Below are 576,716 nucleotides of genomic sequence, written 5' to 3'. Positions count from 1 at the left end.
GCTAGTAGAGTGTGGCACTGCTGCCCCAAGGACAAGGGCTCCTGCTGGGACATCATGTGCACGCTTGCCTCGTGCCTCAAAATAAAGCCAGAATGACCTCAAAATGATCCAGGCCTTTATTGTTATTTTCTCTAATTATAATTGAGAAGGTTAAAACTTCAGCAGCTCTGTTAGTAGCCTTATAAAATAAGAATATAACAGTCAATAACAATTGATTAAACTGAACTGTTTTTAAACCAGCAAGGGCAAACATCGAGTGTGGGATCCACTGCGGGTTGTGAAATAATGTTAGGAAATATTAAGCTATATTCCAGGGGAAAGTGATGTTTCACCTCAAGTTTTGAACTAATAGAGCTGATGATTCAGGCTGATATCATGTGATGATCAGCATTAAAACATAGTTAAGCTAATAATTTAATTAATGCAATGACGTTTAAGCAGACACAAAACATTTTTTCCTCATTAATATGCATATAAATAAGGCAGTCCAATCTATTCAAAGTATCTATTATGTAGGGAAAACTGTTATAGCATTTTTATTATAAATCCATAAGTTATTAACCTTTTATGCTTTTGAGGTGATTTAATTACGCTTTACTCGACAATAAGCCTACATCCTAAAGCATAGTTATAGCTTTTCACGTCGCATTTACTCCATTAATATGCAATTATGCATGAGGTTGCTCAAAAATGAAATAAGGTGTTAACATGAACCTTTTAATGCACATTTGAGAGTTGTTGTGTTTCTAAAACTAAAGAGGCTGATGCCACCATATGGCATCTGTGCACCATAGAAAAATGAACCTAATCCTATCCTTATTCATGTGTTCATGTGTGAACTATTTTTCCTTTTCCAGTAACCAGTGATTTAAAAGGAGTCTTTTCTCTGCTGGTCATGTTTGCAATTTTGGCATGATTCTCTGAAAAACAGGAACTACTAAATAATGGAAATCAAGTCAACATGTCAACAAGGATGTAACACTAGAATAACCAAATTACAACCATGAATGTATGCTATTGAGGATTTAATAAAACCAAGTAATTCGCAGTACCTGTTGTTTTGCATGAGTGTGTCGAAGTCATCTGTGTAGGCGTCCTTGTCGATATTCTTGCTGGGCCGGTAGATGTTTGAAGCCATGTCTCTGCCACCGCGGAACGGCTGGTCGTACACGTTGTATGTGTCGTCCTCACCACCAGCAAAACCACTATCCATACCCTGGAAAGACACAAACAGAGAAAGGAAGAGTGTCTTTTAGAAGATGTACAAGTGTACAACAAGGTAATTGCGAAATGTTTTTATGGGACTTTCTGCCTGCAAATAAATCTCTTATCTGGCTTTTGCTTCCCTTTTGTACCCACAAAAAACACATTATTAAGTGTTTCATGCTTGTATTTGGGTATCAATTTACCCAGTTTAATGTTGTGAAATGCTACTCATCTACCACCTATGTTCTGCAACTAAGGCTTTCATTATCACCCCCTATGTGGGAAAACACAAACCACTGGAGCCTGTACCACTTCAGGCAAACACTGGAAGTGAAACTAACTGTCTCCCTTACCTTCACATATAGCAATTCTCATTTTGGAAATGTTTCCTCATGTTGCAGAGCTGGGCATTCAGGCTGTCTACATACATACCGCTATTTTTGTCCAGTCAACACAAATCAACTACGTCTACACAGATGCAGTAAAGTAGCAATGATATATCCTAACCTTGCTCTGATTGAAGAGTCTCTGGTCATACTGGGCCTCACTGGCGGAGCGAGGGTTGGGCACGCCCAGAGCGATGAGCTCGCTGATATCCCTGTCCTGGTCTCTCTGCAGCTTGGACCTGGGGCAAGAGTACAATGTCTGAAATTTAGCAAAGACTCACAGCAAAAAAAAGAATGACACACACCAACAATGACATGAAAAGATAGGAAAAAATAACCGCTAAAAACTAGAAAGTACTTTCATTAATAATACTAGATTTTATTCACATTCATTTCTTATTGGCATGGCGTCAAAACTCACCACTATCCATACTCTCATTATATATTATTTCACAATATTTAAAAAGATATTGGCTAACATTTTTTATGTACACCAATCGGTATAACATAAGGCAACCTCAAAAATCGTATATTTCAAAAAAGTCCTTGGATTGTGTCATTAAAGTTTTCAATTATGATGAAATATGTGTAAACAATTAAAAGTTTTTTCTGTTAAGTTCTTAGTGAAATTAGCATCCTGACTGTCCTTCAGCAAACAGCCATCTCAAAGTTAAGTGAAAGGTAATTTTAAGATAACAAGGTTTCTGTTTTCTGACAGCTGGAATTGTGATTGTAATGAGCTCTCCTCTGAATTTCAATTCCTTCACTCCTCCAGAGACCTACGCTTCCATCAAATGACAACCTGACTTCACACACACAAACTGATCACACATCTCACATGCACAAACAGTGTGTAGATCACTGCAAGGACTACTGCGTGAGTAGTCTGCTGGATCCCGCTGCGTTTGTTCAGTATTACTGCTGGCCCCATGAATGATTCAGCAGTGAGCAGTGCATCTGTGTGTGCATATACTGGGAGGAGGGGTGGGTGAGTTCACATGCAGTGTGTTTAAAGTGCGTGTCCAGCACCTCTTATCAGGAGCAGCTCTGGAAATGTTCCTGTCGTGCTGTCTCTCTTTCCTTCTGTCATGGCGGATCTCGTCACGCTCTCTGGCCTCGCCGTCCTCCCCACCTGCCGCGTGAGACGGGTGGAGATGGATGAATGGGGAGGAGGGAGAACAGGGTGCAAAGAAACAAAAAGGACATTAAAAAAATAAAGAAGTAAAAGTCACACGAGGAGAAGAGTGGGCGGCAGATGATGTGAAATGGTGCAGTGGAAGTGCAGAGGTGAAATGAAACATGGGGATGGAGAGGGGAGAAAGGTGGGGAGAGAAATGAGAAGACAGAGATGAGGAGATGAGGAAAAGTGGAGGTGGGTTGTAGGTGATGTTGGGGATAATGGGTACAAATTTGTTTGCAAAGGAAAAGAAGGCATGTGAGGTAGGGGATTGACACACACTGTCAGTGGTCATATGGAAAGTGTTCATTCTGATTTTGCATCATGATTCGATGTGATGTGTCTAAATTGTCATTCAAAAACAGGACATACAACATTGATTTTTCTTCAAAAATATATGTAAATTATCAGATGGGAAGCAGACACATCATTTCACAGACTACTGGTCCTGTCAACACTGGCAGGGTGCAAAATGTTGTCATCACCTACGCCACTCATGCTCCAAATTTGGACAGTACTGACAACAGAGTCTGCTGCTCTCACACACACAATAATCCTGATCTTCAGGACTCACCTTTGTCTCCATGACTTTTGATCCCTGCCCTGCGGTCTCTAGCCATTTGGGCCAGTTCCCTCAGTTTCTCCTCCTTCTTTTCCTTCTCCTTCTGGGCCATCTTCTTCTCTACCTGGGCTCTCATCTCCACTGCCTCTCTGGCCTATGAAAGCATTTCAGTATATGAATTAAATATCCATAAAAAAGGTACAGATTTTATGCAATTAAACAATTGTGGATCACATAATCGATCAGGGACAATGGTGCAGCACCTTTCTATCAGCAATGTATAGCGCCTCAGCCAGCTTGGCAAAGTTTTCATTGATGTGAACTGTTTGCAGACCCCGACCATCGGCTGCCAGGCGTTTGTCAAGAGGAATGGTGTAGCCCTGAAAGATATTAATGACATTGAGGGGGAAAAAATGAGCAGGGATGAAAAACGGCAGTAGGACAATGAAACTGGAATTACCATGACAAGATCTGGCATCCTAAAAATCCAATGTTAATGTAATATATCAAAATCCAAAATAACAAAAAGCCTGGAAAAACAAATAAGCCTGCATGACTTACTCACAATGTGTCTGACATTTAGATACAGAAGTAAAAGTCAAGTGTTCCAATCAATTCTGGTGTCACATTACCTTAGCGTTTTTCCAGTTGGAGATGCATGGAGGAATCTTCCACTCCTGCTGCTCCTTGACTGTCATCTACAACAAAAAGGAGAAACTGTCAAACATAATTTTTTGAACAATGCAAACAACGTCATTTTGATTTTTCAATGTAGCGCTGAAAAAGTACTGAAAAGAAGAAGGTTTCTGGCATTTCAGCAAACTGTACCTTTCTGCTTGGGGAATGCATGACAGGGGCAGGGGGAGATGGAGGTCCTCGAGGAATCTTCTTGTTGATCCTGAAACATGAAATTACACACAATAAATCTCTTCATCTTTTTCGTCAGACTGAGACGGGTTGGAAAATGGAATGGAATAAGTCACAAGGAGTGTTTAGTCAAAAGGATATTTACCAATTATGAGTTTAATTTGAAAATTTGGCCCAAAATGACTTTATAATAGAAAGATCCTTCAATAATCCTTCTTTAAATCCTTTAACCTTTAACTTTAGACATCTAAATATATCAAAGGGGAAATGTGCAATTACTACTAGAATTATTGATTAAGATTTTCAAGGGAACCTTGCTCAAGACAGAACTTTAACAAGTTATGAATTACATCCTACCAAAATGTTTCAAATGGGCTTTAATTTTTAAATTCTTCTTTTTAATCCTCCTGCTTGTTAGTACTTAATTCTCACTTAGATGTCCTTTGGCTATTACTTGATGCTCAATTCAGATTAAAAACTACAACAGACATTCTTCACACAGAAAAAAATACATTAAGACAGAACAAAAAAAATGTATACTGACATTATTAATTAAAATGGCTGATCAACTATGTCCAAGACAGCCCAAAACAGTTCATTAGAATGATTATGCTAATTACATGAAATACCCTCTAATCTAAAGGTGTCAAACCAGCCTTTACACCAGAGCTTCAACTTACTGTGTCTGACACACGTTTACTTACTTGAAACGTGGAGGTTCCATTGGATCTTTCTGCATTTCCACCATGCGGATCACCCTCTGTTTGGCCCCTGAGTTAAAAGCCACTCCCTGCTGGGACGGGGTGTATCTTGGGGAGAGACAAAGAGGAAAGGAGAAATGTGTCACCATGTGAAAAACTTTACCCACGTATACTAATACAGACGAAAGGGACGACCATTTAAATGAATAAACAGTATGGTCTTAAGAGTTTCATAACATCATATGTCATCACTGGGAAGCATCTCATTACCACCACCTTAAATCCAACATGATGTTACCAGTACATGAACTCACAGTTGTAAAACAATCCATCTCTCCCTGTTGATTTCTGTGTACCAAACTGGTATTGAAACTGTTCAAATTGTAATACGTACCTGATGTATTGTGCAGGAGCTTGTTTGTCTGCAGCTCTTACAGGCATGGCAGCAGCAATCTTTTGAGACACCTGCTTCTCCAGAGCAGCACGGGTCTTCTCGGTTAGCTACAGAGGACACAAGTTTAGAAGTAGACGGATTAACAGATTCATTCAAACTCAGTAAAGTTAAAGTAAAAACTGAGTAACGGGTGGTCACAAACAGTTTATTTCTGATTGAGATTATGGTGACAAGTGACACTTTTACACTAAGTTTAAACATTTTACATAGTTCTAAAAACAACAAAAAATATTTATGATCATCATAGTAACATCAGCTTGTTTTTGCACATTGCATTGCAACATGGCTTACCTCTTTTACAGCCTCCTCGTCAGGCCTCTGTAGTTCTGCAGTGTCTTCATTCAGAACCTCCTTTGGAAGAAGGTCTGTGTACTTACTGAAGACCACCTGCAACAACGAAAGATGAGAAATGCTTAGAAATAACTAATGAAGCAAACAATGACTTTTTGTAATCTCATTGAAAAATAATATACATCTTGGCAATATGTATCATAGTGCCTAGTGTGTGCCTATACATACTGTAAATGAAAAGCGACATATAGAACATTTTTGCGTCATCAGTTTTGTATTGAGATGTTGTCAGCAATGGTGATATTAACCATAAGACTGCAACTTTAACAAACCAAGCTGAATTTTGTCAGTCCACACTCAGTGGAAAAGTCTTGCATGAAGCTGGCTGAGACTGAGACCTGTGAGTGACCTTCACATTATCTACAGCGGACAGAAAGACATTCTCAGGTACATCAGAGACTTCATCCCCTCGGACCTAGACAGCCTTCAGTTTGCTTACAGAGGGAATCGGTCCACAGAGGATGCTGTCTCCATCACCCTGCACACAGCCCTGACCCACCTGCAGCAGCCCAACACCTACGTCAGGATGCTATTTGTAGACTTAAGCTCAGCTTTTAACACCGTCATCCCAGTCAAGCTGGCGCTGAAGCTACACGCAGTGGGTCTGCCTGCGTCTCTGTGCCACTGGATCAGAGACTTTCTCACCAACAGGCCTCAGGTGGTGAGAATAGGGAACATCACATCATCCCCTCTGGTCCTCAGCATGGGCACGCCACAGGGTTGTGTGCTCAGCCCAGCCCTCTTCACCCTGTTTACTCACGACTGTGCTGCCATCCACCCCACCAACACAGTCGTGAAGTTTGCGGACGACACTACAGTAGTGGGTCTCATCTCAGATAACAACGAGACCCACTACAGAGAGGAGATACACCAGCTCACCCAGTGGTGTTCAGCCAACAGCCTGGTGCTGAACACAGGGAAAACCAAGGAGGTCATTGTGGACTTCAGGAGGTCCAGGAAGACGGATCACACCCCCCTCCTCCCCCTGTAGAAGTTAACGGTTGCTCGTTAACTTCTACAGGGCCACAATTGAAAGCATCCTCTGCCTCAGTGTGACAGTGTGGTATGGCAGCTGCACGGCACAGGAGAGGAAACAACTGGCACGGGTGGTTAAAACTGCACAGGGCATCGTGGGCTGCCCCCTCCCTGACCTAGACTCTATATATGAAGGTCGGGTCAGAAAGAGGGCGAGATCCATCGCCACGGACCCCAGCCACCCGGGCCACAGACTGTTTGTACCGCTTCCATCAGGAAAGCGGTACAGGAACATCCGCACCACCACTAACAGACTGAGGGACAGCTTCTTCCCCAGAGCTGTTAGAGCTATCACCCCCAGCAGCCCCTCACTGCAGTGAGAGACTGTGTGAACTGTGAACACTGCACACCGCACTTTACACCTACACCTACACCTCTACCTCCACCTGCACCTTCTGTGTACTTGACTTTTATGTACACACATATACTATAATTATATACATTTTAGTATATCAGCACATTTCAGTTTCATTGGCATATTTTATTCTGTCGGTACATTTCACTGTGTATATTTTATATTTTATTCTGCTTGTATATTTTATTCTGTTTGCACATTTCACTTCCATATTTTATTGTTTATTGTTTAGTATATTTTATTGCCTAAGTATATTTTCATTCTGTTATATTTTTAATTGCTTCACAAATATTTTTTTTTATTGCATGTTGGTTTATTTTATTTTATCTTAATTTTATTCACTCTTTCTAGTCTTATCTTTCTTACCATCTAACATGGGGGTTGCAATGAAAATTTCATTGACATGTGCAATGACAATAAAGACTCTTGAATCTTGAATCTTGAATGTGCAGGCGTCTCCCACCTTAATGCATGGCCATTCATTGTTATTTTGACCTAAAATATAATCTTCATACTGAATTTGACCAGTCTTGTAATGTCATCTTACTTAACATTTATCAAGTTATGCATGGATAATTCTTTTGACTGTGGGTTGAGAGCATCCTCGCTGACTGCCCAAGCAGCTGTTTGCCTGTATACCTTATCCTTGGACTGTCCTTGTCTGGCGATGGCATCATATTTGATCTTTCCTTCTGCATCCACCTGCACAGCCAGGGCATTGGAAGTCTTCTTCTTCCTGCCCATCTCCAGAGGAAACTGGGCAACATGGATCTCTGGGAAAGCTCCTCCATCTCCGAAATCCTACAGAAACACAGATGTTACAGCAACGGTGAGAAGACTGACCTGGTGTTGATAAGTTTTGCCTAGCTTTGTAGCAGTGACTTCTTTACAGTTAAGACATAAAGTGTAGGATTATCAGACAAGAAATATCCCCAACCACGACCAGACATGATAAAACCCCGTCCAATCCGTTTTAGCACGATTTACCTCAAGTGTACGAGGCACCCAGCCTTGTCTGTGTCCATAAGGAGGAGGCTCTCTGCGGGACGAAACCAGGGCGGTGGAGTAGGACTTCTGGGCCCGAAGCCTCTCCTCTGCCTCCAGCTGGTCCTGAGACAGTTGGGTCGGCGCCGGTAAAAAGCTGGACACAAAATAGTAGAATTGTAAGTCTCCTTGTTTAGTACAATAGCTGTGTTAAACCGGTTGAGAGCCTTAGCTACCGTTAGCCGACAGGGGCATCAAGTGCCTTCACGCAACTGCGTTGTTTGGAGATTGTTAAAACTGTTAGCCAGCTAGCTACCACTCAAGCTTCACACAGTTACAATTCTCAAGTACCAAACTGAAGCATGTAGCCAGCACACCACGAGTAAACAGTCGATAAACGCGTGTCGTGCCCACGGGTGCGTGCTGCTAAACTAGCTAACGCTAGCTAACTGTTATTGCCAAACGTTTAGTATTAGCTTACGGCATACACTTTCAGCTAGCTGCCATTAGCTGATGCCATTAGCTTCGATTAAAACAGGGAAACGATAGCGGGCAGACAAAAAAAATCAATGTGAAATCTTTCATGTAACCGGTACACCGTACAATATTAAGTGGAAACGATATATGATACAAGTGCGTTGAATAAAAACACAAAAGGCCTGGTAGCTGTACTCACCTCGTCAAAGACATTTTCCTTTCTTCCTTAGCAATGAACTGCGCATGCGCGGTGCTAGGCTAGACCAGAGGAGAGTAGATTTTACCTCGCATTTTCTTGTTATTTTAGATATGTAGTCTTTACTGTTAACGATTCTTTTCGTATTGCGATTATATTTTTCTGTAGTTCTATTTTTAATATGTGTTATTTAACAATATGAAATTATGCTTTGGCAATGTAACATAAAAATTGATGCCAATAGAGCTTATTTGAGTAGTGAGATAGAATAGAATTTGATAGAATAGAATAGACAGTGCCATGTTAGGATTACCATCATACTGTTAATGTAACTTCCACCAAAAACCTCTCAAACTTCAACACCGACTTGATAATAGCTTAACCCCAAAATATTTTGATGTCAATATAGTTCAAGATCCAAAGTGTGTTTTTCGTGGGTTTTACACCATACAGTGGTGCATAATGTACTTGTAGGGGAATGTAACATCCCTTCAAGAAAAAGGAAAATGCAGCTTTTATACCCAGGAGAAGTTTTAGCAATCTTAAAAGTAATTTAACATAGCAGTTTGAATTTCCCTGCATGTAGTTTCTCTCCAAAGTGATAAATCTCACTGAAGAGTCTGCTAAATTGCATCTGAGTGGCTGAGGAGTCTGGTAATATAGCAAACAGAGCAACAAAATGCAATCAGAAAGAAACTTATACAAGTCTTTGCTTGCACACACGCTCGGTAAATATTATTTCATAATCCGTTCATAATTTATTCATAAGTCATTTCAAGTTGTTTCATCTTGAGTTACAAGCAGATCTCTTTCATAAACTGGATATCCACAAAATTAGAAAGGAACGTTTGTAAAGAATGGGCCTTTTTTTATTGCATTTTGCCTTGCCATAGTAGAAAAGGCATAGGCCTCACTAATAACAATAACAATAGTTCTATTTTGCAAGAGCCCAAGTAAGCTATGAAAGTGACAGTGAGCCAGCATGGACTTCAGCCGTCATTCATTTGATTATTTACACCTGTGTTGTACTACTGTGACACAGAAGAAATGACCGCAACAGTAGTGGTTGGAAAATGTTCAATATCAACAGATCAGTCAATCAATAAATAATACTTATTAAATCTGGTATTGACGCCTAACACATCAAGCATATAGTGTCTGGTGTATTAGTATATTTTAATAATGAACTGGAAGAATTTCATAAATGCTGACATTACTGATAGAACTACCCACAATGAGAGTGCTTCAGTGCACCAACAGCAGGGATGTATAATGCTAATTTTGCTTTTTTTAAATTCCAATTTTAATTGTGTGAGGCGACTTCTGAGCATTTCATCTCTGCTGCCCAATGACTTCATGTAGTCTCAGCATTTTTTCTGCTACTAGCTGCTGTTTCGTACTGGAATCCCTGTACCATGCTAGCCAGGACAGACATATGTCTGTTATATTGTGCTGCATTGCAAAAAAAAAGCTTTGGAAATGCAAGAATGAGTGTCAAAGACAAATTTACCTTCTGATAGTAATCTTTGCTGGTTCCAGCATAATTGAAAATACTGAAAATGTCCATATATAAGCTATCATGACATCGTAGCATTGACTCCCCCCTTTGCCTTTGCACACACCCTCGAAACCTGTCTATGCTTTACTACACCGGAGAGTGCGGCTACTCTGAGTTCCTTCTCTCTTTAGAATTTAGCTTTGAAAAGGAAGGACACTTTTGAATGGACCATAGCCTGATCTATTCTCAGGGCCACTGATAAGCACTTGTTGATTCCTGTTTTCCACACCAGGGTTTCTCCTGTAGTGCAAACATTGCCTTTTTTTGCCACTTACTTATTCTACCTGGTTCTATGTACAGAGTATTGAGGCAGCGTAAGCAGGAAGGACAGCCAGCAGCATCTTGTGTAAAATGTCTGGAAGGAAATCCTCAAGCTGTTTCAGGCTCAGTTGCCAGTAAGGTATATATGTTTCACTTGAGACCACTAAACAGAGGGAGAACATAAAAGCTTGCAAAATGAGTTTTGCGGTGGAATAGGAGAATTATGTAATGTCGCCATAATAGACCCTGCTGTTATGATGAATGTGATAAATATCTTGACTCAGGCTCTCCTGCCATAATGATCAGCAATAAAAGTGACATCCCTACTGTGAATGACTGGTACTTGTTGGTCTTCCTCCTTTGCCTTTCCCTGTGTCTGCCTTTCTTTCTTTCTGTCTTTCAGTGCTCGTACTTTTATCTGGGTGTCTGCATCTTTTCCATCCCTGTATCTCCTCCGTCTCTGTTCCCTTCCCATCTTTCTTCCTTCCTCTCCCTCTGTTTCTCGGAGGAGGAGGCAGTCTGTCAGTCTCTCAGCAGAGACGTGGTTTATTAATGTGACACAGGGTAAAAGGACACGTCAGAGGAGATCAATCACAGAGCTACGGCACGGGACAAGAGAGCTTTTAATAAACCCAATCATCTGGGTGCTTCTCTTTTTGGCGGTGCCTGGCATTTGGTATTGAGGAGCTCTATACCGTTTTGTGTGCCCCTCCCTGGACTTGCTGCAGGCTGACTGATGGAGTGGGCATCGTTCCACTCAAATGAAATCACCCTCCAGGGAGTTTGTAAGCAGTGCTTTAGGTTTTTGTGTATTTTCTTCGGGATGGTGGGAGATGTTGAATTCATTTTTTTTTGACACGCTGGTTATGTCATATTCCTCACCAGCAGCCTTACTGAAAAATTCATTGAATTTTATTGAATTTCTCGATGGGATCCTTTGAAAGAAATGTATAAGCTGTGAACAAAAGTCTCTTGAGTAGGATTTACAAATCAAAGACAAGGGCTAAGGCCAAGGCCAATTCTCTCTCAGTATTAAGTGGAATATACTCATCAGCTTCAGGTCAGACAATGACAACAAGGAAACGTTTTTCTCATCATGAGGCCAGACTAACAATGGGAGGGGCATCCACGTCCTGGTGGCAGAGGGCTTTGATGTGAGCCGACACGGAGGTGGCGGGGCTACTGGCTACGTTACTGCTCCCAGTAATAGAAGTGTGTGGGGCTGAGGAAGGCAGCACATGCTCTGCAGTACCTCATCGCATGCCCAATCTCAAGTGTCACTGCAGAGCACAGAGGCAAAGAGAGATCAAACTGGAGGAGAGTGATTAACAGACACATAAGCAGCCATCATACACCCTTTAAACTGGTTGTTATAAGTTATATGTCGATCACATTCCACATTGTGTCTATTATTTCTTACTTGAAACAGATCATAAATAAGCTAACATTGGCTTTGCCAGTTACACCTGGCAGTTACTGGGGGGGAAATATTCAGAAACATCTAATCTCTATGTAAGAATTACTTTTTAGTGCAAATCATTTTAGTTAAGTGATGCCTAAATTGGCACTTAGTAAACACTTAAAGGACCAGTGTGTAGGATTTAGTGCCATCCAGTGGTGAGGTTGCAGACTGCAACCAACTGACTACTACTGCTACCCCGTCCTGCTAAAAACAGCAAAAATGGAAGGCCCTCTTTCAAGCGAGTGTTTGGTTTGTCCATTTTGGACTTCTGTAGAAACATGGAAGTGACAATGTCATATTCCCCTTTCTGCTGGGGCAACGGTTGCTAGTGTCTGTGATGTCCAGACTCAGCCTATAGAAACACTTATATATCATGCGCAGACTGGTCCCTGAATCTCCCACATTAACACACTTTTTTGCTTCCTTCTGATTTATTGTAAATCCTGTTAGCATTAAATTGTACGAGAACTTTTCTAAACCAGACCTTCGGTAATAGCAAGTGCTGTGTTCACACTTTTTAAAGAGCTATGGTGAACAGGGAAAAGCGGAATATTATGTTGCGCTTCTAAGCAATTCCCTGAAATGCAAAATGAGTGAACCTCTTGGGCTTCAGCATGACAGAGAAATAGAAATAAGCATTTTTCAGGTCCATTTTAGTGACCCAAATTAAACCTGAACTAATCTAAATGTCTCTACAGTAATTCTGAAAATAGCTGGGGATAACATTTCCTGTTATTTCCCTGTAAGAGATTGTTTGTGAATACCCATACAAAGAGGAGTGAGCAAAAAACACACATGCAATGCGTAATCACTCTACTGTGGCAACCAGCTGCAGCATGGATGAACCTGCTCAAATGTCTTGTTGGCCCTCACAGCCATCAAGTCTGCGCCTCCAGCCTGTTTAGCCCAAAGATCCCAATGGATCCCTGATAGATAAGATGAAATCTATCCAGACTTATGAGCTGCTGATTAAGTCTTGACGCGTTTCCTCTCTGTTGATTAAACTGAACACTGTGCCTTCTCTGTGGCCAGCGGAACATGATGGGTAGCCAGTCCCACCAGGGAAGGAGACTCATCAAGAGAATCGCGCTCCTTTCGACCAATGAAATCGCTGTGTAGCATCAGCGATAAAGGTGCCGAAGAACAAGTCCAGAGAGAGTAAGTCCAAAAGTATTTCCATATCACATCAACGCAGGGCTCTCACGCCTAGCATACAGTGCCAGTGGGCATTCACCATTGCAGGTGTGGACCATATTATAACATCCAAGTGACTTTTTCAAATGCGGTGCTGAAAATGGATAAGACATGCAGCTAGTTCAGCTCTCTCGTAAGGACAGCCCCCTTTTCACATTTTTGATAGAGTATAAATGAAGAAACACATTCCTCTTATGAAAAATAAAAATTTTAAGCAATTGCTGTCACATTTTTCCCAGAATGACTGTTGATATACTGAAAAATTACTATCTTTGATCCAAATATATTTCAGCTTTTTTGACCTACCTGACATAAAAATATAGTGACATATTCTTTTCCAAATCTTCAAGCCCTAAATTTGTTCATTATTAGTTGAATACTGTACGTACACTTTCAGGGCCTTTATTCAGCATCTGCAGCTTTGCTAGAATGCAATGCCTGCATGATGGAGAGCTCATTTAATAGTGCCGCACTGTTACCTCTATCTTTGAGTCACAAGTCTTCATTTGAAGAAGATAAAAGGAACACAATGTTACTGTCTTCTCCCTACATACAGCATGTTGTGTTCCCTGCCCACCACAGACACTGATGTTTTCCACTAAAATCACTCAAAAGGTAAACAGTGAGACACAGGGAGCTCTTGTAAACTCATCAGTTTCTTGAGCTGTGGGAATCAAAGTAAAGTTTCTCTTCCCCTCCATGGCTTTTGTAGCGGGAGTTTTGTTCTCAAAGCTGAGCTCCTCCCTGTCGGAAATGATTCATGTCACAATTATTACCAGGTAAATACTGGGAGGAGAGCGGGAAGGAGAGGAAAATAAAAAGAGAGAAAGCAAGAGCCTTGTGGCTGCTCATGGGGAGTGAATGAAAAATGAAAACAACCCAAAGTGGGTCAGCAGCCTGCCACCTCCCAGTCTGGTGAGTGCACACGCACGGGCACGCACACACACACACAAATTGAGATACTCGAGAGGACGTTTACTGCATGAGGCACAGCGCGGTTGACAAAGTGAAGCAATGCTGGAGTGGCACTTTGCTTATTCATGGTACCGCTGCAGCCCTCCACCTGATATAGCAATCTCACGCAGCTTCTTTACTACTATGTGCCACCGAAGATTATATATGGCGGCAAGATGGCTTTAGATTAGTTTAAGTCCATTCAATCCTTACCTGTCATATATGGTTACACAGTGAATGCCCTCTCTGCAGCTGCTTTGATGAAGGGAATCAGTTTGAATTACATGGATGTGTGCTGCTGTATATTGGGGAAAACATCATTCGTAAATCCAGGAGACAGGTATGGAGAGCTGCTGTGTGTGCTGGCTCGTTATCCCTGACTCGTCATTAGTGCATCACTGTCTTTCTAAACTGTCTATAAATTTCATGGTTACACTGCTGTTAGGGTTTTTATTGAGTATAGGTTAAAAAAAGAGGGAGCAAATAGGAAAAAAGAAAATAAGATGGATATAAAAAAGACTTATCAGAAAGGCTAAGAGAAGCAAGAGCAGATGGAGAGAAACTATAAGTTGTTTTAATGGCTGATAAATTCTCCTTACCCTTTACCACTGACCTTAACCCACTGTTGTTGAAGCCGGGGGCCATGCTATCTGGCTTTCCCAGAGTGCAGTCAGTCCTGCTCAGAGCTCCTCTTTGCCAGCACCAGGATGGAGTCCAGAGAAAGACAGGGCCAATCAAGGTCAGGAGAGGGCTTGCACGGCTCATGAGGGCTAAATAAACTGCAGGCACCGCCTTTACTCCAAAGGAAGGGGAGCAGCTATGGGAGCCCTGGGGAGAAGGGGGCTGCGGGGTGTTGATGTTCCATGACACACTGTTAGGTAAAAACGTCACCCTTCATCTTTGTGTACCAGTATTTTCTCATTCTGATTCGGATCCCTGAGCTATTTCGTGAAAAATATGCCTACATTTGTCTTATGGACATAATTAGGTCACCGGAATGGATGATTAGGTTTGCAGCAGAACGGATGATTCAGTGTTTATGACCATGTAGTTTATGCAGTGATGCAAACAGCATCAACACATTTGCACATCACACACTCTTGGCTGCCTGGTTAAGGTTGTGAATCATATGTTAAACACTTCCTTTCATCCAGTAACAGCTAGACTGAACAATCTCTTAGCCAAATTGGATATAATGTAAAGATATTCCACAGAATTGCAGTCTTAATTGCATAGTTGTTTAATTGCATGTTCCCCTTTTTCATAAATTAAAGGATGAGTACGTGATATGGCAATGTGTTTATTTACCCATTGGGTTATTATGTGATGAATGAACCGTGTCATGTACATCAGATGCAGCCTGGGCTTCAGTTCATATATTCACCACTAGATGGCAGCACCACTCAAAGCTGGGCTGTCAGTCATGCACACAAACGCTCACACACAAATCCAAGCACATACACTTTCACAAGTGACAACAAAGATGCCTGCAGGTGTTTCCATGACTGAGCTCGACTACACTGCATCTGTTTTGCATGACAAAGAGGCAGACATTGAAATGGCGAGATGATGCTGTAGCTTTGTAGGCGACTGTATGTTTTTCCTTGCGAGTGTGCTTGTGTGCAGCTCTGTGTGAATGTCAGAGGAAGTATTAGCAGAGGGTGAGAGAGAGGGAGCCAGCAGCGGCCAGTCAGGGCCTCTTTACATCAGCAGGAGGGCTGTCTGAGATACTATTCCCACTTCTGTATTGGACTTTATCCAACTTCCGCAGTGCACATCCCATTCAGGGTGCTGGGAGGGAGGTGGACTCCCATCAGCAGTCCTGTCCTCGGCCTCCCAATTTGAAGAGGAAGTCATTCATTTCCTAATCGACGCAAAATTGCTTTGTCATTTGGAGTGAGCTCGTTGTTGAGGGGGCAAACGAGAGCTAATTAAAATGCTCTCAGCACACATCGTCAGCCTTTTCACGCAATTACTCAACATGCTGCTTGTGTTCACATAAACAAGCTGCTCACAGATAGGCCTCATTTCATGCCACGTTCATGCCTTTCGCACACATGACGCTGGCGCTCGGCGCCTCGCCGCTGATGTGACCTTGAGAAGGGGAAGGGGAGATACAGGCGGTGCTAGTGGGAGCAGCAGCGCACAGGGCTAATCTCCAGAGCTTGTCGCTCGATGAGGAGCGCTGATAGCGAGCAGCAGCAGCGTCTCCAGCAGTGGAGATACGTATCGCTCCAGATTTGAGACAGAGCCCTCGAAGTGAAGCAAAGGATTTGAAAGCTTCTGCAGTTCAGCCTCACTTTCTGCTCCGTTTTATGTTCAGTAAAGGTAACACAGTTGAGTTTGAGAAAAAGGGACTGGTGATGCTGCACTTGGGGCTCACATGGAGAAAGAGAACCTGTAGCTGCTGCACTTAACACCTGGAGCAGTGCCGTGCATTTGCTGTTGGTGGCTTGACAATAACCCAAGGAATCACAGGGCTAAGTTTCTGTCTAGCTCGCTATGAGACTGGAGAGGCAGAACCTAGTGTGGTGCGAGTGTGTGTTTCTGGCGGAGTGCATGCTTCCTCTATGTATGTCAGTGGACATAGCTGCACACAAATCAGTTCACAGACGCACACATATTCCTGTCGCAGTTGGGGAACTGCCAGGACAGCTGCGCCCTCCAACCACTGTCTGATTGATTTGTTGGAGCAACGATGGCCCCTGTGCTTTCATCTTTATGCATGGAGGTCCCCCGAGGCGGTCCACCCCCCCCAATTTTCCGCACTTCCTTTCCATCGTCATTCCTTCCGTTCACCCCCCTCTACCCATGCTCCCTCGACCCTACCCTTAACTACGCCACCACAGGCAGCCACTGTTCTGAAATGGACCTCATTATCAGAATAAGTGCCAGCGGGGTCCACCTAGGGACAGCTGCATTCTCCACAGCAACCAGACAACATGTTTCGGTAGCGGGTGGTGCGATGGGGCCACTCCGCCCTAACTGCTTTCGACAGGTGAAGGAGACGGGAGGTAGGATGTGCAGCTGTGCCCCACACATACCTGGTAGCAGATCAGCTGGCGCCGTCTCATGAGGAAGAAGGGACACAGCTGCGAGATTCAGGGTTTGTTCCACCGTGTAGAGCTGGTATTTAATGATATAATGCTGGCACATGCAGCTCAAGCCCTTGTAATATCATTAGACCAAAACCTTTATGTTGACATTATTTAGAGAAATGAAAGTCAAAAGTTCTTTTGTGGGAATATTCCAGCATCTAGCTTCTTCACTTTCTTGCTGGTGGCTAGATAGGACGATCTATACTACTCTCATGTCTACACAGTAAATAAGCTTCCATTGATTAGTTTATTAGCTTAGCATAAAGACTGGAAGCAGGGGGAAACAGCTAGCCTGGCTCTGAACAAAGTAAACAAAATCTGCCTACCAGCACCGCTAAAGCTCATTGATTAACAATGCTGGGCAGTAATACATTAATTAGTGACACATTACAGTAATCTTCAGTACGAAGTCGTGGGCTCACAATTTGAATTACAAGACACCAGATTTAAAAACTCTGGTATCTGGTGAAATACAGAAGGATTTACCTGGCGGTGATGGGATTAATCAGCAATGTTTGAACTTGTTTGGCAAGGGCTCGGATGTAACGGACATTAATTAATATGTAGCAGTCCTGCACTACAGGTTTAAAAACACAATATGCGACCTGTGAGTGTGAAGGCTTTGGACTCGTTTCAGGTAACCCTTGATGGAGCTGGGCTGAGTAATGACAGCAAACTAAGGAGTAATGCTGCTAATTACTTTGGCTGCTGATTAATTAGTAAAATGATGTAATTACTTCATCAATGAGAAAAGGAACATGCCCAATGCTAATGAACACGTTAAATACTTAATCCCTACAAAAACTGAAGTGTAAAAACGACTGTGTGACACCTGCCAAAAACCTGGCACGTAGCCCCCAATTAAACAAAACTTGTGGTTTTAGGTTGTGTACTGAATAAACAAGCTATATAACACATTAATTACTGAGTGTTAGTATAGCTTGTTACTTTGGACAGGGTCAGGCTAGCCTTTTAGCACCAATTCAGGTCTTTATGCTAAGCTAAGATAATTGGCTGCTCACTCCAGCTACAGATACATGAGAGTGTATCATCTAATCAACTAATCGCACTTTTGGCAAAATAGTATTAATTTTTTCAAATTTTAGTGCAGTTTTAGTGGATGAAACCTGTTTCGGTTTCGGTTTTATCTTATCATTATCTGATGAATACAGCATCAATTTAAGGAACACACCCGGATTCATTTGATGCCAAAACGAATCGAATTCATGTTGATGGTAGTGTGAAAGGCAAAAAAACTAAATGTTTGTGTCACCAGACACATCAGTTAGCGAGTTAGCTGCTCAGGTGTTGTTTATGAATGCAAGATGTAGTTTTAGACTGAAGCTTCTGATGCTGCCTCAGATTAACTTGCTAAACGTTTGAAACGTCAGCACACACACACTCCAGTGTGTACATGACACTTACTGAAACACACACTCTCTCTCTCACACACACACACACTGAGTCCTTTTCAGCTTCTGCACTGAAGAAAAAAACTCTTCTCTTTTTGTCAGCAAAAATAGAGATTTTAGTAAAATCTAATTTTTTAAACAGTATTTTAGTATTTTTCTTTGAGTGATAGTTTGTGTTTAATGATGTGGGTGCGTCCTTTCATTTCGTCTTAGTCATTGAGTCGAACACATTTTTTGGTCGTAGTTTTTGTAAACGAAATTAACACTACTACCACTATTCATTCAAAAGAGTCTTTTATTTTTAGAACATTTTTTTCTTACATATTTTTTCAGCCAACGACTGCATCCCGTCAAAGGTATTAAATTACAAATAGAGCAGGACCAGGCACGGTGGACGGTGGGGGTGGATAGTCATTTACATCTCAGAGGCAGTCAAGGGTAGCAAGCCCAAATGGAACTGCCACTACTGTCTCCCCCTTGGTTTTATCGGGCTATCTCTGAATTAGCAATGTATGAAAGCAAACCATAATATGGATTTGCAAGGCCTCCCCGCATAAAGATAGCTCAGGATCCACCACTTGAGGCCCAGGCGAGGGGGGACTGTGGAAGATCACAGGGCGACGCGTTTCATCGTGCTGGTCTAAACCGTGAATTAGCCATGCATGACAGAAAAATACAAGCCATGAAATTAGCTACAGCTCCCCTCCTCTGTGATCTGTCTCCCCAGACATCAGTTGCTTCCTGCCGTATTTTTGCTATACTTCCCATTACAAATAAACTAGCAGGAAAATGCAGATTAGATTTATTATTAGGGGTCAGCACTGCAGAGTGGCGTGGAAAGTCACATCCAACGCAATTCTGTAACATAATTTGCTCCCATATCAGATGAAAATTTGAGTAATGTGTGATGCATTTCAAACGATTGCACATATTTCTAACCGGCTGTAGCCGAGAGGTGTTCTTTCAATTATTTAAAGACGCGGCTGTTTTGAGTTTAAAATTGTTTATGAGGGGGTAAGAAATGCTGCAATGATGCCTTGAAAATGTCTAGGTTTTATGTCCCGGCTGATCTCCAATCCTGCATCAAAATCACACTGGCAATGAACTCAGAAAGAAAGAAGGGACGAGGTAGGAAAGTCTTTGCATGTCTCCACACTGATGAGATTAGAAAATAGAAAATACACCACTGATTTCTCCCCTTGGACTTTCATGTCCTTTGGCCAGCAGTTGACAGAACATATAGCACAACACATGTAACAATCATAAGGGGCGTCTTCATGAGAGTCTTCAAGGACATTGACTCTGTAGGATGTTTTCCACCATTTTCATTAGAGGTTTGATTCCCTCAGGAGATCAATGCGCATAGTTACACCCACCGCTTTACGTTCCCATGTGATATACCCACACTTACTCGTCCTTGCAACATTCTCCAACCAAAAAACAAACAAACAAAACATGTCAATTGCGGTGCTTTGGGGAGAAAGGAGTCACTCGACATTGACTCAATTGACCCCGCTCTCCCGCCGGATTGAAGTGTTTTTGGCTGAGTGAACAGTGTTTCAAGGTTATGGAGAGAGATGCAGTCAAACGTAATGGCAGCCTGTAATGAGTGTTTTCCTGTGGGATGGACGGTGACTTTGTGGATGGCAGGTGATTCAAGGCCTGGGGGAGTGAGGATTAGAGAGTCTCCTGCCATCTTTGAGTTCAGACTAATTTAAACTGATAAAGAGCACACTTCCTTTATGCGAGTCTTATTATCTTTTTGTTTGATTGTCAATCTGTTTCATGTGCCTCCATCCCTTTGGCTTCCTTTGGCTTCCACCTTTGTCTCGTTCTCCTCTCTGTTGTGCATTTGTCTTTGTTTCTGTCAGGCCTATCGTTAGATTTCACCTGCCTTGTTTTCTCTTTCCGTTTTCCTCCGTCATCTTCACCTGCAGAAAACCTGTGACTGTGATATCCATTATAGCTTTTTACAGATTTTCAGCTCACTTATAAAGGCGTGCATTCCCATGGCTCCACCTTCTGTGATTTACCATGCAAATGACGTCACACACAGATGAAACTTTGTCCTTGGCGCTGTATGAAGGGACTCACTGGTATTAAGCTCTAAATTAAAATGCCCAAGTCAGTGTACGCTGGCTTGCAATGTGAGAAAAGCATTTGCCTTGAACTTATGCATGACAAAGAAAGACCAACTCAACTGGACTGTATACACATGCTTATTGCCCACTGGCACATACACATATTAGATATATGTCTTTAGATTTGAAAAGGCCACTCATGTGCGGAAAGTAGCTCGCCATATAACCACACTATAATGTTTTTGTGCAATGTACCATTCAAACAGGCACCATCTATAGGTTTTCTTTGAGCTCAGATCCTTACGTCTTTTGAGATCACCCCACGCCCCCGTACTGAGCCTGCCTCAACAGAAACGGCACAGCCACCTCTCCGCGTCTGAGACACGCTGTGGCAGTAAATGCTACAGAATAAGACTCATTGGTCTCAGCACCGTGGCAGAAATAAGTGATAAATCACGGTGCGGTGTGATGTGGACACTTCATCAGGCTGTGCATTTGCTGAATACGCCCGCTGTAACGCTGAAGAAATGAGTGCCATCACCCGCTCCTCATTGTAATTAATGTCACCGCAGAAAAGGCAGAGTGTGAGAGAAAGATAGAGGGAGAAAGGGAGAAGAAAGAAAAGACAGAAGTGGAAATGAGCAGCTAGCAAGCCTCAGAGAACGATGTAATTTATGGTTGGACCAAGGGTTGTCTTGACTGTGAGATAATGGTAGTAATACAAGCATAAGGGCTGTCTAAAGAGAATTCCTGTAATTTTGGGTGGTTTCAGCCAGTGTAGCTACATGTCATAGCTAGCACACAGGCAAGTAACTGTGCCTGTCTTAGCTGGAAACAGCAGTGACACCATGTTGCAGCTGGAGCTCGGCTAGATGAGAGTGAATAAAAACATAAAGTTGCAGACTATAAAGCAAAAACAAAGAGCTTGAAGATGCTACAACAGTCCGCAGAGGTGATGCGAACAGTGGATTTGTGCGATAATTATGTTTCGTTTCATCCACCTCTGCTCAGGATGAACTTGGGTGGAGCTGTACATAAGAGTTGTCCTGCCCGAGCAAAAACAAGACAACCAACAGAGGTGAGGGAAGAGGCAGAATAAGTGAGAACAGCCCCAGCGGACGTTTCGGCTGGTGCTACAAAGAACAATGGCTCCATTTTATTCAAGCGACAGTCAGCATATACAATAAACGGGCTTGAGCCATAATTAATGTAATTATTTGCACCTGAGTTTTTCTACTGGGACATGTCGAATGGCTTCTGAAAAAATGTCAATTAAGAAAACAAATTCTTGATAAGTATCAGTGGATCCAAAGTGGAAAAGTCAAGGCTGCTTGACAAAGATAAAGTTCATTTATGTACTACCGCCATGTTAGACAGTGACGTATCTTCTCATTGTATCATATTTTATTGTCTTACATTGCATCGGAATTATATGCAAATTTGTCTGATGTACTATTGTATTATACAGTATCAGATGGTAAGGACGTTTCACACTATGTTATCAGACACAGTGACTTCTATATTCTGCAAGTCTATTCTGCAAGTGAAATGTTCACAGATGTATTCCTGCCATCTGTCCCTGACACTGTGCATTTATAACCACTCCATCATGTTTTGCTCTCATTTTCTTGGTGTGTTGGCCGTGGTCAGCCTTGGAAATGGAGAGGAAGCGGGGCGGCTGTATAAATAACAGGCCTCCAGGTGAAAGAGAGAGAAAGTGAGAGAGCAGAGAGGAGAGGGAGACAGGGAGCAGATGCAGAGCAAGACTGGCTGACAGAGCACGGCAAGAAACAAGAACAGGATCATGTATTTATCCAATCCGACCTGGAGCTCTAATGATGAATATCAGCACATGGGAATTATTGCTCTGTTCAACAAATGAGACTGTAGCTTGGTGGCTGAAAACAATATTAGCTTGTGTTCATTGCCTTATATTTCCATAGTAATAGCTATCTCATGCTCTCTTTTCTTTTGACATAAATGGTCAGTGAATGGATTCGTCATACAGTACATGTGCATTATTGAACATGTAACGTGATGGATGGCTCCATTTGAAAAGAAATGGTACACACAGATAAATATAAGGGCCTTCTGATGAGGCTTGAAAACACAAACCTGCTCTTTTTCTGCAAATTGGATTTTGTCCCTGCACTGGTAATGAAATATAATAATGACTTCAGTGATCACATGTCATAGTTGAGACTCCTGCACCTCCACAGGTCAGAGCTGCAGTGCCGATCTGAAGTACCTGTACCTGATCCAAATCCATGTTTCGCGTTTCTCCCTCAAAATGCAAAAAGAAAAGAAAAAAGGGATGCATGTCAACGCTCAAAGAGGCTTACTGATACAATTCTGTTTTGTTTGAAAAACACCTGCAGCAATTTCTTTACTGAGCGCCCCAAAGCTCAGCGGTATTTAAAATCCAGCACACCTTTGATCGACACGCATGACGCATTTTCTCACCCTCTCTAGACCGCTAGCAACAATGCATACTTAAAAACCTCGGGGAAAGGCTACAAATTAAAGATTGCATTTGAAAAAAACAACACACACACGCTTGGTTCCCGTGTTACTGTCACGTCACACTCTCTTGCCGCTGTTTTGAGTTTCTGTTTGCTTTAAACAGAAATTTCCCCGCAGTCCCTCACCCAGTCCTCACACTGTACCAACCCAAGGCCTGTTGATCAATGCAACCTTAATTTGAGAGCATGGATTATAATAGAGGCATTAGCGTCCATTGATTAGCCCTCCAGTGAGAGGGCTCGTTGTAGTATGAATGGAGAGTCGATAGAAACATCACTTGCGATGACAAAGACCTGCAGACCCCCGCTTAGCCACAGGGGGATTTAAATGTCAAGAACAAGCTTGATGTGAGGGGGAGCTGACTGGGCTTTACATTTAGTTTGTTCTGGGTCGTATGTTAGTGCTTTTTAAAAATAGGAGCAGCAGTTTTTCTTCAAAGTTATAGATCACGGCACCTTCTCTGATGTCCTTTCTTTTGATTTCTGATGTGACTGACTGCCATTTTATAGCTCAGACAAGTTTCTTTTGAAGCATTTTGTACAGCTATGACAGAGATGGTGTTAAAGACTTTGAATGGATGGTCACTTGTGTTGATTGTTCAGTGCGGAGGGTAATTATGCACCCCAGAGGCATGCCTCTATGCAGTTTGCTTCAGTTTTTTGCCCATTCACAGGAAATTAAAGAAAGCTTTAAAAAATAAAGCAGAAGAAAAATACTTCTTAATAAATAAAAGCAACTTTAAAAATAAAGCAGAAGACATATACTTTTAATACATAAAAACAGCTTTAATAGTAAAGCAGGAGACACATTTAATGCAATAAAACACAACAAATCCAAAGACTTAGAAGCAAAAATGTGAAATTTGCAAATTAAAGGGAGGTGGGGTAAGAGGTCTCTCGTGGACAGACTTCTTGGCGGTGGCCTCACTGCTGAAGGAATAATGATGGCAGAAGTCAGGTGACATTACAGAACAACAGAGTCCGTGTGAGGAGGAGGTCGAGGTGGGTGGATGAATCAACAGAATGCTGAACTTTAACACAGGAGACTGCTGTTTGTTTCATGCTCTGCCCCTGAATATAACTATGTGGATATTATTTTACCCATGCTTCCCTTAACAACAGACTTATTTTAACCCAAACCACGATCATCGGTTTCCTAACACGCCAGTATTACGACACAAAGTATTGCCAAACTGCTACTTTAGTTCATGAGATTGAAAAAAAAACAAGAGCACAAATATAATTGTCTTAATTAGAAAAATGTCATCTTTTTTGGCAATAGTCTGTGGCTGCATTAGAGTCAGTGCTGGCATCAAAGTTTAGTTTGTTGCTCAGTGGCGAGCAGGTACCACTGTGTCAGTTTCCTGACCTTTGATTGTGATTGGCTGAGAGGATAACGGCCAGACTCCAACAACCTGTCGAGATCCCCAAAGAGTCACTGTTGTTTTAGAATCCTAATTAACTATTTAGAGTTTGGTTTTCTAGAAATGTGTCCATGTTGCATGCGAATTATAAACACATGCGTGTGCAATTACCAGTGCCTCAGCAAGATAACATGCATCTCTTCTTGTAATGTCCCGTATCCAAACTGAGATAACGGTTTGACCAGTAATCGGATTAATGAAACAATCAGGCAATCAGCAATCATTAACTGACTGAGGCTGAGAATGAGTTTTTTTGGGGGGGGAGGGGCTGAGGAAACAACAGTAAATAGAGCCAATCGTCTTTATCGGTGAGCAGCACATTGCTCATCCACACCCTCCGCAGCCAGTCATCCGAACCCTAATTAACTCTCTGGGATTGGCTGGGTTTTTTTTTTTTTTTTTTTGGCCTCGATGTTCCTCCCCAGTATTCACAGTGCTGGAGATTATCTTTATCTTTTTTTTTTTTGGTAAGCGATGATAACCTGGGCGTACTGCAGGGCTAGGAAAAGCGTGCCGGGGGCAATAATATTTCCACTCTGCTTGCACTTCTATTGACTGTGCTGTGGCTGACAGAACCTGTCTGACAGTCAGTCACCGAGGGGCACGATTCCATACTGCTCTCAAGGTGAGAGGGAGGATCAACTTCTATCAAACCAGACCCACTTTAATTTTATGGGATAAATTACTGAGAGATGTCCAGGATTCCTCAGAGTGGCTAACAAGGGAAGACAAATGTCCACAGAGAAGCACACTGGCTGGCTGTGTTTGTGCACAAGAGCTCTGCTAGTCCACACCATTGTTGTGGTTTCCATTTCTCTAACGGTACTATATGTCACTCCTTCCTCCTCCCTCTTCATCCTCCTCTCGTGAAGCGTGAAGTAATAGCAGTGCTGTGAAACTGCTACGCTTGCTCTTTCATCCCCCCGTGGAGCATCTGGTCGGTTTGAGCCGTGTAGTTGCGAGAACGCGCACCCTGGGCCCCAGTGTGAAACTTCACCCACTAACACACAGCGATGGCATCTTCCAACAGAGCGTTTTCATTCTCTACAGCTCATGCTAAATATGGCTCCCTCGTGCAGCTGGGGGTAGCTGCTGGAGACAGCGGGAGCTGCACAGCTGAGAGATGGGAGAGGTGGAGGAAAGGTGAGGCGGGGACACGCAGGGCTTATGGGAATGAGGAGTGTGACAGCGAGAGGGGCTCGGGCGGGTGAAAGGGTGAATCGCGTTGTCATGTTTTGCAGCAGCTCGAGGGGTAAAGGCTAATTTGACGTCTAGAGGGGAGGGGAGGGAGAGGGAACGCAATGAGGCTAATGTGGAGCGATATGGAGGGGGAATGAGCTGAACAGTAGACTCACTCAAACAGTCAGGTTCACTCATTCAGTTTATTCCCACGGAGGGCTAATGTACGAGAGAGGCAGACAGAGTGGGTGGGATAGAGAGAGAGATATAAAAGAGGGAGCAAAGAAGAAGAGAAATACGAGCTCAGGGCATAAGCAGGAGTGTTACATCATGCAATTGTAAAAGATTGGGTCAGGTGGGAGTTTGTCTCCTCCAGGACTGAATTTAAAACCTCTCTGTTTCCTTTACAGTCTGCAAAACCGCCCCCCCCTAAATAAAGAAGCATCCCGCTGATAACTCAGTGAGCCTATTATCCCACAATCCTCGACTGGCAGGTCAAGCAATAGCCTGCGCCTCCAAGCCCCCAGGACGAAGCTCTGCACCACAGGGAACTCTGCTGCCGCTCTTCCTCCCGCTGGCAGAACCGGCTGCACAGACACCCAGGGGCACCGCAGACTGCGGGTGCTTTTAAAGAATACGCCTCCAGAGCTTTGCTTCTTTTTGGCAAGGCATTTTTATGTTCATTAGCAAGCGGCCTGAGACCTTTTTGCTTTTAATTTTCATTGCTGTTGTCATTTCCAGACGTAAAAGTAACAATATCACAATGTAGAAACAAGCGATACATAGTAACACGTTTTAAGTTGATATGGCTAGCTTGTCACGGAACAGTTGCATATTACACATCCTGCAGTTACGGAGCAGCGTTATTATTCATCCGGTGCTGTGTCCACCTGGCAAAGTCCAATACTCTTTCTCATTCTCTTTTAGCTCTGTTTTGTCAACCCTCCAGACGATCACAAGATAATTATGGGGAGCTGTGTTGTTGATGGATGAGGTAGGAAAGAAGGAAAGCAAAGTTTTGCTCCACAGATATTATTCTGTTTTTTGGACTTTTCTATAGTCTTTGCTTTTGCTTTTATGTGAAATATTGGGCAATTTTAGCCTCCTTCTTTGGTCTCGAAACCATTTGAGAAATTTAGAGGCGAAATTTCTCCTTTGGTGGACCTGCAACTCCTACACTGCCAACTGCCACTGCCAACCAGACGGCACAGCATGAGAAGTGTGGTGTAGTGGTAGCTGCTTAGAATCTTGCATGCCACATAAATTATTATAACCCCTTACCAATCCAGTAGAAATTAGCCTAAAATGGCTATTCAAGGTATACTCAAAGTAAATAAATAGCTGTTCCTGAATCGTTTGGAGTACATGCATGGATTTTATCTCACATTGAGTAATAGAAGTTTGACAGAACACTGAAGAAGGTTTTTTGCCTGAATTTCTTTTTGCAAACAGATGCTTGCGGATGACTATTTCTTGGGCTTATTAGCTGGAAGACACAATGGAACCACAGCATGAAGCCTTGCCCTAGTCCAACTTCAATAAAAACTGAAAACAATACACAGAAACAGAATATTTTCATGTTTTCTCTAATGGTATATCTAGGTGTCTCCCAAAAAAAGCAATTTCCTAGATATTTGTCTACATAAATATCTATATTTATATTCATGAAATCTACATTTGGCAACTACAGTATACTAATATTAATATTTAAGGTATTTGTACACATATATTGGCTATTTATCTTTATATTGAGGTCATATTTATCACTTCAGTTTGTGTGTAATATCTCTATTAGGAGATAAACCCTTGATTTTAGGTGCTGGAGCTGTAACTAATGCACTTAAGTGGCTTATCAGCATGTTGTGAATTTCATTGGCTATTCAAAGCATCAGTCATCTGCAAAATCGGTTGCCATTTGGATCTTCTCACAGAAGAACAGTAGGAGGCCCTTTTCTCCAAGTCAGACTGTTATTGACTTCTCTGGTTGCAAGGCTTCATATGGCAGATAATGATTGGCCAAGCAAGGTGTCATTTGGAATCTGAGTTTCAGTGGATTATTTTCATGTTTTGGACCAAATATTTGTACTGCAGTTAATCGTCTGGACTTTTGTCGATGTTATCAGACTGTTTTTGTCAGAGTGTTGTCAATCTGTGCATCACCGGGAGGCTTATCGTGAGTTGCCTGAATGTTGCTCAATTTCAAAAATAGTTTTTTGTCTCCTTTTGCCATTTTTTGTGCCTCCTGTTGTCATTGTATCTTGAAATGGTTCGCATCAATCGATTAACGTGAATCTTAACTTTCTAACGGTGTATAATATGAGCATAAATATGAACGTAGCAGTTGTGTCAATACATGGAAAGAACAATAAATAGCTGTTCCCACGGGCAGGCCATTGGAACAGTAAAGGGTTCTAGCGTTACAGTTAACGTTAACCCTAACCCTAACCCAGTTAAAGCAGGCAGGCCAACTTAAATGATTTATTGCGAGGACTACGGCATTAAAACTATGGCTGACTTTCAATATGAGAACACAAACGTTGTGGTCGTTGCAAAAGGCTTGGGAAGTACTGCTTTAATCTTTGACCTTTTTATGTAACACCTTACTCTGAGAAGTAACCAGTGACGACAGAAAGCTGAAGTCTTGACATCATGTCCAGACTAGCCTCTGTTCCAAAAGCTTCTATAATTTGATGCAATTCATTCAGCATTTCTTTCATTGGTCTTTCTAAGAAAATATAGCATGTTCCTAGCATTTAATTTCCATATTCTTAGACAAATTAGCATCCACTACATTACAAATAAACACCTTCGGTATTTTAATATGGTTTTAGAATGATTTCTTTGTGAGCATACAAAAAACACAGCTCACATGGCAGCATTGTATTTGCATCATAGTAATCTCCAACACTTTCGTCTAAGGTCATTACTGCAAATCTTTTGCAGTAATCTCTGCTTTCTAGAACTGTTCAGTCCTTTCTGTCCTGTTGTTACATACATGTCTGAACTCATAGCCCCTGTGCTGGCTGTTCTTGGCCCATCTTTTGTTGCCCAGCTTGTTGTTGAAATGTGCTGCTGGCATCACAATTTTTACAAAAATCAATGAAGTTGTAGCTAAAAATAAATATATTGTCTTTGTACTTGTAATTGCATATATATATTATATATGTTTTTGTTTATGTTTTAGACAGCATCCCAATTTTTCTCTCCCTCCCTGTTCTCTCGTTGTAGTAGCCGGCCGGTCTTCCAGCTCCAGTGTTGCATTTGCTCATGCTAATCAGCTTGTTGTGCTAACTTCAGCACACGTTGCTAACAGTGAACGGCTAAAAGTTTCTAAGCGGGACTCGTGCTTGTGAACTTGCATTAATCTACATATCGTATAGCCTGCATGAGGGTGCGTCCACCAAACTGTGACGGTTCAGCATGAATACACAAACTGCTACAGCTTTGCTGAATGCACTTAGTTACACTGCACTGCTGTCTACTCCTTGGGGTTTGCATTACACAGTTGCATCATGAAATGCATCATTATAAATTTAGCCGGCTCGTTGTTAAATAATTCATACTATCTATACGTGCATTTACTCTCTGCCAGGAGGAGTGGCATTCAAATTCTGATGGGTGGCAAACGTGCTAGTCAAATACTTTATTCACATCAGTGCAGACGAATGGTTACTCTGATTCATTGTCTCTGTTCAGCTCTTTTCTCTTTCACTCTGTCTTCCTCCCTCCTTCTTACTGTCTCTCTTCCCCCGTCCATCGTTTCCGGCTCTCAGGAGAGCTCATTCTTTCAAGCTTATTTCCCATGAGCCTCTGCTGATTGTGTGATTGCAATCACCCCATGCAGCTGCCATGGTGACAGGTAGAGTGTATTCTTGCTCCGAGCGCAAATTTAACACCACATTTGATGACATAAGCAGAATGAGGTGTATGAGGATGTGCGTGCGTGTGTGTGTGTGTGTGTGTGTGTGCATGCGCCCCTAATTTATCGAACTGACTTATACCCATCACAAAAGGCCACGGGTGTCAGAAACAGAGTGTTATCTCTGCTGTCTTGCAGCGTGTGCTGTATGACGGTTATTGCATCAGAAACTGAGAAAATACCGACAGATACAGTACAGTTATATGTCAATTTGTCAGCATCTTCTCCTATGGGATATCGGGTTTGTCAGTGAATGGAGGTTTTATGAGTGCTGTCTGTCTCTACGTCTCTGTATCTTCCACCAAACCTCTCTGAGGAGTGGAGGATGCCCTTGCTTGTGTCAAACCAGTGTGTCAAAGCAATCTGTTTTGACAGGCTCAGAGAGATGTTTGATAGTGAGGTGCCTTTTCCCATCCAAAAAGGAAATTGGATGGCATTTTTGCTCTGTGTCATACATGCCTGACTAACCGGCAGAGTCATTGTAAGCAGGAAAAAAATATAAATAAATATATTTCTATATATATATATATACACACACTTGAATATATTGTGCTACCCCCTGCTGAATTTTCTCAATTTTGTGAGTGGCAGCTGGTTTGCACTGTGTGACAGTCCTTGAGTAAATTATGGTGAATGCAGGGAGAAATAACACCTGAAAAACCCAATTTCACACCACATAAAACTGTACATCAAGCACCTAATTGCTATTCTGAATCTATTCTCTTGCATTTGCTGTCAGTGGCAGTCAAGCCGAAGCAATATCGCAGACACCTTTGCACAGGCTTAAGGTCTGATGTCACCCAGTCAATGTCAAGCTTTCCTGTCCGGCCCAAGTCTCTGATGGCATCTACAGTACGCTACTTTTATTGAACCCGTCCACACTTCACTGACTGTGGACTGAAGCTGGTAATGCAGCCCTCCTTGTGTGTCATCTCCCTTCCTCTTCTCTCAGTCTCTGTCTTTACACATCCTTCACTTTTTTTTCCCAGGCTGCGCCTCCCGATGATGCTTTCCTCCCTCTTACTTTCACTACACACTTTTCATTTCCGCGCTTCTCCTTTATCTTACACCTCTTTTCCCTCCTGACGATGCTTTCATTCCTCAGGTTCATACTTCACCTCCCTCTTTCTCTCACTCTATCCCGCTTTCATTTCCTTCTCTTTCCCTCATCTTACGGTCTTTGTCTTTTTTATGTTTTAATAACACTCAGGATCATGTCATTGACCACAGCTTCAGTCAGGCAGTACGGTTAGATGTGCAAATGTATTTCATTATTACAGGATATCAAACAGTTACATAAATTATGTTAAAGCCTGAGCTTGACTGTTTTATCTTTCCAATAGCGTCACATGTGTCTTTGAGAGTATCGTTAGGCAATAATCACACTGCTGAGTAGTAGAGTACCATTAATTTGTTCTCTGCGGTATGGCCAGCCATGCAGATGAGCAGATAGCAATGCATTTTTTCCAGAGTCCATTAAGTTCAAGTTGAGGCTGACAGGCATTTGAGTGGGACTGTTGCTTTTGCAGACTGGGGGTGGCATGACAATGCAGGGTCGTCCTGAAAAAACAGTCGAACTTGGCTTGAATTGTTTTGCAACGTCATGTATCAAGGCCAATGCAGCTAGATATCTGCAAGCACACACTCCTTGTGTGCTTGAAATGCTGTATTTTCACTCTTCATCTGGAATTACATAGTTATAATATCCAGTCTCATGGTGTATATGCTGCTGTCTATCTCTTATGTTTGCTGTCTGCACTCATTTCAGATCAAACATTTCAGACCAAACACCAAACATGTATTGTTTGTGAGAGGGAGTGCACAAAATGAAAAGCAACCCATGTTCCCACAACGTGCCTAACTCAGGATTCTTTGGACTGTAATGTAAATATCACAACATTAAATGTCATTTAATAAACGAGTCCATGTTGGACTGGAGAGCAGAGTTACATACCACTGTGAATTCAGAGTTGCCTAAAAATGGACTTTTCCAACATTATCCTCTGCAGTTAAATTGTCAGTGTTTTAACTTCTGCCTCCTGTCAATGGTAGAATCTCATTGGGCGTGTGTATGGAGTTCAGGTTCAGTTTACAAATTAGTTGAACTTCTGTTGCACAAATTGGTGGAAAATCAACTTAGTACATGCCATTATAGCTCATGCACTCTCCATTAGAAATAATGCCCTTGCTCTGTGCTGTGTGTCGAACTTGCGCCTCTGGTGTGGACAGTGAAAAGTAAGGCATGACATCCAGGAGCACACACTGATGCATTAACCCTTGCTTTCTAATCATTAATGCAGTGCACACATCAGGGAGTACGCCCAAGCCCAAAGGCTTTTTCTGCCAGTAATTCCAAGTATGTTCACACAGGCCTTTGTCTAAACATTTAGTGGTTTTGATGCCTCGTGCACTCGTCCTGGATACAGCCACAGCTGGGGTTGACACTGTGCAGATTTTTAGCACTAAAATCCTGCCAAGTGTTCACTTTGGCAAGCGGCAACATATCCCCGTGTTCCTTTTCTCCAGAAGATCCAGAAGATAGTCATCATTAACTCTCTTTGAAATAGCCTGCTTCCCTGTTTCCCCTGAAATTGTGACAGCACCAGTTTATTTTTCGAGATCGGTGCGTGACTAGCATGTTGGCCTGAAAGAATCTGTATGTTTTTAGTCTTTCAGTCTCTTTAAGTGGCCACTTAAAGGGAATTAAAGGCAAGACTTTGGCATACGTGATGAAGGTTTTACTCTAAATTTATATTTACTAACTCCTTGCTAGCTCGTGAGCACTGGCGCCTCCCTATTTGTGGAGGCCATTTGTTTTCTGCCATGGGGTCTTCAGTGTAAGACTTCTCCACTCAACTGTACAACACTGAAAATATATTGGACGTGGCATTACCTGACCCCAGTGTCTCCAAAGACTATAGACATTTAGAGTGGGAGACAGTATTTCTTTTTTTCCAAGGAGCTGAGCCACACAATATATCCAAAATTGGGAGGAAGTCTCTGTATGACCTCTGTGTCAAGTCAGTCGATGTTAACACATCCAGCAAAGACAGATATTAAGTGCTGGATTCACCTCCGGCCTCCCAGGGGGTGATCTGCTATATGAAATGTCTTATATAAAGTCCACTACACCCACAAAAGATTCAAGGACTTGGGGTGGAGTCTGGCGTCTGCACTGGTGCTATTGAGTCACATTTCGACCACAAACTACACCAAACTGTCCATTTTGACCTACCTGGCATTCCCTTTTTTTAATGAGTGATTACACAGCAACACAGTTACTAACCCCCCCCTCACTGTGCACTTTACAAGGCAGGCTGTGGTTTTAGTTTAATCACTGTGTTTTGTTTTTCCTTCCCTGGCTCTAGAGGGAACAATTTCCTCCTCGCTCAAGCAAAACTGGCTGTCAGCCCTGCATACAATGCTGAGCATGAAGCACCTGTTTGACCTTTTCACTTTGTTCGAAGCCTTGGTCACAACAACAGGTTCTTCTGGCTTCATGTATGAATAAAGATGCAGTGATAGCATGTTGTTTGATAGGCTGGTGTGCTCTGTGGACTGTATTTTTAGCAGCGATGCTCTGCCAGATGAACTTTAAATGACTCAATAAAGACATTTTAAATGCCAAATGTCTCGTTTTCTTATTTTCTCTCCCTTTTGCTGTTTGTTCCTTTTCTACTCTCACACACTCTCTTCTGGGCCTTTCGCTCATGTGTTCCTTCTCCCATCTTGTCCCATCTTTCTCTCTCTTCTCTGATTGTCCCTGTGGCCATGGACACAGTGGCAGACAGGGAGACGATTACACAGACTTTGTCGTTATGTAATTCATTATCTTGCGCTGTCTTGATTGGCTCACTTGGATGGGGTTGGGGGTGGAGAAAGCCGTGGCATGGCAGAGGGGGAATAAAAGGCACTTCACACATGGTACACAGAGTTAAAGGGACGGCCAAAGAGTGTGGTGGCTGGCACTGTATATATACATACATGCACACACACATACACACATAAGAAAGAGATGAGAGGAGGAGGGGGGAGGAGGTCTGACTGTCTTCAGGCCAGCTGTCCCTCCTCCTCTTTTCCACATCTTTAACACTTTAGACGCCTCTCTTGAAGGTCACACATTACTGTCCTCATAAATGCAGAGAGGGTTTGCTCAAAATGCACAAACGGACATATTTAAATGCAGGGACACACACACACACACACACACACATCAGAGCAGCTTTAATCATTAGAAACCATAACACTTGAGGACATACACACACATGTCTAGTCTTCCCATATATCGCTCATTATCTGTGTGTCTGGGGCTGCAGTCGTGCCGAGTACGGCGGAGGAGAAAGTTGGGTTGATTAATAGGTAAATAAATAACAATTTCTGCACTCAGACATCATAACGCATGAGTTCACAAAGCCTCTGCTGCTAGCCAGTGACAGATTGTTCAATGAAGCTGTTCATTGTGCTTGCAGCAAACATAAATGAAATCAAATTACGGGTATTCTTCATTTTTCTAAGACACTTGGAAAGCACCCATGGCGCCACTTTGACTGTGCAGCTTTCACCGTGACCATACAGAAGACTAAATGGTGGGACCGAAGAATCATTTCATTTAGGGGCTCAAAATAGAAGGCTGATTGTCGTCTGGGTTTTTTTTAGTCATGTTGTACTAAACTAGTCATCAGGAAATTATGAAAGTATACCTGTTCAAATTAACTGAAACTTGAAAGGTCACACTGATACACCATAGATAGACAGACAGTGCATGAAAAGGGGCATAAAGAGGCTGAGGGGCAGGGGAAGAGAGAGGAGAAAAGTAGCGGGAGAGCCATGGCAGAAAGAGAAGAAAGGATCAGAAAAGGAGACACTGTGTGGGAGAAAGAGGAGTGAGCAAGTGAGAAACAGTCACAAAGAAGAAGAGTTGCAGAGAGACGAGGCTAATAGCAGTAACACTGTCCCCAGCATTGTGTGTTTGTCATCATCTCCCTGATTCACAGCTGTGTTACATAATGCCAAGCAGAAGGCCATGATTTTATATAATAGCAGCTCACTGCAGGACATGTCCAACTCAGTGTGCGATTTATATATTGCCTTTGTTAGGAGCGAGCCTCAGTGAGAGAGCAGGACATGAACTTTCCGAAGCAGCCAGCAGTGCTAAACAGGAAAAGCAACCTCCTCCCACCCCTGACCCCAGCAAATAAAACTGCCATTTATTGAAGAATGCTGCACTCTAGGATCCATTTTTTGTCACCAAGCTTAATTACCGACCAACCATATGCTTGGGTGGTAATTGAGTGATAAACATAATACCTTAAAGCAAACTCAACCTGGCACATGTCCCATAATATATGCAGGAGCTATGTAAGAAAAACTAAACAGGGGACTGGGGGGAATGCCAAACCACAACGAGGCTTTATTTAATCTACAGCAGTGTGTTAAAGAAGTTACAGCAAAGTTATGTACCCTGCGCATATCACATCGTAGCTATAGGCTACCTCCACCTTGAGCTGTAGCGGCTATGAAGCTACATGGAAACCCCAAGAACTGGTATTTTTTGGTTGCTGGTGTGTTGTAGTACAAGTTAACGATGCAGATGGAGACTGTTGATAATGCAGACAACATTAAGCAAGTTGAAGAAAGTACGACGTGCACACATTTAGCAAACTTGCCTTCACTCCATCGCATCAGATGGGGCCAGCTGAGGTGGCATCTAATCAGGATGCCTCTGGGGTGCCCTCCTTTGGAGGATTTCCAGGCATGTCCAACTGGGAGGAGACCTCGGTGTACTGTAGACCCAGAACTCACTGGAGGGATTATATAGCTCATCTAGCCTGGGAACACCCCGGGATCCTCCAGGAGGAGCTGGAAAACGTTTGGAAGGGAAGAGGGAAATCTGGAATACCCCGCTTAACCCGCTGCCGCTTTAATAATCGTTGAGTTTCTTCAGTGTTATGCTAATAGCATTTAGCTTTTAGTTTCTTCCTGTATGGCTTTTTAAAAATCTTTTGTTGTACCTGCTATCAGTGCTGTAATTGCTATGTTAATGCAAACCTGCTGTTGGGATTCTTTTCATTGTTCTCTCTTAAAAGCTGTTGTGTTTTATGTCAATATTCTATGTAAATGAGTGTCTACTGTCATGGCTCAGAACATTTTACAACACCTAGTCATTACAACCACATCCCTCATGAGATGGGGCAACATTTTTCATATTTCACATCCAAATAAATTATTACTTGACTACAGATACATTTTGCAATCAGTAATCTTTCAGCACAGCGCCACAGAAGGCATCCAGATGCATCGTATTTACACCTGGCATGTGCTGTTTTGTTTGAATGACAGTCTAACACCCATGTGGGACGAGCGAGAGGGGTTTTTTTTCCCAAGAAAAATGAATGAGAATAAACTGTCAGTGGGCTTTGCCAGAATGACTCTCCTGACAGCTTATGTTTATCTCTTTCACTGAATAACATCTTGTTATGGCAGATAATCAAATATGAATGTGAAATGGTGATCAGGCACAATGCATTTACATTTTTCATTTTAATGCACACCAGAAGACACACGCACTGCGCTCACGCACACTCACATGCTTGACCTTCTGATCTGCGCCATCATCACGATAGCAGTTTACATCCGTCTTGTCTAGTATTTGCGCCAGACGGCCATATTTAAATCTAATGAGCTTCTCTGAGACTCAGCCCCTGGCTCCAGTGAGGTTGGGCAAGACATGTGGAACCTAATCCTCTCTCACACAGATCACTGACTTACAGCGATCAGCTAATAACTCTGCCAACTCTCTCATTAACCGCTCTCAGCAACTCTGGCCTGGCACCTATGAACTCCACAGACAGCACAGACCTGACACACACTCTCTCTCTCACACACACACACACACGAGTGCATGCTCCAGATGTAAGTACTTTTACTTTCAAATGCAAGACTACATGCATATACTTTAAAAAATGTGTTTTATTTTTATTACACTTACAAGTACTCTCCAATTAGATACATTCTTTAAACCCCTAATTTCAAAATAAAGTAAATATTACCTGCTATTATTATAAAAATGAAATGTAAAATTTAAAACATCAATGTAAATCTCAACAGTCAGATTAGCGTTCTTATTTTTCTAATAAACAAAACGTACACACCAGAAAATATAGTTTTGTAGCAAATTAGCTCTAAATATGAAAAGGTGAAAGTTAAGGGATCATCAAGTAATTAAAATTCATCCCGTTAGTATGTGTACCAAATTTCATTATAGCATCTGTACAATAGTTTTTGATACATTTCATTCAAAACCACAAGTGTCACCATGGCAGCGCTAAAGGAAAAGTCAGGGATCATGAGATTATTAGAACACATCGTCCATTGAGCAGAAGATGAGATATTTCACTGGCTAAATGAAGGTTTAGATTTTTGGGCGGCGCCAGATGAATTCCTAATATTGGCAATCACCAAAGTTCATAGGAGTCGTCTTCTGGGCACCATGGATATCTATACCAAAGTCATTGCAATCTAGCCAGCAGCTAAAAACTCAGGACAGTGCAGGTGTGGTTTGATCAGATTTGATTGGCAGCACAAGCAACCCCACAGCTGTCATATTTTGGTTCAAATGTTGCTAAGCTCTGATCGGTGAATGGAAATGTGTGACATCGCCTTTACGCCTTCATTGAGAAAAGCAGGTACAGACAAAAATACACAAATCTCTCATGCGAAACATATGTGTCCAACACCATTACAGACAGCAGCACCTTCTCCAAATTAGTGCGTTCCTCACCCGCAAACAAAGCGCACGCGTATGGACATTAGCGAGCGTGCACACAAACACAAGTCGTTGGCATTCACGTCGAAGCTTTGAGCCAGCGTGAGGCCTCGTCCTGTGCAGCCTTAGAGAGAAATATCTTGTCCAAATTCCCATCACAGGCACATACAAACAAATACACATACATATTTAAACAGTGGGCCTCGAGAGGGCATAATGAGTCCGAAGACTAATCTCTGAAGATTCTGGGTTTGAGGCCTTGTGTTGGTAAGCAGATGAGTGGCTGAGGCATCCTTGGGCAAGGCTCCAAAGCCCCCCAGCTCTTTGTGGCCAGCACTGGCACTCTTGAGGAAACGTATCATTGATTTGTCACAAACAGTTCTTAATGAAGGACAGAGAAATGTTCAGATGGTTCTGGTGTTGGTATCGTGTCCTGTTGATGTTTTCCAAAGCTCTGACTACTCATGAATTATACAGGGGGTTGTGGTGGAAATGCAGCCTCGACTGCTAAAATGTAAATGAGTTACATTGATGGCAACCAAGTGAACTCCTCAGGGCAACATGGGAATGCTACTGACTTCGAGTGTGTCTGTGTTGTGTGTCCATGCATGGTTTTACACTGAGGCAGTGATTCCACACCACCAGTCGTCTCCCGCAGTGCCCAAATGCAACTGAAATCACACCAGCCCTTGTGTATTCATATAAGTCCAGAGCTTCACTTCGAGACTGGTGCAAACTCCTTGTCATTCACCTCTGAGGGCGTGAGCCCAGAGAATATAACTTGGTTAATGTCCCATTGATATAATCTCTGACCATAATGAACTAATGTGTCAATTGGATAACTCTCCTATCTGCCAATCTCCTTTCATCAAGTGAGGTGTTTGGTAGGTGGGCATGTTGGTAATCTTTATAGCAATTTTAATAGCTCCCATTATTCCGCCGTTCCACTGCTTTTCACAGTGATTCAAAACCTGCTGACAGCAGCAGCCGGCTGCCAAGCAGCAACTGGCGTTCTCATTATTTCACAATCAGGAGTCTTTTATTTACCTCCATCACCACTCATAGTCTCCATGGGAGCCACGGGAGATGTTTTTCTTATTAAAATGAGACAAGGGGAGTATGAGCTGTCCAGCCTGAGCTCCCCAAATGTTGTGCCCATTGGCTTGACACCCTGCATCGGATGCATTGTAAAAGACAGCGGCCCTGTCTCCCCGTTGTAGAAGTTCTTCCTGAACAGCTGAAAGCTTGACGCCATGTTTGTTGCTCCTGAGCTGCAGATTCAGTGGAAGTTCAGGGCTCTGATGTCAAGTACTGCCTTTAATAACTGTATATCACTGTCTGACCCACCATGACAGAATCCCAGCACCTCAAACGGACACACACATGCACATACTCACAGCTGTGTGTAGACCAGGAAGTGTCCACAGTGGGTTATGGGCTGTTGTAGTTATTTAAAAACTATGTGTGCTGGACGATTGTTGGTTAAGGGCCAATGCTGGTTTACTCTCCTTCACTCTCTTACTGCTGCATGTTCTATATCACTGTAGAATTTTCTCATAATGCTATTTGCTTAGTACTTTCTTAGTTTTTGTCTTAGTTACTTTTAAAGTTTTAAAGATACCACTTCAGCCTTGAGTACTGGAGAGGTTGTCAGTTTTAAGCTCTAATTCTCATTTTGTAGGCTATACCTGGCAGAAGCATCTTTATCTGCTAGCCTAGTTGTTGCTTTACCTAAAGTCACTATGTATCTTCTGTGATTATATCTCATTAGTCCGGTGGCATCCATTTTTGTTTTTAGAAAAATGAGCAGTTAAACTGCTGCAGACCATGTGCTGCTTCTGCTGTCAGTCACTTTTCATCAGGGGAGGTGACTGAGGTTAAACAGCGTCCGTCTCCTGTCAGAGAGGCTGCTTCGTTGAAAGGTTAACTTTGAAAAGGAAAGTGAAGTTTGGGTCTCATCGTGGACTCAAACTGTATCACCACATGTTTGTATTTATCTAAACCACTGACAGGAACTTACTTCAAGATATAATGATAATATAATTATATAGAGAAAAACATACTTTCCCTACATTTTTATCCATTTCCTGTCAGAATACGTTGGGAATTTGTATTTGTATACTGCTTCAAAGACGGTGTATGTTAAACTTAACCAAAGTAATATGTAATATTATGCTGTATTCTGAATAAGCCAGAGTTAAATAGTACACATTGAATGAGAAAAAATCTTAGAAAAACATTGAAATGTGGACGTGAATTTGGATGAGTTACATCAAATCTACTTTTTAATCAGTCTTTTTGGATATGGACCTCCATACATGCATTTCTTAAACGCCTTCTTCATTCATGCAATTCCTTAATGGCAATATAACAATCTTACATTACTCCTTCACTACAGCCAGTGTTTGTTATACTTCACATTTATTATAGGGATAATTTGCAACCTAGTTTCCTTTAACAAACCAGTCCGGGAAGAATAAAAGATGCCTTCTTTGCTGAATAATACACAACCAACAAAAAAAAAACACACAAAAAATCCATATGATGGTGGAAAGAAAAATGGGTCCTTGTAACATTTAATTATTAGAAATTGCTGAGTACAAAAGTTTAGTAATAATAGCCCTTCAGAGGAATACATAAGCATTTATCCAGTATGGGAGAAGGCCTGTGGTTGTTTGCTTTGTAATTAAGGACGCCACAGCTCCTGGAGCTAGTCAGCTCTCTCCTCCTCCTCCTCCTCCTCTCTTCCTCTCCTCTTGTCGGCAGCAGTGCTCAGTGTAATCTCTGGTCCTAATAAACACATGCACACATGCAGATACATGCGTGCGCGCACACTCTCCGGCACACACATATTCTGTGTGAAATCCCTTTAGCTGGAAGAGCATGCCGTCTTAGTGGTGCAGGCCTTCAGCACGCGCTGCAGCGTCTATATATAGAAGTCATCATAGTCGGCTTTCAGGCCCCCTCATCTATTTTCCCTCTCTTCTTCTTTTCTGTATTAACCGCACCAGTGGTTTTCTTTTCCTAAAGTGCTTTCTAGCCGGACAGCCCATCCTCACTGCTGTCCTTGAAAAGGTTACGCACATGTTTCATTCTTCTCCATTTTGTCTGTCTCCTGCAGAGAGAGAAGGGGGGGTGGCGGCGAAAGAGATGGAGAGAGAGAGACAGTCCCTCCTGATTGAGAATGATTAAAAGCAGCGGGTTGTCACGCCCTGCTGGTACTGATGACACGACAAAATTACAGCGTGTTAAAGACAGTAGGAGGAGGAAGGAGGGAGCAGCGGGGAGAAAACACAGGGAAAGAAACTGCAATCCAAAACCTGTTTCAACAAATTGATGTTGAGTAGAGCCTGAAATCCCTTGTGTCGTGCTGCCCCCCTCCCCTCCCCTTCCCCACGTCAGTTGCCTCATTATACATCGAATGACCTCATTATTTCCAAGAGAAACAGGCGTTTCCCTGTACGACCCCCAGCCTTGATACGTAGGGCCCCTAGGATCCCATTAAAACAACGCTCTGTTTGAAGACCACTCAGAGACCAACACTGCTTCACTTGATTCACGGCTGTTAATGTACCAACTGCTGTAGTGCAGTGGCTCTCTGCTGCTTGCGGTGACGTTGTTAAAGTTAATGTTTTATTATGGGGTCTCTGATTGGCCATCTGGACTGCGTGGTAGCACAGAAATTAGTATGGTTACAGCAGTGTCACTTCCAGCGCCGATCAACAGCTCCGGGTGTAGAAGATAATTTGCGTCTTCTTTTTTTTTTTGTTCTTAGCAGGGCAGAAGGTGAAAAATTTGGATTACCATTTTAACACAGGTGAACGGAGATGAGGCAGTTTAAATCACTTTGCAAATCTTCAAAAAACGTTCTTGCCTCTCTATTTAAATTGCAGATGAAAACAGAAGAACAGCAAGCTGATTAGAGCATCTTTAGATGTCTGCAAACCATACGTTCCTTAAAATAGCAGTTCAGAGTGCCAGTGATAGACTTGCTGACGTGCTCTGTGGCTCACAAACATGATTCTCAGACAGTAATATTGATGCTGAATGCTTGGGAGAATCGATGCACGTAGCTTTGCCAACAAGTCCTAGCTGTTCATAACTGGCTTCCAGCTGGATAAGTTTGCTGAGAGTCTGAGAGTTGGTCAGCGCTAACTGCTATGTTTTAAATCACACATATGTATAATCATAAGTCATAAATGCATCAGCAAAGGTCTCTGTATTAGCTATTAGCATGACATCTGTCGCTGGAATACTTTTATACTGAAGCAAACTTAGCAATCATAATGATTTCCGAGGGAAGTGCAAGTAGCACTCCATCCAAAAAGATCTGTATCATGTCTGCGTGTTCAGATCTCACTGAGTTATGACTCGGAGAAGGAGCCAATGGTGACGCAGGTTGTCATGGTAAGATATTTGCCTGTATAACACCAGTTTTATCAGGAGGTACTGGAAAACGGAAAGACACCAGATAATGGAAGAAAAACACCTCATGCCGGGAGTGAGGACACACTGTCTTTCATGTGGAATTATTTCTTATTATAAAAGCAGACAATTCGAGCAGCCTTACTGGGTTGTGAAGACCTTCAGAGGAAAACCATTCCAAAGTCCGATTTTTATGTATCAGTTAAGTTCAATACCTGCTTTGATGTCCCAAATTAAATTAAATTTGGACGTCACTGATTTTAAGGGCATTCAACAATTTTACGCAGCCCATCTTACAGTGAATCATTTTAACGTGAAGAAACAGCTGTGTGTTTTTACCCGTCATGAACATTTACTCACGAGCCCAAAAAAGCCCAAAACCTAGCATTAATCCCAGATCAGAGAGTTAGACGTCGTTCTTTTCAGTGCAACCAAATTGTTCCCATCCTCATGTGCTTTATAATGCTCCTGGCTCTTGTCAGTTCAATCAGCGGTCGCAAGGGATGTTTATCTGTTCCTCTCAGATGATCCAACATGTATGCAGAAGCTCACTTCGCTGTCTGATGCAAAAATAATGCGCATAAATTCGTAATGATACGCTGCAATTCATAGCCAGTCGTGATCATACCTGACAATCGCCGCTTTTAGTGTCGGCCGGGTCATTCACATGAATTGCGTGGATCCAGAGCAGAGGCGGCATCAGAACAGATCTAATTGGGGTCATCTGGGTACCTGCGAAGGGGGCACAGACTGCTGTTGCTGACTTCAATCTATGATGTGCTCGTTGATATGAGTTTGCCGTCAGCAACCAACACGCCGGCGCCTGAGTTGCTCCCTGACACAATAATCTTGATGTACACTGATCAAACCAGCAGGTCAAAGGTCAAGCAGTAGACCAATGCGCACACTTTCCTAAATGTGGCCTTATGCAAATATGACCAACAAGAGGCTGTTTTTCTTTTCTTATATTTTTATTAGGTTTTCATTCAACATGATGACTATTAATTAATTCTAAAATTGATTTAAAATAAAAAGCAAAATTTGGCACCAAATGCCTGGCCTGCGGGTGGGTGAGGGGGGGGATACAATAACTCATTTTGACGGGGGGCACGCAGAGTTGATGAATAAACTACTGCAATTACTGGTCCTGAGGGGGAATTACACAAGATACCAGCATTTATCAATCATATATCAAAATATACATTAATAAATATAATAAGCTGCACATTTACAAGTTGCAACATTAAAGTGATGAACACACATTCATGCATGAATAATTACAATTTAATATTATAATATGTATTTGTCTGTAATGGGCCAGTCTACATAATGAGTACTTTTACTTTAGTAACTCAAGCCCTTATGCACTGTGGTATTACGACTTGTACAGGCAAAGAAAATGAAAGGAAGGAAAAGTACAATGTGCTCTCCCTTTTCTTCCCCCTCCCCCTCTCTCTCTCTCTATCTCTCCCTCCACTCTTGCCGTTTCTCTCTCACCTCTCCTCTCTCTCCTCCTCTTCTGCCTCTGCTCCTGGGCGTGTGTGCTCTCTCCTCCGTGCATGTGTGTGTGTGTGTTTGTCCAGCCAGTGTGCCAACTTTTCCTCAGGCCCGTCTCGCGTGTTGTTAGACATTGCGAGTAAAAGAATCAAAATGCAGTAAAACTTCACATCAAAACAAGATGTTATTTTCTCTTATTTAAATCTCAAAATGCTCCAAAATGCTTCATTTGCATATTAAAATCACTTAAATTTCCTTCCAAGGGAGAGAGCCCCTGGCCTCCCCCCATCTGATTTTTGTTTTGCATCTTGTCGCCTTCTTCACTGCGAGGGAGTTTGCAGGTAGTTTGCAGGAGTTTGCTGGGTCAGATCCATCCCTCTGAATCAGATGTTTTCAGTAATGTTGTGTGGGCGCATGTTTCTGTTGATAACAACACATGAATTCAGAAACAAATGTGTTACAGGCGTTGTGCGTTGATGTAGCCATATTTGACCTTTGAGTTTTCTGATATGTATCACTTGACCGTTGCACCCCCAGTGGTTATGTCAGGTCAGTGTAAGAACTAGAAGCGCAGCACAAATATTGCTGCCATGGTAACTTACACTTTGATGTATCGTACAAACTGATTTAGTGTCTTTAGCTCGATGCAGGTTGAAGCACCTCAGTTGTTTCATCTCTGCAGGTCCCTCAGCTCTACAGAGGGCTTCGGCTTCTTTCAGCACACCGTTTTAGTCGAGTCTAGCTTTACTGGTCCAGTCCCGCCGCTATAACTGCCGACATTTTCAGCCGCAGCAGGCAGCTGTTTTAGACAAAAGATCTCCAGAATCCGACAACATGCTGCCTGCCCAGCATCAAATACCAGCTGGTGAACACAGTGGAGCATTTAGCATCAAGAGCCAGGTATTTCACTCAGGAGTTTGGGGAGACCAAAACAAAGCAAAATGAAAGGGAATATTAAAGGGATTTACATTCAGGAGGTGGACGCAGACCCTGAATGAATGCTAATGTATCAAAACTTTGTTGGTGCCCAACCAATCAGAAATGCTTTTTTCCTTTGTGGCTGTAAAATAAATTAATAGATTTCTTTAAACATAATGTCTTTTTTTATTATTATTCGTGTGAAGTATGCATGGTCATTGGCATATTAGTAATCCCCAGAGGCACAAGCCATTGTGGAGTTCATCAGTCTAACAGCTATAACAGGAGGCGAAAGATTTTTTTTTCATTACCATCCTGTTATTTTTATTATGATTGCTCAAACTATTTTCCCGGACGCCTTTTTGAATCTCTCTTAACAGAGGCAGTAACTCCTGCTTGATGGACAGAAGGAGTAGTACATAAAGCCCACGGGCAGGAATGGGTCTTTCTGTCTAAGGGATGCCATGTCTGCTTTAGCATCCTGCCAGTGCTACCCGTTCCATGTTAACATTTAAATTGCAAAATCGCTGCGGGCCCAGAGATGAGCAGAAATGTCATTGTGTGATGACAAACAAACAATGCCTCTACCCTATCTTGATTCCTCTCTTTATTGGACAAAAAAAAAAAAGAAAAAAAAAACGCGGAAAGGTCCATTTGCATTTTAGAGAAAAAAACGTGGGCTCGAAAACCTCGGGCGCACACAAAGAACTGCCGGTGTGACGCTTGGAAATGTGACATCGTGCCACAAATAAAAGTCAATCCCTCAAAGGCTACACGCTTTTCGCTCTCGCTCTCTGTGAACAGTCTCTTGCACGCACACACACAAGCCCAGCGGCCATTCGTTGTTTAAGCAGCATGTACCCATCAAATCCTACCTCCCTTCCCATCCCCGCAACCCCTCTCTTCGAGCGTATATCACAGGGCTGACAGACAGCGCTGGGGCCGAATTGCTCCCTCAGCTGTGGAGGTCTGCTCTAGTGAGTAATACTGATCTGTGTGCCATCAGCCACCGTTGGCTCTGCTTACGCACTGCCTCGTAGAAACCAGTTTTACTTCAAAGGTCGAGAAACAATTTATTTTCTGCCATTTGTAACACCGAAGGTAGCACGTTATTAAGCTGGCTGACCCAATGGTACACATCTGTGAGACTCTTTCACGTAACACCACCAGACTTGTTTTTCTAGGTTTGAACCTAAAACCAGACAGCAGACACTGAAGCTGCGATGGGTGGATAATGTAGCTTAAATTACCGTCACAGAGCCTCTTGGCGATCTCGAGCAGACTCACCATTACATTAAGGTAATGCAAACAACATCTCATGTAACTCTCATGTAGCGTTTTAGAACTATATTGCCTGCAAGCCTCTTACTTTGTGATTCGATCTGTTCTGCAAAGCAACGGCGATGAGAGGTATAACGGCGAGGCATATGGAAGAAAGATAATCCAGGGATGTTTATTATCTTTGCAATTGTACCTTTATGAGCTCTCAACAGCACAGCTGCTTTGCTCCACTCAAGGCCTCGTCCTAAGCGAGCGCCGTCTGAATCGCTAGCGATTCGTTTAGCGTGCCGGGGAAGATAATGTTTAATCTGTAAAAGAAAAGTGTTAATCTGTTATTTATGTTGATGACCGGCAGTCCCAGCTGGATCTGCTTTGCTATTCATAGAGTTGAGACTGAGTCGCCGCACCGCAGTTGGTTCCACAGGCCATTAAGGGTGTGATTTACATGCACAAGCCATTGCCCTGCTCAGACTCAGTGTGTCAGAGGGAGACAGAGAAAGAGAGGGAGAGGGGTTGGATGCGTGACCTAGAAGCTCTGTGTGTGCAGTGTGGAGAGGGCTTTCAGCACAGAGGTATGTTTTCTTCACACAAAGCGTGAACATGTTCCCTCGTCACCTAACCGCTGATCCATCACTTTTATTGTGAAAAAAAGGAAGCTGACCATATTCCCTCTATATTGTAATGCACCGGGAATTTGGAATCGCAGATGACTAACTTGTCAGGATGCTAAAACTCAAGACGTTACACTGTAAGTCTGGCTTCCTCTAAAAAGAGGAATGGTTGAATGTTGGCAGTGAGAGATCCACCTCTGCTCCAACATGCAGCCTGCAGCATCACCAGACTCAATTACCTTGGGAAGGTTCATGCATGTACAGTATGTAGGTCGTGTATGGTTGGGTATCATAGGCTACATAAAATGATGCAATCTTTTCCCTGCTTGACAATGGAATTTTCTTCCCTCTGGGCCATGATGGAAGACTTCCAGATATTTCACCAGATCCTGAGCTAGCAAGAATGTCTCGCATTGGAAATTGAGGAAAGAAAGAAGCTTGAACTGCGGGTAAATTGCGTGTGGGAAGGAAGCTGATGGTTCACGCCTGCAGCTAAGCGCAGGGACACTAACAGTCAATTCACACAAGTCATGAATTCACTTTTTTTATACCTCAAAAGAAAAAAAAACGTCTCTAGAATCTTCATTCTTTCTCTCAGTTGTTAGTGTAGCAGAAAAAGCTAAATATATTTTCTTCAGCACATCTCCAAGTTTCCTTTTTGCATATTTCATAATGAGATGGGCACGTCTAGAGCATTCCCATTGTGCTCCCAGATGAAGACAAGAGGCATGCACTTGAAGATGAAGATAATATTATGAAGGTAGGAGCATGGTGCCCATAAATTTCTGAGTAGCACTACCTCGCTAACGTTGTTAGTGTTTGTTACAGGCTTGCTGGCTACAAGGCTTTAGCTACTGTTACAAAAGTTAATTCAGTGATGCTGCAGCAGTGTGCAGTGCATTATATGGATGGTTAAAATTACATGCAGTGCTGTCTGTGCTTCTAGCTGGTGCTCAGTGTGTTTAGCTATCGAGCACTTCGAGCTGCAATTCCTGTACGGAAGTAAAGTTTATTATTATAGTTACACAGTCCTCTCAACTGGTCCACTGATGTTAAACACACACACACACACACACAAAAACACACACATAGAAAATAGATAAATGATTAAATGTGTGGAAAAAGGAAAAGAGTAAGAAAAAGAGTGAAATGAATTCCAATTATCACCTGAGTGGTGTTAAAAAGGAAAAAAAAAAGTCTTTGTTATCCAATGACTGAAGGTTATAAAGGTTTATATTTCTTTTATATACTCCGTTCCAACATGACATTTAGCTAACAATATTATTTATTGATATTCAGTTAAATTTTTTGGCCTGTCTGATAACCTTTTACTGAAATTCGCTCCTCATAAATAAATCCACATAAACAGCATTATTGATGAGAGAGCTGCTTGCCATTTACACCCCCAGTGTATTCAGCCTAATGAATAGTAACAATGAAATGCACTTTGTACGTGCTGAATGTGTCTCCTCATTACCTTTGCGTTTGAGAGAACGCGAATCTGAGTTTGAAAAAACCCAGCTGCCCTTGTCGAGTTCAATAAACCCACTGTATGTTGATTAATCACCTTAAGTTACAACGCCACAAGTGCACACTGAACCACACACACACACGCAGACGCACACACACACATTCATTAAGTGGTGTGTCGGATATCCAGCCGTGAAATCAACCGCTGAATATGGAGTGCTTCCGTTCGGGGAAAGGGAGATCCATTGATCGCTGTCTCCCGACATAAAAGAGAGTATTGATGCCATACCCCACAAGGGCTGGTGTTAGACGCTCAGATGGAGAGGAATCGCACTCTGCAGAGAAGTGACCCCGGTGACCCCCCCCCCCCCCCCCATACTTTACATACACTCCTCTATTGCAGAGCGTTGCAAACTTCATTGTATACTTTGAACGCCCTGGAAAGGCCTTCACTCCATCCCCATAGAAGACTGAAAGTCCCTCCATGCACAACACACTTTTGCCACCTCCCCCATCGTCCCCGCCACTAGAACATGACGCTGTCCCAGCACTCCACTTCTTCCTCTTCATGCCATAGGACAAGGCTACAGAACCTGAACTTACTGAACCAAGCTAATGATAATGAGCAGTATGATAATGGCCATGCTACACGCTGACCCTTAGCTCCTTATTCAAATTCAGTGCGACGATGGAGCTGAATTTCTTCCAGCCTGGCCCCTGAAAACGAGTCATTAACACAGCCTTATCCACTAGAGACCCGTGAGAAAAATGACCCTATTTGAGTCAAAAGTAATAGCTTCAAAAGAACTGCAGTATCAAATTATTATGCTGTAAGATCAGACTGTTTCATCCATGAGACAGCGTCACTGACAAGCTGCGGAATTCTTTAAAGAAAAAATGTTGTCCTTACTGGTGAATCCACAACTATATTTAATACACCTGCCATGTGGGCTTCACTTCTTTTAACTGAATTTTATTAGTGTGGCGTCAGAAAAAAAAAATTGACTTGCAAAATATTGTGCCCACAAGCAATGGATGTGACTCGGTTTTCATGTTACACGTCCCCAGTGGAACATTGGCGTATAAAGTGCTCCTCCATAAAATGTCTGCTGTTATGCCGTTCTGGCAGCCTCCAGGCAGAAACTGTAGAGGTTTGATCTCCTCAGATATTTAATTTTTCTGGTGTAAGAAGGAAAACTTCCCTGTAAATATGCTCTTAAATGAGCCTTATAAGCACAAATCATCTACATAATCTGCTGTTTGTGTGTCAGGTTCGCTGGTTTCCGCTATGCTTCTTTTTTTATATTTTTTGTATTACATTTGCAAGTGAGATATTCTCCCCAGCAGTCCGTCCAGCGTTCAATTACCACTCGAACACATGTTGTATAAAATACTCTGACAGCTTCAAGCAGACAAGCTGTGATAACAGGAGAACTACTGTCATTTTTCAAACACTTTGTTCATCCGCAGTGGCAAAGTATTTTTTGACAATTTACAACATACACAGGCGTCTGCAGCAAACAGTCAAAGGCACTTGTGTTTCTTCCCATGGAGTGGGTGCTAGATAGCTGTCTGTCTGTCTGCCTGCCTGTGTGAACACACATCAAAGCTTCCTGTCAAAAACTTCTGATGGAGTTGGAACAGTGACATATTTCAGAGCTATAATCAGTCACAATATGACAGAGAAATTACCACCTTCCCTCAAGAGCAATCAGTCAGTTCCAGCACCAATCAGCTCATCTGACGCTCACACAAATAGACAAGTTAAAAAAAAAAAAAAACCCACTCTGCTGTAACACAACAGTTTCGGTGTTTGGCGCTCTGAGGAAAAACTGAGGAAGTTTTCCACCCCTGAGATATTAAGTCCTTCAGCCAAACATCTGTGCTTGTCTCACTGGAATACGTATTCAATTCTTAAAAACAGTGCATGCACTCGTCAGTATCAGCATTAACTTCTCCAATTTACGTCCATATGATTTGATGAATAACTTAAAGCACACAAAAACGATTGCAAGCCACGTCTTTCACAGTTTGTCTCCCAGTCAGTGTTAAATGATCATGTTTCAGTCTGATGGTCTAACTCAGCTATGCCGCGCAACCAAGACGCCCGGGGTGACGGGGCTCCATTTGAGCAGAGAGATAAGAAGGCCTCCTACCGGTCTGCCTTTGCTGGGGGAGCGCAGCAGGGGTGGGAGAGGTTGAGGGTGGAGGCGGAGGGATGGATACAGGAGGAGTGGGCTGTGTGTGTGTGTGTAGGGAGGGATGTCTTCTGTTGCTTCCTCTGTAATCTGACCAAAGCAAGGAGAGGGAATGGGGGGTGAGGCGAGGTGAGTAGTTGTAAAGTGAATGTGTCACACTGGTAGGCCCCTGGGAGGACCCTGTAAACACTGCTCAGTCACAGCTCTGATTACAGAGGGAGGGAGGGATGCGGGAGGAGGGATGGAAACACCGGGAGGAGGAGGGTGTGACGACAAGGGAGATGGAGGGATGAAAACAAAAGGACAGGAAAGGACGTGGAAAGGCAAGGAGGGAGGGAGAGAAGCTAAGTGGAAGGAACATGATCTAGAGATGGCTGATGAAAGAGCAGGGAAAAGGAGGGAGAAATAGACTCACAAACAAGAAGAAACTCAGAACCCCTTCTCAGCAATATTTTTGTTTGGCCATGATTGTTTCTTTTCCGCACAGACTTTTGCTTCCACAGGAAATCGCCCGGTCGACAAGCCTCGTGCTGCGGTGTATAACTCAATCACAAAGTCAAGACATGGATTTGCCGAGAGTCAATACTGCAGCTACACTGAACTCAATTCCATTTGCATTGCGTCAACGCCAGACTGCGTGCTCCCCTCTGTGCTATTGATCCACGTGGCCTTTGCAACATAAGAACTTTGAATGGTGGTGGCGAAGCGTATGATATCATTTTTATTTGAGCGGTGACACCTAATTATGTGGCACAGGCAGGAACACTGACCAAAAAAAAAGCAGGAAATTACCCTTATTAATCAGTCTTCTTTGATACGTAGCTATGAAATTGGAAATGCTAATTATTTTTCATATTATAGATTATTACAGCCACTGATAAGCACAAATAATGAACATCAAGAGCAAGAATCGACCAATAAAGGGAGGAGAAACAAATTGGGCCAATCACACTCTGCGTGTCAGAGTTAAGCCAAAGAGACACAGGGAGAGGGAGACTGAGGCTGAGTAATGAGAGTCAGTGTTCGTCTGTCTTTGGGCTCAAGGTTGTTGCTGGTTCTGATAGCCATCTGCATTCAATGACGTGGCCCAGATGGATTAGTTTAATATTGAATTAGAGCTGTCTTTTTAGAATGCCTCTCCATGTTCACAGTTAGCTTGTATAATGTCTCATGTCATTCATCTGGAGCAGCCTTCAACTTGGCTCTGCCAAGGCAATAACCTTAAAGACAAGGAGATTGGAGAGGGAAGTTAGGCATGAGCAGTGAGATTGCATTCTTTCCTTTTCTTATATCCTGTAACACACTGATTTATGGAAGTCCGCTGCCGCCAAAATTAAAATTAAATAATGTAATCTAATTTGTGTGTGTGCATGATATATGATTAAGTTAAATTTCAAGAAAAACAATTCCAGATTTTGTTAAATAAGGTTGTCATGGCCAGAAACCAGAGCAGCGGAATGCTAATCTCTGATTGGCACATTTCAGGCCAGTCAGAGTGTAGTAGTATGTCCCACCCAGTGTTTGATGGTCGACTTTGACAAAAGAGGCCTAGGACATTGCTGCCGTCATGAAAATGAACATAAAAAAGCCATCTGCATTTCTTTTTATTGTAAATGAGGTAAAATCAGGACGTAATGCAACTTTTAAGTGCAGATTGCAGTTTCACTTTCATGTTTACTCTGCACATTATCTGCCAGTTTGAAAAGTTAATATTTCACAATTCGCAGAGGATGAACAGGGTCTCACACTGAGCACACATGATGTACAGCGCACACTATGGAGCATCAATCCACACAAAAGCTGCAGGCCCTCGTGGAGTTCCAGGACAGGTGCTTAAGGGCTGCAACAAATAGCTAGGTGTGACATCAATAAGAATCCCCTAAGTGACTCATGTCAGCCATTGTCGCGCCGGTGCTGAAGAAAACAAACAATCAGCAATCTGAACGACTCTCGTCTGGTGGCTTCCACACCAACAACAATAAAGAGCTTGGAAAGACTGGTCCTCTCCCACATCAAAGCCACCATCCCTGCCTCTATGGACTCACATCAGTTCACGTATAGAACAACTGATCCACAGAGAACGCCATCTCTGTGGCTTTTCGCACTGTCCTGACTCACCTGGAGAGACAAGGCACATACGTGAGGATCTATTCATAGACCACAGCTTCTGTTTCAATACCATCATCCCCGGCAAGCTCACCTCCAAACTCCACCAGCTAGACCTCAGCTCATCACTATTCCAAGGGATCCTGACCTTCCTGTCAGAGTGTCCTCAGGCAGTGAGACTGGGCCCCCACTTGTATAACTCTGAGTACTGGCTCACCACAAGGATGTGCACTGAGCCTCATCTTCTACTTCCTCTTTACACACGACTGTGGTCCTGCATTCACCACTAACACCATTGTTAAGTTTAAGAGATGGCCCAGTGGTGATTGGGCTGATCTAGCGATTAATCAGCCTGTAAAGGTGCTGCTGGAGCTGACTGCAATGCTGCAAAGACAAAGGTGCTAATCATCAACTTTATAAGGTCACGGAATGATGATGCATGATACAGCCTTCATCAATAGAGAGCGAGTGGAGAGAGTGTCCAGCTTCAGGCTTCTGGTCATTCACATCGCAGAGGACCTCATATGGTCCACTAACACCACCGCTGGTCAAGAAGGCACAGCAACTTCCTGAGGATGCTGAAGAACGCTGGACTGACCCAACAACTGCTGGCGACCTTTTACTGCTGCACCACAGAGAGCATCCTAATGTACTGCATCACCGTGTGGTATCTCAGCTGATAGGAAAGCTCTCCAGCGGGTCAACTCCAGCACACAGAAGATCACTGGGACACAGCTCCCAGCTCTGGAGGACATCAGCAGCTCAGGCTGCCTCAGGAAAGCTGCCAGTGTATCCCACACAGCCATGCCGTCGTGTGTTTGAGCTCCTTCCATCTGGCAGACTTCTACGCCTGCACCTCCAGACAGAGAAATAACTTCGTCCCCAGAGGCATAACTTCACTGGATCAGGTGATCAACCAAGTGTCCCCCATAAACGGTCTGACTAACCCCATAATTGCCTGCCACAACTGATTTCACATGAACACACATCCTGCACTACGTCACCAAATAGGCTATACAGTCACACAGGGGTTCACTCTCCTTCATTCTGTGGTACTGTTTGGATGATGTTTTCACTTTCTGCATTAAAAAGATCAGTTTTCAGGGATTCACGTATTCATCAGCTTTGCATTTTTTTGGAGACTCTATATCAACATTCACTGCTGTTGTTGCTGTTTTGCACAACTGAGCTGTAGAACTATAATATCAGCCGCTGTTTATACTGTTCATATTTATTGCTGCTTTATTCCTCTTTTGTGTTATTTATTATTTTATTTTCACCGTATTTATTGTATTCTATAGCACTGAGTACTGAAGCTGCAAACTTGTTTTTTTACTCTATTCTTTACTAATTGCATGATTATTATGGTAGCGGTAGGCTTTGAGGTGCACTGAAAGTAATTTGTCTGTTGAGGGTTTTTCTTTCTTTTTTAGATCTTAACTTTTATTTTATTAGCATGCATTATTTTCTATATTGAAAATCAGGTTTTTATTCTAAAATTGTGTCATGTTTTGTCATATTTCATGCGCACACAGAAGATTTTCTTGTTTTCATACAAAACATTTTATTAAATGTTCAATATTGGCATCACTGGGTTTCCATACTTTGTCCTTTGGTTTCCTGATTGTGTGCATTTCTCACTCTATTTATATGCATTAAAAGCAACTGGTTGTCTCATTCCATTTATACTGATTATTTACTTCACTCTGTTTCACATGTGTGCTTTGACACCTTGTTTTTTGATCAAAATGTCACGCCAATAAAGCTCAATAAATTGAAGTGAACTGAGACAGAGGGCCAGAGAGCAGCACCAGAATCCTCAATCGGCCTTGTCTCTCCTCATAAGCAAACAGACTGCCACACATCCGTCAAATGAAATCACAAATGAAGAGCACTAAAATAGAGTGAGTAAAAATAAAACTAAGGATTGAGAGAGTTAGAGAGGGCACCATTGCAGGGCATCAACACTTTGCATACACAGAACAAACACTCAAATTTTAATTCAAATCGTGACCTTAGTTTAGCACAGGATTACCAAAACAACTAACAATTATTGGAACATAATATCATTAATATATACATTAAAAAAGACCTGGATGCAATGTAAACTTCTGAACATTCTCATAGATGGGCAAAGAGTAGCAAAAATACGAATAAAATATTGGCCATTGTGGCAGACTGATTTATTCAGTCTGAAAAAGCAGCTGCATCTTGGCCCAAATAAGTCAGCCAGTGAAAAATGGTTTGATGCAGATGACAGATGTTTGAGAAAGAAACTAAGAAATTTATTAAATTAAAACATAGACAACCACTGTCTCTCTTTGCATCTGCAGGCACTCCTCTTACAGTCGTCACACACACACACACACACACACACACACACACACACACACACACACCTTTTCCATCTCCTTCATTCCCCCTACCCTGAGCTGACTCCCTCAGACTGACAGTGTGGATGATTTCTCCTGTCAGGCTGCCTTAAGTGGGCACTGTCACACCATAGCTGCGTCTATCTCTCTCCACCACAGCACTCCCCCTGTCTGATCCTGCCCTCACCTTCTCTGTGGGCTGCTCTCGTCCCAAACTTCCTCCTCCTCCTCCTCCTCCTCCTCCTCCTCCTTTCTCTTACATCTTCATCCATCCTGCGGACTCATTTGGTCTCAAATCACTGCCTAACTTTCTCTTTACCCTCCAACACAAAATCTCCTCCTTTCCATGTGGGCGGAGAAGATGGAAATGGGAGTATAATAATTGCCTTTCAGGGGAAGCTCATGCTCTGATGGATGATCTGCAGGGGTAGCTGTTGTGCATGCGCTGGTTTTGCCAAGTCAGCAGTGGCCTCAGGTCAGTGTCTTGGTGGCTTTAATAGTTTAACACTGATCTATCGAAAAGCAAGGATGTAGTGCCAGTGATATGACCCATCTGTAGGGATGTTTTGCAGTTCACAGTTTGGGTTTACAGTCACCAAATGTTGGAGTAGGGCCTGGGAGTAGTTGAAGTAGGACAGGCAAGTGCTAACTACAGCATCCTACTGTGATAGACTGTGGGCTAAAACATTTCCTTCCATTCAATTTGCCTGTAATTGTCACAATTCTCATTAAGGCCACAATGTGTATGTGAATTTTCATCTGATTAAAACAGCTTTAAAACCAGAATTTAGTGTACAAGCTGAACTGTACAAGCCAAGAGCAGTTAAGCTGTCATTTAAAGAGAAAGAGATGAAAAAAAATCTGAAAACTCCCAACATTTGTGCCCCACAGGTTGGATTCATGTTAGATGAGGGGTAGTACTTTACTGTCTGCCACTGTCTTTTTTTTATAGTATCACTGGGGGGCAAAATCAGAAATTTTCGAATTCTTCTGCTTTACTTTGGATTTGAAGTTGGGGCTTTTCCAAGTTTTCTTGGAGCCAGCATCGACTGGCCAGTAGAGGAAATGCATTAAAAGGTACTTACCAATTTGATTAATTCAACATTTAACCATGGTTGACGCTATTCCCATTGGCAAGTCAGGGCATTTTCAGAATTGGCGTAAATACCCGAGTCTGGAACAAGATAGTATTCTCCAGTTGCTTTCAAAGCTGGAGTCATTACAGCCGGGGAAGGTTTCAGACCTGAGACAACGATGGCACATTATATGTCACAGTGAAGCTATAATCCTTAAGATATCAGTTCTGTTTAATCCGGCAACACCTGCGGTTACTGGTGGTGAGGCTAAGAACATCTTAATAATGCATCCCAGAGTACATGTGAAAGGACATGCACAGATATGTCTCCTCTTCTGAGTGCCAGGGACTGGCTTTTCATCATTACATGACATAAGCGTGTGCACGCAAATTACATACAAGATACGGCTTTTCCGGTGAATGGCGGACCCTGCCACTCACAGTGCACACTGCAAACCTATGCAAACAATAAAATGAGTATTGAAACATTTATTGGCCATACCAGAATAATTGCCAGCCTTAAATAGCATCAAAAATGTTTGTGTTGAAGACACACTTACACACCCGCCTCTTACCCCATCCATCAAACACAAGTACTTAAGGATATTTTCTAAACGTTTTCCCTTGGGTTTGAATCAATATTAGCGGTGCAGCACCGCAAACATTTCTGAAACAATCACTTCTTTGATGGCTTGCATATTAGCGGGCAAGACAAGCAAATATTGTGCAATAAGAGACAGTGATGGACAGATATAAAGAAATTAGAACAGGAGAGAAGGAGAGAGAGGAGGAGCAGAGAAGACAGTGGATGGGACAAATTGGTTTGCATCGGCAGACATGCCTGCAATCATAATGGGGAAGACAGACGGGCGGATAGATGCATGTGGGAAAAACCACAGCCAGCACTCTAACCGGATTCTGATCCCTTTACTGGAAATGTTTGTGAGAGCCTGAGCGTTTGTGGCCGCCTGACGCAGAACTTTTTTTGATCTTAGAAGTCAGGAGCACAAATAAAGAGACCAACAAAACGAGAGAATCTACACATATCTCATTTTGTCTTGAGTGGAAATACATCACAACACCCCTGCAGCTTCGTTTCTTACTGTTTTAATGGCGGCTTGTCGCCCCTAAACTAAAAGACATCTTAGATGTTTTCTTTCCAATTCAGTGTCGCGCCAGAGCTACAGACTGTTACAGAACTCTATATGGCCTTAATATCCACTTTGATTTCACCCGTAAGGAGGACACAAAAGAGGATCTATGGCTATTCATCCTTATCACAGATGTTTTTGTCAATTTGTCATACTATCGATCGGACAGAAAGTCGAGGCTCTGCAGCATCTGAGCAGAGGTGAAAGAGGAATAGAGATGGTACCTCCAGAGTTTGACTGTCACAACAGAAAGCTCAGGACTGCACTGTTGTGTGTGCGTGTGTGTGTGTGTGTGTGTGTGGGTGTGTGTATCTGATATGTATGGGTGAGCACTTTTGTGGTTAGCCTCCTGAGACCTTCACTGTATGAGGAGAGATGGATGAGGCACAACAGAACAATGTAGCCTCTGACCCGGATACTAATGGATCTGCCCCAGCCTTCATTCACTAGGGGCTCGCGCACATACAATATACACAGCAATGCACGGACACACAGACAGTGACACATGTATTGATGCAGCACCAAAAGGACAAATGTTTTTTCTTATATCATGCATATGGAAATTGTGTATATGTATAATGGAAAAGTCACTTGTGTGTGTATGTGCATGCCTGTCAGAGCATTCTGGTTAAACGCTGTGAAAAGTGAACAGTACTGAAATGAAAGAAGTTGTCAAGTTGTTGTTTTTTTTTTCCTTTTGTACTTGTACAGCGAAGCCATTTTTCAGAACATTGTTTTCTTCCATCTCACAGCACCTTGAAACATATGCCTTGCTGTTCACATAACCCAGAGTTGTTGGCTTAGTGCATGTTTTCCCACACCCATTTGTGTGTATGTATTTACAGGCACTTGCAGCGAGACTGTGTTTGCCATTATTAAATATTAAAAGTGGGAGTGTTTGCTCTGTCTGATAGACCAGCTACTGCTAATGGCACAGTGTGTGTGCGCGCGTGTGTGTGCGTGCTAGTCATCAGATGAAGCACTTTATGGCAGGAGCGTCTTCTCAACTTCTCGACAGAGCGAGGAAACAGTGCTCTCTGTATTTCAGCGAGGGTGGCTTACCCCTGAATTATCTCCATCTTGCGTCGCCGTGTAGGCTGTCTCAGCTCCTCAGCCATCTGTCTTTCTGCTCAGGTCCTTCTGAAGATTCACTGGCTGCATTGAGGCATCACTGGGAGGGTTTACTGAATGAATTCCCAGAGGTTTTAGGGAGGTACGATTGAATAGGAATTTCAGTGTGGTCTGGGTCATCTGTATGCCCATATTCAGCACAGCTTCAACACTGAAGAACAAAACAGAGGAAAAAGAATTGTGATTTGTCCCAAAATGAGCTGCTTTAAAGTCAGTTTTTCTTTACCCGACAGAATGGCCTGTCACATTTTAAAATCTGCACCAATCAATATTTTTCTCTTAACAATGGGTCATGTGACTGTGTAGCGTGAAAGGTGTCACTCATAGTGATGAACCCGCTGAATATCATCACCCGCCTCTGCAGCAGAATGTGGCCAGGTGGGGCCACTGAAACTTTCTCTGGAGTTTTACCAAATTCCAGCTCATTGTTTTGTTTTGACAGCACACAACCTCATTGTTTGAGTTGAGTCTTACTGTTCTCATTAACCCCGTTTTTGCAGCAGGAAGCAGAGTTAAGCAAAGAAGCTCTGATAAACCCGTCCTGACGGTGCCTGCTCATCACCACATTGCAGACAGACAATGTTAGCAGCCAGCTAAAGAGCATCATGGAGCACTTAGCTGCTAAAAAGCCAGATATTCGAGATTCAGTGTTGCGTAAAAAGCTTGTTTTGCTGCCAACCAAGTAGCCAAAAAATCAGCAAATGCTGCTTTAAGCACATTCTCTTTTGTCTAATGGTATTGAAAAGGGCATGGAGGTCACACTCCCATCTATCACACACCCCTGCTTCAGGGATCGTAATGTAGTCACCTTTGTGCAATAGTACAAAAAAATAGTGCCATATTCTAAAGATTTCTTCCAGAAGGCAGAGGCCTATTCATTCATTTGTTCAGCTCTGCAGTCGCACATAATGGACACTTTGGGGTACAAAACCAGGTCACCTTGTCAAATTCATCACTGTCTCCATTGAAAAAAACATCGGGTTCAGGTGGTCCTGCACACACCTAACCAAAGAAGATAAGAACGTTAGCAGCAGTGCTAGCTCAGAGGCACCTGCTACCATTGTCTGCTGTGAAGGCTGTTGATGAATTGGTCTGATGATTGGGGTTATGAGTAGGATGGTGAGTGTCAGCCAGATGGCAGATGTGAAAATGCAAGGCTGGCATATCGAGGTGCACTACATGCTGGCCGTTGTGGTTCGCTGCCTTGATATTAGTATGACTGTAAAACCCCAAACCAAAGCAAGTGGAAATTTGTGCTGTGTGGGGAAATGAGCATGGCTAATGAAAACGTCCCCGTCTTGTTGGGGCGTTGCCGCACAGTGTATGCGGTTTTCGACATTTTCTCTCCCCTCAGATTTGGTGTGTTTCTCAGCCCTCCCAGTTCACAAGTTAGCACTGCTTACCCGTCATATTTCATTCTACCTCCTGTGACCATTCATCCATTTTTTTTAACCTTTTTTCATTTATTCCTTCCTTTTCAATCAATGTTCCTTTCTATTTACATCAGCCTGTTTCACACGTCACCACCTGGGGAAAGGTATTAAAGATTTATTATGGCAGTTTTCTAAAAATTGAAATTATTGTTTCAATAATAATGCTGACCTTGTTTTGTCTTGCTGGAGGTACAGGCAGCGGGCAGCCAGCGTTAACATGTTAGATATTCATACACAGAAACACACACAATCACTGTATTCATGACATTATGAGTTATGCATGGCAGCAAATGTATTTTAGCCCTTCATATATTGCTAGTGTTCTGTACCAGACTCGCTGAGACACTGTGCGTTTTGTCCAGAGGGATGTTTTTGTCAAACCACATGGAAGAGTTAGCAGATGGAAGGACTGCTCATGCTCAACAAGGGACAGACAAGAGGCACAATCCAGCGGTGACATTTAGCTGAGGAGCACCGCCTTTTAACGAAAGTCAATTTAACAGGAACACACAAAGGTCAGTGTGTTTAGGCGGGCCCTCATGATGAGCTATAAACCGCAGCACAGTGGTGACACGCTGACACCAGCAACAACAGCCAGTTGTTCATCATTTGCTCTCTCACACCTTTCACTTACTGTGGCCGTCCTGACTGATGTGTTCATCTGCAAACAGCAGCATAAATACAGTTTCATGCCACAATGAAATCAGACTTTTTTTTTTTTTGCATCATTTGGGCAAACACTGAACATTATTATATTTGCATGTTTTTATGCATTTCAGGCTGATACTGGTGTGGTAAGATTTCATTTTGATTTGAATGTGCAAAGCATCTCACCACAGACTGCTGCACTAAGTATGCACTCCCTTCCCTTTCCTTCTTTGTTATAGCCTCTCTTACATTATGCTCTTGCAAAATACCCTGTTTCAAACAGAGCATGTTTGCCCAAATTATATCCCCGTGTCATCGTGGTTTGTGACATCTGGTTGGTGATGGATCGCCATGTTACTACAGTGGCTCTAAGGATACCGTCACTCGGCTCACTATCTTGCAGTCAAGGTGCCAGACAGTCTTGCATTACAGATCCCAATCTTGCCATTGTCGGATTTCTGGCTGCAGGGATGCTGCCATCACAGATCATTATCGTCCATAAATTGTCAGTAACGATTAGCGGCACACGTTCGGTTCTGTATGTGCAGATGAGAACTGGCCCAAACTCTGGTACACTGTGTGCTTGTCATATTACAAGGACAGTGTTGCCTTTTCAACATCTGTAGTGAAAAGAACCCCCCTTTCTCCGCTACCGCTGGCTCCTACCTGACGGGAGACAGGCAGACTCAAGGCAGTTAAACCGCTGTGAATCAAGAGAATAGACTTCAAAGATAAGCTGATTTATACACAACTTTTCACCCCAGGAATGCTGATATGGGGATGTTAGCATTTGGTGAGACAGGAATGTTGAAGGCGGCCCGGCTGCCTGTGATGTACTGCACAGAGGGGCCCGTGTATTATTTCATCTGTCTCCAAATGCTCCGTCTTCTCTGCTCTCTCATGTTGTTTTCAGAGGACGGGTATTATGTACCGTTCACCTTTGCAAATACTGATAAACATGATTAGTGTGAGCATTAATGAAAACAGAATCTGTTCAATGGCCAAGTTTTGGAAAACAGTTTTAATTAACATTGTTTTACATTCATAGACTGAATACTTTTATTGATTGAAGAACTAAGGCATACTGATTACCTGGGAATTATTGAATCAAAATGTAACCTCTGTTTGAATTATAGAAATGTTTAGGAAAGATCTGCATATTCAGGAACAATACAGAGGATGAGTGTCCTAGAAACACCAATTTTATCAGTTACTGTATTTCCAATACAAAAGCATGAAAATCCCATCGCAATTAAATTATAAATCTTAACAAAATGGGTGTTTATTATTCAATGGGCAAGCTCATGCAAGAAATTGAACAGAGAAATAAGCAGTTCTACCGGTAAAAGCAAGTTGCACAATCAGACAAACACAGGAAATTTTATCGTATAATCGTGTGCTGTGATTCCGCAGACATCAGGACTTAGAAAATGCATTACAGGAAAATGAAATATAGTGGAACTTGAAATCATGCAATGATATCTAAACCCTTAAGGGTTCAGCAAGCGGGTATGAAATACACTACGAGGATAAGAGTGGTTTACTCAGGCCTCGGGTTCATGTAAACAATCTCTGTGCTCTGAATGCAGCTTTCCACAGACCTGGATACACCTTCCCCAGCGGTGCACATCATCACCCTCTCACAGCTCCACTCTGCCCGGTTTTCACTCCTTTTTTTTCGCCTGCTGCCATGTGATCTGTCTCCTTTGTGGATCTCAAAAGTTTGACTCAGTCTCTCTGTTTTCTTCGCCTCTACCACCCGACTCTCATGCTGCCTCCTCCCCCTCCGCCCCACCTCTCCCCAGTCTTCCTTTTCATTTCTCCTCTTCTGCCATTCTCGCTGGTGATGAGAAGCATTATTTCTCAGAGCTTTTACACCCGGGAGGCCGCTGCCTGGCTTTTGGCAGACGTTGATAAGGGATGATGCTGCGGTTGCCAAGCCATACAAATTATTTCAGGAATAAAGAGATCAATAGCATCTTTTAGCAAATCCTCCCCCTTCCCAGACCACCGTTCATCCCGAGTTTATTTTTCACTGGCAGGATAAAAGTTAGGGGAAACAAAGAAAAATCCGAGGGAGGCAAGTTTTGAACTGCGTTGTGCACCAGAGGTCATTCACAAGAAACAAAAATGTCAGCTTTTCTATTTGCTGAAGTTGTCATTCTCAGGATCAAAGCTACAACTTATGGATGTGTGTGTGTGTGTGTGTGTGTGTGTGTGTGTGTGTGTGTGTGTGTGTGTGTGGAAGGCCCTCAGTAATTTGTTACGATTGACGTTTTTCTGTACTTTATTATTTGTTAATGGGTTTCACTGAGCAGTGAATAGTTTTATGTGGCCTTGGTGGGAGGCTCATTAGAAATGTAACATATGATGACTGTTCAGCGTTTTCTCATTAGTGTTAACTGGAAATAAACAGCTGTACTTTTTCAAACTCATAATCAGCTGAGCAGAGTAAATTCTGCATCCTGCACAGATTTTCTGTGCCTGATTAGTCATCCACTGTGTTCAATAATACCATGTAAAAGTTCCTCGTTATAACCACGTTTGTGTTATAAAAAGCTGGGATGCTGTGGAAATGAGACAGGTCTCTTGTTCAAACAAAGAAGGGGGTTGGTGTGTCATAATACCGAGAAAAATCTTTCATCATATCATGAAAGTATCTTGTTAAAATCAGAAAAGCTCTTAATATAACAGACAATGTTCTTGTTATAATGAGAAACTGATTTTTTTTTTTTTTTTTTTTTTTTTTTTTTGTCTCACCGTCATGCTGCTGAAGATTTCATCCAGCTCCTCTACATGGTTTATTAGTTAGGGTCATTGTGCCGGTGTCTGGTTAGTAGCACCATATCTCTACATGCTGCTTATGCTCCATGCGCAATGATCTATAGAATGTGTCATAGATCTTTCTGTGTAGATGAAAGAAACGGCTGGACATAATGGGGTTCTGCAGCCCTAAATGAGACAAGGATGTGAATGATGGAGCGTTGCGATGGTAGTCTGTGTCATTTTCGGCCATGTTGCAGCTTCATATCAATGTACTGAATGGCCCATTACTCATCATTGGAGATCAGTGCATGTGTGTGTCTGTATACATGTATCTGGTTGCGTGCATACAGAGATGGAGACATAAGAAGGACAATGCCTAGACTTCTGTATCTCTGACGTTTCTGCGTGTAGGCAGGCTTTTGTCAGGAAACAGTGCATGTGAACCCATTACACTGCCGACCACAGACTGTTATTATTCCTTTTTTCCTCTATTATCTATAGAGAAGAAAAGCGAGAGAATAGGAGGGTGACCACAGACAGACCTCATCTTGGGTCTAAAATAGACAGTAGGATTAGTGAAATTTCAGATGACGATGATGTTCTTTTATTTTATTTGCATGCCACTCCTTTCTTTCTTTGTCTCTCCTTATGTTCATCTCAGTCTGTTGTGTCCACATTTTTTATCCATACCTACTTGATAGTAGATGTCTAAGTTATTGTCGGTAATTACCACATGTCAAAGGCACAGTCTGGCACAGCGGCAGCCTAAAAGAGCAGCTTCGGTCAAGGTGTCCTTGAAAATGGCAATTAACCCCTATGTGCTTCAGTGGAGCAGCTCAGTGGTTACTGTAGGTTGGGACTGCACTGCGGCTGCAAGAGAATTGTAAAATGAAGTGCGAGAGAAAAAGACCCAGGAAGCCTAAAGGTTGGGGAATAGGCCGGGGACTGAAAGGTTGCCAGTTTGGGTTGAGAAAATAAATGAAAAGAGCTCACTGCTCCCTCAGCAGCTGCGGTGGAGTTGTCCTTGAGCAGGGAGGAAGCCCTAAATTGGTCCAGTGGAGCTGCTCAGCAGCTAATGGTGGACGATCGGTGATTGTAGTGGCCAGTTCCCAGATGTGGATGTGTATAACGGTATGTGCATGTGTGTTTGTGTTCAGGCCAAGACTCTACTGAAAAATAACTTCAAGCTCAGTGACACATGTTTGGCTATTTTTGGTTAAAACTACAAGACAGTTTATTATTGATCCTCAATCATAATAAAAATGTTTAATCTGATCTTAACTAGTATATCATTTCTTGAAAGCAACACGTGATTAAAAAATGTAATTATGTCAAAAGTAGTGGAAATAAGCCTTAAAGAAAGAGTTTGAAATTTTGGGACATACACCCATTCACTGTCTTGCTGAGAGTTAAATGAAAAGATCAATACCATTTTCATATCTATCCATCAAACATGCAGCTACAGCCAGCAGCTGGCAACCTTAGCTTAGCATAAAGCCTGGAAACAATCAGAGTTGTTTTTTTTCCTGTACAAACTAAACAAACCACATGTTAAATAGTGAACTTTAGAGGTGGCGATTTAGTTACCTTGTTTTTGGACAGAGCAAGGCAAGCTGTTTCCCCCCGTTTTCTGCCTTTATGCTAAGCTAAGCTAACCAGGTTGTTGGCAGGAGCTTCATATTCAGTGGACAAGTATTAGGGTGGCATCGATCTTCTCATCTAACTTTAGGTAAAAAAGTGAACATGCATATTTTGCTGAATGTCTTAACAGATTTTAACAAATCGTGTGATTCCTGCTGCAATACTGAAATTACTGAAATAAGTGCCAAAACAGTCATCATTTATTCTACGACGTTCCCTCATAGCAGAGTCAAAAGGAACTTTTTCCCTTCTTAAACCCACCATTTCAGGTGTAAAGCCTCTTTTCAGAGTTGGCAAACCTATGACCTTTTGTACGATTGAAACCAGCCATGGTATAGCACATCATATTATTTGATGTCCTCGCCTCGATCGGTACAATCAGTCAAGCATTAAATGTCTGCTTTATAGCTATTCTGAATGTCATTCTCACTCCTTCATCTCTTTGAAAAGGAAAGTCTTTAGGTTTGAGTGAACAAAGCCGGGAGGCACATCTCAATCACATGTTCTGTTCCACACAATGTCTCAGCACAAGCAAAGGGGTAAAACCCCTCAACAGAGGATTTATTTTGCTCTACATCTATGATTTAATACTGAACTGAGGTATTGCTAGTAGAGCACATGTCACCCAGTGTCTTCATAAAGAATATAGAGATGGCACTTTGGATAAGGCATAAGAGGAGCTGAATTCAGTTCAAAGTCTAGCCTTGTCTCATGAAGGTTATCTTTGACAGTGGTGTCACTGCGTTTGCTTTTTAACCTCTTATGTCGTGTCAGTGCCATCCTTAAGTTTCTTCTTTACTTTTTGCCTTTCACATCAAATGTAGTGCAGCCCTTCGTCTGATTTTCAGAGATTCACAATGCTTGCATTATGAAGCAACACATGAAAGTGAGAACCTCTCACTTGAAAATCCCCCTCTAGAGTAATAAATAACTATAAAAGCCTTGTAAGGGGAAAATAATGCTGGAAACTTCAACATGGGTCTAACAGAAAGGAATCCCCTCTCAAAATAAAGTGGCATGCAAAGCGGGCACTAAAAGTACACCGAAGTGAGAGCATCAAGCATTGTTCATCAAGGTCATCAGGAAAAAAAAGATGTCTCTGTCACCATGGACAACAGCTACAAGCCGAGGAGAAAGGAAGAGCCAAAGGCACAAAGGATAGTGATACTGCCCTGCAGCACAGGCCAAAGACAGCACAGTGCAAACATGTAGCCTCCTACTTTATATGTATAGAGAAGCACCTTCAAGTCACATTTGGCATTCATTGGGAGCTCACGTAAAGCGGACAGGATAAGTACCTTTTTTCACACCTGTGACAGCAGCATTTTATATGACCTTAAGACGTGTAGGGCAGATACACTGGAGAGTGCACTGCAGAAATAAAGACAATGCTAAAAGTTATGTAAATTCATTCTAACAGAAAGTGACTAGAATCTGTATTTTTTTAATAATAGATCAATTGACTTGACTGTGTCATGTGAAAGCTGTTGCTTGTTCTGATGAACCCATGGAGAATAGGAACAGGTCCCCTCAGCTTGAGCTTTGCAGCATTTTTCAGGAGTATGTGGAGACCAAACCCGAGCTAAAAGGAAAGTGAATATTGGACTTAGATTAATCAAATAGTCAGAAACATGTCCAAATAGGTTCTTTTTAAATGCTAAATTCTAAATGTTGTTCTGTGTCTGCTCGAGGTCTAAATAGGGGATTATATGCTATAAAGTATGTCAGCCTCCAAGACTGATGGAGACCACCAGGTTCAGTACCGAGGTGATCAGTGACTCCAACCAGGACTCTGGCTTCAGGGACAACAAAGACACGGCAGGCCGGGACAGGAGAGGTGTGATGCGAGAGAGCAGTGAGAGGAAGGCTGGTCTTCACCAGTGTGGAAAAGTGGCGAGTAGTTCACCTTTAGCTCGGTGAATTAAAGGATAACTTTCGTTTTTCGCGCGGCGCTCGAAAATGACGTCATCCACGTCAGAGGTAGTTGTCTAGAGACACTGGATGTTGATAACACGCCACCACGGGCTCAGAGGGGAATAGCGCCAGCATATCATAAAAACATATTGGAATATGAACGAGTTTCGCCGCAGATTATGCGTTTATAGAGGCTACGCACGGGTGCCCCAATTACTCGCATTATACGGATATACGCGCCGCTCTTCTGTGGCTAATTTCTTCAAAACGACTCCAAATGCCACCAAAGTTGTCTGGGTGTCTAAATGGTCGTATTTAATGCTACAAATAAAGTCCGGGTTGTAAAAAACGAAAGTTATCCTGTAAGGGTTTATTTCAACCAAACTAGCATTGGTGATTGTGGGAACAGTGGAAAGACAAACCAAGACAGTTTAATGAGCTTCAAAAGGTGTACAGTGGTGTTTTTCCATTTAATTAGGAAAATACATGTAAGAATATTTCCTTTGAAATTTTGAGTTTATTTCTTAAAATAACATACGCTTTCCCATACCTGGGAAAGTAGCAAACTCCCATCTCCCATGCTATTCGACTACCACCTCTTCAGGTGCAAAGTGGTATTACTGCACAGTATGGACAGCAGCTAGCTGGTTAGCATGCTAACTTCAGTAGATATCTCTGCAACACAGTATACAACAGGTTAGGTTTAGGACTCAAATGCAGTAACTGCAGTACATGGAGAGCCTTTACTGACTTATTCTCAGAATTGGCAGAGACAGCATGGCAGCCACACAGTTCAAAGTTCAGTTAGAGGATTAATTTACTCAGAATATTTGTGTGCAGAGGTTTTATTCAGTACAGTCCTTTTAACGCAAATTCAAAGTCTCCTGAAATGTTCAGTGAGGCCAGCACCAAAAAACCACTAGCAAACAAGGAACCAGGAAGTGACAGGCAAAACTCAAAGTTGCACTGAGGCACTGAGTGAGGGAGAGCATCTTAAATACTGGGCTGATTGGGAATGAGGATCAGGTGAGGATCAGGTGAGTGGACAGATGGGCGTGGCTGGCAAGGGGAGTGAGAGTGGAAAAGTACTGGCTGGGCAGGTGAACAGATGGATGGAATGGCAGCAGGTAAGAGACTGAAGACAGTGTGACACAATACCCGGATACCTTTGACATAACATGGAAAGTGTCATTTCTTCACCCTCTGTTGATAATTTTGGAAGATTTTAAACTAAAATTCTTGCATTATTGCACCTTTAAGCTCCACTTACTAGCTTTTTCTGGAGCTTTTATAATCACATCTTATAGCCCCTCATCAGTGGAGGAAGTTTGCTTAGTTGTCATGGAGATCAGTGTGACATGGCACAGGAGTTTTCATCCACTTTGCCTTGACCGTGGAAGTGGTAGTTCAACAAAACAATCTGCACAAGGTCTTTTTAAAAACCTTGTCCCTACGTGATGTTGGCATTTCTTTTGTTTTGTAGCTGCTAAAATCTTTTTTTTTTTTTATTTCAATGCACTGTTAAAGCTACCACCTATCCCAGCGAATATTTAAGAGCATTTCCGCTGCAGCTTTTATGAAACTGAAACAAAAGATTTGCTGTAGGTCTGTTTATTCATATCAATGGACCAACACCTACTGTACGTCCATCTGGCAAACTATAATACTTATTATTCTTCCTTCACAGCTAGACAATGGGAACTGGAATCATCATGTTGAGGACACAGCTGTTTCCAAGCAAAATGAGCTAAATGCTTGAAATGGTGCAGCATCAAACCTCTTATTAAAACAAATGTGGGCAGAGAGTGGGTGGTTACACTGATCGCTTATTCACCCACTGAAACCGTAATTATAACAATAGCTGACACCATTGTTCTCTTTTTAAACGTGGCTTTGAATCTGCAAACACCTGCTGGAATGAATTACATTCATGACGAGCAATTAGAAGCAGAGTGTGCCGTTCACTTGCTCCGCACTTTTTCTCTTAATTTGTTTTTTTGTTTTTCATCATTTCTTCTTTCATTTGGTGACATCTGTGCTCTTGAGTTTGCTCCTCTCTTCTGGACTTTATTAGACGCATTTCCAAGTGAACGAAAACTGTGAGAGAGCAAGAGCGAGAGGGAGAGCCGCAGAGAGGCAAAAAGCTGCAGCGAGAGGAAGGGGAGAAAGGCGAGGGGGAGAAGGCAGAGGGGTATGAAGTCTCATTTAGCTTCAGCAGCAGCAGAATCTCTCAGCTTCAGTAGTCGGTGTTGATAGAGGAACAGGAACAGCCGGGCTCCCCCACAGAGAAAGGGACCAGCACAGCGAGATGAAATTGCTCTTTCAAAACACCCTGATCACGCATTACAGCAAATTACTTCCCATCACGCAGAAAAAAGAAATAATAAATAAAAGAAATCAGTGCGCATTTTCAGCGAACCGTGGTAGCGCAGTCTGTGAGGCTACAGCGCGGGTGCTCACAGCCTGGGATGATTTGTACTATACAAACGAGATCCGGGAAATATGTGTAATTATAAAGTGAAACTGCATACGTGTAGTTTTAAGATGGGTGTTGAAATAAAAGTTGTATTTAATAGACGCATCCAGTGCTTTTACATCTCCGTGTATTCATTAGGCCTGATCCATATTGCTAATTAACTTCCCCTGTGCGAGTCTTATCTCAAATTGCCTGTGCGCTGCACAGATGTTCAAGAAGCATCTTTAAAAATCCTGGGCCTTGTAACCGAGTCCCTGTTAAAAAAAAAAATCCTGCCTCAGGGAATTATTTCTTACACTATGCAGACTTACAAGAAAAGTTGGATGAAAGTAGTGAATGTCAACAGCTCTGAAGTTATTAGTGGAAATTATGTATGCGTCAATGCCTCTGCAAGTGGCAATTCAGGAGGCCCGAACTGTAAGACTGGAAGACTGTACATCTGCTTGTTATGCATCCCATAATATCCTTGTTTGTGCCATATACAGTGGGTGGAGGGGGCTTTCATCTTGATATGACCAAACACTCAGCGGTCCAATGAAAACTGAAGGAAAAAGTGGTGCATTCATGGAGAAGCCTTACCATAAAGGTAAGGCCAAAGGGTGAGCAGCTTTTATTTAGGCTGTTCAGACTGACCAAACCCCTGTCTGGGGTAGAGATTGGGGTCTGACCTGCAGAGACTGTAAGGTGTATTTAAATGGGTCGGCAAGCATCAGTAGACCTTCACAATTGTCCTCCTGGCCTAGGTTGGACACAGGTCAACTACTGCACAAATGGGTCACTCAGTGGGGTTGCAGTTGAGGGACGTGATTGGTTGTAATGCAAGTTGGGTTGTGATGCAACCTGAAATTATGGAAGGAAATGAGCTAATGACATTGACTTTTGAATATCATTTAACAGAGAGAGAGAGAGAGAGAGAGATGCGAAATTTTATCTTGAGATCATGTAATGTAATTCTATAGCAGTGTAATGTATGGAACTATGGGCTGGACTGTCTGCTAAAGTGTGAGAGAGCTGACTCACATACTGAAGTGATAGTTCTTAGCTTAGAGAAATAAGGAAATGGATATCGTTTTATCCATCTGATTACATATACATATATAATGTGTGTATGTATGTGTTTATGTATGTGTGTGTATATACAGTATATACACACACAGTATACATATATAAATATATGTGTGTGTATGTATATATATATACATATGTGAGAATGTGTTGTAATATATATATACACACACACACACACACACACACACACAGACGTATATATGTATACATATATACGTATGTCTGTGTGTACTGTATGTTTGTGTGTGTATGTGTAGAGTCCCGACCTGAGTGTTCACATTTTCTGCTTCATACTTTACCTTTTAATAACACAAATAGTAAAAACATGTAAAGATTTAATCCCATAATAAACACTGTGTAATTACTTTTCAATTCCTTGTTTATCTATTTACAACTGTATATAGTTGAGCAGAAATCCACTGTTTTAAAATGGCATGTTTTTTTCCACTGTTGAAAGTCTGTCAATCTGCAGACAGTTTTAAAACAGCCAGCTGATTACATTTGCTCCAGATGTTATCATTATAAAAACAAACCCTGACTCCACCCCCCCATATGAAGCAGGTTAATGTCATATCGAAGGAAAAGGCCATTTGCAAATAACCAATTAATTTTGGAGCAGTGACACATGACCTTCTCCAAATGCAAATCAGCATTTATCAAACCTAGATTAGACCTTCCTGAATCATTGATCCAGCTGCGACTGGCGTGTCACAACAGTTTAACTGCACTTCGCTCTGCAAATCTCTTCAGTCACTGTGAGTGCTGCTGAAGGCTGTTTGCCCCGGCGAGCTGCAGGGACTTCCCTGTAGGCTCCACAAACCTTAACGTAAGCAAGTCACGGCGCGTTCGGCTTCTTTTGAAGTTTCTGTTCCCGTCGAAGTGAGAACACTTTAAACCAGCAAGGCAAAACAGATGGCTGCAACAGATTTGAGCCAGCAGCTGGCCATCACATGCCATTAGCTTTAAGCTGCCCTCTCTTGCCACAGTACTGATCATATTGTCTCACCCCATCTTGTACATTGCAGATGTCTTCCTACTTCACCAAGAAGTCCTAGACTCTGGGTTTAACCTTCTGCTGGTGTGTGTATGTGTGAGGGAGCACAGTTTGTTGCAATTTAGCTGTCTCGCTCGGATCTTACATGTGCATGTTCAACCATATGTGCACGTCTGTGCTGCTTTTACCCACATGGCTGAAGATTAATACATGTAGGTTGCACTTCAGGCTCAACAAGCATTACTTACACTCACAAAGCTTCGTCTTCAGACACTCCTGCTGTCTTAGCATTGTCTGACTCTCTGGTCTGACTTTACTTTTAAAGGTAACTTGTTGCATTAAAAGACTACAGACATTAGAAAGTAACTTGTTGTTACAGTGTTACCCACTGAGGAAACCAAGCAGGTACTGCAGCTCAATACATATAGCTTTACAAGTTGCAACATCTCTCTTTTTTTTGCAATTCAACTGCAATGACAAATAATGATTTAATTTTGATGAAAGTCAACAGAAACTGAGGGTCCCTGAGTGTTGTGGAGCTGTGCTTAGCTTGCAGGTGCTTCTTCAGATTTGAAAAAGAGCTCTTCACAGCTGACAAACACTTATCACTCAGGCACAATTTGCATTTCGCTGTGATGTTCTTGTGCCTTTCACCCACTGATTCAAAACGATGCGAATGCTTCCGTGACGTAAAGGCGTGTCTTCTCTGTCACCTTATGAGCTGAGCCACGTCTGCTCTCTGACACAAATACGTGTATATGCGAAATAAGGATTGCTTATTTGAAAATGTAGCCCAATGACTGATTATCTGTATTGCAAAACTAACGTGTTACAGTACTGTAATTTGAGTACTAAAGGTGTGTTACTTCATCACGTTACCCCTAACACTGTTTACCTCCGTTGTGCCCGGGTCCTCACAGGCCGAGAGGCGTACCAAACTAAAACAGTTTCTCTAAATCAGACCCTGAACAAACAGTGCAAGCATAGAGAGGCGTGTGATCAGAACACAGTGCTGAGTATGTCGGTTTTTAGCACTTACTCATATGAGTCCTTCGGTTCTGACACTTCCTGGTCTGTAAGGTTCCCAACAAGAACACAAGTGTCCCGACTATGATATGTATTCGCAATATTGCAGCTAAAAAACATTTTTTCCAGGAATCGATGGTGTGTTTTTGGCATTTTTGCAACATAGAAAATATCTTTATTTCACTTTTTTCTCTAGTTTATATTTGCACAGTTCCCTGTGCAAAATCATTGTTTTCTGACTCTGGGACCTCACAAAGTTGATGCAGTGTAAAAAAAATGTATATGCATCAGCAGGGAAATCTACCAGTTTGGGGATGGGGAGTTATTCTGAGACTGTAGCGATAGAATATTCTGACGAGGGACTTGGGTCACATAATGGGAGGTGGGACAGACATTTGCCCTGGAAGAGGTGGAATCCATCTGAAGCAGCACCTCATGGATGGATGACCTGGGAAGATATGGTCCCACTGGCGTAGATAGAAATGCCTTCTGCCAAATCCAATCTACTTGTCTGACATTATGTTTTAGAAGGAGAGAAGAGAAAGAGAAAGATAGTGAGGGTTTCAAATAGAAGGAAGGGAGTAAAGACAGAAAGAAAGAAAGAAAGAAAGAAAGAGGTTCTGGGGTTCATTAGAGGCTGCACAAAGATCAAAAAAGAGCAAGAAACAGTCCACAGTTTTACTAAAAAAATCAAAAGATTAGCTCAGTAAGCTGGATGTATCACATCTTTGCAGAGCTAAACTAAATCTGGAGATAAGCCCTGAAAAACAAGGGAAAAAAACATGGAGTATGAGTATGATCAAAGTCAAATTATTATCTTGAATGTTGATGCTAATTTATGAGGTAGTAAGTCAAATCTTTTACTCTCCAGGTCAAAGCAGACACATCAACATTTTGACTCAGCAAAAAAAAATAATGTGAAAAAGTAAGGATAAGTAAATGCATGAACAGTCATGCATGATAAAGATAACTCATGGTAAATTAGAATGATGATATATAACATTTAGCAGTAGTTAGTTGTCATTTACACTAGTAGTAGTAGTTGTAGTAGTAATTATTTATATTTAGACTACTAAGTTTGACTTAGTACCTCAGTTTTTTACACTCTTATATTATAAATTGTATTATCATGTATGCAGAAATGGGCTTCCATAAAAAGGATTGTTAAGGACACACAAGCTCAATGATGCTGCTAGTGTGATTATCCCAATGACCCTGTTACTGTGATTATTCCAGTCTGCAGTAACAGACGAGCTAGGTGTGCAGATGATATGGGGCTGCACAGTGTCTAAACCTAATCATGGTCTGTTACATGATGTGGGAAACATCCTTACATGAAATGGAAATCCATTCAAATGGAAAATTGGTAATGCAGTCAGCTGTATAAGCTGGTTCGGCGGGTTTCTGATTCTGATCATCCAACTCATGTATCTCTGAGTAGGTGAGGTTTTGGGGCACTTTTCTCATGCATCTACAGTTATGCAACAGAGAGTGGATGAATTTCCCCCTGTCTCATGCCATTTGACAGGCCCTCCTCCATTTGAAATGCGTCACCTCTGAAATTGATTGGTTATGCTTTGTGATAATATAGCCTGCAGCCCAAATTTTTACTTTTGCATATTTAAAAATCCCATCAGTTCTCATTTAACATTCCCTGAATATTTTATTACATTATGCTTTGTTCTCTGGAAGAGATGGAGTAAAATGCAAATGTTTTGCTAGCATTAAACTAGTTTAAAGGAAACTGTTGTTAAATTAATATTAAGATATTCTGTTTTATATGTTCTTCAATTATACATATTATCCAATACAATCAAAAGAATACAATTCTTCAATTATATATATTATCCAATACAATATTAGTTTTATTTAGATTTGCAATCCATAAATATGTGAACAAAGAAACAGGAAAATCTAATAATGAATTATAAATATTTAGGCTTGTATTTCAGTTGGAGAGTAAAAATGTTTAATGCATGAAGCAACATTATTCAATATGTTCGTGACAACATTTTTTATCAGAACTGGTTTTATGGTGAATGCTGTTCTCTGTTGTCCTGCTTCAAATCATCGTCAAACCATTAGCTTAGTAAAAGCTACAGTTCATTTATAATATAATACACTTCCACAGGCAAACAATTGCACCGACATCACCTCGCGCTGGAACTGAACTACTCCACGACCGGTGGCTGTCAAAGCAGGGCTGCGGTTTAAACACTCTGTGACAGCCTGGAGGAAAGAAGCAAAGGAAAGGGAGGCGAGGCATCACCATCGATTGATCCGCCGGTGTTTGCTATCAGGACCGCTGCAGGGACATGAAGGCTTAGAGATTAGAGAGAGTGCAGATCTCGGATCCCATTAGGACAGACTGCAGTCTGCTCTTCCCACATCGCTCCCTCAGATCTGCTGTTTCAGACCATCAGGATGGCCTGACGGCACCGGGCCCCCTCGGCTGTCTCGCTGCCTTCCCCGCTATGATCCATCACTAAAACACCCCGCGGGTCCCTGCTGGCTCTCTGATGCCTCTGATCAGGTTAGCGATCACGCTCAGACTCCAGAGGTGAAGGCATTTCCAACCTTCATTCTTTCAAAAGATTTATTTTCAGGTGGAAACATTGTCACATTTAGCCCTACGGACTGTTTTTATGGCTCTAAATTCCCTCAAATATGGAGCTTTGTGAAAACCTTTATTTAATGTGTAGCATATCAACAAAAGACACAAATACACACGTGCAGACAAACACATTCCCAGACTTCTCAAGTATTAAAGTACGCCTTGTGAGAAATGCACTGTATTGGTTTGACGTTTTGTGTTCCAGCAAGAGGTTTGCCAAGATTATCGATACTCAGCATTTAAAAGGTTTAAAACGCTCGATTCTGTTGTGAATTTGCAGAAGCTTACACATGCGTTAAGTTTGCCAAACACATATCGGTTAGTCCTCATCCAACAGGTGTGCACTAAGCAGCCAAACTGGGATATAATAGAATGAAATAAGGCTAGTCTTACGTTTTCCCTCATCATATGTTTTTTTCATTTCGTCTGCATGGATCATGAGCTGACCAGGATGCTGACTTTTTGACAGGGACGTGTAGCTTCAGCTTCGGCCTTTAAGCAGAACATCATCCATGGAGCCTGACCAGAGTTCTGGTTTGAAAATAAGTCAGCTGGGAAAAAAAACAACTCATGTAGCTAAATTTAGCTTAATCAGCTAGCTACAGCTGATAAAATCCGCCAGTAACAGTTGACATGTCGGATGGCGAAGCTGACGGCTTGAAATCTTGCTTTTTCATACTTCTGCCTAAAATCCATTGTTCGAACGTAACTATGAATTTTGAGGTAAATCTGCCACCACTGTCACTGTAAGCAGCATACGGTGCTGTGCCCATTATTCTGAATCCCTGCATTATTTTTTTTCTCCGCCCATATTCTGCGCAGACCCACCCCTACTCTGCCTGTGATTGGCTCTGACCCTGACATTTTTTGTAACCCTAAACCTCTAACTGACTAACTCTAACCGTAACAAAGCGACAAACACTAGTCGATCAGAGGGACATTGGGTGGGTCATTTTAGGCATTTTTTGGACTATTGGGATTTTGTAATAATTGGCCAGTGGAACAAAGTCTCCCAGCACATGTGCTGTGGGAGAATGGAAAGGCCGACAAGCAACAATTTTTAAGGGCGACAAGGCTTGGCTATAGTCAATTATGAACTTATATTTTGGATGAAAAGTCTTCCACCAACCCCTAAGTATGCATCTCTCCTCAGTGTTTCCAGTTGAAATTTTGAATAATGGGTACCACTTTGTGTGGGCCTATAGATTACCCTGAAGTTGCAGTGGCGAGGTTCAGGACACAATTAGAGTTCAAGAACTCAATGTTCCACTTGACTGAGGACAAACAGACACTCCAGCCCAACACCATGCAAATGAGTCCAATTAACTGCAACATCACCGCGCAGGGTCTGCCTCTCAAGCAATCAAGTACGCAGTGTGTTTAATGGATTTTGGCTGAGCTGCAGAACGAAGTGGGCAAGTACGAGTGAGGGCTCTTATGAAAGCTGTGTGATATCCTTGCACAGCATTTTATGATTCACAACTATATATATATAAAAAAAGCCTCCTTGGTTATGAACATTATCGTTTACTTGCGTATGACTGTGAAAACGGGAAATGTAGTTCTCTGCTTGGAATAGTCGTGAACGTTGCTTTCTTCCTGCAGCTCCCACGCTGCTCGGTTTGCCGACGTCAGCCCTCTTGACAGCACAAGCCAAGCCTCGCTCTTTCTCTGGGAAAGGGGAGGAGAAGTAGACAATAGGTGAAGCAGTAAAGGGGAATGGAGGGAAAGGGAGGGCGGGTCACAGCGAGGAGGGACGCAGGGAGGCGAAGATTGAGTCGAGGAATGTTATGAGACCGAAGAGAGAAGGTGAGACAGGGAGCCAAGGGTGAGAAGCAGGCAGGGAGCTGGCAGGGTGCAAAGGAGCTCTGAGAGGGGATATAGATAGAGGTGTGTATCCTGGTGGCTTTTGAAGTGGGTTATGAAAGTAGGCCTTGAGCCCTGTGGAGTGTGTTCTTATACGACTGAGCTGAACAATAGGGGGGCTCAGCGCCTCCCCTGCCAGGGAACACACAGTCTGTGGTGCTTCAAACATCATAAACTACAACCTAAACACTCGTGTGAGAGTGTGTCTCTCTTTGCCTTTTTCAGCGCGTTCAAGTGTGCATTTCTGTTCCAGTGTCAATAACGTTTTCCTGACGCATGCCCGTGTGTTAAGTGTGTTTCCAATATGTGTGCCAGACAATTTATGTCTAGTCGCAAGCTTTGAGATAAACGCGTAAAAAAAAAGGTGAGGAGATAAAACATCCAACTTTGTATAGTTCCAAAACTGTTTCCCTATGCACCCAAAAATGTCCACCCACAATAACTACAAATCTCTGGGTTTATTTTTTCACTTCACAAAGGACTACTTCCCCATATGTGTCAGTGTTTGCAGCTAAACCCCCTGTCATCCAGCGGACATCTACATATAATTATCCCAAAATTCAGCTGGAAAAAGCTTCTCTGTATTGCTGTTTGCTTGTTTGCCAAAAGCCCATTGGATCAAATCGCCAAGCTGGCTGAACTACACTAGAACACTAAATCAAACTGTATTTAGCTGGGGAGCCTTCCAACTCGCTCCCCCACCACCTCTCTGTTCCTCGCACCTATATTCCACTTTTTCTTCCCTTCATTTTTCCACACTCCCTCTGTATCTCTTTTCAACCGTCGTCTTTTCTCCATATCCGTCTTCCATTCATAGTCACTCCCCTGATATCTTTATTCCTCTCTTTCACTTGATGTACCAGCCTCTACATATCTTAAATGTGTGTGTATGTGTGTGTGTGTGCATGCACCTTAGTGTGTATCTCATTCTTTTCTCTTGCCTAATTATCTTCCCTCACTTTTCATTATTCTTTACAGATTCTTCCCACAGGCTGGTAAGATAAGGAACTTGTTATTGTTCACTTTATTTTTATAAGAGCTTATTGTAATTTCTTCAGGGAACCGAAGGTGTCAGAGTCTTTTTCGATGGTTTATAGATTAATTGTTCAACTCAAAATTGATTCCTTACCTGCACAGGTTGTAATGTTCTGATTTGAATAAGAATTTCACCGTTTAAGGGGCTGGGATACAATAGTTCTCACACTGAAACTTCTAGGTGATAGTTTGTTGTACAAATGATCATTTATTTGTTACAGGCTTAGAATGAATTATGGTGGTCCAGACTTTTGCAACACATTTAGTTGCAGATATTACCTGTGCAAAACACATTCATTATAAAATAGTCAGCAGCAGTGTTCATATCATCACATCATCATGCTATTACTGTAGAAGTGGAAACAGGGCTGTAATCATCTCAAGCTACAGTCCTGTGTTAAAACCCCAAGTGTATTAGATACATACTCTTAACCTTGGCATTTCCTTTAAGTAGGCATCAAAAATAACATCAAATGTATTTCCTGCTCCGTTCAGTAGATCGGCACAGTCTCTGCACAGTCTTCACACTTCTATTTTTTCCTGTTGCACCTTTAACTAACTATATTATCTGGCTGAATTACGTGAGATAGCACTTGTTTTCTGTTTCTGATGGCTGCTAGCGCAATTAGCCTAGCTTTCCAGCCTACGCAGCTAATTCAGACTGACAGGTTGAGCTTTTCTAGCTAACTGTCCTCTAGCAATTTTATTTACATTTACCCAGTCTAAAGACATAGAGTCAATGTTGTTTGTAGGTCAAAGCTATAAAATAACACTGAACAAACAGCTGGTTGGTTTACGATAACCAAACTTTAAATAAATAGCAGTATAAATAGCAGTAAATTTGCAAATAATTCGCAAATGCTAATCATTAACACTACTACAGTATTAGCCCACAAATTGCCTAAAATAATCCTAATGTTAATGATAATCCATTGTGTAAAATACATGTATTCCAGTTTTAGAATAAAAATTCTGGTTTAATCTGTGACCCAAACAAATATTATTGTCCCCTCTTTGTTGTCGTCACTGCAGTGGCCTAAACGCACAAAAATGTCTGCTACTTTTGAAAATGGTAGGCCTTCAGCACGCCTGCAGCAGTTTGTACACCGGTCTGCACACTACATTATCATTTTCATCTCAAATGTAATATAAAAGTGCCTATAAACCTCTTATGGGCCACAGCTGTCACATGTGAAAGATGTGCTATAACAACCCTGAAAGTCACGGCTGGAAACATTGTTTCCCACTCAAATGTAAAATTTGACCAGGCTATTATTCTGCTCGTAGTAACTTTGGGAATGACAATGTCACATTTCACTCAGTGTGCCCATTTATCTGCAACCTCAGCTGGAGAGGTCTTCCTGAGTATGCTGTGTTCTGAGAAGAGGGACTCTGCAAATGGAAAAATGATCCAAAATGAAAGCAAATTTGGTGTCATGCAAACACAGTAAGCGGACACATTAAATCTCACGCTTATATTACCACCTATTAGAGATCCTTGAGAGCAAAATATAAAGCATTCTCAAGCTGTCCTGCTGGTGTTCTTTTTTTTTTATTACACATAATGAAACAAATTTACAGGTAATTGCCTTCCCTCTGTGCCACTGAGCTGTCCAGTGCCTGGTAATGACAGTGCTGTGCATGGAGTGATAAACAAGAGGAAAACAGAGCAATCTGAGGCCATGTAGCACATTACAGCATAACAAGTGTGTAGATGAAACACGCTTGAAGTGTCTGCATTATTTACTCACCTGGCATATACAGAGATGTGAGAAATGGAAAATCTGCTTCTGTGTCTAATTTTCTAAGTTCAACAGAAGTTTCCCAGTTGTAACCATTAATATAAGCCTTCTGCAGTGAGAATGCCAGAACGTATATGACTGCGCACGCAGGGACTATGAAGCTTCAGGGTCTACTTCATGCCTAACCGGCACTTTGAAGATCTCTCATCCCCTGCACAGTGTCATTAACCAAACATTCTTCATGTTGCAGTGAGCACACAGACATTTGCTGTTAGCGCCATGTTTGACAACAGTTTCGTTTTGTTTCAAGTATATTACTACCTTTAGGCTCTAACACACACACACATTGAATCATATTAAGACTGCACACACGTGCCATTGATGAGTGTAAATTACTTCACGGTTCATGTCATCGGGGATGAATTACAGTGTTAGGGGTTACTTACATCAGCTGCCTGAGGCAAAGGCTTTTTGTGCATTTATGTGAAAGTGTGTGTGTGTGTGTGAGAGAGCAAGGGCCTGTTAGAATGTGTGTGTGTGTGTGGTTGCACCAACGTTTCATTTAGCTCGTCTACTTGGTGCAGCTCCATGCCGCACCGCGCACCACCATAGCAACCAAGCTGAATGCTCACCTGCCCCCATCCTGCCACCACACACTCTCCCTATCGTCCCCACTCACACGCTGACCTCTTCACCCAAAATATCCTAAATTAGCTTTGACCTTCTCTAATGAAAAGAGGAAGCAACGCAGTGACTCATTACGCTGGTGAGGCTGCCAGCCTCTGAAACAGCACGCTGTTATTTACCAGCCCCCCAGTGGCAATTATGAGACGCACCGCGGAAGGCTTTCCACCACTACTCCAGCTAGCAGGTGGTCCTTTTAGATACAATAGACACAAATGACAATGAAGTAAACAACCTCTATTCAGCTGCTCTTTCAGCGATGTAAATGGCACCACCAGTGCACAGAACGATAAAGAACGTGGGGGGAAGAAGCCCTTATTTCAGGTCCCGAGCTGAAAAGGATTTCTATGCAAATATCCTTCAAATATATATGAAATGTAACAGCTTTATAAAAAGCAGCATATTTCTGGAATGTGTAGCACTGAACAGTAAGGACCACATCTTATGGGGCACAGCCTCGAGTCAAACTGATGTGAATCCCTTTGATTCCCTTCATTCATTAGTGTTACGTTTTCTGTGCAGTCACTCTAATAGAAGCTTAAACAACAAATATTAATTAGAAAATAAATAGAGTTATTTATCAAAATAAAATGTCAAACATTTCTGGTTCCAGCTTCACAAATGCAAGGAAATGTGCATTCGGCTGTTTTAAATAACTGTAAGTTGAATCTCTTTATGTTTTTAGTTGTTGGTTGGACAAAATGACTAATTTGAAGACGTCACCTCAGGCTGTAGGAACTTGTGATTGCCTTTATTCATTATTTTCTGACATGTTAAAGACTAAATGAATTCCCACAAATTGTTTATGCATTAATTAATTCTGAAAATAATTAGTGCCATCCCAATCTTTGAATCAGTTGGGTTAGCTTTTACCTGTAATAGTATTACATTCGCATGACTGAACTAGACAACTCACATATGGATTATAATGAATGTAGTGTAGCGCTTGTATGTGCTTGTATGGGCTCTGACCCCCCCCCCCCCCAAAACTAAGCCCAGGAGGCAGTTGGGAGTGACTTTAACACTGCACCTACTAAGGATGCTTCCATCAAGCTGTTTTTATGTGCATGTTTAAGGCATTTTGCTGCTCTTTGATAGAAGCAATCAACATGCAACAGGTGGATGCCGGGCAAAGCACCAGCTTTAACTGAAACATTAGTCAAGCGTTAAACCTGATATTAGCTAATAACATCAACACTGTATCGCTGAACAGTTTATGCAGTTAGCAGGTCTGATCTGTTTCGGTCCCTCTGTGGAAATGCCAGCCAGGCCCATTAACATCACAGCGAACAGCTTTTTATCACAGCGAACGACACATCAAGATTGACGCTAATGGACAATGATGTAAATGCATGTATGTGCATTTGTGTCTTGAGAGTTTAGAGTAAACACAATTATGTTAAACAGTCTCTCTGAGCCTCTATCATTCCTCCAGACAAAGGCATCTGGTTGCATTGAAGGCTTAGTCATTTTTCATAGATCCTATTTCAAATCACCTTTAACACAAAAATCCTCATTTTAAGAGGTGGGCTTCTTAATTAAAGGGTAGAGCCTTCTGCCCTGTATTTCATTTTTTATTATTTATGTTGTACCAGGCAAGACATTAAGAACAATTTCTTGTTGACATGATGTCTTGGCAAGTTCCAGAAGACACATATGAGGAAGGAGGGGGAGTGGACAAACAGTGAGCAGACCCAGGAAGCACTGAAAATGAATGGGGTTCAATGCTGGAACGAGTCGCTAGAGCTAGTGGTTGGTCGTCCCACAACACACGCTGTTTCCACCTTTCCTGATTACAAGTCTATGACATTGCAAGTCTACATATGAATTGTTTTGATTGAATTAAATTAAGAATGAGGGCCTCTAACGTCAGTTTCTGCTGCTTGTTCATTTTCCTTGTGACCGAGTTCATGAGTCCTGTTGAGTCAGTTAATTGGTTCAGTGTGTTTGAGATCGTCCCAATTAAAGAGGGCATGCGGTCGTATTGTTTGCATCCACCACAGATTTATTCATGTAAAGGGGTTCTGTGCTATTGAAGCCATTGTTGTGTATTGACTCCTTACTCTTTCCGAGCCTCTGCGCCCTCCTCTCTTCCTACATACTTAACTGCCTCTTCTAGCAAATTCTCAGAGGCCTTTTGACGAGCACTTCCAACACTACTCTCACGCATCTGGTCAATACTGAGGAGAGTTTTGATCATTTTAATTGCCCTTTTGACTGCTCTTGATGGTACTCTTCCTTTGAAGACCAAATGCCCCGCCACTTGAAAACACTCCAACTCGTCTTGCTCACTTGTCTCCTGCAAAATAAAGGCCCGTCTCCCAGCTGTTATTTTATTCAAGGTTTTTGAGAGGACTGAATACATGATTTACAAGTGAAAATAATGATCGGTGGGAAATCCCAAACTCTCAGAGCACTTGACGGCACAAAAGTACTCTCCTTAGACTTACCAGGACCTCTCATGAGCAGCAGGTCCCCTTTTGAGATCTCACTGCAGCTTTTGTCAAGTGTTGGTTTCAGAATGAATTGCTTGAAACTGAGTCAGGGACATATTATGGACTCAATTCTCCAGCAGTCGTAAGCATACAGAAAAACCTGCAGACTTTACATGTGAGTTCATGTATGAATTTCTAGTTAATTATTGACATTGTTTTCTTACTCTGTGTGCAGTTATGTGCAGCTGTACTGCCTCAAGAAAGTAATTCATGTTTGGCTAAAGTTCTCCTGGAACAAACAAATGAATGATGACATTATTGACAACAGTGTTGTCGTTTTTTAATTAGTTTTGTCTCTCTGTCAGTTCAAGCCTGTTTGCCCATATTCTTCCAGTCTTTATTTGATCCCTGCCTGCCTCTGTGGACTCTTTGCCAACTCTCCCCCTTTGGGCTTCCTTTGACAGTTTTGATTGGTTGCCTGTTGCCGACCTCTGCCTTCCTCATCAAATTAGTAAACCTTGTTTTTAATCCATCTTTTGAGCCCAAACCTGGTTTTACTGCACCGTTATGAAAACGTAGTAGCACATCCTTTTCTGTTGGCTGCGATGTTCGTCTGTGTCATTGCTCTTAACCACAGGAACCAAAAAGGAAGAGAAAAATAAATGTAGTAATTCTGTTTCCCGAGACTATTAAATAATGCAGGTGTGATTTGTCCTTGAACTCCCTTATCATTTCATGTTTTACTTGCATATTCCTTGTTTGGGATATTACCACTGATTTCTGAGAGACCCAACAAGTACAGAACTTTCATGTCATGAAAATTAACAAACAGGGCTGTGAAACAAAAGCGTTAACCACAAACTGTCTTTACTCCTGGAAGTCTATGATAGATCCTGTTTCATGTTTGCAAAACCACAAACGCTACAGCTACAGCTGAAACAGTGTCATCCTTTCTTTCACACAGGCAAAAAATGTGATTCACTAACTACAGTTACTAACTCTAGGGTACCGTTCATGCAGATGTAATGTTGAGCAGAATATCTCACAGCTAATTGCAATCACAGAGGAGCTTTTAAATACAAATTCTGTCAGCCTACGAATGCATCTCTCAACTGTGTATGTCATGATTTAACTGTTATTTTAAATGAGTGGACAATAGAGGTAGTTCCACAGCAAATACTATAAATAGGAAGTCGAGAGATTGTCTGTTATTGTGCATCCACATTGAGTATTTCCCCTCTAGCAGTATCTATCAAAGGCAATATTGTCCATCTGAACTGCTTCCAAATGGGTACAGAGGACCGTATGAAGATAAGTGTCCTCACTGCTCAACTTTATGGAGGCATTAAATACATTTCAATAAATGTAATGCTGCACCATGACTATGACCCCTTGACCCGTACCTCAGGGTTTTTTCCCTCCTCTTTATTGGTCTCGCTCTCAGGGGTTAGGGAGAAGCCTCACTGACCTATCAGGTAAGAGCGTGCCCTGCAGTGAGACTAAATCCAGAGAGCAAATAAAATGAGCACATTCCACCAGTACTCTGTCTCTCTTTTTCAATCTCCCCTATCTCTAATTTAGATCACCCACCAGCTGAAATAGGGAGGTATTTTCTCACCTATGGGGCCCATGCTACTACTACACAGCGAAGAACCCCCATGAACTGCTGACATGCCAGGCTATAAGATGAAAGTAGTGACACCAGTGTATAAAAAGACTGAACAGGGCTGAAAAGATCTCACATACAAAGACAAGTAGGTGTGAATTTGTATTAACTCTGTGAGTCTAATGCAAAACCGTGTACAATTCCTGGCGCGTTCAAGAAGGCTTAAACGATACTGAACAGGTGCAGAGTCCATTCATAATGATACAAGAACAGATTTCACAGAAATGTCGTCGTTTAAGATCTGGCAAAAGCAGAACACCCCATGCTACTGATGCCCATGCTAGTACACTCATGTTTTCTCTCATATAAAGTCACTCAAAGTCAGTCGTGCTCACTGACAGCACGATAAGTTCACATTTTAGTTTAGGTTGGAGTGATTCTCGGACATTATCCACCACAGCTTAGAAAGTTCAGCAGCATAATTCACAGATTTAAAGCATTTCTAGATGGAAAGCCAATAATCGTGGTCAATGATGAATACATTTGCGTGATGAGCATACCTGCTAAACAGACACTGTAGCCTAAACTGGGAGAGCAGACCTAACCAGGGTATCTGTATGGCTATCTGTTCACTTCAGAGACTGTTTTTCTGCATCCTGCTGAATATATGTAGTGATTTTGCTGCTGAAGTATGGAGGCAGGAGGACTGGGAGGAGGAGGGCACTGAAAAATGGGACTCTCGGGAGAATCTGGAGGGTTTGCAAGTAGCTACATCTACAAACAATAAAAACTGTATGAAAAGTATATAAGGAAGAAAGCGCGTTGTTCAAAGACAGCGGATCCACAAATTCCTCACCAATAGTCGGCCACTCCCTTCCTTGGAAACTCTGAACATACTAATTTAAAGGCAACATTTTTAATCTGATTTTTTTCCATTTTATTCTGGTGCCAGAAGCTACAGCTAAAATTAGAAAAATGTTTAGCAACTGGCGTTCATATGCTGATATTCTACATTCATATGACAACACTACCTTGTATGTAGACTGTGCTGACACTACTGTCCTGTTATAGACTCTAAAGGGTCAGTTGTCTGAAAAGGGACAATTTTCCAACTTTGATCTGAGGCTGATTTGTGATTAATTGGCGTCCAACTGCTCTACTGAAGCGCTCACCGGAATGAATCTGCCTGTCCGCTTGTTTTTTATCTCTTCAGGCAGTGAGAGACAGTCGGAGAAGTGACAGCTCTGGCAGCATGGCGGTTCAGCCTCATACAGCGGGGGAGACCGTGTGGAAGGAGCACCTTTCAATCCCAGAATTCACCTGCCACGACGTTTGCATCCAGTGTCAGGTTGCCATTCAAACTTCCTGCATACAAAAGTTTCTTATTTATTTCACCATGCATTGATGAGTCAAATGTACATTCTCATGTTCATGTGTATCTGTCATTGTTACATTATTGAAATGTGTTACACCGCTTCTTTTCCTCTCATTGCATTTCACAGCTCTCATGCACTGCGGCAGTCAGTTAGCATGCCCTAATAGCTGGGGCGCGACATGAGTGCATGCATGCTATGCTACGGAGGCGGCCTGCACCTTCCAATGCTCTCAACACATCACTGCCAAACTGACAGGTGAGCCTCTCACACAGAATGGAAATAATGATGAGTTGCAGTATGAGGCCGGAGTGCCACACCGCACACACATTAGAGACGTCAGAGAGTGGATTCATACGATGGCTCGTCTTTTAGTATTTTTTTAGTATGACTGAAGCCATTCACGCTGCATGTGGTGATATTGCCGGCAGTGCTCGGGGTTAGCAGCCCGTATTAAGAATTCTGTTTGACTCCTTCCCCTGCTTATCTCATGTGAGTGCCAGTGGCTTTTCACATCCAGTCACATCTGCCTGAGTTCCAATCGACAGCATCCATCCTCATAATGATGTTACATTTTCTACTGGACTACAAGGCTGGGCTGTATGGCCTGGAAATGAATTTTTCATTTTCTTAAGCTTGAGGTTAGCATTACCTTTGCTTACCAGTGCCCTCCATAGTAGCAATGGGATATCTTGAGGGTAAAAATGGCTGATGGACAGCTCACCATTGTTGCCTTTGATGTTTATCAGCCAGGTCCTGCTGAGCAGTGGTGTGATGATGGTGTAGAAAGGACTCCGCTGATACAAGCTTCAGTTGAAGAGAACTTTAATAACAAGCAGTATCAGATCAGATGCAGGCCATCTGAGAGAGCTTCAGGGTCAGATCAGAAAAACTCTGCCGTTATCATGAAGACAATACAATATATAGCATAATGGTTTGTCCTACTCCACCCATATCTTACCTAACTCACGAATAAGGCCATGTTCTGTACATTGTCTTACTGAGGAATGCATTCCTCCACTCTCACCCATATATGTCCACCTCTGTTGGGGATTCACATCTGAACAGTCCCCTAAGTATACATTTCCATATTAGCACTCCCTCATGCCGGCCTGTCCTGTGTCATCTCACATCTCATACCACGACTGAGAGTGGCTTGCAGTTTAAACATCAGTTTACCTGTTATCATGCTTAATCTAACATATATTTGATATTTGGTTAATCTGATCATATACCTCACCTTCTAAACAGGTAACCTGAATCAGCTACTTACATTGCCATCCCAGCACCCATTCCCTGTTGGTTTCACACTAATTCACAGGTTCATTCATGGGATTCCTACAACCTTTGATCGATTGATTGACTCAGAATTTTAATTGAACTTTTCCTGCATAAATGCTGGACATGTGCAAGACAGTTGAGCTGGTAGAATAAGAGTCACTGCATCACCTGCAAGGTTGTCATTGTTATACACACTGTAGTAAAAAAAAATCACAGGTTATCCCATACAGCCACTGACAGCACCAGATTCTTCAATTAAGTCGAGCACAGACATCCTCTTCAATAATCAGTTTTAGCAAAAGCCTGCACAATCATTTATCTGTTCCTGCTGTGCGCATTTCTTGACATTGACCTGATATCTGCAGACAGCTGGCTAGCTAGCGTTAGCTAATGGGCCGGTAAGGAGAAACTGAACAAAATAGAAACTGCCCTCAGTCGTCTCCTGTGGCTTCACCTCCTGTAACCAGAGATGATAGCTTGTCAGCAACCACAAACCAGGGTGGCGAGTCTTTTTTCATTGTACCCCTCTCGTAGATACAACCGTTAAACGTGGAGTCAGGAGGCGCCTGAACTCACAACAGTGCTGTAAACTGCAGCAGGTTTGCAAATGCAATAGTGTAACTGTTTCTGTCTTCAGTTTACTGGACTGTCCTGACTCATCTGCGTTACTTTTTGACTAAAAGAAACAATTTTGTGCAATTTTCTGTAATAACTTGTTTTTCAAAATGCTGGCGTTTTGCATTTTTTACTTTATAAAGCTCCATTTACATCCACTTCACAGGTTCTAATGGTGGTCTAGTGCACCTGGCATCAATTGGATGTAAAAAGCCTGCAGCATTCTAAAATCCAATCAATGCAAAACTTACTTAAGATTTACTTGCTTGTGTATTATACTGCATACACAGAAACACACAAGTCAGACGTGCACAAGCATAAAAATGTACACACGACCACAAGACACACCTTAAATAGCAACTGCTGACTGACTTTCATGCAACTTTCATGCACATCACCTTACACACAAATGCCCCCCCCCCCATACACATATTAGCACTCATAATTCTCAAGCGCACAAACACATCTAATTTATATGCAAAGGATGTGCTGCAGTGAAACACTGGGGTTGAGCTAATCAAATGGTAATGATTTTCCCCAGCAAAACTAATTATAAATTCTCCAACTCCAGTCATTCAATAATATATCCATTAAATCATAATAGCAGAGGCAGAGTCCCATTGATATTTTCCTCACATAAGGAGCAACATGTTATCGTGTAAGAGACGAAGCTTTGAAGCTGGTCTTTGAGGTTAACTTCAAAGGAGGGATAGGTGCTAAATGATGAAGGTGGTGAGTTGAGGGGAGCACTCCAACATGGTAGAAACAGGGAGACACTGATGCAAACATGCATGAAACATACATGCATCAAATATAGCATTTATGTAGGGCCACGCTTGTTGTAAAAATAAACAAATGTCTTAGTGCTGTAAACCAGCTGCCATGAATCTTTGCACGTGAGGAGCAATGTGCTGTTGAAACATGTTAGCATCTTGAATTCATTGGCCCAAGTCTGATTTATCGACTAATTCAGCTTCATGGAGTCACCACATGCTATTTTTTTAGGCATGAATAACTTCTATAATTGTCCAAAACCTTCGAAAAACATATAAAAGAATGAGAGAACGCAGAAAAATGAGCAGGGAAAGTGTAGTTATTCAGAAACAACTCTGCAAAAGCATTTTTTATCAGTTGTCGCTGCAGCAGTGATTCCATATTTATACTGTTGTGCTCATTTAATGAGACATAATAATGCGCAGACAATACTTGTCTGCTATTATAAATGTGTTGTTGGTTGGTCTTTTCATGGGAATTGCAAATGCTTCCAATAGGATCAGCAGAAAACAGAAAACACAGCTCAACCCGAGATGTGTCTGACCACTTCAAATTCAGACAGGTGACAAAGAGGCTGTGCTCACCGATGCTTACCAGTGCCCTCCATACTATCCATCTTATACACGATGTTCAAAGAAACAGGTCTTGGTCTTGAAGCTGCAGCTTTTATTAACGCTGTAACCTATACTGTGCGCTTCCTCCCATATTGACCACTTACTGCTGAACTCTCACTTTTCTGCTGCTCACTCTCTGCTCACTCGCACGTTAAACACGCCACTTTCAGAACGACAAGAGCACAATGGAGGACACTGGATGTTCTGCGTTGTTATTTCTCTGTGTGTGGTTGTTCATTACGACAAGGAGGCAAGCTTTGTTTGAGAAAGAGGCTGCAGGCAGCGAGACAAAAGGCCGCAAGGACAAACAGCAGCACAGACAACAAGATAGCTCTGGCTGCCTCGATTCTCTCTGACCAATCAGTGGTCTGCAGAGTTTTAGCTCCGCTTTTAGGATGGGCTCGGGTCACTTGGAAACAAAAATGGGATGGGAATGAAGTGGTTCTGGTGGTACCATCCACAACATTTGCCAATGGAAACACAACAATAATCAATTTGTAATAAACTGAACAGAACTGGACAGCATGAAACACGGACACCCCTTCCCCACTGGTTCCCCCCCTTCATTCACGTGATTCCTCCACCTTCCAACACTTGCACATCTGCTGTGTGACCTCAGTGACATCATGGTGTGAACAACCTACACAGACCTGGCCAGGGACTTCTACCTGACACCAAGAATATAGCACAGGCCCCGTGTGTAAGAGATCCTCCTGGGTACAACCAGTGGGTAGTTTCATGCCAGTTAAGGGGTGAATTGAAATATGGGCTGATGATGAAGCTGGAAAGACTACTGATTGATTCCAAACATTGCGACAGCATTTCTAAAAAGCTTCAGCATGCCAGTTTTCTCTACAGTTGACCAGTCACGTTTGGCGCGATAGTGGTACTATAGATGCGTACATGTACACGTGTACTTTTGAAACTGACTTGTTTCTTGTGTGACAAGGAAAATAATGCATTTTTTCTCCCACACAACCTTCGATTATGAATTTGGGCTCTGAATATTTTGGGCCCCTGTTTGTCTTTGTCCCCTCTGCAGTCTGCTCAGTGGTTAGATTGATCAGATGCTCAGCTGGTTCTCTGTCATCCACTTCCTGTAGCGTTAACCCTGGACGAACCTGTTTTATTTGGAAGATTTGAGAGAAGCTTTGCTAAAGCAACACGCCTGTTAATTCCAGCTTGTTTTGGATTATTGCGCACTTGACACTGAAACAGGAACCTGTTCCTGTTTGAATCTGCACCGATTTTGATGTGAAGCGTCTTTTGCCAGTGACTGGTGATTGATATTCTTATTTAGCTGTAGCTCAGAGGTTTCTTTGTCTCTTTCTGCCCTTTCACTTGTCAGTCAGGTTCACCTGTTGTGCAGCGTTTTGTTTTCCATGTACAAAACATTAGTTTTTATACAAACCCTTCATACAAAATAACATCTCTGTGTAAAGAGGATGGTCTCCAACCTAAACGCATGAAAGAACATTTAAAAATATAGAGCATCTGACTGCACCAAATCAAGCTTCTGTGGCAGGCGATTCCAAACTTTGTGTATATTACATGCTCCTAGCACCATCATTATCCAAACCCCCAATTTACACACACACAGCAAACAAGCTTTTTTAGAAGATAATGGTCGCATATCTGAGCAGCTAGCCACAGATTTTGTTATTACCAAGTTCATCTTATGCCTGATCCAAATAACAGGACGTGTATGAAAAAGAGTGTCAGGTGCAACAATTTGCCATGGTAAAATAAAGGGAATATGCCTCGGTTGAGTGAATTCATCCGCATTGTCAAACCGGAAAGGTCGTGAGGCACTAATGATAGCAAGTGAGACGGCAACTTCAAACATGGCAAATGGAGTATGTGTAACGACCCTGACACAACAATTCTGATTCTTTAAAAGCTGAAACTGAGTGATTATTAATCTCCTTTGGGAAATGAATCCTTTTGCATTTGTATTTGAAATATTTTGGAGCAATGGGTGCAGACACAGTGCAGATACTTGTATCTATATTTTGATAGTATCGCTGGTATCACAGCCGAACAGCCATTATTTGTTCTCGTCTCTGCGCACTTTCATCTCTTGACCCTCTAAAAACAAACACTACAGCCTTTGTTCGATGGAGATTGTAGCAACCATATCTCCTCATCCATTGCTTATTTCCTGCTGATGTCTGGAGTTTATGAGCTGTTTTTTTTTTTTTATATCTTCCCCAAACAAAGAAATCGATGCACATACAGGCCTCCCTAATGCTATCAAACTCATTTAAACTGGTCTCAAGCAGATAGAGATGGTAAAACATATGTTTCTGGGGGCTTCCATCTGTGTTTAGTCTTTACTGCTTTTCACCTATCTCTCCTTCTTCTCCCTCCCCTCCTTGTGTGAATTTGCATTCACATCTCGTATACATTTATTATCATGTATGTCATAGCCAAGTGTTTGCAGTGCAATTTACATGTGCGTGCTTCCTTCCAACTTTGCACGTTGGGCTGTTTGTGTAATTTCACAGTCGGAGCTCTCCTTTGAGTCTTGTTTGCGCCTCACACTTGCGAGGCTCCTTGACACTTACCTGCTTTTCACACATTTTTGTTTGGCCTTGCGAACCTGTTAAGCCTGTTGATGTAGCTCATGTATGACTCCGCCGTAAGCTACTGCCAAATGAGTGCAGAAATGGAAAAACTGGTTGAAGCTGGAATAAACACAATGCAGTGCTGGAACATCACGCTGGCAAGCCTGTGGGGTTTAACGTGCTGCACCTGCACTGTGTCAGTGTGCAGTATAAGCTGTGACACAGAGTAGCTGGACTTGGAAAGAACTGTGCAAACAAAGACAAAGTTTAAAAAAAAAAATCAATCTTGTAATCCACTACTTGAGCATTAATTGCATGGATGCACAATTGGAAGTTGAGGCTCCTGTGCCATCTGTACTGCAGCACACTAAGAAAACAATCTATTTAATTTCCCTGGTGACCGCAGGTGATATCATTTATCTCATCCAGAGAGACTTCTAAAGTAGATAAATGCACTTCTTAGAATGAGATAAATCTACCTCACCATATGTGCCCCGCTGTGCTGCCTTATGGGAAGGAGAGGGGATTCCGTGCTCGTGGTTCCCCGGCCATTCAATACTCAGACGCCAAACTTCTCCCAGACGAATTTCATTTATCAGTTTCAGTGGGGGAGTGTTGCACACAGGTGTGTAGTTGCAAGTTTAGCAGCTTTTACTTTGCACAGAGGGAAAAGCAGAAAGGAGACCGCTGAATTGTGCTATGTTTGAAAGAACATCACATCATGTTAATGTTTTACAGCAATATCTGTTCTCGAGGGGTAATAACCATATATGTAGTCTATGTGCGCGATGAAAATGAAGCACTGCGCAGCTAACGTAACTCGACAACCTCCCTGCATGTGTGCTCGTGCAAATATGTTTGCATGTGCGTGTGTGTGATTCAGCGGCGATGCGGCCCTGCTCTGTGTGCACACCCCCTGGTGTTTCTCCTGCACAGAGTTGGCATTTTAATTCATGCTTGCGTGACTGTACTAAGGACTCTCTGTAACTCCTTCACCATCATTTATTTTTTTTCTATCTTCATTGCTGCCTCTTTTCCCTCCCTTTCCAGAACTCTCTGTCTATATTCCTCCCTTTTTTTCCCTTCTCTGCAGGGCTGTCAATGCTCCTCACTCGGATATCCTATTTCTCACTCCTCCCTGAGGACACTCATCATGCCTGTGGCTAACATCTATTGCAAATACTATCTACCGGACTTGAACCTTTGTGACCTCTCACCTCTGGGGACTTGGACATAGTGTATAACCAATAACGAGCCTCATTGGTCACGGGTGGTCACAGATGCTCATGACAGTTCTAGCCTATACACTGTAGCAGAATATGAGCCTATACATAATTCATAGAGTCAAGTCATATGGCCTCGAGCGGTGCTGCTGAGAAAGTTAAGTGTAGAAAGCAGCCAACCAGGAGGAGGTCTGTGTGCAGCTGCCAGCTCAACAGTTTGCTCGTTGTAAGATTTGATCTAGGAGCTAATTGAACTTGATGTGAGTCGAGGAAAAGTGCATCATGGTGTGCGCCGGAAAGCAGCAGGATTGCTCTGAGTTTCAGCTTGATGTTCCTAAAATGATAAGTGCTGTTTAAAAATGGCTGCTCTAAGGGGTTTCTGGTGGTGTGTGTCTGTGTAAGCAGAGGTGGATTTGGCTGTCACTCACATATAAGTGTCTGTTTGTCTCCATGTCACACGGACCCACGTGCACGAAAGAGCACAGCTAGAACTGTGAAAGTGCATCGTCAGTACAACATAAAACACACAAAAGAAAGTGAAACGAAGAGAAAGACGAAGTGCACGACGTGGAAATGAGGAATGGATGGTGAATAAGGAATGGACAGGGAGCTCCAGCAAGGACGCCATGTTTTTTGAACATCTCCCGAACCAGCGGGCGGAAGGAGAGGGGTGAGAAGGGGAAGAAATTATTAAAATGTGCCGCGGCCGCAAAGTGCACTTGGAGTAATTAAGTCGACAGCAGTTTGGCTCCAGCAGCTCCATTTTGAGTGTGTAATGTATTTCAATAATGACGGCGGCAAACTGGCTTGTCGTCACGCTCTCTCTCCCAGCTAATCCTGTTACTGCTGACCACTCTGACGGGGCGTGAGTCCAGCCCTGCTGCCTGCCACTTTCCTGTGGAAGGAGGGATGAGGGAGGAGATGGACAGAGAGAGAAAGAGACAGACAGAGCGGTCTGTTTGGTTTGTTGTTGTTTTTTTTTTTTTTGGTCTAACTTGTTTGCGTGTGTGTGTGCACGCATGCTTGCGTACACTGCAGTGCCGAGTGTCATTTTGTGCGCGCGTGTGAGGTTTCAAGTGCTCGCCTGTGTGGTAATGCGCCAGCCTGGACGTCGGTGCATTTCAACCGTAAATGTTTATTCTGTCCGCAGTGAATACACTCCAGCCCCTCGCTGCTTACAGAGGGGGTTTTCGGCATCATCCCGGGGCTCTGAGCCCATCCACTCTGCTCCGGCCACAATGGCTAATCCTGACACAGGCAGCAGTGGCGAGCAATCAGCACTCACAGCCCAGAACATAATGGAAGCCTGCCTGCCCGCCTGTCTGGCTGTGTGGCTGACTGGCAGGCTGGCTGCTCATCTGGATGCCTGCCTTTTGTGCCTCTGTGGCTGTTCTGATGGCTGGGTAGACAACGTGTTGGGCCGCTGGTCATGTAAAGTCTGTCTGTACATAAAGGAGACTTAAAGAACACCAAACACTGTAGCGAGCTGCTGATCACAGAAAGTAGGATGAAAGAAAAGATGAAAAGCTTGGGCCTTTTTCAAGATGGGTTCAACGTTGACTAATGAACGCTAGTTTAGTACAGATAGATCTTTACTGTTTCCATATTTATATCTTTCTGTTTGCCAGGCTCGAGTTTCTGCACGGCCCAGCGCTGGTGCAGGATAACTGCTCAGTTCAGTATTCCAAGTTCCTACGCTCTCTTAATTCATATTTAAAGTCTCTGTACCAAACTTTCAATGCAGTCAACTTTGGTTTAGGCCCAATACCTGCAGATTAGCAAATGTAAGCAGGCTAGCATGCTAAAGATGGTGGACATGGTAAACTTTATGGCTGCTAAACGTGTTAACATTGGCACCGTGTGCATGTTAGCATACTGACTCTTAAGGCATCAGTATGCTTCAACCAGAGTGTTGAATCTGGCATTTTGTGAAGCCATGAGTGCAACACTATAAATACTTTCCAGTTGTCAGAAGTGTAGCCCGTTATCCCATACAGGAGCAATTATTTCATCTCCCCCCTTTAGGCTTTCCACCCTGCCTTTGGGTGTGGCCACTCAGAGCAACTACATATAAACATTGTTGCCTTCAGACTTCAAACAAGTTCTTTTCAAGCATAACTCAACCTTTAGTCCTGTTGACTTTCTTCTCCTTGATTTTCTCTCTCACCTCATTCAGTTTCCCTCCTTTTATTCTTTATGTAGCTTTTGTTTTGTAACGCACAGATAAATATGTAAAATATGTGCAGCTGGACCGTCGCAGGTCTTTTTCATGGAAGACATTTTGACACGTCGCAGTAGGAGAAGCACAGGTGTAATTAATAAAATTAATGATGACTGAATTCCAATTACCTTCTTTGGTTTCAGCTATTGTGCACGCCGGCTCACTGTCACACTGTCATGACTTGCTGGGACACTTCACTGGAAATAATATTGTTACTGACACCTGCTTCCCTGACTATGACGAGTCAAATGTCTGCTGAGAGGAAGGCCAATTACTTGGCTAATTAAGCATGGTCTCTTTGTAGATCATTTTTATTCTACATACATACTGTTGAAAAACTAGCGAGTGTGACGACGGCAGCCGTTACGACCGTCAACATTCTGACGTTCCGACCTCTGAGTACTCAGTAGTCATTACAACATTATTACATGAGTACTTGGTACCCATCTTTGAACTCGGCCTTCAACTACAAGCATGTAAAGTTTCATGACTGCGTCTCATGCAGTTGTCACACACCCATCTTCGAACCCGGACTTCATGTAATCTCAACGACACTCCTGTGAAGTGCTGTGACTGCACGGCTGTGAAGCACACACAGATTCGCAAGGTAAAAACAACAGCAGCCACTGCGTTTGGCATTCTTCTGTCGTCACTACCCAATCAAGAGCCTGAAGCGTTGCCATTTCGGTGACTGACTTTTTTATTTTCCTCAAATGTTTCTTGTGGGAGTTCTTTTAAAATAGAGAAAGCAACCTCTGCACCCGAGGCACATTGTTCTCAGTCAGTTTGTGGACAGGCAATTTTACCTCTCCAAGCCAAATACATTCTGTATGTGTAACCAACCTCCCATAACCCTTTGTTTCAAATAGAAGCTCCCCAGTAATATTGCCTTTAACTTGTTGTGCTTTGGTCTAAAACTCTGCAAAATACATTTTACCAGAAAGCTGAGCTGGATTACAGTAGATGTGTTTTTCCTGTAGTACCTTTCAAATATTGGATCATAGCAAATAGTCTTTAATGGGAGGAAACAGGTCTGTCCCTGGGGCTTGTTGCACAGAGGCAGCCCAGTGCCTCAGACCTCTCTTTCTCATTCACTTGCTCTCACTTTCCCCTCATCTTTTGTCTCTCTATATCACTGCTGTTTGATGCTTACACTCCGCTACAGTTTGTGAGCATGCACCACTGTACACGCTAAAGCTTTCCCATAATGAGGCCAAAGGTTGTCGGGAGAAGAGGCGGAGCGTGCTGAAGATAAATGGAAAGATATGAGATATTCCGGAAGAGGTGGGTGACAGGCATGAGAGGCGGATGAGTTGGCAAAAGAGCAGCAGCAGCGGGGAGAAAACAAGAGATTAGCCACATGTCCAAGGTCTGCTGTCGATGATTAACGACAGGCCAAGGCGGTAGCCATTGTGCTACCACAAACTGAGAGTTCAGAGGTCACCGAATCCTATTTACTTTTTCCATCCAGAATGTGACATATGCACTGCATCACCTCTGACATCCACATTCTGAGAGAATGAAGGTGGTGTTTAACTTCAAACGCAAGGCCGCAAAACAACACGGCACAGGGACAGTAGCCTTCTTACCGCAGCCACAAACGAAGATAAAGGCATTTCATGCCGAATATCTCTATTCCCGTCTTTCTTAACTCAGAGGCGTGTGAGAAGGTACTTTGCATAATCCAGTCGCATCCGTATGCAGCGAGCTGTGGGGAGATAGAGTGGGAGTAAACAGGATTCCCTCCAGCTCCTGCTTTCACCTGCTGGAGGTGGACTGCAAAACCAAGGCCACATTCACAGAGCTAAAGGCTTTTCACACAGAGGGCGCATTCAGATGAAGAACGTACACCATGAGTTAAATGTGTTGACGAACACCGTTTGGCTGGTTGTGCAAAGGCTGCAAAACATTTCACAGTTTTTGGTGATTTCTTAGAACTTGAAATGAGCTGGACCCAACAGCTTTTCATGAGGCTTTCAAATGCACATGGCTCTTGTGGCTTGCGTTTTGTTTTTTGTTCATGGATTCAGGAGTTGCTCTGAAACTGTCCCATCCTCTGCTGGCTCCTTAGGAAATTCCTCTTCTATTGTGTCTTCTTTAATTATTTATTGGGCTATATATGCACAGTCAGACCATTCACTGATTTCTGCTACTTTTCTCCAACTAATTTATTTACGCCAAGCTCTTTCCTGTGCTCCACCTGGCCAACCCTCATATATATACCAATCTTCAACAACAGGCCATCAAAAGCACCCAGAGGGCTTCAACATGCAATATTGAAGATTTCCATTAGCGCTGAATTGTTTAGGGGAACCATGAAGAGTGTTTGTGCATCAGGAAACAGACATGAACCATCATCATCACAGAGAGGAAAGATGAGGAGCCAAGAGGAGACGGGGAGATGAGGGAGAACGCAGGAGAGGGGATAAAGGAAACAAAGAGGAAATAGATCAAAATTGAATAAAACAGAATTCAATATAATGGTACATGAGAGTATCAGCATGTGTTGCGCTCGCTTCACGTTTTCTGCCAGGTCTGAAACAAGATGTCTTCCCGTGAGAGCGTCGCGAGGGAAATTCCAGCACAGCGGGAAAGTGGATTTATCCTCTGTCTGTTTGACTGGCACTCAAAGATTCAGACAGAGAGACACGTAGTTGCATTTGATCCAAACTCGGCGAGCTGGTTGCTGCATCTATCCGTCTACGACTGCTATTTTTATAAGTTGGGACTAAACACGTTTAGCCAAATAAATTTAAAGCACCAATCGTTGATTTTTGTTGCCTCTCGTGTGAGGTGAAGCAGCAGGAATAACAACATTAACATATTATGACGTTAAAAAGTTGATTTGCTTATTTACAAATCTCAGCAGACACGGAACAGCATTTATTTTTCCAATATTTATCTCTCCTTGGCAGTTTTGTCCGCTACTAACTGATGAAAATCTGCCTCTTTAGCTGCTAAATGCTTCACTACTAGGTAGCTGCTGCCAGTTGGAGCTGGGCAGGTGGTGTACGATCTGTTTATCATTGCTTTCTTGCTGAATGCAGCTGCCTGATGCAGCTGGAAACAAGGTTTTCTGAAAGTCATGAGCATGAACCAGAGCAGTAGCCTAAAACTGGAGGCCTAGAACACCCCAAGATGATGTGTTTTAGCTGAAAGACGCTAAAACGCTTCGCAGAGCTGAGGGGAACTGCTAGTTAGGTGGTCATTTTCACTTTGCTCATCAGCGCTAGTGACATCATTCACATATTCACGTATAGCCATTTGACACATGCGGCTTTAATGAAAGGAAGAGATGCACGCAGCCACTCTGAAGTCGAGCAAATAGCCTGCAGCGGATGTACACACTGCATTGCCCAGAGTAAAGTTGTCAGACACATCTTAACCCATGGAAAGTTTCAATAAAATCTTGAAACAACTGCCGATTTGTGAGATAATTGAATCAACTCTAAAATGGGGCATTGCACTGCATTTCTTACCTGGGCTTCAAAGTCAAATGTCAGTTTTGGTTTGATACTCACACAGACTCCAGTTACACAAAAAGAGAGAGAAAAGCAAAGCACTTAGATTTTAACACTTGTATGTTTTTCGCTCTTAATCCCAACATTTCAATGGCAGAATGGGCCGAAAGATGGTAGCCGACATGCAGGATTTATTTCATCAAAGGCTTCGGACGCAGCTATCTAACAAAATCAGCAATTAACTGCAAAGAAGTGGAGACAATACAGTGAATAAAGCAACCTAATTAACTTTCACCATGTGAATGTTTTTTTTTCTGGCAAAACACTCCAGATAGTAGAGCAGACCCTCATAGACTGTGTGTGTATGTGGCGTTGAGCTATGTGTGCGTGCCGCAGATGTGTGTGTTTGTGTTTTCACCGGTTTTCTGTTTTCATTAGACACGTAACGACTCACTGCTGTCCTCTGCCCAGCTGTGAAAGTAGAAACTCGCAGCCTCCAGGTACATCGATGCACCGTTAATTTTGTGGCTTAACGCTCTTTTTTGCACGCACACACTCGCGTCTGCACTTACACACTCGCATAAGTGCAGTTCCTCCATTCAGGCTAGTAAGTACTAGCGTTACGAGCTCCCGAGAGGGGCTTTCCATCAGTGTCTGCAGTAAAGTGGAGCTTTGCGTTTAGTGCCCTGTTAGTAACTGGAACACTCGCCTGGCTGTACCGATGTGTGATCGCATATGATTATGATTCGGTGCAATTAATCTGATGATGACACTGAAAAAAAATGTCCTTAGGCCACAGTGTATTGATCGCACCAGTCGACTCATCCAGTTTTCTTTGATTACATTCACACACACTTGTCAGTAGTCGCACCTTTAACTGCAGCTCCTGAGGAGACCGATCTCAGCAGGTGACAGCTATCAATCCAGCCTCGGGGTCGATGGAGGGATAGAAGAAGACTGCTTTCATCTTCTCCCCGACTTTCACTCAGTCTGTGCTCGCTCCCCCTCTTTCCTTTTAACTGAACCTCCTCCTGTCTTCAGAATCCTCCAAGCGCTAACACACTTGTCCGAGACGATTCTTTCATGCTCTTTCCACAGCAGACACGCTGGCACGTCTTTGTTTTCCCCTCTCTTACCAATTTTCTCCTTGCGCTGCTCCCGTAATACGCTTCTGCACGAGGGAGCAGATGGACAGCCGAAGATGGACTTACAGTACGCCTGAGAGAGGTGCAAGTTTTCGGCACCAGGCGCTGTTTCGAGACAATTCTCCAGCGATGCTAATTCTCTGCCTGCGAGCACTTGTTGAATGTTTTGGCTGTGTACACGGGCAATCACACAAATCCACTTTCAGCTGGGCCTCAGTCGGAGTCTATTTATGGTTGGCCAGACTGGAGAATAGTTTTTACTGTTAAAGGGGACATTTCAAGTGTTATTCTGGTTTTATCCTGTCTGTTCAAACAGTGCTTGGAAATAGTGTTTCTCAAAGCCTGAAATTAGGGAGCTAAATAGGACGTCACATACAATGACAGCATTTTGGTAAGATTTAAATGACACAACCAATAAAAGCTGTGTTTTAATCCTAACCTAGTTTTAGTAGCTAGTTAACAGAAAGGGTCAATGCCTCCCCATTTGCCCTTACACAATTTCTATCTGTCTCCATCTCTGGCCTCCTTCTACTTCCATCCCTCTTCCCTCACCTCAGGACGAAGCCAGTGTCAGAGTGTTTTCTTCCTCTCTCTAGTCCCCGGGGGAGCGTATTCATCTCTGCCCCCCCATCACCTCATCATCATCCATCTGGGAGGCAGGATAAGCACTGCATGGGACATTAGGCCCATTACCCAATCACGACAGGCTACCGGCTCCGGCCCACCGACTCTCCCCTTGCTCTCACGCCGTGCTCCAATTTACTGGAAAGCAGACTGTGCTTAACACAAGTTGCAAGGGAGCATTGGGGTGTATTGAAAATATCTCCAAGTCAGATATTTTTGTCGGTACTTGTCTGAAGCGTCAGACGTGCATACTGTGCCAGATGTGGGGTGTTAATCTTTCTTTTTTGCATGTTAACTTTAATTTTAAAACGGCGATGATTTAAATGTATATAAATGGTGGTAATGAAAAAAACAGTAAAAATGTTTTCTTTTGCAGAGAGGTTTAAAGGACCTTTTTAGGGTTTCTCAATGTAATCAGTGCATTCAGAACATCTGGCCTCTACATATGAGAAGTGAATGTTTATACAGACACTAATTCAATTATACATGAATTTAACAAAAACAAGAATCTACAGCTCTGTGAGGATGTACTTACAATCATATCTTAGATTACCATGTTAGCGTTGCTGAATAACCTTAAAGACAAAGCACAGCTGGGGCTGATGGGAATGCCATTAGTTTTGCAGGTTAAAAACTAAAGTTACTTAGACAAATCTAAATTTTGACCTGATACTGGGTGAGAAGTACCTTGAGGTTCATAACAACACATCCTTATACCTAGCAGCAACAGGCTCAACGTCATTAACGTTGACAAACAGTTAGTTTGCTTAAGTTTAGGCATCAACACTACTTGGTTAGGTTTAGGAAAAGATCATGGATTCAAATTAGCACATTACTGTTTTGTACATTACCTTACTTAAGTATGTTATGTAACTTAAAATGGCTCAGTTCACAGGGGACATGAACAGCAGTCTCCTGGGTGAGAGTCCTGTGTTTGACCCATCCCTCCATATGCAGACTTTCTTGCTCTTTATACTAAGTTATTTGACAACCAACCTACTTGCACAGCCGACCTAACGTGCGGTTTTTCTGGTGAGGACAGCCTCTTCACAAATGTCAACCTCAACAGCATTAAGATGCATCATCTGGAAACGCGACATTTTATTCAAAAATGTGTGGCGATCTATCCAGTAGATATTGAGACATTTCTCTCGGTAACTGAAAAATTTAAATGAAGCGTCAGGGGATCACTTTAGTCTTCAGGATTCATCCTTTGGTTTCACTGTCACTTCAGACCATCCAGTACCTGTTGCCATTCCTGGCACTTCACTAGCCTGGCAAAAAAAAGAGAAAAAAGAACATTGATAATTATGATTATAATTAAATTGAAAAGAGCCTGCAGAGTTTAATGTTGCACAATTTCCACCCTGGCTAACAAGCAGTTAGTATTAGCATAAATTTGCAGAGGAAGGATTAGCCTAGCTCAAATTTGGGGGAAAGACAAAGGCTACACACTGCAGTCATTAATTACATTTATTAAAAGTTCTCAGATCAAGTAAGCTGAATTTCCTTTAAGTGGCTAATAGTTCCATGACAACTTGAGAGGAACAATTCAATATGATTGAAACTTTATATAAGATGCCTGTTCACTCTGAAAAATGCTAACACTGTAAATAAAGCTGCTATCCCAGCTGTTTTCTTATCGGTTCTAACCTCTGGCATAAAGTTGTAACTTCTGGAGGACGACCTTAAAAGAACCACTGAACTTTTGCTATTGTTTGAGTCAGTTAGAACCAGACTTTAAAATCAATACTTAAATTCACGACTAAAAGTGACTTCACAGCTGGAGACCTGACATTTATACCATTCAAGTGACAAGGCAGCTGATAAGGTAAAGGTGTCAGAAATGATAGGTGTGCGGTAAGAGTTGACAAAGCTTAATTAATGCTTTTGCGTGTTTAAACGGGAACGTGGCGTATAATTGATAATCATCTCAGTTTGTTATTAAGACTGTTAGACATGCAGTCTCACTGACAGTGAGACTTCACCAGATCAGTGCTGTTAGAACAAACTGTAACTGAAGGTGCGGGTGGAGGAGGACTTTGTTGTGGGGGCCAATGAGGAGAGCAGGAGAATAGGGTGGAAGATATTTAGGATAAATGAGGCAGGAGAGGGAATGGGGGTGAAGAGGAGCAGGGAGACTGACTGAAGAGCCGCTTATCAACAAGATGAAGCTGAGGCTGCTGCGGGTCGTCCTGCTGGTGCTGGTGCTGCTGTGTCAGTGTGCATATTCTTAAGCGCGGGGAGAGATGGCTGTTGCAGGATGTACCAAAAAATGAACAATGGCTGCTTTTATATCCCCAGCCAGGAAGTCCTGGTTTAGGCTGTGGCTTTCTGGCTTGATGCCATGAATAAAACTTTTTGGCCTGTGAGGAATAGGAGACCTCAGTTCACTTAGTTTCACTTTTAATGGTGTAATAGCTGGCTGGGCTTCTTGGACCAAATCAAATAGTACACAGGCGCTAATGTTAGCCTAACCTCTGATTTAGCAGCAGCCAGGCCCGGCTTCCACAGAGTGTGTGTGCCATCGTGAATGAGACTCAAACCCCACAAAATAATTTAGTATGAACTGCTCCTTGGCCTTGAAAGTAGCATTATGTAGGTAATGAGCCATTCAGCCGGACTGACGTTTGAAGGTTGCTTTGGAGCAGATAAACACACAGCTTTGTCCATTCCTTACACTTTTGCTCTGGTGTTATTGGTTTTGAAAAGGCTTCCAAACAGACACCACCCTCCAAACTCTCTAAATGTCGAGTAAGGCCCATGCACGTCACTTCATTATGTGGAGAACTCCAGAGCTTGACAGACCTGTCACGGCTAATTACGGTTGCTAAGCTATGCTTGGACAATCGCTGCTCAGGGATTTAGCAAACATTCAGTTGAAAAGGGAAACTCAGAAGTTATCCAAAGGTTAAAAAGCAATTCAATAATAAGGCTGTTCAATTTGAAGTCACTGTATCCTGCTCCAACTTTTGACTCATTCATACAGCAAATCCAATTTTCAAACTCAACAATTCAGCTTGAGTGTAACAAATTGAAATTTCCTGCAATTTGGACTAATTTCATCTCCTACCAAACTCTTTGCTGTTCCCGGAAACATTTAGCTCCTGACTATTGATGTTTCAGAATGAGCCATCTATCTTCAACACTGGTTTCATTGTTAAGGACTTTGCATTTATCAGATAGCATTCTCCCACTGTTGAAACCGCTTCACTTCTCCCCAGTGCCACAGACGGGACATACTGGACAGTCACAAAAGACATGATGCCGACTACAATACATCCTATATTTAGACCTCGGCTAAGGTTAGTGGACAGAGTCTGTGAGAGAGCAAGAGGACTACTTGCCAGATAATTTCTGTTCTCTTTAAATTTGAGTTTTAATACCGTGGAAACATGCAGCACTGACGAAAACTAAAAATCCCTGCAAATTCACAGCCCCTTAAACTAAACAATTGTTCTTTGGAAGTGCTGAGTGAAGTAGTTCGCTTCAGATATTTTGTGAAAGAAAAGGCTTTGTTTTCCTGTTGCAGTAAAGGTTGATTCATCCTTGATTAGGATTGTTACTTAATAATAAACTGATTGTGTGTACGTACAGTATATCAGGGTGTGTCTGGATGTGTGTGTGTGTGTTTATATGCTGGTTTGCATATTTCATTGTTGGTGCGTGTTCTTGGGGGTGGGGGTGTGAATGTCACTCTTTGACAGTGTAGCCTGGATCTAGCAGGGATTTAGTGGTTTTGATCCACAGTGTGAGTGACCATCAGGCACACAGACAGGACAGAGGGTGTAACGGGCCTCAACCCCCCAACTAATCTACTCACGGAGTTATCTGCTCCTAAAGGAGCTTACAGAGTTACTCGCTACCCCAGGGGGTTACCCCAGATGTACATTAAACTCCACACATGCACAGCCACACGCACACACATTCTCAAATTCCCAATGTGGTGGACAAAAACGATACAAGTAGAAATAAAAAAACAGCAAACAGCATAAGAGTACTTGCAGGAAAAAAATCGTATTTCCCTTCCCTGACAAGAGCAGCACACAGCAAGGGGTACCAGGGGAAATCTCCAGAAGTTCCGCTTATCCTCCATAAATGCATTATCTCATGGAGATGTTGTAAAGTTATTCCGACTGTTACAATCCCTGCGCCTCAAACATCCGCCCCTCTCCCGGGTGTTGGATATTTAATACTGTACATTGTGGACTTGTAGACAGATGATCCCTAAATAAATATTCTGTCCCACTTTGCATGCTGGGATGGTGGTAATGCAATAAGCTTGTGTAAGCACAGGGCGCACCAACTGAGTACTGATCCCAATTCTGCTTGTCCAGTATGTTAACGGGGTGACTAGCCCGGGCTAAAATATCACAGGCTGGCTATGAATATGGATAAATCTGGCTAGAGGGATTTTGTGCCTTTCTTTCATTTTAAACAGTACGTTTTGTGTTAGGCAACATGGCATTCAAAGCTGCCATCTGATAATACCCCTAACCTTAACATTTCTGTGGACCATTCAAAGGATAATAATTGCTTTAAATCTCGTATTCATTTTTAGCTCCTGACTCGTGTCCACCACTTTGGTTCAGACTGAAATATCTTAACAGCTATTCACTGAATGAGATTTGGTGGATACGGTGCCACCCTGAGGTTGAAATTTGAACCATACTGCAACAATTATCAAATTTAAGAGAATATTTCTTGAAGTTTGATTAAACTAAAACTCATCTATCATCATCAAAGTTACTCAAAAGTTGTTTCGGTGAATGTGATTCCAAACTGTTGCCTTCATTTAGTATGCGAGGATGGGTGAATATGCAAATAGTCCTCGCCCCTGTCTCCACCCACCCCTGCTCACCTGCAGCTCGTGCATATCTGACAGAAAACCTCTCCTGTGATGCGCCACATGCACTTAAATTATCTCGCTAGCTTGACACATTTTTAGCAGCTTATGAGGATGACCTGTTGTGACACGCTTCTTCACGAACAACCCTAAATTCATTTGAAGCTTTCTGTCCGAATTACTGTAATGAATAAAGCCATCATCTAATTCATCGGCTTAGCTATGAGACAAACAGCTTTCAGTAACGTTTGCTGTTGCGTTCTTCAGCACCCCCAAACCATATAAAACAACCTGTCAGCATCTCACATGAATCATCATGTCACTTGGCAGGCTAATGTTAGCTAGCATAATGCGGCACACTGCAGACGTTGTTTGGACACATTGAACGGATAATGTATAAGAAAAATAAACGTATCAGTTGGCCAGCATGTTCATTCACACTCCCTGTAGTCCCAGGGTAAATGGATGGAACAGCGTCTGGCTTCAATATAAGTTTTGTGGCATAACCCATCTGTTTTTGTGTCAAACCTTTCCAGATCGCTCTGTGATCTGACTATACCCCACACGTGGAAAAACTAAGTACTATAGTCTTGAAGCTGGGAGGCGTCTGCTGTAACAGGTGAGCCATTGTACCATCTAATGTCTGATCAGGTATCTGTAGTGATGGCAGTGTTGATCAGGGGTCCACCACTTTGGTTTCCAGACTGGAATATCTCATCAGCCATTGATTGGGACTGTCGAATTTGTTAAAGATTCCCAGAGGATGAATCCTAACGACTTTGGTGATCCCCTGACTTTTCCTCTTGCACCACTCCAGATCAAAGTTGTCACTTATCCAGTGCAATATCTCAGTGTCTGCCAAATGCATTAGGACAACACTTGGTTCAGATATTCATGTTTCCCTAAATACTGGTGACATTCCCATCAGCCTGAGTTTTGCTTAGTGTTTAGCGCCTCAGTACAGCCTCAGAGAGTCGCTAGCATGAGGGATAGTCATCAAATGAAAAAGCATCTTGCTGTTCTTTGTGCATTACCCACCCACTTATCCTTCAGTGTGACTGTGGGCATTCACTGTGGCATACACAACAACAGCAAGAGCTATGAGTGCCTTTTCCTCTCCCATTCATCCGTTATTACTGATTATTCAGTTTCAATCTTGTGTATGTATATCACATTTTGAGGCATTCATCCACTGAAGGTTCAGCTGATTCCTGACCCATTTTCTGCCAAAACTAAGAAAAAGCAAATCTAAAAACAGGAATTACGCTGACGAAAAAACCCCAAAGCAATAACTTGGCAACCTTATGGTTTTATCATCATGAAATGTGCACAGCACGTCTGTTGTCGTGCCTTCTAACTGGCACCCTCCGCCACTTCCCCACAGTTTTCACACTGTGATTCAGCCAATGGGCCAAGGTGTTGATATGAGCCTCAATGACATATGAAAGCGTGAGGAGATGAGAGCACGTGGGAGGCTTTTAGATCCAACATTAGCTGTTCATGGGTGTTTTCTGGCTGTTTTTGCTGAGTCCGCACTCCCACTGTTTGGAGGTGAGAGCCAATGACTGAGAGGGAGAGAGAGTAAGAAAACAGGCCAGGCGGGGATGACTCTCTTACATAACGTCTGCTGCTGCAGCATGACACTTTGGTCACGCTCCGAATCACCACTCCACAGTCCGACACCAAGAGGTGTGTGCAGTGTGTGTGAGAGGCAGAGAGAGACGGTGCTGCGAGGGTGGTCTGCGGTCCTGCCCATGGTTGAGCAGGGGGGATTGTTATTGATTGCACGACTGTCACTTTTAATTATGTCTCTGTCCAATCAATGCAAAAGGCGGCAGGAGCCAAAGTGACATTTCTCCACTCTGATGACTCATGTCTCCTTTGTGGCTCAACTTTCCTTTGCTTTCACCCATCTGCAGTCATTTCGCACCAGACAGTTCACCCATCTTGAGCGCATGGTTTCATTCATTTGGGGGACGCACAACGGCACGAGTGTAAGAAACCTAAAATATGTTCAAACATTCCAGCTGGTATGTTCAGTCAGGAACTGGTGAAACCCGAGAAGTTAATTTTCTGCATAAAAAAGTCAGATGACTGGTAGTTGGAGTGCGTTCAAGGCTTGTATGGGCATGAAGGTCTCCAGGTTGAATCATTAGTAACAAAAGATGAGCAACTGTGTTAAGAAATCTGGTTGTTTGATAAAAAGTCAAACGCACAAGGACATAAAAGGGACAAGTCAATTATGACTCTTATGCTTAAAGGTTTATTTTTAGGCTCACTAACAGAAAGCAGGAGCTAAAGATTGCATAAAACCTGAATATGCAATCAGCTGTTTGAGTCAGGTCGCTTTCTGATTCGACGCCAATTGTCGATGAATGCTCCCAATCACTCCGAAGAAGCGCTCCGATGGTTATCGTGGTCATTAGAGCAATCCCTCACACCAGGCTGATGGAAAAAAACAGTGTTTGTTTGAGCAAAGCTGAAATCATTAAGCTGATGGTCTTTGCACCAACCAATAGCATCAGGCTCCAGTTTATCTATGTTATATAAATAGATCAATTATTTATTTAACACCTTTCATACAGGGGGTGTAGCTCAAAGTGCAATACAATAAAGTGTAGAAACAAATTAAAACAAGTGCAAATACTGTGCAATTAAAACCAGGCAATCAGGTGAATAACAAACAAAAGAGGCAGCAAATACAGGCATGCTATAACAATAGGATATATGAGACAACAGGAAAGCATAAGAAAAATAGAATATGCAAATGATAAGAATAAAACAAAGGAAAAATTGCAGTTAAAGGCAACGCTGAATAAATCTGTCATTTAAAATGTTCGCAGGGCTTGCATCTCCTACAGCCTTGGGTAAGGAATTCCATCATTTCGGTGCTGTTAAACAGGCTGAGCTGCAGGTTTTCTTATTTGTGTGATAGTTTGTAATTTAAAAATTCCGACAGCAGAGGATCTAAGAAATGGTGAAGGATTTTAAAACAACCCAGAGTTGGTAATGTAAGCTGGTCCCAAACCATTAAGAGCCTTGTTAGCAAATACGTGAACTTTAAAACCAATCCTGAAAGATACTGGAAGCCAGTGGAGGCTAGCTTTAACTGGGGTGATGCTCGTTCTCTCCTGTTGAAGCTACAGGCCTGGCAACAGAGTTCTTAATTACTTAGAGGCCAGTGTAAAGAGCATTACAGTCTTCTGATCTGCTTGAAATAAATACATGAACATGTCTTTCTTGTAGGGAGAGAATCCGTCGTACCTTTGCAGCATTTCTTGAAAGAAAGCTGCTTTGGTCACCTTCTTTCTGTGGGATTTAAAATTGAGGTCTGAGTGCGGGACGATGTCCACGCTTGCGACTTCAGATTTACCCTGTGGGGCCATGTCTTTTGTTTGCTGGCCAACTACTAAAATGTGTTTTCTCACTGCTTAGTTAAAGAAAGCTGGTCTGCTTCCATTGGTTTACTGCAGCCATCAAAGCATTGAAGCAGTGGCTCCCAACCCCTCTGGCTTCTGACTCCTTACAATAGAGGCAGTGTATGGCTGATGATTTGCCCCAAACCCTGACCCGAGCTTAGATATACTGTAGGCGGAGAGTTATTCAAGACATCAGTAGGTTTATTGGTTGTTTTTCCAACCGGGGTCTTATGGCTGCAATTTTGAAGGATTCTTTCAAGTTTCAAGAGATAATAATCTTTCTGTCAGAGTGATGCATGAAGTTAAAAAAAAATTCTTAAAAAAAGTACTGGGGACTGGGTCTAGACTGCACCTGGACTTGCCTTGAGCCCGTATAGTTTCTGATCAGAAATAGTGGTTAATTTCGACAAATATTTGCTCTGCCGTTTGACGCCGCTGTTAGCATCGATGACATAGGTGCTCTTGTTATCGTTATTACTATTCTCGTTAAAGAATATTGTAAATTCCTCACATCTATGTGAAGGTTGATGCAGTAATTGACAGGAGCCAGCTTGAACTAGCATGATGTTACTGTCATCATCCTGGAGGAATGAGCTCTTCTGTCATCCACGGTGATATTTTACCAAATGTCCTTCTTTCCCTGAGTGGTGCAGCTGTAATTAAAACATTAGTCAGGTTGCTATTAAAAACATCGACCTTTTCGTTTACTGAGCCTTTTATATCAGATAGATTGCATAGAGAAACCAGCTCAGAGGATTTACTCTGGGTTTTGGTGTCTTTCGCATAATCCTTTTGACAACACAAGATCAAGGGTATTCCCAAGACGGTGGGTCGACTCTGTGACATGCTGGGTGAAGTCTAGGTTCCAGTGTAAGATGTTGAATTGTTAGGGAGTCACCTTGTGTTTGCCGTGTGTGAAATCATTAAAATGTATGTTAAACTCTCAAGTAATGACCATCCTGTCATTGCTCAGTATGATGGAAGATACAGATTCAGACATTTCAGATAGAAGAAAGAAGGATTGCTGCAAGATTTGAATAGAAGTAGCTCAAAGCTTATAAAATACATTGACAAATAGCTGAATACATTTATAGCACATTTCATATGCAGCAACGAGTCCACCATCAGGGCCACTAGGTTTAGACAAGCTAAAACATGGAGGTTTTAGCTTGCATAAACCCCTTCCATATTCAGGAGGACATAGTTCAGCGGCCTGGCTGTAATCGTTTGGCTCCCACTATGTCTTAGTTAAAACACTCAACACATCAAGATGTGTGGAAGTGATCAAATCATTTGGAATAAAAGTTTTGCTGGTTAGGTTTCACATTAAACAAGCACACTTTAAGTAATGTGGCCTGACGGTGTGTGGCCGGGATGGCTGGTTTTTATGTTAAAGGCCTGCAGAGAGGCCGCTGTTAAATTTCTAAAATGAACAGCTTTTGTTTTTTGCATTCCGTTAATGATATCATGGGAGTATTAATCACAAGTATTGCTGCATCAACACGATTATGTAAAGCGGGGTAGAGGGAGATGACTTCGTGTAGGGTGTAGGTGTAGACAGGAAGTGATCAGTGTGTGGACACCCCTTTTTTCCACACGTTACCTGGAAGAACTTTGTTATTTGTGCTAATGATGAGAGGAAATATGGATTTTTTTAAAATAACTACACTACTTTAACCCCAGAATTTGTTATTGGAAATGTTACTCGTCATATTTGTTGTATTGTATTCTTGCCTTTAGACAAGTCTCATAATTTTGTATGTTCACTGTCTAAGAGACTTTCTTCATTTGCACTAATTATGCTCACAGTTTGCTGGAATTAATGAGCGTACCAACTGAGCACTGCCCATATTTTCACTATAAAGGGTGCCAAATGACATATCTATTCACAGCAAACTTCTTGGAAGTTAGTTGAGAAGACATAGAAATTGTTCAAATGGAAAAATACCACGATGACCAGAGACTGCTCCCATTTAGTTTCCTCCTTTTTCACTCTTTTAGTTTGATGCTTTTTCAGTGCTTCTCTTTAATATTACACTGCCTGGAAAATGATATCACAACAGTCCTGTTGGTCATTACTACATCTACTCCAATCTGCAGATCAGAGAGTCTTCATCTCTCTCTCTGCAAGCAGTGAGCGCACAGTACTCCATATTTGTTGAAATCATTTGTGCATGTCCAAACAGTATCAAGGTAATTTCTGGAGGAAAGAATCTGGGCTTAATTTATGTGTGTAGATACTGTGTCCTTTCAGTAGCAAAATGAGATTGACCCCTGTAAGCTAGAACAAATTTAACGATGGAGGATTCACAAAGGCAGTATGTTTGTAATTGTGACTTTCAGTGTTTACCCTATTAAAACTGAACGCGGTGCTAAATCAAATGTTCCTGTGAATAATAAAGCTCGGCGAATGATGAGGCGGCGCTGCAGAATTAAGCAGGCAGTAATTGAGGTGGTGGTGGGCCTGAGCTAACAATGGAATGAGTGCGACGAACTACAGTCCATCGAGATTAATAGCATCTCTTGTTGATTAATTCCAGGTCAAAGAACAATATGAACAATGCTCTCTGCTCGCCACAAAAATGTTCTTTCACTCGCCATCTCTTTTCATTCCTCTCTCACATGCTGTCCTTGTAACTCCGTCCCTCTATTTCCTCCCATCTCTATCAGTTGCTCTCCCTTTCTGCGTGTTCTCGAAGTGATTGAAGTGTAGAGGTAGCCGAGTCTGAAAGACATAATTGGATCCTTGAATTCTTTATGGTAACAGCGGTCCCCTCTGACCCACCGCATTTCCACATTACCTCAGTTGGGTTCTAAAAGCTTTTACAGCCACACTTTTTAATTTCCAGAATGTTTAAATAGCATCGCAGCTGCTGGCATCCCAAGTTGTTTCATTATCTCTTCTTTGCAGTCCAATTTATTACTCAAGGTAATTTGCAGCTAGCTGAAGCATACCTCTGTGTACATGGAGAAACGGCATAAACACCTGTCCAGCAAGTAGGAGACACGATCCTTGGAGCAATCTATGCCACTGTGCCAGGTAATTCCATTTGTCTTGTCTTGACAAAAATGAGCAATCCTGCTATAAATGCGAGAGCGAGCATTTAAAGGTGGGAAACGCTCCTGTCGACGGTACGGTTCAAGCCCTCTCGTGAATTCTTCCTCCGCTGCATCTCTGAGGAGAGAAATGTTTCCTGCCTCTCAGCCATTTTGTTGTTTGGGATCACACCAGGACAATCATGGCTTACTGACCCTCATCGTTTCCATGGGGACAGAAAAGCCATTTCTGCCATTACTGAGATTACAGTCTTATCTGCTTTTGTTCTATTTCGGAATAGCTCATGCAGACTATCTGGAAGCCCGCTGCTGCTGTTCCAACAGCTTTTATCACAGGCACAATATCTACCAATGATACCACTACCTCTAAAACTGTCAAACTTTTAGAGCTGCACTATGTGCTGTTGCTTTGCCTCAAAACCGTTTTTTTAGAGCCAGAATGGGAGCTTGATAGCTGCTTCATGACATATGAATTAAAACTGCTGTCAGTAGCTATGCAAAACAAGAGAAATGAAATATCCAGACATCATGCAACATTTTGTATATGAAAAGTACAGTCTGTATAGTCCAACTGTCCCCTTCTCGTCTGTTGTTTATGGGGTCTGCATTTCAATTTGTCACTTTTCATGGGTGGAGAAGTGACCCGAATTACATTTTGGCAAATAGTGTGAATCTACACTAAGGCTGAAACCAACCCCACAAATTCCTCACCAACCCAATTTTCCACATCAGTATCCTTGGTGGACGCATTCCTCCAGTGCAGCCCAGTGCATACGTTCTTTCTAATTTAAAGCCACCACCAGTAGAGTATGAAGTGTCTTGACTGTACATACATCAAGATGCAAAGGTGACTCACCGCTTGTTGCTCCTGCTGCAGACTGGAGGGGAGAGTCAAACTGTATGTGCAGAGAAGAATTGAATTAGAAATGTATGTCATCAAACAAGTGGAATACTGGGACCGAAATGAACTGTCAGGAGGTGAATTCTGTTTTTGCACACAGGCAACGACGTGCTCTTTAAGGCCAGTCCATTGATTGATCCCTGATGTAACTCACAGAGCTTACTCAACAGACCAGGGCGGCGCTGGCACTTGCCCTTCGATGTGAGCGTGTTGGTCTATGTGTGTCTGTGACAGACTGGCGACCTGTTGGATGAATGAGTGGCTGCTTTATTTCTAATGTTCCTTAGATAAATATAACAATGTATTACAATACAATAGCTAAGATATATTATATGGCTCTCATCATATTACAACAATCCTATCACCAGTGGTGTATATAAGCCCCTTTCAATGGGGTGACCAAGATAGGGCACAGACACAAAGGTACTATCTATATCTTAAATGTCACAAAAATATCTTTTTGAAAAAATGCTAAAGTCTAAATACAAGCGATGTAACTGTTGATGGTCGGGTTTCTTTACAAATTAAACTGCTTACATTGTAAAGTTGTGCATAAAATGCATACGATGGATATTACTGCGAAAATTTGGATGGTGTCTGAGTCTGTTCAGGGCGCATAGTTCATATGTAAATAACGTATTTGCTGACATCCCTGGCACAGACTCCAGCAAGGGTGGCCAATCAGACTTTGAGGTCGAGGTCAAGTAGTGAGCTTAGATAAAATGTACAAGCCTGATTCCAAAACAGTTTGGCCGTTGTGTCAAACATAAATGAAGCAGAGTGATGAGCTGCTAACCCTTTTTAGAATCAATTGAAAACAGCACAAAGACAATATGTTTGATGTTTGACCTCATCAGCCTCATTGATTTTTGTAAATATCTGCTTATTCTGACTTTGATGCAGCAACACATTTCAAACAAGTTGGAACAGGACCAACAAAATACTGGGAACATTTTGGAACGCTCCAAAAACACCTGTTGAACATTCCACAGGTAAACAGGTTGATTGGTAACAGGTGATAGTATCATGATTGGGTATGAAAGGAGCATCCTGGAAAGGCTCAGTCGTTCACAAGTGAGGATGGGGCGAGGTTCACCACTTTGTGAACACATGACTATATAAAGGACATTATTACATGGGCTCAGGAACAGCTTGTGAAACCACTTTAGGTAAACATAGCCTGTTTGCTAATCATTCTGTTTCTGATTCGTGCAGTAAAAGCATGTGTAGCCTGGTGTTGGCTCTCCCAACAGGAAGCGTTGGCCTGCAGTGCTGGAAATATCTCATCGTTGCGCTCCAGTATGTCATCATGGCAGCCTAAACACATGTTTCAGACACAAAAAATGTGTGATCAAACCCCTGTGAACGCTAATGATCAGCACTTATGGAAATGTGGAATATGTGACGAACATCCATGCATTATAATTAACAATGCTATGAATAGGCTTGTTGAGGGATGTTGCAGTTGGTCATATGGACTGCCCTCGTTTTTATGCTCCTCTCCTCAACAAAGCAGCTCCTAATGACCTCCTCTTCACTCCCGCTCCTCTCTCCTTCCCTTACTTTGTAGGCCGAGCTCTCACAATCCCCCAGGGGACCCGAGGGAGAGTCTGCGTGCTCCGTGTGATGATCAGCGAGTCTTAGAGAGATCCTGACAGCCAATCATCTGTCTTCTAGTGGCATCCTGCTTGGCTTCACATTTCAGCGGGGTGCCATTTCTTATATTCCTGCCCGGAGAGCTGTTTCATGTTTGGAATGGACTGGTGGTTTTTCTTTGCTCTGACATGCTGAGGAAAGTGACTCTGATAGATCTGCGCTGTGTTTATTAGGGGAAATTCTGCAGAGCTTTGTTTCCTGCCATCGAAAGTGTACAAAAATGTCCACCCTGCCTCCTAAATCAGCATAGATTAGCTACAGAAGAAGATTTTTTTTCTTGTCCCCACCACCACCCCCCTCCTTCACCAGCTCGAGTGTAAAGGGGAAAGTTTCCTATTAAAAATGTTCCCAGACCCGGCTCTGTTAGTGTGGAGAAAATACATGAGGGGAGTTAATGTGATTTCAGCTGAGCAGATTAGAAATGTCTTTCATGGTCACATTCCAATATTAGTCCAGTGCTAAGCCTTAATATGTGTTTCTTTTGTGCTTAACCTCATAATGTCAAGAGACCCATAGTCACTTCTGGCATGAATATTCTCTTCCGCTGCCAGAGAAGTTAGCTGCTCGGCTCATCTGAAAGAGTGGAAAAGTGGGGGTTAGGGGAGTAACATGTGGCAAGGGGGGAACACGAGTGTGATGGCTATTTCGAGCAGCGACGGCTCGGGAAGGCAAGAGTAACGGCCCCACTCCCGCACCGTCCAGCCTGCTCGAGCACACGCTGCAAGAAGCCGCAAGCGACTCCAACGCAAACAAACAGGCCGGAGTCGATGGCCTCGCCGATGATCTGCCCTAACAGACTGCGAGTCCTGACTGTCAGCGGGAGCCAAATCCTCAGAGTAAACACGAGCGGTGACTGATCCACATTCAATTTAGATGACCTCCATGCCGCCGCCGCGTCCCATGGAGGGAATTCAAATGCCTCAATCACGCTGCACTCTCTCCTTAACTCAATCCAAGGGGGATTAAGCAACCAAATCAATTAGAAGCTGCGGCTAAGAAGCAGAAGGCTCCCGCTATCTCTTCCTCCCTCTCACTTCCTCTCTCTGTGTGCAGCCAAAAACAAAAGGTGCTTAAGTGCATTATATATAGTAGGAGTGGTCACTGGCTTGTAATTATGATTAATAACAGCTGGATAATTGGAGGCACTCTCCTGCTATGTATTGAAACTCTTTCCAAATGGTGCCAGAGCACATGTGTCACAACCAAAGGTTTAATTCTATTAAAAGCAACATATTCAACAACTACTTAGACAGTATAGCAGAGACTCAACAGAGGCTGTTCAAATCTCTTTTTGTGTCTAATCCCTGACTTTTCTACCCTTTCTCTTTCTCCCCGTTTTCCTCTGCGAGTCCTTCTCTTTCTCGGCTACATCTTTGTCTGTATGCACAGCCTTTTCTCTTCTTGCCTCGCCTTACACCTTCCCCCCTCCCTCCCTTTCCACCCCCTTGTTCCCTGCATGGCTCTGGCCCTGGGAAGAATGCAGAAGTTCTGAGGGAAACAAGTGTGCTCCGACGGCAGGATGAGAGGACTGGGGCTGTTTCTGAGTGAATCCTCCGTTTCCCTCTCTCACACACTCTCTCTCCCTCTCCCTCGTTCTCCCCCCTCTCTCCCTGTCTGTCTCCTCCTAGTCCAAGAGAATCAAAGGAGATCAGCTCCCTTACAGCCCTGTCTTAGAGGGGTTTGACTACAGAGGAAGGAGAGTGAGGAAGTGGCAGTGGGGGGATACAGATCTGATAGAAGTAACTCAGAGGGCAACAGGGAGAACATCCGATGAATGCAATATAAATATATTCAGTTTCAACATTCTAATAGTATTTTTATATTAGAAACCCAATCTAGAGGAGGTTATATTGTTATTGTGTGTATCTGTGTTCTGTCCTCCAGGATGTCTGAGCTATTCCTTGAGATACAGAGAGAATAAAATAGCCTCACCTTGACTGAATTGATTCTAGCCCTTCAACATACAGTTTTATTTTTGCTTAAGTATCTTCAAGGTTGGAAAAAAAATCTACTTATTCCACACCGTAGAACAGTACCATGTATATATTCTGTATCTGCTTATTCCAACTCTTCACTGAAGCTATATGATGTTTACGCTGAATGAAATCAAACTGAAATTCAAACCCAAGACTCTCTTTTCTTTTCTTTCCTTTTTTGTTTTGGTGCCATCAAATGGAAATCTTGTAGATGCCTAGATTTTTCCCAAATGCAGGTTGACATATTTGGTATCTGTGAAACTTTGAGATCTCCACTAGAATTTAAACTAAAGCTCTGTGGGTATGAACAAAGTTTGCCTGCACAGTCAAAGTTGCACTGACAGTGGAGCAACAAGGTTCAAGATGTCAAAGAGAATTCTTTTGTTTACTGACCTTATTTACCCATCAGTTAGCAAAACTTCTACAGGCGCACAAGCAGCTTTGTGAGGCTGTAAATTGAGCTAAATGCTAAAAGAAGTTCATGGTTTGATTACGTGTGTGACGTAATATGTCATATAAATTCAAATAAGTTTCTTTCTTGTGCTATTTACTACGTCACCTGACTTCCTCCTTTGCTCCCAGCGACCGCGGCCGCTAGAGGTCACCACCTAAAAATAACAACAAATTTAGGTCGTAATAAGCTGCTTGCACAGATGACCCACATGGCCGTTTTTCTGCTGAGGACAGGCTGGGATGCCACTTGTTCTGCAGGTTCGGCCTGATGGTGGTGTGAGATGAAAAGTCAGGATATTTCTGATTTCTGATAGCGGGAACTTGGATGTATGTGCCAAACTCCACGACAATCAGTCCAATAGTTGTTGAGATATTTTACATAAAACCAGAAATATCAACGTCACCAAATTAAACTAGCCCTTTTACCAATCTGCCCATTAATCATCATAGTATGTTACATTTTCATGCAATGTTGTAGCTGAGAATGGATGAGCCACAGTTTTCATGAAATATAGTATGAGTCAAATGATTTGCCTTGATTGTCCCGCCTTAGTGTGGTCGCTCATACATAAACATCGACTCATGGCTGCTGTTGGTCTGCCAGTCTGCCCCCTCGCCCTGCAGCACTCCTGTGCTTCTTTTTATGTTTATTCTTCTCTTTGTCATGGTTTCTGTGCCCATCTGTCTGTCCATCCGTCTGCATGATTAATCAATAGTCTCTTCATTAGACAAATGGAAGGAGATGGGAGGAAGCTACATCAGGAAGCCAATCAGATAGCGTAAGTGGGTGGGAAGGACATTTCAGATCCAAATCAGCTGCAATGAATCACAAGGGTAAAGCTGATTCATAGGGCATGGCTTGATTTAGGGCTGGATAGGTGTGATTCAACAACAAACTGGCTGCTTCAGTTTTACACTGACGCATGCTTGTGCTTTTGACATTTACTAATGGCTACAAACTTCAGTGTCATTTACATTTGCGCATCTTGTTGCACATGGGCCCACACTTGCGCACGTGTGCACACTGACAGCCGCATGAGCTCACATAGCATGTTGTTGTAGTTGAGTAGAGGGGATTTTGGAGAGTTAGAACACTGAATTTAGAAGAAATAAAACGCTTCCTCGTTTAACTCGTCGAGGTGGCACCTGCTCGACCTCCCCTCTCAGCTTGTGACTCTCTCACTCCCATTCTCTCCATAATGGAACTGCCCAGCCCTTGCCGTCCCCCACCTGTCCACCAGATGCCCTCAGATGTTCCTACCCTCTGGATCCTGTCCCTCCTTTCCTCATTATTATTTCAGAGTACATGTACTGAACACGCTTCCACTCTCATGTTCCATGTGTGCTTCACAGTATTGCTGTCCAACCATGTTTAGACCTGCAGCCTGTCGTAGATCTCTTGTTTGCACGGCTTTTAAAGAAATATTTGAGACACTTTGGGAAACATACCTATTTATTTTCCTGGAAAGAGTTACAAATAGAAGAGAAGACTGATACCGCAGTTGTACTTGTCCATTCAATATGCCAATGCAGCTAAGAGATGGTTAGCTTAGCTTAGCATATAGGCTTGAAACAGCTTGCTTGGCTCTGTCCAAACATAACAGAATCCACCTCCCGGCGCTTCTAAAGCTTGCTAATTAACACTTTATCTTTCATTTGTTTAATCCGCACAAAAAGCTTTCCCCCCTTTCCATTCTTCATGCTAAGTTAGCCCTCTCCTGGCTGTATTTTCATATTTAACTTGCAGATATGAGAGTGGTAGAAAGCTTCTCATTTGTCCCTCGGCAAGAAAGCAAATGAGCATATATTGACCACCGATTAAAGTCCAAAACCTAGCTGACATTGCTTCTTGGTTAGTTTGCTTTGTTCTTAAAACCTGTGCACATGTACATATCTGACTAACAGCTGAAGCATCGCATCAGCTTCAGCTGAAGACTGGAATGCATTTTTGCATAGAGCACAAGCTGTATCATTCAGGAGGCCTACTCTATGCCACTATACTGTATATGGACAGAAGAAATTATTACAGAAACCAAAAACTCTTTCAACTGATAGGACATCTGAGTAATATATTAAGAGAGAGTAAGACATCAGGAATTTAAGCTTGCAAATGCAAGCATATGAACACATCTTTTCTGCAGGATATAGGATGAATAACACCTTTCTAGCGCCTTTCTTTCTTTGTGTCCTCTTCATTTAAATGCTGAGAAGTCAGCGAGTGTTGCGGAGGAAGAGGGATCACAGCACATAAAATACCAGAGGATGTGAACCCGAGCCCTCGTTGGGGAATTTATACACGGGCTATGAAGAATGGCTGCCTCGCAGACTACATCACTTGGTCTCACCGCAGTCTCTGTGGCTTACTGGAGCGCCTCATCCTGAACTGTTCCATTTTCAAAGTCGCTGCCTGGTTCCATATTCATAACCGCTCCTGTATGAATGTCCAATTCCATTTCAGCCCATAGACAAATCACCTGCTTAGACCCAGAATGCTAACCCCGCTCTCTGTGCATTGATTGATCTGTCTCCTATCTCCCCGCAGCAGCTTTATTTCAAATCTGAAAGCAAACATTAGTGGCTCGAACATTACCCTTCTCCCTTATATTCTATTTCTTTCTCTCCCAACATTACGTCTCTCTCTCTCTCTCTCTCCCTCTCTTGCTATCAAATCCAGGAATCATCCGTCAACGCAATGAGGGAATAATAGGAGCTCCCTCTTGCTAAGTCGACGTGACTGCTGTACCTTCCATTATGACTGAGACATGAGTGATTGCCTTGGAGATGGAAGGTAGGGAAAATGAGTGAACTGATCTTACTGTGAGAGAGAGGACGGTGCTGGTTTTACTGGTAGCCACACCTTTGTTTGAGACTGGGAGCAGTGGGAATTCTCCCTCGATGATGCTCTACACCTCCAACAAACAGAAGAGTCATTCCAGGGCTTTGATATAAGACGGCGTCTCCTCTTCTCTAACACTCGCTGGCTTTATCTTCCAAAGGGGGGCAACTTCAATGAAATTTTTCTCCCCTCCTCGTGGATGGCATCAAAGCTCTTTTTCCAAGGGCCCCTTGAAAAACAAATGGTCTCCCTCTTGAAAGCATATGGCACTGGTGCGTGCGTGGTGGAAATAAAGAAACGTCCACATGATTTATGTGCCATATGATTTCCAGTACAACTGCAGGAAGAACAAAAGAAAAAAAAAATGACTCATGCTTCAGCATTGTGTTGTACGTTGCTTTGATAAGCAGGCGTTCTCTCTGCGAATGAAAGAAATGTGTCATCTTTCTCGAAATTCTCCAAGCTTTCATTACTTTGTTTGTCCCTCTGCGCCTGCTTTTGTTTCACCCGCCGCCTCAGAAGTACTTTTTGAGGGGCAGAGGGCTTCATTGTATCTTTCTGTGTCTGCCTTTCTCTCTCGTTTTCTCTCTTTGTCATTCTCCTTATTCAAAATCTAGAGCCTGACCTTTTTTCTCTGCTCCCACAGAAAAAGTTTGAATAGCCGAGATGAACTATCGTTCTTTCTTCAAGTCTGTCTGGGAGGAGGTGCGAGGAGGAAAAGGGATATCTGGGTGGGTCACATATTCTGTGACCTTTTCTGAGATTGAACCTCAGCCCAGTGATGACTTATATCATATAAACAGTATAGTCATTTAGGAAGCTCGGTGTATTTTGTTGACAGTGACGTAAATAGTGAACTGGTAAATATGACAAATCTATTTCTCACGAATCCTTTGTAGTTTTGGAAAGATACATTATCCTTCCCATTATCCAACATTAAATTTCAAGGTGATGTTAAAGCTAATATGCAACATAATGTCTGATACCAAGCGCAAAAGTCTTTCACCTTCCCGAAAGGGGGCACATGCAAGGAATGTGAGCAGCGTCCATTTGTATGCATGTGTTTAAGACTGGAGCTCTGCAGTGCATCTGGCTCACATGAATTATTAGTGCGAGGCAACTGTATGCCAAACTGTATGTGTCTGCGAGTACGCGTTTGTCCGCGTGTGTGATCTTGCTTCACGCGACCATCTGGCCGCAGTCTGAAACACTTAAGTATCACACAGTCGGCTCTGCCAGGTGTCAGCGTGTCCGGGTGCCCAGGTGGCCGGGGTGTCTCGCCAAGACCTTTTCCCCCGTCTGGCATCAAACGCTGCACTTAAAGCAATATTTCACTTTGATATCAAGGTTTCTGTCGCGGTTACACTCACCTTGACACGACTAAACGAACAGTTGACCTTTGGCATTAACAAGATGTGCATGTTTGCTCACGAGTAACCTTTTCTTTGAAAATGATGATCCTCTTATATGCAAATTTGCATATAACAACAGCATCACGCTATATGTTTGTGATGAGGGCTGAGCACCACATGCTGCCACCTTGTTAGTGAATAAATAAGTAAAGCCTTCCATTTCAACAATAAGTCTTGTTTATCTTTTTGCTTATCTTTTTTTGGAAGTTTCCCGGAGATGGCACAGCAGAGAGCAGACGAGAGATGTAACAAGTGTTGTGGAAAGGATTCAAGGCAGCTGATACCACCGCACGAGCTAAGATCACTGAGTCACAGGGATACCCAGATCCATCTTTGGTTTTATCAGTGCTACTGAAATCTGTGGTGGAGATGATGAAATATTGGTGGCCCGTACTGCAGGTCTGGCCTGAGTCACAAAGTCTGGGCACAGTGATTTCCTGTGAGTGAATTCGTAACTTAAGGATCAATCCCACTTGTAGCGTGAAGTTTGATTTTGTCCCACTGTTGAGTTTAAATAACAAGTCCACAAATCGCAAGGTTACAAATGTGTATATATTTTACCACAACAACTTATTACTAAAGGTTTCTCCAATTTATATCTCATTTTTTATCTTAATTTCTATCCTCTCTGTGGAGACAGCAGCTTATTAGATGAAACATGGCACAGATAGTTGTAATGGAATTTGTTCTGAGGTTAATGGGGTTGTATGTGCTTTCACAGATGGCTAACTGAGGCTCAGAGAATGCTTGTGACAGCAGTAAAGAACGGACTAAGAGAGAGACACCTATGTAACCCAGTGGGTGGACTGTGACATAACAGCTGCAATTCACAACCGGGATCATCCATGCTACAAAAATACCACTCCTAAAATCCTCGAAATAAGCTCACATCACAATGAAGTGCTTTTGAATAAAAACACTCACCAAAGAGGACATACTCTGTGTTATATGTTCTTCAAATGGCATATTTTACACCTGTGGCCTTGTGAGAGTGATGGATCTCATCTCAAAGCGGCGGTTTTTCACGGTGAGGCCGGTGACTGATGCAGTATTACGGCACCGGCACCTCTCTGCCGATTGTCTATTCAAGCTCCGAGGTGTGTGCTTAAAAAAATGTAGGAACCCTGCAGTGCAGTGAGTGTGCTCTCCGTCTCTTTGTCTCTCTCTCTGCCTTCAGATGTATGTAGGTGTTTGGACTACAGTCCATGTGTCAAGATAACCAAGCCTGACAGGTGCTTCTCCTCATTATTCAAATAGATTCTCACCAGTGTGAGGGGGAGCGATAGAAGAAGTGCCTTCATACGTCGCGCTCTATAACATGCTGCATATACACCGTGAGCCGAATGTAGTGTGTGTGTGCGTGCACATTCCCCCACCCTGGGCATTGATGGTTACATTACCCTGACATTTACAATGAAATATCACCCTCTTATCATCTGTATACCATCACATTTTTCCCCATAAGCCAGACCTATTGATCTAAATATCACATCCATCCTGCTTAGCACCAAAGCTGCGGACCTCGCACGCAACAGCCCCCAAACAACGGGAGATAAATGAATGTCCATTAAGGAGGTTAGCTGGGCCTGTTTGAGGACCCAACCTGGCCAAATTGGATTCTAATAGATGTCCTTGATAGCGTAATCACTTTGACCTGCTAAGGGCCTCTTCAGTGACCAGACAGGCAGGCTTTCAGGCAGCTGGGATTTGAGGTAAAATAAGAACAATTAGGATCAATCAGCATCATTGTGTGTATTTGTATGTGTGTGTCGGTGTGTGTGTGTGAGGGAGAGAGAGAGAGAGAACACGTGTGACCTTCAGTGGAGGTGGTAAACCATGATACAGCATTATTAGGACCCTCATGGATTATTGATAGCACCATAGCAGGTGGTGCCCGCTGGCAGCAGGCTCGTTGAAATGTATTGTTTGGGCTTACAGTAGTGGGAATGACACACACATTAATCAGATAATGCTGGCGTTCACACCTTTGGGGGTGGGGGTGTCTGTACATTGAATATGGAGCCGAAGCAAGGAGATGGTTACCTTAGCTTAGCGTAAAGACAGAAACAGCTAGCCTGGCTCTCTGCAAAGATGAACAAACATGCCTACCACCATAACTCCGTGTAAACCCACAACCTCTTGTTTTACACTTCTGTTGTTTTTCTAAGTGAGCTTGAGACGTGCTTCAGACAGACCCAGGCTAGCTGTCCCCCTCTGCTTCCAGTCCTTATGCTAGACTAAGCTGTCTCCTGGTTGTAACTTCATATTTAACTTTGAAATAAACCTTTTTTTATTTATTTAAAATCCATGAATATTCTAACATAAGTAACTTTTTTGAAGCTGCAACTTTACTTCTATGCATACTTTCTCCACTTTGTACATCTATGATTTATAAGCAACTCACTGTTCTATTTATTTCACAGTACACTCATCATTACCCTACAGAGACTGCATGGTGGACTTTCAAAGTCATATTGGATAAACTTTATCTATGACAATGCAGTGTCCTGTTGCAACTAAAACAGTCATCTGCCTCATTTGACTGAATGGCTGCTCTTCCAGGTAACAGGGTTTTGCTTGGAATTATGTAAAAAAAAAACCCAGCCTTTTCTTGTTTTGCAGCACTGTTGTGGAAAAATCTTTAGAACAACCTGCAGTTTATTGAACATCGGCGTGAAAGCAGGTTCAAAGCCTTGAGAAAAAACTGAAATGAGCAATTGCTTCCCATAGTGTACTTCAGCTGTCTTTAATGCCTGACATGCTTTATTTTACAGCTCTGGTAATGACCAGGTTTCCCTCAAAAAGAAAAAAAAAAATGTCCACACACAGATGGCACATGCATACGCTGCACCTCTCACAGACACATGATAGTTTATAAACCCAGAGCCACTGTGATTAAATGAGTATAACCACAATGGGGACAGTCAGAGTAGATAATGGATATTTGCAGTGTGCATAGTGAGCACACGCATATACGGACAATGGTGAGTGTCATCTAGCGATGGATTAAGCCTTATTTAAACTGAAGGCTAATAGGTTAGTGGCTCATCTGCTGTATCTGAGGTGAGTGGAGGCTTAGCACACTCCTTTGTACAGGACTGCACTTAGTATCGTGCAGAGAGGAGTCAGCTGAAGATCAAACTCCACTCCAAACCTCCCACTAGTGGGGCAGACAGTGGAGCCACGAGGCCACTGATCCGGCAAGAATGCCAGACAGTGAAAGCCCTGGAACTGAAGAGTCCGTGTTTTCTTTAAAAAACAAAGAATCCTGTCAAAGGGGTCTTAGCTGTGAGCTTGATGGCTACATGATACCGTGCTAACAAACTGAGGCTAATGCTGCATGTCACAGGGAAGACGTGGATGTAAAGACAAAGCATTATTCTTGTACTACAGTGGCGAGCCCATGTCACAGCAATGTAGACTGCTGCTCACAGTTTCTCTGCATGATGACTAAGCATGGTGCCACGCCACTCTACATGCAGAGGAATATGCTTCATCCATGATTGATACAATTTTTCACAGCATACCACATACAATACATCATAAATGTAACAGATGTTGTGGCTGCTGGAGATACATTTCATAATTACAGAACAAGTAGCTGGGGTGTTAATAAAGTAAACCAGAGACTTGTGTTGCGTTCATTTTGAAGACGTTATCAGAGGGCTATAATTCATTTATTATGCCTTTTAGTACAGAGGGAGGGAGGGTGTAAGATGTTGTGTGAGAGAGCAAGGGTGCTTGAGGTTTTATTGCCTTTGATTTTGCATTTCTGTCAGGGTTGTACATGTTGGTCATACTTTGTTTAGTGGGTCATGAATGTTTTGTAACACTCTTTCACTTTCTTTTTCCTCTAGAGGTGGCGCTCTCTGTCCCGCTCTTCCTCTTTGCTTTCTGTCTCCCTCCACTCTTACTCATTAGGGAGCTGCTGATCTTCTCATCACTGCCATGTTTTAATTAGCCCCTAAGACCTAATTAATATGTCACCGGATTAGCTTTAATATTGGAGCCATGTATGGGCCGGGTGATGCACCGGCAATCTTAAATAGTCAGCATGAACCACTCAGGTGTGACACAAATTACACTGAAAGGGGGGAAAAAAGCATTCTCATGTTGTTACGAGTATGTTTAACATGGAAAAAAGACGCAGCACAACTTGCTGCTTGGACTGTAGAAAATCCCTTAAAATTAGATTGTATCATTCAATGGACTCATCTTAACAAAAAACATATTTAGCACCATTCAGTCAGTGTCCACTGTCAAACCCATTGGGACGGCCTAATTATGATCTTAACAAGCAAATAGCGGCGAGAAACTCGTCAGTCAAGACGAGTCACCCTGGGTAGTTCATATGCTGTTTTAGCCTCACAGCCCCATTCAAAGTAACAAATGACTTCAATTTTGCAGCAGATGCAGGCGACTGTTTCATTTGAATCCTATTAGACCTTGGTGTCTCATTTAACACCGTTCATCATGCAGGTGTAATTCACCTCCTCCAGCAGTGGGTTAATATCTCTGGGTGCCTCCTGTCTTTGCTCAGATCCCATGTTCAAATAGGTCTCGTCAGCTGAAATACCTGAAAACATATTCTTTGCCTTGCATCCATCAGGTTTTGTACAACATACATCATAGCTCATAGCTGCTCATTTTATACTTCAGTCACACAGTTGTAAATAAACGTTTTTGTTTTCTTCGCTTGTTTGTTTATTTTTTGCCGAACTTCCTCAGCTCTCCATGGTCTGTCCAAGTCTTATTCTGCACAGAACAGAAGGAGGCCACTGATGCTATTCTTCTCATCGCTCTCTCTAGCCCTGCCTCAGTCAAAAGTCAGTCTCATGCCTCCAGCTATTTCTCAATGCATCAGCTAGGATTTGAATTGGTGCCAAAAGAAAGAGAGTCAGTGTATCTCCAGATTTAGCATCTCACCATTGGTTTCAAGCACTTATCATGATGGAACTTGGTCAGATGCCCAGATGTAAGAAGACCTCTTGTTTAGCCATATGGCAGAGATCAGGTCAAGGCTGTCAGGTAGGGACCTGCCTGCCTCAGCCTCAGTCTAGACTCAACAGGAAAGGTCCCAAAGCACTTCTTCAAGAGCTTCCCTGCAAAACTTAGATATGCTAAATCTTGCTTTGATGCCGTTCTTTTAATCCTGACAGTTTTCAGCTGGGTGTTGTTTTTATGCTGATATCTTACTGTATTTTACAAATCTATGAATTCTTTTGATAGTTTCTTCTTGTCGCTTTAATCCTCTCATTATGCATTTTATTTGGTTCTTCTTGTTTTGTAGTTTCTCTTTGCAGCACTTTGTAAACTCTCTTTTTAGATTCATATTATGTAAGAACAACCATCATCACTGCAGCAGAAAGCTACCTGTAAAACAAGTGGCAGGGTAAAAATACTATGCTATATGATGGTGAATGGTGTACAGAAAGAGTAAAAGATGAGACTTTTACCTTTTGTACCCTATTGCAAAACTGTACTGGCAAGAATGCACAGTCACAACTTGTAAAAAACAAACATAAAGGATCAAGGTTATTAGCTGTATTGGCCACACATGGGTGCCGTTATTTTATGGGGTTAGTGTCCCTTCCTCCATTTTCCAACACAGCAAACATGGTAGTCAATAATGCAAAATCTACATCACTTTATACTGTATGTTACAGCCCAGGACAGGATCATCATTATCATTACTAGCTGCATCAGCTGACGTAGTCAGTAGTGTGAGCTGTCGAAAGGAAACAGTTCTATTGTATGATATACAGAAATAAACAGCCTATTATATGAAATGTACCAGAACATTTTCAATGCTGTGATATTTTTTTCAGTGAGGCCGCAGCCATGCCGATCCCTCCAGATCTGCTCCCCTCTCTGCATAATCCCCATGGCCTGTTGTACGCCTGACAGGAGTTGAGCACCGTGGACAGGTCCCTGGCATTAGGACTGCTGGAGCAACATGCAGAATTCCCTGGTGCTGTCCAAGGTGCTGAACCCTGGACAGAGCCGGAATACTGGATGAGGCCCAAGTAGCCTTGGTGCTCGGGTGCTGTTCAAGGTGCTGAACTCCCGGTGCAGGCCCATGGGAAACATATTTACGATTTCATAATAAAACCAGCCACATTTACCGGCTGCACTGTGGTTTAGGCACGTTTGGCCAACAGTGTGGTCAGCTTTATAACGCAGTGCTTGCGGTCTGCACATCCTGTGCGCTCTGTCCTGTTCATAATTCCTGCGCACAAACAGCATTTTGTTACTGGTAACTAAATATAAAAGCCTATCTAAGAATAAGGAACAGAGTATTTTCATTATTGGTAATTTGTCCTGAGGGGCTCTTTTCTCTCCCACTTGAATTTTATTCTCCCCCACTGTGCAGAGCACTGTGCAGAAGGCGGGTCAGAGCGTCAGTGTGGGAGAAATCCAAGGGGCCCATCATCAGTTGCGCTGAGTGAGCCGAGCTGAGAGATGCGCGTTCACTGAGCCGGGGGAAGGAGGACCGCTGCCTTTCCCTCCACCGCGCCTCACTTATAACAACCTCCTCATCACCAGCGTCAGCATCCCACCGCCCTGGGCTCACTAGAATTTAAAATACTGCCTTTTCTGGATGGAATTTTGCTCTGGATTATCATAATTTGCTATATCCATACAGGCTTTTTCCGCCCGGAATCGTCTCTCTGCACGAAAAGGTAGGAGCAGAGTAAAAACTGCGCTATTTTTATTGTTATTATTATTATTCAACCCGTCCTCTGTGCTTTAGGTGTTCCGTGAAGGTATTTATGTTGTGGGATTCTGAAGTTTTTCTGACAGAATTTTCTTTTCGTGGTAATCTGCTGTTGGGATTGGTGAGTTTGGACTGAGATGGGGATTTCAGCGCAATGGGATGGTTTGGATGGTTTGTTTGAAAGCTCTCAGCCGCGGTTTAACCACGTATGAGCGGCTGATTTGTGGGGCTGAGACCACATCTCCAGAGACCGCGCTGAAGCACATCGGCGCTGAATTTGCGACAAATACATTTGCGGTGAGTGAGTGAGGAGCGCTGAGACGGAAAGTTTCAGCGCACTGAATCGCGTCTCTCTTTGGGGACGGCTATGCCAGACCTTAAACGCGACATCGGACGCCGCCAGAACTTGTCACGATTTGCAAACGATTTCGTGCAACTACAGAGCCGACTCCTGTCCACATTTCGCTTCGTAGTTTTTTTGCGGAGCGAGGGCTGGCAGAGCCCTGAGCAACAGCCAGACTGCCACCGTGCGAGGAGCGGAGGGAAAGCTGGAGCGCTGCTGGGAAATGCTGCCCGCTGTTTTATTCATCGGTGCAGGGCTGCAGGTCGGATTTCCACTCGGCTTTGAGCGCTTTAGTTTCTGTTGAAGGTTTCGATTATTCCACAAACTGATGGAGATCATCGGTGTGATCTGTGATGAATGCTGGTTATTGCGCTCGTGTTGTGAAAGCATGTGTGTGCGGCAAATCCAGCGGGGGTTTTAAATAGAGACTCTCATCACTATAATTTAATATACATACAGGAACTAATATCTCTCTGTCTTCACTGAAGAGCTGACGGCGACATCGTGCCCACCTTTATTTCTCTATAGGGATTGTTGGCCATGGTAATAATGCTTAATACATTTAGCCTCCATATTTTTTTCTCTTGTATTATGTGTTATTTTCTCATCTAAAGCATATACGATTAATAAGAGACTATTTATCCAGGCTGACATCAGAGTTGTGTGTCACTGGGTGACAAACATAAGGAACAATTTTAGGGTGTCCATGTTTAACGTGTCCATTCAGTCGATGATGATAAAGGCCTGCTGGTGCCAAACTGTGCTGCTATGAAGTTTGTGCTGTTAAAATCTCCTTGAAATGACAGGACCTTTATTTAGGACCCCCACCCACCCCAAATAAGTTTCATTTGCGGACAGGAACCATCTGATTTTCATTTGCGTGGTTAAATAATGATATAATTAATAAAAATACCTAAACACATCCTATTCGTGAATGAAAATGCTGAGATGATCATTATTTACCTTTTTATTTTTTATTTTTTGTTGGTTTTGGTTGCTACTGACCGCTCAGTTCCCCCGTAAAGACCCCCAGGTGGTCCCTGAACCTCACATTGTGTAACCCGTTGAGGAGCAGGTCCGGACGCACTCCCAGTGCAGGATACCCTTGTCTGCTGTGACTGATGTCGGATTAAATCGTTCCTCCAGGCTGCAGCTTGTGATGGACAGGGAGCACAGCGGGGGACAGAGGGGTCTCCAGTGCGCGATGCGGGCTAGGTTATATTACAAAACATGTCAATAAATCTGCAGCACCAAAGCTGGATGCATCGATGCATCATTTATGGCCAGTGACGGTATCCCGTGCAGGTCATCTCATATCCTGCTCTATTTAATAATTCAGCGTGTATGTATCCCGGAAAATATGTGCTTATTCTAGCATACTTATAAGTCTATCAAGAACAAGAGCTAGCTCACCTGACTGCTGAGGGTGGAGGGCGTCAAGGTACAGAAACCTTTACACTTTGAATGTTTCTGTGTTGCAGGGACGGAAGTTTCTGTTTATGCTAGCAAAAACACATCTGCTTCTTTAAGTAGCCGAAAATAGTTTCTTAATTAGCTTTTTTTTGCCCTGGGGAGTGAAGACTATGCTATCAGGCGTGGGGTTAGCTGAAGGGCATCTTTCATAACAAGCCTGTGAGGGAAAAAATGCCGTTAAAATGTTTCGTGTGAAATTGGACTTTTCACCACATTAGCCTCATTTAGCTCAGCCTACAGGCTAGCTAGCAGGTCAACGGTTTTGACGTTAAGTTAAATATTGGAGTGCACGGACACCGGACAATGCCTTTCACTTTGTTAAAGGTCAAGTAATTTAAAATGCAGCATTATAAACTAATTTAAAATGTTGTGTTTGGGCTTAAATGCGAGGGAGTTTATTTTACTGAAGAAAACACGCGCCATTAGTGCTTTAGTTAACTGAGAGAGAGCATGCTAGCATTGTTAGCATCCCCTGTCACGGCTATGGCTCTCAGGGACACCTGATGCCTCAGTTAGGCAATACACACAATAAGTCGTGTTAATTGAATAGAGGCCAGGGCCAATTTTCGTAGTAGGCTCAGGTTTCATGGGCACATAGAGCTTTGCTTGTTGAAGGGACACACACAGCACATCGCTATGGCCGGTGAGGTTGGATTGACACAGCTGTGCTCAGGGTTATTTTCACCACACAGAACCTTTTAACCCCTCTGCTGTCTCATCCAGTCACTTTTAAGACAGAGACAATGGTCCAAGCAGGCAACCCAGTGTTGTCAGAGAGACACACACATGCTCACTCCTGCACAGGGACACACATGCGTGCACACACAGTGCATTAGCATAGGTATCGGTTACTAGAATTCAATAGCTGGCCTGCTGCAGCAAGATTAACTATTCAGGGCAGGTGGTTAAAGGCCCTATTGTGTTGCATGGTTCTGTGCTACTGTCATGATTGGACAATTCGCTTGTCTGGTGGGCAGCCCACTGCCAAAACAATTGCAAGGGCAAAGGGCTGGAAGAGTACATACACATATAAGGTTTCACCATGTGAATCATTTCTAGCGCTGCAGAGCAAATTTAAACAGGACTGAATGAGTACAGGTGTACCAAGTAAGGGCTAGTGAGCTTGTTAATATTCCATACCAGTGCCATCCGGGTTTCAGTGATAGAAAGAATTTGAATATGTATTCACTGGAAGGAAATTTAAAAAATGTTAACAGTGGTGGGATTCGAATATAAAGTGGTACCATCCTAACATCTTTCTGAATAGCTGTTTATGATTGTAATCCCCCAAAGACATGCAAATGAGAGAGAGAGTGGCGGTGGATAATTAGTCATATTTATCAGGATCCCAGCAGGCCCTTACAGATAGCAGGCTAACGTTTGAGGCTTAACACATGTTCTGGCTCACCTCAATGGATTTTCACTCATCACAGAATCACCAACAGCAGTCTGCTAGATGCTTTTTTTTTTTTTTTTTTTTTCCCCTCGCAAAATTTCTGTATTGTGCCACCACTATCTGGGAATTTAACTCTCAAATTAAGGCTTTAAAACTCTGAACGATTATTTGAGTTGATCTTCAAATAAAATGGGTAATTGGTAGAAATGGAATCCTGCATAAAATTCTCGTAAAACTTTAATGGATGTTAATAGCGGTTATTTAGTGGTATTTAATGGCCACACTGAGAGACAAATCTGCATTGAGTGGTGCTCTCAATATCCTTTTACAGCTTGAGCTAAACTCAGGCATAATTTTGTTTATCTGTAAAGCATTACTATATATTTTTCTTGTTGCACAAAAGCTTGCACTGTTTCCTCTTTTCTGCTTCTGTTGTATAACATTTTTAATGTGAACTGACTTAATTACACTAATATATGCTAATATAATATAATAGCAGTACAAAATGATGCCTAAAAGTTTAATCACCGCCTCTCTCACAGTGCCAATCAAAATGGAACATTTAAAGTTTCACAAATGATCTATTTGTTGCAGAGCTAATGAATTGGATTGATTAAATATATAATATTGCATCCTTTTTTTTGCATCGTGTGAGTTTATGCATTAATTATGAGTGAAGCACATCACATATTTTTTTTTGCAGGTGGCTCCTTTGTCATCCCAACACAAATTTCTGCTTAAAGTGATTCGTTTTCTTTTCTGCGTTCTTTCAAAGGTGTGTCCGAAGCTGTAGAGCAAACCATGGGGCACGGAACTGGACCAACGATGAAGGTTATGTGCTTCAATCCAGGAAGTCGCCTCAAAGAAAAGTCGCAAGATGCAGCTCTGAATCACTGACAAAACACGCTAGGGATCACCTTCATCGTAGCACTTTCGCCTGTCCACTTTGTGTGGAAATTGGATATTGTTCCATATATCTCTGTATAGACTTGGCTGAGAAGATTCGATTCCGCCCACTATCAACTTTAGATCTGCCTCGAAAATAAAAAATCGGATATAGCATTCTCCGCTTGACTGTAAAATAATCTATGAGGAATATAGCATTCAGCAGATAAATCCAGGAACACAGCCATAATCAGATGTTATTATCACTTTGAGGATCTATCCCCAGTTCTAACCCTCTTCTGGTGCATCTTGTTATTCTCTACAATGAATCCCAAAAGCCTTCCTGGTCATGTCCTCCTGCTGCTAAGTACCGTGCTGGGCCTGAGCGTTGGCTTGGAGTTTACTGGCTCTGAAGGTCAGTGGGCTCGCTACCTGCGCTGGGACGCCAGCTCCAGAAGTGACCTGACATTTCAGTTCAAGACTTCAGAATCGGAAGGCCTGCTGCTCTACTTCGACGATGGCGGATATTGCGACTTTCTACTTCTCACGTTATCCGAGGGCAAGCTGCAGCTTCGCATCAGTATCGACTGTGCTGAGACCACCATCACCTCTGACAAAATGGTCAATGACAGCCGCTGGCACTTTGCTGCCATCAACAGGCACAACTTGCGGACTGGCTTGGCCGTGGATGGCCAGACCAAGACGGAAGAGGTGCGGCCCCAGCGGCGGTTCATGAAGATCGTCAGTGACCTCTTCCTCGGAGGGCTCCCGGGGGACATCCGCACATCTGCCATCACCCTGCCCTCTGTCCGTGAGCTACCACCATTCAAGGGAATTATCACAGACCTCAGTTATGGGAGTAAGCTGCCCACGCTCATCAATAGTCAGAAAGTACGCTTGGAGATGATGGGCCTTTGCACAGAGAACCCCTGTGAGAATGGCGGGATCTGCTCGCTGGCAGATGGAGAAACCTACTGTGACTGCTCCAAAACTGGATATGTAGGTCGATACTGCACAGAAGGTAAGAGGGCTGGCTCCAGAGCTTTCTGTGTCAAGCACTGAATATTGATTAAAATCTTTGTAAAAAATTCAGAGGGATTCCTTACAAATTTAGAACTGACCTAACAACAGGTCTTCTGTCTGCCTCCAGCTATACAGTAAAAAAGGGTTATATTAACCGCTCATATTTGCATAATTGCGTATATATTGTTAAAATCATGTTATAGCATGTGGCTTAAAAGTCATGGAATCAGAATATTTCCTTGTGGGTTGTTGCTCTTACAGCTTCTTTTAGAAAGTCTTCATATTTCATGTGGGAGTTAAATTGGAGGTGATGTGCTCAGCGTTTCCTCTCCCTTCACAGTTATTACTTTGGATGAGGAATCTTTGGATGCGGTATTAACTGATATGACTAAAATTACAACACTCAGTTCTCTTTTCTCCGTTAACTGTATTCAGCTCTTGCAAGGTGGTGCAGAGACGTGAAGGTACACACAATGTTTGGATGAGAAACAACTTCATCTGTTTTTCCTCTGCTCCTGTGCCAAGGTCATCTCTTTTTTAAGGAGTGTAATGAGATGCAGCACTTTGACATTATTCTACCCTATTCTATCTCCACACTTTAAAAGATATGACCATACAGAGTCTTTTTTTTTTTTTTTTTTTTTTGCAGCTAATACTTATGTGTATTATCAAATAGCCCAGTGACAGTGATATAATGCAGGATCTACTTTTAAAAGTTGCTGCTAGTCCTTGCCCCTCTGTCTAGAAAATACAAAAACAAAACAAAACTTCAAAGAAAAAAATGTTTTTCCTTGTACCGTACAGGTAACTACTTTCACTATTTATCTGGCCCTGCTGCTGCTGGTTGAGGGCTGCTTTATGTGAATGTGTTTCAGAGCATACTACTGCTCGTAGCCTTCAAATCAGTGCCGAATGAGGCCAAGAATAACTTCATTTCCTATTTTTTGGGGGCTGCATCTTCCACATCTCAATTTTTATTATTTTTTTTATATTTAGACCAGTTGTCCGGAGAATACACAATTTCACTATAATCTCAAATGCCTAACTCTTTTCTTCATGTGTATGGACTGTAAAAGATAACTTTGTGTGAACAGACCCATGTCAAATTTCCACCACTGCTGACCCACTTCCTGCCTGTCTGAATCAGACTGACATGGTTTGGGGATGACTCCATTTTACTTAAAATCAGGGGGATGCTCACTGAATGCTACAGTACTGTTTGCGAGCTATTTTAAACTGTGTCTAATACAGTTAAGATTTAGTTAAGATACTGCATTTAGCAGAAGCATTTTCAGATTTTCGTGCCGTATTTGCTTTCATAAGATGTCCTATCGTTTGCTGCTCAAACAAAGCTGTTTGGAGCTTAAATCCCAAGCGCGAGCCTTTGGCATTGCTCAGGACAGCACGCGATGTGCTGGTTGCAGAGCAGTCAAACGGATGGACTGAACTTGCCCCCTTTTCGCCTCATCCCATTTACTCATTGCCTCTGTCGAACAGTCGATGAAGGTGGAAGAGGAGGAGGAGGAGAGGGTCCATTTGTCTGAGAGCCTCCTGAGACAGAGGAACTATGACATCCTCGTCTTAAGACAACCAAGATTTTACGAGGGTACTTGCGACTCAGACAGCTTGGACAGGGACAGAGATGGTCATATCTCAGCCCCAGGGCAGAGCATGAGTGACGAGCGAATTCACCACCGGCCATTTGTACCCAAATTTGTCCCATGAGGTCGGCTGTTGGACAAGAAGCGACCTCTGCTTACATCCTCTCTGTCAGCCTCTCTCGCTCACACACACACATACATATTTGCACACCTTTTCTCCATCCTCTTCTGTTTTCAGGCGATAAAAGTGCGGAGCAGGAAGGGCAGTCACGTTAGCTCCCCAGCTGATCTGAGTGCTGCTCTTTTCTGCCTTCCCATTAACTGATGTGGCTGATTGTTGATTATGCCACAGAGACAGGGAACCATAATTAGGAGGATAATGAGAACAGAGATGGCTAATTTGCCTGGAAAATGCCTGCACAAACACCACCGTCAGTTCAAACTGTCTATGGGCAAACTAGCGGAGGATTTTTTTATTGTTATGTCCACATGTCTACAAGTGCCTTAATACTTGTTGTTCAAGCAACCCTCAAGCACCTGATGTTTTCAGGAGACATTGCGAGCATTCAAACGTTCGCCGTTCTGGTTACAGTTGGATGTGAACAACTGTTTAGCACACCTGTCGGCATGTGTTGATTATGCTGTCCATTAATGAGCGATGAAAGCAATCTGTCATACCTGTGAATATTTATGTGTTAGATTATCAGGCTGCGTGGCCTCACGTGCATGCACTCAGACATACTTGCATTTACAGGCGTGCACGCAAGCACACGCATATGCAGACGAGGAGCAACGAGGCCCCGGAGCTGCTCGTTAAAACGGACAGATGGCTGACTGACTGAGTGGACTGGGCCTTGGAAGCATTTTGCCAGCCCTATTCCTAATGGTAGCCTGCTAGCCCACTGGCCTAGAAGGGAAATACAAGGAGTGAGCAGAATTAACATGTGAGAAATGAGAAAATGAGATTGGCAAGTGTGGTAGAGCCTGTTTGTGCCACATGTGCTAAAAATCCATATTCCCACACTGTTTGGCCATTTTTAGTGTGCATTTCTGTCAGCGTGGGATAGCTGGGGTAGCTTCCTGCTCAAGCTTTCTTATTTCAGCACAGTTACAATCGCGAGACAGTCCTGTCTCTCTGTGAGCTCCTGCAGCTCTTCCCCAAACCACCTCGGCTAGCAGCTTAGCACCATAAACAGTTGGCTGTAAAACACATGTTCAGACTCTCCTCCCATGCGGCTCAGGATGTATCTGTGTGACTAACTGTGTCAGGGAAGTGAGCTGAAATTAGACACCACTCACCACTCGCTCTCCACATGTGTCGACTTTGGCAGGCAAATCCGCCGCCGTGGCTTCAGCCCTTTGTTCCGCACCCCGTTGATGACTCTTAAACTACCTCTTTCTGCAGCATCACCTTTAATATCAACTTGATTCTGCTCCTGTTATTAGCTGTGCAAATATTAGTATCTTTTATGGAAATGATCTGGATATTGTCCCTCTTTCAGTTCAATTAAATTAATAGGGGTGACATTATGAAGTCTCTTGAATACCTTGGGGTTTTCCAGTTACAATGAGCTATGCATAAGGTCAAGGTTATTAAGCGCTACACTGGATTGTTTAATGAATATGTAAAACATTTTTTTTCCTCTGTTGCAATCCCACATCCTGAATTTGTAATGAACGGTTTGAGGCCCCCTTTGCCTTAAAAATATTCACTGGTTTGATGGATGGCTAGTAATTGAAGGCAAGGGCAAGCAAACTGTTAAGCAAGTGCTAAAATGGTGCCTTCAGGCTTAGCTTTGGGGATTAATAAACAGACATGGAAAAAAATGACAGTTACAATAATCTTACTATAAAAAGTAGGTCAGGGGGAAAAAAAGGAAAAAATGGCGCAGGGACTCGCTTGATTCCAGTGCAGAGGGCATTTGTGTCTAGTGCCCAAGCTGAAAATTATGTTTGGATTTGAGTGGTGAAGCTGCTGGTAAAATAGAGCAGAGGATTACGCTTGGACCACATGTCCTCCACAGCACATTGGCTTGTTCTGGATGCTGTCGCATCAAGAGAAAGGGTTTTATCTACATGGGAAACTGAGCGTTTAACACGCACGCACACTGTATATGCACGCTTATTGAGCGCAAGCATTTGCACAGTCAGACAAAAAAAAAAAAAAAAAAACATGTGCGCCTGCTCATTCAGGCGTGTACATTCAGGGGTCCTAAGTCCCCCCAGTTCTCGAGAGCTGGAGCTGTGCTGCTGTCCATCAGCTGACCACTATCTCCCTCCCACCCCAGTTCCCTGGTTCGTCTTTCCCCTTCCTCTCGCAATGTCATCCTCCTCATGTGGGAGGAGAAGTAGCAGCCATTTTGGACTCCCTAAAGACAGAGACAGGAAAAAAAAAATCTCACCTCGCCTTCACCAGCTCCTTCCACAGTGTTTGTCTCTCTGCGCCTCCTCTCAAATGATATTTATGTGCTCTGCTGAGTTTGTTACATTTTCCATTTTACAAGGACTTAATGCTGTCAGAGAGGAAAGTAAACCCTGAAAGTCTCCCGATAGATCCGGTGGTGGGAAACAGAACCGGCCTCAGTGCAGCCTGAGCAGAGATCAAGGCACAGCACTGAGTCAAATTAATATCAGATATTGTACACGAGAACCGACACTTGAAATGTCTAACGTAGTCTGTCTTAATTAAGATTTGTTCAATTTCCTCTGTCATTCCTTGATGCTCTCCAGGGGCTCTGATTGCAGAAATCTCCTGATATTCATTTTAGGCTACAAGCACCAGGTTTGACACTGAAGAGTCAGACGCTACTGAGGCCGATTTCACTGAGCCATCTTTCATTCGCCCTAAATCAGACTGGCGTGTTTGATACCCACAAGGTGTCATCCACGGGTGAGATCCTGGTGAGGATGTTTGCCGCAAGAGACAATTTTTTTTTTTGCCACGCCAAACTGCGAACTACAGGAACCCCACTGTGAGCATTCCCCTGAGAAACTATGAGGGGTGTGTTGAGTTTGGGTCAGCGCTTCAGAAAAAGTTGGTTGGGTGGGTTAAAGGGGCGCAAGTGGAGGTGGGGGAAAATGATATGGGTCTGAGAAGGAGCATCCCAAGATCCACAAACCTTGCAACACCATAAATCCTCATGGATTCATGTCTCTTTTTGTGTTTGTGAGGCGCTGTGTGTGATATAAGATGCAGAATATTATGTTACTGTAACGATATTCGAAATGTGAAAGAGTTGTTTGCCAAAGGTGTAACGTCAATCTGATTCCCTGAGAAGATGGGACAGATGATATTTTTACGTGTTTCTCTCCACAGGGTAAATTCTGAAGTAGGTGTTTTGGTCAGGCATGTCAAGGGGCGGCTCTTTGCCTCTTACATGGAGACAAACTGCTTAGAAGTGTGTGGTATGTTTTGCATGTTCGATCCACATGCAAAGGCAGCTGTAGTGTGTTGCTAATGCAGGACTTCTCTTTGCTTTCTCTCTCTTCCCTGTGACAACTCCACAGCAGTCCAGAGAAAACCAGGTGAGTCTCAAGAAGGACAGTTCTTATTTTCTGATAAAGTAATGCAATTAATTTATGCATTTGGTTTTAAAAGGCAAACAAAAAAGACACAAGGAATCAAGTTCTATCATTTATAATTGCCACATATTCAGTAAACAACGTGCAGAGCTACTTAATATTCACATACTGGGTTGCTCTCTTTATTAGTCATTTGTCTGTTTCAGCAGAAAGCTTTCAAATGCACTTGGGAAAGCTTTGCTTTTAGAGTGATAGTCATGGTTTGCCATCATGCAAAGCATGCATAATGACAATACAACTGCAGTATTGGTGTGCTGCTGTTCTCAAGTTTTCTCTCTGTCCCTCTCTGTATGATTTTTCTCTTCAAGGCCTCGCACACCTGAAGGCAGAGCAAGGTACTCTTTTCTGTTCAGAGTTCTATTGTTGTTGTTTTTTTTTTCTTTTTGCTCACTCGCCGCCTGGCTTGGTTTTGGGGCGTAATTTCACTACCTGTCCGTGTGCATTTGTGTGTTGCAATGCTCCCATTGTTCTCCAGAGAAGTGGGAGAGTCTATGTGTGTGTGTGTGTGTGTGTGTGTGTTGGGAGGGTCGGATGCATGGCGGCATGGCATGTTCCTCACCTCACCTTCGCCTCTCTCTCTCCCTCCATGCTTCTGTGTCTCCTCACCCTGGTTTCACCCAGGTTTCTGTGTATTACATAATTGTGTACTGTTCTCAGTTCCACAGCTAACATGCAGTGACACACTCCACTGTTCCTCCTCGACCTCTGCAGCGACGGGGTAGGGGAAGGGAGGAAGGGGAGAGGATGAAAACCAGGGAAGCAGGAGGGTGGATAAGAAAATCATTGGAATCAGGGGAGACAGCTTAGAGGAAGAAGAAGAGGAAGAGGAAGCATAGTATCCCTTGTAATTATGCTCATTTTGGACAAATATGCAGCACACAGTTTACATCCAGTACCATTAGAGGAAGTAGTGTGGGCAGGATGGGGTGGTGGATGAGCGCGTAGCCTTTCATACGTCTCGTCACTTTTACAATCTAACATGGAACAGGTTCTTCTTAAAATCGTTTGCCTTCATATTTCTCTAATTATAACCAAGTGTTTTAATTGCCTAACCTTAGCTGTACCTTAACTTTAGGTTATATTCCAGAAAACTCTATTTTTCTGATATAAACCATACTGTAGTCACCATGCACAGATATAGAGAGAAATAATTTCATTCTTGACCACCTGATCTCCTTCATCAGATGGAGTTCCTCACTTGTAATGGAAACGTAGTTTATTTATATTATAAGCCATTATCACAAATCACCAAGTAGTTTTTAATTGTAGTTAGTTAAGTTGATTCATGACCTCAGACACAGCAGTTGACGAAACACTCTTACCTCAAGGTTCATTTAGTGGCAGTTTTTGGAGCTTTCAAATGTTGGCATTGAGTTGGAGGTCGAATGTCACTGAACATAATTTGTGATTTTCCATAATTGTCCAATAATAATGATTTTTGGTGCTGATACAGGCTATGGAAGAAAATAGGGAGAGTGAGTGTGGCAGGTGCAGGTGTGTCTTCCTCATAACCTCTAAGTAACAAACAAGGTCAATAGAGCTTTCCTCTTCGTCTCCTTTTAGCCACAACTTGCTGTGGCCCCTGCATAACCCTGGAGTGGTCAGTGGTGGAGTAGTTAGCTCTTCCTGGTGTGCAATTCAGCAAAAGACAAACGACAAAGAAAATAGAAAAAAAAAGCGAAAATTGCAAAGTGCCAGTTTTGTGCTGCCTAAGTCCGCTTCTCCCATTTCCCCACCATTTGCATGATTGTCGACATTTTGCATGCAAGTGTCAGTTGGCAGTAAACAGGCTCACTGTAGACTAACAATAGCTTATCCCCACTTTTTGCTGTCTTTCTCTGGTGCTCCACGCGGGATGACACTCTTCCTTCTTTTATCCCTACGGATCCTTTCTTCTCTCCAAAAACTGTAGGTAGAAGCAAAGGTACAGCAATCCATTTTTCCCTACTGTACTCCTTTCTGCAATGAATGCTGAGTGTGTGTGTCTGTGTGTGTGTGTTTGCACTTGTGCTGCCACTGGTTAATCATTCATTATTTGTGTTCATTAGATGTGTGCGCATACGCTCGTCTGTGTGTTTGAGAAAGCAAAAAGCAGGGGACTTGATGCTTTCCAGCTAACGAGCGCCCACATTTACTGTTGCATGAAGGATGAGTGATTGAGCGGAGATGGAGAGAATTACGGTGTCGGTGCTGGAGTGATTTCACTTGATTATCGCTGTTTGATATAAAATGATGAGAGTAAGATGTGCGATGGATTATTCAGTGTCCTTGCAAACAGTAAATATTAATAGTACACTTGTCTGTGTGAAAATGAGCCGTGCGTTCATTTGTGTGTTCATATGCCAGAATTTATGTGTGTAAGTGCTTAACTGGATGAAACAGTTCTGTGTCTGAGGTCATGGCAGTGGCCTGTATATTGCAATTGTGCGGAGAATATTCTCATTATTCATTTATCAAGGCAATGTGATACACTATGTAGTTGTGTGTGTGGTCATGCATGCTCTCTGTGTGTGTCTGTGTGTGCACCTCCTTTTTCTAGATTGAGGGAAACAGTGAATTATGATCACATGTTATTATATCAGTTTAATTGACTGAAACATGCCTGCAGTGACTACAGTGGTGCGTTAGTTGCTGTGTTAACTATTCTGAACAAGTGACTGTTCACCAAGCCTGCAACCTTAGCTACTGCTGCTACGCCTGTCAAGCTTGCTGTCATTGCGCGGCACATGATGCTGTTTAGAATGATAATGGGGCTTCAGGACTCCACATTGTTCGTCATCCATGAAAGAACACATCCTTCATTCCAGGCATCATTTTTAGGCTGTGTGGCTGTGTTGATTTTACTGGCTGAAATAAAAACTGTCCATGGCATTTTTAATCAGCACTAGCATTGGTTGAAAAGCTAGCCAGTGTTTTTAGGAAGTCTTGCAGCAAGGGTATTCAATATATACTTGGTGGCCCCAGACATGATATCATGGTAAAAGACTAAAGGGTATTTTATTTAGATATATTTGATGTGTTTTATGGCAGTTGTTTTATGATGTTGTAAGTCAGATAAGCAAATAAACTGTTTGGCAGCTTAGGTTACATACTTTTTTGAACCAAAATGTTTTCATTTTTGATTTTTCAGGAGTGAAGGATGAGGACTAAACAGTGTGTTTGGCAAATGTAATGATATCTTGGCTAATGTTGCTGTGGTTGCTGGAGTGTAAATTTCCTCAAATCTAATAAAGAGCAGGGCAGGGCTGTTGAGGTTACCCGACACTCGGACAGCATCCGGCACCAGCTTCCACACAGTGAGACAACACTACGCAGTGGATGCTGTGTGAATGGGGCGTCTTTTCTTTTTTTTTTTTGAAAGCCACAATTTTGCAAAATTGTGGCTTTCAGCACATCAGCCAGCATTGGCTGATGTGCTCCTTGGCTTTGGAAGTAACACAAGCGTACCACTGTAGGTATGCTAAGAGACAGACATGCTAACATTTGCAGCTTATATTGGAGCAGACAAACACACTGTTCAATTAATTCCTTACACATGTTTTTGTGTTTTGGTTTTGCAACTCCAAACAAAGTGACACCACCCTCCAAAGTCTTTGGACACTGTGCATAGGTCTTACTACAGCCTCATGCACACCACTCCATGAGTAAAAATCCAAGCTGTGAAAGACATGCCTGTCTGATTAGAGTTGCTAAACAAGGATTGGACACTCGCTGTTCTGGGGGGAAGGGCTCAGCAAACGCTCAGTTGTGGCAATCTGTCTTGATTGGTAGCAAGTAAAGGTCAGTTATGTGTTTTCTGAATTTAGACTGATGCGTGATGTGTGTGAGTTGCCTGTGTTCACTGTACTGAAAGACTGGTTCTGTATCAGACCCCGCACTGTATTCTCCCTGTGGATGGTGTAAAACCAAAAACAGAATTCCCTTACACATCTGCATATTAGGTAGCAGCGGGCCGATCAGTGTGTAGTGAGGCATCCCACAGTGGTTCAGTTGTTAGCACTGTTGCATAATAGAGGAAGAAGGACCCAGGTTTGAGGCACAGCTCTGGCCGTTTCTATGTGGAGACAGTGGGGGTTTCCTCTTGGTATTTCCTCCAACTGTCCAAGGAAATGCAAATGGACTGGGGACACCTATGGGGTATTATTCATACGTGTAAGTGTGAGTGATGTCTCTATATCTGTATTAACCTCGCTATGTAAAGAAAATGAATGAATAACAATATCAGAATTGTGGCTACTTACTTAGATATTGCTCAAGTATCATTACATATATAAAAGGAGATTATTCTAAAACACAAGTGCATGTAACCAAGGCAATATTCAGGTTACATAACTTAATACAAGACATTTTATTGAGAAATACTGGGGTCATGATGTGTAAAATGAGAATGTGCCTTACAGCAGGTCCCTGTGCTATTGGATTGATGTCTCTGCATATGTGTGTATGTACTGTAAATGGCACAGTGGTCAGAGGGCACAGTAAGTGAGAGGCTGGGGAGAACAGTCTAGAGAATAGACCCGAGAGGAGTGACTAGAGAGAGTGGGTGAAGAAGCTGAGGGCTAAAGAGGGAAAGAAAGACAGAAGGAAAAAGGACGAAGTGCTGCAGATGAAGGGGCCAGGGGATTGTGTCAGTGTTGCGAGGCCACATATTTCTAGTGAAAAATATGGAGCACCATGTCATCCCTGTACTCAAATCTGGGGCTGATACCTCAGCTACCCCGGGCCATCAGAAAGTTTCAGCCCTCTGCAGTCAGTGAGGCCCCAATTGTTCTTGGCTCAGAGATGCAACTTTTTTTGAACCATAACTTAGATGATATAGCAAACTTTTTATAAGCCGTGGCAGTGAACCAGGAACTGTGCTCCAGTTAGCAACATTGCTCCAGTTAGCGACATGCTGCACTTCAACATGCAGATATGTATAGTTTATTCGACTCCACCAAGGACATGCAACAGCTCTATTTTCAGATTTAAGTGGTTGAAACGTCCTGTTTTTACATGTATCCTTCAGTTGTGTTCATCTGGTTGCTGATTAAATTCTTTCATTAACTGAATTTGAGAAGAATAGGACAGTCTGTATGTGAAATAAATGTGGTGAGCCCCAGAACCAATCAAAGACCTCCAAAGACCTCGTTTCCAGCTGCCATGTGTCTTTACACTCAATTTCCTGTAGAGATTGGATGTCTGTATATGGCACGCTAAGCATGAAAGCATCAGTTGTTACATGTACCATGTCCAGATGTGATGTGCTTGGATCGATCCAGGTGTTATGTTTGGTTCATGTATTTAGTTTTTTCAAATGTCAAAATGTGCAGTGTTCCTTTGATAGTACACTAAACATTTGTCAGTGTAGTGTGGTAACTTTCATATTCAAAATTCCTTTTAAAAATCTTTCATTTTAAGCAATTTACTAAGCAACCTACTTTTTGTACACTTTAAAGCGCACAACCCACTTAATTCTTTGCTATGACCTGCCGCAAAGCAACGGCTTACCATGTTTTCTAACATAACACAAACAAAAACATCATACACACTCTGACCATCGTGTCCTGTCCACGGAGGCCCGTATTGCACTCTCTGGCTTGTGACGTCATTATTTTCTCCCCCATGTCGAATCAATGATGTGCCTTCAGTGGACACCTGGACGGTGTTCATCAGCACACGGCAGTTTGGCCCAAGGTCAGAGATGAGACTATAAGCTACAGCCTGCAGGTCTTGCTGCCAGCATGACCTAATGGCTTTCCTCTGAATGCAAAACAGTATAAAAAAATCTATTATATGTGTGACAAAAGGTCAGTGTGGCTGAGAACTGGAGTAGCAGTCGAGTGCACACACACGACGTGTTATAGGACAATGATGGGGCAATTTTGCAGTCCAGAGTTAAAACCGTGTTGACATGGTCTCATCAAAATGTGGGTATTGTGATTACATATACTGTACATCATTATACATTGGACATTTAAGCAGGCTGTTGGGGAGAATGCAGTGTGTATGCTGTTTCCTATAGTAATACTCACTCCCTGTACTGTGGATGATACAGAATGGTATCTCATTCTGTAGTAAAACTGTTTGGACTCCATGGGTGGACATGAAAAGAGTGCCGCCATAGTCGTTTTGGACACCACTTGGCAATGGGGAAGAGTCCACTTTAGAGAGCAGCAAGACTGGGAGGGAGTCGGGGGAGAGAGGAGTTCTGCCTGAGTCTAATCCCCTGCATGAAGGCTTAGGACTGAGAACTTAGTCTCCACTTCTGGAGTCGCTCTCCCTAATTATCCCCTCAAAGTCCTGCCGCAAAGTTCACACAGACAAGATTTTTGCTTTCTGCCTCTGTCACACCCTCTCTGTTTCTGTCTCTCCATCCCTCTCTCTGTTATATATATTCTCTCCCTGCCTGTCACCCCTCCTCTGACTCTAACTCCATCTCTCTCCGTCTCCCTCCCTGCCTTTGTCCCACCCTATTCATCTCTGTCTGCCTCAGTATTCTAGTTAGCCTTTCTCACTTTCTCTCTCCTCATACGCTCTTTCTTGTGTTTCTCCAATTCAAAGTACTGTGGACATCATGAGCCTCACATCACAGTCAGGCTGAAGATGGGAGTGCTGTGCTGGTGCTTACTGCCTGTCCACAGATGCTGCCAGGCTTCTGTGGGATTTGTGTGCAGCTCTGTCCATCCGCCTCAAAGCTTTTTTGGTTGTATCACTGGACTTTGCCAGTGCTAAACTAAGAATATTGCGGTTACTTTTCAGCGGTTTTCAGCACATTGTTTTCAGTGCAACACAGTGGTTTCAGGCAGCAGTCTACAAATATTATTCCTCCTCAAAAATAGTGATCGGTCATGTGTTTTTTTTATCCCCAACAGACGACAGAAAATAATGTTTGGAAGTTGGCCATTATCATTTTAAAGAGTGCCACTGATTGGTCAAAAAAATACACTAGAGATTGCAGAGTACAGATATTGATTATGCTCATTCATTGTGTTCAGTGGTGCATGTGTAGTGGACCATGGGTTCACAGTTCACCTTAAGGGGGGCACCACCATTTTTATTCATCAAAGTTTACAGGTCCTTGGATGTACTGCTGCATCCGTAAAAGACAAAATGTTTGGTGGCTATGTAGACCTCTGTGAGCTCATCTTTGACCGTTAGCCACTGCTACATACCTTCTTTCCACATAGCTGAATCAAATGAATTGTTGCTGAAAGGATTCCCTGCTCAAAAGAATGAAATCTCCCCTCTCTAAATGTAGTCCTTACCCTACTGACCCATGATTGCATGCTGCAAAATGAGGCATTTGTCCTTCTTTGTCCTTTGTAATGCATGAGATAGGCACAGGCACTGTGTGTCATCAGAGGTTTGGATTGTTTGCATCCATGCAGTGTCACGGAAGCAGTGGCAACGGGTTTTCCTGTTATGCCTCAGACATTGGATTCAGAGCATCAGCTGGCACTTACTGGCTTTGGCGCGTGTTGGTCGTGCTGTTGATAAACGGCTATTAATGGCCAGACGCTCACTCTGAAATTGAGTTTAACTTTGCCTCTCCTCATTACTCAGTCTGAAACTACACCACAGTCCTCGAGGTGGATTTCAAAGTTGCTAAAAATTGAGGGCATTGGTCAAATTGATTTCAGCACTGACCGGCTGCTGCTCAGGCAGTCAGAAAATATGAGCTCTAAGTACGGACCTCCTCTCCTGCACCTGCGGGTTTCCTCCTGCAGCTCATTGTTTCTGAAGGGATGCTGATTGGCTGGAGAAACATTTTTCCATGGATTGGAACAGGAGCTGCCTCGGCCTAAATTGTCCAGAATTGTGCCTGGAAAGTGGAGGTAACAAGCAATTTTGTTTGTGTTTCAAAGCTGTATTATTAAAGACTGAAGTAGATTTTGCATTGGTTTCATCACCTTCTTACCTAGAATCTGAGGGCAGTATCGATTGTCTGTTCTCTAATTTCCTTTACACGTTTTCCTCGATTTCTCTGCTTCTCTCTGTCTCTTCGCTTGTCTCTCTGTTCTGCTTTTTCACACTCTTGTTCCTTTCTGTTATTTGGCTTTTCATTTTTCATTTGAGTTACATTATTCTCTGTCATGTTATGATCAGCTCTTTCTTGTCCCCTTCCTCCGAGCCATTTCCCGCATCCCTGGTTCCCCAGACGACGAGTCAGAGGTTCACAAAACATTGTCAGCTGCAGTGCACAATCCTTACCCAGACACCAACTCACAGATGCCAACCTGGCGATTGGTTGTCTTTCCCTCCTTCATTTTCTTTTTCATTCTCTTTTGGCCTTGCGCTCTCTTCACTCCTCTCCCTCTGTTCTTTCTCTCTCTCTCTCTCCCTCTGCCGCTGACCTCTGGGATCAACCGAGCAAAACTGATTCCCACTTTTTCACGGATCATGAGTGCGTCAGTGGTTACGCAACAGAGATGGAGAGAGAGAGCGAGAAAGAGAGGGAGAGAGAACATTTGAATATGTAACTGACATATTTGTCCATCTTTATTTGCACTTCTGCTTATCACGAAGGAATATTGCTCTTGGTTAAGCCACTTCCTCAACAAAATATTTAATATGTTTGCCTGAAATATTTGAACTATCATTATCGGCTTTGCTGCTGGGCAAACATAAAATGTGCACTGTCTATACACAGTGACAAGCAGAAACCGTGTTTACACACTTACACAAACGTACGTCTTCATAGTGACAGACAGGGATGCAAGCTGAAACGTTCTTACTTTGCTTTCAAAGTCTGTCAGCGTTTGATGACCATGCAGTGTTGCAATTAAACATGGCCATCTCACTAGTCAGGAAACCTGCCATAAATGTGCTCATTTCAAGTAAAGATGAGTAAAATAGAGTAAAATAGGACACTACGCTTAAAGAACACGGCTCATATGTGGGAATAGGAGTACACTGAGTGAACATTTAGGCTGAAAACTGAGGAATGCTGTGTATTGTTTGTGAAGTGCCTGAGACCTTATGAGTAGGATTTATGCAAAGAACTAGGTTAAGATGTGGCTTGAAGGGCTGTATTGTGAGAGTCTAAGTACGAGCGCAGGAAGGCTTAGGAATATGTGGGTGCGCGTGTGTACGTGCAGAGTGTTTGTGTGATTGTGCAATGGGGTGACATGTGTAGATGTGATGGCTGCAGCCATGCATAGATGTTCACACCAGAGAGAAAGTAAACAAACATGGCAGCAGAATGGTAAGAAATGCAGCAACCACTGTTGGAGCGCTCTGCCTGTGTCTCTCTTCTTCTTTCCCTCCGTTTCGCCTCTTTCTCTGTTTGTTACCGCTGCCGAGGAGGTTAGTTTTTGAAATTCTGTTTGCCTGCCTCATTGTTCGTGTGTTTGTTCGCCCGATATCTCAGAAACTACCAAACAGATTTCAGTAAAATTTGGCAGAACATTTTTCTTTGTAAAGGGTAAAAATATGAACATTGCCTCTTTTTTTAGCTGACAAATGTTGGCAATTTTCCCTGTTTGATTGATTTGAACCATTTTCTCACACCTTGCATTGTGTGCACCTGGAACCAATTTTAGAAGGTATATACCAACTCTGAGCAGTCTTGCCAGCCCTCACCCCCCCATCTGAAAGGTGCACAGCAGTACAGTATAGAACAGTATAGTTCTTTCTAGTAGTTTCTTCTATCCAACAGACTACGCTAGCACCTCCTGGCTTGTAGTATGTTGAGAAAATGATGGCTGACATGCTGAGATTTCCGATTGTTCATCAGGGCCCACGAAGGCTGTATACATATGGGCCCCAGATTTTTGTGTCATGCCACTGTGCTTTGCAAGCATTTGTTGGTTTTCCTTCTACATTTTTTTCTTCTTTCTTTTCCATTAGTGACATAGTTAAATGACAAAGCAACCTCATAAGCTTTCAGATCTGTGGAGCGTAATGTTGCTTGGCAGCACTTTTTGCTTGATAGAATGGCGGCTTTTTTCTGACCTGGAAGGCACGTCTACATGTGTCTGTGTGAACGTTTTCAATTGTTAAAGTGCAGCGTGACTACTTCTCGAATGTCCTGACACACGACGACTACCAAAAGGCGCTGTCTCCGTTCAAAAATGGATTTCATCTAAGTTAGAGATATTTTGACCTGTGAACTATGATGAAGGCAACGAGTACTCATACAAAGCAAAAGAACCAATGGAACTAATGGAAAAAAAAACCATGGCTTCTATTCATGTTAATGTTACCAAGAGAGTGATATTTAATGTTGAAAAAGGTGAAAAGAAAGAGCCATTCTTCAAACACCAACCAAGGGCAGACTTTGCGAGGTGAGGAATGAAAACCTTTCATGGCACACCATTTGAGGGGAATAAATATTCTAAGAGCCTTGATAATATTGCATGGCTTTTTCTCCTGGGAAGAAGTGAAGAGTAAAACATTAGGCCTGGTTGTCTTTTTGTGTGATCAGACCAAGAATGACAGAAGTAATATTGGATCATTTCATAATCAGGTCTTTTTGGGGTTATTTTACGTATTAATACAAGCAATTCCTTTAACCAAACATTCCGCAGGTCATTTGCAAAAGAGAAATGTTGAGAATGTTTAAATAGAAATGTTCAGGCAATTAATATTCGCCTTACAAACATTCATGCCCACGTGTTCGTGCTTTAATTTGCAGCAGAAAAGCTTATAATTGGATGTATCAGCAAGGAAACTCTAGCGATTGTGCACAATGGAGAGAAATAATCTTCAGTTGAATTTTTTTTTTTTTATCATGCCCTCAATTAACTGGGCAGTTGAGATGTCTAAGGCAATCATATGACCCAAAAAAGGACTCAGCATATGCTTAGTTTTAAGCAAAATTAAAGAGAATAACTAACCCTGACCCCCCTCTCAGAATGAGACATGGTAGGAGCCACGTAGCAGGCAAATGCCCTTGCTCTGGTGGAGCCATTATGCAGATGATATGCTAATGAAGCCATCCGATTCGGTCCTGCTTAGGGTGTGCTGCACTGAGGGAAGATAATCAAGCGCTGATCAGCTCCCAACGCTGCACTCGCTGTGTGCTCGTTTGTGTGTGTTGAACATAACCAGCCGTGTGTGCAGCTGCACCGCTTTCAGAAAGAGAAAATTAGTTTGTACATGTGTGTTCACGTGGTGGTGAGTGTTTGGGTCTGCAATTGTTTTTTTGTTTTTTTTGTGCTTAACACGGAAAGTGGCTTCATGTGAGCTGTTTTCAGATTGAGCCCTGTTATACTTTGCTTGCTGTCATCATAGATGCACTGAGGGCTGATCAAAATGCGCCCATAGCATCAACAAACCAAAATTTAGCAAGTAGCAAAAACTGGAATCACGCGGTTAGATTCATTGGCTCTTTTATATATTTTTAATCAAATATAAGCAGTAAATAAACATTTAATAAATGTCTTATAACACACATTCATGCTAATGATTAGTGCCAACAAGAATCTGCTCCAGTGGGCACCTATAAAAGGAGGCTGGAGTATAAACAGATGTAAATTCCCACAAAAAAACACAGTGGACATGACCTTGGCGTCCTCAGTGGTAGCTACCTCCCTGGTGCCATCACAACAGATGTACCAAGAGGACCTCTACTACAAGGCTCTGCTATTTATTTATTTTTTACCACTCAGTTGAAGGAGATGCTTCAGCTACTCCTGTGTCTTATGCTCTCAGCTTGCAGTGGCTGGCTTTTTATTTGTGTACTTGCTCCTGATTTTGCTCCCTCCTCTTTCTCCGCCCTGTGCTCCCGTCACCTCCACAGTTCCTCCTTTCAGTTCCCCCCGTGTCCTCTCTTTCAACCCCCTGTCCCTTTCCCCCCCGCTCATTCTGTTGTCGCTCTTTGACCCTCGACCATTAGACACACCCATCTCCCCCATTCCTCTCATTTGGCTATCAGACAGTCATCAGTTCACTTTCCACCCTCCACATCTCTCTTTCTCTTCATCCCCTTCTTTGTAAAATCTGAAGATAGCAGTTCTTCACTCATGATTAAATCATCCGTCCCTCCTTTTTTCCATCTCTGTCTTGATCTCTTACTCTCCCTTACGTTTTTCCCCAGTTCACTTGAAGTTCAGTGCTGCTTTGACAAACTCCCCTTCCCTGCCTTCCATCCGTCCCTCTGTCGCCCCTTCCACTGCGCTACCTGTTCCCAACCCACTCTATTCCTGGTCCTGACCCTCCCTGAAGCTATAAGTAAACAAAACAACATTTCACTCTTTTATCTCTTCTCTTTTCTCCGTTTCTTAAATCTGAGTGCAGCTGAGCAGATAATGGATTCAACTTTCTTGTTCTTATGAGCAGATCTCAAAGCATCGCGGCACACCCATTAACCCCTATTGCCTCAGCGTCTAACTGGGGGTCCGCTGAGAGACTCAGAGAGGCATCTGATAGCGTTTGATCATCTTCTTCCCTTTCAGCGGCGTGCATGTGTGTATGTGTGAGTTGCTCAGATGAACACATTCTATTGATCTCCACTGCCCCTGCGGTTGCACAATCTGACAGATCTGCAAGCAGCAATAATTAGTCGTGTAATTGGCTGATCGTTTGCACGGAAATATGCTGAGCTGACACAAACTGTCGCTGGAACGTGGTTTGACCCCACAGTAGAATTTGACAGTCTTTGTAAGTGTCATTTTTTATGTGAAAGATGACACACTGGGAAGGTTTCGTAATGATGAGCTTGATGTCTGATCACACACTGTTAGATTCATTAAAGTTGCAGGAACGTATTGATTCGAATTGAGAATTATTTGTGTCTTTTGAAGGAGGTTTTATGTTTGACGTATAGAAGGTCATGTTGTGATTCTGTGTAGTTTTATGTTTCTGAACGAGAGTGATCCATCTTCTCATTTCATGTATTTGCTGGTGTGTTTTTTGCCAGGGGATAAAATGGAAAATGAATGTGGTTTCAGAGCCATATATCCAGCAAATAACCCTTTTCATGCTCGTGATGGGGTTAAATACCTGGCTCAAGGGTGTGTGGACTACAGCTGTTGAGGAAGCGAACATCTGCCTTGTACACACTCACCCAGGTTTTCTTAGCTGACTGTTAGCAAATGCAGCATGTACAATTTTAATTCCCTTATGTTTTGTGTTGTATCTATCTATGAAGCACATTGGTGACATTTTCCTTCCCAGTTTCACCAAAACTGATTTCCAGAATTCCACACCTAGCTGTAATGAAGTGGGCTGTTTGTAGCATTAAACAAAAACAGCTAGTCCCACAGCCTCCCTTATTTTTCCAGTTCTGATATCACACTGGCAGGCAGTTCAGATTTGCTTGTTCAAAAGGTGCAATTTCTTCACATCAAAGAACAGTGAGGAGTAATTGTTTTATGAAAGGTGACTTTTCCTCGAGTGCCACCACGAGGTTGACTTTTTTGCTTTTAGTGCAATATCTTGACTGCTATTGGGTGGATTGCCTTGGACTTAGGGGCAGATATTCATGGTGCCTGGAGGATGATTGATAATGAGTTTAGTGATCCTCTGACTTTTTCTTTAGCACCGGTAAGTTGACACTTGTGGTTAAGATTGAAATGTATTGACATCTTTGGGATGGATTGCTATGAAATTTGATAGCCACGTTAATGTCCCCCTCAGGATGAATTGTAATAACTTCGGTGATCCCTTAACATCCCATCTGAAGCCATCATAAGGTCAAAATTTAAATGTGTCCAATACTTTGATTTATGACCAGATACCTGCAAAACTAAATACATTCTCATCAGCCTCAGCTGTACTTTGTGCTTACTGCTTATAAGCTAAATTGAGATGGTGAACATGGTGAACATTACACCTGCTAAAAATAATCTAATTAGTGTTTGCATTGTGAACACGCTAGCATGCTGACTTAAGCATTTATCTCAAAGCACTCTGTTCTTAAGTGCAGTGTCACAGAGCTGCCAACATGACTGTAGACTGTTTTTTTCTGCAATGTTACCACATTCTAAAATCCAAACAGTTAACTTGGTGATTTTATGAATAATATGACTGATGGACAAACCTTTAAAAATAAATTCCATGTTTTAATTAACTAGAATTACCCTTAAATAGCATTTAACATCTCTAACAGCAAAATCCCACCCAGTACCACACAATGTTTGCTTTCCATAATAAGTCCATTTTAACCTCTAGCTGGTATCCCACTTCACTGTCCTGAGTGGTTCTGTGTCAATACATGTGACAATGCCTGTGTAGACGTTTACGAGTGAGTGTGTAAACCAGAGCCACCGTGGGCTCGTTCTTCTGTGTAATCAATATCTCTTTCAAGCATGACACCATCACTATGCACCCAAGCATCAAGTGGGACAATGGAGAGGGATGATCGGTGGCCATGTCTGTGTGTATGTGCGAGTCCAGAGAGAGATGAGAGCCTAAAAGTAGGTGATGGACTCGTAAAGGGAATACTTCCCCTCACAGTACCTAAAACACCCGCCGGGTGAGAGAGCAGCTCTGACCTTCCGCTGACCTGTGCCGTGGAACGCTCACACCAGCCAATGACGCATCCGTGTGCTCAAACGTGTTAACTTGTCAAAGTAGGATCATCTGTGTCCTTGAACATGTTTGGCAGGGAGTTGTGTGTGTCTGCTTATGTGTGTGTGTGCCTGTGTGACTGAGTGAGTGCCGGACTGAATTATAGAGTATGTTTGCTTTTTAACAGATCAGCAGAAGAGGTGATGCCACAGTCAATGTCACAGCCTTCATGCATAATTGCTCCACTTTGTCATTGCCAAGGGCTGGGCAGAGCCACATCTGATTGCTTCTCCCTTTCCCCCTTTCTCCTTCCCTCTCTGTCTTTTCCTCTCTCCCCTTCAGTCTTTATTCTCATTAGACTCATTAACTTATCCTGCAGAGACAGATAGAGCGAGACAGACAAAGAGTGAGCATATTGAATGTACTGGAGGCAAACGGAGAGGCCTAAAGAAGATTTGTGCTTAAGGTTTTTACCTCACAATATACTTGACGACGAGCAGACAGAGATGTATCACAGTGTAAACCAAGAATAGCTTCTTCAAGCTAAATGAGGCTTCCCGTAAAGGGTAATGTGTGACACCATGTCTGGTGCAACAGACCTGACGTGGTGTGCCTGTGTGAATGTGTGTGTGCGTGTGCGGGCGTGAGCGCACATGTGCATCAGTGTTTGTTTCCATGCACTTACCTGTTGCCGTGTGTGAGTGTGAGTGATGGTGGTAAGAAGACACTGAGCAGTCGCAAGTGCACCCTATCTGTGGTGCTGAGAGGTCACTCTTAGCCGCTGACTCACTGTCCAACACTGGTTAAATATTCATTGGAAAATACAGTTTAGAGAGCAATGCAACTTTCTACACTAACATTTTTGGCAAGTGCTTCTATATTTATATTTTTTCCCCTCTTGAAATATAATCTGTCTCGCGTTCCCTGTCTTCGAAGATTACAGGTGATGTGATGCTGATATTTCTGTGTCCTCTGTTTAAAAGATACATTGTCTCAAACTCATTAAACAGGTACAAATAGATACGTTTCAGCATTTGTATTTTTAGGTGACAAATCACATTAACATGGAGAAAAGTTTTTTCTCCATGCTCTAATTTGTGCCATTTTGTGTTGGTATGATGTTTTTGGCGTGCGGGCGTGTGTGTATTTGTGTCTCGGCCTGACCCAGTGCTGAAAGGCCGGCAGTGAGTGAGGTTGGAGTGTCTCATGGTTAAATGATGGGCCCCTTTCGGGCACTCAGAGGGCTTTGAAACACTAAGTAATTGGTTTTCCTGGCAGAATGGGGCCACAGCTATAGCTTAGGGCCAGTATGAACTCTACTGTAGCTCAGGACACAAGCCTGCTAAACCTTGGGTAGACGCTCACTAAATTGTAGACATAGACAACTGAAATGTTCAGTTCACATATTTCTTCTGCATATTAAGAAAAATCCATTCAGAGGGAAACTGTGAATGCAGGCACGGTTTTATCTATCAAAACTTTGCATAATGACTTTTTGCTGAGTGAAATTAGCATTTGAAATCTGCAATTTGCAATCTGCGGTCTAAAACTTTTCCCCTCCAACAGAACTAATTCCTCAAGGTCAGCTTTTAATGTCAAATTGAACCTCAGAATCAAGTGGATAATGTGAGTCGCACAATTGTGTCACTGCAATTAACGGTCCGGTGCTCAATCCAAACATGTCACTTTCCTTTTAAATGCTTACTTGGTACTGATAGTATGTGTTAATAATCAGCTAAGGGCATAACTTCAATGGGGGATAAAATAGGCATGTCGCCCTCACCTTCCAAAATCCTATTTTTGTCCCCTTCACTTTTACTGTTTCAGTTTGCTGTACTCACTAAACTAATCCCAACTGAACAGTGTCCTCTGACTGTCCAGCTGCCAGCTTTAGTTATTACCATGAAATCTGAAATAAGCTCAAAGAGTTTTGAAGACTTTTTGTCCTGGGTTTTGCCTCTCAGGCAAGAAAGAGGTTGGGCCATATGCAGCCTGGGAAGAAGACCTGCTCAAACTAAAATCACTACCACCTCTTCTACATGTTTATGGATCAGAAAAATCACTTCATCTTTTATTTAATGTTCTTCTAAAAAAAGATAAGTGAATTGAAGCCACAGTGGTAATTGGACTCAAGATGAAAACGATGCAACATTATTTCTTATAAGGTATCAGATCACTATCAAAAAAGCGTGATTTTAAGTGATATTCAGTATATGCTCATACCTACACGACTGAACACGTCTATTGCCAGTAACTCCTAAAATGACCAATATCACTGCTGGAGAGCATCAGCAACAAGCAGGAACGATGAAGACGGACCTTCATGGTATTGTTAATGTTGTGAAACACACACATGCATCAACACACTTTTACCTACACCGTTATACTCAGCCTTAATTTGATGTGAAAAATGTGAATTATGTGTGGTTTCTAGTGTCCTGTGTGCCTCACTCTTGCAAGAGAATTGGACTCTAACGTGATAAATGTGTGTGTGCAGCATGAATAAGTGTCATGAATATCATTCAGGCTCACATGCATGTGCAGGGACATGGCACAAATGCAGGCTTGGTCTACTCGATCACTCCTTGTTTGTCCCTGAAAAGTCTCAGTCCAGTCCCCTCTATCTTTCACTCTGATAAACACACACGGACTCTACTCACATACCCAGGCCTCTCAGCTGATAAATAACCCCGTATTTGTGCATGTGTGTATATACATACAAGTTCATATCTGTGTGTTTGTGTGCTGCCGCAGACAAACTGGCTGCTTGCTGCTTGGGCTTGGCCGGCCTCAGGCACTGGAAAAGCTTTATTTATATTGGCCTACATGCCACTTGCTCTTCTGGGAGACTGTCTAGAGCTAATTTTTAAGACTGATAGGTGATAGTGATGGGGAAAAGATGTTGCTGTGTCTGGGGAATATGCTGTTTGACTTCTTCTTTTTTGATGTCATCATCTTTATTATATGCAGACCCCTTCCCTTTGCTTTAGTCATACTGAATAGTTGTATTATTATATTCCATACTTTAGAATACTGTTATACAGAAGTTTCTTATTGGAATTCTGCAAAGACAGAGTCAGCCTGTTGCTGCAAGTCACCTTCAAATCTTTGACAGCACGGTGAGCCGTGACCTCCTCAGGCACTGACAAAGCTCGATGCGACTACTTTCTCATCCAAGAAGTCTCCTCTCTAAAGGGCTCCGGTGCCTTAAAAAGTTTCCTTTGTGACTTTCAGGCCTTGTGTGCTGATGAGACCTCTGTCAAGATCTCACTTTGAAGCATTCTTTCAGGACGTCAGAGGTCTTTGCAAATTGCTGCAGTCTTTTGCATTAGTGAAAGGCCTCACTTTGATCCACAGCATTGCAGAGCACAGGTGTGCAAAAAGCCAAAGACTTTCAAAGAATTTAATCTCTAACTATAACTGCTTTAGCATTTGGTTTTACCTTTCTCTTCCTGTCCACTGTTAGTACCATCCAACAAACTGAAAATGTGCTCACATTTTAAGCCCCCAAAAAATTGCATTACCAACTTTTCTTTGAGGGAGTGTTGATATATTTACGAGACTGGCAGAGGAAGATCTGACAGCATGTGATGCAATGATAGAGACTCTGTAATTTTTGAAGGCAAGTGAGACTGGCTAGAACTGGCTAAAAACGCTGTGTTGAATTAGCTGCATCCTGTCTTTAGAGTGTTTTTTGAAATGAGGCTGTGAATTAGTTTGTCTGCTGTTTCAAGTTATGTTGTCCTTTACAGTGCAACCTCACATACTTTAAGTAAAAATCAATTGCCTGCAATGCCTCACACTGATGTCACAAATCTGTAGATCAACAGTCAGACATCCCAAGCGCTTTCATTCAGCCCCCTCACATGATTTTGTACAGTGTGCTGAGGGATGAGCTCCTGGCTTGGGGCGTCTTCTGGTGAGAATGTTTAAGCAGCGCTCTGCCAGGCTCTGAATTTTGTGAAAATCCTTGTTTTCCACAGCAGATAGAAAGTTGAGGCCACTGGCAGTGTATGGGACAATGCTGTCAGTTCAGCTTGACGGCTGTCAGATGTCACCCTTTAAGAGCTCGAGGAGGAGGAGCAGGTGGAGCTCCAACAACAAGCTGGTTAGGTCGGATGGCTGCTTTACTCTTGACCACAGACTGGAGCTAATTAGGATTGGGAGGAAGAAAGCTTAATGATATTTCAATTTTGATGTTAAAATGTAGTCTCCACATTATCGCTTCATTTTAGTCTCCCAAATTACATTTCAGACACCACACAAGGTGTTTCAAACCACTCCAAGCTCCTACACATGAAGCAATTCAATTAAATTCAAATTCCAAAACTCAATACGTGTCATAACAGCACTGTAAAACATTGCACTTAAACCTGTGCCTTTTAAAATGCTTTGGATCAGCTAGTGTCAAAGTGATGGATTCTCTAACCTAAAATATTTGCAGACTATCATTAAATTTAGCCTTAAATTTAATGCATGCAAAGAAGCCATAAATTTTAAAATTTAATTTAACTTCATTTGATTTTATTCCAGTTTTAATTAGTTTTCCAGAGTATTGCTTACGTTCAGGTCAAGAAATAAACTGCAATTTACGAGGCGTTCACATTTCAGTCCTGATTTGAGCACGATCCAGTAATTTGGTTTACAGATTTTTCCCAGCACTGCAGAACCGCATGTGTATAATCAAAAGTGGGAGCTTTACAAATGCTACATCTGTCTTTTTCTTTCCTCCTCCCCTTCTTTCTGCCTGTGTCCCTCCATCGCTTCCCCCTTTTTCCAGTTCTCCGCTGTGTGCCTGGTTGTAATTGAGTCATTTTCTCCTCGTTCGAGCACTGTCTCTGGCAGGCAGCTGTGTCAAGGTGACCTCCCGCTATTGTTTGGGCCTCTGTGTTTTTGTCTCGCTAGCTCGCCGACATAATCACTGCCTTTCAAGCATTGTAATGGTTCAGCTGTGGTGGTGACACATTATTTTTGACCCTGGATACCTTGCTCCGTAGTTGGAAATGTCAGCGAAGAGGCGAGAAGGTATGGCAGTGGATGCAGTGATGTAATACTGCAGTCAACCCTTCCCTTTCTTATGCCCCCTCTCCCTCAGAGCGCTCACTCTATCTGATTCTGGGCTGTTTTTGCTCAGCATGTCCCTCTTGAAAACAGCCGAAGGGGGAATCAGGATCTATTGGGAGTTGGATATCCTCTCCTCTCCTCTCCTCTCCTCGCCTCTTCTCTCCCCTCCTTGGAGCGTAGTTGCTCAGAGGAATAATCTCTCTGTCTGTTTAAAGCACTAATCCATCTGTCAATCCCTGTCTATTAATTGTAGCATTAGTGTCTTGTAGGCAGGCTGGACAGGCAGGGTAATTACATTGATTTGACTGCTATTTAACCTTTATTTAGCCACATGACAACCAACAACAAAGTTTCAATGACAAAACTTCAAATTTAGAACAAGATTGATCACACAGCAGTTGGGACACTTTTTACCTGACATCTCTGTCAAATCTCTAACAGAGATCTAAACTGTAGTGACTAAATATGCCAACGTTCCCTAACCTTAATGTCGAATCAGACTTTCTGGGAGGTCAAGATTTTGTGAGACTAAATAGGAATCTTTATACTTCTGTAAGATTGCAGATTAGATGGGGCTTGTGAGGAGGACGGCTCTTTATCCTTAAAGCCTGTGAGACCCAGTTGATAGAGTGTCACTGCGATCTTAAGGAGCTTGGAGATCAAGCTGTGAAAACATCTGACATGTCAATCCAAAGGGGAAGTGAGACAAGATGCTTTGGTACCATGCACACCATGTAGTTAACATGCTGCAGTGTCACTCACATGTGAGCTGTTAAGTACTGTACCATGACGTATCCCTTGGTTGTCATATCGACCACAATTTCATTTCATTCATTATTTCATTGTGTATTTTAGTTGTCCTTCTCTGTTTACTGAAGTGCAATTGTTGTATTGCACCTTGGGAATTCTTTGTTCTGCTCTTTTGATTGAACATATTAAGTAAAAGCATGTTGTTGACAAAATAAGGAACCAACAAGGTCATAGGTGTAGTGCTTCCAGAGCGCCCAAGAGCGATGCTCCGCCACTTCTCCAAGTGAGGAAATAGAATATTTGCAGTTCACATAATCGAGTTTAAGTAAGTAAGAGCCAAGTAAGGAAATGAAATCAGTCAGACTACCTGTGTTCATTTGCCTGTATTGCTTAATGCAACTCTAATTACATCCATGGTATCACCTAATACTGCTTAGCTTGATGTTTGACTGACTGCCATCTAATATTCTCAACACAATGATGTAGCAGATTGCAACCAACTGAATAATCCTCTCTGAAACTTGTGAAAAATGTCAAAGGCACTTATAGAGCCCTTTGAACATGACGTTCTCTGTGGACTGGCTCCCTCTGTAGACATAAAGAGCTCATTCTAAGGTAACGAAAACACAATGATCCATATTTTCAGGTGATTATGCACTAATGGAAACATAATTATGATCAATATATTCCATTTCCGCCATATTCTGCCAATAGATTCCCCTAAATGTTACATGCTGGTTATTTAAAGTTGTTGATACACCCATTCTTTCCATAGCAAGATTATTAAAAAAGATTAAAAAAACAAGGTTTCATACTCAGTTTAATAAGGCCTTTTCTCTGTTATAATTCTAAAGCCAAGCTAAATTGATCCCATTTCTGCCTAAGTGCTTGATGCCTCTGAATAGTGAGGGTGATCATTTTACATCACTAAAACTTGTTTTAAGCTTGGCCTTGGCAATTAATTGGTCGGTAGATGCACAAAGTGACGCTTTGTGTTGAATCTGCACATCAGCCGGACAGTCTCAACAAACCTGAGCTGCAGTCGGGGCCTGTCCTCTTACCAAAAATGCCACAAACACCATTGTACTGTCTCTAAGCTGTTGGCTACATCAAATTAGCTTTAGCGAAACTATCTGGTTTGGATCGCAGAGAGACCACACCGCCCCTGGCTGTATATGCTTAATTTTGACCTGGAAAGTCATGAAAAGAGCTTTCAGGTTAAGAGTCATTGTAACTGTAGGCTGTTTAATTGAAGTGGTAAAGACCCAGGAACCAGGTTTTTTAACGTGTCATCCATGTCCAGTCGTGTGTTGCTCACTGTTGGCTAAACACATATGACCTGTAGTGCGTCAGGGACGGGCCCGGTGCATGTATGTGCATCATTTGTCTCGATGCTACATGGTGGAGACAAAATGTCTGATAATGTTTAGGATGCAGGGGAGGGAAAAAAAACACTGTCATAAAAACAGCTAGTTTGTTAATAATTATAATTCCTGTTGCATATGCAGACTAATTACTCTGGTGCAGTCCATATCCTCAGAGCAGCCACCAAGGACGCAAAACAATACATGCTTTTATTTTATCAAACACTATACAGGAAGACGCTTAAGCTCATCGGTTAATGAGCTCTTGTGAGGAAAAAAGGTATGAGCCATGAATGGACTGTTGTCTGTACTTTCAAGTGGTGGCTTTATATTGCTTGAGAAGAAAAAGAGAGATAACTCATCACCTGGAATACAAGAATCAGAGGTCGAGAGTGTGACATGCGGGCTGTAAGGAAAGTATTCCACTGTTTGAAATCATTTATCATTCGTCACTGGAGGCATCTGATCACCAGGTGAGTACAGGTAAGCTGTTGAAAAAGTTTGAGTGAAGCTGAGCTCAGGGTGGCTGTCAGCGCTGCGTCTGCAGGCATTAAGGATGAGAGGCACTTGTCTCGTTCCTTCACTCCCTCATTTCTTTTCCTCCCCTCTCCCTCACTCTTTTTCGAGCTTGTGACTGATTTGGCTCATTAAGATTGGGAGAAGGAGAATTAATTATTGTCATTAAATGAAGCATGCTGCTCCCCCCTCTCTTGAGCACTCCAGCGGCAGGGCAGTGAAGTGTGGGCGGCGGTGAGGGAATGAGGAAGGAACGGAAAGCGAGCGGCGGAGGGGAGGAGGGGTAGAAATGTAGAAAGATGTGGCAGGACTAATGGAAGCAAAAGAGGGTTAAAGAAGGGAAAAAGAGAATGGATGAACATCGGTGATTTAAGACAATAACAAGAGAGGATAAGATTGATGGAGGCCTTGTAGATAAAGAGCAAGCAACAGAAATGGAGAGTGACCAGAAAGCAGACGTGAGAGTCACAGAGTGGAAGATGGAGGGCTGAGGCCATGGGGTGGAACAAGGGAGGAAGAGGGACAGACGCAGGGAGGAGGGGCCTGAGCAGGATTTCTGTTTTTTGGTTGGGCTGCATGCTAATACGCTGGAGCGTATTGTTCAGCTCAGGGAGCTGAAAAAATGTGTAATCCAGGTCAGAGGGATGGAGAGGGGGAGGGAGGAGAGGGAGAGAGGGATGAATGCAGAGCACATACACACACAAAAAAAGAAGAGGTCAGAGATTGAGGCATTAAGAGCCAAGAATGCAGGGAGGGGAGGGATAAAGCGCAACAGAGAACATTATCACCTCCATCATGGTTATCATCACCATGGCTACAGTTTCTGCTTTTCTCTGTATACATTAGAATATCTGATAAAGACGATGGTCTCAGTTTGTGATGGTTCTTGCCAGTTTGTCACCTGCAAAAAAAAAAAAAAAGCCATGGAGATTTTTCCATAACTAGCCTGCAGTGGCTAGTGCGCTGCCCTGCGTGTGTGTGTGCGTGTGTGTGTGTGCGTGTGTGTGTGTGTGAGAGCTAATATTATCGACTCTTGAGGAGGAAGCTTGAATGCACAAGGCCTGAGGGCAAAGCCACTCAAGAACATCCCCTGCAATTCAAGTGACCTGCTTTTCTGACGCCGGCTCTTTCCCATTACCCAGAGTGGCATTTCATTTAGTTTCCGTCATTCATCTTTCCTTTTCCAGATGGGATAGGGACTGACACCTCGCCCCTCTGTTTTTTTTTTTTTTGATTTGTTGTCTTTTTTTCTTTGTTTCTTGCTGCTGCTGTGTCTTTCTCTCTGTGTTGCTTTGCCTTTGTGTACACCTCCACATGCACACACACACTTTTTCAATCAAAAGCTTTATTGCCACAAGTTTTCGGGCACACAAGTTGTTCCCCCCAAAAAAGTAGGAAAATATTGCTTGGGGCGCGCACATATGTGGTCAAATTTGTTCTGCCACAGTCTGTGCACCTATGAGAGAGTGATGTTCGAGGTCAGGTTCTATTGAATGCTGCAGTTAATATGACTCAGCTGACAAATATCCCCAAGCGATAAGCTCTGCTGCCCTTAAAACTGTTTCTGCTTCAAGACCAACTGATGTTGACAGTCATAAATTCAGACAGAGCTTATTTGGTTGAAACACTTGCTGCGGCAGAATGTTAAGATCTTATTTCGTCTTTACTAGGCAAACACAGATGAGTTGCTGTATTAGCTTGTTTTACATCTGAAGCAATGCAGAAGTGGCGATGAGGTGCTCTATGGAAGCTTTGCTGATATTAAAATGAATGAACAGATAACAAGGTGATGTCACTGAAGCAAGTTAGCGCGGTCCAGCCAGTATCAGACCTGGAAATGAAGGCTAATATATGTCATCTACAGGCATGTAAAGTAAATTCTACAGTTTTGACAATAGTGCCACCAGCAGGCAGTGTTGCAAGTGTTACATGGCAGTAATTATTTGTGCAGTAGTTAGCTCTGGATAGGTATTAGTCATTAAAACTAAAGGTGGTCTGGGGCCAGATGAAGTTTACAGTTATATCTCCATAGATTTTGAAAGGAAGACAAATGATGAGGTCACGTGCAAAATTATCAAAAGCTAACATTTGATGTTTAACGGTTACAAGCCGAGTTGCATGCTAACATGCTAAAGTGTGAGGGCAACCATGGCAAACATTACTTTAGCATGCAAACATCATTATGTGTATGTTATCATGCTGCTGTTCGCATTCAGCTGAAAGCGAGACTGTGCCTACAGTCTCTCAGAATTGCTAGCATGGCTGTAGACTCTCAGTCTTGCTCTTTTATTTACTTTTATTATGTATTAATGAATGTGAAAGGTTACAGGCCAGGTTCATGAGGTGCATTACATCTAAAAAATAAATCAAAATGTTTTTCTAACCATATCAAATTAAAAACTGTTCCACTAAGGTTAATCAGGAGGCCCTCAAGCAGTGTGCAGCTTCTTCTTGAAAATGTGTGCAATGGATTTGCATTAAATTTTCAAGATTTGCTCACTTCTTCTCTCACACTCCCTGTATCGGTGTTAACCTGCACTGAAAATACTAGAAGACACAAGTTGTAGTTCTCCAGCACAAAGCAAAAAACAAGTTCATACACTAGAAAACTGAGACAAACCCTGAACTGTGGCACTTCAGAGGAATGTAACTTTCTAAGCTGCTTGCTCAGTGTTTGTTTTAGGCTGTATAGATTTTTTAGCAGGATCTATTCTGAAAAGTTTGACAGAGAGGTTTTTCTTTTCACTATTTAATATACATGTTGAGCCGAGTTGAGGCGGCATGTTGAGCTTTGAAGGTACACGAATGCACCGCCAAACATTAGATCTTGCACCTATATATAAACCTGTATCATTTCAAAATCATCATTGTGTGGGAGAAATATCAACAGTTTCCAAACCATTACGCAGCAATAAATAGCAAACCATTAACATCCCAGTATCTCACAATGGCAAGCCATTAGCATTTTATATTTTGTTTAGCAGAAGCAGAAGTCCGTCTACCCTTTTCTCACCCTTCATTTGCAGTCCTCTCAGCCATTATTCTCTGCAGTCAATGCCCCTGAACATCTCAGCTTTCAGGCAAAACTTCCTTCAAACTTCAAACATTGAACAGTAAAAGTCAATATTTTTTTTCTCACCTTCAGACTCCCTCCCCTCCCCTCTTCTCCTGCGTGTCTTTCAGTCGCTCTTTCTCTTTAGTTATTTAAAAAGCCGACGGTTTTACTGTGCGGCTTTGCCTTTTATAAATTTTACAAGAGTGCAGTTGTGCACACAGTCACCACAGGTGTCTCTTGAACCAGCGCAAAGTAGAGATAGAGATGCAGAGGAAGAAAGCAAGAAAGAAAAATAAGTTAACAGAGTGGGAAAGAATCAGTGAGACAGGAAGAGCAAATTTAGGGACGCAAGCAGAGGAAAAAAATAATAACAGGAAGCAGAAGACGAGGGAAGTGAGAGTAAACACTTAGAATAAGGATCAAGAGAAAAGAAAGATGGCAGACAGCTAGAGAGATGATTTGAGATTCATTTTAGCACCTCCAGGGCTTTGTTCGCTACGTAGATGCTCATATATGCCAAAGGTGCGCCAGGGATGAAGCTGCAGGAGAACAAACACTCGTAGCTTTAGATCGTCCTGTGCCAACATCTGGGGGAGAGTTGGGGACTAGGATATGAATGCAAATTATTGCTTCTGTCCTCTCTTTGCACAGAAAATGCTGTTTGTTTGTTGAGGCCTGACAAGAACACAGGCGGATGTTTTAGAAACAAAGAGAAAGGGCATGCACTGTCCGCCAGCCACTCCCTGAAACATGTTTCATACTCTGCACACATTCCACCTATCAACACGACTTCTCACCCACCATCTAACACATATACATGACCCGATAAAATTACTGCTCCCTCCCCACTACACACACACACACACACACACACTCCAGGGTGGAACTTAATGGAGTGTGATCTGGTCTGACATCTCGGCGTTGGGCCCCTCATCTGCATGCAGGCAGTATTCACCAGCATTCCACGGCCCATAATAATAATAAATCCAGACTGAGGAATTGGCACACCTAATCTGACAGGCCTTTATGGATACTCTCATTCATGTAGGACCGGCGCCACACTGTATTATATTCTCTAACTCTCTCATATACCCTGCACGTCGCCGATTGTTAAAAACCAAAGATTAATGATTTGATGGAACATTATTCCTCTCTGAGTTTGTATAAATCATCTTTGACACATATAGATCACATGGTGAGATCAGGGCCAGGAGGGGAACAAATGGGACACAGGGACCAAATGAAACTGAAGATTTGAGGAACCGAGTTATTACCGTTGGCGCTGTATCTTGTTTCAAACAGTAATATTCAGCATAAAGAATTTCTTCAATGAAAGTCTGGACTGAAATATCAGATTAATGTATTGAATTAATAAATGTTTTACTTGCAAGTAAAGTCAGCAGAAATATCTTTTTATTGAAGATATCGGACTCCGTACTTACATCTGCATGAGACATATTGGATACACACTTTTTTTCAGAATTTATTCATAATATTCATATAAATTATTTATGTATTTATAATATTTATTTTGACAGTAAAAATCACAGTTTTTACACTGCAGTCTTGACACTCAGCCAAAAATCATGAAAGAAAATCAAATCATACGATTTGTTTTATTTTTATGCATTCAGATTCTCTGGCTTATCCAACATGACTTACAGTAATGGCATTCCAAGCATACATGGATTATCAAGTTGAAGGTTTAATATTGCACTTCCATCCAGTAAAGTTGAGAAAGTCACAAGAGACAGATTAAAAAATTATGTTCAAAATCAATGCTGCAGACGCCAGCATATCCAGACTTTTAGTCTTTAGAATGGGTCAAGCTCCAAAAACACTGAATCCTACGTTTCCCACAATGCAAACTCAGTAGCTTTTTGTCACTCACTCCACAACCCTAGTTTGTAATGCAGGCTTGTTAAACACGTGTATTATGATGTTATATTTTATTCTACATGCTAATAACCAGAAGAGGCGAACGCAAGTGTTGCTATTGTGTGCTTTTCGCCACAGCCCTTCACAGCTCTGTCTCCCTGATAATAGGTTTAAATATTACTAAAGGATCTCAACGATGAACTGATTAGATCTTGGTGGTCAAAGGTCACTGTGACCACGCAAAACAAATTTTTGGCCATAAATAATTTCACAAGATTATTAATCCAAAATTTCAAATATCTCAAAGGATAAAATGAAGGTCAAAGATCAGTTTCACTGTGATCCTAATGTTGTGCAAAAAGCACTTTTCTCGCCATTATTCATCACCATAACTTCACAGTGAAACTGTGGTGATTGTATGGATCTTCTGTGCTGTCGGCTCCACGTAGCTTCTTTGTGGCAACATCCACATTTGAAGCCTTGTAGTCCACCACAAGCTCATTGGTGATATTGAGCTTCAGGTGATTGTTGCTGCACCATGTGATGAAGCTCTCTATCAGTCCTCTGTACTCCTCTGGAAAAATAGTCTCTAAGTGAAGACAGCGAGTTCCTCACTGGAAATTATTCTCTATCTTTATTCATGTCAATATTGTGATAACCTCCATTTTGCCAAAAATGAAGTTGATGAAGTAAAATATTAAATATATTGTCTTTGTACTGTTCTCAATTGAGTATTTGTTGAAAAGATTAGGAAATTATCAAATTGTGCTCTAATTATGTTTTCAACAGCGTCCCAACTTTTTTGGAATCAGGGTCATAGGATTATGTTGTAGCTTTTTTTCTTGGAAGCAAAAATTTTGTGGAGGTGGATGCTGTGCTTTTGTGTTTTTTCGATATTTGACCTTCATGATCCCTCCCCAACTTTAATCAAATGCCGTGAGTAGAATAAGATCGAGAGTGTACAGCCATGCTAGCAGCACTGCAAGGCTGAACGCTAACGGCAGCATGGCGACTTGCTCCAAATGACAATGCTACCATGCTGATGTTAAGAAGCTGCAATGTTCATACCATGCTGACCATCTGATTTTAGCATGTTAGCATGCTAACATGTGCTATTTAACAATAATCGTGAATATATATTTGAGATTTTGTGCCAGTATGTCCAGTGGATGGTGAGATGCTTGAGAGAATCAGTGAAAACTCCTGCCAAGTCATTAGGCTTCATCCTCTGCACATCATGGGTAGCTGTGCCAAGGTTCATGGTGACCGGCTAATCAACATTGCCTTCCCTAAAGCAATTCAGCTATAGGCTAAAAAGCATTAATCATGCTTCAGTTGCTCTTACCGGTTATTGTTGTGCACAAGTGTATATTGTCAGGAGGAAAATGTAATATGTTTTGCAGATAAGGTCATTAACGCCAATTAAGAGCAATTTCTCAAATATGAAATTCAGGTGGCATTATGTGTCTCTCTAGCCATGTCTGCTCTTGTAAATTAGAAGTAGGTTAACAGAATTTCAGGCAGGCAGGGTTGTCCACAAAGACAGAGGCTTATTCCTACTCCATCATTGTCATTTACTCTACACATGTGGCAAATACGGCAAGATGTAATGTCACACCTGGATGCTGTGTTAGATAATAGCATGTGTGGGTAATGAGATATGAAACATCTTTCTGTAGGTACGCCCTGTTGCAGTGAACACTTGATTTCCGTTTTTGTTACTGGCCATTGACTCAGTGTGGTCGTGACTCTTGTCTGTTACATTAGGAAACACACAGTGTAAAGCAGGAAAAGGATGGAAGTGTCTGTGCATCATCTATCATCATTGTCGTCATCATCATCATCTCCAATCCTCTTCTAAAGTCTCTGACCCCGGGGACGAGCTGTGACCTTGCAGCGTCAGCCTCAGACGTTCCCGCATGCTCTGGGTCTGGTTCATAATGAAGTCTCTCCACAACAGACCCACTGCTTAATGAACTTCACCCAGATGCTAAGGGGAGCCACAGCCTCCCAGTAGCCCACAGTCCCTCTCCAATCTCAGCCTCACCTCCCATTCCTTTTTTCTGAGCTGTCTTCCAAGTCTCGACCCAAGCTGGTTGTCATTTTGTTTATAAATGAGTTCCATCACCCTCTCTTTCCCTTCTTCTTCATAAACGGTCCTCTTTCCCCTTGTCAAGTGTGTGTGTGTGTGTGTGTGTGTGTGTGTGTGTGTGTGCGTGTGCACTGGCCATAGCCTATATGCCAGAATAAACACTGTTTCCCCTTATGTTTGTATTTTTTGAGGGGCAAGGTAAATATTAAAGAGGTTTTTGTTCTGCCGCGAGTCTGTAAAGAACAAAGCCATTTATCTTTTCACATCTTCCCCATCTCCACCGGCAGCCAAACATCGAGCGAGCTCACGTTTCCACTTGCCTCGCCTCGCCTCGTCTCCCCCGCAGCAAAAATAGCTGAGCTCCTCTTAGCTCCCATGAAGAGGGAGGGCTGTAAAACGTTTGCTGTTGGAATTTTTCCCACACACCAAAGCGCAAAATGGATTCATCTCCTTTTAGCACAGGGGAGCAAAAAAAAAAAAGAAAAGAAAAGGCAAATAAACAAACAAACAGACACAGCAGAGAGGGCCAACCAAAAAAAAAAAAAAAAAACTGAAAAAATGAAAAAAGGATGATGACAAATGGCTCTTCTGAAAGCTACATAATTCTCCCGTTCCTCTTTGCCTGGGAGCATTAGAGCTATTATGTCACTCAAATAAAACATCGTCCAGCACCTTGACCCTTGTGCATAATAAACTCTAAATGCCCATGGTGACATAAATAATGGAGGGATGGCGATGGCCTGGAGTAGGAAGGAAGGTGTAAGTATATTACCTCTCCATGTAGTACCTGTGTTTTCCTCCAAGCTGACATCGTCATTAACTCATTTGTCAGGAGCCAAATGTGAATCTTTAAAGACAACACATTTGCCTCAAGGTCATATAATTGTGACTCAATTCAGCTGAGTGAGTCACAATTACAAAACCCATAATGGCCTTTTCAAGGAAGCTCTTTGACATATTAATTGCGGCATGTACTCAAGCACTCCTTGTGTTTTTTTTTCTGCTCTGGTGAAGCGATCTGACTTTTCCGAGGCCATGTAATGTGTTTATTTTACTGACCTGATGACAACTCATCAAACACCAGGCAAATCCGTGCCTCTTTTAATGGCTCCATCTCGCGCTGTGCTAATTAATATCCTCCTGCTCTCTTGCTGTTTTGGACATGCTGCAGTGTATCTGCTGCAAAAAAAAGTGCCAGGGACATGAAGTGTTGGTTTATTGAAGAGGGGAGTCCAAGCCTATTTGCTATCAATAGGGGTTGGAGCAGCCAGTGTTCCTCCTCCCATCTCCCCTCCTCTTTCTTTCTGGTGTTTTATGTGCATTCTGGTGTTTGAGTGTGTCTTTGTGCGTGCATACTGTAGATGTGAGTACGCGAGCGTGTCCGTGTACCTCCCCTGTGTCCATATCTGTATGTACAGGCACAGATGGACCTGGAATGCACCATCCATTCCGTTCCAGGGCGTTAGCATGACGCCCGCCCACCGCAGATGGCATTAATCATTGGACATTTTGAGCGTGACTTAGCATTGAGAGCGCAGGTACGTGGGAAATCAGTGGGTGTGGGCACATTGGATAGCACCACCGATGGGAATAGCATTGATGCACGTGACACAAGCTAAATAAGAAAACTGATTAATCCTTCCTCAGTCCCCTTGCTGGAGATCATTTACCCTGTTTTTTTCCCTGAAAGGCAGCTGGTAGGTTGGTAAGTGGAATGGGATGAGAGCGTTTACATAATTGACCACCGAGCCAGGAATGCTTCCTTGTTGGCAGGCCTTCAAAGAGAAGATGCAACCTTCTCTGGGTGCACCCAGTCCTCCAACCCTGACCTCTTTAGGCCACACTGGCTGCCAGGAAAAGCATTAGTCTGCACTCTACAACATGCACATGGCATAATATGTATGGGCAGATACATCTTCTAGGCTTTTTCGCTCACTTTTTGCTCCGTGGCTTTCGGCCATGTCATAACTAGGCATGCCGTATGCTATTTTCAGAATAAGTGGGGCTGCTCAGTTTGCATGTGAGTTTTAGCGTACATGTTCTAGGATAGTTTATTTTTTTATGTAAAATGCCTCTTACAATTCAAGCATGATTAACCTTGATGGTTATGTGTATGTGTGCACTCACAGCACTTGGTTAAGGTTAGGGAATGACTGTGGTCTTGGTCAAACTAAAATGTTAATAGTGTCTTGAAGCACAGGAACCAACAAGCTTTTTAAGCCACGCAGGCCGTGTGGCTCTAGGGATGGCAGTGTTGGTAGGTCCACCACTTTGCTCCAGGCGGAAATATCTCAACAATTATTTGATGGATGCATAAAATTTCTACAGACTTTGATGTTGGTGAGCCCTTAACTTTTTCTGTTGCACCTCTCTTTTTCTGTATTTTTGCCTCATTTTTTATTCATTTTTATCTTTTCGTGTGTGTGTGAAGCACTTTGTAACTGTGTTTTAAAAAGTGCTGAATAAATATAATCTTGCTCTATTATGTTTACATTTGTGGATTTGAGTGAAATGTCTCAACAACTATTGGGTGGATTTTAATAACTGTAATAACCTGTAAAACTTATGACATTTCTATCAGCCTCAACTTTGCTATGTATGTTACAACAGTGAACATGTTAGTGAACATGAAAATTGTCATTGTCACCACAGTCTTCAGCGTCAAAGTCTGAATGTCGCCCTTGAATGTAATCAAGCATCAAAACTTGCTGGCAAAACATACAAGTACTATGTAAACATAATATCTAAGAGACAGGGTTTCATGGGCACTGAGAAATGCTAAATGTTGAAAGGCCGCAGCCGCTACTCATCAAATTTCACGACTAATACGACGTTTATTGTGCCACGGTAGGCAGTAAAATTTGAGAAAAGCTAATTTCTTTGATATTTTACAATGTTGTTGTTGAGTTATATCATACATCCAGGTTTCAGCAGTTGCCATAAAACTCATTTTCCATGTCATTGTGAGTTGAAGTCAAGGTTGTTTCGGCAACAAGGGGCCCTGAGTGGTCCAACTCCACAGGCTGAGAGTGGCCTTGTCCATGGTGCTGAAACGCTAACTCGTCCTCAGTGAGGGAGCATAAGGTGCCAGTGTGCTCCTTCAGAAGTGCTTCAAGCCCATCTGAACTCTCTCTAGCTCTCTTTTGTCATCCTTGTCCTCTTTGTCACAGTGCAACATTATGAGGAGAGACTGTCTGACTAGCCCCATAAACAACAAGGGCTCTCCCCGCTCTGTGCCTTTGAGAGCGGACATGTGGATCAACATTTGATTTCCAATGTGGTCGAAACATGAGGCTGACAACACTTCTTTTGTGGTATATGTATCTCTGCTCTTATTCTAGACCCTCGCAGTCATCTCTTCTGATAAACATGGTGCTGGAATAACGCATTCAGTAGTCTGTGGCGTACTGTGACATCAGAGATCACAATCCAAGGCTAAACATGAAGTCTTTCAGTTGATGTTTGGATTGGTTTGACATATGGTAAATAATTAAAAAGGCAATTTGTCAGTTCTATAACAATAAAGGCCAAAGTTTTTTGATTGCTGCAAAACAGCAACAAACTAGATGGACGATGAGGAGGCTCATATTCTTCAATAGTTCATGTTCATTAGGGACAAGTGCAACTGTGTGAACAACATGTTTCGCCAGGGGCTTTATCGGATTCACCTAGCAGAGAGGATTTGTCAGCAACCTTGCTCTGTAAACATTTCGAGTTGGCCTTGTTCCATATGGAGCCCTCGTTGAGAACATCGCTGGTGCTGAGAGCATGTTTACATAGTTTTTCACGTACCAATCATCGCTCAGAGGATGTTAGCTGCAGGATAGCTAGCCTTGGACAAATAGGTTGTCACATTCTGTCAACAAGCAACGAGCAGCAACGCGGAAGCTGCAAATGATCCGCGCTGCACAGGAGCTTTGATTCTTCTGATTTTCAGCTTGCGGTAGTGGAAAGTTGCACCCACTAGTCGTCATTTTACTGGGGGCTAATTATCATGCTGTAGTTTAATGAAAATCAAATGTCAGGTAAATGCCCAAAAGCCCTCTTTAAGTTCAGTCTCTGCTGTAGATGTAACACAGCGTTTCCAGCACATGCAGCCCTTCCCTTCTCCACACACAAGCGTCAGCAGACGCAGCACTTTACGTCTGTCTCCAGCCCTCGTTTTTGTGACTTAGTAATACATACACAGCCTTTAACCTCTTGCCTAGAAATCCCCTCGCAGCTTTCCTGCACAATCACCCTTTACAATTTATCTTGACGTACTCTCAATCGCCCTTTCTTGTAGAATCCCCTGCGCTTAATTTAAACTGTCTCCTCTGTCCATTCCCTCTCAGCAGCAGTTTACTAGCAGGAGTAAGAGAGGGAGATAGACTGCGGGCCTTAAATTATCCCTGCTCTACATTGGCTCTGAAGCCTCTGAAGCAGTGTGGGTGGACTGATTTTATGAGTGCGATGATGGTTTGACGTGCCGTAATCCTCTTTCACTGATCTCCCCTCGTCCATCTGCTCCATCTCCATCCCTCTTTCCCCTCCTCGCTCGCCGCTCCATCTCCCCGTCCAGACACACACACACACACACATGCATGAAGAGACACTTACGAAAGCACACCCGCTCACGGACGCACGTACACAGAAACAATATAAGCACGCAAGCACACACTTACTGTACATATGCGCGGCATTCATCAGATTAGGATGTTTGCTGCTGTCCTGCGGCGTCTCTGCAAAGTAACCGCAGGTCAACGGCAGATTTCCATCCCACTCTCCCTCCATCAAGGCCCTGTATCTTCAGATGTTTCCCCTCCGTCGCTTGCTGGAGTTACATCATTTCATAATAGATCTGATGTGTCTCTACAGCTGTGTGCCACCTTTTTTTTTAACATCTGCATGGAGATTGTATCACTTTGCCTTTTTTGGGGATAATCCTATCCACTGCTGAACAACACAAGCAGTCACAGAAGAAGACAAGTACAGCGGGAATATGTAATTTGTCTGACAAGTGGAACACTTGGTTTTCTGGTTATATTTCTGGTGGTGTGGCGGGGACTTTTCTTTCGAAAAGACAGCCAAGAATATCCTCTTTCACCCTCCTTAAAATGGACCCACAGTGCCTTGTTATAATTTGATGTGTTACACAGAAATGAATATAAACCAAGGGCCACATTTTCCAAAATTCCGTGATTTTACAACTGCAAGTACATTTTTATAAATGTAATTTTCTTTGAAGTTTTCATTTCGCCATCGTTCACGAGATTAATTCTTTCTCGCGCAGACATATGTACATTCGTGATAATTAATATTTCATGCATCACTTCTGTTTGCTCTGATTTCTTCTGACCTGGATAGGATTTGAAATGACAAAAATATGTACGTGTTGGCAGAGGCTGCGCTGCCGCTTTTAACACGCCCGAGTTTGCATCCTCACTCTCAATTTCACACACGAGCTCCACTCGCTCACCTTTGATGGTTCCTTTGGCAATTTCCCCCTTTGTCTCTCATCTCCTTCCTTCTCTTAATCTTTTTTCCTTTTTTCGGAGCTTTTATCTTTCCTCTGTTTCTCTTCATCTCTCTTTCTCCTAGCCTCCCTTCTCACCAAATTCACTCCGCACTCCCCCTCCTCTCCCGCTCGCTCTCCTTGCCATAGCAGTGGGTGTACTAAGCAGGGATTAGGCGTGATTGAAGTGCTGACGTGAGAGTTCTTCCGCCGGGGCCTCTTATCCTCTGCAGTCCCCCAGAGAGACCTCTCATTGCTGGGCTTCACTAGCAGGTTGGGCCTGGCCTCTCCAAGGACTCCCCATGGAAATAGCCTCTCTTCATGCCTCCGTGCCTTATCCCCAATAGCCTTAGTGCCTTTTCCTGATAGATGTGTGGTTTGGCCCTGATAGAGCTCTCTGCCTGCCAGACTCAAGCCAGGCTTTTTATTTTATTTTTTTATTTTTTTTAAGAGAGAGGTCCTTCCTGCTGCTGTATATCAAAGCGTGGGCTCTTTCTGTGCAGACTTGTCTTGGTCCCCTTCCCCATCCTCCACCTCCTCCTCTCTCCCAAGTGACACTTTATAGGCGTCGCAGGCTACAGTACCTGATTTGATTTTGATGATTTAGACGGGACGACATCCATTGGAGCTAATGAAGTTACTCTGCCCACTTAGCTGCTCCTCTCAGACGTTTAAAACAATCACCGGCTGAGTTTTCGGGGAGGTGCCCAGTTCATTTGCAGCCGTCACATTTTATGATTGAGCTTGAAAGGTCAGAATGTTTTCCTTTCATGTGGCACATGCCCCCAACGCTCTGCGATAGTAGCAGAAGCGAATACAAATTATGGAGCAAGCAGATGTCAAGGAGTCTTTGGCAGGGGCCGAGAGGGGAGACGGGCTGTGCCAGTCACTTCCCACGACCTAAATCTTCACTACATTCTCATTCGTCTTCCATCCGCGGCTGCACTGATGGTGATTAACACATAAAAGAGTGAGAGATGTGTGATATGGCGTGCACTCAGCATATTGTGTGCTTTAACCCCCCCCCATCCAACCACCTGACTTGAATTCTGCAAGAGAGTTAGTCTTTGAAGTCAGGCTGTAGAGAAGAAACGAGGGAAGCGAGAGAAAAAGACTACTATATGCAGAATGTAGTGTTGCCCTCGGGGGCTAACGGGAATATTCATGGAACCACTTGTTTCAAGTTTGTTGATTTAGCCACTATTTGATTTTTCCTCTTTGCTTTTCTTTTCCTGGCAGTGTTTTTACACTGCTTCAGTTTGCTCAAGAAAATGCTGTGATTACCTCTTTAGCCCCAAATAAGACCCTCATGTTCATTGCCACGCTGTGCAAGAATCAGTGTCAGTTCCAACGCAAATATTTCCCGCAGCAGCCATTTTGCTTTTGTTCCTTGCTGTTGCGTTCATTCTGTGATTCCGCAGATGTGTTTTTTTTTTTTTTTTGATGATCAGAAAGGGCAGCAATGTTGTGATCATTTTTTTCTGTTACATACGACACCTGCGATGCATGTTGACAGCGAAAGGCAGACTCACACGCACTCAAGTATGTGTGCATGCATATGTTCTGCTCAAATGCATATGTTTACATACATATACATATAATCCTCTCTCCAGATAGCAGGCCTTTGCTCCATATGCATGTGGATGCCTACAATATCCTCCACACAATGTTCCGTACCTTCCTATCTGGAATATTTCACTGTAACAAAGAGATGAACAAAGGGCCGATTCTGCTGGCCTGTGAATGTTAATGTGCTCCAGGATTTCAGCTTGGTGTACATCTACTACGTGCCTACTACTTGACTTTGGTTTGCAGGTCCACTAATGCATCACTAAATGAATGAAGAACCTTGAATAAAATATATATATTTTTCTAAATACTCTGGTCTAGGAACTAGGTTCAGGTTATGCTTCACACATTTTTTTTTTTGGTCTTAGCCACCTGTCATCTCAGCACAATGGCAACTGCCTGCATGTGAGAATCAGCCTATCCAAACACACACAGGCACTCTAAAAGACAGCTGACCCACTGCTCTTTAGCACCTCTGATTGTCTTAGCATGTAAACCCTTTGAGCCTGATTTGAACCAGGACAGTGAATACACTCCCTTTACTCAGAGTATTCTGAACACATAGACTGTGTATGTACCGACATCAGTAATCCTTATGTTTAGAAGTTTTCATCAATATCAATATTCACCAAATGACAATTACCTGTTTCCAAGCAGATACTGCTAATAGCTAATACAGCATGGCTTTTCATGGTGCAACATTCATGAAAACATTCATTCAACATTTACCATAAACTTAGTTTATGCTCCAAAACTCAAAACATAATCGTACCATTACAGAAGTCAGAAGGAGAACAATAGGAGTGACAGAATTCAGTAATCAGTTTGGTTTACATGTACATTTTGTTTTAGCATACTAAGACTTGTAATGTCCATTTCAACCATTCCATACTGCATAAAACGTTTTTTTTTTCCAGGAAAAAACTGTCCCAGAACATTGAAGGGACTCTGTAATAGCATGACATATCTTAGAGAAAACAACTTATGTCATGCCTACCTAAGGCATGTAATGATGTCCCAAAGGGTACCACTTATACATTGATAGTCAACATAGTAAGAAGGCAAAATAGCTGGCTATGAATACTCTGCTGTTTCTGTTGTCTCAGTGGCTGATTCTCTGCAATTTTTTGCAGGCTGCAAAATATTTTTTGCATAATGTAATGCAGCTTCTGCAGGGAGAATGTGCTGCTCTCTTTGCACCTGAATCGCCCCGCTGACATGGAACAAATGTAAAAGAGAAAACAGAAAATCATTATCAAACAGCTACCTGCTCCCTCCCACTGCCCCTTATAGAAGAGACTGTAAAGCATCAGATCAAGTGGATTTCCTGAAGTCCATTTCCTTGACAGTCAAGGAGCAGTCAGCCTGCTGACAGGGCGCCATCCTGCAGCCTATCAGGATGTCGGGTGGGGGTCGAATGCAGGCCCATCTTAGAGGAGAGCTTCTCTATTAGCCTCACTGATGAGCAGGGAGGAGGTGAGCTGCAGGGACACTGCAGGGACGGCTCTTTCTGTGTCACTCTGCCGCTATATGAGCCACTGAAGAATCAGTGGCTGGGGAGATGGTTGCTGCTCCAGGCCTTTTCGCTAAAAAAAAAAAAAAAAAAAAAAATTTGCCCATGGTTTTGAATATCCTCATTCTGATTGAGTGAACCCATTCTTGGAACCAAAATGTACCGACACATAGGAAGATCATGCGTGTAGCATCCGAATCCAGAGGGGAGGGTTGACCATGAATCCAGCATGACATTACTGCTGGATGAACCTCCTTGGATCCCTACTTATGTGCGCGTCCGTTAAATGCCACATGATAGACCGGAACCGCACTAATCGCTGCATTGTGTAGCCGACTTCTAAATGCCCTTTCCCATCTCCATCTCACTCCCCTCGCTGCTGATTCGTGGGGCGGGCGGGAACGTATGGCACTTATTACAAGTTAATGCATCATAAATTGAAACTGAAAGTTCTATAAAAGAGCTCCATTCATATGCACACGCACGTGCAAACACACACAAACGTACACACTCACAGGCAGATTCCTTCTAGAGCCCCCTACCTCGGGATTCCTCATTCGTTATGCCCAGCCGTCACCTGGTTTGAGGTCATCTTTTATGAATTACTGGTCCAAATTTACGGTCTAATAAGTTTTGGAGCATTTATGCGGTGTTCTGTCCTGCATGTCCTCCACTGTGAGGTGCAAAAATAGAGGAGTCAACCTCTGGAGTTTTTACTTAATGGACCACCGGCACCCACCGGTTCCTCTTTTCGCCGATGAGGTCATCCTCGGTGTGGTTTGTGAGTGCGTCTGTGGTGAATGTGTGCTTCTGTTAGTGTACGGCTGACACGTTTCATCGCTTTGTATCCAAACCACCAGAGATAGTTGAAAGCACGGGGCGTGAACACACACTCGCTCGGCTCTGTCACGATTTGACGACTCTGTTGCGGAACAAGCCAAACGATTCGGCATGCAATATTTCAACACTGTGAGTTTGTGACTCGTCTGTCTCAGTGCAGTTCGGGGGGAAAATTAAAGTACAGATAGCTCGCCCACTTGGGTAACAGGCGCTTTCGTTGTGGAGCCGCAGCCTCCTGATCCCTCAACCACATCAGATTAAATGTGTCACCATGAATAATTACAAATCAACCGTGTTCATCGTGGCAATTCAGCAAATTTCCCTCTTCTCATTTCACCACTGCTCATTAATGTTTCAGATGTAGCACACTGTGGACAAAGTGTTCGACTAAATACCAAAGAACACACAGATACACAAATGTGCAATAAACATGCATCACTAAGCTCAGTGTCTCCTCTAATGGAGATTTCATGAGCTCATTGTAATAGTCTCGATGGCCCCTCTGAGGTTTAGCAGCAGCATTTTATTGTTTTGTCTCCTTGTTCCTGCTGTTGTATTGTATTTTTGTCCTCCTCCTTGGCCAGTATCCTCAGTGTAAATGAGCTCCTCTTCACCGGCTCCCTCACATTGTCCCACAGAGACACTTAAATAAACCGTCACTATCATCACCATCATCATCACCGCCATCATCATCATCATCTCCTCTGTTATCCACTCAGCCAAATAATGGAATGATGGACATGTGTGTGGTTATTTGCTAAGCATCCTCCCACGGCATGGCCTTTGTGGCCAATTAAAAATCAGTGAAGTGGGGGAGGCGGTCAGGAATAATGCAGCAAAGGTCCTTGCGTTGCTAGACGGTGGAAATTACACTACAGGTAGCTCATATCCTCACAACGAACATGTTTAAAGTTTGGCTGGAATCTAGCCTTTCATCTTGTTCCGCCTCATTTTTTGGCAACCTCAGTGCCACCACTCCACACCCTCTTTTTCTCCCCCCACCTGGGCTGCAGCCCCTCGTCCATATGGAGCAGCCTCTGGTGTCGCGCTGCATTCGCACTCCTCACCAGCTCGAACTGGTCAAACACATATGCACACTCATACAGACTCCAGAAATAGACATTTTGAGTGATAGCCTGAAGGGCGGAGCTGACCACTCTACCATACAGCCAGCTGTCCCACAGGAATTGGCATTTACTTAGACTTGTGCACACACACGTGTGTGCGCATGTGCACACACACACACATACACACACACACACACACTGTTGCATGAGTTTTCTTTTTGGTTGTGGGTGGTTCCTTTTTAAATCTGAATTGTTTGAATTTAAGTTAAAATGTTCCATTTTTTAAAAGAGAATAAACTTCATGTCTGTAAAATCAGCACGTGACCTTCAGGCCTCTGAGCACATCACTACTCTGCATAACCTTTGACCTTTGATACAAGATGTCACTTCCTTTTTTTTCTACAAACCTTCATCACGCTGGTTGTCAGGGTTACCACCACTTGTCAGCTTAGATCATTCAGCGTTTAGTAGGACCCCATTGTGTTGCAAAGTTTGTACTCCCAATTGGAATGTGGACGATAAAAAGCAAGGCTAACTAGCTTCAGAGGAAGAGTAGTCTTGCTTGCTGAAGTTCGCGCTGATTCGCACAAATCTTACTTTTTGTTCATGTTATTTCAAAACCTGCTGAGTCACCAGCAGCTCTCACACACTTTGTGTATTTGTCCTGCATTACAGACAGGAGGGGGGCTGGTAGTGTTGGCAGTCTCTTTCTCATGGGCTAGTTATGGCGAGGTAGTAAAAAAAAAATCAAGAAACTTTAAGATGATTAATATAAAGACAATTTCAATAGTGATGGTTTATTTTCTTTTATGGATGTTCTCATGACTCATTCCTCACTCAAAGAGCCAGCCTAAATTTGTTGCTGTCACGACCTCGGCACAATGGAAATAGGGCACGTAAGTCCATGAGGTGTTCACTTGTGTGTTATCCAACTAGCAGTAAGCCTTCTGGCATTTGTTCCTCTCTCCTTGTGTTTTGAAGGGTCCCAGTGGAGCGAGAGGCAGGGTGAAATGGAGAGGGAAGTTAGTGGTGGTGCGTGTCGGGGGGGCCGTAACAAAGGGGATGCTTTTAGAGTACCAGGCCAAGTAAAGCACCTTTTCTTTATGTGATGAAGCAAAAGGGAGGGAGATGGAGAGTGAGTGTGACAGAGGGTAAGAGCGAGGGGGGAGAGAGGGAGAGACCCAGGGGTACAGCGCTCAGAAACACGCAGATTTGAGAAACCGAACATCAGTTCATGCTTTTAGAAGGACTTCTGTGCTAAACCACAAAAAAAAAGTCATACTAACTTAACTCTCTACGTCTGAGTCTGTGCCTGACTGTATGTTTATCTCTCTTCCTCTGTCTTTGCGTATCTTATTCTCATTCCTATTCTCTCCCACTCCTCCATACACACTCATCCTTTCAGTGTGATGATTTATCCCTTCATCTCCAGAGTGTCATTGAAGAGAGCCGTTTGGCTCTCCAGACTAATAACCATCGCTGAGATGGAGAGGGGATAATGTTATTGACTTCCAAGCTAGACACAGACTGGCAGTGCGTGTATATGTGTGTGTGTGTGTGTGTGTGCATGCATGATTTCTCACGAATTTACAGTGATCCTTGGGTGCCTATACCTGTGCAACCTTCGTTTTTTCATGTACCTGTATGTATCTTGGTCTTCTCTCAATGTGTATGTGTGGTTTTTCACTTTAGGGATGTTGTTCAGGTCAGGAAACGCCCCCCTTGCCATTGCATCAAGTCGCTTAATTCTTGCCAGGCGGATGCTTACAATGTTTGATTTTTGGGCGCCATCCTGCATGTTGTATGTACGTGAACGCACGTGCTGGCTGCAAGGAAAAGCCCTGGCAGTTCCATTCACCAGACGGCCAAACAGTCAGCGGTGCTACTCTAACAAGCTTGGATTAGCATAGTTATAGTAACTGTGGGCAGACCCCGCTCCACAAATAGTAAATACGACTTTTCTCAATGACAGTAATTCTGTATTTACCTTAGCTTGTCAGGATCAGTAGATTTGATTGCAGCCAAACAGGATTTGGAAGGCAGCTGGCATTCGCTTTTCATAAAACACACCCACACATATTCACAGATGTTGTATGTGCACATGCATGATCTCGGCATGCACACACTGACTCACAACGTGCGGGAGAAAAATAAAAAACGAATACAAAAGCTTAGACAGATGCGTTACAAATCTAACTTAACGTGAGGGAGGCATGGTGGTGATTCCACGAGACTGTCAGTCGGTGCCGGCTTTCTCCCTGGAGAGGCTCCGGATCCTCTCTGCTAATTTTAGAAAGCTGCGAGGAGGCTGGGGAATGCTGGAACTGCTGAGTTTGGTTCAACCAAGCCAAGCTTGGGAAGCGAGGTTGATGCTTTAACCCCTTCCCCTGGAGCTGCATACACGCTTTAAAAAAAAACAAAACACATGTGGCATAGGAATGGAAGGAAAGGCACAGAATAAAGGAGAGAGGTGGATTGAGCAGGGAAAAAAAAAAACATTCAGGCACACGGTGGCCTGGCCTCTAGCGTCCGTGTTGCTGCCACGTGATGAGGAATGTGCATGTGAGTGTGCGCTTGTTTGAACTGTGTGATTAGTGTGGCTGTTCGTCACCAGCATATGCCAAGATTACCGTTCGCCCACTGGTGTTTAAGTGTATGTCTGTGCGTGTCTGCATACTGTATAGATTCCCCGTTCTGATCACAGCATCATACCTTGCATGTGTAAAGTTTGCAATCAGCCCTCTAGCTAAAGGTTAAAACGAGGGAGCCAGAGAAAGGTGAGAGTAATCCATCGTTACTCTTATCTCTTGAAGGAGCAGAGCGTTGCAAATGCCTGCACGCACTCTAACACACACACTTACTCTTACACACGCCGAGTGAGAGTCACATATTGTTTTGGCTACAGGCTACGACTGGTTCTAGCTGGATTTAAAGCTACAGCGGTGGATTTCTTCTTTTTTATTTTGCTAAGCTCAGTGTTGAATATGTTTCCCTGAGTCGTCTGCAGCTTTATCCCAGATTCCCGCCTGCTATCCAAGAAACAATTATCGCAGTCACTTCCTATATGTTGTCAGAAGATGACATTAAAAGAGAGGGGATACTTTCTGTCTTAGTCATCTTTTATCCCATGTTTCTCAGTGCACCGTAAACTGATTTTCATAGTCTCTAAGTAGACAATAATGTACCCAAATTGCTGTTCACCTCCATCTTAGAACAGCACTTGATGTGATTGGCTGTTGAAACGAGGTCTAAGCTCAAGCCTGATGGGTGCGCTTGTCGTTAACCGCCTTTGGCACCCCGCTCTTCCCCGCCATCTAGATTATATTGGCTTTAAGGGCTCTTTCACGGTGAGTCATGTTTATTTCATTGTCCCTTTTATGGCACCGCTGTTCACCTTTTAACCCCTCGCCTCCCTGCACACCGCCAAATGTTCTGGCAGTACACAGGAGAGTAAGTTATAGAGGTGATAAATATTAGATGGCCTCAGCTTTGACTTGCAATGTGTGCTAATCTGTTTCAATTGCTGGAGAGGGACTTTGCCCCTCTCCCACACTCATCTCAGCTGATGATTTCAATGCATTATGTTAAACAGTCACAAGGTCTCAATGTTTGACTTACCCAGCATATGTTTAACACATTGTGTATTTTGGATGTAAGCATTTGCAGCTATTCGCAATCTTATGATCTGGTAAAAAATGAAACCATAAAAGGTAAAATTATTTTTTAAATTGGCCAGATTTTCCTAAATGTTCAATTTTTACTATCATTGATTCTGTTTTAAAATTTCACTGAAGAGACTGATAAAGCTTTACCTCACCAAAGCAGTAATGTGTGGCTTGAAAGCAGTAGGCTCCATCTGCAAGCAGTTTTCCAAACCTGAGTGTATTGTGGCATCCGGTTCGTTATTTTAACTAGCATTATTATCATTTCATCCTAACTTTACAGTATATGTACAGTAGACTTCAGTACATATTGGATGCTCTTTAAGCAGAAAGTGCTGGAAAACCTTCACATCAACCTCACAGTGGTAATTACAAATCTGAATTTTAGATTGGCTCTCGCATCTCCCATGTGACATTTAGAAACTGTGTCAAGATAAGCAATAAACACACCAGGAAACAAAACAACGATCATGGTATTAAATGCATAATTAAACTCTACACAGTCAACCCTGCCTTAAAAATAAAAAATGTGGAGGAAGTCCACCATATAATGGAAAAAAGTGACAATAATTATGCTGCAGCTGTTTACAGATACTATATGTGCTACTGCAGTGTGACTGTGTTAAAAAGATGTGTTAATTGCTTTTTTGCCTTTGCTGCATGTGTGGGCGGAGAGCAGTTATATAGCATACACATCAGTTCTAGAAAGTGAAGCTGAATTTGAAAATAACAGAAAATGCCCTTTAATGGAAGCTGGCCCTCTCTTTAAACAAATCAAGATGTTTTTTTTTATATCAGCCGAAGTCCCAGAATAAGAGGTGACGTTTGTTGATGGAGTCTTGGGCCGAAACAGCACATGTCACCAAAAGTAATGATAACAGTACCATGCAGCTTCATGCTCCATGGCTCTATCCACAGGCAGCATGTCAACTGACAGAGACTGATGCAGTGAGGTGGAGGCCCGGCCAGGCTTCTGACAGGAAAGATAATAGCCAATAAGGCAACGCCACTCTGGATGATTGACAGGCTCCAGGGAAGGTCCCGCCTGCCCACAACTCCTCTACCATGGAGCAAGCTTCTGCTCAAATCCTAACAATATAGCATAACATGCCATGTGTATACACACAGGCAGACATATACACATTTATACACACATATACGTACACACTGTACATAAAACACATTCACATTATTGACAGGTTGTTTATTATTCAGTGAATGCTCACAGCTAATTATGTTGGTAGTCCAATGCAATATACAAATAAATCCATTCTCTGTAGCTTAAACTAATGAAGTGACTTGGATCACAAACAGAGAAGCAAATTTTATGGTAAAACATATAATGTGTCAGGCAGACAGATGAAAACAAATAGCTCAGAAACCCACACAGATGCAGAGTGATGCAAGTCTATCAAGGCACTTTTCTGCAGGATGGTGGAGAATGTGAAACCGATATAATGCTCGCTGCCGTCACTTCCCATTTTGGCTCAGGATGGCAGCTGTCAGGCTGATGCAATAGCCGGCGTGCAGGAGACACGCTGTCAAAGATCGTTTGATTGTTGACGGAAATAATACAGACCGTGGATGACTCCATAATATTGTAATCCACAGTTACAGTCAGTTAAAAACGGAAGCCACTGAAGGATTAATGAATGCTGCGCCTGCAGTGTGCGGTAATTCAATCAATATGTGACAGTGTAAATGCACACTGAAGGCTAAAAGCCAGACAACGGAGGAATTGATGTTGTCGTGACGACGTAAAAACTGGAGCTGCGTCAGGAAGCCGAGCAGTATTCTGATTTTGCAGGCGTGTTGCACATTAGCCCGTGGACATGCCTCAGATCTCTCTTTGCGCTGATGGATTCTGACTTTTGGCTTTCCACTCGCAGCCAAGTTTTTATTTTTTTTTTGGAGCGTTTTAAATTTTAATCATCATGCTTGACCATCCACCCCTTGTTGCTAAGCAATCCAAATGATTCGAATGATTTGTATAAATCTGATCATTTCTTCGCTGACTCGTAAATCTTGTATAAGGCAGACTAAAGCTGGCACTGAGCCAGCCAAATAATGGGAGCGGATGTGTGTTCTGCTGTTTTACTCAATGGTTTAGGCAATGTGGAAAAGCAGCTGTGGCTCAGGAGGCTCAGGAGGTTGGGCTGCTTGTCCACTGATCACAGGGTTAGTGGATTGATGCTCAGCTTCTCCTTCCACACGTCGAAGTGTCCTTGGAAAAGACACGGAACCCAAATTGCTCCCGATGGTCGGGCCAACAAACAGCAGCTTGTTGCCATCGTTTGGTGAGTGTGTGTGTGAATGAGAGGCAAATTGTAAGGCCTTTGGATAAAACCACTATATTCTGTAAATGCATTCACAGAAGAAAGAAAAACAGAACAGTAACCAAACAAGTTAGTACAATTTTGAACACATTTTTTCCCCACTCAAACAGCAAATTTTCACTTAGTGTATTATGGCTGTTGCACTCTCAATAAGACGTTCATATTGTGGTCCTGCTTGTATTTTACATGCAGTATTTATTTTCTTTACACCCAAGATTCTCATATACAGTAAGCTGGTATTCAAGTAATGGCCGAGCACCAACAAATAAAGTCCTATTAAATCATTGAAAAAGGAAAACATGGAGGAGTGTGGAACTACCTGAACCCCACGACAACAACTCACACGATACATTCAGTATAACGTACATTTCCACAGCACTAATTCCATCAGTATTAGTATCAGAATTTATGTTATAAATAGAGTTATAGAGGCTCAAATAATATCTCAAAATTTTAATTATACTGTACGCAACCATTACTAAAATGTTATGTATAGTTTGCTTTACAACTGTGACATACGTGCGTTAGATATTTTTAAATTGGAAAATTTACATCCGGCTAGCTATAGATAGGGCCCAATATACACTGTAGTATTTTGATATGTGTCTTGAATTTTTATCCTATATATTTCCATTTCTAATTTTCATATCTATTCTTATTCATTATTGTGCACAAGTTTTTCAGCATAGCCTCAGGAGAATGTAAGGTATGCATGAGTAGTAACGAACATGTGAACAGCAAAACCTCTGAATCTTTGGAATCGGTTGACTCGTTCAATTCTAGTGAATGTTTTCAAATGACTTCATTACTTCTTTGTCAGCACTGCATCACATTTTGAATTCTTTTCTGGGTTTTGACAAATCCCATCACTGAAGTGCTTCTTTTGAGGTCTACTTCGCTGGAAGAATACGCGTACACGGCAGTCCCAGCCACCGATTGCATAATTAGCTCCTGCCTTCATAAATGAGATGCTAATTTCATGCAGATTGCAAGAGCGAGAAAGTTTTGCGTTGTCATGGACGAAAGTGTGGCCTCAAATGTGCAGAGTGATGGATTACATCACATCTGCAGCAGCGTAAATTTAAAGACCTGATTTTTATTTATTTTTATATTTAGTCTTTATTATGTACTGTCAAAAAAAAAAAAAAAAAAAAACTTGGATGGCAGAGAACACTGTTTTACTAATCAGGAGCTGGAGGTGACAGTTTGTGATGCTGCAGATGCGTGCAGGTTGTTGAATTTCCTTTATGTAGTTTTAGACTCATTTTTGTCGTGAAGAATAGGTAGTCGACAAATATTTTCTGCCATACCAGAATAAATGTAAAACAGTGGCTGCCTGACTGGTGGGAAACTGCCTGGTGTGCTGAGCACTGAGAGCACTGAGAAGGTCAGTCAAACTGGCCTGAGATGCCCTCCTTCAGTTTCTCCCTCTCCTTTGTGTGTCCAAACATCCCCTCTACTTTTAATTGTCCAGTCACCACATCTCTGTCTTAGTCCCTCTCTGTCCTTTGCAAACTCACCCAAACCCCCCACCTCCTCCCTCTAGTATTCGCTCCGCACAATTGCCTCAGTTGATGGGATTGGACCTCAGGCGCCTGCCCCCATTCCTCAGACACCTTCCATCCCTCCATCGTTCACTCCCGCCATTCACACCATCCCCCATGTTGTCAGTCCAAACCTCATCACTCACTCCATGGAGACTCGACCATCAGCAGCCAATAAGGAGCTTCAGCTACACACACACACACACACACACACACACACACACACACACTGAATACTGAAAAAACACACAGAAGGTGACAGTAGCTTGTCACAGCCAGTAGCCAGAAGGGAGCCTTGGGCCGTGTCAACACTAATGCAGATAAATTTGAAAATGGCATTCACCTGTCCAAAGTTTTCCAGCATTTTCTGATTGTTTTCTGTAGGTATAGTGTTTACGTTGAAATGCTGAAACAGAGGAAAAATGCTTTAGGTTCTTTTGCTGGCCATTCACATCTCACTTCTGGAGGCAGCGACTTTATACCATTTCTACAGTTTACCTTACTGCTCCCCTTTGGCTTCTCTTCAATACATTTGGCTAATCTGAAGGTTTCTTTAGCATATTAAATAATAAAGAACTACATAGGTCAAAAACATAACTTAGACCTTGTATTTTTTGTTATGGCTAACGAGTTAGCAAACAATCATATGTCCAGCAAACATGGAATAACACACGTTATCAGCCAGTAAGAAGAAGACGTCAACCCATTGACCTGCTCTCTCTGCAGGTCTGTTAATAAAATTAGCAGTCCACTGAGGATAATACGTGTTCTAGACTTCTATGTGTGTCTTACACGGTGTCAGTGTATGTTGACAGCGCCATGTTGAGCACCTGCCTGTCTACCATAATGACTCATACTCTGCCGCAGATGTTCTTATATTCTTCTGACTTTGCCACTTTTGCTTGGACATTTTGAAGTTGAGAAAGGTGTATTTTATTTTTCCCATTTGTAAATGTGCATGTACTATACGTAATGATTGTGTCTGAACTCTGAATGCCATTTTTTTTCAGCATGAGGTCTTTCAAGAGTCTTTGGAATCACAATTGGTGGATACTAATTTAAAAAGCCTTTCATTGGGGAATTTGCAGAAATCCTTTGACTGTAAACTAAACTCTGAGAAAGTATTGGATTTGTTGTGGTATTTGCACGCTTTGAGGGAGGTGAAGGGGGAGAAAGGAAAGAGAGAGGAGGATCTGGTGGATGTGCTGTGCTATCAGTTGCAGCAATAAGGTTTAGCAATCCTGGAATCACAAGAGACAGCTCTTCGGTGCTCGTCTTAACACACAGTGCCACCTTGTCTCTCTGGAGAGCCATTGGAAGTGCCTCTGTCTCTCTATCCTCCATCTGCCTCTCTCATCCTGTCCTGGCTCCCGCCGCCTCTCCGTCTCCCAAACTCTCTATGCTTTTCCCCTGTCTCTTTTCTCTCCCTCTCTCTCTTTCCCTCGCTGTCTCCGCTTCCATCTCTTGCTTGCTTTTGTTCCAGACTCTTTTGCTTCCTCCGTGTCACTTCTGTTTATGTTTATCTCCGTCTTTGTCTCTCTCTTTGTCACTCGTCTCTCTGTCTGTGCGTGCAGACATCAATGGCAGTCTCAGACAGGTCGCCCGCCGCGGCTTCACAAGGTTACGTGAAACGCGAGATGAGAAAAGAAGTGTCAGAGTGACAATTCACTTCAACCTCTTAGATGTGTCATGTGACATCTTGAAAGTTGTCATGAAGGGGACACATTCAGCACAGTTTGTACGTAGTTTTTGACTGGAAAATAAATCCCGCACATAGACAGCTCTCTGGCTGCTGACATCAATACTTTTTGTATCCTGGATTGGTTTTAATTGTTGCTACAGTACGTTTGTAGTAATTGGGCAGTTAGATGTTACCATGCAAAGTATTCTATCAAATCTCCCTCCAACATAAGCCTGTCTGACAGTGCCGCCTGCCTTTGAAGAGAGACATCAGCCATGATGCTCCAAATTTATTTGACACGTGGTGCCTCACCATTGAGCTTTAAGCTGCACGGTTGCATGGTTAGTGTTAGCCTCATGTGGGCAAGCATTGTTCATGTGTGGCTGCATCAGGCTAACCGCGCTGCTTTAATTGTTATTATCGAATGAAGCTATTTTCTCACATGTTGAGCATGAAGGAGAGAGAATGGATGTGGCAGAGGAAGGGTGTGAGGAGGCAGGTTTTTTTTCAGATTTTTGTTAAATGCATTGTGTGGGACGACCTTGAATGACTTCGGCTCCCGAGGGCGTCACAAGAACAACAATAGCTAAAGGCGGAACTTAGCTTTCTAAGTTTCAGTCTTGTTTATCTGCAAAAGTAGCGCAAACATGCATTTGATGTGTTAGATGTCAGTACAGATTGAGTTCACTTCAACAGAGAAAAGTCTCCTTGGGATTCGCACTAGTGTTAGTTGCCCAGCTAGCTTTCCGTGTGCAGTCAGGCTTATGGGCTTGGCAGCTTAACAGCTGTAACATCTCCAGCTAAAGTCGGTATTTTTTCACAATAATCACAATGCCTCCTGTCTCTAATCCTATAATGCACTCATCTGTTTTCCTTTTACGTGTTTTAAGTCTTTTGCCTCCCCAGAGTGATTAGGAACAGTTTGATATCCTGTAGCGATCTTAAGGAGGTTGAAGGTTGTGGGCCGGAGCTCTGTAAGGCGACAGCGCCCTCTGCTCCAAGGCCCTTGGGGTCAGACCGGAGAGCGAGCTCAGGCAGCATGGGTGTGTATGGCGGGGGCAAGCGGAAGAGAATGGGAGATGGTAATGAAGGAGCTAATTGCTTCCAGTGGATTTTGAAATTGAACCCCAGCCCCCAGTGCTTGAGCCTGGCAGCACGCAAATGGAATATTGATGACTATGGCGAAAATAAGGGAAAATGACCCTGCTATATGATCGATTGGAAAGCCACAGATCTGTGCAGAACATGTCTCAACAGGCAATACGTTTCCCCTGGTTTTTATGGATCCGTATACACTTACCATGGGTTTAATATTGCTGAGGTGAACAAATATTACATTATATCAATTTGCTTTCTCTATTATTCATAGCAACAATGTTACATTGATAGTCTGTACAGCTCCACAGCAACTTTGTAATTACATCACAATAATTAATACATATATGGAGAGTTAAACATGCCATAGACTGGTAAGCCTTTAGTATTCAGTGGGGAAATATGTATATGATTGCAGGTTTCATTTTTGCCATGTCCATCACCCTAGCATTAGCTAAACATTTGCATGTCAGCACTAAAAACAAAGTACAGCTGAGACTGATGGGAATATTTTGCGTTTTGCAGGTATTTGGTCAAAAATCTGGCAAGTTAAAATGTTGACGTGTTGATGACGCTAAGGTTACATTTGGTCTATCGGTATCTTTAATAATAACGTGTCCCTCTGATAGCCGTAAGCCTGTCTTATCCTGAGACAGACAACCTAATTAGAGTATGCTGGATAGATGAGGGGAGCTGCCATGACAGTAACATTTCTAACTTTGGTCAGGTGACAGCACACAAGATCAGGTGCTGGTGTGCATCTGAGGGATTACCACGCTATGAGGGTCCTTCCTTCTCTGGGTTTTTAATCGTAAGCCTGACTCACCTTCATCAGTTTCTCACCATGATATATATGCGATTTAGATCAGACTAAGCATGTTTAAGCAACTTCAAAGTTATCATTTCTATGTATTGCTTGCAGAAAGTAAAAGGATATTGCATTCATAAATCAGAGGCAGTCTTGCAGTCAGACAGCCATCCTTCTACCCATATCTGCCTGTCATTTGCCGTCAGGCATATGCAAGGGCCCTCTAGGCAGGATGCGACAGAGGGCCCACTAGTGTCAGTGTAGCATCTAAAATTTCTACAGAACGTGGTATAATGCCAACTGTTTCAAGGACTCGCTCTAGCTTGGGGACCCCAGAGGGTTTTGGCCCATTCTCGTCCAGATGTGCAATAACGCCAATTGGAGCAGGGAGCAGGAGACCCTTTTTATTTTTGATGCCATTGTAAGCACATACATAAATGAATATTTTATTAATCATCTGACGGCCTGTGTCATTGGGTGATTTTTGAAGATCTGCGAAGAAAGTCACAACGGCAGCATCATTGGGCCGGACCTGCCACTTACTGTTTTTCTCCACGACTTACGGCACTGTCATTTTGCACATGATGTCCTACCTTGACAATTGTGCAGGAACTTTAATATATGGATATACAGTCTACTGGCTTCTCGGTGCAGTCAATGCCCGTGCACTTTCTTAGATTAGCTGCATCAAATCACTGGAGATGGAGGATTTTTTTTCTTTTTTTTGATTCTGCAATGTATATTCTGCTGCTTCTCTGTGTTGTGCTGTCTCAGTGGTAATAATGGGTTTCTATTTATTCCCCTGGCACATGGATGAGGGCTTTCACAGGGCTTTTGTTGCCTTCCATACTATTTCCTCTTGTCTCTGTGTTGCGCTGAGACATGAGTTTGGCGCCGAGGGGAGAATTTCTCCATGACCGGAATCAGCCCCCCATCATCCCACAGCCCCACTCTACTTTCCCTTTGTTTCTGTCTCACTCTTCTCATTTTTTTCCTCGTTCTGTATCTTTCTGCCAGCTCCACAACACTGTTCCCTCGTGTTTACATATAGCCTGATCCAAAACAACAAACTGGAGCTTTACAGCCTGCAGCCCGCGTGCTTTTCTTTCTCATTGCTCAATTCTGCCTTCCCGCCTTTACAGATGCTTTTTCTCCTTTCACTTGTGGCCCTCACGACTTCTCTGTGAGCACAAATCAGAGAATGTGGACAGCAGAGGAAATTAAATGACACGTTGAAAATGGTATTGTTAGAAGGTAATGACGTTGTTACTGTTACCATGTGCCACAGCAGTGAAATGGTTCGGTATGTTGGTCGGCCCTTTTCTGAAGGTTGCAGTTTCTGAAAGGTGCTGCCTTGAACACTGTGTTCTAGGAGCAGGAATCTTCCAGCCCTATAGCCTTGAGTCAGTGGTTCCACATCCAACGAAACACGCTGTGTAAATAATTGACCGTCAGTCTGACCTTGTCTCTAATAGATTCACCTCGACCCCAAGCTGACCACAGCGTGTCAAACCACCTTTTAAGAGGCGGCGAAATTGTCAATTATTTCATCACAGATCATAAGGGAACACTACTCCTCTGATCCATTCTTTCTTTCTTGTCGAGTCTTCTCTTTCCCTCAGCCCAGCAATTTTATTTTTGCTCTTTCCATCCATCCCCGAGCCCCACCCCCCCCACCCCTTCCTCGCTTTCTGTCTGGAGCTGTCTCACCTTACTCTCCGTGCCAATCTAAAAAATGGGCTCAGGAAGTCACTTTGCAACTGCGGAGTGATATAAAACTGTAAAATCAAGCTAAGTTTGATTTATGCACACCATTAGCGGGGAATAGTGTTCCATCATAAGTAGTCTGTCTGTCTAGAGGGTGTATGTGAAACCTAAACCCACGGTCGTACAGATAGGATTTTATGATCTGAACTGAATGATGGGATTATCATAGCTGTAATTATGGGGAGCAGTGCATTGTGTGTGTGTGTGTGTGTGTGTTTGCTTGATGTAACCTTCTCTGCAGCATACAGTAGTTCTCATATTTACTGAAGCCGCTTTGTGATTGATGCAGGGGCCAACATGGATGCTGGGCTTGTTTTACGTTTTAAACATTCTACCATAAATGTGAGACTGAATGTGTGAATGGCTGTGGTCGTCATGGCACATCAAACCTGTGAGGAAGAACACACGATGCACAGCAAACAGTCAGCGGTGAGAATATATATCGTTTGCCGACATCTGAAAGTAAGTCTTGTTTCTTCTTCCCCTGTCATTTCAGCGAGGGAGGAGAACGTGGCCACCTTCCGCGGCTCGGAGTATTTCTGCTACGACCTCTCGCAGAACCCCATCCAGAGCAGCAGCGACGAGATCACGCTGTCCTTCAAGACGTGGCAGCGCAACGGCCTCCTCCTCCACACAGGGAAGTCCGCTGACTACGTCAACCTGGCGCTAAAAGATGGGGCCGTCTCCCTCGTCATCAATCTGGGTTCCGGGGCCTTCGAAGCCATCGTCGAGCCAGTCAATGGAAAATTCAATGACAACGCCTGGCACGACATCAAAGTGACACGCAACCTGAGACAGGTAATCGGGGGTAGCAGTGATGGACGGAGTTTGGAGACAGGTGGATTTTTCTTTTCTTTTTTTTTTCCTCCAGATTAGCTGCCTCCAAGAGCTTTGAGAGAGAGAGCCGGCATTAAGAATGTCACCTTGTTCTGATTGGTTGTCATTCCATCGCCACAGTTCAGAGACATTATTGAGACAGATGTCATTATACTTTTGGTTGTCTTTACAGCTACATGAGTTCTTTTTCATTTAATGTCATTGTTTAATTTCTTTTCTGCTAAATGAACAGTTTAATGCACAGGGCAAAGCAGTTCTGGCACATGTGATTGATTGCTTAGTCAAGGCACCATTATGCTAGGTATTTTCTTCTCTCCTGTTTATCGGCTTATTGAACTTGAGCTCTCTCTGTCCCCAAATTAAAGTTATCTAATAATTCTATTTTGCTTCCCACTCCCCTAAGCTGACACTCCTGTCAGGCACTGTCACTATCTCCTTGCTTTCAGAAACTGTTTCTATGCTTGTGTGGAATATAGACTTTCACTTTAAAGCCAGGCAGAGAGCGTTTGCCTTTGAGCCATCCATTAATGCAGTATTTATAGCTCAGATGGTCGTGATGCTTTTTAAAGATAGAAATACATTTCCATCAAAGATGTGCATCTGTTGTGCATAAGCAGAATTTGTTACTTGACAGATATTGTTTACGATTTTCTTAATGTGATTAAAAATAAGATTGTGTTGCTGTTGGGTGGAGCTTGTCTCCATGAGGCTGTAGATAGAGTGTAACGAAATAATGAGACCCGCGGCTGTGTGGAGGTAGAGCTAGCTGCAAACTGTGGAGGGGTTCATTGTCTTGGTCGACCTTTAGTTTGTCTGCAAGGTGAGACGGCATTAAGTGCTGCTCTCAGAGCAGCACAAGAAGTAAGTGCCGATTTCCTGACCCTCCCCGACAGTCAGCTTTCGCCCCACAGGTTAGTAAATAGTTGTAGCTAAAAATCCCAACAGGATAACACACAGTTTAGGGGGTTAGAAGCTAAGAGCCAAGGGCTGCTTGCCTTCTTGCTTTCTTTTTACAGATCTGTCTTTCTTCCAGTCATTTTCTTTCCTCTTTGAAGGGCACACTTGTTAGACTAGGGGTGGAATAAAACACTGCAAGTTTTGTTGGGGTTCAGGCCATCCTACACAAATTTGATCCAAAAGTCCCTCATCTTACAGTACTTCTCTTTGTTTGTTTTCTTGCAGGACTCTGATGTAGAAAATTTGGCTAGGATGGCACTTCATTACTACAGCAATTTCTGACAAACCGTGTAGTGTTTTTTCACCGCAACACTAACTCATCCATGATAAAAGTCATTTTTTACTACTAACCAATATCTAACCAACTAATGTACTAACTAACATCCTAATTCTTCATCGTTGCTTTTGGTTTTTGTTTTCTGTCCATCCTTATTAACAACCTTTTTTGTTCACTATTCTTTTGATTTCCTTTCTTCCCCTTTTTCTGGAAAGCAATCAGGCATTGGACACGCTATGGTAAACAAACTACATTGTCTGGTAGATATCATTCTTATTGTCTTTTTTTTGGGTTTGCCGTGTGTCCCCTCCCCCTCTCTTCTTTTATTCGTTCTCTTTGAGTTCCATCCTAGACACTCTTATCAAAAAATGAGGAGATGGGTTTGTATTACCAGGCAATTCTTTCTTCGCTTCTTCTCAATTTCCTCCCTGACCTGCCAACAACCTCCTTCTTTACCCCACAATCCCCCATCCTGTTTTTTTCACTTTGGCTTTTACTTTTTTCTCTTTGTTTCTTCCACATTACTGCAGATTTCCAACAAGTTAAAAAAAAAAAAAAAAAAAAATTGACTTCTTTGCCTTTGTCAGGGCAACTTACTTTTTGTTTTATTTTTTTCACACAAAAAAGTCCCCATTTTTTGTGAGGACTGTCGTCCAGAACTGACAGAAGCTTACCACAATCCCAAAGATGGTGACCTCGACACCGAGCCCTAAAAGAGAAACCAAAAAGTGGCAACCCTTAACCTTCATTGCGGGAGCTCTGACAGTTGTTTCCAACTCACTATGGCGCATGGCATGCCCACACCTCATCGACCTCTCCCCATCCAAACTCATAGAACCTCAACCCTCTCACCCAAAATAACCACTAACACTCTAATTCACTCACTCACCTTCCACCTGTCACGGTATCACTCACTCTGCCCTCCCTGTGTGTGTTTTTGTGGCATGCTGGTGAAAGTGGTGTTTGTGCGTTTTGGCTAACCTGGATCACGCTTAACCCCGGGCCCATATGCATAACATTTCTAAGAATAAGCATGCCGATCGAGGATTATCGGTCTGGTCCGGTGACATCGCAAACATAACCGTGACACCTGAGCTAAACCTGATCAGAGATCAGCATCAGCTATTCTCAGAGTGTATTTGAATATGGGCTCTGGTCTTGATTGTGCATGAGCCTCCGCACCCTGTGTGGCCTGCTCCAGCTTCGTATGGCACCATTGATCCACTTACTCCCTTACATGTCCAATTAAGTGTGTTTAATTTGCCTTCTAACAGTGATGACCTTGGTTTGCACATTGATGTCGTGTGAAAAGCCTCCCTTTGTTTTGCATGTGTGTGGATATATAGATGTAGATGTCTGCAAGAGAGGGGAGAATGTGAGACTGATGGTGTGAGTGAATGTATGTGCGAGCGTAGGCGTGTGAGTGCGTGTGTGTGTGTGTGTGTGCTCACATACATGTGTACTGTATATGTGTGTGTCTGCAGTTACCAGATAAATCCCGAAACCTAAGACAAGTGAAATCAATTTGTCCTTGGTTTGAACATTGTACTAACCCTCCCCCAACCTGAAGTTTCAGAACCAAACCTAGGATCCATTCTCTTACCCCCATCAAAGATAAAGAAAATATGCCTCTGCCATATTTTCTTTACCTGTCCTGTGAATCCTATGGCAAAAATTCCATTAACAAAATCCAAACGCTGTCTGGTCCAAAACAATCGCTTCAAGGTACCAAACCATTCTGTAAAACGGTTAAATGAGAAAGCAACCTACAGTGTGGAACCTGTAGAAAAGGTCAAATAGCTCATTTCGAATGCAGACCAAGCAAGGACGTGTGTTTCATACACAGCACGCCATCGAATCCCAGAGTGTAATGGCTTGGCTTTGGCTATGTGTTACCCCTCAACAGGTGACCATCTCCGTTGATGGGATCCTCACCACCACCGGCTACACCCAGGAAGACTACACCATGCTGGGCTCCGATGATTTTTTCTACGTGGGTGGGAGCCCCAGCACTGCGGACCTGCCCGGATCTCCAGTTAGCAACAATTTCATGGGCTGCCTCAGAGAGGTAGGAGGGTCTCGAATGAATACAGATAGAGAACAGATGCATCAACAGTATAGTATGTTTTTCATTCCAGATTTTTACGTCTGCATTTACATTACATTTTTCAATGTTTAAAGACGGTGATGCACAAATGTGGAGCCTTATACAGACGCTTTCCTGCTGTTTCTTTACCCAGTGCAGCTGTTTAACATATGGGTAAAAATAATAATCTGCGTACTTTCCCTGGAAGGAGAAGAAAATAAAATTGCATTATCAATTAAAGCAGCTGAGTTGGCAGAGGAAGTATTAGACTTTCAATATTCCCTCGGTTAATCTAATTTATAACACTTACAGCAGTTTGTGTGTGAGAAAATATCCCAAAATTGCTTCTGTCACATGTAATTTGCAGCATCAGCTTGAGTGTGCCACTAAAACGCCTCCCAACAGGCAGCAATATGAAAGAAGTATTTGCCTGTGATGAAATACGAAAAAGCGCTGTTGTTTGGGGACATTTATAATGTGGGTATTTGCCGGCTCTTTAAGCTTGTGAGCAGGACCAAAAAATGCATTATTGCCCTGTTATTTACATTTTGGTCACCATTACTTATTCTGCAGCAGGTAATGATAATAAAGGGAGGACTTTTGGCTCCTCAGAGCTGTAAAAGAGTTTAGCAGCAGTCTCAGAAATAGCATTATATTTTTATGTGTCTTTGTGGGGGGGCTGTAGTGTGGAGCTACACTTCATCCTCTCATTATCAGTGACTTTATCTTGCTGCTTAAAACGCATTTGGGTGGTCGTATATGGGTTGATCATATATGTGGTCCTCTGTGCTGCACTTAGACCGCTTAGACTGTGATCCTTGACAGCCCTGTTGCAGTGTTAAAAGGAAGCTGAGTTCTGATGAAATCATAGGAGTCATTTGCCTCAGATGATTGGACTGCTGGCAGAACGTTGTTGCCATAGTTTTCAGTTATGGCAGATACAGTTACGTTTGGCGAAATGGCAGCTTTCATGCTCTACCAGAAAGTCATCACATATTGGGATAAAAGCCCTGGCAGTGGCTGCTGGAGCACTGCAAGCTGAAATCATGAATAGCAGCTAGCTGCAGCCACGATAGTGACTGACAGCAGTTAGATGTAAGGATGTGATTGTGGACTGCACAAAGCTCAGGTGAAAACTAATACCGTGCTACTGCTGCAGCCACGCCATGCAGCTCCTCTGCACTCAACAATAAACAGATCACATGAAATGGGGAAATCCAACACTGTGAACATTAATAGATCCTCCATATTTTTATCCTGTGAAGAAGCCGGTGGAAGGTTCAAGCAGGGATCAGATGTCAACCAAATTCATTTATCAATGCTCACACCAGACACCTTAAATTAGTTACTTTCAACAACTGCTTCTGACCTCTTCACCTGATCATTTTTGATGCTCACAACAATCCACACATTCTTTGTGCCGTGTGACTGAAATCAATGAGAAGTATAATTTAGCTTGTAGAATCTGTGGAAGCAGCAGTCGATGGAACAGATTTGTGGAGCGCAGTACTTTACTTCAATCTTAAATCTAAATCACAGGAAGTGATAATTGTGTCACAAATAATAAAAATATTAACCTAATAAACAATGCTTTTATAAGCCTAGTTTTGTATTGAACTAAACGTGACAAGTTGAACCGACTGATCTTACCGCTGAACTACATTATAGCTGGTGTTGCATTCACTTACAGATGTACTTATTCAGTGCATTTGAACAGAGATTTGATGCCGAGCACAGAACAAAGTGAACAGAATCTTCATACTGAAATGAACTAAAATACTTGAATTGGCAGTGATTCGTAATTTCCACCTCTAACACTAAACCTCTTACTCCCTCAAACACATATGGTCCAAAGTGTGTTGATCAAAAGTAAAGTTGACATATGAAATTTATTTACCTACTTTAGTCAGGTATGTGCAGGTATGTGTGTAGTGATAATAACATTTTATATTTAAAAAGAAAAAAAAATCTTTGCGGATGTTGTTCTTATACATTCAGAAATGTACACATAAACATATTTTATTTGTATTTATAATATTTTAAGTTGACTATAGGGCCATTAATATGCAGCCGTGTCTCAGGCTGGCCCTCGTCCTGCCTGTGTTTCCTTTCCATCACAACCTTCTCAGTTTTGACGAGAGCCAGTAAGCCTAGTGATGTGCTGCCAAGCTGAGTCGAGCGCTTCCCAACATGCCTTTCATTTAGCCAAGTCCGCTTCCATCAGACCGCTATAAACTCTCTTGCTTCTTTTGGTGGTGGGCACGCACACACACCAACGCCCACACACACACACACACACACACACACACACACACACACACACACACACAAGCAAGCATGTTTGGCTGAATGCTAAGAGAAAGTCACCTTGTCTGCATTGTTTTATGTTTCCACTGAGATGCTCAGACTGCTGTCTTCCAGTCATTACCACATTGGCTGATGCATCCCTCGTCCATCCAGCTGCTATGGCACTTTGTCTTTCTCCCTCTCTTTCCCTGTGAAAACATTTCTAGCTCTGACCCAGTTGTGACTGTACAGTTAGCTCTGTGAATAAATATCCTGAGCTTTGACCTCACTCACATGTGAATGATATCATTAACGTCCAAGCTGTGTTGTCTTACACAAATGTACAATCAAGCACATAAACAGCCAAAATGATACACAATAGAAAAGGCTTTTAAAGCATGGATGAGGACCGCCTCACTCTACTTGGTTGTATAATCAAAGAATTATAGATGAACAAATGCATTGATGGTATCCTGGTGTGCAGCAAGGAGGGATGATCAAAAGACCCACAGCGTGCACCCAGTGGTAAAATTCTCCTTGTTATGATACTGTATTTCGAGCCATTTGTGCTTTTAGGGATCTGCTTTTGCTAAATGGGGGGATTTGTTGATTCAGTTCTTGACAGCCATGGAAGTCCAACTCAAAGCATGAAACATAAATGAGTGTGCAGGCTTGCCAGCTTTGTGTGCTTTTATAGGTACTGTACTCTAAAGCATCAAAGTAATGTGAAGTTCTTACCTGTGTTTCTTAACCTGGATTCTGGTCATTGGGAAAAAAGTTCCTGGACCCGCCATGTTTCAGTGAGGGGGACACATTTCTAACATTGAAGCTTTTTGACAAAGAATTGTATAAACTGCAGAAATACTGTACGTTAGCCCTAATTGTTTGCATTTGACTCCCCGACTGGTGGCTTTAGTCCATAACAAGCAGCAGGCTGAAGGAGGTATTGCGGCTGCTGCCCTGTATGTTGATGCACATGGTGTTGCACTAAATTCCCACACGAGGGCTGAACTAATCCTCGCCTTAGCCTCCTCATTTATTATACAGTATATGCAAATATTACACACTGTGTGATTAGAAAGAGAGTAAATCTCATATACAGCCAACCTTGGGTGCAATGTTCATGTTTTGCGTCAGCTACATGTTTTTATTAGATGTGTTTTCTACTCACTAAACATTCAGATCGGTTCATGACAAACACCCTTTCCACACTGCATGTTGTCATCTGACCCATTGTTCATATACAAGAATAGATTTGTGCTGTTTTGAGGAGGCAAATGCATTAATGTAAAGATTTGCATATTTCATCTCGGGCCGTGAAGCAGAGGCAGCCGTATCTTCCATGTGTTTCCATTATTATCCTAACAAGTGTGACTCAGCATGAGTTGGCCCTTGAGAGAGAGCGCTGGGTGGACAGAATCATGGAGGTGATTCACCATGTGGTTGGGCAGTGGTAGTATTGTGCGATCCTCAACTGTTCATAATGCGTTGCTCCATTAAGCAGGCATGACGCCAGCCGCTGCCCAGGACCATGCAAAACGCTCATGACCGGCTGTGTGATCTCCCCTTCGTGCTTATATTCATTCACAACACCTCCGTCGTTGTTATATGAAGCCCAACTCATGGTATCTTTGTATGCGCTGCATTGCGTGCATAATTTCACCTGCGTGTACTCCCCATGTGTCATCATCTCTTTGTCTCTTTTGCGCTCACACACCATATTTACTCCTTCCTGCCCCGTCCATCTCTTCCTGTGGATTCAATATCCCCTGATAATGGAGGCATGATTCAGTTGAGTTTGGCCCATTGGTCAGATCAGTATTTCTGTCTGACTGTGTGTATCCGTGCAACATTTGGCTAAGGCGACTTCAAATGCTGCTGAAGCAGGAATGTTGCATATTGCTCTCTGTTCATGAGATTAAAAAATAGGTGCAAAACATAGAGCTGATGAATAAGTGGGTGGAGGCATGTGTTGCTGCAGCGAGCGAATACCTCCCTTTGTCTTCTCTCTGACAACAAGAGATGCCGCGTGCTGCCATCACAACCCCTCTCTCTCGTTCAGTCTCCACTGCACTCATCTGCCCCCGAAGGCTAAATGGGATGTCATCCATACACAGCACACACACACACACACACACACACGTCTCGCCTACGCTCGTGTTTTGCCATGTGGGCTGCAGCGTGTCACGTGACCGAGGGCCAGTGGGCAGCCGCCCAGCTCGCTCTCCGGTCAGTCTGATGTTTGCAGCTCTCACGCCATCCAGCCCCTCCCTGCAGTGTCACAGGGCACCCGTGGCGGCACTGGAGCCGTGCAGTGGCGACTTGTGTCAGACTGTGGGGGCGGCCGGGGCATGCGCCGTCATCTCTGCGGCACGCAGGAGGTGGAGGAACGGGAAGAAGATGTATGTGAGGTCAGGAGGTGTGAACGTTAGGAAAAAAAGGGGGGGGGGGGATTGACAGAACCGAGGAGAAGTCAGGTGCAGTTGAGGTGAATGTCAGCAGGTCGGACACAGAAACAGAAAAACAACTGATATGGACGGAGATCAGGAGGATGATGAGTAAGTGAGAAAGAGAGGAGAGAGGGCAAGAGACCAATATTTGGCATTTGAGAGGAACATTGTCGTCATCGTTTTTTGTGTTAGTCACCACAGTGTGTTCAGGCAGCGCTTGTTTTCCCCTCCAATACAAATGCAAATGTCACCCTGTCCTTTTAATTATTTTACTATTTTTATGTGACCTCAGAGGGCCAACTAGTGATGGATGTGTACAAACCTCAGACTTTAATAGAATGCCTCCACCTTTCACCCTCACCACCCTCGAGGCTAAGCTGGTAAACATTGTTTCTTCACAGGATTTGGCTCTAGGTCACACCTGGTCCACAAATTTCAATCCTAAATTCTGGATAACTCAAAACCTTGCATTAAATAATATTACACAACACATCTCCTGAAAGATATTTTTAAAATCAGTGGCCCTGGGAGCACAGTCACACCTCTGATAACTGATGGTGTGCGAGAGGAGTGATGTTTTGTTAACAAAGTAAGAACTCTTTTTCTAAGTCATTCTCTTTTGAAAGAGTGCAGCTAAAAACAGAGATGGTAAATCATAATCTTCCCTTTGTTGAGGCCGTTTTTGGATCCACTGGGTAATCTTTACTTGGATGTAATTACAGAAAACGGGTTCTGCTTGCTTCAGACTGAATGACAACCTCACTGTAGTAGCACTGTGCAGTACTGTTCTGACTGTGCTTCTCATGAGATGATCTCACACTAACGCACTAACTAATATCCACATGAGATAGTTCTGACCTAATCATATCATTTTCCGCATTTGCCAGAAAATCAAGATATACGTGTAACAATGCTGACTTGCTTTCATTGAGTAAAATTTTTGTTTTCACACTGTGAATGATGAAGATTCCCTTTAAAGGAATAGTTTTGACATTTTAAGATTATTCGCTGTCTTTGCTTTCAAAGGTAAAAATCTGCCCACAAGCACCTCTAAATCGTAATCATATATCCTGTTTTTTCTTAATCCGTCATAATTTGGAATGTAAAATTCACCATTTGTAGTTTTTAAAAAGCATTTGTTTTCATGTAAGATTTGCATTTTTTGTGCTGGTTTATATGCAGTAACTTACCATCTAACGTTAAGGTTGGCTCTTCAAAATGAATTGCTGGTGAGGCCAACATAAAACCTTGCTACCATTTCTGTCACTCAAAATTGTAGCAATCTGGGATCTGCAAACAGCCCACAGTATTTCAACCCGGATTAAACCGAATTCCAAGTTTTGGTGTAAACCTTGGCACTGGCTCAACTGTTTTGGATTTAATATTGGAACAATGATACAGGAGAGTTGAAGTCGGTGAGCTGATGGCCTTGAAGATTATCTCTCTGGTGCTGTCCAGACAAGGTCCTGGATGCTGGATGTAGAGGGGTGGAGGAGTGAGCTGGTGTGGGGACAGTAAAACAGAGACACTAGCAGGGAAGAGCACATGTACTGCGTGTGTATGATTATATGACAGGGATCAGTCGTTTGGGAAGGAAATTCACAAACTGCTTTCAGAATAAACTAATCTCCTCTTCTGAGAATTAAAGCACCTGCTTATAAATAATGACTCTAACAAGAAATCTTATCGAGTAGCAGTGGATGCGGTGCCGCGCTCAAATGTTCTATTTCAGTCTTACGACTTTTGAGACCACATTGCTTAGAAATAACTTCTCTCTATAAATATGTACAGTTCATATTTTTTGTCATGGCTCTCACTTATTACTCCCGTCAGTGTGTATATCTTAACACAAAAATAGACAGAGTCTGTGATGGAGTGATGGAGGCAAACTCTCTCCCCGGGTGGAGCTCCAGAATTTGATGCTACATGCTACATGTGTACTGTGGTGGAGGAGAAGGTGCAGCTATAGACGCAATGGTTGGTGTTTTGAGCAGTGTGGCAGCAGCAACGTTTGCAGGGAGGGTACGAGCAAGCTCATGTGACACACTGAGTGGAACACCTCACTCTTGTGTGTGTGTGAGTGTGTGTGTGTGTGTGTGCATCTTCAGTGGAATTACCCCGCTTCTTCATTAACACTGGAGCTAAATCATCAGCTGACAGCAGCTGTGGCCAGGGCCAAGAGGACATGAGCACTGATCTGAAGTAGATTAGGGAGGAGAATGGGTGTGTGTGTGTGTGTGCGTGTGTGTGTGTGTGTGTGTGTGTCCATGCACGCTTCGTGCTTCCACCCACCTGCCCTTCCCTCACCCTTACCAGGGCCCAATCAATACACCATCCTGGAGCAGAGACGGAGGATCTCGGCTTTATGGAGTCGTTACAGTCCCCAGTGCCTGCATTATGAATGGGTCCCATAAGGCTGTTGATAGGCCGAAGGATAGCGTAGCAAAGCACAGCCATAACAAAGGGAAAGATGAGGTACATATACCCGCAGTAGTCAGTTCCTCTTTTATAACACCATTTCGATTACCTTATTGATCAGCCTGCAGCAGACCAGACAAAATCATAATCCCAAAACAGATCGTGGGCTGGCTGATTGTAAGATTAGTTCGTCCCAGAATAACATTGGCGTGCCCGGGAGAGGCTTTCGCCTGTCAAGAAAACCAAGATAGAGAGCAAAGTTTTCACGAGTTGCGCAGACTGTAACCAGAGTGTAACCCTGTAACAGCCCGCTGTGGCTCTGATGGAGACCTTGTGTCGTAAGGGAATCACAGAGATTAATTATTCTTTCCATGTCTCGAAAAATTCTACTTAATGTGTCTCAAAGACCGGCGCAGTGCCTCGGAACTTTGGCGAGTTTGAGCGATTTACATCTAAGAACTGCACAGTGACCATCACGGTGCTGGTAAAAAAAAAAAAAAAAGCTCCACATTGCAAATGAGGAACATTAAAGCATCTTTTTCTTCTCTCTTTCTCTTTTCATGTAATATTCAGTTTGTTCTCTTGCCAAAGAGTAGTCTAAAAGCTCGCTGAAAGAGGAATGCAAGGTATTTGGCTTCATAAGAAAACATATTAAAATATCAGTTTTTCAGAGACATCAGTAATGATGGTTGCAGCTGCACAGAGTTTCAGCTACAGGGCAGCTGCAGCATGTCTGTGAGACATCATTTTCAAAACCATCCCTGTTTTTCATTTACTGTTTATCATATCTTGAACACTATAACTGAATATGACGGTTGTTTGGGTAGCTTCAGATCTGAATGTTGCTGCAGCTGATTGAGAACAAACACAGAGCCAGATCCTTCCTGCATTTTCTCTCAAATCTAGAGGTTGGCTGATAATCACATGCAGGCAAAAAGAACAAACAGGGATGGTCCCTCAAGCCATGAGTCATATTAGCATGCTTAGCATACCCAAATATTGCAGCAGCATTAGGGTGGCCTTTTCTAACTGCATCCAATGTCCTTGTAGGGCTGAAATGTCAGTTTACAGAAAATAAATCGTCAACTGTTTTGTTTACAGTCTCTAGTTCCAGATTCTGAACTGTAAGCATTTTCTGCTTATGTTTGTCTTCTTTGTAATGAACTGGGAGACTCTGAGGTTTTTATGTTCTTTCATCAAAACAAGCAATTTGAAGATGAAGTTAGACCCTTTTTTTCATTTTTCTATTGTTTTATTACAAGCATCTGGTCTGTAGGCAGACGTAAAAAATAGCTGCTATCACTGCGGTGGCCCCTTACTTGTAAAGCCACGTATAACATTGTTATGCAGGGGACGTGAACCTTTTTTCTATCAACATCCTTCGAGGGCTATGCTCAGTGGCGACCCCAGACATTTTTCATCGGGGTGGCATGGCGAGGCATCTGATGTCAGGTGATGATGCTGCTCGCAGCTGGTTCTTCGGGTTGGGGTCAGTCAGTCTTGAGCAGAGTCTTTGCAAGAGTCAGTTTTGAAAATAGCTGCTCTCAGTAGCTGGTCGTTGCTTTGCAGCTCAATGGTTTGTGTTGTATGCTGTCAGGCACATCAGCTGGTTCCACATTAAACAGCAAATATTTTACTTTTGTTGACTTTTCATGTCCTGAAACCGCTCACCAAATCCCTGAAGGAGTTTTCACACTCAGCAGCATATTCAGATGTCACAGCAGCTTCTGTTCTTGTGGAGGATGAAAATGCTCAGTGTTTCCTCTTCTAGGTGCACTCCCACAGGTTTAATTTAACTTCAGGTGATTTCACATTTGAAAGGAGAGAGCTGAGAAGCTGCTGGGGCTCGAGGTTCAGCTGTGAGAGGTTCTTGGTAATGTCCACCATGATGGCTGAATCACACACACACTCGATATCACTGAGTTTCCTCATATCTCTCTGAATTATTCCAGACCAACTGACACTTGGGAATGATTGTCTGGCTCTAGCAGCTCTGCAGCAGCACACCTTCACAAATTCTCCTTCTGAATGAGGTTTCAGCTTCTTTGCTATTAGCCCGCTCGCTACAAAACTTGCCTGTACTGTCTCTGTCAGGGTGTGGTCTGGTGAAATTTATATAATAATCTAAAAAAGAACAAATTTAGCCCTGTTTTAATAAACAGTTTGATGGCTTTTCTTTTTGGCTCCTCCAACTGTAAACTTCAACTGTGGAAAAAACTTTGGAAAATAAAATGCACAACCCTGAACTTCATGAAAACAATATTTTATCCTAGAAATCTCCATCGGTGCCACTGACGGTGGGCCTCCACAGTTTATAGGTGAAATTCCACTTTAGTGCTAACATGCTTTTCCAGTTTTTATTAAATTATGCATTTCTTCTGATTACAATGCAAGAAGTCGCAGTGTTTTATGATTTTAATCATAATCTAATTCTTGCTGGGTTTAACTACAAATGAATTTCTGGGTCAGGCAGATGCGGTACGTAAAATCAGGTACCAGATCTCTATACAGAACAAACGATTAATTGATGCATCATGAAAATGATCAGCAGATTCATCAATAATCAGAACAATCATTAGTTGCAGCCCTAGCCATATGCATTTCTAGTGTAGCTTTCTGTTCGTACGATCATAAGCTTTTTTGCAGGTAGCATAAATACACTGTATTTAAAATGAAATTATCTTAATTAGTATTGTGTGGTGCATTACCAGGAGATTAAGTGCTTGACAAAGTGTGTGGTAAGTATTTAGTTGTGTGTCACGTTTAGGAGATTAAGTGTGGTCATTAACCACATTGACAGCTACATCACAGTACTGTACACCGACGCACACACACGCAGGCAAACACACACACACAAGCATATTTTGAAAGCCAGTGGCACATTCTGGCTTTACAGTATTTAATCTTCCACATCTCTCTCTTTTTCTCTCTATTTGCCTCCTGATATTTTTTCTTTCTTGTACAGTTTCCTTTTCTTTTGCTGTCCTCACTCCCCCCAGCTCGTCCTTCTCTCCCCCTGGTTCTTCTCCCTCTCTCCCCTCTTCTCGTCAGTCCTCCTCGGCGTTCAGGTCACCTGTGTTGATTTACTGTCAAATCTTCCAGGATTATCGGTAATCCCACAGCAGTAAAATCTGTTTGCTGACAGCTGTGCTCCCTCTAACAGTGTTGCTGTTTCCTGCGCACACACTGCCCTATATACCAGAAAAAGCCTGTCTTCCTCCCCAGAAAGAAAAAAAAAGGAAAAAACATTCATTTTCCGCCTCAGTGGATTCCTATTGACAATATTCTACTCTCCTTTTCTGTGGTATTATTTGTATTCAACTGTAATGTGGGGCTGCTCTCTACTTTTGTGGATTAGGGGGTTGGAGCATATTTTTTGTGGGTAAATAGGTATAATACTGGATATGTTCTCACAGGGTCACAGATCCTCCTGTAGGGTTTCACTCTATGTTCACGAAGGCTGCTCTTTTTGAAAATTACAGGGAATGGCTAGCTAATAATTTAGCCATCATTTCTCACCCTTCACTCGGTCGGCAGGTGTTCAATCAAACAAAAATACGGTCATGGATTTGTGTACAATCTCCTTTTCATCTTGGATAAATTGAAGTTGAAATAGAAAATGACTGTGAAACAAACTGGGCCGCACACACCTAAGAAGATATTAGTTCTATCGATCCAGCTGTCCTCCAATCGGCAATGTAATATTACCAGAGTATGATGCTATAATATTATAGTTTGCAGTGGAGTGCAATTAATTCACTGTGAAATAAATATTTTTCAACCATTACAACACTGGCAGATTACCTCTACTGTTGTGAAAAAGGGGTTAAAAAAAAAGAAAAATGAAAAGACAAGTCTCCTGTATTTCTTCTCCAGGTGGTGTACAAGAACAACGATATCCGCTTGGAGCTGTCCCGCCTCGCCCGCATCGTGGATCCCAAGATGAAACTCCAGGGTGACGTGGTCTTCAAGTGCGAAAACGTTCCCACCCTCGACCCCATCAACTTTGAGACCCCGGACTCCTACCTGGCCTTGCCGAAATGGAACACCAAACGCGTGGGCTCCATCTCCTTTGACTTCCGCACCTCTGAACCAAACGGGCTGATACTCTTCACCCACGGCAAGCCCCAGGACCGCCGGGACCCAAAGGGCCAGAAGAACAACAAGGTGGACTTCTTTGCGGTGGAGCTGCTGGACGGAGGGCTCTACCTGCTGCTGGACATGGGCTCCGGCACCATCAAGGTCAAGGCCACGCAGGCGAAGGTCAATGACGGCGCCTGGCACCATGTGGACATCCAGAGAGACGGTCGCTCAGGTGAGATGGAGGGAAAAGTGAAGGGGCAGGAAACTAGCTTCTAAGTTAAAAAGAATGTTCAGAACTCAATTTTTGTTTTTTTAAGTAGTTCGAACTGACTACTGAAGCAGTATTATAAACTTCATGTCTGGTTAACGTCACTGTCACGGGTTGTTAAAGTTGCTTAAGTAAAAGTGTGAGCAGCCTGGTGTTTTGAGAAGCCACTGGGGTTTTGTCACTGTCGCTGTTTTTCATTTCTCGCTTTCACACACAAGCACAAACACATAATCAAGAATGGCTTCAATCAGGAAACTGAATCCCTGGCTCAATTAAAAATATGTTGCCTTCGGCGATACAGTACATGAATTTATAGGCAGAGCTGACAAGTCAAATAACAAACTGCCAGAGTACAGAGTAATCAAACCAAGAGAAATAAAGGTGAGCTCCTGTACAATAAAGCCTAAAATACTGAGTGAAGAATGACTAGTATCCCCTGCAGTGTTGCTGCAGAAACTTTGTTGTATAATAGTTTATTGTGAGGGGGTATTATACCTCCTCATGTCAAATGTTAAAGCTACATTTTGGGGAATTCATCAAAAAATTGTTCACAATTGTTTTCATTATGACAGCAATACCGGCTAGTTCATCAGAAAACTAAAAGTTAAATCTTGAAAATGCCAAAACTAATGACAAATACCTCCATGCCCATCACTAGTAGAGGCCAGCATGCTGTTTTCAAATGCCTAACAGTGCTCATTCTGACCACGAGTCATCAAACACAAAGGTGTTTAATTTACTGTATTAAAGAGTAAAATGCAGACAAATTTTAGATTTGAGACCATTAAATACAACGTATATGTGTGCAGCCATGTGAGCGGCTCAGAGGATGGCAATGTTGGACTGTTGGCCGGTCAGGTCAACACTCACCTGACCTTTCGTGCCACCATGAGGTTCACATTTGTGTTTTTCATGAAAATGTCCAATGAACTGTCAGATGGATTGCCAATAAATTTGATATGGACATTATTCACATCCCTCAGATGATGAATTGCGATCACTCTGGTGATCACTTTATATCCAGCACAACCATCAAGCCCAATTTTCAGTTTGTCCAATACTTTGCTTTAATTTAATTACCTGTAAACTAATGACATCCCGTTAACCTCAGCTGTGCTTTGTCTTTGCTGCAAACTGGGAAATGACAGCATGCTAAACTTAACACGTGAACATGGTAGTTCTTACACCTGCTAAATCTTAGCATTGTCACTATGATCATGTTAGCATGGTGATGTTAGCATTAGCAAAAACAGTTCCTCTAGCATGGAGGTAGTCCTGTTATCCCCATGGTAATAACAGGACTACCTCCATGGCTTGAAATAGAGTGTAAAATGTGTAAAAGAGAATACCTTTTCAAAATTGCCATTTTATCAATTCTATAAAAATTGACTTACGGTAATTAAGCAACAAATTGTAGTTAGAAATGGGAAATATGGAAAGAATTTGAACCAACATTACATCACGTGCACTTTCTAAGACCATTCCACAGCATAAATAATGATGCTCAACTGCTTTAATGTACTGAAGTGGTTTGGGCTAATGTGAATTACAAGGAAAAACCCTAGAATAATCAGGACACTGTAGCTGTCCTGTCCTTGTTTCAGCTTTTTCCTGCATCAGAACCACAGGATGATGTAAACCTCCTCAATATATTAATTTCAGAAATGATTTATTGCAGGGAAAATGTCATACTTCTTTCTAGATAGCTACTGACTCTATTTCCCCTCGCTTCCTTCCATCTGGATGTCCTCTGACCTCAAAACATGGCCAAATACACAGAGAGTATTAGAAGAAGATTATATTAGAGAAAAGGGTTAGAAACTTCTGTTGCCTTGAGCCTCAAACCCAACACAATCTCTGCATTAGGTGGGATCCTCCAGAGAACTCGGGTGTGTTAGTCGGTGCTACAGCCTGTGTTATATATCAGGTTAGAGCAGCCAATTTAGCCGTGTGTCAGAGCCCGCTGCTTTGATTAATCACTGGCACAGCCCTCAGTGCGATAGCAGAGTAAAAAGCAGGATTTTCACGGGGAAAAAGAGGAATGAGACAGATATATGGATACCGGACTGAGGGATGGTTAAGAACAGGCATAATCACACTTGTGGCTTGAGTGAAATGTTAATAGACGTTGCAGGTGAATTAAATTTCTTGTCCATAAAGAGCTCTAGCCAGAATCTCTCTCTGGCAGCGAGGTGAATGTAACACGTGTAAAATCAGAGAACTCAATATTATGCCAACTAAATTTTGGCATTTTGTGAAGGGTGATCTTTTCATCTCTTTGCTAGATTTACTTGACCTCAGTAAGGTGCAAAGAGAGGCAGTATTGTTTAATTAATAGATGACCTGAAGTTATACCCAGTAATTTCTTTGAACTTTCTGTAATGAACTATTTATATTGAAAGGCCCATCTGTAATTATTAGTACACATGCATGCATAAATCAAAAGTCTGAGGACCTGAACATTTTTCTTACGTTTATTAAGTGATCATGATGTGAATTATTAATGTTAAAAAACCTTTAACCACAGCAGATTCGTTGTCGTAATTTCGGTGCTGGGATCTCTCTTTTGTTTAGATTTGGATTCTTACCTTTTCAAAGATTTGTAAAATCTGTGGCTCTGAAAATGAACTAAACCATAAATGACAAATATTTGAGATAAAATGCAGCGTTGATCGAGTCTGAGCTCGCTCATCATGTCTGATTTTGTCTGTGGTGTAATTGTGCCTTGTTCGGACTATAAATGAGAGAATCTTTTGTCACAGCATCTTTGTGTGTTTCTATTTATCTGGAGCTTTTTCCATTGATAAACCGTATCAAATCAGCTTTGTCTTAATGCATCTAGATTGATTTGGATTCTATAGATGAAGAAGATATATGAAATATGAACATAAAAACTATTTACTGTGTGTATTATTACTTCTACTCTTTTTGCTGATGTGAATCACACACAGAGATCTTGTGCCAGTGCATGACAGCTTCGTTTTTTCCCTGTTTTCTTTTTTCCTGTCCCCCATTCTGTAATTTTGTGACTCAAATAGACTTCCCCTGAAGAGAGCATTACAAAGTTACTGATCGGTGCAATTTTGGCTGCCAAGCAGATTTGCACTGCCACCCACTCGTAGCCCATCTGAGCGCAGACAGAGGTGTGCTGTGCTATTCCCCTCGGCCTCTTTTACAACTTTGTGTTCGCCGGCGCCTCCAATTTGTTAGAGGTTCTGGTTGTGAAATCAAAAATGTGTCATTTTCACCTCTGTCTTCAGTTTGATGAAGAAAAAAAAGGAGCTGTCGGTCACACATTCAGTTTGAACATATAATTTTTGTTCTGACCTAAAATTTCATGTTTGTCGAAGTGGCAGACACTGTAAATTGAGGGCCTGTAATTTTAGGTTGTTTACTGTCAGCCAGCAAAATATGGCGGAGCACTTAACAAGTAGAACATGACACATGATTTTAAAAGAATCAACCAGAAACAAGTGATATTATCGCACTCCTTCGCCAGCCTTTTTTTAAGCCAGATGGGAGGATAGGAGCAGATTACATGACATGTTGACTGGTACACTTTTGCAGTGTCGTGTCTGGCCGTTATTTAATAATGGATTTTTCTTCCTCCAGGCATCATCTCAGTAAATAGCCGCCGGACCCCTTTCACAGCCAGCGGGGAAAATGAGATCTTGGACTTGGAGGGGGACCTTTATCTTGGTGGCCTGCCTGACAACCGGGTGGGCCTGGTACTCCCCACCGAGCTCTGGACCGCTATGCTCAACTACGGCTACGTGGGCTGCGTGCGGGATCTGTTCATCGACGGACGCAGCAAGGACATTCGTCAGATAGCTCAGTCCCAGAATATGACCGGCATCAAATCTTCATGTAGTAAGCTGACAGGGAAACAGTGCGACAGCAACCCCTGCAAGAACAACGGAGCGTGTAAGGAGGGATGGAACCGCTTCATCTGTGACTGCACTGGGACTGGCTTCTGGGATAATACCTGCGAAAGAGGTGAGATTTCTTTCCAATCATTCCTCTCTGTGTGGTGACTGCATTTTCTCTCTTTTAGGGATCATTTTAAAATGTTATTGGCTTTGTCAGAAGGCTTATTGATTTGTTAGTAAAGGACTTTTTAAAGAGGGCACAGCAGCTGTACTCCTTTTACGTGCTAAGAAATCTGTGTGCTTACGGAAAAGTGTTGTGTTACTGTCTAACAATGTGTTTGTGTGGGTTATAAGATGCAATATGTTGACAGTAGTTATGAAGCAGTTTCACAAAGTTGAAATATCTTTTTCTGATATCCTAAATATGGTTGTAAAGGCAGTGAAACAGCCACCATCTGCTAACAATAGCTTCTCCAAGCAAGTGGACAGTGCTCTGTTTTAGCAGACAGGCACAAGTGTGACTTCCCTCACAATATTTATGGAAGCTTTGCTGAAAGATTTAATGGGATTTCACTTTTCTGCCAAGTGGCTTTGGAAAAGTGAAGCCTTTTTTTGCTGGAGAAGGTTCTGCAGTGAAAATTGAACTTCTCTCTGCTGGTGAAATGGGCTCTTCTTGTCTGGGTTTTAAGAGCTTGGACGCATTAAGTTTTTATGAGACGGTGGAGATAGGGACACTCCGAGCTGCGAGAGTGTGTTATCGCACTATTGTTCGGATTGTCCTTCACTTTTTCACTATTTTACAGAGATTTTGGGGATTCAGTAGAGGGCTTTAAGTACTTTTCTAAGAACTCGAGGTGTCTAAAGAAATGTGCTTGTAGGAGGAATAATGAGTATCTGGAGAGTAGGATGTTACAACCAGCAGCAAGTGTGACCGTGGGAGGCCGGTGATGGCCAGATAATGTGTCGTTAATGATTAAAGAAAGCCAGAACAGAATAGGAATCAACATGGACCATTAGACTGAAACATGTTGTTCCTGTGTTGTTAATGTACCTTCAAAAATTCAACCCAAGAGTCCATCTTTTCTTTCTCTGACATGAAGATGAAATTCAGAGGAAGTAGAACATAGATGTTCAAACTGCTCATGTCATAAATAATACAAGAAAAGTTGATTTTACAGTGCAACAATATAGAGCACATGTCCTGTCCTGTTGTGAAAGAGCAAAACTTCCAGCGGGAGCCGAGTTCGGAGGCTGGGGCTGTCTGGTCGAGTTAACCTTGTCTTGGTCGACTGTTGCATCTATTTTAGTAGCGCTCCCATGACGTTGTATCAGCACAAAAGGGGAAAAAGGCAGCTGTTAAGGCAGCAGTGAACTGACTAAGAAACACTCAAATGGAACCAATGTGCCTCACTGACCTTCTACCCACATGAAGAAAACATCAAGTCACATGTCCCATACACTCACAGTCTCAGACTGCCAGTCCCCCTTGCTTCTGCATCTTCTTCTTTTGTCCTGTCCCGCCTCCTCCCACACACGGGTCTCTGAATGGTCGTACCTCTGCACTCAGTCGGTGCTGTTGCCGCCGGTTGATAACCCACGGGACTGCGAGGCTGCCCTCAAGTTCTGGAGCTGCACAACAAAGCTTCAGTCTGTTCAGCAGCTGGTTTTGACTTCACACAATGAGACTTGAGGTGTGATAAAATGTGCTGCTGTTGCTGACTGAATACATGCCTCTGAATTTTAGTTTCTTTGTAAAAATAGTAGTTGAATCCACTTTTCTTGCCACTTTTCTCTTTTCGTTTTTGAAATAATAATAACCATAATAATTATTTTATTTATGGAGCACTTTTTTAAGCAAAAAGCATGATTTGCTTTCAAGGTGAGGAAATTCACAACATAAGAGACATTGCAAGAAGGAAATAGTGAAACGCATGTATTTACGTAACAAGTTGACCTATTCATCTGCACCAATAAGTGCAGTTAGTTGCTCATTACTTGAAAGTAGTTCTTGTTCTTATTTTGCATGCCCTCGTGTGTCCAACTTTTTTGAGCTGCTGGAACTGCAAATTTCTCTTTGGAGATGAATAAAGTATCTATCTATCCATCTATCTATCTATCAATAGGACATTTTATGAACCACTGATATCAGCAGGACAGTCTATCATCATTTTGCGTGGAAGTCAAGGACCCACAGTGTGATAATTTATATTTCAATGAAAGCTTTATGTAACAGCTTTATTCGTAAATGATGAGCATTAGAAGGTTGCTGGTTATAGTATGGCATATTATACACTCTGTTACTCACATTTGTTGTACTTTGTTGTTATCTTGACAGTGAAATGAGTCCATTTTACTCACCAGTACTACGTATGACTCCATGTTTTTAACCTGCACTGTGGAATTGAAGAACGGTGTGAGGAGCTCAGGTTTATACTCTGGTGCCAGAGAATCAGAGCCTTGTATATAATAAACACTTCAGGGACAATGCTTTGCCTACTGGAAGCTTTGGGTGGACACTTAATTTCTTACAATTTATAGATGAAGCCATGCATACACACTAAGCATCAGTATGATACACAACAGTCACACATTTACACACCTTCAAACTTCCACCTCCATCTACCCATCATCTATTCTCTTGCCTTTTCTTTGTATTTGTCAAGGTCAGGGTCTTAGTGGTGAAGGTACAGGCAGAGCAGCCTAGATATTCTTCCCCCCTTCATCTTCCTCCAGCTCAGGGTCAGTAATCCCTCCAGTGTGTTCGGGTCTGCTCCGTGGTCAGGTCTGAACAGCCTGAACCACCTCAGCCAGAGCTCCTGACAGCGCAGAGGCACAGCAGCTCGATACTGGAGCCCTCTCGGTTTGCTGAACTGCTCACTTTCTCACGCAGAGCCAGGCCAGCCACCCCGCGGAGGAACCTCATCTCGGGCTGCTTGTGTCAGCGATCTTTTTTTTTTCTTCGGTCACTACCCGAGGCGTGCGACCGCAGGAGAAGGGTCGGAAAGAAGACTGAGCAGAAAATTGAGCGCTTTGATTTGGAGCTCCCTCTTCTCTGCCGCCGTGAAGACAGTCCTCAGTGCTATTCCCCCTCTGCTGCTATATAAAACCTGCTTTATTTCAGCAGTCACTTTTGCCACTTTTCACCTGAGCTGAGCATTTCACCCTTTTCCCTGTCCTGGTTCTGACTGTGTGACCCTCAGCTGCAGTCTGCATACGGGGTGGTCACAGTCTGATAACATCAGCATCATCTGCAAATAGCGCAAAGGGTCTAGATGTCGACAAACTAAATTCACAAATAAGTCTGACTTCATTAGCTTCTGTATTCTCTAACGATTACACATATTAAGGTTCAGAGTAGATTATTTTTGAAGCTAATTCTTGTCTGCTTCTAAAACAGTAGCCCTCGAGATGAAGAACTCGCTTTGATTTGATGTGTTGGGCTTGAAAAGACGTGTGGTGTTTTCTTTTTTCAAAATGAATGTGCAACACTTTGGAACGAATGGAATATTATTAGTCATGCTGGTAGAGGAGTTTATTTTCCTTCTCCATGCTTTTAAGCAGCCCCTGGAGCTCCCTAGTGACAATATCAAACAACCACTGAGATGTATTCACACATGGCGCTTGCTATTGATCTCAAATACGCTATACGGTACAACAGAGGCTTGTGCTTGTGTGATGAGACAAGGGGTGAAATGATAGAGATCAGGCCTCTCCCTGGGAGTGTAGCAGAGGTTATGCATTTACATTACAATGATTGGCCTTTGCCGGTGACTTACTGCCAGAATGTAAATAAGCTCTTTTGTCTGTTTTTGTTCCAAACAGTTTGTCGAGATCAGCCTACTCTTATTTTGTGGTAATATTTAATTCAAATTGATTTCCATGGAGGCATTTGGAATATTTGTTGCATTGCATCAGCATGTCCATCATTCCACCAGTTACATTCTAAAGTTACTAATTACACGCAGTGGGTATGTAATTGGTTTATCTATTGGTTTAAATGTAATTGCTTTTAAGTCAACAGAATGCGGGTGTTAACGATTTCAATGACATTTTTATTCCTGGCCTCATAGAGAAGGCTTGGATATTAGTTTAGAGCTACATACACAATTGACAGAGAATATAAATGGACAGTTAAATAATTTAAACATGAAAAATATGGAACATGAAAATTGCCCCTAATGAGACTCTATCTCTATCTCCTTCTTGTTGAACTACAAATGCCACAATCAGTTCTGACACTTTCTTCCTTATCTGATATCTCGTCACTTGATGCTTTATAATTCCTAATAAATAAGATATATTTTATAGACATTTTACTCATGGAGCTGCATATTATTTTTAATTCCACTTCATTTTGGTTTGCTAGGAGCAAATGTTACTATAGAATGTAGCTTTCCTACAGTACCGAGGGTCTCCGAACAAAAACTCCTCCTGCACCATTGTTAATTTTTCTAACTGGAGAAAACCCAGGGCTCATGTCAGTGGTGTCAGTGCGTTTGTGCTCATGATATATTGGAGCTCAAATAATGGAATGATCAGAAATGAAATTCTCCACATAATTTCATCACATTGATATTGAACGGAGCACATTGCTCTGTGTAATTTCCTCTTTTCCACTGGGAGCTAAAAAGCTAGCAATTTTCTTGCTCTGTTTACCAGAACGAAAATACAACCTGACAGATATTTTAGGCTGTTTGAGGAGATCAAAGATCGTACCAGGCGACAACTAACAGACAACAGCGCTCCTGTCTGCTCTGTTTTCTACCTGGTGTCTGTGCCAGCTTCAGTATACAGATGATTTCTCTCTCTTATCTCTTGTGTGTCTCTGTTTTTTTCTTTTACTCAGTGTCTGTTTTTCACTCGCTGTCTTGAAATCCCTCCCTTTCTTTTACTTTCTCCCTGTTTGGCCTTCTTCCTCCTCTCTCTCTCTCTCTCTCTCTCTCTCTCTCTCTCTCTCTCTCTCACACACACACACACACACACACACACTTTCCCTCTGTTTGGCATGTCTTCTTTAACCCAGCCCATGAGATGCGACAGCACCTGTGATCAGAGGTCTGCCGTGGTATCACACAAACAGATGTAGTGTCAGCATGGGAGCCAGCAGCTGTGTGTGTGTGTGTGTGTGTATGTAAGTCTGTATGTGTCTGTGTGTGTGTGTGTGTGTGTGTGTGTGTGTAATGTGATGAAAAAGCATGAATACCGCCATATGTTTCTATGTCTGCAGTCTGTGTATGTTTGCATCCATTCACAGGATTAAGAATTCCTTTTTTAGGACCACCAATGCTAAGTGTGTGTGTGGCCGTGCCCCTTGCAGGTGTATGATACCGGGGCCCTGGCCCTGATGGACCCTTCTCTTCTGGGTTGCGACCGGGAGTGTAGCCCTGCCAAACAGTCTGCCTGTGATCTGAATTCAGATAGGGCAGCTTGCCTCGGTGCAGCGCCGACAGGCACACGCGGCTTAAAATCGAACACCGTACACATGTACACGACAGTTTGAGTTTGAGGGAAAATTGTTGCCCTCACACGCTGCTACCCTTAGAATGATGATCCATGCGGAAGTGATATGTAATTTCTTTATTTTTGTAAGCTGCTTCTGTTGTCTTCTGCTGTGCCAGCTTTAATCATTTGCTTAAGTGTGAAAAGGTTTTCTGTGTCAGCACTCCATCTGTGTGGAATATGTTTAATTGGGTTGAATCAGGCAAGCAGGTTGAGTTCGGTATGGTACTTTAAAAAGTGATGCCGGAAAATGATTTTCTTCTCAAATAGCCTGCAGTCAGATCCACAGAAAGCAAAGCGAAAGGAAATCATTACCCTCCTGTAATGATAATGTTTCAAGATGGGCTTTGTCCTCTCTCTTGTCTTTGGGAGGCAGCTCAGGGCTATATTCCTTTTTGATTGTTACATTCCATTATATGAAAAGGTTACCCAAATGTTATTCCCCATAAGGAAAACTCAAGTACAACCGATTATTCAGGTCGAATTTGAGTCTAACTTGTAAGAGGTGACATTAATTCAAGTCTACAGGGAGGTATATTTGATGTCATCCACTGACTCTGCCAACAGACGGGAATTCATGCGCGCTGCTTCGATTCAGCTACTCAGTCATTCAAACAGTCAGTCAGTAAGTCAGGCTTTGTGTTTGTAAACTGTGTGTGGGTCTGTTTGTTTTGGTGTGTGTGTGTGTTTGTGTGTGTGTTTGGGGGGTGGCTTTTAGTGAGCCGGGGTGTTGCTGACAGTCGTGTGTTGCAGAGTGCTGCGCAGCTGATAAAGTAGCCCAGTTAATCAGGTAAATAGGCCTGTAATGAAGTGTGTTTGTCTGACGGTGTGCCAGCCCAGCGCCAAGCGATCCCACTGAGACTCTCCTCTTTCTGTCTTTCTGCTGCTTCGACACACACACACACACACACAGATACGCACAATCAGACTCAGACAGTTAGGAATACGCGCACACATTCACACACACCAATCCACTGGAGACAGATTGGATTGTGTCTAATGCATATTGCATTTTCCCTGACAAGATGCCACCGCCCAAATACAGTAAGTGCTTGTGTTTTCCCTGCTGTCACTGGAGAGGAGTAGTGATGGCTCGGGGCCTGAGCTGATGGCTGGAAGTGTGTCCACCGCGGAGTCAGTGGTGACATCACTCATTATAGTGCTGGCTTCCTCATTCCTAATGTTGTTACTGGAGGCGATGCCCTGCGTAACCCACCATCCATTGACTGATTCATTGTTTTATTTATTTATCTTCATTCAATTTCATTTCAAGTCACGTTTTTTTATACAGTACGATTGACTGAGAGATTGCAACAATTTTTGAGTGGCATCACCCCTTGTGTTAGCATTTAGACAAGTTTTTTAAGTTTATCATTACACATCAGTCAGGCCGGTTCTCACAAAGATAGAAACACCACAACCCACACGGCATGCAATTACCCGATCATTTGGCTCGATGTTCATACACAGTGGCAGTGAAATAATAGGTTGTCACATGGCTTTCACAGTTTAATCATAGGTAGTGATGGCAGAACAGAGATTGGGTGACATTGATGCTTGCCACCTTCCCACATGGAATCTTGTAACCTGGATGTAACACTGTGCTCCTTCATCTCTAGGTTATGCTAGTAAAGATAGCAGTACTTTTACGAGAAAATGCTTTATTTTGCAGATGATCTACTAATTTTCCTGCTACAGGAGAAATAAAATACATTCAAAAAGAGAACATCCAAGCATTGTATATACTACCCCACTAACCCCAACAGCAGCCAACCTTTTTTAGCAGCTGTGACCAGTAGTTCTTCATATGCTGCAGCCTCTTTCATGCACTAAGTCTATGATTAACTCTTAATTTCTCTGCCATAATTATTGTGCCCTTGACATGATTGGAAAGTGTGGTGGCATTACTGGAAAAGGGGCAGAAATACTGTTCTGAGTCTATGTGGTCTCTGCACCCAATTTGATAACATATTAATCATTTAAAAAATATTTTCCAGCCTCGTTTGTATTCAGATGCAGTCGCTTCCTCAGATATGCTAAAAGCCAGTTCCAACAGTGTTAGAGTGGCATAATTTAAATGCTTGTCTAAATGCCTTTTCCACTCACAGCAGGGGGGGTTGATATCGCTGAAAGTCTCCCTTTTTGTCTCCGAGCCCTATAATAGCTGCTGCGTGGCTGCCTTTGTGCAAATAATTTCTTAAGGTCAGGTACCAATTACTGCCACATATAATTTTCATTCCACATATCAAACCTGACCTCTGTACGTGTGCTGTGTTTTGCGCTTGGATCCCATATAGCAAACCCCTATTGCTCCATATTTTCTCCATAATTCATTTAAACAGCAACATTTTGAAAACGCTCCTCAAACTGTCAAGCTTAAAGGTCCCATATTATGCTCTTACTCTTACTTTTAATTTGGGTGTCTGCCAGAAAATCTTTACATGCTTCAATGTTCCAACACGTTATTTTTTCGTACTGTCCGTGCTGAAGCGCCTCTATTCACCCTCTGTCTTAAACACTCTCGCAGGCCTGAGCAGGCACCACCCACCATGTTTCTGCATCAGCTCCGCCGGTGTTTCTGCATCACAACCTGCCAGTAGTCCTGATGACTCTTTAAAGGCACGGATTCTGAATAGCATTTCTCAGTGTGCTAAGCGTTTTGGTAGTTTCACAGAATTTATGTAGCATCTAGACATGCTGGACGATCAAAAAGATCGAAATCTCACTTCCTACAATGTGGTGCCTTTAAAATAGGTCAAAACCACTTATGAAACACATGAAACCTAGCCTCAATCTGTGGATGAGAAGGAGAAAATTCAGATTTCACCAATATAATATGATGATTTTCTTTTTTAAAAAATCATTTCTTAACATGTTCACACACTTACATGCTTACATACACATCAATATCCAGTCAAAATTTTAGTCAAATCCAATCTTAGTTTTTATTATAAATTGTCTATGCTCAAGCTAAGATAACCCCGATGAACTCACTGTTACATCATCAGGGTTATTTTTTCTGACTTTAGACAGCGGTCAAGAAATGAGGCTGTCTTTACTTTGCCCTTGAAAACATTTGTTTTGTTCGTTTGTGCTCAGTATTTTTTGTGCGTCTCAGATTTTGAATGTGCTTTGGTTAACCTGAAACAAAGCGGCTGGCATTAAACCGTCATCATCCGTTTGGTTTGGCCTAACAAAGTATTTAAATCATGGTACGAGTAAGGTGAGAGCCAGTAATGCTTTTACAACTGTCCAGAACGAGGGATTTCTGAATGTCTGTGGCTCAGGCTCCAAGGTCATATTTCTGTTTGGCAGGATGAGTTAATGCACGCTTGACAATCTGGTTTGAATAGAATAACAACACTTCAACCAAGCGGCTGTCTGAGTACACACTGCGCCGTCGCTCACCTTTCAGCAGTTTCTCTTCTTTTCCAGCTTAGCTGTTGGCATTTGGAAAAAGCCTTTATTGCTGGGTGAGACTGGAGTCTTGCAGATACTTCGCCTGTGTTATCACAAAGGAGTTATCCACCTAAAGAAGGAGGGCTGAGGAGTCATGATTACCGTTCGCCGCTGCCCTTCGCTCTGTCACTTGGACTGAAAATGGTTTCATCTTCCTCTTCCCTCACTAGCAGGCAGATAAATTTGTCGAAAACACTGCTGTGTTTGTATTCGATTCTTTTTTCAGGAAGGGTAATAGTTTTAGAAAACCCACCACACATGTATGACCCTTCCCTTCCTCTCCCTGCCCACTGCACTCTAACTCCTTTTAACCTTCGTCTCTCTCTCGCCCTTGCCTTTTCCCGGCCCCACTTCTCACCGTAAAAGGGTGATAAGCACCTTTACTTGGACATTTATCTCCGCGGACAGAGAAAATGACACTTCAAGGTCTGCACTGACTAACACGCCAGTGCACACATACATACATACACAGGAGAAAGTCCCCCCGAGGGTGTAAAATGGAGGATGGGACAGATGAAGAAAATGGAGAAAAGAGGATGAAAATACAAAAGAGGGGGGTAATAGAAGGGGACATTAAGAATGGAGACATATGAGGGTGAAGAATTAGCTGGAGAAGAATGGTTGAGCAATCGGCTTTGTGAAGCAGGACAGTGTGATATACAGACTTTCAACCCAGTGTCTGACAGCAGTGTGTGCCACCTTTTTAATACACTTTTGCTTATTTCTCAGCTTTATTTACAAAATGATTGCGATGATAAATAAGAAATACGTGTAATAGATCAAGTTAGGCTTTGTTTTCTTGCTTTTTCTTGCTTTAAAATGTGCAGTGTGAGGTTTTGATACGCGTACAGAGCGGCAGTAAGCCTCACAGGCTCTGGACGTGGTAGCTGATTCGCATCATTTAGCACATGATGCCTCTGTGATGCATCTGTGGGGCACTGCAGGTGGTAGATTTGAAGCATCAGTGGCAGCTGCACCTGCAGTTCAGCATTACAACTAATGTTATTATATCATACTCTTCTTTAGAGTGATAATAATACGTCTAGGACTGTTAGTGACCAGTGAGACATTATATATATAGATCATATTTTATCCATTCACCGTGTGTGTGTGCCATAACATAAATCACCTGTCTTTTCTCAACAAAGGAAATGCTCACTCTCTCTGCCTAACAAGCATACCTCATGATTGACAGGCCTATACTTCTAAAAAAAAAAAGAAAAAGAATGTGTTGCAATATATCAAGCTGAATGATGAATATAGTATATTTCCTCATGTGGAAGAATAATATATTTTAAGTCCTTATGTCTTAAAAGGTGTCAGCAGTCACTGTGACGCCAGAAAACTGTTTGACTAAGTTTAGAATAGATGTGTCAAGGTGAGCTGACACACTGCTTGAAATTTTCAGAGCGCGCTGAGCCTGTGAAAACAATAGGTGCATGTCAAAACACACACATCTGATCCTTCCTGTGGAGTCTGTACCATGTCTGTAGAGAAAGTCCCTCATTTTTTATGATAGCCAGTGTCAAAACGAAGCCCTTGAATGCACCATAGTTTGTTAAATTACACAGTGTTGTGTAGAATTAAATAAGAATTCAAGGCAATAGCATGAGGTATAACTGAGCATTTAAGTGAATGTGTTCAAGCTTGTTGTTCCTACGCGACTACAGTTTTATTTTTATTTTCCTTCAGCTTATGATACATAGCTGCACAAATACATACCTAAGCCTAACCGCTGAGATTTTGCGTGCCTTCGTTTGTGTGTGTGTGTGTCCGACTTGTTTTGCAGTTTTGCAGCCTAGGGAAGCATGCTAAATTAATCCGATTTCATTCGCAGCCGAAACGTGCTTGTATTGTGCCGGCTGTAGAAAATGCCAGGGCCTGCATTTTTTTTTTCTTCTCATATTTCCCAGTCGCAAGATGGAAAAAACAGGCCCTTCCATTCACTCCGCATCTCAGCTTTGTTCCATTTGTCTTTTAACACTTATCTGCTTCCCACTGTTGTTGAAGAATCGTTGAATTGAGCAGAATAATGAGTTGGGTATCTTCCGCATTATCAAGCGTGTCACATGTTTTTCGAGCCGAGTTCTCTGCTTCGGCTACAGGCACTATGCTGCGCTTCTTTTTTTTTTACGCCCTGAGATGGATTCATCCTTATTTCGCTATGCTCTTATTCTTTCCCTCTCCATTTGCTGAGATGATGGTTTTGCGGAGAGAAGGTCCTTGGTGATTGGAGGTCATGTAGACTGAATATTTAATTCTCATGGATGCCAGCTGTGGTAATTTCCCTGAACACATGCAGGAGAAGAAATGCAGAGCGAAATGTCCTCTCCTCTCCTACCGAGGAGATTTGAGTCGCCTGCCATTAAAGACGGTGTTTCCTGCCTCCGGCGCCAGAAGACAGGCGCATGGCGAGCCGTCAGTCGCCCCCCTGTGCCGGAACAGTGTGCCGGTAGTTCCTGACCCACCTCGGCTCCACACATTCTTACAGTGTGTGAAAACGAAAGGCGCAAATGAAGGTTGAAGGCAGTTGTGGATAGGTGGAGAGGAAGAGAGAGAAGTACAAACTGTTGACTGAATTGTTGAAAGTGCCAGAGAGGCAGCGGCAGAGAGACAGAGATTTGTTTGACAATGTTTACCCGGGAGAAGAACAGATCCTCCTGCACTTTAAAACGATCTGTTCGTTTCCGTTTTTTCGCTGCTTAGAACATTATGCTGTTGCTCCCTAATCCCCACTTGTAATTAAATGTGTGCTTAGGAGCTGTGCTGGGTTATGTAAACCCTGACTTTCATTGTGGCACACTATGCAGAATAGGGAGGATGGGAATGTGCTGCATCCATCTTCCACTGCTTTCTGTGTCTCATTGCATTGTCTCTCTCTCTCTCTTTTTTTTTTGCCTTTCTTTCCCTCCGACACACACTGACACGCGAACTCTCCCTCTTCTGTCTGTGCAGCTTTCCCACTCACTCTCTCACGCACACACACAGGCCGAGAGAGAGAGAGAGAGAGAGAGAGAGAGAGAGAGAGAGAGAGAGAGAGAGAACACTTAGAGGAAATCAAGCCTTCAGTGTTCGGCCATCTGAGAAATTGACAAGTCTCCAAACCTCTCACGGCAGCAGGGAGGAAGGTTCCCAGAGAAATGAACTGATTTTGGGGATTTAAAAAAAGGCCAAAACATCCTTTGCTGGAGGTAGTACTTCACCCTCTCTGGGGTTTCCAGCAGTATCTGTCGCTGCATGTTTTATGAAATAGTATGAATTTGCATTTTCTAATAGTATTTTCACGGATGAAGAGACGCTGTGGGAACCTGACTTGTTTGTTTTGCAGCGTGATTTTCAAGGACTGCGATGTTTAATATCATGTTAGTTGGGTTGATTGTCGCAGTCACTTGATTTGCTTTTCCGAATGATTCACCACAGCCCGCTACTGACTCAATTCCTCTCCTTTTGCTCTCGTGCTCCGCCTGCTCCTCTTCTTATTTACTCATTTTTATTTTCTCATTTTTTCTGGTCACCTTCTCCTTTTCTATCCCTCCTCGCTCCTCTTACCACCCGTCTCATCTCCACCCTGTTCATCTCCCCCAACAAGTCAAATGAGAAGCTGGCTGTGTTTGACTTTGCTGCCCCCTGATGGTGCTGTGGATCGCTTGTTGGGTGTACTTGCAGGTGTGCAAACTGCATATTTGTTTCTTTGACTGAATGAAAGTTTTATTTGTAGCTATGAGGGCCAAGGATAGGACTGGGTTTGTTGAAAGTCTATGAGGTAAAGCTTGTCACAGTTATATAGGCACCGGCGCTTTTTATGCCGTCTAACCACAAGCACACATTGTGTAGGACTGCATCAGGCAGCTACAGAAGAACCCTCCACCCTCCAGAGTCCAGTAAAGGTAGCTACTGTATATGTAATTTGCATACTCAGGTGGTTAAAACACTGAACAGGAGGTACAGCTCAGTATACCAGATGTGGAGGAGTTTTACAGCAGTACAAGGCTGTTGCGTTCCTTGAACATATTGCTAGACTTGCTGGAAATGAGGCAGATCAAAGTTCTCCTGGTACGGGGGGGAAAAACTGGCAAAAAAACCCCCACAGGAAAACAGTCAGCTCTTCCCACATACGGTCTGATAATACACATTTGAAATCTTACAAGTTGCAAGGATGCTGTCAGTTTTACAGCCAGTGGTGATGTCCTGCCCTCACACATTCATTCACTCCTCCACAGTCTGCTTTTGTGATAATCTCCTCAATCACGAGCATTTGTGCATTTTCCTGCCGTTTTTCCTCACTCCCAAACACAGAGGAGCGCACTAACATGCGGACAAGGGGTTAATGGGCCAAACATGAACTGCGACGTCCTCAGTCCGCGTCTGACCGCTGACATTTGTTTCTGTCATTCTCCTTCTCTCTCCCTCTTTCCTTGTCATCTTTCATCTGTTGAGGTCTAAAAAAGGCAGAAAATGCCCACAAAACTACGTATAAAAAGCAAAAAAGTCAATAAAAAGTATGTATTTAAAAAGGAACATTCAGCAAAGGCCAAACCATAAATTTAACTTCCTTTTTCAACCAATTCTCTTTCTCATGTGTACACACCCAGCAGAGGATCACTCAGACTGTAAAAGATACAGAAAACATTTGCTTATTTCCACCACGCTGCAGCCAGATTACACAGTGGAATCATAAAAGTTTTTACTTTGAGTGCTCTTCTATTCCAGCTGTCTGTATCTTAACAGGGAACTTCCATTCGTCACATTTGCTCTGAGGTCACAGCCCCCAAATTGCCCTTTGGCAGAAATGACCCTCTGTTCCATCCAAGTGTCACCAAAGTGCCCTTCTGTTTGGCTAAAGCGCCACTTGAGATCAAAACTTACCCTTAGCCTGGACGTAACTCAACTCTAACGCTGACCCTGCTCTATTTTTCCACCTCTGCCTCTTAGAGAGTCTGTGCACAGCGACCATTAAGGTTAATGTTCAGGTAATTAGACTTTCCAAATTGTTGTATATGTGTGTGCATTTGTTTTTGCACACAGAGTGACCCTTGTGTGCCCATGTGGGTAACTACCCACTAAGCAGGAGTTTCACACCCATAAATCATCACAAACTGTCATTAATCATAACTTCGACGTCCTTCAGGTGAAATATCGCCGCTTGGCTTTGAATAATCCATCTCAAAGAGACTTTTGGGGAACGCCGTTCTGTGGCTTTTACAGGCGACGGGGTTAAGCCAACAAGACCGTGGCAATGATTCAGTCACTTTGTTGTTTCTGGCCTTGAATGCAACAAGAATAAATACCAGTATGACACAGTATGATGTCCATTACAAAATCGTACTTGAAATTTAATATGAAGAGGCTTGTTTCAGATACTGATTATATCTGACGTACGTTGATAAAGCTCTACGGATTTACCTCATCCTCGTGTAAAGCCTATTCAATATGTCTGATGCACAAAACCGCTTACTGTTTCATATTGACGCTGCATCACCCTTTATGATTTTTGATGTCCTTAAAAATTCATCTGAGCCCGCTTAGGTTGAGCGCGGCAGAATATTTGATAATCCCCGTGAGTTCGCTGACCTCTGGAGTTTTGCTGTCTGGGGGGGGGGGGGTGTCATTCCTCAAAGTGCTTAGTATGTACAATTTCCAAAATCTGGGTTGGGACAGTGCATTGTGTTTTACATTTTAGGGTCACTGTGTGTTCATCACAGGGAGAATGAAGTAAGAAATGGAGACGGACAGCAAGAAAAGGTTATTGTAAAGAAATGGGAAAAAACCAAAACACTCTATAATGAACAAGGACTGCGTTTGTGACCATGCTACCAAACTCCAAGCAAGGGACGGGTGTTCATGGACACCAGAACAGACACAAGAGGAAATGGAGTTTTAGATTTACCCCAATAAGCTGGCTGCTCATCTTGCTTTGTCTCTGCCGGTGAGCAAATATGAAACAGTTTGCTAACACGATAGCCATAACGGCCACACAAGGGCTTTGTTTTATGGAGGATTTTCTCACAAAATAACACAATGAAAACACGACTGTCATGGGAAGCGTAAATCGTAGCATTGAAAACACCATTTTATTAACGTCAGCACTTGGTTGAGTAATCAGTGACTCGGCAGCGCGATCAACAGCCCTTTAAAAGCCACAGTGATATATTAAGGTCATTTTGTGCTTTGGGGGCATACAAATATTGGCTATCACGCTGTCAGGCATACTTAAAGAGTGCGTTTAAACAGTCGTGAGTGGAACTGAGGTCCCTCTGCTTCAGATGACTTTTCCCACTGTCTGTAAGAAGAGACCGCTGCACAGTCACATCTTCATCAGACTTAAACCATTGTAATGCAGGAAAGCTGCATGGAGGTGTGAATGCTAATATTTCCTGTCTAATGTAAACACTGTTAAATGAGATTTTATTCCCCCTGTATTTAAATGTATTGCTTTGTGTCTCATTTAAGTGGTTTTCTTTCACAGGGGGGTTAGGATTATTGGACTGGAGTATGCCTTTAAAAGTACAGTGTAGTCTGTTGGGATATTTTTGGTCGTTCTGATGTTCTTGTGTTGTAGCAGCACTTAATGTGCGTGTGTGTGTGCTTGTGTGTGTGCGTGCATGCATGTGTGTGTGCGTGCGTGCACTCGCCTGTGTGTCTCCAGAGTGAATCACATGGTGAGGATTACTGTGGATAACGTCCACAGCCAGGAGCCTCTTCTGTCGAGTGCAGGCATTTCCTGCTGCCTCAATGTGTGTACACATAGTACACAAACATAGCGCACACACACACACACACACATAAACACACTGTATATATACACTCACACACAAAAAGGACACACTTAGTGCCTGTAAGATCCTTTATCGATGTCCTTATCCTCGCTGTCAGGGTGAGGATATGATTTTTTTTTTAACTTTAAAGATTGTTGACAGCAGACTGTGTGTGTTTGTATATGTGTGTGTGTGTGTGTGTGTGTGTGTGTGAGGAATGTTGACAGGCATTCACATGAAACACCACAATGACAGTCAAGGCCCTTGTTGGTTTGTTTATCAAAACAAAGACTTGTCACTCTGTTAGGGGGAAAAAAGATTAGATAATCCTACACAGTTACAGCCAAGGCGAGTAAATAATGGGAACACTGAGCGAGAAAGAAAACAGATTTCAGAGTTAGAAAGTGTGTGTGTGTGTGTGTGTGTGTGTGTGTGTGTGCAGAAGAGATTTGACTTGCATACTCCCCCCACTCTATACCCTGAATATTTGCGAAGCCTCTCACTTAATAGCTTTCCTCCTCCTCCATCTTCTGCTTCAATTGGACTGCTAATTATGTAAAGTGCGGGGCCGTTAGAAAACACACACACACACACACACACACACACACACACACACACACACACACACACAAAGACTGACAAGTAGCAGCTTAATTACCATCTGAAATGACATCCTCATTGCTGCTCATATCTCTCTTAAGAAATACCAACTTCGAGAGCAGCATGCATTGTAGGTGCATAGATATCGTGTTTTGCATGCATACAAGTCTAAATACGCGCTCGCGCTCAGCGGCTGCGTGGAGTGCAATCACCTGCGGTATCTTTGTGAGGCTTCACATTGGGTATGAATGACTATAATCACAGCGGCGGTCTTCACTTATGCAGAGGCTGATGTTTGCTTCAGCTGTCTGCTTTCACTTCTTTACGGCCCTTACATCGCTTTAGATTACGCTTTACATCAGTGGTGGGGAACCTTTTTCTTATCAAGGGCCAATTTCAATTTTTATGACGTCCTTCGGGGGCCATGCTGAATTATTGAACACGTATATCACATTAACCTCTAATGCGTTGGCTGGAAATGGGAGAGATGATGATGATGCTCGCAGCTGGTTTTCCAGGTTTAGGTTAGTCAGTCCTGAGAGGAGCCGAGTCTTTCCAGGAGTCAGTTGCTCACAGTAGCAGGTTGTCCCAGAGATGCAAACTTCAGTGCATGTCTCCTCAGAATGGGAAAAATCCTCAGGACGTACGTACGGTTTATAGAACTGGAGCAAAGGGAGGTTGTTTTATTTCCTGCTGCCTGCAGCTCAATTATTTCGTGTTGTAGGCTGTCAGGCACATCAGCTGGTTCCACATTAAACAGCAAATATGTTCAGTGTCTTCTCTTCACGTCCTGGAACCTCTCTCCAACAGTCTGAAGGAGTTCTCGCACTCAGCTGCATATTCAGATGTCACAGCAGCTTTAGTTCCTGCAGAGGAGGAAAATGCTCAGTGTTTCCTCTTTCCAGCTGCACTTGCCACAGCTTTTCACTTCGGATGATTTCGCATTTGAAAGCAGAGAGCCGAGAAACTGGCTGGAGCTCGAGGTTCAGCTCTGAGAGGTTCTGGTTAATGTCCACCATGAAGGCCGAATCACACAGACACTCGCTATCCCCGACTTCCACGAGAGGCTTTCCTTCCATCTCCATGAATTCTTCGACACAAGCCGACACTTGGGAACAATGCTGCTCCGTCTTTCTAGCAGCTCTGCAGTGGCATCAAGGCACACCTTCTGAATGAGGTTCCAGCTTCTTAGCTATCAGCTCGCTCACCTCAAAACTTGCCTGCATCAGTCATCTGTCTGTTTTGTAGATTGTACTGATGTGCTGAAGATTGTGGGTATGCCAAACAGTGCCTGAAATTTGCTGAACTTATTTGAGAGAGAAAACAAAGGCAAACAGTCAGATTATTACCTAAATTACCTGTAAACTGTAAACATCCACCAGTGTCCTGCTTCAACTTTGACCTGCTCTGCTTTAGATTATTACAGACATTTAGACTCAGCTCACTTTCAGCTTTGCCTCCAGATAAAGTGGTTTGGATAATCGCTGGACCTCTTGGCTTGTTTTACAACCTGTCTAATCATGTTTTGTTTGGACTTTGTGGTAGCGAGGCTTCTTTTTTCGCTGAAAACAGCTGCCTGTTGTTGCTGGAAATGGGACTGGCGACTGTGGTGAGACTAGATTAAAAAAACAAAAACCAATACAGTCAACTAAAAGATGCTAAAGCTCTCTTAAGAGCTAATGGCAAGTGCAGAGTCAGGTCATTTTCCATGGGCTTGTAATTCTGAGTGACATATTTCATATTACACAGAACCATTTCTTAAGTTTAAAATATCTGTTGCAACACTGTGAAGCATCTAACACTTATTTACCACCAGTTTCAAGTAGAGTGAGTTCAGTACGGCCAAGGCAACCTGTGTATTACAAACCACAGTAGTGTGTCACTTCGAATTTCTCCTGTAGGACTGTGCACTCTGCAGAGCTGTAGGCAGGCCACCCATATAAACCTAGAAAGAAGGACGCTGCTGCAAGTTAGAGCTACAGCTGAGGAAGATTTGCAGTATTTTTATGTTTGTGTAGTTCTTATTAATAAAAAGTGTTACCTTATTTGGTGGCCAAAGACAAGCAGGATAGTGTGTCAGAATCCTTGAATCCTCACGTTATTTCTGCTTTTCGTCTTTGCTTCTTGGAGAAACTTGTGGAGAAATGTATTTGGCCAGTAAGGAACAGCGTCAGGCCGTTTGAATTTCCGTTTCTCCTTGAAGCTTCCCTCGGTGCTTCTAAATGAAGCACGTCCTCATAGCTCAGCCTCTTCTCTGTTTTGGTTTTTTGCCACAAAAAGCAGAGAGATACATGCGGTGGGAATAAAATGCACTGAGCAGCAGTCAACAAAGACTTCCCTCTTCTCTATCAGACAATAAAAATCCATTTGACTACAACACAGCCAATCCCAGCTGAGACTGATCGATGACATTCTGACATGATGGAGGCCACTTTGACCAAAAAAGGATGTTGTACACCAAAATAGACCTCTAAAATTGGCTGCTATTATGTTGTTGCTTGCTTTGAAAGGCACAGCGTAGTGTTGACTGTGGAGCAGTCAAGCATATTGGCAAACTGGTTAGGAGGGTTTTTTTATGCAGCGTCTTAAAACAGGTGGAGGGCATTTTTCATCTGCGACTATCTTATACTGTTTACAGGTAGAAATCAACCCCACAGCAGGCTTGATGATCTGAGCATGATCTCAGACAGATCAACATGTGTGCATGTGGACAGTTCAAGAGATACTGATCTACTCAATAATATAAGAGCCCAGTTTTGGAACTGGATGAACGAAAGGCAAAATTCACTACTATTATCACAGCAAGGAAACAAGATCATTTGGAAGTGAAGCGTAAAGAAAGTGTTTTTTAGCCATGCTTGCAACTCAGTGATGACAGTGTTGGTTGGTCCACCACATTGGTCCAGACTGAAGTATCTCAACAGCTATTGGATAGATCAATCATGATACTATCACCTGTTACCAGGGAACCTGTTCACCTGTGGAATGTCTTGTTTAATCTTATTTATCGGGTGGCATGCCGAAAACCTTCACAGTACAATACTCCGTGTTACTGCCACCTGTTGGCTCATAGCGGTTTATTATTCCACACAGTGGAGCAATAAAGACCATGACAAATTACTTTACATTTAATTTCATTCCAACATATATTTGTATTAGACCTTACTGTTTAATGTGCAATGTACAGCTGAGAGCCAGTAAACAATTTCTGTTGTAAGAGGTTGTAAGAAGGAACGAGACCACTTTGTTCACACAATGGTAAACAAATATTTCCTTCCCAATGTCAAATTGTCATAGCTACAAACATATGAGCCAATTTTCAGGAATAATTTTACCTCCCTGCTAAACTCCAAAGTGAACATCACAGTTTGTTTTATAGGGTACTTTTCCTGTCCGTCCTCGTCTCACTGTGTTTTCTGAGCTCTAGATTGACTCACCATGTTTTTCCTCCGAGTGTGATCCTGGGACCTGACCTGGCTCGCAAATCAATACATGCCTCCGTCCGTTAGGCCATGTGTCTGCGGACAGGCTGGTGTGCATGCGCGTGCGGATGTGCGACAGCGCTTTTTGTATGTGTGTGTGCGTGAGAGCGAAGGAGATACAAAGAGGGAGAGAGCCTGCGCAATTTAAAATTGAGTAGAACAATGGGGAGCCAAGGTTTCATTACCCTCCAGGCTACTGTACCCACACAGTCGACAGCTTGTTCATAGAATGGATTTTACAACAGCCCTAAAAGCAACACGGACAAATGTGGGATTTTTACAGCAGTGCACCGCTTGGCGAATGGCTCAGCGATCTCACACTGCTCATGTATGAGTTTTGCAACGCATCACATGAATTTAGAGATTCAAATGAAGCAAGATCCAATCGTCCCGATCTTGCTTTACTGTTTCTCTTCCGACAAAAATCATCTTGAAAATGACACTTTATTCTCACGTAGAAAATCTGCAGCACACGGGACGCGACATGCGACATTGCATCATTTACAGGTACAACCCCTCTCTCGTGCGATGCTCCAAAAACCTCTCACCTACAGCCTCAGCGTTTCCCTAGACGCAGCCAAATGGTGGTGCATTTCTGAGGCCACAGGGCTATTTTTTCTTTTAAAAAGCTGAGGTGTCAAAACAGGTATGTCATGGTCGGATACCCTTTTTAATCTGTCTCTCGCTCCCCCAAGAGGCTTCTAGTCTGCTGACAGTCTCCCTCTTTCTTCGCCGCACTCACTCCGGCTTTCTGCTCCTTTGCAAACTAAAAAAAGGGAGCAGAATCGTCCGGCCCAGCAGCCTTCGAGCCACCACGGTGTATTTGTTCTTACTGTCCCTGTTTAACAAGACGCCATTTTTGTATGACAGGTGTGGTTGCACATATCCCGCTGTAACCAAAAAAAAATAAATGATTTCACGATTATAGGCACCAACCGACGTCTATAGAGGGGAGTTGCCAGGGAGAGGAGGAAGTAGCATGATGATTTAATTTTCTGCACACTGAGCAGCGCGTGTGCGCCTCAGCCCGAGCTCCCAGACTCGCCTGTCACTCGAAGGGTGACGAGTACAGCTGTTCACTTTCCTTTACCCGGCGTATGTATGCGCGTGCATTTGCTTTCACAGCACGCGCCCGCTTTTGTCTTATCGGAAGCTTCTGTGGCATAAACAAAGCTGTCAGAGGGAGATGAAGCATGTGCAATATATTGCCGCACTTTGTCCCGTAATGATGGTATCTGTGTTTTTTTAATCACGCACACACATAAGTAGACACAGCCTCTCCTTCCCCACACGTTGGCGCCACGTACTTGAAAGCTGAGTGTGCGTTAAATGAAATTGCAGCTAACACCTGGATATTTTCGCCTCTTCTTCTCCTTTGCAGAGGCATCGATCCTGTCGTACGACGGCAGCATGTACATGAAAGTCGTGATCCCAACTGTCATGCACACAGAGGCCGAGGACGTCTCCCTCCGCTTCATGTCCCAGCGGGCGTTCGGCCTGCTCATGGCCGCCACGTCCCGCGAGTCGGCGGACACGCTGAGGCTCGAGCTGGACAGCGGGAGAGTCAAACTGACGGTCAACTTAGGTATCGTATAAACCGCCCCTGTTGGCTTCCCTCCCTCGAGCTCAAGAGGAGGCCTTACTGTTTTTGTGCTTTTTTTTTTCCTCTCTTCTTTTGTACATTTTCTTTCTGGTCCAGACTTGACATCAGACCTAACACATACTAAACCAGTTTTTGCAGTTTGTCTTTGTAGTTGCATGAATTGTTTTTGACTTGCCTGAACTGTAAGTCTTTCTGCCTTGATGCTTAGATGTCTTTGTAGATTTTTATATCCATCAATCTAACACTTAACAAAGTTATCCATGCTCTGCAGCACATCTTTTGAACACATCACAGATCATTTTAGTCATGCTCATTGTTGTGTACAAATAGATTCTTCCAATGGCTTTTTGAATGACTTTAATAGATTGCACTGTCCTCAGACATGCATCAATTCAGATAGCAACATTATTCTATTATCTGTTCAGAAGTGCAGGTAAGCATTTGTACATTTAAGCACTGCGCTGATAGTATGCATTCTTATCATGTGGGTCTGTTCCTGTGGTCTTTTTATTTTATTTTTTGTTTTTTCTCATGATAGCAGGTCCATGTTTTCTCTCTGTCCATTAGTAACCCTTGGTCTAGCTGGCATCTCCCATGCCTTGTTCAAAGATGGCACTCACCCCTTCAAAGGCCCCCGAGCCTGCGGCCCGTCTGGCAAACAGCCCGATGCCACAGCACCCAGCGCGCCTGCAGATGGTGGCATGAGTGCTACATTTAAGTGGAGTGCAGGCCTTTACACCAGCGAGCCTAGAATAGATGCTCTCGACATGAAACACATGCACGCATACAAAATACCCGAATCTAACTCATTTATTACAGAATGCAGTTACCACAGCTGCTAAAAACATGGAACATCCGTAGTCCATATTTCATGTTTTTAATGCGCAACGTGGTCTTTCTCCAAGCATTCAAGTTTACCTTTAAAATTGAAGTGAGTTTCAAATTCTAACAAAATCCATGAAATGCATCGAGCTATTTTCAGTAAGTCACACAGGCCCCTCTGAGAGGGAATCTGGAGGCCTCTGTACGGTGTTGGTGCTGCGTGGCTCGAGGCTGTTTGTTCCCACTTTTCTGTTGCGGTTGACGGCACATGACCAGCCTGGTCACATGGATTTCAACCTGCACCTGCCAAACACAGGTCTAATACTCTCCCTGAGACGGAGGTTTCAGTAAGAGGCGTATAAAGCCTCAGTTTGAATGACAAATTGTATATACAACTGATTGATTTTACAGTTCGTAGTGGGCTACTAGTGAAATATTTTGGCTGTAGTTGCTGGGTTGCAAAATCGATGTGGCCATTGAATTGCAAGCGACCATTTTGAAAATGAACAACTCAGTATGTAGCTGAACCCCATGACAGCTAACTAATTCTCTTATGATGCTTTTAGCATTCCTGTAATGATGTGAAAGTTTCAATTTAAACCAAAGAAATCAACACAGTTTAATCAGTACAGTAATATTGACCTCTATTGGTACAATATTATTGGCTGCATCATTGAAAGTAATTAAAGAACCGGACTGGGATTAAATTGGATTTCCACCATCAGCGTAGTATTGGACAGCATAGTGTGATATCGACCATCAGTAGCTAACCAGGCTAAAATGGCCGCCGGGGTCATGTGACCGTCCCCGGAAGGTGGCTTTTCTTGCTCTTGGATGTCTGCAGCTGTAACCTTGAAGGATGCGATTTCATCTGTCACTTATTCTCCCCTCCCCATCTAGACTGTGTCAGGATAAACTGTAACACCAGTAAGTCAACATTCTTCTTCTGCAGCCTTCTTCCCTCAATCAATGTTTGATTATAGCCTGTGTGCTAGATGTAAGGGCAGAGATGTGTGAATGTGGAGGACTGATAAGAGGATTTTTCAGATAAGAGGGAAATAAGGAATAGCCAGAGATCAAAGTTATGCAAATCTGACTTAATGCACTCTATATATTTTAAATGGCCCCTTTTTCAAATTAAGTCAGGCAACTAGTTCTTAATCTTTCCCTGCACGCCTATAGCTACTCACTGAACATTTGCACTTTCAGACTCGATGGGCTACATTGTTTTCCCAATTACACTGTAATATAGTGCTGCGTGTCTCACTTGCTTTGCTTTCGTGCCTTCCTCGCTTTAACACGTACTGCAGTATATAGGCCCATAATGTGATATATAGATGGTGTTAGCCGACATGCTCTTACTCATGAAAGGGGCTCTTATTTTTCATTATTTTCAAAGGCGCTCGCAGCCTTGTAGCGAGAGGAAGAGATTAAGAGAGAGAGAAACAGAGAACAAAGACTTAAAAGGGGGTTCAGGTATGTGTGTGAGAGGAGTGTGTGTGTGTGTTCAGAAGAAGCAGATTATAGACTCCTGTTCATTATTGATCAGCTTGATTATTGTCATTAAGCAAAAATCCAGTGCACATGCAGACACACATACATGTGCTGCAAATTCAAATTCTAGGAAATTTTTTTTTTTTTTTATTTGCTTTTGCAAAACCAGTAATTTTCTTAAAATTGTTATCTTTCAAACCAGTAATTTAAATTCTATTTTCAGTAAATGTTAGTTAATCAAGTTAAGTTTGCTCTTTAATGAATCATTCATACATCATATATTACCTTACTGATCACCAGTGTTCATAACAGTGGTGCAGTACATTTTCATTTTATTATGGAAAGCATAGATTTTCTTACATTTGGTTAGGCCTGGTTAGATTAATCAGTCACATCCCAGAGATCTAAAGGAGTGAAAATGTTGAGTTCTTGCTCAGGTGAAAGCAAACTTGAGAAGTCAGCAGTGGATAACAGAAGATTAGTCACCAAATTAAAATCCTAAATCTGCTCTGCAAATCAGTCGGACTTGCTCAAGAATGCTGCTCATTTGGATGTAAAACCGGTGTGCAGTATTATTCAGCAGATTGTCTGAGCAGCTCTGGCCTGTAGATGAACTCAGTGGGGCTGCATTGCCCTCTAGTGGTCGCGTAGAAGAAGTTTTTACACAGTATCTACAGGCCTATTCTAATGAAAGCTGCAATCAAAGTACAACACAGTTTGTGAAAACAGGGTGTTTAAGGTGTAGCTCCAAACAAAAAGAATATAAGAGAGGGAGGCAGAAACAGTTATAGTACCAGCTTTCGGGTCTTTATATGAGTCACAGCAAATGTTTTATGATACAGTCAGTTGTGATTTATTGCACTGTTTTCCTCTGTTGTCATATACAAAACCAATTTTTTGTTTGGAAGGTAAGACTACTATCACCAGATGATAAAATTCTCATTTTAAATCTGAGAAAATGTTTCATCAACAGCACAAAAAAAAAAGAGGATTCATTCAAAACTGAAAAGTCTTTCCCTGAAAAACAAAGGATTTGTTTTGCGCTTGTGCTTCCCCCGTCCCTTCACTAACTAACCCTCCTCTTCAGGCAAGGGCCCTGAGGTTCTTTATGCCGGCGAAAAGCTCAACGACAATGACTGGCACTCTGTGCGAGTGGTCCGCCGCGGTAAAAACTTCAAGCTCACTGTGGATGACGACATGGCTGAAGGTATTAGTCTCGTGAGCCGCTCCCTCGCTATTTTACGATACCCGTGATTTGCATGATCATTTAATTTTTCTCTTTGTTTTCTTTTTTTTGGGGGGGTGGTTGAAGACAGGTCTAATGTCTCTATTTAAAAGTATATTCTGCCTCATTTCATGAGGGAGATACAAACACTGATGTATTTTTCTGAGGAACTACTAAGTGATGTAGTATATATATATTAACTGGTCTGTGAACATGTTTTACTTTGACTTGACTGAGTTATTATATCTGCATGACACAAAGTGAAAGTGGGCTGTTGCTGCATCAGAGTTTAGGTTGCAGTGTCCCTCCTCCTCCATCCGTCCCTTCACCCCTCGGCTTCCTCTCCTTTCTTCCCTCCTCCCCCTCAGGTCAGATGGCGGGCGACCACACCCGTCTGGAGTTCAACAACGTGGAGACGGGCATCTTGACCGAGAGGCGCTTTGTCTCGTCGGCGCCCTCCTCCTTCATCGGGCATCTTCAGGTAAGTGCGCTGCATTCAGATGCATCCTTTTCAACAAACGCCTATCACTGATAAACTCAGGTCCTCAGGAGGAGGTTTTTAATCATCCTTATTTATCATCTTAGCCAAAGAACAGTTCAGCTTATTCAGCCACGGCTGTCTTTGTATTTCTGTATTTTTTTAAATGAAAGCTATTATCAGGATAGTCCCCTGTGCCTTAGAATATGTTTATTATGATTATTTCCTTTGATTGGGTAAGACTATGCAAAACACAGTGTTGTAGTTTGGCACCTTTGTGCATTTCGTTACCATGGCAATTTGGATTAGATAAGTCAAAGTGTGCTCCACAGTCTATTATTAAAGGCAGCTTCTCTCAACGACTGCCCTCCCCCCAGAGCCTTAAATTCAATGGTATGCAGTACATCGACATGTGCAAGAACGGGGACATCGACTTCTGTGAGCTGAACGCCCGCTTTGGCATGCGCTTCATCATTGCCGACCCCGTGACCTTCAAGACCAAGGGCAGCTACCTGGGCTTGGCCACTCTGCAGGCGTATACCACGATGCACCTCTTCTTTCAGTTCAAAACCACCTCGCCGGACGGTTTCATCATCTTCAACAGCGGAGACGGGAACGACTTCATCGCTGTAGAGCTGGTCAAAGGGTGAGTGGCTTCGGCCCAGAGACGATGATTACATTTAAAATAGCTGCGCCGACATGGGTTTGTCCTAACAAACCCAAATTTAACACTGCTGACTAAACTATCGATCCCAAATCTCTGTTGCACCTTTTGTAAGCTTGTGAAAGCATAAACATCATTGTGTCGCAGCGAAGATTGTTTTCTTTATCAGTTTAACTCCCATTAGTGTCAGCAGCGAGCAGTGTGAGCTGATTGTGGGAGTTTTTCCATTAAGGTTAATCAGCCTGGAAAGATAAAAAGAGACACACACACAAATACACCAACAAAGCCTGATGTGTTGATAGGCTGTGCTTCTTCTCTGCAGGTTTATCCACTATGTGTTTGATCTGGGCAACGGGCCAAGCCTGTTGAAGGGGAACAGTGACAACCCACTGAACGATAACCAGTGGCATAACGTGGTCATCACGCGAGACGCTTCCAACACGCACACGCTCAAGGTAGACACGAAGTCAGTCACCCAGAATGTCAACGGAGCCAAGAACCTCGACCTCAAAGGTACCCCATCCTCGCTCTCTGAAACATTAAAATGATTATATTCATCATAACGGTCAAAGAATATCACGCAGCCCCAACAGCATCTCCACATCCGCAGCAATATACCCACACATGAGTGGGGCTGCAGTCAGACCGGAGACATAAATCTGATACCTCTGACTGGACAAAGTCAGAAAAGACTTTGTGCTGAGCTAAGCTCGCCGCCTGCTGTCATTAGCTTCATAGTAACCGTACAGACATGACAGTGGTATCGATCTCGTCTACCTCTCAGCAAGACAGTGAATAAGCATATTTCCCTAAATGTTGAATTATTCCTTTAAAATCAACTTGTAAAAATTACTATAAAGTACTGCAAAAACTGTTTAAACTCTATTTAAAATGTAAAATGGCATCAAATTTGGTGAAAGGAAGGTGACGTATGCACGACTAGAAACTCGAAGTTTTGGACTAGAGCTTGTCCAGTGGCTGTCTGAAACACACCACTATGGTTGTAAAGGTTTGTTGATTTCAGCAGTGTGTGAAGACACTCAAGATGAATTCTACAAGAACAGTTCTCCGGCCTGAGAAAAAAACATGTGTCAGTTATATTAAAGACTCTGTGGCATCCCAGTGAAATGTTTGTTTTTTTCTAACACAAGAACGAGGTTAGAACTAAACAGAGGTTTGCTTGAAAATTAGCAGCATTTTGAAAAGAATTCGGATGTTTTGCAGTTTTATTTCTTACTTAATTCACTACAATTGAACGCACCTATCTTCCTCTCCCTCTGCGTCTGCCTTCAGGTGACCTTTTTATCGGAGGTCTGGGGCCCAACATGTACCAGAACCTCCCTAAGCTGGTGGTTTCTCGGGAGGGCTTCCAGGGATGCTTGGCCTCAGTTGACCTCAACGGCCGCCTGCCAGACCTCATCAACGACGCCCTTTTCCGCAGCGGGCAGATTGAGCGTGGCTGTGAAGGTACAGATGGCCTGTGGCGTACAAGAATCATGACCTGCCTTCTGAGATTTATTAGTCTAATTAGAAGGCCCTTAAAGCCACTCGCCGGCATTGTTAATCCTACTTATTTTCTTTTTCTTCGCCAGGCATTTGTCACATCATAGGAAAATAATTAGCCTTTCAGTTTCTCTAATAATTGCTGCTTAACTTTTTATGTTGCATGGATATATTTTAAGATAGCTGGAAGTACTAAAACCCGAATAAGAAATTAAGAAGCATCCTGTTTGCCCAGATTATGAAGCTAAAACAAGCCAAAATGTTTAGGTGTTCTTTTAAATTGTAGATTATTTTGCGAGATGATGTTTAAAGAAGTTGCTACATGCACACAAACACTCAGCTGCCTGCCTTTTCCCTTCTCCAGCCCCTAAATCTTTCCATCTTAAGGCAAACTAGCTTTTTACTATTACAGAATACAAATGAGCTGCTGCTGATGTGGTATTTGTACAGCCATCTATTGCTGTTAGTTTAGTCAGATTTTACTTAAGGCTGTTTCCATATTAGATCCTCTAACAAACTGTCATGCAAAAACTATTTGGACCTACTTGGTGCTTAATAAATTATTACTTTTTCCAATGTAAGATATTACTCTGTTCAAATGCATATGCTGTGTATGGTGCAAGCCTCTAGAGGGCAGCAGAAGATTAAGATGCATTCAAAGTACTACGCAGTAGCTTTTAATGAGCAGAACATTTGGCCAACACATACTTAAAAATCTCATTTTCTACAAAAAAAAGTACCACTATGTAGGATCTTTATCCAGGAGCTCAGCCTTCACTAGCAAATCAACAGCGCTCCCCGATGTTGCACTCTGCCAAAGTGACAAACTTGTACAAGTTCTACGAACGCTAACAATGCTGGTCCCTCACTAACCTTTACTCTTGTTTTCCGCTCTGCTCTGTTCTGTTTGTTATTTTCTTTCTGCGCTAACAAAGTTGGTTTCACCAAAGCTGACCTGCAAGGTAGAGGGTTAAACTCAGCCTCTCGGAGGCCTGCACGCCTGAAAGTCTGCTGTGTGCAATGCATCGTGGGTGTCACCATGGCAATAATGTCCCCCCTTGTGCAGCAGAGGTGCCTTGCTCTCTGAAAAGACAAATAGATATGGAGAAAAAAAGCGAGACAGCAACTACTAGCAAACAAAACAGCTGATTAATCAACCAAAAATTCTGATTGTTGCGTGGTAACTGCATTTTCATACTACAGTACTGCTGCAGTATGAATTAGCCGTACATACCTTAGATTCAAGCACATTTAACTGAATATAACAGACATATAAGTGCATGTTTTCTTCCCTGCAGACCACCAGGCTAGGTGTAAGATACAGGTGCAAAGAATTGAGCGCACAGTATAATTATAGAGAGCAAACAGATCAGGTCAGATAAGCGATGCTCATACAGTATCGATATGTGGCGGTCATGGAGGCGGTGTAAATGCAGAGACAGACAATTTGTGGGAGTCCTGTGTTTCTTGTGTAAAAAAAAGCCAGTCGTGGCACATTACAGGCTGGCGGAGACAGCCTTATAAGGCTGTCACCGCACATCCAAACAGCGCATCAGGCCTCTTTCTCTGTCGGTCTCATTTTTTCATGTTTGCCACATTTACCCAGGTGAGGCTGTTTTTCAGAGAGCGAGCGGCCTCCCGCTGCACTCAAACACGGCAAAATCCTCCACTGCTCACACTGCCAAACGTGCACCGACGTGTGCATGTAAACATGAGATGAGGATACATTATTGAAATTCATGTATGTGCACAGGATGCCTGGTTGACTACCTTTGCCGTACATTACACAGTAAATGCACTTTCAGCTGGCAAACTTGCTCTGTTCCACTTCAGATGTCCTTCTTCTCTTCACTTTGTCTTGCACTTGACAATTGCTCTTAAACTCTGTTTACTTGCATTTGTCTGCCATTTATCTGGACTGTTTATTTAATTTTACTTTATTTACTTTTGTTTGTTTCCTACGTGGTAATCAGAAGGGTTTCTGTCAAGGTTTCCCCCCGTGCCTGTCTAGACTCCGACGGGGAATTGTTTATCTCGTTATCTATGCTGTGCACTTGTCCTTATCTGCATTCCCTCTAAGTAAAAGTATTCAAAGGTAAGAGCTATGTGTGGTGTAGAGGAATAGCAAACACACATCCAGTTTGACTTTGAATACCCTCCTCCACTCCCGTCTGACTGAAGTGCATACACGAGGATATGCACTACATGTTCTCAAGTGCTCTTTATGTTTCTTTTCTCCTCTGCTCTTCATGAATTCTGTCTGTCGAGTGTGTCTAGTGTACACAGCGTATTCTCACAGTGAAAGAGATGTTTGGGAAGAAAATTGCCAGGACTACTTAAATGCCATTTTTTTCTGTAAATGGGTGTTCTTAATGGAGTTTGTTAAAAGGTCGTTTATTTCTGTCTCGTCTTGCTTGTTCACAGAGGGAATGCAGCGTTCTAAGTTTTACTCTGATAAAACTTTTTTTTCAAATTACTTGTTGGAATGATTCGAAAAACTGCATGCATGTCCACCGGCACACACTCTCCAAAAGAAGGAAATTAAGGGGAGTTGACAGTGCCATCACATCAGCCCAGCTGGGGTCCAATTCCTCTGCTGTTTTTCAGGATGTCTTCAATGCAGATTAGAACTTAACAAGCATCCTGTACGGCAGCTTTCACAGTAATTAGACAAAGTAAATGCTGACGCTCCCTCTGCTTGAGTAGCGTGCTGTTGATCCTGTGAAAACCTGGCGCGTCTGCTCCGGCTTGCCGCTGCGATTGCCGCTTTTACCCAGCATGAAACGGGATTCCCCAGACTGTTTTTAAGTGCGTTGCTCTCCAGGTCAGGCTTCCTGTGGTGGCACTGTTTGCTCCTTGTTCTTTCTTCCAGGCCCACATGCTGTATCTCTCTCTAGCGTGCATTTCTTCTGCATGAGTCCTGCATTGTTAAGGCTCAGCAGTAGCTCTTGTTGTTGCTTGACTCTGCTCTCCTGTGGCATCCCTCTCTTTCTCCCTCTCCCTCTCGCCTTTTCTCAGGCCCAAGCACAACCTGCCAGGAGGACTCCTGCGCCAACATGGGTGTGTGCATCCAGCAGTGGGAGAACTTCACTTGTGACTGCTCTATGACGTCTTACACGGGGACTCACTGCAACGACCGTAAGTACTGCTGGGCTTAAGGCTTACCTGCGCTTGCCTTTCATGTGCATTGAAGGAGAACTTTGCTGATTTCTACATGTCAAAGTCAATGTATTAGTCACAGGGAGTTCTGAACAGCATGTGTCTTGTGGCTCCGAACGGAGAAAGTTGCTGAAGGCACATCTCTGGGGTAACATCGCTTCAACTTGGAGACTTCTTTTTAACAGAAAGCCTGTGTTACAAACTGTGGGCGTAGGGATTGAAGGACATGGGTATTTACCAGTCAGGGAGGATGCTACAAGAGTTGCATTATGGGATTTTTTTCATCTTAAGCCATATTAGGAAGTAAAAGTCAGGCTATATCAGCTGATACTGAACAAATTTTGTCTGTTTAAATGTATAGAAGTGCAATATTAAATTTCAGGAGGCACCTTAAACACATGCATTCAGTCAGGCACATGCAGCTGTACAAAATCTCCACATTATATTCCATGTGCATAAAAGTGCGTAAAAACACGCCATAATATGTAGCATATGTAGCATTTTCATACACCTAAATTGGATGCACCTATGGAGCCATGCCATCCTCTCTGCATCAGTGAGTGGTGCATCCTTGACTCAAGGACTCTGAGGCTCTTTTTACTCATGTGCTTATTAAGCCTTTGTCACATTTTGCAGCATGGAAGTGGAGCTGAAAGCTTCATGTGATCTTTAAATGGAGCAACTGAGAGAATGCCGGCAATTGTTGAGGGTGTTTTTCTGCTGCAATGCAGGCAATTTGTCGTAACAGGTTTGCTTGATGTCCCGAGCTCTCACGTTTTGGGCTTCGGGGTGAACGGCTGTGACTGATGATGTGTAAAATATCCACTTTTGCCTCAATCGCCTTTTTCATAAACGCCCTTCAAATAGCTATCATGCAAGTTGCAGTGTGAGTTTATGTGTGTGTGTGCGTGTGTGGAGGGATCTCTTATCCCCATGACGACAGGGGACTTCCCTTCAGTAATCACGGTTGGCGGTCTTTCATTTAGCAGTTAATAGTGGGGGCATACTGCTGCTGGCCCAGACTAATGAGGTGATGGAGGCTGTTAGGAGAGCTGCTCTCCGTGAGTGCTGGCATCCCCTAATAATCCAGACTTTTCTGATGTTAGACCCGGCCGCTGTGCATAACTTCATATCTCTCAGATCCTTCTTCCTCTATCTTTCTTTCTTTTGTCTTTTTTTCCTTTCCCTTCGCACCCTCCTCTTTCTCCTCCCTTTGCAAAAGATCATGTGTGCAGGCGAGTAATCACCTCCAGTTCTGACTTGATGATGGGAGCTGTGTGTTTATGTGTTAATTAGTGATGAGAGGCCCTCATTAATTCACCCCCGGTGCAGCCTGGGATGACTTGGACGGAGCTTTCATTGATTTCCTATCACCACAGACATATTTTTTCTCGAAACACAAGAGCTTGGATAATAACTTATTTTACATCTCATGACATTGCAGGTTCAAGTCTTAGTTCTCCAGTTGCTGGTTGTGGAGATAGATGTTCAGTAATATTGACTGGACTGTCCAAGCGTATAATAGCATTCTTAACTGGGCGGTATTGCCCTAAATGGGAATTTTGTAGTTGATTTTCTTCTTTCTCTTGGTACTTTTAAGCAATTTACTTTGATTTCCTGTGCTAGAAGTAAGAAAATAAGCAATAAAGACAAAAGAAAAGGATGAAGAGGTGAAGTCAAGCAAACATGCAGTTAGGTTTGGGAACACTCCGCCGGAGTTCATATTGCAGAAAGCGCACAAACAAGTGTGCATGACACTGTCTGTCCAAGATCCGAGGTCTAGTTCGCTTCTCTAGGATTGACCCATTCTTCTGATGTTGACTCCGACAGCAGACTGTGTCCCTGTGAGGTTTCACATGCTCAGCAGCAGTGCAGTCACAAACCACCAGGTGGCAGTAAAACCACAAGCAGGACCGCTCACTGGACCTCCGCGCTGGGAGAAAATGAGATGCAATCCCCCGAGCATGAAATCAGCTTTCCTGTTATTTTCCTCTACTGCTTTGCCTCTTGTACCCCCCCTACAAACCCACAGCCCATCCAATTTCTATAGTTATGGATCATAGAGAGAATATTGTGCGATCTCCTACACAATGCAAAATCAAATGCAGTAAAACGCAATCATATTGCCAAACGTTATTGTTTGATTGGAGTAGCTTGATAGAAATAAAAACGGCGAACACAGTCTTTGCCTTGTGCTCGCGTGCGTGTTCTGCTCGACTGTGCGACCGCCTTTTATTCAGTGAGCACAGCGCTGAGAGAGAGTTTTTAATTAACAATGTGGGAGTGGAGCTTCTCCCTCTGTTTCTCTTGGTCTCTCCCTCTCTGATAGCTGGCAGCAAATATCAGTAATTGTCTGCTTCTCTGACTCCATCTCTACCCATTGTCCAAATGAAGAAACTCGAACAAAGTAAAGTGAACATTTCTGCCAGTAAAGCCTCTCGCTGTTTCATCTGTGCCGATTGTTAGCGTCGAGCCTCCGTGCCCTGTCTGCACTTCTCCATTGTAGCAAACAGGGCTCTAGGTGGCACAGAGGAAGAGGAAAACACCTCAGCAGGCAGGAACTATCCACGCTCCTTCCATTTATTGTTGTGTACCCCTTTGCAGGGCTCTTTGCACCATACAGGCCATTTTCAGAGCCTCTTGGACAATCTGGAGGTACATGCCGTGCCTAGTGCTGCTTAAAAAAAGGGGGGGTAGGGGGTAGAGGGGTGGACTCTTTTTATAGCATTTTCATCCTGCTTGGTTCTGGCTCACTGCTTTTGTCATGCTCATCTCCATCTCCCTGTCGTCTCACATCCATCCCCCTTTTTCTCTCCTCTCTCTCCTCTTCCTCCTCCTCCTCCTCTCCTCTCTGTTTTCTAAGCGGAACTCTCCCTGTCAGGTTGTATGAATACTGCAGAGTTTCATTTAAATCCAAGGACATGGGAGCTGTGGGCCAAGCAAGAGGAGCAGCGGACACTCCTCTTCCACATCCAGAGCAATTACTCAACTTACGTAATAGAATTATCTCTGCAAAGGTCGCTGCATTGTTCCACAGTCAGGAACACGGTAAACAAACAGAAAGCAAGAATGGAGAAGGAGAGGGAAACTGAAGACGGCAACAGAAAACTGTTTGTCAGTTTGATGCTTACATCAGTAATTGCTCGGATAGATTTAGTGATGAATATCTCTGTCAGTGCATTGATCCCAAGCAACCCTCTGCTCAACCCAATGTCCTTAATTTACTTTTCAAGGCATGCTCAGAGGGCTGTAACCATATCTGGCTAACTGCTTACATAAATGACAAACACAGCAGCCTTTGCTTCCTTCACTATTTAAAAGAAAATAATAATGGCATTTGCCTCACAGTCATTTCTCTTCCACTCGTCGGGAAGAGAGGAGCGAGGGGGGAAAAGAAAATGAAAAAGGAGGTGGGGGTTGAGGAACAAGCTGTGTTTTCTTTGGTCCACAATGTTCTGCTGTGTAGAAAAGGAACAATAATAACAGCGTTTTCCCTCTATTGCCTGATATGTCTACTCCACAGAATTAGAACCTGGATGGGAAAAAAAAACACAGTCACACAATGGAGCCATTCACTTTGACATGACGTCAATGATGAGTAGAGGTTTTAGAATAAACAAAGAGAAGAGACGCGCACAAATGCGTGCGCACGCTGCTGGTATCTGTAGCCCTCCTCATGAATACTGAAGGAGTGTTCATTGGAGCATTGAATAATTTAACCTGCTGTCTCTGTAAATGGGATTAAGTAGCTGGAGCTGGCTGGGACTGGCCAACAGGTGTTGAGCAGGGGTTAGTTGGCTGTAAAGCACACCCCAGGAACCATGGAGCTTGGCATGGCTTCAGCTGGGCACAGATGTGCTGGTGGCAACATTAGATCATGAAACATGGACAACTTCTTCAGCCAGTGACGGCAATCAATAACAAGATTAATCCGGAGAGGAGAGAAGTAAACAGGGGGAAATAAACACGAAACGCTTCCCTTCTTGGTTTTCTTCTTTCAAAACCTTGTGGAAAGTTTTCATCTGGTACGCGAAAGTACATTTTGGCTAAACGGGGCTTAGAAGTGGAGCATAGAAATATGAGAGCATTTGCCTATAAATACCGCAGGTAGATCAGAAATGGGCCAGAAGTGTTCCACAGAGAATGGTTGGTCCTCAGGGCACAACCTATCCCAAAAGCACACTTTGAAATGATCTCGCTCTCTTTGTTGTAACAGTTGAGGCGATTATGTTCGAAGTGCCCATACGACTGAGGCATCACATGATCTGCTGGCTTAAGCAGCCACTTAAAGACTTGACAGCTGCCCGCAGTATTGTCACAGAGGAATGTTTTGGATGATGGAGGTTTGCCGCTTTGAGGAAAGCTGTGTAGCTCTGGCTGGAGGAAAAGCGGAAATGCCCGACATCAACCCGGTGGAACTGCCCGAAACACATACATACACAAACATAAAGCTGTCCCTCCAAGGCTTTTAATCTCTCTTCCTCCCTCCATCACTTTATCACTGCACTTCCTTGTCTTATGATATCTGTATTAGAACCACAGCTGCATGTCCAGCCCTTGGGGGGGTCTAACAAGCTGCCCCGCTATTGGCTGATCAGGCTAATGATGCTTGCCCAGCACTGCATCATGTCACTGTGATAAGACTGGATGTCGCTTGTGTCAATCGATGTGTCACAGCCGTGCTCAGAGCCGTGGTATAATTGGATATATGCTGTGCTGTGGAGCCTAAATGCCCCAGGGCCAGAAGAAAGAGAATGTAAAGTGGGTAAAAAGATGGAGAGGGAAGAGTTGGAGATGTTACTCCTCCTGAGTGTCAATAAATGGGTGTATTGAAGAGATGAGCGGTTTTCCATATCTTTGGATCATTTATTTATATTTTCAGATGTTAATATAATGCTGTATTTCCGAGTCATTAGTCTTATTGCAGGCTTATTTCTTGGTAGTTGACTTAAAGCTGCGCTGTTCAATATTTTTATGGAAACTATGAAACAAATGACCGAATGTGATGTGAAAGGTGTCACTCGTCTTGTCACCTGACTCTGCAGTTTCCCTCAGCTCTACTGAGCCTTTCCACTGCTTCAGCTCATTGTTTCGGTTTTCTGGCCCGCAACTCTGGCCTCATTAAAGGTGCCCTGCGGAATTTACTAGTAAACCAACAAGAGTTAGTGCTCACCAATGCTCGTTGTGTCTGTCCTTCAGGCGTAGCAAACATCTCGAATGCATTTCCTTGATCAGAAAACCCGTTTGTTTAATGTTTTAACCGTGCAGTGTTTACATCCACGTTTACTTGCCAGCACTGTTCTTCTTCACTGCCTTCGTTGCTACGTTTCTCGGTGCATTGTCGCCATCAACTGCCAGTCAGCAGAATAGCTTGAAACCAGAGTCGAACAGCTTGCTGCATGCATGTTTGTCCTTGCACAGGGTAGCAGCCCACTCTTAATGACATGGCTCCACGGCACTGTCATGGGTTACCATTAACTTTATTTTCAGCTGCAGCAGGCAGCTATTTTCAGCAGAAAAGAACTGATATCTCGACTACCTACACCTACACACACTTCCTCCCCAGTACCAAGTGATAGACAGACAGAAGTTGGCGGCTAGCTGGTGAACATAGTCGAGCTGATGATAAGCATCAATCTCATGTATGTGCATTAAGTACATCAATTGAGTCTGGATGTTTTTAGCCTAGCTTAGCATTAACACCATTGCCAGTATGAACTCCAGCCACTAAACACAACTGCCACTTTACATTTGATGTTTGAATGGAGTGAAACGAGACGCAGTGTGTTAATTAGACACTGATCGGCTCATCTCATCTCAGTTGCAAAAAATGTTTCTTTCTTTAACACAGACCAAAAACATAATAGGTAGCAGCCTTACATCATAGTTGCAGCACCCAGGAGAAGATGCTGAAGTTCCGGTGCGATAAATAAAATCATGACTTCAATGCTGTCTGTGGATACACCTCCTCTCAGACTTTCTACAAACTGCCTCAGTGAGGGAACGGGAGAGATGTTGTACGGCACGGGAGAGCGAGGGAATGATTGAGTTGAGCACATTACAGACAGTTACGATGAGGGGCATCCATCTGTTTTGGTGCCAGGCGGCTAACCTTGAGGCTGTCAGAGCTTTCCCAGCACCCACCCTGGCCCTCGCAGGCTGAGAGCCACAGACACATCCATCAACACATGTTCCTAGACACATTTCAGGAGCGCCGGCAACACATACAAATCACCCAATCAATACCTCCAACGCCTCGCCTGAACTTGAGGCTTTGGGTAGGGACGTGTCATGAGTGAATGCAGTTTACATGCATGTTTTTGTTTTTTTTTTCTGCGTCCTTTCTTTCGTACGTGTCTCTTTTATCATCTGTCTTATACCTGTCACTGTTTTTTTGTTTGGTTTTTTCTGCTCTAGTATTTCAGCAAAGATGAGATTATCTTCTCTTTTAACCCTTTCTCCTGCAGCTTCATGCTATCAGAGCGTGAAGACAAATACACATTGTGTTTAAATCTATTTTTCGGTTTTGAAGGACCACACAAATGCAAGTAATTTGTTATTCCCACTGTGTGGCTTCACAACACCAATTTAGATGTGCATGAGTGAAAGAGGAAGGTGCGTTGGTTTCATTGTTCTCGTTGCTCTCTCTCTTTTCTCTCAGCAGTGAGGCTGATAGGTAGTCATCACCAGTCGGGAGCTAAACCACTCAAAGCAGACTACAAAGAATAAGTGTACGGCACTTATAGGAGGATACTTCATGAGAACAAGGAGTGCTGTATCTAGCTGCTCCTGTTTGTGTTCATCTCACATCAGAAGTTGATCTAACTGTGCCTCTGATTGCACTTCAACAAGTTCCAGGCCTAGATAGACTTGATAAGAGGCAGTGCTGTGTGTCTGATGTCTACTGGCAGACACCTTTTAACTACCCTACCTTACAAGCAGGCTTTTACATGGGTCACACTGTCGCTTTTCAGGTAATTGCCTGCATCTGGTCTCACAATTAGAAGGTATAGGTTTACCCACAGGGCAGTCATGCCATTCACTCACACCCGTTGCCATAGTGAGGTCAGTCTTCTGAAGGTTGTGAGACGAAGTGTTTCGGCCCTTTGAGCAAAAAAGAAGAAGATGAAATTGCACTACTTGATAGCTTACAGCCATTAATTTGAACCATTAACAGGCTCTCAGCTGAGGAACCTGTGTTGTGTTTGAAGGGCACTCATACAGGGAGTGTGCTCCTGTGAGGAGCACGCCAAGACGTCCGGCCATCACATGAAACTGATGGTTTTCATCAGGTGAAGGCATTTTAAAGGCAATTACTTCTGACATTTTTATTTCCACGGAGAACAGACCGCCCACTCTCACTCAGTACACTAAAACGCCTTCCCGTGAGTTCAACTCGTGGGGAAAGTTGGACATGTGGCCCCACCCACCTGACCATTGTCTGCCCAACCCCTGTTGTTCTGTGACCCTGAAATAACAAAGAGTGTTAGTCCAGCTTTCATACATGTGAAATATCTCTGAAACATGTACATTTATTACACAGTCGGCTAAATGAGTATGTCTGAACTGTAATCCAAACATCGTATCTTTCTCTCCCATGTGGCTGGACAACAACCAGTCTGATTGGTTATGTGTTTATATGGAGGATAACATGGAGATTACTCTAGACTGAATGTTCATTCTTGACCTTGGAAGTTGTCGTTGACCAAATAATCTTGTTACAAGGTCCATTTTGTGGTTGTTTCGGAGCTTTCAAGCTCTTGAGAAGTCTTTGAAGTGCGTAGACAAACACCGCTAAATCTTTGTGAAATATGGTCGCATTTGCCGTTTACCATTTAAATACATTGTTAGACCCGATGGCGTGTTCATACAACCGGATACCATGTCCCAAGACCACTCCCAGTCTGTCCCAATGTAAATGTCCCACAATGAAAAAGTTTCCTGGGCTTTCAGTGCGTGGAAACTAAGAAATTCTGGCTAACTTCCTGCTTTGTCCCCACACACATGAATGGCATGAAAATATTCTACTTTCACTGAATCTTCTATAATTTTGTTGGACCCAGTGGATGCAATTCTGATAACATTCATTTGAATGTTTTCATGGTTGTACAGTCGTTCCTGCAGAGAGCAGTGTTTGTGAATGCTTACAAAGTGTCCTTTTGTTGTAAATGAAGAGGGACATGAGGGGATTGGACAGTTGAGTCCACCGTCCTGCAGGCTGTAGTTGGGAGTTCTTTTGTATGCTTTCTCTTGGCCCTCCCAGCTAAAATAAGATAAAGCAGCCCGAGAAAGTCTGAGCTCTTTGTTGCAAGGTAAACAAATTATTTTGACACGTCTGTACAGTCATTGCATAATTTTCACTTCACTGCGGGTGTTTTTTTTTCCATTTTGGTAGCTCGGACACGCGCACAGACACACACAAGCTGGGAATGACGCACGTTGTGATACTGACGTCCGACCAGACACTGTTTTAGTACAGTGTTTAGCATAGAGAAAGACCACATTCTCAGTGCCTAATCACCTTCACCTTGTGATAATTACCAACCTCTCAAGTTTCTGCCTCTCTTTCTCTCTGTCCATCTTTCTACCACTTTGCTTCTCACTCTTTTTTTTTATTCCTTTTTCTCAGCCTCATTGCTAGATGCCTGCAATTATTGTGTCAGCAGTTTCCTAGTTCATCACTTAGCCCCCAACAGATGGTGCTCACAGACTTTCACGGTAGATTGTACTAACTTGCTCTCAGAGTTTACAGCCACTGCCTACAGATTTCCTGCCTGCCTCTATAGGAGCCATCAGAGAAACACGTTTGATCATTTTACTGCTGTCTGGGGTGCAGACAGGTGCAACATATCATTTACAGTCTAGATAGCTTGATCTGTATTGACTGTGGATCACAGATGGAGACGTGTCTTAGCATTGGCAGGATGTTACACTGTGCTAAATGACAGCTCTAATCTCTAGTATTGAAGTTAACTATTGACCATGAATAGATCCTTTCCAGAAACTTTGCATACAACTCTAATTAAATGTTATACTTCACTTTTTTTTTTAAATATTAGCTGACTTTCAAGCAAAACACTCAGTGCAATAACTTCTTGATGGCACTGTTGCATATTGTGTTTCACAGCATTATTGTTACCCTCTATATATATGCTTTAGTATTTTGCGCTATATAACATGAGGCTGTCATCTTTGTATTACTTTATTAGTGAAAACATGAATATTGCAGTGTCCTTTCTGGAGCACCACCATGTCTTCTACCTCTTCGCTACTCTCTGCTGTCTCTGCGAAGCTTCAGGACTGTCCCTGTGATGTAAATGGACATTACCTTTTTAAAAATACAATTCATAGTTCCATATTTTTGGAGTTTTTCCACAAAAGTGGCTCATCCTCAGCCTACTTGAGGAAACATGATATGAACAAAGTCAGCTCTCAAAAGGTCATCATTTATATTCATTATACAATGGCCCGCATGAATATGTAATCCTGATTTGCTCAAGGGTTGTTGATTAATTTCACATAACAGCGCTCTGACATACTGTCCTTATCCATCTTACTCTCTGAATTCATCACCTTGTTCAGTCTTCCTCTGGAAGGATATTGTCGCGTGTAAAGGTGTCAGTCAGGAGATGACCGTTGTAACTCATAGAGACAAGAATTTGGGCCTCACTGTAAAGTTAATGCTGGTGGGTTTCGTTTCTTACCTGCTGTTCACACCTTCACCGTCCAAACATGCAGGCTGGCTATTATCCCAGGCTATCATGTTCGACGTGGCTCTTAGGGTTTAAAACACTGTCTGGGAGCTAACAAGGCGCGCTGAAAGTCAGGAGTACACGCAGCCTCCGCAACATGTTTTGTCAACCATTAGCTGGTTGAAAAAATGACAGCGATGAATGTGTGATGATTCATTACTCAAACTGATTTTCACTTTCTCAGTGACTTCTCACCAACCCTTGGCAGCTCCATAGCCTCCCTGGCTGCGTGGAGTGTCCAAACTATGATCTGAAGTTTCAGATGTTGCCCAGCTGTTAACCCCTAGTGAGGAAAATGAAACAAAACCAAAAATCAGTGGCAGGAAATTGCTTGTCTTTGTCCATACCATTGATAGTCCTCTGTTCTTACATCCCAGACACTGAGGATGACAAATTGAAGCGTCCTGCATGTTCAGTTGTCATATTCACAGCAGGAATGCAGCTCTATTGTTTTGTAGCCCAGTGACAGTCCTGTACATAATTTACAAGCAGCCTCTGACTTTGCCTCTCAAAGTTACCTCACCTTTTTTGCTTTATCCCTCTCTCACACACATACACACTCACGCACACACACACACACACACAAAGTAGGACACTGATGCCATTTAGATTAGTATCCCATGTGACCAATGCTGACATGAATTTGCTGGGTGACAAGGGACCCAATTACAGCAGAGGGCTGATCGTCCACGGACCCACCATTTCAAATTGTCTCCCAAGCGTCGAGCAGGGTACAGTGAAATGTGTAACGGTGAATGTGTTCATATGTGTGCAGTTTCGCGTCTGCAAATGTGTGTATGCGACAGCGACTGTGTCGCTCTCTGTTCACGTCTGTGGAGGGAGATGCCCGGATAAACACCAGGGTCAAATGCATCACTGTAACTGTAAACGTAATGCGAGCTGACTGCTGTCAGTCTTGAGATGTCTGATATAAGTCATAAGCCGACACACACACGCCTACACGCACACTCAAATACAAAGACTTCAGGTGGTACTGTGGCACCAGCGGGCTCCCTCAGCCTCGGTTAGCATCTTGGCAACTTTTTTCAAAAATAAAAAGTAAAAAGTGCTGTAGACCTTGTCCTGCCTGCAGTTTATCTTTGTCTTTGGCGCAGTTTATTTTTACCTTTACAAGAGGGAAGAATGAAGTTACTCTCAGAAGCACCATTTGTGTGTCTTAGTTAGATGTTCCGCATATTTATAACGGCTGAACCTCATAAACTAAAAAAATGTGTACTCTCGGTTCAAATTTAAAATGTTAATCATTGCGGCTGAAAACCACAGCCTCAATATAATGAGCAATTTCCAAAGGTCACAGTGACGCAATGTGGAGTGAACGAGTAGTGAATCACATCAGACATTGTGTGTAACATTTTATTTAGCACCTCCCTTGCTGTCTTTCTTCTACCTGACAGCTATCTTAACCAAATCAAGCTGAATGGATTGATCTGTACACCATAACAGGGGAGACAGATAAAGGCTTGCCCCTTCCTGTGGTGACATAATCAATTGTAATCAGTCCACCTCGGCTGAAGCTGTCCAGCATGCTGCTGATTTAGACTCTAGATTGCATTGTGTTTGGGCAAGCAGGCGTGCGTCTGTATTTATGCATGCTCCTTTATTTATGCGTGTTTGCATTCGCCCGTTGTCGTGTGCATTTTTGCAGCGCTCTGCGTGTGTGTGCACATTAGCAGCCGCGCTGCCTCTGTATTATCCCAGGCTATTTTCAAACCTTGTTCGCTTCAACGTGCACTCCCTCGTCTGCCCCACTTCTTGAAATGTCTCTGCGGCAACGTGAACCCCACACTCGGCAAGTACCGTTTGTTTTCCCTCCTCCGCTCCCTCGCTTTGGTGAATCGAACCTCCTTCTCACTGAAATGTCTGCCACAATAAAAGAATCTCCCATCGACGGGGTAATGCCTTTGAAAGGCTTTGCGTGCCTATTAGAGGCGGGCTTTGGGAACACACTGGGATGTCATATGTGCCGTCCTGGCATGAGACAGAACAGCCAGAACATCCTTCCCCCTTCCCTTTACTGTTCTTTCATACAGAGCCGATTCACCTGAGCCAGGCTGGGTATTTGTTTGTTCTAAATTAATATTTTACCAAAATGGTGCAGGTAAGATACTTTGGGCTGGTTTTAATCTGCTCAGTGAGTGGTCAACAGTGATGGTGGCGGTTTCCTTCTTCATTATTCACCACGAAGTGTGTAGTGAATGTGTGTGTGTGTGTCAGTGAGACTGGCCCCGGGCCTTTGCCAGCCCATTACTCCCTCGCTGTTTTGTGCGTGTGTGCGCGAGTGGGCTGTGTGTTCAGGCCTTACTGATTGTTTCTCCGTCGTAGGGACCCTCATTACTGCCCCCACACTGTCACAAGCATCTGCTTCCCTCCCGCCCTCTTTCTCTCCTCCTGCCACGCGCTGTAGTCGGCTCCAAGCGTGCCCTGCGCTGGTCCGACATGGAGCGAGGAGAGAGAAAAAGATTGGAAAACACAGAAAGTGACAAGACATCAAGTAAGAGGGAGAACGCACATTTGGGAACATGGAAGGAAGGACTATACGAGCATGTTCGAGCCGCCATTGTCAGCAGGCTCTTGGCAGGAAGGCAGACCTCTTATCAGGTAGAGTTAGCCCTCTTTGGGCAGAGATTGGTCTGTGGCCCCGGTTTGACCCCTGCCCAGTGCAGGGTAGGGCCTTCACCCCAGGCACCCCCGAGATAGAGGCAGCTTTTACAATGATGTATTGCAGCGCCCAGAGTGCAGCGGCTGGAGAAGGTCAGGGCTTAAAGAGAGAGAAAGTCTGCGTGAGGGAGAGGAGACGGAGACAGAGAGAGAAAAGGCATAATGAGTGTATCAAAATTAGCCCGGCTCAGCCACAGAAAAACAGCAGTGTGTTTTACTAATGATTTGTTCCAGTAAGTCCCAGTGAGAGGGAAAAACAGGAAAGAGCACAGGCGATGGAAAATGAAGAAGAGGATGGCTCTTTCTTTTATGCTCTCTTTTTAGGGATTACAGACAGATGAGACGCTTGGAAGATTTACTTTTATTGCCGTTCAGTGGTTTGTCGGCTTATAGATCCAAGATGAGGATGACCCCTAATACATCAAATATTGATTTCAATATTATAATATTAATATATTAATATTCAATAGAAGTCAGCTTTGTATTACCTTAATATAACAATGAATATCCGTATAATCCTAACACACGTGCTACAAAAATAAAAACAGTATGATAACACTTTACATTAAAGTACACATATTCACCATTAGGCATTAAGTGCTTTATAATGACTAATAAAATGCCAGTATGCTACTAATATGCATGCTAATAAACAACTAGTCAATGGTGAAGATGTGTACCTTTATATAAAGTGTTACCAAAAATATAGTTTACCCCACTTTCAAAGTGGGGTAAACTACAAAGCTGTGAATAATAGATCTAGCATGGCAAGATGTTCTTTCACACGTACAGATCCCACAATGTACATATTTTAAGAGAATGATTCTTCAAAAGCCTTTCCATATGAACAGCTGTAGACTGGAGTGATGGAACGGCCTAGTTTGAACAGCTCTTAAACCTGAGAGAAGATAATTATTTAATGGCCTTAAGGTGAAAACCATCCTCGATCATATCTCCAGCCAGGAATCACTTTCTGCTGCCTTCGTGGTGGCGTCGCTCTGTTTAACTTGTTCTAATTCTTCAGAGATGCAAAATGAAAGTGATTAGATTTCCCTGGAGACCTTTTTTTTTTCCTTGCTTCATTTGGAAAGATACAAACCCTCCAGCGGTTTTTGCTTGCTTTTTTAACATCGGCTTTTATCCACATCCACTCTCACCCTCCACATCTGAAGAGGAATAATTGAGCGGTTGCGTCGGAAAATTTTCATTTTTTTCTTTAATTTTCTTGTTTTTTCCCCTTTAAATGTGTTATAGCGGTTACTGTGAAGTGTCCAATTATCATATGCTACTTTTTTTCACACAACATTTTATATTTTGTCATTAGTTATGACCTGAATGTTTTATGAGACTGAAAGCAAATACGGGTTCATTTGCTTTACGCTTGTATGGACAAACATGTCTGCTTTGAGCGCGCACACACCCGTTGATTTTATATTCACGGCAGCAGATTAGTGTTTTATCACCTGTGTATTTTTAGCTCCCTGCTATTAGTAACATGATGCATGTTGTGGGTACTGTTTGTCCGAGTTGCATTGATTAGTGTGTCGCGGGCTCTCGGGAGGATGGAGGATGATGGCGACCATTAGCTATGACTGCACTCCTTAGATAACAAGAAAAGTAAGAAATCAAAAAGCTGGGCCGGTGCTGTAATGAGGGTAACGTGTAATGGGTCAGAGGGGGTGCTAAGGTCCGACATAATGGCTGTGTGAGTAACACATAATGCATCAAATATTGAGCCTTAGTGGTTGATAAGTGGCCTTAGCCTTAGTTTTGTATAGTTTTAATAATTGTGGTAATAGAATTAATGGTAGTTATATATCAAGTGCAAAGTTTAAGTGATTGTCCCTAATTTCTCTAGCTGCAGTGTCTCCTATTCTAAGCCTGGGTGCTATTAAAACTGTAGGCAGAATGGATAATTTCCCTTCTTGTAGGGTGATGGTTGGCTACTTCACAGAGAAGCATTTTTGCCACCAATGCACCCGTACGTCACAATTATGTAAAATGCTACATTTAAAGTGCCAAGAGTGGTGAGAGATTTGGTTGTAAGTTTCTGCTGAATCCTGAACAGCGGCATTGTAATTACGCACCCCTGCGGCCGCGTAAAAATAGCCTCCTCTGCTGAGATATTTTGGCCTTCCACCTTATAAACTAATGGATTCCTCATCTCCTCTCTGCCTCTCCTTCATTTTATCTGACGCATTTTCAGCAAGTTAGCATAATTCAGCAATAAGTGGCTGACTGAAAATCCACAGATATAGAGCATGTCAGATTTCTGGATAGTGTCACACAAAGACAGGGAGCAATTTCTTAATGGTTAGGAGTCGGATTTCCAACGAAGCAACCAGTGCTAAAAATATACTCTCTGCTGGATGAAATCTCCCAGGGAATAGCATAAAAAGTGATGATTTGGTATCTCCAGTGGCAGTGCTGCCATATAGGCCTCTCTAATCACAGAGGACATCCTTGGCCGTCGGAGTGTTCCAGCGATCCCTTAGTCTCCAGCTCAGTGATCTTATGTTTCGGGGACTCCTCGAGAAGCAGCACAAAGTTTCCTCTACGGCAGCTGACTGCGGTGTTCTGCTGTGAGGACTTCTCCTCCCGCCTCTCAGCTTTTTCTCCACCCCTCCTCATTCTTTTTTCTTTTTTACTGTTGATTTTCCTTCTTCATTTTCACTTCAGAGGGGCCAGACAGCAGAGACATATTTGTCCTCCCACTGTCACCTTAAGGTGTCACGTGAGGTGGATTGAGATAAGCCGACGCTTCTCACTTTGTCTGTAAATGCACCGAAGCGCGTGTGTATAAACACTGCTGTGCCTTCATTCATGGTCTGTTATTTCTGCATGTTACAGAGGGTGTTTTTAGAAGGCTTAAGGCTGTAATACACTGTGCAGTGTTGGCGGTTAGGGTTGGAGGCATGGGAATAAATATTGTAATTACTTTTTTATAGCTGTGTGCTGCCAATGTAAAGCTAATTGAACAGAATAGAAACGCTTGTATTCTTTCACTTTGTCGCTGTCACAGTGCTGACCTCCAGAGCTTACATCATGACGCTGACCTTCTGCTAACTGCCCCACTGTACATTTGGGGACATAATTCGTGGGACCCTCAACAGAGTCAATATGCTCTTTTTCTGCTTCATTTCTGCTCGCCTCCTCTGTGAATCATCGTCGCCGTTATATAAATGACTTTAAAACACATTGAGACACCATCAAGAGAAATTACGCACGATTCCTGAGTCACGCCTCATTTAAAGGGGCTGGCTGATTTTGTTTGGGCTCAGCAGTGTTGCTATCCGTCGGATGTTCTGCATCCCCTGAGCACGTTAGCGCAGCACGTGGCGGCTGTGCGTGCGTGCATGCGCGCTTCCACAGTGTATTCTTGAGAGATAAGCTTGATGTGTGTCTGCACAAATATCCAAGTGGGGTATGTAAATCTCTCTGTATGAGGATTAAATGGTTGAGGGGGCTGCTGTGAATTACTGCTAAATTTCAGTTCGCAAAGGTTAAGTCCATCCTATTGCTTCAGGACGGTTCAATTTATATTAGGGAATACTCCTGGCCCCTTCACCCAGAAATAAACACTGATACGCTTTGTTTAAAATGAATTTAAAAAAGTGAAAAGGTGCAACCCCTCGTGGGGATTTCACGGAAATATAAATGGATCCGCTGACAGTATTGAGGTGTCAGAGTTCAGCTCGTGTTTCTTGCCAGTAAGGCTAAATGGGAATGTTTATGATGTTTTCCCTGCAGGTAAAATGCTGAGTGGAATGAAAGTTAACATGTCTGCTCCCTCTGTTTCCCAAGCTGTACAGACAATAGAACCACTCCCATTTGGGCCGGTCGAAAACATGTTTAAACAATGATGAGCTTTACTTGTAACGCTGAAATGAAAATATGATGTAAAAAGATAGAGTTTCTTCGGAATGCTGGGCCTCATCTGGGGGTTTATTGACTGTGAAGAAGCCAGGGGATAGATAACGCTGTGGAAGAGATTGTTCTGAGATAGCGGCTGATATGTCACACAAAATGGGCTGTGAACACAGGCAGTTTATGTAATAATAAGGGGAAAGAATGAAAACAGTAACACGATGTAGCACAATTGGGGTTGAATAAATACGGCGGGGCTGTGCAGTTAGACTTGAACATAAACATCTGGTGAGCCAATTTTCAAGTTGGGAACACTCACCTTACAGAATGAATTGTTTACCTCTATGCAGTGTGATACAATCAAAACCCTTCCACTGAAGGGACGCTTTTGTAAAATGTTTCAACTGTATGAAACCAAAATTTGAAACCAATATCTCAAAAACATGATTTTATTTCTGTGTAATATGTAAAATATACATATTATTATAATAACATGTATATTACACTGAACTATCCATGCAGTATCCCAACAAATATGGGATGGATTGCCATGAAATTTAGTACAGGTGGGGCATCCCAGTAGCTTAATGATTAAGGCACATTCCACAGCTTAAAGGTCCACGCTTCAATTCCCAGCAAAGGGACGTTTGCTGCATGTCATAGACTGGCAAAAAAAGGCAAAAAACAACACAAACCTTGCAGTTTGATACAGATATTCACGGACATTTTTTTGTTCTGAGAAGCACATCTAGACAACTGCAGTACAGATTTCCTTTTTAATTTGATACAAGTATTTACGTTCAGTTGTAATCATGTTGGTGACCCCCTGATTTTTCATCTAGTGCCTCCATCAGGTCAAAACTAAGGACATTTCCATCAAACCTTAGCTGTACTTTATGCTTGGTGTTGCTAAACTGAGATGGTGAACATGGAAAACATTACCTTGCCATCATGAGCGTGTTTGCATGCAGACATGAACTCCGGTACGGCCACACGGAGTCGCTAGCGCGGCTGTCGACTTTCAGTCCTGTTATACAATAAATGGTCTGGACTGAGTTGAAGGTTGAGACATTTTGAGATGGTGAATGTATTTTTCAGTCCTTTGTGTGTCTTACTTTCAAACAGAGATGATAAGTCACAGATGTTAAACTAGGCCCTGACTTTTTTTTTTCCATTTCCAATCTGAACTCTGAAGTTACTTTTGAGATGTCAATAAGGATTCAGTCGAGAGAAACTCAATGAAGCCTTTCAAACGGCAGCCTTGCGATTAATTTCAGCTACACCATGTTCCTTCCCTATCTTTTCAGCCATCCCACATCTACTACAGCACATTCCCCCTCGCTGGGATATGTTGTGATATCAGATGAAAGGAACGGTTCTCTTTTTTTCTCGCATGTCCGCTGCTTCTCTGGAAGCCTCTCATCATCATGTAGTTTTCTGGTGAAACCATATCTGCCTCATTTGTGTGTGCAGGGGCACTCGCGCACGTACGTGTGCAGCATTCTAGCAATCCTGCGTGCTCATGTAAACTCCAGTGGTGAAGATTGGCAGCTGAGATAGATAATCACACAGGGATGCAAGCCGGAGTGGGGCCATAAGGAGGGAAATGATATGTTTAATACATGGAGATTTGACAGATTCAAAGTGTAGAGAGGGGAGACACATTATTTGCCATCTCTAGTCCCCTGGATAATGATACTTGCAGAATACGTTATGATCTCGCACCATATAGCAGCAGCTTGCTTTCCGTAATTTAAATGGATTGTCCTGACATTAACACAATGCATCATCTTATTAGTTACAATACATTTGTCCCAGAGTGGCTTACTGTAAACAATGATGCCGGGTGCTGTAATATATTCACAATGATAATTTATGTTGTGCAAAAATATACTTCCCGATCATGTCATGAGTGACACACTATCCTTCCTGGGAATGACTCTAAGATTGATAACTCCTCTCCTGTGTGAGAGAACTCATAGAAAATAAACCACGTAGTGTAGAGTTCTTTGCTCACTTACTAACACCTGGGTTTCTGTAGCTTGAGTAACAATGCCAACTTATACCTGAAAGCATGGCAGTATTGCAGAGTGTTTTGCAGAACATTAAGCTGGTGTATCAGTGTGAAAATGAACATGCTCGGGTTCAAGTGGGAGATCTAATCCAGGTTTCTATTTAAGGGGGAGCGAGTGCCTTTTTCAAAGTATATATGTACGTATTTCATTCAGTCGAAACAGTACACTATGATCCTCATCCAAGCCCAGAGTTGTACTGATTGGGCCTGAATAGTGTGTAATGAGACTGTGTGTACCTGCATGGAGCTGGCAGAGCCTGCACACTCCGAGGGGTCTGCAATCAGGAGGGCAAACCTGTAATTCTAACTTCTGACTTCTTTGGACTTTGGTGCTTGCAGCCAATTCTGTGCAAGTTTTATGTGTTTGTGTGAGGGCACATAAGTGGCGGTTATTACAGGCTGTGTCCCTGCCATTCACTGTTAGGGCAGAGGGGCGTCTACCATCTCATTTTGGTCAGCACCCCAATCAGAGCGCTCAGGCCATCTCCTGCAGGGTTAGCTGCCCAGGAGGCACGGCTATGCACTGTGTGTGTGTGTGTGTGCGTGACTTTGTGCTCTCGCTGTGTTTGCGTGTGTGTGTCTGACCTCTAGCTCACCCCCGCCTCACCGCCTCAGCATCAAACCCACCTCAAGTAACCACATTGCCAATCTGGACGACCATTCATCATTTCCATATTGTGGCCTTGATGAAAAAGGGTTTAATAATACATGTGCGAGGAGATAAAATCAGGGGAGAGAAAATTAATATTCTCTGGGCTTGTCAGGCTCATTTAAGCAAGCCCTGTGTTTCGTTGTGTGGCCTCTGACACAGATGATTGCGTGGGCAGCTATGCAGTTTTTCCTCATAATTACTTTTCACCATGCCGCTCTTGTCCATTGTCAGCCTCAATAAGGTGGAGGTCTGTGGAATAGAGAAAGAGAAAGCAAGACAGAGAGGCAGAGATGTAGCCTGTGGAGCATGGCTTTTTCTTTTTTTTTTTTCAGTCCCTGAACATTACAACCAAACACAATCCTCCTCCTAAAAAATATCTCACAATGCTTTTTTCTCTGTCTCCTCTACAAATCCTTGCTCCACAGTGGGACCCTGCGATATGTCCACTGGCTGCAACTAAGGCTTGATCTGCTGAAAGATTTGCGCAACTAATTAAACCAGTTCAGATTTACTGAACTAATTAAGCAAGTACAGTCAAAATATCAAGAACAGGTTGCTCTAAGAAGCTTACTGTAAAATAACTCAACCGCGTTTTCGCTTGATTTTGCTTTCATTGCAAATTTCTGCAGGAAAACGAAATACCATCAATTGACTTTTGCTGCGAGGATCATTTGCATGCAGTCTCATGCATACTGATGCATCAGGTTTTCCACTGTGCCAGCATCATGGCGGCAGACCAGTTCTTTAATGTAGACTGTTCCAAGGTGATCATACACAGGAGTGCACACACAGATACACCCACAAGCATACATCAATGCATATCTATATGTAATACTTACTGAGGCACATACTGTGTACAAACGCATACATATATAACATCCACCTGCCAGGCTTCTGCTACACATCCACTCCCTCCGATCCTCAGGACTTTCAGCACATGCACAGAATGCCAATAGAACAGTAATTTACTCACTAACGTGACAAACACCCTCTTCTCCACACTTATCTGTTTTACTTTATCTCAGTCCTTCTCCACTGCACCCCAGCAGAAGGCTAAAAGCAAAAAAAAAAATAACGGTCCAGGAAGCATATCTGTGCACAAGGCAGTCATTTTAATTGAGTGTGCTGAGCGATGAGCCTGCTCGGAGGTGGTTTAATTTGCAGGGATGGCTAAACAGATGTAGCATCATAAAATAATATAATGGACCCCCCCCCACCTCCTAGCGTGAAGGCATGAGAATAAGCCTGGCTAAGTGATGGCAAACTGGGAGAATGAATGCGAAATAGGATTTTTACACTACAAATACTTAAGTAGGATCACTTGTTTTTGGTTGACTCATGTGGTTAACTCTAAAAGCCTAGGAAGTGATGATTGTCTGCCTTCATTGTGGTTAGAAGATAGACTCATATGTGAATGTAGGTTGTTTGTGCTGCATGTATGCATGACGCATATTGTTTTCCTTTGTTTGCAAGTGTGTTTCCATGCGTTTGCTCTACAAGAGACTGCACCTTGACCCAAGAAAAAAATATCAAAAAACTCTCTTGATATTTCTAAACGTGGCACTTGAAGCAGTTCAGCTTATTTGTTGATGCACTATCATGATTCTTGTTTTAATGGGTTGCATCCATATGGGTGATGCAGATATTGTCACTTTGGATAAAAGCGCCAGCTGAATAAATGTAGCTTCATGTAACAGTGTGGAAACTGTACAGTGGGGCTTTGAGGTGTGCCATTTCAGTGTGTACTTCAACTGCGTGTGCCTGTTTGTATGTGTGTGTGTGTGTGTGTGTATACAGGTGTGTTTCTGTGCGTGTGAGCTAGGCAGTGGGCTAGATAAATCCAAGGTTAACTGTTGTCAAACCAGCCTTCAGGCCATGGCAGTGTAGTAGACGCGAGAGCCATGAAGTGCTCCCCTAAGAGAGGCTGTTGAGCCCAGCTCCAGCTGTCGAGCTGCAAAGACGCACACCCACCCCACATTCCCGACAACACGGACATATGTCACACTCCCTGTCCGAGCCACACTGGGGAGCTGTGGCACGGAGGCAGTGGCACGCTTTCTCTTGGCCAGAGACAGTCAGCCGGCCGAGTGCGAGGGGCCATGTTGCACAGTAGTGTTGCGACAGGAATTTCACAGCATGCGAAAAGAGACACACATGCACGGGGTAAGGTCGGACGTGATCCCCTCTCTGTCAGCGAACGAAAGCTGGCAAGGTGAGTGCCGCGTGTCTCTGCGTTGGCTTGCCAATGACAGATGGAGCCCAGGTGCCATTAGGCAGACAAACGACGGCTTCATTAGGACGTGCCACTGGCAAGTGATGAATGCTGCCCTCTCCCAGCCATATTTGGAACGAGATAAAAACTGGGAAAGAGGTGGGAGATGCTATGTAGGTTGTTCAGAAGGCGGCTTTGTTTCCGTTTCAAGTCTGTGCTTTTAGGCCGCGTTGAAGTGGAGAGAAAAGCTCAAAATGAAAGTGTATCAAATGTGGAAAATTTCATCAAATAGCTGAGAGGAAGTCAAAGACATTTTTAGGCAATCAGCCTCAGTAAGCATGATTTTTTTTATGTTTGTCTTCTGTTTTAAGGATTTGGTTTTTTTTTTGCAATTACTAACATTGGGTAGGAGCCAAAAGCAACATATTACTTGTGACTTGATTTATTTTTATTTATTTTTACTGTTTTCCAAGGTTGCCATCCATGTGAAGTCAAATTAAATGCATCAGTAAAAAAATGTCAGCCACCTGCATTAATGAATGTTGCAAGGAAAGTAAACCATATGGCAGAGTACTGTAGCGTTATAAGTGGAGCTGCTTGCTCACCCTCCATTCCCATGCAAGTTCATGTCTCAGTACATCAAGAGCACGTCATCGCCGGTGCACCTCACAGCATCTCCTGCCTCGCTCATAAAGAGGAGGTAGGACAGGAAACAGAGGGGGTGTGGGGGAGGTGAGGGGACAGTAGTGGAGAGAGAGGGGCAGAGAAAAGTTAAAGGGGAAGGGAGGACAGGGAATGAGCTTGAGAGAGATCACGAGAGACAGAAGCGGAGGGAGAGGCTGGGAGAGGGAGGGAGCCGTGCCACGGGCCACAACGGCTCTCCCTCCCCACTCACATCCATGTGTCACCTCACCGTGTTGCAAATTAGGCTACACATGCTCCCTGGAGATGTCAAAACGTATATCTTGACGGCTGGCTTGAATTTGCATAGGTGCACTGTGGTCATTTTTTTGGAACAGGATTATTCTCCATCATGGCCTGGAATCTACGCATTTTTATAACTGGAGAATATCCTTTAAAACAAAACCTCCAAGAGTACGATTGCCACCAGATCTATATGTAGGAAGGCCACTGGTTAAACCACATTAGTGTTCAGGTAGAGTAGATATTTTCAAAATCATGTGGCGTTTCCAGTTTCGCTAGTTTTTCTACTAGGAAGCTGTTTTACATTTGTTTTTTTCTCTTCGAGAAAAGAAGGTCAGGAATGATTGAAATGTTGCTCCAGCTCCCGTCTTATGATTCAGGGGAGAGTCAAGGAGCACAGAGAGAGAGAGAGCTGGGCTGGCAGGCAGTCAGCCTGTCCAGAAGAAGCTCTGGAACCCTGGCCAGCGCCCACCACCCCCCCACCTCGCACCCCCCGCTCGTTCCTCCATCCTGTTGATGTCCAACTGCAGGTGGGGCGAGTCAAAACAAATCTGTAGTAGTTAAAGTACTGCTGCAGACTGATGAGTTTGTTTACATGGGCACAGGTATCCCTGTTATACTTTTTTTGAGTATGTTGTGTTGCGCATGTAAACACCATATTCTGTCTTCAGATACCTAGATAGACCCCTAGAGCGGTTTCCAAGAAACCTGGATATGCAACTAGAGTAGTCCGATACAAAACGGGATGCTACCGCCCTGAAACACGTAATCCACGTTTCTGATGCCAGAAACTGTGAAAGAGGAATCAAGACACATCTGCTGCCGGATGATCAGAAACCTAGATACTGTTGTGATCATGGAAGCAGGGTTATGAATAACCAGGTCTCTCATGTACCAAATGTCAAAACTTGGATGTGATCTGAGCTGCTTGTAGTGTAGCTCACTATACTTTCAAAAGAAATGCACTGTCGCTGCAGCTCAACTACTTCCAGCAACGAGTAGCTTGTAGCTTTGCCCCCACACTGCCATTTTTATACCTTAAACATGACCTACTTTTTACCCCCAAATTAGATTGAGAAAATTGAAAAAACAAACCTATTTAGGGATTTTTCGTGAGTCTACAAGTGTTCGATTTCCACATAACTGGTTGAGTGGTGAAGGAGGAGTAAGTACTATTCAGCACATCATAAAAGTCTTGTAATATGATATTTAGTGATATCTTAAAATAATAACTAATAACATATTCCTCAGCCACTGCTCCTGTTATTTCAGTAATAAATGATGCTTCAGTCACAGTTTTCCCTTGGAAACCCTGCTGTAATTTGACTTCATTAAATCTGTAATGTTAGGGGAGAAAGGGAAGTAGAGGGAGCTGAGTTTGCCTTGTGATTTCACCCCCCTGCTGCTCAAGAGAAATGTGTTCTTTGATGTGCTTGAGAGAGGCAGGATTCCACTTTTTCTTTACAAATTCTTTCATTTATCTATGTCGATTTAACAATTTGAGACCAAAGTCACCTCACGCTGCACTTGGGGATGACAAACACATGATTCATGATTTATAATTGTTTGTTCCTCTCTACCTGCTTCTCTGTCTCAGCCCTCCTCCCCCCTCGCGCGTTTCCATCCAGGGAGGCAGGTGCTCGGGTTACGCGTAGCGTTCTGCATTGTGGGCTCTGATGGGACTGGCGATGCATTATATTGTGGGCCAGACATTCTCATCCCTTGGCTGCAGCCGGACAGACAAATGGAGACTCGCCTGTGCACTCTGCCCAGGGACAAAGAGAAAGGCAAGCCGGCAGAATGAGGGATCGGCCCGATCCCAGCGTGATTCTACCTGACACATAACACCTGAAACCAACTAACGTTCTGCAAATTTGGTGTGAAATCATAACAATAATAATCATCATTGTCATCATCATTATCATCAAAACATTCTGATGGAATAACAAAGGAAACATATCAGCAGCCCAGCAGCTGTAAAATTACACACAAGCACTCATTCAGATGCTGAAAAGCCCATCCTGTGGTGCAGCCAGTCATTTAATATGCTGTTTGACGAAGGCAGCCTCTTAGATGGACTTTGAGGAGTGGGTGGCGGTGTTGATCAATGGTATTTGTTTCCATTTCAAAGAGCCATTAAGGCAGTCTGACATGTTGTTTGGACAGCAGGTCCTCATTGGCACACACAATTTGATTTGAATGGACAAAAGCCAGCCAGTGTGGCGGCGGGCCAGCGCTTTTTTTTTAACACATTATGCATAATTAGGTCATGCACGCACAAAGACGCATGCGGTCAGCTTTTTTCAGGCATTTTCTCAGGTTGAGGTGAGAGAGGCAGTTACAGGCATACACACCATTGCTTTAAAATGGTAGAAATCTACAGTGTGATATTTTTTTTGCAGTACATGCAGGTAGTTGCTGGAATCAAGGTGATGGACTTGTACAGTATGTGTTGCACTGAGGGCAGGTATTTACTGCAAATCCTCACCAAAACCAGCTCCCTTTCCTGGGAAACACACCTGGGGGAACCCACGAGTTTTGTGCGCTTGTTTGCTTCTGACTTTAAAATGCTGTTGGAATCACAACTGGGTGAACTTTTCAGCTACAGTACAGTGCGGTCTTCCAGTAGCTTTTTATGCAAAAAAAAAAAAAAAGCAGCTGTGTGGCAAAACATTTTTAACAATAAGCGCAAACAAAGTGCAGATCCATTCTGTGACCAAGAACTATCCAAGTGGCTCAACAAGTGGCTGAATCAGCCATGTGGGCCTTCATCCCCAAATCAGAGCGCAGCATTCAACAGGCGGTGCATCAAATGAATAAAATAGCTCCAGTTTTACATCTAAAAAGAACAATACTCTTGTGCCTCAAAACGTGAAATAAGATTTTCCTTCCCTTCCACTACAAGCAGCAATGATCCCAAGTCGGATCTGTAAACATGGCCATGCACTCACACATCACCACGTGAATATTTTGAAACTCTTTAAAGAATAAGCCAAAAAGCCCATCTTCCTCTTAATCTATGTCGAAGCTCTTTTTCTGTAAGCTTAACAGAGTGTTTTAGTTGTCTTAACTACTGTTTATTTGCCTTAACCGAGAGAGGATTTGAAAATCGTTGAAAAAGTTGGCATTGGTCAGAGTCCAGGCTTTTGTAGACTCGTCCAGTTCTGACATTCTTTCTAGCAGCAGACTTGGAAAGATAGTGGACTTCTGAGAAGAGTTGAACCATATCAACACATAATCCAACAAATATCATCAAAAATGAAAATGAATAAATGCCCGTTTTTGATGAATTATCCACACTTCTGTGTCTAAAATCAGGCTTACATTTGTTTGGCGAGAACTCCCAGTTTTCCCAAGAGAAGAGTGATATGTGTAATGAATTATTTCAGAATTTAAGGAAGACAGCCTACCCCAGTTGCATCCCTCTTGCTGCAGCAGCCTCCACTGTTGCTGCGGATAGGAGTGCTTATCGCTGACATCTAAAATGAGCATTAGAAATTCTTTATGTTGTTAAATTGCACTCCTTCTCCCCAGGCTGCGGTAATACATCTGAATTACACTCAAACAAACAGCGAGGAAAAATGTTCAAAGATTCAACACGCTCATCTGTGTGACTTATATGTCCTACTTTGCCGTGCAGTTCAACAGGATGTAGCTGCACTGCTAGCCGCCAACAATTTTCAGCTTCTGTCTCGTTCATCTCCAGTTCTGCAGAGATCACAGCCACGCAAAACCTTCTTTGGTGCGCTTTGTGCCGCCTGTGACAATCAAAAGTCTTTCAGCTATTGAGATTACAAAGATGAAGGTTGCCCTTGCTGTGTGTGCACTTGTGTGTGTGTGTGTGTGTGCATGTGGCTTTCCAGAGGAAGCACCCATGCAGGGACTGGACTGGCCAGGTGTTGTGGGGTGACGATGGACCTATTTTCCAGCTGACTGCTCTTGTTAGAAGTCCGCCGGGCACACAAATCGCAGGGATTGATTTTGCTCAACCACGGTAGAAAAAGGAGGGCTGTAATTTCAGTGCATGCTTCAGCTGAATTTGAACTACTTTCAAAGTCTGCTCTCCTTCATTCTGTCATCCTCTCCTCTCCCCTAAATAAACGGTTTTAATTTTCAGAAGATAAATAATAATTTTCCTGCAGCAAGATAAGTCCTAGAGACGCAGAACATCTATTTTTGAGCATGTTTTCACAAGCAGTTGTAAGTACTGCACTCTCAACTAGTCAGTTAAAGCTGAGCTATCTGCAGTATAACTTGTTAGCGTTATTAGCCTGTGCAGCCTATTGGTTGGATGCACTTGCATTATTTTCATCTTAAACATCCACTTGCTGTCACGGTGACGGATGACAAATGCGACTCGTTTAGAATCAGTTGCGCAGTTTTGTTTTGCGTCCAGCATAAAATAGATGTGACTTCAGCTTTTTGCCTTTTTGAACTATAACGATTGCTCGTTCGTTGCCATGGCTGCTAACATTAGCATTGCTAATGCTGACCTCTGCTTTCATCAGATTAGCGCTGTCTTATCACACCCAGGTCTTCTCAGATCCACTCAGGTCGTAGACATAATGTAAAATAGACCGTGGACCCGTACTGGGTATGGGTCACGGGTTGGGTCTTGGGTCCAAAGGTTTTATTCATATTTTTATAAAAGTTAATGTTCAGAGAAAACGCTGTCCATCAGTGACATACTGAGCTTATTGAAGACACATATCAGCCTGCTATGGTTGGGGTTTCCCCTCCTTGTCATGACTCCTCGAGGCTGTCAGTATGCTCCAAACACTATCGAATTTGGCGTCTTCTGAAAGCCTGTCGAACTGCTGTCTAACTGCGGCTCAACAAGCAAATGCCAGTGCTCACAATGCAACTGGAGGTCTGTTCATTAGTGACATCCACTCCAGATGGAGCTTGCGAGTTGCGGTTGGAGGAGATGCAGTCAAAGACAGCTCCCTGGAGAGACAAACACAACTCTTTTATCTTTTTTTTTTTTTTTTTGGTATTGAGAAAGAAAAGTCAAGCCATGTGTTTTTCCCAGCGAAACGTCTTTGACAGGAAGCTTGAAACACAACTAAAAACACAACCAATGAATGTTTTTTCGCTGGTCAAAGTGTGTTGGACAGCCACAAATTATGTAAAAGTTTCTCCCACTATTCTTGTGTGATCATGCCTGATTTGATTGCATTTCAGCCCAGCCTACTGCGGGTCATCGCCGCCTTTCACCTTCTGTTTCGTCTACAAACCCCCTGATCGCTCTCAGGCCGGATGAGAAGGCTTCAGCTGAAGGGCCAGTCATTGAGCTTGTAGAGCCTTTACACCTCACTACCTGAGTGGCACAGTGAACACACAGGTCCTAATCCTCCTGGCAGTTTGGACAAGTTGATTTCTTCCTCGAGGTCTGGTGGACAAGTGCCTGAAAAAGCTTCTTTTTGATGTTGCTCGTACAGTACGGCTGGTGCTCGGCTATCGCGGAATCTCTCTGAGGGTATATGTGTGTGATTTCCATATTAATAGGAAAGAAACTACTCTTCTGGGGGCAGTGCAGCCTCTGCTTGTTGCTTGTAGTGGCACTATACAAGGCGGTCCCTTCTCACCCTCAAACAACATGTATCTCCTCGGCCTTCTGCCAGAGCCCTGTTATTTAGTCTTCAAAGCAAGCCAGCGTTGGTGTTGAAATAACTGTTATCAGTATGCCAGGGACATCTGTTTCTACATTTAAACGTTTTTTCCTTTCTTGTGTGTGTACATGTTTTTTTTTTTCCCTCTTTCACTTCACCGCTGCGGTGTAGCAACAGAGCAAGAACTCATAATTAATCCAGCACATATAATTGCATTTCAATCCATCTGGGTGCTGTCATGACAGTGTGATTCTCCCGCATCCAGATGTGTCTACTCCATCACATCCTAATAAGCCTCCGCAAAGCCCTGCTCAAATGCAACCTGACGACGAGAATAATAGAAAAACAAAAATGGAGGTAAAGCAGAAGCGGCGCTGGAATCAGTTGGAGCCTCTAAATGGTTGTTTTGGGTTAGAAACAAACGTCAGAATTTTTTCCCTCTCAGGCAAGCCTCGGTTGACACGCTGAAATGGTGTTTTTGATTTGATCCCATTTGAACCTGCTGTTCCTCGCTCGCCCTTTTACACGTGTACTTACAGCCTGCGCTTTCTAAACCTTGACTCCATTAAACTGTGAACTGTGACCAACATGGCACCCGCCTCTTAACACCTCACGTAACCGCGAGGTGAAGAGTGGGCCAAAGAGGCTAAACAGAGCGCGAGTGAGGGAGAGAAACAAGAGTGAGAAGATGCACAGGTTCACTCAGGGTAGCACTTTATCAGCCAAGTGCAGCTTCCCTCCACCAGATTGGCCTTGTTTGTGTACGTGCAGAAATAGGGCCTATCTCAGGGCTACAGCTCGAGCTCAGGAGGGCTACGCCTGCCTGCCCCGCTCGTGCGCTCACTCAGCGCGGAGTTGAAGAGTTCACCCGGCAGGCTGCGAGTTGCTTCTGATCCAGTAATACGGAGAGTGAACCGCAGGCAGGCCTACAGAGAGCACGACAACGCACAGTGCTGAGCCTAGCTCCCCGTGTAACGCCGCCCCCCGCCCCCGCCAACTCGTCACCCCATCCAACATAAGCACACATCTATAATAATGATATTGTGCTCTCTGTTTACTCCTTTACGCCGCACTCACAAGTTGAAAAAAGTTGAGCCATGAAATTGGTGGAGATGAGCGAGGGTTGGAAGTTGGGATGGGGCTTAATTATTTATACTTGCTCAGACCGGCAAAGTGTAAAGTGATGTGTGCTCCCAGGTTTATTTAGTGACAGATGAGCTACGCTCCAGTCTTTTGAGTGTTCTATACATTCGTTTGCACACATCTGGACAGCCTCTGCAGCATGAAGCTCAATGTATAAATATCAAAGCTAAATATATATAGATTTTTTTTTTTATTTCTGTTGTTTTCCTACATTCCCACATAGTATTATAACTATTAGAAGAGAGGGAGAGGTCCCACAGAAATGGAGAGAAAATGAGGGCTCATTCTCTGGTCGCCTCTGGCAGTGCTTTGGAATTATTGTCCCTAAGAGCCCAGAGGCCTGGTGTGAATGAGAGGCAAACAGACAGGAGAGGCACAGAGATCTGACTGCATGGAAAGCTGTAGGAGGGGAGGCCGACAGCGACACCGAGAGTGAGTAAGAAGGGACATATTGTTTGAAAGATAATATTAATAAATGGTAATGGCAGGCGGCAGACCCAGATAGGAGGGACACACTCGGCTACAACTGTACCATGCCGCTTGTGTGAGTGCGTGCACCGACACCACACCGCTCTGATTACAGCTGCAGAACAAACACGTCCTCGGCTTCAACGTTCAAACACAAACACACTGTACAAGCCTCCTGCATCGCTTCCCATCTATCAGCGTTTCATGTGAAGTTTCTTGTGTGTTCCCGCCTCTGTGTGTATGTGTTCTCTGCACCATTAGCGTCTGCCTGAGGGTGGGGGATTTTTAATATGTGGTTCTCACTAATGCCTCTTCTGCCGGGTGATGGTGATTGCACTCCTTTGCCCAGTCCTTTCATTCGTACCAGGCCTCATCAATGATTGAGCACAGGCTTGCACAGAAAGACGAGCAGCGAGCTGACAGGCTGGGAGCAGGGCAGGAAGGCTGGTTTTATTCTCAGCATCGCTGTGTGGTGTGTGTGTGGTGTGTGTGTGTGTGTGTGGGCGGAACAGAGGCCATTTTCCACCTGAAGAGACACTGGTTTACGCTTTGGCCAGAGAGACTGGGCAGAAAAGCGGGCCAAAGAAAGACGAGGGTAAACAGAAATGGAGGTGTGTGCGCTCCTCGGTCGGGCCCCGCTGTGATCCAGTACAGAATATCCCAGAATCCCAAAGGTGTGCATGCGCCTACCGTCACCTGTGTGTCAAAGCACATGCTATTGCTATCTTTATGACCTCATCAAGGCGAGACAGGCTGAATTGGCGGGCTCGGGCGATGAAGCGTTGCTGGCTCTCCTGTCTCTGATGGGCCCGGCGTGGCCTTGCCAGGAGGGATGCGGGCGTCGATGGATGCAGATGGGCTTATAATGAGAGTCAGGGGAGGATGGATACAGTCATTGGTCTTAATGGAGCCTTGCTTTTATTTATGAGACATTACGCCGTGGTTTCCTAACAAAAGAGGGGCAGGGATAATGTCATCACTGTCAGTGTTATACCCTCGTCTGCGAAGAGTGCCATAACTCCTCCTGTCAGCTGCGCAAGGATATACTGCTAGCAGACGTAGCAGCGTGCTGATGGAGGCTCGAGTGTTTGTGAAGGGTGTGTATTTACGCGTGTGGTGAGAGGATGCAATGTGCGTCCGCTCAACGGGAGCCACTTTATTGGCCCTGTTGGCCTTTTTTCATTTCATGGACGGGAAATCTTTAATTTGAGCCTTGCTTGCTGGCAGCCAGCGTCCCCCCTCCGCCATCACTCTGCCCCACACAGCTTCACGCTACCCTCCCTCCCCCTCCAAGTGGTGAAAATCGATAGTCGATCGGCTACTCGGGGCGGCTGCCTCAACGGTGGAACATTTCCTTTTAATCTTCGCCAATGAAGTCCAGTGTTTTGACTCATGGAATACAGGAATACTGTACCTGCAAGAGGAATGGAGAAACAGTTAACTCCCAAACTCTGCATTTAAGTACAGTCACATATTTTCTTTGTATATGAATTTGTTCAAGGGAAAAATCAATCTCAGCCCCAGGCACACCATAAAGCTCCAGACATTCAATTTTGAGTGCTTACATATCTGGTATTAGGTCACTCATTATAAGTGCATTTCATGCTGTTTAAGTGCCTGAAACAATACTTGCCTGTCCAGCTGTGCGTGTCTATTGTTGACATTACTGCACAAAATGCAGTCGCTATTATGTCGCCGTACAGCCGCTACTGTGTGTGTTTTCAGGCTCTAACACACTTCTCGTAGGTTTTCTTAACTAGTTATCAACCCCTCAAATTTTTTTATTCTGTCTCTGGCGAGATGAAAAGCCCATGTGAGCGAGGGAGAGGCAGAGATGCACAGAGAGAATCACGGCGAGCCACTGAAGCAGAGAGTGAGAGAGTTCAAGGAGGCTGACCTCCCTCGATGCACTATTGATTTGCTCTGACACTGGAACTTAACAGCTGAAGGCTCCATCTCGAGTAGCAGATGTGAATAAGATCAACTCCAATCACCTTATTTTCCCTTTCGTGTCCCTCCAAAAAAAAAATTAAAAAAAAAATCCAAACAGGCACGCAAGCATAAACTGTACGTGGTCGAGCCGTGAGCATGTAGCAGTAAAACACGTTGCTGCTGCTTCGATCTGATCGTCGCCATGCCAACGTGTGTTGACGTGTGTTTATACTGTACATAATTTATGTTTACTGTGCGGTTATTCTTTCTCTGGATGTGGATGCATCCAGTGGATTTTATTTTATTCATGTTCTTCTTAAATCCATCGGCCTTGGTTTAAGAACTGTTTCACCCCACTGACATTTTATTTTAAGTGACTGGTTGCACAGCCACTATTCACCGTAATCTCTCTCTCCGCCTCTCCTTCTCTCTCTTTCTCTCTCATTTTCCATCTTTTCTCTTTGTCATTTCTCGTGTGCAAACGGGATATTCAACATTTATGGTTTACAGAAGCTGTCATGTATAATTCAGGCGTGATAACTTCTCTGATGTATTGACCTTGAGGCGGACCGAGGCTTTTGATTACACTTCAGTAGCCTGATGCTACAGCTGCTTGAAGGTATAGCGTGGGCTATTTAGGAGCTGTTGGTCTCTGTTTCTGCTGATGCGCACTATCCTCTTGCTATTGGAGATGGTGCATGTGCTTTGCCGTGTGCAAAAGCACGTTCATGTTTTCACTCATCCGAAGATTAATCATATACTGTTTCTCTACATGTAGTTTTGTGTGTGTTAGATTTGACCAATTTAAGCAATATGCATCATATAATCTAAAACAGATTATAAAAAGCAAATTTTAATTCAGAAGAAATCAGAGCCAAAGCACAAAAGCTCTACCTCTCATTTACTCTGCACGAGGGAACAGTGGAATACGATTTAAATAGAGGAGCAGGGATTGGTGACGAGCCAGCTAACTGCTGTTGACAGCGCTGTGTTCCCTGTAGTTTTGCAGCCCCACTTTGAAGACAGATTACTGTGGATTAATGCAGTTGGCAGACTTAAAGTGTACGATGGTGCCCTTTGACAAAAAGGGAACAAAAGACACTTGAGGTGAAGTGGGTGTATGGCAAGTCACATTGATTATACAGGCGGCAAATTGAAATTGAGTCAACTCATGATTTAACTAGAGGTGTCTGGAATTAAAGCATATGAAGAGTTGTGACTACTCCTAAATGAATTTTACATACATGAGCTCTCAGTGCTAATATGATATGATAATGTGTGATGTAATTATTGTCGGTGTTTTAACCACAGCTATAGAGTCATGACTCATTAAAGATGTAGAATTTGACATGTGAATGAAATGTAAAAGTAAATTGAAAATGGCAAAAACAGCGCAGGGTAGAAATAGGTTGGTGCATGTACATACAGTATATACTCTGGGGGGACCAAATTAATCTAAATTAAACAATGGTATGCCAAAAAAAAAGCAAAAATATTGCCCACAAAAGTTAGTTAGACATTGAGTCTAGGGAAATAAAATGTTTTGCAAGTATCCTACGTTTTTCTGAATTTAAATTTTTTACCTTTTTAATTTTTAATCTTAATATCGTAAGATTGGGTTTCAGATTTATTGTTTTCTTCATAAACATAAAATAAATGTATCTATATATTTTTTGAATTTGGTGGTAGGTAAAAACCTCATGGTGATTTCCTACAGTGCAGATGTGCTGGGTTAAAAACTCTGTGGACTCTGGACTGGATGAATAATGGTGAAGGTTATCGGTGAGATAACTTTTAGCTTAACTTCATGCAGCTGCTTTCCACATTGTTAATACCCGAACTCTTGTCAGACTGATTTCCACGTCGTGATTTCTGAGTTCACATTCAGCTGTGTTGTTCAGTCTGCTCATCACCTAAATCCATTTCCTCCACTTTGCACACCAAAGGACGAGCACGTGTGGCAGAGCCCGGAGCACCAGCTAGAGTCACGTAAAGCTGTACACTCGCTAGCGTGCCTAGCTCCTGCATCTTCTGTCCAGTCATGTGTTTATGTGTAGATATCATAAGAACAGTCAGCCTTGGCATTCCTCTGGCAGCATCTGATGTGTGCCTTATTCTGGGGGAAGTGACAAGAAAAAGTTTAGTCTTTTCAAAGATGACAGTTGATGTGATTCTCAAAGCTCAACATAATTGGACGCCATAATATTGGATGACATAAAAAGGCTCATTTGCCTCACTTAATCGACAAAATTAAGGGGGGAATGGAAATACTGCAGAGAAGCAGTGTTAAAATCCCAATATGAATTCATTAAACTGTGCAATTGGGCTTTTTTTTCCTGTAGTGGAACTGATGTTTAGCCTATCACCTTAGAAATATCAATTAAAATTATCATGATGACTAAAGGCATGACTCAAAGGAGAGTGTGTAATACTTATGTAGAGCATTTCTGGTATTACAACCCCCCCAATCTCATCCCTTGTCGCAGAAATTTGAACAAATCTTTACTGGCAGCTGTTCCTGAAAGTTGGCACCCTGAACTCTCTGGGCATCAACCCTGTTTTTTCCCCTCTGCATGGGTATATTTTTAACAGACTTTCAGATAGATAATCGCTCGGCAGCACACACGGGCGTCATCCTTTATGGTTTGGGCTTTAAATGCCATGTGATTACTCCTCACGGCTCTTATAGTACAGAGCAGATTTAGAAGGGAGGCTGTAACGGCATATCAAGCGCTGTGTGGTTGTTTGTTACGCCTGCCGCACATGTGCAAACATCTGCATATCATCGCCGTAGCTCAATTTATCCTCGCAACATTAAATCCATTTACCTCTTGCATGCCACGAGTCTAAATCTGGGGCCGAGTAATTAAATGCCATTCTCTTCCTCCATTAGAGAGATAATTAAGTAGGAAACCGGCACTCGTCTCATTGCTCATTTATACGGAAGTAAATGGGGGCTGGGATGGGGTAAAATAGATGCTACCTTGACTGAAAATCTCCAGATTAGTGGGGCCATTTGTAATTTCTTCATCTCACTCTCTGTCTCTTTGCTTTTTGCACTAACAAGCTCATCAGGTATGAATAAAATAGGCGATAATGAGTGTTGCATCACGTGTGAAAGAGGTTTTGCTGTGAACAGCTTCAGCGGTGGCTTTAGGTGTCTGTGAGAAAATCTGCTCGAGAAGTAAGGTCAAATTTGTAATCCTGATTTGACAGTAATGGTTCACAGCTGGTCACAAGCGGGGGTGTTTTCTCAGATGGGCGCCAGGGTTTCCGTTTTCAGAGGTTGTTGCGAATCAGCGGTGGAAACTCTCACAATTGGTGTGAAATCCAAATAAACCCTCTTATTTTGGTACAAGGGTGCTATTCCATTGGGGATTATTAGAGATTAGGAAGCCATTGAATATAGAGTCTAAACATGCAGTAGAATCCTGTTAGCTATCTAAAGAAGCATGAAGGTAGTGTTAGATGAGATGAGATCAAGTGATACCAGTTTCCAAGATAAATATTCTTTGAACAGTCACCCAGCCCAACTTGAAAAATACTTTTAATCTTTTTCAAAGCTAACTTTAGAATTTAGGTTAATGAAAGCAATTCATGGAGTGAGACTGCTTTTATTCAAGCATTTATTGTTTCTCATAGGGCATCTCTTAATGTGTTTTTTCATTGATTTAATGTCGGTTTTAATGATTTATGCCCTAACAAAACGGATTTTTGTTACATTTTCAGTACTTGGCCTTTGATGAGCGCTTGCTGTGAAGGTTTGGTCGTCACTAATCACAGTGACTAAAAGTAAAACAGGGGAAAAGCCTGTGTTTACAATGAAACCTTTCAAACTTTTCGGCTCTCAGATAAAGCTCTTTCCCGTCAAGGGTTTTCCAAAATTTATCTGCATTTTGCTAAAAGCAGGCAGCGCTACTTTCTCCTCCGCAAGGCGAAAAAGAATGGCAGGACGCAGCATAACCTAGGCGTGAGACACGGTAACATGCGATGGAGGCCGGCGTCTTTTTAAAAGCCTAAAGCTGTCGTCAGCATGCACAATGTTCAGAGACATTCAGGCAGATGTTCCTGCTCAGGCTTGATTGCCCTCGCCAAGGCCCATCAGGGATTGCACTTAGCCTAGCTAGGGCTGGCAAAAAAGACACAGAGTCCAGAGTTATTTTAGCTACTGCCTGCTCAGTTCCTCCATTAGATACAGCTGAAATATTGACGCTACTCGCTCTTTTCACTGCTTTCCTCCATGTATCTTGCGCACCTAAGGTCAAGAATTAGTTGGACTAGGTTTCTGCGTTAGCCAGTAATAGCTTTTGTCTTCCTCTGCTCAGAGTCTCAAATTTGGCATTGCCTGATTGATTCCTGTGTGACTGCTGTATGCGTTTGTCTCTCTTCCCTTAAGATGAAGTCTCCTCTTAGCTGTGCACTTAGTTTGACCTTGATCATTTCACTCTTTGGCAAAGCAAAACAAAAAACTGAAAGCTAAAGATATCTAGTATTTTCCACTTCATAAGGGCGCACGCATAAAAATAGTGTCTTACGTTTAATATTTCACTTCATATAAATGTTGTACACAGTAGCTTCAATGTGTTAGATACATCTTTTATTTGGTGTGTAATTATGTAGAATCTGCATTTATAAAGGATTAACAGTCCTCCCAAAAACAGAAAATACATGTTTTAATGGTAACAGCAAATGGAAAATACCTGACCTTTTGATTGGAGCTGTAGACACACCACTGTGACACAGAATCATCTGATCTCTGCACAAGTCTAATTCCTGTGAGGGAAAGAAAACGAGTGGTTTGAGATTCTGCCTGAGGTGGATGTGTATATGCCCATATCTTGTTTGTCTGCCTATCAACAAAGACGAGTGAACACATCTTTTTATCTGTTTGTATCGCACGCCTAGTCACCTGCCCTCTGGGAAGCTAACTTGCTGCATGCCTTAAAGGTTCAGATTAAGAAAATGATGGCCTTATCTTAATATTTCAGATGTAAAACAGGGTAATAAATCACTTGTCAACGTGTAACAGGTGTGGGAGGAAAAGGTTATACTGTTCTGGTGATGCTTGATAGTAAGAAAAGCCAAGTCGTTATCATATTTTCTTTCTACCTTGTGTCTCTAACACTATTATCATTATTTACCTCAAATGCAGCGAGAGCGAGGCCTGGTTTTTAAAGAGACAGGTCTTTATTTCTAATTCCCCCTGGTTTCATGATGAAATTTGATCATATTTTAGTAATACTGCTTTCTTTATCTACTCAAATTTTAATTTACTCTCAACACAAACTCCTACATGTTTACCTGTTGTGAGGATAATGTTCATTTTCACATTATTTTTATTATACTCACCACTGTGCTGCACCAAACTTCCCTTTTCCCCTTCCCCTGACAGAAATACTGCTCTTACTCACTAAGTAGTTCCAATCAGTTCTACTTTGATGGGCTTTTTTTTTTTTGCTCCATGTTAAGATACTTTCAATGATCCTTCCTGCTGATATATTTCAATTTAAAAGCCTTCCAGCAGGTCACATTGCATAATCCTCACATGTCCTAATAAGCTTTTAATGTGAAACATCTGTAGGAGGTGTTGAGTTTGACAGTAACACTGAATGAACGCCAAAGTAGAACCAATTGGAATTTAAAAATGTACCATTTGAACAGTGAGGTAATTCATCACTTCCTGGAATGGTTTTGTTTCAGGGACTGGCCTTTGTGTTGGCAAAGTAACTGGCTGTTTTTTCACACTATTGAACTAATACAAAATAGTTCTCTGCAGAGCAACGCTCAGTTTTTCTACGCAGCTACTTTGCTTTGTTTGATCCCATTTAAATGGAACTAATATTCTACAAACATTCATTTACATGTCATAAACATTAATGCTGATTTTCCATATGCATCACATATAAAGTAATCCTATATCCAATTGTAACTGGCGAGCTGCGTGTATCACAAGTCGCCCACAATGTGCCTCTCGCCCTCGTATCATTCACCTCTCCTGAAAGTGACCTAAAATCTGTGCATCCACACGTGGGCTTAAGAGACAGTGCTTTCCAGCCATAATTACTCTGTTCCATATTCATGAGAGAGTGCGCCCTGTGTGAAATGTCAGTGTTTCCCACCATGCTTTGTCCTATCCTCAGCCAACTCTAATTGGACCAGCACAGGTAGCCTAAGCGCGGGGAAAAATGGAAGCCAGCCTGGATTGTGGTCAAAGGGGCCTGTGGTTGAATTTTATCACCCCACCGCAGTATCAGCACGGAGTCTCACCAGGGCAGGATGGCCAATATTCAGCTACCCTGGGGTAATTAAAAATGTCCTCCGTTTAATTTACACCCAGCTGGTGAAGCATGATATCATTATTGGAATGCATTATAATTCAAGGTTATTATAGGTCTGCTGTGTTTTAGAACAGGCATTCGTAAGAGGTTGGAAACCTATTAGAGAGCTGTGATACTAAACATGGGTTTATTCCAGCCAGAAGAAAAGGTGCAGTAGTCCTCTGTGCATTATGTCACACATTATGTATTCTCCCCTCTGGGATGTGACCCAAAACGTCCCTACACATCATGAGATCCAGGGCGCTGACAATTTTGCAGTGACAGCAGTGTTGTGGAGCCACACCTGGCGGAGAGCTTTGCATACCTGCTGTACACTAGCATCTGTTATAAGGGCCCGATTAGGTGTGTTTCGATGCAAAAGCGCCTACGCCGGCGCGTACGCGCACACCGACGGGACAAAGAAGCAGCTTGGCAGCTGAGCATCGCTGTCCCTGTCACTTTGGTAAGGGAAGTGAGGTGGGGGGCGATAGCAAGAGAGAGGGGCTGAGGTATGTGTGCATGCAACTCTGTGTGTGTGTGTGTGGATGTATGTAGGAGCAAGGGTAGCAGGTGATTGTCTATTGTTCTACAAATTAGCTGACAGTCAACCTCCAGCTGGCCTGTGGGTGACACACGTGGGCTGAGTGGCAGGTGCGAGCTTTGTAGCCGGTCCGCGTTGCTTTTGTCAAAAACAAGCAAAATTGAGCTGTTGAGCGATAGCAGAGGCGTGGGGGTTGCTTGAATAGTCACTCTGTGCCGCACTTGAATGCACAATGATGCTGTTTTCAAACGAGACCGGTTTGTATTGTCGTCCTCTCATGAGTCGAGCTGAGAGCGGAATCTTGAACAACACCATGACGGCTCTTACAGGAGGTGTTGGATTGAATTTCTGACTGTCCCTCGTTGAGTGTTATGTAGCTGTTGGCCTCCTTTAATCACTCTCTGTGAAGGACATTTTTCTCACACAATCAACTATTCAATCGATAAGAGCTAAAAAACTGAGGCTCCTTTTTTATTTATTTATTTTTTGTCTGGCAGAGGCGCCGACTTAGAGGACAGCAGCATAAAAACGAAGGTGTCATCTGCCAAAAAAAGCTTATCCAGAATCAATGCTTGCTACAGTACAGCAATGTACTGCACCCGCTAATCCCATACTGTAACAGGTCGAATACCTTGTAGCATATGCGTTGTATCTATGCACTAATTCTACTGCGTACCTTGCGGGCGTCTACAAATTTTTGCAGCTGTGAGAGCCTCTCACACTTTTCAAATCCTGCCACGCTGCGCAGCATCATGGCATGTGATAAGTCTTTTAAGTAGATAACTACGGTTCGTATTTCATCATGTCACAAGCACATGCACCAGTAACACACCCACACCAACCCAGCCCCTTGAGCTCATTGGAAACTCTCCTCACCAGAAAAAAGCACTGGTGGTTTGTTCTACCCACTTAATACAAACTATCATTACACCCTGCTGACAGGCCACCTCCTGCTCGTAAAAGTCTTTACTGCCCTGTCCTCGTAGCAAATGTTGTAGTGTAATGTTGTTATACCGCAGCCAGACTTCTAATCTAAGCGGTGAGGCTGGGATGGATAATGGGCTTTGACACAGAAGACTGTCTCGTTGCCGCGGTCAGCAGTAGTTTCTTGAAACCGTGGCCATGTTCTTTTTCCTAACCATAATCAAGTAGTGTTAGTAGCCAACCTGTATCTAGCTTATGTCGGTCCGAACAAAGCTTGAAAGCCACACTTGCCACTTGTGAGTGCTCATGTAAGAGAACGTGTGCTTGTGTGCATCATGGGCGCACGTGTGTATACTATCCACGCTCAGGCCTGCAGATGAGCACAGGCAACATGAACATATTGCTGTTGTGATGGTTTCTCATTCCTACACCATCCCATAAGCAATCATTTCTGTCTCTCACCCACTCAGCCGTCACATGTATCACACACACAGCATAAAATCCCCAGGCACTTTCTCCCTCAACGAGGTATGATCCATATTTCATACATTGCCTGTAAATCGCTTGGCCAGAACTGTTTTGACGAAGCCCTGGAAGTGGCAGGGGGCAGATTGGCTCTGTGCCTGACACTTACTGTACCTAGAATACAAACAAGCCTTCCAGAGAAACTGTAAAATGCTGTATATGGGTATTTTTAGTGTCAGTTTTCAAGGTTGAAATGTTCTCTATTACCATTTCTTAGCAACCTAGTGTGTTGTACCAGTTTATCATCATACTGGCGAAACCAGTGTGTATTCATTGGAACCAATTTGCCAGAGTGCATTAAGACGGGGATTAAAATGTTGAGAAATGGAAAACGGCATCATCAGGCTTCGTGAAATAGAGCAATCAAACTCCCATTCTGCTGTAAAGTAGTGCCAATTCCACAAGCCCTCTCCTCCCTCTGTCTTACATCAAATAACACAGCCTCTGTGCAGCAGGAATTTAGAGAGTGCGGCTAAAACAGAATCTGCTCAGCGTGTCTGTACGCTATACTACATTTTAAAAATGCAAAGCCCTTGTGTCAAGTCATGAGTCATCTGAGCTCCCCAAGTGTTAGAGTTTGATCCAAAGTTTATCACTCCTTCGATGGAGGGACTTCGCCGTGCGTTTGTGCATGCGCAGGCGTACGTGGCACCGTGAGGACGGTGGCTCCGGCAACGCCATGTGGGAGACAAAATAGATGTGTACTCTGCCCTGAAATGCCCACAGAAGGTTAATGTAGAGGGAACGGGAGGAAGAGAGAGAGATTTTGTAGTGCATGTATTCGTACATGCCTCTGTACATGGGATTCTGCAAAGACCAAAGAGAATTTTCACCAGCAAAGGGCAAAATCTTTTAAAAAACAAGCTGCATTTATTACAAAGTACAAAAGATGGACACTGCTAACAGACGGAAAATGAGCTTCTCTCTTTTTTGCCGAGAGTCAGGTGAGAAGATCCATACCAGCAGCCTCTTAGCTTAGCTGAGAGAATGAAAATGGAGGGAAAGAGCTAGCTCGGTTCTGTCTTTCAAGTCGGTTTCCAGTGTTTGCGTTAAGCAAAGCTAACAAGCTGTTGCATGCATTTTGAACGGACAGATTTGAGTATTAATCTTCTGATTTAATTCTCAGCAAAAAAGCAAATAATGTCAAACGATTCCTTCAAAGCGATGTCTGCACGCTGTGATGCAATCCAGCACAATGATTCTGCAATAAAGACCGCCTGGCTGAGGGTTATAGTGTTGAATTTTTGTGTGGGAGAACTGTTGATTCAACCCTCTGGTAACTCTTAAGGCCCCAATTTATATAGGTGTGCTGACTCTATTGTTTCCAGCGGCTGCATGTTAAAAATGTATGATGTATGTATTATAAATGTGGTAAAACTGGCGAATCCTTTTCTTTTACAGTGCATATTTATCTCTGGGACCTTTGGGGGATACCGTGAGAGACATCCCATCACACAAAGTGCCACATGATAATATCGCCTTGTCAGTTACCACTTTGTTGGCTAAATGCATGACACGGTGTAGGTGCGGGGTGCGATATCATGAGATCTGTGTTTGCCAGTGAATTAATTACAGAGCCAGCAACGTTTTCACAGGTTTCACTGGAGAAGAGCTTTTGTTTGCCAGCGTTAGACCTTGCACATGATCATTTGAACTGTTTGGTGACATGAGATCCATGAAGGGATTAGAGAAAAGCAGATTTGTTCTTGTGCCTTTTTTTCCATTCATGTGCAGAGTGCTGGATGAGGCATTGCACTGTAGACTGGCTCAAATCAGTGTAACCCCATGGAGAACGTTTATCTGCTCTTTGGGGGAGGGGCTTTATTTTCACAGGGGTACTCTTAGAACTCTGCTCAATAGCTTTGATGCTCCAAAATGGAAACAGCCTCCCTCTTTAGGTAATTTATTCCTCTTTTTTGCCAAGGCAGGCCAAGACAATTTACATCTGCTGTTCAGAGTCGTGTGTACAGGTCATATCTGAGCTTGGCCTGTGGGTCCAATGTGATGCCAGTCCACTTGTGTCTTTGACAGCCATTCTGAAATCTAAAGATCTTTAGAGTCCGTCTCTAAATTGGCAAAGCTCCCTGCATCGCTGTGCAGCACTCAGTTGTTTGCTGTCTGTCTGGCAGATGTCATACTATGCTGCTGATCCTGGAGGCTCCAGCTGTTTTATCCAAGGAAGGATTTATTTTATTTTTTTATGTGAGTGGTAACTTCATTGGTCCCTGGAAGGAAATTCTCTTTTCCCTCTATCTGATCCTGTGGGGAAAGCTTCCCTGGAGCTGGTATAGATTATAGATTCAGAGTCTTAATTGTTTAAGCAGAGTTGGTTAAATTCAGGCCATCCAATGGAAAGTAGGCAGATATATATTGTTAATACTTGTGCATTTGCTTGTGTTTCACCTTATTTTTACCCCAGCTTGGTCAAACAGTTGCCCTCAGTTGGTCATGGTGTAGCAGCACATGGATCCAGTTTCCACAGCCTTCTGATAACTAGCAGGCTCTGGTATTTTTATTCCACGTTTTATCACTACCTTCCTCTCTTTTTAAGGACTACAGGTGGCATAGTAAGCCATCTGAATCTCCTCTCCAAAGGCGCTCTAAAAATATATGCTGCAACTTCAATACCTGATGAATGTTCCTGTGCAGAAATCTCTTTGCAATAAAAGTCTAATCCCTTACACAGATCTTTATTTGTGACAAATAAAAGGAGAGACGGAAATCTGTATGTGCAGAATAATTGTCTGTTCTGTAGAAAGTAGGTCTACGGGGATTGCATTGTTCCCCGCGCCGCACCCAAGGGAACACACTGTGATGTGGGTCCTTTCTTGATTCACGCTTTATATGAAAACATTAATAAATCTGAACAGTTTAGTCATTCATTTTTAATAGACTCCACAAGCATGTGTGATATATCTTTGCAACTTCTTCAAGCACATACAAGTTTGTGCGACTGGATGCTGGAAGTTGACAGCTGCTTGTTTTCATTTCTAATAGAAACGTTCCACTTGTGTGTCTTCGTGGGTTTATTCCTTCGCGGGGCTCTTTGTATGCTTTTGGCTCGGTTCGGCTCACTTCAGCTCGGCTCAGCTCACCCTGAGCTGTTGTCCTCCAATTTAGGTTTCAGGCCTCATTCATAAGTTATGCGAGTGTTACTGCATTTTTAATCTTTCAAACAAACGGCCACGTTTCAATTGCTGCTTGTCAGTTTTGATTTTATGATTCATTTATTATTAAGTGTGTTAGGCTGCAGTGCAGTGCAGCGGATGGATTACTGCACTTTAGCCACGGGCAGGGTATGAGTCTACTGTATGTGTGTGTGGGAAGGGAGGACGGACTGCTCGCGCATGTTTGCGTCTCACCGTGGATGGCTTTCAGGTTTGTCTTAGTCATGTCAGAGCAGATGTGAGTTGGCACAAAACACAATGGTCCTAGTCAGACTGCATAAAATTTGTATGTTGAAAAGCATTTTTTTTTAAAGTGGCGTGCTTGATTGAACCATCCCAGCCGTATCATTGATTTGAAGTAACTCAAGGTCTGGAAGAAGTCTACTAAGGACCTTGAATGATTTTTTTTTTTTTTTTTTTTGGTCAAACTACTGTTTCAGTGTCAAGAAAGAAACTTAAAGCTCAACATATCCTTAATGTTTTCAATTTTCTATTGAATACTTTAATACTGTCGGTTGGAATATTGATCCATTTGGCCATTTATGTCTCACTTTTTCCTCAGGAGCTACTGGACTGAGATGAAATTTGACTCGACCCTTGTTAGCATTTTTGTGACTCTTGAAATTTGCCTTTGGTCCATGACAAGGTGTCCTAACAACTAACTCCTGTGACCTCATGACCACTCCTCTAGCACCAAGTTAGCATTTCAACAAGTACACAAAAAATACAGCAGTGGCATGAGTGGTTACCATGAAATCGTGGTATATTTTCAACAGGCTCCAGAGAATTAAATCTGGAATAACTGATTTTTTGGCCACTAGGGGGCAGCAGAAACAAGCTGTGAACACATCCACTGGTTTAAGTTGATATGGTGGACTTGTTAGCTAACATTTGCTTATATTTACACATCCAGCAGTTACAGAGCGACATTATCATGAATTAGGAGTCATGTTTATGGCCACCTGGTGAATGTAAGTCCATTATTAGCCTGTCTGTTGTTTGATGCTGAGCAGGTAGGGTGCCGTAGGTTTTTAAAGCTGTGGGCCCGACAGCAATGAGCTGAAACATAAATCACCGCGAAGCTGTGGCATCCATAAAGCCGAGAGGAGCTGCAGATTTCTGTGATAATTACTCACATTAGACATCAACACTGTGACACAGCGACACTGGGTTGTTCATTCCAGCTAGCGCTTTTGTATTGTGGTTTATAACAAACATTGCAGCCTCTAGGGGCTGCAATGTTTGGGGGGCATTAGATTTTTGTTGTCAGTGTTTCTCTCTGAAGTACTGTACGGTTCTGTGTTAGGCATTTTTTTTTAACTAAAAGGTTGATGCCTGTGTTAGAAATAAAGCAGATCAATGATTCTGACTTGGAAGCACAAAGGATTAACAGCAGTGGTGCATGTGAACTGCTGAGTAGCAGATAAAACAACAGCTCTCCAAATACAGCGACGAACACACACACACACACACACACACACACACATGCGTACGCAGTTCGGTGAGGAGAAGTAAGGCTGACTTAAAAGACGGCTTCAAATGCCGTTTGCTGTATTGCTGTCGATATTGTTGTCGCCGTCATTTTTTCCACTTGGGAGTGCGTCGTGTGTCTCCTGTGCCAGGCTGCGATGCTCCAAATACCCGGCGACACTCTTTGTCCTCTGCCGATCCCCCTTTAAAGCCAGTCACTTCAAACAAGCACGAGTTCGGAGCTGTTTGCATGTGGCTGCATGGATGTTGAAACATCACACTCCAGCAGTTATTTTGGACTTAATGGAGGAAACTAGAAGAACAAACGCTGAAAACATTGGATTAACCTTGGAAGCAGCCCAATGGATTTGCCTTCCTCTAGACAATCATAATTCAGGTCCCAAAACAAAAAAAAACATGCTTTTTTTCTGACTTTCAGAGGGAACTCAGAAGAAAGTCAAATTTGTATATCATTGACTTTTAACCAAAAGGTGCTGTGTGCCTTTCATAAACATAAGCTCCTTCTAAAATCTGCAAATCTGCAAATATTAGAATTTATCTCTATTTACCTAACAACAATATAGAAATTATTAATTATTTGCCATTTCCAGCAAAATATAAAGACTCACTTCTTTTCTCTGTTTTTTTATCATTGCATGTTGAAGAGCATTTAATGGCTTCGATTGACGGCTTCTGGACCACCAATCAATTGATTAATCATAAAAAATGGTTAAATGAATTGATAAATGAAATAACTGAGTTGCAGCCCTATCAGGGTTTACATGTCAGGTTCGGTTGGCGGTGGTGATACATGGAAAGGTTGGATGTCTTGTTTTGGGCTGATGGTGTGTAGTTATGAATAAGGAGCCGAGGTTAATAGAGCTCCTTCCTCTGTGTCCCGGCTCTTCTGTGACATTAAGATGTTTTGCGCTCCATTTGCCTGCGTGTGGGGCAGGCAGAACAGACTTCATTTGTCACAGAGAGACACCACAGAGAAATCAGAATGTAAAACACTAATTAGCCCTGATCCTGACGAGGGTTCATTACCGAGTCAGCAGGAGACTCCACGCTCCCAAGATTCACATTGGTTCACTAGTTTGGAGCAAAACACGCCGCATCTCAGACTCTTGCATCGGGCGTGGCGCCGCGCTCAAGGATCAGGCTCTGCGGTGGCTGCCGGATGCATGTGCGTACCGTACAGGTGGCTTGTTTGCTTATGCATGAGTGATCGTATGCAAATGACGGAGGAGAAGCCCGGCTGCAGAGCGGCCGTTGTGGCTGGCGTTCACACGAGCGAGAGCCTCCATCTGGGCGTAAATGCCTCTGATTCCCTGTATAAAGGCCGAGCACCCTGATGGGTCGTTTCAGCGAGATTGCGGATCAACTGCTCACTCTTTTGTACTGCGCTATAAAGAGAACAACTGCTTTCTGGATGGTCCACAGTAGCTGTAGGGGAGGGAGGGTAATGATCAAGAAGACAAATTGCTTTCTTCTGTTCTGAGGTTTCTTCCTTTTTCCTCCCTGTTAAAGAGTTTTTCCATCTGAACCAAGGCTCGAAGGACACAGGGTGTCATAAGTGAGTCTGGGCTATATAAACAAAATTGACTTGACTACTGTATATGCCAATGTTGCACATTTGAATCTGTGAATAATGTTGTCCACGTCCAGATGTATTTTATTCATCAACTTGACATTTTTAAACTTCCCTTTGCTTTCATCTTTGCCATTTCCTGCTGATGCCTGACTATATTCCTCACTAAGGAGAAATAGAAATAGGGTTCTTTTAGATGTAAGCAGTGCGGCTTATTACCCAGCAACATAACTTTGTAAGACTCTATCACTCCATTAGAAGAGAGAGTCATTTGTAGTTATTAAGTGGAGCTGGGAGAGGATGATTTGCATATGTTCTCAGATCAACAAGATCGCGTTTTTTCATTCACGTGTAAGCGACGCGTTTAAAATGTGTAAATAACTTTTCATGCTCTGCAGAATGCAAAAGATCAGTGTTTCCAAAAATTGGAAAATGCCGAAATGTTTTGGCGTCTTTCACCACACGTCCAAAACAAAACGATCGACATGAGCAGATAATTTTGGATGGAATGTCAGAGATGACTTTGTTGGCTCGTCAGCTTTCATCATGTCCTCTTCGTGAAAGATCAGACTCTCAGCACAGGAATGACAAGCCAGCCTACCCCGAGAGCAGACGCGCAGAGCTACAGCAGAGCTTCGACTCGGGGTAAAATGAAACATTCTGCTCACCAAAAGTAGTAAGTTGATGAGCCTCAGTAAGATTGCATGCAAATTCAATTTTCAGTGTGATGATATATTTAGCGCAGACAGTGCTCTCATGGTGATATACAGTATTTAACAAAGACTGTGGTCTTGTTGAATCTCAATCTGCTCTGCACCGCTGGTTCACATTTACTTGAAGACTGTTCTACAAGCCACCAATTATTTCACATGGAAAAACACAGCGAGGCCACACTCAAGAAAAATAGCTGTGGTAACCAAAGATGCGTGGAAAAAGATGATGATGATTAACATGATGTTAAAGGCCCTGAGAAGTGATTAGCAGTTTCTCACACTGAGCGATGGAGTCCTGCAGTACATGAACACTCTGTCTTCTTCCGAGGTTGGAGCAGTTTTGGTTGTCTCACATGACAGATTTTTGTAATTGTGTTTTTTTGCCTGTGTTTTCTCACTGGTTTGAATTGGGCGGGCCTCGTTTGGAGAGCTATGATCACATACTTCCCTGCACCAGGAAGTAGCAACAGTTTTATCAAAATCTAGTGACAGTTGCAACTTTATCAATCAATCAAATGTGATCATACTTCACAGTTGATGGAGCAGGTTAGCTCAGTTTTTGAATGTAAAACTCCTTCAAACTTGTTGATTATTGCTTATTTTGTAATGAACATTTATTGTTATAGAGAAATACTTTGTTACTTGCTTATTCTTTTCCTAAAATACTTAAAATATATAAATAAAATATAAAATAAAGATCAAATCTGAAAACTTTAAAGGGAGCTACCAAATAATTCAAAGCATCCGTTCACCCAAATAACAAAAGAATCATATTTTCCCACTGATCTCTGATGGTATCTATAGTGGAAGGACTTTGTGCTTAAGAAATCATCTCTATGGAGATTGCTGACAGCAACGTCTGAGGTTATCTAACGTATTATTGAACACAGTTATTGTTGAACATTTTAAATGTAACATTTTAGTGCTGTCAGCAACCCAAACAAAAATCCTTTCACCTCCATTATGTTGTGGTGGAGGCTGAAACTTCATAACCTGGACAAAAAAAACAAAACTATCTGTATGTCTAGACACCATAGAAGGGGTAGGGGGTGGGCATAACCCTTTGAGTCACATTCCTTTACACTGGCAATAAGGTTTATTCTGTAGTGTAAATAAACTCTGTTCCTAACTGCTCCCTCCTCTTTACATGGATCAATGGATGTCAGAACGTCCTCTCTCCTCTGTCGTTCATTTGCCCATGAAACATTATCTCTGTTATGTGCTCACAACAAGCGGTGCAATAATTGCACCCCCGGGTGCCTGTGATAAGGACTCCTCCTTGTAAATGAAAGAATGGGGGGGGGGCATCTTGACAAATGCGACGAAACAGAGTAAAGCTGGAGCCGTGAAGTGGCCGTGCGCAGCGCGCTCCTCAAAGCCGTCCAGGAGTCACGCGTGACGAAGTTTTGCCTCTCTTACGGCACATCAATGGCGTAACTACCGCTCGGAGTACATGAATCCCTCTTGTCATGTTGGAATATCTCAGCGCTGATCCAGAAGGTCAGCAGCCAAATACTGAACGCTCGTGTCAAATCAAATTATGTTCCAAGAAGCAACATGATTAAACTGCAATTTGACTTTGAGTGTTTATTTCCCCCAAGGCCTGCAGACACTTTCCCCCTTCAGAAAACTCAGAGATTGACAGACAGAGCAGGGACTGGAAGCCTTTCTTCTCTGTCAGTTCTATTTGAGTGCGGAGAGATTTCACCCTTTTGAAATTCACTAAATCTGTTGCCATGTGCAAAGGATTTTTTTTTTTTTTTTTTTTGATTTCAGCAGTTCGGCTTCAATAGGCTTTCAGAAGCATCAAAACATCGAGAGATCGAGGGAGAGGAGGTCACATGCTGTTGCAGGCAAAGTGACACTACGCTACCCCCGAGCTGGGCTCGAAAATGTGATTCCAGGAATACCCGACAGTGTTGTAGCACCGCTATTATACATCCCTCTCAATTTTTACCCTCACTCTCTCATTTTTCTCTCCCACACCTCTTCCGCTCTGTTGTTCGTTCCCTCGCTCGCTCCTCTCTTCCCTCCCTCACATCTCTTCCTCCCTGTGACTAAAGGCAGCCCACTCCTCTGCAGTGGCTGCCTGCCTCCCTGATTTGCTCACTGCTCAGGGAGGATTTGCATAGGCTGGCCCACTTGCCGCTCCTCCCCTCCCCTCCTCTCCCTCCTTTCCTCCGTCCCATCATCTTCGCTTAGTTTCACATGAGCCCGCTCTCATCCTGTCTCCTCCCTCTCTCTCTCTCTCCTCTGTTCTGTCTTTTTCCCGCTCTCTCCCCTCCTCTCTCACTCCCCCACCCACCCCTCTGCCTCCCCTCCATCTCACTCCCTCCCAGCAGTTTCTCATTTTCTCACCCTCTTCTTTCTCGCTGGCTTTTCTCTTTCCTTATCTGTCTGCAAATCTGTCCCTTTCTCCTGTGGAGTAATACAAAGAGCTATCAGTCTGGGGTCTCTCTGGGTTAACAAGCCAGATCACTTCACTTCTCCAGGGACATTAAAAAGAAAAAAAGAAAAGAAGAAGAAAAAGAAAGTCAGACAAATATTGGATCCAAACTTAAAGACGGAGATAACGCGCGAGTGAGGATCTTCACTTCTGCGTTGAGATTGTGTGCTGCTGAACTGTGAGCGAGAAGGAGGAGTGTTTTCCGCTGAGACGATAGAGAAACAGAAAGCTCACAGTTTGTCCGTGCCTGGGTGTGTGGAGCTCCTCATCTCTCTGTCGCTCCCTCCCTCCGTCTCTCCCTCCTACTCGGGTCTCAGAGCCGAGGCTGTGTGCTATCCGTGGCTTGACAGAGCGGAGCTGTGCACAGCGCAGCAAAGTGGAGTGAGCGGGCAGAGGGCTGCAGCGCAGGTTGCTCCCCCGCATGTCACTCAAGTCCTGCGCCTGCAGGTGAAGAGGGGCGCACAGGGACACGTTCCAGGTGTCGCCCGGGAAAGCACGCACGCACAAGCTCGCCAGCTGCTGGCGCACACGCATGCACACACGCGCACACTTTCAATCACGCTACTTGGTCATCAAAGGAGCAGCCACAGGGTGATCCTGCCAAGAAGAGAAAGTAAAGACATATTGGATTCAGGTTCAAAGAGCCAGCGAGCAAACAAAGAACAGCGGGAGATCTGCTGCCCTCCGACGAGTGGAGTCCAAGAGACAAACCCGAGCTGCGTTTTGTTTGGAGGGAACTGCTGGATTCTACATTGACGAGGAGCTTGTGTTCATTTCTCTCTGCTATGGAGTTTGCCACTGTATCCTGGCCAAGGGAAGGTCACTTTTTCTGAGATCCTTGCACATCTGCTTTACTCGTTACTCTTTTAAATATCCTTTGGGGGGGGTGTGAGTCATGCTTTCCAAAGAAAAGCCCCAGGAGGGCCAGATGTTCTGGATGTTGCTTCTGGCAGTGGGATGTGTGTTGCTGGGTTCTGCCTGGGGCTCCTCCTCTTCATCTTCAGACCTCCATCTCCTGTCCCCTACCCCCGGAGCCCCCCTGCCCCCTGCCCTGCCCCGGCCCGATCGCCCGCAGGGCCCTCAGGGGCCTAGGCACCACCAGCCACCTGTGTCCATATACCGCTCCCCGGCCTCACTACGAGCCGGCCACGGTGAGTCCCGTCACCACCTTTTCGCCTCTCACTTCTCTCTCTCCCTCCCTTCCGGCCTCCCCTCTTTCTGTCCATTTATCGTCATTGAACGATCCGAGTGAAAAGGAGCCATCTGTAGCCACCTCTCTATCATTTTTTCTCTCTGTAACTGACTGGCTCACATCCTCCCTCCCACTGTCCCTCTGTCTTTGCCGCGCTCCCTCTCACTCTTCCTTCCGCCACGGCACGAAGTGATAACCATAGTTGACAGCAGCTCTGCATCATGGAGCTGTATGTCGTTTATGAGATTATAGGTTTAATTGTCAGTGAAAGGCACTGACAAGCAAAACACCCACAGTGACTCTATCAACTGAGGAGCAAGCGGCGACTATGAATTACCACGAGCCCACCTGCTTTAATGCTCTTGTAATTCATGATTGATAGAGAGTGAAGAACTGGACAATGTCCGTCTTCTTTAATAACTACGGCACTGGTCCCCCCCCTTTTAACAGGGGGCTCTGTCCTCATACATGTTAGGGCTCTGTAAGATGACGTGCACTCTGGCTCTGGCTCCGGCTGCGTGAAGTTGACTTGAAATTAAACAGCCCTTTTTACATGTCCATGCAGGATTTCATGCATCTGTTATCTCCTCAAACAGCAGCACAAGCTTTTCCTACGTATGCGCCCAGGAGGGGGAATTAGCACCGGTGGTCAAATACCTTTTCAATATCGACTTTTGTTTTATAGGTACTTAATGTGATCTATTTGCATCGTTATCTGCATCAGGAGAGGGTTCTTTAGCTTCTCGAACAGAACAAAGTCGATGATTGTCACGGTTTTGTATTACCATGGCATCATTAGGTGGCTTTTATTTTAAGAATATATACGTCTTATAGGGTTTGTGTTATTGTGAACATCTTTTGCTGCCGTTCTGTAACTACCTGCCCTTCAGCGAATGGCTTTAAATACAGAGTAGACAGTTATTATATGTGTAGAAGCACGTAGTTAATAAAATATGAGTTCTAATTATGTTGACCTCTGAAATGGATGTTGATATATATGTTTTTAATTAGAGTCAGCAATAGAGTAAATGGCCCGCATTCATTTAGAGATCATAGTCTAGCGCTCATAGGTCTTTTAGCATCTAAAACACAGTTATTTTCAACTGTTTTTTTATTTTTTATTTAAAGGTTGTCATGATAATAAAAAGTGACAGCAAACTTATTTCTTCGTTTAATTATCAACAAAATACCATGTGCAAACCAAGGGTAGACAGCCACAGTTTCAGAAGCTGGCCTATCACTTTGTTGCAGAGCTGCTTGGTTACGTTGTTGAAATGAAATACCACTGTAGAATATTTTAACATAATGCAAAAGATGCCTGGAGAAGAAAAAAACAAAAACAAAAACAAAACAAAACAGGCCAAATTCAAGGGGCCGTTGCTTTATTCTGCTATTGCAGCATTTGGGAGAATCCAGCCTGTGCCTTTGTGTCACACCAGATCAATCAGTCCCTGCGGGGGGATCGAATCTGTTTGAAAATACATTTGAGCCAGGTCTATGCTTGACTCCTTTTAACACATCGAGGGCTCATTTTTAGCACGTTGAGGGCTGTTGGAGCAGATGAGCCTGACAGGCAGGGAAGGAGGGAGAGAGAGGATCTGCATCACTAATGTGGAATGTGCACACCATACAAAGTGCGGGAGTCTGGGCAGGGACTGTGTGGCAGCCATTTAAAAAAAGTCTGTAGGTATGATGCACGGTCCTGCGCGTCGGAGAGTAATACGCTGATTGATTGATGCAGTAACAAGTTCCTGTGTCTTTATTTGGCCCTGAATGTTGACATGCTTGATATTGCTTGTTGCTTGTGGTTCAGGGTGCTATATTAGCCCACTTTTCAGACTGTTTAAATGTCATTATTTCTACTTGATTCATTCGAAATTTGTGTCCCAAACTCTTAAATCTGGTTGGTGGATTAAAATAGCTTCTCTTCTCAGAGTGCTGTAAGTGTGTATTAGTTAGTTCAGATTGGTTCTGGTTGACTTGTGTAAATTTGCATGCAGAATGTGGTGACTCAGTAGAGAGTGAGATAAGAGCGAGGATAAAATCAGGAGACGAAAAGGCTTATTACTGCGTAGATGTGTTTATATGTGTGTGTGCATGCGTGTGGGCGTGCGTGCGTTACCTATTTACAATTCAGCAGCGACAGACTGACCCTGGCTTTGGCGTGAGTGTAATTCCAGATTCAGAGGAGACCTTGGAGGAAAACATAAAGACACAACAGATACATGCTAATGCTCACTTGTGTAGACACACCGAGTGTACAGTACGCGCGCACACACCCCAACGCATGGATGCATGATCCGCTTTCATGTCTACGTTCAGACGCCTCAACAGACACAATAGGGACTTCCGCCCTCTGCATATGTAAACTCTTAATTAGAGGTAGTGACAAGGAATGATCCTCTCTGTTAGGGCACAACAGAGCGGGGGTGTTCATGAATAAGGGAATGTGTTCAGGCCGCCACGGGCATGAATATCCAATAACAATTTATTGTTTTGTGTTGTTTTGTTTATTTGTTTATCGTCACTGAAAGAGCACCTCCTCAATGGGCTGTATTTCATTAGTAATTCTGAAAGCATCACACGTTTTTATTTTATTAGAGTATTTCCATTATTTCCTTGATGTTGGAAACATGTTTTTTTTTGGAGGGGGGGTTGCTGTGATTTGAAACACCACACGCCAGAGGGCTAGTATAGGTGCACACGTTTAGGCATGTGTGTTTTTAGTGTTGTGTTCATGATTTCAACAGTTCTCAGCAAATTGTATGTTCCCCATAGCAGCTTGGAGTCAGGTTATGATGCTCACAACTGGCTCATCAATTATTCAGCACTTAAGACAGAGAAAATATCTTTGCTACTACATATTGCCAGTAGTGACCACGCTGTGCTGCATGTAATTATTAATGCAGGTCCACCCGCAGAGGAGTATTTCCTGAATACATCTCTGCTTTGTCAAACATGTGTGTGGATGGTCATGAAAGGATTATTTGGCACAGCAGCGCGGTGTGTATTGTGCTTCGTGTGTTACCGAGCGTGGACAGCGGCTGTACTACAAGTGATAGTAAAAGCATCATCACTTTGCTATAAATTGAGCAGACATTGTTTAAAGGTGACTGAGTCAACTTAATAACAACTGCGAGAGTGGTTTGACCTGCTTTGAAGCCTTGCCCTTAGGACTTAAGGAGAATAAAAGAGAGAGCGTGTGTGCCATTTGCCTACGTGCGTGTGTGTGTTGGCATGTGTGGCGGTCGTTTGATGCGGGATCACCTTGAAGAGAGTGGCTTCGGCAGCAGCATCTTCCACATGGAATGGACCCGTGCTGTAGTGCGAGTGTTGAGAAGGTTGAAATGGAGGGAGGAAGGAAGGATGCCGCTGTATTTTCCTCTGAGGTAAGCTCCGGCTCTGTGATTTGAATGAAGGCTGCATCAAATCCGTCTTTTCTTTCACAAATTATCAAAGGATTGACATTTTGAGTTTGAGTCTGCTGTTTTTCTTCCTCGGGCCCTTGACACAGTGTGAGGGAAAAGTGGCAGTATTGGTGCTTAGTTTAACTGAAGAATGGCTTCTTCCCGCTGCTGGAAGGATAATTGAAAAGAAGGCGAACAAATTCTAATGCAAAAAAAAGAATCTGGTGAAGCCTTTGAATCAAAGTGCATTCAAAGACTGTGGTGCGATAAATATTTTGTGCTCAGTTTAGGTATGTGATGTAGAACGAGAGCACTACTTCACCAACGTGCACTGGAAACATGTTTACTTATTTATATTGTAGCCATATTCTCTGTCCGGTTGGTTTGTGTAGATGTTTCAGCCATGCTAAAAACACGTCTGTATGGACGCCACTGTCGGTCTGTCGGTCAGTCCACCACTTTAGTCCAGGCTGAAGTATTTCTGCAGCTATTGATGGGTCGTTCAGACATTCATGTCTCCCGCAGAATGAACTGTAATAACTGTAATGAACTAAAAGCACCAACCTTTCATCTAGCGCAATCATCAGGTCAAAAGGGTTCATTAAACCTGTGCATCAGCATAACAAGGCGAAAGCTGCTGTGTAACAAACATTTCAAGATGTGATGCAAACATTTACAACCTGAGATAAATTAGAATTCAGACTGTAAAAGCTTCAGATTGATCCAATTATATAAACAGTTTACCAAAGTCTGTTTAATGGCTTGTCTCTATCATCATTCTATTAATTAACGGGTTACAAAAACACACACCATCTGCCTCTGGCTGCACATTTGTGGTGTTGTGTGTTCACATCATGCCTCGTGCGAGCTGCCTCACTGTGATTGGCTCAGCTGTTTCGGAGTGATGAGACCAGTGATGTGAGTGGCTGAGAGCGCATTTATTAGTCACCACACCCTCCAGACTATATTCTACTTTGAAATAGATCCCTTTCTCTTGTCTTGTATTGGGCAAGTGCAAGTGTACTGAGTTAAGTTGCCAGTTACTCTACATGAAATGAAGCTAAGCTATCGCAACATGACAAGTAGTTTACCAAGCTACTTTTTACACTGAACCAACTTGATTCCAAATCAGTGCCATCTCAGTGATCAATCAAGCTGTCAGTCAAACAGACAGGCAGGCAAGCATGTTGAGTTCAGTTGCTAATCAAACAATAAGCTGTTTACTTTGCTCTCACTGCTCCAAAACTAATACAGCGACAAAAGCAAACAAACAGAAAAGCATGTTCTCCGCTTCAAAAGAAAAGCAGGTGTAGAGAGTGTGAATATGTTCATCCATATTTTTTTTTGTGTGTGTGTGTGTGTGTGTCAGTTTAGACTTGGGCACATTTGCAGGACAAACTTTAATTTAACTCAAAATTGAATAACTCCATTCCTCTCCATCCTCACCCTCCGCCATATTTCCATCAAGTAAACTCCCGCTCGCGTGTTTGAGTTGCCCTACAGCAGGGACGTTGTAGGCGTCAGCCCGAGGATTGCCACGTGATGTCACCGTCATAATGAAGGGCTTAAGTCATCTGCACATGCACGTCTGTTTATGGCGGTGACGTCTCTTATGGATCTTTAGTGGCTTTATCTCAGACTGCAGCAGAAAGCTCCTCTGGGCTTCAAATGCTTGTGAAAATGTAGCTTGTGTGGATGTTACTGCACTACCTTGATTAATAAAAGAGCTGAGCTACTGAAAAGCTATTTGATTCAGAAAAGTTCTTGCATTTTGCTACTAATTTGACCCCCATTGAAACCAAAAGGATACAAAGAATCAGCCACAGGTGAGGGCACCAAACCTCCTCAGCTACTATGTTTCCATTGTAAAATGCTAACTGTGGCATTGTCACTGTTACCCCAGAGTGTACAAAGAGCAATAGCTGAAAGTTATTCTGCAGACTGCGGTATGGGCAGAAAGAACTGCAAATTCAAAATGGCCAAGTATTGGTTTTCCTTCTCAGCGGGATCAGTAGCTCGTGGAGATAGCATGGCAACATACTGGAACCGTTTGTGTTGTCACAGCTGAGGTTATGAAAAATGCATTTGACCCCTCAGTCTCCTGTAAAATCCATTGGTCCAGGTGCGGCGGCTGCATATTAACTCGTCCCGCGTGTAGCACGTATATGAATTATTACAGCGAACTGAAAGCGTTGTACGCGGTGTGTCGCGGCCCACCTTGATGAGGTGCGTGTGCCTGTGTGGGCATTATACAAGCACTGGTACAGTTAAATGATATTGCCCCGCGGCTATTCATGATGGTTGCAGAATTAAATGAAAAAAACATGGTGGGGAATGAGCGATGATGGTTGAGCGGTTGACGTTCCTGTGACTTTGTGTTTTTCTCCGCGTCTCAGAAAAAGAGACGGCAGGCTGGGTTCTCATTTGAAAACATTTCCTCGCTCGCCTTTCTTCCATCTTCATCCCGCTCCTCCACGCTCGACTTCGCGCCCACTTTCTGCTTTTCTTTCTGCTCCCTGTTTATGCTCCGGACAGCAAATCAATAGGAAGCGCTGTTTTGGGGGATTAATTATGTGGTTATTTTAGGTTTTTGCCTTCTCTGCCCCTCTTTTTGCCCTCACAAGCTCAGGCATTTTATCTCGGAGAAGACAGGGCCGTTTTTAGCCTGCCAGGGAGGAAGGAAAGGAGGTGAGGAGGAGGAGGAGGAGGGGAGGAAGAAAGGAGGAGGGAGGAGGAGGAGCAGAGAGAGGGAATGAAATAAAACGCAAGTGAAAAAACAAAGTTGAAAACGTTAATGAGGTGACAGTGACATTGCGATGCCTCCTCTCCATTTTGCCTCTCATCCTGACCTTTATCTCTCTTTTATGCCTGCTCAGCTCACAGCCTCACCTTTTACCTTCCTCTCCTCTGTTTCCATGACTTTCTCTCTTTGCTCATATTTCTTTTCTTTCACAACATATAGATAAACATCTTTTTTTCCCCCAGAACTCTTTGCCACACTGTTACCTCCCCCCAAAAAAAATCTGCTTGCTCTGCAAATTAAGTGGGAAAGTCTGTCCTCGCCAGCTCATCCTCCAGAAACTGAGTGCTTGCTTTTTCCCCCCTCCTCGGTCACTCCAGCCTTGGCTTATTAATTATATTTTTGCTCTCTAGTTCTTATAATTATGGCTATGGCTCCAATAGGAAGTGGTTGAGCACAACTCATACGGTAATTATCCATCAAATGATTATTCATTTGAACAAACCCCCACTGATTGTAGCTCCACCCTTGATGCAAATTAATAATCTGATGAACAAGCCTATAGATATTTAATCTTTAATTCCTTTTTAAATGCTCTAATGTTCAGCCATTTTTCAATTCACTCATTCCTTTTTTTCGCTATTACTACTCACTCCACAAATGTGGATGTAGGCAAATAGTTCTAGTGGTGATCTCAAAAGCCAATTAGTTTGAATGCTTCTCATGTCACGTCTGTCTCCATGGAGACAGCGACTGAACCTCCAGAGATTAAACGGAACGAAGATTTCCTGCGGAGGTCGTGAATCATGTTGGATGTGACCTGCAGTGACATCATAAGGTTAACTAATGGCTTGCTCACCGGCCCTCGCAACCTTTTTAGTGACTTCCCTCTGGGCTCATTATAGTCTCCGTCGCAACAGGTGGCGAGACGTGAGAGCGCCTTTCAAGCGGCCCGCTCTCTCATTCCGATCTGCCGCTCACGTTACGGGACTCAGTCAATCATCCAGCTTGGTTCACTTCATTGAAACCACTGGGATATTATTAGATACGTTTGCCGTGACTGTGACCTTGAGGAGACCGGCTGAATGATTCATACACAGTACATAAAGAACTACTCTCCTCACGCTAACTCGTCTCGCCAGCCTGTGTCTCATGGCAATAATTAGCTAGCTCTCCAGTGATTGATTCTTTATTCTCTGAGAGAGGCTATTGGTGGAATTGGCAGCAAGATGGAGCACCTTTATGGACGATGATTCGTAATGTCAGCTATTTTCGTATTCACCTTAGGGTTAATGGGCTGTCTTAATAGTTTATTGGCATAGTTTGCCTCAATAAAAATGAATTATTTTAGACGAAACCAAATTAATGACTTCCTCTCCATACGAGTGTATCTAAGTAGTAATTAACCTGCGTTTGCTCCACATTTGTGTGGGTAAAGCATGTTGGTTGTCCAGAGCTTAGACAGTTGCACCATGTCAAAGGTGATTTTTGTTGCTGCTCAGCGCTCTGGAGCTGGGACCGAGCGTCTAGACAAACATGTTTTTGCAGACACATACACAACCAACAGATAATTCATCCCCTGATAAATATGTTTACAGCCAAGCAAATATAATATTTGTAATCCCCTCCATCTTGCCCTGCGAGGACTGGATGAATATCTCTTGCTCTGCCGGGGTTCCAGTGCAGTATTTCTCTTTCATTATGGTTTATCACGGTGGAAGGGAGGGGAAAAAATTGCGGCGGGAGAACGAAGCACTGGGATGTAAGAGGTGAATAGAGAAGTGTGTAGAGGGAAAGTGAGATAGTGGGGAGGTGGCAGATAAAGTGAGAAGAAGATGGAGAGAGTGTACACGTGAGGTGCAGCAGAGAGGCAGACAGAGAGATTGGGATAGCCTCTCCAACCCACTCTAGCCCAGGCTAAAGTAGCTAATGGGCTTGCCCAGACGCACTGAGTGGATATTGCACTGGGACTTCCTACAGTCCCTTAACAAACAGACAGCCAGGGCCGGCTAAGAGGCCCGCTGGCCAGCCGGAAACATGATATCATCTTGCTAGCACCACTAATATGGACACACAGCGAGCCAGAAAGAGAGACAGGCGGGCAGGCGGGCCGGGCCAGCGTGAACCCAGTTTTGACAGAGCCTATGAAAGAACACCTGTAGGGAGAATTGATTGGCCGGGCTGACAGGTCAATGAAGGTGCCCCCAAGTGCGAGTTGTGTCCCGACATGCACAGACTGTTTAATAAGTTGAAGGAGGACGGTGACATGTCTAAAGGATGACAAACAAGTTCCAGAGCACACGGTTGGAAGCCCACGCATCACATGTGGAACAGGGAACATGTAAAACTGAGGGGCGTGCTGTTTTTCCCATCCATCCTGCCTGTTTTAAAATGAGTGTTACGCTGCTTGTGCTGCTGTGGAGTACACTGGATTAATGGTCATGGACACACTGCTTAGAAAGTAAAAATCCTCAGTGAATTGTCAAAACTTTGGTTTGATGGTTGCGCATACAGAGGCAAAATTGTAGACCAAATTACTCTGATTGTGCCAATTACTTCTCACCCTTAAAGGCACATTACAATCCAGCTGTTTTTAACCATTTCTAGATAATTTGAAACAAACCAAAAAAAAAAAAAAAAACAACCCTTAAATCTCTTAACAGTTTTTTACAGCTGGCTGAGGTGGAAAAGTCAAGCTAAAAAGATTTCCTTGAATAAACCTTGAGATTGGAAAACACGCTTTTGTGCTTCTTCTGCTGCAGACAAAGCGTTCATGTTATGCTGCCACTCACTGTTACTTGTCTTCACCAGAGAGCTCAAAAATGAAAGATTAAAAAGAGCAGAGGTGTCTCGGGGCCTGTACATAACCACAATCTCCTTGTTTTGGGTCCAGATGGAGAACCTTGTTGCATGTCGTCCCTCTTTAATCACCATACCGGCTGATTAAAAACACCAGTTAATGATGCTCAATTAATTATGGAATCTTGTCAGGTCCTCTTAATTATTTTTACATAAAAATGCTTGATGGAAATGCGCTGATTTCCATTTTATTTCACCGAAATTTTCGAAATTTGCTCAAAAAGTTGCCCATTTGCAAATTAATGTGTTAAAGGCTTATACTGACACCATTAGCCATCCAACCGCACTTCCTGGCTCACAGCGCCCCGCTCTGCACACAGCCCCCGTGGAATCGTTAGCACTCTCTGAAGGGCAATATTCTGCCACGGTCGGTCACAAGTTTAAGAGCGGGTCAGAGGCCGTGAGTGTTTTTCTGCCCACTCCTTGACCTCTTGTTTATTGTACAGGGAACTGTCTCTTTGGAACAACTTCAGCCTGTCTCTCTCCAACCATGCTTACAGCTTAGACTCATAAGCAATGCTCCGTACGTAATGATACACAATATATATTTTTATTTTGCTGCAACCCTGAGTGTAAAATAAACCGGTGAAATTAGCATGAAAAGATATGAGAGGAAGGAAGCAGATCTCCTCCTCACTCCAGTCTTACATAACCACCTGAGACTTTAAAGCAAGCCTTAACCTGTGATTCATCCTGTTTTACAGGGCACTTAGTGGATATGGATAATTCATATGGATCCCAAAAGCCCCCCAGGGCACTGTAGATGTAAACAATATATGTCCCATATTTGTCAGAATGAAGAGTGCAAGGAGCAATTCAGCCTAGCTAGCAGGATGAAACTGCAATCGCCCCGCCTGAGTTAGATTGATTAGACGCTCATTACTCCATGCGTGCCTGCATCAGTGTATGTGTGGGTGGGAGTGGGTGTTTCCTTGATTTGATTTATCAAGTGCTCAAAAGCAGGCCGGAGGATTAATCACAGCAATGATGCCATGCCAAGCTATTATCTGCATTGCTTTATCTGAAGATGCTGACTGTGTGTGTGTGTGTGTGAGACTCTATCTCTGCTTTCGAGAAGGTTTTTGAATAGAAGAGCAGATCATTGCAGTCTGTATATTGTGCGCTCGTGTGTCTGTACGTCAGTGCCTTTGTTCTGATGTACATTTTCTCTGAAGAGCAGACTGAATTGCAGACAGGAGCAAGTTTTTTTTTCTTCTAGTCTCCACTATATATATATATATATATATGTATGTATGTGTGTGTGTGTGTGTGTGTGCGTGTGTGTATGTTTGTGCTTTTGATCCACTTATGAAATGCAGTTTGAAGTGTGTACCCAAGCAGAGAGGTCTTTTGTGAGGTCCACACACTGAATGCAAACAGACATGCTGCTGCTGCTGCTGCTGCTGGTGCCACTATAACTGCACCAACGTGTGAGTCACCCCCTCTTCCACCTTCCTCCTCTCTTGTCCATCACTCATATAAAATCACTCCACTCCTCACTCGACGCTGTGAACTTGATGATACTATCACACACACATGCAAAAACTCCCGCTCCTCCCTCCCTCTCTCCCTCCCTCCCCTCTAATTGATTTTCTCCTCTCTATGGCTGTCATCTAGCCACCACATTTGATCCTTACTCCACTCTTACCCCAGCCTGCCCTCATCAGGGCTGACTGTAAACTAAACAGATTTTGTTTTCCAACACAGGGCCCACTTTTCCCTTCTTTCAGCATCACGAAATCAATCAGTGTGATTATCCGTGCCCATCTAGCTATTTAGCCATCTCTCTCTACGGCGATCTATCTCCCGTAAATTCTCAAATAAATGCTGGCATTCAAAAAATAATGACATCGCCTGACACAAACAAATAAAGCTAATAAGGCTAGGTTGAAAAATTGATGTGGAATGGAATTGGTGCTTTCATAGCGCATGGTAAATTCATCATAATGTAGATTTCAGCATCGCTCGTTGCATCATTGCACGAACATTAGCCTTTGATTTTCAGCAATCTGCTGCTTCGTTTCTTCTTAACAGAAGTTTTCATTCTCTGTTCAGTATTGCTTTCTACTTTGACTTTTCGTCAATCGCTGTTAAGCCACTGTCAATGAAACCCGCCACTTAATGCTTCACATTAAAAGCCTGCCAGAAAAGGAGCGAGGCTGAACGGCTTTTAATGTGAAACAGGAAGTGTTCAGTTTAATTGGCTGTAACTTAACAGCCGTCGAAGAAATGGAATGGGAATGGAAAGAGCGAATGAATGAATTGGTATTTCTGACGAAGCACAGAAACTCAGCAGCAGATGGGTGATTGTGACATGACTGCTGTGGACGCTACATGCATAATACTGAATGTATTAAGCTTATTATAAATAAATCTTAAATGTAGGCTTGTTTCAAATAAAGTTCTGGGTCTCTGCAGTTCAATTATTTGTGTCTTTATGGAATTGATTATTAATTAATTAAATGCTGTAAAGTGTTAATAATACAACAACAAAGGTTATTTGTGTTCATTGTCTGAGACGTTATGGTATCTACCTTATCTCGCTATCTTCTACCTTGCTCTTTCTCTCTCTCTCTCTGGTAATTGGGTGATAATTATCTGTATATTGAGTGCACAGATAGATTGATAGAAAGATGGATGAATAGACACTTGCTATCTCGACCACATCTCTAGCAAGTGACAATTTTGAACTGTGTTTCTGCCTTTCAAGGAGATGAAGCGCTGTTTATTTCACATTCTTTTTCTCCATTGACGTGACTTCCATGAAAAGGACCTGGCGTTAGAATAGGCAGTATACAGTGCAGATTACATCTTTGAATGCAGCAGAGAGAGACAGGCTTATCCTGATACAGTGTCAGTCCCCCAAATCCATAGGCTTGAGCATGCGGCCACGTGTCGCCTGAATAGAATTCAGCACTGATGCCCACGCGTGATTTGTCACCAACGTTAATTCCACAAACCAACATCCCAAGCCATTCATTTTCATAAATAGCCCCTGTTCGGTTTTTATCTCTATCCCTTGTCTATCCATCGTGTTGTTTTTTTCCCCTCTTTTATCTCTTGTTTAATTCTCTCGTTTTATCTCTGTCTCTTTTCCCTCTGTCCAAGCTCTCTCCCCCTCCTTTTTACCCTCATGCCAAGTTGCAGGCTCGGGCTACGTTGAGCCGCATTCGTGACAGCGTCTGAGCGAATTAACGCAGTGCTGCCACTGTGCGCAGACATCTAGGACACACAGCAGAGAAAAAAAAGGAAAGAAAAAAACTCAGCCCCCGTTCTGTCTATCTGGCCAAGCCGGAGCAGAGCTTATCAGCCTCAGCGAGAGGAGAGGAAAGAGAAGCGGATATTCACCCCACTGCAATGCCATAGTGTACATATCAGTGCTAGTCCAGGCAACATAGTCGCGGTTTTCAAATGTCACATGCTTGTGTGTATGTGTGTTTGTGTGTGTGTGTGTGTGTGTGAGTTTAAAACTCAAACAACTTACACTGTGGAGTAAATGAATGTTTTCAGCTGACCTTAATGTTCTCAGTGCAGACGGCTGCTCTCCTTCACTTAATTACAGACCTTACAGAAAACAAAATGTGGCTTCTTTAATGCTAAAAAACAAACCACGGGAACTTTCTCGCCTCCAGCACAATTACTGATTGTGATATATGGTCCCGGATGACACTCCCATGAAAATTATTTGACATCAGGTGCTTTAACCTCATTATATTTCTCTTTAGGATCCATTTAGTTATTGTTACTGGTCCAGGACAGTGATTCTAGGTGAAAAAACAACATCTTATCTAACCTCAGCACGGGCCGAATTGATGAGTGAACAGAGGTGATTATTGGAGTTGGAATTGACCGCAGAATGCAGAATCAATACTGAAGTGCTGTATTGATCCTCATGGTGGTTGTTGATGAAGTGAAGAGGCTCATTGTGCCAATTGGGAGATGAGTGCAGGATGATGATTCAGTGAGCAGATGGATTTTTATTGAGGGGTCAAGACTGTTGTCCAGCAGGCTCTTTTTAAGTTCTGACCTTTGGAGTTGATTCGGCTCAATATTATGGCAGATCCTGGTATTATGGTATCGACCTTTGTGTCATGTGAGTGCGCAGGTACTGTATGGGCATTTTGTTAAGACTTCCTGCGGTATGACCCTTGTTCTTTTCACACACCGTCTGAATCTTAAGACACAATCAGAGTTTTTTTGCATGCCGCTGTTGCAGTAGCTTCTCACAAATTGGAAACACTTGATTCGCTGTCGCACTTTTAACAAGCTCATAATGTCAGTACTGATGGCTGTAATATTTCAAAATGCAAGAGAAAAGCAAGCCAGAGAGATGAGTGTACGTGTGCCGAATCAAAAACCCCATGCTTTTTAACAGACCGAACTTGGCGAGTCTGGTTAGGTCTGGTTTCCAGGATGCTGACGACTAGATAAGCGCTGGCAGGTATGGTGCTTTGCAGCCCACTCTCCTGTCTCATGGAATAATGTCGCTCCTCTGTCTCTGACTGCCTCCAACTCTGCGTGTCCATGTGTATACTGTATGTGTGCTTCCTGCGTGTGTGTGTGTGTGTGTGTGTTTTCACTATGCTGCATAGCCGTGGTATGGCCAGGAGCAAGTCTCCCGCCATGCGGAATGCACCCCAGCATGGATCCACTTCAAAGCCTCTGCACACACACATCCTCCCAGACGCGTACAGACTCGGGCAGTATGGACGCACCCATAAAAAAAAAAAAAGAAAGATCTTTTACACATACGGACATGTCCACATGCACCCGATTCAGGACCTTGTTTATCGCATGCATCAGGAAAAATAAGACCTTCATGCATTCAGTCATATTTGGACAATAGTCTTGAGTCACTTAATCAAGATTCGGTAAATGAGTGCAAACAAGTCACGAGGTCTATTGTGGAGTTTGTATTTTCCAGCAGAACTAGCCAATACGCTGACAGCCAGGGGACGCGGGGCACGTATTTATTTTGATCCTGCGGAGGATTCATCAGAAACCGTAACATCACAGGCAAATGAAAATTGAATTAAAAGGAGATAAGAGACAGCTGATTAGAACTGTCATTCAGCCCTCTGAGGAAAAAAACAGCAATTATATGTGTACATTTTATACCTTGGCACCTCCCACACTAATAGAAGCAAGCTTTAGTAATCGGCTGTGAGGTGTCCGTGCTGAGCAGCTTGCCGCTTTGATGCTACACACAACTGAAGTGCGTGGGTGAATAAATTGATGGGTATATACTGTATGTGTATATTTGTGTGGAGAGGAAGTATATGTGTGTTTTTCCACCTCAAGCTGAAGGATACATCAAAGCCACATGCGTCACCACAGCCAAGCCCCTTTGGTTTCCAATTGTGGCACCAAAAAAAAAAATAAGAAAAACCTTTCAGAGGCATGCAAATAGAGGGTTAGTTTATATGCAGCATGCACAGTAAAGATACTTCCACATCATTTGTGCCCAGGATTCATGCCCAGTTCTTAATGAGAAGTGAGCCTATACTGAAGCAGACCGCAACAAGGCTCCCAACAGTTTGTCGCTTCAACCGTCCTCTGCTTCTGATAATAGCACATAGCGAGTGGAGACAGCTAAATGAGAAGTAGCAAAACAAAGACCTTTTTGGCACGGGGTAGGACTCACAAAAAGCACCACTCTTTGAGGCACCAGGACGTCCCCGTTCCTTTTGTTTGCTTCTCTGTTGTTCTCCTGTTGGCAAACTTGGATCTTCAGAAATGTTTGGGTGAGTTACAAGCCAGAGAAAAGAGACACGGGAAGAACGGACAGATGGTTTTCCTGCCAAAACCATCAGACTCAAATCTCAAAGGAGCCATTTCACTGTTGGTGCTCTTCCGAGGATAGCGCCTACACATCAATGAGCGCAGGTGTAGCAGACAGCCTCCCATTTTATTGGCACTCGCATTCAACTGATATTCATTTGTCATGAATATGATGCAGAGCGCTGACCATTAAAGTGTCTCCAGTTGTCTAGTTAGAGCTCTGTGAACAGGAAGCAAAGAGCCTATCACTTTGCCCTTTTATCTTCCTACAGCTCTCAAATGGAGTGGAGACATTCAATTTAAAGTCTAAGGTCTGGTAGAAGCCAGTGACTTCCATTAACTTTATCCCTGTGAAGTAGTTGGGGAGGTAGAGCATCAAAGAACTTTAATTATCCTGCCCCGCAGTGAGAGAGACAAAGTTACAGAACTGAGGCATGAAAAAAAAAAGATATACAGCAAGAGAGACCGAGGAGGAAAGACAAGAGGAAAAAAAGAAACGGGAGGTGTATGGATTGTCTGCCATAATATTGTCTGATCGGCTTGATTCGCTGCCTTTTTGCTATTGAAGGACCCTCAAGGTTTTAAATTGCTTCCTTGCTTTCATTATCTGCCGTTTGATTGGATTGTGGAGCCCTGCTGAGGTATGCCATCAGGAAGTAATGGGCAGATCTAGTTGTATTATTATTGGTCCTCGCCCTCGATGGAAATTCACCAACAAAAACGGAATATATTCACACCTATTAATAGCTTTGTTGGTAGAATGTGGCTCAAACAAAGCACGTATGAACAAGTGCGTGTAGACACAACAAATAGTTCTAAACCTTGGCAGGCACAGAACAAATGAGGAAAGGGGGGATTTTAGGAGGATGGCTTGCACGCCTTCCTGTGAAACAAAGAAAGCACATTTCGCCTCTCTTCTTTTTAGTGGGCCAGCAAAGAGCGATAGTGGGACAGACAGTCAGACAAAGTGGTGGAGTGGAGGGCGGTCTGTTGGGAGCTGGGCGGTAAAGGTCAGGGACGGGGAGATGGCTCCAGCACAAGGACATAATTGGCTAGGCAGAGAGCCAGTCCAAAACACACACACACACACACAATGGTAGGAGATAGTGGCCTGTTGTAGCTAAAGGGGGAGTTGGGGCCTACTGAGGGAATTGGAGCCACTGGAGAGAAATGTGTAAAAGATTGTTTGCTTCTTTATCCGTCACCCTTGTTTTCTTCTGTTTTTTACTCCTCTGCGACTTGTGGAGATCCCACCTGAAGCCTTTTGGTATCTCTTGTTTTTCCTCCTTTGGTCTCTCTTGTCACATCCGCTCCCTACCCGTACTCTTCATTGCTTTTTATGAAATCAAAATTTGATGCTCCTCTCTCAGCAATATTTCACTGCCGTCATAGAAACTTTAATGCAGTTGACTCTCTCTCTCGCGCGCGCCTCCTCTTCCCCTGGAGTGGCCGCAGACATCCAGAGGGCCAGTTCCGACAGAATACCGACACTCACCCATGGTGCAGTAATAATCACCCAGCAAAGCCCTAATGTGCGCGCTTTTAGATAGAATCAAAAAGTTCTCTTTAAAGGGGGGTAATTCATCATTCATGGAATTAGCCTTTTTAATACATTACACAATTGTTTTATCAAGGACTTGCAGGAATGTGTTGGCGCCTGCTGTCCCTTCTGGCGCCGCTCAGGTGGCATTGATAGCTTTAGCTGTGCTCATTTGCATTGACAATGAGCGGTAATAAAAGCTGGATACGGAGTTATGCGACTAAAGCCATGACTACCACCACCCCCAGCGCACTCCTCTCTCAGGTGTGTTGCCACATAATGACTTTCGTTGCTTCGGGGACGTACGCACACCTCCACATCGCACCTATACGTAGAAATGCTCACACAGGAAGACACCTATACGGCTACAGCCCCCCACCTCCGAATTCACAATCATGTCATGCATAATAATGATCGCCTCAATGCCACAGCAAAGAGAAAAGGGGGAGGTAGAGTGAGAGAGAGATTAGGGGTAAGGGCACTGTGTTAGATGCCTATCATCAAAGAGAATTAAAATCTTGTAATAGAAGTAAAAAGCACCCTTGGGCGCTAAAGAGTAGAAGTGGTGGGGTAGAAGGCAACGCAAAGGAAAAGTGTGCTCAGGATATATACAGGGAGACAGGCTTTGCTTTGGGGAGGGAGGGGAGGTTGGCCCAATCAAACTATCCACAGGCATTGATTCAATGTGACTGCTGTAAGTGGTTGTAAGTGAGGAAATAGTCACGCTCTCATTGGCCAGGACTTGGAGATAGCTCTCTTAGGCTTGCACAAGTTGATACACTGTCAGCACTAGGGCTCAGCACAGGTTCATTTCTGCACCCAAGGGTGCATTAGTGCGTCCTTCCTTCTTGCTACCGTGATGCAGCCTGGATAATGGCGACAGTACAGCGTAGTAAGCTTTGTCCTCCTGGTCTGACAAGTCTTCAGCCATTCTTCAGTTTTCCATCAACTGCTCACAGTTTTAATTGGTCCTTACAATGGATCATCTTACCTCAGTGTTGCGAGTGATTTCATGTTTCATCATATAGACGGAACAAAGCTATGAAAGAGCAAACGTCTCTCCTCCATTCATGTCTTTATCATGCCGTCCTCTGTCAGACCCTTCTTCACCCGATGAAAGCACGGAAGATGAAAAAGACAAATAGGCAAAGCAAGGCAGCATTGGTGAGCCACCTTTCTCGTGGGAACTCTCTCTGCATCAGCGTAATGTTTTATTGATTTATTGGCAGCGTGAGAATGATCCATTTATCCCCGTCTCGGAGAGAAATATGGGCGTTGTTGACGCGTTCTGGCTGAATAATCCTCGCATTAATCGAAACCGAGGAGTGTCAAGATGAGGCGATTGGGCTGTTTGAGGTCTGGTGGCGTCCGACTGAGGCCACTCTGCGTAAGGACGGCTTAGCACAGAAGCCATGGTTCACCACATCGGGGCATCAGTTTGTAACCTCTAAACATAGGCTTCAAATGGATTTCAATGCTGTAAAGGATTTGCGTACGCTGTTTGTAAACATTGAGCAAAATGAAATGATTTTTTAGGGGGCGGGGGGTTATGTCACCTCCCTGTGGCATTGTGACTGAGGATCAGTTAAATGTGGCATTTCAAGGAGCCCTAAGTGAAATCTAATAGGGCGTTTGTTTAATTAAAACCCAGGCAGTGTTTTGGGGGCAGCAGATTAGTGCTAAAAGATCCAATTAAAGTGTTTGGTGAGAGAGGCGCTCCGGAGCCTGTTGGGTTTCCTCTCTGATAAGTGAAATACCTTGCAGCCAAACCTGATAGCGCTGATAGCATATAATGAGAAATGACCCTTAGTGCTACACAGCCAGCCACTAACTATGGCTCCTGCTGCAGCTCCTTGACTCTCCCGCCCTCCGTCCACCCTCAAAAACAAGACATGCATACATTCCTCCCATCTACGAGCAAAATCAGCACGTCTGAGTGAGAAAGGGAAATATTTAGATATTTAGTCCCTCCTTTACAGTGAAGCCTGATTACCGTCACATTCTCTGCAAAGATGCTGAAAAACAAACTGACATAAAGGGAGAGCAGAGTTTTCTTTGCAGTTTGTTTGTTAGTCTAATCTCTCCCGCTTGGTTTTGCAAGCTCAGATAACTGTCTAAATCTTTTATTAGATTTCTGAGGAGGATACAACAACCGCTATCTTGATGAAATAAAATGGGGATATTTAGCATTTAGCATTTTTTTTTCCACAAATGCCGCCGCAAATTACTCCCCATGAGTAATAGTCCTTTTTCACCCATTTTTACACACAAACACAGCTGGCTGGAATGAACAGGACACTTTGTCAAGGGAGGCCTGTTTGGAGAACATTTGTGTGTGAGAATATTGCGATGGGTAATGGGATGTGAGGCTTCATATATTCCCATTTCTCACTCTCTGTATTTATTTATTTTTTGTTCCTGACAGAGGCACATTAACAGTTTATTTCCCAACACTGCCCCTCTCACTCCTGCCACCCTTAGTTACTATGCTGGAACCATGTATCTCGCCTCACCGGCCCCTTCATCTCTCCACAATAGAGCACTCCGCGCCGGCCATTAGCGAAGCAATCAGCATAGTGTAATGTAAATATTTGCCCGGGGCTGTTTTATAAGGACCCGCAGCCAACTGAATAAATATGAGAGTCTCCAGCTGAAATTTATACTTGCAGCCCGAATATGCAAACATGCACCTGCACACATGCACACAAATGCACCTGTATAGCCATGCGCAGCCATACACACACAGGGCTAGCTCTCTGGCACTCACCCACTCATGCCTTTCCTTTCTCTATCTCAACAACAGTTCCCTTTTTCGCAACAGTGAATGCCTCTCTGCCTGGATAGAAATGCCATCAGTCTGAAGAACTTCTATTGTGCTCGCTGGCAGGGTGCTTGTGGTGCACTTGATGGAACAAAATAAAAGTTTAGATTGATCAAGGTAATGTGAAATTTGACAGAGCAAAACGTTCTCCCCGAGATAGTTTTGATGTTTTCGGTTTGTTTCAATGTTTGATGTCAGGGTTGCTCGTTGACTAGATGTATACATGCTCTGTTATGGCAGGAAGATGCCTTCCAGTCCTACCTTTCATCCCAGCTCACTTCCTTGACACCTCTTTCATTTAAAATTCCATTATTGTCATATCCTGTTTTTCGAACAGAATATGTAATCACATGTTTTGAAGTAATGAGAAGAATTTGAGTGTTGCGCGTTGCTGCAGTTCCACAGTAACGGTCAATGCTGCACCCAGTTTTATCACAAATCTGCTCAGTTCTTCAGTGACATACTTTTATCCCGTCATCCTCTATCTACTGTTCTATAGTTAGTAAAAAGATACAATTACAAATCAAATACAAAAGCATTACAAATTAGCCGCTGCCCAGGGGTGATTGTCCTGCTGTGGCTGCCCTGGTGATCTGTGATGTAATGTTCGCCATTAGCATTGTTAGCCTAGTATCAGTCTCATACCTGAACTACCTATCACAAGCTGGCAGTTACCTCAGGCTTCTCCTCTGCCGTTCAATTCGTAGTACCCAGAATCAGCATCAGACCTCTCACTGGGGATCCGCAACCCCCTTCATGGAGCTTTGGGTCAAGTGCAGCAGTGGAACTTGGGGTTGTCAGGTTGTGCACAAGATAAAAAATGCTTTGATAAGAGGTGATTTTGAAATGCGAACAAGAAGGCAGGCGGTTTAGCTGTAGAGTGAGATGTTGAAGAAGGGGTCAGTTGTGTTTCATATTGTTCTTTGTTGGTACGCGGTGCTCTGTGTTCCAGTGGGGAAAAATACTTGACTTGAAAAAGCATCTGTGTGGTTTTCTAACGTTTTTCTAACTCAAGTAAATGGTCTGTTTGCAAATCACATTCAGTGTATTATTATTCTACTCCTGCAGCATGCTGTGTTACCTCAAGGTGAACAGCCCTACTACCGTATATAATTCCGAACATATGCCTTTTGTCCACTTTTTGTCCACAGACTATTATTCTGCTATTGAACCTCCTGTTAAGAGGCCTCCTTAACCTACATACAAAGCAATTCCAGCAATGTTGTATGTGTTTATACTGTACATGCATGAAACTACAGCATCAATGTTCAAAGATAATCACTGATCTTCTTCTTCTTCTGCAAAGTCTGTGCTGATATGCATGCCTCCCTTGGCACAGTCCAGCACATCCCTATCAGTATTCATATCCAACGCCGCAGTAAAATGAAGTCAGATCCTGATAGGCTCTGTGTGACTGTGGCACCTGTTGCCCTATTGGCTCAGCCTGTGGATTGATGTCTTCCCTTTGATGAATCAAGAGCTCATGTCTAGACTATACAATGGGCCCTGTCACCTTGCCTTTCTTACTGCAACATATTTAAAGTGTGTAGGTCACTACAGCTTTTTTTTTTCTTTTTAACAGAAATGGATTGTGTGCCTATAGGTAGGTGTCCATTTGACAGCAGTAGTAATATGTTTAATGAGCTTGACTCCCCAGGGCAGTGGAATAAATTTCTCGATTTGGCATCAGACCTAGAAATTTTTTTTGAGAGCTCATGCTTTGTGCCAAAGTATTGTCCCAGGGCAAGGAGAGAAAAAACCTGTTGAATGAAGACATGCCAAAATATATTTGAATGATACATTTTTTGGTTCCTGATTTGTCAAAGGTAGCTCCAGGGTTCTGCGGGCTGAGGCTTTCTTTGTCTTTCCTGTGCATTTGCTCATTTTCATGCGTGCCATATGAGCCGAGTTGTGTGCGAGCCTGGGCTGAGGGATTGAAGCAAGCTTTGTACAGAGGTTTTGCCTATAGTCCCCGTCCCTGCTACCCATGCCACTGCAACAATTCCCACATCCATTTGACTCACACAGACTGGCAGATTTCTTTTGCCTTTCATGAGCTGTTGAAAGCCGCCGTCACTCGCTTTAAATTTCTCGTCAGTTCAGCTAAGTACATCTTCAAAGGCAGCAACTGGGCCGCCTGGTATGGGTGGGGTTTAGGTATATGAATGAAAGATTCAGAAAAGAAGAAGAAATGGAAAAAAGGAGGGAAAGAGGGGATAGAAACACTTGGTATCTTAGCTTCTAGGTGCGCACCTTCTCATTTAGATTGAAGTCTGCACATGAGAAAAAGATTGGCACGCACTTAAACACACATGTGCAAAGCTTCTCACCTTTGGGGTTACAAAACGAATTGTAGTCATGTGATAAGTTTTTATGATCACAAGTCATTTCTAAAACTGGTACATTGTTTCATTTAAAAACAAATCAATTTGAAAAATACATCATGTTTGTTAGATGCATGGCGGAGCTTCAGTTAAGACTGCTGAAGGAGCGCTCAGTTGCTGGAAATATGACATTTCCCTAAAAATGCAGAAAATTTGGGAAGACAGCTTGATTTCTTCAATCCGTTTTGTTGTGCCAACACGTTTTGGGGGAACTGTCTCCTTCCTCAGGGCATCTACACTATTTAATTAATTTGAAGCTGTTCTTGGAAACAACATGACAACATTACAACTTCTTTATCTGCCATCATGAGAGCTTTTCATTGTAAAATTGGGGTCACGGTCCACACAAGGTTAGGATGACTCGCCATAAAGTATTTAGGAACGCATAATAATGTCAGAGCAGGTTTTCAAGCACTTGAACACCCACATACACACTTTCAACTGCGAGCACATCCACATGCTGACACACACAGAACAGCAGCAACAACAACATGGAGAGCTTTTTAGCTTAGCCTTTAATTAGGCCGACACTAAGACACTGTGAGAGGCCAGCATGTTCCATCCCGCTGCCCTCCAAACTCCCCTGGGCCCTCTCAACCTCACCCCAGGCAAATTCAGTTAAGCCTTGGCCGCTGATCAGCATACACATCCACACGCACTTAACACAAGCTCACTTCATACTCCCAGGCTCACATGTACATGCAGATGTGTGCAATCTCCTCCAACACGTGTTCACTTAGTGGCTTTGTTTTGTCCTCAGTGAGACTGGCATACACCCTCTTGCCTGTCACCAGTCCATAACTCTGGCTTAAGTATTCCATTAATTATAGCTTTCAACAACTACCCTTCCTTTACCCCACGTCTGCGCCATACCTGTCAGCATTGAGATTTGAAAATAAGTCTCACCACCCTTACAATGTCTGCATGGCTACACACAGCAAATCCTAAAATCAACACTAGACAGCCACTTGTTTTAAAATATCAGAGCAACAAGGATTGAATGAACTGTTTCCTACATTAGATGAGTGATACAGTTAGGTCAGAATCAGATACCTGACAGAAAGTAAAACCCCATATAAATTCAGCACTAGATGTTACAGCTAATGTTCCTACATACTGCCACCTGCTGTACTGGAGGGGACTGTAGCACATCAAATGTCAAATTTGTTTTATGGAAAGGTTGAAAATACAGGACCTTTATGGGTAAATATTGAAACAGGAGGACAGTGGGAAAGAGGGGTAAAATACAGGAGGATCCCAGGAAGGTTGGCAGGTCTGGTCTGTCCCTTTCTCCACCCGTCATCGATTGCTACTCCTCTCGTTTATTTGCAGATAGGATGCATGGCAGTGGCCTTTTAAGCATCTATCTCTGTTGCTCCCTCCCCCTCCTCCCCCGAAACCCATTCTCCCCCTTTTGATAAAGGATTGGAAACAGATAACAGAGGAGGTGGTGCAGCACCGGCCTCTCCACGGCTTTGTGGCCAAATGACTGAAAGGAGATGGATTGTGGCCCCACCGCCAAATTTCCCTCCCTTGGCTTGAGTCACTGCTTTGTTTTGTCTCGGGCTCATTGTCCTTGGAGCAGGGGGTAGAAGTACCGGCAAGACTCGGTCAAGGTAGCTGGTCAATGGTGAAGGAAGAGGAGTCGGGAGGAGAAGAATGGAGAGGAGAGAGTGGAGGTGAATTGAAGAGAGGGAGGGCATTAATTATAAGGTTGACACATTCAATAGAGGGCTGAAGTCAAACCACCTGGTGGAGGGAATTGGAAAACAGCAACTACAGAGTACCATTCCAATATCTGAACCCAGTTGCAGTGATAAAGACTGTCTCAGTCAGAGAATGTGCTATCTATCTAGTCGTGTGTCTTGTGTGTGTGGCTTTGAGACCAAGAACAGGAATGAAAGAAACAGAATATTTTGCATGTGAATTGAATGGTGTTCATGTATTCTAGATATGTACAGATTAATGGAAAAGCAAAGTGTCTTCCGTCACATCGGCTGGAACCCCCAATAGAACATGGAGGAAAGCTTAGTCCTGCTTTTATTTTTGTACCCTCACCCAATCAAGCCAAAGTATTGCCCATTATTGTCCACCTCCTACTTCATGTCGCCCTGATGGTCTGGTTTGGAAAAATCCAACCTAACTATGGTCCGATAGCCAGCAGCCACTCGGGACGCTAGTCCATTACTGTCATTCACCGTCCATTGAAATGAATGACTTCTAATTGCCATTAACCCGACAATGTGTGAAACTGTGCATGCAACATTAGCAAGGTGTTGGGCCACCACAAACTGCCAGAAAGGCTTTAATGCTTCTTGGCATGGATTTGACAAGTCTCTAGAGCTCTACTGGATGGATGAACGCTGTATTTCCTCATTTGGTACTTGGATGATGGTAATGAAGAGCTCTTTCGAACAGAGACCAAAATCTCCCATAGTCATTCAGTTAAGATTTCATAGGTGAAAAGATATGACTGACATCATTTTCGTACTCATATGATGTACACCTGTTGCCCTCTATGGCAGTATCTGCATTTGTTATATTTCACATGACTGTGCTGTACGTCTAAGCTATATTAATCCCCACCAATTGTACCCAACACCCAACCTGAGCTCTGAGCTGTCACTCAAAGTCAATTTGTCAGAGACCTTTACGTGAAAACTTTCACCTCCCGCTGCATTAAAGAAAATAGAGGCAAGGCGCTCAGTGGTGCACATGGGTGAAGCCCCACAGAGAGATTTGGTTAGATTGCCTTTGATGAATGGTCATTACTATGAACTGATTGCTTCCATAGAAGAATGGCAAACTGGTGCACTTAACGTGCACCCTGTGTACCTCACAGGTTGCAATGCACGTTAAGGGCGCTAAAATAGGCGCCACCTGTTGAAACTAATCACTTCATCAAAGTTGCCATTGATGGCAGGCCTCAGCTTAAATTGGAGAGTTTGGGTAAAACGGGCCACAGTGAGCACTGTGGTAAACGTTACTGTGGAACTGAAGTCCTTGGCTCAGAGGGGGGAGGTTGAGGGACTTCTGAAAAGTGCCAACTTGATTGATTTTTTTTTTTTTCAGCCTGACAGTCCAACCTGCCTTTTGTGGGTGTGTTTTTTCTGTCTGTGCATGATGGAGAGAGGACAGGAGGTGTGGAAGGTGCATCAAAATGCACATTTTTGCACATATTTCTGCTCATCATTAGTGGGGAGGAACTGCTTGTGAGTAAATCAATGAAATGTTAAGGTGTTTGATGTAGGTAGGGTTGGAAATGACATCAAGTTTGTCACAGACATTGGTGGCTAGGATGTGTGGTTGCTATGCCAACAGCAGTCACAGCTGGCCTCGCTTTGGGGAAGACAATGAAGCTGTGTTCCAGCAGGCTGTCATCAAATTCAGACAAAAGGAAGTCAATGAGCAAACAAAAAAGGTCATCAGATGTGTTTATTCGCAGTTTGATTTTGATCTCAAAAACAGAGATCTGTATTGTCAACTTGATTGCGTTGTTTGTTTTCCCCTGCGAGGAAGAGCCATTACTGTGTATAGCATTTTTGGTTCAAGTACTTTTCTGTTTGATGTTGTCGATATCAAAGGGAAGATTAGCCCTGCTTTGTACAAGACGCTGATTCCTTTTAGCATCCATCCGTCCAGCTCTCTAATCCATATTCTTCAAAGGCAGGTGGGCATCTGAGACAGAGATTCTCGACTTGTTATATGAATAGAATCTACCTGTAATTGAAATACACAGCCAGCATGTCAGAAGAATGGATGGTTTAACAGAGCTGGCATGGAATAGCAAGGCTCGCTCTCTCCTTCAACGTTTTGTTTGCGGCTCTCAGCTTCCATTTAAACCCGCAATTACTGTGAGGGAAAACTGTATGCAGAAGTGGCAGCTTTATTATCAATTGCCACATTTTCAAACTGTCTGTTGAAGCCAGCTGAGGAGGAGACAGGCAAAGATGGTGTGAGGCTTTCTTTATCATCAGTGCTTGAAATTAAAAGCAGCTACCTACTGTCAAGCAAATAGTGGAGCTGGTTTGTTGGTGTGGCGAAGGTGGCAGCCAGTTTGACAGATGCTCAATCCATCTTGACTTATTACATTCTGGACACAACTAGTCTGAGGCAAACAAACCGAACTAGAAAAATCCATTTGCTGCTGTGGTTTGTTGACATTTTGTGAAAAATAACTCTGCAACACTATCCGCTTCACTGGAAGAGCACACTCTTTGTCCAGCCAACGCGTTTCAACACAGGGTCTTCTGTAGAAGTGCCCATTCAATAGAAGGGGTAAAAAACACACACACTATGTATACCTGTACACTATAAAATGGCTTAATCCTGTATTATCCAATGAGAACTAAACACACAAACGGTCAGCCTTTAAAGGATAGTTCAGTCACTCAAAATTACATAAGCAGTGTAAACTGTCACAGTCACAAAATGCAGTCATAGAAATAAGGATAATACACAAGATCCACACAAATATTAAAGGCAAATGGACTTTTCTTTTAAATAAAGTTATTTTTACATTAACTCACCAATTATGCGTGTCTGACATAGAGTGCGTTGTCTTTCTCATGAAACAATTGCACATCAGATTTTTTTGAAGATGTTAAATCGTGCAGTGTTTATATCCATGTGTACTTGCTTTCAGTCTAAGTGTGGCACATTGTTACGTTTCTTTATGCTTTTCAGCTAGTCCTCAAAAACTCCATAGGGTACCTTTAAAGGTTACAAAATGCTAATGAAGTGCAAAATGCCACAAACTGATGGTATCAATACCAATAACAAGAGTTCATGGAATGTTTGAAGTGTGTGGACACTTGGTGCTTCGTGCAGTATCTCTTTTAATGAATCTCCTTCACTGACGATGAGATGAGCAAAGCTTGTGGTGTTCTTTGTGACTGTGCAGTTGAAGCAAAATCCACATTTGTTGATGTCACGAGTTGTAAAGGACAATGCGCAACCAATATTATAATGTCTTGCTTGTGCAATCTAAACTTTTCTCACTCACTGGACCAAAAAAGGCAAAAAAAAAAAAAAAAGTTCAGTAAATGTGACCAACTGGGGTTTGAGTCATAAGATCAGTGGCTGAGGTTGCTGTGTTACATTTGTGTATGAGGGCCTTTCAGTTATTGCAGAGAGAAAGGGGTGAGAGACAGAGACAGACTGGGAGAGAGGGAGGAGGAGAGGAGTTCTGGGCTCTCCGCGAAGCCTTGGCAAAGGCAGACAGGCTGCACTATCCTCTGGGGAAGATTCAATTATAAATGATGCTTCCACTCGGAGCCATCTTGGAATCCCTTATTCTTTAGGAGATCTTCTTCACCTAATCCCCAGCAGGGTTTGGTGTGGCCTGCCTCTGAAGTGATATGCCTCACACACATTGTGTGTCATGCATTATGAATGATGCGAAGGAGACACTCATGTCCTAATTTCGCTGAGAGCGGTGTGAACATCAACACTGGAGCTGACAGAATGTTAATTTTCGCCATAGAAAGGAGCAGGATTGAGTCAGGTTTTACAGAGCTTCAGTGTGCAAGTGTCCCAACAATTTATTTGCAATCTTCATGTGTTTACACCATCTCAAGCTGAATTTCCTCCACCTTTGCTGCCCATCTTTGTCTGTCTGTCTCTTCTTCTTTTACCCAGCATTATTCGGCGTCTCTCCTGCCTCGTACCTTGCTTCCTTTCATCTCTCTGCAACGTCTCCCTCTCCTTTCGAAAAATTCTACTGGTGGCGGCGTGCAGCATTAAAGTCAGCAGACAGGTCTTCTTTGTAGCCTAGAGTGCTGCATGGATCTCAGCTGCAACCACCCCCCCTCCCCCAGCCTCTGAAATCCTCCTCAGACCCCCTTCCCTCTTCCTCATCCCCTTCCTTTTCCAACCAGAGAGAATAGGAGCTGACATCTCCAGAGAGCCGAGAAAAAAAATCATTTAAAGCCCTTCCTCTCTGTCCGCTTGCTGCTACAACGGAGAAGAGTGTCAGTAATGCTGCAGGAGGCGAGACAGAGAGAGGGGGGGGTGAGACTTGCCATCCGAGTTTTGCTGTAATGAGGGGAGAGTTGTTATGGCTCACCTTCTGCTGTTCAAGTCTCTGTGTGTATGTGTGGGTATTTTCACTTCTGTGTACTCATATTTGCGCCTTTGCAGTGTTACATGAAGCTGAAGTGAGGATACATGACTGCTTCGTTAATGGGTGTCTGTGAGTCGATCTTCCTGTCCTTCTGTAGCTATCCGAGGATGGTTTGACATGCCTGTGAGTAAGGAACCAGTGTCTCTGCCTGAGGGGGGGGTGAACATCTCACACTCACAGCTACGCCACTTGACTCTCTCTCCATCTGTGTGTCTCAATTCTCCATGTCTGTCCTCCTTCCTCCTGCAAAAACTGACTCCTCCGCCACTCTCCGCCTCTCTCCGCCTCTCTCCCTCCCCACATCTCCCCACCTCTGCCTCAGCAACATGATGCAGATGGCAAATCAAGCTGTTCATCATGGAATTATATCAAGTATGTCCCCCGCCAATGAAGGGTGACAACAAAGATAAGAACTTTTTGATTGAGCCATCTCACCGTGTGTTATGCCGACGGAAGTTATTGCACCTCAAGGGTTATCGAGCACAATCCAATTACATACAGGCCACATTAATTTCAAGATAAAGGGAAGAATAAGCTGTTGTGAAAGACATATAATAATCCTTTAACAGTTTTCTAGTTAATTATGGTAGCAAGGTTAGGCCCAGGAATGCTGTTATTTCATGGAGCAGTGGTGGTTTAGTATAAGCCGTGGAAACCCCAGGGGTCAAATCTGGCCTCCCAGTGAGCGCACCGAGATTGGTGACCTCATGTAATTTTGAGCATAGCCTGCTCACTGTCAGCCTGAGCCAAGGTCCAATTACTCAGAATAAATTAAAACATGGTGTGTAATATGTCTATCTACATACGGTACAGTACTGCTGCGTGGACAGTTTTATAAATGTGAGTGACAGATGAAATATTAAAACCTTTCGTTTTAATGAAAGAATACCATATGTGGTTAAATCGTATATGCAGTTATTCTGTCAGTAGCATTTAACTTAGTACTAACTTTCTAAAACAAAATTTGCTGCACAAGAAGACACAATGGTCTGACATTGGCGTCTAAGTCAAATAAGAACATTTTCTGTCACATTAATAATGCTCTATCCTCACTGATATCAGTGTGGTTGCTAACGCAATTCAACAGCAGCAACAAAAACAGCCTCCGTAAAGTTTAATCAACACCTTTTTAAAACACTTTCAACAGATGTCACCTTGGGCTCTGTGAAATAGAGATACGTCTTTTTTCCCTTTTTTGACATTTCACAGACTAAACAATCCACAGATTGAGAGAATGATTGTCAGATTAACCGCTAATGAAATGAATCGTTGTTTTCTGCCCCGTGCACCAGCACATTATGTTCTTGAGCTCTCTGTTGACACTGATTGCTTCCTGTCACCTGCGCTCCCTCTGCACTGGCACCAACAACCGTCTCCGACGAAGACTGTCAGCACTAAATCTCACTGCAGCAGAGAGGCCTTAGCTTCTCTAGGCATTGTTGGGCAACTGTAGCACAAATACAACCACTGTAGCATTTGACTGCTCAATCCCAGCGAGTGGAGCTGCTGCCCAGCAGCTCAGACTTTATCATCCTGGCTACTGGTGCTGCTTTGCTTCCAGGGCGGCAGCAGCAGCAGAAGCTGCCTGAGCCTCTTCCTCGCTTTGTTGCATTTGCTAGTGGGCTCTGGCTCATAAAGTTAGAATATGACAAAATGTTATACAATGTGGAGTAATCCATACAATCCTCTGTATGCACTGTGTAGACTGGGAAATAACTTTCTAAGATATAATCACAGACTGTGTTATGTTATCTGCTTGTCATTTTCTTCCACTTTTTTGACAAGTTTCCTTTGTGTTTACACATGAAAGTTTCCTTCCAGCTGTCATACCTGATACAAAATAATTGCATAATTTTCGGGCAAATCTTGCTGAGAAATCAGAAACAAATGTGGCTCAATCCCACATGTATTTTACTGCGCATATATCATAATACAACCCTGACTGCTCGGAGAATTCTTCCACTTTTCACAATGTACGCTCTGTCCATTCTGTCTTTGTTTTTCCTCCGCTTTTTTGCCGCTTCCATTACCCCTGGTTTTTGGCGCGTGAATCCATATAGTGTGATAATGCTACAACCTATTATAATGGGGAAACAGACAGTGTAAATCATTCAAGGCTGGCTGTTTTCTTTACATAGCCATTCTTCACAAAACACTGCCCTTCATCAATCATATTCTGCATTCTGTTCTGTGTTTCTGGTGAGACACATGGCCACCATGGGTGGTGACAGCGTGGAGATATGCATACACGCACGTGTACATGCCATAGCAATATGTTATCCAATAGCACACAAGCACACACGCATGCATCTGCGGTATTTTAGCCAGCTGCTCTGAACTTGCCTCTGGCAGCTGATTGAGGTTAGAGTGAGAGAGAGGGAGCGTTCAATCATCAGTCTTGTCCCTCACTCTTTCCCAGAGGGGAGAGGCAACAGTTGGAAATATGAATTATGAAATGATAAGAGGTTGTAAAATGGAGATAAATCCCGGTGATTACACAGCTCAGTATCTCACAATTCGATTCCTCTGCCAATGATTCCTTATTGTAGTTGTGTGAAGGACAGCAAGCCTAATAATTCCCCATGTATGAAGCACGGCAGGGGAAGGCATTGTGATGATAGAGTTCTTTTGAACGTGATTGAGGAGGCAATTACATTTTGCATCTCACTTTCAGGATTATTTTTTTTTTACGGCTCCTCTTTCTTTTCCTCATTCTCCGATGGCAGAAAATTCGACCACATCAAACCATGTTTGTCTTCTTTTTCCATTCCCTGGGGTGCCAGCGCTGCAGAAAGCCCAAGAGATAACAAGGGGAAGGACATAAAAGCACATAAACAACACACACCAAGGAGAAAGGAGAGGAAGTGTATGTGTGCTTGTGTGCATAAGTTTAGACTTGTGCAAGATGTCTGTGCAGGTGACTGTGTGTGTGTGTGTGTGTGTGTGTGTGTGTGTGTGTGTGTGTGTGTGTGTGCGTGTGCGTGCATATGTACACAAACAGTTTAGAGCATTTACCCACCGCAGTTCTGTGCCTCATGGGTAGCTGGCAGTCCACCTTTTTGTGTGCGGCTGCCCATAAACACACACACACACACACACACACACAGGAACACGCACAGGAACACGCACAGACACACATACACCACCACATCCAACTAAAAAAAAAAAAAAAAACTCTTGACCGCCGCCTCCCTGCAGCCTGTGCAGTTGGACAGTACCAGTCTTTTACTGTAGGTCCTCTACCAGCTGCCTCGAAACAGAGGGTTTTATCACAGCATGGTGTGAAGTCTGAATACAACCAATTACCCGGTTATAACAGACGTGTGCCATGGCAGCTGCTCTGCTCTTGTTGCTCTTTTATGGATAGTGTTGTTGCCGAGCAGAGTTTAAATGTGTATGTGGAAGACAGAGAGGGAGGAGAGCGTGCGAATAAGCCCTGTAAATAATGCATGTAAAATGTTTTAGATATGTTTTTTTAATCACTACAAACTGAGTTGAGCAGTGGTTTGATAGGTGATCTCGTTCTGCTCCTCTGAGATTTTCCCCGCTGGTCAGGTGTATTGAAACCGGTGACCTTCAGTCATTTCTGGCTCTGCGTGAAAATACTGTATCCTCCTCGTTTCCTGTCTTTTTCTTTTCTCTACTTGGTTAATGTCATGTGTGGAGCCTGAAGGACAGGACATAGTTCTGCTGTGCAGACAGGTGTCCTGACCTTCTGTCTGCACTCCCACGCCTCAGGGGACCTCTGCGAAATAGAGGCCAAGGCTTTGACCTAGTCTCTCATCTACAGTTTACCTCTAAACGGAGGCACACTGCAGATGCAATGAATCACAACACTGGAGAGTACTGCATCAGTGCGTCGCCTTTATTTCAAAGCTAACACCGGGGATCTTTGAGGCTCATGTGGAGGTATTTTTGTTTATTTTTACATTGTTAACTATCAAAGAATTATCAAAGAAAATCAGTGTTGGGTCATTATTTCTTTCAGAGGGATTTCTATCTCACATCTCTTCACTCACAAATCAATGGAGCACCCATATGCTACTATTAGATTTCAAATGGCCTCCCTCCAATACCCACTGGGCATGGCAAGATTACATTATTCAAAGATGTAGATGAAAGTCCCCTCTGATCCACCAAAATAACATCTTGTGCAGTAATCTGTTTGTAGATTTGATTCCTTTGATGATATTTTCCCTGCAGTTGGCTTTTCACCAGGGCGTCATGGCTGTGAAAGGCATGTTCTGTATGTTGGATGCTTCAATTCTGCTGTTTGCTGGCATAACATTTCAAACCCATAAGCAGCAATGGCAGTGAGCTGGCAGTGTCCGCCTCTGAAAGAGTGCAAGCAACGACTGCGATAGCGGACGGAAAGTTGTTCGTAATTACGAAAGAAAGTGAAACAAGAATGATTACAAAACAAGCTAATTTGAAGAGAACTCTCACAACCACTTTCAAAAAAAGCACATCACGAATTGAACCTCTTTTACCTTTAATGTGTTTGACTGGATCAACATCCTAGAGGTTGTATCACAGTCTTTTCTTGCACTCTCACCAAGCAAATAAAGAGGGGAAAAAAGGTGTTCAAGTCCATCACTTTGGCACCTCTGGCACAGAGATCCCTTTTCTTTAAAGGTTGCCTTATTAATGAGTCATTTTCCAATGAGTGACGTTCTTTTTTGTTGCGCTCTTGCACTTTTAATTACATGCGCATTTTGAAAGGTTTTTGCCAAAGCTCTAATGTGAGATCTTCTCGCTAATGTCGCATACACACTGCTGCAAAACAGTGAAAGCAATAGGCAAGTGTTGATTTATTTTATTCTAATGAAGAAGAGCCCTAGCCTTTTCTTCAGTTTTGATTTCTGCTTTAAGTGTAGCTCATTTTTTAATAGTGGGTAAAAAACCTTGAAAGGACTATTGTTTATTAACAGTTTCGGGGCCAGGTAATGCCCGAGGAGGTGTTAGTTGAAGTAATTGAGAGTATGCATGCTAAAATATGCTAGAAAAGTTAAAATATGCCATTGCTTACCCTCACTTTCATCTAATTAGTCTCCTTGCAAAATCGCTGAAATTCAGTTTTATTGGTGCTCCTTTTGCTCTGTAGTGAAGTTACTCAGATGAAAGTATTGACCTTGGGAGTTTTTCCTGGCCGCCACAATTCTACATTTCCTCACAGTTGCTCACCATCCATACAGTTCCTTTTCTTTTGTCGAAACCTTCAGATGAGTATCTGAAATGATTCCCCACTCGATGGCTTTGCACACAATGAATGCATGAATTGTTAAGCAGCGGACTTCCACTCTCTGTGTGGAAATACAGCCGGTGCAGTCTGGGCCCAGCAGGTTGTTAGGGAAATGTGCTACTTTTCAGCAATCTCGGGTTCTCTCTCCGCTCTGTACTTGTGCAGATAATCACCCACTTGTGAGATTGTATGTGAGAATGCATGGCGTTCCGAGTGTTTGTGTGCATGCACATGTGTTTGCACACTTTTTATACTTGAGCGTCACGATGTGCATTTGTGCCTCCGTCAGCCTGCCCGTGTTTGTGTGTGTGTGTGTGTGTCTGCGTCAGCCGGTGTGCGTGTGGCTGCCCGTGTGTGTTACATGCCGAACATTGTCTTCTTGAAACACTAAGCAAATCTCCTCAATGTGATAATTGGCTCCCCGGGGTGCTTGTATCTTTGCTGCTCATCATCGTCATCCCCTCCAGAAAAAAAGAGTGTGTGTTAGATGAGATAGGCGAAGTTTGCTCGTTTGCCGGGGAAAACTGATCCCAAGTCTGCCAGAACTCTTTTGGCAAGAAGAAACTTTGAGGCAATGAGACAGCAGGGCCAGATCCGGTGCAACCTGGCTGCAGGCTGCTATCAGCTGTCTGCATGGCATCAGGGCCTTGTTTTCAGCCAGACCCGATGCCATAGAGGAAACGAGCTGTTTGAGGCAGGTGACACATGATGCAAACATCAGCTTCAATTGTTGCAACGTCATTGTGAGCAACAGAGAGATTTTATTGTTTCTCTTCAGGAAAAAAAATGAAATCTCAAAGGGAGGCATCTGTGTTAAACCAGCCGTGTACACTTATTAGTTACAAGAAGAGAAGCAGTGCTTCACTTGTTTGGATATTTTTCACGTCACATAGACGACCTTAGTTGGTGGTTTGCATCGCTGGCACCTGAGGTGTAAATTGCAGACCTGTTTGTGCGCCTGAAGGCAAATAGAGACACTCATCTGGTCGATAGACTCTCTCCCTCTCTCTTGCTCCCTCTCATCCATATGTTCTTGCAGTCCCCGGGGTATTGTGGACCACAGAGCAGATTGTTGGCCGCTTCATAGGGGAAACTGCGAGACAGCTGGGCACCCATCACAAGGCCAAACAGATGTTCAGGTGACTTGGAGAGGAAGTGAATGGAAATGGAGGGGGGTAGTGCGGGAGGGAGAGAGGTGATGTGGAAGAAAAGGATGCAGGGGGATGATAGAAAAAAATGAATTAATACGCTGATGCAAGAACTCAGAGACTTCATTACCAATGCCCCGTCAGCCTCTGAGGTGGGCCAAATGCTTTCCACTATCCTTAGGCCACAGGAGTCTGTTTCGTCTCCCATATTGATTCACACACAAGTCTATCTGCTGTGGGTCTATAATGCCTTTGATCTCTTGATTATCTTTGCCTAAATGTGGACGAGATGGCTAAGCGGCTCAAGGATTCAGTGCTTTAATTCTGACGCGCCTTAGGGAATATTCAGAAGTTGGAATTGAATCCGACCCTGCAACCAAATAAGGAAACTTTTCTCTCTCTCTGTTTTTTTTTTTTTTTTTTTTTTTTTCTGTTCCACGTGATGAGAAAAAGAAAAGGAAATCCACAAACAACTTTCACAGATTCTGGGGCTCAGGGCCAAGCTTGATCCAATCAGAGCCTCAAATCTGACACAAATCTGCATAGTGGCTCATGTAACAACAAAAAATTTCATTCTGGTGAGCTTCTCCACCCCCACGGTACAGAGGCCCTTTTTTCTACACTGCATTTGTCAAATTAAACCGGACGAAGGTTCTTCGATTTTTCCCCTACTTCTCTCCTTTCTTGTGCCAGCCTTTGTTCTTTGGTTGCAGGTCTCATATATAATACATGAGGATTGGGAGACTTATCCGGCTCTGGTCATACTGGCTGTTATTCCCTGGAAAGGTGCTATATTTAAGAGCTGCATAGGTCATAGATGGCGCCAGGGGAGCTGCTGACTTCTACACAAAAGGTGGTGGTAGCTGAATACCATTAAAAACCTAAAATAGAACTCAACACAATTACATTGTGGCAGTGGCAAGGCATCTGTAAAGGAATTACAGTAGATTCAGCTCTTAATGGAGGTAGATCTGGTTTTGTCAGAAAAGTGTCTTGTTGGTGACAACACTTTGCTCCCTTGTGTCTAGTTACGGTGTTTGTACATCACAGAATTGGATTTTACCCAATCTCTTTTTATCTGCCTCTGTTTCTCCTAGAACAAATCTAATTGCTTCCGTTTTTTTACTCCTTGTGTCTCCACAGCTGGCACCACATATATTTTCGGTAAAGGAGGGGGTCTGATCACATACACGTGGCCAAATAATGAAAGGCCAAGCACACGGACGGACCGCCTGGCAGTGGGCTTTAGCACTACCATCAAAGACGGCATCCTCGTCCGCATCGACAGCGCCCCGCGTCTGGGTGACTACATCATGCTCCACATCGTAAGTACTAATGTTTCTGTTTCAGAATCCAGTCTTATTTAACAGCTTGATACCACATTCACTCCACTGAAGTCATTTATTTAATGAGACTGAGGCTAAACATCTGGTTCAAGCTAATTATGAGCTGTTTCTTCACCATTTTAGCACCTATAAATTACATTAAATTAATCTGTGCTTGGTTTTTTTTTGTGCCATAAGCATTTATGTGTTTCTAGCATGACGACCACATGTATAGCTTGACAAGATGATGACCACAATCAAACCTCTGAATCATTCCTCAAGTTGTGCTTATTGCAGTCTTCAGGCCAAATTCAGCCCATCGTGCTCAAACTGAATTATACAAACGGTGCAAATCCATAAAAGAGAAAAAAGATAACTTACTCCCCTACTCCGAGTCTCTCCTCACCATCCTCTTCCAGAATAACCCTACTTCTCCACCGTTCCAACTGACTCCCAGCATGAATAATGAATGCGGCTCTCCATACATATGCAGTGTGTTCCCACATGTTGGAGTTACATGGCAGAAACTGGGGGGGTTGAGTTGGAATTCTTGGCCGGTCGACTGTGCATCCCTGCAGCATCTTAATAATCTCACTTCGTGACCTTGTGTTTGACTCGTTTACATAAGCATTAAGTATTTACATAATCATCAACAGCGGCTGGATGAATGCAGAGCATCAAGTAAGGGCGATGGAGATATGTAGAGGCGGCGGCGGTTGGGGGGGGTTTGCTGCTGACGCCATGCGAAAAAGATGTGATGATGAGGAGGAGCTACAGTTGCTAAAGCAGATTGAAAGTCTTTTTCTTCTTAAAGAGCTCCCCTCATCTCCTGAGTGCTGGCCATGTGGTGCAGAAAAGCAGCCATCTGCTCTGCAAAGATGAGGGCCAACAACAAGCAGTTTGGAGCTGCCTTTACAGAGATAAAGTGAATGTGTGTGCATGTGTGTGCAGAGGTGAAAGCGGAAGTGGGATGGCGCGGATCGAGACGAAATGATAAAGATGCACAGAAGCTTGTGAGGGCGACGTGGGGAAACGCCTCCCTGCGTCCCTAACCAACTCAGTAATTGCAGGAACCCCTTAAGGAAGGAGAGGGGATGCATTTTAAATTCCGCTTTTTACATTTCACAGCGTAGCTAGCCAAGCAGGATATGTCTTATAATTTGGCTTCGAGTCGTTGGGCGGTGAACGTCTTCATTCCTTCGGTCTCACGGCGCTAATGAATTTATTAATAGAAAAAAGCAACTGGAGGTTTCGCCAATTCATTTAGAGGAGCAGCATGTTCTGAAGACAGTGTCAGTTTTTTTTTGTTGTTGTTTTTTCTTCCTGCTGCGTGGGTAACACTGCTCTGCTAATATTTCAAATGATTTATTGACAGCTGAGGATGCACAAACAATGTGGGTTTCATTTAACATAACAGCGACTGTACCCTTTAACTAAAAAATACTTGGCAAAAAGCACGGCAATCCAAGGCTCCCTTTTTCCCACAATTACACTGCTATTGAACAAAAACCAAATGAAGAAAGCTTGACTTTTTGCCGCAGGTGAACAGTGAATAATTAATTAAACCTTGAGTGAATATGTAGCTGTGAGACTGGTGGATATGGTTGCAACTTGAGGAAAATAAACCACTGCTCGTGTTGTTATCTGGAGGACACAGGATCATTTTGCCCCACATTATGGGAATATTGGATCTCTTGGAAGGTTACCACAATATGGGTACGTCAAATATACAGCTAAAACAGCTTTCCTGTCTCTATGAGTTTTATGAGTGGTAGAAATGCTATTCAATTAACAGATATTCCAGATTTCATCAGATACCAACTCCTGATGACCGGCGGCAGGTCTTGGCTGTCAGCGTTTTGCTTTTAGTAATGAATCTTAAGGAAAAGGTTAAAGGTGTTATGCCTGTCCATTCTGGATATATGTCTAACCAAAGGTCTTATCGGGCCCAGGGCCATTACCTTAGCCTTTGCAATTATTAGGTCACCGCTTGAGAATGAGCACACTAAAGTCGTGATACATTAGGCACGCTGCAGCAGCTTTGATAGCTGAATATATGACAGAGTCAACAAAAAGAAAAATAGCTCGCGCAGTTTTCTACTTCCATCGTGTACAGAGACTCTTAAGTTCTTGTTTAATGCAACTTCACAAGGAGAACATGAATGTCTTTGACTGGCCTTGACTTAAAGTATCTCATGCTTGCAGTCAGCTCTGGCAGAAAAAAAAGGGGTGGCGTACATGGCATTTTCTTAAACATGCAGAGCCCAGAGTGCAGAGGGAAAGCAGATATTTTGAGGCAGCACCTAATCACCGCCTCGCTTAGTCTCCCTCTCTCTTCTGCTTTCTTCATTATCTCCTCCTCTCCCTCCTCTCCGTGATTAGCTTACGGCTTGTTTGGCAATCATGAATTAAAATGCTGATTGTAGTGTTTACATTTTAACTGCTAAGAACAACTGCATGCTTGGTTTGAAATCTGAGGGGCAATTTAGGGTAATTTGCAGAGGTGAGCATGGCATCTTGCCATTGCTGGTGTTTTTGTTTAGGAGTTCGTTTGGTTCCTGGGTTCTAATACGCGGTGTGAAACGCTCGAGGAGCCTTGTCGGGTCACATCCCGTGTTTGCATGTTGCATATAGTACAAGATACAAAACCTAAAGCTAAAAGATGTTGTGTAATGGGTGACTTTTTAGTGTAAGGTAAGTCAAAAGGGTGACAATATCACAGTGATTAGTAGTAATGTGTCAGCGTGTGTGTGTGGGATATGTACATGTTAGTGTGTGTGTGTGTGTGTGTGTATAAGCTTAAATCCATGACAGAAAGACTCTAAGCCGTGGGCTAGATGTGCCGGTCGTGACTCACACAGTCTCTCACCAGGGACTGCACATGACTGCAGGTGAAGATTACCCAACACACGCACACACACGCACACACAGAAATCCTTCAGAATCTCATTTCCTCTACATCATTTAGGCAGAAAAACTCCCATTTTTTCATGCCTCCCCGCCCGCGCCGGCCATGGCCGGAGGCGCTACGTCTTCCGGGTGTCTGTCCATCCGTTCGGACGTACGCTTCATCTCCTTCTCGTGAACGTCATATCTTAACACCTCGAGGGAATTTCTTCAAATTTGCCACCAATGTTTACTTAGATCCCAGGATGAAGTGATTCAGTTTTTGTGGTCAGAGGTCAAGTGTCAAGGTCACTGTGACCTCAACTGCTGACTTGACTGGTTGGTGGAGGCATAAAAACGTGAGGCAGTAATTGTAGCTACTGCCTCACGAGGACCATTAACGAGGCGAGCTTAAAGAAACTGCTCTGCTTTAAAGGCAGCTTAACACAGAGTTACAGAGATAAATGTGCTGGTGCGTTTTACTGAAGGTTGAAGTTTCCAAACTAGAATAGAATAGAATATTTTATTGTACATCAAATTATTGTCTGGATATGAAAGGAAAATCAGCACCTTCTAGTTCTGTTGAGACACGACTTTGTGACCGGGTTATAATCAATTTCAATCACAAGTGGCTGGGAAAACCTGGAGTGAAAGATATTACGGCTGCAGCTCATGTGTATGTTCGCCGACATGCATCCCGTCCTTGAGAGCTGTCTCTAAGGAGTGAGATTCAGAATGGTCGTGGAAGTGAGAGACAGGAAAGACGGAGACATTGAGGTGGAGTAGTGCGAGGCGAGGGAGTTGAAGCCCGGTCCATCATGGCTCCAGCGAGCCCCGATGAACTCGCTTCTCTGGAGACGTCGTAGGTGACAAGTTGGAGTCGGGCGAAACTCACGTTGAGAACGCTCCATCAAGTTTCATGTGTGGCAGCTCTTTTGGTTTCCAATTAAGGGAGAAAATCACAGCGAGACACCTGACAAGATAAAGACTCTGCGAGGATTCTTTAACAGGTAACTTAAAAATATGCCACACTCCATGCAGAGTCATTACAACTCCAATTGCCACTTTGTGGATAAATGTGACATTTAAGTTCTTAAAAACGGAGCTGCTTTTATTTGAACTGTAAACCTTTCTTGTTGTAATGTCTTTTTGTTTGCTTTTACCATTCCAACCTTAGCAAGGCTTCTTTAATTTGAATTAAAAAATAAAAAAAAAATTGTTAGAAAGGAGTTCAAAAGCTTTAGATGTCACTCAGAAATCACATTAGTAGTTGCATTTAACACCAAAATAAAAGCCACTTGTTTGGTTGTAACAGTAATGGTCTTCATAAAACCTCCCCAAATGGATGCACACGATGCTCCAGATGTCTTGGTTTTCCGTCCGATCCCAGCCAGCGCGTGCAAAAAACACACATATTCCCGCTTAGATCTCCGTCCCCGGAGATATTTTAAGCCTTTGCCCTCTATCAAAAACATACATTGACGGGCGTTTTCTAATGGAGCGACGGCACACGGAATTCCATTACCCTCTTGAGTTTTCCCCCTCATGCTAATTCGCGGTTGCTGGGTAATTGAAAACCCCAGTGCAGACACTCAGAAGCAAGTTGTGAAGTGAGATGAATGGCTGCAGATGGTAAATGCTGTATTGCAGGCACAGCGCTGCATCCATTTTCACCCTTGCACTGGTTTCATGCGTACATTTACTAATACATGTATATTTCAATGAATTAATGCAGGAGTGCAGATGCATAATTCATTCAGCTCTTCAGTCGCTCCTGCTTTTCCCCGTCCATCCGTCAGCTTCTTCTCTGTCTGTATATGTCTATGTCTAACATTGTCTGTCTCCGTGTCTCCCTCCTCCCTCCCTTTCTCTCCCTCTCCCTTTGACAGACCTAATATAAGATGTTTGATGTGTACCTGTGTGCATCAGCGCGTATATGGCCAGCAATGTATTGCTTCTATCAAGTTACCCTACCTCGGCAGGGAGAGATAGATATTATCGCGGTTGTGGCGCATGGCCTCTGATAACATTACAGCTTCTTATTTGTATTTCCTTACCTCCCACATTTGATTCCCCCCGCAGAATAAAGAGCGTGGAAAATACACCTCGCAGCTGTTTTTTTCACAGTCGCATGCAGTCTATGCAGTCAGCATTATTGTAACTTTGTTGATAAATAAGTGTTTCTCTGAAGCTGAACGGCAGTCATGTTTATCTCCACTGCTTTATTATTCAGAATTTCCATGCAACACAACAGATTGTATTGTTTCACCTTATGACTGTTTTTTAAACCTATGTGCAACCGAATGTTATCATTACAAGAGTATAATTGGCACTAGCACAGGTCGCTTCTTAGGAGGTCAATATATACGATAATGCCAGATTCATGGCACTTTATCCTGCCTGGGGCTCACACTGTTGACATAATGACTTCTCACAGCGAGCTGAGCTTAGCTGACGTGCGAGCTACCAGATGGTGCACCTGTGTGCGAGGTTAACCTTTACATGCTACAGTAGGTACTTGCATAAGAAGCTGTGAAAGACTGTGTAGTCATAAAGGATTGTTCATGTTTGGTTTTATTTGGGATTTTAAGGATGTGCTTGGAATGCAACGCAGAATTGGCTTGAGGACTGAGACGTTTTTCAGGAGTGTCGTAGACATGCCTTGCAATTTAGTGCAACTTTAATGCAATTCTGTTTCAGGTTAGAAACATTTAAAACTCGATTCTATTGCTCTAAGTCAGTGGTGGCGATTATTTGTACGTCATGGCCGGATTAACCTGAGAGTTTGCTGTTTGACTCTCACTCAACACTCAACTGTACAAGTTTCTGTTATGCACAGCTAACACAGACAATGAGATTTATTTGCAGAGACTCAAACAGTCCTCCAATTAGGGATGCACCGTTCCAACTTTTACTCTCCCGATGCCAAAAGCACAGGTGCAAGCAGCAAAATTAATGATGGCTGAATTCCATTTCAGTTTCAGGGTCCTGGTGCTGTGCATGCTGCCTTATGGTTGTATTGTCATGGCTTACTGGGACCATTGAATGGAGTCATCATTAAAGTTATTAGAAACACCTGTGCTTTTCCTGCAATGATAAGTCATAATGACTGCCATAAAAAAAAGGCCTGTTGGAATTCTTTTTTTAAGCTAAAATGAGCCTTGAGATTGTTGCACTAAAACCTGAGTTGGTGGCCCGAAGTAAGAAAATTAATGGAACTAATTATGGAAACACTGAATTTCATGATGACACCGACAAAGAAACTTGATCAGTCACATCTGGTCTCAACCCGATCCACTTAATTAGATGAGTATTATATGGTACGGCTCCAGAATCAGATAGGTGCTTTCAAACAGTAACTGCAGTGATGGAATAATGCTACCTAGCCTCAAGTTGCGCGTCTGTCAGCAAGTTTGTGGCTATTTTAACATCACTATGCAATTGAGAAATTTGCATCATGTGAGCATGCAATTAATAAAGCTAATAGCAGCCTTAAAACAAGATTCTGAGTCACTGCCCCAGAGAAAGGTAGAGCCACAAGATTAGCTAATAATGCAGGACCCACCTCAGCTGATGTTGTTCGTGCAAAGTTGCAAAACAAATTTAATTTCTTATCACAACCGGCAGACTTACAGTGAACCTGTGACCTTAAGGGCCTCGGGGCAGTTGTCTGCTATGTGCAGACATGCAGAGAACTATGAACTTGATTGTGTGCTTTTTGGAAGAATATTGTATATGTATTTACTTACAGGCGGTAGAAGGGTCAACCTCTGTGCAAGGATTTTACCTTATGTCATTTTTGAGACATAAGAGATGGTCATCAAGTAAAAACCAGAAAATCCCCAGAAAAAGGGTTTTAAATATTACAGAAAAAAAGTGGGTGTCTCTGGGAAAGTGTTGTTCATGAGTTGACACAGAATAATCAAGGATGGAGGTTGAGAGTTTGGTGCTTGTGGTCATTAATGATTAATAACTTCAACAGGCACCTTGGCTCTAACTGAAAACACAGCAAACACATGCACAGACACACTTAAATGCACATTACAGCGAAAGCCTTTTTGCATCTCGCATTGTCTGAAACAAAGCATGCATGGATGCACAAAAACATATGTAACACAAGCCCTCACAGTCTTTATTTCTTCCTCTTTGGTGTCTGTACGCACCCACCCACACGCTTCGCCACAGCCATGTACATATACGTCTAAACGCGCACACACACACACTTTCACAGGCTCTTTCAACAAATACTTACACCACGGTACACTGGCACTGACACGCCAAACATGATACGCCGGCTCTTTGGGGACACAGCCTGTCAGTCATCCATGTCATCCAAAGGCACTTCAGGGGGAAGAGTTTATGCAGCAGACCCTGTGACACACATACATCACTTCCACCCCCCCATGTCATGAGAGCAAGAGCAAGTAATAACCGCTCCAGCCGGACAAACACAGCAACATTATTACAATGTACCAATGTGGTCCGTGGCCTTAGCTCTGGCCTCAGCGATGTATATTTCATGGATTAGGATGAAAAATTCAATGAGAAACAACAAACAGTGTGCCTCCCTCTCCTTACTTCGCTCTCCGACAACCAGCCCTCTGGGGGAATGCTCGTGTTTTCACAGCTTCATGGTAGGACATGAATCCCATTCTCACAGTGATGAAGAGACAGAAGGAGAAGATGAAAGAGACAGAGAGTGGAGCATCGTGTACATCCAAAAGTAGAACAAATACAAGGGGCTAAATGAAAAAGAGAAAGGGGGGGGAAGAATAGGAAGAGGCGGGAGGGTGGAGTTGGGGAGAGAGATGGAGAGATGTGGGTATTTTATAATTCAGAGCAGGATCAGAGACAAACTTGGCTCAGATAGGTCTCAGAATATTGGCTGTGAATTCCAAATTATGTGTTGCCTTTCTGTCTCACTCTGACGCCACCCCTCCCTCCCTCCTCTCCCCTCTTGCTACCAGCTTTCTCCCTCTTATCTCTCACTCCCTCTTATCTCGCTCTCTTTCTTTCTTTTTCTCCTACAGCGCCGCAGCACTATTGTTTTCATAGTAAAGGCTGGATTGGTCGCTGGTAGTCGGCCGGTCAGTCTGTTTGAGTTCAGTTGCAGTGTGAAAAAGCAACTCGACTGAAGTCGCTGGTAGAGGCAAAGCTTGTACTCGCAGAGGTGTGTACAAAATGTGGCCATTTTTGTGCATTCAAAACTCTATCACTAAACCATTGGTTGTGTCATCACACATATGAGATTATTTGACCAACTAGGTTAGCCCCTATGACTGCACACAGTCCTCAGAGTGAAGCTGCAGGGTTCACACACCCTCCGACTCTGAGCAAAACCTAATGCTAAATATAGGCTAGCCAGCCCTGGAGTTTGACACTTTGGAGGCAAATAGAGAGCACAAGTGAAGCCTGAACAAGAGTGTGACTAACAAAACGCTGGGAAAATGGCTTTAGAGGAGAGCAGCGGTGGATGTTGTGGATATGAAAGAAACAGATGCTGGAAAATGTTGATGGCAGCTGTATTTTTCATATGCTAACAAATTAATCATTGTCTAAAGGAATAATGTGGCATTTTGGAGAATATTCTAATTCACTTTGTTGCTGTGAGTTACATGAGAAGACAGAGCCCGCCCTCTTGTCTGTACAGTAGATATATGGCTGCAGCCTAACTTAGCTTAGACTGGAAACAGGAGGAAGCAGCCAGCCTGGCTCTGTACAGAGGTAACAAAATCCACACATGCCAGCACCTGTAAAGCTCACTAACTCCTTACATCTCATTTCTGTAATCATTACCAACACAAATTGTGGTTTTTTAGGGGGTTGCGTGTTGGACTAGTCCTTTGTCAGGTGCAGAGGCTTCCTGGAGTGCCGTAGTTCGTATTCTTTTATCCTAGAAATCCCAGGAACATGCTTCATTTTGTCAGAAGGACTGATGAAAGAAACCCTCAATGAGAGATAGCACTGAGTGAGAGAAGCTGCTAGACAGGAAGTGACATCACGACTTCGGCTCTCTGTACCTCCTCTCACCACTTTCTAGAACCTGCAGCCCCTCCACCAAGCTAGCACATCCTGCACCAGTCTCCCTCCTGACTGCATGCACTTGGCATCAACCCTTCCCATCCAACTCCTCGTCCAAAAGCAAACTAGTAGAACCTTTGAAACTCGTCTCAATGGGATCTTCTTGGATCAGTGCATTCAGTCATTGGGAGAGGCAGCGCTGCCCAACGCTGGTCCAGCACATAAGTCAGTCTTTAAGTAGCTGCACTTTCTTAGATGGAGACAGATGTTTTCTGAGATCAAAGCACCTCACTTCAGTCAGCAGCATTTTATAATTTCCTCTATTTACCCGGCTCCAGACGCTATGCTGTGTGAGCTTGAGTGATGAGCGGGACAGCTTGTGACGAGCACCTAATGAGAGATCAGAGGGATTTGGAATCGATTGAGGTGTATCTCACACACAAGGCTAGGTGCCATCTCAGCTCCGAAGACACTCCTAAATCCTCCCGCAAGGCTCCACGTTACCCCGTTACAGCCACTCTGTGCTCCTCTGCCGTCTCTCACCTGAACCGCCACAGGATAAAAAGACAGATAGGAAGACAGAGATGGAGTGAGAGGGAGGGGGGGAGTAAAACCAAATTAATAAACCCCCCCCCCCCACAGATTCACATTTTACCAAATTGACTCCCTTTTGGATTATCGACAAGAAGGGGGGGTGATGAATTGTGGGCCTGCTCAAGTGATAAACGTCAACATTAGAAAATAAATCTAGCGGAAAGGCGCCAAAAAAAAAAAGGAAAAAAAATCTTCTGCCTTCAATATCAGCAACGGTGAGGCAGATTGGCTCGCTCACAAACACACACGTACGAACACATATGTACACACTGCAAATGTATTCATGGAGGATTAAGCAAGAAGTTGTTTTTTTTTTCCTCCCTCTCGCTGATAAAGAAATAGGGGGATCAAATTTGAGTGCGAAGCTCCTTCACAGATGGAGTGAAAATGTGAAAGTGAGTACCTGTGCATTTTACCGAGTGCGAGTTTATATTTATTTAATCCTCCTATTATTGACTCTCACCATGACAAAGCTCTATTGACAAGGAGACAAAAAAGACTATATCACTTTTTTATGAAGCTGGGATCATCAGAAAACCAATCTATAGGGATAAAAGATATTTCCTACTGGATGGCTCTTATATAGAATTATTATAAGCGCCGGCTCACTGAAGGTTATAGAGTGTATCTCAGAGTTTTATTGATCCTAGAACGTTCTGGGCAGGCAGCGGGGCAAATGGCCAAGGACATGACAGCCAAGTCTTCCATCTCCTCATCTCTTGTTCTTCTCCTCCATTGCCCTCAGCCATTTCCTCCGTCTCTCTATTGTGGAAAAGAAAAAAAAAGACATATTTTCTATTTTTAGTGTGAGCTCCAGTTCTGCAAAGCACTCCTTCTGTGCCCCAGCACATACACACACACACACACCGACACAGCACATTTCCTGTCAGGTCAGATCTGGCTCCGAAGAGGCCACGGTCCCCGATACAATCCAGTTTGATTGGGCGCCCAAGTCGACCAATAAGGTTATGACCTTTTCATCCTGATGGCATACTTTGTGGAACTCGGAGATGTGCATGCGGGTGTGTCGATCGGTTGGAGATTTTTTGGGCTGGTTCATAGCTTTTGCAAGGGTTCATGGGCAGGGATCAGGGGTTAATTCAGAGGAAAATGGAAAGAAGAATCGATTCTCATACTTTGAACTATAATTTTTAATCAATGCTTGATCCTCACTGCATTCTGGTAATTATTTCTGTTGGATTGTTCACCTTAGATTTTCTGCTGTGTAACTCCACAGTGCCTGCACTGGAGGTATCTCACAGTAATGTCTTTAGTTTATACAGGTTCCATACTTTCCTTCTAATTAGAAAGGAAGCGAGGTTCAACTGCAATTTCTTATGCTAAAATATAAATACTGTGTATTTTTATAGTAATAAATGGAAAATGGAAAGTGTTCAGCTGGTTAACCTTCAGTTAGGTTGTATGATTTGGCAGTTTAAGCTTGTAAACCAAAGTCAAGCCGCAGCAGGTCAGTGGATCGTGCAAATGTGTAAAAAAATGTCCATCTGTACAGTTTTAAAATTCAGGAAAGCATGAAATTTAACAAATGGTGGGGATAATGTTTCGCACATGAATATTTACCTGGCTTTATGTGGATATCAGTTTCAAGATTTGAAATTATGCTGTTGCAGTGCAATCAAAATCAACAGTCACTTTTATCTATCTGTGTTTATGTATAGGTGTGTATATATATATATATATATATATATATATATATATATATATATATATATATATATAAGATGGATCGAGTGGTTTGGGAGCTTGACCCATGCATACTGTCACCATATCTCAGCCTCTGCTGCATCGATTTCAACCTCTCCTATTTTAATCTGTCTCTTGTGAGTCTCCCAACTTTATGGAAGTGCAATAATAAATCACTGGAGTGCCCCTTTAGGAAATTACACAACCTGTAAAATAGAGTATTACTAAAAAAAAATATTTCAGCACAGCCCAAAGGTCATATTTTTCCTGTAAGGTTATGATAATGCAGAGAAGGGGCACAAAGTCAGGTCTCATCAAGTAAATATAGTCAGTGGAAGGTGTGTGTGTAAAATCTGTCCTTGCCTGATAGTGCCCCCTCCGACCTGCCCTCTGGAAGATCTAAGCCTATGGCCATGACGGTGTGAGTCAGCACAAAGGTGACAGATGTCAAGACGGTGGACATGGGTGAGAGCACAGCTCTCTTGACCCACCGAGCCCGCCCTCCATCCCCCCTATGAATTTCACAAGACCCTTTTGATTAAGTTGGTCTGAAGGCTGAAGCCACATGGTTAATTAATTGTTCCCACATTATTGTTAATTTATGCACGTCTCACTTGAACATGCCATACTGTCCAAAGAAGAGAAAGAGAAGGCGGGACTTCCTCTTCTCCTCTCGTGCTGGACAGATGCGCTTAAAAATGCAGAATTCACATTATATCTTTTCTCTGCCTGACAAGACTCACATATTCTTTGATTAATGACCGTTCTTGACACACACACGATGCAACTGCACACATTAAAAAAAAAAAGTTGCTGTTTTTGCAGTGTACCCAGTGAATGAATTGAATTGCCCTAACCTGCGCATGTGTTGGCCATTTTCCAGCAGGCTTCCGCCTGGACAGCAATTAATGTCATTTGGAGCGAAGCGGGATCTCATGACTCATTACATATGCCTTTTGCTCGGAAAAGCCTCTAAGGGGCCCTCTCCTCTTGTGTGCCAGTGCTGCCACTTGGGGGATGGCACAAGTTGGATAACACTCTAATTATAAAATTCACTATGAAAAATGTCTTCTGCAGTGCTGGCAGGGATGAGATTAAACCTTGTTTTGGCTTCCGTTTATTTGAGCTCCTTGTACACAGACTGTATGGATACTGTGGGGTTTTTTCCATTCGTGTTATTATTCTCTAACTGCCTAAAATGCAAGTTTTTCCCCAAGTTTAAAATTTCCTGAATGGCCATCCATTAGTCAGGCTAATGCAGAGGAATCCTTCTGGCAGCAATCAGGCTGAATTTTAAATCTGTTCTGCAGAAATCTGCACTAAAACCAACCAGAGGAGGAAAGAATGACCGATTTTAAAAGTCACGACTGTATTCTTGACATATTACAAAGCGTTATCTGACATTATTTCACAAGCTTAGCTGTCAACTACAGCGGAAAGGAGAGATTGAAATACATCATGCATCTGTGTCAACAGTCTTGCTGAATGGACAAGGAGGCCCATCTGTGCCTCGCATGGCTGATCCTGGTGGACCTCCCCTCTCGACTACTGTAACCTGTTCACAGTCCTGGCTCAGTGGAGCGCACACTGGCAAATATAGAGGGAGGGAAGGGGAGGGAGAGATAGAGAGAATGAGACAGAGGACAGAGACAGTGACGGCAAGAGAGGGGGGGAATGTTGCCGGGGAGCGAGAGCAGCAGACAAGGGCTGGAGATATGGAGAGAGAGGAAAACCAGAGATAAATAGAGGTAGAGAGAGTCAGCGCAGTGTGTCTAATCTCCCCTCAGGGGCGGTGGTGTAAGGACGCCTTCTATGACAGATAAACTCACCTGACAGCGAGCCCGAAATGACAGACACCCACCAGTGGTGGAAAGTAACTAAGTACATGTACTTAAGTATATTTTTGAGGTATTGTATTTGAATTCTTGTGTACATTTCAGAGGCAAACATTGTTCCACTTCCACCACACGGCGTTAATCTGACAGTGTTAGTTACAAGCTACTTTGATGATTCAAATTATTAATACGCACCATGACCAACTGATAAATTATTGAATAGATTAAGCTCCCCAGCAGTGTTTAAAGTAGCTACAATTACCCCCACCATTAGCAGCAACAACATTAAAGCTGTGCTCACATACGAATGCATCCGCAGTTTTAAGCTCTACATCATGAGTACTTTTGCTGCTTTTTTTTTTATGATGGAGCATTTCTTCAGCCACTCACTGAGCCCGACTTGGTGCAGCGTCCGCAGCATCTGCGGGGGGAAAGAGGCAGCACCGAGGTTCTGCACAGCTTAGGTGAAAGAAGAAGAAGGAGAAGATGGTGGTGGTTTTGGTGACGGGGGCAGGTTGAGCTAGCAGGAAAAAGAAAAGAGCGAGTAGAGTAATGTTTGCTCTACTGTGGCGAAAACAGATGGAGAAGGGAGCAGCAGGAGGTGTTGTTTTCATTCTCATCTCCCCTCCTTTCACTCTGCTGAAGATTGTTTAGGTCTTACGGGACGGCCGGAGCAGTCGGCTGAACTGTTCGTCACCCGTTTGTTTTTTGGCTTTTGATTGGGATTATGCACACCAGAGTCCACGCATGAACAATCTTTCTATCTCCCCTAATTCCTTTGGAGTACAGCTTGCTCGCTCGACATTAGCGAAAGGAAAATTGCTTTTGAAAAGCTCTGCAGTTATATGTGTTTTTGTCAGGCTGCACCGCTCTTTGTCTCTTTTTCTGCGGCTTAGTCTTTAGAAATAAAGCAATCATGGGCCCGACTGCGAAGGCACGCTTCGAGGAAGGCCTCAAGAAAACGCGACTTTGTATTCAAACGGAAACCTATTCCAGACCAGGGTCGCCCCTTCCTCTGAGTTCACCTTCTGCCGCACACATCGAAACTGACATCTCAGCTTGTGTGTGCTCATCTCCACCTTTTCCAGAGACAGCCTTCAGTAGGAAGTCAGTGCTTCTGGAGAGTTTTGAGTGTGTGTGTGTGTGTGTGTGTTTGTGTGACACAGCAATGAGTCTCCTGCAGTCTTGTTCGGGAGCGGCAACACAGGCCGACCTGGGACAGATCTTGAGAGTCACTGTGACATTTAAAAACAACCTCCCACTGTCTCACAAGATAGACAATATATTTGTCACTTTCTCCCGCTCTCTATTCCCTGCCCTCTGCAGAACTCTATGTAGTTATCTCTGAATAGAAAAGATAAAGATATATAAGTGCCAAGATATCTATCTATATCTATACTTCTCTCTCACACACATTCGTACTGTTACCGGGGGGGAAATGCATGCGTGTGCACACAGGATCTGGCATCGCATCACTCACGTTTGCACACACGCCACCATTGCCTTTTCCGGCAACCATCACACTCTTGCCACCCGGGCAATTAGAACCACTAAAAGCCTAATAAAAGCAACATGATAAAGGCGTCAGCTTCTTTGATCGTGCACTCTGACATGCTTACAACAGGCGATGCGCATCAGCATGCACGCACGGCTCCCGATGTGCAAGAAGGCATCGGCATAGTCAATCATTTGGAGCCCCTGATTAACATTAATGGCGTTTCTCAGAATTACATTGGCATCTCCTTGCATTCCAATCGCCTAGATTTCATGCCTCCTCTCTGCAGGCAGCCCTGTTAATTGTGAGAGAGGAGAGCAGCAATGAGCGTTATCTGCTGAGCCTTTGATATGCAGTTATCTTTTAGCAGTTTCATATTATGGAAAAGAAAATTGCCTTTAAAAATGACTGCCGCTTTATTACTTTTGGGCCAATTAATTTAATGAAAAATAATGCCTTTTCGAAACAGCGAGGAAAAAATAATTATGGAATAATTGACAAGGAAGGACAGGCATGCAGGGAGGATGTAAGTAGACGTGAATGCAAATTTACCATTATTTTGTGGTTCATACATAATAGTTCGTCATCTTTTTCAGTCGGGCCTCATGGTTAAAACATATCCAGAAGTATAGGGGAGACTCTGTTTGACGACAGCATGCCCTGAAAGTGTCCAAAGCATTCAAGAAGTAGGGCACTCGCCTCAACGTTCCTTGAAGTGGGAGAGACAGACCGACCTAGATTTCCTCCTGTTTATTCAGCCATTTTAGGTGCCGGCTATTCATGTCTCCATTTCAGTGCTCCCCTTTCCCCGTCTTCATGTTTTCTACTCCTGAACACGACTGCTTTTGTTTTTTTGTTTGTTCGCTCTTGCTGTCTTCTTTCTCCCCTGTGCCCTTTGTCCATATTACCTCAAAAACATACATGAAAGTAACTGTAAACGGCAGTGACACATTCAGACAGCTGCTGAGATACCACCAGCTGTTCAGCAGCGTGGGGTCTGATAGCTTGACTTATCTCAAAATCCCCTGGTGTAACACACTCCCAAATTTCACTTTTTTTTTTTTTTTTTTTGCTGAAAACAATCATCTTATCTCATTTGTGCAACCCTGTGTTCATGCCCTGCTGATAACTTAAATACTATATTACTCCATAGTGAAGGATGAACCCCAACAATCAGTCAGTTGCTTCAAACGCGTCTTTAATCAGTCATCAGAGCTCATCATCTTTTTATGCATTCCGGGGAGTTTGGCGCGGTTCTGCTTGATTTAGCACAGCTCTAATGCACCGAACGTGGTTATGAATTGGAAATGAATAAATGCAAAGTGAGACTTGGACTGCTGACCAGTATCAAGCTGACATGACAGCCATGCACACAGAGACGGCATATGTTGCCCAGTGTGGCGTCTGAGCCATCGCCACGGGAGAGCTGTGCCTCCGCTGCTGCATTATGCCCATTCAGGTCCTCTTCCATACGTAGACACATAGATCATAGATGGCACGCGTCCGCCCGAGGTCACAGCGCAGTAAAGAAAAAGTACTGGTGCTGCAAAAAAAAGCAACTGATATACAGTATTTTTACATTATATGGCGTTGTCAGATTGCTTAAAGTAATGCATCAATGCATAAGTAGCATTTTGTACCTGGTTGGGGTGGAGCTAGTTTAACCACTTCACATACAGGACTCCCTCATTGTGGGGCTGCGCACACTCAAAGGGTCTCAAGGTAAATCTGGGGGGCCGTGATAGGATTCATTGGGCAGGAAGAAAAAAACGTTGTGCTACACAAATGTGCCTTAATTTCTCAGACTTTATCTCTTTTTGTGAAATATCTGTTCATTCGACTTGTTTGCACCCTAAACAGATATTTAAATGAAACCATGTGAGGAGTTTCAAGCATGACAAGGAGTCCAAGCAGACACTTCTTTTGTAAAGGGTCACAAGCCAAAAAGGTGCACTGGGTTTATCTTTAATGATGCAGTGTATTTTTAAGCGTGTTACGTGTTTTTATGGAAATAAGTATAAAATACCCTGAAATGGAAATACTTAAGGAAAGTATACCTCGAGCGTGTGCTTAGGACAGTAATTGAGTAATTATACTTCGCTGTTTTCCACCGTAGTTGAAAGATGACAAATGGCAGTGACATAAACATCATGTTTGTGTCACTCAGGCAGGTTTTGTTTTGCACACATTTCGCAAGCCTCGCTAATATATCTCCATTGTAACTGTGTTTATAGCAACTTTATCTCCTTACCAAATCATAATCTTTCCAAGTTGAAGCAATTACACTGCAAATGGTGTGAAGTGAGACAGCAGAAAACGGTGTCTTCAGTGCGTGGTGGGAGGGAGCGACCCACAAATTGATATTATCACAGAGAGACTTGGTGGATTTTAAACTAAATGAATCTCAAATCAAAATAAAATGAATCTCCTCTTCAGTAGACTATCAAAGACAGAGAGAAATGGAAAGAAGAAAAAGGGTGGTTGGGACCACGGTGCCTAATGCACTCCATTCTCAGTTAATCATTTTTCTGCAGCTCTCTCTCTCTCTCCATCTCACCTCATAGCCTCTCTCCTCCTGTACCAGGCTTTTCATTTCTTTCCCTCCACCTTCATCTCTGATACCTCAGCAGGCAAGGTGGAGGGTAGAGTCTTGATCCCACGAAGGTTACCCTTGGCAACAGACCACCTACCCCTCTGCTGCCAGCATGTTTCAGGACGATCCAACTAGCTCTGGCACCATTGTTGGCACCTACCCCCACCCCCACCCACCCCCCTCTCTTGGAATAGAATAGAGGAGGGCCCTTTTTTCTGCCTCATCTTCTCCTGTGATTGGGGAACAAGCACCCCTCCCCTCTTTTACTTCACTTCACCCTTTACAATCTAGACCTGACATAGCCAGCGAGGGATCAGAACACTGTCTGCTGTAGATGCCAGCCATTAGCATTAGCATTTTAACACCTGTTCCCGGGCACGTGGGTGATAGCGCTTCTAATTTTAATGCAGCGTGCAGAGACAACATTGAACAAACAAGGGCTGTGACAAAAAATGTGTGTGTGTGTGTGTTCACGTGCATATTTGTGAGTTTAAATTCATCAGCCCGTCTGTTTGTGCCTGGAAGTGCATGCCCAGAATAGTATGTGTATATAAACAGATGGGTGAGAAGCTGGGGCTCTCTCTTTCTCCATCTCTACGTCTGTCGTTTTTTTTCTCACTCAATGGACTGCGGTCCAAGCTTTGCTCGACGCTCAAAGACGTGTTCGTGGCTACGAAACACAAGACTAGAGAGCAACTCTGCCCATCCCGTTTTATTAGAAAGAGTCTCTGTGGCACGACTTCTCGCTTATTTAGAATTTGGATTTTTTTGCTCCAATAATTACCATTGGTTTTGTTAATTGGGATGATGATCAGCTATCTGAAATAGCAACCGTCGAGGGGTTTGGGGTTGGTTTTTTTTTTTTGCCTTCTCCTGTTCTCCATCTCCGCGCGTGGTTTCGCTTTGCATATTACCTCAGACATGATAGGGAGAGCGTGCAAAATACAGAGGGCGGCTCTTCAAACAACCTGAAATCTTTTGTGTGCCTATTCAAATAATTTCACCCCGTGACTCTTTACCAAGCAGCTGCAGCGATGCATGTGATTGTGACTGAAGGTATTCTCTATGGGAAAACGCTCTGAAAGGTCAAAGATAAAGTCTCGATGTGATTTTGTGTGTGTGTGTGTGTGTGGCACACTGGAACTGTATGCTTTTTTCCATAAATTTGTACTAAAACCCTAAAACAGCCTGTTTTGTTTCAGAAACAGTTAGTAGACTTTGTGCAAACACAGACATTAGAAAGTTGCTCATATCAGAGAACGCAGGATGAATCGTGTCCGCGCCTGATTTATTGTGCACTGGTTTCATTCTGCGGCTACCAAATAGAAAGTGCTCGAATTCAGCAGCACATTAAATTAAATATCTGCCGAACAGATTCTAATTTGATCACCAAGCTGTTTCAATTTCATTAGCCTAGTCCCTAATGGACTTTCACAGCATATTATTCCATCTAGCGCAAATCCCATTCATTGGCTCTTTTTTTTTTCTAAATGAGCCCCCTGGCACACGGGGAGCCTGTGGTCCAACATGGTGGAGTGTGAGGTCACACAAAGCCTGCTTTTTCTTTAATGGTGTGCAGGGCTATAGTGAGTAAATGAAATCTGAATCCACAATGAGTAAATGCAGTCAAACTGATGATTTATGCCCAGCACCTTCTCAACAGCTGCTGTGAAACATCAGTCCAAGCACAGTATTAATATGACCAGAGAGAGGAGTGTGTATGTGTGTGTGTGTGCGTGTGCGTGTGCGTGCGTGTGCAGGTGACTGAGCACCTTTGCTTTTGCATATGGCCTGATTGCATGTTGTGGTTGGCCGGCGCTCTGTGCTTTGTAATGGTGCAAATGTAGTGTAGCAGCAGGTCAGGCAGATGAAAATGCACGGCTGAAGTTTTACCACGCTTCTGTGGTTTAGCAAGCTTGTAATTATGCAGTATGCATTATAATTACTTCAGCTGTGTAGAGTCCTAACCATAAACAGAGACAGAGCAACACTCAGCACCTTTGAATGAATCTGCTCTCTAGAAATGGTGTCTATAATAACATGTTGGAACAAAGTAATATCTGGTCATATATTTTATGAAGGTCCATAATTGGATGGAAAGTGGAAAATAGATTTCAGCTGCGCTGTTTGTGTCAAAACTTCGAAGTGAATGAATAACTTGGATGTTTGGACTGAGGAAATGCATGATTCTATCTTTTTTGCAACAATCAAACCTAATTTGCTCTTTTAATATGACATTTTTTTTTAAATATTTGAATATATGACATATACAGTAGTGAAATGTTGCAGTAATGCAGTGCTCAACACAGCCACATCACCAACCTGACGCTAAGTACATTTGCAGCAGTATTGCACTTAAGTACAATTCTAAGATGCTTGTATTTTTGCTCCTTTGCAGCTCTACTCCACTACACTACAAATATTGTACTTTTTACACCACTGCATTTAATTGAGAATAATTATGAAAAGGATGTAAAATCAACTAGTTACTAGTTACTTTGAAGATCAAGATGAAGTTTAATAATGCAAGATGTGATCAACGACTACATTATGATGTAATATTAGAAATTAACTTTATTCATCCCTGAGGGGAAATTCACAAGCTCCCCATCAGATAAACTACATAAAGTAGTTAAACCAGCTACAACATTAAAGTGATGAGCGCATTAATGCATCAATAATTAGAATCCAGTAATACATATTATTCTGAAATATGCCATTCTCCATACTGAGTGTTTTTACACGACACTACCCTCTGGTATTGCTACTTTTACTGCTGTGCAAGATCTGATGGCCTGGTGAAAAAAAAAAGCCTTTTTTGAGTGAAGATATATTAAAGTGAAAACATTTATATTCTGTAGTTGTTGAAATTAGGTAAAGATTCATTGTCAGTGCAGGATGCGGCGGCTGAAAGTTCTTTCAGGGACAGTGACTTCACAGAGACAGTGCAGTCAAGGCACATGCAGTAAAGTATAGTAGCGATGATTAGGATCAGTGCAGTGTCAGTACTCCAAGTTCCAAAAGGCTGAAAGTGATAGTATGGAGCTGGAGAGGACTCTGCGGTAACATTGATAAATGTTTTCACCGAGCCGTCCACCATTAGTGTCAGGGCAAGTTACAGCCACAAGAGCGGACAAACAGGAAATAGAGAAAGAGTGGTTGTAAATAATTGATAAGGCTGACCCTGCGCGATTCATATTCTGCAGCAGAGGATCAAAGAGCGAGACTCAGAGTTTGACATTGAGCTCGAGCGCAGGAGTCAAAGCCATTACCGTCCCCGGCAACGCTGCTGCTTGTGTTTATATTAAAAATGCAATGACTCTTCCTCTTCGGTCCGGGCTAACACTAGCTGGCACTCCTGGGCATTAACCAACTGGCTAATGGACTCACCGGTATTACCCCAGCAATTATCTACCGTAGCTCTAAGTAAAGCAAGGTGGAGGCCATTTTGTTCCTGTCCATTCGATGAAGCTGTTCCTGGCCCTCTCAGGTGTGAAATATAGCCTGTGTTAGACCTCTGGGTTCTTTTAGGTGTGATCAATATTTCAGAGGCACCAGGCCTCTGCGCCTCGTATCCTCCCACGTCGCCTTTCACAACGGCTCTGTAGTCGATTATGAATGTCTGAATGAACCTTTGAGCCAATTAATGATTAATGGAAATTCACAGTTTTCAGAGGGATGTTTATTTGAATAGTGCATTAAGGCCGTCACCGTACAGATCCAGGAGCCCTGAAACCTGCAGCCTCCGCTTCTAATGTGAGAGACCGTTTCTGCAGAGTTTTAGTCCCACTGCGGCGTGTATCTTTCCAAAATTAGTGTGGCAGCACTTCACATGCATCACCGCTAAGAGCAGCTGCATTTATAGCTAACTGTGCTTTATTCATGACATTAAAACGTGTATTTCTCAACCTTACTTCTGTTTCAAGACTCTCTATCCCTTTCATATTTATATTGCCCACGAGTTACAGTATACCAGCTTAATTAAGCCATCAGTTCATTCTAATAAAAACAAACAAAAACATGTGTACAGTAGCCACTCATGACATCCAGCCATGCACACAGTTTTGGTTTATTTGCCCAGGCTTTGAGATGTCCGTCTCTGAGGATTGTCTGCAACACCAATACCACAGAGGATACTGGAATTTGTTTTGAAGTGCTCACAGCATCGACAAATTACATTTAAAAGTCACAACTTTTCTTTTTAGAGTCACTGGCCTTGTTCCTGTGTGTAATCCACAGAACTCACACTGCCAGGTTTTCAAAGAAACGACTCTCTATCAAAGAAATAGCCCCCATGAAACCTCTTGACAGTGTGTTCTGTGGATTATCCAGAGTTACGGGGACATTGTTTTTAGTAAGACACATTGCGGTTCAGGTTTTTCAGTGCGCTTATTCAATGCTGTGAGCGCCACAAATGAAGGCTGGTGTTACATACATGTTTCTTAAGGTCAACAAACCGCATGAAAAGATCAAAATGAGTAATGTGTCCATTTCTCACTGCTGTTCGACCTCAGCACCCTGAGTGTGGCAGGCTTAACTCACAAACAATAAATAGTGCATTTGTTGGGGACTATTTTCAGTGGCGGACTAATACACATTTTTTGCTCTAGTGAGTTTTTACATGAGCAGGATGGTCTATGTGGGATTTAGTCGAAATAAATGACAATGCCCATGTTGTAATGAATGAACATGTCAATCAGTGTAACAATCAGTGTAACAATGTGGCTACTTGATGTGTTCTCACATCAACAGCAGAGCACACATATATCAGGCTTTGGATACTCCTAAAATGCTTGCAAAACTATTGTTAGATTTGGTCTTTTAATGGGATTTCTTGACAGAAAAGTCAGAAAAATGTCAACAGACTTATACTTTAAATTCCATTTACCTCCGTCAAATTGGGGTTTACGTAGAAAGCTCTCAAAAGCTTAACAAATAAGATCAAAACAATCACATCGAGATGCTACTAGAGCTAAGTGGCAAAATATATTTTTGTAATTTTTGGGGAACCCGTGCTTTTACAAACAAAGCTTGATTTCCAGGTCATGATTGTGGGATTGTGACTGCAGCAGGGCGTTTCACTTTTTTACAGTTGAAAGGTTTGATCCAATAATTCACAAGATGTTTGGTTGTACACGTTGTAGATGCACTTTGTGCCACTGATCCGCTGATATTATTCTGAAATGGAGAAAATCTTTAATTAGGGCCTTCAAGACCACAACAAATATACTGCATGGGCTCTTGCCTGGCTTTAGGCCTGTCGAGTTGTCAGTACATTCTGTGCATGAGGAAATGACTTGCACACACACACACACACATACAGACCCCTCTTAGACAGCCTCTAACATCCTACCCTTTAGCAAATTTCTGACTCTCGAGCCTGATGCACACAAGAACAGACAGCTACAAATCACTGCTCCGTCTATGAGTTATCTCTGTCAATTACTGACGATAAATGACTTCGGCACTGCGAAGGCCAGGTGCATCAATCCGCCGCCTCGCACATCGTCCCAGCTTCTCCACTCTATTGATTCTGCTTCCACTGTTTCCATGATCCAGTTTTGATGGCCCCTGACCACAAAAGCTAACTTGAGCGCTGATGTCAGATGAAAGGCTGGATATGTAACCCAAACTCCCACCGTGGGACATGTTCACATTCTTGATATCAGATCTTCCTCCTTCCCAACTGAGACTTAATATAGATCCGCTGGAGTCGTCCCACTCCAACCACTCTGTGTCCGTACCCGATTTCAATCAAGGTTTGATTGCAATGTAATACGTTTTGTGGGGGTGGGAAACTCCCACTTTAATAACATTCTCTGACCTTAAAGTATTTTCAATGCACAGCTTCTTATAGAGAATATCTGCCACATAGATCACATAAATCTATTCATTTCTTTCTCCATACTCCTTTTGGCAACTTTTTTTTTTCCTCCCCAGCAGAGCTAAATGTGCTAATTCTGCCCCTCTCAACTCCATAAAATGCCTCTCAGATCTATGTATCTGTCTGGGGTCTGTGGCGTAGCAGGATGACCATTCAGTGAGCTGGGGATGGGGTCTATTGTGAGCCTCTTGTCCCCAGTACAGCAGCTGTCTACTAAGGCCTGTCTGTGATGGCTGTCTGCAGGATCGCCCACCACTGCTTTTGAGCGATTCTCTCTCTTTCGCTCAGCCCGGGGCACCGCCTGTGTTGGAGGCATTGATCGGCCCTGAATTGGATTGCGGCGGGCCTTATTACTGATGTCAGTGTGTGCCGGGTCACGTGGGACCGCTGGAGCTCCTCGTGCCAAGCCCGGGCCAGCTCATAATGGAGGGGGGAGAGGGGGGCAGCCGCTCGCTGGAATTACATTTATCAGTCTTACTTACACAGAGTGTGAACACAACATGCCCACACATACTGTACACTTCAGTGACGCACAAACAAACCGCCAACATAATCTCCTTCTATTCCTATAGCGGTAAAACAGTCAGCGTTGTTGATTGGCATTGAATAGAGAGTGTGGGAGCATGCCTGTGTATGAAAGGGCTTTAGCACATCATACAAGTAAATTACCACTTTCCCTACTGTAATGTCATATTTAAAGTGTTTGCTTTGAGGGTTAGTGAGGGCGACTGATTGAATGTGTGGACGCAGCTTTGTGTCTTTTTTGCTGTGTGACGCTACTGAAACACAGATTCTTTTGCACAAGGTTACACTCTATGACTTTGTGTGTGTGTGTGTGTGTGTGTGTTTCGCCCTCTGTTTGCATTCGAGTGTGTGGAAGTGTGGAAGTGATTCTCCGCACATCATTTGTTTACGCCTGGAACAGTGGCCATCATCTTTTCCACTAAGAGAACAATAGCCATTTTTCCCCTTTGCTCGGGAGACAATGAAGTGCCTTCCCACCTCGCGAGCGACAGGCCAATAAAAAACGTAATTGGATCTGTCAATCAAACATTGCTGCAGCGCCGGGGTGGGCTGGCAGGTGGGTGGGTGGTGGTGGCTGAGGCGGGAGGGTGGCCGGACAACAGGAGTAGTGCAGGGAGAGAGGAAAGAAAGAAGAGAGGGATTGCTGTGCCATTGTGAGGCACCTCCACACACCGTTCCCTCTCTGCACACCGCCCGGAGGCACTCAGCGACGGTTACAGAGGTGTACAATTGTTGTGTTTTGCTGTTTGTTTGTACCAGGGCCAGGGGGGTGACGATCTGTCTTTGTTTGTAGGTATTAGTGGGTCGGTGATGTGGCTTTGATGAGACTACACAGGAGAGCCGGGCTGCCAGAGCCTCTGAAGGTCACAGTGGATGTACAAGTGCTGATGTGTCTGTCTGTGCTTTGTATGCGCCCAGGCCGTCAGACATAGTGGTTTTTTCCTACCAGGGAGAGGTCCTGTCATTAGTCAGGAGAGCCACGGTGCTTTAGCAGTATTTTTCATGGTACAATACACACAACACACACACTGAACATCACCTTGTCACATTAAATCATCAACATACCCGTGTGTGTGCTTACCTTAGCCCGTCTAGGTGCGTGGACTGTGTGTATTTGCTGCAGGATAATCGGCGAGCGTGCCTGCACGCCACTGTGGGCACCGCGTGCACTCGTCTGTCGCTCTGTGCTTTAATGACAACTAGCTAAATTAAGAGCCCATTTACAGCTTCTCTGACGGAGACGTTAAGTGTGCATTCAAATATTCTGTTTGTCTGGCTCCCACTCTGAGCCCGTACCTCGGCTTTTAGGAGATGGCTTTCTCGTGTCTTTGGTGACATTCTTTTTCCATTATTAGGCGAGCTGGAGGTTGTTACAGAGGAGAGCCGCTCTGTCGTTCCTTGCTTTATGGTCTCAAGCACACTGTAATTCTGTGCTGTATCTCTTTTCATGAAAAGACAGAGGATGTTTTAATTGTAAGTACGAGTGAGGCATTGAATACAGTGCATGACTTTAGACTGTCTTGGCAGGTAAAAGGACTTGTTGAGGAAACTGCAGTCACTTCAGGGTTGGTGGACAACTTTCAAGCCTTAAAAGCTTGAAGGCAGATCACCTTTCTGGACGCACTGTGCCGACACCAGAAGTGCTAAGACACAAAAACAGGATCCTAATGTAGGGAAATGAAAAGAGAACTGTCTGCTTTCTTCCACTGTCCTAGGTGCTCTACTCAAGGAATAGAAACGTAGGAACAAACTTGATTTAAAAGTTATTATTTTTTCCTTATTGATCTCTAATGTGTTTCTTTTTCCTTGTTATAAAAACAGCAAAAAACGCAGAGTGAACGAACTCAGCAAAATGTGTTGCCGGATAACAAAACTTAAAGACTAAGGGCCTGCCGGCACCAATAAAATGACACGCTTCATTTATTACTACAGACTGCAGCTTGCTATCATAGTCTGGTGTAGTATTCTAGTATTATATTCTTCGACCTGGGGATTATTTGAGAATGTAAAAGCATGAGAGACTTTAAGTATAGGTTGGCCTTATTAAATGCTCTGCTATGGTATTAAGAGTCTGTAACATTAAATAGAGATCCCCAAGTTTAAGTGTGTCTTTTACGTTTTAGTCTTGAAGCCTTTCAGTGCTCTCGTGCCGATGAGCGTTGTTAAATTCAGCTTGATATCATCTGGGTGTGTACAGCATCGTCAGCCAGGGCCAGTGTCTCAGCTGATCGGTCAACTATATGTGTCTGCCCCTGTGCAAGCCTTCTTAATTTTGGTTTTGTTATGTGAAACGGCCCCTCTGCTTCGGGCTTCTAAAGTAGGTAATTACAGAGCGAGATTCCCTGTGGGGGATTAAAACAAATGACACAGAAAGCACAGCTCTTCCCCGTCGCCGCTCATTCAAGCCCTGCCTCCGCTCTAAAACCTTTTGCTTGTAACACCTACATGCCCATGAATACGCAAACAGTCGCGATAAAACACACTGGCAGCTCATGAAAATTAGTGGGGTCGAGGGGAGAGGAGTCAGGAAATGATGGGGAGGGATCACGATTTATGGACACGGTAAAACTGGTTCAGCTTCAGGAGCTAAACAAAACATATGGTATTCATGCAGCTTGTAAGGACCGCAGCAGAAAAGGCATCTGTCCTGCCAGTTTTGCAGTGACAGGCTGCAGGGAGCATTACTCATCATTACAATCTCTGCTGGCAGCCTATTTTCATCACATTACAGTGGTATAATGAAGCGTAGCGCGGTAGCGTCCTCAGGTTCGCTGAGTAGTTCACCATTAGCACCAGCCGAGGGCATTCATCCAAGTAGCTTTATTGAACTTTTTACAGTTAGTTTATTGCATAATTAATTAATTACTGCACAACAATAGCTAGAATCTTGGCACAGTGGCAGTTCAGTTTTTTTCATTGGTGAATCAGACAGATTTGGTGCGACTTGTTCTTGCTCCTTGTGTTTGGGAGGAATCTCTGTACAATTCTGTATTCAAAGATTTGGATTCATTCATAGTCAAAATTGGACTAATCACTAAATCACTAACTCTGCTCTTCTTCTCTTTGTGTCTTTTCCAGGAACAAGGCAAAGTAGGCGTGACGTTCAACATCGGGACTGTGGACATCAGCGTTAAGGAGGCAACCACAGCAGTAAACGATGGCAAATACCATTTAGTCCGATTCACCAGGAACGGGGGCAATGCCACGTTGCAGGTGGACAACTGGCCAGTCAATGAACACTTCCCCACAGGTACTGCCGCTCTTATTCCTGTGTCTGGTGAATTTCTGCAAGAGTTAGAGTAGAATTCTAGTTTAAAAAACCACTGGACACCACCTGTTTATTGAAGCAAAGGGCACGACCAACAGTATACAAAAAGATTCACTTTCTCCTGTTCTTCTTAGTAAAGCATCCCAGAGGACGAAGAGTCATGCCGGCGCATTAACTGGCACACACTATGCTCCTTTGGCAAACGCCTCAAAAATATCTACTTTCATGCCCTCGCAGCTGACTCCACAGGAAAGGAGCACACCGAGCTAGAATCTTTTGTCTTGCAAGAGGCATTAACTGTGCAGCATCTGGCCAGTTCATTTCAGGAAAGGGATTAAAAGGCACCAAGAGGCATTTGGTCGTCGGGCAAGCAAGGAGAGGATAGAGGCAGAAACCAAGGGTGGCCTGTTGGCCAGATAAAGCTGCTGCCTGCCTGTATCTCTCATTCCCAGGTCAGCAGAAGCGGCACAGCAGCAGAATACAAATAGGGTCATCAAACGGAGCCCGCTCCATTTGGAGGCTCAGGCACTCCCTTCATTTGGCACAGAGACGTGCTGCTCACCTAGCAGGGTGAGGGAGTGAGGGAAAGGGTGAGAGAGGGAAGGAAGGGAGGAAAAAAATCCTCTCCCGCTTCTACTTAACACTCCATTAAATTAAGTTGGCTCTCATGGTCTTTGATACCTGTGTCTCAATGCCAGCCGGCTTAGGAGAGGCCACCTTTGTTTCCTTGTTCCCTATTACCCACTCTTCAATTTCACTTAGTCAAACAGAGCAGACGCTCAGGGAAGCAACATGGGCACAAAGTGGCAGTTGAGGCAAGGAGAAGTTGGGATGACAAAAGATAATATGAAACTCCATTGATCTCTGAGGTGAAATTGCGCCACAGCAGCAAGACGTAATTGGACAGAAACAGACGTAGAATAAATCGACAGCGTCGAAGATTAAATAGCGTTACATTACCAGATGTGGAGCGAACGTGAACAGAAACGTCTCCAGAAACACAACTGCGCTTCACCAGCCGAAATAGCTCACTTTCCAAACAGCAGAAGAAAAGAAACAGAGTAAAAAACGCTGATGATACCCAGTGGTAAGGAGCAAACAAATAGGAGTTGATCCCCTTCACTTCTCGGCCCTATGTCTCAGCCGCCCTACAGCGTGCTCCTTGTTGCATGCCTTCACCGAGGACAGGGCAGCATCTTCTCCTGGCGTGACCTGGCGCTGTTTCGGTTTGGTTCAATGCCAGCGCAGGTGATGTTAATCTCTTCTGTCTCTGGCTTTCTTTTGCCGTCGGCTGTCTTTCGCTTTTCTTTGAACAGATAAAGTTAGACGGGTTTCATAACTGCATTTCGGCCACACTTTTTACCGAGAAACTCCTTAAAATGTGGCACACAACACGCACTGGAGTGACGTCTCCGTCACGTGCGGATGAACGCTCATTGAAGGAAGTGGACTAATCAGACAAATGTCACTGCATTGCTGCGCTGAGCTGGTTGCCTCGTCCTGCTGCTTTCAGTCTCGGCCCCGCAAGAATTCTCCATCTTTAATGGCCAGTAATTTCAGATAACATTCGAACACCTACCACCTTCATAATTACCTCAAAGCGCCTTGTGCATCAGCGTTCAGTGGTTGTTTTCTCAGCCTTCTATCAATACATCTGTCAATATCTGTGATCCAAAGCCAGCAGCTATTCAGGAATGACTGCTAAATGGGGCTTGCGTCTCAGTTTAAGCAATGCACAACAGAGAGAAGTCGCCTTTTTAGCTTTGGATTCCCTCCAAGTGATCCCATTGAGGTTTGTTCCCCTTTCTGTCCGCCTGCCATTGTCTTGGAATGGAGTTGAGGTCGAGGGATCGAATGCGTGGTAATTTCTTTTTCTCTTCTTCACAGGTAATTTGCAGGGCACTCAGTGATAGTAATTCAACGATGATTGATTTTTTTTTTCCCCCTCGCCCTCCCTCCCTTGTAAAGGCGTTGTCATCTCATGAGTAATTACATGTTAGGGTGCAGACTCATCGACTGCTTTCTCACACTCCTAATGCTCAACTTGAAGGCAGCAGCCGCCACAAGGCTCTCAGGTCGTTCAATAAACAGTTACCGGATCTGGGCATGCCCTCTCTCCCTGGTAGGGAATAGGTGAAGACAGAGGTGTTGGTGGATTGCTTGTCATTCAAAGCTGCTCGCAAAATACCCTGAGGCGTGTAAATTGGACATCTCAACAGCAGTGTTTGAAAAGTTGGCCCACCGAAGTAGAGTAGAGGCATCAGGATCTACTTTAAATGGCAGCAGGAGGTTTTCACACCAAGACCTGAGTCCTAAGTATGACTAGAGCAATGTTGGGCTGGGTTTACTGCTACGTTTTGGTAGACAATTTTGCTTTTTAACTTTGCCCTTATTTTTGTTGTTTTGTCCATCATTCCTAACAGTTATAATAACATTAGAGTCACAGTCAATTACTGATTATATAGATTCGTCAGATGGGGCAAGAAGCACGAGCAGTCAGACCATCATGTAGGTTTTAAACAGAACTCCATGTTGGCTAAACGTATTTGGAAAAGAAAAGAAAGATAAACAGTAAAATTCGAACTCAAACCGGCCGTCACACTTTACAGCAACAGCGTACAACAACTGTCTGGTTCAGCTTTAACCTTCAGTGCTTGGTGTAATTGTGTGCACACAGTTTCAGTGTGAAATAAGACATCATTACCAACATAACAGTTGTGCTCATTTTTAGTCTTATCTTGTAGATAATCTAACTAAAGCCTGTTTTTTTTCATACTTTGTTTTATTACAGTTTCCAATTTAGCAAGTTCAGAATAAAAGACACAGAAAATAATACAAGGGAATTAAACTATAGAACAAAAAGATAAAATAAGTAAGTCCTCCTTAAGATTTTATCACATTGTTTAGATCTCAGGCGCAAGAGCAGGTGACAAGTGGGTCATGTTTAACGTAGCACCACATGCGCATAGACACACAGATGAGAGTAACTAATGCTGCCATGTACATGACCATCATGAATGTGCTGTATTATATGAAAAATTATGTTACAGGTCGCAGCTGGAGATGCACCAGCAGCCCTTCAGGAACTGACTGAGTCTATGCATCCTCGTCTTAGACCTTATATCTGAATTAATACACGTACAAAAAGTGGTCGCCACTTAATAGGTACACCTGTAAGATTTAATGCAATCCAATGAAACAGCATGAATTCTACCTTCACAAAGATAATAGCTGTATGTTTATTAATGAGGTAATAGATTGCAGTGGTTAACTGGACTGCATTATATTGAGAGGTGTTTCGAATGCCCAACCCTTTTAGAAACATGAGGGGGCAGAACCCATTTCAATACAAGGTAAATAACATAAAACACCACCACTAACTGTGGCCTCATTAATAAACATACAGTTGAATTAACATCTAACATTGGAAAGTTTGAACAAAAATTGACCATTTTAAGCTTCACAAAGGTAGAATATGTGGCAGAGCTGTTGTATTGGATCACATGAGATAATGCAAACTGGTCACTGCTGGCTCATTTACAACCCGTCCATTTGTTTTCTTGCCCCATCAGACTTCACCGTTACATTGTTCTGTGTTCAAAGATCTCAGCACTTTGACTTCGGTTGGAGTAATCCTTTAACTTTTTCATACATTTTTTTGTTTTGCTTTCATACGGGCTGACATGTAATAAAGATCCTAGGTCGTCGTGCCCGCTAAGCCCACAAGACACCTGCTTCAGCGTCTTTTTCTAAACTAATATTTAATCTACACACAGTTTACCAACAGTGATTGTCACGAACAGATTTACAAGATAAAAATTGCGCAGTGTGATGCTGGTAAATATTGAGGAATAAGACAGAGAAGGACTTCTGCGCTTCACAGTCTCATTCTTCTATACAACAATACAGCCACACTGATCCCATACAGCAGCATTTCCATCAGGCTTCTGCAGCTTACACGTGTTCATTGTGTGTGTTTGTGTGTGGGCGTTGAATGCACGTATGTGTGTTGACTGCTTTGTCTCTCCCTTTCTCTAATTATTCCTCTCCTCTAACAGTGCCCTCTCAGATCTCCATTCTTTTTTTGTCCTCAAGTTCCTTTTTATCCCCGTTTCTCGTCCTTTTCCATTCGCTGTTCATCAGGGCCGCGCATCTCCTCCTGCAATCGTGTGTACTTTTGTGACAAGCTACATTACTGCAGGGGCTTGTCTTTGTTTAGTGAGAGGGTTCCAATTTCCTTATATAACACTCCGAATCCCTGCACTCTTTGATTTTGGATTACATGATCTTTTTGCGTGAGTTTGAATCTTTGAATCTGAAGACCGAGCCAGGCGGAAATTGTGCATCACACTTTGCCGGAGCTGGCTGAGGTTCAGGCGTTGTCTCAGATGAATGACCATTGGCCTAACTACTCTGCTTGCGCCTCGGGGAAAGTGCGTCAGTGTGTGTGTGTGTGTTCCAGCATTTGTGGTGGCTACAAGAGGGTCGGTCATAATGAGAACGGCCTTGTGTTCATTTTCAGTCACACATGCACTCAGACACACACAGACAAAGACATGGATGCATGCACCGATGCACACCATGTTACAACTCCTGCAACCTGAAACAGACACAATGAGTTGTACCGTTTCAACATATCTGCCAATCTTTGTCTTGAAATACAGACAAAACAATTCCTCGGGAGCAAGATAAATCCCCACGCGTCCCCGGGGCCAAACATGATTAGCCCTATCTGAGACACAATCTCTGTCGCTCTCAGAACTCAGACTAAGCTGAGTGTCGAAGCCGCCAGTCTAATTCATCCTTTCAACACCATAAATTTCAGAGCGACCTGATAAATGATGAATTTACTCTGTGGCTTTGTCTGACATCTGAGAGAGAATGGAAGGACGAGAGAGGGAAAGCAAGCTGGAGAAACAGAGCGACATGGGTGAATAGAAAAGAAATGCAGCCACTGAGGGAATACAGTCGCATTTAATGGAGTAGATGACAGGAATAAGTTGACAAAAGGGAGAAAGAGCTGGCATATAGACAGATAGATGGGTGGAGAAGAGGAGAAAGGGAATAAAGAGTGAGTGAAAAGCAGAAAAATGATACCAGAACAGTGGCTGCGGTTGAAGCGGCCTTATTCAGCCAAGAAGAGCAAGGAAGGCTGATTGCACTGGAGAGAGACGGAGAGAAAGAGAATCAGAGGGTGCAGACGAAGAAGAAGATGATAGCTGGATGGATGGCGGGCTGAGGAGGAAGAGAGAATGCAAAGATAGTTGGGTGGATGAATGAAAAGCCAGAGAGAGAGAGAGAGAAGGAGAGACTGAGATGAAAGTCAGGTGTAGATTGGAAAGCAGGTGGGTGGCGCAGGATATTCATAACCAGGGGGCTGCAACAGCTAGCTGTGGAGTTGAGCGGTGGAATGATGATTTTTGGACAGGGCCACAGTATATCAAATGTACTCATCATCCCCAAATGGAGAGAATGCCAGGAGCCTGTCACGGTAGCCATTTTCACAGTTTTGATGCGCTCTCAGCACTGGCCCTGTGATGGAACCCCAGCGAGATTAGTCTGGCAAGCTGGCTGAATAGAGCGAAGCCACCAACCAGCAGATGACTGTCGCCGTGCCAGTGTTTGTGTTGACTGAATGGCTGCCACCAAAGGGGAAACATTTAGACATTGTTTTGGCTGGGAGAAAAAAAAAATGGTCAGAGAGAGAGAGACACACACACAAACTGCGTACAAACACAAAAAAAATGCAACAAATTTTAAAAATGTAGGACTTTAGCACATTTACACAGGTCTGCATTCAGCCAGTCAGCTGTGCAGGTGCTTGCAATACACTTGACATATTCTGAACATACAGTGTGTTACAGAATAGATAAGAAGTTGTCCAGAAATGCACGTAGATGTTTGTGAGTGGGCAAAAAAATGTGGATTCACTTGCAGATACAGTTGTCAACAGCGCACAGTAGGAATAATGAGGAATGATGTCTTTTTTGTGTCACTGCCATCTCATCTACATGCATGGATCGAAATTAAAGCCCCTTAAAACGAAATAAGCACCACCACCAACAACAACAAAACATTCCACAACCCTCTGCTTCATGAAGACTGCGTGGGTGTGGTTTTAGCAGATTTGACAAACCCGTAACTGTCAAAACATTCTGATCTAGACGCTGTTAAATCCTGATTGGTTCACATAACTACATGACGTCGCCTTAACTGAAGCCCACAAAAGCAGAACTTTGTCATGTGCAAAAACCCAACCTGTTTATAACTTTTTGTATTCATAAAAGAGCTATTTGCTCATAGTATTCAACACACAGCATGCACTGAGGGCCTTTAAAGATCCTGTGGGGATCATGGTAAATACTAAAACATAGTGTAACAGTAGCTCAAGAAGAGAAGAGCCATAAATGCAGTGAAATGCATTCCTTGTTCAATTTATTACCTTACTGTTCAACAGAAAAGAAAAACTGTAAATTAAAACTAAAAAAAGTTAGCTTGACTTTAGCTTGATGATAAAAAAGGCGCCCAGAACTACACAAATATGCACAATGACGTCCAGAACAAATCCACTTATACCTAATGCCACAATATAATATATGGTTATCTACTAATTATACTAATCGCTATAAGCCGCTGGTCATACCAGACCAAGTAAGGCTGCAGAGTGTGTCGAACTGAACGAGGCCTCATTAACTAAACTTTTTCTTTTGTAAATGAAATAATGTGTTGTATTTCAGAAGTTACATACTCTTGCAGGAGTTGAATCAATTTAAGGAAGTAATGGTAGAACTTTATAAACCCTTTCAGAAGAGGTTTGTGTGAGTTGATTCATATGGGTTTGCTCGAATATTTCTTAAAGGAAAATATAAAGAAAAGAGACATTTGCTTTCAGTGCCTGAGATTCATAACGAAACCATTGCAGACCCAACTAAACAAAGTTTCCATACCAAGCACACAACTTTTATCTTCATTGTTTTTCTAAGTGCACAGGAATCTACTGTTAGTTGTATGTATGACCCAAAAACTGTTGTGTAGGTTTTAGATTAGACCAAAATGGACTCTTCGGCAGTGACAAAACATCAAACACATAATAGCGCTAAATTGCACTTTCCTCATTTCAGAGCTGAAAGGTTGATGAAAAATCTTTGAAGAAGTGTCCATTCTGCTTTGAAAAAGAAAAAAAAAAGCCAAAACCTTGAAGGCAGAGAGATCTTATAATAAACAATAGTGCTTTTATTGGCAAGGTCATTCATTCTGGAGTCACCTTTAGAAATTGAATATCAAACTGACAAACTAGAGAGATTTTTCTCATTAGTTGGACAATTAGCTTGTGGTGTATTCATTACAAGAGGACTGTCACCTCATTAATCATCTAGAACAATGTAAGGACTATACCTGAGACCCTGCCATTAGCAATGCACGGCAAGCTTTTCCCTGTGTCTCTCTGTTCCAGATGAGATTCCTCTCCCGGCTTGTAGGAGGCCTTTTATTGTCCCTCCCCTGTTACTCCCACCCCACTCCTTAACCTACTCCCCCAAACTCCTCACCGTCCCGTCTGTCCCCTGGTTTCGCATACAACGACCGTGCCTCCCTCTGTGGCCCTTGTCCAGAGGAGAGTGTATTTGGCTGCCGCACGAAACCTGCTTGAGATCAAAGGAATGGGGAGGGAGTCCTGCTAGTAGCTGATTAACCTGCTGGCGCGCTGCAGACACAGTCCTTTAGCTCCTTGAGCTCCCTTGCAGCCATATCCACACTCCTGCCCAGCTGGCCGTAAACGGAGCTCTCGGCTGGCTTCTCTCAGCATACGACGGTACGGTAGAAGGGAGCGATAGAAAGATAGCTGAGGGAGGGAGAGGAAACCGAGACAAGCTTATGGTTTAGCGAAGCACTTTGGAGCATAAGTGAGAACAACGCAATTCCAAAGCAGGTACGCAGTAAATAATGGAACCAAGAGAGAAATTAAATTAAATGCTCTAAGATGGTCTATGTTGTAGCGAGAAACTCTACGGTCACACCCTCAGTCAGGTGGTCCCCATGAGTCTGTGTGTGTGTGTATGATGATGTCAACAGATGAATCACCTGAGAGAATTCTGGCAGCCAAACTCGACACATTCCAGAAGACCTTTTCTCACAATCATGAAGCCTTGCCCTTTCACTTGTGTTATAAACGACGCCGTACTGGTGCCTTTTTTCCTTGCCACCTGGGTACTGAGTGGCATGATGGCGTCATTCATAATTCCACGCAGGCTTCACAGTCTTCTGTCATACCTGAAAGTGTTTGAAGCCGGAGCCTAACGTCTCAGTTCACAGCGTTGACGCCTTTCAGAGGGAATGCCTCTGTGATTGTCAGACAAAATATTGCATCCTGGCGCGCACACGACAAGACATCGCATCATGCCAGAAATAATGTGCACACGCAACATTCCTTGTAAAATGCGCTCTGTTATCCATAATTCCCATGTACCTGGAACATGTTCGCCACGGTCTCAGAGGAGGGGAACGTGGCAGCTGGGTAGTATTTTTTTTTAACCAAAAGGCCTCCCACCATGTCAGTAATGATCTCATTTGTATGCATTGTCCTCCTTAAATCTGTGTCACTGTGGGACTTCGCTCCCAGTAGGTCTGCAGTACCTCAAATTACCACTCCCTTCTCCATTGTTGCCCCCCCCACGCAACCCTGCTTCCTTTCAAACACGCTACTAACCTGAATCACTCCATGGCCCTTGAAATGTAAAAGCAGGTGGTGTCCAGAGGGAAAATTAGTGCACATTAATTACCCCCAGTTTGCCTGGAAGAAAGGCAGTAAATGCACGTCTACCTATTCAAGCCCTTGAGCCTTTCTTCTCTCTTCATTATTTGATATGATGAATGTATTATAGGACTTGTTATGCAGATATGATCTATTTTCTGTGTTTGTTACAGGTTATTTATGCAGTGTGTCTTTTCCATGATTGCTATGGATATGTGTTGTGCTTTTAATCCATGGATATTTTGTTAAATATAGGTGTGGAGTGTGCTATATAAATATGCATTTTAAAAGGTTAAACTAAAGCTACTTGAAAAAAAAATCATCATAAAGCTTTTATAAATATTTCTAAACAAAGATAAAACTCACTATAAACCACTGTATAAATGTGTGATGTCTGTTGCTGTTGCCAACTGTTTCAAGCTGTTTGTTAAACTTTCAAACTTTAAAGGCAACAGCGACATTGAGCGCTATCAAATGGCAAATAAGAAAATCCCGTTCAAATATACCCGGCCAGTAGAAGATTGGCTTCAGGAGAAAGGTAAATCTTTATCGAACTTCTAGAATGTTTTTCCTTCTTTTTCTGTCATTTCATTGGCTTGTTCCCTTTCAACCTCTGAGAATGAATAACCACCCCTTAAACCCTTTAAAAAAAACTGGTAAAACAAAGCGTTGATTGTTACTTTTTGTTCTCTCCTTTGTTTTTTTATTTTTAATTCCCCGTTTTTGTCATTGTCATCTTTTTAAATTTTGTTGAATCATGGTGTCCAGTTAAAGGGACTGGGAAGAGATTTTATAAACAACAACGATAAGATTTTAAGTATCAGGTGCTCCAAATCTTTTTTTGCAAAATTGAGTAGGAGGTGGCATTATCTATGCTGCAACAGTAGGCCGATTGTTTTGAGAGGAGAATTAGCTCCCATGGCTCAAATCCTCTGCAATGTTTGAGAACAAACTAATCAGTGGGCATATCCCCCTGAAAAACTTCCAAACAGCAGGTGCTTTTCCCTGCTGCAATTTATCTGATTGTAGTTAAACACATCACACATGATGAAATCCTCACTTGTTTGGTGATGGAGAGCTAATTGGAGCCGTTCTGACAGCGAAGCGTCACAGCGAGCCTGCCAAGGTGCACTGCGCCCTGATAGAGTTGTGCTCTTCTATCACAAGTCGGCATGTTTGAAACATGTTTAAAACATTTGCGGGGATTTAAAAAGGCTGCTCCTCCTCTATTTTTGGTGCGTGTGAATTTTTTTGTTTTTTTTTTAGTCGACATAATATCGTTATAAACTGCATTTAAAGTTCATGGCACATAAACATCTTAACCTGATTATAAAGTCCCTTTAACAATCGCTCAAACACAGACAGGTCTGGTAAATGCCATTGCTGCTGCATGCATGACTCCACACGTGCTATTTCATTTTTACTTGTGTGATATGAACCTCCCATCCCTGTCATTCCATACCCAACGTATTATCATTATAATTGTGCACATGCCACAAATATAGCAAGCTTGCTCTGCTATGTGTCTGTAAATTATACCAATGAGATTTTTAATTATGATTCCTGTATTGCGGGAGTTTGGTGTAGTTTCATTTCATAATTAATGCATGAGCAGTGTGTTTTGACAGTGATATTTAGGCTTCTCCTAATGAAATTCACCGTGGCATGTAGTGAGTGTGTATTGCTCATACTTTATCATAATATGCCAAAGCCTGTATATGTATTTATTAATCATTTTACCGCACGAGTCCACTGTTTTGTCCAGAGAATATTAAGAGTGCCCGTGGCACGTGTTCCAGCTCGTTTCTCAAACATTTTTTCACACCTGCATGTGTTCCCTGGCGATAATGCTGCTGTAGCTGCGTAGTGTCTGTTGTTTTCAGCTGTGTTTTCAGTCTCTTTCAGGGGTGTTTTTTCTTGTATATCAAAGGGAAAAAGCCTTCCTACTGTAGATAGCAGCGCATATAGCTGCAGTCTTTTATGAACAGAGAGGTGGGGTTGTTGAGAACAGATAATGTGGTTACTTTTATCGGTGTAAAAGCATGTTGCATCACCGTTACATATTTAACCATTTCAACTCCATCAACACTCATTTAATCAAGCAGTAAATCAATATGTTGACAGAGTTGGTCTTTGTTGAAGTGTTCTCTTATTGCATCCGTTTCGCACTGAAGGTGTAGTTTAAAGGCGGTGCATGCCAAAGTTAGTGCTTTATGGTTTTTCCATCATAAACATACTAACGCTCGCTCCCCTCGACCCTGCGCCAGGCCGGCAGCTGACAATCTTCAACACCCAGGCCACTATCTCCATCGGCGGAAACGACCGGAAGCGACCCTACCAGGGCCAGCTGTCCGGGCTCTACTACAACGGCCTCAAAGTCCTCAACATGGCCGCAGAGGGCCACGTCAACATCAAGGTGAACGGCAGCGTGCGGCTCGTTGGCGACGTGCCGACGAGCAGGGGCGCGGCACGCACCACCACCTCGGTGCCGCCGGAGATGTCCACCACCTTCATTGAGACGACCACCACACTCTCCACCACGACCACCCGCAAACAGCGCTCGCCACCCACTATTCAGGTAAGGCTGATGGGAGACGAGGACGGACATGTGCCTCTGTGTGTCCTCATGCTTGAAAGAAACAGGGAATGAACGTGGACGCCCTCGAGATGTTCAGGAGCTACAGTACGCATCATATCTCATCTGTTTAATCTGTACAAAAAACACCATTTTAGGAGGAGTTATGGGCCAGACTATTTCTTGGTTAGGAGCAGTAACGTCCGTTAAATATCCTAGTGCATAAATCCCTGTTTAAAAATCCAAAATAAAATGATAAAAGATTTGAATTGTCGTTTAACTCTTAAGTGTTGGTGCAGATTAAACAAACAAGATATAACCAGCTGCAGCTTCATATTTACCGTACACATATGAGAGTGCTATTAATCTTATTATCTAACTCTCAACAAGAAAGGTAATAAGCATATTTCCCAAAATGTCAAACCGCAGACTTAAACCCACTGTTTACCATTCGGAGTGTCGAGCAGTGTGCCGTTCAATTGCATTTTTCCTTGTTGGAGATATGGATATACAGCCCGAGTCTGGGGGCTAAATGTTTTGTTTTCTTGATAATAAGGTCTAAAAAATGTAAAATGTCACAAAAAAAACAAACAGCATCTTGTTCGTCCTCATCTATTTCATGTGCTTCTGTGGCTTTTTTCGACTGTGCGTGGGTGGACTGTGGACGCGCTGCTTTTTTCCCTGCTTGATCAGTCAAGGTCAGGATACTGTATTTCTCATTCTATCAGGGGTTGAAGTGCTGCTGTTCATTGAGGTGTGCAGAGCCGGCCTCACCACTGCTCCCCTTCTCTACATTTCTCTTTTTCTCTGTCTGTCTCTCGCTCTCTCTGTCTCTGTCCGTCTCCATCTGTCACTCACCCAATCCAGCCTAACAGAGGCCTTTCTCCAATACGTCCCGAGTCCAAGCCAATGAATGTCACCGCCGTGCCGAGAAAGTAATCACGCCGAGCGGTCCTTTGACACCCAGAGGACAAATTCAACCATTCGTTGTTCATATTAAAGCAATAACTCTCCCTTAGGAGTGAGACAGGGCTGGGGGAGAGATTGGTCGGTGGACGACAGACTGGGACCACTGTTACGAGCCTCTTCACCTCAAAAAGAGATTGCCTGGCGTGCAGTGATGATGGCCCTTCATGTCAGTGCTGACACTTGTACAGTACGTCTCCATCAGCGCAAGCGTCAGGGGAGATCCAGAGTCAGATCTGTTAGAAAGCCGCTAAATACCCTGTGATTTGGACAGAACTGGCAAAGAAAGACCCACTGTCAAGTCTGAAGCAAAAGCCAAGCGGTCCATATCAGCTCTGTCTGCGTGTAGCATCGATAATGCCCAGTGATGATGACTGAGCTGAGATCCATTACCCCTCCGTCTCCAGCACCGCCAACAAGGTCACATCAGATAAGAAAAAAAAGGCGACATCGCAGGGAAAATGGCATTCTGTGTCATAGGCTATTAATATCAAAGGAAGTCAATAACGTTCTGTGTGCCATGATAGAGCTTTTATTTGAGGCACTCTCTTTTTCAAGGTGAAATGATGAAGCGATACCTCATTTGTCAGTACCCAGCGTGCGGCCGTTAGATGCCGGGTGATGCGCTTTGGTAACTTAACAATAGAAATTTAGTTTTTTTGCCCTCACTAACTTTTCCCTGTACTTTTGTATTCCTTCTGAGGGCGCGCCGCCTTGTTCATTCTTCTTCCACAACCTCCCATGGCAGCGTCTGCTTTGATTCACACCGCTCTGTCACAGAATTTCATTTGCCAAGGCCTTTAATTTTGCTGTTCCCTAGTTGGCTGTCAAATACCGTGGTGTGAGAAGTAAGGAGAGGACCTGTACCAGTCTGGCAGATTTCTCCACCCCTCGGGGTAGTATAGGGGAGTTGAGGGACTTGAGCTATCATTAGTGATATACTGCAGTGCCGAAAGAGAACTATAGGTATCTGACACGGTGCCGGACTCGAGCGCGCACGCGTGTGTGTGTGTGCAGCTGTTTTAGGAGGAGGGTGTGTGCACGCACGTGTCGGCAGAAATGTGTGTGTTTTGGTATCTTCTTGCGCGTCTATTTTCGGTCCACTTCCCCAACACTCGCTGTTTCTTTTTCAGAGGTGAGAAGTGACGAATCCCTCGACAGCTCAGGATCAACAGAATGAGAGACAGGGGTGGGAAGTGGAGAGAACCAATCTCAGGCTTAATTAATGACAGCTCTGCTGGGACGCACCGACACGACAGACATGTTTCATTCTCTCTCTCTGTCTGTCTGTTCTCTCTCTCTGTCGCTGTGTTGCTTGGACACTCTGTCATTCGGTGGCCCACTAGGAGACCAAAGACTAGTGAAACATTAACCCAAAGAGCAGGTGAATCAAGTTTACAAACAGCATTTCTGTCTCTATCTGTTTAGTAATTGAGAGATTTTCAGTTGGCAAAGGTTCCGTAGCAATGCAGATAATCTTGTAATCTATTTTTCAACAACATGAAGTGTCTGGGACTCTGAGTGTAAGACAGACATTTGCTGTAACAGCGATTTTAATGAGTTTGTGCCACCTTATATCCATTTATTCATGAATATTATAAATGGTCTGAGCCCTGGCACCAGATATGTCAACGAGCTGGCTCATTCTGAACATCACACCCACCGCCCACCCACAGTCTTGCTCTCAAAGCCGACTCATCATTCTGCGTTTCATCCATTTAACAGTCGGAACATCTCTTTGATCATGTGCATCAGAGGTCGGGGGGGTGTGACTAATGCTAACCGTGTTAGCCTCAGTTGCGTGCCTTCGACACATAGCCGTGGGAATGCATGCACACAGAAAATGCTAACATAACAGGGAAGGTTATGTTTCTTGTCGCACTGCTGTATGTAAGTTATTCACATTCGATATCTGCTCTTTATCATGCAGGAGTACAACTGAAAAGTTGACCGTGAACAAATCTCTAAGAAGCCCTTTACTTTTCTCCGTTCCATCATCATAAATATTAATTAGTTCTTTATTGACTTGGCAAGACAAGTAAATAAGGTCTTGAAAAGGAGTAATGCAACGGTCAATATATATATAAACAAGAATAATGGAATAAATATTGTCCTGCTATAAATCTGTTTACTTTAAGCTGTGTTTTAGTCTCAGAGTCTCAACTTGTTCTCCGCTAAAAAATACACACTTTGACATAAACTCTGCTGGCTGTCTGAACTCTGGTGTTCATACAGTAAGTGGCTTGTGTTGAAATTTAAATGGCTTGACAATAATTTTGGAAGTTACGCACAATTAAAAGTCCACTAGTAGCTCTCAGCATGAAAAGCCGGTAAGGAGATGGGAGATGATCTCTTATTAAAGGGCAACTCCACCAATTTTCCACATCAAAGTCTGTTTACAAGTCTTGTGGAGTACCACTCTACATGTGAAAAAAATCGTTATATAAAGCCTTTTGCGGCTCCACAGGGAGCTGTGCAAATTCGGATAAATTGCTTAAAGTGATGTCACTTGAGGCAACAACTTGGGACTGAAGATCACAAGTTTGAAACTGAAAGAAAGTTTGAAAGAAGTGAACTTGCCAGACCTCTGTAGCCCGCTCCTTGGCTCTGTTCGAGCATCGCGGCTTCAAGCCACATTGGCTGTTATGAGCGTAGCACACCTGAATCGACGAATGATTTCTGTCAGATGTTGAGTTGCATCGTGGGTGATGTAGGTGGCAGGTTTCGACAAGGAAGAAGAATGAGTGGAGCAAAAAAGAGGTTATCTCTGGTCCTGCTGCATCGATTTTGGATCCTTTTTTAAACTGTCCGTCATATACATCTGTGGAGTGCTCCTGCTGCTCTTTACCCTGTTCTCAAAGCAAGCTGAGCCTTTTTGCATCATGGTCCTGTTGTATGACCCTTTTCCTGTTAGTCATCTCACAATTATCTAATGCCACCTTCAAAGGGGGTCACGTCCTGCCCGGTTGGGAAATGCATGCTCCTCACGTCCAGGTGACAGGTGATAGAAATATCTGACTTACATTTGCTTGTGCTTTTTAGATCACAGTAAAGTAAATCAAGTGCACCTTGTTATGTGGCTACCTGCGCCCCTCAGCTCTGCAACATTCTGGTGAACCAAAGAACAGGGTTTACGCTTGCTGGTTTGATGTGGATAGTCATTTCGGGAACACTCATTTATGCAAGGCTCTCTATCATGGGAGATCAACGTCTCTCGTTCTCAATTAACTCGCGCTGCTGGCCTGAGATGTTTGGGAACAATTAGGGAAGGAGGCTGCAATCTAGAGTACCGTGGGGGAAAACGGCTGAGGGAGAGGCACTGAAAGTGATTTGCATGGTTGCCGTCTTAAAGAAATTGCTCGCGTCCATCATCTTCAACTGGCCTGGTGCTCAGGAGACGGGAAAATTAGGTAAATTGTTTGCGGTTTAATTGGTCTTCTTCAGCTGAGAAGCGGGAAATAACGGCCTATCGATGAGCTTGGACACACAGCGCATGACGACAATAATATTACATCGAGTCAACATGGAGGCTTCGTGTGTGATTTCTGTGTTTTCACATTTTCATGAGACTGGCCAACGTGAAGCAAACGTCAAGAACCAAAATGTACTCTATGCAAGACAAGGTTTTGCACTCTAACCTGTCACGATGCCCGCTTTTTTTCCCCTCACTGTTTTACCCGACTCTCTGCTTCACTCTGTCTGTCTAAAGCACATCAAGGATGCTACTTAACGCCTGGGGATATATGATAATCACTGATTTATTCTCTCTTCAAGAGGTAGTGGGGAAGGCGCTGTGCAGCATGCTGCGTGTCTCCACGTGGTAGTCTGCTAGATGATGTTTGATGAGCGTGTTCATCTGCTCGTGTGTGCGTGCACAGGTGTGCGTGTGAGCACGGCTGTGTGTGGGTGGCTCAGCTTCACTTCTCCACCTGCTGTCAGCCGTCTTTTCTTTTTTAGCTAGTTAGTCTCTGTGATCACCTTCCCTCACAACCAGACCTGCCAGTAATTGTGTAAAGGTCAAACTAGTTTGCAGGTATCCCTCGGGATGCTTTTTTATTCCTCCTCTCCCTCGTTTTTTTCCCCTCTCTTCATCAGTATCCGTCTTCCCACCTCTCTTTTTGGGTGCCCTGCTAGGCACCCTGGCACCCAGTGAATTCTGGGAGATGAATGCTGGAGGTCTGCTGTTTGCTCAGTAGGTCCAATTAGGAGACAGCAGACTGATGGGGATCCTGCTGGTTGTGGCTCATTAAGACACACACACAAACCCACACACATGCATGCGCAGTTTGTACGAGGATCTCTTAATCTTTGTCTCACACGTGTGCATACGTGCACAACTAAATTAAGCCACCATTACTTTGTGCCGACACATCCACAAAAATCTGTCAGCCCTGTTGCTGCCTAGTCCGCTCGCATTGTCAGAGAACAGAAGCACAGTATCAGAGGATTTTCAATGTGTGGTGCCAAATAGTTCCCCCCCTACCACCAACATGACAAACTCATTCCAGCACTGTCATGGATTGTCTGTCTTCTCTGCTGCGTGTGTGTGTGTGTGTGCCTGTGTGTGTGCAACATTCGGTTGCGACTTTGTTTATGAATTTTTCATGTCACTTGGTGTGCAAGAGAATATGTACAAGGAGCTATTTCCATTAGGCTTCTCAGTGTGAACGTGTTTGTAGATGTTTGCAATTTCTTGTCTGTAGGTCATGTGTTTGTTTCTTTCCGTGTGTGTGTGTGTGCGTCCGTGTGTGTGTGTGCGCTCAGGGCAGTTTGTTTCTCAGTGTGTGAGAACCAGCAGCTAGCTCCAGGGGTTTTGATCCACAGGGGTTTTTGTAATGGATGTCCCCCATGCCTCACAACACAGCTTATATAGATCCTCCGGGAATGCTTGTGTGCCTGTGTGTGTGCGAGCGTGTGTGTGTGCGTAAACCTGCTGTCTTGTCAGCCTCCACTGTCGCAGCAGGGCACTCGCACACCGAGGGGGCAGTTCCACACACAGACAAACACACACACCGTGCGGCAGTTTGTTTCTGAGCCGAGCGGCAGGACATCAGCACAGGCTCTGGGTGGTACACGGGCTCACCTCGTGCTGTGTTGCCTCCAGAGACGGCTGGCTGGTTATAACGGCGTACACACGTCCGGCTAATAACTCAAACTTACAGCTGACACAACAAAGTGACCTTACCAGCCTAAAAACACTGGTCGTGCACCTGTTCCAAAGGATTAAATGCAATTAACTCGAACAGATCGCATTTGCCAGGAGCTTTTAAAAACCCTCTAATTCCACACCATATCTGTCTTTGAGTTTATTGGAACAATTGTGGAATAAAGACAAAAATCACATATGTTATTCCAGATTCTTCCTGTGTTGGTACAGATCTATCCCCGAGCACATGCCAGTAGACTTACATGGATTATCAAAGTGGAACAGTCGGTAGAAAATCCTGTGCCAAGCCATTTTGAAAAGTTGCGAGGTTGCTGTGAGATCCCACAATCTTGGTGGTGTTTAATTAACTTTTTTTTTTTTATTTCCAGCGCAACGGTTCTGGGAGCAAAACTATTAGAAAAGTTAAACTTCCATTGCCAGCATTTTTTTTTTTTCTGTGAGACTTTGTAAGTTACTTTACAGCAGACTTGAGAAGTTACTGTTGTCGCTCTCTTTTGGCGCATGCTAGTTGTTTTTAATGTTCATATAATCTCTGTCCTCAACACAGAGGTAGCTCTGTTAGCCTATCATGAAGACTGGAGCGGGGGTAAACAGCCGGCGTAGTTCCACCGAGGCTGTCAGATGCAGCATGTTGGTTGTGTGCATACAGAAAGTTTTAGAAATTGTGGTTTAACTGGAGCCACAATTGGGCACGTCGACTGCTTACAGCAACAAGACGTCCTTTTGTAGCTCTGACTAAAACCCAGCTGACTTGGTCATTAGCTCGCTAGCTGACAAGACACGACATGCAAATAAGAGGTTTTTAGAGATTCTGAAAGCTGCATGTGCTTTTATTTCACTGTGTTGCCTTTGGCGAGTGCTAGTGTTTGTGCACGTCACAGAGATGTCTTATATATTGAATGCGGCACACACATGAAATTGACTTTGGTTATTTAATCAAACTCTCGTCAAAGCAGGAAACGCACCATCATTTTGATATTAACATACCACGCCTTCAATTGAAGCTTCAAATGAGGCTGTGTATTGTGTGTGATAATAAATCAGAACTTCAGGTGCGTTTGAGGCTCGAGCTACAGCTGCACTCACAGACCTTGTGACTGCTTCCACGCTGGTTGTAATGAATCTCCATACGCGGCTGTACCGTGAATATAAATTTGCAGCCGGCCCATGATAGGCGCTGCGAGTGTGTGGTTTCCTGTTTGTATATGAGAGAAACAGAGAGAGACCACGTCCTTGCGAGAATATTCACAGAACTTTATATGCATTACTGTCTCTGTGTGCACAGAATGCACCATGTGTCTGCTAGAGTCAATAGGATTTAATTAAATATGTATCGTACACACACAGCCTTTGATGTTCCACAGCAATAATGTGTTCTGTTTCATTGCTCAGTTGAGCTGTTAGCAAGGCCCAGTAATGTTTCTGCTCTGTGTCCTCAGAGAGCTGCTGCAGTGAAGCCTGTTGCTCTTAACAGCAATGAATGAAGGGTAATTGTAAGGATCCATGCGTCAGTGCGGTTGCATTGTTCATCACCCTTGCATGTGTGGAAGCATGCTGAGGGCTCTGACGTACAGTATGCTTTAAATCATTTCTCTATTGGTTAGTGATTACGTTTCAACTTTCATCTCCTAAAAAGAGACTAAATCGAATGCTTAATTTGGTTTGCGCTCATTAGGAACTGAACCCAAATGGGACCCCCGGCTAATTTGGGAGATGTAAAGCTGCCAGCATCAGCCATTACATAACGCCTACATTGATTTGGTATTACAGCCTTGAAGTCATAATAGCCTTTGACTGTGAGAAATGCTGCAATATTGAAATGGATTGAAATGGGGGATCAAAACGTAGTCCACAAGGAGGAGAGAGTGCGAGGTCCAATTTCAGCTTCTTGTTTCAGACTTCACACATTCTCAATAGAAAGCCAATAGCTTTCCCAGTTGAACATATTGTCTTACTTATTGATTGTATTGTTGCAATTAGTCAGGTCAACTGAGGTTTATTTATAAAGCCCTTTGTCACAGAAGTGTGTCCCACACGACAGCACGAACACAAGCCTTCCTGGAGTCAGCTAATCAACAGCCATTCACGCTGTGGATAATGCCCACTTACAACAGAATACCGTTAGGACAATATTGTTTTAGCTGTATTAAGTTATTGAACTCACTGGCGGGTTGCACTGGAGGCAGAAAAAGTGTAATTCATTCACTTCCAAAAGCTTGGATTAAGTCAGCCTAACAGACTGATCCAGAATTAAATTGTTTCAGAAATCCAGCTCAGAGCTAATGTGATCAGATTCGTTCAAGCCTCAAATATGTATATTCATGACTTCATAACACGGATCTCAAGAGGACATCAAGTGTCGACCACATCAATTCACAGTGACGGCAGAGATGCTAGAAGAGATCTGTGGCGTTGGCAGCCTGGAATATAAAACAGAGAAATGTATATGAAGAATCAAACAATAAAGAGGGAATGGACCAATCACCTGGCAGCACTTTGAAATCCAACGACTGACACAAGTACAGATGTGCTGCAGTTTACTCCTCTGTTAAATTAGATTGTTCAGTCCTCTTGTTATCATATTATCTTGGATTCAAGCCCAGTTTGAATAATGTGTGAAATTCACTGGTCCTAGCCTCTGTAATGGGAATATTTCCTGTTTGCCATCTGTGATAATAAACTGAATATCTTTGTTGTTTGATCACTGGTCAAAGAAAGCAACCAATTAAATATGCCCTGATCATCTGGCATTTAATGACCAAGCAGTAATTGAATAATCAAGAAAATAATCTGCACCTGAAGTGGAAATTGAAATAATCAGTAGTTGCAGCCCTGCGTAAAGATTAACCTGCACATGTCAAGATGCAACCTGAAACTGAAATGAAATGGGATCCTAATTCAGAAAAGTGTTGTTGAGCTTTATGAAACGGAATAAACCTGATTTGCCGAAGTACTCCTGGTTTAACAGATAACCTCGCTTTATGAAACACCCCTCTGCTCGTCTCCAAGCAGGAATACTGTTGCCTTAATCTTGTTTGGAGGACCAGTCTCTGCCAGTGTCTTCAGTGAAATGGACACTTTTCCATTCCTTTCCTGTGCTGACCCCCCCCCCCCCCCCCCCCATCCTCCTCCTCTCCCCCCATGCTCTCATCTTCTCGCTGCCTCTTCCTTGGTCACGGCTTTCAGCGCAGCTCACCAGCACATCCACATGAATTCCTCTCTTCCTCTTTGAAGGGAGAACCACAAACGGTAACACAAACCAGAACTCGGAGCTGTAATCGCTGCTCCAATTTCACTTGAGGACAGCACGGACTCGCGCGGAGAAGAAATTTCCTTCCATCTCTTGTGTGCTTACCTCACGTGTGCCTTTCTACCTGCCTCTCATCATGTGGCCACCCCCTCGGCCTTTCAGCTGTTCTGTCTGTGTGTGTTCACACATGTATGTGTGTGAGTCTGTTTGTCACAGGGCTTCCCTGATGACCTTGTACACTGCGGCAGGGGGGTGATTAAGGATCAGGGCCAAAGACCATTTCCTTTTCCATGGGAAGATGAATGACCCTGTTTGAAAGTGGCTGCCTATGGCCTCAGGGCAATTAGAGTTTGCTGTGAGCCAGCAACCCTCACTGCTCTGTGTACAAAGGCAGGTCCTTGAGAAAAAGAGAAATACTCGGCACATAACCCATTCTGCTGAAGCCAACACAGCACGGTGATGGCGAACAAATTAAATGCATTTTCTTTTTCAGTCTATTTTTTTCCCTCTTTTCCAGCTGTTCCCTCCTGCTCCCGCCACCCCCCCGCCCGATTTCCATTTCTCCATAAACCTGAGGAGAAAAAAAATGTGCTGACTACAGGAGGCCCACTAAGAAAGGCCCACCGAGGGTGCTCATTCAAAATATCAATATTTGATCTAGGAGATCATTTAGCGTGCGGCTTCGGCCCTACAAGTTGATTATGGGGCTCATGTCAGTGTAATTTATCCACAGCACTGAAGGAGGGGGTTAACAGCGGGACTCCCGGCCTTTTTGCGCCGCTTGTGTTTGCTTTCATTCTTCAACAATATTGCCGCTAATGAAGATTAAACATCATGATGAAATGTTTTATTAGAATCACTACTCTGTGGTGCTTTCAACGTGCGCCTGTGCTGCCACTTCCCATCCCCCGCCCCCTCATCCACCACAAGGTTTTTTTTTTTCTGACAAAACATCTTATCTGTCACAGAGCGGGGAGCGTGAGCAAAAAGAGTTGTGGCAGCCTATTGATAGGGATATGGCCTGGTGCCATTGATTCCCCTTGTAATACAAGCCTCTCCCTTGTCGGCCTGTCAAAGCTGAGATCGGACAGGATAACGCACACATCAGACAGCCGTCAATAGAAAGGCGAAGCTTCCGCCCGTGGAGATGACTATCTTATTTTGGTTCGAGGGCCAGTGGAGTGGAGGAATTGGAATTAGCGAGATAGCGAGAAAGAGGAGATGGGAGTGGGAGTCGGTCTGACCTCTGATTTCTGCTGCTTTCTGGGCCCATTTCTCAACCTGAACAGCAGTCAGAGCTCTGTATCCCCGTCTAACATGTGTGAAAAATATATATGTCCAAGGTGACCAAGGAGCACCTTAGGGGAGGAAGAAGTTGCTTTGAATTGTGTGTCTTTGATTTGCCCTTGCCTCCTCGTCACTTTGATCTCTGAACATGCAACCACACTGGATATCCATGGCAACTGACTGCCAGGATGAGGCGCTTGAGGAAAATTGATTTGTTTGGGGTTTATTTCCATCAGTGCAAAAAAAAAAAAAAATTCAGCTTTAGCCATTGGGCACTCTGGCATTGTAAATAAACCAAATTGGGTTTGATAGGGGGTTGTAATGTGGATCTATAGTGTTGTGTCTCTTCCCTTATTCTCAAAAGGCATCGCCTCTCAGTGTTTCCTTCGCCCTCTGGGCACGAAAACACGTGAAGGTCATTTGTTATGATAAGACCGTGGTGCGTTCAGGAGCATCCTCCCGCCCCCTCCCTGTTGATATGACTCAGTGTACTGTACTTAAGCGTGTGCGCTTAGTTTGTCCTCGCCTCTCCGAGACGCAGCACTGTTCGCGCTCATATTTCATGTCATGTTTGTAACCCGGGGGCCATGGCTGCGTTTTAGCCTTTGCACTGCTTTTACGGACCCAGGGGAAAACTATAGACAGTGGTTGAGTACATAATGTCTTTCTTTTCTCTCCGCCGAGCACAAGCCGCTGCTTTGATGTGCCCGATCAAATCACGGTCATGCTCAGCAAAATATTCACCCGAGCTGCAGATTTAGCAGCTGCTCCTGTTACCATCCATGTATCAGAAGTTTAATTTCAAGTTGAAACATTCTCTGATTGATTGGTATTGCCCTTGGCCATCAGGTATACTAATGGGACGGTAGTTGATCAAATCAAATTAGAACTGGAATAAAATAAGCCCACCGTTTGTCATTTTTTCCAAAGCTAAAAGTTAAAAGGCTATTTTTCCAAGAGTAAAGTGTGCAGAAGCTTGTTGTGCAGCTCTTCTCAGCCAGGGCCTCTGCTGTAAATAGCAAACAGAGATGGTTTAGCACGCAGATTTAGAGTTCAGTCACGTTTATTATTAGGCACAGGTGTGAAGAGACAGTTGTGAACGCACTCTTGCTCCTGCAGGCACATTATTAGAAAGAATGCTTCAGTAGTAGCACAAAAATTAACATTAGAAACGTGAACAATGTCTTTTTTTCTCAGTTTAAGGCTTCGCGTTTGAGCCAGGTGGACTGTGCTTTGCTAGAAAACTTTAAGGGCGTGAAAAGTGTGGCTCGGCTGTATTGAATAGTGGATTTTATTTTGGCTGTGGAAGGTTGCATCTGTCTACTTGACGTAGCAGAGAGTTGCAGACTGCAGTGCAACTGCTGTTGAGACTAATTTGGCTAGAAGAGAGCAAGGTGAGATGTTTAAAGTTGTTTTTTGTGTCACTGATATCGTATGAGGAGACGTCTCCTGCTCACCTGGCCAAATGTTATGAATATGTTGAAATTTAACAATATAGTTACATTTTTTCGAGTGTGTACTCTGGAAGAGCTTTCGGTCACTTTAATCCCTCCTCTGGTCCATGCTGGCCCTGCAGACATCCCTTCCTAATGTGATTTCACTGTAAATGAGGGAGGATAAAACCCACGGCCCTCTTTCTGTGTAAAAATGGATTCTAAAGCTTAAGCTAATACAAGGCTTCCGCACTCAGTCCCTCTGTAAAATTATGTGTTTCATTTTTCTAAAGGTAAACTCATTTCCTCTTTGAGTTTGGGTTGCAGCAACGGGAAAGTGACATAAAGAGGTGATGTCTAATACAGCACGTTAGCAGAGCAGCAGCAGCAGCCACTTCAGTCCTCCGTCAGTGTCCGCACAGGATGCGTTCAGGCGTAGTATTGAGTGTAGGTGACCTGCGTTGTGGCACACAAACACAGTTGTTACAAATGTAAAACAGAAGAAGAAAGCAAACTTGAAGATACGCGTCAGGTTGCATTCCTGCACACGTAGCACAAGTAAAGTATGAGCTGTTACGCAGGCTGTGCAGACAGCTGGACTGATTAAAATAATGATTAAAAACAGTAATCTCTTTCTTGAGACGTGCTTGAGACAGTCAACTGGAAAACACGGATGAAGCCTCCTGAGTAGACAAGAGAACAGCTCAGTCAGCTGGAGCCTCATATGAGCTGCAGATTAAGGACAGTGGACGGCTGAGATACATGGGACATGACGCGAACTGTGAAAACACCCACACGGTTGCTCTGCTGTGTCGCATTGCCTCTGCTACCATGTTTGCATTAGTATTTGTTTTAATATTTTTTAGAGATCGTAGGCCTGCTTGTTTTTTTTTACACAGCTCTGTGTAGTTTTTCACCTGGTGGACGGCCACGCACAGAGAGAAAACAACGGACCGGGCGTGTAAACATAAAGATGAGCCACGTAACCACGCGGGTGCAGCAGTGTAGCGGCTCCAGTTGATGATAATGGCCGCGCTTTGCTGCGAGCGTTCTGCAGCAGATGTGTTGTGTTGCGCCCATGCTCCATGTATTTCACCCGTTAAACTGGAATCACATTTGGAAGTGATCCCTTCAGTATGGACACGATAAGCATTTCCAGAAAGTCATAAACTTGACACGTGAGTGTCGTGAAAATGAAACAAAGCATGCACACACTTTACCCATGTGTCATATTTTTTGACTAAGCTCTTATTCTATACCATTCCATCAGTTCATAAAACTAATATATTGGTAATATAAAACATTATTTCTACTGGACAGACACAGTGTCGGTTGTTTTTTGCAGCAGTTAAAAGGTTTTAAATAAAAAAGTGTTGGCTTGCCAAGCTTCAAGTTTATTGTTAATCAATCTTGCTGCCTCCTTGTTCACTCTGAGGTCAGGCCTGGCTGGTGATGTAGCATGCACTCCATTCAGTTGCTGAGGTAATTGCAGCTTCGCCAGCTAATGGTCTCTGCGTTACTGCAGGCTGGTTCACAGTAGTCAGTCCCAGAATTCCTGATTAAACGCCAGAGAAGCTTTGTTGAGACGAAGACAGCCCAGCACCTTTGGGCATTCTGCGTCTCGCTCGCGTCAGTGCCATCGGTGGTAAAAATCTGCGCTCGCTGGGACTCGTCTCCCAAGGAGGCTGTCTATCTTTATCGATCGCGGGTGTGATCCTTTTAGTTGATGTGCTGAAGTGGTCAGAGGTAAATGCTGTTTTAATGAAGTCTGGCTATTGATTTGGCTGTGGTGTTTGTTTGTGGGGTGAGGAATCAGAGCATCACTTGAAGGCAGCGTAATCAGGATAATCAGGCATGATGCACATAGCCTGTGAGTTCTTACGCGCTGAAATCATTGTGTATGATTCGCTTTCCTCACACACAGGAAGTAGAAGGCATGCGCATGCATATTAAAGCTTCCCACACACACAACAAAATCCCACCACCCAGACTCTCTTAAAGATGACGATGAGAGCATTTGTTGAGAATAATTACACCAAAAAAAGGAATCACTTTGCTGCCAAAATATATCCCACTCTACGTTATGGAGATTTAGACAGAGAATTGGATTTCCCCAGCTGTGAAATCAGTTTTTGTAGTCCCGCTGGCCAACCGCATCATTTTGCTATACCCCACTGTAGGCTCCCATCGCTGCACACACATGCGGTCTATGCCTTTTCCGCTCCATGATCTCCCTTTGCATTTACAGCATCTAGCCTTGTGCTATATGTTATTATCGACGTCTCTGGTCGACAGAGGGACGACTGTAAGCTCCATGTGTCACTTCATTGGCTTTGCGTTAGTCCAAATGCGGAAAAATAGCGCCCTAAGCCCTTCGTGAGCACTTCAATCTGACCCATTGTGACTGGTAAATCATATGTTTATGAAAATGGATCGGGCTCACATCTAGTGGATCTACAAATGTCAAACATCACACTTCAAAAGCCCTCTTCAATTTCTCCGAGTGGAATCAAAGTCGCTCAGATGAGAGGGTCTCCAGCTCGGAGTCATGCATGATTTTCAATCAAACGGAAAGTGAATACATAGACCGTGAGTATGTCCTTCTACCATTTAACTGCAACCTTCACAATACATGAGGTGAGGCAGCCAGTCCTCCTCTTTCATGTGGATAGGCTCGAAGATGAAGCACTTAATGATTTTTTCGCTGCAGACGTTCTGCAGTGCTGTGCGGGGCTTTGGCCTCTGTGTGCCAACAAGTCAAGAGAGCTCAGAGGCCATAAACATTTTTGATGACATTTTTAATTTTAGTTTTACCTCGGGGCTAAAAGCCACGCCAGAGTCGGAAAATAATACCAAGTGAACAATTTTATCTCAAGGGCTTAATTAATGGCCATTGTGGGCATGAGAGACGGTTGCAGCCCCACTTCTCACTGGTCTGGTGCAGGCTCCAACCGTTGACACTGCAGTTCAGAAGTGAACTCCGAAGCTGCAGAGGCACAGCAACAATATTCACTTTAAAGAACTGAAGTTACATCCATTTTCAAATCGCTTCAAAGGAACACATCTGGAACGCGAGGGGTGTCGATAAAGAGAAGCTGGGCTGTGGGGATGCTTCAGACAAAAAACGTCTGAAACCCAGCGCCCTAAAAAATGTTCTCCTCATGTTTTAGATCATGTTGAACCTTCAGTCTGATAGTGGCCATGCACACTTAAAATAACATGTTCGCTTGCGTCTCATTTAATTCATCTCTGCTCACATGATGTGAATTGCTGCAAGGCTTTGAAAATATGCGACTGATGATTGTACCGTTTTTCCGAGGGTTTTTTTCCTCGCAGCACAAGGGGGATATGCACGAAATGAATGAAGAGACAATTTTTTCCAGACAGATCAGACATGAGAAGAATCTCCTCTACAACTTTGATATGTCTCATTACAGTATGTCATGGTTTATTCAACTGATTTTATTTTCTTTATACATAAGAAATGAATGGAATTAGAAATGCATTACAGCGCCCCGAAGAAGACGGAACAAGATGTCTTTAATATCTCCCTGCACACTTACCGTCGTGTCAGTCTGCGCGTTTACATGCACTTCAGCAACACTCTCACTCCAAGAAACCTCTGACTAACAGAGACATATTATACTAATGACTGTAAATCCATCTACAGTTAAGTACATAGGTCAGGAATCAGATCTCCCTCTCCCCTGACCTTATGTTGTAAGTGTGCCTTACTGATTTTGACTACATTAGTGATTGTAGACTTTGGATGGAGTGATTTTAAAAGGAGGCATCACTCTGTGTTGTTACCTTCCTTCCTCAAGTCTCTGTCATGTGCATACACACTAAAGCCAATTATAAACCCATTTATCCGTATGCATGGCAGAGACATTGAGGCTTCCCAGAAGAAATCTAGCAGAGAAAACCAGGTTTCTTTAATCCCCTACCCCGATTAAAGAAACCAGGTTTATTACTTATGATGTTCAGGAAAGCAGCCTATTGGAGAAAACCAACATTAACCCTTATGTCACTTATTTGCATATAAATATGCTGAATGTGAATATGAATCTGACTCAGATTTGACCCGTTTTGTACATTCTGGACATGTAATGATTTCCAGCCTGTTCAGATTGCATCATTGCAGAACATTGTCTCGGGCGCTTACTCAGACATGAGAGTGACGAGCGAAATTGCTGACACATTTGCATGAAATGCATGTCTGAAAGTCTGAAAAGGGGCATAAAAGCCAAACCTTAGGGCTGTGGATGCCTGTGCTTTGTTAGCAGGTGAATCTCTTTTGTTGTTCCAAAACATTTATTTCATGTAAGAATAAGTGCTGAAATAGTAATAAAATAGAATCTGTTCAGCTAAATCTCCCATTTAGAACATATAGATTGGTGCGTACGACTCTGCTACGTTGCTGCATCCAAGGCAGTGATAATATTTGTTCTGTGCTGAGATGCTGTCGGCATCAGCTGCAGAGAAATGCAGCATGAATGGACAAGAGAAAGGCAGTGTTTTCAGTTGATGCTGGGTTATGGTGTGATGGTCTCGGGCTGAAATTGCTGGAACAGACTTTGAAGTGGCTCGGGTTTTTCATCTCTCTCTCTCTCTCTCTCTCTGTGTCCCTGCCTCCCACATCTGCCGCTATCATAATAACAAGCAATAACCCTCTTTCAGCAATAACCAAGACTTTTACGCCCGTAATGTGGCTTCAATAAATAGTCATGTTTACCAAGGGGCCATATTTTACAGCAATTTAGTTTAGAGCCTCCCCTCTTGCTTCGTTTTTTTGCCTCCTCATGCTGGAGTACAGTACATAATGTGGTGCATTATGCACACCAACACAAACACGCATTAACACATTATCAAATGTACTGATACAGAAATGTGGCACAGTCCACCACGCATAATCGCACCACACATTAGGAGTACGCTTTGAAAAATCCACTTTCTCACTGCGAGGTTTGGTAGACTTACATGCTGAACATCAGCATGCGTGTGTATGCATATAGTAGAGGTGGACGGCTTTCTCTGGGCCCCGTCGAAAGCGGCAGCACAAGCACGGGGGCGCGTTTCATTAGTCTGTCAAACTCAATGATATTTAGAGCCCCACACCCTCGGCCAGGACTGGAAAACTCAATCAGCACTGTGATTTCATAACCCTGCTTGGTGACAGGGCTTATTTTATCGCCCCGCTGATTCATTCTAATAAACGCCGGCTGCCCAGCGCACCGCAGCTGAAATACAACCTCCACTCCCCCCCCCCCCTCTGTCCTCCATGGGTCGACCAGAGAAAAGGGAAAAGGGGGGAAGGGGGGGCGGGGGGATAAATCAGAATTGTGGGAACTGGAGAGTGCAGATAATCCATCGCCAGTCCGGATGTAGCTAGCGAGTCTGCCGCCCCATCCCTCCCTCCCTCCACACCCTTTAGCACAAATCAGAAGCCGGGACAGTGTTGATCTGTGGGGGCTTGGTGGGGCCATTGATTGTGGACGACAGAGGAGGTGAGGGGCGATAAATAATCAGAGGCAGAGTGCGGAGGGTGAAGGAAAACAATTATCTGCGGAGGAGGAAAGCACATAAAGTGAAGAATGATAAACACTGTGAAATATGATTGACTCCAAGTGATATATGGAAGCCGAAGGACAGGCGGAGGGGTCTGTGTGTGCAGATATCCTTGACTGGAATGGCTGTGGGCAGTACGGTCGAGGACTCGCTCTGCTGCCCCCGGCCCCGCCGCATCCTCCCGTGCATGTGTGTGAATGTGTCTCTTTCTCCGCAGACGACGGATGACATTGTTTCCTCGGCGGAGTGCTCCAGCGACGACGAGGACCTGGAAGAGTGCGACTCCGGACATGCAGGTGGGATGGGTGTGTCGAGTTGTGCTTGCTCTGAACCTGGTCTATTTCTCCTTACCTTTCTTTGATTTGCTACCGAGGAGCCTCTCCTCTTAGCATCATGTCCCATGGGAGCTTCAAGTGTAACTTCAAAAAGCCCTCCGAAAAGTAGCCACTGTGAGAAATATACACTAGTGTGAGGGGGTTCTCAGTGTATATCTAAAGTTTAAAGAACTCTTTGGAGATGGATGAAAGCAGTACGAATCAACTTTCTCTATCCTTAGCATGCTCTCTGCAGGAAGTTACAGTTTTAACTTTAACTGTAAATAAGTCAACGCTCACATCTTATAGTCAGCTGTAGTTAAAGCTCATACCTTTCATCTCTCAAACAAGTTACACTTAGCTATGGGGCCACTGGTTGCAGACATGACGAGGCGTTGATACTAATTTTGTTCTCTCAGCATTCGGTCGAGAGCAAAACTTTACTCAACAAAGTACGAAATTAGTATCAAGCTCCATGTCGCCCGCACTGATGCTTCAAAATGTATCTGTCCTGTACATGGTTGATTTCTTCTTGCTGTGCGTGTGTGTGCGTCTCTCTTGACAGAGGATACATTTTGAGATTCTTTCGAGAACAAAGATGCTTTCAGCATAGATACTGTGATATGTAGCAGACTAACTGCAACAGAGCCTCTTCCTCCCTTCTCCTTCCTTCTTCTTCTTCTCTTGTTTGTACCTCTGTTTCCTTCGTCGGAGGCTTGCCTTACCTGAAACATTCTAATAGAGAACAGATATCCTCGAATTTCTGTGCGCATCGTCTCTCTTCCCTCCTCCCTTTACACACACACACACACACACACACACACACACACACACATCACTTTGTGATTGGATCAAAGTGATAAGACATTCACTCAGTGGAGTTTGCAAATAAAAACAGAGCTGGAAATAAAACCGCAGATTTAAAAGCAGTGGTTATTTTGAGGCAGCTTGGGTTTGGACGACTTTCCAACAAGCAGCTGTCAATCACACTCGTGCCCAGGAGCAGCTGGCGTGTATCCTAAATACATGGAGTGAAGCAGCAGAGAGTGAGCTCCATTGAAACTTGCTCAGTATGTGAAAAGCGTCTCCCCTTGGGCTCCCTGCAAATCATTACCAGCTCAGGCTATTCGATTGCTTCGCTGTCCTTCAAAACGCCATCACAGCGGGCTAATTGATGCTGCGTTAATCTGGCTAAATATGGCTCAGCTTAGCACCAAGCATATGTCCACTTTTCACTGCTAATAATAAGCCTCAGTCGAAACAATGAATTGCTCTTTCACTTTGTTATCTCCGCTCAGAGAGCATAACAGATAATCGGCCATTTATTTATTTCGCTCAGCAAATGAGGTCTTTCCGCGTACTTTAGTAAATATTCTGCCGGTAATTTTACCATTTTCTCGCTATCTGTGAGAGGAACTCATTTACTTTGAAGCCTTATCACACTGTAATAGCGTTTGTTTCCTTGAAATTATGAGCACATTTAGGTGCTGGTGCTTATGGCTTTTTGATGTGAGGAGAGAGCCATTTTCTTCGTGCCTCCCTGCAGTGTTTAGGCGCTTTATCTATAAGCACGAGTTGCTTTCTTAACTCGGAGATTATTGAAATCAAATGGACAAATTTTTACAGCTCGTTCGTTTCGCTCTCTTCGTTCCCGTGGACCTCAAACCCAAGCATTCTCAAAAGTGGAACAAAGCGTCCTGTAGAAAGTTTTTACTCAGAGGACACGGTACCCTCCCCTCATATAGTGACAACATACGTAGTCATACACACTCATACATACTGTACATTTCACCATGTGGACACAGAAATTCATATCCTCATTCCTTGCCCCGCTTTCAGTCGTATGAACAGTTGCATGACATGATGTTGGTTTCTTTTCTGTTGCATTTTGTTTGTTTTTTTTTCTCCTGTGATGCACATATGAACATCTCTCTTCTGTATCGATTTGGACCCAGCTGCTGGGTTGCTTAAGATTTGAGCTTTTTTTGTTTTTGCTTTACTTTGGGGCCAGGGCGGGTTGAGTGCGGTGATTTTATTTCCTGGTTTTGTTGTGTTTTTTTTTTTTTTTTTTTTTTTTCTTTGGTGTCCTCCTCATCATCCGTCGTCCATCCTCCAAGCAAGGATAGAGCCACTCCTCCCGTTTTTGCCTCATCTTGTGCCGCATGAACTTTTGGTGGTTGGAAAAGTCAAAGTTCTCCTCCTCATCAAGTTTGTGTTTATTTTTTTGTGCCATAAGGCTTCTAAAGAAACATCCTCCCCCCATTTTCGATACAACATAGGGAAATGAACGGCAACAAAATCTTTTCTTGCCATCATCCTTTTTTTGGCCTTGTGCAGGCAACCCCATTCTGTCTCAAGAAAGTTGTGTGTGAAAGAATGACTCCCTCTCTCCTCTCCCGAGCGTTAACCCCCCACCCCCACCCCCTCCATCCCGACTCACCCACCTTCTTTCTTTTAGCCGTTCTGCATATACATGTCTGTTTGAATGCAGATGGCATAAAAAGACTTTTATTGCCACAAAGTATATCTGTTTTTCTATTCTATCTGTTGCTCCAAGTAGAAGGCATTTGTGGCATGCACACTGTACTGGACTGTACCGCAGCTCGATAGACTAACTAATAATCCTCTCCCCCCAACTCCCCCGCTTCTGCATGAATATGATTGGCATCCATTTTGTGTGCTGCTTCTTCTCCACCCATAAGTCTCAGGCTAACCCCCAGCTGGCTTCTACTACATGTCGGTGTGTGTGTGTGTTCGGGGCTACAGCGGCGGTCCCGCGCCGCCGCTGTTCCCCGCGGCAGCTCCTCCCTCGGAGGCGTCTCGTGTTTGTGCTTGTGCCTGCTGTCTCTGTCAGTGCTCCGTCTGTGTCTGCCAAACAGCCTGTCCTGTCTGCTGTGCGTGGTCGTCTCGTGGTCGTGTCGTCTGTGTGTTAAATAAAACTGTTAAACCTTACCTTTTCCCTTTATCCCACGGGAGTTCCACAAGAGAGTGAATAAGGAGTGTGCGGTGCAAATCTTGATGGGCCTCTGAATAAGAACCTGCGCATGTTTACATAACCATTAGTTAAACTGACAGTAAAAGTATTAGTATATGCAGCAATTCACCACTACCTGGAAATCACCAATGAAAAACACGCAATGCTCAGTTCAGAGAACAGCAAATCGTCAATTTCTGATTTAATTTCACAGTGATTAACAGATTTAAAGTGTTGCAGCTTGTCATTACCGTGTAATCAGAGCATTTTCCTGATTAATATGTAATTATATTTTAGTAATTGATGCAAATGATTTTCATAAATCCACAAGTGCGAATCAGAGCGGTTGATTTGTACATGCAGTGCCTACAAGTTTCTGTTTATCCTGCAAGACATAAAATTAGACTCATGACAAGCAAACGTCCATAAGTTTTACTCGGACTAACCGCTGCTGAAAAAACGCAAAAGATCGTAGTCAGAGCAGATGCTGGAGCAGAAAAGGCTGAGGTGTTACTAATAACAATAATGGCTCTGTTTACTGTTGTGTTCGGCTGACAGTATGCACAGTGCTTCAGCTCTAGGACATAGAAATTGAATGCAGCCATCATTAGTGTTATTAGTTACATCTGTGTGTTTTTCCTGCTACAGCATTTCAATATGTCTCAGAAGGCAGTCGCTGTAAGTCCATATTGCAGAGGCGTACTGCAGTGGCCCCACTGTACCGGTGCCAGTAATATATACAAACAGCAAGTCATCATTCCTAAATGACATAATAGCCTGTCCTTCAGGCCCTTCCAAAGTCACCCATGAGAACATTTTCTAATCTGCCACCTCCATGTTTAACGTTAAAGCTGCTGTAATCTGTATTTTATGATAACAATCAAATTAGTGTAACATGAAAGCAGATGCTCATAGTTCCAAACACAGAGAGCATTATCAGAGTGGTTACTGGACTTATATTCATCAGGTGGCTAGAAAACATGACTCCAAATGGATGTTAATGTAGCTCATCGCCTGCTGGGACTGTGAGCAACGGTTTGCTGACACGTTCAGCTTTAGAAGCTGATGATATGTCAGTGTTGTGTTTGCAGCGCTGTCCCCAAACGGGCAGAAAATTCAGGGTTAGGTACGGCGACGTCACTGTTGAAGGAAACCAGCGTTGACGGTGGTGGGGCACAGACTCCCGTGGAAGGCCATATGCTTTTGCACTGTAAGAACATTAAACCCCCTCCCGCGTCGCTGAGCATAAACATAAAGGTAGGTTGTTACAATCTGCTTGAACAAACAACCAGCGCTGCCATCTCTGTAGAGATGACAGCCTCCCACAGATCTCTGCAAACAGGGGAACTGTTGCACACTATGTGTCAGTCAAATAGATCATTTGAAAAATTGTGTATTTAATATAAGGGCCATAAACGGTGCCATATGCCCCATTACCCTTTCAGGCTTTGATGAAGTGGAGCACAGATCAACCAGATGTAACATATTTATCGATGTCTCCTCATCTCACTGGCTTTGGTGGGCAAAGAGGAGAGACTGTGGCTCAAATGAATGTTAGACTGGATGTAATGTTGCTGTATATGAAGAGCCCCAACACGTGGAAGCTACAGGATGAAGTATGATAGGGATGGATCACTGGGTTTTCTTGTGGCATCAGCTATGGCTTCCGTCAAGCCCCATTGGGCCGGCTGTCACTTCAACACAGGCCTCAGATCAGTTTAAAGGTTATTCAGCTGACACATGTCCGCCGAGTGCAGAGGTGCAGCCTAATGGCTGTACAGCAAATCGACCGGCTGACAGGGGCGAGTCGCCACGCCTGCTGGAGATGCCAATTTAATACGCCAGGCTGCGCGCGGGCCTCATGATGACGGATTAAGACCTATCTGCCATGCGCCGCGGCACCGGGACGCCGCTGGAAGGAAGCTCCTCCAGCCAGACGTAGCTCATGCATCCACACGGGGCAGACCTCTCCGCTCGCTGGAGTTGTAAGCGGAGCGTCGTTCAGCTTCTGGGATGGAAATGAATTGTCCATCTGTGAGAAATTAGACCTCTTTTGGCAGAGGTGTGCGCAGGCGAGATAAGATGATTTAATGGCAGGGTAAAGTGCTCCGATTTTTAAGGTACATGTTTGTAGAAAGCTCAGCCGTTGCACAGGGACCGATATAATCCCTGTCATGTCCCTCTAAGTGTGTGTCCAGTGTGTGAATCTGTGTTTTGCCGGCTCTCTGGTAATCAGCTCCCTACCTGTCGTGGGTCGAGGTGAATGAATCTGCTACAGCAGGTCTCTGGGCACAATGCGCGCAGCCACAATGGGATTTCAGGGCCCCAAACTACTGACTCACCCACAATTTGCAGCGTCGAAATCCCATTGACTCAGTTCGTCCATGGTTGGTGCTGGTGCGCCGGCTTTCCGCTTTCACGGCGTGCCGTTGTCAAATCCCTGACACACCGTCGGGATTCATCTCCATTCGGAAGCCTCAGCAAACGCTGGATGGACACGGGGATCAGGCCGGGAGAGAGGAGGCAGGGAAAGAGAGCGAGCGGAGCGGAGTGAACAGAAAGTGCTGCTCTGAGATTTCTGCATCCGTAGCCTCCAAGCTGCTGAGGTAGTCAGTCAATCAGCCATTTAGAAGTGACTATATTTACTTAATTCCTCTTTAAAAGCCAGCGCAGGCACGCAGCAGATACTCTTTTTTTTACCAGGACTGGAAAAATTTAGTTTGTTTCATGCGCCCGTTTCTTTTTTTTGGGCCTTAAAAAGATAGGATCCTTTTTTCTCATTGGTAGCCACTGGCGCAAAGAAACACTTATTAATCTGAAGTCCTGACTTCCTTTGGCTTAAAAAGAAAGAAAACAGGCTGTAGGTCTAGCGGAGTGGAGAATTATTTGCCAGGGAGGCACAGGCTTAGAATAAAATCCCCATCCATCTTGACGAGTGCAGAAAACAAACGCAGTCTGGTTAAGCAAACCCATTAGAAACCGCCGTGTTTGTCTGCCTCGGAAATGCAGCAAGATGTGCAACGCTTGTGCAAGAGCTTACACAGGATTAAAGTGTTTACCAAAACATCAAGGTCCTCTGCACTGACTTTACTGGAGACCCTTAACTGCAGCGGCTCCCCTCCCATCCAAGAGGTTTGTTGACATAGCGCAAAGCTAACAGTCGCCGAAAGCTGTTAGCCAAGAACGGAGTGAAAGGATGCAAACAAGGCCGAGACAACAAGGGCAGAGTTGGATAAATAAAGCCTTGGATGAAAATCGCTTATCTGTGCTGGCATTGTTTATTTAACAAGGCAAGGAGTTTGGCTCTGTTATTAAAGATATTATCCCCGTTAGGCAACATGAGACGTTAGCTGAAGAGCAGATCACACGCTGCAGTCGTACAGCAGGAAGAATCTCTACATCACGGCGGACAGGCAGGAAGCTCACGTTTAAGACGTCGTGTTGTTAAAACGCAGGCGGCACTTCCTCGACAATAACTCAGAGTTGCGCTTTTGCTTAGCGAGCGACCGGCACCTAATGCGCGAAACAAACGAAACGTCACCCTGTGTGCTCTTGTGGAACTCCTTCCCAACATGCTGTTCACCTGCCAGACGAAGGCTGTTGGTTATGCACATAACACAAAGCATCTAAACATTTATTAACGAAGCAGCTCATTAATTGTCACTCTGCTCCCCCTCTTGATTAATCAGCGGATGCGGTGGGCCTAAATGCCACATAATGTTGGTTATATATCACCCGTGGTGCTCCCCCTCCCCCTGTTAACTGCTGATGATGAATGGTTTCTTTGCCTGAGAAAATATCCCACAGCCCTTGGTGGCAGTGACCTTTAACTGACCTTTGACCCCATCTGAAGCCCCTCCCCCCACCTGTCCCATGGCTTGCTGTATTGTTATTGTATATTACTCTCCCTAAATGCAACTTACTGAAGCATGCATTAACCCAACTTCTTATAGTGGACTAAAATCCAAAATAAAACCATGTCTGATTGACCTCTCTTTCTCTGACGTACATCCAGACTGCACGCCCTGTCCTGTGTTTTAAAATACTAACAAGAGAAATGTATTGAAGTAACTAATAATAAGGTGTTTATTATTAGTTAAACGAAGGTGGTGACACTTTGCCTATAAACTGTCCCCCCCTCTCTTTGTCTGCCTCAGTGTGTGCTTTCTGGTTGTTCATCTTTGATAGTGTGAGAAATTGACTGCCTTTCTTTCTTGCTTGCTAATCTGTTTTACTTTTTTTTTGTCTTTTTGTACATATATGCTAACACACATATATGTGTATCTCTCTGTTTCTTTTCTGAAAATGTTCAAATTTTAACTGCTAATTTGCTAAGAATCACTCTTGCCAATGTTTTGATGATTTTTTCCCCCCCTGAATTAGAATGACCCTTCCTCTTTTCTCTATGAACGAATCGCTATTTTCAGCCGGCTTTTAAAGGCTGAGCGTCGAAACCGAGGCGCTGCATTGGAATTTCAAATTCGCGTCCTCATAGAGAAAAAAGAGAAGACGCCTCCAAAGTAGACCCTCACCACTATCTGTGCAAACTGTTTCTATGCTGATCTCTGACACTTTCCTGTTATTCAGTAGCTACCTCTGATTGAAATTTGGATTGAACCAATGAACGAGTCGATTAATTTTGTGCATGGCAAAGAAGTTGCAGCTTAGGGTTTGTAAAACTGTCAGTGTTGAGAGTGCTGTTCTCTTTTGTAGATGGGCATGTATATGCTCATTGTTTGTATATCCCCATCCCTTCCTTACAGCCAAAAGCTCTAATGCCGCCCGACCGCTTCGTGCCGCCTTTACATGGACATGGCAACTGATGTACACGTTCACCCCCATCTATGTCATTTCCTTCCTAGTATGTTCATAGGTCCCACCCCGTCTCACACTCCCTCCTCCCAAACCCTTTACGTAGAGATTCTAAGATATGTACAGTCATCCATTTATTCACTGCTGATGAAGTTAAAGTCGAGCAAAAAAAAAAAAAAAAAGAAAAAGAGTCATCTAATCAGGCTGTAGATATTTATGGAGAGACTTATCTATCAAAGCAAGAATTATAGATATACAGTTTTCTTTTTTATACAAAATTAAATTACTATTAAAAAAAAAGATATCCTGAACAGAATGGTGAAGATTATTTTTCATGTCATGATGTGTGGATGTATGTGTTGTTGCCTCCCTGTACCATCCTGTCTAAAAAGAGAGATATAATCAGAAATTGCTAAAAAAAAAAAAAGAAAAAAAAGAAAAAGAAACTAACCTAACTTGTCCAAAGGCATTCTTACACAACTTTCTTTTGTAAATTTTTTTTTTCTTCCTGCCAAAATCATGCGGGCAATTTGTTGATGTAAGTTGACAAAACTGATGGTATGCTTTCTTCCTTTGAAAACTGTTTTTTACTTTCTTTTTGTAGGCTTTTATGATTTTCCGAGCTGTTCCTTTTTTTTTTCCTGTTTTTTCTACTTACTTCTTACTAATCCCTCTCTGGATAGCTCTATCTGTGGCTTTACTTTGTGAATGTTTTTTACAATGTTTGCTCTAACTCTGAACTCTTTTTGCAATGCCTTTAATTATTATTTCCGTTTCCTTCATTTCCGTTGTGTTCTTTTCTTTATTGTTCCAAAAGGTTTGCATCTCTTTATAGTGCCCTGTTTGTGAGCCTTTGCAATGTACAAACAAGCCACTTTGGCAAGAGGATAAGCAGCTTCAATAGACATCTGAATGTTTCAAACTCTTTGTAGTGGTCCAACAACAGGTTTAACTAATAAAGCATGCGCTATCAAGTGTACTAAAATGGGTTTATTATAATGAGTGCATGTGGAAATGAAGCAGCAAGGTCCCTGTAGTACAGCAACCTGGAGAACAGGAGCTGATTCTTCCTCCAGGAAGTAGGAATCACAGCAAACATTCAGGTGTCGTTGAACTGTCCGGTGACTTTGTGCCATTGTGGTGACTGTAGGGGTCAAAAGGCAAGAGGCTAGGGCCAATAGGGGAGCCCGCTGATGCTCAGGAGAGAAAAGTTCCCTCCATGTTTAGGACTTGTGAGTGGTGACTTTTTGCTGGTGCAGTCTTCCTCATAGATCAGTGTGTGACCCTCTGGTAGTCAGGTTCTTAAGAGGCTGGGGGGGGATGTTGGTCCAAAAACACCCCCTCTCCATTTTTAGTTTCCCGTCTTTTTTCCGCTTTATGATGCGGGAGTTGTTAGTATTTGTTCGGCCGTGTAGGTCAACGGGGTTAAAAAGCAGCTCTCTGAGCAGCTACACGAGACACCTTACAAACACTTTCTCATTTCAGACTTAGTTAGCTGGCTTTCAGGCCCACTGGCTTGCACTTGAATTGCAAACAAATGCTAATACCCTCTGCTTCTTTTTATCCACAGAGCGCATCTTTTGGTGCTCAGTTTTTGAAGGGACTAAAAAGGATTTACACTTGGAAGATAAATAAAACAAGCCTCTTAAAAGCCTGTACCAGTCATTTATGTCGAGAAATATGCAGCATTATCAGGCAGAACTAAATATAGGGCCTCAATTTGTGCGCCACTACATGTAATTCACACTGTTTTATTCACAATAGAGAGAGATGAATATGCCTGCAGCACGTAGAGCATACGATAAGCAGGACTAGTTTGTAGTGCAGTGTAAATGTAGTCCTGCTGTCTGACGACATGTCGGAGTGAATATGTGGAGTCAGTTTAATGTGGCTCACCCTTGTGCATCCCTCAAAGCCTTTTGATGCAATGTAAACTTCATTTATGGCTGTTTGAAAGTTTTCTTTCAGTTTGGGTCTTGTTTGGTTCTGAGTTTCATTGTTTTTGCACTGGTACGGTATTTTCTGTTCTTTCTATCTTTCTTTCTTTCTCTTCAGTTCATTTCCTCCCTTTGTTGAGCTTTGCTTTATTCGTTCTTTGGTTCTCGATTCTTTTGGTGTTTGGCTGCTTCTTGCTTTGCTGACCGAAGTCTTTCGGCGCTCTGACTGGTGTCCGTGTCTCTGCTTCACTTTCCAGGAGGGGAGCTAGTCATCCCCGTGCTAGTCGAGGACCCCATAGACATCCCTTCTGTATCCACCCGTTCTCCCTTCATCCCCCTCCCCCCAACCCTCCGCCCCGTCCTCACCATTATTGAGACCACCAAAGAATCCTTGGCCATGGCCACTGAGGCGGGGGTACCTTGCTTGTCGGACCGAGGCAGCGATGATTGTGATGGTGGTGATGGTGGTGATGATGGTGATGATGATGATGATGATGGCATGGTGATTTCGGGGTTTGGCTCTGGCGAAGCTTTCGACTCTAGCCTGCCCCCGACTGACGATGAAGATTTTTACACCACCTTCTCCCTGGTAACAGATAAGATCTTGACCACATCGGCCTATGAAGGCGGCTACAAAGCCCTCGCGCCCAAGTGGGAGGCCAAGGACTTGAGGCCTAGCAAAGCCTCTGAGGCAGGTAGGACTACACCCACCTCACCTCTGCCCGACCCCCGGGGCACGCCGCCGGCGGCGGTCCCCTCGGACACGCCACCCAAGCTGCCCGCCGGGAAAATGAACAACCGCGAGGTAAAACCCCCGCAGCCGGACATAGTCCTGCTGCCCCTGCCCACGTCCTTCGATCTGGACGGCACCAAGCCACGGGGCCCTTTCATCACCTCGCCCATGCTGCGCACGGTACCCGCCGCCTTGCCCACAGTGCCCGGCGTGGTTCGGCGGGTGCCCCCGGGGGCCTCAGAGGTGATCCGGGAATCCAGCAGCACCACGGGCATGGTGGTGGGGATTGTCTCAGCCGCCGCCCTCTGCATCCTCATCCTCCTCTACGCCATGTACAAGTACAGGAACAGGGACGAGGGTTCCTACCAGGTGGACGAGACGCGCAACTACATCAGCAACTCGGCGCAAACCAATGGCGCTGTGGTGAAGGATAAAACACCCAGCGGCAGCGCCAAAGGCAGCGCCGGTAGCAAGAGACCGAAAGACAAGGACAAGGAATATTATGTATAGAAATCAAAAGTCATTTCCCAACACATAGAAAAATAAACTGTTTGGAACAAAGTTATAAACATTTTGACAGTACCATATTGGCAACTGTGATTTAAAAAGGGTAAAATCTCTTGAGAACTCAAAACTTGCTGAGTCACTGAAACATTTACAAAAGAACTTTGGCTTCTGGAAGCACACTTACTATTGTAAGCATTACGAGAGACAATGCAGTACAACTTCACCGGGACTCAGCGTGGATCTTTTTCAGGAGTCCCTGCTGGAGACGTTTGGCAGTGTGAATAACATCACCGGAACATCCACACGGCCCCAAGTGACTGTCGAGAGGTGTGTGATCCTTGGAGTTCTGACGACCTTGTCCATTGTAACCCTGTAAAATACGATCACTGTCATTTCGGCCATTCTGAGCATGCATGTGAGGTGTATGTGACGTGGTGCTGGCATCTGTGTAAGTGAGGGACCTCAAGAAACTATGATTGTCGGGAAAGTTGGAAGTCAAAACATGATTTCACATTACAAGCGGTTTCATTAAATGTAGCTTTCATGGATGCGATACGAGCTAAAGTATATGTGTACTTAAAGCTGTCTTTTTATTTCCAGTTTGTTTTTTATTCATTCATTTAGCAAGTTATTCATTTATTGAGTTTAGGTTTCTTTTGAAGGATGATGTCCAGTCAGGGTTGACCAGGCAGCGACCGCTCAGCAGGGTGTGATGCAGTAATGGTATCTGAATATTTTTCTCCCCCCCTCTCATTACTCAGCTAAGGATTGGATTGCCATGGATCCAAATTCTAGATGGAGGTCAAGCGTGCAGGAGTGGATCCACCAGGCAAACTGCACAACACAATGTCATTTCTCTGAATCTGAAATCCCTGATAGCGTTCGTCTTTCCTTTCTTTTTCTTTCCGTCCAGGTTTTGACACACTTCCTGAGACGCTGTGGCAAAAAGGCATTATCATAATTTGTGTCTGGTGGGCATTTAATTGTCGCAGTCTTTAAAAAGAATAAGAAAAAATCCAGGCTAAAGACTTACTCCAGTGTGAACAAGTGTGATTCTGTTGTCACAGACGACTGTGTCAAACAGCAAATATGTTTACATATTTTATTACATCATAGCCGTTGTGCTTTGCAGGTCAATATTGTACAGAAAATTCAAGTTTCTGTTGGGTTTGTTCAATCCTCTTCTTGTATAGACGGACCATTTGATTTGATTTCACTGCTGTTACAACATGACAGAAATAGCATTTTTACTCTTTTGCCAGTAACGCCCGGAGATAAAAAACGACGTGCACAGGAACATTTGTTTCGGTGGGGAGCAAATGTTGTTAGATTAGAGTGTAGTCTCTCTGGATGGTGTTCCTCTTCAGTCGCATGAATATTTGACCACGGGAAGCTGTCAGTCAAATAGAAAACACCTCCCTCAGATCTTGTATTAGGGACCCCTCCTCATTCTGAAGTTACTTTCATCATGTTCTTTATTTTTTTATTGGAAATTTAAAAAACAGAACAAGAGAATAAAGACAGATTATGATGGATTTGGAGATCTGTTGCTAGCACCTTACTGACTTACAGGTGTTTTCGTTTTCTTTCTTACTCTGACGTCGATGTTCTCGTCTGCTCGTCTTTTTGAATTTGTTTTCTTTGTTATTGTGTAGCTTAATTTCATGTCTCATTTTTATGACATTGTCCTCCGGCAATACGTTGTTTTTTTTTAATGTCATTATTTATTGCTGAAGTTATTCGTTCTCATTCATTTTCATGCAAAATCAGTCAGTGTGTACGTTCACTTTGATTTTTTGTGTTGGTACTTGGCTTTTTCGACCAGTTAATTATTACTGTCTTATGCTCCTTTGACTCCGAACAATTCCCAGAAATAAAAAAATGTTGTTCCCAAACTTTTTGGATGTCAGACTGCGGGTGGCTGTCACTCAATCATCCACGCTGTGGTGAAGAGGCAGGAGAAGCCGCAGCGAGAGGATGGAGATAGATACCGTCTACGCCGAAGACTGTTCACCGAACCACAATTTCTCATCCATTTGCTATCACTTCAGTGATTTCCTTTTATACCAAAAGTGGTATCATTTCCATTCAAATGAAGTCCGGAGCAGAGCAGCTCAACACTATCATTTACCTATAGATGATTATGCAAATTCATACACTGTTCATCGATGCAACAAGAGAAAAAGGGACGGGTGGAGAAAACGGTTATTACAGGGTCCAGAGTCGTCACAACAGCAAAGGAATGGCTTTGGGTTTCTTTAGAGTCAGGTCTTTGTGAGAGTGCACAGCCAAATGAGATTCTCCACAACCATATGGCCGGGTTATGAGCTACTCAATGGCAGCAGCACCTGCTTTCCCAGCCCGGTTTTACACCGTCCATATTTCGTGCAAATGGGCCTTCACAGAGCTGGTCATTAACTTGCAATAGCCCATTGATGTAGGATATCAGAGCAGCGTGTGTGAGTATATCCAGCTCGCACAATGACTACATATTAACTCATTCGTCCTGTCAGAGGCAATGGGAACGAGGAGGCCAGCAGGGATTTCTTCCACTGAGGGGCCGTTTTTTACATTCTGAGGCAGACCCACATTTCAACATTCATTCTTTTTCTTTGCCAAAAAAAAAAAAAAAAATGTGTGGAAATTTGTTCTGCGTAAGTCAACATAATAAAAAGTTAACGTGTGAGAAAACAACATTCATTTTTAGCACTCAATGACATTCAAACCACGCAGCAGCTTAGCGCAATACGCTGCCCTATAAAGGCGGAGAGCAGTAATGTGTGAAAGGGGGGCTCGCAGTGACAAACCTACAGAGAATTATCATCCTCTCAGCTCTACGGAGCCTTTCAGCGTCCTTTAGCTCATTGTTTTGGTTCATTTTCATCACAGCCACAGCAGATTGCTGTGGAAAGCTCCACTGAAACCTGCCCAAGCACCAAACCAGCATGTTCTCACTCTCAGCTCATCACGTAAAGACCATGATGCATGTGCAGGGCTTTGAAGTCTATCAGACTGCCCAGCGCCCCAGCGCCTTAACAAGTGAGGCCAGAGGGTCCTGACCAAGCGTCCATATATGTGTCGAGGTGGGAGCGAGAACAGGTTGAACAAACGGCACACAGAGAAGCTCGTGAATATAGAGGAGTAGTTGCTCAACTTTATGTCAGTTTTGTGTTTGCATTTTGTTTCTGTTGCCCCCAAATGACCAAAAACTCTGTGTATGCCGGTGTGAAGTTTCCAGGCTGGTCAACAAGCTGCATAGCACATAGCAAAGTTTGTAATGTGTTGATTTTATACCTTTTTCTGCAGATTATTTCACCCAAAACAGTCATTGAACCTACATAGTGCTGCAGTCTGCCTTTGGACAGTCCTCACAGAATGCAACACAAACACTTCTCTCAGCTTTATTTCAGCTTTCTAGTTTTACTGATCTGATCACCCACCAATCAATATTTACACTGAAATCAATGTAATATTTTAATTAATAATTTCATATGTGATTTAGCTTCATCACATCAAATTCCACTTTTACTAGCGTGCTTCTGCTGACATTTGCTCTGCTAGTTACCAGCCTGGCTTAGCTTTTCTATCATGATTGGATACCATCTCATTTCATATGTGGAATAATGTCATTACCAGGACATCAGTTCATCAGCGCAGACGTTTAATTCAATCAGCTGTTTTCACTTGAGCTTTACATTTTAATGGTAAAATATTTTTTATACAGTCAAGCAGACGTCAAAGAGTCAGATTCAGGTCTTCACCCACTTTGACCAAATATAGAATTAGCCTACTGTGTTGACTTTGTAGGGCAGGATACATGTCACAGAGTTTGATATGAGATGTGAAGCTGTGGAGCTGTTTGCCATCCCTGATTAGGTCCTTTCTGAGCTGACTGCCCTTTTTGAAACCACTCAATTTATCTGGTCTTTTGTAAATTGAGCCTCAAGCTGCACCAGTGGTACAACTTCTCTACCTTTATATCCCAACTGTCAGAGCTAATTTGCTCAGGATCAGCGGCATCTGTCAGAGACAATGAACCTCATTCAACATGTTACATTGGGATATGAATCTCAGTCTAATTGTGAGATTGCATGTGGAGAGAGGAAGCTGGCCAGACAACAACCAAAGCATCTCAAAATGCACAAAAGTGGGATCTACTGCATAGTTTTTAATGGAGGAAAAAAAAACAGTGAAAGAGCCTCATAAAAAGATAAAAAGTAAACGGCCTTTTCTGCGGTGCAGAGGGCAGAGATTAAAATAAAAGGCGAATTCTGCAAGGCACTTAACACGACAATGACATCAAGAGAACGGAGAAACAAAAACAAGCACCAGGGAAGATAATTGCAACATAAATCACCACCGAAAGAAAACAGAAAATACAGAAAAGAAGCATCATAGTTTAGGCAAATATTTCCTCAAATAACAAATAAACATATATTAGCAATTCATTTTATGATCATAATGAATTCAAGTCCCCAAAGAAGACCTGTATTAAAGCCGGGAAAGAGAAAACAGCTCCACGTGTAGCTCCTGCAAAGCTCCCGGGCTCAAACCCTGAGACAGCGAGGTGTTCCTGTTCTCACAACCATTAGTCACTTTCAGATTTACAGCAGCAGGGTGCCAGCAGAGGAAACGTATCCATTTGATATTCACAACCCATTTGCTTACACAGTTGTTGGCTGACAAAGTTTATTGATTGGATTTTATGTGTAGCAACTACTTTTCCTTTTAGTCAAATTAGTAGAAGTAGATTACATCAATCCCGCTGATGTCGGCTGGATAATTCATATCTTAATTGACAGAAAAACAATTTACATTTGCTAATGGCTTTTCCAAATGGATTTCTGTGTGTGTTTGACTGCATTAGCTCTATATATAGAGGCCGGGGAATGCTAACAAGGGAGCAGCTTGGCTCCCCTTCACGCATTTAAAGGCTGACAGTTGACCTGTCATGAAATTTTACTTCAACTAATGAACTGGTTAATTCCACTTAAACGCTTTATGGCATGTTTTCCCTTTCGAATAAACAGCGGCTTTGTACGAGCGATACATCAGCTCTGTCACTGATTAGAGATGAAATCTGTTTTTGTTGCTTCCTACACGGAGGCAGGGTGCTGTAAAACACCTTGAGCACTGGGCGCGTCTGCAGCTGGAGCATTTTATGGCTGCCCTGTATAGATTGTAGACATGCAGCTTTTCTTTTTTTTTTTTTTTTTTGCTTTTTTTCCCTCGCCCAGTAAAGATTCAGGAGAGATGCTGTATCCTCCACGGACCGAAGCAAAGCAGCTGTGAAGGCGATGGTGATCAGTCCTGACAGGTAGAATATGAGCCCGCTGACCTTAACTCCAGCATTATGAAGGGCACACACATACACACATGCGCACACCTCAAAAAGAAGCATGTGTGTCTCCTTGCCTGTGTGTGTGTGTGTGTGTGTTGGGCTGCATTAACCATGCCGAGGCTACATTGAAGTTCACACATGCACGGAAAGAGCGTGGCTCAGTGGGTGCACAGGTAAGCATTCATATTCATATGTCTCAGTGGCTGCACATAGTGATACATTATCAGAATAGTCAGGTGTGTATATATGCACTTAATTCACTTTTGTGTCTCCCCGCAGGGAGCACACCTCCTCTTATTCTTCCGCTCCATCACTCAGCAGCCAAAGCTTTCAGTTAGCTCCTCAGCCCTAATTAACTGCCAAGATATGAATGCACTAATCTGGGCTCTAAATCTTCAGTTCCACTGATAAAAGCTTTTACAGGCTGTCATAGCTGCATGATAAACAGCAGGGCTGCTTCCTCGTCCAGTGGACACAGTGCCATCTAGGGACCAGGTCTGGCACCTCAGGATTTTAAGACTTCAGGGTATCTATGCATGCACATATAATGCACGTTAGTGCGTGTGTGGTAAAAAGTCTGTTTTTTGCAGGAAAACCTCCACAAACACCAAAATCTACTGTAATTATTGAGTAATTTGGTGAAATGCATCTGCTATGTGTTTTTAATTTGACATTAGAGCCACATTACCATAACTTTGAATGCATTATCACTGAAGTGGAACAAAATCAGTAAGGTTCGAGCAGGTCCATTTCCTCGGGTGAGACTGGGCTGCAAAATGCAGGAGTGGAAGCGAGCAGAGAGCCTGAGCTGCACAACAAAACACTGCTTCACTGTTGCTCTGCAGTCAAGAGCATCAACAGGCTTGTGAGGATCGAGACAAAGCGGGCGTGATGCTGGCGGGTGCATGAGTACGTGGGTGCACATTTATACTGCATGTCTCCGTCTCAATGTGTGTGTGTCAGTGAGTGATGCTCAAAACTGTGTGTGTGTGTGTGCTGTATCCACTACCTAGGGAGCCAGGCCTCCTATCCAAGCTTGACAGTGTGATTGGATCCAGTGAGAATCCCAATGAAGCAATGAGTATCTGAGCGGCAGCTCCCCTCCCTGAGGTCCCTGCACAGCCCACAGGCCGACCCCAGCCCCGCCTGCTCTGACCAGATGTGAGGCGAGGCGGGCTGGGATCTGGAGGGCAAAAGATCTGAGTGAACTTCAGAACCGTTTCAGCTCCTGCGAAGGTGACTGCGGCAAACCCAGCCGTAAAATACGACCTGATCATAAGTGACGGTGGCAGATAATTGCTGAGGTCTGACAGGGGGGGGGTTGTGGATGCTGCTCAGATCAGATGTGCTGTGTTTGAATTCATAAACACTCAGCTCGGGTTTGACGTGGTTTGGATGCGTTCAGTGATAAAAATCAAAACCAGAAAATTGTTGTAAGTCCAACATTTTGTCAAAAACCTTATTTAGGCTCTTTTTTTAAAACTGCAGCGAATCACCAGCGTTGCTTGTAAAGGTGACTCCCCTCCTGAAAACATCCTCCAAGTTCAATACCAAATGCCACAGGAGGTCTTTTGCCTCTGGCCAGCCAGACGCGGCCAGCTGAGTTGAGCCGCCTGATTATATAAAACTTTTAAAACATCCATCTGGTTAATTTGGATGGCTCAGTGTTGGCAGGTGAAACAGAGTTTATATTAGACGTACAGAGACGCAAATACACAACACCCGCATGAGGCTGCAGCAGAGATCCATGAATCTATTAATAAGCTTGTACTTAAAGTCCTCCCTAAGTACTCAGTAAGTACCAGCTAGCACCATTAAAACTTAACTAGAATTAGTAAATACTTTGGAATGTGTGAGTCGGTTGCTAATATCAGAGAAATATTAGCTATGTAATAACTGGAGCATCGCAAACTGTAGTATCACCTTTATAACAGAGGATAAAACATACTAAACAACATGTTAACCTCCATATGTTTCAGAGTTTGTGTTTGTGTTCATTATTTAGTGTTCAGTTTAGAATGAGAGGGAAATATCTGATTATTATTGGCAGGATTGTTCTCTAATTGGAGACAATCTATAGCTCAAAGGTTTGGAATCACCTGTTTTATTGAGGTTTTTCTTCTTAATAAAGCCGTTTTAATAACTCAGACACCAACTTTATTATTTACATTTGAAATAGTTTCAGCCCAAAAGACGTTGAGTCGATGTTGCCAGGGTGTTGCGTGGCAGGAAGAATTCTGTTGTGACCGTTTTATTCTTCGATTGTGAATTTGTTTTCCTGTCCAGAGAAAGTGACCCGAGATCATTACTGATCCACAAACCGCTGCAGCTGGGCTCTGAATATTTTGGGCCCCTGTTTGTCTTTGTCCCCTCTGCAATCTGCTCAGTGGTTAGATTGATCAGATGCTCAGCTGGTTCTCTGTCATCCACTTCCTGTAGCGTTAACCCTGGACGAACCTGTTTTATTTGGAAGATTTGAGAGAAGCTTTGCTAAAGCAACACGCCTGTTAATTCCAGCTTGTTTTGTCTTGTTCTGTTCCTGTTTGAATCTGCACACATTTTGATGTGAAGCGTCTTTTACCAGTGACTGGTGATTTATATTCTTATTTAGCTGTAGCTCAGAGGTTTCGTTGTCTCTTTCTGCCCTTTCACTTGTCAGTCAGGTTGACCCTTTGTGCAGCGTTTTGTTCTTCTTGTACAAAACATTAGTTTTTATACAAACCCTTCATACAAAATAACATCTCTGTGTAAAGAGGACGGTTACAGCAACTAATCTCTACAAAAGAGCTAGTTTTCAAATTAGGGCAGGGACTTCACAGACACATTCATGTTTAGCCTTTCTCAACTTTAATCTATATCCTGCACGAATCTCCCCGTCTTTACCATCTAACTTAATTACGTTTTTCTTCACCATATCGATTTTTTAACATCATTTTCCCACAGCTGTTCAAATGTGTTCAGGTGAGTTTTATTCTGGATGGTTCCAGTTGGTCACTGATGTTACAGCAGCTGCAGAGAGCAGGTGTAGTTTGTTTTGTAGGTTTCATTCAAAACCTGTTTCATAATCAGTGCAGTATGAAATAAAAGCATAATAAGCTAATGAGAAATATACACAGGAGGATTACAAAGAGAAACTTAGACCAGACTGCCCCTGGGCCAGAGTCAGAAGTCTGAGTCAGAACCCTTCTCCCCCATTTGCAGGCTAATCGTGTATTCATGTGATGCAGTGAGTGATAAGTCATAAACCAATGACACTGAATCTCTATCTGTTACAGCCACGTCACTCAAGTCAATTCACAACTGGGTCATAACAGTCACTGTCTGCTGCCAGTCCATGCACGGCTGCTTCATGTGATTTAGCACAGGTCCTCACAAGTGATGACACTCGAGCGTGGCATAAAGGGCGTGATGAGCCCCCCCGGCTCACAGTGCCAGGAGAGGTCATTCTGGCATCGCGATCAGCAGCCTGCTCCTCCACACCTGTCTGCTATCAAACATGGAAATCGCTCCACTCACTCTGGACTGTTGCATATTCAGTGAGCAAACACACTGTACAGCACTTCATTTTATTTTAAAATGGGTTATAAATACAAATTGTTGCACAACAATTCCACACAAAACATGTTTTTTTTTCCGTTTTGTTTTGTTTTTTTCCTGAGCCCAGGAGAAAATGAGGTTGATACGGAGGCTCAGCTGCAATAACCCATTCACTTATTGAACGACAGCGGCTGGATACACTCTCAGCCTCCGGGCTTTAACGAAAAAGCAGAGCACGGCTGCCTGATTGAATGGGTTTGTAATGCAAGCCAAATAGGTTTGTTCTAATGGGAATCAGCCTCGGTGGCTGCTGCAGAGGCTTATGCCAGCACTATAACAGCAGTCAGCAGCAGTGGCAAACACCCCACCGCTGTTTGATTGGCTGTAAGAGGCAGAGGGGGTTGCTGTGGTTACTAATGGCCGTTTTTGTGGGGTAATATTCAATGAGCCTTAAGTCCAGCCACATTTCTTCCTTCCTTACTGGGTGGAGTCGTTGGCCGGCCATTCACATTCAGCACCACAGACCGTCCTCTGACAGAGAGAGGGGTTACCATCTGCCCCCGTGCATCGCCACCAATTATCATGTGACCAAAGTTCTACATAGAGGCCATGGGATTACTCCATCTGGTGAGGAAGGCCATGAGGTGTGGCTGAAAGCGTCAGAAATTCTTCTTTATGAGAGAAAGAAGGGTTGTTTTTTTTTTTCAGTCCTGTGAGCAACACAAACTTCCTTCGATAAAAGGAATATAAAAGATACACACACAGTATGACTAACTTCTATGTGTAGCTAGATACACTAAAAGTGATTATTTATGTTGTTGGGGGTTGACCTTTCAATTCAAGAGATGTTATTTGTATGTGGAAAGTCTTTCAGTTGGTAGATAATGGCCTGTGCAGGAACAGAGTGGAGGGTCAGAGCTGATTCGAGCACATGGGGGGAGCGGTCTGACTCGTAATGAGCCACCGATGCGACAAACCGCAGGACTCCAGTGGTGCAAAGGTGCAAAGTTGAGCCGAGAGATGCCGAGGGCACGACTAAGCAGAAAGTTTCTAATCTCCTGTAGCTGCCTCACGCTAGCTGTGCAACAGTCCATGTACTGGGGAGCTGAGAAAGTGTGTGTGTGTGGGGGGGGGCTTCCTGTGCTCATACATACAGGGAGAGACGCACTCCTTCTGAACACATCTGAATACTACCGCCACATTTTAAATGACTTTGACTGTCACGCTGCAATTTATTCTGACAAGCTCAGATGTGTGTTACATTTCTCATGGATGTGCAAATGCAGATTACTATTTATTATTATTATTTTTGTTTTAGCGTGGACGCCGCGCTTCCTCTGCAGGAAAAAAACACAAACACTAACCAGTGGAAAGCTCTGAATTTATTCATTAACATCTCTCAACCTGACAAAGTGGAGTAAAGCTGGACTAATGATGGAGCAGAATGTAAATGGGGAAACTAGTCTGCAGGGAGCGGCAGCACAGATCTATGAGTTTGCATGTGTTTTGCAGCCTAATACAGCTTAGATAAGCAGACACTTTCCTCGGGACGTTATCGCATAAAGAAGTACATTAGGGAGCCGGGGTTGTCTGTGAGTGTGAATGAGCCTGCCAAATGTGATTTATTTAGACAAATGTGGAAATATCAATACGATGATGAATGAGGGGTGAAAAATCTGAACGCTGAGATTGCATACGATGCTCAAATTTGAGTCTGAGGAGTTTAAGTTTTGGGAGCAGATGTTATCCTGACACCACCCGAGGACAGTGTACACTACCTCATGCCACATATTGATATAAACGTTCAACAGTAAGAGATTATAAGCAATAATCCACAGCAAAGCAGTGCTAAAATTTTCTTTTCCATAGTCTCAAGGTGTCTGCAGGACTTTCTTGACCAGTTGGGACCTCCATGATTACATTTAGTGCTAAACTCCTAACTGAACCAGCTAGCAGTCAACAGATAACTGTAAAACTACAGTATGCTTAAGGAGTCACCACACAAGTGCCGTCAATCTGTGTGAATATGTGCTCCGAGGATTGTTCGATATTTCCTCTGGACCCTGGCTTTCCAAATGTACTTAGAAGTGAAGGGGAAACAGGGATTGAGCGAGGGCTTAGCGCGGCTCCGCGGCTCATTTTTGCTCTAAGCTTGGTTGAGCTTTGCTTTCCTCTGGATGCTGCTTCATGAAACACACACTCATTTTGTCAGACTGGACCCATAATCGCCTGGACTGAAACACTTTGTTTTGCTTTTGTTATTAAGTCTAATGGAAACTTTGCCTCTTTTAAATACAACACTTATTTTCCTTTTTGAAAATGATCTTAAGAGATAACAGTGCTGTTTCTTCAGAGGATGAGACAGAACATTAGTACTGACTGTGTTCAAAAATGCCAACTCTCACAAGCTTTGATTTTCATTAAGGCGGAAGACTACTTAGCTGTCAATTCAGTTTTTTCTTGTCTTTGAATATTCCGGGCTGCCGCACAAAAGAAACCTGCAGAGGCCTTTAAAGGAGAGGATTTGTGTTGTTCGGCTGGCACACGCACAGCTCCAAAAACCCCACAAGCTCGGATTTAGTAAAGGTGCACAAATCATATTTCTTTTGGGAAGTTCAGCTTCGCAAACTCATAATCATGCATGCGTCTTGTTTGGGATTTAAACACAAAGGCTATGAAAGAGAAAAATGATTTCAGTGAGTGACACTGAAATTATGACCAAACGGTGATTGATTTGACATTTTGGGAGAGTAATCAACAACTACAGCACCGTGATTAAATCACAATAAAAAAAATACTCGACAGTCTCTACGGAGCCCTGAAATTAACAAAATGAATTGAAAGGATATCAGTGAAAAATACATCAACAAATAACACTGTTAGTCAAATAATGAAGATGGATTGTAAAAAGTAAAAAGCTCTAGACTTTTCCTTTAACCTCCAATCAGCTAATGAAAAAAAGCAAAGAGCTTTTACTTTTTTCTTCACCCCCCGCAGCCACACAGTTAAAACAGTATTATAGATCGAGATGAAACTGGCAGAACAGCAGGACTGAGAGAGGAGCAATTACTGCACGAATCAGTGTGCTGCTTCAGCACCACGGACAGCGTCAACACACAGCACAGTCAGACGGCCCATACCTCACAGGTCAGAGACTCCAACATAGACAAACCTCAGTCGGATAAAGGATCAATGAGCCAGACAGACCAGACCAACATGTTCAACTAAACCCCCCCTGCACTCTCTCTGCTGCTAGGGATGGAGGGGGAGGATGGTAGGGTAACAAAAGGGGACGGCATCCCCCCTCGCACTGCCTACTGATTATATGATAAAGAGAATGGCACATCTATGCAATGTCCAGAGTGCGTGTGTGTGTGTGTAAAATCAGTGGATAATGGAGAACAGTGTGTGTGGCTGCATTTAGACGTTAACACTAAGAAAGTTCACTTTCTGGTTATGTTAAGCTGCATGTCTCTCATTTTCTTGTATTACTTATTATTTTGTATGTGTGATTCACATCTAACAAATTGCTACAAAACACTAAAATCTTTAGCTTGCTGTCTAAAATGTTGTAGCTGCTGTTACACGAGTTTAATACACTGATGCCGCAGCAAGCTGCAGCACAGGGATGATTAACATTACATGCACTGAAGTGAGCTTCAGCTGGCTCTCTCACTGCAGGCTGGTGCTTCATGTGTTTAGCCAGTGTTTTCAGTCCAGCTTGATACCTAAGCAGTCCCCTCCACTGATGTTTACAACACATGGACACACTGCTCTGGCCATCCCAGCTCGTTATCATGTAATCATTAGGAAAACTGGAAATGTGGTGATTAAAATGAAAATAGATGTTGTTTGGGAAAAACAGGAGATAGATAATTGTGTGCCAAGACCCCAAAAAATAAAAAGGAGCAAGTGAATGAAAAAAAAACTTTTTGCACTTCTTCACTGATGAAAATATCTTCTACATATATTATTTTATATATTTTTTTTTGTATAATTTATGTTTTACGCACATTTTAATCATTTACAGTAACTGACAGTATTATTTATTGAAGGCTTGAGTTCATTTTATGACTTGCCTGATAACTTTTTGTAAGTTCCAGGGCTCCATAACTGTCTGAATGTTTGAGGATGTTTGGTCAGATTTATACTGTACACCACCTCACAGTATCTTTCAAGCAAGATTATGTACAAGTTTGAGAGAGATACTGTGTTTACGCATTTGAAGCTAAGCAGGAAATGTAAAGGCGACTCTACTCTCTCATGTGGCTTCAGGTCGATCTCTCCAGTGAAGGATACCAGTGGGAGTAGCTGGAGTCTCTCGGCTGCTACAAAGCAAACACTTCACTCAGAAATGAAGGGGACATCAAGTGTGCTTAGAAAACCAAGCGTTTAGATGCATGGGGATTTATTCAGTGCTTACACTTCCTTCATATTTCCTAAAAATAGATTTGTGCTTTTTGTTTGTTTTTACAAATATAAAGTGTAACAAAAAGAAGAAAACGGTCAATACATTTAAAACACGGAAAAACAAAAGATGTGTCACATTTTCATGATGAAGACATCGTGGTATATCAGTAAAAAACAAAACTGCATATTGTTCAAAAGGCACCAGTAGAGTTATATGAAATCATTTTTGCACAAACACGTCATAATAGGTATTATAATAAGCATACAGATTGGTAATAAGGTCAAAAATATTTAAAACGCTGTTGAGCTGTTAAAATTGTTCCAGAGAAACTATTTTGGTTTAAACCTTTTTCAAATCCAGTAAATACATTCAATTCAGATTCTTATAAATAACATTTAAACACTTACAGTATATCCTCCTTTCCAGTGTCCACACCTACATCTTCTCTTCCAAAGTATTTCTCAAAGTTAGCTGTGAAGCCTCACAGTCTTACCCTCCTGCTCTTGAGCACCTGCACTGATTGCCTGGTTGAGGTAGTCGAGGAGGATTAGTGTTGAGTTCAAGGCCTCCTGGTACAGTCCAGTTGTTCTTTGTTCTGCTTGAGCACCAGGCAGGTAGAAGCAGCTGTAAGCACCACGTGTTTGGGTTTGTGGAGATACAGATAAAAGGTTCACTTGAGGTCAAGCTAATCTGACGGCGGTTTGGCCCCGTTGACTGTGGACTCATCGAAGTCTGAACTGGTCAGGCGTTTGTGAGGAGCTGCGGCAGAGGGAGGGAGAAACCGAAAGGAAAAAAGTTATAATCCTTGTGTGTCTGCAACACAGTCACAGCCCAAAGTGTGGGAGCAGTGTACTCTTCTCTATTGTTAATGGTAGTCATGAATAGATGCAGTAATTGTATTGTATATCAACACTAATGTTGAAAAGCCACAGATGTTTTGGCCACCATAGCTCTTGGAGGTAAAACAGACACAAAGCCACAGAAACTATGCGCCTCTCACACGGCGCCAAATATCTATAAGCAGCTTAGGAAAGTGCTACAAGTGATTTTGGCTATGAGCCACTGGCAGTGATACACATACACACTTTCAGAGAGCATTGGTGGAAAGTTTGAGCTCTGGGCACCATGTTGAAAAATCCTGAAAGGAAAAGTGACCGTGCTCTAAGACTGCCACTGAAACTCATCATGTTTAATTATCTATATCACCATTTTAGCTTTGTAAATGATACACTAAACAGTGGAATTTAGCAGCACCGAAACAAATAACCAGTTACAATATATTTTGTCAATATTGAGATCTTGACAAAAGATGGAAGAAGTATGATGAATGTTTTTTCTTAAAAAATGTCATTCATAATGACCTCTTTTAAAAAGGTGATTATGTGTCTCGCAAAATAACCCAGCTTTTAATTTTAGCCATCCAGCCATTGTCCAGAGGTGATGTTGCAGTACAAAACCTTTAAAAATACTGGTACACAATTTCAAATTATCTAGCACTGCAGAGGTGCAGAAAAAACACCTACCATGACTACCATGAAAGCAGCCGATAAATAAGCTGTCAGAGCACAGGTTTCGTAGCTTCAGAGGATAAATACTCACACGGTGTGTCAGATCGCAGCGAGCTGCTGAGGAATGTGCTGGTGCCTTTGATGGAGGAAGAAAGAGCAGCCAGTCTTACGCTCCTGGAAGTGGCGTCCAGCTTCTCGTCCTGGAAGACGGGAGGACACAGTAACTGACAAGGCTGAAAGAGTACAGTTAGCAGCACCGTGAGGCTGTAATGCTCGTACACACAGGACATGACAGACACACCATGTGCGAAACAGGGAAAGAAAACATGATTATTCTTAGATCTTAGTAATCGTGGGTATAGCCTGAGGGCATTCTGGGAGAACTCAGATTCATCTTGTCAGATTCAGACCTATACTGCCACACTCAATGGACATACTTGGAATTACACAGGTTCATCAGTCCCTGTACTTGTCCACACTCAAACATCTCACTATTGGATGAAATTTTATACATTCATAATGCCCATATGATGAAGTCTAATGGCTGTGGTGATCCTCTGACCTTATAGGAAGAGAGGTGAAACTTTTCTATGCACAAATGACCAAAAGGGTAAATAACAACATTCATTATTAATAACACTGACAACTGCTATCTTGAGTTACCTGATGGCATAAAGTTCATGACGTGATGATGAAAAGATTCAACAAATTTAATGAATGAACATCAGTGAAAGATCCAGTGGCCGAACACACAGCACAACCAAAAAGAGAAACGATGCAGCAAACACACACAACCAAACAGAAAACACACTGCAAGTAGCACGGACGACACCAGATCTGTTTCCAGGGGACACGAAAAAGTGAATTGGCAGGCTAATAAGAAGCGAAACACTATTTGTATTTGCAGAGTGCTTCTGTATCTGCAGTGCTTGTGTTAAAGTGTTGACTGAATTTGCTTGTGTTTTGTCTATGAGCATGTGTTTTACCAATGCACTCTTCTGCAGTGTGTTGAGATCGCTTGGCTACAGTAGAAATGGAACAAATCTGCACCAAAACTGAATAACAATCCATGCAAAAACTGGCAAGATCTGTCTGTCTGCTGATCCAAAATGTTAGTGACAGACACACACATCTCTATAACCACGTCCCTCGCGTGGCTAAGGTACGTCTTACAGTAATGCACATCACAGCGCATACTAACTCCACAAAATTCAATTCAAAGCGCCGTAAAGTGAGTGTTGTGGGACAAATTTGGCTGTTCACAAAATGCTTGTTTGGACATCAAAGTGCTGCACAGAATGATAAAATATTGCGTTTGGGAAGAGAGTGATTTAAGTTCCCCCATGGACTGTGTGTACCTGTTTATGATAAAAGCTTCTTTTACAGACATTTATTTGCCTGTAAAGATAGAGGCAAAGCCTATGCACATATCTCTTAATATTTTGTGATGCTGTCGAAAGGCCTGCAAAGTCAGTGCCGCCTCTTAAAGTCTGACTCATATTACAGATTTCTTTTATCCTGTGTCTATAGATCATCAACATTACAGAATTGAGCTTTAGAAGCTGCTGTTGCTAGCAGACAGCCGCTTTTACATTCAGTGCAGAAGCTGTTTCTTGTTATTGGCACTGCTGGCTGTGATCAAGATGTAAGTCTTGTAAAGACATTCCATCCATCCTTTTTCCTTAAACAAACCCTGGGTGGGCAGCAGCTATTAAACTAATGCAATCGCCACTTATCGCTCAACATGGGAGGCATTTCGCAAACCAACAGGGCGATCTGGCAGATTAAAACCATTTAAAGTGACTGTATGGCTGTTTAGGGCAGGTTGCAAACTGCTGATGGCAATCAGCTGTCAACAATGATGCCTTGATGGCTCCCTCGACGGCTTTATAGCACAGAAGATGACTGCGGCACTTAACGGTGACCGGTAAAATTCAGGTTTTGTTTGAGTGTACATTTGTGCCACTGCTCGAGCTCATCCCACTCTGTCCATGATGCATTACCAGCATGTGAAATTATTCATTTATTCATACAAGTTGAAATTCGGTGCAGCGCACACACTGGCACCGGTGTGGGCGAGTTAGACTCATAAATGGCACTCAAAGTCAGGCTATCCTTATCCAAACCGCTGGTGTTTGAACAAAGCAGCGCAATTAGTGACTGAAATAGAAAAGGCGTGGGTTGTTGTTGGGAAGTACAGAACTGCATCTGTCTGCATGTGTGTGCGTCGTACTCTGCATTCTTGGATTCTGCGCTTGGACTCGTCCAGTTGGTGCTGTAGGTCCCAGACGATTTCTTTGTATTTGGTGTAGCGCTGCTCCACCATCTCCCTCTGCCGCTGTGACTCCTGACGGCACAAAAAGGAGGCAGTGTCATCATAACCAACCAGGCTAAAGGAGCAAGTGTCCTTAACCAGGCCGAAAAGACAAAAGCATGAGCATGAGCATATATATAGTGGAAGAAGAACACGTCAATGAATGCATAACATTTATTAACTGGATAAATAAAAATGATCTCATCTTCAAGTGAACCCACCTCTAAATCTTTGAAGTTCTCCATCAGACACTGTTTCTCTGGAATTGCCTCCAAGTGGTCCAGAGCGACTCTTGTGTTCTAGAAACCATACACATGAAATCAGTTCGATCACATTTGTTTCTTGCATGTGTCTGACATTCATATTTAGCCATTTAACTCCATCATTTAAATCAACAAGTCCAAGTCCGGGAGACTGTAGCACACAGACCACACATGTTTTAGTGTAATTTTCATTAAAAATGTCTTCTGTGATCATTATAAAAACAAAGAAATCAAGTAAAGACTCCCCAAATCATAAATTACCATGAAAGGGACAAGCAAAAAGCACTACAATGCAACAACTAAATAGTAAATGGAGAATTATCCACGGCTAAACACTGAGGCTACATCCCAATTCCCTTAATTGCCTCTCCTTCCCCTCTCGTGGATTTCCTCATTCCTCAGCATTTCTCATTTAAGACTGAGGACAAGATGAAAGAGGGAGAAGTGAGGACGGAATAATCAATGAAACACACATTTAGTTAAATGAGATGCCGTTCCTAGTCAAAGGTCAACTGAAGTGATTATTGCTGCACGGCTGCATCAGCTGTCCGTGGGCTTTAACTGCTCTGTGGCGGCTACTGATGCCTTTGTATTTGCAGAGATAATGGGATGTACCACCCAAATCACAAGGCTGTACAGCTGATCCTGTTATGGGTAGGTATTATTCACGTCCTTTCACATGACAAAACAGATTGTGAAATATTAAGACTGCATCTAAAATATTTCCTCCCTTAACCTGTATGATAAGTGCACACAACAAGCCTTCACTTAGACTGTGTACAGATCAGCCAAGAGGTGCATTGTGAATATATGAATGTACATGCTCACACACTTCAGCTAAAATGTTGTGATTTCAAAAAATGTCACTGATTTGAGCTCGATGCAACAGGTGGTGCAGATGCCATGATTATCAAAATTTAAAAATCAATTCCAATATATTCCCAAAGTAGAAATATGTTATGTTTTACAAGGAAGGAAACTAACTGAACACATTTGTTATACTTCGAGGACACACACACACACACACACACACACACACACACACACACACACACACACACACACACACACACACACACACACACACACACACACACACACACACACACACACACACACACACACACACACGTGTTCTGGTGAGAAACACTGAAAGTAAAAATAACTCCACAGGGCACCTTTAACACAACTCCTGTGTATCATGCTCCTGCTGGCTCTGAAGCGTGGCCAGGAGTGGTGGGTTTACTGATTTATTTATGAACTGCAGGTTGATTGGAAAATGCTGGGGATATGGATTAAAGATGGGAAAAAAATGGATCATACTGCGGGGGTGTTGAGGAAGTTTCTATGAGCGATTGGATGTGTGTTTGGCCGTGACTCTGGGTTGCCATTGGATTTCATTGTAACTGTTCTGAATCTAAGCTCATTACTGCTGCCACCCTCATCATCAGGCACAAGATAAACTTTACAGCCACCTTTCAAGATCATGGATAACAAAGGTCCAATCAAATAAGGGATGTTGTGGTTATATAGTATCTGCTTTACCCACTGGGCTTAGCGGAGAGTATAACTCCTCTAACAACAGCTGTGGGCAGTATTGGTGCTTGTTTTTTGCTCCCAGTTGGCATTCCAATAATTAAAAATAAAATGGTATGCACTCTAAACAATTCCCAGTCAGTCATTTTCAGTGGACTCATCATAATCAGAACTGCTGTGTTATGAATTAAAAACGGTGGGCTCAAGCCTACATGGTAACAGACAGGATGTCATACTGCCTGCTCAAGAAGCTAATTGAGGACTTTTGTTAGAACACACTGCATATTTGATGAAGTAACTAATCTCACTGCACTCCATTCTATTCTCCCTCCACTGTATGTTTCAATAGCCTCCCCATTCCCATTCAAATGGAGTATTTAAGCATCAAAAGAGCTGGTTGTTACAAGGCGTCATGCTGATTGATACACTGAATGGCACACTGCTGGCTGATCCTCACCACCCGGCCTGAGTGGAGGATGGGTCGATGCATCCTGTCGACGTGTTGTTGCGGTAGGCAGAAAAATATTTGATTGAATAGAGGTTCGACATATTTCCTCTTCTTCCTCACGGCGGCTAATTGAAGGCTGAAGTGGCCAAGCACCCCGAATAATTGTGATGGATGGAAAGCGTGCGTTTGACAGCTTCATCTTTTTTTTTTCTTCTCAAGAGAGAAAAAGCACTTGGGTCAATATAACCTCTCAGTAATGCTAAGTACTTTTAGGCTGACATCTAACAGCTGATTAAGGATGATAGCGGTGAATGCTAACAGTGTGAATAGTGGGTCAATACTGTATTGTCAGTACAGCTTGGTTCTTAACCCCATCAGCAAGATTTATGATGATTAACAGAGCTCTGAGCCTTGAGTAAAGCAATCATTTCTAACCCTCTGGTAGCCTCAATGGGTTGCTAAACACACATAGCCTCAGGTGAACCTGCCTACATGGCTGCATCGAATCATGCTGAAAGTCAACATGACTGCTGATTTAACAACTCCAGGGCACTTCACAACTCCAAGTTCTCTCAACCTAAACATACATACCAATTTTCTTTGACTCTATTCATTTTATTAAAAAAAAATAATCAAACCTTACCATCTCCAGATCCAACACGCGGTCCTGTAAAGACACACAAACGCAGCAATGTTACTTTATATGCACATAAAAACAAAAGTGAGACCCAACAGCAAAGTAAAGTTTAAACAAAATGAGGGAGGCGGTGAGTCCAGGTAGCTGCTCAAAATGGCAGGTAAGCAGAGAGAAACCCAGTGTGTGTGGGAGAATAGTGACAGAAGAGAGGAATGGAGTGTTCCAACAAATATGTAACAGGGGAGGGAAACGCGGGGGGCTGGGGAGAGTCTGTAGCACACAACAGGCTTCTTATCACACACACCGACACACGCACACAAAGACAAACCGCTCTCGCCGCTCATCCGGCTTCTGACTGATGTTCCCTCTCTAACGATGCATAAGTGATGCTATGCCTCTTATCTGCCACTCAAACACACACCTGCTCCCCCCCCCCAACCAGCTGCCTCTCCCCCTCCGTATGTAATGTGTCGCTGGTTTGTAACAACTTTCGTTTCCTCAGCCCACCCTCCCAGCTTCTTACTCGTCTACGTCCCTCACTCTATCCGTCTTTCCTCTCCGCGTCTCCCTCTCCTCATCCTTCATAATTAAAAGCTCGGCTGGGTCTGAGAGGGCTGATTAATTGCACACGAGCGCTGGCAGGTGCCATCATGCAGCCACAGATGGGACCCTGGTATCCAACACAAACACATGCTCGTTCACAGAGGTACAAACACACGTTTGGCAAGAGCAAATGCTTAGCAGACTTCCCTGTGTGTGTGCGTGTGTGTGCATGTGTGTGTGTGTGTGAGAGAGAGAGAGAGCATGTGTTTCGGTGTTTAATGGTGAGTAAAGGGCCGGTGAGGTGCTGGGGGCCAGTCCAATCCAGACTAGGTGAGTTGGTGGCCTGCCAAGTGTAGATGCTGCAGTATTGAAAGACGGAGACGAGGCCTCTGGTGGCTTTTAAACTCCAAGGCCTCGTGTCTGCAGTAATTAGCTACCTGTCCAAGCAAGGCTGCAAGGAGTCTGTCAGGCCCATGACTGCGTGCTAATGTCTGCAGCACTGCATCACAGAGCTCCGATGACTAAAGCCCAGCAGTTACTCAAAAACAGCCCAACAAATATGCAAAACAGAAGCGGAATTTGAAGGCAATGTGGTGTATAAACAAAATAGTACCAGCTGTCTCTTTTTGGCAAAACAGTTGAAATTAGGCCAGCGGGATATTAAAAACCTGCCATTCATAGTGCAGATTTACAGATACAGATGAACAGACGAACAGAAAAGGATTAATAAAGACGTATTGCTATGCTAACCTGAAGGCTCCTCATTTCCTCCTCCTTCCTGTGACTCCTCTCCAACAGCTCTGAAAGAAACGTTGTTGTGGATGAGTAGAGATTACAAAAGATTTAGAAGTATCAGCATTGGAGTCAATCAAGGCATATGTTAACTTCATTGTCCATCTGCAGTTGATGTATACTTTACTTGTATTTCTTTTTTGGTACATTTCACTGTGTATATTTTATTGTTTAGTATATTTTATTGCCTTAGTATATTTTCATTCTGGTATATTTTTAATTGCATTTATGAATATTTTTATTGCACGTTGGTTTATTTTATTGTAGTTATCTTAATTTTATTCTTTCTAATCTTTCTTATTATCTTTCTTATTATCTTGTTTCTAACATGGGGGTTGCAATGCAAATTTCATTGACATGTCATGCTCAATGACAATAAAGACTCTTGAATCTTTTTCACCTCATGCTAAAGATTAGTCAAAATTCTGGATTCAGTAACATTTTATTTAATAAGTTTCTTATTTCCTAATAATTTCCTATGTATTTCTTTTAAAAAGTTAGAAATAACTTTGTACTCGCGTATTTATAATTTCAAGGTTTAATGTTCATATATGTTGAATTATACACTTGCCTGTAGACAAATGTGCAAAAACTTAGCAGAAAAGTAGTAGTCCGGGTGGCTGAATGAGGTGAGGCAGCAAACACTGCTGCCATGCTTGTATTAGCAGAGAAGCAGTGACAAGAATCAGGTTATAATGGCCACGCTACACCTGTAGGAATATGATTGGACTACTTAACTGGTGGCCAAGCAGCTGATGAATGAGACAGTAACTGTGAGGCATGAATGAAACAGCTGATGCAAACAGCTAATACAAGTACAAAGTGAGTGCTCTGCCTGCCTGAACTAATGATAAGCTCCTCATCTGAACGTTCAGTTGACCTGCTGTGCACCGGCTAAAAAGACTTTAGGTTAAGCTACCTTAGCAAATTTTTGGAGGAGTATCAATTAAATGCTGTCTCTATTTTACTTAGAACTTAAGCCAGATTATATGACTCATAGAAAACTTCCTAAGAAATTAATAGGAATTTATGGAAATGAAGTGCTACCTTCAGCTATTTAATTGTCAAGCATATCCTACCTACATTACCAACATTGTATTGTGCAGTAAAGTGCTTGGGATCAGGACATAATATCAGCAATCAAAATCTACTGGAATCACTTCACCTTACATTTTGTTAAGAAACAACTATTTTCATTGCATCACAGACAGGACACACATCTTTACTTAGTGAGCATCCTTTTAAGTGAAAAACAAACAATCTTAAATAAGGTAATTAATAAGGTTCCCTTGCATAAATAAAGAATAATAAAAAAAAAAAACCAAATCTAAAATAGCAACACTGCGTGAGTCTGCTCTTTTTTACATGATAATTTCTGTCATTTTTTCAGGCTCTGTTTTTTACTTCTCTACATCATGTCAAATGGTACAGACACCATTTTCATCAATTGTATCAGTACACTGAATATAATTTACCCCTGACTGAAGAAATAGTGGAGTTATCCAATACCAAAAACAAAGGCTCAACTGGCATTGTGGCATACAGTAAAACTGTACTACTTTGGACACATTTCAGCAAAGAAAAACAATTCAATGGCACCACTCTACATATTTTTTTTCAAAAAACTCATGAGGATATTCAAGATTATCAACAATGAAAATTCACTACGATCAAATTATCATGGTTTTTGTTTTTTATGGCAATAAAATCACATATTCCCACCCCTCAGTGGGGCAGACACATAGCACCACCAGGATGTTCCACAATGATCAGTTTTACCAATTTAAATCAATGTGGCATGGGAGAGTAGACTCATCACGAAACCTCCCAGAATACCAGAGAAAAACAAAATAATGGTGTTTTTGTCATGTAATGAATGAATATGTTAGACCATTTCAAACACAGTTTGCTGCTAGTGGATTATTTTACCCCAACAGGTGGAGGAAAGACAAACTCTGCTTGTGCTTGTTGTTGATTGCAATGCCAAATTATTTTTAATTACAATCACTGCTTGTTTGTTTAATGAGGTGTTCATTTAGAAGAATAACTCAGATTTCATTTAGCAATAGAATTTTCTTTAGAAAATACTACAATTTTACCCAAGTTTACTCTGCTTGGCATGATGCCACACAGAGTAAACTTTGTGCTCTTTTAATGAAATGCTGGTAACACAGCAAAAGGTTAAAAGATTTTATTTTTATTGGCTATTATTATCAATTAGCTGGGGACGACCATGTCTCCATGTGTGCATGTAAACAAACTCACATCTGACTACACTGGTCAACACACTTGATTTATAGGCTTAGCTGAACACCAATTTCTGACTATTGAACTAATATGCAGTGTCTGACTCACACCCAGTCACACCTCATCTAAAACTTGGGATTGGTTCTATAATATTAGAACCACTGTTATCTTCACATGCAATAAAGATTTGTTTTAATGGGAAAGGCCACGATAGATCACTGTGCAAGTGATGACATCTCAAAAGGAAAATACACAGACTGCAACCACAATCTGACCCTAATAAATTCACTGAGAGACAATTACCGTATATCACACAAGGTTTCTGCAGAGTGCTGGCATTAACAGTTAATCGGCTGACATGAGCAGACACAAACATATGAGGAAAATAAATCTCATGAGACTACAATTTCCAGTTTGATAATACAAATGGCAAAAAAAAACAAGAATCAGTTGTGATGGTGGCAGGTGAACTTCAGATAATTAGTATTTGCCACACTGCACAGTTGAGTGTTTTGCTGCAAATGCATCATGTCATTAGTGCTCATCATAATGTATGTATTCATGCATGGCGGGGATTTGTAGGTCTTGTCTTGCTTGGCGGTAATCGCAACAAGAGAGCAACCGAGCAACCACATTAAATTACTGAGCAGCCATATTCAAAGCACAGTTGATAAAATCTTAATCTGCACGCCTTCAATTCAAATAACCAGCTCCTATAGCTGTTGTGACACACACATTCATCCTACGTCTAATTACTAAAGAGACCATATCAGTGTTTCTGCCTGCAGTGAAGACAGACAAGGCTGCTGTGGTCAAACGGCTGATTGGGTCTAAAGACAGAGTGAACTGTGTTTCCAAAGAGGGGTCTGGAAATGAGGCTGGGTCATCAGATGGCTTATCTGAGCGGTGCACTACCACTTTAGCCAAAAAACTTATTACAGACAGTCGATTGTCTCTGTGCTCATGTGTGCCATCTCTGAGTGTGTGCCTACCTATCTCTCTATTCATGGCCTCACTGTGTCTTTTAACGCTCTTTCTCTCTCTTAATGAAACACAAATTAGGCCCATTTCCCTGTATTGTTCAGATGAAGTGCTAAAAACAAGTTGTTCTTCCTCTGGCAGTTACAGCTCATTAGGAGAAATTCAGTCAAAAACAGGACTTGAGATGGGGGAAAACAAGTCCATTTCCGATAGAAGTCTCAAAGTTCACACACATTAAGATGCTATCTCAAACATTTGTAATCACAAACAGACAGGCACATGTGCACGGTCTAGAAAACAATGCCTCAGACACACAGGCACAAACAGCTATTTTAACAAGCGTCCATAACAACACGACACACAAAAACCACTCGGTGACAAAAACACTTCAGCAAATTCAGGCATTGCATTAGTTATTGCTTTTAAAGTTGAGATGAAATGAAAAATGCCCTTTTAACCCTTTTAGATCAGTCCTATTATACATATACATATCAGTTATATTGTGAACCTATTTAATAATATATGGCCCCCACTCCAAAAATAATAATAATCATGAAATTCAAACGTCAATCAATCATCAACTTTTAACAGCACAGAACCAACTTTCATTCGTTAGCTAGTTAGTGACAGTATGGTATAGCGGTGTGTCTTTGGGTATTCGCCACTTCAAACCTTCCGTTTCCCCAGAACACAGTGGAAGAATTTCTTGAGGAAAGTGGTTATCTGTGACAGCCTCGCACTTTATAGCAGACTGCTTCATCAACTACAGGGAGCATACGATGGGCTTTGTGTCTCTCTTCCTGACGGATACTGCTATCCCGTTGGTGTACACCGCTAGCATAACCGTTATCTCCATGTTTGTTAGGACATGCCCACTTTTCAACGCGCAAATCAAACTTCCAACATTCTGTCCAACCTGCCTATTGTGTTTCACTCAGATATACATCACAACAAGCAAACTAGATGGTCCCAAAATGTTGTTACATCTGGACTTCTGGACACGGTGATTAAATATAAATGAGAGAGGAAGAAAACAGGAAGTCTGTGTCAGACTAGACCTTATCAATCAAACGGACTATTGGTCCAACAGTCAAGGAATAACTACATTTTTATTAAGAGCTTGCTTGGTAAATTGGTAAATATTTAACCGTTATGACCGTTTCGACATTGTAAATTCAATACTTTGTAAAGAACACAAAGCCTGATTAGCCTCACATGATGCTGTGCTTTGACATTTTATAGTGAGTGCGTATATGACTCACTGTTACGCTTTGATGCCATTAGTACCACTGCTTAAGTGAGGGGGGAAAAACCCACAAAATCATACACTGCATTCTCTATTGCCTCCTCAGTGTGAGTGAAATCAACATGAAGGCATTTTTTCTAATCAAACACTGGTTGTGTACCTCTCTTTTCAGTGCTGAGGGAGTGCAGCAGCTTCTCCTGTTGGTCCAGGCGCTGCAGGAGAGCCGTCTGCTCTGAGTCCCGGCTCTGCCTGAGTGCCTTCAAATGATCCCTGGTCCGTTGATGCTGCTTCCTTAGCCGCTGTTCTCTTGTGCTGCCCTCACGCACCTCCTCACACAGCCAGCGGAGCTTGGTCTGGTTGGTTAAACAAAAACGAAATCAATGCATAATTGTTTTTAATAGGAGTAAAGTAGAATGGGTTGTGTGGGTTTCTGATAGTAAAGATTTTATTCTAAATTTTTAAGAATCTGTGCATTGCGAAGGGGGAATTACTTATTAATTACAGGTTTTTACAACCAAGGTCTTCTACCTTGATACCCTGAATTTCAGACCCATTTCTTTTAATATAAATGATTTTCATTATGTAACCACACATACAGTACTGTGCACCGGTTGGTTCTGATGTAGACGTCCTCACACTTAATTAAATTAAATGGGAATCCTGTTTAAGCTTGAAAGCTGGATCCTTAGATTCAGAAATTTACATCTTAATACTTCTTCTATCGAAAAGACTTTCTACTCCAGTACTGTCCATGCTGCAAGTTTACAATTCTCTTGAAATATCTATGAACACATTATTTTGTCATTTTGGATTTGACTGCGGTGTTAAATTCAAGTTCAGAAGAGAGCACAGCCAAAATGAGTGTAATAAAAGAAAACACAGTGGCCAAGTCAAAGCGGTATGGTGCACGCTGTCAGTGCGACAGATAATACAGAAAAAATTTACAATGTTTGATTCAAGCGGTTGTTACAGCCATGCAAAATCATCGGTTAAATGGGAATTGTAACTGTGCTCTGTGAGGCTGTAAATCATACCTAGATTTTACTAACATAAAAAGGGCTAACTGGGGAGCTAATTATCTCTCTTGTTCTCTAGTGTTTTGTTCTGGTAAATGTGCAGTGCTTTGAAAGCTTTCTGACAGGAGATATACATTACACTATGAATTGTGCAAACACATTTTAACACAGTATCATGCATCACAACCACAGCCGTAATTACATGTTTCTTTTGTACAGTACAACATTGCAATACTAAACAGGAACTGGTTTGTTTTGGAAAGAAGCCAGGAGGCAACTATTACTGCAAAAGAGAAGAAGATATCGACAAGAAGGCAAGAAGACATTAAATAAAAGCCGTTTTATTAATTAAATAAGCCTCACTGAAGCAGAGCATCATGCTAACCATGATGCTGGATTAGAGGAATGAGAACCAGTGAAATAATACAATGACTTCACTTTTAAGGGTAGTGCAGTTCACAATTGTCCTTGCCCTTATGATTACTATGGAAACACATTCTGTGACAAATCCCTAAACTTTACAGTTTCATTATGATCACTGCTGACTCCCCACACCAGTGTACTTTTAAATTTGAAATGAAATCACTGATTACATGTATTCTATGCAATCGTCTTTCATTAATCTTCCACATAGTGGAGGCTTGGAATGAACATGATGTTCATGGTAATAGTGTCAAATGCTTAATCTTTAATGCTTAAAAGAAAAAGTCATAAGGCAGCACTACTACATGCAATAATCATACCTTTGTTTCAGCTAGCCAGCGGTGGGGGTCTTTCACTAATCCAGGTTTCTGAGAGATCGCCTGTTAAAGAAGAACAGAGATTAATTCAAATGTAAGCTTTGCTGCCTTTGTTAGCATGCATTGCTAAAAAAAATCTGCTCTTCAAAAAGCCTACAATGAAAAGGAGTGATAAGAAATGTTGTAGTTGGGATTTTGTGGATGTATAGTAAGTTGTCTAAATAGACACAAAAATATATGAAGAGACATCGTAGGAGTTATAGAATGTAAAAAGGAAAAACACAAATAGCGACTGTGATTGTGAACGTGGATGGACAAACAACAGGATAAAAATCAGAAGAACAGCCTCCTGTCAAACCCTTAACTTTTGTGAAGAACTGCTTCTGCCAGCTTAAATTGGCGTGCGCGTGTGTTAAACAGCCTATGACACTACACACACTGGCGTATGCACACACCCATACACACAGAAGCTGTGTGTAGGTGTAGAAGTGTGTGTCATGTAGATGTGTGTGTCATAAAAATGAGCTCGGGGAGTATGTTCCATCCTTCCCAGACAAGCTTGTCAGCATCAGCAATACAAACTGACTGTCTGCCAACTCCTAATGACTGCTGACACACACACAAGCACACACACACACACACAGAAAACACACTCCAAAGACAAAAAGACACTCGTACATAGATAAACACAGTCACCTAACTGGATGGCACTCAGTTGAAAGCACACCTCCGCCAACACTATGCAACTGTTCAGATGTGGAATTTTCACCAAAGGTTAATAATCCATTCCACGCTTCATTACAGGCTTGTTTCACATGAGATGAACACATGTGCATGCCAGTACCTGAAACTGAACATTAGATATGCCTGTTGCACTTTATCCACTGCACCAAGTATTGGCAAAACTACAGTAGCTTTTTTCATTGCTGCCTTTTTTAGACAATCGTAGGGTGGATACAGACGGGAAACATGGAGAGCTAGAGGGGAATGATATGCAACAAAGGACCACTGGGTCTCCAGGTGGCCCCAAAGTGTCCATCCATCCATCCATTTTCTTCCGCTTATCTGGGTCGGGGGCAGCAGTCTAAGCAGGGATGCCCAGACTTCCCTCTCCCCAGACACTTCCTCCAGCTCATCCGGGGGGATCCCGAGGCAGGTCCCTCCAGCATGTCCTGGGTCTTCCCCGGGGCCTCTTCCCGGTGGGGCATGCCCGGAACACCCTCCCAGGAAGGCTTCCAGGAGGCATCCAAAAAAGATGCCCGAGCCACCTCAGCTGGCTCCTCTCGACGTGGAGGAGCAGCGGCTCTGCTCTGAGCTCCTCCCGAGTGACAGAGCTCCTCACCCTATCTCTAAGGTAGCGCCCCGCCACCCTGCGGAGGAAACTCATTTCAGCCGCTTGTATCCGAGATCATTACCATAGGTGAGGGTAGGAACGTAGATTGGCTGGTAAATTGAGAGCTTTGACTTTCGGCTCAGCTCCTTCTTCACCACGATGGACCGGTATGACCGGATTACTGCTGCCGCCGCACCGATCCACCCGAAGTGTCCAAAACAGAAAAAAAGCTCTCTTAAGCCCCTCTGCTCTCTCTGACTCGGCCAGTAATGCAGGGTTTGGCTTTTCCTGTGCACCAGTGAGACGAAACAGATTCCAGGATCTCCGGTTTGATTAAGAAAACCATGAATTTGAGGCTTATCAGTGGCCACTACAGTGCACAGTGGTTTGTAATACTGGAAAGTTGCAGCAGCAATTGTTTTATCTTTCGTTGCAAGGTAAACGAAGGAAATATCTACCAGAAATGTGTAGGGCCCCTGCACTCTTTTGCTGGATTACATCATGCTGCAGAACAAGCAGTCCCACTTTGTCACCCAATAGGCCTTGTTCAAACGAATGAGGGGGCTGGGTTTTTTTTGACGCAGGGCTTAAGTTGGTCTGAACGCTTACTGAGTCTTAAACCACAATAGCAGCTCTGTGAGGTCTACTTAGGCAATGCTTCAAGCTACATGCTATCATCAGCATGCTAATGTGCTCATCAAGATAATGCTAACCAGCTGATATTTAGCAGATAGAATGTTAACCATATTACCGTTACCACTAAACACAAAATAACACCGAGGAATGGAATGTCATTTGTTTTTGCAGGTATTTAGTCAAACCACAAAAAAGTACTGGAAAAAAATGTCAGGTGATAACCAACGTTAATATAATTCATCCAACAGTTATAGAGACATTTCACAAAAAAACTAGAAATGTAGGCCTCATGGTGGCGCTAGAGGAAATGTCAGGAGATCCTTAAAGTCATTAGAATGCATCATCTAGGAATGAATGCATGCACAAAATTTCATGGCAATCCATCCAAAATTTGTTGAGATATTTCAGTCTGAACCTAAACAACAGACCAACAACTGACATCGCCATCCCTAGAGGCAAGCTGCTTAGTATGGCTTGTTAACACGAATCTATTGGGAGTCACATGCCTATTAGATGAAAGTCACACGCTCCGTGGAATATGAAAACAAATAATTGCTACTTTGCAACCTTTCCAGTGGGTTTTGTGCAAATCCATTCATACAGAACATCCTGCCGCCCTGCTAACGAACAAACAGACAAAACCACAACTCCCATCCTGCTACAGGTAAAAACAATAAAAACCAGAAGACGTAAACACAAGTTTGCATGTACAAACTCACACACAGCCATGAACAAAGTCAACAAAAAAGTACTACCATTTTTTTCAAGAACACCCTTGTGGCAAGGTGTTTACGCATGATCAACAGACATGGAAAGCAAGCAGAAGGATTTTTTTTGGATTTTTTCTGTCCTGTGCCTTGGAAAACAACATTGTCACTGCACAGGTGTCAAGCAACTTTTTCAAGCTGTCACTCAAATCCAGATCCAAGCAAAACGAATTTCCCAAGTTGTTGCCATGGCAGCTCAAAGTACGGCAATGGAGTACCGCTGTGCAGAGGTCCCCGTCTCAGGGAGTGTACAACCGCATGGCAGAGCGTGTGACTGTGTGGGAGGATAAAACATGGCTCTCGCTCTCTTTACTCTTTCCCGAAGCATCAAAGGCAGCTCTGCGCAGTGGCAGACAAAAAGGAGGTGAAACTGTTGAAAAACTGAACAAGTAGGCTGGGAGCTGAAAGTGCTATCTGTGGGGTTGAAGTGAAAGAAATGCCACTATTTTCTCAGCAGCACAGCTGTGGAATCCAAGTGTCTGCCACTGCTAATTTAAATGTGTGACGGTTTATACGTCTCTTTCAGAATGCGAGTAAATCTGTGACTGCGCGTCTTTGGTTACAGTTTGTTTGTTTCACCTCCTGCTGAGAAAATGGTAAAGATGGCAGAGTAGAAAGAAGCAAAAGGTGTATATGTTAAGACTAAAGGAAAGTGGAAAGGACACAGCAAGGTGTTTTTATAGAGATTAACAGTGTGACATTTCTCTTCATTTCTCTTTAACTGTTTAAAGTGAAGGAAGACAGGAAAGGTTGAGCAGACAGAACAGAAAATGACAAATGTCCCAGGCTGGATTCAATCACACAACTTTCCGGTTACAGTACATATTGTGCACTCACTTGATCCAATCCAGCTGAGCTCAAAAGAAGACATGGACAGCAAGTAGGTCACAAGTGGGAGAAGACATAGAGGGACAGGGAAGTAACCCTAGAGCAGGAGTCCCACAAGGTTTAGCATTTAAGGCAAGTAAATAAAATTTCGACATTGAAGTGTAGGTTCTAGATTTGCATAAATATGCATATATTACCTTAGCTTCCTGGTAATCTTAGTATAAAATAATGCTATGAAAGCATCTAAAATCTTCCTTGGCAAGACATTTATCAACTGCCAACATACAATAACTCCCAATCTCCCATATGACAGTGTACCCCTGTTAAGTTTCCCCGACTTACAATGCAGCACTACACTGTCGTACAACTTCTTACATTAGAGCTTCTAAAGAGAAGGAAGGACAGTACCATGAGGTAACTGAAACCTAATACACCCCTTAACTGTTAATGATTCCCCCCATTAGGGCAATCACTAGTGAGTTTGACTTCTTTTCAACATGACAAATTACAGATGAGGCGAGGCATTTGCTCGCATGTCTGGGTGCAGCACTGCTGGACCAAATTGGGAAATCTATATGAGCAGATAAGAGCTGGATGGGTTCATTAGCCTGGAGCAGCAGAGGAAAACTAGCTTCAAGCATGTAGGGGGGTTGGGGCAGTGACAATGCTGTTTTCCAAGGCACACTGACAGTGACGTAGCCAGGTGGAAGCCTGGTTCAGTGTCTTGCCCAAGGATATGTCGACACACAGACATGAGGTGCCAGGGATCAAGTGGCCAACCATGGGATTAACGGACGACCCGCTCTACCTCCTGAGTCACAGCCGCCACTGTATCTCTGCAATATTTTTAAAGTTGAAACTGTTGGTCGATGAGTCTTTCATGGAGATTCTACCGGGGACGTCTGTGTTGCGCCCCGGCTGAAATATGGTTTTGTTCCATCCTCCACATTGCTTCAACTGCTGGAAACACAAGCAATGTCAAGAATGGCCATGATCAGCTCCGGCAGCCGCATTGCAGCAAGAACTCTACAAAGCCATGCCCAGTGGAATTCAGGTGTTAGTCGACCAACTTTTCATTGGTCAGTTGATCACCACAAAAACCCCTTAAAACTCCAAGCACGAGCTGTGCCTTGTTGTTGACCAGGGCTGGAAAGGCTTAACTCCAGATGGCAGCATAGCATTTCCTACATCAGGTACCACAGTGCTTTGGTACGATTTGTTAACTGAAACTCAGATACACACTGTTAATGCTGCCTGTTTGTAAAGAAAGAAACATTCAAAAAAACACTCTCATTCACAAAACTTAATAATCTGTCTTTGAGACAATCATATTGATCCGATCTCATACATCTTCAGCAATTTCATCTTCAGCCTTTCACATTAAAGAATTTCATAGTCAATACAAGCCTCCAGTCGACTGGCCTTCATCACAGCATTCGGTGCACTAATTGTGTACAAGAAAAGTACGCCCCAATAAGGGTGCTGCATCCAGGTGATCTGGAGCTGCAAAGATCAGTCAACTGACAGAAAATGAATCTACTGTATTGATAATTGATTAAACATTCAGGTCATTTTTCAGGCAGAAATGCCAACATTTGATGGTTCCAGGTTCTCAAATGTGCGAATTTGGTGCTTTTCCTCCTACATTACGGTAAACTGATGTGATGATTTTGGCTGCAAGAAAATTATGAGAGCAATTTTTCATTGTTTTCTGATTCACTCTAATACAGACACAGACACACACTTCTATCCTTGTGAGGACACTTATTGACATAAAGGTGAGCCCCTTAACCTTACCTTAACTATCGTATCTAAATGCTTAACCCCAACCCCTAAACTAACCTTTAAAGGCAAGTCTTATTCTTCAAACAGCTTTTTGTACTCGTGAGGACCAGGCAAATGTCCTCACTTTCAAAAAATGTCCTCATTCTGTTGGTTAAAAAAAATTAAATTATGTAGTAAGCACAAGCACACGCCCACACACACACACAAACAAAATAATATAGAATTATATAGAATGTAACAAATACCTGCAGTTTGTCTTCACCGTTCCGAGCCAGGCTGCAACAAGCTGCATCTAGTTCCTCCCCTATACAGGTAAGGACTGCTTCTTGCTCTGCTTCAAACCGCAACACCTTCTCCTCCAGCTTAACAAGCTCTGACTCTGAGGCACGTCTCCGCTCACCTGACCTGACCTGTGGAGGATAGGAGAGAGCCCAATGGGGGTATTGTGGGTGCAAATTAGCGCTCGCTGTCAGGTGTTTTCCGCTATGTCATTTTAATCATACAAGACAGTATCAGGACACTCATTGTGGGAGATTTTCCAGGGAGTAGAAATGTAGGTTGGCTTAACACAAGATCAATTCCAGTAGTTGCTACAGTTTACTCAATAATACATACGCAGAAAAACAGAGAGACAACCTTGGGCACTAAGAGAGCCATTCACTTTCCTCTCACACAAACAGACCTAGTTAAGTTTCCCTCCTCTGGCCTGCACTGTCAGTAGTTTCAGGGTCCCTACCAGGACATGGTCAATCGATATGTCCGAAGCACAGGAACCAACTGATCAGTGCTGCCCAGGGACCGTGGATCATTACCCTGTCCCTGGGATAATAAACCGCCAACGTTACATTAAGAAGAGCCCCTTTTTCTCCAGTCACCTGATTTCAAATCAATACATGGATCTCCCCAAAGAGCTCCTTACAACTTAACAGGGGTCTGTCAGAGAGGTGAACATGGGTTCAATACTTCATCTGCTGATGTGAAACACCTAAGGGCATATTGATAAACCCCCTTTACAAAGAGTGCTGATTTGGCACCACTTAAACTTCGAACCATTCTTAGTCTTGTATGATCACGTGACCTCACCAGATATCCCAGATCCTGGAAGTGTGTGTACGGGGGCAATGTTCTTGTAGGTCTGTATATGCATTTGTTGCGTCCGATGGAGACCATGTGAGTTAGTTACCATGTGAAAACTGCACATTCAGTAAAGACCATGCTTTTGTTTAAACTGGAACTATAATGGCTCCTGGTTCCTGGTGGCACTCATGTCTGCACAGATTATCTAACTATTCAAATTTCTTTTTTTTTGTGTGTGTTCTTGGACTTCATCTGTCACAATTATTTGGAATCAGCACACTTATTTCAAAACTTCTGCTGCACTTAGATGCGTTTCACTGATAATGACAACAGATACTCCACATTTATTGGAAGTTTCACGTCATTTGATATGCATCATTGTGTTTGAAAAACATGGCAAAGGAGGCAGGGCTTACTTTGTCATCCAGTTCCTGTTTGAGTAGCTGGTGTTTTCTGTGAAGAAGCGCATGTGCCTCGTCTTTTGTGCTCAGCTGTGCTGCCAGTTTATCACACTCATCCTTCATCCTGTCCAACTTGATGCGCAGCGCCCCACACAGCTCCTTGTCTGATGCTGCACTTGCCTAGTAAAGAGTGGATGTGTTTAAGGCCACGATACAAGGAAAACAATCTGAGATAATGAGGACTGATGGTTTACCTGCAGCAAAAAATAATCAACTATCAACTTAAAGCAGGTGTGTTGTGGATTCTACATCCTACAGCAAGCCATATTTGTCAGACACTAACTATATATAAAAGATGTTCAGTCAAGTCTGGCAGGTTCAGGGTGAATTCATAATAAGGTGCCATGCCATGCCATTCTGTGACACATAAACAAAGAACACCATGACGATGGGCAAATGCTGAGCTAAAAGAATTTGAAATAAAATCCTTAATTCATGTCCCAGGTCCATCTGAAGTTAGCAAAAGCAAATCCAGGGTCAGACATGGGCTTTCTATCAACAATTATCACATTATCACACACAGCTCAAGATATAGTTCAGTGGAATTAACAACAATGAGAGGGGAATGGGAGTGACAGGAGTGACACAAACAAAGAAATAATGGAAAAAACAGAACTGCTGGAAGAGAGAGGAGAGGAAAAACAGATTGAAATTGCAAAATTAGAACTGGAGGGAGGCAGTAAGAGAGGGATTAAGGCAAAGTGAGACAGTGAGAGGGAAGATAGAGTGGAGGAGAAATCAAGACTGAGAGGACAAGGACAACTAAATGAGAATATTTTAAGCTTTTTCTGACAGTTGACTGTATCAAAATCGTAACACAGGCTTCTGGCTATGCTATGTGAATATTGGGTGGGCTTCTTAGGGACATCTGCAGCACCCGTAGGCTAGTACTTAAAAACATTCTAGCAAACGCCCTTGTCCTTACCGCACTCGGAAATGACACCATTACAATGAGCTATGTCAGATATTAATGCCATTCAGCACAGCTAATGGGCTAAACTCAACTATATCAGCGAGGACCATGCCCCTTAAGAAACAATGTACCCTTGAGGGCTCATCATTGAGATATTGAAGGGAGAGGCGGGGGGGTGGGGGTGTGGGCCGCTGGGGGAGTAAGTCAAGTGGAGTCCCCTATCTCCAGCACTGCCTTGATGAGACTTCTGAGGTCTGATATCAGGGGTTTTCAAATATTCACGCTTGGAGCTTTGGAATGGCCATGAGGATCCACAGGGCACCACACACCATTAAGAGCTCAGCTATCCTCGATTCACCCGTACTCAGAGGACAGAGGCCCGGCCAATAAAGAAAATCACTCCAAATGAGAATTTCGTCTGTGTCTCGCTGAGTCGGAAATATGCCAGATGTTTAGTGGCTGAGGCATGTTACCCTGTGCTGAATTTGAAGTGTGCGCCAATAACACTCTAAATGTCAATTAGAGCGTGGCACTGTGAGCCACGCCTGGGTGCAAAGAGAACAAATATCTTTGGTTGGCTTGTGACCTTGACATCTCAAATTTGATTTGATTTGAAAAATTAAGAGAGTGTGTCACATCTGATACATAATCCAGAGCTCAGCAATGCCTTTTAGATGGGTCTTTTGATGAGACGACTGATACCTTTTACATGTCTGTGTGATAAACATGTAGCTAAAGCCAGCAGCATCTTATTTTAGGATTAACATAGGAATTGGGGGAGGGACTACGTTGGCTATGTCCGATGGTAACAATATCCCACTGTTGGATTTCCACTGTGGCTCTTTGAGGGTCTCTTTTTTTGTGCTGTGGCGGTGACGCATATGATGAAAACAGGAACATGATATAAAGCATTTGATTAAAAGTACGGTTATTTCATGGCAACAAATCAAAGATAAAAAACCTGTCAGAAGCACAGACAGGTTCAAGAAGGGAGGGAGAGACTTTATGAGTCTATTGCCGCCTCTAATGCCAAATATTACAAAGAAAAAAAAAGAAAAATAAACTCACCACTCAGTAAAAAAAACTGCAATCTGTTCCTATACAACTCATTTGTCATTGTGTGGAAAAATGACTATGAGAGAGTGTATGCTACATGCATTCTTTATTGTGACTGACATAAAGGAGAAATCCACTTCACTGAGGCGTGTGATCAAGTGTGATCAAGACAGAGGCTGCTCAATAATTACACATAGGTGTACAAAACAATACAGGAGGCAAGCAGGCCATAAGTCATGAGACATACTGTAAAAACACCCTGCACAAGTCCAGATCAATCACGCTACACACATTACAGAGGATGACGCCAGCCACAGTGAGCACGACAGAGTTACACACACAAGTTTAAAATTACTACAGACACGACAGTAGAGTTTCATTTGATTTTTTTAAATACTTCTTATGTGATTCATTCTAGCATTAGAAATGGTGATTACTATTTATCAGCTTTCTGAGACTTCCTCAAACTCAAAATTTTGTTGCTTCTCGGGGGGCTCAAGTCTCTTTTGGGGGAGCTATCTGGCTCTACTGTAATTCAAGCACTACAATATCCGCTTACCAGCAGGGCTGTCGATGAGTATTCTAAATGTGAATATACAATCAAACTCTAAAAAACCCAGACATTCAGTTGTGAAAATGAATATTTGATTGTGGAAAAAAGCGGCACCACCACAGCAGCTGCCCTGAACGCACTGCAACTCACAAAAGCTACTACTATAGAGACAAAGAGTTTCATCTAACTCTGCAAAAAAGCAGATAAGTGTATTTTCCAAAATGTTTCCTTTAACTGTACGTTATATAAAATACTTGGAGCATAGTTATAAAAGGGCTTACCTTAACTTCCTTCAGGTGTGCCTGTATTTCATCCCGCTCCTGTAGGCAGAGCTTGAGCATGTCCTGCACTTCACGATCCTTCTTTGTCCTGCTGTCCTCCATCATCGTCTTCATGTTGTGCAGTTCTTTCTGATGCACCTCTCTCTCAAGCTGCAGTTGCTGCCCCAGTGCGGCCCGCTCCTCCTGTGCTGCTGCCAGTTTTGCCTGCAGCTCTGATGTGCCCTTCTGGAGCTCCTTCCTGGAGTTCTCCTCTTCAGCCAACCGCAGAGCTAGCTGGGCATGGGCTGAGGTCACCTGCTTTAGGGCGGTCTGGAGCTCGGCCTGTGTGTCCCGGTCTCTCTGACAGCGACGGACTTGGATGTCAGCTTGCTCTTCCACCCTCTGTTTCTCCTCCTCCAGTCTTGCCTGGACAGCGGCCTGACGCCGGGTCTCCTCCTCCAGAACAGCTGAGGTCTCCCTCACCTAGGGTTATGAGCGCTGTTAGAATCTGATCAAAGCTCTTTTCATGACTCTTTAGTTGAGGCTTTTAGTTACACGTTCATTTTTTTTTTTTTTACTACAGCACCTCAGAGTATATGAAACAAATTGATCTGCCAACAGAACTAAGTCAATATTTCAGCCATGTCTGCGGTTAGACTAGGATTTGTATGAGAACACTCAGGTTTTTGTAACCGCTAAACAGGCTTCTCTTAAAAGAGAACCGATATATGTCTATTTTGACACAACTTCAATGTTTGCTGACTCCTTTCAAAAAGGTGTCATCATTACATGACACCCAAATAGCATACTCCATGGTGGTAGCTAACTGGTAACTGGTCTTGAATCAATTAACGAGTTGCAAATAGACTGATGGATTCAAATTTAAGGAACAAAAAAAGATTACTAGATGCACATTGTTCAGTAAAAACCTGACCCACAGTTTATGGGACCATAGGTTAAAAAGAATACAATTTTTATTGTACCCCTAGTGATTTCAAAGATAATTTCTATTTCTGGATGTTCAACACCACACCTCCCGGATCTCTTGCTCCAGTGACAACTGGCGCTGGCGGGTCTCAGACAGCTCCACGTCCTTGCGGTGGAGCTCTTCTTCGCGCTGGGCCAAACGGCCTAGGATTTCAGCGAGCTCCCTGCGGGCTGCTTCAGTCTGCTGGCTCAGCGCCTTCAGCTGGGCCTGAGAGCTCTCCTTTTCCCTAGCTGCCTGGAGGGAGAAAGAGAGAGCAGGAGCAAAAGAGAGAGGGAGAGTGTGGGAGAGGAGAAGGGAAATGAAGAATGACAAATGAAGAGGAGGCGGAGGATGGCGTACAAAAAGGAACTCTAACAATAATGATGAGAGTGAGAGAAAGAGTGACAGAGAGACAGAGGGAGAGAAACATATGCAGTACCAGCTCTTGCACTGATAGGAAAATGCTAGCACTCAGCTCCCTGATAAGGGACAATGGTCAGGTCTGTTCAAGGCAGATTGCTTCTAATACTCTGGCTTTGACTGGAATTTGGAAAGACTTTACTGTAGCTCAGAACCTAATCATTTAATTGAGCACTTGATTCTCTCCCCTAATTCATTAAGGGGGCAGAAATGATTTTGTAATTAATTCACGTCACGTCGAGTATGCCAGGTGGGAGTCTGTCTGTCTGACTGTGAGGCGCGAGGCAGCTGACTGTGAGTTTGGAGGTGACTCACTCAGTTCAAATGAAATGGAAATCACTGGGAGGTGACTTTCAAGATAACAATAATAGCCAGCCGTTAATTATTTGACTAAGCACAACTGCTGTAACATACCTTGCAAAGGTACTCAGACTACTTGACTTCATATTTGGTTATATTGTAAATCTCTTAATTCAAAATACATTATTCAAGAGTTTTAATCTGACTTTGATGCAAGCCCTCTCTGCTTTATATATGGAACAAAGTATGGAATACAATGAACAGACAAAGGTATGCATAAGTATCCAACCATTATGCTTAATATGGGAATTTAAAAAAGCTCCAGAAAATTCTCATTATGTATTACTGGGATTGGTGTGTATTAATAGGTATGCAATAGTTCTAAATAGCACTTTCCTTTCTCTCTTTCCTTTAAAAATGAGACCAATTTCTTTCTCGTCATCTTCAGAGGACCGAATGTGACATACAATATGGATTGCAACAGATATGTATTTATATCTCTCTTTTCCAATCATTATACTTAAAAAGGTAGAGAAGATGCTGCTTTTGCTGATTTCACTTTCAATTTGTGCTATGAAACGACATGTAGGAATTGGACCAGAAAACTCATAAATATTTTAACATCTGTATTTCCCCTGTGATGGGAGGGTGTTGATTTATTTTTTTCTCTAAAACGCTGAGATCTAAACTTGAATGTCCTCCATACTGTACTGGAATAAAAGAAGGAGGAAGGACTGCTGAGAGACACAGAGCTGCTTAAAATATTTTAAATATAACATCTGAGTAACTGAGCAGACATTTTTGTGGCGTCACATGTCCATAATGCTCACAACACTTGCCAGGATTCTGTGTATCACTCTTGCCAGTTGTAGCAACCTAGTTTGCTTCCACCATCCACTGACGTCAGTGGGTTGCAGAACAAAAGAGAGAGTTTGGCTGAGGTAAGTTTTGTTTGTCTTCGTCTGTCACTATAAATCGGTCTACTACTGGAGTGGAGAAATGCATTTCAGTACAGACATTACTGATTAATTTTTAGAACACCCTGTCAAAGTCAAAGTAGCTATGCATGAGTCCACGGCTAAGAAACAAAGACAGTGAATTTTTGTTAACAGTGCTGTAGCCCAGCCAGCAGCAGCAACACTTTGTTTGAGACAGAGCTGCCAGGGGCCGACAAGTAGAAATGACTTTTTTGAGCTACAGTTGCCCATCAGTGCCAACTGATACCTTGTCACGAAGTTGCAGTGGGATTAACTGCGGTCTAGTAAACGTTTGCTGGATTCTGTGGAACAACGGAGAGCTTTCGCTTTGTTCAAATATAAACCGAAAGAACGACGATTGCCAACAGGAACATGAAAGCAGCTGACTACTGAGAGGTTTTGATTGGTATCTTGAATGCAGTGTGCATGGACAGAGTGCTAGTTTAAGTCTAATGCACAATAACGATACAAATTTTGTCTGCCTGTTACCAATGGCACACATTTGTTGACTGTATAGCATTACTGTATGTGCAAATCATATTGTATTTGTACATTTTTCATGCATGTTTCTCAGAGGCTTTACCATCACGTATCTCATACACAATTCATATCGGTAGTTTAAGACACCATGGGACAGACTCTCTTTGCAGGAGAATGGCTATTTCTTTGTCAGTATGAAGGGTGCCAAAGTGGTTTTAGCTCTAATAGACTAAACACACCATAAATACAGACCAGACATCCAAATAATTAGATGCAAAATGTTGCTTTAAAGAGGCACTTCAGTGACTTAGTGCTGCAATTTCATAAATGCAGGGGCCATATAAGGGAAAAATTAAAAGAACAGTCAAAATCAAAGCAGCAAATGCAGATATCCTGACTTTTAGTCCCTAGTACTGGTCAAAGTCCAAAACCCTGGATCCTTCATTTCCCATAATGCAACTCAACAGCATCTTTCATTACATCTCCCTGCTCCCTAAATGCCCACTTCTCTCAAACTCCATACCTCCCTGACTTGAACACCGGCCTTATGTTGAAAATCTTAAGTTTCAATGATGACACAATCAGGGTTATTTCTTCAAACTTTGGAAAGCTCCCCCCAGAGCCACAGAAGACATTATACAACTGTCTTCACAGGCTGAGTTGTTCGTCTTGAGAAGGGCAAGCTGATATTCATGGGTAAAATCTGTCAATTGTCCCTTTAAAAATGTGAGATGATGCAAATGGGGTGAGATATTTTTTTCTCATTTCAAATGCAGTTTTATGATTCCACTCCTCCCACTGGCAATATGTTGAAGTAAGGCAGAAAAAGGTAGATCAGTCAACTGATCTCAATGCGTTGCTGAGATGGATTTTTTTCACTGAACAACGACAGCCAGCATTATAAAGTTCAGCAGTTACTTAACCGCAGCTGCAACTGTAGGCTGTGTCAAAGGTGATGTAATGAGTGCATCTGCCTGAACCGACCTGCGACGCCTTGTTGGTATGGAACTGAGCCTGGGCCGTCGCCTCCTCCAGCTCCTTCTGCAGTCTCCTGCACTTTGCCCTCCACTGGCGCACAGCCTCCTGGGCCCTGGTCTTCAATTCATCTCTGGTCCTCGTGCTTTCCTGGAGTAATGCCTCCGTCTCTCTCCTGTCTGCCTGCCCTCGACTCTGACAGAAGAGTGAATTTAGACTTAAAGTGTATATTCATTCTTTAGAATCTCAATCAGTTTTTTTTTTAAATCATGGGGTGGATACTAAAAATGTCTCACGGGCCTAATTCTGAAGGCTCTCATTACTGCAGCATTCGCTTCTCAATTCTTTACGGTGTAATTTTGTGAACTTGTGAATGAGGCACTACACACAATATGCATCCAATCTAAACTGCCACTAGAAACAGCGCCCCTTGTTTCAAGTGCTTGAATTAAATTACCTATCCACTGATGAATTAGAGTGACGCAGTATCCAATATTAAAATACCTGTATGTCCCTCAGCTGTTCCAGCATTCGTAGCTGCTGCTGCTCCCGCCGCGCCAGGTCTGATGACAATTCCTGGTATATGGACAAGAGAAAGGTCAAGGACATATGTGTTTGTGTGACTACTATTGCCAATGGGAGGAAAATTACTGAAAGGCAGGAGAAAAGGAGACATAGGGGTGCGGAGGGATGGCCAGGAAAAGGGAGGAAAAAAAAGAAGATTGTTATTGACGTAGAAGCTGATTGTTAAAGAGGGAAGCGGAAAAAAAAGGTATGAGTGATTTTAAGAAAAGAGGACAGAAAGGTCAAAGTAAGTTGAGACTGTGTTTACATGGTGCCTGACATTGGATTATCTGCAAGGCTGGACTGAAAAGTAGAGAGTTGCACTGGATTAACTTCATATCCACAACAAAATCACAATCACTTTGAAGTTTCAAGTGTGACTGAAGTGTAAAGTAAGGGCAAGTAAGGTTAGCCTGGCGCCATTTAGGTATTTATATTGAATAAGACTGTCAGTTAGGAATAATTAGTCATAGACTGATTCGGCATAGACCTATTAGACTGTATATAAATTCAGTCACTGAGAAATTGAATCTTCCACCCCTTTCTCCTCATTATACTGCATTTCTGCTCATTTACCGTTAAATGAAACATTTCCAATGTCTATTTTGATCTAGACATAAAAACCATAAGAGGTGCCCTAGGTGATACATGCAAACACCCACTTCATCTTTTAACACCTACTCGGCAATGAGGGAAGCGTGGGAGTTTAAACACACATTCAGTGAAAGAAATCAGAGACTGGGGGGATGTGCCAATACTTAAAGTGCAGCTATTTCTACTAACATTTTATTGATACCCACCATAGCCATGAATATCCCTGCTTATTAAGGAAATGCATTTTTTTTTTCTAGATTTTTTTTTATGTCTTGTTACAGTGATGGAAGTGACACATTGCACCAGTTTGAGAAGGATAAATGACTGCTGGTTGACTTCTGATCTCCTATTCCAACTGTCACTTCATCTGACGATTTTAAGAGGATCAAGCGGCATGGAGTTGGCGGAGGATGCGACCACGGATGAGAGGCACCCGACAAACTGAAATAACCCCGCTCAGGGTGGAGACAGCGACACGGGCAAAGTCAAAAGCTTGCTTGTGTTGTGTTCGTTTGCACTCCAGCTGGGAGATCCTCCCATTTATTCCTTAGATTGTACTGCAAAGACAGCCAGTGAGTACGGACTGGCATGCCTTCTCTGTGCCACTGGCATTATAAGCTCTTGTTATTTTAGGTAAATACCCACTGTCACACAATTTCTCTGATTCACACCTCCACCTGCAAGCTGAGTTGGACCCTCTCCTTCTCCTTGCGGTCCAAAGCCCTTTTCAGTTCTTCAGTCTCACTGACGAGAGAGGCCGCACGCAGCTGCACTCGCAGCCCCGCCACTTCTTTTTCCAGGTTCACATGATCTACACACAGGTACACACAAATATTGGCAAATAATCAAACTGTTGTTAGAATTTGTTTCTACATGTGGAGACAAGAAAAGTAGAACACATAGTGACAAGCAGTTGCCTGATGGATTCGGGAGCAGAAGAAATAAACTGGACCTTCAACAAGAAGGCAAAACAAATGAAGACAATATTTTTGCTGAATAGTCTGACTTAAAAGAAGGAGGCTATGGTATAAGCCTGCCATTGGCCAACTTGTTTAGTCCACATTCTCCTCCAGTTATTCAAAGTCCCTGTCACTAACAAGACCAACAACCTCCAAGCTAGCAGCCTACACAGCGAAAAGGACAAGTTACCCTAACCCTAACCTGGTCGCTAATGGTATGGATGTAAACATGATAGCAGCTAGCAGTTACCTTTGTGTTTGTGGGGATTTAGCCATTCTAATGGCCTCCTCATGTGCAAATGTTCCACCAAAACAAGTTCCCGCCCCAACAGTCTTTGCAAGGGCACCGTCGCTAAATCCTGGGCTTTACGGCACCCAAGACAACTGAGATCGATTTAGAAATACACATAAGTTGAGTGTTTTTGCGCATACACAAGAATGATAATGGATTCAGCCAGACCATTCCCCAGTGTTGATACAGCACCAAAACAAAGCAAGGAGATAGTTCTGGCTATGCAAGACAATGTATTGAACTACTATAGAACTTAAGACACTTTTATAAGAATCAGTCATTTTCAAACTTTCACTGCCTTTTAAGGCCACTTTGATGCCCTAAAATCAATAACATTACAAAAAACAGAGTCACTGGTAAGATTCATCTCTAATCTGCTCTCAATTTTCTCTCCTTTTATGATCATATATTTGATGTTGTTTTTCTCTTTCTGCATTATGGTCAATTCAATTCATCGTCCTCTTTCAGACACTCCACTTGTCCTGTCTTCACTCTTGCTGGCCCTGTGTCTGATCTCAGGCATCACTGTGCCCAGTGCCCTGCATTCTCCTATGCTTGGAGTTATTTTGATCCATGAATTGGCAATGCATGTGTACTGCCTGAAGATGTTTTTTCCATAGAAAAATTGATACATAAAAATAGCAAGACATAATGCCAGCTACTTCCATGCTTACAGAGTTGGCATAGCAATCCTTGACCCATCCATCCACCCATAACCTGCATCTAAATCCTCTCTCTCCTGTTATTTTGATTATCCAGACCTGTATTCAGTACCTGGCTCTCGCTGTCCACCTCTTCCTTCCTCCCTGTCAGTGTGGTTGCCATGTGGCTGAGCAATGGGCTGAAAAGTCTCCAGCCGAGACCTCTGAAGCTCAGTCTTCTCCTTCCTCGTCCTCAGCAACTCACCGCGCAAGTCCTCCACCTGAGTATCATCAGCCGTGTAAAGCAGACAAAGAAAGACATCTGACTGTCTGGCAGTGGGCAAAAAACAACAATGAAGTTCTCGTAGAAGACGCCGCACTGTTTATTGTTTAGTCTCCTGAGGTTTACTGTGGATCTACGTAAACAATCAGGTACAGTACAAACAGACGTAAACAAACCTGTTGAACAAGGGACTCTCTGCTATCCTCAGACTGTTCGAGTAATCGTCTAGCTCTCTCCAGCTCCTGATCCACCTAAGGAGAGCATCACAATAACAATGTCAGGACAATACATAATGAGAAAGTGGTTTAGAAATCAATGTGGAAGTAGCAGGAGCCAGGTGTGATTTGTGCGCATTGCCTACAGTATATCATTAGTTATGAAGCATCTACAGTCGATAAATTTAGAATGTGTTAAACTTGACTTATGGCACAATTGTGAAAGTGTTGGGAAGTGGCTCTATTTGATTTTCATCTAAAAGGTTTGATATATTAACAGCCTAAGTAAAAACTGGAATGCTAACTACTACTATTGCATTTCAGTAAAATGATGCAGGAACTTTTATAAAGGCAAACTTTCATAAAGTTAATAATAATTAACCGCAGGCTTTTGCTTTTTTTAATGCAAAGATGTTCCTTTGAGACTAAATATATTCACCTTGGACTTCTCCCTCTCTGCTTTCAGTAGCCTGGTTGTCATGGCCTCCTCTCGCTCATGGGTTTGAACTTGCCGTCTCCCTGAAGTCTACAAAACACAATATACAGGCTACAGCGCGTATTATTGTAAGAGCACACGCATAAGCGTAGCGTAAGAATGAAACATGAGAGGTGCTATTGCATCACGGCATCACCCATCTCGTCTTCTTGGAACGAGATACTGGCATCATGGTGGATTTGTACAAGAGCTTAGATCCCACTCAATCCCACTCACTCTAAGCAGGCTGTGCTGATGAATTACCGGCTGCTAGCAATAACATCTACCCAAGTGACTCATCATCTATTTGATTCACATCACAGCAGGCCCATCGGTGGGGAATAAATGTGCCCTCTGCTCTCCCTCCCCTCCTGCTCTTTTGTAGTAAAGGAGATTATTTTCCTCTTCATTTCCTCATGCTTGTTTATTTACCCTTAATTTTTGGACAAATGCGTTATTTCCCATCGCCCCGGGCCCTGCCGGTGTCCCATTAGAGCACTACAGAGGAGTTGGATGCAAATGAATTGGTAGCTACTATCATTAAACAATGTGTTGAAAAGTCTAGCTCACAAAGGTTATCAGCCTGGATGCAGCTACACAGTGCCCCTCTGTGGTCTGCTAATAAACTGCAGTGGGCATGAGAGAATTAAAAAAAAAAAAGACTGCTGCCATGCCACTTATTAGCATATAGAAAAACCCTGTCCTTCAAACCAGTAACCAAAAAATAAATGGTTCAGGCCTCTCAGAAATGCATTATGCTAATGATGTATAATATGAATGGTTTGTGTGGCTAAATGCAAAGTAGCAATTTAAGAGAGCAATAACATGACACGATATGTGCTTTACTGTGACTGTGGGCTTCTATTTTGAGTGCATCTAGCTCTGAGTCTACAACGCTAAAGTGCACCTAATGACAGAGCTCTCTCAGCTATCAATGCTTTAAGACAAATGCACACCTAAGAAACATGACTGGCATGTAATTTGGGAAAGTAGCAATTACTTGCTTAGCAACCACTTGCGCTGCATCGCAGTTACTGCCTAGGTGTGCTTTATAGTCTCACAAAGCAGAACAAGATGGCTAGGTCACACAGTTGGAACACCGCGTTAACAAACAAGAGAGGACGGCAGGACATTAGAGAGAAAAGCCAGTTGAATTCAAATGTATGTGAGGGACAACGCGGCAACAAATGCTGTATCTAAGTGTGTGGAAGATTGCACCAATTATAGTTAGTGGATTGGTTCTTTTGTGACTTCTTTTTTTGTAAAGGAACAATTACTCCGCAGAAATCATTTGAGAATGTTTCAGCATTCATTTGTCAAGCTTGTATTTTAACCTTTCTGTATCAGAGCTGGCAGCATTTTTAAAATTGAGCATTAATAAACTGTGTAAATGTCAGTGGTATCTAAAAATAACACTCCCCCAATATATATGTGCCTGTGTGTGTGTGTGTGTGTGTGTGTATATATGTGTATATACTGTATATATTGAGATATTAAGATAGCATATTATCAAGACAACATAACACTTTTTGAACAACACACAGTATATATGATATATCTTTATCCCGCTCTGTTAGTGTCTTTCCCGTGTATCTGAGGTGTGTATGTATGTGGTGTTAACGGTTGTCTTTTTTTTGCCTGCTTTATTCTTTCTTTATGAGTGTACACTCACCGGCCACTTTATTAGGTACACCTGTCCAACTGCTCGTTAACACAAATTTCTAATCAGCCAATCACATGGCAGCAACTCAATGCATTTAGGCATGTAGACATGGTTAAGACGATCTGCTTGAGCATCGTTTCAATGCCACAGCCTACCTGAGTATTGTTGCTGACCATGTCCATCCCTTTATGAGCACAGCAGGATAACGCACCATGTCATAAAGCTTGAATAATCTCAGACTGGTTTCTTGAACATGGCAATGAGTTCTCTGTACTCAAATGGCCTCCACAGTCACCAGATATCAATCCAACATAGCACCTTTGGGATGTGGTGGAACGGGAGATTCACATCATGGATGTGCAGCCGACAAATCTGCAGCAACTGCGTGATGCTATCATGTCAATATGGACCAAACTCTCTGAGGAATGTTTCCAGTACCTTGTTAAATCTATGCCACGAGGGATTAAGGCAGTTCTGAAGGCAAAAGGGGGTCCAACCCGGTACTAGCAAGGTGTACCTAATAAAGTGGCCGGTGAGTGTATGTGCGTGTGAATGATTCATGCTTCCTTAGCATTTGCTTACGTTTAGTCGCATCTGTTCATCGGATGTCATACGTGCTTGTATGCGTCTGTTCTGACCAGGTTTTTACTAGGCTTCCTTTCACTTATACTGTGTCCTCTTCTATGCGCTTTAATGCTTTCTTCCTGTGTACGACTTGTTTGTTTGTAAAGTAGAAAATTAATCTGCTCAGGGACTGCAGATGGAATTTGACATATTTAAATCATATTGATGTGGATCAAAGTGTGTTGTCTCAAATAAGTGAAAGAATTAAATAAGTCAAGTATTGTTATGCTCCATCTTGCCCTGTCCACGTCCCTCCATTGAATTTTTGGGCCTTCATGTCGTCTGTAGATTATTTCTTAGCATGCTCTCTGAATGTGAGCGAACACGAAGGTGTAGCATGGAGGGATCACAACAGATGAGTGATGGGGAGTGAGTGTCACCTCCTGGGGCTCGTCGGGCATGGCCGCCCGCTGATCGGGCCTCCCCACGCTACTTTGCTCAGTCTGCATCTCTTTCTCCAGCTCCTGCAGACGCCGCTCCACACGAGACGACACCTGCAGACAGTGAGACGGAGGACGCCTCAGGTCACGCAAACACCACCGGTGCCGGAATGGCAGCAAGATATGATAAATGAGACGCCAGGAAATTAAAAGGGTGGGTGACAAAAATATCTTCTATAACTGACTGGAAGTGGTACATTCATGATGCAAGAACTCCCTGTCTAATCAGGAAGCATCACCTTTATCTTGTCACATCCGCAGACATGACAAGATAAAAAATATTAAACATGTTGGATGTCATTTGGAGCCGCATATTTGTCAAGAGTAGTGAAGGTGCAGTGAGGAGACATGTGTCTGGAAATTACACTGAAACATTTGCTAAAGTTAGACTTTACTGAAGTGACATTTGTAAAAGAGGACAGCATTTATCCTTTTCTACTCAGGAAACATAAATATTTGCATATTTCTTTTTAAGGATTCAGCAATAACTGAGATGTGATTAAATTCAGAATGCATCCACATTTCCTCTAAAGTCCTCAGAGTTAGAAAGCATACTTGAAGTACTGGTGGTGAAATACACAGCTACAACTCACTGAGGACTGTCTCTGGGACGTTGTCATGTGCCCTATGAGGCTCTCCATTGCGCGCCTGGTGTCAATATCAGACCTATAGGAAAAAAAGACAAATATTACTCTATATTTACACAGCAAGAGTTCTCAGCCAGAAAAACGTTATTTCAGGACACCATTGATCTTAATGTGAATGCATAATGGGACACCACATAAAATAATTATGCAGCTTCAGATGTTGAAATATGGTGGTGGATCAATTTGGTCTGGTCAGCAGCACCAAGGAGGAGAGATTTTTTAATAACTTGAAAATGTCAAATTCTAATGCATGTTGAGAGAAGGATCTGCTGCCTTTTGACTTTCTGGTGCTGATTCTCTGGTCAAGTTTCACTTTCTCATCAAGGAGATTTCAAAGACCTGAAAACACATGCACTTGTTTTCAAAGCGCGAGCAAAGCCTTTTTATGTACAGTGGTTATGAAAAAGAAAAGATCAATATGCTGCAGGCCTTAGCTACTGTCAAAAATAATGCAGAACATCTGAGAGCAGCACCTGAAGAAGAGAAGAAGAGTCCCATTGCACTTTGTGAGGATTACGAAATTAGTGCATGCTAAATTCCTAAAGCCTTATCCAAACAGGTGCTAATAATAATAATAATGCTTCTAAATTCAATTTAAGGATATGCAGTGACATGACTTGGGAGGCCATTTAGCATTTCATTTGAAAAAAAAACTTTAAGTGGTGAGTACCGTTTAAAGACAAAATAAATCTAAAAAAAAAAAAAACAGTCTAAGAGAGTCTGTCTCACTCTAATTAGTTCATTCCAACATATGAGATTAAACATTTTTTCACACGTATATCCATCAGTGGTCACCGGTCTCTATCAGTTTACTAGCTTTTCATTGTGGCAGTGGGAAATTGGCAGAAATAATTGTATATTACATATTTTCTATGTCTAGGGAGACTCTTCATGCTATTAGTTACTAAAGCTGGTAAACACCATTTGGAGGCTCAATTCAGCTCTAAAAATCACAATTTCTCACAATAAATGACAATGACTGACAAGTTCAGTTGTGTACAAGCCAGTGTGCCATGTGTAAACACAAAAAACCCATGAAGTTACTGTTTTGATATTCAGACTTTGCCCCTCCCCTGTGGTACCTATTTCTCCTGAGGATTTCTCTATCCAGGTCATCAGACAGTCTCTGCTGGTCACAGCACAGATCCCTCAAGGATTGGTGCATACTGTGAATCTATATGGGACAGCCACAGACAGATACAGAATATAAAACATCATATACAAGCAAAGCAAAGCAAAAAGTTGGCTATTGCTGCCTTTGTAGGGATGTACATTTTTTGCAACTACTGCTGAAAGCATAAATAAAAGGGGAATCCTGAACATGCTATAGGCCTCAATAAAGGGAAATCACTAACATGAACAATAGCGGATTTGAATGAAATCTTATCCAGCCCCTTCAAGATTAGCGCAACAAATTTCATATCAATGTTACTGATTCAGTGTGCCCTCTTGTGGAAATTCTCTGAAACTACATTCCAGTAACAAGTGGCACTGATTGGTAGTTGGTGTGTCTCCACTTCTTACATCCTCTCCTGTCAGGTTGGCATCCTTGAAGCGAACACTGGCAGACTGAGACCTCCTTCTCCTCCCTGGAGTGCCTGTGTAGTTTCTCAGTGGAGAAGTAGGGTAGAATCGCTGGCCATCTGAAATAACAGATTCATATATGAAGTGTTAAAGCAGGAACCAGAGCTTCTGCTGGCTGCTCACCTCAAAATTATTTAACCAAACACTAACAGCACAAACTCTGTCAAGGTGCAAATGATTTTTAGGATGGTCTTTGTGTGTTTGCTGACATTTTGACATACTATTTCTGTCTTAATTATCCAGAACTACAATGAGAAGACAGCTGACAGCAAAATCATTTGTATTTCTCCATACCTGAACCCGAGCAAGCCTCCAGGTCACTAGTGTGCAGCGTGGAGGCTGAGGCTGAAGCACTTCGAGCGCCATTGGATCTGCCCAGCCTCTGTGTCTGTAGCTGACTGATTGACTCTTCCAGGTTCTCCCTGAGCTGGTGCAGAAAAAGAGCAGACACAAACGACAAACTGACAAAACAGATAACTGATTAATGGCATTTAAAAGCAAAAACCGAACCAGTAAAGAACAGTGAAAACAGGGATCCCGAAAAAATACATAAGACAAAACACCCCTAAAGGTTCTGGAGAAAGTTCCAAAGTTTAAAAGAATAAGAATTGATTAAAGAATGGCATAATGTTAAATCATCTGCATCTTTAAAGTGTGAAAATAGTAGAATTAAATCCTAATTAATTTAAAAGAGGTGTCTGACCAGTGCCATGGCTTCAGCCTGATCATCTGTGTGGTCCCTGTAATGGCCCAGCATCTGGTCTACTTTGGTCAAATTCCTACTGGTGTCCTGAAGGAGAAAAGAAGCTCTTGGTTAATAAATATTAACGTAAATTTAAAAACCAATGCAAGCTATAAACAAACATATAAATCCAAAATGTATAATAAGTTTATTGGGAAGCTAATATATAGCTACTCTAAGTTTACTTACTACCTCAGATCTCCCTAGTGTAATTTATGTGTGTTTTGAAATATATGAATTGCTGATGTAACATTGCTATTTCCCTCAGAGACTGAATGAAGCATTCTATCTTTCCATCCATTGATCTATTATGGTATGTGGTAGGTCACAGGTGTTAGGGGTTTGGTAGGACTACAACACACATACACCTGTACTTGCAGCTGGATGAAATCTGAGCAGATGCCCCTGTCTCCTGAATCAGAGCAGAGTACCTGTAAGGTGCTCGCCAGTGTGCTGATCTTCTCCGAGATGTCTGCTGTTCGACCATCACCTCCACTCCCAGTGGCTCTGCCCCTGTCCTGGCCAGCTCTGCGGTGGGTTTCACGCCCCCGAGGCCTGTGCACCCGCGTCCTGTCGTATGAATCCGACTCACTGGATGTATCCATAGTTTGGGACAGGACAGGTCTACGGCGAAGGCGACGGAAAACGGCTGACTCGGCAAATCTGACGATTAGTGACCAGCACTACCTCCGTCTGCGGAAAACGCTAACTGGTAACGTTAATCAGATTAACGCACAAACTGGTCTGATTTTGAACTTTCTTTACACTCGATATTATTGTCATAGCTAGCTTTGCCATCGTTGCCTTAACAACCCGTGGAGACAGCGAGCTATCTGACCAGAAAAACGCTACAGTTCAAACTGTCCTCTTCCCAATCAATCGCTGTGCCCGGCATTGTTGTGGATGATGCTCCTTCAGGCTAGCAACAAGTGGCAATCACAGTGGACGTTAGCTAGCTAACCCAACGTTAGCCTACTCATTCAGCCTTGTGACAACATCGTAAAAACTACAAAACACTGCATCTGTCCAGCGGGAACAGAGGAAATACACGCTGCCGCAGTACATGTAACACAAGAGCCGTTGGTTTTTCGCTTTGTGAGTGATAGCTAACGGAGGAACAACCCTCAACTACACCGTGCTATGGCAACTTGAACTAACCGCGTCTGAGCAGGAAAACAACCGACCCCAGCGGCACCAAAGGACGCCGGGAAATGTATGCTGCTCGCAGTGGAGGAGCGTGGGAACTTAGCATTTGTGAACTACATTGTCCAAATGTATGCGTTTGCGCCAGTGCTGCCGCTCTACAGCAAGAATGTAAAAGGAAAGAAACGAAAATCGCACAAGTAAAGAAAAAACAGTTAATAAAAAAAAAGAAAAATGGAAAAGTTTTTGTCATAGAATAGACATAAAAATACATACTGAAATGCAAAGTTTATGTTAACCAGCTATAGTGTATTGCCGAGAACATATTTTAATGACTAGAATAATGAATAAGAGAATAGATATATATTCTAGAATAGAATAAGAATTATATACTGGGTATAAAATACTTGTGTGTGTGTATATATATATATATATATATATATATATATATATATATATATATATATATATATATATTGGCTTTGACAGTATAGTGTATAGATCAGAATACAACAAAATGCAGGGGCTAAAGGGGAAAAACGAAACCCAAACTATTCTCGAGTCAAACACAAGAGTCCACCCTCCCCTCAACTTGAAGACCACCTCCAACCCCACCAAAGAGCCGCAGCTGTCCGTCCTACAGCATCCCCACCTTCACAGCCTCACAGAAACTCCTGGGGCCCTGTGCAGTGCAGCAGCTCCACCGCCTCCACCTGAGGACTCCAGCACCAAAAACCAACAGCACAGACTAGACCGCCTTATTCCAACTCATATACATATTTTGTTGTCGTGGACCTCAAGAGGACTGTCAGGTGGAGAAGGAGAAGTCAGTGTGGGGATACTCTGCAGCGCTCCATCATGCTGGTGATAACATGCGCGCTGTTGACGCTCGTCACCCTCCCCGTCAGCACCGCGTCGGAGGCTGACTCCTGCCCCGCTGCCTGCGAGTGCTCCGAGTGGAGGACTCACACAATCTCCTGCTTTGACATTGATATTCTCCCCAGGTTTCCAGCAAGCACGGAGACACTGTAAGTAGGCGTACAAAACGCGTCTGTAAAAGCGATTCTGCTTCTTTTTCTTCCCCCATGCATTTTGAATGTAAAGTGCTCTTAACCCCGAGGAAAAATCATTATAATACCATGAATATTCCTTCAAAGTGTTCCCACAGGGACTCTGAGGCTGTCTGTGATGTTAAGTAGTTATTCCACTTTGAGGTATTATTTACGTCTATGTTCCAGATGTCAGTGTGACTTGTAGTCTTGATTTGAGGTGAAATGAAGCCAATCTTGAAAAACATTATAGGAACACTGAACTCATGAATTATTGATAGAATTGTAAAAGTATGTTTTAATGACTGTAATGATTTATTCATTTGCACCATATTTTACTACAACCTGAACTATTAATCCATCATGCTAGCAATATTACACAGTAAGGCCCTTACATGTGACTGAACAGGTGAAAAAGACAACCTAAATTTCTAAAATGTACAGACGTTTTTTGGGTTTTGTTGTGCTTTGTGGTTTTTCATTCACCTTTTTGACTGTCATTACAAATACAAACCACAATACCTGGTCCATAAGTCTTGTAGATTTACTGTATTTAAGACCTGAGGACATATGAGGAGAGAGAGACAGTGACAGGGAGAAAAAGAAGAAACCCAGAACACAGACGTCCACTTCAGAGGGTTTCACATAAAGCTGTAGGGTTTGTGAATATGAGAGTCCACACTGCAGACATGCACTGTAGACAAGAGACATTTTGGAAAACAAAGGTGGCTGCTCGTCAGTGTTTGATTAAAACCTAGCGCTCACTACATCTCACTATCCCTGCAGTTCAGGACTCTTTATGAGAAAACGCACAAACATACCTGCTGACATTTATTCATTCAGCTTCAGTTAATTAACAGCCAAGCCAACATTGACTCACAATTATTCGGCCAATGGGTTCGTGTTATTCACCAGCAATCAGAGTGTATACAGTATGTGTGGTGAAGTGGAATCACAGTACGCCCACTTCCCTTTCCAAGATATAATAGTGTGCTAATCTTACTGCCAGCTAGTGCTGCAGCTAATGATTCTGTTCTATGATTGATTTTCTGTCCATTGTTTTTTGTAATAATTGCTCAGTCTATAGAATGTCAGATAATTGGGAAAAATCCCCATCAAAATTTGCGAGAGCCCCTGGCTTTACATCTCCTTTCACTCGTGTACTACACACATGATGAATTCAAGAAAATTAAACCGAACTGATCTGTGAGCAGTCTATCGTCTTGTTATCTGAGATCCCGAAGAATCTGTCAGGAATCCTGGCATCCGACATGATGTCAGGGTCACCTCTGAAAAATGTAACAGGGTTTTTACACTTCCGAAGTTGCTTAAGTACAGGGTGAAAATTATGCAATAGAGAGCAACCAGTTTGCCATGGCCTTGAGTGATGGAAACACATGCCTTTCAGAGGGACTCCGTGGCATGTGTGGAAACATAGAGGTGGAAGAGTTAGAGAGGGTATTTCCATTGAAATCAGCATTCTTGAATGGGAAATCAGACGGCACCTTTGCATGATATAAACTAAACTTTTGGCAACGTTTTTGTGGAAATAATAATTTAAAACACTGTTTTCCTGTAGCACTATTTTAAGTATTAACAATGAGTATCGTCACAGAGGAGGTGCACAGCGTGTTGCATTGCATTGTGCAGAGGGAGCGCTGAGACTGGCGGGTCATCACTAAGTAATGCAATGTCTCGGTTGACTACAGATGCTATCGTACAATGAGAAACAATCCTACACCTTTTCCAAAAACGAGGTCAGTGACATGTTGATCCATCCACAAATTGATCCATCAAACTTTTACTCGTGACATTTATAGCCGTGGTTGCAGCGCCGCTCAAGGGATGGCAATGTCGGTCTGTCTGTTGGATGGTCAGTCCGCTACTTTGGTCCAGACTGAAATGTCTCAATAAATATTGGATGGATTGCCATTCCATGTCCATTCGTCCAGTATTTTGGTTTAACAAAAGACATTCTCGTCAGCACTTTCTGCAAAATTTGAAAATAGGGGTTGACATTTTTGGTGAAATGTCTCTCTCTAAACATTGGATTGATTGTCATGAAATTTGGTACAGGTGCCCACGCTCCCCGGAGGCTGAATCCTACCCACAGTAGTGATGGTCCAGATAATCATGTCGCCCTCAGGATGAATTGTAATGAGCCATCTAGCGCCATCATCAAATCAAAATGTATTATTATAGTCCCACCAGCCTCAGCTGTACTTAGAGTTTAGTGCTGGTTAGCAAATGTTCCGATGCTAACATGCTAAACTAATATGGCGTTCATGGTGAACATTATAAATGCTAATATTTAGTACATTAACATTGTCATCATGAGTATTTTAGCATGCTTATGTTAATGCTGATGCTAAGTACAGCCTCTTGTTATTAAGATGGATAGACTTGTAGGATGCACACCTCCAATGAAGTAGAATTTAAGCATATAGGAGAGACTTATCATGCAGGTAGTGATGATTTTGGCATGTGTTACTCTTACACAAAATTCCTCTAAAGCACTGATGTAGAGCTCACTGGTGATAATTTAGGCTAAGGAGGAGGTTCTGCGCCATGTTATGATAATCGTCATTCCTTTCTTACAGTTTATTGGAACATCCCTCCATCCCAAACACCACTTTGCATCGCCTCCAACAGCACCCATCACATATAATTATCTCCCGATCGCTGCCCCAATTCACATGTCCACGTGCCCCGATGTCCCCTACGATTTCCTCACATGCCTGCCCAAAGTTTACCTAAAGCCCTCAGGAGGATAGAGAGACATGAAAGCATGCCACCAAGCACCGGACTGTCACCCCTCCTGATAAAAATATCTGCCAAATAAGCCCGAAATAGACTGTGTATTGAGCGGGATGTTCCAGCAGATGAGGCGTGAGGAAGTTTGATGTTGTTGTACTCACACTGAGAAATGAATGACCCTGCTGCCCCAGTCAGTACTCCGGCCTGCTGACTCTGGCAGGGCCTGGCTGTCAGCTCATTTGTGCCATTGGCCCTTTGTCTTTATTGTTACCTCTGCCAGGAGCTCGAGCTCTCAACTGTTAGTTTGTCTGTCTGTCAGCACGAGATTTCTCGTCACAGATTTCCATGAATTGGGCCGATGAAAAAAATCAATGAGATTTCTGCAGTGGCCTGGACTTGGAATTTTATCCTGCTTTCTGAGTTACATCTTTTAAAGCTTGCTTCTTTTCATTTGTGGACATCTGGGCTCTCAAATTGCTTTCAAAAGCCTTCTTTATAATACCATCATTTTGAAATGACCCCATTCTAGGCCAATTCTTTGCAACTTTCTGCACTAATTCTGCTATTAACATAAGAGTTTGATTAAAAATTCTTTTGTGGAGGAAAACGTGTGAAGTTCTATTCACAGACCAGAATGTGAATGCAAAGCAGACGTCTGCGCATGTTTGTGTGTGAGTGTGCATATGTGGATACTTAGAGTTTGGAGTCCTTTGTGTGTGCGTGTGCGTGCGTGCCTGTGTGTGTGTGTGTGTGGAGGTTACTCCATGTGTCACTGGGAGTCAGAGAGGTGGAAAGGAAAGCACAGACATGCTTAAAAGCCTGCGTAGCGTGACTCCCGACTGTGTCTGGACGATGCATTCAAATACAATATTTACCTTTTACAGCACATTTCTCAAACACCCAAAGAGTTCCATTTGAGAATAATTAAGAGGGAAAAAAAGACTTCAAGGGAAAGGGGGGAAAAACACGGCAGTTCCACTCCCTCAAAAACATCAGGATTTTTGGACTAGCGTTTAAACATGTGATAACTCATCGTATTCGTTACTCTTCCACCTCTCATCTAATGAGTGAAATTCTAACGCTGTTCCCTGAATGGTAACAGATGAGCGCTGGGATTAATTGTAAAGAAGTGGGACATTGAACATCACAAGCTATAGCTGAGATTACTGGAAATACTGACCATTCCCCAGCTATTAATCTGGACCGATGGGTCGTGTAATGGAAATAGTTACTGTGGCTTCATATTCTGCAATAATTATCTCACATATTTACGAGAAAACAAATAGTCATGTAATCTTTCATAAAACCTAGAAAGAAATTAATTTTTAATTAGAAGATAAATCCATTTGCACCATCACCGGACCCAACCACTTTTTTTTCTTTGCACAATCACAGGACATAAGATCAGAACAGAAAAATTAAATAGTAACTCCTTATCCAGGTATTCTAACTGAGAAGCCATGTTTTATAGAGACGGTATATTTCTACATGATAGGAGTTTACAGTGAGTCACACTGCAGACAGGGCAGGTTGAAATGTGCAGCAGAATATGTAAGTGACCCTTTCTACCAGCCACCACAGCCCATTACGCATCAGAATGTGACAGAGCCATAGAAAACACGGCTATGCTGCCAATCCACCGCTGACAATATTCAGAATTATGTGGCTTCTCCCCACTTCAAACTCAATTCCCGGCATGTTTGTTTTCTCGGGTTGGTATCCAAAATGACAAATCGGAGGGAGTGCTTTTCTCCTCGAGCCTCTGAGAGGGGCTCATTGGTCTTCTCCCCGCGCTCCTGAGAGAAAATGCATGCTGGTTATTTGTGTTTGAGCGCAGCGGCGAACCACCGCCGCCCTGACAGGGGTGTTTGGTGGACGGGTCTGCTCTGCGTCCCTCTGTTTGTTTGAGTTTGTCAAAGCGCGTGCGGGGCGCCGTGCTCCCGTGCCTACTGACGAACTAACCCCCCCACGAGAGCGTGATCCAGACTCATGGGCCAGATCTCAGCCACTGAATTAGTCTATTGTTCAACTGATGAACCAAAGGTGCACGGTGATGGTGGCTTTGGCTCGGCCGCTTTTTATACCTGCTTCCAAATGGATGCGCACGCTGTTGCCAGTTGAGGCAGGATGCGGTGGAACAAACACCGAATGTGCATCCTACCGCGGGAGGGCCGCAGAATACAACATGACATCGACACATGTGGCTACCATCTTAATCTCTTTCATCTATTATTATGTTGTGATTCCCAATTCCACCACAACTAAATCTGCAGCAAGATCACGGGAAAGAAATAACACATTTTCACGATTTAAGAAGAGGTAGAAGTGCCCATAATGTACTTTTGTTTAGCTTATTTCCCAAAATGTCAAACTGCTCATTTCTCTCTTTGAATTGTTCCAATTTGAACAACTTCTCTTTCTTTTACTCAGAAACGTGCAGTCAGCTGAAAGGGTTGATTTGTGGGTATACATCAGATTCTAAACATTTTCGTTTTCATGAGTTAACCCTTGGTTTTACAGTGTAACATTGGGCACTAATTTATCCCGAACAATGTGGAGGTCCACTTTAGCCTGCGTTTTGTACACTTAGGTCTTAACCTGAAACATTGTCCTAAACAGTCCCAGACGTTGTTTGATTTGGCTTCCAGCTCAGGTTCAGTCGGATCCAAGTCTTTGGTTTTTCCAGTGTTCCTAGAAGAGGGGGGTCTGTTTCACCATTTGCTTCAAAGAAACCTTTCATCTGACTCTAAAATTTATCATTGTTGGGCCTTTATCTCTCATTCCCTTTTTCTCCTCTCTCACCTGCACGCTGCCTCCTTCTCTCTTCTTGTCTAGAATTATTGGACAACTGTAAAGACAAATATTCCATGTGAATTTAACTTTTTATTTTAACTTTTTTGATAAGAGAATCACTTTCATTACAAAGACAATCTTAAGCGTTTTTACAATGCTCTGGCCATCTTATTGCACTGAAAATTTCCACCTGCCAGATTTTAGTCTCGTCCGTTCATGAAATTGTTTGACACTTTGGGAAGTTTGACTTCCTTGCTGAGGGTTAGATCAGAGGATTGATACCACTCTTATACAGGTAAGTTAAATATGAGGCTACAGCCAGGAGATGGTCAGCTTAGTGTAGAGGCTTGAACCAGGAGGAAAAAGCAAGTCTGGCTCTGTCCAGTGATAACCCAATCCAGCATCTACCAGCACCTCTAAGTCACCATCTAACACATTATAGCTCATTTGTTTAGTTTGTACAAAAAGTGTAAAAACAACAATATGTCATTTTACGAGGGGTTACAGTATGTGGCAGACTATTTCTTGGCCAAGAGCAATTGCCAGGCAACCAGCACTCCAGACCAGGAAATCATCTGGCACCGTACCCTCCATAAAACCATAATATGTCATTATCACACTTTTCTTTACAGATAAAGGATTTGGTGTGCTAATAATTGAGGTGCTGGGAGGCAAATTTTAAGATAACCTGCTGCTGGCTCCAGTTACATATTTATTGTCCAGATGTGAGAGTGGCATCTGTCCCCTCATCGAACTGCAAGAAAGCCAATAGGCGTGTTTCACCTTGCTGGTGATGCCAAAAACTCACTGAAGATATTCAGAGTAAAATGTGTTTGTGACAACTAAAACGTCCGTCCTTGTTTTCCAACCAGATGGCTTTTTGAGACCCGCCTGTCGTCCGTGCCAGCAGACGCCTTCTCCAGTATGGTCAACATCTCAAGGATGTGAGTGGCAGTTTCCTCCGCGGGATTATTTCATTCAAGGCTTGTGCGCTCTTCGTTAGCTGCTTTTCCGACACAAGCCCTTCACAGCCGCCATCATCCACCTGTTGTCTTTCAACTGCTTTGCTTAAAAGTGGGAACTTATCCCAGCTCCAAGCTGCCCGCCCCTTTCCTTTTTGTCTCCCACCCAAGCAGATGATATGCTCTCTGTTTAGTATCACTGCTGGCTCCTAATCACAGCTGGAAGCGCTAATGCATTCCTTCAATAGGAATGTTGGTCCTTCAACCGCAGCGGGGCTTGGACATGGGCTAGGTATTTCAGCACAGCTCTTTGGGTGTGTGGTGATTTTAGGCTCCCAGTAGAGGTGAAATCTCCGTGTAGAGGTAAAATATACATTTGAGCCTTGATCCCCAGCCGCTGGGTCTGACGTCTGTGTCCAAGTCATGCACGAAGGGAGAAGGAGCTGGTTTTCTGTAAGCCTCCACCCGCCACGAGTGCTCACAGTGTTTCCACTGACTCTTTTTTGTCCATCCAGATAAAATGATACACTGTGTGATAGAAAACCAACAAAACGTCAGATTTCCATATACACTTTTTTTTTTTAGGTTGTCAACACGGACGCGTGTTTTATTAGGTGCTCAGTAACAATTGTGTGTGTGTGTGTTTTTTTTGTTTTTTTTTCTTGAAAGTAAGTCATTTATGAGTTAAGCTCAAGTTCATGGTTTATTTGAAGAGCATACTTGTTACCAAGTAATAACAAATGGGAGCAGAGTGACTGATGACTGGGTAATGTATATGTGAGGTGCATACCTGTAAAATTGCCCGTGACTTTAGAGGCTTCAGGCAAGGTGGGTTGATAAATTCAGGAAAGAGCTGCAGCCTTTGGGATCATTTTTAGAGCCACACACTCAAGCTCATGTATGAAAACAGTCTTATGTTTCACTTGCATGTGGGCACACTACTTCATTGAACAAAAACAACATTATTTTGATATTAAACAGCCAATTTGTATGTTAGATTTAGTTTAAGCATTGTGTGTTTCTTTTAGCTATATATCGGTGGACATGACACTGCAGAGGCTGGAGAGGCACTCGTTCTACAGCCTGAGGAAAATCACCCACATGTGAGTAACTGAAGGAAAAGGACGTGCTCTTTATTGATCTGTATTGATTAAGCTGTTCCTTTGGTCTCTGGAGGGGAAAAAAATGCTTAATTCTGAACCTCGCCAGCAGCAATTGGAAGCATGGAAAAAACACATTAGACGCGTATTTCTACTTACTGCTCCTCATCAGAGTGGTATAAAGCAGTTTGCCTCACTGGCAACTAAAGAAATTGAAAAAGAACACCCTGTTGTGGGATTACTACATGCAAATTAGGTGAGAAACAATTCAATTTGATGAAATCTGGAGCATTATTACTGAGCCTGCTCTGAACAGGCGGCGAGAATAAGCATGTTAGAGCAGAGAGGCCGAACAACAGCCAGTATTTGGCTGCCGTCCTCTTCTTCATGCTCCAGCTCTCGTTGAAGCGGCTCAGGGGAAAAAGTCTAGCAAGGTGCACTCTATTCTCAATTATGGGATAGAGATTTATGGCCGAGTGTCTGGGTGGACCACACACTTTCCAGCAGAACACCTCCTAGCACTTCATATATTACTGCGAGACTTTCCTGCCTATGTGAATGATTTGTTCCAAGTTACAGCATCTTGTAGCACAGCATTTTGTGTATACGTCATTTGTTTCCACTCTTCAGTTACTGTATAAAATGCGGGAGTGTGTTGCCGGTTGAGGCAGTAACTGTAATTAGCAGCTCCACATATTAATTTGGCACGATTTGATGCACGTCTGCGTATCATTCGCAGATAATTTTTATCTTGATTATCCTTCCCATAGTCTAGTCTTTAGCCTTGTTAGCTGCTGAATTCCAGACATCACACTACAGACAGAAAGGATAATTCAAACCGCCAGCTGAGGGTTGTGTTTGTGTTCTGGTGGTGTATTTTGGATCTCCGGGGCCTATTTGCCACTGATTGGTGTGGTGTAGTGCCATACATCAGATAATGGCATCTCTCTCAGGTTTCCTTCAGGGTCAGACACAAATTAATGCTCTGCTTCCTGTTGGCTGCTTGAGGCCGACAGCAGCTGTGGATCCAGGACTGCAGTCGGAGCTGAGAACTCAGAGGGGGCTGGGGGAACTTCCCAACGTGCTACCATCAAGATAAACCAGCAGCTTTAAGAATTCTTCGCTTTTTACTGGGAAGCAAAAAAGTTTTCTAAATATTTTGGCACTGTGCAATAATGATTAACCTGTACATACACACACTTATTAAAGCTTCTGCATTCTCACTAATGTGTGGCACAAAGGAAAGTTGAAGTTAACAGTTAAAGCTGCAATAATCATTATTATCATATTAACTGTGGGTCTAACTAATATATGTAAATATGAAAGGAGTCGCTTGTAGTGATGCATTACTCGCCAACTCCGCAGTTTCCTTCAGCTTGATGGAACTTCGTAGCGCCTTTAAGCCGGTTGTTTTGGTGTTACGGCCCACAGCATAACTATTTGATGCAATCTCACTGTTCTCATAGCCCTAATTTTCCAGCTGCAGCTGTTTTCAGCTAAAACGCCCTCTGACAAACACACTGTGTGCTGCCTGCCCATTGACCAAGGAGAAAAACAGCTAAAATGAGAGAGATTATTGCACAGCAAACACATTCAGCTGAACAATGGCAAGGCCATTTTCCTACTTGATGATGGTACTGTTTACTTTGGCGTCATGAACCTGATTCGACTTTTCAGCAAGCCTGGATCCAAGAGCGCAGACCTTTTCAGATTGCTTAGTTAACATGACCAGCCAAAGAAAAGACCACCCACAGAAACACAAACTTAATCAACAGAAAATCCAAGTAAAAGGAAATCAATTTCTCAACAGCCCTCGTCGACTGACCCTCTGGAGGTCAAACAGTTGGGACAAAGATTCAAACTTCTCACCTCACCTGTTTGGTTCAGAGAGCTCAGGCCACGTTCACGCCAATATGATTTCATTTTAAAACAAAAAGGATCTCCGTTTAGAGCGTTTTAGCACTGTATCAGAAATAATCTCCATCAACACTAATACACCTGAAAATCAAATCAAATGACCATTTACATACACTAGCACACACATGCTCATGCTCGTTTTTTTCCCTCCTGCACACGTGGGCAGTAACAGCATAATGAAACGCAGCATTTAACTGCACAGACGACAAGGTCAGCAACACCTGTGATTCCTTGTCCATGCTGAATCACAGGGAAGACGAACCTCTCCCGCTCAGAGACTTCTATTGACCTGAGCACGTCTGTCTGCCGGGCTGAGTGTGGTTTGCCAGGTGTGTGAAGAAGGGCCAGCACACACGTTCCAGAGCACCGCATGGCTTCAGACAGCAGAGAGAGGCGTTTAGTCCAGCCCAGGGCGGACCAGAGTAAACACACTAATGAAGCACTAATTGGACTCTACTTCCGGCCCTGGCTGTCTGCACCGAGTTTCCCCTCTCTTGCTCACCGACACACACCTTGTCCTGTTCTGTCAGCAAGTTCTAAGACAGCGTGTGTTCCTGAATGTGTGTGCAAACAATTTCACAGTGGCCACCACACACAGTTCTGCCCATTACCTGTGCTTTCAATTCGTTAATTTTTATGTGCAAGTGCGTTTTTGGCTTGTCTGTTCTTTCAGAGAGATACGAAATGCAAAAAGTCTGAACTACATTGACCCAGAAGCTTTCAAAAATCTCCCAAACCTCAAATACCTGTGAGTATTCTTCACCGCATGCTCTTTTTTTGAAACTCAGACTGGTTTTGTCATTGAATTCCACATACTGACAACATTACGGTAACCCAAAAAATGAGCGGTGTATATTTAAAACGCTAGTCTGGCAATAATTTAGACATTGTGATCTATTCATAGCAGTGTGTAACAGTTTGGACAAGACAAAGTCATGCTTCCTCTGAATTTAATGCAGTGGTGCAGGTCGAGGTCAGACAAGTGACTGCACACTGAACGTTTCAGAAGAAATTCTATGTATTTGGCCTGAGAATGATATATGTCAACCTCAAATTCTTAACTCTTGGCTAGAAAATTATAGGTTGTTGTTTCCCTGTTGCAGGTCAGAACCTTGTACTTTAGCCTGATCTCGTGATTGGTTAAAAGTTCTTTAAGAATGCCTGGTTAGTTCCCAGACAATCAGACTATTTGGTGTCACAAATAATTAATTATTTAATTAATTGCCACTAAGTGAATTGGGCTAGTTATTATTAAATAATTTCTCCTAATAAATTAAGATCTTTAGGAATGTTTTGTAATAGAAATGGTCACTGTACTTTTGCTTGACACTGATATAATCCCAGAGAGGGTTAATAATAAGAAAATCATATACCATGTTTCATACCATCTTTAAAGGAGCTTGTTTAGTCTGTGTATCTACTGTTTGTCCTGACTGTTTCTATACTCTTGCCGTTCAGGGGAATTTTCAATACCGGCCTTACCTTCTTCCCTAACTTGGGCAACATCCACTCTAATGACATGAACTTCATACTGTAAGTTGCTATAACTTTACAACTTTTACGCTAAGCCCACTAATCAATATTTATGCTCGCTAAAACCGCTCCTTGTAGCATTTTAATGTCAGCAATTCATCGGCACGTTAATTCGGAGCCATTACTCCGAATTGAATCATAAACCAACAATACTGTCAGCAAGACGATAAGCCTTTTCAGCTTTCTTATGCACTATATTTTTTACTGTTTAAGGAACAGAAAGATGGATGCATTCTTCCATGGCAAAGAGAGCTTTTCATATTTTTTTTGCAGTGTCAGAAGGAAAAAAGACTGAAAAAGGGGCACATTGTTGTAGGGATTACAGGAAAAGTGGTCTCCGTTTTGAGAAATGCTACCACTAACAAGACCACGCTTCCCTTCATAAATTCGATACTGTTATTGACATACAAAATGTTACATAACCAGGTTGTGTGCACGTGCTTGTGTGTGCGTCTTTGTTTTTGCGTCAATAAGCATCTGTCTTTCCACGTGTAACCATCTGCATGAAATGAGCTACATCTACACACACGTGTTCACATCTGGGTGTCATCACCCTCTCAACTCTATCTAATTTAATTTTCCTACTGAGCCATAATACTTGAAAATACATTCATCAGCTACATTCCTCGCTATTCCACTCTCCTCAAATCAGTGTCTTTTCCGTTGCAGTGAAATTGTTGATCACCCCTACATCACTGAGATCTCAGCCAACTCATTCTGTGGCATCACCAGCGAGGTGCTGACAGTGTAAGAGATCTGCAAGAGCAACCACACGCATGCACACGTGCAGACACACACGTACCTATACTGTACGTAAATGTACAAAACAGAGTAAATCATACACTTTTATACAAAATGCATCAGGGAAATGTGGACTTGATTTAGTAAACACATGGTCAGTGCTACAACACTGCTGTTGTCCTTTAACCCAAAATCCAATCCAAACCCTAAAATAGCCACTAGAAGAAGTGGGGATTGGCCAAAATGACCTCACTATGAAAACATGTCCTCACTGTGAACTCAGTTGAAACTCACTAAGATAGCAAAAAAACAAGCACACAGACACTCCTACACAACAGGCTATCACATTTATGTAGTTCGGTCTGGGAGCAAGGGAAGAGGGATTGCAACTTTAATCCTCAAAACAGCACGTTACAAAAACTGCTGGGCTAAAAAACGCAAAATTGCACAGCCAGACCTCATCAGACAATGTGAAGTAAGTAGCTCCCACTTATCTCTGTCACTGTGGATGAAGCATCCACAAATGGAGAATATTTTCATTCCATAGATTGGTTATTAAACCAAAAGAAACAAATTCCACCGGGTGCTATTTTCTCGTGTTACAGTATAAACGTCTTTCTTTCCAGGATGCTGTATGGAAACGGCTTCAGAGAAATCCACCATCATGCCTTCAATGGGACCAAGCTGGATCAAGTGTAGGTCTTTTATGTTATGCGAACCCCTTAAAAACCTTGTTTAGCTCATTTGAAAACTGTTGCAGGAATAGTTGGACATTTTGGGAAATATTCTCATTTGTTTTGTTGCAGAGAGTTAGATGAGAATACTGTTGCCACTCTAATGTCTGAACAGTATATGAAGCTACAGCCAGCAGCTTAGAAACAGCTTGCCTGGCTCTGTCCAAAGCATACAAAATCCACCTACAGTAATCCTTGCAAAAAGCTAGCCAAACTATTTCAACAATTTCTAGCCTTTATGCTAACGTCAAGCTAAGCTAACTGGCTGCAGGCTGTAACTTATTTATCATATTTATTCATTTATCATGCAGAGATGAAAGTAGTATCGTCTCATCTTACTCTCAGCAAGACACTGAATAAGCACGTTTCCCAAAATGTCCAAATATTCCTTCAGTAATTTTGTTCATCGATTTTCAGACACATGATAATATTACACTGAATAATCAGAGCAGGGTTACAGTGTTGTTCCCTGTGTATTATGTTCAAGAGTTATTTATTATTCACTTGATAAGCTTTCTCTGTTTTCAGACATTTGAGGGGTTTTTTTTTTTTTTTTTTTAATCTTTCACTAGGACACCAACATCAGTCGATTCAGAGGTTCTCAAAAAATTAGGTTGCTCAGTATTTTGCCTGGATTAAGTCATTTCTGACATCTGGCATATGTAATTCCTTACCCAAAATTACACCAGAAAAAACAGTGGGATCACAGTTTGGTCGCTGCAGGCCTTCTCATATGTACTGAAAAAGGGCCAAAGCCCAGCTTTTGATTAGTAAGATCGAGTTCTCATGGGAAAATATGTTTCCAAAAGAGGGCATCGGGAAGTCTGCAGTAAGAGTCCCCCTCTCCCGTACACTCAGTGACACTGACCCTGTCTGTCTCAGACTTGAAAAAACCTATTTCACACTTGTATATTCAATAGCCTCAGTTGACTAAAAGGTGAGAGAACGGATAAGTGCTGCTTCCTTTTCCTCTTTTGTTGCAACATGTTTTCTTCCTTCTTGCCACCCCCTGGTCCAGAATCCTGCATATTCAGGATATGAGGTATTAATGATATTAATTTAAGCTCCCTCTCCTCTTTTACAACACCTACACACATCCCCGGTCCTTATAAGAGCCTAATTAAGCCATCGGTCGGTGACTAGTGAGTCTTCTCACATGTGTGTTTGTGTTGGCGACTGATCTGCTCTGAGGGGAGAACTGATCCCAGCGCAGCCTGACCAAGACAAACACACCCCTCACAGGTCTATTATCCTTATTAGATTTAAGGGATTCGGGGAGATGTGTAGTGAGGGTGCAGTGTGTTTAAAGAATATGGCATCAAATCTTATACTGTCTAATTTGAATCAACAACGTGAGTGAGACCTTTTTCTGTCATGTTTCACCTCTGAAATGTGAGAAAATAAACAGAGAAATGTGCAGTGATGAGGCTCAGGAAAATATTATGCCATGCCTCGCCTCTGTCAGTCTGATTGAAATGTGAAGGATTACTTTTCTCTTAATAAACTTAAATTTGTGCTTTCCTCTCCAGCGACCTTCACAGGAATAAGTACCTCACCAAAATGGATGAAAGGGCTTTTGGGGGCACCATCAGAGGTCCCATGCTTCTGTAAGTACCCGAAGGCTTCAAAATTTGAGCCACTCTTATAACTCTGTTCGTCATTACACACAGTTCTAACCACACGCGGTACTAACCTAACCTTTCAATCTCGAACCTAATCATCTCCAAGAGGGAGCCACAGTGTTTTAAACTCAGTTTGGTGATATTTCTTTGCAGATTTCATTTTTCTATTGCCTGATCTACTGTCTGAATAAATTGAATAAATGAATTTAGTTGATAAATTGGATCTTGGTAAAAATGCGGTGTTTGTTACACACTTTCTATTTCAAATTAAATGTTGAACTCATAAGCAAAATTACATTCATTACACTCAGGGGTTATAGTGCTACAGCCTTACATGGTCTGCTATGACCAGTTTGCAAACCTAAAATAGATATTGTTGCACAACTGACATTACCGCATCAGTTTGCTGACAATACATCTCTTCTCTGCTTGTGCTCCTGTGACACTATATGCTGTAATTTACACTTGTGGCTACAGTTGCTTTTGTACAAATTGGACAAATGAGATACAATGTGTTAATTAGTGAGGTCTAGGTATGCTTGCAAGCTGATTTAACTGGCCGCTCACTGTAAATTCATATTTACTAGACAGACAGTCATGAGAGTGGTATTGATCTTCTCATCTAACTCTCAGCAAGAAAGAAACGTATCACAGTTTCAATGATATTTTTCAAATTTACATATAGCAAATATGAAGGCATATATATTAATAAATAGCAGGCCTAGTTTAAAAATGTCATTATTCACAACATGTCAAACTACATTTCAACAGTTTCCTTTTTCATGAAGTGCAGACTAGATGAGACATGTCTGTGAAATGGGACAGCATATCATCAAAGAGTAAAAATCATTCCTCCACAGCTGTGTCCTTGACCGGGAAATCTGAAACGCATTGTGTGCAAGCGTGACGTTTCTTTGATACTGTGGTCCTGACCCGAGCCTCGTTTTTAAAGGTTTATTATGCCAAAACCCTCTACCACGGCTATCTAGTTGCTGTTATGGCTCAGATCTAGCCATTAAGTGTCTGGTTAGGTAAATGGAGTTCGTGTGTAGGTCTTCTTCCTCTGTTCCATTGAGGAGCATGTCCTGAGTGAGGTCACCTCCATGAGGTCATGAGCTAAACATCTGGGAATGACAAAATCAGACTGACACTCATAGAGTCTGTGCTGCCTTTTTTTTTCACAGCCTTACGCAATGTGCCCCATGAGAGGAAAAAAAGAGCAAAGGACAGAGAAGTGAGGAGAGAAAATGGGACTTAAAAAGGACAATTGAGCTCTTAGCAAGTATGAAATTGTTTGGCTTGTCTTTTATTTAATCAAATTAACCAGCAAATACAATAACTTAGAGGTTTAATGGGTTAGGAAACTAAAGAAAGCAAACTAGAACTTGGCCTCAACTTGGCCCCTGGAAAGGGGGAGTGTCCGGTGCTGAACAGCAGAATGTCCTGATAATGGGATCACACAGGATGTTGGTGAGATTGTCAATCCCCTGCATGTCTTCATCCTGATGAGGTTGAGCTGGCTTTGGCATGACGGCTGAGCGCAAGAAATACCGCATGTAATTGTTTAAAGATGATGAAAGAGTGAGGAGCTCACTCTAGGAACCAGATGAAGGGTGTTGTTTAATCCATCTATGGGCTCTCTGGTCTCATCATGGCTAGCTCCTCTGTAGGTTTGCACAGGTAGTACATTTGTTCCACTGTGGAAAGGTAATGGGTGGTTCTTTCAGGTAGTGAGATGATAGTATGGTACTCAGTATTATTTATGAGCATCCAGCAGGTGCATTCTTGTATGTTATCCAGGCTCCATACATTCCATGATTTGGTCACATGAAGTTCGCTCCAAAAAAAAAGGAAAAGTCAAAACATTTTAAGGTATTCTCATGATTCCACAGATGTCTGCTGTCTGCCTGGAAAGATAAAATTTTTGCCAGGGGCGAAACCAACATTTAAATCCAGTATTTCCAAAGACTACACCGACCACTGCCACGGCCTGTTCAGCGGTCTTAACGTACTGTATGTTCCAGCAGGGAAGAGGAGCAGAGCGGTGAAGTCTGTGGAAATACTTGGATTTGAATGTTGGTTTTGACCTGGGCAAATAGTTTATCTTTCCTGGCAGAAAGCATACATCTGTGAAACCATAAAAATACCTCTAAGGATGCAACGTGCAGGTAAAAAGATTGCTTATGGAAGACTATGTGACTGGGTCATGGAGTAACGACGTGCTAAAGTCACAAAGCGCCATGCATTGAATGTAACCCTTCACTTTACTTCATATCACTACTCTATCATTATTAAAGCCAAAAGTGAAAATCTGTGTCAATGCATCTAATGTATCCTGTTAAATTCTTTAATCCCCTTTCTGTCTTAAAGAGACGTGTCCCTAACAGGGATCACCTCCCTCCCGACCACAGGTATGGATTCTCTCCGGGAGCTGAAGGCGCGCAATGCATGGGCCCTCAAGAAACTGCCGCCCATCAAAACCTTCAAGCACCTCACTGTTGCCAACCTCACCTACCCCAGCCACTGCTGCGGCTTCAAAAACCTCAAAAAGAAACGAGGGTAGGCTTTCGTCAATTCTTCATTTTCAATCTGTCCAAAGTACTTATGAGAGTCAGGTGTCATGTGGAGGCATCACAAGAAATGCGTCCATAGTGTATAAAAGACAAACACCATCCAATAGAATGCTATTGTAGTCTGTGTTTTTCATTTATTTAGATGATCCACCACAGTGAGTGAGGCCGCCGCACTTGTATGGTGTGGATTTTGGCATTGTCTGAATCAACTCACTGACGTGTTTACCTATAACTTTTTACAGTGCTTCCATAATTAGTGTCAGTCATTGCTGTTATTATAGGAAGTAGGTTGAGCCAGACTAATAATGACTCTCAAAACAGGAATAACTTTTCTTGAACTGGACATATAAATTATTAGATTTGATTTGACACTTAGTGCTTGTGTGAATTGAAGCCAGATGTTTTTTTGTTTTTTTTTCTTATTTAGGACTACAGTGTTATGAACTCAATCTTATGTGTAATGTTTGCGTATATGTTTTTCAGATTTTTGGAATACATCATCTGTAACCTGACTGCTTTCTATGACCAGCATCACAAGCGCTCTGTGGGGCCCCTCCGCATGCCTTCCCTCCAAGGGGACAGTGTGGAGGAAACAATCCCAGACAGGGAGCCAAACGACGGAGGCCACAGAGAGTCCCAGCAAGACTGGAGGAGAGGTGACTTCCATGGCAGCCTCCACTACCACGCCTACTTTGGGGGCCAGCCAGATGAGGATGTGGGTTTTGGAGAAACCCTCAAGAACCCTCAGGAGGACACCGGCCAAGACTTTGACAGTCTTTCCGATTATGTGGTGTGTGAGGAGGGAGAGGAGGTCGCGTGTGCACCAGTGCCTGATGAGTTCAATCCTTGTGAGGACATAATGGGTTTTGGCTTCTTGCGAGTGTCTGTGTGGTTTGTGAGTCTGCTGGCTGTTTTGGGAAACGTGGTGGTGCTCCTGGTGCTGCTCACCAGCCACTACAAGCTCTCAGTCTCCCGTTTCCTCATGTGTCACCTGGCCTTCGCAGATCTCTGTATGGGCATTTATCTGTTGCTTATCGCCTCTGTAGACCTCCACACACGAGCCGAGTACTTCAACCACGCCATAGACTGGCAGACAGGCCCTGGCTGTGGACTTGCAGGGTTTTTTACAGTCTTTGCAAGTGAGCTGTCTGTGTACACCTTGACGGTGATCACTCTGGAGAGGTGGTATGCTATCACCTTTGCTATGCGGCTGGATCGTAAGCTGCATCTGCACCATGCAGCAGCTGTGATGTTAGGTGGCTGGATCTTTTGCCTCCTCCTGGCCCTGCTCCCACTGGTTGGGGTGAGCAGTTACCAGAAGGTCAGTATCTGTCTCCCAATGGACACCCAGTCCACAGTGGCTCAGGTCTACATCTTGTCAGTTCTGGTCCTCAACATCCTAGCCTTTCTTGTAATCTGTGCTTGCTACTTCAAGATCTACTGTGCAGTGCACAACCCTCACTATCGTTCTGGATCCAAGGATACCAACATCGCCAAACGCATGGCTGTCCTCATCTTTACTGACTTCTTATGTATGGCGCCGATCTCTTTCTACGCCATGTCAGCCATGCTGGACCGGCCGCTCATCACCGTCTCAAACTCCAAGATTTTATTGGTGCTCTTTTACCCACTCAATTCCTGTGCCAACCCATTCCTCTACGCCATCTTCACTAAGGCCTTCAGGGGGGATGTATTCATCCTCCTCAGTAAGGTGGGCCTTTGTCAGCAGCGTGCACAACTGTTCAGAGGTCAGACGGTCTCGTCAAAAGGCAGCAGTGCGACATCGCAGGTCCGTAAAGACAAGGATAAGTTGAGGAAGGGTGGAAGCCAGGAAGAGGTGCCCATCCACATGAAGAAGTGCTCTAGACATACCTACCACCATGCAGTCTGCCAGCAGACAAGCCCTGAAGAGAGCCAGAGCCTGAACACGTGAGCCAAAGATCAGCTCGAGGTCGTAAAACAAGACAGGTTCAGGTGGGAGAAGAGAGGCCTTGAAGTGTTTGTGGACATATCTGTTTGGATACTTAACAGAAAGCTCCAGTATTCTGTAGCTGCTTCAATTTTCAGGCCAAGTTCAGCTGTTTTCACAGTTTCAATTGTGATGAGTTGTTGAAAAATATCAAGTGACACTGAAATATGAGCCAGACATCATTCCACTAATACACTGTTGTATATGGAGGGACTGGCCAGAATAGAGCAGAGAATGTTAAAGAGTAAAGATAAAAACTCAACCATGCATGTATATATGAATAAAATCTGTTTTTTCAGTATCTTTATTATACTGTATATTGAGATAATTTCAAATTATCTCTCTGCAGTCTGTCATTGATACACAAGGAACTATAACAGATTTTCTGTTAAGTATTTTATTTTCCTGTGATAAGACATTTCTGAGGACCCCTATTTATACTTGGTTATTGTGCTCAAGGACCGCCTGCTGGTTCAGTGCCGTTCACAATGAAAACTTTATCGAGTTTTTGAAATTATAAAAAACTGCATTTCTTGTTGTCTTATCAGTACCTCTCTATATTATGTAACGACACGGTAGGTTTTGGTGATTTAGAGATGACAACAACACACGTTGTCTGAGATTTTTTGCTTATTGTTGTTGTTTTTACCTGAGACTGAAAAGTAAATATGGACATCTATTGTACTTGACTGTGATGCTGGAAAGGGTGTTTTTACAGTGCAAGTGAACTCTGAAAATGTCCACTTATATGGCTTATACCTGCACCAAACTGATGTATCACTTTCTTAGATTCATAAAATCTTTGTGTACTTTTGGTCTTTATGCTATTGTCAGTTTTTTAACACAGAACATAAATATTGTTGCATTCAGTTTTTTCACGTTGATCCGACAAAAACGTTTGCGGAGGTATGTTCTCATGTCCCAAGAGCATGTGATCCAATTACAAAAGTAAACACAAGGCATATTTTGAGTATTAGCAATTTTCTACAAATTACAGACAGGTATGATAATCGCAAATGTATACTGTTAAAGCCTTGTCTCTCCTTTGGAATGTCATGGTTGTTTTTCTAGCATGATCGTGATATTTTTCCATCCTCTTACGGAAACAAGTGACTTATACAATCAGCAGAGATAGCTTTGCCTTCACAGGGAGAGCTTAAAGCAAATACAGCTGAGACACGGGTGAGCTGCAGCACTGTAACTTGTGCGATATTGAGCCATTATGAGTTAAAGGACACCCTCTGCCAATGGCAGCTTAACATCTGGTTAGCATTTCATCTGCTGGGTGACATTTGTTCAAGGAACTATACAGATGAATGGGGGGACTTTCCAAGAAAGAGGGATCATTTCAGACCTTTTTTTAATTTCGCTTGCAAAGTTGTCGTGAAGATATTTGACCAGACTGCTGGACAGTTTGTTTCAGTATGAAAAACAGCAGAACATTCCCAACTGTATATCACTCTAATGCACTCTCAGAGCAACAGTGAGTTTGAAATGGTTGAAACCTCAATACTGGAAGGATTTCTAGTTCTGAAGATGAAAAAATGAAGAGTGGCATCTCTTTGCTGTGTCCCAGACTTGACTCCCACTGTAAATTTCTAACAGGGCATCATTTTCGGCCGAATGTTTTCCACAGCTTCATGTCCATCTCTTCCAATCACCCACTAACAAAAACCCAGCGTGGACTCTTCAAACACTAAGCACACAGAGCTGGAGCATGATGTGCCTGGCTGCATTTGTGAGGGCCTCCTCCCTTGCACTGCCAGTTAATGTTAACTCACAGCTCGCAGTTGTTCCACAAGTGTATGCATGTCAAGGTTGATAAAAATCAAAATCACTGCACATTTGCGTGAGTGACATGCAAATCACAATGACCTTGTTTTCTCAAAGCCGTCAGGATCATAGTACAAAATATCAGAGAACTGTGGGTTGTGCGCATGTAGGTTCACAACCTAACGAACTGACAGAAAGGGCTGAACGACCTGATCAAGACTTGGACTGGATTTATTTTGATATTCTTCATGTAACTGGTTCTCAGGCCTGCCTGATCATTCCTCTCCCGGTATTTCAAATAAACCCATCTCTGAGCCGTTCCTCAAATAAGCAGGGCAGGACCTAACGATGCACCTCGCTGACACCAGATTAGGTTGCTAAACTCAAATACAGTGGGAAAAGGATCATGAGTAGGACTGACCTGAGAAACTGAGATTTCTGTTGGAGATTTAGAATAGCCTTGGCTGCTCAGAGGAGGTCAAAGACTTCAAGCATCCATCCAGCTCTTGTTCTTAGGAACATAAAATCCCTGCATTTATGACATCATTCCTTACGTTATTCCATGGGCTAGTAGGCATGGACGGTCCTCTTGAAGAGTCAAGTTCCTCTCTCTCTCTCAGTGAAAACTCTTGAATGACTACTAAAGCAAACCCTAAAGTTTAAGTCAGTGAAAACACTTGTCCCTGTGTTGTTCTGAAAGTGGTTCCACTCAACTTAACAGTCAAATTTGGCACACAAGTTTTTTTGTTTTGTAACCAAACATTTCACCATGACATACAGTTGATCTACAAACAATCTTCATCCATGCAGGACAACGAGAATCCCACTCTGTGCTCTATCTGTTTTTGTGGACGTCTGGGCCATTATACACTCACTGGCATTTCCCAGGTGGAGTGCATGGCACGCAACCAAAATGACTAAATCAGAATACCATATTGTTCATTAAATACAAGGAGGGGAGGAAAACCTGGCTAAAGGCCTCTGTCATCAGATAAAGTATTTCAATTAGCCAAGGGTGCCAACTTTAGTGGTTGCAGTTGGTGAATGGGGCTAATTACTTGTGCACTGATCCTTGCAAATGACTGTTCTTGCTATTTCATTTTTTCAAGAACTCCAACAGTTACCAAAAGATGGTGGGGCCCTGAGCCACTGAGGTGAGCTAAGTATGCAGACTTTGCAACACAATATTTGACCTGTTCATTTTTTGCCAACGATGATTTGTCACATCTGACTTTCTGCACATCTTCTTATTCCTAAAGAACCTGCGACCTAACAGCAGAGGTCTCAACTCAAATCACACAGTCTGGACATGAGTCACACTGAAGACTTGAATCAGATGACTTTGGCAGGGGTACACTAAAAATACACGACTTCATACGACATGTCATCTGATCATGTCTAAAGACTTAAGTGTAAGCCGTTCCGAATGACCATACCTGAAGGCAGGACATGATCAAATATGGAGATAACACACTCTTCTCTTCCCTTTAAGGCATTCATTGTGTTGCCCTCATTAGTACAAAAAAAGCAGCCGAGGTAATTGTGAAAGACCCTTGCTACTTTCTCACTTCAACATACCTGCTCCGAGAAGTAGGCGTGCTTGTCCGATGTTGGAAAGGTGTTGGGGAGGACGATTCAGATGCTGTTTTAGCCTACTGGCACCTTTAGACTTGATAAAATGCATCTATTCAAGTGTCCCAGTAAGCCACAACAGCGTGACCGTGAAAATGCCCAACTTTATAGCAGAAATAAACATGTTTACAGCCTGGTACAAAAAACAGTTTTGTCTCTGAGCTAATTGCTCTGTTCATGACAACTCTATGGGGGGTGACTTTTTATATAACTTACCTGTTTAAATTATATTATGGCTTAAAGCTGTTCACAATTATGGAAAGGGATGCTTTTAGTGACAGCTAACTGTTGGGTTTCAGCAACCAGACTTCAGCCTCAGTTCCACCCTCGCTCCATCTCTTTGCCAATTTTTGGATTAGCCGGGAGTTTGGCGGAGTCAGGCTCTGCCAAGATTGTGACATCCGGAGCTATTGTCACAGAGCTTCACAATTACTTTTCAGGAACTTCTGGGTGACATCACAGAGACGGTGTCCATGTTCCAGAGTCAATGGAGGAAATGCGTGTTTGTGTTCACACCAGAAGACAGACGAATAATGACTTGTTTAGGACTTGAAACATAAAGTTACACTTGACTTAAGACATGACTTGAGACTTACAAGCAAAGAGGTAAGACTTAGTTATGACTTGTAAAACAATTTTCTCCTACCTCTGCCAATCGGCTTCTACATTCACTACATTCATTGGGACACTGCAAAAGGCATGAGACAATAGAGGAAAAGCAGGAAAGGAGGAATCTCCATTAGAAACGGATAGAGGCTCTTTGTCCCGAAGAGCTTCACATTTTCTGAGACCATGGTAAACTCAACATGCCACAGCCAACAGGCTTGGTTATGACATTTCACTGAAGCATACAAACTCTATTTTGCCGTGGAGCTGATTGGCAGTCACCGTCAGTTAGCTGTTAAGCAGAGAAAGCTATAGAGTCTAAGCTAGACATCTCCAGGGTCTCATTATAAGCCTCATTCGCCAGCAGCTCAGACTCTTATGTCTGAGTGCCCAGGAGCAGCAACAGGGCCCACTTCATCAGAAGCAGCCAGGGATACATTCTTCCTCCACTAGGTCTGTTCAGGGATGAATAAGTCTTTGTGACGCGTGATATATTGTAGAAGTGACAGCCTGCCTCAAATCCATTTACAATCAAGGGCAAAAATCACCATGTAGTTTCTGATTCGGATTTAATCCCAAGCAGCACCACACCTTTATCTCATAATTACCCACAAGGAAATACACAGGGATTATATCAGTTTGGGTAGGATTTAGAGGAAAAGCAGGGAGAACGCCCATGCAGTGCTTACCCTGACAGCCATCCAGATGCTGGATTATACAGCTAGAGAAGTGGAACTGAAGACAGGCTGGGGCAGATTCCGGGTCTCACGTCCATGTTGCATCGGATGTAGTAAGGAAGTGATTCCCAAACGGGGCTCCCTGTAGCCCAGGGGTTACTTCTGCCTAAATAGTTAAAAATCAAGATTCAGTTAAACAATATACGCCCATATTGAGTCAGCTACAGCAGTTGAAGAGTGTGGAATGTGAGAAAACTAGCGAGCAAGCAGAAAAGTCAGAAAGAGTTAACTTGCTAACTTGACATTAACCAAAAAATTGTTTAAATAAACAGCAACAGGTAATGGATAAACAGTTTCAATAAAATCTACTAGTAAATGGTTGAAATACAGCTAATAGTAATGGATAATGATAATGGTTAGCTGATGATAGGGTCAGGGTTAGCTAATGTTGTGCTAACTGAATGCTAACAAACATTAGCTAATCATACATAACTAATCCACCAGTATCTAGGAAAGTGAAAGAACGTTAGCCTACCTTTGTGTCTGTGTGCTGCGACATTTTGAGTTTTGAACCTTTTTCTGTGTGTTTTGTGTGAGTTCAGAAGTTCCTTCCATCCACAGACATCCGCAGTAAACAGCCAGCGGATGACACTCTTACCCATAAGGTTAGTTAGAGATCCTGAGTAGCTTCTGTTTAGCCTTCCACCGTTACACATATCAGCCTACAAAACATGTAAAACGTCTCATTTTAACGTCTGCCTAATATGTGATATATGGCCAATTTGCTGTTCATTGATGTCACATTCCCATTTCTTGTAGTTGAAACAGTTAGCTACTAACAAAGCGGTTTAAACTGCTACAATAATAGGTAACACTAATAATAATAATTGATGAATGGTTTAAATAGCTGAAAGTCATAGATAATTTGTTACAATATTTAGCTAAAAGTATAAAATGGGTGGTTGGAACTGCTAAAAGTAAGGGATAAATGCTGAAATGGCTTATTGGAAAAAATGTTGAAATAGCTAAAGGTCAAGAATCAACAGATTAAATAGTTGGTAAAAGGTTGAAATGTAGCTAAAACTAATCGATAATGACAGAGCTAGCAAAAAGTAAATATGAATAGTTAAAATTGCTATAATGGATAAATAATTAGATACCTCACAAATGATTGGTTAAACTAGTCAGATTGTGCTACTCCAGGTAAAGAAAAATTGTAAAGTAAAAACATTATAGTAACAATATCCACTTATATATTTAGTGTGTTAAATAACATCCACTTTTAAAATCTGTTTAAATAGACATACTCTTACCATGGTAGGTGGTGTCGATGAAGTGCTACTGGACTTCATCTGATAGGGTTGGATGGGTTGAAGTTGAGTGTTACTCATCACCCGTTTCAAATTAGGGCTAAAAAATGACTGCGGAAGTTAAGATTTCTTTTTTCTTCTTCTTTTAACACAAGACAACTTAATGCATTCAAAGCACAACCTTCCAAGTTTTGTTCCAAACTTGATTTAATTAGAAAAAATTAAATGAAAATAATACAAGTCCTTAATCATCTGCACAGTAGCTAGAACACACACAACAAAACAATTAGAAAGCAGTGAATACATTTTTAATAGACATCCTTTTCAAAAGCTCATCTATCACAGAAAACTGAAATAAAATTCAAAAGGCACACGCAACATTCAACAATCAGGAGATGAACAAAAAATGATTAAGCAACTATGAGCTGGATTGATTTTGGTGAATAACAACCATGGAGAGCTACTGAATGCTGACCTAAAAACCCAGGATTTCTAAGTGATTCTTTCTTTAAACAGCAGATAATAAATGAAATTACTTTCTAGTCAGTGGGGAAAAAAACTGAAGTAAAAAGTCATTTTGTTCCAGTTAGATCATGTATGTGTAAATGTATGAAAACAACATTTTATTGTTCAATAACTGTCTCTACCAGTTACCTTATCGGAGCCTCCTTGGTGTTAAAGAGGGCTTCTTTAAAAACATACTACCCTATGGAGCAACCATCAACCAAATCGACACAACAGTCAAAAAACACATACTTTATTTCAATTGCTGCAACAGGGGCACTAAAAACAAACTGCAGAGACACACACGGGCCCCCGAGTTCAACTCACTTCGATAGAAAAGATTCTCATTTAAAAGTCATGGATAAAATGAAAGCACAGGAGAACATATGGTGGACGAAATGGTTTGGAACACAGCCTTGCGTAACTTTGTCCAGCCAACAGAAAAAAAGGAACACTTATTAGATTATAAGAGCACAGTTTGGTGCGGCTTTCCAACCTTTCAAAATATAGAACATTTCATGAACTTTCAGGAATAAATACATAAAAAAAAAAAAAGAAAGACACCATCCTGCCCCACCAAAAAAAAAAAACAAAAAACAAATTTTCTATTTTACGGTTTCAACTGTGACATTTTGAGATTATGGGATGTGCAAGAAAAAAAAAAAAACTTAGTAAATCTTCAGAGAAAAGCAGTGACAACACACACATCAGTCAACACAAACACACGTGAGCACTCAGCACATACCCGCAGTCGCTCACTCTCACTCACACACACACACGCACGCACGCACGCACGCACACACACACACCGAACAGAGCACGCTGTGGCTATTGATTAACTCGACTGATTTCACGACACATTGATAAACTGACAGTGCAAATTTTCAGACGGCTGCAGAAAACTAAAATAAGAGCAAAGAAGATACACCAACAGGACAAGCTTTCAGACATTTTCTACAATTCTTAAATGAATTCAGTGTTGGATCTGCTCTTCCTTTTTTTGTTAAGTTTTGGGATAAAGATGGAATGAAGCTCCAGAAGCCGATGAGGAAAATAACAATATTTTTTGGACTGAGCACTGCTTAGAAGAATTAAAAAAAATGCCTTTAAACAATTATTAATCATTTTAGGATTCCTGTAATTTGACCTTCTTTGTCTTAACCCTTCATTTAAAAAAAAAATGTTTAAAACAATAACAGGTTGTTCACTACATAAAACACTCTGGAGCACCATTTTCATAAAAATGAACTGAAACAGAATTATGATCCAAGAACAAAAATTAGAAGCAAAAAGGTGATTCTGGCCGTTCTAAAGGCAGCAATCTTGACTGGTGGCACTAAGTTTGGACTTAAATGTAGACACGAGTCAATCCAGTCAACCGACTACAGTGCATTATGATGGTGTTTCTCATCTATGGGGTTATTATGAATGACCTCTGACCTGTCGCAGGGTAGGTCGGGTCACCATGGTCCACTACACCTGTACGATGTGAAATGCTTACTTTCCAATGTGTGTGAATTCTGTCAGGAAAAAGAAGAGAAGCCTGGAAGAAGCAAAAAAGATAAAGAACACTCTGTTCACAGGCTTTCCCTTCTCTTGTAGGTTCTCATCCCGCAAGGCTAGTCAAGTGTTTTTGACGACACCCAGGTTTTACGGTACCTCACAGTCCTTTGGGTTTGTCAGAGTTCTCAAAGACTCAGAAGTTTCCTGAAATGAATCCAGTCACAGGATATGGAAGGATATTGAAGTGTCTGTTAACTGGATAGAAGGAGTTAGAGAGTTCCTGCTCCTGTTGCTTTGTCTGTTTTTTTCTACTTCACCATTCGGCATCCCCAATGGCTTTGGAGAAGACATAGTCTCTCCCATTCAGATTCATGATCCCGTCCTTCAGGTGGAATTTCCATTTGTTCTTACTTCTGTGAATCTGGGGAGTGAAGAGAAGGAAATGAATGTTGTGGGCGTCAAGGACAGATGGACACTGTTTCATCTTACAGCAGACACAGTCTCTAATGTCTTTAACCCATGCAACACTGCAGGGTTCGCCAATAGTTCTCTATAAGGACTGAATTAGTATCAAGTAGGGTTGTAATACACTTAGGGCTGTATGATACTGCCAATCAAACACTGCACTAATATCCATTAGTAAAGGCTCCCACATACTGAAGGACTAAAAAGCTTCTTTCATATTTCACTTAATGGAAGCTTTTTTTTACTCAAAACTGACATGAAACAATTTAAGAAGCTCTTTTGTGGAGGAACTGTATGGGGCAGGGGAAATTATAACACTAAAAAAGTGACAGTATTAAGCCGAAAATTCCATTAAGTCCTGTGTAGTCCGTTAAGCTGCAGCTTTTGTTTTAAGTTTACATAGTGTCTGAAAAAGTAGTTTTTTAATCGCTGAATGAAAAAACTATATGCTAATTTGTGCCTCCTCATTGCTTGTAGGTGTACGTGAACGTCAGCCCTGATGAGTGCAATAGACTGGTGACCTGAAATGTAAAAAAAAAACAAAAAACAAAACAAACCCTCATCATGCTAAATTTATCCATACAGATTGACTTTGAGATTGAGTTTGAGATCATTTCTTACCTTGTCATACTGGCACACCACTACATTCTCTGTATCAAACAGCTCCTGGTCCTCTTCATCACTGACATCGTCCCCACTGTTCAATGGCTCCTGGCGAGGAAACCAAACAAGTTCAACAATATTAAACGCTCTAAATGTGCAAAAGCCTCTGAAACAGAATTTCTGATGGAGAAAACATGAAACACACAGATTGGCTGGCTGCAGCGACTTCAGCGTCCCATTGATTTTGTTGCAGAAATGCACCATTAAATGATCCATATGTATTATCTGGGGAAAAGTTGTCATTATACAGAATGAGATCTTTTTCCTCAACAAGGAAAACACTCATTGCTTTTTTTGGTCAGTTGAACTTCCTTTTTCAAACACTGATGCACTAACAGCAATTCTATTTTAATTATTTCTGCCGATCTGTCAACATCCACCCCTGCAGTATGGCCACCGGTAAACAACACACAAACGACATTTGTTCTGTCTGTCTGACTTCAGATTTGACAGTTTCATTTCCTCCTGTGCCCACCTCTTCCACCTGCCCGTCCTCTCCCCCATCCTTGTCCTTCTCCTCCTCATCATCTTCATCATACTCCTCCTCCTCATCCTCGTCCTCTTCTGACGAGGTGTCCCCGGTGCCGTCCACCTGCAGCATCATGGGAGGCTGCTGGGCCTGAGGCTGGGGTTGAGCCTGGGGCTGGGCTTGCTGCTGGGCCTGGGTCTGTGGTGCAGCTGCACCCTGGGCCTGCTGAACCTGCTGGACCTGAGCTGCTGCCTGACCAGGCTGCGACGCCATCGCAGTTGCCTGCATCACCTAATGGGAAGAGGGCCCCAGAAGACTAACAGTCATTGTCAGGTCATCAGTCTAATTAGCCAGTCAGTGTTAAGAGAACAGCATATATATATATATATGCATATGGGATTTAGAGATAATGAAAAACACAATTCTAAATCAAGCTTCCCATCCAACTTTGTGCATACTCAGGGTAATATTAACACAACCAACTCACTTCAGTCCAAAATAGACACTGATGTTGATTAATAGTATAAAAAAACTAAAAATGGCAGGAAATATGACAGAAAACAAAATTATGCATTAAAGTGCAGAGCAAACTTCCAGAAAAGGGCCATTAAATCGGTAATGAAGGAACTGAAGAAATGCTGACCTGTGTATTGCCTTGGACTTTGTTTCCTGAAGCTAATACAATTTGCTGCGGCTGGATGATGACTCCTGTTTGCTGGGGCAGAGGAGCCAGGACCTGCACAAATGGTAAACAGGAAGAATCCACATTTCACAAAAGCTCTGAGATAAATATGAGTGCATTGTCGTGTTGTAATTTTCAAGCAGTGGCACTGTTTTGTTGAAAAACAGGGAAAACTGTTTTCTGACCCATCGTATAGTGATGTCTTTTAACTGCATTCTAGTTTTGCTGGTTCAAATGGGGACATCACTGATATAAAGGTCACGGATAATATTTCTGCAGGAAAAGGGTGACGGTTGAGTCGTCAAGTGTCCTCCTGATTCCCCATAATTATTCTATGTTTCTCGTGGCAATAATTTTTTCCATAATTTAATTACTTCTGTAAGTTGGTTCTTCTGCTGCTTTAACAGCAGCCAGGCAGCCAAACAGTGTTGCTATGGACCAATTAGACACTGGATGTTGATTACTATATAGTATGAGCTGATTGCTGTTCTGAAGACCAAAGATTAACAAGACACATGCGGCCATGGTGCACTTCTAGCCCACTCCGTTTCACACTTTTCAAAGACCTTACCTCCGTTTTCAAAGCGTTGTGGTTCTATCTTTGTAATGGGGCGTACCTGTTGTATGACCGGTGCCTGCACGCCGCCAGGCTGCATCTGCTGCTGCAGGAGAATCTGCTGCTGCGGCTGTTGGATGATGTACTGGGCCCCATTGGGAGCTCGGACCACCTGCAGGATCTGGCCTGAGAGAACACATAATGGAAGGGATGTGAGTGCTTAATTTGGCAAATCTGAATCTGGGATTATTACTTCACAACCTGATACACAGATTTCCAAACTTTACCTTGGCTGGTGATGAGCTGTTGGTACGGAGTGACCCCTGTGGGCAAAGCAAGAGTTGCTGCGGTAGCTGCTGCACTCTAGAGGAGAAGAGGAGAACACACATGAGGGCCTGAAAGGAGGCAGCGAGGCGAACACTCTATTGCGCATGCGCACACACGGGCGCACGCAGACACACACAGACACAGCAAGTCCACAGAAAAAGCCATAAAGCAGGGTTTTAGGGGTCAAGAATGTGGAAAACGAGACTGTTAAAGTTTTAAGGTTGTCAAGACGTAAATGCTCAAAAAGCCACACACACACATATATATATATCTGCCTTTAGTGTTAAGCGCATTTCTCTAGAGAGATTTTAACACATTTATGAAATACAGCACAACATCTTCACGATTAAAGTACTAATATTCCTATTTCCTTGGCTGTCGTGATAAAAGCAGCCTCTAATCATTTGCATTCATTCATTTTATCTGCCAGGTTTGACGGTGAAAGGTTAGAAATTTGCAAGCAAAGCTTAAAAATGGTGTCTAAGATTTTTTTTTTTCAAACAACAGTACAGATGCAAGCCTCGACATTAACAGATGGCTGGCCAACAGAACTGTGTTGTTGAGAGCAGGATGTACAAAAGGAAGGGAAGTGGTGACACTTAAACTGATGAAGGAAAGGGTGTCGATGTGCGAGACACAACAGGGGCACATAAGAGGATGCATCATCTCCAGTTTTATCTCTACAGTAATCCAGGAACAACATGCCAACATGCTTCCCATGCCCCTCTGCCCCTCCATGTGTCTGTTACTAGACCCGGCATCCTGCTCTGAGAAAAAACCTTGCAGATAAAAGCCTTGGCTGCCTGCTAAATATTTATGTGGAAAAGAATTCTTGCCTTTCTCCCAATAGAAACAAACTAAATTAACCAAGTGTTTGTACGTTTTTGAGTTTGAAGTCCCACTGCAACAAAATAAGACATCAAGCTGATCAGCTGAACAAAATCCTGCAGGGCCTTGATGACTGCTAATCAACAATTGTTGTCAGTATGTCATGACTAGTTCTAGGCTACAGTTCTTGGTTTGCTTGCGTAGTTGCGCTAGTTTTTTAAATACTCTGTAGTAATTTTTGTTTTGACACACAGGCACCTCTGTCTGGTGTGAAAACCACGACATGAGCACATCTGCAGTGACAGTGAGTGTGGTCACATATGGTGGCAGTGTGAACAACAGCAGAACACATCACATTTCATAAGAGTTAACAACACACTAACAACTTCACTAAGTAAGGAAGTTACTGTAAATCTGTATTCGGTGGAGGTCAGTGATTGTTGCATTGCACCAAACCTCAAACTATGCTTTACTTTAAATGTACATTATCTACTTACCATCCCTGTTGCACTCATGTGCTGTAGAATCTTGGAATCCTGAACAATGACTTGCTGCTGGGGAGCTGTGGAGAGAAACATGTTTAAGTGGTAAGCTAATGTGGCCCAAAACTACCAATAATACCATTACAAGAAATTGGATTAAGCAGGGAAAACTACACTGTGAACATTGATTTAGCCAAGTCATTTACTTTACTACTGGCTCTTAAAATCTAATCTGGTAGCTATGCATAATTAGAAGCAATCCCTTTAAGAGAGTTTTCCTTAACCCTTGTTTTCAGTGGGAAAAGAATGCATGACTTGTTCAAATGGACATTGTTGTGATGGTCAGAAAAGGTGTTCACAGGTGTTAGATCTTTAGCTGTTGCTGTTGACCACCACAGTGTGGTAGTGCCCGTGCTGACAAACCTTGCTGCTGCTGGGGGGGCAGGATGACTTGCTGGGCCTGTGCCGGCTGGGCCACCTGCTGGACTTGTTGGACCTGCTGAACCTGCTGCTGCTGCTGTTGTTGTTGCTGCTGCTGCTGCTGCTGAGCGGCCTGCAGGGCTGCCTGCTCCTCAGTATGGAAGCCCTCCACTGCCTTCGACTGCAACAGCTTGTTTTCCCATAGCTGGAGCATCAGACAGAAGACAGAGAGGCACTATTTATCAAGTGTGAAGCAAGGTCTCCCCACTTTTAATAACATCAGGTGATGTACCACTTTCATTCAGGCAATAAAAACCATCCAGGCCACTCTCACTGAGATATATGTCATTAATGTAAGCAGGACAAATGGTATATGTGCAATCACAGCAAAAAGCTTGAAACCAGCTAGTCCCTCCACTACAGTGAACTAGAAATTGATCGAGTGTTACTTCCCCCAACAGCGGTTGTACACAGGAAAAACAAAGCTGGGGACAGTTACCGTTTTCAGCTCCAGAAGCACTTGCTCATCCACCCCCTCATCCAGGAACAGCTCTCGCACCTCGTTGATCACATCCTCAATCACAGACTTATATAGTTTAGGCTATGAGGACACAGGCACAAAAAGGGGAAAGAAAACACAGTGTCACTGCTGGGTTTGCAAAAGAATGCACTTACATTTAAGGAGACAATAAAAGAAACAAAAAGATCAATATTTACCAACTGGGAGTTACTTTTACACAGAAATGATGGTGCATGGTATTCAGAAATATGTTTAACAGAAAGACAGCACTTACTAACAGTGCTCAACAGCTGATCTAACAGCATGTATTACAGATGATGTGTTAATTCATTCAACTTTGCCTTGACAAATAAGCATAAATTACTACACTATGGTAATATCTGCTGTACAGCTGTTGTATAATCATAGGTAGCTCCACTCTGAAGCTGGTCCATGCTAAATAATCCCTGGTATTTGCAACATATATCGTCCGCACAACACTGCGTTGTTTGTTATGCTAATCGATAAGAGCCAGGTTTATGTACGTTTGTCTGTCACGACCTACAAGGTAAACAGTGGATCCTTCGGGGTACCGCGGCGTGCATGGCACACACCAGCAACAGCCGCATGTCGCTGCTCCAAAGAACTACAACGACAGAGCGGCCGGCGCCAGAAGAAAGCGGAACAATGTGCATTTAAAGGCGGCGGACACGCAGGCCACCGCACTGCGCCGCATTGTCCCCAGTGTCCGCAGCACGGACGTCGGCCTCTCCTTCCCTCCCCCTCGGCCTGTCTGCTCCACTATTTAAAGCACAGTCTGGTGTTTATATGTAGAGCCGGTGACGTAGCGTCGAGTAGCACCTTCCCATCCCCGGCAGTCTATATTAGAGAGCCAATATGGCTGTATAAAACCAGGCGGCAGAAAAGAGGAGGGCCAGAACCGGAGCGAGGGGAGACGTGGAAGCCATTTTACGGAGCGGCAAACTGCGCGCTCGACAATCCCCGTCGATTGTACGTTATGTGGCGGAATGTGAAGGTTATTTTCGGTTTAATATCTCATCAGTGCTCAGCTCTGACTAAGTAATATGGCCTTGGAGCGGGGCAAAATTGTTATGAGATGGGTAAAAGTGGTGGTTTGGGACGGCTATCGTGCCTTCTGCTCGTGGAATGGTGGACAATGATGACTGAGCGTTGACGACTTTCGGCTAAAGAGACTTTTAATTCTCCCAAAAAACAAGTTTAACTTGTTAATTCATTCGCAGTGGACAGTGGCTATGTGCTTTGCGTACATCTCCATTATAAAAGCTACGTAAAATGAGCAATTTAGCTATTTAACGTTAACGTTACAATTTGTCTTTTCAAAACCGACGCATCGACACAGGCCAAGTCTTGATCGTTAACTAATTAAAGTAATTCCAGAAACATAAAATACCGATAATCCATATCTTAAATGAATTTGTCCACACACAAAATGTCAGAAGCCTCAGAGAAACGAACATGAACCAAGTGTGGAAAGCTTCAAACTGACAAACAGCCCATAACTTACACCTTAAAAATTGCATTTTCATCATAAACCTTACACTTCGACACAATTTTCATTAACTTTTAATTTTTAACGAAATACAGCTCCTCGAGCAGATGGTGTTCTCTTAACGGACAAGCCAGTTAGTTTCGAAAACTGATTAAAATGGCCGATTGACTGAACTTAAGTATTCATTTTATTTGATGTAACAGTGAAGTGTTTGTTAAAGCAGATTCATTTTACTGAAATACATAAAAATCAGCTCGTCGACAGCTTTCCATTAAGGTTATCGTTACCCCCATTTTTCCCCGCTGACAGTCCTTAGAGATTGATCCTTACCACTGGGTTAGGGTTAGCCGAGCTCGCCATTATACGCGTAGTGTAAAAACCACACGGAACTAGGCGAGAAATAGAGCCAAAAATTACGAAAAACGACTTAAAACAACTGGGAACGATATCTTAAAACAGCCGGCATCACTTTTGTAAATAAAACACAGTTTTAACGGTCTTATTTACAATCCCGGGCTGCGACTCCCCAGCCGTCCTCCTTCCGTCGTTGTCCTGCTTTATATACTGAGCGATGGAGCTGCGAGTGCGCGAGACATAGGGCAGGGTCAAGTCGCACGTCGCGCGAGATTTCGTGTGGACTATGATGACCAATCAATACAGCTGCTGTTGGGAAATGTAGTTTAAATGTGATAAGCGGAAAATTAATGCGCACTGATCGCATCAGTGATATAATGCTCAGTGATCTTGTTTAGTGAATTAGGGCAGCTGTGAATATGACGACCCATATACGGAATTAACCACAACCTTCCAGGAGCCGTCATTTCCACACACTTGTAGATAATTGGAGACAACATTGCCTAACAATGACATGGTAGTAGATAATGTATGTGCATAACAGCTAAGCAAGTAGAAACCCCAAAGGAAAACCTGGATCTCATCTTAAGTTTTATTATGTAGTATTTAGTCATATAAGCCAGATGGTTCAAACAGTGCAACCTGCTGCAAAATATGATGAGAGAGCATAAAGTGGGCTCCGAAACATCATTCTAAAATCTGTGGCCTTTGTCTCCATTAAGACTGTCGTCTCAGTCACTACACTCAAATATGTATTTGTTCTTCGGCCATTTGCCTTGAAGTGGTCAGAATTCACAGGAAATAGGCTATCAGCTATATTGAAAATATGAGCAATCCAGATTTGTGTAGCCAACTTTATGTGGTCTAATCCTTATTTAAAGTCTGCCTCCACACTTTTAACAAATGCCTCTTTTTAGCACCACAGTTAAACAATTTTTAATTTTCTTTATTTACAACACACAAAAATCAACATTTCTGCGCTATTATTTCTGCTTGACTCCACTACACTGGAATATTGTACTTACTCAACAACTTACTCAACAACATTATGCTTTGCAGATTACAATTTAACATACAAACAACTTCATTAACTCATAAAATATATTCCTTTTTTATATACTACTACTATCAGTACAAACAGTATTTAAAATGAGCTCAACCGAGACCATCTGCAATCTACCATCTACTTTTTTTTATAGATTTATATATCAGTGATAATAATGTGATATAATCTCTGATAGTGACAGCTGCCATTCATCTGAGTTCTTTTTGTTTTTGATACTTAAATACCACATTTAGCTGATAATGTTATCTTCTTTTACTCAGGCGAGATTTTGAATGCAGGACTTTTCCATGTAATGTCATTTTTCCCCCGGCGTATCACTTCTTTTACTGAAGTGGAGGATCGGAAGTCTTCATCCGAGGCCGGCGCTGACTTTGATACAACATTAAAGTGACTTGTTTTCACCGATTGTCTTGATGGGTGCATCTCTTATGAAAAGTTTCATAAGAGGCTGTGATAGCTGCATGCCGAGTCTGATTCTGATTCTACTTGGAGAGCTACAGCATCTTCACTCCCAAGCTGTCTGCATCGTGATGGAGTTGCCATGGATACCTGTGGACTTTTATGGCTTTAAGTCTATTGCTACCCAAATGAAATTTCTATAATGTAACAGTGCTTCAGGGTGGGGATACCTGGTGCCTTTTGTATTTGTTTCAAGAGAACTTTTCATGCAGTAACGTCTCGCCACCACAAGAGTGTGATCACACCACATACCAGAACTCCAGAAAACAAGGTCTCCTTTTTTTCTGATTCAGTGACACACACACACACACACACACACACACACACACACACACACAATGCATTCTCTTTGCATAGCAGGCAACTACTTTAGATGTAATTCAATAAAAAGGTGTGTAAATGTATTTTTGGATGAGCCACAGCCATGTGTTCTGTCTGTTTAATCCAAAATACACCTGTCCTGACTACTGGAGCAGAATCTCCAAAAACAATAAAGCTTTGCAGTAAATGAGAGCTGACAAGAGAAACGTTACCTCCACTTCTGTCTCCATGGAAACTTGCCTCACTGGTCATTGTGTGGATATGGATGATATAGACCGGGGAACACACAGCTCTCTGTGCATCAATTCACTTCGCACTTCAGCGTGCCTCCTCTAAGATGTCACAACAACTGACTTCATTCATTTCACTGAGGGGAAATTAAAGGCCTACCTGACACTGATGAGAATATGCTTTTGAATTCACTTTTCCTTTGAAAAAAAAAGAAAGAAGCGCTGTGAGGAAGACGATTGGAGACTTGTGTCTGGTAGTTGTTTCACAAACTGTGAGACGTGATCAAACACAAAGCTGTATTATCCGAGGCATGTCGTCGCTACCTTTGAGTCTCACCCTCGGTAACCGAGTAGTATGATGCCCTCTAAAGATCTAGAGAATGCACACTTTTTCTCCCCCCCCTCTTTCTTTGCTGTAGTTGCATAGCAACAGAGGAGCTGCTAGCTCCAGTTGTGTTGGTGGTGGGAGCGCACTGCACAGGGAGGCACTGGCTCGAGATTAAGCCTGTCTCGGCTTCAATTATGAATGGGCTTCCACTGCCACACGGCTCCAAAATGGCACCAGTCAGATTGATAAGGCATTGAGGAACTCTTTGGTACACTTAACTCTTTTACTTCTTTCCCTGAGGGGGAGCTGAGTTTGACTTTAATCAGAAGTATTGAACTTAAATGATTAGAAAAAGTAAATGAATAATTAACTGGCAGAAGAGGCATGGTTATGATAAGACCCTTGTTGATGGGAATATGTGAGGTTAATGATTGGGGTCAGTCTTGAGAGCAAATTAAAGAGTCTCCAGTCTCACAAAGCCAGCACTTAACCAGTAAATGGGGCTTGCACGTTGAAGTGGTGAAACGGAGGAGGGGGATAGAAAGGGTGATATGCTTTCTTGTGCGCCTTTACTATATTTAACTGTGAATTTGAGAGGGAAAATTGTTAGATAGCTGCTTTTGTTAGCCCACATGAACTGCCTGCCAGTGATGCCGTTATTAAATGTGTCATAGCAGCTGACGTGGGTATCATTCTCTTTGATTATGGTTGTCATGTTTGATCCAAGTCCGTCAAAAGGAACAGCCAAGCTAATCTTCTGCAACTTGTATTTTTTATTATTGCAACCAACTGGAAGACAATACATCACATAAACATCATTGCAGTTTTTCAGAAAATGGAAAACAAAATAAAACAACATTTATATATTTTTTGCCACGGTATTGGACAACGTTGATATTTACATGTAGTGATGAAATAGGTCTTGAAATCATTCTTTGGCAATATGATTGCACAATAAGGAGAGAATTGAACATTTACTGAAAAAAACCAACACCTGGGTGTACTCTGCATCACATCTCACAGATCAATAACAGTTTTGCATTTTGACATCTCTAACCTATGGCTTTCCAATATTCAGCTCAGACAGTCACCGAAAAAATAATGGCAGTATTGTAGATAATTTTGTCAGAGAGAAAACAAAACAGAAAATGAAAATGCACTTAAAAACATCCACAAATAAAAAATGGCAACTTTTTTTTCTTTTTTTTAGTACGTTTCACCGTATGTTTGGCAGGTTTGAAAGAAACACTTGTTTTTGGGGGGCTCTTTTAGGCAGTGAAGTATATTCCCTTTGCTTTGAAATGTCCCGCGTATATTTTATGTGTTGCTCTGTTTTTCCAGGACTCGTAGGTCAGGAGTTCATCTTTCCTGCGTGCCACAGAGTGAGTCAGAGGGAAGAAGGTGGTTGCTAAAGCAACGCATTCTCCCCCTGACATGCCTCTTGCTAGCTGAACACGTTATTAGTCACCACAACAGTGGATTGTTACTGCAAATACAGCAGAGTGCTTGACCCGGGCCGCGGGAGCACTCAGACAGATACCAGACGAGAGACGGATGGCACACAACAAGAACACTGACAGTGTCTCCTTTTAGCCTTTTTTATATGTTGGCATGGAAACCATACAAAATGCAAAGCCAGTGATGCATGCTACAGGTGGCAAAAGACCGTACCGGTGGATGGGACATGCATTTGTTTGCCCGCTTGGCTCGCTGACAATCACTCTACAGCTCAAACAAAACCTCGTGTGACTCCGCTGCTGCAACCAAACCCAGCCTGTGTTTTCTCCTACAAAGCTGCTTTTTAAATGCACCGCTTCTGTGTGAGTGGGGGAAAAAATTAATACTTTAATGCATTCCTGCTTCAGCAAAAGCATGCCGAATAATGGCAGTGCAGAATCTATACCACTTCTGATGCAAAAATGTCAAAGCTCACTACTGCCCTTGTGAAATTCAATCAAGTCCGTGTTTTCATGACCTTAAGTGAGGTACAAATACACCTTGTTGAGTGGCAAAATATATAAAGAAGAAAACAACCTCTGATCTCCAGATTGGGCTCTTGAGATAAATATGTGATAGACTGTGTGCAAGCTTGACATCCACAATGGCAGGTAATTCATTTAATCAAAGGGTTAACAATACTGTGTGTAGATGAAAAAAAAAAAACAAAAAACTTTTTTTTGTGATTTCCTACACTCCTCTTTCTTTTTAATTCAACTCTCAAGTAGCCTTTTTGGGGATATGAGGTTCTTTCAGGACACCTACAAAGTTTCCCATGCCCGTCTGATCCATACATGTACACTGAACAATGCCGATGGAAAATAAGGACACACGTACATTTACACACAGGAGAGAGAGAAAACAATACTGTTATAAATAAAGACAGGTAACGTTCTGTCAAAACATGTCAGAGACATGACAACAGAGGTACTGAGGGCAGGCAGGCAGGCAGGCACAATGTTAAAGGGTGTGTGTTCCTGGGCACACAAACTCACACACTCTACAGATGTGTTCTGAAATAACACCGGGGTTAACACTGAACACCTAAAAATCACTGTACAGGCAGAAGAAGACGGAAGCCCACCCCTAAGAGGTGATTCAGCTGGCCTACATAGCCTGAACCCGGAGCCCCGAGGTGGCACCCTCGGGCCTCTAATTGCAGAGTGATCTCCCACGTTCCTCCCTGAAGACGTGTCTTTGAAAGCCCGCTCAGAAAAAAGAACCCAAAAGATTCAAAGGAAACAAAACAAACAAAAAAAAAATCTCCAATATAATCACGGGTATAAGAATTGGCGGCAAAACTTTTTTCTTTCGTCTAGGATCAAGGTTTATATGAAAATAAGTCATGCTTCATGCTAAATACATTGTTTATCTTACATGATCTTTGAATAAAAAAGATTCGCTTTTTATCTTATTTACAAGCACCCATGCAATATAACTGAGAAAGTCCTGCAGGTCAAATTGCTTCAATTAAGAAAGGAAAAAAATAAAATATTTTCTAACCTTTTTACAGAGTTGTCCACAAGGGACAAATTGCTTATATCTTTATGAGGGTAGAGTGAGGGTAAACAGACACAAACAGAAATCTAAACCCACAGTTCATGTATATAGTTCTTTGACATTGTCAAATGAAGAGGAAGGTGTGGTAGCTACTGGTAGCTATGATATCTATACCAGGTGTCTACGTCTATGGACAGAAGTACTGGGGGAGTTTTAGGGACGTTTACATTATGCAACAACAACAACAAAATGAAGGAGATATTGCCTCAGACCCGGCACACTATCCATCTCTATGGTGATAAACATGACCATTTTTTTTTATTTTAAAATATCTATTCTTAAATACTATGAGTGCTCTTGAAATAAACCATGTCTTTACCCATGATGCTTCCATTATAAGTGGCGTTAAATAATCTTAAGTGCATGAATATATATCACATTGGGTTTTACAATTATTCTGACACTTAAGGTCATTCTCTCTAGCTCTCCTTTACTACTATGCCTTCTTTTCTTTTCTTTTTTTTTGTCAGCTGTCGCATCGGCTACATGAAGCAACCTGGTCGCTTGTCTTTGGCACAGTCTCACATTTGTGCTCGTGGATGTAGGCGAGTGATGCCAGCGAGCGGCCGAGCGAGGCCCTCGCGTCTTGTTAAACCGGCCCGTCTCGCCCGCGCCGCCGTCTCCGCTGGCATCGCTGCGAGATTGCTACAGATTCACATAGAAACAAACAGGTAAGACAAACAGCCATCCTCTGTGTTCATGGACTGTGCGCTCCTCAGTGTGATTCGGTTTTGTCGTGTTCAACTTTGTCCAAATTAGTGACAAAACGTGCTTTTTTTATGGCTTTCATCCCCTTTTAAACAAGAAAAACAACAAAGACACATGAGAAATACCCATTGATGTTAGTGTTGCTGAACATGTAGGAAAACATAGATTTTTGATATTGCCACAAATAAGTAGGATTCACCTAATGCCCTGCAGATAGATAGAGGGAGATGAGAAGTGTCCATTGAGACTAATGCTGTAGTAACGTTACCTGTTGACCTATTTGTGTATTGTATATGTGTCTGTGTGTTAATGTGTGTGTGTGTGTGCGTTCTTTGAGCTGTATACCGTCTGTGTGTGTTTGCATGACTATGTACTTGTTCTATGTGTGTGTCTTAGTTTCTCAGGGCCTCTTTCTGCTCCTTCTGGCCCTTGGCGGTGCGGTTTGTGATGTTGTTGAGGCAGGCTCTGACCCCCGCCAGGTGGAGCAGCGACCCCGCCGCTTCCTTCATCTCCTCGTCGTCGCTCTCCGGCGGCTTCTCCACCGCCGCCGCGCGCCGCTTCTTCAGCGGCAGCGTGTCGCTAATGCCCCTCGCTCGGTTTTTGGTCCAGGGCAAACTGCTTCCCGCCAGAGTCCCAGCTCCCGCCCCCAAACTACGTCTCTGTCCGCGCAGGGGCTGCTGGGAAATGTAGGTAGCGGCGGCAGTGGTGACGTGCGAATCCAGCGGGATCTCCCGGGGCTCGGGTTTGACGTCTGACTGGATCTCCACGGCGATGATGTCGTCGTCGTCCAGGGGGGAGGAAGGGTCGGCGACTTGGGAGGAGCACAGCCTGCTGGGGGATTTGGCAGTGCTGTAAGTGTGGTCGTCCTGGAGGTCCTCGCTGCAGGGCGGAGGAGAGTAGCGGGATGGGCTGTCCTGTCCTCGGCTTAGATAATCTCCCAGGGATGATCTGTATGAAGCAGGGCACAGAGTTAGAGAACAGGGTTCACTTCGCTGAAGCTGCTCCACTTCGCTCTGCAAAGTGGCTGGAAAGCAAAAAAAAGTTCAAGCGATAATCTGTCACTCTCAAATAGCCCCCCAGGGCCCGATGTGCATATTCCTCAGGTCAGATTAAAACCTTGTATCGCCAATAAGAGTCAGCCTTTCCTTTTAGAAACGGGCAGACTCATTTTCAGATTGCCACCTATGCATTTTTCAAATGACACAGTGCATTTTTAGCAGCTCTCGCGCTCCCCAAACTTGCTCAGCGGATAAAAGTCCTTGAGAGCTCGAAAGTCAGAGCGACGATTCTGCAGCGATGCCGTTTAACCACTGTCCACCACACGTCAGCTGCTTCGTTACACTGCAACACATATTTTGCTCTATTAGTCAGAAGACACTTTCCTCTGTAAAGCATTAAAGGACAGGGGTGCATTCTGACATCCAATAAATCAAAAGGAGCCTCAGCAGCGTGCCCTCTCCCCTGGACATTTTCTCCCCTCAGAATGAGAGGGTTAACACATTAATATCTTATAAGAAAAACATGCACCCTTACAGTGATCAAATATTCACTGCATACCTTTAGTGAGACTTTGCGTATGTTTAATTCATTATGCGGTGCAGGCCATCATACTCTTACGCTCCTATGATGGATGTGCATGTCCATGCATGCTCTGAATGTTCTTTGTATCATGAGGCCTCTCCCTCTAATAAACCTGTTTATGTGTGTGTGTGAGAGACCGTTATATAAACACACCTGGATAGAATGTTCTGAACGGAGGGGAGCGTGTGAATGCCTCCATCTTTTGGACACAATGAAGATGTAATTATGTAAACTATGAGTGGAAAATTTCAGTGCGAGGTTTGCTTTGTGTGTGTGTGCGCCTTGTGTTTGTTTGTAGGCTACTGTGTGTGTGTGGATGTGGGCGTGGGTGTGTCTGTGTATGTCTGTGAGGGAATGTGTTCGCGAGGGGAAAGTCCTGGCTGACGTTAATTGCACGGTTGAGGGCGACAGGAGGAAGAGTGCACTCACCTTATGGCCGAGGTTCTGCTCCCCACAGGGCTAACAGGTAGGGGTCTTATCACAGGGAAGAGTGCCTGGCTCCTGACACGGGCGCCATTTTGGATCACACCACGAGGAACTAAAAGAGAGAGAAGCAGACAGGAGAGCTTATACACACAGATCCATGCCACATTAGACACATGCAACACACAAATCAATCACAAAGTAGGAAGGAGACACAGAGGAAGATTCTCCAAAACCTGATCGGACCTCGATAAGACCCCGAGCGGCTCGATGAACACTCACTGACCGTCTGAGGAGGCCAACAGGGCAATATTGATGAGCAAGGCAAGGTTAAATTGAGCGGGAAAGCGTCATAAATGAGTTAAGGCCGCTGCGAATCATTCAATTACCAACGACCGCTGGGCTCAGCTAAATCCAGCCTGTCTGATGCTGAGGGCTCAGCAGCAGGCGGCTGGAAGTTAAAGGGGGAAGCCACAGATTTAAAAATTTGCGCGGAATGGCACGTTTGTCTTCTTCAACTCTTCAAAACTCATTTAAGGTATTATTTTTTAAGCAATCCACATACAATGCATCACATTCATAAAGCAAAAAAGGGTTTAAAATTAAAATTTCATACATTTAAAGCTTAAGTATTTAAGTCCGATTCTGTACTGCTCTCTATTATTAATATGTTGAATGAAGGCCAGAAAATAGTACAAATTTTTCACAACCCAAGTTTGCATATTGAAATTGGTTGTTTTGTCTGACCAAGACTCAAAACCCCCCAAAAATCATCCTGAAGAAGCTGAAGAGCATTTTACACATTTTTCCTTAAAAAATTTAAATGGTGGATCAATTATTGAAATTGTTGCCGACTACAACAGCTGTTTTAGCTCTGCTCAGATGTATCGCTTCCTTTTGCCTCTACCTGTGGCACTTTGACTTGAAGCTGAATTGGAGATGAAGAAATCTGAATCATGTCCCTCAGTTCACTGCAAAATGTGTTAAAGGAACACTCAGTAGAAGTCCAAGGTCGGACCGTGTCGAGACATAGATTTGGGAAAGAGAGCAGAAACATTTGTACTCCAAGTATTCCAAGCTCCCAGGAGCTCAGTGGGCTCCATCAATAAATGGATTAAGATTGAAACTACAATGACTCATCGAGTCTTCCACGAGTTGTCAATCTGGTCAGCAGTAACCAGGCGCAAAGGGCTCTGATCAGAGAGCAGGAAGTGGCCAAAAGGCCACGCTAACCATTTTTCAAAGAAACTGGAGAACCTACAAGAAGGACAACGCTGGAGCACTCCATCTAAGTGCTGTTCTACTCTATTTCAACCCACCTGGAGTTTACCAAACAGTTCTTTCTGTGATATAATGAGAAACAAAATTTGATTCTCTGCTCTGAAAGCTTTTCAACTGGCAAACAGCAGGTGCTGCTCATTGCTGGCTATCACCTGGTGCCACCACGCTGCAGCACAGTGTTGGCACAATCGCACGAGCGGAGACGAACACCGACAGGTACTCAAAGAAAACGCCACAGAACGGAGCAAAGATCCACCTTCCAGCAACACAACACCCTGAACCACACATCCAGGATAATAGACTGGCTTTGGAACAAATCCCTGAATGTCCTCGAGTGGCCCACCCAAAGCCTGGACTTGAAGCCGCTTGAAAATCTGTGGGGAGACCTGAAGATCATGGTTTACCAACGCTCCTAATCCAATCTGACAGCTGGTAGACTTAAAGCTCCGGTTGCTGTCAATGCATCTGCTGCAGTGACACTTCAGTTTCTGATTTTTAATATATCTGCCTTTAAGGAACAGTTCGACATTTCAGGAAACACGCTTATTCGCTTTCTTGTCGAGAGGTAGACGAGGTAGATGTAGACTGATACCCTCGTGTGCGCGCTAAATATGAAGCAAGAGCTCAGGCGGGTTAGCGTGGCCTGTCGTTTTTACACTTCTGTTTTTGTACGGATAAAACAAGCAAGATGTGATGAGTTCATTAGTGAGCTCCGGAGGGGCCTGACACTGAATTTGTTTACCTTTGCACAGAGCCAGGCTAGCTGTTTCCAGGCTTTAAAGCTAAGCTAACAGGCTGCCAGCTGTAGCTTCATAGTTACGGCACAGACATGACATGAGTGGCATCGATCTTCTCATCTAACTCTCTGCGAGGTAGTGAAGCAGAGTATTTACCAAACAACTTCTTAAATTTTTACTTTGCCATAATAGCCAAGATGACTGGAACAAGAGAAGTTTAAGAGCTGTGCTGAGATCAAGATTCAAAATCAACCCATGTGACAAGGAATTCATTAAAGGTTCCAGTGTGTCCAGAGGGATTTCTGAAGATACTGGAACATCTTCTGATTCAGAACCATCAGTGTCTCAGTTCGGTATTAAGTACCACTCTGTAATGTTTCTCATGCAGCTTCAGATTTTCCCTCAAGGTCAAAGTCAAAGGTCAAAGTATGGTTTCATACTTGTGGAACGACCTGACAATCGTCACAGACTCTGACTGGACTGTGAAGGACCAGACGGGAGATCCACGGTGCACGCTTTCAGCTCTGCACCAGCTGTGACTCTATGTCTTTACTGTCTGTGTTGCAGAAGAGAAGAGAGGAAAGACACCAAGAGTGCGTGTGCACATCTGAGCCAAAAGCTGTCATTACTCAAGGCGGGCTGCTCACCACAGCCATCCCAGTTCACTAAAACAGCTGTCAGTTTCAGGGTCAGTTTGCATTGTCGCGGACGATGGCCTGCTGTTTGCTTTGTCTGCCGCAGAAGGTTTGTTAAACTGGAAATCCTTAAAAATGATTTAACATAGCATCAACATACTGTAGCTTCAGGTTTTTTTTTTCTTTTTTTTAATTCTGGTTTGAAATCTCAGTAAATCTATGATTGATGTTATGAGGAGGAAATTTAATTCGCCCCCAGGAACCGCAAGCTCATTAAAACATACAAGTCGTCATGCCGAGGCCCCCCAGAAAACCATCCCACAACGTATATTTGGTTGATGTTGTAACACACACGGATGAATTATGATAGATCTGTTTGTCGTTTGCCATTTGTCGGTGTGTTTCTGTAGCTTTCCCCCCGGCCGGCTGTGTCCACAGTAATCTTATTGACTCCAGTTAGTGTGGCTCTGCCCCTGATATCTGCAGCTCTGCTCTCCATAACCTTATAAGTAGGTCCCTGCGCAGAGTCTCTTTCATAATCTTGATCACTTGCTGCATGGCTGTGTGTGTGTGTGTGTGTGTGTGCGTGTGTGGGCAGTGCATTAGGTCTCCCCGGGTGGATGTGCACCCACCCCTCCTTCCCCACCTCGCTCCAGTCAGGCTTTGGGTTGCCATAGCAACGGCTCCCCTTCCACATGCCACAGAGTGGTAGATCATGCATCAGCAGAGAAAGTGATAGAGAAGCGGGGAGAGAGAGAGAGAGAAAAGGGGGAAAGGAAATACCAAGCTCTGTTTGACACGGCCTCTCATAGCTCGCCGACACACTCCTGACCACCACTGTTTACCCTGGATACACACACACACACACACACACACACACACACACACACACACACACCTCCCTCCCAGCACAAGCACAGACAACTCTCCTCTTAGGTGTGTGTTCTGTATCTTCGCCTCCTCGCTTTGCTGTTTGGGTTCCTCTGCAAACCCCTCTCTTTGTCTTTCTAATTTCGGCCTCTCTTGTTGATTTCTTTTCCCTCTCTATCGATCTCGCCGTCATTCTACGCATAGTGGTGACTCATATCTCCAACTGAGCATGTCTCTGCAGGTAAAAAAGCCTGGGACATATGCTAAGGAGATGAGGTGACAAACTAAGCGGGGAAAGAGCAGGCAGCGCTCCCGAAGCCCGTCCTCACTCGCTGAGATTGAGCAATACATTTTACAAGCTCAAAGCAATAAAAAAAAGAGAAGAAAAACACTCGGCTTGGTAGCAGAAAGCGGGACGCGCTGAGGAAAAAAACGTAAATACAGAAGAGACGAGGTGTCTGTCTGCAACTCTGCCTTTTTCCTGGAGAGAAAATATCCTCTAGTCTGTCTTTTTTCCTGTGTCTGCTCAGCTGCTCTGCCTCTCTGTCTGCTTCCTACGTCTTCGCCTGCCGCCCGTCTCCCTGCCTGCCTGTTTTCCAGGGCAAGCGAAGCCCTCAGCCTCCCTCCCCTCTCCGCTCTCATGTGCCGTATACGCACTCAGCCTCCTCTGCTCTCCTGTTAAATGAGTTCCACATGGCCCTGCAGGCTGCAGTCTCTGCACGGCTGGCGGAGGAGCGCAGCGGACAGGCGCCGAGCGCGGGCAAACACATGCGCGGTCCACAGGGTCAAAGGTCACTCCCAGCAGACCTTGAGAACGCAACTGTTTGAGAGCGGCCTCTCGCTCAGTCAAAACACCCCCTGACCCCCTCCCCCAAAAAATCCTGTCTATCTGCGCGGCTGCCGTGTGTTAAACCGCGTACAGAGTCTGAGGGCAGGATGCATGCTAATGTTGTCTGACTGACTGGCTGGGTTGCTGGTGGGCTGACAATGCTGGCAGTTTAACTGGATGGCTAACCGGCTCGTCTATCTGACACTCCAGCTGAGCGTCTAAGTGGTTGGCTGACTGACGTGGACTTACAGGGGGGAGACGCTTAAACCAACGCTTACTTACTGGAACTTAATCAGCCTATTGAACACAGCCACAAACATGGGTCATATCAGGCTGAATGGTAACCAGCAGAACGCCGACGCTCCAGCAGATTCACCTTTCACCTGTTGTTTTCTGTGGATGCAGGGTGACTGAACTTTTTCTATGACTTTCAAGTCTATTCCCCTAAATATATATTTAAAAATCCAATCTTTTGCCCTGCCATTTGAGCAAATATGATTTTGTCTCCTTAGAGTCTCACATTGCTTTGAAAAGTCCATCAATTTTACACATGAAGTTCAGTTTACCCGTCATGACGAGTTCTACTCCTCATGACGCCAGCGAAAAGTTGTTTAATGTCTTCTGTGGCTGTGAAGGGAGCTTTGTCAAGTCTGAAAAATAAGCCTGATGATGTGCTTTACTCACTGCAGATTTTGAGTCGATGAAGTGTTTCCATTATTTTGTCCTCCAACTGTACAGTGCTGAAGTACTCATTATGAAGAAAAATACCCTATTACAATTAAAGGTCTTGCATATAAAAAGTTAAGTAAGTAAAGTTGTGGAGGGTAACTGAGTACAACACACTCTACAGCTACTCTCTGCTGATTTGAAATCAGATGATATGATCTATGACAGTGGGTTATCGTTACTGATGCATTAACATGTAAGCAGCATTTTAGCATATTTAGCTGGTTGAGGTGAAGCTAATAATAAATATTTCACATGGACTGGGTAGTTCACTTCTCGATGTGTCATTATATGCCAAATCTGAATCTGCACAGTAACTATAGCTGTCAAACAAACGTAGCAGAGTAAAAAGTACAGTATTTTCCTGCTAAATACAACTGACGGTATGAAGTAGCGTGACGAGCGAGTAAAGTACCTCAAAATTAAATGTACTTAGTCACTTTGCACCACTGGCACTTGAATCCAGCTTTTGCTATAACATCTGAATTATTAAAATAGCTACTGCTCTCCAGATGTCTGCAGCTGCAATAGAAAACACAAACAACAAAAAAAGACCTTCAATGTAAAAATCATGAGGAGAGTATTCAGACTTCACTGTCGTGGTAGCGTTAGAGGGTGATCATTTTTAAATAAACTAGCTACTAACTAAACATATGTTTGAACCATCAATGCAGCTGTGTTGTGCTGATATGCACAATTAAACATTTAACAGCTGGTCAATTTTTCTATCGGCTTGCATGCACCTTTCCGTTGCAGCTGACATGCAAATAAAGCCTGAAAACAGCTTTCTAAGTGCTGAAGTCAAGCTCCTTCTTTAACGATAGCAGGTGACCTACGTGCTTACGTAAAGTAGGAACACTGAGGCCGAGCAGATCGCCCATAATTTAGAGCTATTAAATGATGAACTTTGGGGTGATGGGTTGGATTAAGGACACAGCTGCCAGGCACTGTCCTTGTGTTCATCCTGAGCTGGTGCTGGGCCACAGGGAGAGGCAGATTTCAGCCCACATCAGCTCAGAGCGGAGCAGCTCTGAAAGCTCTGGGAATGGGAGATGGAAGTAATAACGTAGGGCACTAACAGCCCCAAACTCACTCTCCCTGGTAGTCCACCTCTCCACCCCAACCCCCCTCTCCCCTTGTCTTTGCCTCTGGCTGTCTGTCACAACTTTCCTTTCTCTCCGCTGCCTCCGAATGTCACACCATTCTGCAGCCTCTCTCCTTTCAGAAAACACATTACACATTTAAAAAGTTTCCTCTTCCCGTCTCTCCCGGTCACGTGTGCGCTGACTGCTGTCTCCCTCGCCGTCTGTCTGTCCGTCCACCTGGCCGGCCGCTCAGACACATCACTCTCAGATTGTGTGCGTCCAGGGGGAGTCCAGGTTTTCAGACACTCTCTCCGAGCTCGGCTCCTTGACCATTACTACTCCATTATCAGCGGCGATGGAGGGCGCGCCGCAGACGCCTAATGTATCCATTTCCCCCTCCATTTAGGACTCGGCAGCCCAGCGAGCTCCCGGAGTGCTCTCTGATTGGGATTGAATGTCCATTTAAACTGCCGTCCAGCCACAAGGGAGGAGGTCGGGGGGGTTGGGGGGAAGAGGTGGAGAGGAGGGAATAATGGGAAATGCAGGGAAAAGGAGGTGTGTAAGAGTAAAAGAGTGAGACTGTATGTTGTGTTGAATGAGGAGAGGAGGCAGGGGGGATTGCTCCTCAGCCTCTGATTCGAAGCTGAGATTTTCCTCTCCCCTCTTCTTCTTTCTTTCCCTCCCTCACTTGCTGCGTCTCTATCACTTCTTTTCTTTTCTTTTTTTTTTTTACTTTCAAATACGCCTCCGTAGAAAAAGCATTCCTCCTCTGGAGCCGAGCCAAGTGTCAGAACTCAGCACTCGGTATTCTCAAGGTGCGCTTCTAAAAAAGAGGGATTTGGAATTGAGATGATTGGAGCTGGCACATCCGTAGAGGGTGGAGGGAGGGGAGGGGAGGCGGGGAGATGGAGAGAAAGACAGAAAGACAGAGAGAAAGAAAGGAAGGAAGAAAGAAAGAGGCGGGAGATCACACACGCATACAGTAGAAGGCTTGCGGAGGTGAAACGATACCTTGTAGGAGAACTCCTCCGTTCTTTCTGAAGAGGGGACTCCCCGACCACAATGGAGGACTAGAAAGGAAAGAGGAAGAAGAAGAAGAAGGGATGGGGAGAGAGAAGGAAAAAACTGGTCAATCATTTGATCCTGTTGCAGCAGCCAACCAGCCCAGCAGGCTTCATCACGAGGCAGATAGCAAGGCAGGAATTTGAGCCCATAAGCCAGTGCTTCTGATTATAGTGATTAGATTCCCGGGTGTCCCACTGTTGCCATTATTCCCTGTGATTACCTCGGAGAATTACAGCCTCGCCGCTGTAGTCCATGGGGGTAATTTCTCATGACAACCCCCCATCGCCCGCCACTGGTCCATTCACACACACATTTAAAAAAAAAAAAAAAAAACCCTACAACCTCATCAACGCACACACATTTAACACACGCTCATGCCATACAGGCATGTAGCGTACAGTGTGACACACTAAAAAACAGGCTTACACTACGTGCTGCACACACACACACACACAGGAACACACAAAGCCGGGGACTCAGTTTAGGTGATCATTGCACCACTAATGAGGGCGGTAATGACGGCATTTCTCACATAGACGGAGACGTCTTCACTCACACCATGCACACACAAGAAGACAATAGGACAGGAGGAGAAAGATGGAGGGATAGAGAAAGAGAAAGAGGGGAAGAGAGGGAGAGAGGGGGAGAGAGAGAGAGAGAGGGAGGCTGTAAGAGCTTTTCCAGGTTGAGTGGTCTTTAGCTCCCCATTAGACAACACGTCTGACTGCTCCTTTCTTTTTCTCTCTGTAGCTAGACATGCTGTTCTCATACACAGTCACTATGTGTCTGACAACATGGATCTTGGTCATATGCGCGCACACACACACACACACGCACACACACACACACATAAAACAAACAGGACAGAAAACACCTGGGGAAGCTGTGAACTCTGAGAAAGCAACCCACTCGTTTGCACTCATCAGGAGAGTTTCTTTGTAATGTGAGTCCTGTTTTATGTTCTAAGCTGCTGAATGAGAGGATTTGGATGTCTGCACTTGTGATGTGGCTCTCACCTCACCAGATGCAGGGGAATAATGGACTCACACACACACACACACACACACATGCACGGCTGCACACACACACACTTACTGTATATGCACGCACACACAGCAACACGAAAAAGCAAAAGCAGCGAACGCAAATTTCAGCCCTGAGCCACCTGCTGTTGCCATGGAGAGTTGCCACATTGCGTTGCCACGGCGATAACATATTTTTCCTGTGCTAACAGCCTGTCTGTTTTCCCTACCACCCCACCCCCCGCCCATCTTGTTCTCCCCCTTCTCTCTCTACCCCGTTCTCTCTCTCCCGTCTCTCACTCTTTCTGTCTGTCTCTCCATCCCTGCGTTCTCCCTCTCTCTCTCTCTCCCTCTCTCTCTCTCAACAAATGGCTTCACAGTGCGACAGCACCTGCCTTATACTACATGTGTTGCCATGGCGGCGTTCCCGTTGCCAAGGAGACCCTGTGCATTTAATGTAGTGGGCGAGGGGCTAAACTCGTGGCAGACGCTCATTCCGCAACCCCCCCCCACCACCACCGCCACCACTAACATCTCCCCTCTTTTTTTCTCCAAGAGAGGGGAGAGGGAGGGTGGGAGAGAAGGAAAGAGGGAGAGGGAGCTCCTCCCAACCCCCTTGAGACACCCTTCCCTCCTTCCATCCATTCTATCCTCCCCTCCTCCTCTCATCCAGATGCTGATGGGGTGTGAAGGAATGCACCATGGAGCTGACCTCCTACCCAGCATGCTCCCTCTCTCACTCTCTCTCTTTCCCTTGCTCTCTCTCTCTCTCTCTCACTCACACACACACACATTTGCAATATGTCAGACACATACACCCATTTGGAAATGAATGCATGGGATGCACACACACACACACACATGCAGATGCAGTCACACATGCAGACACACACTTTGAAGCAAACTGCAGGTGGGGGTCGACCGAGGCGGTGTGAGTTATTATGGTCCATGAAAAACCAAGAGGTGTGAGCGACAAAGAGTAGAGGACAAAGAAGCACCATTACTCTCCCTCTCTTCCCTCCCTCCCTCTCTTCTCCCCTCTGTCTTCCATCCCTTCACTCTGCCACTTCCTCTCCCTCTATGTCTGCTCATTCTCCTGGTTCATCTTCCACTTCCGAGATGTGTGGAACTGCTTGAGACAGTCCTTGACCTTAACATAATAGACATGCTGGGCAACCATTCACAGTCATTACACTTCATAACATAATATTCTTGAGAGTGAGGGCTCTTCAGAGCGAAGCTGTGTTATATTGATATATATATAGAGAAAACAGTTAATACCTTGTTTTAGCGTTCTTCTAACTGTATCCAAACCTGAAGACTCGCTACTACATGCCTAACTTAATACACTCCCACACCAGAAATTATAAAACATGGTCTTCATCAGCAGATGGAGTTCGAGTGAAATCACAACACCTGCATGGACTATGATGGAGACTGTGAAAGCTCAAGAAAATGATAGTAAATGCACTTTGGGTGAAATTTATTTTCAAAATCAAATTACAATTTCTGAGGTGAACTTTGGCACATTTCCATATGCACATTTTGATCCACTGCAAACTGGTTAATAAGAGTTTGTCTGTTGTCTAATGACATAACAAGTGTAACAGACTGCGGTTGCAAATTCTGACCCTGTGTCCACAGTGGCCAAGTTGTTACACAGAACTTGTTCTAAAGGGGCTTCAGCGTTACAAAATAGTGTTAATTTCTTCTTACTGCTTACACTGAATGGAGTATTGGAAAGTTTTAAAATCCCAAGATAGTATTAGTATAAACCTAAGCTAAATGTTGCACTACATCCAGCCTGACATGCTTAATATCTTTGGGAAACTTTGAGATGTGGATCCAGCAGCATTACTGTACACAATGTTGCTTGACAGATTACCATACAAGTGGTGTTCATGTCTTAGCCCATTAGCAACAAATTGTGCATACCCTGTATATGCTGTGCATGTGCTTTACTTCGCTGCCAGCCAATTTTCTAAAGCATACCATAAATTCTTCGATCGATTTGCTACTTCGCAGGCAGCCACTGGTGTCCATTAATCTAAGGATGATATAAAAAAGTCAACTCACAGAGACGTGAAGGATGCTTGTTATTCACTTATAGAATTTAGAGGCCTTTATGCGTTTCCTCAAAGTTGTCTTTGAAAGCGGTGACTTTTTGAAAGCTCTCCTTTTCAACAATTCAAGGATGTTCAAGCATGCTCTCAGATCTGAGAGTCAAAAAGAGTTTCTTCTGCCCAGACAAAAAGACAAAAAAAAAAAAAAGAACAAAAATGAAGGTTGTGAAAAGGCTAATGTAAATTTCATATCTGGCATTAACGCGTTTGTTGTTCAGGAGCTCACTCTCAGGTTCTCCATGTTGGAGCCTCCTTTGTAAACGCACCAAATCCCTGCTCATAACTGCAAACAACTGTTGTGTGTCTTTGACAAGAAAGGCAACAAGAGATCGATTGTGATTCTAGTATTTCAAGCAACTTCCAATCTCTGCAAGGACACTAGAGCTGCAACAATGCGCCGATGATTCAACTGAATCAAATGGACAGAAAATTCATCAGCAGCTATTCTGATGATCCACAAATCATTTAATCTTTTACACAAATATGGCCACACTCTGGGGCAGCTTCTTCTCTGTGGGGATTTGCTACTTTTTAAACTGAATCTCTTTGTGTTTGACATTGTATAGACCAAATGAATCAATTAATCGAGAAGATAATTGTCAGGTTATCTCATTACAAAAATAACTCTTAGTTGGAGCCCACATGGAACTGGCTGATGGGAAGGTGGGGTAAGACACACACGCACACACACATACACACACACACACACTGACAAACACACAATAGATGCAGTACATACACAAATTCACACACTGCATGCTCTTCAGGTGCTGCATCACAAGGGACTCCAGGCTCCACTCTAACCAAGAAATGGACTCTCCTCACTTACTCTCTCATCTCCCACTGTGTGTCACAATGCAAATGAACAACCTCCTCCCTCTCCCTCCGCTCTCCTCCCCTCACTCTCCGCACACTCCGACCTCTCCTCACTACACCCCGCCTCCCCTTCCTCCTCATGTTCCGAATCCGGCCTCCAATTTGTTCCACTTCCCCATACCTCATTGTTCAAAATGACACTTTTACATTTTATGGTGAACCAATTATTCTGTCTTACACAGTCCGCTGGCTCTGCAAGCCAACCTGCCCGGATCAACTGGGGAGCGGGGTGGGGTGGTGGTGGGGTATTCAGAAAGAGAGAGAGAGAGAGAGAATGAGAGAGACGGAGAGGGGGGAAGAGAACAAGCGGAAGAAAGGGAAAAAGACGGCTAATAGTACTCTCACTGACATCTCCACAGGGATGGTCAGAAGAGCCAGAGGGAGAGGATGGAGGGTAGAGGAGAGGTCAGGAGAGGAGAGGGAAGGAATGTGGAGGAAACAACACAGGTGGATGCTGTGGAGAGGTGTATGTGTGTGTTGGCAGGGGAGGGGGGGGGGTCAGAGAATGCAGTGGATGTAGACAAAGGAGGATTTAATTGAATGATAAAGTGGAGAGAGAGAGAGTGAAAAGGGTGGAGAGAGAGGGGGAATAAATCACAGCAGGGATAAATAAAGAAGACGGAGTACTGGGTGCCCCACTAGTTGTAATGTATGCCTGAGGATGAGCGGGAGGGTGTGTGGGACATTAAAAGAGGAGGCAGGAGAGCGAGAGGAGCGTTAGGAGCCGCAGGAAAGGCGGAACAGGGGGACGGACGGGGAAGACCGGGGAGAGGGCAAGGGAGTGAACAAGTGAACATGTGGAGAGAGGAAAAAAAGGCAACCAGCGCTTCTACCTGTGATGTGCCTGAGGGGGAAGGAGAGAGGAGGAGGGATGGAAGTGAAAACAGCGTGCAAAAAGATTTAAGGAAAGGATGGGGCGGGTCAGCTGTATAACGCCTGGGGCCAGGTGGGTGGAGAAGGGGGGGGCGACAGATGGAGAAAGAGTAGGAGAGGTGGAAGAGTATATACGCTTTATGTTGTACTTGCCACAGGGCAGCAACTACTGCTTATTTTTAGCGATTTATTTATCTTTCTATAAAGCATCAGAAGATAGTGAAAAACGCTGGTGACAATTTCCCAGAGGCCAAAGTGACGACTTCAAACAGTCTAAAACACAAAGACAAGAAAAGGAATTTACAATGACGTACTGGACAGGATATTCACACTGATGTCTCAACTCAATTACATTTCAATTCAAAAAGTCCAGACTACATGTCAATCCACTTGGCTCTTGAAAATCCGCTCACTTTTATCAGTATTTGATAAACATAGTAAAAAAGCATTTCCAAGAATTTGTTCCAGGAAGGTACGTTTCTTTTTAAATGTATAATTGCTTAAAGTGAAGACCTGCTTCCCTGCTATAAAACTGTGGACCACAATAAACAATCAAGTACACAGAAGGGCTGGACGACTGGCCGATCGGTTATTGTACAGACCTGCACAAATATATCGGCAGTCACCAGCTGACGGCGGCCAGCTGCTTAATTTGAACATATTTGCCAACACACCATTTATAACAAGTAACCACAGTCTGGACGAACTGTTTGCGCACATGTACACATGTTAAAAAAGGCAACAAACCAACAAGAAACCAGCAAATCATTTCAAAAGCTGGAACTGGAAAACATTTTCAGTCTTTATTTCAATAAAAAACTTTGGTTTTTTGAGGCTTGTTCCAAGTCAGATTCACCAAACTCTCTTAACACAATAATAATTGTGTTCATGCAAGTCCAACAAAATTGTTGAATGACTCTTATCTCCCTCACGAGTGAAGGCAGAGGCAGCGATGTGCTGTAGCCTCTATCTCTCCCCGCTCCCAATGAACCCAGCAAAAATAATCAAATCAAAACTCTAAAGTGATTAAGCAATTAACAATCACCCAATCAGCTAATCCGTCTTACCTGTGGTGAAATGTCTGAGGCAGGGTGGGCGGGGAGGTGGAGGGGGTGGCCAGGCCGGGCGAGTAGGGATGGTACGGCGTCTTCTTCAGCGCCTGGATCAGGTTGTGCCTGTACTCTGGATCTATGGACCACAGGGAGCCTTTGCCTATGCTCTGAAAGACGGAGAGAAAGAAAGAAGGAGAGGGTGAGGGAGGGGTGGAGGGGGGACAGGGAGACAGATGACAGAGATGTTATTGGAAGTGCTATCGGGCCCCTCAAAGCACATCACAAACACAGCACAGCACACTGATGTGAGCCAACAAGTCCAAAGCCCAAACACAGGCTCAAAGTCCAGACCTTGTGCCGGATTTTTATTTACCAAACCACCTGTACACACAGCAACGAGTCCCATATTCCCCAGGAAGATAACGCTCGGAGGAACGAGAATTAATATACCCTCAATGCCACCTCGCTCAATATTTTCCAATCCTCCACCTCTCCGCTGAAAATAATCAGGAGGCTTTTTTCTGATTAAGACACAGGGAGACTGTTTAACTTTTTCCACTCCAGAGGCGATGGTGGTGTGTATTTTTAGATCAAAGCAGCTTCCCCTCTCACCTAATGAAGCTGTCGGCTCCCAATCTGACTGAAACCAGCCTATAGATTACAGAGAAGGGAGGGATCTCAGACGGGCCGCCGTGAAAATACATCCCTGCCTCCACCTCTCCGCGCTTTCATCTTGTCATCTGCATGTGGCTAAACCTGGAGTTTGTGTACGGCAGAGGCTGAGAGCGGCGGCAAGAGGCAGAGGGAGGAAAGTAAATATAAAATTAAAGCCGTCCTGCCTCGTGCTCAGCTCACTTTGTAGTGCTCTGTGATATGATACAGGTACAGGCTACAGGGTGGGGAGATGTCAAGACTGCAGGCTTCTGATTTTCTGCAAATACTGCGAGGAATCTATTAAGAGGGAAATGTCAGATGTGCCAGAGCCGTGCGTGTGAGCATTAATTGGAGACAGACTCTAAAACCTGAGGAGCATTTTGTATTGAAGCGGATGAAAAAACACACCTTCCCCCACATCGGCGGATCAGTCAAAAATTCACCTCACAGGTGAACGGCGTTTGCGGAGTTTACAGCATTGGAAAATTACAGAAGCAGATATATTTTGCCTCCTCTCAGGCTTCTGGGCCCGTACTCCTCCAGAAATACGCTGAGGCAAAAAGTTCATCAATACTGCTCACAGAAAGGTGTCAGAGTAACATGTAAGAGCAGCTCTAAAGTGATCACATGACTGATCAGGTGTGTTCTGAGGCACAGCCACTCAGAGACAAGGATTCACACTACCTCTGCCCCATTGTTGATGTACGGAGCTCTGATTTCTTCATCAGAACAAATTAGACAAATAGCTTTCACTTTACTTGACCCCCAGGTTGGGAACCCCTAAACTCCACTGAAACATGTTACAATAAGCTCTGCTGAGCTACTTTATGGCACCATTGACAGCAAGCGCTCTGTTGGTCATGTCACAAAAATTAGTAGAAGAGCTGACACACAGAGTGACCAAACTTTAATATGAAAACAACTGAAATATTAACTGTCAGCGCAGCAGCAGAGGTAGGACACATCTCAAACTTAAAACAAAGGCATCGGCATCTGATGTGCCGCAGCGCCGGTCCTGCCGCAGGCATCAGAATATGTTGGAAATGAATCATTACATTCGAGTCTGATATCAGCCTTTGATACACTGTGTGACAATACAAACCGCACCGTGTCGAACGAGTGACGACCACGCACGGCCTCATTTTGTGTCTCTCTGCGTGTCTCCTGATCCCAAGATGTCCAGTGATCAGTCAAAAGCTGTGCGACCGCTCACTACAGCACCTGACCTTGTAAGAATGCAAGACGCTAATAAGATGTGTGTGCACTGTTGATTTGTGTCCCCCCTGTTTGGATATTTGAATTAGCATGTAAGCCATGTTGAACACAGGCCATATGTGCCATGTTTTGCTGTGTGTGTGTGTGTGTGGGGGGGGGGGGGACTGTGTGTATGGCGAGTTCCCTAGGGAGTGTGATATTACCCAGCGTGGTCTGCTCCTGGGAGTGCTTCTATTACTGCCAGCAACGCCTCTCCTGGAGAGCATGATATTACACACACATACGCTCGCTCCCACAGAGGTGACCCCCACTGGGCCAAATTTCCCCTTGCACCTCCAGCAGTTTGTGTATATATATGTGTGTGTGTGTGTGTGTGTGTGTGTCCCTACTGTCTGCCCGCTTGCCAGCCGATTAAATCAATGCTCCCCACAGAATCTCTGTCTGCCAGGGCCCCTGCCTCTGCCAACCAGCCAGCCAATCAAAACGCTCAATCTGCAGACCCCCCCTCTCCCCTTCGGTCGATAGGCCAATCACAGGGCACAGCTCACAGGAAGGGTCTGTCACCTGGGTTATAGCGGTCGCCTTGGCAACAGGCATCATCTGGGCTTGGAAGTGAGAGGAGATGAAGTGGACTTTTCATTTTCTGATAAATTCGCAAAGTTGAGAAAAAAGCAGCATGTCCCAAAAATCGATTATCACAAAAAGTATCTGAGGTCAGAGATTGGCTTTGAGTTTTCAGCGGGGTTCAACTCTGATACAGTGTGACACAGATTTTAAAAATAGCACACCTCCACAAGGTGGATCTTACGGCGTAAAAGCAGGTGATACAGGACTGTGGTCTTGAAATTAACCTGAAACTGTGTTTGTGATCTCCATTTATATCATTTCCTCCCTCCATCCTTTGATCCCATCTGGTCGCACACCTCTCATATGAGCACTATTTTCTGGATGATGTGTTTATTTGAGTTGCATCTACACGCTGGTGCAGCTAAAGGACAGGATTACACAACAAATAATCCACAACTGTAAATGTTAACCCCTACTTGAGGAAATATCTCACACAGTGTGAGATAAAAACGGACTGGGCCCCGCATTGGACTTTAAATTGCAAGTTTAAGCGACATTACGCTTAAAAGAAATGGATTTAATTATATGTATCTGTGTCACTCCACCAGCTTGTAGTAGTGTTGATTATTCACACACCTCTGTGTTAGAAAACTGCAGAATACTGAGCGACGAGCAGGCGTCTTCATGATGGAGAAAACACACTGTAACTTGCCTGGGACACGTCACAGTGCGAGTAAAAGACAAAAGGGGAAGAAAGAGGAGACAAAGGCAGATAGAGAGAGGGAGAGAGAGATGATCGTGTGTTGCCAACATCTGTTTCCTGTGTTATATAAGCTGTGGGGGCTGGTCTCCCTTGGAAATGGGAGATATTAAAAAGTCCTGCTGCCACTGACCCCGCTAGTAACACTATACTACTGCTACTGCATTCCTATCTGCACTATTATCGTTTCACATATACACTGAGCGAGCACACAGTACACCACATGCACTGTAGATCATGACTTAAAATACACTAGGGCAGGTCACCTCATGTTAGAGAACTGAATACACAAGAAATACACTGAAGGCAATATTAAGAACTACACATATCTACTCTGTAGGTTTAACCAACCCTCACTCATATACTTTCATGGGTTAAAGGAGCAGTCTGACATTTTTGGGAATACCTCTATTCACTTTCTTGCTGAGAGTCAGATGAGAAGATTGATGCCACTCTCATGTCTGTCTGTTAATATGAAGCTACAGCAGCCGTTTAGCTTAGCTTAGCACAAAGGCTGCAACAGCAGCTAGCCTGGCTTTGCACAAAGGTAACAAACTCCACCTGCCAGCACTGCTGAAGCTCACTAATTAACACATTATATTTTGTTTGTTCAATGCATGCAAAAAATCATTTAAAAATGAGACGTTGCGGTTTTATGGAGGTTCATTCCTCTCCTAAAACAAATTGTAGTTTTTACAATTCCTGAGAAACAAACAGCACAAACAAACGGATGTTAATTGGTGAGCTTCAAAGGAGTTTTTCAGATTTTTTTTGCTTTTACTAGCTGCTCTCCTGTCTTTAGGCTAAGCTAACCGTCTAATGGCTGTTTCATATTTAATGTCGTGAGAGTGGTATCAATGGTCTTCTCATCTAATTCTCAGCAAAAAAAACAAATAAGCACATATCCCAAAATGCCGAACTCCTCCCTTAAGACAGACAACATTGTCTACCATTGTTACTGTCAACAAATCCCTAAAAAAGACCAAAACAACAACGTATTGAAGCTCCTAACAAGTGCTGTCTGTGCACCCATAGCCTGATATATCTTATTCCTCTGTGCCTCAGAGCTCCATTGTTGTCAGAAACCTATTGAAAACATATTAATGAGCTTCACTGTTGCACTGGCTGACATATTGCTTTATTAAAATGAACACAACCACTGCAGTTTATGTCAGTCAGTCCCACATGCACTGTCCAGGTGCTGTAATTCTCATTAGAGCAGACAATGTGTTTGAATCCGCAGCTGAAAATAGTCCCTATCTCCTCCTGATGGGGTAGTGTTCGATAAAAAAAAAAACTGCAGTGCCCAGCTGGTTTCAGGAGTTGCAACCTCTTCTTAAAGATTTACATCTTCAGTAGAAACCAATGAGCGTGGCGCTTAGTGCCAAAGATAGGAGACGGGTCGTCAGAAAGGGTTGGATTTGATGATAATGCATAAAAATATCCTTTAGTTTTCCAATCAACCACTATAACAGCTGTAATAATGCAGCTATACACTCCCCGCCAATGAAACTACAGCTTTAAGTAGTTTAATCACAATCAGCAATGGCATCCACATACTGCGGAGACACATTTAAACAGTTCATACTGCCTATTACAAGAGGAGAAAGTAAATTTTGGTTTCAGCTCAGTAATGAAATGAGATTAAAAAAGACGTATGATGCACAGAGAGCACAGAGCTGCCACTCTCTGCGCACGCACGGCATCAGCATAAGAGGCTTTGTTGTTCAATGCACTTCCCCGTGCAATATGACTTAACCTACACTACCAATCTAAAGTATTATGACTGCATACAATTTCATGATGGACATCCACAGTTGGAGTGAAAGTATTAACCCTAGTTGTGTTTAAGCCTGATTAAAAACAACTGCGATACAGGGATCCATCAATACTTAGCGTACATTTACAGATAAACAGAGGATTAATAATATAGCATCCATACAGCGTGGACCAGATAGATGTCTGCACACCGATTAAGATTATGAGTCCAGCTGAGGAATAACAATATGAGTTCTGAAGCAGAAGTGTAACTGTAATACGCACACAGAGAGACACGAGTTACAGCAGAAGATGGAAGCTTTCGAACAAGGCGCAGAGAGCTTTTAAAGAGGAAAGAGGCAGACGGTGGGAAAAGAAAAAGAAGGAGAAGAGGGAGGATACTTCTTCTGATAAAGTTGCTTGAAACAGGCCAGTTCTGTTCTCGTTGAAGGCCATTTGACAACAAAGAGACAACAGGACAAAGAGGCCCTGTTGGGTGTGAAACGTCCATGTTGGTTGGACGACAGGCTGTTTTTGTCAGTCCATACAGAAACGGAGCGTGGTAACGTGTGCGTGAATTTCTTCTACAGGTGTTGTGAATTGACTTTTCTTCCACAAGTACCAAACCTGTTTGGTACTTGTGGATTGTGGTTTTAATTTAAACCAGAGTTTGCCCCAGTTTGTGCTTCCCCTGCATGTATTTTTACATTTCAGTCTTTTGCGTCAGCTGTTGTTGAGTCACAGGTATAAGTCTTTGGTTTCCTAAACACTGGGCAAACTTTCAAAAACTTTGCAGGTCAATTGCCAACACTGGAGACTTTTCCAGATTCCCCAAAGACTCAATCCTGCTGGTAGGAAAAATATTCCACCCGGTTCGCAGGACATTTTTAACCGATTTCACAAAGTGCAACTCTATTCCTTCAGCCTAACTTCGATCTGTGACTAAAATCTAATGTGCAAAAACACTGACTACAGCAGAGGCACAAACTGGGCCTAGTCCAACATAAGCAACTCCCACAGCACCTATGATATGCTGTCACTTAGCAATTAATTTCAGTCAGGTCATTTGGGTTTTGGTTGTTCCTTAGCTTGTCATGGAGGCATAATTTTCACATCCGTGAAAGTTCTCCAAGGACACTACCAGGACAGGACCAGCCTCACAGATGTTTAAATTGTTTCCCTTAGGCTAGATTGAGCAAATGGTATGTGACAACAAGGCTTGTCCTCACGCTCGTGACACCCAATGACAGAAACAAACACGTTAGACACGAGTTTTAAACGAGATAAGAAAAACGATTAGAAAAACAAAGCCAGCCAGTATATTTTAACAGCTTATTGCAGCAGTATTAACCGTGGCCATTAGGAAAAAGCAGAACAAGCTGTAAACACAACACTGATATATTATCACCTTATAAAGCTGTTCTGGCTACCATGCTAGCAGACAAGTGGCTGTTTCTACATCCAGCAGACGGGATGCAGCATTAGCGTTCTTTTGGAGTCATGCTTCTCTCCTTTTAGGTCTGTTTTGGTCGCCACCAACTCCCCGGGGAAATGTCTGGCTCATTAGCTTCTAAATGCTCCATTATGCTCATCAAGTCATTTCGAACTTTCTCTGTCCGCTGTTCGGTGCTGGGAAGGTGGTGTACAGTGCGTTAATCACGGCAATTTCTCTTAACAACCTCCCAGACACCGCTGAAAATGGGGTTGACGAGAGTGAACCAGAACAGGAAAGTTGCAGGCCGTAAAATAAATAAAGAAAGTGGGCTGAAAGATGCTAAAAAGTTCCCTAGAGCTGTGGGAAAATGTCGAATATGCTGGTAACTCAGTGGGTTTGTCACTATGAGCGAGCCTTTTCATATTACACATCGCAAATTAAAAAAAAAAAATGCTTGTAAGGAGATGCTGGCTTCAGCCTTTAATCAAATATAAACTAATTTCAGATGCTCCAAGTCAAAACGTAAAAGAATCAAGGAGGCCTCTCATCTGAGCCGGGCAAGGTTAAGTTAGAGGTGACACACTTAGCAAAACCAAAGACCGAGAAGATTCATAGTGAGTCTTAGATTACAAAACTCCCTGTTGTCTCTACTGCGATTTCATAAGCGGTTTGGAGAAATATATCTGTCAGTGCGTGTGTGCCTGTGTGTGTTCGTGTGTGTGTGTGTGTTGCGCTGTTACAACACTGATCTTCAGCACTGATCCAGAAGTCTGAGGGCAACAACACTTGTCATTAAGGCATGTCATTCAGCACAGTGAGGAATCCTGTTTGTAAACAAAGCCATGGCAACCGTGGGACTCACACTCTCTCACGCTCTCTCTCACAAGTTTGCACACCCACACGCAAGGCTGACACGCACACACACATACACACACGCACGAGCGTGCACGCACGCGCACGCACAGCGCAGGAAGCTTATTCTAAACTAGTCCCCATCTTGTCATCTGCCTGGATATGACCCAGAAATACAGTCACTGGAACAAATAGGCCACTGTCATATTAATCTCCACCTCTGTAAATTGATGGAAATATGATTTGGTGCGTTCACAGTAAGCCACATCTCCCCTTTCTCTCCCTGTGTGTCTACGTCTCTCTGTCCATCCCTCACGACGATAACTTGACCTCCCCTTAACCGAATCCCTTTCTTCTCTTCCGCAGCGAGCAACTAGTGAAACATAATGCAACATAACAAAAAATAACTTAGACCCTGTAATTGCACGCTCAATTCGAAAAGACATAAACAGGTAAAGGAAAGAGCAAAGCAGGGAGAAAAAAGGAGTATTCACATGCAGATATTCTCAGTGAAAAGCTTTGAATGGTGGAGTCTGACTAAAATTACAGAGATTCTGTAATTGCAGCTTCAGATAAAGCACGGCACTTGGCAGGTAGAGTAGGAGTCTGCAGAGATGTGCCCTCATTTCTCCACCGCCACAGCAATCGCCTGTGTGTGTGTGAGTCCTTTTAAGCATTCATGCATGCTTGAGAGCGTGTGTGTGTGTGTGTGTGTGTGTGTGCATGCGTGCGTGCACTTGTTTGTTTGTGTGTGTTTTTGGAAGTGTGTGTGCGCACGAGAGAGGGGAATAGGTTTGAAGGGTTAATTAGCGTGCTGTCTTAAACGGTGTGCAGTGACAGGAAGACAAGACAGGCTGTCCTTGCCAAAATCACCTCTACACATGCTGCTCCCCACACACACACACACACACACACACACACACACACACGCACACACACAAAAGTACATATGTGCATATAACACGAGATGAGGACAAACGCTCATTCTCCCCCACTCAGCACCTCAGTACCCATCTGAAGCTCATACACACATGCACATATCTCCACACACACACATACACACACACACACGCCTAAGTCAGTAAAGCCAAATCAGTTTTCCCGTTGCTACAGCAACAGCATACTTTTATGTCAACTGCAACCTAGTTACTATGGAGATATGTATACAAGAGAAACTCTGTGCCGTCGTAGTCAAGGGCCAGATGACAGCATAGCGTGAGGGTGTGTGCACAGACACACACACGAATACACACACACACACGCACATACGCACACACCATGTCCTGTTCATCCTTCAACCATTTTGTTCCTCAACACCCCCCCCCCCCACACACACACACGCACACGCATACACACACAAAGCTCACTCAAAAGGAGGAGTTACGGTTCACACGCTGGTCAAGGAAAGCATAAAAAGCTCCCATATCCTCCAGTATAATCCCAATCACGCTAACACGCAAAGCTAGCATTGATCCTCGCTGTTTGTCCCCCACCCCCAACACCCTCGGGCAAGATGAAATCTAAAGTCTGCTGGCATCTGTGTTATTAAATCCTCCAGTATTAATTTAGCACTAATTGAGTGAGGGATTCATTCCCCGTTTACCCCGAGTCTTTAATGGAGTGAAATCTGGACAGGAAAGCCAGTATAAAAGACTGTATCAAGACTTAAATCAAAAGCGAAACGCTGTTCCCACTGGGGGAGCGCAGAACGTCTGAGTGAAAGAGAACTATGAAAGCAGAGATCATCAACTATTGATAAGGCTGAATCTGGTACAGCTGTAGACAAAATACAGAATATGTTTGACTTCAAGTTGGATATGCCTGCAAACCGCTGATAACTGTCTGGCTGTGAAATAAGTTCTAGCCACACATGATAGAGTGAATAATGGGCTGCGTATTTACCATGTGGCAGCAGTGTTATTTCACCATATAACTATTCCCAAAATGATTGATGAAAGGTGATGAAAAACCCAGCGTTGGTTTGAATTGGGGCTGGGCATCTTTGAAATTTTCAATACCTGAGCCAGTACTCGAGGAAAGGCTGTCTGAGAGGGGGTCAAACTGGCCAATTAGTACTTTTCACCGCTCCATTTAAGGCGGGCATCTGTACGCCATACACAGTGATATGAAAATGATGCAGAAATTGATATTAGATACAATAGACACAACGCAGTGTTGTTTTTGACTGCATTATAAAAATGAGGAAATTCTAGACTCACATACATGAGTACACCCTTTGTTTCACCATGACCTGACTGCGCCACTGAAACATTTCAGCAGTATTTTACTTGGAAGTCAGCTTCAAAGAGTTCATGCATATCTGCAAAACCAGATCAAATAGCTTATACGCTGTATAAGAAAGTAGCTTAATTACTGGGATACTTAAAATTGCTTAATGTTATCCTCAAAAATCAATTTTCCATCAAAAGTAGCCTTATTTTTAGTGAGGACTGCTTTACAGTCACACTATACTGTCACATACTAACAGACGAAACGACTGGTCTCTGCACTTTGGCTGCTGGGCTCATACACTGTGTGAGAGTTCATACTGTCTCCATAGCTTACAAACAAAACTATTGTTAACATTTAACTGCAGCCAATGATGGAAAGAGAAAGAAGAGAGGGACAGAGAGAGCAGCAGTCAGCAGATGATGGAGAGGTGAACAGTGCACACACCACACTGCATGAAGTGCACCTGAAAGTTGTGTCAGTGAGAGAAAATCTCTTATTCCCTCTAATGTTAATGTATATATAGGACTTTTTCTCCAAATAATGTTTAATGATAGCCGTTATGAAGTATTCTGTTTCTAATTAATAGCCAACTAACACTAATTACTAACAACTACTAACATTTTTAACATCACAATTCATAATTAATCAGGAAAGTTTTTGAGGTACACGTTTCAGTTTTTGAATGATTAGGAAATGTACTCTGAATATCAATAAGTTGCCAGAGTGCATCGCAACAGAAAAAAAATGTCCTCCCTGCAGAGGTCGGTCCTCAAGCCTGAGAAACGACCCTGAGGAGCACAAAAATCACAATGCACATGTAGCAGGTAACCGTCAGCAAATCCATTTTGGAATTACAGTTTGGCTAAATCACCAAATGGAGTTAATTGATTAAAGCAGATAAAAAAAAAAAAAAAGGAGAATCCTGCTAGCAGCATTAACTCTGATCTTTGCTTTAAGGGGACAACGTGGATGCAAGGAAGTTGCAGGACAACTCGTGTTTTCTGCCTCTGGATCTCTGATACAATACTACAGTAATAATTTTCACTATGTTAGTTTAAGGAAAATATAACACAAGCAGTCATACAAGAATGATTTTTTTTCCTGATCAGGTCAGGAAGTATGATCAAAGAATAATAAATGAATGGAAAAAAGAACCAGAGCAGGTTTTTGATGGTCAAATTTCAGCACTGCTTCATTTGGTAAACAAACAGTGTTGTAGATCAATACTCAGCCCTTAGCTTGAGGGAGAGCAAATATCATCCAGCACTTCTCGACACATCTGCTGATGTCTTTACCTGGCTCCGGTCTTTATCCACCTTCTTGAAGCACTTGTTGAGCGAGAGATTGTGGCGCACTGAGTTCTTCCAGCCTGTGGGGGCGCTTGCAAAGTAAGGGAAGTGCTCCAGGATCCAGCCGTAGATATCCTTCACCGGCAGCCGCTTGTTTGGCGCATCCTCGATGGCCATGAAGATCAGGCAGCTGAAGGAGTACGGCGGTTTTCGGTTGGCCCCTGCTGCCAGGTCGTACGCCGAGTGCGCGTCGCCGAGCAGCGGGTCGTCAGGAGAGGGAGACGAGGAGGAGGGCGAGCGGGGGTGCTGACCGTCGGGGTCCTGCAGGGGGGAAACGCTACGCAGCCCGGAGTGGCTGAAGCTGTTGAGGAGGTCGGTGCTCTCGTGGAGCCAGGAGAGGCTGGTGAGCTCCTCGTCCTCGGCCTTGGAGAAGGATGCGGACAGGGACAGGGAGAGGTCAGCCGCCTCGGCCTCTGACGCTGCCGTGGCGGCGTCCCCCTGACGGTACGGCGGGCTCATACCCTGTGAGGCACTGGCTCCACTACTGGGGCTCTGGGCCTTCTTACTGGGGGGCATGGTGGGTCCCATCCAGCCCAGGGCTCACTCCTGGAGAGGGAGACGGAGAGGGAGGAGGGTGAGAAGAAGAGGCAGAGGGGAAGGAGAAGCAGGAAGAGAGAAAAAGGAAAAGGAGAAAAAAAACAAGGTCAGCTTATGAAATTCAGTTGGCTTCTCACATAAAGCCTTAATTTTTGTTAAAGGCCAAAGGGTGGAGACGCACAACACGATTTTGACCACACTCCCAATTAGACTGTTTGAGATCTGAGGGGAAAAATATATATCATAATTTTTCTCTGGGGCTTTCTATCCAAGTCTGACTGGGATGGCAAATTTAGTGCTTCATTGGTTGAGGAAATCTGGCCTTGTACAACTACCCTCTAATTACTAGTGTACCAGCAAAGTATTGACATTACATGGGGCTGCTGTCATAACATACTGAATACTGTTAAAGGTCCAGTAGCTGTATGGACACAGATATGATTCTGGTGCTTTAACATCTCTACAGCAAAAGAAAATGTTATTGATGAGTGCAGAATAAACTTTAGCTGCTGGATTTACAACATTACAAACAGTGTCTAGTGGTCAGACTTAGTTCCACAGCAGGGAATGATCTAGAGCTGATCACGATCGGGAGATTTAACGAGACAAAAAGAAAAAGAACCTACAGTGTGGGTTCAAATCCAGCCCTATTCTAATCAGACCATTATTCTCCTAACATAAGAGCAACGCTGTGCTTGTTAGATGCCGGCAGAGTGTGGCAATTGAAGGGGACTGAGGCTGAGTATCACAGCACAATCAGAAGGCTCGCAACCGGGCCTTTGATTGTCCTCTAGCACAGACAGCTGTGGGGAGGACCCAGGCAGCAGCTACAGCTAAATGTAATCTGCTCCACTCACCCTGTGAACATGTTTCAGAGTCTGGACACAAATACACAACCCGGCTAGGATGCACACGTGCCCACACACGCACACACACTCGCACAGACACACACACACACACACACACACAAGTAAAAATGAGAACCTAAATTTGCATTCATACACAAATTCGAGCAAAACAGGGGCACAAAAGGTTGCAGAACTTAAAGCATGCACACACATGCAAACATGGATGAACACACACACACACACACATCAGAGAGCAGCGCCATTAGGACACGGGGATTAAGTCCAGATATGTTCTGGCTGGCCCCTGTGTGGTGCGATCGCTCTCTAATCCAAGGTGATCATCGGCCGATCTGTCCCCTCACTCTGCGTGATTGACTGACAGCTGTCACCCATGGCAACCCGCTGTGCCGTGACAACTGTCAGTTCGCAACAGCTCTGGCCGATGCGTCACCATGGCAACAGAGCAAAACAACTCAGCTCCTCTCTCGTTGTGATGCTTTTCTCTTTTTTTCGTCTCTGTGTGTCTGTCGCTCTTCCACCTACCACCCCCCCTCCCCAGCTCTCCCTCCCCCCCACGTCTCCCTTGTTTTTCCCACTTTTCTACCAGTGTCGATAACTCTGCTTACTGGTGTTCTTGGACTGTAGTGGAAGGACTGAGCTAAATATAGAATTGTGATGTATAGCTGCTATGCTGTTGCTCGGCGTATAGTCGGCCAGCCTATAGTCACCCCGCTGCTCCATCCAGCTCCCTCCGCGGCACAGGGAAGCGCTTGACGGAGCTGGATGTCTTTGATCTCCTCTCCACTTCTTCTCTCCTCTCTTTTCACTTCTCACACTTCCTGACAGCACGCACACTCATTCAACAAGCTGTACCTGTCTGAGGTACGGCGTTGTTGCACCAATATTGACATTGAGCGTAATGAATTCAAATTGCCCCGGTGACGATAACGGCGTAGCTGAAAATAGTCAGCGCATAATCAAAGGGATGGGCGAGGTGGAAAGGGTGTTTGACAGGCTTTTCAAGGTGTGTGTGTGTGTGTGTGTGTGTGTGTCTCAGTGTATTTATGCATGTGTTTGACAGGCTTGTCACGGTGTGTGTGTGTGTGTGTGTGTGTGTGTGAGGGCATCATAGTGACATTGTTCCTGGTAGGAGTCCACTGGAATGCATGCTGGAAGGCTCTGATGCTCTCTTTCTCTCCATCTCCTCTTCCTCCTCCTTGTTATGTTGCCATAGCGGCAAGGGGGCCATGAAACATTACGGCTGACAGTAAAGTCATCTCATTTTACTGTTGCTATGACAACAAACTCCTCACTGTTGGTTGGGGCCAGTGCGAGCTGCCGCCCAAGCCTCGTGCCTGAGTGTGTGTTTGAGGAGATGTGTGTGTGTGTGCCACCATTTCTCCCATGGGCTCTCATAAAGCTTAACACACTTGCTCAGCTCTAAACAAACTTTCATGCAACTTCTACAGCGGCCCCTCAGGACCAACTGCTAAAGGACAAAGGCAGATATCGCTCAAGTTCAGACTAAATGATGCCTGCTGCGTGTGTGTGTGTGTGTGTGTATGCTTTTGAATGTGTGTGTGTGTGAGAGAGAAAAGCATCCTCACATTTGTTTGACAGATGGGACTGTGCTATTCTCTCTGTCTTCTTCATTCTCTGGATCCCTTTTGTGTTTGCATGCTTTGTTTTGATTTGTGTTCATCTGTGTTTGGCATGTCCACATTTGGCTTAGCGCGTGCACATGTTTTTGCTCCTGCGTTTGTGTGTGTGTGCGCATCGGACTGTAAGCACACACTCCATCTAAGTGTCTGTGCATACCAATGCGATTTAAGGCAGCTGTAATCTGCACGACGTGTCTCTGTTCTCACTGTGACCCTGGCACCGCACCGGTTCTGTTTGCACTCTGCAACCTGATAACATGGACTTTAAAAGACGCCATTCAATTAGAGTAAATGGATTTCTCCATCTGAAACGCCATTCTTGAACGCTTAGAGGTTGGTGGTACACTTAAGTCGGATTGTTCCTATTATTATGCTGCCATGAATATAGGTTCCATAAGAGTCTGCCACTTAACAAAGGCTGAAAATTACTGTGGCAAATGTGTTGAACATTTAAACTTCCACAGACCCAGCGAGTGAAACAGCCCTCTATTCATCTGCGTTATTATAAGTGACAGCAAAGCTTAAATGATTAGCGGATCAATTGACAAAACAATTGACCAGCAGAAAATTATAATCTCCAGCAATTTTAAAAATTGATGAATGAATTTAAGCACTGTGTCGAGTAAACACATCAATCAATCCCTCACACATTGTTTTGCTTTCAACAACTCAAATGTGAGCTTTGACAAAACAATTCTGACTCCAGGTCCACTTGCTACCTTTTTTCCAGTGCCATATCACATGGCCTTCGTCAGCAGATGCCGTTTGCTTGGTTGTCATGGAGATGGATTTTATCCATACTGCAGTACGCAGCGTTGACTTAAAAGGTAAAAGAATTTAAAGGACAGTTCAGCATTCTGGGAAATACCCATACTTGCTTTCTTGCCGAGAGTTAGATGAGAAGATGGATACCACTCTCATGTGTGTTCTGTATCAAGCCGCCACCAGCAGCCCGTTAGCTTAGCGGAGTCTCCACTGGTTGCCTGGCAACCTCACAGCGAGGACAAGACAGGGAGTGACTGCGCCTGGCCAAGAGAGAGTCTGATACACAACCTCCTGTAAAATCAGTAATTTTCACATTTACAGATGCAACATGTTAATTAGTGAGCTTTAGAGGTGCTGGTAGGCGGACACTGTCACCTTTGAACAGAGCCACACTACTTGTTTCATCCTGGTTCAAGTCTTTATGCCAAGTGAATCAGTCCCCTGGCCCTAGATTCACTGTTAGCGGACAGACATGAAAGCCAGAAGTATCCGTGGTATCTCCTCAGAGTCACACAGGGACACATTGCGGTGACTCTAACAGGCGACCGTCACGATCTTAAAAGTGACATTTTTGAGGCAGCACACCTACCTAAAATTTATGACCCATCCTTTTCAAAAAGGATCAAAAAAGGCCAAAAATATGAGCTAAATTTGTTTAGGAGCAATTATGATTTTGCCAGGACTTGTTTTGTTGCTGCATGTCTGACAAGATATTGACAAGCCTAAAGGTCCTCGTCCACAGTGTGCTGCTTGGTTCCAGTCGTATCGAGCCTCAGCTAACAATGGTGCGCCATTAAAAGCAGAACATTTTTAAAATCAATATATCATTACACTTTGCTGTCGTCTGCAAAAAAGAATGACGGAGCGAGACACAGTGGCATTTCAGATTCAAGAGCTAATGGTGCGCCAATTAATATGATCCAACCTCAGATTACAAGTTGTCAAAGATACTTATTTGGCAATCAACCATCAAACCCACCATCGAATGAAGTGAGATGAGGGTTTTGTTTGTTTCTGAGGTTTTAAAGATGACCAAAATGGTCGAGACTAAACACAAACCCAGACGATGTGTTCATTTTGAAGAATGTCACTGGCCCCGCTTTAACCTTGCTGACCTCTGACCAGCTCGAAACTCTCTGAAGCCTTTGTAACTGGAGGCAGAGGCCACCAGTGTTTACACGGAGGGGAGAAGGTTAACAAACTCCTTTGAGAGTGGAGAGGGTGTGGGCTAATTCATGCGCTCTAATTGACAGCGTAATCATCCAACACTGCATTCATGCTCTCGCAGATACTTGTCTAAATCACATGCCACATTTACGTAATCCTCAGAAGATCTCCAGTCCCTGTTGGCAGCTTTTTCTGTCTGACTCGCAGGCGTTTTGTGTGCCGAAGCCAGAAGAAACATTTCAATAATGTACTTCATTTCACTGTCTTGTACTTGAGGCTGCTGCAATATTAGCCAAACTGACTTTCAGAGAAATCCCCAAGTCATCATGTTACAGAACCGCCAAAGCCACATCAATGCAGAAATATTAAAATAAAACCAAGATGGGCTTATGACATGCTGTCAGCAGCGCATATATGCTCTGCTCTGGGTCCCGGCGGACTGACGCAACTATTACAACTTTGTCAGTTTGATCGCAGCACGTGACATATGTTGCAGATCACATCCTCCTGCTACCCGCTTTCCTGTCAATCTTCACTATACAGCCCAATAAAGCCAGTGCCATGAAAATAATCCCCCTACCCCAGAATGGAGTAGTAATAGTAGTGTAGGAGATAGTGGCGTAGAATGGAATAGTAGCTGGTAGGAGTTATTACTTTGCAGTGGGGTGAGCTGAACCTTGTGGCTCCTCTGGCCACAGTGATAAAGCAGAGAGTCAGATGCACCGAGGCAAAACTAATCTGGAGTTTTGATGACAAAAGGACGACCTTTATCCCTCCTACACATATGCTGGATGGATGGAAGGGGAGAGGAAGACCAACAGTGAGACGCGGAAAATGAGAACTCTCTCACAGACTGGAAAATAATAACTACTGCTACATATATGTCAACACTCCCTGTACGAGGCCTTGTGATGTTCTCCATTTTCAGCCCATGAAATCGTCGCCCCCCCTTTCTGTATTTCCTGCTTTTCCCTGACGACAAATATCAGGGTTCCACAGGGCTTTAAGGGAGCAGAGCAGCACCAATCACATCCTATAAGGTCTGAATGTGTCTTCCTTTTATGTCATCCACAGCAGCAAAGAGTTATGGAACAGAGGTCAGGGGTCAGGGTGTCCCAGAGGACCGCTCCTGACCCCTCGGTCCTGGCTGCTGCTCTCTGCTGCCTGGCAACTCACACGGCCGCACATGCATGCACACACACGTGTAAACATGAATGTAATCAGACATCCACGAACACACAGGCTGTCTTTGCTTTACCCTGCGAGGACTGATTTGATCTGCGCAGAAGACGGCCCCAGAGCCACAGGACAAATTGACAAATCAAATTTACAAATAATTCTCTATGTTACCACCAAATAGCTGCTGACTTTTTTGTTGAATTTAATTTTCACAAATTTAACAGACTTGAGATGCTCAGACTGATAAGTCATAGATGTGAACTTCCTTCAAGAAAGGAATTGTTCTACTTTCTGGGAAATTAGCCTTTTTACATTTTTTTGGCCATTTGACTGCAATGTATGTTAAAAAGGCTTAGAGAGCACTTGTTTTATATTTTTATTTTAATAATAATAATTCTGATGAATAATGTAAATAACTGAGTCTTTCCTTCTTCTGTATCCAAAATTTCTTGTGATTCTCACTCCACATGCTAACATGCTCATGATTAGCAGGTACTATTTACCATGTTCACCATCTTAGCTTCTTAGCATGCTAATATTAGCTAATTCGCGCAAAACACAAAGTAGGCCGCAGCTGAGGCTGAGAGTGTTGTTGGTTTTGCAGGTATTAGGTCATAAACCAAAACCAAATTCTAACTTTGGCCTGATGATGGCGATAGAAGAAAAATTAAGGGATCATCAAAGTGAATACAATTCATCCTGAGGGGAACGTGAATGTCTGCACACAATACGTCCAGTAAATGTTGAGATAGTTCACTATAAACTTTGACCTGCTGATGGCGCTAGAGGAAGAGTCAGGGGATCGCCAAAGTTAGTGGGATTCACCCTGTTAGGATGCCATGAATGTCTGTACAAAATCCACCCTGTAGTTGTTGAGATATTTCAGTCTGGAGCAAAGTGGTGGACCAACAGACTGACATTATTATCCCTAGAGCCGTGGCTCGCTTCCAGCCTCTGAAAAGTGAGGATTGGCAGCTTTTCCTCTGTTTCGTGCCACTGTAAATTGAAAATCTTTGGATTTTGGACAGTTGATCCGACAAAACAAGCAATTTGAGGATGTCATTTTTGGCGCTGGGAAATTCTAATTGGCTTTTTCTTTTTTTACTGTTTCATAAAATTGAATAATTTAAAGAATCCATTGATGAATCATTAGAAACTTCAAATGAAACAATCATAGGTTGCAGTTATATTATGTATATGTTATAATGTATATGGTATAAGAAACCTAATTACAGGGACCTATATTGATATAGGTCAAGACCCTTTCTTTGCACCCTAAGTTTGAGTTCAGAGGCGGTCCTGCTACAATATTAAACACACCCCTTCTGTATATTGGCAGAGCAACTAAGCAGATAATAAGCACATAATATACAGTATATTTAGGTGAGCTGAGCCCTAGAACTTTCAAACTGAAAAATGATGGCACAAAATACATCAATGGGGCCACTGCTTACACTGTAAGAACAGCATTACAGTGCTTTACCAAAAAAGCAGAGGTACACACAGTAACTAAGAGACCAATGCTCGGGAAGGACACCTGAAACGTATGGAGCAAGAAAATCAAACATTGCACATACACGCACACACACACACACACAGACAGCCTCTGTCCTCCAAAGTGGGCTAACCAGCAAAGCAAACAGACATTCATCAGGCCAGCACAGAGTACGTTTGGTATGATTCATCAGCAGCCAGCCATCATGAAGTCATGCACACCCTCACTCTCTGAGGACGGTGAACAATCAGAATCAGACGTACACACACACACGCGCACAAAAGCAAACTGAGGTTGAAAATGTGGACACTTGAAGGTGACTTATGTGTGTGTGTGAGTGTGTGTGCAGCCTGGAGGTCCCTCGTGGAGTGCAGGGGTAGTCTATGGATGTGTGTTTGTGCATCTGTGTGTGTGTGTGTGTGGTGGACTGCAACAGTCAGGTCAAGCTTAAAAAAAGCCCAGGCCCACGGCTCTAGACTTCCATGGTAATGGCCATGACACACCATGGGCCCACATGCAATCACACAGCCGTGCACGCTCGCCCAGTTACTCGCTCATACTGTTGCTCATTCGGTCGGTCCAATCTTTCCTCTGTCACTCATTCAGGTCAGGTCAGTGTGCTCTCCTGGTGTGGCACTCAACGTGGGGTGTATGTGTGAGAAAATAACATTGCCATCACTACTACTAGAGGCCGATGGGGTCTGTTTCTGGTTTGCATCCAGTTCCAAACTGCTTCAATACTCAGAGTCTTTTGCTTCTGCTTGATATAATCCATTAGCAGAGAGAAATTTACAGGCTTCTCAGTCTTTACTGGGCACTGATCATTGCTTTTGCTGGTTAAAATGACAAATGTAGCCAAAGGCCTAAATGAAACACTCGTCCACTGTCGAGTTAATGTGCTCTTGCAAGCCGGAGGGAGAGCTACACTGAAGATCATTCATTAGAGAAAGACACAGAACTTACTAAAACTACTGTATTATCATGAGTGAACTGTGTTTTTGCAACAAGACCAACAGAGCAGCGAGTCCCTTCTCGTGAAATAATGTCATGCGTTCATTGATCGTACATACAAAGATCTCTTCAAATTCTGAATTTAAAGGGATAGTTCGACATGTTGGGAAATAATATGCTTAATCATTTTCTTTCAGTACAGATTAGTTTAGCATTACCATGTTGTATCTTGTTAATTTGAGTTTTGACATTACATTACTGTTTGTGTAAAACAGGAAAGAAATGTTTGGAAAGAGCCAGACTAGCTGCTCTTCTTCTAGCCTTAATGCAAAGCTAAGCTGATCATCCCCAGCTGTAGCTCCAGACATGACAGATCTTTTCATTTAACTCTTGGAAAGAAGGCGGATAAGCACGTTTCCAAAATGTAAAACTATTCCTTTAATGTCCGCTTTCACCAGAGTGGAATTGGTCATCTTACTGTGTTATGTCCGTTTTAGCAGTTGGAGTCTTTCTGTTTAAAGATTCATGCAGATCACAGAAAGTGTGAAGCTTAGATTAACTTAGTAGTCCTCTTTTGGGACCACCAGTTCCTGAAGCAACTGTAAGACGAGGTGTGCAAAGGTAAGACGACACCTGTTAACCACCATTTGCTCCTGTCCAACTTTAGCTACCTACAGATGTTGAGAGCTGAACCGAAAAAATTCAACAAGGTTTTGAAAGGCTTCTGATATAATAAGTAGATTTCATACTGTGTTCAAATTTGATCAAATGCTACCAGATGCCAACGAGAAGAGTAATAATGATAAAAAGATCCCACTCTCTCACTGCCGCCGCCTTTTCGTCCTCTCCTCCCTCCCCCAGTCCCTACCTCACTCCCTCTAAGGCCTCCCTGTCTTTTCTCTTTGACAGTGAGCAGGTCCCTGCTGGCACTCTGTGCTCTTTTACAATATTGTGGGAAAGGAGAGAGAGAGAGAGAAAGAGAGAGGGAGACTGCCAGAAACACTATATGATATCAAAGCGGCCAGTGCACAGCCAACAGAGCTTTGATAGCGGGCAGGGAGGGGTGCGGGTCAGAAAAACGCAAGGAGAAGGGCTCAGTGAACTGTTTAAAGAGGGGAGCGTGATCTATCGGGATCCCCACATTGAGGGGAGAGTGGGGTGGATGAAGCTTTGAGGTGGTGAGTGGTTTTCAGCTGGATGTCCTGCAGTCAAAAAGAGGAAAAAAAAATTTAAGCAGGCCTCCCTCTCTGTGTCTGTCTGTCTCCCTCTTTCTCTTTCCCCTCTGGCTTTTCCACTTATCTTTAACAAACAGCAGCTCAGGCTCTCAGCCACTGGCCGACAGTTTGTCCCGACAACAAAAAACCATGGCAACAACCACTGGAAGAGCCTGTCCGGCTCCAAAGGTCCGCCCTCTCTGGCTTCTCCCGCTCCCTCTGCTCTTTGAGCCTTTTGTAAATTTGGCTGAGGTGGAAGATTTGAATCAATAAGCAAATGAGCTCAAACTCGGTGATAGAAGTTTGTGATCAAGACGCAGCGCGGCTTCATGTTCGGTGCAGAAAGTGCATCGAGAGGACTGTAGCAGGAAAAATGTGTTCTTGTTGAGAGAAGGAAAGTTGCACTTGAAAAAAAGTGAAAATAGAAGGACAAGAGAGTGAGGCAGCAGTTTGTCAGCAGCCTATACAGTCCTCTCCGGCCTGCCTCTGCTGACGATACTTACACCGCTTCTGCTGATGATACAACTCTGCTTACATCCTTCACTCCTCCCTCCCACTCCTACAAGCTGTTTTTAACACTGCACAAGATACCTTATGTCAACCGAAACATGTTCTGAATGCTGACAAAACAAAATTCAGGCTGTTTACAAACTCACAAACAGGCCAGAAAAGGAAAAGTGATATGAGGAATCACACCAGTGTTGCCGTTTCAAATGCTTTGCTCTTCATCGGGCATGCCTCGGCACCTTGGTTAGGTTTACGTATACATGTTTTATCCAATTAAATTATACGCAGAGTTGATTTACTACTGGCAGTTTTCAAAGGATATCATTTCTTGTTATCTAAATGTTTGCACAATCCCAACAGATCAACTGTTCGGATCAACTCATAAAACGTGTCAGCACAGTTTCTAATTAAAGTAAATATCTTACCTGTTTGTGTAGTGCTGGGTGTCATAACATCAACAAACCAAAACCAAATACCGAAAGTACCGAAAAACTGGTATCAAATGTCTGGTCAGATTCATAGTATATATATTACATGCATCAGGTATCAGAAAAGTATTGTTTCGGCATTTGGTATCACCCTGTTGCAAGGATAAAGTGGTAATCAGATAATGCTAGCATGCTAACATGCTAAACTAAACATGGTGAAGGTAACCATTACACCCGCTTACCATTAGCGCTGTCAATGTGAGCGTGCTAGCATGCTAGCATTAGCACCTAGCTCAAAGCCTGACTGCAGACTCACAGAGCTGCGAGCGTGGCTGTGGACTTGGACTTGTCTGACATTGTCACACTGCAGGACAGAATGGCTGCTGCCATACTTGTGCTGCATGATGCTGTTTTATGTTCACATGCATCACCCTGAGCCGGACCTCTGTCTCTCATCGGCGTCACCTTCTGGGCTCGAACCGACAGCCTCCCCATCCACCGCTCCACTCGCTCCCCTCTGCACGTTCGGATAGAAATATATAAGGCCACTCTGGGTCCACTAATTCACTGTTTTCTTACATCTCTTAAAAGAAAAAGGAGGTGGAAAATTGCTGTTAGTGGTCCCAGGATTTGTTTTTCTTATCCGTCCCTGAGGTCAGAGCTGAATTAGGCAAAAGTGCCTTTATGTACTCAGCTCCCTCTTCATGCGACGGGCTGCAAACGTATTTAAAGCTGAAAGCTCTCTCGGCGAGTTTACACGGTTAATGAAGGTTCTTGTGGCAGACTCAATAAGGAGCTGTCTTTGCATTGTTTAGTCGAGATTTAAATAGGTTTGGCAATGAGCCTGCTGGTTTGACGCTGATGTGTTGCCTATTGGACAGCTTATAAAGCAGTCTCCCGGCTACGTGGCTTTGATTTTAGTTTGCTTTTGTGTGTTTTCTGTCTGAGATGTTTCTGTTTGTCTGGATGCTGCGTCTTGGCCGGCCTCCCTCGACGGAGGAGATTTTTAATCTGTGGGGCTGCCCGGTTTAAATAAAGGTTAAATAACACTTGGACGGAGGCTCGTCTTCACATTAACCCTTCACGACTCTGCTCCCCGGCCTGTCCGCATCCAGTGTGATTCACCGTGCCTTTTTCTAATCAGCAGATCCAGAGACTAGCAGCGAACAAGAGAGAGGATGACCATGAGTGCAAATGACAGGAGTGGACAAGAAAGAAAGAGTGAGGGGGAGTAAAAGGGAGAGGGTAGTTATATCCTAGGGTCATTAGCAGCATTTCAAAGTCACCCCGTCTTTCAGCGTATGCTGTTTGACAGGCCCTGCCAACAGAATTACGGATGAGGAATGATGGTGCCGTGATTAGATGTGTAACTGAGGGGAAAGACAGGACCAGATCTATGGTTACAGTCCACTTGCACTCACAAACATACATGCAGCGGGAAGAAAAGAATCATGAATAAAAGGGGATAAGAGATATGATAACCCCGGTCTTGAGATGTGGTTAGTTATTGATTAGATAGCAAAGAAACTCTCCATTTCAATGTACAGACCTGGTGCCAGTAGGCCTGATAAACACCACGGGCTCCCCCGGCTCCCCCTATGAGTGAATTGACTTCCCAAATTACCAGGCTTAAGATAACATACCTGGCTAAATTGCCACTCTTTATGAGCCTCAAATCTCTTTGTAGATATTCATCAAAGGCTGTTTCACTCCTGACGCCGAGAACACAGGAGATGGGAAACAGGAGAACAACACACAATGTGGTTCGTATTAAGGCCTCTGATCTTCTATCTCGAGTCCCTCGTTTTCCGCTACATTCCTTTAGCCAGGGGTGATGTGTGGAAGAAGGAGGGGGGGCTGGCATCCTCTCTGCCAGTGCAAAATATGCCGTGATCTTCCCTGCTGGCTGGAGATTTCCAGAGGAAAGTGGAGGGCAAGTGATGCTTTATCTGCCTCTTCTTCTTCTTCTGCCTTTTAATTATAGCAATACATGATCTAGCTCTGCTTGAGCTTCGATGCAACAACTGTACATCCTTGTAGCTTTCTCCACATTACTTTGGGAGGTTACTTCAAACCTCCTGTTGTATACTCTCAGCTCGCCTTACAGCTTCTTCTCTCGTTCTGTCTGACATGTACTCCGGAGCAAAGTCTGAAGTTTCCATCTGTCCGGTGCCAAATGAACGCCGCTGATAGTCGTGTTTGTTGGATAAACGGAGGAAGGGTCCATCTGTTGGCTGCAGACTAACTCAGAGACACACCCAGTCGAACATTAACCCTAAACACAAACAACATGCCCACTGAAAGGCAGGCAAGCCCTGAAGCAGGCCTTGAAAGAAGGGTCCAAGTGGTTGTTGGCGTGCTGCAGCAGGTACCACTAAAACATAGATACAATATTACAAGGCGGGATTTTTCTTCATCTTTCATCACAGTCATGATGTAAACAGCAGAGCTCGGCTGCTCATGTTACAAACTATCGGGAATGTGCGCTTGCACACACTTTATTGGCCAATGCAGTGTGTTGCCAGATGACGTTGCATTGCGTTGTGGGAAAAATTAAACCAGGTTGAACTTTTTATGCCAGATGAGTCAGAGCTCTGTGTTTGCAGCCCAGCGCATCAAAGCAGCGGTCTTAGTGAAGTGACAGAGGATGCTGCCTTGTTTCGTACAGCGTTACTGTTGGTCTAAACATAGCTGAATGCCTTATTCGCATTATTTGGTATGATGCACTGAATTTTAACCCCTGAGCGGCGCAGACCTCCAATTTAATGCAAACTAAAGGTTAAGCATAAAGAAGCATTTTTGTACAAAGGCAGAGGTCACAAACACCATCTCTGAGTTTTCAGGGGACAGGGGGTCATTTTACAAAGTTATCTGCCAAGTATGCACACTTGCACCTATTTGATTACAGTAAAAGTTGGTGTTTTATTTCTTGAGCATGAATTTAACAGCTCTTGTACACACAGGATTTATGATGAATCAGCTCTGAGCTGAGCTCTCAGCACTGGGTGTGCAGCCAGTGCAGCTCAGGCTGCTGATCATGTGTAGACAGATTTAAAGGGTAACTATACCCTCAAATTCTGCTCCAATCGCCCCATCTAACCATCCATTTAGTGTGTAGCTCCTCTTTAAGTTAACCCTCTCAACCTAACTGTCTCCTCAGGGGGTGCATCAGTCGTGCAGATGTACTCACTGGGGCACTGGCTGATAACATTTCAACGCCACACTCCACAGTGTTTCTGTTTTAGCCTCATCGCAAACGTCAGAACTGCATCTCACTTCTGCTCACTTGATCCACTGTCAGTGTGAGCAACTTTTAAATGAATACAGACTTCATTCTACACATAAAAATGGCAGTGAAAACAAGCATGTCAACATATGACATGAAAAACATGACATATGTTACATGTATGAACTAATAATGTTTAACAGCCCTTAGCAGGAGAAAAAAGGTAAATTTCAGTCACTGCTCCTGAGAAAAACTGAACCATAGCATGGAAACAACCCATCAACTAGACAGGCAAATAAAACAGAGTTCTCCGTAATCATATTCTTGTAAGGGTGCAAAAGCCTGTGAAACACAATCAGACTCTGCAGCTCTCCAGTGAAACCCATACTAATGAAATATTTTTAGGTGTGCTGCAAGCTACTCAAATGAAATAAAGCTTTAAATACATAAACCTGGAGGAAGTCTGATCTTGTTTTTGCTGTTAAGTGATGGAATTTGGACTATTTGTGCAACATAACATGACTTCTCATCAGCAGCTACAAATGAACAGCAACAGTATGAGGTTTCAGGCTCTGCAAGAGCGTCTTTCTCGAGTTTGCGGCAACATGCATTAACACTGGGAGCAATGCATCATAGAGGTGGCATACTTACAAATTACACCAGTGACAGAATTCACGGTATACCACAATGCAATGCAACCACAGGATATGATGTCTCTAAAGATCAGAAAAAAATATCTAAAATGGAAACGAAATGCTGCTATAACTCTCTACAGACATCAGCAGCTGAAAATCAACAAGTTGAGACACGTTCTCAGAGTGGGGTGCCAGGGCGTTGAGAGGCATTCTGGGAAATGTAGTAAGACAGTAACTGCAGATGACGAGAGAGGCTGAGGGAAAGTGGATACGTCCAAGAAGCAAATGACAACCTGCTTACTCACAAAACAACTGAATATGTCGGACATCCCAGCCTGATGATTTACAGCAGCGTAGGAGCAGCTGAGGATGGAATTTTCCTCTGAGGCAGGGCGTTACACTCTTTTACCAAACGGCAAGGGAAACTCCAGTGTTCGCACTTGCACACACACACATTCCTGCACAGATACACACATAAAAAGAGAATACGAGCCGACACAAGCGCGCACATTGCACACGCATTCTCCCATACATGCACTTGTTCGCTCTTTCTCTGCTCCTTCTCCTTTCGCTCTTTTACAGCGGTTTCCTGCGAACGCTGTCTACCTCTCATGGTAGATTCAGAGCATGAACACCCAGAGTCAGCAAGTCTGGACACACAGCTGCTGAATATTCAGCCCTGCGCTCCCTCCCGCTCTCCCCTCCTCTCACCACCTCTGTCTTCTCTCACCTTAAACTCGCCTCATTCTCCCCCCTCTCTCGCTCCAGTCTTACTCTACTTTTAGCTCCATTTCTCCCAGCCTCCCTCTGTAGCTCTCTGCAGCTCTGCCGCCGCTGCCTCTGCTCTCTGTGCTCCACTTTCATTAAGGGGCTCTCCTCTGATAGCCCTTCATATAACACTTAATCATCATAACAATAAGAGCACTCTCTCTCAGTCGAATCACCTCGAGGGGCCGGTCCTAAAGATCCTCCGCTAACTGATGTCATTAACTGCCGCGGCTCCTGATTGGCTGGAGTGGCACGGGAGAGCCCGCCCCAGGTGTTTGACGGAGGGCTCAGTGGGAGCATGCAGGTCGGACAGGCCAAGGACATTCCTCTCATGGAGAGGAGCGGGGAAAACACACACACACACGAGCACTGGTGTGTACGCGGGCACAAAGGCTCTTGCCGGGAAGCAGAAGACAAGGCGTGTTTGGTTTTGCAGTCAAGAGAGAGATGAATAAGACTATTGAATAAGGGGGAGGGAGGTTTGAATAACAGTATTTTACATGAATGGATCTTCAGGGAAATGACTGCTCCGTCGCTCCCTCTGCTCTCTATTTTCGGCTGCGATTTGACAACAGGGTTGAGTGTGTGTGTGTGTGTGTGCGTGAGCATGCGTGTGTGTGTGTCATGGGGGGTGGGTGCATTTTGGCTGATTGAGTCTATGCCGCTATCACGCTATGGAAGTGACAGCGTGCCATATTATGTTGTTGTGGGTGTGTGCGTAGATGAGCAGAGACGGCGGCTTCATGCGGACAGAAACGCACACAAACAAAACTGCGCGCACACACACACACACACACACACTCATCCAAACCACAGTGAAAATCACAGCTGTTCTCAGTTGCTACGCGGCAGTCGCACCATCGTCTCAGATAACACACACATACGCACACACACATACGAGTGTGAGACGGGGACAGTAACACCAGACTTGGCAGGGTCGGAAGGTCACAGGGGTATTGTGGCAAAATTGCCTAGCAACAAACACACCGCACATATCATTTCCAGTGTGAGCGCCTATGTGCCCCCTGACCAGATCTGAATGTAGTAATGATGATTATGTTGACAGTCGATGATTGTTTTGCACCTGGCTCTCGACGTTTGTGGCGAAATGTGCTGAATGCGCTGGTGCTTCATTATAGACCACAATAAATCTTGCACCATTGTTGGGACTCCACAGTTGAACCAAAGGCTACAGCTAGCAGCACACTAGCTTGTTCATTTGCAGCTAATGGTGCTCGCAGGTGTAAAAAACACAAAATATGTAGTCATGGTTTCGGGTAGTGTGGTCTGTATTTCAATCCAGTGGACACTCGCACATGTACCCCAACACCAAAAAGACAGACTCATGCCACATCAGGTCACATTCTCACATTTGAGCAAACTTCCATTCAGTTTGGTCTTTACTTAACTAGAACCGATGCTGTTATTAGTTCTTTATTATCCTGTGTTTTCCAATATTGTCCCTAGAAGGTTGCCATACCCCTGTAGTCCTGTAAGCCTGTACAGCAAGCCCCTGTGGACAACGTTAGCAAACACAGAATACAGTAGCAGGAAAAAGACACTGAATACAACCTACAAAAGCGTGTTTCATCAGGAGTGCAGGTAGCTCAGCCCATCTGTGTGCTGAATTCTTTATAGGTTATCACAGGAACAAGGCTGCTGTCCTCTCTGCCTCCATCCCTTTGTGCACACCGGTGTTTCAAATCATAAACAGCGAGCTCGGGAGAACATTTGGGGTTCTGTAGAAGCTGAATTAAGGACAGTTTTTAGGTAAAATAAATGCACCTGCCCAAGTACAGTACTGGCCTAAGGATGCGTTCAGACTGACCTGAACCCTGCATGAAAAAACATGGCCAGTCTGTGGGACATTGTGGGTGTCCATGCAGAGGGCTGCTGCGAAACAATACAGCGTGGTCTGGGAAAAAAGCTGAACCAGGCTCAACTTTTGCTTCAACGCAATATCATCCGACAAGGTGCAGCATTGACCAGTCAAATACATGCATGGACAAATTCCTGCTAGATTACTTTGGAACATGAACTGAGTATTTCCACTGTTTACCTCTCGATCGTTGTAATGACAGATCATGATAACTTCCCAGGGCTGTAAAATCCTGTCTGTGACTATTATAAACTGCTGTGTGGTGTTTTGGTATTTGACCAACCATGCCTTAATCTGCTACTGCAACTGAACTTCCTGAGTCCTGAGATTATTCATTAGGTAAAAGACGCTTTACACATGTGACATCACTGAACAACCGCAAATGTTTCTTTACTTTGTAGTTTTGAATCAGAACCTTCAGTATTTGGATCAAGTAACTTGTGGATGTTTGTTCTTTATAGTCTTATTTCACAATTTTTCACTTATTTCACTGTGTGTAATGCTGCTGCTGCACTGCAATTTCCCATCTTGGGATAAATAAAGTCTGTCTGTCTGTCTCTCTGTCTGTCTCTCTGACTGTCTGTCTGTCTGTCTGTCTGTCTATCTATCTATCTATCTATCTAATAACTTTTAGGTAAATATAAGTATAAATCTCAGACTGGGGTGATGATTATGGAGTTAAAAAGACAGGGAGGCAGGGAAGGATGCTGCTGAGTTACATTAAGGGAAATGTAGGAGCCAGTTATTTGGAGCTTGACTCATACAACAGACTTAAAGTCAGAATATGGCAGCTGCTGCATCACTTTGTTCAATCTGCTAATCAGCAGGAGCGCCGCTTTAAGTCAACTTTTGCAGCATACTGTTTCCCTGGTCTGTAGGCTTAAATACTTTTTCCTGCATTTTAACTTAGAGTGCTTTTATGAGTTATCTGTGACAGTTTGAGTACAGGCTGTACACACGGAGACGTGCACTACACATGTAATACTGCATGTAAGTCAATAATTATACTTTCTATAAAACTGCAAAAATAATGAAGTTCACTCGCTCAGCGTTACTAAAAACAAAGTGCTGTGTGCTCTAAAACCATCATAAAATCGATAAAAGCCATTTTTGAAAATTGAGTTAAAAGCAGTGGCCTCAGTTTTTACCTCACTCCCTTGCTTTAGTTAGTGATGTCACATGTCAGCCCCTCCGTCTCCTCCGTCTCCTCCGTCTCTTTCCACTGTGTGCAGTGGAACAAAGCAGAGATGGCAGAGAAACTTATCTTTAAAAAGAAACTGCACAGTGTTGTGGAATAATTTGGAAAACTGTCACACAGAGCGAATCCTATCTCAGAGAATGCCAGTCACACACTCATGCACACACACACACACACACACACAGGCTTACAAGCGAACACACACACACACACACAGGGACTTTGGTGTTTACATCATATGGGAAGGTATTTTTTCCCCTCACACTGCCAGGGAACAGGCCCACGCATGGACACACAGACGCTGACTAAGGCCCTAAGACTCCTGGGGGGGTGTGGGGTGAGCGTGTGCATGTGTGTGTGTGTGTGTGTGCTTGTGTGTGTGCGCACATGTATATAATTACTGCAGTTGTGTATCTATGTCCAACTGTTACTTGTTGAAGTGAAGTGAGGACATCATTTGGACTGCGTCTGTGATTTACTCGCGCTGTCCCGATCTGAAGCGTATGTGTGGGTTTTGTCTGTATGTTTATTTATGCATGCGTGTGCGTATGTTTGTGCAGTGGTATCAAATCATCCTGTTCAGAGTTAAGCTGCTGTGTGGTTAGCAGAATGTACAGTAGACTGTTTGTGGTTAGGTCTTAGCCCGGCTGAGCTAATGCTAATCAGTTTATTAGGAAAATCTGCATGTTTTGCGCTTGTGTTTGTGCAAGTGTGTGTTTATAAACCGTTTGTATGTGTGTTGCTGCTCAGATCATAAACTGTTAAGTCACCGTGTGGTGTGATTTCCCTTCGGTTTGGGGGTTAGAGACAGAAAAAGTGGGAGAGGACCGCAGAAGTACAAAGTGTGTTTGTGCATCTTTGTGTGTGCGCGTGCATGCGTATGTGTGCTCAGGTCTGTTAAAACCTCCCAGTTCTCCCATCCAGCGCTGGCTGATGTTCAGAGCTTCAACCACAACGCTTGGAGAACACAACAGGCGGCCTATTCAACGCAAGACACAAATAGAGCACTCTTCCTCTGTGCCTAAAATCCTGAAGCTAAAACAGCGAGCTAAAAACAGATATTTTTGTCGAGGGCTTAAGAAGGCCAAGCACCAAATCGCTCCTCTTTCTCCATGACGCGGTGTTTTCTCTGGTTAAAATAAGAACTGGCACGTACAGTATCTGTGGAGACGACCCAGCATCGCCTCTTTCTCCTTTCATGCGCTGCCTGCGATTGTTGGCGAGCCTTGGGATGAGAATCAACAAAGGTCAGACAGTCGCAGATGGAGGGCAGCAAGGTGATGGAGTTACCAGTTGCGAGACACCGGGAAATCCTTCAAACCGAGGCCACTCTGAAGGGGCCAGGACAAGCTGCAACGCTGTGCGTGTGATGCACGGGCATCTTTAAACGCCTCGCGTTGCTAAGAACAACGCATACAGAACAATCAAGTATTAGCTGTGAAGTGTTTCCACTTTAAGGGGAAGGAAGAGGGGAAAAGAGGGGGAGGAGGAAACACATTATATAAATCAGATGGTTCCTGAGGTCATTTTTGTCTCCACACACGATTATGCATGCCAACACAAACACACACACACACGCAGTGTATGGCTGCATCCACTTATGACATCACTGTAGCTAGCCAGAAAGACAGGAGAGTCAGAGAGAGCCAAGCTGACGTCATCCCATTCACTCAATGTCAATTACGTAATCATGGGGTCCAACGCCTGCAGGACAGACATGCTGTGTGTGTGTTTTTTTGTGATCGCATGCAGGGCAAGAACACATAATTGCAATCTCATGTGTGAGAGGAGACATAAAATGAGGCATGCTGATGACATCATTAGCGGGAGGCGGCCTGGCGTGAGCGTGGCGGCTGTGACATGGCGAGAGTGTTTGGGTAGAAGAGGAGGAGACAGAGTGCTGTGAGCAGACCTGGCTTCAGGAGTTATGCAACACAAATCCAACTCAACAGACTAGAAAGGGCCTTTTTTGCCTTTTCTCTGTGTGTACACTGTATACACAGTGTGTGTGTGTGTGTGTGTGTGTGTCTTAAGTGACTTTTCTGTTCTTCACTTTTACTTGAGGCAGGGAGTGCATTAAAAACACACAAGCACTCAAGCATACTGATGAAATGCACACTGAAATCTACACACACACACACACACACACACACAAACACATACATACATATACATACACACTCACCCCCCCCCCCCCACTTATAAACAAAGCTTCCTAAGGACAGGAAATCCTTCCACCCACGTTCCTGTGTTGCTTGGCAACCAGAGCAGCGTCACTGTGTGCATGCCTCCACCGCTGAAAACAACACACACACACACACACACACACAAACACACACACTCACACACATACAAACTGCAACTCCTTGAACCCTGCTCCTTTAAAAACACCAAAAAAACCACCAGATAGCTGAGCCAAAGCTGAGCAGGCTGATACCCGCCACAGCTGCCCTCCAATTCGTCAGCTATGGATCTAAACCAAACATGACATCACCCCTTGTAAACATAAAACACTATTTCCCCTATTTATAAGCTCTATTTTTACACCCCGCTGACGTCTTTCCGTGCTCGAGAGCGTGCGCGGCAGTGCTCATGCACGCTATTCTGTACCTGAGTGTGTACTTATGTGCCACTGTGTGAGGATGCGACCAGCAATAGCTCTGCACGGCAAAGTACAGAGAGGCTAATTGAGCAGAGGTGCCCAGCACTGTGGACAATGAGTCCATTTCAAATCAGCAGGAGGCCTATTGAAGACAATTATAACCTGGGGGATACAGAGGCGCATTTTTCTTCGAAGCCATCTTGACCACTTAGGCCGGCTTTGTTTTCACCGCAATTTAAATCCATGCCTTCAACCCTCTGGTTCATGCCTGCACACTCAGTCACTGGCTACTCCTTTCTATGTCTGAGAAAAGGCCCGAAAACCAAACAGAGGCAGAGCAGAAAGACAAAAGTTAGAAAGAAGTTTCTCCTGCGCAGCGTAATCCAACTGATTCACGGTGAAACAATTGCAATTTGCATCCAAAAGTCACATATTTAATTTACGGTCCTGCACATTTGCCTCGCTTTATTCTGGAGCGAATCAAATGTCTCTTTCCATCACAGTTGGAAGAAGTAACGGTGAAGCAGTGGCAATAAAGATACACCCTGTTTTTGTTACACTGCCTAATCCTAAAATTTCCTCCCAGCTCACTGTCAACATTTTGAAAGTCAACACAGTTCACTGTTGAGTGAGCTGGGAAGAGGTTTGGGGATTTGAGGGCGTTGTTGGTTCCTTAAAGGGATAGTTCAGGGTTTTTGAAGTGGGGTTGAATGAGGTACTCATCCAGTTGGTGTATTACCTACAGTAGATGGCGTTCGGTGCCCCCCCCCGGTTTGGAGAAGCAGAGAGGAGTACCGGCACGGAAGCTAAGTGATGTAGGGGTGTGGACGGGGGCTTCAGAGCTGTCTGATGGCAAAATAATGCAGTGGAAATACTCTAAATAAAGTGTACACTTAACTGATATTCATTTTTTAGGCCTTTTTAAGGTGGCTAAAATATGTTTTGTTTTGCTGTCCTGGTCCACAGCAGTACACTGCTGAACCACACGTCTGATTATTCTGCAGGTCCCATAGATCTGCTGCTGTGCAGACGACCCACTAGAGCTTTGCAGGCAGTATTATGAATGCAGACATACTTTTAATACATGGCTAGCTAGCTACCTCGCTACATCCATTAAAAATAGTGATAGAAGCACAGCGGCACGCGTATATAAAATCCACGCAGCTGTGCAGGTTGCTGTTAATCAACTCTTAAAGCAGCATATTTCTTCCATTGTGGTGAAAAATGATGTAGATGAGGCCGATATGTCACTGACTACTTCCTGGTTGGGACAAAACAAAAACTGGCTGACATGAACACAACGTCAGGCAAACGAAATAAAGTGAAGTGAAGTGTGTGATCATCAGTTACACTATTGGCTGCTATCTTAAAGGCCACCTTGGCTGTAGGTTCGATAATGCCGCTTTACAAATTGTCATCGTTTGAAGTTACAATAGATACGTTTGAGCAGGAACTCATCTCTTCACTACAACTAGTCCTTCTGAACACAGAACTATAGAACAGAAACTGGAACGTACTTCACTATGAGTCATGTGTGCATGAATATTCATGAAGGCTATACTGTCATGCTTTGAAAGGAGGTTGGCTTGTTGCGTTTATTTCGTTTCTCTCATAATCATTGTTTTAACATTTGAATTGTTTGCATTGACTAAACTTGATTGGCTTTGTCACAACCAAACTGAGGTGAAAAAATAAAACACTGAAGATTGAACAAGTTGGAGCATAATTTTCCCTTTGATGTACAGAACTCTACTAATTTATCGTGGACAAATAAAAGTTTTGTGCTTCTTCACTGATCACCCTCTTAGAATAGACAAGCTAACAAGGCTAACAAAAGGCAAGGCTAACAAAAAGTAGCTATAGAAATTACAGACGCGCTGATCTGATACTAACATCACATCAGTCCAATACTGAAATAGCTTGATGGGGTATTGTTCATGTCTAAATGTTTCTACAGAATGTTGATTCCTGTTTATTTTGAATGTTTTGTTCTACTGAAATTTTTATTCCTTGTCAATTTGTTGTCGCATTTAAAATGTTTTTAATTGAAATTCTTTTTCATTTTTAAGTTTTTTTTTACCAAGTTGCTGGCGCAGTTATTTATTTCAATAATAAATAGCAAATTAGTAAACGTATATCTATGTATGTTACAGTTTGTTTGACGAAGTTAGGAAGACAATGGTGAAGTCAGTCTGACGCTGTCTTATGGATCAGAGAATGATCCCAGTCTCCTCCACACAGCGACGCATACAGCTTGTTAATCAAACACTGCTATTGGATCAGCACCGAATATCCAAATTCAGGTATCGGAATTTGATTAGAACATTTAAAAAGTGCATTGGTGCATCCCTATAAAAAGCGGCTTCGTCGGTCAGGTGACCTTTGTATGTAGGTCACGGCGTTTCCTAAGATAACTGCTTTGATTCTGTTCATTTCAAGAATGGAAAGACGAGGTAATTTCCTCTGTTTTATTGTTGTGTGATCTTTAGTCAGGTTTTAATTGACCCAGAGATGAATGGCTAATAAGTGGAGTTGCTTCACTTTTAGATTTTTTTGGTTGGTGGGGGGGCTAATTAGTTTAGCTATATATAGTGTGCTTGGATCCAGTGGGAATCGAACTGGAGACGGCGGCAGTGGCAGCACCAGGATGTACAGTACTGAGGCAGAAGAGTCTCACTCTGCATCTTTACACTCCTGCAGCTTTGGAGAACACAACAAAGGCTGAGAGTGTGCCGTGAACCCTCCTGTAGTGATATGAGACGATCCAGTGACGACACTGTAATGTCCTCTTCTCACTGAGTAAACGCACTATAAGTCCATCATACCTCCACAACTAAAGCAGCCAGGATATTTTTATCACTTTTGTTGATAAGGTGCACTTCTGTAGTGACTCTGCATTTCATACGCTCTGCCATATGGGCCACAGCTGACCAGAGCACAGCGGCGGCTTAGAGTAGTTCCAGGCACGGCTAATACAATCGGAAATATTAAAACAGCCATTTTTGAGTATTTACACTGAATAAATCATGCTTCTGGCATCCAAGAAACCCGTCTGATGCTTTTATTCAAAACACAGACTATTCAATTCATTCACACATGAATTATAGATCCATTATGGACTGTTTTAGCTGTGTTGAGGGAATCAGACTAACAGCAGTTGTACTGAGAGCACTAACCCACTGAGCCATCCATACCAATTATCTGTGTCTAGGGTGGAGTCTGAATTCAATATTCAATTTACACAATTCAATCTCACATCAGACGGCCCCAACTGACAGAGTCCAAAAGAGCCGTAACGGACAAAAACAGTGGCGGCTTTCTCCGGGAGTCTCAACTGTCTCCGAAGTGAAAAAGAAGCGGGCTAACTGAACGCCGCGCCACAGGGGTGTCCATTGAGAGACGGGGAGAGGTGGAGGGGCGAGAACTCCATTGAGCACAGCCATGGGGGGTCAATATGTGAATGAACGTTTGCCATGGAGGTGAATTATGAATGAGCACTCCCGGAGAGAGCATGTCAACCCCCTTCTCCTTCACTCTGTCTCCAACCCTCCTCCTCCTCCTCCTCCTCCTCCTGTCCTAAAACCTCCATCATCCTTCCCTTCCTCTCTGTCTCTATTTCATCTCTCGCTACCGGAATTAATCTTCTCATCTGCCTTATTCTCGGCCATCTGATCGCTCTTCCTCCCCGCAAACCTCCCTCCACCTCCTCCTGCCTCCGGACCAGGGGGGAGACGGAGGTAGACACACACGCCGTCTGTCTGAAGAGATGACAGAACATTCTTTCCCCGCACATACATATTTACACAGCCTCAGATGGGTACACACACACACTCACTCGGAAACACACACACACACACACACACACACACACACAGGCACAGACAGTAGCAAAAGATAATACAAAAGCAAACAGTCCCGCACGTGCAAAGGCAGACGCATGCATTAAGCGAAACGCTCTCAGGCACTGACACACACACACACACACACACGCACACACACACATCTCTCCCAGCTGTTCTGCTGGCCACGGAGCTTGTGTGCGTGTGTGTATTCGTCTGGGTGTAATCCAATGTGCTGCTGCTCAGCCTGTGCCACGCTCTCTCCTCTGTTGCTGTGCGTCTGATCAGATCTGCCTCCCTCAACCTGTTTGCTGTCTATGGCACACACACACTCACACACACTCTCACACACACATATAGCCACACACACATGAAGCTGCTACTACTTATCAAGCCCCATTCAGTGTCAAACCAGCTTTCGAAAAAAAAAAGAAAATTCATCCGGTGCTGCTTTTGCATCCTCAAAACGACTGTGCATGTTTCCCGCTGCACTAAAAACTCTGCTCACACACATATGCGCACACACACAAACACACACACACAGTGAGGGAAAGGGGGGGTACAAATGGACTCTTTCTTTCTCTAGCTCAACTTAAAGTAGCCTACCTGAAAAGTGTGTGTGTGTGAGAGTGTGTGTGTGTGTTGGAATGGGATCATGCTGTTCCCTAAAAAGTATCCACTCCTTTTGATCCCTTCACTCCAGTTTATAGCGGTCAGCTCAGCTCGCTTACACACTTTGGCCCCTTTTTTAGCTTGTGGAAAAACAACCCGAAAAACTCTCACACACACAAATATATATATAGGCTACACACACACACTTACACAGGCGCACACACATATGCCCCCCCTCCACACACACACACACACACCTCCACTCTTCCCTTTAAGTGCAGAGCCTTGCAGCACATGTCAACACCGCGCGCGCACGCACACACACACAAACGCACCTCTGGCAGACCTGCATGCAGCCATGAAAGCCTCATAAAGTCACCTTAGGATCCTTCTGTGTTCCAGACGAGCCCCTTCTTCACAGTCTTCCTCTCCTCTGTCACACTTCTCTCTCTCCTCCTCTCCTCCTTTCCTTCCTTCCTTCCGTGCTGTCCGTCCGTCCTTCCTCTCTCTCTCTCTTCTCTCTCTCTCTTTCCTCTCTTCGTCTCGGTACTCGGTCAGTTCCCAGCGTTTTTCCCGAGCCCCTCCATATCCGCCCCGCCAGTCGTTTCTACCGCCGAGCGAGCGTACCTACACACACACACACACGCACACACACACGAGCCGCTGCGTTCCTATAGTCTCTCTCTCTCCCTCTGTTTATCCCTCTCTGCGCTCGTGCTCTCTCTCCTCTGTCGGGGAAGAGCTCGGCGAGCGTGTGTACGTGCGTGTTTGTGTATGTGTGTGCGTGGACGTGTGTGTTTCTGCGCTCTGCCTTGCCCCGCCAGCAGCAGAGGACTTCCCCCGGCGCCCGCCCTGGGTCCTAGCGCCAGCTGCGTTCACTGAAAGAATGCTATTGTGTACGGAAGGTAGAGCCAAAGATCGTCTATGATTTTGACAAGACGATTCACTCATTTCTTTTGGATTTTTTTGGCCACTCCTGCATCTTTAATATCGCCTGTAACCACGTGTAACCACGACTATAATAAAGGTAAAGTATTAACAGCTACAGGAGAGCTGTTAAGAAAAAGAATGAAAACAAGAATTACAATAAAATGTGATATGCCACAGCACAAAATTGATCCACAGCAAAGTCTTTTTTAGAATGCAATGCACACACAAACACACACACTCAACCATCATGCATTTAAGACAGCTGAGAAAACAATTGAAATGAATGGGGGAAAAAAGAGAAAGAAACAGCTTTATGTGTGGCTATCATGTTTTCAGTGCAGAAAAATCATACATCGATTAACTTTCCAGGTACCACAACCGTAATTGCAAAATGCATCAAGGCAAACCATTCAAATCTGCTCCTGAGTCTGTATCTGAGAAACCAAGAGGTGGGTGTGCAGCACCGCCGAGAGCTGCTGTTTAACCCATCTCAGTCTCATTTAGAGCAGTTAATATCCAAAGGTAAAATGTACGTTTTTGTCAGTAAGTTGTTTTGAGTCTGTACCCGAGTGGTCGCTATGGCAACTGCAAGGCAGAAGCAGAGGCAGAGAGGCATGCGAGGGGTGTAGGAGCCATTATAGATGGAGGGTGGAGGGGACATGTCCTCTGCACATGATCACTTCTGAGCTCCGTCTGACCTATTTGCTCAGATCATAAATAATATTTTCATGTTGTCTGTGCTGAAGTCAGGCTCTAGCAGCCTTTAACATCTCTGCCTTTATAGTGTGGGATAACCCCCCCACACACACACACACACACACACACACACACACACCAACACACACGTAAGCTTCTACTTCATCCTCTTCCAAATTACTTTCTAAGCATCATTTCTGTGTGAAGCACAGGGAGAGGCTGAAAATGTGACAGATTGCATACAGCGTTTATTTCAACAGAGTGAGCCATCTTCTCAAACGTACTCAATCTTTGGTGCAGCTACCTTCTTCCTCATCTCCCCGCACCTCCCTCCCTTTTCTACCTCCCATCCTTCCTCAGAGCGTCATCAGGTTGCCATAGCAACGGCCCGCCTATGGGAGACAGAGATCAGATCATTATGGACCATGGGATCCAGAAACTGAAGGACATGATTTTTTTTTTTTTTTTCTGTGAACACAGGAAGTGGGAACCCTTAACAGGAAAGCTTGAACTCCTTCTTAGTTAAACACCCAGTGCAGCACTGCATGACTTTGCAGAAGGAAGTTTTGCTGAGTGCTGTTTAGAGTGAAAGCGACCTCTGATGACCCGTTTAAACCCTTCAAAAACACAAGTAATGCACGTCTACTATCCCAGCATGCTGTTAAGAAGAAACCGAACTTGTATCAATATGCAAAATGGACTGTTTGAGATGGAAACATGTTGCCTCAAGAAACGGTTTACCAGAACTTGCTCGCACACTTCTGAAATAATGGATTTGACAGACGTGGCAGTGATCGGCCTACTGAAAGCCTGCAGTCAGGAAATCCAAAAGTGCTCTCATTTTATTTATGGGTTGGGAAATTGAAGTGGGAAAAGTGCAATGCAGCGTGTTCAAGTTGAGGGATGGAAGCACAAAATACACCAAGGAAACTGTTTTGTTTGATAAAGATCAAAGAGAATTGTTGGGAGGAAGAAGTGTGTTTATGAGTCCTCGAATCCAGGCTGCTTCTTCCCTGCCCCTGTTATTAGTGGGAGGCCGTGTGTACGTGTGTGTGTGTGTGTGTGTGTGTGTTTGCACTGAGAGCCCAGAGGGCTGCATTAAGCTGAAGTGACAGTGGGGATCTTTAAGATGTCTTCCAAAGTTTACCATTGAGGAAGATCTTATCGCTGAGCCCCAACAACAGGAGAGGAGGAGAGGAGATGAGAGGAAGAAAAAGATGAATGGAAAAGTAAAGGGAGCTGACAGACAAAAGAGAGGTAGTGAAAGAGGAAGCCCGAGTCCAGGTAGCAGGCAAGTTCAGCAATATGAGACGAGTTACAGGCTCGTCAAGGGGCAACAAAAAAATATAACTGGCTTAGCTGTTTATCAGCACAAGAAAATCCAGTTGAAACTTCTAGGTCCTCTTTAGATAATCTGGTATGTTTAATGAGGATGGTGTCAAGTCATTCAGTGTGAAATTAACTGTTATTGATGACTAATGTAGTGAATGTAAACACAATGCTGTGTGTAATCTGGTGTGTTGGATGGTAGATTTTGCAGATAAAGATGAAAAGTAAACCTTCATTACACATTACTCTTGAATCTCTTCGGTGTTCGCTGCTATAGCAATCCTTTTGTAGATAATAATGACGACTTCTAATCAGCCTCTTCAGTATTTATCACGGAGAATTCTTGAACTCGATTGCAGGGAGTAACCCGGGTGACCCACCGGAGTCAGGCTGATTGCGACTTTGTTCCAGTGCCAGAGGACCAAATGTGAGCCAGCTTGGACTCAGGTACGCAGGCCTGGCACTATGGCCGGGCCCTCGGGGGCCAGGCCCATACAGCCAGGAACTTGGCCCATCAAGGCCAAATCAGCAATTTTACTGTTATTATCATATTGTTTTCGGTTGTGACTGATTATTGTTGGTACTGAATACATATGTGTGCTTTATCCAAATATTTCTTTTGTATTCCACCCTCTTGCAATGTTGCTGTATGGAATATCAAGTTTTTATTGTGGGATGAAAGAACAATTGGCTGACTTTGTCACTTTAAGTGAAGTGTCAAGCTGGTTAGCTCAGGTTTAAAGGTCTAGTGTGGCGACTTTAGGGGAATCAACTGGCAGAAATGAAACATAATATTCATAAGTGTGCTTTAATTAGTGAATAATCACCTGAAAATAAGCATTGTTGTCTTTTCATTACCTTAGAATGAGCCCTTTACATGTCCAGAGGCAGCAGGTCCTCTCCACAGAGACCGCCATGTTGTACCACCATGTTTCTACAGTAGCCCAGAACAGTTAAAGCAAACACTTTTCACAGCCACTGTGGATTCTACTACATGCTGGGTGAGGCAACTCACTAAACCCACACACTGGATCTTTAAGTATCAGCAACCACATTTGTCCATAGAAATGGACATAAGAAAGTGGTTTACTAAAGAGTTTTTCTAATGATGGCGGTCATTGAACAGGTCACATGACAAGAAGCAGTTTTGTAGATTCCAGTAATGAAACAGGAACTATGTTACTGACCTTACCACCAAGCAACAACTGCAGCAGGGACAAGTGCAGCCATCTCTCCTTCCCTCTCCTCCTCCTCCACCACCACCACCTGACTCACTGTTTTCACCACCAGCAGATACCTCAGAATCCGATGACAGTCGCGCATCTGTTAGCAGCCCTTCTCCCAACCCTCATCTTCGAGAATCATGACCTGGGAGTGGATGAACCCTAACAGGTACTCCTGGATAGTTTTCCGCCTCGGCTCCTCTCAGGGAGGAAATGTACTTCCTCCAGTGCACAACACCACAGTCATATTATCATATCATTCAAGTGTTTCCTGAATTTCTTTCCAGCTTTTAACCGATTAAAAATATTGAGTCTTTCATATGTTTTCCAACACAGAGTAACAGATATGTTAAATAAAACGTCCCCTGAGCTGCATGCTGTCGTGGTCTTTCCAGTTTGATGTGCAGTGCTGTAAATGGCGTTGATGCTACTGTCACGAGGCCTCAAACTGTTTGAGTTTGAACTGTAAGTTTGATAGTGGAGTGAGATTACATGACTTCAGCGTATACTCACAATTAACCCATATCAACTGAACCAAGTCTTAAATGTCATCATTAAAATATACAGTAAATAAGCATCATTTCATTGTTGTCCTTTAACATATAAACCTATACAATATTGAACTATTCAATATGATTCTGTTGCATTGAGAAGTCCAAAAAAAAAAAAAAAAAAAACGGCCATAAAAACCAAATGCCCGACCAGTTACTTTCCTCTGGCGCCGGGACTGCAAGTGTGGCTGCAGATGTTGCAGATTTGGTTGGGTTTTGAGGGCGCAGTGGGGTCAATTTCAGCAGGGAATCGCTCCAGATAGCAGCACTCAGGCCAGCTGAATGAGTGATACCCCATTTACACCTGGTGTAAACATGCAATCTGTATCTGGATAAGCTGTCAGAATAATGACATCTGATCCTGAGCCTTTGCAATTACACCTGGTGTTAATAAAGGTTCTTGTTATCGCAGTTCTGAGATCCAACATAAACACAAACTGTCCTGCCAAAGTTTGTCAGCACATCTTCACACTGGTTTGAAGTGGGCAGGGGTCATTTATGGAAAAAAAAAAAAAGAAAAGCTGGCCGTCAGTGAGGATTTAGTAACATTTGAATAAACATCTAATGGAAGCTGTGATGCCAGGCCACTGTCAGTCAAAAGATCAAACCACACCCACACAGTCCTCATGAAGCAGGTTGAGTTTTCAAAGGTACACTATGGATTTTTCTAAAAGCTGTGTATGGACTCAAACAAGAGTCATCCCTCTCAATCATCACTTATGACTCACTAGAAGTGTGTGACAGTGTTTTTATCGCTGCCCTCTGCCTGTATTTTCTTATTTTCTTCTTACTTTGCTGTGGTTGGGATGTTTGCAGCCTTTGGGCAGGTGAGGTCGAGACTCCTGGAAGCAACCAGACAGCAAGCAGCACACATCTGCAGAGATGACAGACACAGCACCAAGAACTGGCTGTTTACAAGCAGTTTCCTTTAAGATTTATATAAATTATAACAAATAATAATCAAAAAACTTTCATTGTTGCATTTTAGAAATAATAAATGCTACAAGGATATACTTCAGATTTGAAACCAAGTTTTCAGGGGCTTTAAGAATGTGGCCAAACTGTGCTGAATGCATTTACATCTGGCAGATATACACAGTGTGAGCAAAAATGAGCATTTCAGCTTTCCTTAGTCATACAGATACAGAATGCATGTGAATATCAGGTCTAAATGTGGTGAAAAATGTTGACAATTAGTCATCATGACTCTGGACATGAACCCGATCATGTCCAATTTAACTATTTTGCTACTTAGGAAACTGTTGCAACAATTTGTTGTTGTGCAGGTTACAAGTGACTGTAATTCTATGGTTTAACATTGACGTGCACAGGTTTTAGTGGAGGGGTAGAGTGATCCACAAAATATATACCCATATAATATATAGCCATGTCTTCCATGTCTTTTGTTGCTGTTTTCTGCACTGTACCAATGTCCTTACAATTAAATTATATTATTAAAATGACAAAAGTGTTTCAGTTCTGTCAGCAGCATCCAGCTGGACATTACATGCTCAAACCAACAACCTGCAGTGTCATTCTGGTGGGATTAAAAATTAGAGATTAAGTTTAGATTTAGGCTAATGGTAACACGGTGAAAATCGGGTAAAATGCTGAATCTAACATTTGCATGAACACATTATGCACTTACTGTAAATATCCACACACACATCCACCGTGTCCAGGCCGGAGACAGCGAGTGGGCTGGGAGGCGTCCATCCATTCATGATCCTTCAGTCTTTAAATAGGGCTGCCTCCTTGGCCTTCCTTCCCAGAGGCCTCAGCTGGGCACAGGGGTGGGTCAGCAATCATGTGTGTGACAGGAAACAGGCAGACGTATTGGCTGTCAATCAAACAGCCTCTTTATTTGCCCTCTCCGCTCTGTCTCTCCATGTGTGTTTCTCCACTTTTCACCGGCTCTCTTTTCTCACCACCGTCTCTCCCTCAAGTTTGACAAGCGAAAGATTTTCACTTACTTCAGAGAGGGAAAATAAGTGAAGGGGTGGCATAAGAGTCTCCCTGTCTCCTTTTAGCATCCCCTCTCTCTCTCTCTCTCTCTCACACACACACACACACACACACACACACACACACAAAAACACATTCTTTGTCTCACATGTCTGATAGACAGCGAGCAGTGGTTTGTCATTGTAACAGTTTAGTGGACTGTGTTTCCAAATCATCCCTTACACTTTTTCTGCAGACAGGCAGACACATAACATTCCTCAGAAGACAGGCTGAGAGAGAGAGAGAGAGAGAGAGGAAGTTGCATGCTCTCTCTCTCTCACTCTCTCTCTTTCCAAATGCAGCTGAGTGTTCCACACGGATCGATAGTAATCCTCGGTGGGAGCCGTTTATTTTGGAATGTGTGTGAGGCCCAGCGGGTGACAGAATCCACATTCACACTCACACATGTGTGCGACATTATAAATCTCGCTGCAGCTGGAGTCGGCGCTGCGCTCGCACGGACAAACTGACACACGGAGTCACGCACGCCGACAAGCACACACTCCACACGCTCAGGGCCTGACAAGCAAAGCCTCCTGTTGGGCTGGGCTCTCTTCTCTCCTCCACTGAGCAGAACTCACAGGGCTCCAGGCTGGAGGAGGGGACCCAGTGTGTCTCAACACTGTCCCCTGCCAAGGTCTCTGTTTCTGGGGATGGCAGCTCTCAGCAGCTGGCTGGGCTGGAGCTCTCTGTACGCTGACTCCAAGCCGCCGGCTGTCTAGTCCTGCCAGGAATTTATAATTCTACACAGAGGAACTTTTTCCCCCCTCACCAATTGAAATTTTTTATAATTCAGACAGAGCACAAAAATAGTTCGGAGCTCTTCACATGAGCATTTAGGACAGCAACATTTTGTGGCAAAATCAATTCACTTCAATGGAATCGGAGTAATTCATTGTGGGATGAAATAAATTTGAATGGATAAATGTTTGCTTACCAATAGCAAAGTGTCTCGACAGTGTTGAGTGAAGCTGTGCTAATAAGGTGCGGTAGCTTATGAGCTGTGTTGATCATGCACTTTTTATGCAACAGAGGAGACGTGCTACTTAGACATTTATGAGGCAAGAGTTTGAGGATACAAATAAATACAGCATGAATCAACGTTGCTAACCTTTTGTCCCGTTAGCAATCGAGCTAACAAGTTTACTATCGGACAGATGGCAAGCTAGCTAAGAGAGGTTTTCTTTCGCCTCCTTTCAATGCACCTGAGAAGGAAACGTCAGAGAGAAGTACAATAAATACGCTAGTGTTAGCCATTAGCTCGCCAGCTACAGCAGTTAACCAACTAGTCACATGTCAGAAAGCCTTTATTTCATGATGTGCAGATGAACTTTGCTGTGCCACTTTCTGGTGTGAATAAGTCTTAAGAAGGTGATCGAAGCGGTGCCAAGTTATTAAGAACACCACTTTGTTGTTGACCATGTTGCTCCGTTGGCACGTTTACCAATTAACACCCATTTCCTGCGCTCAATCTAAGAAGTCATTGCAAATAGGCTTTTAAATTTTCAGATAGGAAGCAGCGAATGATTTCTGTTGGGGTCCAATAATCACAGCAAAACCCTCTGGAGGGTTTGTCTGGCAGCATGCTGTGAGGGCTTGTCTGGGCTTGCTGTTGGACTTTTTTTGGGGATCAGTTTGGATCTCTGGGCAGAAATGTTCCCCTCAGAGGCAGCCAGCCAGGCCTACACACCAAACACATGCACATGCACACGCACACACACACACACAGACACACATACACATACACACACCTGTGCTTCGCCTGAGAGCATTGCATTATCTGAGGCAATCTAGCAGCACTTCCAATCCTGTTGCCATTTCTGCGGGGCAAAAAGTGAGAGCTGTAAAAATGACCAAAAGCAGGCAAAGGAGCATAAAGTTGAAGAACGGTCATTTTCAACATAAAATTGCGTGGTATGGAACGACACGCTGCAGCAAACAGTGATGAGGAAATTGATCTTTGCTAACATGAATCCATTTAGTTAATGCTTTTACACTGAATGAGCAGCTCGGGGTTTAAATTGAGGCCCATTTTGGGTATTATTTCAAGATAATTCTACGCCATACCATAACAAAATACCATTGTATCATTACACGAGCGATGCAACGCTGTCAAGTCGATATCCAATTTTAAAGGTCAAGTTTAAGTCACTCTAACTCTAGTCGGATAGGGGACCTTTCTATTATCAGATGATATATCTAACCACTGAGCAACCCTAGTGCCCTTAAAAAGTTCAGTAAGGATAGAATAATGGTGCAGTAGGGGCATATGCTGTGTGTTGCTCTTCAGGCACATGGGACCTGACCACTCAACTATCTCTGGGCTTTGCAGCAGTCAGCAATACAGACATATCCTCAGCAATGCACTCTTATCCTCAGCAATACAGCCAGCTCAATAGTGTACCTCCTTCAGTGCAGTATAATCACCTCTTGTGACAACATCCCCGGCTCCTCAGGAGTCTATCTTCCTCCTCAAATACCCTCACACCATAAGATAAAGACATTAGAGACTATGGGATTTGGAGTTAAGAATTGGGTCTACAGTCTGTGATGCACAGTGATACAGATCTGGAACGCATAGGAAATTTGGGCTCTCTCTGACAGATACCATCAAACGAGCAGAGTGGCAGGGCAGAATGGAGCAAAGCTCAGCCTCAGCCCTCCTAACCGGCTCATCGACACGGCGAGGGTTTCTGTTGTTCGTAGCTGACAACAGCTCACAACGGCGAGGGAATCATCTGCGAGGCTCCGTGTGGGACTGGTGGGAATCATAATTCATGTTTGCTGGGAACAACTTTTACAATGATGCACACAATCGGATTAGCATAGCATTGAACTAAAAGGTCAGCGAGAAAACGATTCGCGCCATATGTCTTCTCTGTGAATCTGGCTGTTTCCTCTCCACCGTTGCGTCGCCCCTCACACTCTCCCATCCGTCTCCTCTCTCTCCTCCCTCGCTCTCCCTCTGCCTCACTCGCCGTCCCTGGGTGGGATGAGTCATCGAAGAGAGAGAAGAAAAGAAAGGAGAGGAGGTGTATTTGTGTGTACTGTATGTGTGTGTGTGTGTGTGTGTGCATGCATGTGTTGTGTCATTCCTCCTGAGGTGCTGTGCCCTTCACACTCCTTCTCAGCTTCGTGTCAACCTTGCTGCTAGAGTGCAGACAAACGCAGCGAAGGTACACAAGTTCTGTTTGGAACTTCACGCTGATGTCTTTATATGCCTTCACATATATTAAAGTCTCATTCTGCAGAGCGGTCCGGATTAAACTGTTCTTTTGCTCACAAATACAGGTGATTTCATTGTGTTCAACCTTACCATTGTGTAAATATTTCTCATACGATTGGCTGAAACCACCTACATGGTGACCACCTACATTTGTTCCTTGTAAACAATGAAGTCACCCACAAGGGTTTTACAGTCTCTATCCCTAACAAACAGGCACGACACAACATCAACTCCTCTTTGAACAACTTTCCTCCTCATTTTCACCTTTAAAAATTCTTCAGTACAGTGAGATAGTTCATATCGTCTATTTTATTTAAAGGTGGCTTAACACTTATTTCAAAGCTAAAACCTTTTACACATTTAATAGCTAAAGCCTATTAAATGTGTTGCATCCATTTCAGTAAAGCATTGTGAAACCTGTTTTAAATATATCTCCTCCTGCTGTTGACATGCATGTTTGCTTGGTTGCAGTTTCCTCTCCTCCTCGTTGCTGCATTTCTTGGCACGTTTCCACTATCAGCCGTTGATTAGTGGGATAGTGTGAAGCAGTGTATCGTGGATGTGTACCGTGTCAGTGGGGGCCCACTTGGAAAACATTGCTCCATCGAGCTTTTGGCGGCTAAAGACAATTTACTGCTAGCAGCATGCAGCAGCACTTTCTGCTACAGTGTTGTTTTTATGCTGGCACTAGGGGGTGTCAATGTTGGAAATTTTTTAATTCCACACAGTGGCTTGGGCAAAACATGGCAAAAAATGAAAAGAAAAACAGCTGTTGAATATTATGGGATTTCAGGATCTAATGGAAGCTACTTCTCCTCTTATACAGGTTATGATATAGAATAACATGACTCAGACAAGGGCATACATACCTAATATTTCACAGGAGTGCCAATGCATCTTTGTCGTCCTACCACCTGTACGGTTGTCCACTTCTGACAAACTGGCCGCGATGAAATTAATCTGTCCTGTCAGCGTGGCAAGTGATGGATCAGTGTGGATGTGAGTGACAAAAGTGCATGAAACGGTGATAATATACTGTAACTGTAGAAACATTTCCTGGGATCCAGGTGTGGGCTTGCTGTACAAGCGTGGGGGTATGTAGCACCTTCAAAAAAGACAGAACCAAATAAGGTGCCATGTATGATGACTCGCTCTGTGTGAGCGGTCGAAGGACCCACAACGCAACTCGCATTAGAAATGAAGGAGCTACCCAGGAGGAGCAACTTGGAAAAAACTTGAACGTGTGCGCAAAAAAACAGCAGGTGACAAGACAAATGGTAAATATCTGTGGAAAAAAATATTTCTGTGACAATTTGTGTGTGTGTGGGCTTTTAAATGAAAGGAAAATGTAGTTAAAACTGCTATTGTGACATATTGAAGAGTAATGAAATAACAATACAGTTGCAGCACCTAGCAATTATGACTTCATAATTGCATGAAATATTTAAACTGATGAAGCAGTGATAACTCTGAATTTTAATGTGTGTATTACACAACATTGTTATTACGTCATATCTTTTATTCCAGATCCCATGAAATAATAATTGCGGATTAATGCGCTAACGTCATATTATTCACACACATTTAGAGCAACTTTGCTACATTTCGATTGACAGTCGCATCATCCAGCACTTCTCCTTCCAGATACCTGCATACATCCTGTCATTGCGGTCATCCATTGGCTGTGTGTCCTGTGTAGACACATTTTCTCACATGCCTCCGACACTGACCAAACATGAGAAACATAACGTTCATCATCAACCCTCATCTCATTTAAAGCCTGTTTGTCTCATGCAGCATCAACGTTTCCTGTGCAGGAGGTGAACTGGTCTGAAAGCTCAATGATGCCGGTCTGATCTGACTGGACTGCCCCAGAGCTGTCCACAGAGACAGACAGACAGACAGACAGGCAGATAGAGGGGTCGAGAAAGAGATGGACATTTCAGCTCTCTCTCTCTCTTCCACTCTCTTTCCCTCTCAGTGTCTCTCTCTCTCTCTCTCTCTCAGACAGCCAGAGTGGATCGGCTGTAAGATACTTGGCTCTCATTTGCAGTGACAGGTCGGCCTCCGCGCACTGTTGCCAAACGTGCAGCGGAGTCGCAGCTCAGTCCAGCTGAAGTCCGGGCTCATCACCCGAAAATAAATGAAACAAATAAATAAATAATAAAGCACCCATCATGACAAACCACACACTTGGACATTCGTGTCCTTTGCGGCACACAGCCGATATTCCCACAAGTGAGCTTTTAAATCTTCCCCGTGCGTGCGCACACGTGGATACACATGCAGCACGCACACAAACACACATTAAGCAACCAAACAGCGTGCAGCCCTCCAGAGTCCTGTAGTGTCATTTCCATAAATACTCTTAAAAGGTGCAGCCAAAACCATGGAAGGGTGCGATTGCCTCTCGGCTAGAAACGCACAAAAAAGCTCTTTTCTCTTTCAAGAGACTGTAGGAGAGGATGACCCACTTAATCGAACAATTTGGAGCGCCTGCATATGTGTGTGTGTGTGCGTGCGTGTGTGTGTGTGTGTGTGTGTGTGTGTGTGTGAAAAGGCCTCCCAGTGCCCGCAGACAAACAATAAACAAAACCAACAAGCTTATAGTATTGCGGAGACATGGCGTGATGGCTGTCTTGAAAGAGTCACGTGTGAATTTGTGCGTGTGTGTGTTTGTGTGTGTGTGTGTGTGTGCAGAGGAGGGTTGTGTATGTGCTGCTCTACATTTATGAGTCACAGCTTTTGCATTTCCAGCTACTGTACAGGTATGTTTCATGGTGGAAACACTGTGCAGAGCATGATCAGAGGTTTCAGATTTTTTCTTTTTTCTTTTTTTTTTTTTAGTAGCATCCGTTTGTTTGTGTGTGTGTGTGTGTGTGTGTGTGTGTGTGTGTGTGTGTGTATGTGTGTATGTGTGTTTGTGTGTCTGTCATTCCCAGAGCTTCAGCAGTAATGACGCCTTCCATCTGCCGTTTGGAGCCGGGTAAAGTGGAGTGGAGCTGGGGTGGGGGTTGAGTATGCGTGTGTCTGTGTGTGTGTGTGTGTGTGTGTTATATGGGGGGGTCAATCCTGGTTTAGCCTCTAACTGCTCCTGATGTCACAAATGCCAATTTTCAAAATTCATTTGCGTATGTTCCCTTCTTCTTTTACAAAATAATTACAAAAAGTATTTTTCCATTTCCACTGCTGGCTCTTGACAATCTGTCATTTAATGACAAGGCATCATGCTAAGGACATCACTGGATTCTCTCTCTTTTATTTTTTGTTCTTTCCTCTATCAGCCTCCCCCCCTCCTCCCTCCAGCTATTGAGATCCACTTTCATCTCCTTTTATAAAGCCATGAAACATCAGGCGGCGGCATAAATCTAACATGTGAGTGCTGTAATGACCAGGAGCCGCAGCATCGCCAACAGGAGCCTGACAGATGTACGACTCACACAACACAGGCGGGGTCAAGGCTGCCTGTCGCATGCAGTATTGGTGCCACATAGCCGCACGCACAATGTACGGCAATGCAACTGAGCCCGCTTCAGCAGAGCTGGCTAGTTTGACATGCTACTCATGCACAGGCTCACGGAGGGCCCAATCTCACAGCTCAGATAGCGACTGTATACACATCCACAGACACCGGCTGAATGGAGCTCTAATGAGATTCAATTTTCTTGGTCCTCCGGAGCCCTGATACAGGCAATACAGCCTAACACAAATATCACTCACAGGGCCCACGACACAGAGGGCCATTCACAAGAGAAAGGACAGTGAGCGCGCCCTCTTTAAACAACTCGCCTTCCTACACAGTGCACTATTTCACAGAAACACGAGCTCTGTTAGGCACCGACAGGGTCCCAGAGACAGCGTGTAGTGCTTTAACTCAGAAGTGAAGGAATTCAGAAACTTGTATGTTTAATGAAGTGGCGTCAGACTAGGTCTCTGCTAGGCCTCCACAGTGCTGTAATTTCTGTTTGGATGATTAGACGACTAGATGCATCAACTGTCAAAGAACTCCTGCAACTTATAGAGGCGCCCTGTGTCAAAATCTGTTTTTCATACCTAGAATATTCCAGTTGATATTATGCTTACATGAGTCCATCCTGGGGCCCACTAGCAGATTATTCTGTTTTATATGTTGAGTTTATCTACAAACTTCTCAGTGCTAACGCATCTTTCCTACTGGTCGAGAAAATATCTGCAGGATATTGAGCGGCAACTTATTTTATTTGCTTTGCGTACAATATCTGCAGTTAAGTAGTTAACTAAGGCATGATTTAGTGGCATCTAGGTTGAGGTTGCAGATTGTAACCAACTGAACACCCCTTGCCTCAACCGTCCCTTTCCAAGCATGCTGGAGAGCCTTCAGTGGCTGCAAAACTTGTGAAAACATGGAAAGCCCTCTCCAGAGCCAGTCTTTAGTGTGTCTGTTCTGGGCTACTGTAGAAACATAGTGGTGCAACATGGCGGACTCTATGGAAGAGGACCTGCTGTCTCTGTAGATATAAAGAATTCATTTTAAGACAATTATTATATTATTATATTCAGCTGATACATTCATGAAAAATACTTTAGAATATTTTATTACATTTCGGCCAATAGATCCTCCTAAATATTACCCACTGGAACTTCAAAGCACTTTGGTGAGGTCAGGGACAGATCTTGGACCAAAATGACCCTTCTCTCACCTTAGTCAAGGCCCAGACTCTTGTAGAGAGGAGGTCAGAGTGGATGGATGGAGTCAAAGAAGTATCCTAACAGGTCAACATTAGTGTGTCACAACAAAAGCTCCCTAACCTCCTCCAAACGTTTTTATGACTAAATCTAACCATACCTCGACCGCAGGGGTGACTTTCCACAAAAGCAACATTTTAATCACGGCCATTTGTAACTGCTCTGAACTTGTGCGTCCGGAGTCAGAGTCCTGTGCTTTGTACGCCCACCATCCACCCGGCCCTCGTCATTATGGCACTTCCTGAATTGGAAAACAACATTGTCAGTGAACATATTCCAGGCAGCAATTACTGTACGTTTCCTCCGAAGTGTATTCAGCAGAGGAAACACGGGCTGAGAAACAAGTGACAAGTGTTTTAAGTCGCATCTTTATAGACGTAGTTTTGGACAAAATGGAGAGCGGGACTGTCACAGCTCTTTGAGTACTTTATTTTTGTTTATGTGTTATTTCCAGCTTGCACCGCTCCTCCAGTTTGATGTAATATGTAGCTGTTATATAAGCTTCCAAACTCAATCTACGCCGAAAGTGACAGTCTTTTATGTTTGGTTTCAAGCTCTGGAGGCAGGCTGTCCATGTTTTTGATTATCAGTGAAGCTTACTTGACAATAAGAAAACCTCTTAATTTTTGCATTGAGTGATATTCCCCTTAAAGCAGCGGCAGGACAACATGCATTTCCTTCCAAATGCCGTAATGCTTTTGGCTGCATGAGCGTTAAGTGCGTCCCCATTGAGACAGGCCTGACCCTGGCGGCAGCGCCGAGGGCCGTACATCACTGTGACCTTTCTGAGCACCGCTGCAGCCCGCTGCCTTTGTTCGCCTAACGGGTCCCGCACAAAGCGACTTTTGACCAACAACAGAGAAAGAAGGAGGGCAGAGATGGAGAGATAGCGACTGAGAGGAGGGGATGAATGGATAAAGGGACAGGCGTCGGCTGGAGGTCCGCGCTAATGGCCCCTGTGTGTTTTGTAATTAGGAGCAGTGTCAAGAGACGCAGGGGAAGAAATGGGGGGTGGTCAGCCGACGGGCAAAGAGAAACAGGCCGAGGGAGAGAGGAAGACAGAAAGAGGACAGATATCCAGACAGAATAAAGGCAGCGTAAGAGAGAGGAAGAAAGAGAATACAGAAAAGAAGAGATTAGGGGCCAATTAAGAGAGAACTGGAGAGGTTGACATCTAAAGAACGCCAAAAGAAGGAGCTCCAATCTTCTGATCAGTAATTGATCTTGTGCCATTGTGCCTTCTGCACGCATGTGTGTGTGTGTGTGTGTGTGTGTGTGTGTGTGTGTGTGTGTGTGTGTGTGTGTGTGTGTGCAGAGTTGCAGTTGTAAGACTGGACCTCTCATACATAAAGCCCTTGGACAGCACTTTCTGGAGGCCAACTTAACAAGCGCTTGGACACCGATGATAAGCAGAGCACATGTTTTTATCTGGTCTTCAGGCTTATCAAGCTTACTTTAATATTTAAGTCAAATTATTTTGCTATGCTGACAATCTCAGGCAAATTCTCTTGTTTCATGATAAAATGCCCGTGTTGAAGAAATTTGCTTTGCTTACAGGAGAGGGGATTTTGATTGCTGTTTCTTAAGCTGTTGTTTATTAGAGCAATACATCAACAATACTGTGTGTTCTTGATAGATATGAGATTCCTTAAGACCAGGGTCTTATTTAGGACAGTGGCTGCTGGTTCCAGGAGCATTTTCCCTATTTTCTATTCCCATTTCAAATGTTTCTTTAAGCAAAATCATCAATAATACTAAATATGCTCTCCCAGACAATGCATTAGTCTTATAGCTTTATGTTCTGGGTGCTGGATTTAATTCTTTCAATTTTGTTTCTGAGAAATGTGTTTTTCCATTTGTTTGGCATGGTGTGATCCAAAAACTATAATACCCATAAGCCCTGGGAAGAAGCCAGTCAGAGCCACAAATCACCATGGTTGGATTCATCAAAAATATTGATCCAGTATTCAAATAAGTATGTATTACTAGTTTTCTCAGCCCTCTTTAGCTTTGGTTCACCGTCAGGTGGGCACATAGCAGAATCTGAAGCTCTGTGATTGGGTGTTCCTTGCGGAAATGCACCCGTCAAGCTGTGGTTAACTTCTACCCCGAAGTATTTATGGACAAAAGCTTGTACTTTGACAAAGAAGCAGATGTTTTCTAACACAACTCTTTTGTAAAAATGATTCATTGGGGGTTTCATGTCGATCCAAGTCGTAGAAGTACTTCAGCTGTGAGTCACGTAACCTCGTCCATGGAAAAAAGGGACGGGACTTTCGGAACCAGGGGCACCCAAAATATCTCCTCCCACTTTGCAGCTCTATAATTCCACAGCTGAGAGCGGTGACGACAGCGTACGGTTGCCAAAGTAACACAACACGCTTTCTGCCACAAAAGTTTTCCATATGCACATCAGTCAGAAATAGCGACTGTCAGAGAAAACAATAGAAAGATTTGTTACTGTAAATAAAGGCCCAGAAATGGAATCGACCAAAAGATAAAATGTCTCATCTGAAGGAGAACAAATCCAAGAAAAGACGCGTTGAGGAAAAAATGCTGGTAAAAAGATGTTTTTTTGTCTTTGAAAATGTAAAATGCAAACTAATTGAACTGTTGAGCCAAACTAAAGTTCATACATTAAACCAATTAGCTCACTGCATTCTTATTCATTGTTTTCATTTTAGTTTAGTTAGATCAAGATTTAAATGCACTCTGACTTCATTTTGTTTGAGAGATTCAGGATCCACTTGTTTTATTTCAATTAATACTGTAAGAAAATCACTTGGTAGAGGTGCTGTGGTTTTTAAAGTTTTGGAACCAGAGCTGTAAAGTCAGTACCGAACAGTGTATCAATGCATCAACCACAATGAATGCTGGGAAGATCCTCATTCACTCAGTGCTGGAGAGCATATGTGGTTTTGTATGTGAGGCTTCCTGTCCACGTACTGTGTGTGTATATGCAGCTCCTTGTCCCCTGTGTGCGACCGTGTGTATTAGCATGCATGCATGTGTGAACGCCTTTGTGCGCGCGTGTTTGCTGCACATGCGATGAGGGATGGACATCACGGGGGCAGCGCTGCGAGTGAGCGAGGCGGATCAGTCAAAGACTTGAAGCCCCGCTCCCCAACGGAGGAAACGGACAGGCTTTGATGTTGATGTGAACAAATAAAAGGAAGCCAAAATGAGTGGAATGGACCATTATCTGCTGTGGAGAGGCCCTCCCATGGAACTGAGCCTGCCTGCTTTGCCTCCAATTGGGGGGGGGGGGTGAGGAAGATGGAGAGAGAGAGAGAAAGAGGGGAGAGTGTGTGTGAGAGGAAGACACACAAAAAGACTGGGAGAGAGGGGGTAGGGGGTCCAGAATCCTATTGATTTCACTCTTGTGCTAAATCCAAATACTGCAGTGTTCTATATTTGCTGGTGTGAGCAGCCTCTTACAAAGGACACTTGTGTATGCAATATTCACTTTATCACTGCAAGAAGCCAAGTGAGGATGGCGATCAGTGGAGCACGCTGTAAGTGCCTGATATATATTCCCCACCTTGCAAGATATGGTGCAGACTATTTGTAGCAAAAGCTCCAAAAAATACTCAAAATTTTCTCTGCTGATAAAACAAGCAAAAGGCATCGTTTAATTTTAGTGGCGCTAATAATAAGACTTGGCCAGTCCTGTTTAAGCACTGCTAATGTTAACCCACAAGCCTGTATGCCAAAGACACAAATAGACAAAATCCAAGAATAAAGTCTGCATTAGCCTCACGCTGAAGCCGAAAGCGCTGAAATGAAATACTGGTACGTGCATCGGGCGGTGACTATGCAGTGGAAGGCCAACTTATCCAATTAATCCTGTACGTTTGTCATAGGCCAACTCAAAATCACACTGTGCCAAAAGCAAAAATCAGCATGCAAAAAAAAAGGTCACTCATGCTAGAAATGAATAGAGGAGTATTTAAAGGCACAGGGAACTTGTTTGCACAAGCTGACACATGTTAACCATCTTTTGTACTGGCTTGAAAAAGTGGGTCAAATGCACGACAGCAAATGTGTGCAGGGCAAACAACAGACAGCGAGAGAGACGGAGGGGGAAGGATTCAGCGCTGACCCAGAGGAAAGTTAGCCGCTCCTCAGAAGCGGCATGCACCGTGTGGTTACGGCGCGCTGTATGATTAGCGCCAGAAGTGATGCAGCATGTGTGCGTCTGGAAAGAAAAAGTTTCCAAAAAGGGACGCGGCCAGAATTTGGTTTAAAACAGAAAGATGAGGCAGACGTTCAAAGCCCTCAGAGGATGGAGTTGAATGATTTCGGTGATTCCCTGGCTTTTCTTTTAGTGCCTCCAGAAGGTCAAGGTTTTCACTCTTCTAGGGATGTATCTTAACATCTAGCAGGTGGATTAGCACAACATTTTGCAGAGATATTCATGATACCCAGAGGATGACTCCTACTGACTTTGGTCAGTCTGACTGATGTTTCCTCTAGCCCCACCATGTGTTGGAATTTGTGGATTTCAGCGCAATATCTCATCAACTACTGGATGGATCGCCACGAAACTTGGCGCAGACACTCATGGAGGGATAACACAAGCAGTTTAGTTTCCAATAATTGTTTTTCATCCCGAGTGGGTAAATGAGTATCCATGAGGGGGATTGAGATAATGCAGGAAATTAGATAATGGATCGTTGAGAGTGGCTACGGCGGGAGAGCTTCCCTGCAACCTTATAGCTTTGATGCAATTAATAATGAATAATTAATAAGATGATATTTTACCTGCAGGACAGGCTGGGATAAAAATGCAGAGGGACTGATGATTGTCGCTTAACTCAAGTGTTTCCTGCACTGGGCACCTGTTGGACTCCAAAGCAAAAGCCCGCCTCACTTCTGAGAAGTGTGCAGGCGCTCTGACTCTTTCCAAACTTCCAAACAACACATCTACTCATGCAACATAATCTTATCTGATACCCTGGGCCACTTTTTGTTTTTTTTTTTTCTCCAAGAAGGCACCATGACAGTGAGTGACGGTTTGGGGCGTCGGATGCTGAAAGTTGTAATTAGTTTGTGATGCCACGTCTGCTGAAGGGCAGTCATCTTTAATGAACATCAGCAGCCCTAATGGAGCGTAAAATGACACTAGGAAATACAAGATGTCGTGGTCAACGAGGGAACGGCTACATCAGTCAGGCCTCTTCATTCCCTTCCATATGCTTCCGTTTAGAAAGACGCTCTCTATCTCCCGCTCTCCCCGTCTATCATCGCATTTCTATTTATGCAGCAGAATAGATTTTCTCCATTTACACAGCTAAACACGCTTCACTTAACTTTTCTAGACTCTTAAACAGCCTCGACAACCTGATCTGTCTCCTTCAGTAAGAAGTGCTGAGATCTGAGATGTCCTATTTATTATGCTGCTTTTACTCTCCTCCCTCCGTCTACTTCTCTTTTATTTGGATAACTTGAAATATTTTCCCCAGGTTTCTCTGTTGTGAACTTGTGTTGTGAAACACTGAGTTTGACTGAGGCGTTGGTTTATTCATGAGGTCCAATGAGGAAGGCCTTTGATGTGCATGAATTATTTAAAGGCAACACTTTTTTGAATAATCCCTCACTTTGGTAAATACTTGCCTGCGCTGCCCCGCCAAGTCGTTATCGCCGCGGCGGCTGGTGGGATGATGACACCCGGACAGATATTAAAAGACAAGCGTCCACAGCTGGAAATGACCACGGCGCTGTCACTGTGTTTCAGTCTTGCGCATTTTCCCAACCAGTTTAAGTGTTTTCTGAACTTTTCCTCTATGCTTTAGCTGCTTTCATTTGGTTTAATAAATTGTTTCATTAGAGTATGTGTCACTTCTTATTTCCAAATGGTGGGAACGGCATCTCATCTTGGAACAAAACTCATCTTATCACACTTGGTTGATGCTGCTATCCAACTACCTTTAGTAAGTAGCTTGCAAATACAAGCATATATTGGTATTTTAATGGGCCGTGAAGTCCTAACTTGCACTCTCTCAGCCACACAGCAACTCTATGTTTCTCAGAAGAAGGAAACGGAAAGAGAAGTACAGCTTTCAGCTAGCTCGGCCTACAGAGAAAGTGTTCGTAGGTGTTCTGTAGAGCCAAACATGAGGGGGATTCGGACAAACTGTCCAAAATAACGGCGCACACTGTCAGACCGCCTGTCCTCTTGGGCTGTACTGAATCGTCCAAAGCCTCGTTCATAACATTGATATTCGAATTCCCTCGTGTCTCATACACACCTGCAGGAGGTCGCACCAGCTGGGTGTAAGTTCAGACGTAGCCTGGTTTGAACAGAATTTCTAACTAACGGTGGCGTTCATGTGCTACCGACATTTCAAGGGTTGCGCCAGCTGAAATGGTTACAATGTGACCTAAGCTACAACTCCAATTTTACTCGTAGTCCTTAATAGACGTAAAGTAAAATGATGTTTTGAATTGAAGGATAACTCAGAGGACGAGGAGGAGCAAATTATGCTTCACAATATTTTGCATTGGCAATGCAATCTCTGTGATAGCACACAAACTGCTCCTGCAACAGTCCACCAGCATAGCACTACACTCTGTTATAGGTTAGCAAAGCTGGTCACTTGACTAAATTTGACATTAGTCACTAACGTTGTAGTGTTGGCAAGCAAAGAGGGTTAAATAACATCCTAATTTACAAAGAGTAATTTATAACAGCTTTCCAGTGTAGGCTGCCATTATGTGTTTGTTATGATGTTAATTTCACCTGCCCAACAACAGCGTACCGTTCTGTTACCCTGCGCTGTTGTGGATGGTTTCACCGCTGGATGTCACTGCTGTAATTTTGCATTAGCTGCTGATTAAGGTTTTATAGTTATAACCTAATCATTGTGCTCTGTCCCAGGTTACTTACCTCTTGTTGTTGTTTGGTGATTTGCTCATTTTAGCCACAAGCCTGTTCGTTATCATGTAGTGAAGTGTTCAAAGACAACTGGGTGCAAGCAACAACCTGTTAACACACAGTCCACTAAGAACAGTGCTTTTCACTGACTGGCAACAGGAAATGAAGAAATCACTTTCTGAGACAATAAACCCCAACTTAAGAGAAAACTCACGTATCGCTGGTGCAACAGGCCACAGAGCCGTGGACGCACGGCTGTGATACAGACATGCAACGTACCTTTTAGCATCTATATGAGATGCATCAGGCTTTTAAATAATCTCAATGTAAACCCATCCGCTGCAACTGCCTAAATCAATGTTTTGTTAATCCAACCAATTAATTTTGGTGCCCAAACCCAAGCAAACTGTGTCTGTTTCAAACCATTAACCACGTGTTAGAAAGGCTTTCTGGCAGGAAGGTTTTGTGCATCACTCATGAGACGCCGAGGAGCGTGACAATGTGGCGTTGGTAGTTGACGACGTGTTGGTACATAAGATTAGGCTACACTAATATTATTCGTCTGATGTTAACTGTAGAATTAGATTTCAGTGGTAGGATTGTGTCTGAATCCAATTTCCAACAACTCCGCTGTAGTCCAAAAGTCTACATTTACTGAAAAAATATCCAAAATTCACAACATTTTTATCCAGCAACTTACTTTGATCAGCCTTTTAGAAAACATTTTCACCGCAGTCAAAAACTCTTCCAATTGCAGCACGCAAAGGGAGACACGCACCTGTGTTAACAGGGCAGTCGAGCAGCAATAAGCCTAAGGGCACCATTATTATTTCATCATTATTTCATGTCTGCACTGGATTAGCCTGCTTCCTACATGCATTTGTGTCAATGAAACTGATTTAACGGCACACACTTTCGGGCAGTCTAACTCAAAGACTGATTCATTTAATCCAGTGAATCACTTTATTGAAACTGAGGATTTTGTTGGAGGATTTTTTTTTAGAGTGATGACGTCTTAAAATATGACGAAGCTACGTTTGAAAACCTGCTCAGAGGCCTCGAATATCAAAAAAATGACATTCGGTGCAGCCCTACCATCCTCAAAGACATCCACGCTGTCGCACTCGTTTGTGCATTCGACATCTGACAGAAGTAGTTGTGCGAAGAATAAAAGAGAAAAGTTAAAACTCTCCGCCTCCACACAGCTGGACGATCATCTGTCTGATCGTCGGAAAGTTACAAAAATTGTTTGATGCAGCTTTTTTTACGTTGAGGACAGTCTGTTTGGAGGGAGTTTTGACACTTTAAAATGTGATTCTGTTGCCTCTGACTATTAACTGAGTTTACGGGGTCAACACTTTGATCATGTGTCCAACAGGTTTAAGAAAATTTTAAACATCAAGAAAAGATAGAGCGTATAATATGTGAGCTTCAAAAAATGAATATTTCTCGATTCTCTCGCGTTTGATTCGTGCCTGTCCGCCACACTGCTCATCAAATTTCCATACAGGTAAAAAATGTTATTACTGGTGCAATCATATAAGAAGGAAGTGTCATTAACATGGTCTGTACTGTGTCAGCGACTTTACATTCAAACTGTAACAGTGGCATGAATATTAAAGTGTGAACATTGCTGTGCGGTGCTTTTCAGTGTGCTGTATTGAGGTTATCTTGGTTCTTACCACGCTGTATGTTTGGAAGTACAGTTTGTTTACGGTGCACAGAATAATGATCGTGCCTTTTAAAACTACTTTCACGGTTACTATATCTTTTAATTACAACTGGACTGACTTAATGTTTTGCTTTTTCTCCACTTTTAGAAAGCTGCTCTATCTTAGAATGGTGAGCCCATGTTTCACCGTGCGGAGGTATACAGAGAATAAAGCTGAATGAAATTATATTCCCTATTTTCAAGTATCTCTTCTCATTGGCTAAAGGATGCTGGTTTAGAGTATGTACAATGAGAGTATAGAGAAAAGGTGAAAAGTAATGCATTTATCATTCATTCTCATCGGCGGCTCAGCATCATCCAGGAGAAAGGTGTAACATTATGTGCACCGCTGATGGGCCTGTTGATTAGTGATAGCTGAGACCCCCTGCTGGCCCTCAGTGCTAAGTCCAGCGAGCATCAACAGAGCTCCCGCCTAATCTCAGCTTGTCCCTCATTCGATTTGTCCCCTGAGTGCTAACAGACTCCTCTCTTACATGACACTGTAAAACCACCATTTCTGTCACGTATACAGTAGAGCAGCAGCCTTCCTCTGTTTGCTCTGGCGGTCCTCTCTCTGTCTCACTTTCTCATTCACATACCGGTGCAGTGAGCATGCAAGCACACATTCCCTCTCCCTCTCCCTGTCCCCGTCTTTCCTCTGTCTCTGAATGGCGATGTTATACGATACTATCGCATAATGTGGCGTGAGGGCAGCGCAGAGAGCAGTGACTAGGATCCTCACCCAGCCGCGCTCTGCTGTTTTACCCCATGCGGTGGCACACAGTGCAGGCAGGAGTGATATAATTAGAATGGAAATTACAGAAAGTTACAGGCGAGCTAAATCCCCCCGCGCATCGCGTGGCTAAAAATGTCCCGGGCAACGCCAGTGGATGTATCACCATAGCAACAGCCTTCTTCTGCACTCTATTTTCAGACTGAAAAGGGAGAACCATCCAGAGAGAGAGAGAGAGAGAGAGAGAGGAAGAGAGCGAGAGAGGAGAGAAATGCAAACATTGCCGTTTCTGTAGAAATGGATACATTATTCAAGTAAGGAAAACATCTCAGAGTGAGTGCTGGAGGATGGGAGGTGGGCTGCAGCGGGCGCTTGCTTGTCGGGGCTAATCGGAACTGTCTTGGGGGCGTTAGTGTGACGGTCATACAAGGACAATGGGGTTGACTTACACGTCTCAGCAGAGGTCAATGCTGAAATCCACACCAGCAGCCAGAGATGTTAACATCAATGCAGCGGCGTGATGAGGCTTTCTTTTAATCAATCACACATCAGATGGTTCCAGGATGAACTGCGAGGCAAAGTGAATCATCCTGTGGAGGAAACGGAGTAATTCGGGCATTAAGACCAGGCTTCAATGATCCTGAGTGCAAGCCGGCGTGAAAGTTCAGCGTGGTGTCAAGGGCACGGCGTCATTGCTTTGACTCAAGCAATGAGAGAAGCACCTGATTTCCGTTTTATGTCTTGAAATAGCTCTGAAAACGGAATTCAAGATCAAATCATGGGGGAAAAAAAGCCCCCGTCCCAATGCACTTAGTCTCTGTTTCTCAGTTCTTTTCAGTTCAGTTCAATTTATTATAATTCATTTCAGCACAATGTGGTTTATTGGCATGGCAGTTGAGAATGAAATGCCAAAGCACCAAGACAAAAGATCCACATTTTCTCTCTTTCTCTCTCTCTGCTACTCTAATCAAGACTTAAATGAAAGCATGCTCTCTCTCTCTCTCCTCTCTCTCTCTCACACACACACACTCTGTCCATCTTTCCGTCTCCTAATGTTTCTCTCACCCCCCAGGGGGTCTGATTGAGCCGGCTGGGAGGCATGGATCTTTCTCTATTGATCCGCCTGCTGAATCACTTATCCCTTTTCCAATGGCCTTCATCACCACACTCAGGTTTTTAGCACTCTCTGCATGCAGAGATATCCTTACTTGTACAGCCAAGATCCGGGCTTGGAAAGAAATGCTTCACAAGTGAAAACAATATAGTAATTGGACTGCAAAGAACTGGCTAACTGTAATGAATTGCAGTCTCTGGAAAAGAAACGTGTAAATCACACTGATCAGATAACAAATACCTCAACGAACAAAAGGCAATGTCTAAGATGAACCCAATTTCCAGTAGCAATCAATAAGGTTGCTGAAGGAAATTGGGTCATTGTTATATATAGGAAACATCCCGCTCATGCTAATGGGGACTAAAGATTCTTGTTTTTGACAGATGTTGCAGTTAAGTTCAAAGCATATAGCATGCAGAATTAGCAAATGGATTCCCATTACGAGATTTGAAAGTGTTCAAGTGCATCCAGAAATACTGTATCTAAAGACTTCTGGATGGAAATATGTCTAAGGTCAATGTTCATGAAGTAATGCAATGAATTAATCCAGCAGTAAGAATGAGCCAACTCGTCAAACTCCTGTGGCATTCAGTGGGGATGTGTTGAAAGAGGCTCGGCTTTAATCTCAGCGCAAAGATGCACAACAAGACTTGGAATCGGATCAAAACGAAGCCTGGACACATGTAAAATACCATTATGCAACTCAAGCATGTCCAAAAAGTCAAATATCTGAAGAGTAGTCTGCAGAATACCAAGAAAATACAGCACATTGTGGTCAAAACCCAACATTTTTCAGCACTAAACATGTGCGACCACAATTGCACTACCCGTATCCATATGGCTGTGAAACAATGCAGACAAAGCAAAGCCGAGACATATATTTATATGGCGCGCTATGTAGGCTACTCGAGATCATTTGAATGCCGCAGTGCCCTATGCAAACCTTTTATTATCACCATCCATCAACTTGTCATGCATCATTTTTTTTCCCCTTTTGCTGAACTGGCCAGCTGAGGAAAAAAATGAAGAAACAAGAAATTGTCCTTACTGGTTGCAATTTCAGCTGCATAAATCAATCGGTGGGTCAGTCATTCATTAGATCAAGAAGAAATTTCACGTAAGGCTTGAATTCTTAGAGCTCCTGCACTCAGCATATTGCTAGCCTTGAAGGGCCTTTTATGGCAAGTCACTGTATATCCGGCAGATGACAGTGCTTGTGTAGACCACTGTAAACATGCTTTAAAGCTCTGTGGTTTTTGGAAAGCTGAAATGTTTTCAACTTTCAGCACCTGGTGTACTGAGCACTAAAAATATGTTCTCTCCCATACTGCTGGGAATGCGCAAAAACATGTTCTTGCCATTGAAAACAACAAGGAAAAGGGGCCAACGCTGTAAAGACAGGTCCCTGGTGGTCATGCAGCTTTTTGCAATGTCAACCAGATGCCTGTGGGCTGACACAGATGCTTTCATTCTCCAAGCAGGATGGACTCACTAACACTGCCAGCCTCTGTCCGGGCAGAGAACAAGTCGCTGCATGCATCCTGATAATGCCTATCTGCCTGTTTCTGTCTGCCGCCCTCTCTGATTCACTTTCTTCTCTCTCTCTCTGTCTCTCTCTCTTTCTGTCTCTTATAATTTGTTTATTCCTTCTGCCTTTTTTTGTCCTTTCTCTCTCTGCCTCCGTCGTGCTTTTGCTTGACTTTATTTTCGTCATCAAACATGACGATTCGTCACTGTTGACACAATCCGCTGTGACCTCCAGTGCGCCCCGTCACTTTGAACCTTCGCTGTCCTTCTGTTGGGATGACTCGCACAGACAGGGGACACATACAGAGAGGGGATGGAAGAATAATGATGAGCACTTAGCGCGGGGGTTGAAAGTCAGAACGGAACAAGGGCGCCAGATCAAATGAGACGAAGGCAAAGAGGAAAGCGGACAAAGAAAATTGGACGATCCCGCCCCAAAATGGTGTCATCTGTAACACCAGAGCATGCTAAAATGATGTAGTATCATGTTAACTTGTCATGCCGGCTTCCACACGTGAGCGCAACAGGGTCATGAGAGCTATTCCTGGCTGCCAATGTAACGATAAATGTATGGTAGCACGTGACCAAAACACACAGGCATGCATTCACATCTATGGGACTCCAGCTTGGGTTCACAGCTGTCAGTCAAGTGTAGATGTAGGTCAAATGAGTAGACGGTCGGACTGTAATGGTTGACTCAGATCAGTAATAGCAGGCTGCGGTATCTGGGACTGTTAGGCAGAGTCAATACGGAGAGAGCGAAGGCGGACGGAGAGAAAATGGGACGAGGAGAGCGAGTAAACAGAGATGGGAAGAAGAATCCAAATGACAAAGTGAGCAGGAGGCGGGATGAGGTTTCTAGGAAAAGCAGATTTCTTGCTGACAAACTCTGGACACGCTGTAGTTCTGCTCCGACACAAAGCGGCCGTGTCAGTAGGATCATGGCCCCCTTGTTAGGAAAGGTTAAGTGTGCGTCTTGTGCGCATCTCACGCAAAAAGGCGTTTGGTCGCTTTCAGGAGGGAGAACACGTTTCGCTGTGTGTTCCCAGAACTGGACTGAAACCAGCACGGAGGGGGAAAAAAGAGAGGAATGGATAAACGCACAACCTGTTTTTGCCAAGTCGCCAGTGGCCTCAAACCAGCATTTATTTTTTTTTTGCTGTTGTTACATGTTGGAGCCAACAGCGCTCTCAAACAATCAGAGCATTTTGTTTTTTTTTAAAAGACAAAGCGTGTCTTCATGTGCTCCTCATCAATTTGTGTTTACAATTAAAAAAGTACAATATGTGTTCCAGTCAGAATTAAAGCTGATGGGGGCAGTTTGTTTTTGCCTGCAGACAGGCACTGGAATATTCAGCAGCAGACTGCAATATGTAGATTAGATACGTGGAAATCCATATTAATCCAAAGATCTTTAGTGAGAAATCCAAAAATCTTGAGCAAATAGTCAGTGGCTCTGACATATTTTGAGGCAAAACCCCTCAACGCGCCTGTTCGTTCTCCCTGTAGGACGAGGGATCCTGATTATTTTGGATTATAATTCATGATCATTTGGGCTACAGTAAAGACACAAACTTTTTAACAAAGAGTTGAGTTGAGCCTCCTGAAAAAAAGAAGGTGTACCACAATTTATAACCAATACTTATTCAAATGAGGTTTTGATCAGAGGGGGGACACTGTCATTGTTTGCAGGTCAGAAGCGAGCCTCAAGTCTTGGCTGCCAACGAGTCTCGAGTCATTTTGACTTGTCAAAGCAGGAAAAGGGCAGGTGGAATTAATAACACGAACGATGGCTGCCTGCCATGTAGGGGATCCAGTTCCAGGGCTCCACGAGCACCTGCAGGGGCAGCTAGCAAGCCAGTCGACAAGTCACAGTGACAAACCCCGCTGAGTCAAAAAGTCCACATCTCTTGCTTTGACGTATGCAACGATATCACAGCAAAAGTGGCACAAGACTTTCAGTGTGTATAACTCCTGATTGCTGATGGACTCGAGGGCGAGCACTGTGTTGCTGGAACTCGTGACAAAATAAACAATTTACGGACAACGGTGAGACAGCTCCAAGCAAAACTTCACACAACACAACACTTTGCTGTTCCAAATTGATTGGCATCTATCAGTGCAAATCTACTCATTTCTTATCAACACTGTGCTATGCAGACAAGCACTATATTGCTTTATAGTATCACCATATTGAGTGTTCAATGGTAACTTCATATTGCCCAGTGGGCCAAATAAACCAGTACAGTACAATGACACGTTTCTGAACAACCTTTCTTATCAAATCTGATTAGCTGTCTCTTCACAAGTAGTGTCACATTGATTTACACCTGAGAATAATCTACATTCACAGTTTCTATGAGATGCAGTGAAGCACCTGTGAGGAGCATGATGGGATTACTGAGGGTAGGAGACAATATGGAGGAGACCCAGATGGATCGACAAATCGCTGCACAGTAAGCGACAGATCCAAGGTTGTATTTATTCTGAATTAATGAAAACTGCAGACAGATTATTATTATTCCTGCACTGATCTCTATCATCTGTGAACCTAAACCGCAGCAACAATGGAAGCAAGCGGTAAACTGCATTTGGATTGACAGCGCGATTGATCTGCCCACAAGCTTCCAATTGTGAGAGGTGTTGCCGCCGCCTGATGGGCTCGCTGTGTTTTTATCCCGCCCCAACGTCTGCATGCTTTGAATGGGACCAACATGCAAACACACACACACACACACAGGCCACGTTTAGTTACACACACCAGTCCTCACCTGTGGATTTTCATCAATCTCTAATTACCCTTTGTGTGATCGTCGCACACGTGTCCATGCACAATGCTACGTGTAGCTGTGCAAACTGTATAGTATATGCCTGTATGCCACACACACACACACACACACACACATGCAACTAACTTTGTGATTAGCAGGAGCTGAGTGAGAGCTTTAGCTATAGAGAGTGGCAACAAAGGGAGGGCGGACGTTGCAGAGGCGGAGGGAGGGAGAGACAAATGAACACCATGTCACTCTGGTTGACTCTGTATTGACAGCAGAGGTCACGCTGAGAGATTGAGTCTACCTGTAGCTCCAGCACAGGGGGGCGACCTACAGGCCTTTAGTGGCTGAGACGGGGTGTTACGTGTTGGCACAACCAACAAGCATTTCTATTAGCCAATCTGCTGTTCTTAATTAGACGTGAGACTGCGGGTCGTCCCTGTGCACACGGGCAAGCAAACGCACACACACACACACACACACACAGGCACCCGCCTACATACATCACATGTATGTATGAGCAGCCGTAAGTTCCCCCTGCCAACCTGCTGCTCCACATGACCTCTCGCCAGGGCTGCCCCGAGGTGAAGAGGACCAAACACACACACACTAACAACCACAACGCACACACTTTGGCAGCAGCAGATGACTCCAGATATGTAAGGATTTAATCCACGCCTGGGGTGCTGCAGAGGTATTATGGACAACAAAGGCCTGATAAAGATGCCATTTTAGTCAATTTAGCTCCAGGATATGATTAGCAACGACCCACACCAGGTGAGGCGCCGGAGGCTACTGCGCCGCTACGCCAGTAATGAGAGAGGGATGGAGAGAGGAAGATAGGGAGAGAGTCTGGGGAAGAGTGAGTGGTCATCTTGTAGGGAAATGAAATGCATGTTTATAGGAGGCAAGAATGAGAGGGATAATTTGGCAAAAGGGACTAAGTGAGAGTGGGAGGGACAGAGCAGGAGCAGCAGTAAGAGGCTTCAGATGATTATGAGCAGGAACAAAAGATGGACGCCCGCAGTTGATGACCACACACACTTAAAGGACCGGTGTGGAGGATTTAGTGGCATCTAGCAGTGAGGTTGCAGATTGCAACCAATTAAACACCGCTCGCCTCTCCCTCTCCTACGGTGGCCACGGAAAATGCAAAAAGGTAGAAACAAGGCGCTGTAATGTGGCAGACAAGGAAGAGGAACGAAAACATAAGATTCTTATTGTCATCATACACTAATGAAAACATACTCTCAAATATTATATTCCATTTCTGACATGTTATGCCAACTGATCTGCCTAAATCTTACACACAGGGCCTTTAAATTATGATGATTTGAAAATGAAAGGAAAAAATAAAGCAACATTTCAAAAGGAGGCCCAGGAGAGAGCAGGAAACGAGGGCGGGAGGAGGAAGGAGTATGAATGGGGCAAAGGGAGGAGATAGCGGCAGCTCTCTGTTGGGCACGGCAGGTTAATTTGCTCTTGTAGGAAGGAGGGCTTTCCCTCTAGCCGTCCTTATCTTTGTTGTCCTCCTGGATGTTGGTGTCAAACTGAGAGGCGGTGTGTGGATCCCACCTCAGCACCGTCACCTCGCCCAGGACTGACAGAGTGGCAGCTTTACGCTGTAATCCCGTAATTATGTCAATTAAGGGGCTGAGGAATTGAGAGGGAATCCAAATTCCTCTTGTAAAGAGGGGAAAGTAAAATGACATACACAGGTACAGGCTATAGGAGCTACACAGGGACAAAATACATGACGAGAGCACACAACATGATACTGGGAAGGTGCGCTCAGTTAATTGTGCCCTAATGAGTTAAGATTTTCTAATTGGTTAAACAATGTCCAATCATTATTTGACTGCATCACTGAGAGCTACCAAAAGGAAACCAGATAGAGCTGGAATCATGAAAAAAAAGAGGAAAATGCAAATTCAGGATGAGTGTCAGGCAAGAGGACTTAGGGAGCCTTAAAGTGTTGTACATTACCTCAAATAGGATTTACAACAGCTATAGAGCGAGATTACACAATAACACAGAGTACACAGTCATGTACCAATCATGTACACGACAAAGTCCTGTGGAGGACCGCTGTCTGGTATTTGTTTTGGAGGCTCTGTTTGGAAGACCAGAACACAGAGGAAAGCTGAAACGAGCTGCAGCAGCCGGGGAAGGTGGTGAGCGTCGGTCAAGAAACAGCTCAGCCCCTTTCCAATACAAAAGCCAGAGGAGAAGAGAAAAGCATGTTGAGCTGAGATGTAAACTTCACAAGAAGCCCCTCAAAGTATGTGAGACTCAACAATGTTTTCTGCGGTGGCCTGTGAGGAAAAAAAAAACACATACGAGACCAAACGCTAAGTGAAATGTACCCCGAGCTATTCTGAAAGCACAAACGTTAAACAAAACAGATGAAATTTAGAAACCAGGGTAAGTTGATGCATACATAAACCCATACAGGATGCGCTAAAAACGCAGCTTGAGGTAAACATATATGTGAACTGCTTAAATTTACTCTATATTCTCACTACAAACCTCCTTGAGCTGCTTTAACACGCAATATAACAGCTAGACGAGATACTGTACATGCTGCAGATATCTGGAATTCAGTTGTTGCTCTTCAAAAAGAACATTTCAGATGTCCACAGTGGTTTTCTTCAGAGGAAGAACGATGACGCTTTTGCCATTTGTGTGTTTGACTTTCAGATATCCACAACTGCATTTTTTTCCTTGAATAAACACTCTCGATATGTCCAATAGAATTCTTACTCTTTTCAGATATTTACATTACACTAACTATTGTTACTGGTCGCAACTTTAATATCATTTGCCACAAGCACTTATCCATAATGTCATTTTAAATATCCAAAAATGCATTGCGACAAATAAAAATATCAATGGATATGCACAATTTTTAACATGACTTGTAAAAATGCTATTTCAGATATGCACAATTAGACCATATTTGACGACCGCGGAGGAATGTCACTGTGGATGTCTGAAATGTTCTTTTTGATGAGGAAGAGTTGAATTACAGATATCTGCCATACATATACATCCCCATGACCACCATGATCATAGATTTGGGGTGTTACTGAGTTAAGATCACTAATATCAGCTACTGCTGTAACATTTATCACAACGAGTATTCTTGAAATATATGACTTTAATATTTTGTGGGGTTGGCTTGCTTGCTGTCTTAGCAGGACTTTAAAAATTAAGTGGAGGGGCTGGTCCGCGACGCGCTAGCTTAGCACAAGAGATGAGGTGTAGCGGGGCAGCTAGCCGACACAAGGTGAGGAATCAGCCTTCCAGCAGCTGCAAAGTTGTCTTATTATTTGCATCGCCTCTTGTGGCAGGTTTCCAACATGCATCCATCCACCAGCAATATGCATGAGCCTTACGTGTCATGTGTTGCTGGACATTTCTGTCGTCTGCCTGTTGAAATTGCAAGTATTTTGTGCTATGTGTAGAATTTCTGGATTTGGAGTACATTAGCCTGAACATCTGTGCTTTCACTCATGTGTGATTTGATAAGTGACTGTTCTCATTTCGATAGTTGTGCCTTGCCATCTAGATTTGTTTTGTCCTTGGGGGCCACAGTACGTTACACTCATGCAACTTTTTTGTTTTGTTTTGTTTGTTTGTTTCCGTTTTATTGAAGTGAGAAGAAAAATGTATATTTTAAAGGTTCTTTTTATTTTGCTCCATGGGATGTGAAAACTTTATCCCTCAAAAAACTTACACACTTCCCACGGCACGAAATAAAAAATACTTGTTCTGCTGCACAGTTCCAGCGTACAGAGTGTGTGTGTGTTTGTGCTGTTTAATTACCACAGCAGCTAACAAGTGCGAGTCAAGGATAAATAGTCATAAATAGTATCTTTCATATCCACTGAGAGCAAAGCTTCTGCTTGCATTACTGGGAATAAAGGTAAAACAAGCGCAGATATCTTTGCATCCAGGTGAAGTTCATGCACTGTTATCCTTGCTTTCCACCGCAGCACTGCAGGCTACTTTCCTGCACTGTGGTTCTGATCCATGTCAGCCATCAGCAACAGTCCCCCAGGAGACATCCCTCGTTGATGACATCATCTCTCAGCGTGGGAAGTTGATGGATCCCTCGCCATTTTGGTGCCCGCGGTTTTGATGAAGTGGTGAGCAGGTAGCTGAGGGGGGAGGTGAGGGGAGGACGACTGCCAAAAACACCCATAGCGCTTTGTCAACGTCAGGGAGGTGCACTCAGGGTCCCCATGCGGCCCAGACAGAGATTAAGAGCAGGGAGAATAGTGGAAGTGGTGTGTGTGTGTGTGTGTGTATGTGTGCTTGCACCATCATCAGATATATCAGGTTATCTCACTACACCACTATCTATTATATAGTGAAATATCTCCTCATGACTCACTACACTAGTGGCTGGGGTGTGAAGTCACACACCCCCATCCTGTGATTCCTTCCAACCCTTATTGAACCTTTGGCCTGTGAACCAACCCGAGATAAAGAGTCACGCGGGGAAGTCAAGTGAAGAGAGGAAAGGAGGGAGGATAGATGGAGTGTGTCGCGCTCTCTGTGAATGTATAAAGTCTCTCTTCTTCAAACAGCTTCGTCTCACTTTGGTTTTGAGCTGTATCAGACCAGCAGGGGGCCTCGCAGCCGGGAAGCCTGCCATGAGCTCGTACCGCTAAAATGTAATTTAACTGCATGAAAGCATGTGTGCGGGCATATGGATGTGTGTGCGTGCGTGTGAATATGACACTGTATATACTGTATATGAGACAAGGACAAGGGGAGATGCGAGGCCTGCAGCCGTATTCCTGTCAAGGGCAAATCAGACCTGTCAGAAAGCATCAAGCCGTGCTGCCATGGCAACGACGTTAGCACCCGCGAAGGTCACAAGATGGAGTGTGTTCCCCTCCTGCTGGGCGGCTGTCATGAATGACACACAACTAAAGCCACACACACACACACACGCATTCAATCTGTATTAACAATAAACTGCCGTACAGAGCAGTGTTTATCACCAACTGTTTTTTTTTTTATGGATTGGCGGGAAGCAGGCAGGACTTCTGTTACCATGGGAGACAGCCGATGTTGTGGTTCAGACAAGTTGATTGCATTTTGTATTTATATTTGGGGAATGTGAAGAGCTGCCTTTTCAAACCATAAGAGATGTATCACTCTAAAAGTGTTCTATTTTTCTTGAGTCTTGGGATAAGAATCGCAGATCTGAAAGCACAGGACTGTGTACACATCCAGGTAAAGACACACACACACACACACATACACACACACACACACTTCTCAGCAGGTTCACAGGCTCATTAGAGTTTTCCCAGCTGTCTGGAGAGGATCTGTGGGATGTCGCCATCACTTACCTCAACTACACAGGGATCTAACACCATCAGCTTCACACACACACACGCACACACACGCACATTTGCCGCACCACAAGCAAATGTGAGCTCAGAGCAGTGTGTATTGTCTTTTCCACAGGGCCGGCTGCTGGCGAGATGATGAATGTGCTGCTCTTCCGTGTGTCCTCCCTTTGTTAATAGAGTGATAGAGCCACAGTGGCACCCTGCGCTCGCCACCCCTCCTCTCGGCTGCACCCAGGAAGCGCTCATAAATAGGCACATAAAGCCATAAAGCCCTTGGCATGTGAATAGGGCCGGAGAAGCTTTGTAATTTTTACCTCATTACAAAGCTGGAACTGCTTTTGGACGCTGATGCCCTTGGGATGAACGTGAGGCTTGCTTAAAAAGAAAACAACAAAATTATGACTTACAGTACTCTGAGCAGCCTACCTATTGTGGGGTGACATTATTGCTGCTGTACAAACTTCACCTCCTGGCTTTCAGAGGAAAAACTTTATTTTATGTTTATGATAATACAGGCTACATCCACACCAACACGTTTCAGAGTGGAGCGTCGGTTTTGCATCTGTATGAACATCACCATCCTCCTGGTCATTCTAGCACAACCAGTGCTATTTTTCTAGTGTAAACAGCGATCAATATCTGCAACAAGAGCCTCCCGAGCTGATTATGATGGTATTGTTATTATGATGTTGTTGTGGAGTATTTGAGTTTGTACGTCGATGGATGTCAATGGATGCTACATCGCCTGTATTTAAAAAGACACAAAAGGACGTTGAAAACATAATGGGGGAAGACAATGCTATTGACAATGTTTCAATAAAAACAGCATTATCTGTGAGGATTGTGTGCAGAGCAGTCCCTGCCTCATCATTCTCGCCCTGTTTTCTTGTCCCGTCCTGACAATCTGCTTCCTGTTTAAGCCAGCACTCGCGTTTTCAGGCGCGTTAGTATGGATGGAGATTATTTCTGAAACGCTGCTAATACGAGAATGTATCAGTGTGTGCGTAGCCTTTGCTAATCTCGGTAACTTAATGCCCCGAAGCTGGAGGTGTGTCGTCAGCTCCGCCCCTCTCCGCCTGCTCAGTTGGTCAAGGTGCCCTGAGAGCTCCATGCACGGCAGCTGCAGAAAAATATGCAAATAGACAAAACACAAGCAAATAAAGAGGACCTCTTCATCAGCCTGACAACGCCGCAGTCACTCTCAGCACATGTGTGTGTGGTGAGGAGGTGTCCGAAATCAACTGCATATACATCAATGGATGACACAAGCAAGCGTGTCGTCTGCAAAACGTTTCCATCCCACTTGAGTTTCCACGCCTGACTTGAGCTCTCCACCCCAATAGGTCATTTGAATTTTCTTTGTGGCGGGCAAAGCATTTTATTTTCTCTTTCACAAACCCTTTGATGAACATAATGGTGCCTTAAAAGTGAAAATGCGCAGCCTGTGGTTGTGAAAGTTTGCTGTTACTTCACAGTAAGTGGTAGTTACAGCTTATTTAACCAGTAAGCAGCACTGACACAGAGCGGAGCAGAAATACCAGGATTTGTATACGACTTGTTATACATGGTGAATTAGGTTTTGTTTTTTTATGTCTGTTTGTGTGAAGTGTCCAAAATGTACCACAAGACTGTTTTTCACTGCAACATTTGTATCATAGCACAGTTTACGGTGCCACCACAGGAATGAATTTGGGTCGATCAAAGAGCTTGTTGACAAAGTGCTCAGTTTATACATCAGCTGCGCCATAATACCTGGCAAAGCCATTAAAAGGAAATCTCAAGTGTCACATCGCTGTGTTTTCTAATTGCATTATAGTGCCAATGTTGTCAGCATGCTGCTTTTCTTCAGAAGCTGAATAGTCAGTTATGATCTTTTATCACCATCGGTGCCATGCTGTGTGTGTGACACACTTTCATCATGGTGTAGTTTAACTGTATTCCCTGTTGAACAAAACAAACCTCTCAGCCTCAGGGGTTTCTCATGCCTAAACATAGACCTCAGAGGATCATTCTGATCAACTGCAGAGTTCCCAAGGTAGTGCTTTAGTCGCAGGCATGTTTTACTGTACATTTACCGTCTGAATGCACGCCAGGCCGTGTATAAAAGCGAGAATCCAAGCAATAATATGTTACATTTTAATATAAATAAAAGCCATTTTCACTTTTTCCTCTTCTATTTGCTGTCGTAAACACTGATAAGTGGGTCGCTGTTGCCTCGGAAAAACCCTTGGGTGCACGGGCGGTAATGAATTTGATGTTTCCCTGGAAGCTGCAACTGTGGTTTCTTTAGAATAAATAGCAAAACTGGGCACATAGCATCAAGCTACCCTGGCTAAACACACAAAGAAACAATCAGTGCCTAATCCAGTAAAGTAACAGCAACTCCAAGTGCATCAGCAAGAAAAAAATCAAGGGAAATCAAACGCTGTTTGATAGGTCGAAGAGAAGTGGTCCGTGCCAAATGTTGAGTGAGAATCTGTGCTGCCGTTTGAGGATAAAACGGCCCGAGGATGAGACAGGACCGAGGAGCGCTGGAGTGGCTTTGTGTGATACTGTCTAACGAACAGTTCACTATTTTCTGAGCAGAGTCAATATTTCGCCAATCAAATGCACTTCACCACATAAAACAGTGAGTAAATGTAGCCTCATTCACGCCGCGGTGACACTCGGCACTGATTCTGACTGACTTCAGGTCAGTCCGCTGCTGGTTCAGGCTACACGCAGCTCAAAGTGAGAGCAATACGAGCCCTGTTTGTAAGGGTAATAGTTTAGCAGACAACGATTTGCGCCTGCATGTTGACTGTTTTTTGTGCCTTTTGCTGCCTTTTAACGGGGGATGTAATGTCCTGTGCATCACGACTGCAGCTTCACTGCTAAAAGCTGCTGATCTGGTCAGTGACAATGATGGTTCAGTTCAGTCAGTTCACTTAAAAGACGTTGCATTAAAGGTAAGTAGATGCACCTGCTGATCTTTGATGTTGTGATGAGATTTTCTGTCACTTGACTACATCAAGTGGGGGCCTCAGGGTCATGGTCAGGCAAAGGGGTCGTCTTCATGCCAGCTCAGGATCCAGGAGAGGTCTGTTTGGCTCTGCTGGAGTACGATGCAGCTGTTGGGTTGTTTAGGGAGACCTTCAGAGAGGGAGAGGAGCTCCGTTGCTGAGGCGACCAAGGGCAGAGGTGACACTGTGCTGTCCTCCAGACATGCTAGGGTAGACTGTCTCCTGTTAGAGGAATGTGTTGATGGCGACCTGAAGACGCTCGCAACGTGAGCTGGGGAACGTGGACAAGCATAGTTCCTTGTTTTAGGTATGGAGAGCCAATCAATTGATCACACATATTCTTATTGCCTGAAGAATAGCATGATTGGGCATGAACCAGATCTAGCGCTCCCAGCTAGGATAAAGGACTGATCACGAAGCATCCCTCAGAATCGAGGTGGCGCCAGGCAGCGTTCACTCTGTGCTGATGATCTCTCTGTTCTCCTCGGATGAGCAAATACAGCATTTTTCTTTCACAGATATCACACAAAGAATGTGGGAGCTAGTTAGCCTAGTTTGCAAACATGAACAGTGTTCCTCTCTGGATGTTAGTTTTGGGTTAAGTGTTGTGTTTGTCCTTCGTTATAGAAAGGCGAGGGTCTAGAGAGCATTAGCCGACTATCACTGCAGAAACGAAAGATGTTTTTTTTCACTGTGCATGTGGAAAATATCACAAGGGTGATCATTTAGCGCGAACATGTTGCAAAAATAAGAAACCCCCTTCCACACACACACAGATTATCACCTCAGCACATGGCAGTTACTGAAGGTCTGCAACACCCCTCAAGCCAGCTGATGGCTAAGCCCCTCTGGATCGAGGTCTCGTGTACATGGTCCCACAGCCTCACTTGGCATTCTGGTTTTTGTTTCATGGCTCTCCCAGGAACGGAAGAAGATTTAGCGTAAGACACGTTGGTGGCCGAACACCAGAAGCAAACCGCCATTAGAAAAGCAATGGCTGTCTGTGTCAGAGGCATTTCTCAGGGATGAAGAGCGCCGACTTGGGCGAGCTCTTCGCATCACATGCCGCCGTTACAGCCTCTCTCTTTCGCCCCCGTCATTTTCAACACAAGCGCTGTTTAGTAAAACAGAAACAACAGAAAAGCAACAGCATGGGAAGGTGGGGGGGGGGGGGGGGGTTTCAAAGTTGTGATGTTTGACCTAGAAAAAATGCCTGAATCCTCTTTGAATTAGTGTTTGGAATTAGAAGTGGCAGCAGCACAAGCGCTCACTTCAAAACCAAACGGATAGCAGTCAGGTTGTGAT

At 43.3% G+C, this 576,716-nt stretch overlaps 6 protein-coding genes across 6 annotated transcripts in view; 2 read left to right on the top strand and 4 right to left on the bottom strand.

Annotated features, from left to right (window-relative positions):
- Positions 1-8,792, bottom strand: part of snw1 (SNW domain containing 1) — a 9,517-nt gene extending 725 nt beyond the window's left edge. The window contains exons 1-13 of the mRNA XM_041958412.1: positions 8,755-8,792; positions 8,082-8,235; positions 7,734-7,895; positions 5,645-5,740; positions 5,294-5,400; positions 4,903-5,007; positions 4,160-4,229; positions 3,964-4,029; positions 3,595-3,711; positions 3,344-3,485; positions 2,622-2,724; positions 1,714-1,831; positions 1,053-1,216 (exon numbers count right to left, since the gene is read on the bottom strand). Coding sequence (XP_041814346.1) covers positions 1,053-1,216; positions 1,714-1,831; positions 2,622-2,724; positions 3,344-3,485; positions 3,595-3,711; positions 3,964-4,029; positions 4,160-4,229; positions 4,903-5,007; positions 5,294-5,400; positions 5,645-5,740; positions 7,734-7,895; positions 8,082-8,235; positions 8,755-8,768 — 1,418 coding nt within the window. The 5' untranslated portion in view covers positions 8,769-8,792. The remainder of the gene's footprint in view (positions 1-1,052; positions 1,217-1,713; positions 1,832-2,621; positions 2,725-3,343; positions 3,486-3,594; positions 3,712-3,963; positions 4,030-4,159; positions 4,230-4,902; positions 5,008-5,293; positions 5,401-5,644; positions 5,741-7,733; positions 7,896-8,081; positions 8,236-8,754) is intronic.
- A 185,014-nt stretch (positions 8,793-193,806) lies between these two features.
- LOC121621573 (neurexin-3b-like) lies at positions 193,807-394,526 on the top strand. Its single transcript, XM_041958047.1, has 17 exons — positions 193,807-193,908; positions 204,957-205,395; positions 209,044-209,427; positions 230,477-230,680; positions 232,421-232,447; positions 234,102-234,221; positions 234,608-234,720; positions 235,095-235,363; positions 235,704-235,894; positions 236,675-236,848; positions 239,903-240,022; positions 325,434-325,615; positions 352,231-352,402; positions 363,437-363,747; positions 367,038-367,040; positions 381,633-381,720; positions 392,388-394,526. Exons 1-17 carry the CDS (start codon positions 193,807-193,809, stop codon positions 392,693-392,695), a joined length of 3,207 nt encoding a protein of 1,068 aa, XP_041813981.1. The 3' UTR covers positions 392,696-394,526.
- An 11,452-nt stretch (positions 394,527-405,978) lies between these two features.
- On the bottom strand, positions 405,979-444,880 carry LOC121622096 (centrosomal protein of 128 kDa-like). The gene is made up of 25 exons (XM_041958933.1): positions 444,195-444,880; positions 443,725-443,811; positions 443,316-443,448; positions 442,962-443,080; positions 442,520-442,611; positions 441,384-441,456; positions 440,731-440,844; positions 438,028-438,114; positions 437,550-437,624; positions 437,224-437,371; positions 435,870-436,009; positions 434,545-434,616; positions 434,050-434,235; positions 430,955-431,143; positions 429,943-430,404; positions 427,095-427,259; positions 425,847-426,011; positions 420,256-420,315; positions 418,657-418,849; positions 413,981-414,030; positions 412,694-412,717; positions 410,025-410,102; positions 409,723-409,836; positions 407,581-407,689; positions 405,979-406,740 (listed from the first exon to the last, which is right to left on the bottom strand). Exons 1-25 carry the CDS (start codon positions 444,366-444,368, stop codon positions 406,667-406,669), a joined length of 3,183 nt encoding a protein of 1,060 aa, XP_041814867.1. The 5' UTR covers positions 444,369-444,880; the 3' UTR covers positions 405,979-406,666.
- An 819-nt stretch (positions 444,881-445,699) lies between these two features.
- tshr (thyroid stimulating hormone receptor) lies at positions 445,700-465,415 on the top strand. The gene is made up of 10 exons (XM_041958106.1): positions 445,700-445,934; positions 452,378-452,449; positions 453,496-453,570; positions 456,158-456,232; positions 456,943-457,017; positions 457,687-457,764; positions 458,385-458,453; positions 460,022-460,099; positions 462,485-462,673; positions 463,171-465,415. Exons 1-10 carry the CDS (start codon positions 445,765-445,767, stop codon positions 464,618-464,620), a joined length of 2,331 nt encoding a protein of 776 aa, XP_041814040.1. The 5' UTR covers positions 445,700-445,764; the 3' UTR covers positions 464,621-465,415.
- Positions 465,416-470,853: 5,438 nt separating this feature from the next.
- Positions 470,854-480,130, bottom strand: gtf2a1 (general transcription factor IIA, 1). The gene is made up of 10 exons (XM_041958558.1): positions 479,914-480,130; positions 478,053-478,154; positions 477,557-477,758; positions 477,149-477,213; positions 475,784-475,859; positions 475,558-475,682; positions 474,902-474,994; positions 474,265-474,549; positions 473,748-473,837; positions 470,854-473,082 (listed from the first exon to the last, which is right to left on the bottom strand). The coding sequence occupies exons 1-10, from the start codon at positions 479,941-479,943 to the stop codon at positions 472,975-472,977; spliced, it is 1,176 nt and encodes a 391-aa protein (XP_041814492.1). The 5' UTR covers positions 479,944-480,130; the 3' UTR covers positions 470,854-472,974.
- A 2,964-nt stretch (positions 480,131-483,094) lies between these two features.
- ches1 (checkpoint suppressor 1) lies at positions 483,095-538,384 on the bottom strand. Its single transcript, XM_041959286.1, has 6 exons — positions 537,997-538,384; positions 512,053-512,652; positions 501,300-501,451; positions 495,285-495,343; positions 488,117-488,225; positions 483,095-487,054 (listed from the first exon to the last, which is right to left on the bottom strand). The coding sequence occupies exons 2-6, from the start codon at positions 512,632-512,634 to the stop codon at positions 486,499-486,501; spliced, it is 1,458 nt and encodes a 485-aa protein (XP_041815220.1). The 5' UTR covers positions 512,635-512,652; positions 537,997-538,384; the 3' UTR covers positions 483,095-486,498.
- Positions 538,385-576,716: the final 38,332 nt, after the last annotated feature.

This window comes from Chelmon rostratus, chromosome 18, assembly GCF_017976325.1.
Source record: "Chelmon rostratus isolate fCheRos1 chromosome 18, fCheRos1.pri, whole genome shotgun sequence".
Taxonomy (NCBI): Eukaryota; Metazoa; Chordata; class Actinopteri; order Chaetodontiformes; family Chaetodontidae; genus Chelmon; species Chelmon rostratus.
This window is presented reverse-complemented; position numbering and strand designations above follow the sequence as displayed.

Coding starts and splice junctions, on each gene's coding strand:
- LOC121621573 (XM_041958047.1), top strand. CDS start 193,807: ATGCTGGGCTCCGATGATTTTTTCTACGTGGGTGGGAGCCCCAGCACT. Junction 234,222..234,607: donor GGATGACGACATGGCTGAAG/GTATTAGTCTCG, acceptor CCTCCCCCTCAG/GTCAGATGGCGGGCGACCAC. Junction 381,721..392,387: donor CGGACATGCAGGTGGGATGG/GTGTGTCGAGTT, acceptor CCTTGCCCACAG/TGCCCGGCGTGGTTCGGCGG.
- LOC121622096 (XM_041958933.1), bottom strand. CDS start 444,368: ATGGATACATCCAGTGAGTCGGATTCATACGACAGGACGCGGGTGCAC. Junction 440,845..441,383: donor CGTCCCAGAGACAGTCCTCA/GTGAGTTGTAGC, acceptor CACTGTCTGCAG/GTGTCGTCTCGTGTGGAGCG. Junction 410,103..412,693: donor GCGTGTTGGATCTGGAGATG/GTAAGGTTTGAT, acceptor TATGGTTTCTAG/AACACAAGAGTCGCTCTGGA.
- tshr (XM_041958106.1), top strand. CDS start 445,765: ATGCTGGTGATAACATGCGCGCTGTTGACGCTCGTCACCCTCCCCGTC. Junction 453,571..456,157: donor CTGAGGAAAATCACCCACAT/GTGAGTAACTGA, acceptor CTGTTCTTTCAG/AGAGATACGAAATGCAAAAA. Junction 457,765..458,384: donor ACCAGCGAGGTGCTGACAGT/GTAAGAGATCTG, acceptor CTTTCTTTCCAG/GATGCTGTATGGAAACGGCT.
- gtf2a1 (XM_041958558.1), bottom strand. CDS start 479,943: ATGGCGAGCTCGGCTAACCCTAACCCAGTG. Junction 478,155..479,913: donor CGGCTAACCCTAACCCAGTG/GTAAGGATCAAT, acceptor GTGTCCTCATAG/CCTAAACTATATAAGTCTGT. Junction 473,838..474,264: donor AGGACGGGCAGGTGGAAGAG/GTGGGCACAGGA, acceptor TTTCCTCGCCAG/GAGCCATTGAACAGTGGGGA.
- ches1 (XM_041959286.1), bottom strand. CDS start 512,634: ATGGGACCCACCATGCCCCCCAGTAAGAAGGCCCAGAGCCCCAGTAGT. Junction 501,452..512,052: donor TGGATAAAGACCGGAGCCAG/GTAAAGACATCA, acceptor TCCGTCTTTCAG/AGCATAGGCAAAGGCTCCCT. Junction 488,226..495,284: donor CGGAGGAGTTCTCCTACAAG/GTATCGTTTCAC, acceptor TCTCTCTTTTAG/TTCCTCGTGGTGTGATCCAA.